At 41.2% G+C, this 450,179-nt stretch overlaps 1 protein-coding gene and 1 long non-coding RNA gene across 6 annotated transcripts; one reads left to right on the top strand and one right to left on the bottom strand.

Annotated features, from left to right (window-relative positions):
* Positions 1-102,654: 102,654 nt before the first annotated feature.
* On the top strand, positions 102,655-448,307 carry LOC110533514 (opioid-binding protein/cell adhesion molecule). 4 transcript variants are annotated; one of them, XM_021617800.2, is made up of 8 exons: positions 102,655-102,973; positions 263,797-263,872; positions 354,018-354,253; positions 400,712-400,837; positions 442,238-442,372; positions 443,199-443,319; positions 444,531-444,682; positions 447,557-448,307. In XM_021617800.2, exons 1-8 carry the CDS (start codon positions 102,913-102,915, stop codon positions 447,658-447,660), a joined length of 1,011 nt encoding a protein of 336 aa, XP_021473475.1. In that variant the 5' UTR covers positions 102,655-102,912; the 3' UTR covers positions 447,661-448,307. The 4 variants fall into 4 exon arrangements, with proteins under 4 accessions (XP_021473475.1, XP_036845811.1, XP_036845813.1 ...); XM_036989916.1 differs by lacking the exon at positions 102,655-102,973 and adding an exon at positions 263,209-263,254; XM_021617799.2 differs by lacking the exon at positions 102,655-102,973 and having other exon boundaries at positions 263,271-263,872.
* On the bottom strand, positions 106,983-110,119 carry LOC118966720. Of its 2 annotated transcripts, none has more exons than XR_005053603.1 (3): positions 109,936-110,119; positions 107,675-107,803; positions 106,983-107,521 (listed from the first exon to the last, which is right to left on the bottom strand). It is a non-coding gene; the product is annotated as an uncharacterized LOC118966720 (long non-coding RNA). The 2 variants fall into 2 exon arrangements; XR_005053602.1 differs by lacking the exon at positions 109,936-110,119 and adding an exon at positions 108,005-108,470 and having other exon boundaries at positions 106,984-107,521.
* Positions 448,308-450,179: the final 1,872 nt, after the last annotated feature.

The raw sequence follows: 450,179 nt of genomic DNA, 5'->3' as shown, positions 1-450,179 counted from the left end.
CTACTAGCGCTACTATGTAGCTACATACCTAAAGATCCTTGCTGACCTACTCACACATAAAACCACCACTAAGTTCAAAGTGTGGAAACTACAATATGTTGCCCTGATTCAGATAATATAGCCTTGTGTTCCAGGCGTATAGGCTATAGACACATGCTGGTGAGTGAGACTCTACATTACTTTGGTAACCATAATTCCTCAGCTGTACATGGCAACTGTAGGTAATGATTATTGAAATATGTAGGTAATGAAAATAAACTGCCCACATGTAGTGTGTTTCAAAATAGTTACCTAGTGTGTCTACTGTGTAGTGATACAATTTCGGAATCCTCTCCCTCAAGCACCTCGCTCTGTTTTTTGTGTTTGAATACAATTCCTCATATTAGCCATGGCAAAGACATCAGACACCATAAATGAGCCAGAGACCTTCATTATTACTCATGAATTGACACTGTAAATTGAGCTGCTCACTTTAATCTATTTCAACTCGGGCTGGTATAGACTTGTATTGTTTCATATCACACATCTTGTTGAAAATCCTCACAAACTCTCCATAATGTATCTGTCCATAAATCCCTAAATCCTTTTTGGAATGATAAACAGAATTAAACAAGAGACATGATCTTTGGAATGTCATGATTACATTTCCAAATGAACAAACAAATGAATAAATTAAAACAAATCAATCAATTAGCCAATAAATCAATATAACAACCAACCTGCATTGGATTCATCAAAAGTTTTCCATAATGAAAACTTGTTTACTTCTCAACTTAAGGCATGTGTCACTGTAGCTTATAAAATCAGTTTGTCCTTTTCAGAAAGCCTCTGAAATATTGAGAATAATCACTCACAGTCAGTTAGAGACCTGTACAGTACTATCCATCACCACTCAGGGTTACACTGGGTTTTGATGCCCAAGTTCATGAACTGTCAGTACAAAACATATCTGACCTTTAATGGATTACGCTCTGAAATCTGTACGAATAGGCATGCTTTTTTTACTCATCACATATGCTGCTTGTAACAGATTTCCTCCTCTTCGTCTGAGTAAGGATCGGACCAAAACGCAGCGTGGTAAGTGTCCATATTGATTAATTCAAAAACTGGAGGTGTGTTTTGGGTCATTGTCCTGTTGAAAAACAAATGATAGTCCCATTAAGCGCAAACCAGATGGGCTGGCGTTTCGCTGCAGAATGCTGTGGTACCCATGCTGGTTCAGCGTGCCTTGAATTCTAAATCAAAGACAGTGTCACTAGCAAAGCACACCCACACCATCACACCTCCTTCTCCATGCTTCAGAGTGGGAACAACACATGTGGAGATCCTACGTTCACATACTCTGCGTCTCACAAAGACACTGCAGTTGGAACCAAAAATGTCAAATTTGGACTCATCAGACCAAAGGACAGATTTCCAATGGTCTAATGTCCATTTCTCGTGTTTCTTGGACCACACAAGTCTCTTCTTCTTATTGGTGTCCTTTAGTAGTGGTTTCTTTGCAGCAATTCGATCATGAAGGCCTGATTCACAGTCTCCTCTGAACAGTTGATGTTGAGATGTGTCTGTTACTTAAACTCTGCAAAGCATTTAGTGGGCTGCAATCTGAGGTGCAGTTAACTCTGATGAACTTATCCTCTGCAGTAGAGGTAACTCTGGGTGTTCCTTTCCTGAGGCGGTCCTCGTGAGAGCCAATTTCTTCATAGCACTTGATGGTTTTTGCGACATTACCTGAAGAAACTTTAAAAGTTCTTGAATTTTTCCGCATTTACTGACCTTCATGTCTTAAAGTAATGATGGACTGTCATTTCCCTTTTCTTATTTGAGCTGTTCTTGCCATAATATTGGTATTTTACCAAATAGGGCTTTCTTCTGTATACCACCCCTAACTTGTCACAACACAGCTGATTGGCTCAAATGCATTAAGAAGGAAAGAAATTCCACAAATTAACATTAACAAAGCACACCTGTTAATTGAAATGCATTTCAGGTGACTAAGTCATGAAGCTGGTTGAAAGAATGCCAAGAGTGTGCAAAGCTGTCATCAAGGCAAAGGGTGGCTACTTTGAAGAATCTCAAATAAAAATGTATATTTAGATTTGTATAACACTTTTTTGGTTACTTCATGATTCCATATGTTTGGGCTTCTGAGTGGCGCAGCGGTCTATGTCACTGCATCTTAGTGCTAGAAGCATTACTACAGACCCTGGTTTGATTCTGGGATGTATCACAACTGGCTGTGATTGGGAGTCCCATAGGGCTGTGCACAATTGGCCCAGCATCGTCCGGGTTAGGACTTGGGCTGTCATTGTAAATAAGAATTTGTTCTTAACTGACTTGCCTGGTTAAATATTGTAGAAAATAGTAAAAATAAAGAGAAACCCTTGAATGAGTAGATGTGTCCAAACTTTTGACTGGTACTGTATATCTCTCAGATATAGGACAGAGACTTCAGAACAAACATCCTTTAGATATTTGGGGGGGACTATCTATTATTCCATGTACTAGAAAATATGTTCTTAATTGCGTTTGCATGGGCTAATAGGCCAAAAATAATGTTATTATGTGTTTTTTTGATACTTCAAGGGATCTTAAAATTCAATTTCAAATAGAAAAAATGATCCTTGGTATGACCTTCTTAAAATAATTCCATTTAGCTTAGTAGAACCCCACCCCCAGCTTGGACAGGGTATAGACTCTTATGGGTTAAAAAACATTATTGAAAGTCACAGGGTCCACTGGATTTTGTGCTAGACTTTTAAAATCAGCGACTGATACAGTATAGACTTTGGAAACCAGGTGTGGGCATTCTCTGGTCAAACCGTGTTCTAATTAATCAATTAAGTGTCAGGAAGGAAAACAAACCATGCAGAATTACAACCTTGGAGGACTGACGTTGTAACTGCTGAGGTAGAGAGAGCAAGACAGAAAACAAAGAGAGAAATTCATAAAATTGATCTAACATTCCAACTGAAGCTCTTGGACCACAATCCACAGTCTTTAAGATGCCAAAGCAAGCTAGGCTCAATCAGATGCCATGTGTTGGCCTTTTCACACCATTGGAAGCCAGTTACACAGCTATGAACGAGCACATATAGGGGCGGCACAGCAAATAACACTATTAATTTGATGGAAGACAAAAGGCAAGACAGGTTGCCTGGAGGCTTTTTGGCATATTGGGTCTCTTTTGGAGGTAAGCAGGTAAACTAATGCAACATCAACCGTGGACAAGTGCACTTGTGGAAGTCCAATTATAAATGATGGCCTCCATTCTGCTGAAGTTTTTCTTTGTAAAGATGGATCATTAGGAGTTTCTTCTTCGAAAAACCAGGTGGGGAGTCTTAGAGTGCTACAGGAGAGGAAGAGATAAAGACTATCTGATGTTTCCTGGGATAATAATATGGCTTTTTGTATTCACACAAACGGACAAAGATATGTTTGTACAGTTGTTGTGGGTATTTCTGTTTTTCTGACTTAAGGCATCAGCTGTTTGATTGACACCATACCACTGGGGGGCACAGTTGAGTTGAATAGGGAGGATGATTGCAAGTTGGTTTCTAAAGCTCCAGGATAGCAACTTGCATCACGGATAAGCTTGTTTTGACATGGGGCTAGATCCCACTGAGCACAAAGATAAATGATCATTCCATACCAGCTCTAATATAGCTTGCAGTATACCAGCACAATCACATTGAACCAAACACTTGCTCGAAAAGCCTTTGATTGAATGTGTGCCATTAGACAATCAATGTTAGGCCAAATCTCACTGGCCTATCTTTCCTCTCTCAACGCAGAGCAAGCAATCCATCGTGTCACAAACGCTGAGAGGGGATAACACCGGCCATATATTTTCTCTCATCGTCTGTTTGTTGCTTTTGTGTGTGGCAATGATCTATGTTTTCTGGGGGCGAGCGTCGCAAGTGGTCACGCTAAAGTCCAATTAAGATTGATGTTTTAGGTCAGGCGGTGAGGGAGGCTTAATAACAAGCCAATGGGAATGATGGATGCTGCCTTCAGGTTGAGTGAGGATTCAAACGACGAATGCACTCTGTCACTCTTTTCTGTTGCTACGGCTAGATTTCTGTAATGGTCCCTTAATCCACTATTATTACAGTTGGGGTGAGGGAGAGGAAGGGAAAGAGGATGGGAGAATCACAGTCAAGGTCCACTACAGATCCTAAAACATTTATTTTGCTGCTTAATGCCTGCATGGCGAGGTGAAACAGTGGGTGATGTAGTGAAACGTTAAGTACTGCAGTCTGGAGCCACAGCCGCAGGGACTTCCAGCTCCAGCTTCTGACCAAATCAATACAACTCACCTCGTTTCCAGGAAACTGCTAAATGAAGACAGATCCCCAAATTAAAGGAGTAGTTGGGGTACTCACAAAACAGACCGGACGACTCACAACACTTTCAATATTAATTCAGTACTTAGTGAGTACAGAAAACTGTTGTTTGTTAACCCTTCAATGTATCAGAGGGGGGGAGGGGGGGGGGGGGGTTAAGAGCTGTACATCTGCCAACAACTCACGGTGGCTCAGGGGCAAAGTAAAAACTACCCTCAAAATCTCAGCCTGAGGTGAGATTTGGTTACCGTCTGCTACTCCCAATCTGATCTCAACTGTCAGAACACCAGACGCTTTGTGACTCTAGCATTAGCTTGCGGAGGCTGAAGTACCTTCAAGTGTCAAAGCAAAGCACAACTATCACCGCCTAAGCTGCTAAGATGGCCGACGTCAGTTAGTGGTTAGCGTGTAAGAAAATACTCTGACCTTGCAGTAAATCAACAATTGACAGGCGTGACACAGATAACGCAAGCTGTTAAGCATGTCTCTGAAAGGTGAGAATGTTTCCCTATCCCCTCTTCCCTCTGTTTTGGCGTTCGCCTGACCCCCATTGATTGATAACAACACGAGAGCTCCAAAGGAAATGTAGCTGCTGCCATGTAAGCACAAGGACTTGGTTAAGGTCATGTCAACAAACCTGACAGATGATCTTGACATGGTTGCCTCCAGGGCCGTATTAAGAAATCATAGGCCTTGGGGTTTTGTCCTTGCACCAAGATGCAATTTGATGTGTGGTCATTTTACTGTTGAAGAAAAAGTCCCTTCATAATGAAACCATAATAACGTTTGCCTTGACTGTGGCATAGGCTATAGCTGAGCACAAGCATTTTTAGCATTTCCATTCATGGGGATTTTCATTTTTAGCAAGGTCTGAAAAAAATCTGCCTTTTAAAAATGCATTTAGAAACCATAATAACGTTTGCCTTGCCTGTGGCATAGGCACATTATATACTGTATATATATATACAGTTGAAGTCGGAAGTTTACATGCACCTTAGCCAAATACATTTAAACTCGGTTTTTCCACAATTCCTGACATTTAATCAGAGGAAAAATCCCCTCTCTTAGGTCAGTTAGGATCACCCCTTTATTTTAAGAATGTGAAATGTCAGAATAATAGTAGAGAAAATTATTTATTTCAGCCTTTGTTTCTTTCATCACATTCCCAGTTGGTCAGAAGTTCACATATACTCAATTAGTATTTGGTAGCATTGCCTTTAAATTGTTTAACTTGGGTGAAATGTTTTGGGTAGCCTTCCACAAGCTTCCCACAATAACTTGGGTGAATTTTGGCCCATTCCTCCTGACAGAACTGGTGTTACTGAATCAGGTTTATAGGCCTCCTTGCTCGCACACACGTTTTCAGTTCTGCCCACAAGTTTTCTATAGGTTTGAGGTGTGACGTCCTGACCATAGAAAGCTGTAATGCCCGGGGTGTAGTGGAGGAAGAAGTCAGACGCAGGAGACAAAGAGTTCAGAGTATCGCTACTTCTTTATTCACCACACAGGTGAAAATGACGCCACTCAAAACAAATGCCCCAAAACACAGGGGAACTAAACAGTCCCGAAAATACCTCACTTACATGAACAACCGTGACTTACAGGCGTGTACACGAGTACACATAAAACAATCCCGCACACCCAGCAGTCGGGCCGGCTGGATAATAAAGCCCAACTAATTAACCTAACTAAAAACAGGTGTAACTAATAAACAGACAAGGAGGGGGAGGAAAAGATCAGTGGCAGCTAGTAGGCCGGTGACGCTGACCGCCGAGCGCCACCCGAACAGGAAGGGGAGCCACCTTCGGTAGGAGTCGTGACAGTACCCACCCCCCCTGACGCGCGGCTCCCGCAGCGCGCTGACACCGGCCTCGAGGGCGACCCGGAGGGCGAGGCGCAGGGCGATCCGGATGGAGGCAATGGAAATCCCTCAACATTGACGGATACAAAATGTCCCCCACCGGTACCCAGCACCTCTCCTCCGGACCGTACCCCTCCCAGTCCACGAGGTGCTGCAGGCCCCTCACCCGGCGTCTCGAGTCCAGAATGGCCCGTATCGTGTACGCCGGGGACCCCTCGATGTCCTCCGGCACCTCACCGTCCTGCAGGGGACCAGCTACCACCGGCCTGAGGAGAGACACATGAAACGAGGGGTTATTACGATAATAGGAAGGGAGTTGTAATCAATAACACACCTCGTTTATTCTCCTCAGGACTTTGAAGGGCCCTACACACTTCGGCCCCAGTTTCCGGCAGGGCAAGCGGAGGGATAGGTTTCGGGTCGAGAGCCAGACCCTGTCCCCCGGTACAAACACGGGGGACTCACTGCGGTGGTGGTCAGCACTCCTCTTCTGCCGTCCACTGGCTTGCTTGAAGGATTCCTGGACGGCCCTCCAGGTCTCCTTGGAGCGCTGCACCCACTCTTCCACCGCAGGAGCCTCGGTCTGACTCGTATGCCAAGGTGCCAGGACCGGCTGGTAGCCCCAACACACACTGGAACGGAGATAGGTTTGTCGAGGAGTGACGGAGTAAGTTTAGGGCCAACTCCGCCCATGGGACGTACCTAGACCACTCGCTGGGCCGGTCCTGGCAATACAACCGCAGAAACCTACCCACCTCCTGGTTCACTCTCTCCACCTGCCCATTACTCTCGGGGTGGTAACCGGAGGTCAGGCTGACCGAGACCCCCAGACACTCCATGAACGCCCTCCATACCCGGGACGTGAACTGGGGACCCCGATCAGAGACGATGTCCTGATCGTGGGTGAATAACTCCTCCGCAGTCTGTAGGGCTGTAGGGAGACCGGGCAACAGGAGGAGACTGCAGGACTTAGAGAACCAATCCACAATCACCAAAACCGTAGTGTTCCCATGAGACGGGGGGAGATCGGTCAAGAAATCTACTGATAGGTGAGACCATGGCCGTTGTGGAATGGGGCGGGCTTGTAACTTCCCTCTAGGAAGGTGCCTAGGAGCCTTAGTCTGGGCGCACACCGAACAGGAAGAGACAACGTCCCTAGCCAAGGTGTGCCACCAATACTTCTCGCGGAGGCCCCGCACTGTCCTCGCCACCCCAGGGTGACCCAAGGAGGGTAGGGTGTGAGCCCACCAAATCAGTTGGTCCCGAACACCAAGCGGCATGTACTTACGCCCAGCCGGACACTGAGGAGGCGCAGGCTCCGCCCGTAACGCCCGCTCGATGTCCGAGTCCACCTCCCATACCACTGGTGCCATCAGCCTCGAGGCGGGAAGGATGGGAGTAGGCTTGGTGGATCGATCCTCCATGTCATAAAGACGGGACAGTGCATCAGCCTTTACGTTCTGGGAGCCTGGTCTATACGACAGAGTAAACCGGAATTGGGCGAAGAACATGGCCCAGCTTGCCTGACGTGGATTCAGTCTCCTAGCTGCCCGAATATACTCCAGGTTCTGGTGGTCGGTCCAGATGAGAAAGGGGTGCTTAGCCCCCTCAAGCCAGTGTCTCCACACCCTCAGGGCCTTGACCACCGATAACAATTCCTCGAAAAGAAAGCGCCTTCCTCGAAAAGAAAGCGCAGGGGCGGAGTTTTGGTGGCATACCCAAGCGCTGTGATAGCACGGCACCCACCCCAGCCTCGGACGCGTCCACCTCCACTATGAATTCTAGAGATGGGTCCGGGTGCAACACGGGTGCATCCGTGAACAGCGCCTTCAACCTATTGAAGGCTCTGTCCGCCTCTGCTGACCACCGCAAATGCACCGGGCCCCTCTTCAGCAGTGAGGTAATGGGGGCCGCTACCTGGCCAAAACTCCGGCTAAACCTCCGGTAGTAATTGGCAAACCCCCAAAACCGCTGCACCTCCTTCGCTGTGGTAGGAGCCGGCCAATTACGCACGGCTTTAATGCGGTCACACTCCATCACCACCCCCGAGGTGGAAATGCGATAACCCAGGAAGGAGAAGGCTCGTTTGGAGAAAACACACTTCTCAGCCTTGACATATAGGTCATGCTCCAGCAGTCTACCAAGCACCTTGCATACCAGAGACACATGCGTGGCGCGGGTGGCGGAATAGATCAGAATATCATCGATATAAACAATCACGCCCTGCCCGTGCAGGTCCCTGAGAATCTCATCTACAAAGGATTGAAAGACGGCTGGAGCATTCTTTAACCCATACGGCATGACGAGGTACTCGATGTGGTACTAAACGCGGTTTTCCATTAGTCTCCATCCCGAATACGCACCAGACTATACGCTCTCCTGAGATCCAGTTTTGTGAAGAACTGTGCTCCGTGAAATGATTCCATCGCCGTAGCGATGAGAGGTAGTGGGTAACTAAACCCCACTGTGATGGCATTTAGACCTCTATAATCAATGCACGGACGCAAACCTCACAAAAAGAAACTCGAGGAGACGGGTGAGATGGAGGGCCGAATGTACCCCTGTCCCAGAGACTCCGTGACATATGTCTCCATAGACAACGTCTGCTCCTGGGACAATGGGTACACGTGGAGATCTATCGCACAATCTCCTCCCGGTCGATGAGGTGGTAATTTAGTCGCTCTCTTTTTACTGAAAGCGATTGCCAAATCGGCATATTCGGGGGGATGCGCACCATGGAACCCTGGTCTGGACTCTCCACCGACGTGGCACCGATGGAAACTCCCAGACACCTTCCAGAACACCCATCTGACCACCCCTGGAAAACCACCTGTCTCCACGAAATCTTGAGATTGTGACTAGCCAGTCAGGGAATCCCCAGCACCACTGGAAACACAGGCGAATTGATAATGAAGAGACTTATATGCCCCCTATGATTCCCCTGCGTCACCATGTCCAGTGGAACCGTGGCCCCCCGGACCAACCCTGACCCTAATGGCCGGCTATCTAGGGAGTGCACGGGGAAGGGAGAATCTATCGGCATGAGCGGAACACCCAGCTTGATGGCGAGTCCGCGATCCATAAAGTTCCCAGCTGCACCTGAATCGACTAGCGCCTTATGCTGGGAAGAGGAGGAAAAATCAAGGAAAAAAAGCAAGACAAACATGTGACCAACAGGGGGTTCTGGGTGAGTTTGGTGCTGACTCACCTGGGGTGACCGAGAAGCGTTCCGCCTGCCATCTCGACTTTCCTCCTCCGGTAACCCTCGGCACGGCCCCTCCCAACTCCATAGGAATGGGAGCGGGGGCGCTGGGTGGTGGAACGCACAGGACCCTCTCCGAACGCCCACGGGAAGCAAGCAGATTGTCCAGCTGGATAGACATATAAGTTCAATAAGTTCATTCTATGTTGGGTTCTAGGTTTATTTTTCTATGTTGGTGTTTGTGTATGTTTCCCAATTAGAGGCAGCTGGGGATTATACTTATGTTGCATTTTTTCCACCTGTGGGTTATGGGATATTGTTTATGTTCAGTTGTTGGTTAGCACTGCATTGTCAACACGGTTCGTTAATTCTTTATTTTGTTTTGTATTTGCTTAAAGTTTCACTTTCATTAAAATATGTGGAACTCAACATATGCTGCTCCTTGGTCCGACCATTATTATTACAAACATCGTGACAGAATATCCCATCTACAAAGGACCATGCAGCGTGCCTGGGAGGTAATGGCATCCTTGTCTTTGGAGGAGATTAGGGAGAGAATATCCTGGACTTGGGATGACATAATGGCAGGAGAGAAAAGCCTGCCATGGAAGCAGGAGAAAGCAGCGAAGGAGGGACAGCGACGAAGCTGGAGCAGTCGGCAGAGCCGAGGAGTGAACCAGAGCCAGTCTGGGAGAAGAAGGAGAATTTGGAGGAGAGAGAAATGGGAGAGTTGTTGAGTTGGTGGAGGATGCACGGATTTGGACTAAAGGAACGTGTTGTCAGTTTGGTGCCACCTGAGTCAGCTCCCCGTACTCGTCCTGAGAAGTGTGTTAAAGTTCAAGTGTACTTTCCCAGTCAGGTGTGTCCTGTCCTGCTCCTCGCACTTTCCCTCAAGTGTGCTTTCCCAGTCAGGTGCGTCCTGTGCCTGCTCCTCACGCTCGCCCTGAGGTGCGTGTCACCAGCCCGGTACCAACAGTGCCGGCCCCAGGCACCAAGCTGCAGTTCCCAGTTCCCAGTTCAGAGCTTCCAGCGACAGTTCCCAGTTCAGAGCTTCCAGCAACAGTTCCCAGTCCAGAGCTTCCGGCGACAGTGCCACAGTCCAGAGCTTCCGGCGACAGTGCCACAGTCCGGAACCTCCGGGGACAGTGACACGGTCCGGAACTTCCTGAGACGGTCCACGGTCCGGAACCTCCTGAGACGGTCCACGGTCCAGAATGTCCGGCGACAGTGACACGGTCCGGAACTTCCTGAGACGGTTCCACGGTCCGGAACTTCCTGAGACGGTTCCACGGTCCGGAACCTCCTGAGAACGTCCACGGTCCGGAACCTCCTGAGACCGTCCACGGTCCGGAACCTCCTGAGACCGTCCACGTTCCGGAACCTCCTGAGACGGTCCACGGTCCGGAACCTCCTGAGACGGTCCACGGTCCGGGAACCTCCTGAGACGGTCCACGGTCCAGAACATCCGGCGACAGTGACACGGTCCGGAACTTCCTGAGACGGTTCCACGGTCCGGAACTTCCTGAGACGGTTCCACGGTCCGGAACTTCCTGAGACGGTTCCACGGTCCGGAGCCTCCTGAGACCGTCCACGGTCCGGAACCTCCTGAGACCGTCCACGGTCCGGAACCTCCTGAGACCGTCCATGGTCCGGCACCTCCTGAGACCGTCCTCGGTCTGGAACCTCCTGCGACGGACAACGGTTCGAAACCTCCAGCTCCATGGCCGGAGCCTTCCCCTGCGCCGATGTCCAGTCTAGCTCCAAGGCCAGAGTCTTCTTCTGCATTGGTGCCCAGTCCAGGCACAGCGTCCAGTCCCGCTCCATGGCGAGAGCCTTCCCCTGCGCCGATGCCCAGTCCAGACAAAGTGTTCAGCCTGGATCCATGGCTGGTAAACTTTCGAATTCAACTGTAGGTGTCTGGTTAGACTGTAAACTCTCCTTACAAACTCATATTAAGCATCTCAAATCCAGATTTAAATCTAGAATCAGCTTCCTATTTGGCAACAATGCCTCCTTCACTCATGCTGCCAAACATACCTTTCGTAAAACTATCCTGTCAATGATTGACTTCGGCATTATAATTTACAAAATAGCCTCCAACACTCACTGTGCCATCCGTTTTGTCACCAAAGCCCCATATACAACTCTCCACTGTGACCTGTACTCTCTCGTTGGCTGGCCCTCACTACATATTCATCACCAAACCCACTGGCTATGAGCCTTTGCTCTCAGCTCACTGTTCACCATAGCAACACCTACCCGTAGCATGCACTCCAGCAGGTATATTTCACTGGTCATCCCCAAAGCCAAGCCTACTTTTGACCGCCTTTCCTTCCAGTTCTCTGCTTCCAATGACTGGAACGAATTGCAAAAATCTCTGAAGCTGGAAAGCTGGAGTCATATCTCCCTCTCTAACTTTAAGCATCAGCTGTCAGAGCAGTTTACAAAAGCTCACTATACCTGTACACAGCCAATCTGTAAATAGCACACCCAACTACCTCATCCCCATATTATTTCTTACCCTTTTATTTACTTTTCTGCTCTTTTGCACCCCAGTATCGCTACCTGCACATCATCATCTGCACACCTGTCACCACAGTGTTAATGCTACATTGTAATTATTTCGCCTCTATGGCCTATTTATTGATTTTCCTCCCTACTCTTCTACATTTGCACACACTGTAAATATATATTTTATATTGTGTTATTGACTGTATGTTTGTTTGTGTAACTCTGTTGTTGTTTTTGATGCACTGCTTTGCTTTATATTGGCCACGGCCGCAATTGTAAATGATAACTTGTTTTCAACTGGCCTACCTGGTTAAATAAAGGTGAAATAAAAATAAAATAAATCTGACAACTTCCGTATTGAGCAAGTCACTGCTACTTCCTGGTTTATTTTTTGCTTGTAAACAGGAATCAGGAGAATAGAATTATGGTCAGATTTGCCAAATGGAGGGTGGGGGAGAGTTTTGTATTCATCTCTGTGTGTGGAGTAAAGGCGGTCTAGGATTTACTTTTCTCTCGTTGGACATGTGACATGCTGGTAAAAATTTGGTAAAACTGATTTACTTGGCCTGCATTAAAGTCCCAGGCTACTAGGAGCACCACTACTGGGTGAACATTTTCTTCTTTTCTTCCTTATAGAGTTGGTTGAGAGCGGTCTTAGTTCCAGCTTTGTTCTGTGGTGGTAAATAGATGGCTACAAATAATATAGATGAGATCTCTCTTAATAGATAGAGTGGTCTACAGCTTATCATAAGGTACTCTACCTCAGGCGAGCAATACTTTGAGACTTCTATAATATTAGACATCGCGCACCAGCTATATTTGACAAATAAACACACACACCACCCCTCGTCCAGAAGTTATTTTCGGTCATAAGAGACGGTAGCAGCAACATTATGTACACAATAAGTAAAAAAATAACTTATACAAAACACAAAAAAACGAACAAAATAGCACAATTGGTTGGGAGAATGTAAAACGTCAGCCATGTTCTTCGGCGCCATTGTGATGACCCTCCCACTCTGTCTGCCGTATTCTTACTCTTTGTTCTTGTTTTTGTTTATGGAGGGTCGTCGGCGAAAAGGGAGACACCTGGGCTCAGATGTGTCCCGGGATAAATACACCTCTTCCCCATTCATTGAGGAGACTCTCCATGCAGACACGCTGTTTGATTTTGGCTGTGGCAGCTTTGTGGACGGCCGGCTTGCTTTGGCATCTTTTCATCACATCTATACACGCAAACACTCACTTACACTACTGACTACACACACCATTGTTAATTGTATTTAGTTTACTTAAGTTAATAAATATATTTTGTTATTACTTATCTCCACGTTGTCTCCCTTTTTGTTACGAACTTCGAGCCGGTTCGTGACACCATCTACGTAGAGTCTATTCTTGTTCTGAGAAATTAAGGCTATTCCATGAGAGAAATTGCCAAGAAACTGAAGATTTGTTCAACGCTGTGTACTACTCCCTCCACAGAACATTAACAATGTCTCCACTGTGTTTCTGATCAATTTGATGTTATTTTAATGGAATTTTTTTTTGATTTTCTTTCAAAAACAAGGCCTTTCAAAGTGACCCCAAACTTTTGAACGGCACACTGTATAACTCTTTTTTTCTTCAGCAGCACACTGACTCACCTAATTTGTATTTTTTTTACCTTTGTTTAACTAGGCAAGTCAGTTAAGAACAAATTCTTATTTTCAATAACAGCCTAGGAACAGTGCCTGTTCAGGGGCAGAAAGACAGATGTGTACCTTGTCAACTCGGGGATTTGAACTTGCAAACTTTCAGTTACTAGTCCAACGCTCTAACCACTAGGCTACCCTGCCACCCCAATGATGAAGATGAAGGCTGATGGCCGATGCCCGCATCGTGGCAATCTCAAGATGAGCTACTTTGAAAAATAGTGCAGTTACCTACATATTGGGAGTTGTTGAGAAGCATTTTTTAAATTGGCTCTACAGACAGATTAGTCTTCTCTTTTCAGAAGTAGGCATTTGCTTGCCAAACTTTCCATTTTCCCCACAATTGTATTTTGAAATCTGCAAAATGCAAAATGACATCCCCAACCAACCATAGAAATATAGATGGCAGTTCCCATTGAAGTTAGGACTGGCATCCATTGCCTAGTGTTCCCATATGTTTAACAGTCAAGATGATACTGTGTGTCTATGGAAACAAGGCAACAAGCTCTAGTCTATATTTGGCCCACTTTCTCCCCAAACTGCGGCCTTCCGGACAAGGCAAAACTTGAGGAAACAAGGGATACAAAGAACTGTACCAGTCAAAAGTTTGGACACACCTACTCATTCACGGTTTTAATTTTATTTGACTATTTTCTACATTGTAGAATAACAGCGCAGAGAACATCTGTTCACCAACTTTGCGTCTCACAAAAACATGGCAGTTTCTTAACAAAAAGGACAGATTTCCACCGGTCTAATGTTCATTGCTAATGTTTCTTGGCCCAAGCAAGCCTCTTCTACATATTGGTGTCCTTTAATAGTGGTTTCTTTGCAGCAATTCAACCATGAAGGCCCGATTCTGTTACGGTGCGTGAATGAGGACCCAAAAGCGAATTAACGTAAACAGAGCTTCTTTAATAACAAAACAAAACGTAGGCTCAGATGGACCGGCAGGTTCCGACAGGACAGGACAAGGTTGCAGCAAACATGACGATAGTCTGGTTCAGGCATGAACAACACAAACAAGAATCCGACAAAGACAGGAGCAGAAACAGAGAGAGATATAGAGGACTAATCAGAGGGAAAAAGGGAACAGGTGGGAAAAGGGGTGACGAGGTAGTTAGGAGGAGACAAGGCACAGCTGGGGGAAAGAGGGGGAGAAAAGGTAACCTAACAACGACCAGCAGAGGGAGACAGGGTGAAGGGAAAGGACAGAAACAAGACACAACATGACAGTACATGACAGATTCATGTAGTCTCCTCTGAACAGCTGATGTTGAGTGTGTCTGTTACTTGAACTCAGTGAAGCATTTATTTGGGCTGCAATTTCTGAGGCTGGTAACTCTAATAAATTCATCCTCTGTGTCTTCCTTTCCTGTGGCGGTACTCATGAGAGCCAGTTTCATCATAGCACTTGATGGTTTTTGCGACTGCACTTCAATAAACTTTAAAAGTTCTTGACATTTTCTGGATTGACTGACCTTCATGTCTTAAAGTATATGCCAAAGTTAATTGAAACTGTTCTGGCAATTCATGGTGGCCCAACACCCTTTTAAAACACTTTATGTTCGTTCATTTAGTCAGACACCTGTATGTGCTTGTGATAAAACTTAATCACAATATTGAGAGTGAGCTCATGTGGTTGAATTACAAAAAAAATGAATAAAAAATATGTATTTATATGTTGTTGTTTTTTTTGTCCAGCCCTTGACTCACACAATTGACCAGTCACATTTATTTACTATGCTTATTTATTTGTATTAATCAGTTACCCAATCAAGGCAGGGCCCCCCAGTTAATCACGTGGGCCCCCTACCACCTGTCCTCCCCCCATCTGATGATTAGCAGAGTGGCAGCAGGCAGCAGCAGGCTGTCTACACTCATTGAGAGCGGGCTACAGAGTCTTCCTTTGGTTGGCGGTTGCAGTGAAAAATATACAATATATACTACATATATAATATACACAGTATATATTTCCAGTAAGCCCCTGCATTAATCCTGCTCTGGCTGCTTCTACAAGGAATGTGAAATCATGGCTTGCTAGAGTAACACACTTACACAAGTAATGCTCTGAGATGGTTTGTTGGGCAACAGCTGTATTCAAGTTCACTGACTCATGGACAAATATTTTGATCTATAGCACAGACACTGTAGCCGTCAATTATTGAAGTCTTCTCATGCACTCCTGGACTGTAGCATCCTCTTTTGCCTACCACAAACCCCTCACACTCCATCTTTTCTGAATAAGCGTCAGTGACGCTATCTGAATGGGCATATAAAAATAGCACCAGGTAAAAATCTAAAATAAATACCCCACCCAGAGCAAAACAGAGAGCAGGCAGGGTCTACTACTTTATTAAAGTCACAGAGCCCTCCAAGGTGCAGATATCACAGCACCTGCCTGTCTGCAGCAGCTGAAGACTGAAGATACCTGACCAGATTGATGTCTTGATTTAGGCGTTAGAGCTGAGATGGGAGGATATAAATGGTAGAGTGTGCTTGTCTGTCTCGCTTTCATCTGTCAGTGTGGAAACTGACACTGTGTGTGTGTGTGTGTGTGTGTGTGTGTGTGTGTGTGTGTGTGTGTGTGTGTGTGTGTGTGTGTGCACGTGAAACAAGCAGCTGCCACCGAGCCTGCATACCAGGCACCTGAAGCACACAGTTAGTATGACAATGAGGTAAACGGCTGTGAACAGGCACTGGTGACTTATAGTAGATGTAACACTAAGGTAAAGATTGAATCCGTTTGTGCAGAGGCTGATGATACATAAAAATACATTTAAAACTTAATTCTTTCCCCCATTATTTTTCCACCTAAAAAACTTTGCCCAGGGCATACAGTACCATCACTCTCCATCACTCTCCATCACTCTCCATCACTCTCCATCACTCTCCATCACTCTCCATCACTCCTCTCTCGGATCGACTACGGCAACGCTGTTTGGGGGCCTCCAAGCCAAATCACTGCAGAGACTCCAACCAATCCAGAATAGTGCTCCCAGGGTCCTGACTAGGACCAAGAAGTCAGACCACATCACCCCAACTACACTGGCTACTGGTCAACTACACAACTGGCTACTGGTCAACTACACAACTGGCTACTGGTCAACTACACAACTGGCTACTGGTCAACTACACAACTGGCTACTGGTCAACTACACAACTGGCTACTGGTCAACTACACAATTGGCTACTGGTCAACTACACAACTGGCTACTGGTCAACTACACTGGCTACTGGTCAACTACACAACTGGCTACTGGTCAACTACACAACTGGCTACTGGTCAACTACACTGGCTACTGGTCAACTACACAACTGGCTACTGGTCAACTACACAACTGGCTACTGGTCAACTACACAACTTAGAAATCCTCCTGCTCGTGTTGAAAGCCTTAAAAGGATTAAACCCCACCTACATCAGCGACCTCATTTCAATCAGTGAGGAACCTCGCACTCTCCGCTTCAGCCACTACTGCTACTACTGCTTCAAGTCCCCAAGACATGTCTCTGAACTATGGAGGAACGAGCTTTCGGCTCCCTTGCCCCTCGCCTATGAAATTTGCTCCCTGACCATCTGAGAGCAGTTCCATCACTCAGAACTTTTCAAACAGGCCTTAAAAAACACTTCTTCAGACTATCTTATTCCTTAAATACATTTTTAGCACCTAGCCTACTATTGCTATTTTACCTGCCTTGATTGTCAATGTATGTTGTTTTTCTTAGTAGAGCTGAAAATTGCGAAACAAATTACATGTATTATTATTAGTAGTAGTAGTGAGTTGGTATGGTCTGAATTGGAATACCGGCTAAAGATAAAACTCAGGCTAAACACAAATGAACAAATTCCAAGTTTTTTTTACAAACATTCCATTCATTGCTTCACAGGGCTTTCTTCAGAGCTGCAGTATTCAACTCTTGCCCTGCAAGGTCCAGAGCCTGCTGGTTTCCTGTTCCTGATAAGGAATTGCACCCACCCATGTCCCAGGTCTAAATCAGTTCCTGATTAGAGGGGAACAATAAAAAAATGCAGTGGAACTGGTTTTGAGGTCCAGAGTTGAGTTTGAGGCCTGTGGAGCTTGTATTACAATTGAAAATAAATAACCACCTCTCAAGGTAAGAAAACTATTAAGATTGGGTTAACATTTTGGAAAACTATCCCTTTAAGTGATTTTAGCTCATGCTGAAGCAAAGGCAATGGCATAGTTCCAATTCTTGTACTAATGCACTATGTCCACCACATACTCTGAGCTTCAGGGACTGTGTCCTCTTCAAGCTAAATTACATTGGTTAATCAAAAAACATATTTGTCCTTAAATAATTTTGCCTAAGTCCAATGGTAATGCTTTCTTGCAAGAGTTTCTTATTTGCTAGTGTCTTGGGACAGTAATCGTGTTGATATTGAATATGAGCATGCCTCTCAGATGAATCATTCAAGTCTGAAATGATACATTTTTAAAGGTTGCCATTGTTGGGATTTTCAACTATTTAATTATTCCTATCTGCCAGATGTTCAAACATATACATGTGAGTTTTGGGATAGGACTTAATCCCTATTTAAAGCAAGCTCTCGATATAGCACACGTTAGACTGGACGGTCACATTGGCCACACTGCGTCTTTCACTGTTGCTGCAGGTCATTTCGATGTGTGTTAAGCTCAAAGTCGTGTGTCCAATGTACAATAATGGTTTACTAATGTCACAGCGGAAGGCCAAATAGTTCTCTTTTTGTTTTGAGCAATGGTTAATGCATGCACTCATTATGGGACTGAATTTTAACTTGATTTTATGCGCATGCTGAACCTTGACGTTTGCGTAAATCATGTATTGATGTCAATGGAAGATTTGGGTGGAAACTTAAGTTAGGGGTGTCAATCTCAAGTTAGGCTACCGATCACTTTACAGCATATTTAATTTCAATTCATGTCTTATAGTAAGTTTTGACTTCCTTGTCATAATATTGAGTCACTCACACTTTCCCTACAACAACTGTGGGAAATAATGTATGGCTCAGCTCTTGATAATGCATTAATTACTACTCCTGACCACCAGAGGGTGGTGTTTCACATGGAGAAAGATCACTTTTGCACACACTGCCAAGCCACCACACCACTGTTGACTAAGCACATGCCAGGTTGGTGCTACCGAAGCACCAGCCTGGCATGTCCTTAGTGCAATCTGTCAAAAGGGATTTGTCTACTGACACCACCCAGACTTGATGGATGTTCAAACGTTCATCTTCAGTCAGGTCCTATAATGTATGTATTTATGACCTTGTCTGGACAGAAAGAATGTGGAAAAAGTCAAAGTCAGATGATTAAAGAGAAGGGGATGTAGGGAGGTACAGAAAGGGAGGAAAAGTAGGCGGGTGCAATAAACTATTGGTGATCGTAATACAACACTGGTGCACATTTGAATTCTTCATACTGACTAGTATGATTTCATGTTTACAGAGCAATAATGGGTTTTTCCTAAGTTATTGTCTTCATAAATAGAATTGTGTGTAGGTGTCTCACGGTGGTCACCTTGGTAACAAGATGCGTGTGGTTGGTCAAAGTAGTATCATTATGAAATGAATCATTTTGATTCTCTGTGAACTGTCGGATTTCTTTGTAAGCTGTCAGATAACTAAGTATCATTTCCGCAGCTTGTCATACTGTGTATGCTAATTCATTTGCTTTTAAAGGTCCAATGCAGCCATTTATCTGTTGTTTTTTTTAACCTTATATTTAAACAGGGAGTCTCATTGAGATTGAAAACTATGATTGAAAATTTTATAAGAGCCCTGTACATAATAGTAAAACGCATATACAGTACCAGTCAAATCTTTGGACACACCTACTCATTCAAGGTTTTGTATATATTTTACTGTTTTCTACATTGCAGAATAATAGTGAAGACATCAAAACTATGAAATATCACATGAAATCATGTAGTGACCAAAAGAGTTAAACAAATCTAAATATATTTTAGATTCTTCAAAGTAGCCACGCTTTGACAACTTTGCACACTCTTAGCATTCTCTGAATCAGCTTCACCTGGAATGCTTTTCCAACAGTCTTGAAGGAGTTCCCACATGCTGAGCACTTGTTGGCTACTTTTCCTTAACTCTGCAGTCCAACTCATCCCAAACCATCTCAATGGGGTTGAGGTCGGGTGATTGTGGAGGCCAGGTCATCTGATGCAGCCCTAGATCACTCTCCTTATTGGTCAAATAGCCCTTACACAGCCTGGAGGTGTGTTGGGTCATTGTCCCATTGAAAAACAAATAATAGTCCCACTAAGTGCAAACCAGATGGGATGGTGTATAACTACAGAAGGCTGTGGTAGCCATGCTGGTTAAGTGTGCCTTGAATTCTAAATAGAGCACTGACGGTGTCACCAGCAAAGTACCATCACACCACCTCCATGCTTCATGGTGGGAACCACACATGTGGAGAGAGAGAATCTGTTCACCTAATTTGCGTCTCACAAAGACACAGCGGTCGGAATCAAAAATCTCAAATTTGGACCGAAAGACAGATTACCACTGGTTTAATTTCCATTGTTTTTATTAAATATTATTTTTGTTATTGCATGCTAAATTATATTGTTTTATACACATGCTTTTTGTTATTGCATGCTAAGTCTCTCCTTCTTATTGGTGTCCTTTAGTAGTGGTTTCTTTGCAGCAATTCAACCATGAAGGCCTGATTCACACAGTCTCCACTGAACAGTTGATGTTGAGATGTCTGTTACTTGAACTCTGTGAAGAATTTATTTGGGCTGCAATTTCTGATGCTGGTAACTCTAAATTAATTTATCCTCTGCAGCAAGACTCTGGGTCTTCCTTTCCTTTCCTGAGACAGTTTCATCATAGAGCTTGGTTTTTGCCATAATATGGACTTGGTCTTTCACCAAATAGGGCTATCTTCTGTAAACCACCCCTACCTTGTCACAACACAACTGATTGGCTCAAACTTATTATTAAGAAGGAAATAAATTCCACAAATGAACTTTTAACAAGGCAAACCTGTTAATTGAAATGCATTCCAGGTGACTACCTCATGAAGCTGGTTGAGAGAATGCCAAGTGTTTGCAAAGCTGTCATCAAGGCAAAGGGTGGCTACTTTAAGGAATCTCAATTCTTTAACACTTTTTTTGTTACTACATGATTCCATATGTGTTATTTCATAGTTTTGAGGTCTTCACTATTGTTTTACAATGTAGAAAATAGTACAAATAAACTGACTGGTACTGTATGTGTATGAAACAATATAAATTAGCATGCAATAACAAAAATAATATTTAATAAAAACAATCACATTGACTTGACAAAGGCGTTCGACAGTGTTGATCATTTTGTTTTGCTGAAGTTATCAAGAATTAGTCTTGGGATATACCGCCTGTTTATGGTTCAGAATTATCTTAGCGAAAGAACTCAGGCCATCTTGACAGAAGGGTTTAATTCTGAATTTCTTCAGATTCAAAAATATGTTCCTCAGGGTTTGATTTTGGGTCCATTTATTGTTCACGTTGTAGATTCATGACATAGGAAACAGTGTTAATACTTGTAACATTCATCTCTATGCAGATAACAGTTTTGTATTCCTGTGCCACCTTGGTGCAGAAGGCCATTCGTGAACTTCAGCATGACTGATTCAATTCAAAAATCTCTTAAATGAGTGTTTTAATACAAGTATAAACAAGGCAGCACAAATCTTTTAGGCATCCTAGCGTGGTTGCTGTGGTAGTACTATGCCCAGGCCTAAACCTTGACTTGGTTTATATTAAAAATACAATTTTCAGAGAAAGGAACAAAGTTGTACCTTAACCAAGGATTCAAGTATCTTACCTAAACAAGGTAATCTTGAAATGGGGCAATAGATAAGATTATTTGTATCCCAACCTTTATGGAGTGGTAGTGCATAGGTGGATTTCCATGCTTTGGAATACATCCTGATAACAATGTTTAAATAAAAAACGGGGGCTACTGAGCCAGCAATAAAAGGAGCTGCACACTTAAGCAGACCATTATAAAAGGTTTGGAACTCTATTGGTCCATTAACTAATTTACCTCATGGTATGGTCACCATGGAAGTCCAGAACTCCATCCCACCAAAACGGGCTGAAATTTCAGGTGGTCTTTTCCAACAGCTTTTACACTAAAATGGCATTATCATAATTTTCACAGTAGTATTCCAACCTAATAGTGTGGAAAGATACACTGAGTGTACAGAATATTGTGTACAGAATATTATGAACAGCTGCTCTTTCCATGACATGGACTGACCAGGTTAATCCAGGTGAAGGCTATGGTCCCTTATTGATGTCACTTGTTAAATCCACTTCAAATCAGGTTGAATGAAGGAAAGGAGACAGTTTAAAAAAATATTTTTAAGGCTTGAGACAATTGGGACCTAGATTGTGTATGTCAAGACAAAATATTTAAGTGCCTTTGAACAGGTTGTGGTAGTAGGTGATCTAAAACAGAGGAATTCAAGTGTTTGACTGCACTGGGCCTTTAAGGGGAATGTAGGACTCAGTATAATACATCTCAACCATGCATTATGAATCATCAAAGTCACTTTCAAATCAATTGTAAACTATATATAATTTATACAGCTTATTATTCCAGCAGTGCATTATGATAGGCAGAGAAGTTTAAAGCTGTGATTTAATTAACAGTAAATGAAGGCTGCTTTTCTGCATTTTATTCAATAACAAAGATCCTGTAGTAAACAACTGAAACAAGGCAAGTGTAGCAGAGGTAGTTCACAGAGCCAGCCTCACATAAGTGACTTTGCCCTTGACCGAGACACATTCGCTTACAGAGCCAAATCTTAGGCTTTAGCTCAGATGTCTAACATGGTCTTGAGTTGTGCTATTGACCTGGGCTCAATCCCTGATCGGCCACACAATGTTCCATTAATCTATTCACATGGAAAAATTTAAGTGTTAGCGTGGTTTACTCCTAATTAGGAAATATTCACCCCTGGATAGTCTAATTAAAATAAATAAATAAATATAAATATATATATATATATATATATATATATATATATATATATATATATATATATATATATATATATATATATATATATATATATATTACCCTGGTTCTGACTCCCCAGTCCAATTATACTGCTTGTCTGGCCAGCTAAATGAATCACTGACTAAGCTATGAATGGAATTTTCCCCCTTCACTTATGCATAATGCACTCCCTACTCCTACGTGCAGGCCTTCAAACAGACGTGTCATAATATCGCCAGCATCAACATAACCTGTATGAAAAACCGGAGATGGAGGATTCACATTCATAGTGGATGAGGTGAGTTTTTCCCCATAATGTGAAAATGTAAAGTGCTTTGAGCACCTGGGAAAGCACTATCCAATTTATTATTTGTAATATTATTGTGAGGAAATATTTTAAGCAAGTAACATCTAAGGGTAGTGCATCGTGTAAATGCCTCATCACTGCCAGAGCAAAACATGGCCACAGCGACCCAAGATTATGTTCATGTTGCATCAGAGGCCCGACCTTGCCAGGTCACGTAATTTGTTAAACTGACACATGAATTGTTGCACTTGTGTGGGGCACTTAAAAGTAGTCGATAGAAAACCTGCATACAGTTGAATGAATAGGGGAAATGGGCCAAAAAGGAAACTTGAAAGTGTAATCTGTAGTATGTGTAAATTTAAATAGTGCTTCATGTCTATGAAATAGTCGTGGGGATTTTAAATGTGAGAGGCGGAAAATTATGTAGGAGTTAAATCCCAGCTGCGTTTTATTTATTTGTTTTGTTGGGGAGGCTTGTTTTTGATTTCTAAAATGTACCCGAACCTCAGACATTGAACAGAAGTTTTGTATACTTTTAAGCCAGTAGGTCTGATAGTAGCGCTCGAGCCTGAAAGGGTCCCTTAAAATCAAATGTATTTGTCACATGCGCTGAATACTACAGGGGTAGACCTTACCGTGAAATGCATATTTACAAATCCTTAACCAAAAATGCGGTTTAAGAAATAGTTAACAAAATAAACAAAAGTATAAAATAAAAAATAACACAATAAAAGAACAATAACTAGGCTATATACAGGGGGTACCAGTACCAAGTCAATGTGTGGGGGTACAGGTTAGTCGAGATAATTTGTACATGTAGGTAGGGGTAATGTGACTGACTATACATAGATTATTAACAGAGAGTAGCCGCACTGTAAAAACAAAGGGGGGGGGGGGGGGGGGGGGGGTCGTCAATGTAAATAGTATGGGTGGCCATTTGATTAATTGTTCAGCAGTCTTATGGCTTGGGGGTAGAAGCTGACTTGGGAGACCGCAGTCTTTGACAAATTTTGGGGCCTTCCTCTGACACCGCTGTCGTGTCTCTGACTTGTCATTAAATGTGAAGACTGTATCAAATCAATTCTCTATGTAATTATTATGTGATTAAACTAATCATGTAAACTTTAACTAAAGTCGGGGCACCACGGGAAATGTTTAGTCTATTTCCCGATTAAAGATATTTTCATATCTTATTGAGTAGTTTTCTAATAATTAATTATTACCTCATCGGTTCTCATTCCAAAGGTCATAAAATTCTTGGTTATCTGCACGAACCCAGCCTTTACTTATGAATCATCCATCCATCAATTGGCTCAATTATTTACTTACTAACTAATTAAACAATTACAGAATATATAGTAAATACTGTCCCGAGTGGACTAAATATAACAGTTTGGTTATTACACAATAGATTCAAAGTGAAGATAAGGGGGTTTGGAAGGAAGACTAAGGAAAATGGGTCTCTATCAGACCTGGGAAGTTATTCTCACATACATATGTCACTAACGATCGCTCTTCGGAAAAGCAATGCATTGTATTTACGTGAAGCTGGCTACGAGAGTTGAGCTGGTTATGTGAGGCTCTGGCTTGCCCAGTTGAGGTCGCCATTGTCCTTTGTAGATTATTCCGGGTCGTTCTGTGAGAGGTTCACGTGGTCTGAAGGGTTCATCTCACTCTGGAAATGCTTCCTCGTTGGTCAGTGTTCTCATTCTAGATCTGCGCGAATGTTCAGCTGCAGTCTGATATATGCTAGTTTAGTATGCATAACTTCTTTAGGTGATCAATAGTTCAGTGTTCATACTATTTCACGTGTGGAGCAAGTTCTCACATTTCCTGGCCTGTAGAGTTGAAATTATCCCTTTTCAACGTGGAGGACAAGACCTCCTGTTATTTGGAGCTGAGGTGACATTCGGTCACAGGGCTGTTATAGAAATGTTTAAAAGAATGTATATTCACTTGGGCATGGCTACTGACTTAAACTTTACAGGTAAGACAATTCTCTCATTTTAAAGGTTAAATCGCAAACTGGCTCTAACAAGAATGGAAAGAGTGGGAGGCCCCAGTGCACAACTAAGCAAGAGGACAAGTACATTAGAGTCTAGTTTGAGAAACAGACACCTCACAAGTCCTCAACTGGCTGATTCATTGAATAGTACGTGCAAAACACCAGTCTCAACGTCAACAGTGAAGAGGCGACTCCGGAATGCTGGCCTTCTAGGCAGGATAGTTTGCAGTCTAAATTTCTCAAGCGCATGAAAGTAATATTTATTGTATATCACAATTCACAAATGGGATAAATGGATTGATCCGCACCTGGTAAAAACCTTTTAGCCTATTGCGTAAATTATTCAGAAATTCAAACAATATACACCAGTTACCTTTGGCAGTTATCTGTATATGTCTAGCTACAATGCCATCTTTAGTGCACATAATTTTCTGATTGAGAGAAATTAAACTACTACTGAAATCTAATAGATCAAACTATTTCGGATGCTTTCTAACATAAGATGTGTGTATTTGATCAATGTATTCCCTATAGTTTGGTTGTTATCAAAATAATGAATGTGCATGCAGGCAGTGAATCCCTCTTGCTTCAGAGTACATTCTCTACAAGACAGGAACGAGCGTGCAGGTCTAAGGAACCAAATGATGCTAGGTTACAATGTAGGGATTCTCTGACTTCCTTGGCTGGAACAAGACTGCAGATGGTTTAATATGCATGTACAGTGCATTCAGAAAGTATTCAGACTCCTTCACTTTTTCCACATTTTGTTACATTACAGATTTATTCTAAAATGGATTCAATCGTTTTTCCCCCTCATCAGTCTACACACAATACCCCATAATGACAAAGCAAAAAAAATGTAAGTTTACATAGGTTTTAAGACCTTTTACTTTGTTGAAGCACCTTAGCAGCGATTGCAGCCTCGAGTCTTCTTTGGTATGATGCTACAAGCTTGGCACATCTGTATTTGGGGAGTTTCTCCCATTCTTCTCTGCAGATCCTCTCAAGCTCGGTCATGTTTGGATGGGTAGGTAACCACAAAGATCCGCCACGCTGATCTTGAACACAGGGGTGCCCCTCAGGGGTGCGTACTCAATCCCCTCCTGTACTCCCTGTTCACTCATGACTGCATGGCCAGGCATGACTGCAACACCATCATCAAGTTTGCCAATGACACAACAGTGGTAGGCCTGATCACCAACAACGATGAGACAACCTATTATAGGGAGGTCCGCGATCTGGCCGTGTGGTGCCAGAACAACAACCTCTCCCTCAAAGTGAGACAAAGGAGATGATTGTGGACGACGGGAAATGGAGGACCGAGCACGCCCCCATTCTCATCAACGAGGCTGCAGTGGAGCAGGTTGAGAGCTTCAAGTTCCTTGGTGTCCGCATCACCAACAAACGAACATGTTCCAAACACACGAAGACAGTCGTGAAGAGGGCACAACAAAGCCTATTCCCTCTCAGGAGACTGAAAAGATTTGGCATGGGTCCTCAGATCCTCAAGGTTCTACAGCTGCACTGGTTGCATCACTGCCTGGTATGGCAACTGCTCAAAGGAAGGCCATAAAAATTGTCAGAGTCCCCAGTCATCCTAGTCATAGACTGTTGTCTCTGCTACCGCACGGCAAGCAGTACCGTAGTGCCAAGTCTAGGTCCAAAAGGCTTCTCAACAGCTTCTACCCCCAAGACCCAAGTCTTTTGAAAAGCTAATCAAAGGGCGACGCAGACCACTCTTTTACGCTGCTGCTTCTCTCTATCTATGCATGGTCACTTTAACTCTGCTTACATGTACATATTACCTCAACTAACCAGTGCCTCACACATTGAATCTGTACTGGTACCCTCTGTATATAGCCTCGCTATAGTTATTTTGCTGCTGCTGTTAAATTATTTGTTACTGTTTTCATTTTTACTTAACATGTTTTTTGTCTTAACTTCTTAAAGCATTGTTGGTTAAGGGCTTGTAAGTAAGCCTTTCACTGTTGTATTTGGCACATGACAAATAAAATTTGATTTGAATTTCACTCCACAGCTATTTTCATGGCTCTCCAGAGATGTTCGATCAGGTTCAAGTCCAGTCTCTGGCTGGGCCACTCCAGGACATTCAGAGACTTATCCCGAAGCCACTGCTGCGTTGTCTTGGCTGTGTGTTTAGGGTCGTTGTCCTGTTGGACGGTGAACCTTTAACCCAGGCCAAAGAGTATAATTTTGGTTTCATCAGACCAGAGAATCTTGTTTTTCATGTTCTGAGAGTCCTTTAGGTGCCTTTTGGCAAACTCCAAGCGGGCTGTCCTGTGCTTTTTACTGAGGAGTGGCTTCCATCCGGCCAATCTACCATAAAGGCCTGCTTGGTGGAGTTCTGCAGAGATGGTTGTCCTTCTGGAAGGTTCTCCCATCTCCACAAAGGAACTCTGGAGCTCTGCCAGAGTGACCATCAGGTTCTTGGTCACCTCCCTGACCAAGAACCCTCCTCCCCTGATTGCTCAGTTTGGCCGAGCGGCCAGCTCTAGGAATAGTCTTGGTGGGTCCAAATTTCTTCCATTTAAGAATGGAGGCCACAGTGTTCTTGGGGACCTTCAATGCTGCAGAATTTTTATTTTTGCTACCCTTCACCAGCTCTGTGCCTCGAAACAATCATGTCTCGGAGCTTTACGAACAATTCCTTCGACCTCATGGTTTGGATTTTGTTCTGACATGCACTGTCAACTGTGAGACCTTATATAGACAGGTGTGTGCCTTTCCAAATCCAATCAATTGAATTTACCACGTGGACTCTAATCAAGTTGTAGAAACATCTCAAGGATGATCCATGGAAACAGGATGCACCTGAGCTACATTTCGAGTCTCCTAGCAAAGGTGTCTGAATACTTATGTAAATAAGCTTTTTAATTTGCAAACATTTCTAAATAAATGTTTGCTTAAAATGTTTTATTGAATCCCTTTTAGAATAAGGCTGTAACAAAATGTGGAAAAAGTTAAGGGGTCTGAATTCTTTCCGAATGCACTATATGAGCCATACATTGACACGTTGAGTACAAAACAGGAGGTTTTAAAAATAAGGTAGTTTTCAAGCCACGTAGATTAATTTTAACCACCTCACTAGAATTCCTCAACTTAACCTAAAATCCAACCCTAACCATTTGCTAGCATGCCTAAACCTAACCTATACTCCAACCCTAACAACCCAGGAGCTCTTGTTGATTATACTCATCCAAAATTAATGTGGAGGGCTTGTGGGAGTGAATGTGTACTAAAAACAAATGGCAGTTTTTCTCCAGAGCCTCCTAACTTTCCTTTTTGCCCTGGAAGAACTTCAACTACTTTACCAGTGAATAAATAATTGTCCAGAGTCCTGATAAATATTAGAGTAATTAATTCTGGCCTAGAAATGGATTAGATTTTTTTTTAAATTATCAATTACCCGACATAATAGGTTGTTTTATGGCTCATTCCCAAAAGCATGGGCATTAATTTAAATCAATAGTCCATCAGCATGACTTACATAAATGATGTGCCTTTTATTAACGACTATGCTAATGCACCCTTCTTTTGGCTTTGATAACTCGAGTGGAACAATGGCCTCACTTCTGAGAGCAAATGTTGAGGAGCCGCCGTTCGCTCGTATTCCAATTTCACTAACAAACCACTTTGTTGACATTTCAACCCAGTTCCTCTAGTCAAATACTGCATGTTCATTTACTTTGTCTAAAATAGCTGCCGGTTATCTAAAGTCCCGAAGAAAATTATTATTTCTCAATCTAGTTGGATGTCCTGAACAACGTGCTTGACAAGAAATGGCCACACATATTGTGAGACTTTGGGCTGTGCCAAGCTTTGTTCACAGAACCAATAGTGCCAGGGGGAGATTATGTAAACAAAGCAAAAGAAGGAATAATTAAACATATGAATTACTTCTGCAGATGGCTTTTGAAATCCTACCCATTGAGCTAAAGCAGGGTTTGATTGATAATGCCTGAGGTACTTTACAACTGAGTAAAGTGTCACCAAGAGCAGACTGATAGCGTGAACTGGAGACAATTCAAATGACTGGTTTCCTCCAACTCAAAAACAAAATGATGAGGGACAGAATATGGTGGCAACTCCACCCAGCCTATACGTGTAGCCTTCCACCAAGTTGATTTCACTTGACAAGGGATTTCAGATCAGGTAGTGTGTATGTGCTGTATAAACAATATTGAGTTGGTTGTGTCTAATTAGTACAATTTCGATTCCCTTATTTTGCCATACAATCAGATTTCAAGCAGGAAGCACAACTGCATTTCTTACGAAAGCTCCTCTTCAAAAACACTAATGCAATTTGCCATTCCCGAACAGCAATATGGGGGTGCGAGTGCAGAGAGCCATTAGGCTCTGTATGGCAGGACATTTCTACAGAACACTCGGTAAAAAATATATTAGCAATGCTGATTTATACAGAGGGAGCTCCGGCGTGAACAAATAACAGCCTTTCTCTCTCATGGTCTTCCCTGCCATTGGACACAGAATGCATGATTACCCAGTCCTCTTTGAGTCTCTGAGGAAATCCCCCTACAAGACAGCACCACTGCCAACTCCTTATTTTGTATGTTAAATTGGTAGGTAAGTAAAATGGCTGTATTGATTACACTTCTGGTCCGCCACAGCGATTCCTTCTGTGGAGGCATGATAGCATTGCACCTTCATTGTACATCTGAAATCAGTTGGTTTTAGTCATGTAATTCACGTCAGAGCAACAATTAGTTTCGCAGTTGGCTTTCCAGCTCCAGAAGTTCGAGCATGGAGGCTTACTGAAACCGTGAAAATCTCTGTGAAAGTAGAACTTCTCGGTGTCGCTTCAGCTGACAAGTTTCAAAACACCACTATGCTCTGAATAAGAGGTCCTAATAAGAAAAATCAAGCGAAGGAGTCGAGACTTATGCAAACACAGCTTTTTCTGAGCAGGCCTGACGTGTTTAAGTAGAACACAAGATGGCGAAACAGACATCGAATCGAACCGATACACAAGTGTTCAGGTGGGAACATGTACTGTGGTGTTGTGAATTGCCTCATCTCATCAGCAACGAGAGCTTCTAATCTCGTCCATGTAAGCTGAGAGAACTCTCCTCTCCTCCATCTCTACTTGAACCATCCAAAACCTGCATACCAATAAGCTTCTTCAAGGCTGGGGATCCTAGCGTGGATACCTAGGGTGAGGCATGCCTTGACTGAGTGGGAGATTGAGAATGAATGAGGAATTCTGGCGTTTGCGCTATTGATGGTATCAGTGAGTGATGGGCATTGTCCATCAGATCGGGAAAATAAGCTAAATGCTTTATAGGCTACTCGTCTCACCAAAGATTATTCAAAAAATGATGGCATTTCCTGAATGAGCAAATGCATGTTTGAATGTGATGCAAGGGAGCGGTATAGCGCTATGAAATATGTCACTATCAAAGATGTCATTAAGTCGATTCAGTTTCCCTGGAAGTGCATTTCACACATACCGTATCTGAACTTTAGCATCATGAGAAATATCTACCCCACTATTTGGCCTTATAGGCCATAGCCCAAATAGATTTGTGATATATTAATTTTTTTCCTCTTATTTTTACTATCAACGAACTACTGGCCAAGTAGAGATTCACCAATATCGCATACATGGAAAATGAGTGTGTCAAGTCATCAACACACAACAATATAGGCTGCTGCGTTTCATAAGATTGGCCAATCTACACAAAAAAAATATATAAAGGCAACATGTAAAGGGTTTGTTTCATGAGATTAAAAAAAAGGCCACATAAATTTTTCGTACTCACAGAAGGCTTATTTTTCTAAAATGTTGTGCACAAATTTGTTTACATCCCTGAGTATTTCTCCTTTGCCAAGATAATCCATGTACCTGATAGGTATGGCATATCAAGGAGATTATTAAACAGCATGATCATTACACAGGTGCACCTTGTGCTGGGGACAAAAGGCCACTCTAAAATGTGCAGTTTTGTCACACAACACAATGCCACAGATGTCTCAAGTTTTGAGAGAGTGTGTAATTGTTATGCTGACTGCAGGAATGTCCACTTGAACTTTTGCCAGAGGATTGAATGTTCATTTATCCACCAAAGTCATTTTAGAGAATTTGGCAGTATGTCCAACTGGCCTCACAACCGCAGACCATGTATAACCACACATGCAAAGGACCTCCACATCCGGTTTCTTCACCTGTGAGATCGTCTGAGACCAGCCACCTGGACAGCTGATGAAACTGTGGGTTTGCACAACCTACGTTTCTGACAGTTTGTGCAGAAATTCTGTCTCAAGGAAGCTCTTCTGCATGCTCATTGTCCTCACAAGGGTCTTGCCCTGACTGCATTTCGGCATCATAAGTGACTTCAGTGAGGCAAATGCTCACCTTCAATGGCAACTGGCATGCTGGAGAAGTGTGCTCTTCACGGATGGATTCCAGTTTCAACTGTCCCGGGTAGATGGCATCGTGTGGGCGAGGGGTTTGCTAATGTCATTGTTGTGAAGAGTGCCCTATGGTGGGGTTATGGTATGGGCCGGTATAAGCTATGGACAACGAACACAATTGCATTTAATCGATGGCATTTGAATATACAGAGATACCGCAGTGAGATCCTGAAGCCCATTGTTGTCATCCACTGCCATCACATCATGGGCTCCCGAGTGGCGCAGTGGTCTAAGGCACTGCATCTCAGTGCTAGCAGCATCACTACAGTCCCTGGTTTGAATCCAGGCTGTATCACATCCGGCCGTAATTGGGAGTCCCGGCTGCGCACAATTGGCCTAGCGTCGTCTGGCATTGGCAGGGGTAGGCCGTCATTGTAAATAAGAATTTGTTCTCAACTGACTTGCCTAGTCATGTTTCAGCATGATCATGCATGGCCCCATGTCACAAGGTTCTGTACACAATCCCTGGAAGCTAAACATGTCCCAGTTCTTCCAGGACCTGCATACACACCAGTCACTCATTGAGCATGTTTTGGATGCTCTGGATCGACTTGTACAACAGCATGTTCCAGCCAAGATCCAGCAACTTTGCACATTCATTGACGAGGAGTGAGACAACATTCCACAGGCCACATTCAACAGCCTGATCAACTCTATGCAAAGGAGATGTCGCACTACTTGAGGCAAATGGTGGTCACATCAGATAGTGACTGGTTTTCTTATCCATGCCCATACTTGAAGGTACACTACATGACCAAAAGTATGTGGAAATCTCATTCCAAAATCATAGGCATTACTATGGAGTTAATCCCCATTTTGATGCTATAACAGCCTCCTCTCTTCTGGGAAGGCTTTCCACTAGATTTTGGAACATTGCTGCGGGGACTTTCAGCCACGAGTATTAGTGAGTTCAGCCACTGTTGTGGCGATTAGGCCTGGCTTGAGGTCACTTCCAGTTCATCCCAAAGGTGTTCGTCAGGGTTGAGGTCAGGGATCTGTGTAGGCCAGTCAAGATCTTCTACACCGATCTCAACAAACCATTTGTGAATGGACCTCGCTTTGTGCATGGAGGCATTGTCATGCTGAAACAGGAAAGCACCTTCCCAAAACTGTTGCCACATAGTTTGTGTGGAATGTCACTGTATGCTCTAGCGTTAAGATTTCCCTTCACTGGAACCAAATAGCCTAGCCCAAACCATGAAAAACAGCTCCAGACTATTTGGTCCCATTCTGTGAGCTTGTGTGGCCTACCACTTCATCTGAGTCATTGTTGCTCCTTAACTTTTCCACTTCACAATAACAGCACTAACAGTTGACTGGGGCAGCTCTAGCATGGCAGACATTTGACGAACTGACTTATTGGAAAGGTGGCATCCTATGACAGTGTCACGTTGAAAGTCACTGAGCTCTTCTGTAAGGCCGTTCTACTGCCAATGTTAGTCTATGGAGTTTGCATGGGTGTGTGCTCGATTTTTATACACCTGTCAGCAATGGGTTTGGCTGAAATAGCTGACGCCACTAATTTGAAGGGGTGTCCATATACTTTTGTGTGTGTGTATTTTATAGTGTATCTGTGACCAACAGATGCATATGTGAAATGCATAGACTAGGGCCTAATGAATTTATTTCATTTGACTGATTTCTGTATATGAACTGTAACTATTTGTTCAGTGTAGTTATAGAAGGTGTCATTGATACCCAAGTCATTGACGTGGACTATTTACTCGTAATAATTCCTTGGCAAGAAGACCTGACGTAAGCGAATTTACAGCCATTACATACTGTAAGAATAGGGGCATCATGCACCCCAAAAATCTGAGGTGGCACAATGTTCATGAGGATGGCTTGGGGATGGTCCGGAGGGTGGTAGTTGCAGATTTATGCAGTACCTGAGACATTGTTTTCTACCATCGTCAAAATGCCAAATGATTGAATTTGTCTTGAAAGAACAGTGATCACAGTCCTCCAATAACATTCCAGACACTTGCAGAACCTGTCAAGGTGCATTGAAGCTGCTCTGGGGGCTCGTGGTGGCCCAATGCACTATTAAGACACTTTATGTTCGAGTTTCCTTTTATTTTGCTAGTTGCCTGCAGTTAGACCAGCTACCTACTCTAACTTGCTAGCTTGAAATGTTTTCTTGTTAGCTACTTATGAGGTTGGGAGACTGGCATCTGGGCTAGCTAAAGCCAACTTCATAAAGTAGTAGTATTACAGAGAAACAATTTTCTTTTTGTTCTATTTTCTTTTACAGGACAAATGTGAGGGGGCACGTGCCCCTTATGGGCACGATGCCTATGCATAAGAAGGACACAAAGGCAATTTAATCCCTTTGCCATCCTAATTGAGTGTGTTAGCTAAGAAGCTTACTTTGAAAGCTGGCGCTTGTATTGTTTCCTATCATATTCATATTTTCTGTACCAGCTGAGGAGGAATTATACTCCAGCTATTTTTCTATAATAGGATCTTCTTGGAATTGTATGATTTTTATGTCAGTTAATGTGAAAATGTGTGTTTAGTGTCATTCAGTTATTGTCAAGTTCAGTGGAATGAATTTTAATTCCTTGGAATTTCACAAAATTAGTTTAAAAAAAAAGTTTGCACAAATCTATTTTTCTCTGAGAGCAGAAAAAAAAAATCATCGTGGGGGGGGGGGGGTCGCTCTGTTATATTCAAACAGTTGTTCAGCACTGTATACATTACAGTATATTTTTACTTGGTCCTCTGCTTTCCCCTGAGCTGATGTAAATAGTTTTGTCTATTCAACTATCCCCAAGCATGAATCATTGACATTAGCTTGACCGAAGCAATTCGCAGCTCCATTATACCATTTCTCTGTACACTTTCTTCTCCAACTCCCCCACATTCAAATGAAAAAGCGTGAAGAGGGTAATTTGTATATAGTAGAGCTACACTTTCTATTATTATAAGAGCGAGAAGCCTCTGTGCAGTCTCCGGAGTAGACCTTGTAATAACGTTTGTTCCTCCGCTGAAGGTCAGATGTCCCCATTGAGGGATTATTGTTGAATTTCACATCGCTGGGGGACACATTTCCGTTTTAGTAGTGAGAGTGTCATAGCTTCCCTGGACCGAGCCAGAGCCAGCTATAGAGTGCTGTACTGGGCTGGAGCCTGGACTTCCCAGGCATTTCTTTGTAGCAGCTCCCCACTGCAGTGTAATCAGATAACACTATCTCTGCCAATACCATCTTTCACTTTTAGTGATGTTATCGTGAACACAAGTGTGTAGCTGGTGTGATTTGAAAGATTTCTGAGAAATGAGAGGGGAAATAATTTGGTTTCACTTAATTATGTTCACCTGGTATTTAGTTGGTAACATGGCATTTACATAGTAATAATGTATATATTACTTGTTTTGTTTCTTTAGGATGAATTGAAACAAGCACCTTTGTTGAGCTCTTTGATGTAAGAAACAGAATGTTGAATTAAATCATTGCTGCGATACTATTTCCCAGTAAAGACCAGGTAATCAGAGAAAACAGGACCAAAAAATACAGTATGATCAAATGTTTTGTACAGTAACTTGTAGACATTCAATTATTTTGGACAAAGTCAACTTGAGACTTTAAAAAAAGTACCATGGGAGGACCTCTTTATTTGTTCAAAGATCAAAAACATTATATGAATGATTGCTTCAAAGCCCCCATACAACTCATTAAGTCCACCTTACTTTTATTATACACATGTATAATTGTCTCACTAAACATACTTACATAATTAGCATATCTCATCACAGATAATTCAGGACTTTAATTTAATTAAAATTATTGCATGTTGTCACACCCTGACCTTAGTATTCTTTGTTTTCCTTGTTATTTTTGGTTAGGTCAGGGTGTGACATGGGTGATATATATGTTTTTCATCTTGTCTAGGGGTTTTGTATGTTTATAGGGCTGTCGCCTTTCTAGGTATTTTGTATGTCTATTGTTGCCTAGATTGGTTCTCAATTAGAGGCAGCTGTCTATCGTTGTCTCTGATTGGGAACCATATTTAGGCAGCCATATTCTGTGGGTACTTTGTGGGTGATTGTTTCCTGTCTTTGTGTTCTCTGCACCAGATAGGACTGTTTTGGTTTTGCCTTTGCCTTGTATTTGTGTAGTGTTCAAGTTATTCGTCTTTCATTAAAACATGTTGAGCACGAACTACGCTGCATCTTCAGACGAAGAGGAGGAAATCAGCCATGGCACATGTGTAATGAACACATGTATTCCCATCCCAGCAAAACATACCTTACTGGTCAGGGTGAAATTAATTCTAGTCTGTGGATGGCACAACACAAGGGAAGTGCTCCTCTATTTCTGAGTGTGCTTGTCACATCAGACCGATGGGGTCGGCTGTGTATAATAAGTCTAATTCAGCATTACTGCAAACCACACACTCAAGCAGAACATCTTTGGGTTGCTTTATACAAGTATCTGAAGCTGTTATGTTAGGGTTTCAATATTCTCTGTGATGGTGTTGGTCTTAGGCTTGGGTAACACAAAGCAGCTGTAATGCAATTTTAGTTGTGGCTTGTATTTATTATGGAACCCCATTAGCTGCTGCCAAGGCAGTTTATACCATTTTAAAAACATGACAATACATTCACAGATTTCACATCACACGGTGTGCCCTCAGGCCCTTACGCCACCGCTACCACATCTACAGTACTAAATCGTGTGTGCATGTGTCTTTGCCAATGTTTGTTACTTCAAAGTACCAGCTGTTTCATAAGGTGTTAAATTTTTTTATTTAACTGCTTGCATCATTTACTTGATGTGGAATAGAGTTCCATGTAGTCATGGCACTTTGCAGTACTGTGCGCCTCCCATAGTTTGCTTTGGACTTGGGGACTGTGAAGAGACCTCTTGTGACATGTCTTGTGTGGTATGCATGGGTGTCCGAGCTGTGTGCCAGTAGTTTAGACAGACAGGTCGGTGCATTCAACATGTCAATACCTCTCATAAAAACAAGTAGTGATGAAGTCAATCTCTCCTCCACTTTGAGCCAGGAGCGATTGACAAGTATATTATTCATATTATTTCTCTGTGTACATCCAAGCGCTAGCCGTGCTGCCCTGTTCTGAGCCAATTGCAATTTTCCTAAGTCCTTTTTTTGTGGCACTTGACCACACGACTGAGCAGTAGTCAAGGTGCGATAAAACTAGGGCCTGTAGGACCTGTCTTGTTGATAGTGTTGTTAAGAAGGCAGAGTATTGCTTTATTAATGATAGTCTTCTCCCCATCTTAGCTACTACTGTATCAATATGTTTTGACCATGACAGTTTACAATCTAGGGTCACTCCGAGCAGTTTAGTCATCTCAACTTGCTCAATTTTACATTTTCTGTTGAGGTTTAGGGTTAAGTGAATGTTTTGTCCCAAATACAATGCTTTTAGTTTTAGAAATATTTAGGACTAACGTATCCCTTGCCGCCCACAAACTAAGACTAGATTTAATCAGTGGACACCACTCGTTTTTATTATAACACACCTGTCATAATTGTTTTATTTACTAAAGTAGAGGTTTATTATTATTATTATTGCTGGGGATACTGTATAGGTGTAAACATTACATTTTTAGCAAAAGCGCCAAAAGAAAGTAGCAGAAATGTGCAGAAAGTAGTTTTGAATGTTGTTTCCCTTCAATAAAATGCAGTCTGGAACTTTTTTTGGCAACATAGTGAGATATTCTTATGTAATGTCAATTTTTTATTTTTTTTATTTCACTTTTATTTAACCAGGTAGGCAAGTTGAGAACAAGTTCTCATTTACAATTGCGACCTGGCCAAGATAAAGCAAAGCAGTTTGACACATACAACAACAGAGTTACACATGGAGTAAAACAAACACACAGTCAATAATACAGTAGAAGAATGAGTACAATACAATGTGAGCAAGTGAGGTGAGATAAGGGAGGTAAAAGCAAAAAAAGGCCATGGTGGCGAAGTAAATACAACATAGCAAGTAAAACACTGAAATGGTTGATTTGCAGTGGAAGAATGTGCAAAGTAGAGAGAAATAATGGGGTGCAAAGGAGCTAAATAAATAAATACAGTAGGGAAAGAGGTAGTTGTTTGGGCAAAAGTATAGATGGGCTATGTACAGGTGCAGTAATCTGTGAGCTGCTCTGACAGCTGGGGATTAACGCTAATGAGGGAGATAAGTGTTTCCAGTTTCAGAGATTATTGTAGTTCGTTCCAGTCATTGGCAGCGACGAGTATGAAGCGAGGGCCAGCCAACGAGAGCGTACAGGTCGCAGTGGTGGGTAGTATATGGGGCTTTGGTGACAAAACTGATGGCACTGTGATAGACTGCATCCAATTTATTGAGTAGGGTAGTGGAGGCTATTTTGTAAATTACCTCGCTGAAGTTGAGGATTGGTAGGATGTTCAGTTTTACAAGGGTATGTTTGGCAGCATGAGTGAAGGATACTTTGTTGCAAAGTAGGAAGCCAATTCTAGATTTAACTTTGGATTGGAGATGTTTGATGTGAGTCTGGAAGGAGAGTTTACAGTCTAAACAGACACCTAGGTATTGGTAGTTGTCCACATATTCGAAGTCAAAGCCGTCCAGAGTAGTGATGTTGGACAGGCGGGCAGGTGCAGGCAGCGATCGGTTGAAGAGCATGCATAGTTTAGTTTTACTTGTATTTAAGAGCAATTGGAGGCCACGGAAGGAGAGTTGTATGGCATTGAAGCTCGCCTGGAGGGTTGTTAACAGTGTCCAAAGAAGGGCCAGAAGTATACAGAATGGTGTCGTCTGCGTAGAGGTGGATCTGAGACCCACCAGCAGCAAGAGCGACATCATTGATGTATACAGAGAAGAGAGTCGGTCCAAGAATTGAACCCTGTGGCACCCCCATAGAGACTGCCAGAGGCCCGGACAACAGACCCTCCGATTTGACACACTTAACTCTATCAGAGAAGTAGTTGGTGAACCAGGCGAGGTAATCATTTGAGAAACCAAGGCTGTTGAGTCTGCCGATGAGGATGTGGTGATTGACAGAGTCGAAAGCCATGGCCAGGTCAATGAATACGGCTGCACCGTATTGTTTCTTATCGATGGCGGTTAAGATATCGTTTAGGACCTTGAGCGTGGCTGAGGTGCACCCATGACCAGCTCTGAATCCAGATTGCATAGCGGAGAAGGTATTGTGGTATTCGAAATGGTCGGTAATCGGGTTGTTGACTTGGCTTTCGAAGACCTTAGAAAGGCAGGGAAGGATAGACATAGGTCTGTAGCAGTTTGGGTCAAGAGTGTCCCCCCCTTTGAAGAGGGGATGGCCGCAGCTGCTTTCCAATGTTTGGGAATCTCAGACGACACAAGAGAGAGGTTGAACAGGCTAGTAATAGAGGTGTCAACAATTTCGGCAGATAATTTTCGAAAGAAAGGGTCCAGATTGTCTAGCCCGGCTGATTTGTAGGGGTCCAGATTTTGCAGCTCTTTCAGAACATCAGCTGACTGGATTTGGGAGAAGGAGAAATGGGGAAGGCTTGGGCGAGTTGCTTTGGGGGGTGCAGTGCTGTTGACTGGGGTAGGGGTAGCAAGGTGGAAAGCATGGCCAGCCGTAGAAAAATGCTTATTGAAATTCTCAATTATATAGGATGTTTTTGTGTTGGTTAAGGGCAGTCAGGTCTGGAGAGAACCAAGGGCTATATATGTTCCTGGTTCTAAATTTCTTGAATGGGGCATGTTTATTTAAGATGGTGAGGAAGGCATTTAAAAAAAATAACCAGGCATACTCTACTGATTTTGTATGTCTATGTTGGCCTGATATGGTTCCCAATCAGAGACAGCTGTTTGTCGTTGTCTCTAATTGGGGATCATATTTTGGCAGCCCTTTTTCCCACTTTCTGGTGTGGGATCTTGTCTACAGTTAGGTGCCTGTGTGCACACTAGCATATTCATGTTTCATTTGGTTGTTTGTTGTTTTCTTTTTGGTGAGTTTCAGTTCATAAAAAAAATGTGGAGCTCTATTCACGTTGCTCCTTGGTCTCATCATTACGACGATCGTTACAGACTCTAAGGCGATCTTTGTACCCTGGTGGTGTACAGCTTTCATGGAAATATGAACAAAGGCGATGTTTCACTTTTTCTAATGTTGGGGTCACTAGGAAAAGTCATCAAATTTCACGTTAAAAAAAATATCATTTTAGGGGATTTCTCTGCTGTTAAACATAGTGGTGGGTCATTTTTGACCCTTAAGACAACACAAGGCTTAACTATTAAAACAAACTATTCATGAGGCTAGTTGTTCATATTGGTAAATGGGTCAAATTGGTGGTGATTTGCTATGTAGAGTAGTTACAAATAAATTGTCTTAAGACGAGCTGTAATATGTTTGTATAACGTTTTACCATTCTGTTTAAAGACTGTAGCACCTGTGACATTTAACACCTTTCATTCATAGTAAGAATTGTATATGCCCCCATCACTCAACAATGTATACATAGCTTTACAAGAGTAAAAATAACTACTTGCAAAACACAACCCATTAAGTTTTGATGTGTACTGCAGCTGAGCATTGTGCATATTGACCCATCTACTTTGCTTACTCTCACTAAATTATACAACAGAAAATATCCTGGCAGATGATGAAAGCTTGATGTTGCCAAAGGAGTAAGCGGAAAATTCCATTACGACTGAGGGAGGAGGCTTCATTTGTCCTTCTGCATCTGCTGTCCGTGTTCTACCCTTATTTTAATCTGCCTTCCCTCCAAATGTATCTCTAGGCTCATTGTAATATCTCTGAATGTAGTCCTTCAAGCAAGAGTCGTATGGTCATCAACACTCTTAACATTAATGCCATAAACTGATGGTATGTCCATTTTCCTGTGTCTGCAGATATTGAATGGACAGGTTAGGTTTGTTAGTAGCTGTAGACTTAAGTTATTATGTTAGCTTGTGGGAGACAGTCCTTCAACACTTAAGAAGTTAAAACTTCTTATGGCTGCAGGGGCAGTATTGAGTAGCTTGGATGAAAGATGCCCAGAGTAAACGGCCTGCTCCTCAGTCCCAGGTGCTACTATATGCATATTATTATTAGTATTGGATAGAAAACACTTTGACGTTTCTAAAACTGTTTGAATGATGTCTGTGTATAACAGAACTCATATGGCAGGCAAAAACCTGAGAAGAAATCAAAACAGGAAGTGAAAATCTGAGGATGGTCGATTGTCAGCCCAGACCCTATTGAATACATAGTAGGATATGGATAAAGTTGAACTTCCTAAGGCTGCCACTAGATGTCAACCATCTTTAGAAACTTGAATGAGGCTTCTACTGTGTTGTGGAGCTGAATAGGAGCTCTTTGAGTCAGTGGTCTGGCAGAGAGCCAGGTTCTGGTCACGCACATTTCACATGATGGCGACCTGCGTTCCATGGCTTCTCTACAGACATAGGAATTCTCCGGTTGGCACTTTATTTAAGATTTGTAATAACATCCTAAAGATTGATTCTATACTTAGTTTGACAAGTTTCTTCGACCTGTAATATAACTTTTAGAAATTTTCGTCCGACGTTTGTATTTGTGTACTAAACGGGCTAACAAAAGTAGCTACTTGGACATAAATAATGGACATTATCGAACAAATTAAGCATTTATTGTGGAACTAGGATTCCTGGGAGAGCAAAGGTAAGGGAATATTTATAATGTGATTTCTGATTTCTGTTGACTCCAACATGGCAGATAATTGTATTTTCTGAGCGCCATCTCAGATTATTGCATGGTTTGCTTTTTCTTTGAAAATCTGACACAGCAGTTGCATTAAGGAGAGGTATATCTATATTTCCATGTCTAACAATTGTATTTATCAACATTTATAATTAGTATTTCTGTAAAATTATGTGGCTCTCTGCAATTCCTCTATTTGTGCTTTTTGTGACTCCTCTCTTTGGCTGGAAAAATGGCTGTGTTTTTCTGTCAGTTGGTGGTGACCTAACATTATCGTTTGTGGTGCTTTCTCTGTAAAGCCTATTTGAAATCGGACACTGTGATGGGATAAACAACCAGATTAACTTTAAGTAGTTTGAGTAATTTTAATTACGGGATTTCTGTTTTGAATTTGGTGCCCTGCACTTTTACTGGCTGTTGTCATATCGATCCCGTTAACGGGATTGCAGCCCTAAGAAGTTTTAATACAGGCATCAACCAACCAGTTATAGCTCTGCAAGCAGCTCAAACACCTGAAGTAATGTTACTACAAAACATGCCCTAGGTGTTTTAACAAAAATAAGGTGAATTCAACTAGGAATGCAATGATTGCAGAAAATATGCAATCTAAATAATCAACTTAAATCATTATAAATGTTCATTACAGTGGATGCATAGGTAAGCCAAAAAAAACCAAAAAACTTTAGTCTCTGTTTCATAATTTTCCTTCAATTCGTAAAAGGCTGTACATATCTCACCAGAAGAAGCATCTAATCGAGTGAAACAAGCATCCCTCTTCCTTAGTAAACTCAGCAAAAAAAGAAACCTCCTTTTTCAGGACCCTGCCTTTCAAAGATGATTCATAAAAATCCAAAAAACTTCACAGATCTTCATTGTAAAGGGTTTAAACACTGTTTCCCATGCTTCAATGAACCATAAACAATTAATGAACATGCACCTGTGGAACATGCACCTGTGGCACCTGTTAAGACACTAACAGCTTACAGACGGTAGGAAATTAAGGTCACAGTTATGAAAACATAGGACACTAAAGAGGCCTTTCTACTGACTCTGAAAAACAGAGTCCCTGCTCATCTGCGTGAACGTGCCTTAGGCATACTGCAAGGAAGCATGAGGACTGCAAATGTAGCCAGGGCAATAAATTGCAATGTTCGTACTGTGAGACGCCTAAGAGGGCGCTACAGGATGGACAGCTGATCGTCCTAGCAGTGGCAGACCACGTAAAACCTGCACAGGATCGGTACATCTGAACATCACACCAGCGGGACAGGTACAGGATGGGTACTGCCCGAGTTACACCAGGAACGCACAATCCCTCCATCAGTTCTCAGACTGTCCGCATTAGGCTGAGAGAGGCTGGACTGAATGCTTGTAGGCCTGTTGTAAGGCAAGTCCTCACCAGACATCACCGGCAACAATGTCGCCTATGGGCACAAACCCACCGTCGCTGGACCAGACAGGACTGGTAAAAAGTGCTCTTCGCTGATGAGACGCGGTTGTCGTGTCTTTGGCTATGCCGGATTAAGTGATATGACATGCTATTCTATAAAATCCTTTCTCCGTAATTAATATTACCTGATTGAGCTAATCATGTAAATGTAATTAACTAGAGAGTCGGGGCACCACAAAATAATATTTATAGAGCTGTTATCTTCCGAATAAACTCTTAAAGACCTAGTAATATTTTTCATCAATAGCAGTCAATATTAATCGTCACCTTAATTCAGTCTCATCTGAAAGTGATAAATTCTTGGTTATCTTCACGACACCCTGGGTAACAAGTTGAATCAGCAATACAAAATTGGGTTTAACCAGTTGGATTTAGGGGGCGCTATTTACATTTTTTGATGAAAAATGTTCCCGTTTTAAACAAGATATTTTGTCACGAAAAGATGCTCGACTATGCATATAATTGACAGCTTTGGAAAGAAGACACTTTGACGTTTCCAAAACTACAAAGATATTGTCTGTGAGTGCCACAGAACTGATGTTACATGTGAAACCCAGATAAAAATCCAACCAGGAAGTGCCGCATTTTTTGAAACCGCCTCATGCCAATGACTCCTTATATGGCTGTGAATGAGCTACGAATGAGCTTACGTTTTCCACGTTTTCCCCAAGGTGTGTACAGCATTGTGACATCTTTTTAGGCATTTCCCTTGAAGAATGGCTGTAAGGGACCATATATGGCGTCTCCTGCAGAAAACCTTGCGTAAAATACTGAGGTAGCCATTTTTCCAATTGCTTCTTATGAGAAACCAACTGCCTTGATGGATATATTATCTAATATATTTGTTAAAAACACCTTGAGGATGGATCCTAAACAACGTTTGCCGTGTTTCTGTCGATATTATGGAGCAAATTTTGAAAAGTTTGGCGTTATAATTGTAGCATTTTAGGGTCGATTTCTCAGCCAAGCATGATGAACAAACGGGAGCTATTTCCCCTACAAAAATAATATTTTGCTATCTAACTGGGAGTCTTCTGAGTGAAAGCATCTGAAGTTCTTCAAAGGTAAATTATTTAATTTGTTTGCTTTTCTTATTTTCATGAAAATGTTGCCTGCTCTCAGCAGAGCGTAGCATAGCATTATGCCATGATAAACTTACACAAATGCTTGTCTAGCGTTGGCTGTAACGCATATTTAGAAAATCTGAGATTTTTTGCAATTTTCATGAATAGGAAAAGTTTATAGGGGTGTTTATGTCCGTTGCGTTATGCTAATGCTTTTGAGGCTATGATTACGCTCCCGGATACGGGTTTGCTCATCGCAAAAGGTTAATTATTTATTTACTTAATACCTAACTAATCACACAGAATTGCATATACAAAGAATGAATCATACCTTGATTATAAATTACATCATAAAGGAAAATGTCCCTTGCGGAGGGAACAGATATGACAGCTGGTTACACAAAAGAAAAGGGCTGGGTTTGAGTGAAAGAGCGGGAAGACTGAGGGACAAAGGGAGAAGCTATCATAAATACAGTATCTTATGCATTCTAAATTACCGCCCATTTGGAAAAGGCAAATGCAATAAATATTTACTCTGAGCTGCGCTTCGGTAGGTTGGTGGTAGATGGAAGGCCGTGTTGCTAAACCGAGTCCTTTGTCCTTTGAAGAATGTCTCTGGTTGTCAATTGGATACGTTGTAGTAATGTCATTGTGTGGTAGACCGGATACTCGGTCTGTTCTTTCCTAGTCCGCGTTTGCAGCTGCTGTTGCTAACTCAACGGCTAGGAGGTATCACTTCTGTAGTGAATAAGAGTTCAAAGTTCATACCATTCGCAACCAAAGCTCTGAGGTTGGCTTAGTTCTGTAGTTGACATGTTAGTCCTTTTAACGCAGAGGCTGCAGACCTCACGTACTTGGAACAGGAGGTTATATTGTCGTCAAGGCTTTATATAGGAAGGGAGAGGAGGGCGTGTTTGAAGTTTTATAACCAATGTCCCTTCACAGGGGCGGGCCACTGATTGAGCAGAGCCCTAACCTTATGAAAACCCAAATCTCTCATTTGGAAGCTAAAATTACATTTAATCTCTTCACCAATAATTTTATATTCAAACATTTAAATTGAACAACAACTCCATGTGAATCCGATAACTCTGATGTGTAGACTTTCCACTGTAGAGTTTATGTCACCCTATCATTGAGGAGAATGTCTCAGATGACAACCAAACTGACATCATATTCATATGTTCAATTGGTCGGATTACCAGAATATAGTTCATTTCCCCCCACCTTCTGATGTTCCCAGAATCTCTATGTTAACCACAGCGTTTTCAAATTTCACATCAGTAGGGTAGAGAGAGGAAAAGGGGGGGAAGAGGTATTTATGACTGTCATAAACCTATCCCCAGGCCAACGTCATGACACGGTTTTGTCTCACCAGGGGTGCTGGTCGGATTCACGTTTATCATCGAAGGAATGAGCGTTACACCGAGGCCTGTACCCTGGAGGATTGATTTGGAGGTGGAGGGTCGGTCATTGACTGGGGCGGTGTGTCACAGCATCATCGGACTGCGCTTGTTGTCATTGCATGTAATCTTAACGCTGTGCATTACAGGGAAGACATCCTCCTCCTTTGTTGTACCCTTCCTGTAGGCTCATTCTGACATGACCATCCACAGCATGACAATGCCACCAGCCATACTGCTCGTTCTGTGTGTGATTTCCTGCAAGACATGAATGTCAGTGTTCTGCCGTGGCCAGTGAAGAACCTGGATCTCAATCTCATTGAGCACATCTGGGACCTGTTGGATTGGAGGGTGAGGGCTAGGGCCATTCATCCGCCCCCCCCCCCCCCCCACAGAAATGTACGGGAACTTGCAGGTGCCTTGGTGCAAGAGTGGGGTAACATCTCACAGTAAGAACTGGCAAATCTGGTGCAGTCCATGAGGAGATGCACTGCAGTACTTATTGCAGCTGGTGGCCACACCAGATACTGACTGTTACTTTTGATTTTGACCCTCCCTTTATTCAGGGGCACATTATTCCATTTCTGTTAGTCACATGTGTGTGGAACTTGTTCAGTTTGTTGAATCTTTATGTTCATACAAATATTTACACACGTTAAGTTTGCTGAAAATAAACACCGTTGACAGTGAGAGGACGTTTATTTTTTTGCTGAGATTATTTGTAGCCCATCTATCTGATGCTGTCTGGTCAAAAAGAGTATGACATTATTGCTGCCTTTAGCATTGAATGCAAGGGAAGTCAGCAAGCATTTGGCCTGCCTTGATGACAAAAAATATGCAAATATATATATATATACAAATAATAGCCAGTCAGCATTGAGCTAAACTGTGAATGATCCTGGCACATGGATTTGGCTTCATACCAAGCACAGCACATCATATCAAAAGCAGAACCTCATTTATAGAAAAAAACTTGAATTGTTGCTTCTCATTGTGTTATTGTCCTCCGGTGGCTGGCTAGATAGCTAAAATTGTCCCTTTCCTAAATTAGCCATGGATGAAGATAGGGATTTTGACATATGGCTTTACTTAATTTTCCATACTGGCCTATGACTATAACAGTGATTCTGTTCCAACCATACTGTAATGGCTGTTGGAAGGAGAGGACCAAGGTGCAGCGTGGTATGTGTCCATATTTATTTAATGAACACTGGAATCACAAAAATAACAACTCGAACGACCGAAACAGTTCTGGCTGGTGCAGACATACAACAGAAAACAACTACCCACAAAACATAGTGGGAAAACAGGCAACCTAAGTATGGTTCTCAATCAGAGACAACGGTCGACAGCTGCCTCTGATTGGGAACCATACCAGGCCAAACATAGAAATACAAAACCTAGAACAAAAACATAGAATGCCCATCCCAACTCACGCCCTGACCACACTAAAACAGAGACATAAAAAAGGGAACTAAGGTCAGGACGTGACACATACGCTACCGGCCAAACGTTTTATTCATTCTAGGGTTTTTCATCGTAGGGTTTTTCTTTATTTTTACTATTTTCTACATTGTATAATAATAGTGACGACATCAAACCTATGAAATAACGCACATGGAATCATGTAGTAACCAAAAAAGTGTAAAACAAATCAAAATATATTTGAGATTCTTCAAATAGCCACCCTTTGCCTTGATGACAGCTTTGCACACTTGGCATCCTCTCAACCAGCTTCATGAGGTAGTCACCTGGAATGAATTTCAATTAACAGGTGTGTCTTAATTTGTGGAATTTCTTTCCTTAATGCGTTTGAGCCAATCAGAAGTGTTGGGCAAAACTAAACATGGTGGTGTTCGCCTTTGCAATCTCACTGGAATAAAGACCACCTCCATTCCTGCCATTATTGAAAGATTGTGATACCTCACATCTCAAAATAGGGCTACTTAATGTTAGATCCCTCACTTCCAAGGCAGTTACAGTCAATGAACTAATCACTGATCAAAATCTTGATGTGATTGGCCTGACTGAAACATGGCTTAAGCCTGATGAATTTACTGTGTTGAATGAGGCCTCATCTCCTGGTTACACTAGTGACCGTATCCCCAACGCATCATACAAAGGCGGAGGTGTTGCCAACATTTATGATAGCAAGTTTCAATTTACAAAAAAATACAAAAAATATATATATTTTGAGCTTCTAAGCATGAAATCTATGTAGAATACTCAATCACTTTTTATAGCTACTGTTTACAGGCCACCTGGGCCATATACAGCGTTCCTCACGGAGTTCCCTGAATTCCTAGTGGACCTTGTAGTCATGGCAGATAATATTCAACTTTTTGGTGACTTTTGGTGACACATGGAAAAGTCCACAGACCCACTCCAAAAGGCTTTCAGAGCCATCAACGATGGGTTTTGTCCAACAGGTCTCCGGACATACTCTGGACCTAGTTTTGTCCCGTGGAATAAATGTTGTGGATCTTAAGGTTTTTCCTCATAGTCCAGGATTATCGGACCACAATTTTATTACGTTTGCAATCGCAACAAATAATCTGCTCAGACTCCAACCAAGGATCATCAAAAGCCGTGCTTTAAATTCTCAGACAACCCAACGATTCCTAGATGCCCTTCCAGACTCCCTCCACCTACCCAAGGACATCAGAGTACAAAAATCAGTTAACCACCTAACTGAGGATCAATGTAACCTTGCGCAATACCCTAGATGCAGTCGCACCCCTAAAATTAAAAAACATTTGTCATAAGAAACTCGCTCCATGGTATACAGAAAATACCCGAGCTCTGAAGCAAGCTTCCAGAAAATTGGAACAGAAATGGGACCACACCAAACTGGAAGTCTTCTGACTAGCTTGGAAAGACAGTACCATGCAGTATCGAAGAGCTCTCACTGCTGCTCGATCATCTTATTTTCCTCAATTAAGTTGTAAAAATATGAACAATCCAACATTCATTTTTGATATTGCCGCAAAGCTAACTAAAAAGCAGCATTCCTCAAGAGAGGATGACTTTCTCTTCAGCAGTGATAAATTCATGAACTTCTTTGAGGAAAAGATCATGATCATTAGAAAGCAAATGACGGATTCCTAAATCTGCGTAATCCTCCAAAACTCAGTTGTCCTGAGTGTGCACAACTCTGCCAGGACCTAGGATCAAGGGAGACACTCAAGTGTTTTAGTAGTAAATCTCTTGACACAATGAGGAAAATAATCATGGCCTTAACCTTCACGCTGCATACTGGACCCTATTCCAACTAAACTACTGAAAGAGCTGCTTCATGTGCTTGGCCCTCCTTTGTTGAACATAAATGGCTTTCTATCCACCGGATGTGAACTCACTAAAAGTGGCAGTAATAAAGCCTCTCTTGAAAAAGCCAAACCTTGACCCAGAAAATATAAAAAACTATCAGCCTATATCAAATCTCCCTTTCCTCTCAAGTTTTTGAAAAAGCTGTTGCGAAGCAACTCACTGCATTCCTGAAGACAGTGTATACGAAATGCTTCAGTCTGGTTTTAGACCCCATCATAGCACTGAGACTACACTTGAAGGTGGTAAATTACCTTTTAATGGTGCCAGACCGAGGCTCTGCATCTGTTCTCGTGCTCCTAGACCTTAGTGCTACTTTTGATACCATCAATCAGCAAATTTTTTAGAGAAATTGGAAAACGAAATTGGTCTACACGGACACGTTTAGGTCTTATCTGTCGGAAAGATATCAGTTTGTCTCTGTGGTGTTCCTCAAGGTTCCGTTTTGGGACCACTATTGTTTTCACTATATATTTTACCTCTTGGTGATGTCATTCGGAAACATAATGTTAACTTTCACTGCTATGCGGATGATACACAGCTGTACATTTCGATGAAACATGGTGAAGCCCCAAAATTGCCCTCGCTAGATGCCTGTGTTTCAGACACAAGGAAGTGGATGGCTGAAAATGTTCTACTTTTAAACTTGGACAAAACAGAGATCCTTGTTCTAGGTCCCAAGAAACTAAGATCTTCTGTTGAATCTGACAATTAATCTTGATGGTTATACAGTCGTCTCTGTGAAGGACCTCTGCGTTACTCTGGACCCTGATCTCTCTTTTGACGACCATATCTGTTTCAAGGACAGCTTTTTTCCATCTACGTAACACTGCAAAAATCAGACATTTTCTGTCCAAAAATGATGCAGAAAAATTAATCCATGCTTTTGCCACTTCTAGGTTAGACTACTACAATGCTCTACTTTCTGGCTACCACTAAATAAACTTCAGTTAGTGCTAAACACAGCTGCTAGAATCGTGACTAGAACCAAAACATGTGATCATATTACTCCAGTGCTCTCTACACTGGCTTCCTGTTAAGGCAAGGGCTGATTTCAAGGTTTTACTGCTAACCTACAAAGCATTATATGGGCTTGCTCCTGTCTATCTTTCTGATTTTGGTCCTGCCGTACATACATACACGTACGCTACGGTCACACACACTCTACGGTCACAAGACGCAGGCCTCGTAACTGTCTCTAGAATTTCTAAGCAAACAGCTGGAGGCAGGGCCTCCTCCTATAGCGCTCAATTGTTATGGAATCGTCTGCCTACCCATGTGAGAGAGACAGACTCCGTCTCAACTTTTAAGTCTTTCTTGAAGACTCATTTCTTCAGTAGCTCCTATGATTGAGTGTGGTCTGGCCCAGAGGTGTGAAGGTGAACGGAAAGGCACTGGAGCAACTAACTAAAACTGTTTGAATCATGTCTGTGAGTATAACAGAACTTATTTAGCAGGCGAAACGCCGAGGACAAACCATTCCTATTTTTTTTTTTAAGTCACTGTCTTTTCAATACGTTTTCATGGGGAATCCAGAATTCCTGCAGTTCCTACCGCTTCCACTGGATGTCACCAGTTTGTAGAAATTGGTTGAGGTTTTTCCTTTGTGTAATGAAGAAGTACCATAGCTCAGAACGAACGTCTCTTCATGTGTACCTTTTTGATAGAGGCGCGTAACCAGAAAAGTAGCGTCAGTTTGTTTTGCTCCTGTATTGAACACAGATCATCCCGTCTTCAATTTGATCGATTATATACGTTTAGAAATACCTAAAGTTGTATTACAAAAGTAGTTTGAAATGTTTTGGCAAAGTTTACAGGAAACTTTTGAGATATTTTGTAGCAGTGTTTTTCTGGATCAAACGCGCCAAATAAATTGACATTTTGGATATATATCGACGGAATTAATCGAACAAAAGGACCATTGGTGATGTTTATGGGACATGTAGGAGTGGCAACAAATGAAGCTTGTCAAAGGTAAGGCAAGCCTTTTAGAAATCTGACATGTTGGCTGGATTCACAACAAGTGTAGCTTTTAATTTGCTATCTTGAATGTGTAATTTATTGAAAGTTAGATTTTTATTTATTTATTTATTGAATTTGGCACTCTGCATTTTCCCTGGCTATTGGCCATGTGGGACGCAAGCGTCCCGCCTACCCCAGAGAGGTTAACTTCGCACAAGCTGGGACAGGAGCTCCTCAAGAGGAAGCTGACGATGGTAGGAACAGTATGAAAAAAATAAGCCAGAGCTCCCACCTCAGCTGTTGAATGCACTGAACAGGCCTATCAATTCCTATAAGTTTGTTCACGGCTGACACGTCCCTAGTGTCTTACGTGCCAAAGAAAGGCAAAAATGTGGTACTCATGAGTATGCTGCATAGGGATGGCAGAATCTGTGGCCAGGATTATCTCAACCAGAAATCATAATGGATTAAAATGCCTCAAAAGGAGGGGTGGACAATTTAGACAAGCTGGTGACTGTCTACAGCTGCAAAAGAAGAACCCTACCCTGGCCACTTGTGATATTCTTCAACATCTCGGGCATCTCAGGGTACAATGCATTTGTCATCTGGATAGTGTTGAACCCAGATTGGAACAGAGGGAAGCTCCAGAGGAGACAGCTATTTCTCGAGGAGCTGGGCAAGGCATTGGTAAGACCTAAAATCCATAGGAGGCAACATATCCCAAGGACCCCAGTTTCTGCAGCCATTGTGAGGAGGATTCAGGAGGAGGATGCTGGTGCCCCCTCCTACCTAGGCCTGGTGTGTGTGTGTGTGTGTGTGTGGGGGGGGTCACTTAGAAATGTCCTTGTTTTTTAAGGAAAATACACCTTTTTTTGTGTATTTTTTTTCACCTTTATTTAACCAGGTAGGCTAGTTGAGGACAAGTTCTCATTTGCACCTGCGACCTGGCCAAGATAAAGTATAGCAGTGTGAACAGACAACAACACAGAGTTACACATGGAGTAAACAATAAACAAGTCAATAACATAGTAGAAAAGAAATCATCTATATACATTGTATGCAAAAGGCATGAGGAGGTAGGCAATAAATAGGCCATAGGAGTGAATAATTACAATTTAGCAGATTAACACTGGAGTGATAAATGATCAGATGAACATGTGCAGGTAGAAATACTGGTGTGCAAAAGAGCAGAAAAGTAAATAAAATAAAAACAGTATGGGGCTGAGGTTTAAAATTGGTGAGGGAGATAAAAGTCTCCATCTTCAGAGATTTTTGCAATTCGTTCCAGTCGCAGGCAGCAGAGAACCGGAAGGAAAGGCGGCCAAATTAGGTTTTGGCTTTAGGGATGATCAGTGAGATACACCTGCTGGAGCGAGTGCTACAGGTGGGTGTTGCCATCGTGACCAGTGAACTGCGATAAGGCGGAGCTTTACCTAGCATAGACTTGTAGATGACCTGGAGCCAGTGGGTCTGGCGACGAACATGTAGCGAGGGCCAGCCGACTAGAGCATACAGGTCGCAGTGGTGGGTGGTATAAGGTGCTTTAGTAACAAAACGGATGGCACTGTGATAAACTGCATCCAGTTTGCTGAGTAGAGTATTGGAAGCTATTTTGTAGATGACATTGCCGAAGTCGAGGATCGGTAGGAAAATAACATAAAATTGATCAGAAATACAGTGGAGACATTGTTAATGTTTATAAATGACTATTGTAGCTGGAAATGGCAGATTTTTTATGGAATATCTACATCAGCAACCATCAGTCCGGTGTTCCAATGGCACGTTCTGATAGCTAATCCAAGATTATCATTTTAAAAGGCTAACTGATCATTAGAAAAACCTTTTGCAGTTATGTTAGCACAGCTGAAAACAGTTGTGCTGATTTAAAGAAGCATTAAAACTGGCCTTCTTTTGGACTAGTTGAGTATCTGGAGCATCAGCATTTGTGGGTTCAATTACAGCCTCAAAATGGCCAGAAACAAAACTTTTCTGAAACTCGTCAGTCTATTCTTTTTCTGAGAAATGACGGCTATTCCAATGTGAGAAATTGTCAAGAAACGGAATCTCGTACAACGCTGTGTACTACTCCGTTCACAGAACAGAGCAAACTGGCTCTAACCAGAATAGAAAGAGTGGGAGGCCCTGGTGCACAACTGAGAAAGAGGACAAGTACATTAGATTATCTAGTTTGAGAAACAAATGCCTCAGAAATCATCAACTGGCAGCTTCATTAAATAGTACCCGCAAAACACCAGTCTCAACGTCGACAGTGAAGAGGCGAATCCGGGATGCTGGCCGTCCAGGCAGAGTTCCTCTGTCCAGTGTATGTTCTTTTGCCCATCTTTTCTTTTTATTGGCCAGTCTGAGATATTGCTTTTTCTTTGCAACTCTGCCTAGAAGACCAGCATCCCGGAGTCACCTCTTCACTGATGTTGAGACAGGTGTTTTGCGGGCACAATTTAATGAAGCTGACAGTTGAGGATTTGTGAGGTGTTTGTTTCTCAAACTAGACACTCAGATATCCTTGTCCTCTTGCTCAGTTGTGCACCGGCGCCTCCCACTCTTTCTATTGTTAGAGCCAGTTTTCTCCAGATATGCAACTCATCTAAAGAAAGCCAGTTTAATTGCTTCTTTAATCAGCACAACAGTTTTCAGCTGTGCTAACGTAATTGCAAAAGGGTTTTCTAATGATCAATTCACCTTTTTAAAATTATAAACTTGGATTAGCTAACACAACGTGTCATTGGAACACAGGAGTGATGGTTGCTGATAATGTGTCTGTACGCCTATGTAGATATTCCATTAAAAAAATCTGTCGTTTCCAGCTACAATAGTAACTTACAACATTAACAATGTCTACACTGTAATTCTGATCAATTTTATGTTATTTTAATGGACAAAAAATGTGCTTTTCTTTCAAAAACAAGGACATTTCTAAGTGACCCCAAACTTTTGAACGGTAGTGTGTGTGTGTGTGTGTCAGATGTTAATTCCTGAACTAAGTGTTTTCATCATTCTAGATTGCAGCTGGTAGCAATCAGAAGAAGCGCTGCGATGTGTGTGGACACAAGAAGGACAGGAAGACACAGTGCACATGTATCAAGTGCAAGAAATACATTTGCAATGCACACACAGTAAAACTCTGTTCTTCATGTGGTGTGTAGACAGGCCATTTGTGTTCATTTATCATTTACATAAAATACTATATGTAAAATGTGTCCTTCCAATTTGTTCAGTTCAAAGCAATGAACATCAATAGTGATAACCTTGTTACATTTATATTTGTTCAAGATAAACATTATTTATTCCACCCATGTCTTGATTATAATTGATTTTTGTATACAACAAAGTATTTTTACGTAAATTGTTATGGCTTTAAAAACCCAATGCTGTGGGTCGATCAGACCCACAAACATAGGGTGAATAACAAAAACATGAACACCACAGAAGTGTTAAACTGACAGATTATTTTAATTATGTTACCTTGTTAACATGGACTCCTTTTTGATTTTTTTGCAACAATTCCCCCTAATATGCTGACATTATCTAAGAAACAGACCGAAAGCTGATACTGTGATTTTTAAACTCATGGGGTCTTATTAAAAATTTAAAAAAAGTGTATTACATTTTACAAAGTTAAGACTATTCCATAGTCTGGCTGGCAACATTTGTAAGGCGATGAGGCATTACAGGCACAAAGAGAGATCATGCTCATTGTGATTTTGAGCCATCACTCAACCACATGCAAATTATCTGGATGGGGCATCATGCTAACACTAACATGGCTTGAATTATTGACATGGCAGATGCCTTACGCTGCCAACAATGAGGCATGTGTGAACAAACGGCACTAGAGTGCTAGGGGTCTCCACGAAGAAGACATTTCATTTCTGTCACTCTCACATGGCAGTAATCATAGCAAGAGAGAGGGGGGGGGGGAGAAGGCATTAGCTGAGGGCTGAGAGCAAACACTATCCCCCAGAGAGGGAGCAACAGTCAATACAGTCTGCTCGGTCTCTGTGAATACTCCTAACACATCCTCAGTACACAGAGAAAGGAAAATAAGGTGGCACCAGGTAATGTGAAGTTCACTGACAAAAGAAGGGTTAATACCCCTCGGAATCTCATGTACAGTGGGGCAAAAAAGTATTTAGTCAGCCACCAATTGTGCAAGCTCTCCCACTTAAAAAGATGAGAGAGGCCTGTGATTTTCATCACAGGTACACTTCAAATATGACAGACAAAATTAGAAAAAATAAATCCAGAAAATCACATTGTAGGATTTTTTATGAATTTATTTGCAAATTATGGTGGAAAATAAGTATTTGGTCACCTACAAACAAGCAAGATTTCTGGCTCTCACAGACCTTCTTCTTTAAGAGGCTCCTCTGGCCTCCACTCGTTACCTGTATTAATGGCACCTGTTTGAACTTGTTATCAGTATCAAAGACAGCTGTCCACAACCTCAAACAGTCACACTCCAAACTCCACTATGGCCAAGACCAAAGAGCTGTCAAAGGACACCAGAAACAAAATTGTAGACCTGCACCAGGCTGGGAAGACTGAATCTGCAATAGGTAAGCAGCTTGGGTTGAAGAAATCAACTGTGGGAGCAATTATTAGGAAATGGAAGAGATACAAGACCACTGATAATCTCCCTCGATCTGGGGCTCCAAGCAAGATCTCACCCTGTGGGGTCAAAATGATCACAAGAACGGTAAGCAAAATCCCAGAACCACACGGGGGGAGCTAGTGAATGACCTGCAGAGAGCTGGGACCAAAGTAACAAAGCCTACCATCAGTAACACACTACGCCGCCAGGGACTCAAATCCTGCAGTGCCAGACGCGTCCCCCTGCTTAAGCCAGTACATGTCCAGGATCGTCTGAAGTTTGCTAGAGAGCATTTGGATGATCCAGAAGAAGATTGGGAGAATGTCATATGGTCAGATGAAACCAAAATAGAACTCAACTCGTCGTGTTTGGAGGACAAAGAATGCTGAGTTGCATCCAAAGAACACCATACCTACTGTGAAGCATGGGGTGGAAATATCATGCTTTGGGGCTGTATTTCTGCAAAGGGACCAGGACGACTGATCCGTGTAAAGGAAAGAATGAATGGGGCCATGTATCGTGAGATTTTGAGTGAAAACCTCCTTCCATCAGCAAGGGCATTGAAGATGAAACGTGGCTGGGTCTTTCAGCATGACAATGATCCCAAACACACCGCCCGGGCAATGAAGGAGTGGCTTCGTAAGAAGCATTTCAAGGTCCTGGAGTGGCCTAGCCAGTCTCCAGATCTCAACCTCATAGAAAATCTTTGGAGGGAGTTGAAAGTCCGTGTTGCCCAGTAACAGCCCCAAAACATCACTGCTCTAGAGGAGATCTGCATGGAGGAATGGGCCAAAATACCAGCAACAGTGTGTGAAAACCTTGTGAAGACTTACAGAAAATGTTTGACCTCTGTCATTGCCAACAAAGTATTGAGATAAACTTTTGTTTTTAACCAAATACTTATTTTCCACCATAATTTGCAAATACATTTTCTGGATTTTTTTTTCTCATTTTGTCTGTCATAGTTGAAGTGTACCTATGATGAAAATTACAGGCCTCTCATCTTTTTAAGTGGGAGAACTTGCACAATTGGTGACTGACTAAATACTTTTTTGCCCCACTTTAGCTCTAAGCTATAGCTCTAAACTAATGTCTACAGGTGTAGGATCTTAACTTGAGACAGTTTGCTACAGCAGAAAAAAATTCCTCTAGCCACAGTAAATGTAAATTGTTTTATGGATTATACAAAATAAGAACACCTTCCTCCCTTCGGGACATGGACTCTACAAGGTGTCGAAAGTGTTCAACAGGGATGCTGGCCCGTGTTGACTCCAATTATTCCCACATTTGTGTGAAGTTGGTTGGATGTCCGTTGGGTGATAGACCATTTTTGATCCACATGGAAACTGTTCAGCGTGAAAAACACAGCAACGTTGTAATTATTGATTCAAATCTGTGCGCCTGGCACCTACTAACATTCCCCGTTCAAAGGCACTTACATTTTTTGTCTTGCCCAGTCACCCTCTGAATGGCACACATACACAATCTGTCTCAATTGTTTCAAGGCTTAAAAAAATGTCTCAAGCCTCTCCTCCCCTTCATCTACACTGATTTGAATTGGATTTAACAAGTGACATCAATAAGTGAGCATAGCTTTCACCTGGATTTCCTGGTCAGTCTATGACATGGAAAGATCAGGTGGCATTTTTGACAGGGTTGATGTATTTTTCTTCAGGTAAAATCAAGTCTGAGTTGTCAAAGTGGAAGTTCAAAAGTATTTTTAAACCTCAAAATACACCACAAGTAAAAAATGCCCTGCAGAAAAGTTATCCTGCAACAGGGTGATCAAATTATCATCCTACATCTCTAGTCTCTTATACTATTAGTAATACTGACAGTGTTTGAGTAATGCTTCAGTGTGCATCATCACCATCCCAGACTGCAGCCGACACAATCATAACACATTTCATATTAAGAGGTGGGAATGCGAAGTTCAACCAAATTATGCAAATGTCTGCGCGAAATATCGATTCAGACTATGAGGGCACCATTTCAAAGATGAGTTTAGTTCGGTCTGGGCCCGTTTCCCAAACCCTCTTTCTTTTCCTGGATTGCCTGTCCTGCCGTTTCCCCAGAGGGCCTTGCCAGGGAATGTTTGTGATTATGGGCAGTCTGTCATTCCATACGCCTACTAATTACAATCTTCATTTAATGGGCAGCTGACATGTGTTTGCGAGGAGGGGCATTTCAAAAAAAGAATCTTCATGAGCATGACCCGGACAGGCGGGCAGGCGGACAGGAATCCAGGCGCTTGTGTCCACCCACACTGTAGCTACCAACAGTTCCTTCTTCCACAAAGCCAAGCACTCAGTAATCTAACCGTCTCGCTTATTCTATCTTCTTGTCTGTCACAATTTGGGCTTTCAAACGGCAGTTGAATAGGAGCGATTCCGACCGGTTGCAGATGTTTAAGATAAATGGGTCATATCCCAACTGTCTGCCTTAATTAGGGTTTGTTGTGTGAGAGGCTGTTGTGTGAGTAATTAACAAATCTTTTCATTGAGTGCCTTTCATCTTTCATAAAAGGCCCACATAATTGGATTTGTTTGCCTTTTGTTTATCCAATGGTTGGCCTGGAACCATCATTATTTTCCCCTCTTCAAAGTGAAAATAGTTTATTATCACATTACTGTATGTCAATGTCGTTCAGCATTTGTTGTGTTGAGATGAATTCAACTTTCAGATTGGCACTCCTGTGACCGACAATCACAATCAGTTGAGAACCTTTAATTCAGAAGTGCGACTGGAGATGGTTTAGGCTGCTTAGACTAAAATATTTATTTTGGGACTGCTGTGATTGCTGACTGTCTTGGTTTTAAAAAAATAACAGAACTAGTCTAGCCCCAATCCCAATCCAACCGTTTTGAGAGATGTATTCACCTGTTGTGGGAAAAAAGGAACCCCATTAAAAAAGAAAACGGGTGGATGTTTATTTTTCCTGCTCCTGTCGCATTTCAATTGCACAATGTCTACCTTAGGGCCATGTGAAATGTGGTAGGCAGAAGTCTGTACCATTCCTAGCTGGCAAATCCCCTTAAGTCATTATTCTCTAAAAGAGATGACTTAAAAAAATAATTACATCTGCAATGCTCAATCAATCACACTTGGGCTGACATCGCTTTAGGGCCATGTGAAATCAAATCAAATCCAATTTTATTTGTCACATACACATGGTTAGCAGATGTTAATGCGAGTGTAGCAAAATGCTTGTGCTTCTAGTTACGACCATGCAGTAATATCTAAGTAATCTAACCTAACAATTTCAGAACAACTACCTTATACACACAAGTATAAAGGAATGAATAAGAATATGTACATAAAAATATATGAATGAGCGATGGCCGAACGGCATAGGCAAGATGCAGTAGATGGTATAGAGTACAGTATATACATATGAGATGAGTAATGTAGGGTATTATACACTGCTCAAAAAAATAAAGGGAACACTAAAATAACACATCCTAGATCTGAATGAATGAAAGATTCTTATTAAATACTTTTCTCTTTACATAGTTGAATGTGCTGACAACAAAATCACACAAATTATCAATGGAAATCAAATTTATCAACCCATGGAGGTCTGGATTTGGAGTCACACTCAAAATTAAAGTGGAAAACCACACTACAGGCTGATCCAACTTTGATGTAATGTCCTTAAAACAAGTCAAAATGAGGCTCAGTAGTGTGTGTGGCCTCCACGTGCCTGTATGACCTCCCTACAACACCTGGGTATGCTTTTGATGAGGTGGCGGATGGTCTCCTGAGGGATCTCCTCCCAGACCTGGACAGTCTGTGGTGCAACGTGGCGTTGGTGGATGGAGCGAGACATGATGTCCGAGATGTGCTCAGTCCATAGCATCTGTCACGGCTTTCTTCTGTTGAAGGAGAGGTGGACCAAAACGCAGCGTGGTTATTTAGATACAGCTTTAATGAAGATGATAAAATGAACAATATACAAAAACAAGAAACGTGAAAAACCGAAAACAGCCCTATCTGGTGTAACAAACACAAAGACAGGAACAATCACCCACAAACCCCAACACCAAACAGGCTACCTAAATATCACATGTGCTCAGTGTGAACCTGCTTTCAACTGTGAAGAGCACAGGGCACCAGTGGCGAATTTGCCAATATTGTTGTTCTCTGGCAAATGCCAAACGTCCTGCACGGTGTTGGGCTGTAAGCACAACCCCCACCTGTGGATGTCGGGCCCTCATACCACCCTCATGGAGTCTGTTTCTGACCGTTTGAGCAGACACATGCACATTTGTGGCATGCTGGAGGTAATTTTGCAGGGCTCTGGCAGTGCTCCTCCTGCTCCTCCTTGCACAAAGGCGGAGGTAGCGGTCCTGCTGCTGGGTTGTTGCCCTCCTACGGCCTCCTCCACGTCTCCTGTTGTACTGGCCTGTCTCCTGGTAGCGCTTCCATGCTCTGGACACTACGCTGACAGACACAGCGAACCTTCTTGCCACAGCTCGCATTGATGTGTCATCCTGGATGAGCTGCACTACCTGAGCCACTTGTGTGGGTTGTAGACACCGTCTCATGCTACCACTAGAGTGAAAGCTCCGGCAGCATTCAAAAGTGACCAAAACATCAGCCAGGATGCATAGGAACTGAGAAGTGGTCTGTGCTTATCACCTGCAGAACTACTCCTTTATTGGGGGTGTCTTGCTAATTGCCTATAATTTCCACCTGTTGTCTATTCCATTTGCACAACAGCATGTGAAATGTATTGTCAATCAGTGTTGCTTCCTAAGTGGACAGTTTGATTTCACAGAAGTGTGATTGACTTGGAGTTACATTGTGTTGTTTAAGTGTTCCCTTTATTTTTTTGAGCAGTGTATAAAGTGGCATTGTTTAAAGTGGCTAGTGATATATTTATTACATACATTTTTTCATTATTAAAGTGTCTAGAGATGAGTCAGTATATTGGCAGCAGCCACTCAATGTTAGTGATGGCTGTTTAACAGTCTGATGGCCTTGAGATAGAAGCTGTTTTTCAGTCTCTCGGTCCCCGCTTTTAATGCACCTGTACTGACCTCGCCATCTGGATGATAGCGAGGTGAACAGGCAGTGGCTCGGGTGGTTGTTATCCTTGATTATCTTTTTGGCCTCCCTGTGACATCGGGTGGTGTAGGTGTCCTGTAGGGCAGGTAGGTTGCCCCCAGTGATGTGTTGTGCAGACCTCACTACCCTCTGGAGAGCCGTACTGTTGTGGGTGGAGCAGTTGCTGTACCATCCGGTGATACAGCCCAACAGGATGCTCTCGATTGTGCATCTGTAAAAGTTTGTGAGTGTTCTCGGTGACAAGCCAAATTTCTTCAGCCTCCTGAGGTAGAAGAGGCTCTGCTGCGCCTTCTTCCCCACGCTGTCTGTGTGGGTGGACCATTTCAGTTTGTCCGTGATGTGTACACCGAGGAACTTTCCACCTTCTCCACTACTGTCCATCGATGTGGATAAGGGGCTGCTCCCTCTGCTGTTTCCTTAAGTCCACGATCATCTCCTTTGTTTTGTTGACATTGAGTGTGAGGTTATTTTCCTGACACCACACTCCGAGGGCCCTCCCTCCGAGGGCCCTCAGAAGTCGGTACCATTCCTAGCTGGCAAATCCCCTTAATTCATTATTCTCTAAAAGAGACGATTTAAAAACTGCATAGCTGAAAAATAATGACATCTGCAATGCTTATTCAATCACACTTGGTCTGACATCACTTTGTCATAGCATCCCTCCTGTAAGTGTTAAAGTGAAAGTAGAGCTATATTCCAAAGTAGCAAAGTTGTCTCCAAATTATTATAATAATACGTTTTGTATGGGCAGGTTGTTGATGATGAGTCTGAGTGATTGCCTTGAGAAGAGTAATGCTTTGTTGGCTTCCATAGTACTTTAAAATGTATGCCATATGTTTTGCACATCTCCATAGAAATCTCCCTACTTCTCATATTTTTTGCATTAGATACAGTGTGCAAATTTTTCTTATAATATTCTCAACCAGCTAAAGGATATTATCAATTTATAAAACTACAGAATAAATCCTTTCAGATCTTGGACACTGCTTATCCATCGGCAGCAGATATGTCTGGACTTATGAGTCTGCGCATCATTGACTCGTGTGTTGAGTGCTGAAATGACTAGTTAATTATCCTGCCACTCCATTGACTGCTCCACTAAGTGCTAGTCAAGCTATTTATTTCCGAAATACATCAAGTGATGAAAAACATAAATCATTGTACAGTATATCTCAGTCAGTAGTTTACCACACACACACAATAGATGCACTCAGTATGTGTGTATACACTTTGACTAGTACCTTATGTTATACAGTGCCAGTCAAAATGCATTTTAATTAACAGGTGTGCCTTGTTATTAAAAGTTAAATAGTGGAATTTCTTCCCTTCTTATTGTGTTTGAGCCAATCAGTTGTGTTGTGACAAGTTAGGGGTGGCATTCAGAAGATAGCCCTATTTGGTAATAGGCCAAGTCCATATTATGGCAAGAACAGCTCAAATAAGCAAAGATAAACGACAGTCCATCATTTCTTTAAGACATGGTCAGTCAATTTCAAGAACTTTGAAAGTTTCTTCAAGCGCTATGATGAAACTGGCTCTCATGAGGACCGCCACAGGAAAGGAAGACCCAGAGTTAACTCTGATGGAGAGAAGTTCATTAGTGGTATCAACCTCAGAAATTATTCAGAGACTGCGTGAATCAGGCCTTCTTGGTTGAATTTCTGCAAAGAAACCACTACTAAAGGACACCAATAATAAGAAGAGACGTGGAAATCTGTCCAAATGTGAGATTTTTGGTTCTAAACTGACGTGTCTTTGTAAGACGCGGTGTGGGTGAACGGATGATGTGTCTTTCCCACCGTAAAGCAAGGACGAGGTGTTATGGTGCTTTGAGAGTGACACTGTCTGTGATTTATTTAGAATTCATGGCACACTTAACCAGCATGACTACCACAGCATTCTGCAGCGATACACCAACACATCAGGTTGGGGCTTAGTAGGACTATCAGGAAAAGAGCCAACAAGTGCTCAGCTTATGTGGGAACTCCTTCAAGACTGTGAGCTGGTTGAGAGAATGCCAAGAGTTTGCAAACCTGTCATCAAGGCAAAGGGTGGCTATTTGAAGAATCTCAAATATATTTAGATTGATCATTTTTTTGGATACTACCTGATTCCATCAAATCAAATCAAATGTATTTGTCACATACACATGGTTAGCAGATGTTAATGCGAGTGTAGCGAAATGCTTGTGCTTCTAGTTCCGACAATGCAGTAATAACCAATGAGTAATCTAATCTAACAATTCCAAAACTACTACCTTATACACACAAGTGTAAAGGGATAAAGAATATGTACATAAAGATATGAATGAGTGATGGTACAGAACGGCATAGGCTAGATGCAGTAGATGGTATCGAGTACAGTATATACTGTACATATGAGATGAGTAATGTAGGGTATGTAAACATTATATATTATTAAATGTGTTATTTCATAGTTTTGATGTCTTTACTATTATCTACAATGTCAGGAATATAAAAAATAAAGAAGAACAGGAAGGACTGCACACTGTTTATGCTGCCGATTCACATCTTTATTGACATTTCGATCCAAAATGGATCGAAATGTTGCTAGCTATTCTCTGGCGCAGGTGGGGTCACTTCAGGCTGAGGAGTAAGTTTCACACTCTGCAGGTGCTACACACACATCCCAAAATATACACATTTCAACTCACATGACCATTACGTACATGACACCATGGTGGGTGTGGAAACAATTCAATTCACTTTTGCGCATAGTCAATAATAATTAATCAGAGGTACATATGATCATAAAGGATTATATACATACAAATCGGTCCGGGTTAAAACCTACTGTAGGCAACAGTATAAAAGGATTACTGGAAATTGGAAACTGTTGGAATACCTGCCCATATCACCGTTATGCTCAGGACGCGTGCTGGCCATAGATATAATTACAGTGACCTATTTTTTTAAAACAACTTGCTTACCTCTTATAATTTGATATCATTAAGATGTGCACATGTAGTAGTTACATAAAATGTAATACGTACTGTACAGTCGTGGCCAAAAGTTTTGACAATGACAGAAATATACATTTTCACAAAGTCTGTTGCTGTCACGCCCTGGCCATAGAGAGGCTTTTATTCACTATTTTGGTTAGGCCAGGGTGTGACTAGGGTGGGCATTCTAGTTTCTTTATTTCTATGTTTTCTGTTTAGTGTCTGCACCTGACAGGACTGTTTCGGTTTTCCCTCTTTGTTATTTTGTTTGAATTGTTTTGAGTATTAAATTTATCATGAACACTTACCACGCTGCACCTTGGTCTCCTTCTTCATCCGACGACAGCCGTGACAGTTGCCTCAGTTTGTATGATGTCAATTTGCATATACTCCAGAATGTTATGAAGAGTGAAAAGATGAATTGCAATTAATTGCAATGTCCCTCTTTGCCATGCAAATGAACTGAATCCCCCAAAAACATTACCACTGCATTTCAGCCCTGCCACAAAAGGACCAGCTGACATCATGTCAGTGATTCTCTCGTTAACACAGGTGTGAGTGTTGATGAGGACAAGGCTGGAGATCACTCTGCCATGCTGATTGAGTTCGAATAACAGACTGGAAGCTTCAAAAGGAGGGTGGTGTTTGAAATCATTGTTCTTCCTCTGTCAATCATGGTTACCTTTTCAGAGCTCGTTTAGTTTTTCCTACATAACATAGACCATAAATACACTCGATCAGGTGTACCACCTTTTTTTTTTTTTTCACTTAATGATACCCTTAATCTTAATGGACTTGCCCGTGATGGGGTGATTGAACATTGTGCATTTATTCGTAAAGTTACACTGGGTATATCGGCCACATCTATAATTACAGTCCGGCACATTGTTCAGGAAGGTGCTACATGGCATCGGTGGGAAATCAGACCTCCCCACAATTTGACTGATGTTGGGGGTGCGTCTGAAGACTACCAGTGGGAGATCTTTAAAGATATTTTCCAGTTGTGTGCCAGTGCTCAAGATGTACCAGTGTTTTTCTGTCACACCCTGACCATAGTTTACTTTGTATATTTCTATGTTGTGGTTGGTCAGGGTGTGATCTGAGTGGGCATTCTATGTTTCATGTCTAGTTTGTCTAGTTCTATGTTCGGCCTGATATGGTTCTCAATCAGAGGCAGGTGTTCGTCATTGTCTCTGATTGGGAACCATATTTAGGTAGCCTGGGTTTCACTGTGTTTGTGGGTGATTGTTCCTGTCTTTGTGTAGTGTTCACCAGATAGGCTGTATTAGGTTTTGAGTTCTCACGTTTCTTGTTTGTTCGTTAGTTTGTTCTTGTATAGTGTCGTAAATTAGTACAATGAACAACCACCACGCTGCGCTTTGGTCCGCCTCTACTTCACAAGAAGAGAATCGTTACAGAATCACCCACCACAACAGGACCAAGCGGTGTGGTAATGGGCAACGGAGAAAGCAGGAGCAGCGCGAGGAGGTATGGACATGGGAGGACGTTATGGACAGCAATGGCATGGGTTATACTACTTGGGAGGAGATCGACAGGTGGGCGGCCGACCCAGGGAGAGTGCCGGAGCCCGCCTGGGATTCGATGGAGCAGTGCGCGGAAGGCTATCAGAGAATGGAGTTGGCGAAGCAGGCACGGCGGCGCGGAAGGAAGCCCGAGAGGCAGCCCCAAAAATTTCTTGGGGGGGGGCTAACAGGGAGTATGGCTACGCCAGGTAGGAGACCTGGGCAGACTCCCTGTGCTTACCGGGGGGCTAGAGAGACCGGGCAGGCACCGTGTTATGCAGTGGTGCGCACGGTGTCTCCAGTGCGGGTGCATAGCCCGGTGCGGTATATTCCAGCTCCGCGTGTCGGCCGGGCTAGATTGAGCGTCGAGCCTAATGCCATGAAGCCGGCTCTACGCAGCTGGTCCCCAGTGCGTCTCCTTGGGCCGGCTTACATGGCACCAGCCTTGCGCTCGGTGTCTCCGGTTCGCCTGCATAGCCCAGTGCGGGCTATTCCACCACGCCGCACTGACAGGGCGACCGTGAGCATTCAACCAGGTAAGGTTGGGCAGGCTCGGTGCTCAAGAGCTCCAGTGCGCCTGCACGGCCCGGTCTATCCGTCACCACCTCCACACCCCAGCCCTCCGGTGGCAGCTCCCCGTACCAGGCTGTCTCTCCGGCCCATCCGTCCAGAGCCTTCCTCCTCTCCAGCGCTGCCGGAGTCTCCCGCCTCTCTGGCGCTACCAGAGCCTTCCTCCTCTCCAGCGCTGCCGGAGTCTCCCGTCTGTCCGGCGCCTCTGCCGGAGTCTCCCGTCTGTCCGGCGCCTCTGCCGGAGCCTCCCGCCTGTCCGGCGCCTCTGCCGGAGCCTCCCGCCTGTCCGGCGCCTCTGCCGGAGCCTCCCGCCTGTCCGGCGCCTCTGCCGGAGCCTCCCGCCTGTCCGGCGCCTCTGCCGGAGCCTCCCGCCTGTCCGGCGCCTCTGCCGGAGCCTCCCGCCTGTCCGGCGCCTCTGCCGGAGCCTCCCGCCTGTCTGGCGCCTCTGCCGGAGCCTCCCGTCTGCCCGGCGCCTCTGCCGGAGCTTCCCGTCTGCCCGGCGCCTCTGCCGGAGCTTCCCGTCTGCCCGGCGCCATCGGAGCTTCCCGTCTGCCCAACGCTGCCGGCGCCGCCCGTCTGCCCAGCGCCGCCGGCGCCGCCCGTCTGCCCAGCGCCGCCGGCGCCGCCCGACTGCCCGGCGCCGCCCGTCTGCCCGGCGCCGCCCGTCTGCCCGGCGCCGCCCGTCTGCCCAGCGCCGCCGGCGCCGCCCGTCTGCCAGGGGCCGCCAATGCCGCCCGTCTGCCAGGGGCCGCCGGCGCCGCCCGTCTGCCAGGGGCCGCCAGTGCCGCCCGTCTGCCAGGGGCCGCCAGTGCCGCCCGTCTGCCAGGGGCCGCCAGTGCCGCCAGTCAGCCAGGGGCCGCCAGTGCCGCCAGTCAACCAGGGGCCGCCAGTGCCGCCAGTCAGCCAGGGGCCGCCAGTCAGCCAGGGGCCGCCAGTGCCGCCAGTCAGCCAGGGGCCGCTAGAGCCCCTCCGCCCGGAGCAGCTGTCCCTCTGTCCCGAGCAGCTGTCCCTCTGTCCCGAGCAGCTGTCCCTCTGTCCCGAGCTGTCTCTTAGGAGGGTCACCTATCTAGGGACGCTAAGGAGGTGGACAAAGACTATTATGGAGTGGGGTCCACGTCCAGCGCCAGAGCCGCCTCCGCGGACAGATGCCCACCCAGACCCTCCCCTATAGGTTCAGGTTTTGCGGCCGGAGTCCGCACCTTGGGGGGGGGGTACTGTCACACCCTGACCATAGTTTACTTTGTATATTTCTATGTTGTGGTTGGTCAGGGTGTGATCTGAGTGGGCATTCTATGTTTCATGTCTAGTTTGTCTAGTTCTATGTTCGGCCTGATATGGTTCTCAATCAGAGGCAGGTGTTCGTCATTGTCTCTGATTGGGAACCATATTTAGGTAGCCTGGGTTTCACTGTGTTTGTGGGTGATTGTTCCTGTCTTTGTGTAGTGTTCACCAGATAGGCTGTATTAGGTTTTGAGTTCTCACGTTTCTTGTTTTTTCGTTAGTTTGTTCTTGTATAGTGTCGTAAATAAGTACAATGAACAACCACCACGCTGCGCTTTGGTCCGCCTCTACTTCACAAGAAGAGAATCGTTACATTTTCAATGAAATGGTCGAACTGTTTGCGAAGTGGGGAGTATAGAAATTACATGTTCATTCAAACAGAAGGGAACTGCTATGGGTAGTAAAATGGCACTGGATTATGCCAATCTGCATGTAACCTTTATTTAACTAGGCAAGTCAATTAAGAACAAATTCTTATTTACAATAAAAGCCTTCCAAGAGGCAAAAGGCCTCCTGCGGGGACAGAGGCTGGGATTAAAAATGTAGGACAAAACACACATTACGACAAGAGACCACAATACTACATAAATAGAGACCTAAGACAACACAGCATGATAGTAACACAACATGACAACAACACGGTAACAACATGGTAGCAACACAACATGGCAGCAGCACAACGTGGTAGCTGCACAAACATGGTACAAACATTGTTTGGCACAGGCAACAGCAACAAGGCAAAAATGTATAGAAAACAATACATGATTGAGTCTTTGAATGTAGAGATGGAGATAACACTGAAAGCCTACAGACAGGAATTCATTTTTACACAGAGCTTACACCCTGCACCCCTGAAATAGAGCTTCCCTATCAGCCAATGCAGTCGCAAATGCAGGATCTGTAGCCTGAGAAAAATTGTGGTGTGGGTGGGTGGGGGGGTGAAACAACCATTTTGTTGTTGGGGTAAGCCCTTAGTTACCATTTTTTGACGTGTATGTATACAATGAAGCAATTTCAGGTCTGATCATCAACAAAAAGCTTTGCTTTCCACTACACACGATATCAAACTTCTATATTCACACTAAAATAAAACACTAATGTTCTTAACTGCATTTTGATTGGACGACGAGTGAACAGTAGAACAGAGCATTTACATTTGCATGACAATTTCTGTAAGTTCTGCATATTCCCATCTCATTGATATCAAATTATTATAGGTATGCAAGTTGTTTTTGAAAAGAGTCACTGCGCGTCTTTGGGCCGAATTGGGAGGAAGTGGTACTCGCTAAGCAAGCAGCGTGACGTCCTTTACATGAGCACTCAGTCTGTTTGACCTGATGAGGATCAGTTTTGGATCTAAACATTATTATCAATAATAAGGTGAATTGGGAGTATAAACAGTGTGCGGGCTTTCCCGTTCTTTACAAAATAATGGCCTAACCAGCGTTTTTATACATGCACCAAAGCATGATGGGATGGTACTTGCTTAATTAACTCAGGAACCACACCTGTGTGGAAGCACCTGCTTTCAATATACTTTGTATCCCTTATTTATTCAAGTGTTTCCATTATTTTGTCCGTTACCTGTATGTACTGTATGCGCCCCTGTAATCATTGTGGAACTACCAAACTGACAACAATGACAATTAAGGAAGAAAGGGATATTATGGGGAGTCCAAATAAGATTAATTGGCAATGGAAATAAATCCAATTTTAAACCCTTAAACATTCTATTGAGCCTTCCAAGTCACTGACTTTACAATTTCTCGCTCCATCTGCCTCCCTTTCTGAGGCCTAATTAATAATGGCTAGTTGTGGTTTTGCATAAACCATTCATTGGCCAAACTAGCTCGAGCAAATTATGTAAGGACCGTCTCCGACTCACTCCAGTATATGTAATGCCATATTGTCTGCATATCCCCATAAAGATTTAGATTTATAAGTGCATTTTATAGCATGTTCCATTACGTGGTGCAATGACTTCAAGGCTATAGCAATGAGAGTTTCTATGGTGGTAAAGTTCCGCTTTGACATTTTTGTGGCTGATACAAAACACATTCATAACTTTCTGTGAGATCGATGCAAGTATGTCTGTTATCTCATGCAAGTGCACCAGGTGTCACAAACTGTTGACAATTGAGGTGTTTTTGCAAACCCTGTATTAGTCCTGTGGTGTAATTTCATTCAGTTTAAGATTTTCATAGGGATTTGTGTTGAAGTAGCAGCAAAAACACTGACCACCTAAAGGAATATCATAGTATTGATGTTTCTGCTAAAGAGTAATACCTTTGGTGCGACTGCATAAAATGGAATACATGATTAGGCATTATGCTGGTCAATAACATTTTTGATATTCACCCTTAGAGCATTGATATAGATCTTGATGTACCAAGGGAGGAGACTTAGTATAAAATAGTTAACTTTTTGGTTTATCGATTCTCTTTTTCATACAGTGCTGGAAGGCAGCCATTTTATATTTCATTCAATGAAAAAACCTATGAAGTCTCTAAAGATTGGGTAAACTTGAGTAAGGCAGGGTTTTCTGTCTGAGTGGTTTTACTTCTGACAAGATTATTTTTATCAAGTAAATCTGTAACGGGTGGTGGTGTGGTGCAGTGACCTCTATGCCACTCACGTTCTGCCCCTGAACAAGGCACTGCCACTGTTCCTAGGCCGTCATTGAAAATAAGAATTTGTTCTTAACTGACTTGCCTATTTAAATAAAGATAAAATAAAATAAAAAATAAAGCTCCACTATTAGACTTAGCCTGCCTGAGGACCTCTCACTGGATAACAAGCCCCAGCTGAGAGCAGTCAGCTAACAATGGGGTTGTTGCTCTCCTGCAAAGAACTAAAAGGTATAAGGCTCTTTCTGTGGAAGTGAAACGTTGCTTGTTTGTCATCTTAGTGCTTTGATTACCATATAGTCAGGATGGCAGGATGGCAGGAATCCAAGGCCAATTGGTGACATTAAACTGAATGAATCGGGCCCTGGGGGACACCAGTAGTGAGAGTACGCGGTGCAAACACAGATCCTCTCCACATCACCTGATGGCCTGCCAGGTAGAATGCAATACAAGAGTGTTCAGAGCCTGAGATGCCCAACCCTGAGAGGGTGAAGAGGAGGATCTGATGATTTGCGATGTTGAAGGCACAGATATATCTAGGAGGATGAGAACAGAGGAGAGAGAGTCAGCTTTGGCAGTGCGGAGAGCCTCTGTGACACAGAGAAGAGCAGTGAGGGTCTGGATAAGGGATGGGTGGGGGTCGAGTGGATGGGTTGTTGGGCGGCCGGACCTCACTAGTAGCAGGATGTTATCTGGAGAGTGAGGGGAAAAAAAGGTCAAGGCGTAGGGTAGTTCTGTGTGAGTGAGTCCAGTGGACTCAATAGGCTGAGTGAATGAGTAGCGAATGTCGTCAACCTTTTTTTCAAAGTGGTTGACAAAGTTGTCCGCAGAGAGGGAGGAGAAGGTGGACAAGTTTCCTAGGGTTAGAGGCAGAAGCTTGAAATTTAGTGGTAGAAAGTGGCTTTGCAGCGGATACAGAGAAAGAGAAGGTAGAAAGGAGGGAGTGAAAGGATGATAGGTCCTCCGGAAGTTTAGTTTTCCTCAAGAGGAGGGAGTACTGGGAGAGAGAGAGCAACGATTGTGACGGTGCATGACCATCTGGGTAGGGGCTGAGTGGTTAGGTTTGGAGGAAAGGGAGACAGAAAAGGAAACAAAGTAGTAAAGATGAGGTCAAGCATATTGCCTGCCTTGTGAGTTGGAGGGGATTGGGAAAGGTTGAGGTCAAAAGAGGCAAAGAGGGGAAAGAGAGTTGGAAAGAAATTCATTGAATGCAGACGTCGGGAGTTTGAAGTACTCTTCGAACCCACCTGTAAATGACACACGACTGCCTCCAGTTGGAGTCTCTCTCTTATTAACCTCTCTGCGCACGGAACCCAGTAGCGGGCTGAAATTCCAAAACATACGATGATCGCTACATAAATAGTCATATTAAACATTCATGAAAATACAAGTGTCTCACATGTATCGAAAGCCTAGAATCTTGCAAATCCAACTGCGTTGTCAGATTCAAAAAAGGATTTACTGCGAAAGAATACCATGCGATTATCTGAGCATAGAGCCCCATATTTTTTTTTTAAACCAGCACAGGGTAACATAATCACAAACTGCATTAAAATAAATCGTTTACCTCTGACGATCTTCGTCTGTTTGCAATTCCAATGCTCATTGTTACACAATGAATGATCTTTTGTTTGATAAAATCCGTTTTTATAGTCTAACAGGAAACATTTTGTGAACCGCTTGTGTAGTGAATTCCGTCTCATTCCATTTTCAACGACACATTCCAGGTAAATCACCCACACAGAACGTGACTGTTCCAGTCATGTTTGGTTTCACTGCAATCAACTGGTTTGTTTGTAACACAATCAAACCTGATGGGCCATTTCGCGGGACGTATTGAAAGAAACCAATTTGAAGACAACAAGTAATGGTGTGCACCAATGATTTGCCCGCTGTTTCGTTGATTGACTGTCTGTTAACCCAATGACCACTGATCGTCTTGAAATCTAGCTGGGTAGATAGCCAATGAGCTAAACGGCAATACGCCATGTTTATGTGTTGCAAGCTCCAGCGTAAGAGTCATGGCTATTGAATTTTCATACCGGAAGGAGAAACACATATTACGCATTGCATTGTTTGGTGAACGCACAGATTCAGCTGTTTAAATATCAATCATTATGGCGACTAAGTCAAGTCTAGATATACAGATGTACACACAACTTTAGAATAAATTGATTGGGAAGGTGAGACAGAGATTGTTGTAGGACGCTTCATTTAGCGATTGTGGAGGAATATTTTTTGAACGGGAGAGGACATCGTTTTGGACTGGTAAGTTCTTATCATGCTAATGTCCTTGTTTGAAATTAATAATATAAAATATTTGTGATTTTTTATTTATTTTAGAAGCAATATATAAACATTTAATGTCATGAAATGTGAGATGCGTGTGTCTGCCGCCCCACCCCAACCCACATGAAATAGCCTATTTGAGGCTGTTGAGGAGAGGGCAGGACCACATCAATGGCGAAAGTGAAATGGAGACAGTAGATACAGCTGGTCTGTTGTAATATAATAAAGACAGTAGAACTAGCTGGTCTGTCATAATATAATAGAGACAGTAGATCTAGCAGGTAATAATAATATATTCAACCTTCAACTCTCTATATATATCTGTTTATTATACCTGTTGATACAGGGCTCATATGTGAAACTATTCTAACTGAACATTTTCTTTCACAGTAACACTGACTCTGAATGGGAGTCTTATCCGGTGTCCTGTGTGAATTTAAGTATGCTCTCTCTAATTCTCTCTCTCAGAGGACCTGAGCCCTAGGACCATGCGTCAGGAGTACCTGGCATGATGACTCCTTGCTGTCCCCAGTCCACCTGGCCTTGCCGCTGTTCCAGTTTCAACTGTTCTGCCTGCGGCTATGGAACCCTAAACTGTTCATTTTTACTCGAGGTGCTGTCCTGTTGCACCCTCTACAACCACTGTGATCTCCACCCGGCACAGCCAGAAGAGGACTGGCCACCCCTCATAGCCTGGTTCCTCTCTAGGTCTCTTCCTAGGTTTTTGCCTCTCTAGGGAGTTTTTCCTAGCCACCGTGCTTCTACACCTGCATTGCTTGCTGTTTGGGGTTTTAGGCTGGGGCTATATAAATAGATTTGATAGAGGACTGAGGGTCTTCCAAATGTTGAAAGTGTGTAAATAGTTACCCATGTTATTTTGTACATGTATATATATATATTTTTTTATCAATAATTATTATTTTTTCTTCATTTTTTTTACTTGTTTTTCATTTTTTTTCCTCCATTTTTTTTTTTTGGGGGGGGGGGTGTGTTAGAATACCATTTTGGTATTTTGTATATAGTTATTTGTTTCAAAATGTATACCTTCACCAATTTGGCCACTTGGGTACATTTGGGCTACTTGTGTGGGACACCTGGGTGACTTTATGATAAATGTCATGTAGCACACTCATTTTGGAAGTTATCATTCTGAAACTTTGCACAAGTACTGTTGCCCTCTTATATTTGTCACTGAAATGGTCTCCATCATCCTATCTGAATGTTTGTTTTATCTTGTTCATTTTAAAGATGATACAAAAATAAAAATAAAACACGTATGTTTTTTTTCATTGTTTTATCTAAACCAGATCTATTGTGTGTTATTCTCCTACATTCATTTCACATTTACACAAACTTCAGAGTGTTTTCTTTCAAATGGTACCAAGAATATGCATATCCTTGCTTCTGTGCCTGAGCTACAGGCTGTTAGATCTGGGTATGTCTTCAGGCGGAAATTGCACAAAGTAGGGGGGGAGCTGCAAGATGTTAAAGCAGAAGAGAAATCACTTGTCAAGCACACACAGCCAGGGTATAGCTCACTCCACCACCTCATCTCCTTTCATCTCTCTATGTCCCTGCCTTGTCTGCTCACCCGCCCGCCTGCCCACCTGCCCGCCTGCATCTCAGGGGCAGAATGAGAATTAAGTGCACAGTGCCATCTGTGCAGCTAGAAAAGCTGGAGAAGAGGAAGGCTAATAGTTCCACAACGGATCAAAAGCTCATCACACTTAACCCCTTGAGGAGATGATACTAACGGACCTGCCTGCATTGCCTTTTACCTTGGCCATGGCGTTTACGGTTAATGTGTCCCCTGAGGAGTCAAAAAAGCAATGTGAATGTGCTTAAATGTGAAAGCAAGCTTAACGTGGGCACCCCAAATTGCTATGAAGTAGCTGCTTGCTTGTGTGCAGCTCCTATGCAGACCATGCTATTGTCAAGGGAGCTAACAACCTTGGACCTGCAAGTGAGACAAAATGAAAGAGAATAGGTTCAAAAGCGATTCCCGGCTCTATTTCCGTTATACCATGAAATGTGTATTTTTTTAACACCCAACACATTTATTTAGTGTAGCAGCCAGTTCCACAATTGTCAACAGTGCCTTTGGAAGGTATTCAGACCCCTTGACCTTTTCCACATTGTTAGGTTACAGCCTTATTCTAAAATGTATTACATTTTTCCCCCTCATTAATCTACAAACAATACCCCATACAATACCCACAATGACTAAGCAAAAACTTTTTTTTAAATAATGAAATATCACATTTACATACAGTTACAAGAAAGTTTGTTAACCCTTTGAAATTACCTGGAATTCTGCATTGATTATTCATAAAATGAGGTCTGATCTTCATCGAAGTCACAATAATAGACAAACACAATCTGACTAAACTAATAACACAAACAGTTGTACCGCGATCACTCCAAGAGCACAAAAGTCAATTCTGAAAGAGGTGTGAAAGAACCCAAGGGTAACAGCAAAGACCTCCAGAAAACTCTACAAACAACGAAAGTCTGTGTTCATGTGTCCACTATCAGAAAAACACTGAACAACAACGGTGTTCATGGAAGGACACCACGAAGAAAACCACTGATGTCTAAAAAACATTGCAGGACGTCTCAAGTTTGCCTGAGACCACCTGGATGTTCCACAACGCTTCTAGGAAAATGTGCTGTGGACAAACGAGACAAAAGTTGAACTTTTTGGGAAAAATGCACAACGCTATGTGTGGAGGAAAAAGTGCACTGCACACCAAAACCTCATCCAAGCTGTGAAGCATGGTGGAGGGAGCATCAGGATTTGGGGCTGCTCTGCTGCCTCAAGGCCTGGACGCCTTGCAATCATTGAGGGAACAATGAATTCAAAAGTGTATCAGGACATTTTACAGGAGAATGTCAGGGCGGCAGTCCAAGACATCAAGCTTAAGAGAGGTTGAGTGATACAACAAGACGATGACCCAAAGCACACAAGTAAATCAACTAAAGAATGCCTGAAAATGAAGAAGATTAGTGTTTTGGAAAGGCCAAGTCAGAATCCTGACCTTAACCCAATTGAGCTGCTGTGGCATGACCTGAAGAGTGCTGTGTAATCAAGACAACGCAGAAATATTGATGAACTGAAACAGATTTGTAGGGAGGAATGGTTCAAAATTCCTCTTCAACATTGTGCAAGTCTTATAAGCAGCTAAAGGAAATGTTTGGTGGAGGTTGTTGCTGCTAAAGGAGGATTTACAAGTTACTAAATTCAAGGATTCACTTACCTTTTCCAGCTGGCACTGTGAATGATTACGCAATGTCTTCAATGAAAATGTGAAAACCGTTTGTGTGTTAGTTTAGTCAGATTGTCATGTACTGTCATGTTGTGTCTTGTCTCTGTCCTTTCCCTTCACCCTGTCTCCCTCTGCTGGTCGTTGTTAGGTTACCTTTTCTCCCCCGCTTTCCACCAGCTGTTCCTTGTCTCCTCTGACTACCCATTCACCCCGTTTCCCACCTGTTCCCTTTTTCCCTCTGATTAGGTCCCTATATCTCTCTCTGTTTCTGTTCCTGTCCTTGTCGGATTCTTGTTTGTTGTGTTTCATGCCTGAGCCAGACTATCGTCATGTTTGCTGTAACCTTGTCCTGTCCTGTCCGAATCTGCCGGTCTATCTGAGCCTACCTATGTTTGGTTATTAAAGAAGCTCTGTTTAAGTTAGTTCGCTTTTGGGTCCTCATTCACTCACCGTAACAGAAGAATCCGACCAAGAATGGACCCAGCGACTTCGGATCCTCTCCACTCAGCCGTCGGGATCCAGGGAGCGATGCTAGGCAGACACGAGCAGGAAGTGACTGCTGCTCGACATGCCGTTGAGACCCTGGCCACCCAAGTCTCCAACCTCACAGAACAGGTTCACCATCTCCGCCTCGATCCACCGGCCACTTCCAGGGCTTTCGAATCTCCGGAGCCCAGAATCAATAACCCGCCGTGTTACTCTGGGGAGCCCACTGAATGCCGCTCGTTCCTCACCCAGTGTGATATTGTGTTTTCTCTCCAGCCCAACACTTACTCCAGGAGCACTGCTCGTGTCGCCTACGTCATATCTCTCCTTATTGGACGGGCTCGTGAGTGGGGCACGGCAATCTGGGAGGCAAGGGCTGAGTGTACTAACCAGTATCAGGACTTTAAGGAGGAGATGATACGGGTTTTTGATCGATCTGTTTTTGGGGAGGAGGCTTCCAGGGCCCTGTCTTCCCTATGTCAAGGCAATCGATCCATAACAGACTACTCTATTGAGTTTCGCACTCTTGCTGTCTCCAGTGGCTGGAACGAGCCGGCCTTGCTCGCTCGTCTTCTGGAGGGTCTCCGCGCAGAGGTAAAGGATGAGATTCTCTCCCGGGAGGTTCCTTCCAGCGTGGATTCCTTGATTGAACTCGCTATTCGCATTGAGCGACGGGTTGATCTTCGTCACCGAGCTCGTGGAAAGGAGCTCGCGCTCTCCGTCGCCCCCCTCTCCGCATCACTACCATCTTCCTCTGCCGGCTCGGGTGCTGAGCCCATGCAGCTGGGAGGTATCCGCATCTCGACTAAGGAGAGGGAACGGAGAATCACCAACCGCCTCTGTCTCTATTGCGGTTCCGCTGGTCATTTTGTCACTTCATGTCCAGTAAAAGGCCAGAGCTCATCAGTAAGCGGAGGGCTACTGGTGAGCGCTACTACTCCTGTCTCTCCTTCAAGATCCTGCACTACCTTGTCGGTCCATCTACGCTGGACCGGTTCGTCAGCTTCCTGCAGTGCCTTAATAGACTCTGGGGCGGAGGGCTGTTTTATGGACGAGACCTGGGCTCGGGAACATGACATTCCTCTCAGACAGTTAAAGGAGCCCACGGCCTTGTTCGCCCTGGATGGTAGTCCTCTCCCCAGGATTCAGCGTGAGACGCTACCTTTAACCCTCACTGTTTCTGGTAATCATAGTGAAACCATTTCTTTTTTAATTTTTCGTTCACCTTTTACACCTGTTGTTTTGGGCCATCCCTGGCTAGTTTGTCATAATCCTTCCATTAATTGGTCTAGTAATTCTATCCTCTCCTGGAACGTCTCTTGTCATGTGAAATGTTTAATGTCTGCTATCCCTCCTGTTTCCTCTGTCTCTTCTTCACAGGAGGAGCCTGGTGATTTGACAGGGGTGCCGGAGGAATATCACGATCTGCGCACGGTGTTCAGTCGGTCCAGGGCCACCTCTCTTCCTCCACACCGGTCGTATGATTGTAGTATTGATCTCCTTCCGGGAACCACCCCCCCCCGGGGTAGACTATACTCTCTGTCGGCTCCCGAACGTAAGGCTCTCGAAGATTATTTGTCTGTAGCTCTTGACGCCGGTACCATAGTCCCCTCCTCCTCTCCCGCCGGAGCGGGGTTTTTTTTTGTCAAGAAGAAGGACGGGTCTCTGCGCCCCTGCATAGATTATCGAGGGCTGAATGACATAACAGTGAAGAATCGTTATCCGCTTCCTCTTATGTCTTCAGCCTTCGAGATCCTGCAGGGAGCCAGGTTTTTCACTAAGTTGGACCTTCGTAACGCTTACCATCTCGTGCGCATCAGGGAGGGGGACGAGTGGAAGACGGCGTTTAACACTCCGTTAGGGCACTTTGAATACCGGGTTCTTCCTTTCGGCCTCGCTAACGCTCCAGCTGTCTTTCAGGCATTAGTCAATGATGTCCTGAGAGACATGCTGAACATCTTTGTTTTCGTTTACCTTGACGATATCCTGATTTTTTCACCGTCACTCCAGATTCATGTTCAGCACGTTCGACGTGTCCTCCAGCGCCTTTTAGAGAATTGTCTTTTTGTGAAGGCTGAGAAGTGCACTTTTCATGCCTCCTCCGTCACATTTCTCGGTTCTGTTATTTCCGCTGAAGGCATTAAGATGGATCCCGCTAAGGTCCAAGCTGTCATTGATTGGCCCGTCCCTAAGTCACGCGTCGAGCTGCAGCGCTTTCTCGGCTTCGCGAACTTCTATCGTCGTTTCATCCGTAATTTCGGTCAGGTGGCAGCTCCTCTCACAGCCCTTACTTCTGTCAAGACGTGCTTTAAGTGGTCCGTTTCCGCCCAGGGAGCTTTTGATCTCCTCAAGAATCGTTTTACATCCGCTCCTATCCTTGTTACACCTGACGTCTCTAGACAGTTCGTTGTCGAGGTTGACGCGTCAGAGGTGGGCGTGGGAGCCATCCTTTCTCAGCGCTCCCTCTCTGACGACAAGGTCCACCCATGCGCGTATTTTTCTCATCGCCTGTCGCCGTCGGAACGTAACTATGATGTGGGTAACCGCGAACTGCTCGCCATCCGGTTAGCCCTAGGCGAATGGCGACAGTGGTTGGAGGGGGCGACCGTTCCTTTTGTCGTTTGGACTGACCATAGGAACCTTGAGTACATCCGTTCTGCCAAACGACTTAATGCGCGTCAGGCGCGTTGGGCGCTGTTTTTCGCTCGTTTCGAGTTCGTGATTTCTTATCGTCCGGGCTCTAAGAACACCAAGCCTGATGCTTTGTCTCGTCTCTTCAGTTCTTCAGTAGCCTCCACTGACCCCGAGGGGATTCTCCCTGAGGGGCGTGTTGTCGGGTTGACTGTCTGGGGAATTGAGAGGCAGGTAAAACAAGCGCTCACTCACACTCCGTCGCCGCGCGCTTGTCCTAGGAACCTTCTTTTCGTTCCCGTTCCTACTCGTCTGGCCGTTCTTCAGTGGGCTCACTCTGCCAAGTTAGCCGGCCACCCTGGCGTTCGGGGTACGCTTGCTTCCATTCGCCAGCGTTTTTGGTGGCCCACCCGGGAGCATGACACGCGTCGTTTCGTGGCTGCTTGTTCGGTCTGCGCGCAGACTAAGTCCGGTAACTCTCCTCCTGCCGGCCGTCTCAGGCCGCTTCCTATTCCCTCTCGACCGTGGTCTCACATCGCCTTAGATTTTGTCACCGGACTGCCTTCGTCAGCGGGGAAGACTGTTATTCTTACGGTTGTCGATAGGTTCTCTAAGGCGGCTCATTTCATTCCCCTTGCTAAGCTTCCTTCTGCTAAAGAGACGGCACAAATCATCATCGAGAATGTTTTCAGAATTCATGGCCTTCCGTCAGACGTCGTTTCGGACAGAGGTCCGCAATTCACGTCTCAATTTTGGAGGGAGTTTTGCCGTTTGATTGGGGCTTCCGTCAGTCTCTCTTCCGGCTTTCACCCCCAGTCTAACGGTCAAGCAGAACGGGCCAATCAGACTATTGGTCGCATCTTACGCAGTCTTTCTTTTCGTAACCCTGCGTCTTGGTCAGAACAGCTCCCCTGGGCAGAATACGCCCACAACTCGCTTCCTTCGTCTGCGACCGGGCTATCTCCTTTTCAGAGTAGCCTCGGGTACCAGCCTCCGCTGTTCTCATCTCAGTTCGCCGAGTCCAGCGTCCCCTCCGCTCAGGCTTTTGTCCAACGTTGCGAGCGCACCTGGAAGAGGGTCAGGTCTGCACTTTGCCGTTATAGGACGCAGACTGTGAGGGCTGCTAATAAGCGTAGAACTAAGAGTCCTAGATATTGTCGCGGTCAGAGAGTTTGGCTCTCCACTCAGAACCTTCCCCTTAAGACGGCTTCTCGCAAGTTGACCCTGCGGTTCATTGGTCCGTTCCGTATTTCTCGGGTCATTAATCCTGTCGCAGTTCGACTTCTTCTTCCGCGATACCTTCGTCGCGTCCACCCGGTCTTCCATGTCTCCTGCATCAAGCCCGTCCTTCGCGCCCCCGCTCGTCTTCCCCCCCCCCCCCCATCCTTGTCGAGGGCGCACCCATCTACAGGGTCCGTAGAATTTTGGACATGCGTCCTCGGGGCCGTGGTCACCAGTACCTCGTAGATTGGGAGGGGTACGGTCCTGAGGAGAGGAGTTGGGTTCCCTCTCGGGACGTGCTGGACCGTGCGCTGATCGAGGATTTCCTCCGTTGCCGCCAGGTTTCCTCCTCGAGTGCGCTAGGAGGCGCTCGGTGAGTGGGGGGGTACTGTCATGTACTGTCATGTTGTGTCTTGTCTCTGTCCTTTCCCTTCACCCTGTCTCCCTCTGCTGGTCGTTGTTAGGTTACCTTTTCTCCCCCGCTTTCCACCAGCTGTTCCTTGTCTCCTCTGACTACCCATTCACCCCGTTTCCCACCTGTTCCCTTTTTCCCTCTGATTAGGTCCCTATATCTCTCTCTGTTTCTGTTCCTGTCCTTGTCGGATTCTTGTTTGTTGTGTTTCATGCCTGAGCCAGACTATCGTCATGTTTGCTGTAACCTTGTCCTGTCCTGTCCGAATCTGCCGGTCTATCTGAGCCTACCTATGTTTGGTTATTAAAGAAGCTCTGTTTAAGTTAGTTCGCTTTTGGGTCCTCATTCACTCACCGTAACACAGATTATGTTTGTCTATTATTTTGACTTAGATCAGACCACATTTTATGAGTAATCAATGCAGAAATCCAGGAAATTGCAAAGGGTTCAGAAACTTTTTATTTGAACTGTATGTATTCAGACTCTTTACTCAGTACTTTGTTGTAGCACCTTTTGGCTGTGATTACAGCCTTGAGTCTTCTTGGGTATGATGCTACAAGCTTGTCACACTTGCATATGGGGAGTTTCTCCCATTCTTCTCTGCAGATCGGATTGGGAGCGTTGCTGCACAGGTATTTTCAGGTCTCTCCAGAGATCTTCGATCAGGTTCAAGTCCGGCCTCTGGCTGGGACACTTAAGGACATTTAGAGACTTGTCCCGAAGCCCCTCCTGCGTTGTCTTGGCTGTGTGCTTAGGGTCGTTGTCCTGTTGGAAGGTGAACCTTCACCCCAGTTTAAGGTCCTGAGCACTTTCTGACATCATCATGCATCACCATAGGGATGGTGCCAGGTTTCCTCCAGATGTGACGTTTGGCATTCAATCTTGGTTTCATCAGACCAGAGAAGCTTGTTTCTCATGGTCTGAGAGTCTTTAGGTGCCTTTTGGCAAACTCCAAGAGGGCTGTCATGTGCCTTTTACTGAGGTGTGGCTTTCGTCTGGCCACTCTACCACTTTTTGGGTATGCAAAAATAGAAAATGTTATAGGGTGTGAAATTCACAAATTGAGTACGCTTTGGTATGAATTTGCAGCACATTAATGAATTGTCTTTTCAGACCCACATGTGTTTGACAACAGCTGATAATCAGATAAAGGGATGGGCTGTACAAAAATTAACAAGTGGCAGGGAATAACATCATTAGATTTTGTTTTTCTTTATTTTAGCAGGGAGTCACCATTGAGACCAGTGTCTATTTTTCACGGGAGCCCTGCATATACAATTTCATAGAACAAAATAATCAAAAACAATATAAAACAAGTAAAGTACAGCAAGACACAAATTGTACACACAAACAAATATACACTAAACAAAATCAACTAAAACAAACATATTCTTCATTATAAAATTGTGTCCACTCTCTAAACTGCCCAAGGTTCACTAATGCCTCTTTAGTATGTGTACTGCTTTTCTACATATGGAGTAGAAAAACCTGACTCTGAAGACACCAAAGGAGTCTCCAGAATTAACCAACCCTGTGAACGGGTTCGATAACTTGTAATTTTAAATACTTTTAGTAAGAAGTAGACTAGAAGAGAATTCAGACACAGCCAAGGCGTCATCACCAGCATAGCAACTGGCCCTCCACCACCTGGTCAACGACTCTGTGTACAAGGAGCATATCTGAAGACAGCAGAGTAGGATGGGGAGTGGGGATTAGAGCTCAGGTGAAGTCTGCCCCCTGGATAAACTACAGAGTGGACTAGTGTTGTGGAAATCAGGCCAGCCTCTCCCCCAAGGAGTCAACATCAGACAAGCCTCTTACGGGGAGCAGGCGGGGAGAGATTGCGAGGCCCATCATCTAAGCCACACCGCTTAAGGGGCGCTGCCAAATCACTGAGCAAATTATCCAGGGTAGGAGAGTGATGAGGCAACGATGTGTCAGACCAGACTAAGTTAAGTGCGAGAGCAATTTGGTGTGGCGTTGACATTTGTTTACCTTTGGTTATGTAGTTAAGTGTTGTTTTTCCCCTTTCCACGGCTTGTAATATGCAAGACAGTATATTTTTTTTAACTTTGATATTTAAAACACATGTAGAAAATGCTTGTAGTCACATGAATGTATCATAAAACGAGAGCAAGAGCTCCCTCATGAAATACCTACAGTAGTATAACTGAGGCATACTTAAATGGAGGACAAGTATGTATCTCGAGATGTTTTAAGGGCAAGTCAACGATTAATGTTACCATGGTCCAAGATAAATCAATTCTAGGCTTAATAACATGTATTTAATATATTCTGATTCCATTGAAAAGGCTTTGCCTCTTATGAATTAGCATTAATAATGCATAAATGCTCACCGAATGTCCCAACGGAGCATGTGCTTGTCATACGGAATATTATCACATTTCTGCCAAGGGAAAGTCTGTGACATCATTTGAGTTGCCATCTGATGATTCATCATCGTCTTAGATGATCCAACCACACTAAGAAATAGCTGTAACACTGATATTATACCTAATCTTAACCTAACCCTCATTCCTTAACCTAACTTTAACCCTAAGAAATTAATTGATTTTGTCCTAAACCTAAAGTAACGTTTTTCTGCCAGTTGAATATACACTTCCTTGACATTATGGATTGGTGTACATCTTGGCCACTTCAATGATAATCTAAATAATCTTTAAACTAAATAATTTACAATACAATACATTATTAGAGCAAACAGGAGATTAAATATGTATTATACTCACATGCATCATTAACTGATGATACAATTAATCATAGTAATCAATTGTGTCACTGAGCTGGATCGTATTTTCTTGTTGCCGAGAGATATTTCTCCGAGATTAAAAACAAGGACCTTATTCAATATGAGCTGTTAACACTATAGCTCCTTGTAATATCAAATCAAGTTTAAACTTTTTTTGCAGCAGGTGAGCACATTAGACATAAAAACACAAATAAAAAACACATGGAACACAAATTATTCTTAATAACAATGGGCTAGTATGTCAGTCATGGGGTGACAGCCATTGATACAATACTAATGATCAACATTGGTACAGGTTACATAATTAGTAAAGTGTGCTGTGCACATTCTCAAATCATCACGTCAACATCATCGAGAAAATGACAATCATAATCAGTAATGTCACCATTATTATCATCATCATCATCATCATCACATTACCACCACCATCATCATTATCAACATAATCATCATCGAATGTTGACTCAATAGCGCACTTTGTGACCAGAGCACCAAATTTGTCCACACCATAGACCTTAGTGCTACTTTTCCTAGCCACCATGATTCTACATCTGCATTGCTTGCTATTTTGGGGTTTTAGGCTGGGTTTCTGTATAGCTCTTTGTACCCCGAAAAGATATGGATATGGAGCCACCCCAGATTTGGCCACTGGGGGGCATGGCAGCCACTATAACAAAAACAGACTATATATTTCAGATGCAATTGGAACCGAGTTGATAGCCTATGGCACCAGCGCCCATATTGCCGCTGGTCACCGTGGGTCCCCTCCTTCAGAGGTGGCAGCATACCTCGGGGCACGCATGGGCTGGAGCAACGTTTGTGCCCTCGCAGGTGTGGCCAACACCAACTTGCACCAAGACCTCTCTCTCCCTCTCAACCCATTTCCAGAGGCCAGTGGAAAGGAGAGTCTAACCAGGGGCGGTAGACCCACATAATGAGCTCCCCAAGCCTCCCTCACATGTCTGTTTACTTCACGGAAAGCCATGGATCTCATGGTGCTGCAGACACATGATGTATTTTACTGACTCACTCACTCACACATACACATTCATACAGGGATAGAGGGGCAACACAAACAGTTCATGCAATTTTGTATACAAACACCAAACAAACCATGCAATAATGTTGTCTGAATAAAAAAACAAGCAAATTGAACCAACCGGAGGGGGGCTCCTCCTGCTGCTGCTGCACTTTTGACATGTTTCCAGACCTGTACCCAGTTCCCTATCCTGCCAACTACGCCAGATATAACACCCACATGTTGCAAGGATAGGGAGGAGCCAATATAGACTTGAACTGGGTACCATGCCATAGAAAGGCATCATGCAAACACAGATTACTGAATGAGCTGCTTCCTGTGCTTGGCCCTCCTATGTTGAACATAATAAACGGCTCCCTCTCCACCGGATGTGTACCAAACTCACTAAAAGTGGCAGTAATAAAGCCTCTCTTGAAAATGCCAAAACTTGACCCAGAAAATGTAAAAAACTATCGGCCTACATCGAAACTCCCATTTTGAAAAAGCTGTTGCACAGCAACTCACTGCCTTCCTGAAGACAAACAATGTATACGAAACACTTCAGTCTGGTTTTATACACCATCATACTGTAGCATTGAGTCTGCACTCGTGAAGGTGGTAAATTACCTTTTAACTAACCTCCAGATGAGCTTCAATGCCATACAACTGTTTATAGTATTTGACTACATGCTTTTTCTTTCAACGTATTCCATAAAATGTCAATATAAACTGCATGCCAATCAGACCATGATAAATAATTCACTGAGATATGCCTATGAAATGGCAATGATCAATGTCAAGGATAGCATGTAAAAACAGAAAATTCAAGCGTAGGCTATTCATGATATACAATTCATTAGATTTTTAAAGCAGTCTCAGCTATTTCAGTCAGCTCACGTCAACAATCATCAGATGTGTATATACAGTAGGTCTCACAACAGAGATACCAAAGTGTAGTGCTTATATGAGGGGCACTGTAATATCATGTCAATTTTTTTGGATTGAAACACAAACGCCCATCAGCAGATCTGGAGATATGGCCATGTACAGCAAATCATCACAGGAGCTCCAATCACATGACATCTGACCTTTCCGTTAACCTTGGAGTGGACATGTCCGGTCCTCTTGATGTCGGCAGTAATTCTTTCCAGGCAGACAGGAGAGGTGGTGGTGGTGGGAGATGATTTCTGTTGAGTTGTTTTGTTTCCCTGAGGGAGGGATGGGGGGGATGGAGGGATGAAGAGGAGGGGATGGTTTATAAATGGACTTGCTGCATCAGTTATGGCTGTGGGCAGGTTACGGCGAACAGCAGAGGGGACAGTTCAGTTGTTCTGCGTTTCACTTTAATGTTCACACACTGAGATAATTAATGTTCCACCCTTTTGTTGCCCTCTCCATCCTCCGTTTGTTGTTTTCCAACATTAATAATCTTTGAACCGACAGAGAGGGAGTAAGGTGCCAAATGTGTTGTTGTCATGCTTTGTCTTAATCCTTTGTTGTTGAGAACAATGCCTCTGTGTAGGTTGGGCATGAGCTGTACCACACAGATTTGTATCATGGTTGTAGATGGAATCTTGCATTGTCTAATAGAACAAGTACAGAATTTAATAAAAGTGCTATTGTGCATGTATTAACCCTACGGCCTCTCCGTTTTGCTCTTTTTATCGTCAACATCTTACTGCTCCTCATTCAAGTAATAGAGCCCCACAATGGATTTCAAGAAAACTACAGTTGTCAGAGGGAGTCCTTTCTCTGCGCAGGGATTGCCGGGTGGAAATTAGACCACAACAATTACAGGAGAAAAATAATTGCAAGCTCAACGCCATTGAAGGCTCTGATCTGTCTGGGCTGGTGAGTGGGTCCTATTATTTTGTGTTCACACACACACATACACACTGACAATGATCACCCGTCACATCAAACGAATGATTGTTGTGGATGGCTCTATTTAGACTCCAATCAGCCCCATAGGGGACATGAAAGCACCATTGTTGGAAATAACATCAGATTATGTAATATATCGTCAATACAAACAGGCCATCATGTGGGAGATCTATTGTGAGTCCCACATTTCATCCTATTCCCTACATAGTGCACTACTTTTGACCAGAGCCCTGGGTGCCATTTGAGATGCAACCCAAGTATAAACAGCTATGGTTGGGGTCTGCAACTGGTCTACCAGTAGCTCGCAGCCCACCTATGAGTATCTTGGCAAACAATTCGGAAAGGAAATACATTTTTAACGTGTTCCACCGCAAACTTTCTTAAACAAATCTAACAAATATCAGACACCACAAACTCCCGACTACTAGCCAATCAAAGCCAAATTTACATTTTCCCATCCCTGGTTAGCCACACTTGGCTTATAAAGCCAAAAGTAACACAATATACACAATTAATTTCCATCAACATTGCCCTGTCTGTCTGTGTGGTACATGCGTTTAATTATCACTTTGTGAAGCCAGCTAGCGATGCTAGTGATAACCGTCATTGTTGGTAGACAGAAGGCATTCGTCTAAACTCTATTAAATATGAAGTACTAAATATATGCTTACCTGACAAAATATTATCATGATTATTTGTATTAATCGGGTGGGCATTTGTTTGCAAAATCTGCCATCACATGTGCAGTAGCAGTACAGAAACATTGCTAGCCAAACACATTACTCTCTTGCTAGTTGAATTACAAATGTCTTAGATTTTTTCAGACCTAAAAAATTATCTTCTGATGTGATTTAAGCATTGACGTGGACTCAAAGAATCGAATTTGGTTGTTTCTCTGTCAGAGCTTTTATTTGTATACATTCTGTTGTCGGAAAAACTCTCCAAAAGAGCCTACTCAACAACTGAATTTGATAGAAAATTAAATCTAAATTATTACTATTTTTAAATAAAACTGAAAACATGGACAGTTGAAGTCAGAAGAATACATACACCTTAGCCAAACACATTTAAACTCAGTGTTTCACAATTCCTGACATTTAATCAGAGTAAAAATGTCCTGTTTTAGGTCAGTTAGGATAACCACTTCATTTTAAGAATGTGAAATGTTAGAATAATACTAGAGAAGTTTACATGCACTCAATTAGTATTGCCTTTAAATTGTTTAATTTCGGTCAAACATTTAGGGTAGCCTTCCACCAGCTTCCCACAATAAGTTGGGTGAATTTTGGCCCATTCCTCCTGACAGAGCTGGTGTAACTGAGTCAGGTTTGTAGGCCTCCTTGCTCGCACATGCTTTTTCAGTTCTGCCCACATATTTTCTATAGGATTGAGGTCAGGGCTTTGTGATGGCCAATCCAATACCTTGACTTTGTTGTCCTTAAGCCATTTTGCAACAACTTTGGTAGTATGCTTGGGGTCATTGTCCACTTGGAAGACCCATTTGCGACCAAGCTTTAACTTCCTGACTGATGTCTTGAGATGTTGCTTCAATATATCCACATAATTTTCCTCCTCATGCAGCCATCTATTTTGTGAAGTGCACCAGTCCCTCCCACAGCAAAGCACCCCCACAACATGATGCTGCCACTCCCGTGCTTCAAGGTTGGGATGGTGTTTTTGGGCTTACAAGCATCCCCCCTTTTCCTCCAAACATAACGATGGTCATTATGGCCAAACAGTTCTATCAGACCAGAGGACATTTCTGCAAAAAGTACAATCTTTGTCCCCATGTGCAGTTGCAAACTGTAGTCTGGCTTTTTTATGGCGGTTTTGGAGCAGTGACTTCTTCCTTGCTGAGCGGCCTCTCAGGTTATGTCGATATAGGACTCGTTTTACTGTGGATATATAAACTTCTGAACCTGTTTCCTCCAGTATCTTCACAAGGTCCTGTTGTTCTGGGATTGATTTGCACTTTTCACACCAAAGTACTGTCACGCCCTGGCCATAGAGAGGCTTTTTTTTCTCTATTTTGGTTAGGCCAGGGTGTGACTAGGGTGGGCGTTCTATGTTCTTTTTTCTATGTTTTTGTCCGGGTGTGGTTCTCAATCATGGACAGCTGTCTGTCGTTGTCTCTGAGAACCATACTTAGGTAGCTCTTGCCCACATGGGTTTTGTGGGTAGTTATTTTCTGTTTAGTGTGTTTTGCATCTGACGGAGCTGTTTCGGTTGTTCTTTTGTTGTTTTGTATTTAGTGTTCAGTTCTATTTAATAAATGATGAACACGTACCACACTGCGCTTTGGTCCTCACCTTCTTCCACCAACAGCCGTTACAAGTACGTTCATCTCTAAGAGACTGAACGCGTCTCCTTCCTGAGCGGTATGAAGGCTGTGTGGTCCCATGGTGTTTATACTTGCGTACTATTGTTTGTACAGATGAACGTGGTACCTTCAGGAATTTGGAAATTGCTCCCAAGGATGAACCAGCCTTGTGGAGGTCTACAATTATTTTTCTGAATTCTTGGATGATTTCTTTTGATTTTCCCATGATGTCAAGCAAAGTGGCACTGAGTTTGAAGGTAGGCTTTAAAATACATCCACAGGTACACCTCCAATTGACTCAAATGATGTCAATTAGCCTATCAGAAGCTTCTAAAGCCATGACATCATTTTCTGGAATTTTCCAATTTGTTTAAAGGCACAGTCAACTTAGTGTATGTAAACCTCTGACCCACTGGAATTGTGATACAGTGAATTATAAGTGAAATACTCTGCCTGTAAACAATTGTTGGAAAAATGACTTGTGTCATGCACAAAGTAGATGTCCTAACCGACTTGCCAAAACTATAGTTCGTTAACAAGAAGTGTATTGTAAACTTTCGACTTCAACGGTATCTTGTGTAGCAAGGACCTGGGGAAGAGATGCATGGAAGATAATGCCTATCTGACAATAAATAAATGAGTAGCTCGCAACCACGTTCGAATCAGATGGTAGCAGTGTTGTGTCACACTGTGTTTCAAGTGTGTTTTAAGATTTACAAGTTTTATAACATAGCAAAACAGTTATAGGCTGCGAGAGTTGTCATTAAACAACAGGCAAAATCTAAAATCCTACAGGATCAAAGCAATCAAAGTGTTAAAGTTAAGGGAGTTAGTGATGTCAGACCAAGGCTCTGCATCTGTCCTCGTGCTCCTAGATCTTAGATGGTGTCAAAAGCAGCACTATCACCACATTATTTTGGAGAGATTGGAAATCCAAATTGGTCTACAACTTCTGGCCTGGTTTTGATCTTATCTGTCGATGGTTTGTCCTCTGACAAATCAACTGTACATTTCGGTGTTCCTCAAGGTTCCGTTGTAGGACCGCTATTGTTTTCACTATATATTTTACCTCTTGGTGATGTAATTCAGAAACATAATGTTCATTTTCACTGGATGATACACAGCTGTACATTTCGATGAAACATGGTGAAGTCCCAAAATTGCCCTCCCTGGAAGCATGCGTTTCAGACATTAGGAAGTGGATGGCGGCAAATTCTTACTTTTAAACTCGGACAAAACAGAGATGCTAGTTCTAGGTCCCAAGAAACAAAGAGATCTTCTGTTGGATCAGACAATTAATATTGATGGTTGTACAGTCGTCTCAAATAGAACTGTGGACCTCAGCATTACTATGGACCCTGATCTTTTGATGAACATATCAAGACTATTTCAAGGACAGCTTTTTTCCATCTTTGTAACATTGCAAAAATCAGAAACTTTCTGTTAAAAAATGATGCAGAAAAGTTAATCCGTGCTTTTGTCACTTCTAGATTAGACTACTGCAGTGCTCTACTTTCTGGCTACCACTAAATACACTTCAGGTAGGGCTAAACATGGCTGCTAGAATCTTGACTAGAACCAAAACATTTGATCATATTACTCCAGTGCTAGCCTCTACACTGGCGTCCTGTTAGGGCTAGAGCGGATTTACATGGGCTTGCTCCTACCTATCTCTCCGATTTGGTCCTGCCGTACATACCTACAAGTACACTATGGTCACAAGACGCAGGCCTCTTTATTGTCCCTAGAATTTCTAAGCTAAGGCTTTCTCCTATAGAGCTCAATTTTTATGGAATGGTCTGCCTATCCATGTGAGAGACGCAGACTCGGTCTCGACCCTTAAGTCATTATTGAAGACTCATCTCTTCAGTAGGTCCTATGATTGAGTGTAGTCTGGCCAGGGGTGTGAAGGTGAACGGAAAGGCACTGGAGCAACGAACCGCCCTTGCTGTCTCTGCCTGGCCGGTTACCCGCTCTCAACCGGGATTCTCTGCCTCTAACCCTATTACAGGGGCTGAGTCACTGGCTTACTGGTCCTCTTCCATCCCATCCCTAGTAGGGGTGCGTCACTTGAGTAGGTTGAGTCACTGAATCCTGTCTGGTTTTGGCATCCCCCCGGGTTCGTGTCGTGGGGAGATCTTCGAGGGCTATCCTCAGCCTTGTCTCAGGGTAGTAAGTTGGTGGTTTGAAGATATCTCTCTAGTGGTGTGGGGGCTCTGCTTTGGCCAAGTGGGTGGGGTTATATCCTGCCTGGGTGGCCCTGTCTGGAGGTATTGTCAGATGGGGCCACGGTGTCTCCCGACTCTTCCTGTCTCAGCCTCCGGTATTTATGCTGTCATAGTTTATGTGTTGGGGGGCTAGGATCAGTCTGTTGTCTGGAGAATTTATCCTGTCTTATCCGGTGTCTTGTGTGAATTTAAGTATACTCCCTCTAATTCTCTCCTCTCCTTTCCCTCTTTGAGGACCTGAGCCCTGGGACCATGCCCCTTTTAATCTGTCCTGATGACTCCTTGCTGTCAACAGTCCACTTGGTCATGCTGTTGCTCCAGTTTCAACTGTTCTGCCTGCGGCTATGGAACCCTGACCTGTTCACCGAACATGCTACCTTTTCCCGGACCTGCTGTTTTCGACTCTCTACCGCACCCGCTGTCTCCCGCTGTGTAAGTGTTAGGGTTAGGCTCGGCTATGAAAAGCCAACTGACATTTACTTCTGAGGTGCTGACCTCTTGCACCCTCTACAACCACTGTGATTATTATTTGACCCTGGTGGTCATCTATGAACGTTTGACCATCTTGGCCATGTATTGTTATGATCTCAACCCGGCACAGCCAGAATAGGACTGGCCACCCCTCAGAGCCTTCCTCTCTAGGTTTCTTCCTAGGTTCCTGCCTTTCTAGGGAGTTTTTCCTAGCCACCATGATTCTACATCTGCATTGCTTGCTGTTTTGGGGTTTTAGGCTGGGTTTCTGTATAGCTCTTTGTGACATCGGCTGATGTAAAAAGACCTTTATAAATACATTTGATTGATTGATTATAATTATTCAAAATGACTACTTGTAACAGAGCAATCCTTACCCTGTAACCATTTATACTATTCTAGTAAGTGCATTTAGAAAATAAAGCCATCAATGTCCTGTCAACCTCCCACTTTGCCAGTTTTCCTGTGACAAAGAAAGCATTACTGACCCTTCTTACAGAACATATTAGTGTTCTCTACTCTAAACGTATTATCAATCATGTTGCAAAGATACTTGTAATTGGCTATAGTGTTTACCACCTGGCAGTTGATAATAGTGTTCTGAGGGGTTGATGCCTGATATCATTACACATATCTTTAGTGTTTGTCACATTGAAGAAGACTGACTATTACTGTGAAGGAGACTGACTATTACAAAAAATAATATAATATAATAAATGCCTAATAGCTAATGCCCACACACACACACACACGTGTCTGGCTTTCCAGGCCCAGATTGAGACCCTTGTACAAAAAACTGCTCAATGGAGGATCTTTATTTTATAGAGATGTTTAGTCCGGGAGTTCAGTACGGGTCTGGGAAACTGCAACAGAATGTAACACATTCATTAGAGCAGTATGAGCATGAGAGCTACGTTTGAAAAAAAAAACATTTGTACCATTTTTATTTAACCAGGTACATTCCATTGAGGTTAAAAACCTATTTTGCGATAGTGACCTGGCAAGAAGGCAAAACAGGGAAATAGCAGCCAGTCCATAAAATAATACAGAACGTGTCACAAGTTACAGATGCAGTTATCACACAGTGCTGTCGATCAGTCTTAAAAACAGGCAAGGATACTAACAGATTGTCCAACAAAGGGCCAGAGGTCAACAGAATGGTGTCGAGATGAATCAGAGAATCACCAGCAGTGAGAGTGACATCATTGATGTATACTGAGAAGAGAGTCGGCCTGAGAATTTAACCTTATGGCAGCCCCATAGAAACTGCCAGAGGTCCGGACAACAGGCCCTCCGATTTGACATACTGAACTCTATCGGAGTAGTTGGGGAACCAGGCGCGGCAATCATTTGAGAAACCAAGGCTGTTGAGTCTGCCAATAAGAATGTTGTGATTGACAGAGTCGAAAGCCCTAGCCAGGTCGATGACTATGGCTGCACAGTAATGTCTACAGCTCTGAAACCAGATTGCATAGAGGAGAAGGTAGCAGTTTGGGTCTAGAGTGTCTCCCCCTTTGAAGAGGGGGATGACCGCAGCTTTCCAATCTTTGGGAATCTCAGACAATACGAAAGAGAGGTTGAACAGGCTAGTAATAAATTGCAACAATTTCAGCAGATAATTTTAGAAAGAGAGGGTCCAGATTGTCTTGCTCGGCTGATTTGTCGGGGTCCAGATTTTGTAACTCTTTCAGAACATCAGCTATCTGGATTTGGGTGAAGGAGAAATGGGGGAGGTTTGGGCGAGTTGCTGTGGCGAGCGCAGGGCTGTTGACCGGGGTAGGGGTAGCCAGGTGGAAAGCATGGCCAGCCTTAGAAAAATGCTTATTGAAATTCTCAATTATTGTGGATTTATCGGTAGTGAGGTGCTCTTATTCTCCATGGACTTTAGTGTCCCAGAACTTTTTTGAGTTTGTACTACAGGATGCACATTTCTGTTTGAAAAAGCTAGCCTTAGCTTTCCTAACAGCCTGTGTATATTGGTTCCTAACTTTCTTGAAAAGTTTCATATCACCGGGGCTATTCGATGCTAATGCAGAACGCCACAGGATGTTTTTTGTGCTGGTCAAGGGCAGACAGGTCTGGAGTGAACCAAGGGCTATATCTATTCCTGGTTCTAAATTTTTTGAACAGAGCATGCTTATTTAAGATGGTGAGGAAGACACTTTTAAAGAATAACCAGGCATCCTCTACTGACGGGATGAGGTCATTCCAGGATACCCCGGCCAGGTCGATTAGAAAGGCTTATTCTCTGAAGTGTTTTAGGAAGCGTTTGACAGTGATGAGGGGTGTTTGTTTGACCGCAGACCCATTATGGATGCAGGCAATGAAGCAGTGATCGCTGAGATCTTGGTTGAAAACAGCAGAGGTGTATTTGGAGGGCGAGTTAGTTAGGATGATATCTATGAGGGTGCCCGTGTTTATGGATTTGGGGTTGTACCTGGTAGGTTCATAGATCATTTGTGTGAGATTGAGGGCATCAAGCTTAGATTGTAGGATGGCCGGGATGTTAAGCATGTCCCAGTTTAGGTAATCTAGCAGCACGAGCTCAGAAGATAGATGGGGGGCAATCAATTCACATATGGTGTCCAGGGCACAGCAGGGGGTAGAGGGTGGTCTATAGCAAGCGGCAACGGTGAGAGACTTGTTTCTGGAAAGGTGCATTTTTAGAACTATAAGCTCGAATTGTTTTGGTACAGACCTGGATAGTAAGATAGAACTCTGCAGGCTATCTCTGCAGTTGATTGCAACACCACCTCCTTTGGCAGCTCTATCTTATCGGAAAATGTTACAGTTAGGGATGGAAATTTCAGGGTTTTTGGTGGTTACCCTAAGCCAGGATTCAGACAGGGCTAAGACATCCGGATTGGCAGAATGTGCTAAAACAGTGAATAAAGCAAACTTAGGGACGTTTGGAACAGAGAGTAAAAGGAGCAGGTTTCTGGGCACGATAGCATAGATTCAAGGCATAATGTACAAACAAAGGTATGGTAGGAAGAGAGTACATTGGAGGTAAGCCTAAGCATTGAGTAATGATGAGAGAGATAAAGTCTCTAGAGACGTTTAAACCAGGCAATGTCATCGCATATGTGGGAGGTGAATCAACATGGTTGGTTAAGGCATATTGAGCAGGGCTAGAGGCTCTGCTCAATTAAGACAGTAATCACTAACCAGGACAGTAATGGGCAAGGCATATTGATATTAGGGAGAGGCATGCATAGCCAAGTGATCGTATGGGTCCAGTGAGTGGTTGGGCTGGCTGGGGACACGGCGATTCGGACGTCGCGATGGTGGAAAGTCCGTTTTTGCCTCCTCGTGCGGTGACGTCGATAGAACAGTCGCGGAATTAGTAGGGTTCCAAGTAGCAGAGGGGTCCAAGTCCAATTGGCAAAATGGGTATAGTGGACCAGGAAACTGGCCGATGGATCAGCTAATGGTTAGCAGAATGGGCCTTCAGGGGACGTCGCACCTGAGGGGCCTGTTGCGATCCTCGGGTAGATTATGTCGATATTCCAGTCATGAAGGATCGGCAGGGTTCCGTGCCCCATACCGGCAGTGGAAGGGGTCTGGATATTGTAGCCGAGGAGTGGGCTTCGGGAGTAGCCCAGGAGCCCTAGCCGGGAGATGGATCTAGCATGGGCTAGCTCCAGGCTAGTTGGTGCTAGCTCCGGGACGGAAACGTTAGCCAGGAGTAGTCAACCGGGTTACGGTTAGCTAGCTGCGGTGATCCAGATGATAAGGTTCAGAGTTTGCGGTAGGAATCCGGGGATATGGAGAGAAAAGTAGGTCCGGTATGCTCTGGTTTGAAACGCGTTGTATGAACTGATGAGAGCTTTCCGAGCTAAAGGTTAGCTGATGACCGCTAGCAGTGGTTAGCTGGTAGCTAGTTAGCTAGCTAGCATCAGTTGAGGTATTGCAGTTCGGAGGTAAATAGAAATACTTTCGGGAAAAAAACAGATCCACACCACATTGGGTGAGGCGGGTTGCAGAAGAGTATTTTAAAGTTGAGGTTTAGGAAAAATATTAAAAAGAATGCGAAGAAAAATATATAAAAGATATATACATGGGACAAGACAAGACAAAGACGTCTGACTGCTATGCTATCTTGGAGATTCCGGTGTTTGGAGTATATATTTGCATGGGTGTTGTTTTACTGGCTTCGAGGGCATAATAACTTTTATACAACGGGTTATCAACATATTCAAATAATAATTGACATATTTTCATTAACATTATTTCGATGAATTTATTCATACAATTTCATCCTTCCACAAGATACAGTCCTGACACAAATCTATGGTTGCTAGAAACAGTCATTGTCACGTTCTGACCTTTATTCCTTTGTTTTGTCTTTATTTAGTATGGTCAGGGCCTGAGTTGGGGTGGGCAGTCTGTTAGTTTTTCTATATTTTCTATTTCTGTGTTTGGCCTGATATGGTTCTCAATCAGAGGCAACTGTCTATCGTTGTCCCTGATTGAGAACCATATTTAGGTAGCCTGTTATCCTTTGTGTTGTGGGTGGTTATTTTCAGTCTTTGTGTCTGCACCAGATAGAACTGTTTCAGTTGTCACTTTGTTGTTTTGAAGTGTTCAGTTGTTTATTAAAAAGATTAACCCTAACCACGCTGCGCTTTGGTCCTCTCCTTCTTCCACCCAAGACAGCCGTTACAGTCGTTCAGTTTTTGTACTCTGTATCTATGGACGGGACCCAGTTGTTTGTTCTAAATGTTCCAATGCCATACTGGCTGGCAACGTTCTTATTACTTGCTTGCTAGCTAGCCAGCTACGGCTAACTTAGGTCACGTCAAAAAGTTTTGCCTGAATAACAGCAAAGCAGCTGCATTTGCATTTGTTTAAGCTGTTTTCTAGTGACATTTACTTGAAAACATCCATAACAATGAACTATTGAGGTGAGATTTCGCCTGGTATCGAGAATGTGCTCACTCGTAAGGACACTGTTGTTCAAACGAGCTAGCCAACAACACAGCTACAGTAACACGATCACTTCAAACTGAAGCTGAAAAAACTACAAATTAGCTGTGTTTCATTTGACCTTTTTTCAATTTACATTTTTTTGTATATATCCATAAAAATGATACCACCTAATTCATGATTTAGACTGGCTGAGAAACGCTGCCTGCCTTTCTGTCTCGTCCCAACTACCGACACGTTCATTACTATGGGACAGCAGGAGATCAAATTTGAATATTGAAACAATGTTGCAAATGTCGGAGAGATAGACCGCATGGTTAATACAAATCTCTGCTGTTGAAAACTAAATGTTAGTCTATAGTGGAGATAAAGTTTATAAAGTGCCTGGCTGAGTTGGTGAGAAAGTGGATTTCACAGTCAAATGGAAGAGTAAATAGGCATTTTAATGTCATAGATTTAGCCGGTGGTAACGTGTGGAATAGGCACAGACTGGAATGCGGTTTCAACCAATCAGCATTCCGGGTTAGACCCACCCGTTCTGTTGATAATGTATAATCTACTTGTTCCTGCAGAAGAATCATGTAATACAATTACATCATTACACTGTTACACAAGCTTTTCAAACTGCTAGTGGACCACCTCCCCCAGGGCTTGCTAATAGATGTTGCTGTGCTGACACAGAGTAAGGCACATCAAGTCACCAGTAGCCCGTTACACTTGGATCCTGAAATCACTTTTTCTGGCATGTGCAATGAGACCATGTATCTGCAACAATCTAATCTCTCATGTTTTGAGCAGACCAGACTGGAGCTACTTTCTTCTATATGGGTTAATTATCCCAATGTCACAAACAATGTGTATTGAATGTTGAATAAAAAGACAACATCAATGAGCTTCTGTTTAATAAAAGTGTAATTAAAATCCTCCACATAACACACTATTTACATGGTGGCAAGACAAGATCTAGACTACTTGAGGCAAGTTTGAATTATGTAATTATTTTTTGGACTATGGTGTGGGAATACAACATCGCTCCCAGTGCAATATGTTAGGACTGTTTGTGCATCATGCAACTTCTCACATATACCCAGGACATTAATTTGATCCCCAGTGTTACACCCTCCTTGCGTAAATATTTATCTTGGATGAGTAATATTCATTGCAAATGAAAAATCTTCTGCTTTAGGCTTCACTTGCTACAGCCTTGTTTAAATACTTCCCATTGTGTCGTATCTCCGAGGAAACCTCTCACCTTCCCAAAGGAAAACCATTTTCCCAAGGTGCACCACTTCCTGTGCTAGCCCTTGACAAAACCCAATTCTGAAAGTGTCTCAAAACAATGTTTGTATTTGTAATTATGCTAACCCAGCTTGTCTTGGACTATGTAATCATGTTCGTTGCTATACGGTGAGCAAAGGCCCTGTAGCACATTTCAAATGGCACTGTTTCAAATTGTCACTTCGGTTCCTCTGCCATTGGGATGCATGTGTATTGACCAGTGGTGCAAAGTACTTTACAGATACCCCCCAAAATGACTTAAGTAGTATTTTACTTTACTATTTATACTTTTGACTACTTTTACTTTACTACATTCCTAAAGAAAATGATGTACTTTTTACTCCATACATTTTCTTTAACACCCAAAGTACTCGTTACAGTTTGAATGCTTAGCAGGTCAGGAAAATGGTCCAATTCACGCACTTACCAAGAGCACATCCCTTGTCATCCCCACTGCCTCTTATCTGGCGGACACACTAAACACAAAATCTTTGTTTGTAAATGATGTCTGAGTATTGGAGTGTGCCCCTGGCTATCCGTAAGCAATTTACAACAATACAATTCAAATCTAAATCAAATTGTATGTCACATAAGCCGAATGCAACAGTGAAATGTTTACTTACAAACTCTTAACCAAAAATGCTTTAATAAGTTAAGAAAAATAAGTGTTAAGTAAAAAACGCCATAAGTAAAAATAGAAAAGAATTGTGCCGTTGTCAAGTGTCAGTTGTGCAGAGGTGAGGACATAGTCAGGCGCAGGACACAGAACTGAGTAAAATAACGTACTTTACTCTGAAAAAGTAATCAGCCAATAAATCCACGCAGGGATAACAAAACCTAACACAAAGGACTAACACAAAACCAGGAACAATCACGCACATAGAGGGTTAAATAGGGAAAAAATAACGTAATGGGAACCGGGTGTGTACAATCAAAATATAACAAATGGGAAAAAGAAATGTGGATTGTTGGTGGCTTGAAAGCCGGTGACGACGACTGTCGAGAGGCACCAACTTCGGCGGAAGTCGTGACAGCCGTCTGTTTGCTTAATATAAGCAATTTGACATTTTTCATACTTTTTCTTTTACTTTTGATACTTAAGTATATTTTCGCAATTAAATTTACTTTTGATACTTAAGTATATTTAAAACCAAATACTTTTAGACTTTTACTCAAGTAGTATTTTACTGTGTGACTTTCACTTTTGCTTGAGTCATTTTCTATTAAGGTATCTTTACCTTTACTCAAATATGACAATTGGGTACTTTTCCCACCACTGGTATTGACAGATGTATTGCCACCTAAGTGAAGGCCATAGGTGACTGCCTCTGTCATGATCATTACTGCTGTGAGCCAAGTTACTGAAATATTAGAAAACTATGTTCATCAGACAAGAGGTTAGAATATTGTCAGCATTAACATATGTGATATTTGATATGCAAACCCCATCTGTCAAAATGATGACAACTTGATTTCCCACATCTCTGCATTATGAGCGCATGCACTTTAATTATCTTTAATAATTCATAAGGTCTGACTCTTCAACAATCACCTTGGATCAACTTCCACTTCATACAAAACCTCCCTGAACTCAATAATGGGGAGCAGACACGGTATATTTTCTCTTCTATCTGAGAGATAATAAGGAGACAGAATAGTACTGGCAAAATTGAACAGACTAGACAAGACAGGCAGAGAATGCCTTAACATAATGAAAGAATGCTGAGTGACAAGAGGGAAAGAATTGGCAAACGATCACAGATGTGTAACAAGGATCCTCTCTTTCTTACATATTAGATATTTCCCCACTAATCGTTCTGCAATTTGTGAAAACTGTTGGACTGCGTGTAATGTCACATCCAAGACATCTTGACAATTTGAGCAAAAACAAACACCATCTTCGCACAAATTCAATGAGAAACGACGAGTGCTTTGCTGATTAAATTCCCTACAGTTCAGTCGCATTCTGGTTCGTCTGACCCAGAAAAGCAATCAGATGATAAATATGTTATGCAAACTTGTTTAGCGATGAATTAGATGGGAGTTCTGCCCATCTAACAATTTGTAAGCAGCCCATATTCTCTAATCTAGTTAAGGTGCAAGCCGATTGTCCCCTGTGATTAGTAATTATCAATTTCTCTAAACACAGTCCTGCAATCAGCTAGAATGGCTTACTGCTAGATTTCCCTTGCCACTTTTTTGATAGTGTTAAAAACAAAAGCAAGTTAATTAAGGGTAAAAAATCATGTTGACTCCTCGGTTCAAACCTACAGTTTACATCATCCCCCTCAAATCTATTTATCCAATTTAGACAGGGAACAAAACAGGAAACATCTGATTTCATTATTATGCACATTTGGTAAAAAAAAACTAAAAACATCTGTCATTTCCAAACGGTAGAACAAATTGTGTTACTCCTAATTATGAATGTCTGATATTCACTGATTAATTACAAAGGAAATACGAGTTCCTGTCTGACTTCCTAACTCCAACTAATAGGCACAGAACATACCCCGCAGAAAATGAATGGGCATTTTTTAACCTGTAAGATTAAACCCAGTGCCTATACGCAGACTATGTGCTGAGCGTATGGCTCCCAACCACTAGGAGGCCCTGGGTCTTATCTTGCAGGTAAAAAAATTGTCACGCCCTAACCTTAGAGAGACGTGTATTTCTCTATTTGGTTAGGTCAGGGTGTGATGTGGGGTAGGCATTCTCATTTTTGTTTTCTAGGTTTCTTTATTTCTATGTTTTGGCCTGGTATGGTTCTCAATCAGGGACAGCTGTCTATCATTGTCTCTGATTGGGAATCAAACTTAGGTAGCCCTTTTTCCCTCCTTTCAGTGTGGGTAGTTAGCTTTGTTTGTGGCACTTTGCCCTGTAAGCATCACGGTTGTTTCTTTCGTTTGTAGTTTTTTGGCTACATTTTGAAATAAAATAAAATGTACACCCACCACGCTGCACTTTGGTCCACTTCTTTTGACGGCCGTGACAAAAATGGCATTCTTTTACAGCGGGGTATTTTCTGTGCCCATTAGTTGGAGTTAGGAAGTCAGCCGGGGACTCGTATTTCCTCAACTTACTGTTGAGAGATATCATAGTAGAATACGCAACATGCAATATAGTTTTCCTCTTATTATGTCAGTCACTGACAGTCAATCAATTAGCCCATGTTAGCTAACATTTTATAGATTACTAGGTAAGTTAGTCTAGCCAGCTAACTTAACCTTGTAGAAATCAAGGCTGGATTACTGACCAGCCACGAAAGGCAACCAAATCTCGCTTAGGCCCCCCAAACTGCTAGAGGCGGCCCTGATCAGACCATACCAACTATAGATTGGTATATAGATATCTACAACATTTGGATCTATAATCAAATTCATTGTTCTGCCTTAAACAATAGTTAGAGTCAACAGAAATCTCCAAATATACACTACTCAAAAAATAAAGGGAACACTAAAATAACACATCCTAGATCTGAATGAATGAAGTATTCTTATTAAATACTTTTCTCTTTACATAGTTGAATGTGCTGACAACAAAATCACACTAAAATTATCAATGTAAATCCAATTTATCAACCCATGGATGTCTGGATTTGGAGTCACACTCAAAATTAAAGTGGAAAACCACACAACAGGCTGATCCAACTTTGATGTAATGTCAACAAGTCAAAATGAGGCTCAGTAGTGTGTGTGGCCTCCACGTGCCTGTATGACCTCCCTACAACGCCTGGGCATGCTCCTGATGAGGTGTTGGATGGTCTCCTGAGGGATCTCCTCCCAGACCTGGACTAAAGCATCCACCAACTCCTGGACAGTCTGTGGTGCAACGTGGCGTTGGTGGATGGAGCGAGACATGATGTCCCAGATGTGCTCAATTGGATTCAGGTCTGGGGAACGGGCGGGCCAGTCCATAGCATCAATGCCTTCCTCTTGCAGGAACTGCTGACACACTCCAGCCACATGAGGTCTAGCATTGTCTTGCATTAGTAGGAACCCAGGGCCAACCGCACCAGCATATGGTCTCACAAGGGGTCTGAGGATCTCATCTCGGTACCTAATGGCAGTCAGGCTTTAAGAGCAAATAGCTTAAACATAAACATGTTTTATTACATTGTTCTTATGGTGATCAATTAGTACTCTTTGAGTTGCTTAATCTGCATTTTCTAAGGTAAGTTTTCTTTCATTATAACGCAATTCATCTTTTTTTAAATCTTATCTGCTGCTACCAAGAACAGGTCAGTAATTACAGTTTACTTAGAGGAACTACGTGGGTTTGGGAACTTAAAACTATTCTCCAACTTTAGGCCTTACTAGCAACTGTGTGCCTTACTATTTTTCCACCCCCAAGGAAATAGTTTCACGTTTATTGTAACAATAGCGTTTTCAGGATATACAGTAGCGAAACAATACACTGAGGACCATTGTTAGGGGTTCTAAAAACATCTGATATCTGCTGCCATGAAAGTACTACATTTCAGGAGTTAAAGATGTCTTGCTTTAAATTCTGACCAGGAAAGAATCCTCCTGTCAGAGAGGACTCATGAACAATTGATGCCCATTAATTGGAAAATCTCAGTCTACCAGAAACCCTTACATAACCGATTGGCTTTCATAAGGTTGTTTAAAAAAGGTCTATATTCTCATAGGCCTTTGTGCCTGTTTTTACAGAAAAGAAAAAAAGAAAAAAAGAAAACAAGCTTTGTAGTTGTATCCGCTATAATAAGATCCTCTCAAACTTTGTTGAATAACCAACCGTGACCTAGTTTCGTTACTGCAAAGACACCTAGGCAGCACGGAGCACGACCAATGAGTTTGTGTAGGTTTTTACAGAACCCTTTCCTTGGCTTGCATCTTCTACTGCACACATCAGAAAGTCGACAGAAGAGTAATCTTGAGGGACTGGATTCTGAAATGTTACAGATGACGCTCCCCACGGTAACCTGCCACTCTGTATTTTCATCCCAAAGCCTGGCCTGAGTCTCACCCTGCGGCAACATGGGAGAGCCCTCATAAAGGAATCATTTATACAAGGCCCAAATGCAGTCATCCAAGGGGCATTATGTACTGTACTGTGAAACTCACAAGGAAGTCCCTGCTTGTTCAAGTACTGCTCTAAGAATGTATGGATGTCTGGGGAATCAGGTCTGTGTTGTTAGCGAGGACAGACTATCTGTGGAAGCTCTTTTTGAAGGCACACTACAAAGTGCTCAGGGATTTGTTCTTGGAAAAACAGAGAGAACAAACGACCGGGATATTAACACACAGGAGGAAATTATATGTGGGTGAAGGTGTACTGTTATTCTAAACTTGAGGGGACATGAGATGGTGATGGGCGATGGCTCCATACACAGGGATGGAAATTAAAGCGAGCTAGCCCGTTGCTAGTACTTTTCAGACCGGGCTAGAAAGTGCCTCAGCAGCCCACCAGCTAGAGATATTTGGTCTTTTCAAATATCGCATGGCACAGATTTTGGACGGCACAGATTTTTGACCTCGGCTAGTACAAAATGCAGCTTGCCAGTGAGTAAAATCCTCAGGTTCAATCCCTGTCCATACTACACTGTAATTGGATAGCTTGAAATTAAACATGATCAAAATCAAATACATTTTCTGTAGTGTATGCTTATGACTATGTTCTTCAATTGCAATAAATAGAGATTCTCAGAATATAATGAAAAGGGATAGAATTATCAATTTGGGGTCTAACAGGGACTTTCACTCACACAACATTGAATGGCTAATTTCAAATACCCAATTAAACTAAAGGCAGATGAGACCTGTAAATGTATTAATAGGTTACACATGTCACGCCTGACCTTAGTTTCTTTTTTATGTCTCTGTTTTAGTTTGGTCAGGGCGTGAGTTGGGATGGGCATTCAATGTTTTTGTTCTATGTTTTGTATTTGTGCTTTTGGCCTGGTATGGTTCCCAATCAGAGGCAGCTGTCAATCGTTGTCTCTGATTGAGAACCATACTTAGGTAGCCTGTGTTCCCACTATGATTTGGGGGTAGTTGTTTTCTGTTTTGTGTATTCACCTGACAGAACTGTTTCATTTCTTCCATTCACTTTGTTATTTTGTTTCGTGTGTTCAGTCTAATAAATTAACATGGACACTTACCACGCTGCATATTGGTCCGATCCTTCCTACTCCTCCTCAGACGACAAAGAGATTCGTTACACAAACTGGTCAGTCTGGGCAAGGAATGCTGATCCAGTTTTAACAATGTAACGTTGTTTTACAGCATCAATTCATAACAAGATGTACACATGTCGTCTAGTAAAATTAAAAGATACTTTAATAGAAAATTACTCACCCAGTAAAATACCACTTCAGTAAAAGTCTGAAAGTATTTGGTTTTAAATATACTTAAGTATCAAAAGTAAATGTAATCGCTAAAATATACTTAAGTATCGAAAGTATAAATCTTTTCACATTCCTTAGATTAAGCAAGCCAGATGGCACTGACAGTCAAAAGCCTCGGCCAATAGAGGGAGAGCAGAGACAGACCACCCCTCTCCCTCGGCTTGGTCCCTGTGTATGTGTGAGTGAGAATACTGAATGAGGACTCCGTCGCTGCATGCTGCTACAATTTGCAGTGGATTTAAATAACCTTCAGCACAGAGAACACCAGTCGAAGGAAAAACTCCAAAATTGTAGATTTACGAAAGAGAGCAAAACATCACTGTCTTGTTGTCTGTGTTCCTGTTAGAAAAAACACTACTACAATACAAGAAGACGGCGAAGAAGAAGCACAAGTGTTCAACGGTGTCAACAGATTAAATTGGAAGAATGTATAATTCTATGTGTTTCCTCATCCTGTCATGGGTGTTCGCTCTGCTCGTGTTCCCAGGTAAGACTACTCTCCCTCTCTTTTTCTTTCTCACCATCTACAGCTTTCTTGCTCGTGTATTGGTACTAATGTTGCAAAGTGATAAACCATAGCAACAGAGTTCTACGGGGAGCTACATTTGACAATCACACACTCTGTCTCACTCTCCCCTCTCTCTCTCTCTCCCAAGAATTGGTCTGTTACTGTCCATATATGCTGTTGTAAAATATTCAGATGAAATACAGTGGAGGAAAGTGGTCCAGGCATTGTTGATTCTACTAAAAAGCTTTGGTCTTAGGTCAAGGAGATACTTGCTCAATTTTGTGTCCTCACAAGCTCCCACAGCTTTGCCAAAACTTGCTTCCATTGGGTTTTGATGTAGACAGAAACTAACGTAAAGAAAAGCTTGCTTTGGCAACAGCATACAGTGCAGAAAACCAGTTTTGTCCCATTTTGAGCCTAGCCAAGCAAATTAATATTGATCATTCTGGGGCCATGTCTAACGGAACCGCTTTTTTCACACCATGACTTCAAGGTCTGGATAATTTGTGTCGGTCGCAGCTAGACGTGCAGCGTTTGACATGTTAATCAACAGAGAGGAGAGTGAGTGTTTCATAATTGATGTTCAGGGAAAGAGAGTCTATGATTACAATTGGAAAGTGCTTGAGGCACATTTCTATTTCTTCTGTTCTTCTGTTATTGGATATATTACTGGAGCAAAATTCTACATTTCTGAAAATTGTGTAGGTCATATTTTTCAGGATTAGCCCAATGTAGTACATTATGCAAACAATCCTCATATACCACATTGTACCTACTTCCTCATGCAAGCACACACGCACACACACATACACACACTTCTAAAAGTCATGCACAAGCTGAAACAGTTACATTGCAGGGGTGTGTCCGAGCTTGCACTGGATGAAGACGCAGCAAAGCCAGGACAGTTAGCAATGCAGATGGCATGTGGTGGCCCTACTCACCGAGAGCTTTGGGGTCAATAGCAATCCGGCATGACTAACAGACTCCATCTGTTCCACGGTGACATCATAGGGCCTATAGTAGGGGCCCTGCCCGCCACTGGGACAATGATATCAGGAGAACACTGCTGTCTAGGCAGTGCAGTCACTCAAATGGAGACTCAATGTGGGTAAGGTGTTGTACAATATTGAAGGGTCCTTTTTGATACTCTTCTAGCCAAATGGGTGGATTATTCATTGCCACTGCAACTATGGCTATTGATTTTTGGATGTTGAATGATACGCTAAGGCATGGACTGTAAGACTTCTCCATGGACCCTATGACTCCTCCATGGACCCTCAAACTCCTCCATCAACCCTAAGACTCCTACAGAAATAGCAGGATATTTTATACTCCTGGCCAACAACAAGCTACTGACATAATCTTATGGAAAATCTACAGTGTCCTGGTCTTTCAAATGCCAGCACACCTACCCATAGCCCCCCATGTATTATAGAAATTAAAGATTTAAATGTCAATACACTGTGATTAACATGAATTCAACTACTCAACTAGGACCCTATCTTTGAATGAGATGTAGTCAAAAATGTGTATGGTCATACTTTGGTAGGAACACTGAATAAGCTAAATCTGTGTGCTCTGTCCCTACAGTACCATTACTATTGTACTCTCTCCGTCACAGCCCAGAGCAGGTTACATCCTTGTCAAAGTTCATCAAATCAACCAGCTTCATAAACAGTACAAGCGCACTGGGCCATTCACAGATGTATGAAGGATTCTGTCTGCTAAGGTCAATGTGGCATCCATTTTGTATTTTTGCACTCAATCAATAGTATTGTGTACTGTATATTATTTGGCATAGATTTCTATTGCTTCTCTGTGTCTACTTGTTTTATACTACATCTCAGCCGAAATACACTGAAATGTAGTCTATACTCCCTCAATGTATGAAACTGACCCTAGTAAGTATTTTTAGGAGTTGTCCATGTTCCTTTTCCCCACTCCCCATCCTGCTGATAATGTTGATAATGTTGATGTTGGTTGCATTGGATATTGCCTGGAAGACCTTAGTGGGAAACACTGGTCACTTCCCTCAAGATGAGAATGATTGAAGGAAATGGATGTGATTTCCTGTAGAATCCAGGACCTGTCATATCGAGTAACTGTGATTAGACACGAGAGACCACATGACTTAAATTAGGACTGGACAATCTGACCAAAATATCATATTACAGTACTTTTCTCATTTCTGACGGTATAACGGTATTAGATGGTATTTTATGTTTCTGAATAGAAAAAGTTGTAAACATACATTATGGGTAGTGCATAACTCTAGGACGGCAACAAATGGATTGTAAGTGGTTTTAATGGGCTTTTTCAATTCTGATTTGTTTTATAGTGGTCATCCAAACTTTAACCAAAAATAATAGGAGTGCAAACCTGACAATTAAGTATTCAGTCCTATTTGTATAGCATTTCATAGGAATCGAGCCTCAAACTCTGGTGCTTCCCAATGGTTGACATTTGCATAGTTATTGGTTCAATTCCAGAATTCACTTGTAATTCCTTAATTTCCTGCACTCATTTGTTCTAATTTACATACGGTGTCACAATTTTTTAGCCTTGTTTTTTTACTTGTTGTGCTAGCAACAGAGAAGGTAGAGAATCCTCCATAATCTAGCAGTGCTCAGCTGTTAGCAGTCTTTTACCACTGGAAAAAACAGATGACTGACGTTTTGTTGATTCATTACACAATTGTTCATATAACAATTCAAACATTAAAATAACTATATAGAAGGTACTGTTGATAAAATACACACCGGTGTGTAGATCAATACCGGTGTATATAGTAAAATACATTATACCGCCCTGCCCTGAGTAAATGACTACAGACTGACTATAAGGGGCCACGCAGTGCATTCGTAAGTGTTTCGCAAACCACCTGTCTATATGGTCCTTGCAGGAAGCTTTCATAATATGTATGAGTGGGAAGATTAATATGATCCCATTAAAGTTTGGGGTTCTCTTGTTAATTTTCATAAAGTAATGCTATAGACTTGCCGGCTGATTCACAAAGCGTTCTTATCAATTGTGCACACTCGATGCAATTCATTATCTTCGACAGCTCTGTGCGACTGGAGCACAATGTTTTGTTCTCTCAGCTATTTGTAAGATAATGAGCCTTGAAATAACAGCGTCTCAAATGTACAAACACATCTAATGAAGACTTTTAAAAGGGCATGTGTGGAATTCTCCGGTGCGCATTTACTCAGAAATGTGTCTGACTGATTATTTTGAACACACTAAGAGATATGTTCATCGTATTCATCCTTGCCTCAATTACAGGGTGATGTATAGAGCCCAACAGTGGACACGTCATAATACCCATAAAACCTAGCAGGCAAACACGGAAATGGTTCCAATCGTTTTTTCAACACATATAAGGTCTGTGTTTCATGTAGGCTTTCCCTGGTGTAACGTTTTGATAACCATGCAAATCTCTCTTGGACAAGGTGACTTTTAATCAATATATTCATCTATATTTATCTTTAGATTTGAACATGCGAATTAGCAGGAAAGTTGACATCATGCAAGGCTACAAATCCCTAAAAGCTCCTGCACGTAATTTCTACCTTGATCCAAAACAAAATATATATTGAACATTTTAATTTACTGTTTCATATTTTATTTAAATAATAATTGTTGGCTTATATTATGCATTTGGTCTTGTCTTGTATAGAATACTATCCTAAATCTTTGCCAAGAAAATAGCTAGCTAGCTATCTAGATGATGTTAGCAATATACCCTTATTTTACCAGATCCATTTCTCCTTCAGCCTTTCATAAATAACATATACACATCTCACTTGAAGTAAAGATTAAATGATTCATTAATTTATTAATGTCACAAACCTGCGACATCGAAGAACACCATATGAACTATTATTACCATCCAAGAGCGCAGAGATTATTTTGCTTTTCCATTTTATGAATCAGAACAGCTCAAATAACACAAAATATAAAACAGCATATTGTGATTTTCGGTGGGTGAGTTACAAATGGAGAAACAACTGGATGTTTTAGGTAGGTTTAATATAAAATACTAGGTCAACTCCAGCAGATTGAGAAACACACTTACCAGACTCTAAACAAGGAAGCCATGCCTAAACGCAGCTATATCATCATCCTTCTTGTATATTAAACAGATCTATGTTTCTGCTGTCAATTGTGAGCAGCACATTTACCGTACATTGTCTGAACCTCAGAAAAAGCAGGAGGATGACAGAGATACAATGGGGGGAAAAGGTAACAAAAACTACACCATAACACTTTTAAATGTGTTACTGAGTCTAGATGTTATCAAATCAGGAGAAGAACAAGTGAAAGAAGCAGAATAGGGAAAATAAACAAGGTAGGGTGGGTTTATAGGGATGATGGATAAACATAAAATGGGGTGCTGGTGTGCTTCTGCACCCCTTTTAAGGTCAGTCATTGTCACATATTTCATGTCCAGTCATATTCGGGGTCACATACTCGGGGTCACATTCCATCTCAGTTGCAAGCATTGAAATCGTGGTCATCGTGTATCTGTGAATCACAACAATTAAAACGATGAGTGATCACAGTATTTACCAAAATTGAGCCATAAACAATACAACTTTAGCATTGAGGACAGCATTTTGTTGACAACATGGTGGTTTACACAAAGTCTACCGTGTGTGAATGATGAAAGAATCTTACCCCAGCTGTACAGTAGGTCCAATAGAGAGTGTGTGGTCACCTAAGGATGAACATCAACCAGTACTGGGATCATTGGAGATTTGGGATGTTTGCTCTCAAACTGCTCCTTGAACGTCTTGGGGTCTGCGTCTATAAAGGTCAAGTACAAAATGGAGGAAGTTAACAATCTGTGGCTTAGATTGAATTCAAAGTTGACACAAATGATAAATTAAGCAATACAATGCAAAACACTACTGCACATGTGAAAGACTGTAACACACAGGCCAGTACAATACCCTACACAGCAAGAGGAACCTAAAGGAGCATACAGTACCAACCATTAGTACTCACTCGACAGACAGGTGTGGACTAGTGCTGCCTTGGCTGCAGTTTTCTGGTCAGCAGCTGCTCCAATAGCAGCCACCGCCTTGGCATCAGTCAAGAAGATCAACTTGAGGATAGTGAGACGCTAGCGTCCCAAGTGGCCAATAGCCTCGGGAAATGCAGAGCGCCAAATTCAAATAAAACGCGTTAAAACTCAAACTTTCATTAAATCACACATGCAGGGTGCTCAATTAAAGCTACACTCGTTGTGAATCCAGCCAACATGTCAGATTTAAAAAATGCTTTTCGGCGAAAGCATGAGAAGCTATTATCTGATAGCATGCACCCACCTGAACCAGCTGTGAACTAGCGTAAAAGGCGCTACACAAAACGCTGAAATAAAATATAAAACATGCATTACCTTTGAAGAGCTTCTTTGTTGGCACTCCAATATGTCCCATAAACATCACAATTGGTCCTTTTTTTCGATTAATTCCGTCCATGTATACCCAAAATGTCCATTTATAAAGCAGGTTTGATCCGGAAAAAAACAGCTTTCCAAAACACAACGTTACTACAAAACATTTCAAAAGTTGCCTATAAACTTTGCCAAAATATTTCAAACTACTTTTGTAATACAACTTTAGGTATTTTTAAACGTTAATAATCGATCAAATTGTAGGCGGGCAATCTGTATTCAATAGAGCAAGTAAACAAAACATGCACCATTTTCCCTCTTGTGTAACTATCAACAGTGTAACGTTGTTCCAGGATGTGCCTCTTCTTCGTTTCACCAATGATTAACTTCAACCCAATTCCAAAGACTGGTGACATCCTGTGGAAGTCGTAGGAACTGTAAAATCGCTATGAAATTTCCCTTGGCAAAGACAACTGAGGGAACGGTCAGAAGGGAAAAAAACTATTCTGAACAGTTTTCCTCTGGGTTTTGCCTGCTACATAAGTTCTGTTATAGTCACAGACATGATTGAACTAGGTTTAGAAACTTCAGAGTGTTTTCTATCCACACCTACTAATCATATGCATATAATATATTCCTAGCAGGAAGTTGAAATTGTGCACGCTATTTATCCAAAAGTGGAAATGCTGCCCCCTATACCTTAAGAAGTTGTGGAGCGTGCGTTCTATATTATTAGATAGCCAGTAGCCTACTGGTTAGAGCGTTGGGCCAGTAACCGGAAGGTTGCTGGATTGAATCCCGAGCTGACAAGGTAAAAATGTTTGTTCTGCCCCTGAGCAAGGCAGTTGACATCCACATCTTCGTTGAACAGTGAGTTGACTAAGGCAGCCCCCCGCACCTCTCTGATTTGGAGGGGCTGGGTTAAATGCAGAAGACACATTTCAGTTGAATACATTCATTTGGACAGACTAGTGTCTTGACGTTGCCCTCTTTGGGTACAGCAAGCCCCACCCCCCTCTCCTACACACAGGCTGCTGTGGTCAGAGAGAGCTCGTAAATTCCTGGAGGAGATTATCTCCTCATGGCCACAGTATAGAGGCAGAGTGAATTTTCATAGAGAACAAAGGAATTTCTTCCGAACAACATTTATGTTGAAAGATCGGTGAAGAATCCAGCTACGAACTGGTCCGTTTGGTACAATTTGGTGAAACTCAGGGGAAGCAATACGACCACATTACCATAACGCTGTTTATATAATAGCCTCAGATATTAGGTTTACATCTAATTGTTGTATTAGATGAATGAGGATTACACTGTTTGTAAAATTGTGTAATGTGATTTTGGACTGTTTAATGAAGGAAACTACAATTCCCTTTTGAGTTTAACTAAATCAGAGGACCGCCCATGAGCCCAGTTAGGGTCGGGCATCCTGGGACAGGCCCTTTTCTGCAACTCCCGAATAAAACCCCCACTTTGAGAATTTCTCAACAGACCATGTTTCCCTCAATTACAAGAGGACAAAGGTTGCAGACCAGCTTACCTCGATAACGAGAGGGGCAAGGTTTGAGTAGATGGCTGAATCCTTTGACCATACCACATGGTTAAAGTCTTAGACTATCGATACCGACAGAATAAAAACAAGTCTTTGATATTAATTACAAGTCTGCAGCTAGGAATTCGGTATCATTGAACGCGAAGACCGACAACAATGGCTGCCTAAATATGGTTCCCAATCAGTGATAACGATAAACACCTGCCTCTAATTGAGAACCAATCTAGGCAACCATAGACCTACATAAACACCTAGATGGACACAACCCCATGAATCTACAAAAAACCCTAGGCAATAAAAACACCCTATATGAGACAAAAACACACATATCACCCATGTCACACCCTGACCTAAACAAAATAATAAAGAAAACAAAGAATACTAAGGTCAGGGAGTGACAAACAGAAACAAACTTTTCAACAGAGACCCCGATGACACACTGAGCGTAAATATATATATTGATTGCAATTGTTCCCGAATGATGAGTGAGCGTTCATGTGCAAAGGATTAGCATTTCAATTGTAATAATTATGAACTGTGTGTTGTCTTATCTCAGTCGACCCCCACTTCCCTTTTTTACACCAAGCCGGGATGCCAGTTTATCCCACTAGGGAAACTCTGTTATCATTTCCTTGTAACTATTTACTGTTTGTTTAAGCATTTCTGTGAATTACTTAGTTAGTAAATAAATGATTTAAGACAAGTGATGTATGGATGACTCATAGTGAAGACTGGGTTCATGCAGATAACCAACAATTTACGACGTTTGGAATGAGACTATTGAGAGGTAAAATGAATAATTCATTAATTCAGAAGACTTTTGATCAGATATGAAAATATCTGAAAAGATGTATTAGGAAAATTATAATTTTGTAATCTGAATATTTTCCTTAGTGCCTCGACTTCCAAGTTAATTACAGTTACATGATTAATCAGTTTAATCACGTAACAATAATTACAGAGAGTTATTTGATAAAGATTAATCTTCAGTTTTATGATAGTAAAGACACGACACTAGGTATCGCCCCTTTCCCTGAACACAGTAATTCTACCTCAAACGTGTGCATACCAATTCATTTACAGTGCCTTGCGAAAGTATTCGGCCCCCTTGAACTTTGCGACCTTTTGCCACATTTCAGGCTTCAAACATAAAGATATAAAACTGTATTTTTTTGTGAAGAATCAACAACAAGTGGGACACAATCATGAAGTGGAACAACACTTATTGGATATTTCAAACTTTTTTAACAAATCAAAAACTGAAAAATTGGGCGTGCAAAATTATTCAGCCCCCTACTTTGTAGCGCCACCTTTTGCTGCGATTACAGCTGTAAGTCGCTTGGGTTATGTCTCTATCAGTTTTGCACATCGAGAGACTGACATTTTTCCCATTCCTCCTTGCAAAACAGCTCGAGCTCAGTGAGGTTGGATGGAGAGCATTTGTGAACAGCAGTTTTCAGTTCTTTCCACAGATTCTCGATTGGATTCAGGTCTGGACTTTGACTTGGCCATTCTAACACCTGGAGATGTTTATTTTTGAACCATTCCACTGTAGATTTTGCTTTATGTTTTGGATCATTGTCTTGTTGGAAGACAAATCTCCGTCCCAGTCTCAGTTCTTCCAGAATGGTCCTGTATTTGGCTCCATCCATCTTCCCATCAATTTGAAACATCTTCCCTGAAAAGCAGGCCCAAAACATGATGCTGCCACCACCATGTTTGACAGTGAGGATGGTGTGTTCAGCTGTGTTGCTTTTACGCCAAACATAACGTTTTGCATTGTTGCCAAAAAGTTCAATTTTGGTTTCATCTGACCAGAGCACCTTCTTCCACATGTTTGGTGTGTCTCCCAGGTGGCTTGTGGCAAACTTTAAACAACACTTTTTATGGATATCTTTAAGAAATGGCTTTCTTCTTGCCACTCTTCCATAAAGGCCAGATTTGTGCAATATACGACTGATTGTTGTCCTATGGACAGAGTCTCCCACCTCAGCTGTAGATCTCTGCAGTTCATCCAGAGTGATCATGGGCCTCCTTGTATGAGCTGAAAGTTTAGAGGGATGGCCAGGTCTTGGTAGATTTGCAGTGGTCTGATACTCCTTCCATTTCAATATTATCGCTTGCACAGTGCTCCTTGGGATGTTTAAAGCTTGGGAAATCTTTTTGTATCCAAATCCGGCTTTAAACTTCTTCACAACAGTATCTCGGACCTGCCTGGTGTGTTCCTTGTTCTTCATGATGCTCTCTGCGCTTTTGACGGACCTCTGAGACTATCACAGTGCAGGTGCATTTATACGGAGACTTGATTACACACAGGTGGATTGTATTTATCATCATTAGTCATTTAGGTCAACATTGGATCATTCAGAGATCCTCACTGAACTTCTGGAGAGAGTTTGCTGCACTGAAAGTAAAGGGGCTGAATAATTTTGCACGCCCAATTTTTCAGTTTTTGATTTGTTAAAAAAGTTTGAAATATCCAATAAATGTCGTTCCACTTCATGATTGTGTCCCACTTGTTGTTGATTCTTCACAAAAAAATACAGTTTTATATATTTATGTTTGAAGCCTGAAATGTGGCAAAAGGTCGCAAAGTTCAAGGGGGCCGAATACTTTCGCAAGGCACTGTAAAACCAACCATAGCAGGTAGGACTTTATAAGGTTACAAAACTTTGCCTACTAGCTAATCGAATGGTCTACTGTCCAGAGGGTAGCAACAAACAGATCAATGTCTTCCCGCAGTAAAGTAAGCACACTGTTTGTTCAAGAGGATGCTAAATCAGTCCATATCTGAAACATATCAAAAAGCCAAACCAAAATAATACAGCTACCTAGGGTAGCTGCAAGTCAAGTAGTACTTGAAGTAGGCTACTGTTAGCAGTTGATGTTATTCTTCAATAACACAGACCCCAAAGCAAATCAGGAGGAGAAAATATTTTTATTCAAAGAGAACAAATCATAGTTGTTATGCTGGAAAGTAGATGGCAGATGTTCATTCTTCCCTGTCCTCAATGGTTTATCCCCAGAACAAAGAGACAGAATGTAGTTTATACCCCAACCCTAGCCTGTGGTTGACCAAATATAATTCCTTACAGTAAAATTGGGAACATGGCCAAATAACAAGTATCCCGTTTCAGGCTTAATGTATAGACAATTCAGACCAATGAGAACTTGCCACATGTAGCTATGAACTTCCCGTGTCCCTGCCCCATTTATCTTCAGTTCCCGATTACAGAAAAACTAATTCCATTGATCATGAATTCCCTCTAGACTTTAGTCCTCTGCATTGTGTATTTATCATCAAATATTCTTACACTCCCCTTAAACCATTTTAAAAAGAAATATACTTAAAATTTATTTTTAGAAAACAGAATAGAAAACATAAAAATATAGACAGTATGAAAAAATTTGCTGTAAATATAAAATCATTCACATTAAACACCTTGCATTTTGTCGTGGAAATACTAATCACTTATGAGGAGAGACAAGGTCAGAATATCACCAATATCACCAATCAGAATATTACTTTATTCAAAACTTATTAATAACATTGATTAATTATTGCAATAATGAAGCTGGTCGACGAACCACCCCTAGATGATTTGTTGAGAGCCCAATGAGCGGTTTTGAGCCACAGCATTTTATAGCAAAGTATATCCTCCTGAATGTTCATGACAAACAATAGATGTATGGAATAGATCACACGGTTAGGATTCATATGAAAGATACTAATAATTCACAGCAGACAGTATCTGCTGTAAAGACTGTTATCATTGTGTAGAAACACATACCCAAGCCATCTCTCCCTGGTACCTTCCAGCACACAAACACCAACTCATGCTATGGAATGCGGTCTTTAGGTTTTTATCACCGAAGGCATCGAAAATCCACTGTCAGCATTAAGCCCCCAGTGGCCCAACTCAGAAGACCACACACAGATGAGTGTTCTAAAAACCATATTCTACCCCATAAAACAACCATTTGATGCAATTATGTTAACATAATCTTGTAATTTCACACTCACATTCCCCCATTTTGGGAATTCTCTCAACTTAAAAGTAAATTACAAGATTTAAAAACATGAATTCACACGTAGAATACATATAAAGGATCAAACTTTCTGGCGCAGGTGTTCCGCTAGCGACCGACCTCGACAACATCCGGTGAAATTGCAGAGCGCAAAATTAAATGACAGAAATAGTAATATTTAACATTCATGAAAATACAAGTGTCAAACATCAAAATAAAACTTAACTCCTTGTTAATCCAGCTGCTGTGTCAGATTTCAAAAAGGCCTTACGGCGAAAGCACACCATGCGATAATCTGAGGACAGCGCCGCGCACACAAAAGCATTAAAAAGACATTTCAACCAGGCAGGTGCACGACGAAAGTCAGAAATAGCGATAAAATAAATGCCTTACCTTTGAAGATCTTCTTCTGTTGGCACTCCAAAAGGTCCCAGCTACATCACAAATGGTCCTTTGGGTCCTTTTGTTCAACAAATTCAATAATCCACTCGGTTTCCCTCCTTTAAAATGCATACAAAATGAATCCCAAACATTACCAATAAACTTCTCAAAACAAGTCAAACAAGGTTTATAATCAAACCTCAGGTACCCTTATATGTGAATAAACGATAAACAACAAAAAACGCGTTCTCATCCACTCGCATGAAAACACTACAGCCAAAATGGGAGCCACTACATTCTTGCTCATTTTTCCAAAAACAAGCCTAAAACTCTTTCTAAAGACTGTTGACATCTAGTGGAAGCCCTAGGAACTGCAATCTGGGAGGTTATATTTTTTATGATTTGTTTTCGCCTGCCATTGTAACGATTCTCTTCTTGTGAAGTAGAGGCGGACCAAAGCGCAGCGTGGTGGTTGTTCATTGTAATTTATTGACGACACTATACATGAACAAACTAAAGAAACGTGAGAACTCAAAACAGCCCTGTCTGGTGCAAACACAAAAACAGGAACAATCACCCACAAACACACAGTGAAACCCAGGCTACCTAAATATGGTTCCCAATCAGAGACAATGACGAACACCTGCCTCTGATTGAGAACCATATCAGGCCGAACATAGAACTAGACAAACTAGACATGAAACATAGAATGCCCACTCAGATCACACCCTGACCAACCACAACATAGAAATATACAAAGTAAACTATGGTCAGGGTGTGACAGTACCCCCCCCCCAAGGTGCGGACTCCGGCCGCAAAACCTGAACCTATAGGGGAGGGTCTGGGTGGGCATCTGTCCGCGGAGGCGGCTCTGGCGCTGGACGTGGACCCCAATCCATAATAGTCTTTGTCCACCTCCTTAGCGTCCCTAGATAGGTGACCCTCCTAAGAGACAGCTCGGGACAGAGGGACAGCTGCTCGGGACAGAGGGACAGCTGCTCGGGACAGAGGGACAGCTGCTCCGGGCGGAGGGGCTCTAGCGGCCCCTGGCTGACTGGCGGCACTGGCGGCCCCTGGCTGACTGGCGGCCCCTGGCTGACTGGCGGCACTGGCGGCCCCTGGTTGACTGGCGGCGCTGGCGCTGGGCTGACTGGCGGCACTGGCGGCCCCTGGCTGACTGGCGGCACTGGCGGCCCCTGGCAGACGGGCGGCACTGGCGGCCCCTGGCAGACGGGCGGCACTGGCGGCCCCTGGCAGACGGGCGGCACTGGCGGCTCCTGGCAGACGGGCGGCACTGGCGGCGCTGGGCAGACGGGCGGCGCTGGGCAGACGGGCGGCGCTGGCGGCGCTGGGCAGACGGGCGGCGCTGGCGGCGCTGGGCAGACGGGCGGCGCTGGCGGCGCTGGGCAGACGGGCGGCGCTGGCGGCGCTGGGCAGACGGGCGGCGCTGGCGGCGCTGGCGGCGCTGGGCAGACGGGCGGCGCTGGCAGCGTTGGGCAGACGGGAAGCTCCGATGGCGCCGGGCAGACGGGAAGCTCCGGCAGAGGCGCCGGGCAGACGGGAAGCTCCGGCAGAGGCGCCGGACAGGCGGGAGGCTCCGGCAGAGGCGCCGGACAGGCGGGAGGCTCCGGCAGAGGCGCCGGACAGGCGGGAGGCTCCGGCAGAGGCGCCGGACAGGCGGGAGGCTCCGGCAGAGGCGCCGGACAGGCGGGAGGCTCCGGCAGAGGCGCCGGACAGGCGGGAGGCTCCGGCAGAGGCGCCGGACAGGCGGGAGGCTCCGGCAGAGGTGCCGGACAGGCGGGAGGCTCCGGCAGCGCCGCCGGACAGGCGGGAGGCTCCGGCAGAGGCGCCGGACAGACGGGAGACTCCGGCAGAGGCGCCGGACAGACGGGAGACTCCGGCAGCGCTGGAGAGGAAGGCTCTGGTAGCGCCGGAGAGGCGGGAGACTCCGGCAGCGCTGGAGAGGAGGAAGGCTCTGGACGGATGGGCCGGAGAGACAGCCTGGTACGGGGAGCTGCCACCGGAGTGCTGGGGTGTGGAGGTGGTGACGGATAGACCGGGCCGTGCAGGCGCACTGGAGCTCTTGAGCACCGAGCCTGCCCAACCTTACCCGGTTGAATGGTCCCGGTCGCCCTGCCAGTGCGGCGAGGTGGAATAGCCCGCACTGGGCTATGCAGGCGAACCGGGGACACCGTGCGCAAGGCTGGTGCCATGTAAGCCGGCCCAAGGAGACGCACTGGAGACCAGATGCGTAGAGCCGGCTTCATGGCACTTGGCTCGATGCCCACTCTAGCCCGGCCGATACGCGGAGCTGGAATGTACCGCACCGGGCTGTGCACCCGCACTGGGGACACCGTGCGCTCCACAGCATAACACGGTGCCTGCCCGGTCTCTCTAGCCCACCGGTAACCACAGGAAGTTGGCTCAGGTCTCCTACCTGGCGTAGCCATACTCCCTGTTAGCCCCCCCCCAATAAATTTTTGGGGCTGACTCCCGGGCTTCCATCCACGACGCCGCGCTGCCTCCTCATACCAGCGCCTCTCCGCTTTCGCCGCCTCCCGTTCTTCCTTGGGGCGGCGATACTCTCCTGGCTGAGCCCAAGGTCCTTTACCGTCTAATTCGTCCTCCCATGTCCATACCTCCTCGCGCTGCTCCTGCTGCTGCTTTTTCCTTTGCCCATTACCACACCGCTTGGTCCTGTTGTGGTGGGTGATTCTGTAACGATTCTCTTCTTGTGAAGTAGAGGCGGACCAAAGCGCAGCGTGGTGGTTGTTCATTGTAATTTATTGACGACACTATACATGAACAAACTAACGAAAAAACAAGAAACGTGAGAACTCAAAACAGCCCTGTCTGGTGCAAACACAAAAACAGGAACAATCACCCACAAACACACAGTGAAACCCAGGCTACCTAAATATGGTTCCCAATCAGAGACAATGACGAACACCTGCCTCTGATTGAGAACCATATCAGGCCGAACATAGAACTAGACAAACTAGACATGAAACATAGAATGCCCACTCAGATCACACCCTGACCAACCACAACATAGAAATATACAAAGTAAACTATGGTCAGGGTGTGACAGCCATATCAGTTCTATTATACTCAAAGACATTATTTAACCTCTCTAGGGGGTGTGGGATGGTAGCGTCCCACCTGGCCAACATCCAGTGAAATTGCAGAGCACCAAATTAAAAAACAGAGATACTCATTAAAAAAATTTAAAAAATACGTGGACAACGTAAGCTCATTCGTAGCTCATTCACAGCCATAGAAGGAGTCATTGGCATGAGGTGGTTTAAAAACATGCGGCATTTCCTGGTTGGATTTTTATCTGGGTTTCGCCTGTAACATCAGTTCTGTTGCACTCACAGACAATATCCTTGCAGTTTTGGAAATGTCAGAGTGTTTTCTTTCCAAAGCTGTCAATTATATGCATAGTCGAGCATCTTTTCGTGACAAAATATCTTGTTTAAAACGGGAACGTTTTTCATCCAAAATCTTTAATAGCGCCTGCTAATGCATAACTGGTTAACAAGTCCAATACCTCAAATGAAAGATAAACATTTTGTTCATCTACCCATCAGGTCCGATTTTTAAAATGTTTTACAGCGAAAACACAACATATTTATGTTAGACCACCACCAAATCAAAGGAAAAACGCAGCCATTTTTCCAGCCAAAGATAGAGTCACAAAAGCCGGATTAGAAATAAAATGAATCACTAACCTTTTGAAAATCTTCATCAGATGACACTCATATGACATGTTACACAATACATTTATGTTTTGTTCGGATAATATGCATATTTATATCCACAAATCTCGGTTTACATTGACGCCATGTTCAGAAATGCCTCCAAAATATCCGGAGGAATTTTAGAAAGCTACGCCAGATAACAGAAATACTCATCATAAACTTTGACTAAAGATACATGTTCTACATATAATTAAAGATACACTGGTTCTTAATGCAACCGCTGTGTCAGATTTTTTTTAAACGTTACGGAAAAAGCCTACCATGCAATAATCTGAGACAGCGCTCAGGCGTAAAAGTATTTCTCCGCCATGTTGGAGTCAACAGAAATACAAAATTACATCATAAATATTCCCTTACCTTTGATGATCTTTCATCAGAATGCAGTGCAAGGAGTCCTAGTTCCACAATAAATCGTTGTTTTGTTCCATAATGTCCAATACTAGTGTCCAATTAGCTGCATTTGCTACCACTTTCAGCTCACGTGCCCAAATGCTGACACTGGTCCAGGACAACTCGCATGAAAACTTCAAAAATATATATTCCAGGTCAAATAAACTGGTCAAACTAAGTAGAGAATCAATCTTCAGGATGTTATTTTCATATATCCAAAAACGTTCCAACCGGATCATACGTTTTCAGCTGCAGCCAAATGGAACGACGGTGGCACCCACAGAGAAATGCGTCACAGGGAAATTGCATTCTGCTAAGACCGTGACTATTTCCCCTCCCATTCGGTCAAAGTTCACAGCAAAAGCTCAATTCCACGTTCTACTGAATGAGGACATCTAGTGGAAAGCGTAGGAAGTGCTACCAGATCCATATCTTTATGGGAAAGGAAGGGGCGATGACGTCAAAGTTGACCCACATTCAGAATTTCACTTCTTGTTTGGAAGATTGCCTGTCCTATGAGTTCTGTTATACTCACAGACATAATTCAAACAGTTTTAGAAACTTCAGAGTGTTTCTTATCCAATAGTATTAATAATATGCATATATTAGCAATCTAGGACAGAGTAGGATGTAGTTCACTATGGGCGCCCAATTCATCCAAAGTGAAAATACTTCCCCCTATCCTCAACAAGTTAAAAGAAGTGATTCTTACTATAGACTAATTATTAGACTAATTCATGTAAAACATTTCATACATTTTGTATCCCAGGTTTATAGTAAGTCTTCAGTACATTTCCTATCAAAATTCACGGGTGTAATTAAACTCAGAAAATAAAATCTTCAGAAAATTCCATGTGTGTGCCCCTTGAAGATACCTCGGCACTAACCCATCTTCATAACCAGTAAGTTGGGTGTGTGTGTGTGTGTGTGGTAAAAAAAAAATGGGCCTTATTTCATTTGTTAACTTTATTCTTCACTAAAATTTCACTAACTGCTCTCCCAAGACCATAGCATCAGGAAACATTTAAAAGAGAGAGAAAATGGCTACCCCCATTCTTCTGGAAGAGAAAGTGTACATTTCTTTAGCATAAGGAATCAGTTATATTTGATCCCAGGCATCTCTTAAAAGGTTGTTTGAGATGTGGTTTCCTATGTCTCCCTCTACATACATACTGTTGTGGACCTCATTCAGTCCTTGAAGAAAGGATCCTACTTAAACACATCAGATAATAGTGTTTCATGAAGTGGAATCGACCCCTTCTAAAATAAACAAACCCTGTTGCATTAATTTAGTTGTTTGTTGCTGTTGTTTAACAAATCTAAGACCTTCAAAAAGTTGGTGCTGTCTTATCAGCTTAATATTCAATACTTATTTCAATGTACTTTAATTGCTTGACAACGTTCCATGTAATGGAAACTGATTATAATTTTAGAATACATCAACTTCCTGCTCAAATTCACTGGTTTTACCTAAACTATAAAACCCAGCAACAGTAATCAGAAACTGTCAAAGTACGTTTCCAATTCAACTATTCAGACCTCTGCTGCATATGTCTCACTGTGTCCCTTACAGCCTGCTAGAGGTCAACCGCAGCTAATCTATTTTACAACCTCAAGGCTCAATCATTAAACCTTGTATTGAAACCTCAGCTTCTTCAAATTACTAAAATAAGGTCCCCCTGAGTGGCGTATTGGTCTAAGGCACTGCATTGCAGTGCTAGCTGTGTCACTAGAGATTCTGGTTTGAGTCTAGGCTCTGTCGCAGTGGGCCGCAGCCGGGAGACCCATGCGGCGGCGCACAATTGGTCCATCGTCATCCGGGTTAGGGGAGGGTTTGGCCAGCAGGAATGTTCTTGTCACATTGCGTACTAGCGACTCCTGTGGCGGGCCGGGTGCAAAGCACGCTGACACGGTTGCCAGGTGTACAGTGTTTCCTCCAACACATTTGGTGCGGCTGGCTTCAGGGTTAAGAGGGCATTGTGTCAAGAAGCTGGGTTGCGTTTCGGAGGACTCTCGACCTTCGCCTCTCCCGAGTCTGTACGGGAGTTGCAGCGATGGGACAAGACTGTAATTGAATACCATGAAATTGGGGAGAAAAAGGAGGTAAAAAAAACAAATAAAAAATAAACACATTTCTAAAATATTGCATCATTAGAGTGCTATCCAAAAAAACACTAATAACATATTACCATTCACATACTATCAACACTCATTAAGTTTACATCAATCCTCCCTATCAATGTCTTCGCCACTGTCACCCATAATAAGTTTTAAAAAAATAAAAGAAACCAAACATGATTATTCTCTTCTTACTAGAAGGCAACATTTACATTGTAGTCTACCCTAACAATATTACTCTATATGTTTAATACCAACCTCTGCATCACACTTCACAAACGTATATTATTTTAAGATTAACCTGTAATGCGCCAAATGTATAAAATACATCAGCCAATTCTCAAAGAAAAGACACATTTCACAGGGAGCGAAAATAATTCACAATACAAGAGCCTCTTCCCAGCCCACAACCTCAGTTCATCACTGTTGTAGTCAGTCTCTGTTGTGGTCTTGTATTATCGTGCAAAAATTGATACCCATGTTTAGATATCAATTATGATCAAGGTCACAGCCATGTCGTAATTGCCTATCCTCTATTATTAAAATGCATTAGATTTAGGTAACTATCACTTCGGATTAGGCTACAGGTAAGACAAACACTTGCTGTTGTTGACAAGCATATATTCAATTCATATCCACAATTGAATTATAATTAGAAACCCAAATTTTTGTCAAAACCATAGACCAAATGCTATTGAAATGACAAAGAAATTCCAGAAATAACCCAATTACAATGGTCTGTAGTCTTAACATCTGGCACATAGTAATGACACAATTCACAGACAATTGCCTTAAAGTTGTCTCCAAGTGTTTCTCCACGGAGATTTTCACATGCGCAAAAGGGGATTTATTCGCAATCATAGCAGTCCATTGATGTAAAACCAAGTTTTGCGCCTTTTAATAATAACGGATTATCTTTTCTCATGCGACATATTTAAATTACTTTATTACATCACATTCGCTCCATAATCAAAATGAGTTTGATGAAAAACCCTAAGTTAAGCTTCGTACGAGGTTATACAGTGGGGCAAAAAAGTATTTAGTCAGCCACCAATTGTGCAAGTTCTCCCACTTAAAAAGATGAGAGAGGCCTGTATTTTCAACATAGGTACACTTCAACTATGACAGACAAAATGAGAAGAAAAAAAATCCAGAAAATCACATTGTAGGATATTTAATGAATTTACTTGCAAATTATGGTGGAAAATGAGTATTTGGTCACCTACAAACAAGCAAAATTTCTGGCTCTCACAGACCTGTAACTTCTTCTTTAAGAGGCTCCTCTGTCCTCCACTCATTACCTGTATTAATGGCACCTGTTTGAATTTGTTATCAGTATAAAAGACACCTGTCCACAACCTCAAACAATCACACTCCAAACTCCACTATGGCCAAGACCAAAGAGCTGTCAAAGGACACCAGAAACAAAATTGTAGACCTGCACCAGGCTGGAAAGACTGAATCTGCAATAGGTAAGTAGCTTGGTTTGAAGAAATCAACTGTGGGAGAAATTATTAGGAAATGGAAGACATACAAGACCACTGATAATCTCCCTCGATCTGGGGCACCACGCAAGATCTCACCCCGTGGGGTCAAAATGATCAGAACCACACGGGGGTGAGCAAAAATCCCAGAACCACACGGGGGGACCTAATGAATGACCTGCAGAGAGCATGGACCAAAGTAACAAAGCCTACCATCAGTAATACACTACGCCGCCAGGGACTCAAATCCTGCAGTGGCAGACGTGTCCCCCTGCTTAAGCCAGTACATGTCCAGGCCCGTCTGAAGTTTGCTAGAGAGCATTTGGATGATCCAGAAGAAGATTGGGAGAATGTCATATGGTCAGATGAAACCAAAATATAACTTTTTGGTAAAAACTCAACTCGTCGTGTTTGGAGGACAAAGAATGCTGAGTTGCATCCATACCTACTGTGAAGAATGGGGGTGGAAATATCATGCTTTGGGGCTGTTTTTCTGCAAATGACCAGGACGACTGATCCGTGTAAAGGAAATAATGAATGGGGCCATGTATCGTGAGATTTTGAGTAAAAAACCTCCTTCCATCAGCAAAGGCATTGAAGATGAAATGCTGCTGGGTCTTTCAGCATGACAATGATCCCAAACACACCGCCCGGGCAACGAAGGAGTGGCTTCGTAAGAAGCATTTCAAGATCCTGGAGTGGCCTAGCCAGTCTCCAGATCTCAACCCCATAGAAAATCTTTGGAGGGAGTTGAAAGTCCGTGTTGCCCAGCAACAGCCCCAAAACATCACTGCTCTAGAGGAGATCTGCATGGAGGAATGGGTCAAAATACCAGCAACAGTGTGTGAAAACCTTGCGAAGACTTACAGAAAACGTTTGACCTCTGTCATTGCCAACAAAGGGTATATAACTAAGTATTGAGATAAACTTTTGTTATTGACCAAATCATTATTTTCCACTATAATTTGCAAATAAATTCATAAAAAATCCTACAATGTGATTTTCTGGATTTTTTTTCTCATTTTGTCTGTCATAGTTTAAGTGTACCTATGATGAAAATTACAGGCCTCATCTTTTTATGTGGGAGAACTTGCACAATTGGTGGCTGACTAAATACTTATTTGCCCCACTGTATGTTACGTCGAGATGCCATCTTAACTGTATGGAAAAAAGGTTTATTCAATAAATATAGCAACTCCTCTTATGGGCAGTTTCATGTTAAATATAGTACCTGGACTGAAAAAATCCCAAAAGCATTTTATAGTTACATCCTTAGGGTAAATTAACCAAAAGGGGACACACTCCAATCAGTTTCTGAGACTATTGCCCAGACTTTGTAAACTGTTTTAATAATGTTTAAACCTCATCTTTATCAAATGATCCATAAAAGGGACCAACTCAGAAAACTTCTGGGTGCACAAGTTAGTATATGAATATTAGTCAATTTATTATTTCATAAAATCTCTAGTAATCGATTACACACACAAAATTCAACATATTTTCATATCTTCACAGAATCCATATAGAACGTTAGAAATTCTTAGGAACTCACATCAACCAATCCATTGGCTCAGCAAACATTCTCCCAGTGGAAAAAAATTAAGTTTCCGGGACACTGCCCTGCCCTATCATGGTATCCTAGATGGTTCTCTATCCTCCCAAAAACCACGGCAAAGTCTAGCCTCCCAGAAACTATAGACTTGCTGCTACTATCTAAATGAACATCCCGTTCTCAATACCACCCCGTGATATTCTATGATGGGCAGTGATGTACGGATCCCCAAGATAACGTTATATCAAAATGTATTATCTAACTTTCAATCATCTTATTTAGTACATTTCTATATCTGATTATCCAAATTTAAGATGAACACTTATTTCTATCCTCACATACTCTCATATCACATTCACAGAAAACACAAACAAATGACATCGAGGGGAATGAGACAGACGTGTAACTCCGTTTAGCGCTGTTTTTAGATTTAAACCCTGTCTAAATGAACAGGGAAACCCATGCCATTGTCAAAATATTGCCTAATTAGTGGTCCCAAAACAAAACACTCACAATAACCTCTAACAATAGTAACGCAGGGCTTACCTGTTTACCTCATTTATCAAAACACTTCATCAACACATTACGCACTATAATTTGAACTTCGCCAAGCCAGATGCCCTCGCAAGGTGCCACCTGCACTCTAGTTCCTCGTTCAATACATTAACCTCACCAGTCCTACTGTGATCAACCCAGTACTACAGATCTGGACATTTGGTGGCCCGCAACTGGCCAATTAACAATTTAATCCAAGGATACCTCACTTAAGAACACTTATTAACTCAATGCAGTTGTGGCCCTCAGCTGTGGCCCTCTTAAGGAAGACCTCACTCTGAGTGTACCCTCAGCGGCTTTTATGTTTTTATTATTTAAATGTTTTCTTATCTTTTCATCACTTATTGATAGATTGTCCAAGCTCACCTCTCTCAATACTATGTCTGAGATCTGGTATCCACCCATGCCAGCTACCTCTCAGATCATAGGTGGGTCCAGCTGCTCAATAATGAGTGTGGTTAATCCTGAGATCCCAATTTCTGAGATCCCAATTACCCAGATCTTGTCATGGAAATACTAATCAATAATGAGGAGAGACAATCAGGATATGACTTTATTCAAAACATATTAATAATATTGATTAATTATTTCAGTAATGAAGCTTGTCGACAAACCACCCCTAGATGATTCGTTGAGACTCCAACAAGCGGAATTGAGCCACGGTATTTTATAGCAAAGTATATCCTCCTGAATGTTCATGACAAACAATAGATGTATGGAATGGATCACAAGGTTAGGATTCATATGAAAGAAACTAATAATTCACAGCAGGCAGTATCTGCTGTAAAGACTGTTCTCATTGTGTAGAAACCCATACTCGAGCCATCTCTCCCTGGTACCTTCCAGCACACAAACATCAACTCATGCTATGGAATGCGGATTTTAGGTTTTTATCACCAAAGTCATCTTAAATCCATTGTCAGCATTAAGCCCCCAGAGGCCCAACTCAGAAGACCACACACAGATTAGAGTGTTCTAAAAATGATATTCTACTCCATAAAACAACCATTTGATGCAATAACAGTATTTTAACATAATCTTGTAATTTCGCACTCACAATTTCAATACAACACAAAGGGCATTTTTTACTTGCCGTTACAGTAAGAAGATTCCCACAAAGTTATAGAAAATAAGTATTAACAGGTGTGATGATGATGTCCCTAACGATTCCTACCACATCCTGTACAAGGAGGAAACTCATAAAAAAAATGATTGTCTGCAAGACAATACTATTCAATCGTCCTATTGGCAAGGTAATCATTCACAGAGTCCTGTATGTTGACCAGCAGTCCTACAAAGATAACTATTAGAGATTATGTTCTGACAGTCTGCCGGTAGTGAGGAATTCTTCTTCCGTTCCACTGGTTGATAAGGACGTTGCTAATGAACACTTCTCCGGCGATCTTGTATCGTTTCAGGTACAGGTCTTGGGTCAAGGGGTATTGCTGCAGCTTCAGACAGTATATTCTCATATCCTGTAACGAAGGAAACAAAACATGAAAGAAAACATGTCCTGGTTTCAAGAGAAATGTATATTTCACATAGATTTCCCTAAGTAAGCATGTCCTGATTTTCAGGAAAAGCTGGACATTTCACCTAGATATCCCTAATATGGTGACTACGGTGTACAACATAGAAGCTTATCAGGCAGGCTTATCAAGCTGATCATTTTACTATGCTTCTTCACCCGAGATTGACTCCCGACTGCTAATCAAAAAATTATTTATTCTCCAGGCTCCGCTTTGTCATCAAAATGGACAACCTTGCAATGAGTAACATGTAATCATCATGATTTGCCCTGGACTTTCTGTCACGTTCTGACCTTTATTTCTGTTGTTTTTGTCATTATTTAGTATGGTCAAGGCGTGAGTTGGGGTGGGCAGTCTATGTTTGTTTTTCTATGATTTTGGGATTTCTATGTTTCGGCCTAGTATGGTTCTCAATCAGAGGCAGGTGTCATTGGTTGTCTCTGATTGGGAGTCATACTTAGGTAGCCTGGGTTTCACTGTTTGTTTGTGGGTGATTGTCTATGTTAGTTGCTTGTGTCAGCACAGTCCTTATGATAGCTTCACGGTCGTTATTTGTTTATTGTTTTTGTATTCAGTGTTCAGTAATTTCTTTAATTAAATATTCATCATGAACACATACCACGCCGCATTTTGGTCCTCCGATCCTTCTCGCCTCTCCTCTTCAGATGAAGAGGGGGAAGACCGTGACACTTTCACTGCTGACCTCGTTATGAGCAAAACTTGATAAGGACCTTCCCATTTTGGCTCTAATGTGTCTCTTACATATTTTTTTACCATTACCCACTGCCTGGCACTACGTCATGTCCCCCCTCTGGATTAATTACCCACGCCTCTTTTACTTCTCTGTCTGCTTCCCCTCCTGCATTAGAAAGTTGTAGGTAATAGTTAAGTATTGTGTCACTCATAAAGTTTACATCTGCCTTTCTCAAATCTAACGTGCCTGGTAGTGACATGGGCCGACCTGTGACGACCTCAAACGGACTCAACCTTGTGGTTCCATGTCCAAATAGGATGATTCTAAACTGTAGATCCCTGCAATTGTCTAATTTTCCCCGTCACCTTTCCTTCAGAGATGTTCAGTGTAGTGTCAAGTTGCATAATAACGTCAAGGCCTAAAATAAGTTGTTCAAAGGAGCCTATCCACACTCCTGCTATAAATCTTCAATGGACAAATATAAAAATAAAAAAAAATTGTCTGCTCCATCTGTCTTCCACCCACCACTCCTGTTGCTCTCATCTTCTTGTCCGTGTACTGAGAACATAAACTCAACAAAAAAAGAAACCTCCCTTTTTCAGGACCTTGTCTTTCAAAGATAATTTGTAAAAATCCAAATAACTTCAAAGATCTTCATTGTAAAGGGTTTAAACACTGTTTTGTTATGAAAACTTAGGACACTAAAGAGGCCTTTCTACTGACTCTGAAAAACACCATGAGAAAGATGCCCAGGGTCCCTGGTCATCTGCGTGAATGTGTCTTAGGCATGCTGCAAGGAAACATGAGGACTGCAGATGTGGCCAGGGCAATAGATTGCAATGTCCGTACTGTAAGATGCCTAAAACAGCGCTACAGGGAGACAGGATGGACAGCTGATCGTCCTCGCAGTGGACGAACACGTGTAACAACACCTGCACAGGATCGGTACATCCGAACATCACACCTGCGGGACAGGTACAGGATGGCAACAACAACTGTCAGAGTTACACCAGGAACGCACAATCCCTCCATCAGTGCTCAGACTGTCCGCAATAGACTGTGACTGAGGGCTTGCAGGCCTGTTGTAAGGCAGGTCCTCACCAGACATCACCGACAACGTCACCTATGGGCACCAACCCACCGTCGCTGGACCAGACAGGACTGGCAAAAGTGCTCTTCACTGACGAGTCGCAGTTTTGTCTCACCAGGGGTGATGGTCAGATTTGCATTTATCGCCAAAGGAATGAGTGTTACACCGAGGCCTATACTCAGGGGCGGGATCGATTTGGAGGTGGAGAGTCCGTCATGGTCTCGGGTGGTGTGTCACAGCATCATCGGACTGAGCTTGTTGTCATTGCAGGCAATATCAACGCTTTGCATTACAGGGAAGACATCCTCCTCCCTCATGTGGTACCCTTCCTGCAGGCTCATCCTGACATGACCCTCCAGCATGACAACGCCACCAGCCATACTGCTCATTCTGTGCGTGATTTCCTGCAAGGCATGAATGTCAGTGTTCTGCCATGGCCAGTGAAGAGCCCGGATCCAGCGAAGAGCCCGGATCTCAATCCCATTGAGCACGTCTGGGACCTGTTGGATTGGAGGGTGAGGGCTAGGGCCATTCACCCCAGAAATGTCCAGGAACTTGCAGGTGCCTTGGTGGAAGAGTGGGGTAACATCTCACAGCAATAACTGGCAAATCTGGTGCAGTCCATGAGGAGGAGATGCACTGCAATACTTAATGCAGCTGGTGGCCAAACCAGATACTGACTGTTCCTTTTGATTTTGACCCCCTTTGTTCAGGGACATTATTCCATTTATTTTAGTCACATGTCTGTGGAACTTGTTCAGTTTATGTCTGTTGTTGAATCTTATGTTCATACAAATATTTACACATTACTGAAAAGAAACGCAGTTGACAGTGAGAAGACGTTTCATTTTTGCTGAGATTATCTAATTTACATACTTTGTAGAAGCACCTTTGCCAGAGATTACAGTTATGAGACTTTCTTGGTAAATCTCTAAAAGCTTGCCACACACCTGGATTGTGCAACACTTGCCCATTGATCTTTTCAGAATTCTTCAAGTTCTGTAAAATTGGTTGTTGATCATTGCTAGACAACCATTTACAGATATTGGCATAAATTTTAAAGAATATTTAAGTCAAACCAGTAACCCGACCACTCAGGAACATTCACATTCACACAGTTGACAGTGAGAGGACGTTTCTTTTTTTGCTGAGTTTTTATGTTTTTCATAAGAAATGGACAATACAGTGACTTCAGCACCCATATCTACTAAAAAATCCACTGCAAAGTTGTTAAGCATCATGTTCACATATAATCCATCCAATTTCATATGTATACCAGCTGAGATGGGACTTAAGAGGGAGTCTGTTAGTTTACCGCCAAGGCATCCAGCAAACTCTGCTGCTGAGCCGGAGAGAGCTTCTTCAATTTCCACATCAGCATTGTGTCGTTGGGGCTGTTGTCCTGTTTCCATTTTCCTTTAGACGGACCCTGCCTCTCCTGACCACTTCTTATGAAGACACTTTTTCTTTCCCGACATTCTTGTTGCCAGTGACCAGAAATTGCGCAATTATGACAATGTTGAACAAGTAATGTTGTTGGTTTCACTCGGAATCTGCCCAACTCTAATGACAGACGGTTTATTAGGTTGATTGATGTCTCTGTCCAGTCGTAAAAGCCTGTCGATGATGTCACCGTAGTTTTGTCTCTCCCAATCAGTAGTTGTGGAAACAAAGGTTTTGCGCAAATCATTTGTGTATGGATTGCATCAACTGATTGTTTTTCACAGCATTCTATTTGGTTACAACCTGTCAAACTGATCCAAAATCTTCGGGTGAAATATCTTTCCACTTTTTTGGGGGTTAGCCTATTGCATTTTCTTCCCAGGTCCCTAAACTTTGCTTCTTGAAAGAAGCAGAGATCACAGAGAAATTTACCGACATAAACTAGATTAAAGCATCCATTCTATGATATTATCAGTATTCTAAGGCAACATATCATGACAGAATAGAAGCTGCATTTTTCTAGTAGAGAAGAGTTGACTAACAAATAGCCTACCAATATGTAGAAAATTGTAAGCACAAACATCTAAATCAGGCAACAACTAAAAAAATCCAGCACCGCTTGACACAAACTCTTTCTGCTGTCTCTGACTGTAGCTTAGAGCGCATTAGCGGGTTAGAGTCTGGTGCCTTCCTTTTTAAAGACTTTTTTACTTGATCACATGTAGTTGGGTGGTTTCTGATGTGTTATTAGCAATTGTAGGTGGGTGATGGTGAACTAACAGCTGATTGGAGCACCACTAGTCTGCTCCCTCCTCCGCAGGCTGCTGCATTTGTCAGAGGATGTTTGCGGAGTGGAGTTGTAGTGGAGAGAAGAGAGTGTAATTTGGCTGGAGCATGGAGCAGATTTAAAAATGTTCTCTTACTCCAATTTCGCTCTGGTACCACTCAGCCACAAGCTGCCTGGCATTTTTCATTTCCTTCATCACTGTTACTTTAATTAGGCCAATTCTCTTGTATTTATTTAGCCTACCCCACCACTAATGTGCAGAGGTATGAGCCAACCAAGAAATATGTCACACAGCCTGTGTAATTGATAGCAAGATAAGGAATACGCTCATGCAGCAGCACTGGGGAAGTTTAGGTTTTTATATAGGCTATTGTTTAAAAAAATGATGTTTGTAAAGCGCTGAATTTGTTTAACAACTGTAAAATATGGGCTCACAGTTACAACTTGAGTATCTGATCTTCAATAGATTGAAAAAGTAGGTTGTTTTTTAACACAGTTGTTGCATAGGCCTATCATCAAGTAGGTCCTTGTTTAATTCCACATGTTGTTGAAATGTTGAAGCTTCCTACTATAGCCTATGAATTTGGAGTAGCATTTTGTGGGGGGGGGGGGGGGGGGGGGGTTGAGCACTGAGAGATTTTTTTTTAGCAAAGTGCGGAAGGGACTCGCTGGAGCTATGCTATGCGCAATGACTGATCCTTGAGTAATGAGTGGGCTCAACTCAGCTCACACATTCTGGTGTGTGCACCTATCACTTGCACCCCTTCCGCCTCTTATCTCTAGGTCCTCTCCCCACTGCTGCAGTGAGCAAAGTGGATTTATTAAATTGGTTCCTTGTTGTTAAATGATACCACAGTTCTCCAAAGCATAATCAATAATAATACTTTTTTTAAGGTACAAAAAAATATATTTTCTCTAAACGTGATCTACCATACTGTTTTTATCTGTGCTGTTTCATTATTTAATTGGTTCCTTGTTGTTCTCCATCAAACATTCTATTTAGTTTTGCTTTGGAGAATGTATCATTGCATGAGAGACTGAGAGACAGCATAAGCACAAAACAAATTGTTTTAATGCTTATGCTCAAATTAATGTTACTAAGTCAGTATTAAGTCATATGTCATCTCGACTTCTAGCACAAATGGAGCAACTACTTTCCTTAAAAACTAGTTGGCAACACTGAAGATAACTTCCTCTCTGACAAGCAGTTTAATCTCGCTATTTGCATTTTCAGTTTGGTCCAACAGAATCTGTCATACTGACACAGAAAGACTTAGAGACATTATTTTCCTGAAATAGACTAGAACATCTAATGATCAACCTTTTATGTCTCAACTCCCAAAATGTAGAACAGAGCAGACCCTACTAAAACCAGAGTATCAATTAACCTTGTGGAAAATTAATGCTACATTTCTGTACCACATACAGGACATTTAGCAGCATTTTAGCCACAGACTGTAGTGCTAGCTGTCTAGTCTGTGTTTTATAAATATGCAATGAGCATAAAAATTAGCATTTACTGTATATAAGGAATTGGCAACTCATTCTCATTCTCAGAATAATGGATCGTCTTGTCCAGGTAGGCCACTTGATTTCAGTATCTTAACAAAGTGAACAGGCTATGTTGTTCAAACAGTTGTAGACAGATTTTGATTTGATTTGAACTAGAAGATGTATTCATAACAGGTCAACTGTTCTACCTTGTTAGCAAAAAAATAGATCCAAGGTGGCTAGACTTGAAATATAAAGATTAGCTACTCACTAGCACTTGGGCTTGTGTTTGAGAGATTGTTTATGAGACCTGTGTTCATTTTCTGTAATGCTTGCTACAAGAAGTTGATCACTATTAGTTGATGTGCATGGTTCTGGTTAAATTTGAAACAAAAATATAATTTTCATAGACTTGAAAGACAGATCAGTGACTATTGCAAAAAAGCAGGTTAAACTGTCATTTTGAGTTTGTTCTTGTCACAAGGCTTACTACCTACCTCATTCCCATATAGTTTTTATTAACTTTTTTTTGCTCTTTTGCACACCAGTATTTCTACTTGCACATCTGCACATCTATCCCTCCAGTGTTAATTTGCTAAATTGTAATTACTTCGCTACTATGGCCTATTTATTGCCTTTATTGACGTTTTTTGTCGCACTGCTTTGCTTTATCTTGGCCAGGTCACAGTTGTAAATGAGAACTTGTTCTCAATTGGCCTACCTGGTTAAATAAAGGTGAAATTTAAAAAAATACGGAAAGTTATAGCTAACAAAACGGCCATGTCTATTTTCATAATTGTCAGGTGGGTTGTCATTAATCAAAAAATGAAGTAGTCAATGGAGCCATTTCACCTCTATGACGTAAACCACCATTTATTTTTATTTATTTAACTAGGCAAGTCAGTAAGAACAAATTCTTATTTACAATGACGGCCTAGGAACAGTGGATAAACTGCCTTTTTCAGGGGCGGAACAACAGATTTTTACCTTGTCAGCTTGGGGATTCGATCTAGAAACCTAAATCTAATCTATCAATCTATCTATGCATTCTTGTTTGTTGAATCAGGTGATCATTGCTGATTTAAGTGACATAGTTGCAAAAAACTTTTTAAAGTATTTTTTTCTGTCTAACCACAAACCACCCAGTTTTCTAAGCTTCAATTGAGAGAATCATTAATCAAAATATCACGCTCAGAGCCTGTTACTCTTAACACACAGTACAGGTTGTTTCTACTCACTGATCAGCTAGGTTCGACATGATGGATTGCTATGATCAGGGGATCAAATTGGCTGTGAAAATGAGGCTTCAGTTTATTAGCTGTTGATTATGTGAATGCATCCTGTTGTATTTAGTATTGATATAGTCTGTCAAAATAGCATATTCTCTCTAAAGTACACAGCTTTAAATAAAGTAAAATCCATCCACATTACAGACAAAAATACCCACATTAGAGAGAACTGGAAATTAAGTGTTCTGTGAAGCGTATCGAGATGTTTAGATGCACTTGTAATAATTTTTGTTTTAGATTTGAATGGTAGAATTGACAGCTACGAATTGTTACAGAGGCAGTTTAATAAGACAGACAACTCAACTCGGTCAGCACATATCCAACACTGTGCTTATTACAATAAATTGGAAGTAAACATATAATCTCATATTCTTTATAAGGCATTAGCCTGTCTCAGTGGGTAGTCTTGCTATCGATGACTTCTAAATAAAATGTTCTCTCAGCAGTACAGTCTACATTAGCCTCAGCTGGACAGTGTCAGTCTCATGAGGCTGTCCTAAGATGGGCATCGTGTGAACTAGCTACAGTGGGGCAAAAAAATATTTAGTCAGCCACCAATTGTGCAAGTTCTCCCACTTAAAAAGATGAGAGAGGCCGGTAATTTTCATCATAGGTACACTTCAACTATGACACGCAAAATGAGGGGGAAAAATCCAGAAAATCCCATTGTAGGATTTTTTATGAATTTATTTGCAAATTATGGTGGAAAATAAGTATTTGGTCACCTACAAACAAGCAAGATTTCTGGCTCTCACAGACCTGTAACTTCTTCTTTAAGAGGCTCCTCTGTCCTCCACTCGTTACCTGTATTAATGGCACCTGTTTGAACTTGTTATCAGTATAAAAGACACCTGTCCACAACCTCAAACAGTCACACTCCAAACTCCACTATGGCCAAGACCAAAGAGCTGTCAAAGGACACCAGAAACAAAATTGTAGACCTGCACCAGGCTGGAAAGACTGAATCTGCAATAGGTAAGCAGCTTGGTTTGAAGAAATCAACTGTGGGAGCAATTATTAGGAAATGGAAGACATACAAGACCACTGATAATCTCCCTCGATCTGGGGCTCCACGCAAGATCTCACCCCGTGGGGTCAAAATGATCACAAGAACGGTGAGCAAAAATCCCAGAACCACACGGGGGGACGTAGTGAATGACCTGCATGACCTGAGTGCTGGGACCAAAGTAACAAAGCCTACCATCAGTAACACACTACGCCGCCAGGGACTCAAATCCTGCAGTGCCAGACTTGTCCCCCTGCTTAAGCCAGTACATGTCCAGGCCCGTCTGAAGTTTGCTAGAGAGCTTCAGATGAAACCAAAATATAACTTTTTGGTAAAAACTAAACTCGTCGTGTTTGGAGGACAAAGAATGCTGAGTTGCATCCAAAGAACACCATACCTACTGTGAAGCATGGAGGTGGAAACATCATGCTTTGGGCTGTTTTTCTGCAAAGGGACCAGGACGACTGATACGTGTAAAGGAAAGAATGAATGGGGCCATGTATCGTGAGATTTTGAGTAAAAACCTCCTTTCATTGAAGATGAAACGTGCTGGGTCTTTCAGCATGACAATGATCTCAAACACAACGCCCGGGCAACGAAGGAGTGGCTTCGTAAGATGCATTTCAAGGTCCTGGAGTGGCCAGTCTCCATATCTCAACCCCATAGAGAATCTTTGGAGGGAGTTGAAAGTCTGTGTTGCCCAGCAACAGCCCCAAAACATCACTGCTCTAGAGGAGATCTGCATGGAGGGATGGGCCAAAAGACGAGCAACAGTATGTGAAAACCTTGTGAAGACTTACAGAAAACGTTTGACATCTGTCATTGCCAACAAAGGGTATATAACTATAATTTGCAAATAAATTCATAAAAAATCCTACAATTTTCTCATTTTGTCTGTCATAGTTATAGTGTACCTATGATGAAAATTACCGGCCTCTCTCATCTTTTTAAGTGGGAGAACTTACACAATTGGTGGCTGACTAAATACTTTTTTGCCCCACTGTATGTGGTTAAGATGCTGTGATGCATACTTGCCTTTCCTCTGGGAATGCTGTAATGTCTCAGCTCTACTGGGAAGGGCCGACCAGCTAAGAGATGTGTTCATCTCAATGGGTTACTGTATAAGACTTTACACACACTCCAAACTCTGCACACACACTTGGATGGCAATATCCTCAAAGAGGAGGGACACATCATTCAGTACTAATGGTGATGTTGATACTGTAAGGACATTGTCCACCATTGACTAACATTCTTAGAGAGTACAGTCCATTCATTTATTTATTTGTGTTTCAGACTAGAGAAAAGGCAATGTCCTATTGCATCATAGCTCGATGAGTGTTACAGTTTAGATGTCTGGCTTAGCGCTTGACAATAATGTAAAGTGGTACCAGTGAATGCCCCAACTATGAGAATGAATGTGATAATGCATCGTCATTCAATGGAGAATTGATCATGTGAGTCAGAGTGAGATAAAACTCAACTGTTGTTCTATCAACCGACCAACTGAGAAAATAGGTGTAGCGCACTGCTGTGCTACTGTTGTAGGCCCAATAGACAGATACAATACTTCTGTCCACAAAAGTTTAACAAAGCCACCATCAGAAAAATTAAGTGGGATCACAGAATACTGAAGTGATAATGCCAGAGAGACCCTATTTAATATAATACTAGAATGCCAGACAATGTGTATAGCAAAATCACACAGAGACAGACAAACACACACGTGCGGGCACACAAACACACTTTCTCTTTGAAAAAATATTGACTTTGGCTTATGCAGTGCCAAAGATTTTTTTCCCAAGATAATCATAAAGCATATACTTCAGTTTTGTTTCGATGACTTCAATGACATAGCAGTCCCTTTCACACTGTACCCAGTTTCATTCCAGAGTGAACACAAGGTTTATCATGCACATGTTAATGCACTGTATTATTTTGTACTACTTTGAGTGTGTGTTGTGATGAAGTGAAACACTCATCTTACTTAGCAGGCTGTGAGATAATGGTATTATGCCTGGGTTGTTATTTTCTCCAGTCATCCATTGTATTAAAAATGGCATTGGAAATGTTAATGGAATTGTGCACTGCTGGAAATGCTAGTGAAAGCAGCCTTTTCTTGTTTTGAATCTCTCCTCAAAGAGAAATGGAGAAATGGCTAAGTCCAACATGTCACGTGTCCTGATGTTGCCTGACCTTGCCTCAAGTGTCAAGCGCCCCTGACAAAATACATCTACAATTACTCATTTAATATTTAGTATTTATTAGGATCCCCATTAGCTGCTGCCAAGGTAGAATCTACTCTTCCTAGGGTCCAAATAGGATTAAAACAATTACACACATTTGTCCACTCATCCTTGCAAGGTCCAATGATTATAGAGGGCTGGGGCAGAAATGCTGGAGTGAGTGCCAGGCACACTAGCTCAATGCCAAGCCCCATATGCCACTGTGTACACCCTGTGCCCTTCAAAAGGACCTCACTTTGTTGAGCACCAGCCGTTTGCTGCTGGTTGGAGGAAAGGCATGGAGGATGCAGGGCTTTCATCCCTGACCGGGGATGCATATAGAAGGAAGCATAACTAGAGTATGTATAGTATGCACACTCTTAGTGCATGCAAATGTTCTGCTATTCAAGCCCCCAAAATGTATTGTTTTTTTGTCACTAGTCTATTTTTGTTCACACTTCATTTGAACACTCTCTTTATAATCGTAATAACATTTATAATACCTTGTGAGCTTTGCATTACATGCACAACATAGCCACTAATAAATCTCATAAGCTTAGTTACAGGTCCATACTGCTGGTAACTGTAGCTGGATTAATGGGGAGGTGATGATGTGATGGAGGTACAGACTGAGAAGGCAATATGCCTGAAAGGATGGAGGAGCATTCAAGAGTTCCACTCAGACACGCTATCATTCTGCCTCATGGGGCCCAGTGGAGCCACTTCAGGTCCTCCATAGTGGAGTTTGGAGTGTGACTGTTTGAGGTTGTGGACAGGTGTCTTTTATACTGATAACAAGTTCAAACAGGTGCCATTTATACAGGTAACGAGTGGAGGACAGAGGAGCCTCTTAAAGAAGAAGTTACAGGTCTGTGAGAGCCAGAAATCTTGCTTGTTTGTAGGTGACCAAATACTTATTTTCCACCATAATTTGCAAATAAATTCATTAAAAATCCTACAATGTGATTTTCTGAATTTTTTTCTCATTTTGTCTGTCATAGTTGAAGTGTACCTATGATGAATATTACAGGCCTCTCTCATCTTTTTAAGTGGGAGAACTTGCACAATTGGTGGCTGACTAAATACTTTTTTGCCCCACTGTACTTGCAAATGCATGTTTAAAATCAATTATCACAACCAGCAAAAATGAGGAATGTAAATATCATCCATGACATCCAGACATAATTGCATAAATGTTATGTATCTAACTGGAGAAAATCAGTACCTTCAAGAGATGAAGCATTTGAAATGCTTCTCTTTGTGTGTGTGTAATTCTGTTGATTATATGCTCAGACTAATATCCAACAGTTGACATTGTTTCCAGATAGAATGACATGCAGTGGGGAGCTCATAAGAAAGCACTCCCGCTGTAGAAAATGTCATTATTTAAAGTGGAGGAATTTTTAGTTTTGTTCAAACAGCAATCTTGACATCTGCTGCCTGTAGCATTATTCAAGGACAGTGGGAACGAGGCCAGCTCAAGAAGAAGTGAGTGATTTGTCATTGGAATAAACAGAACAACAGTTTCCAGGTTAGACATGCAAACAACTGGCAATTAGATGGGAACAAATCTGTCAACGCTACATAGATCATTTCTTGAACACGGATTTGAATTAGTAGGATTTAAATGAACAAGTCCTGAATAGAAGTTGAATACTGTTATTTCACTAGGTCTTATTTGGGATTCTAAACATGGCAGAGGCAAACACATCCATTTCGAAGTTATGATTTAGTTCAGCTAAGATGAAATCCATGATTAACTCATTAGTAAGCCATTACCAAGGCATTATCATGCTCTCTCGGGATAGTGATCGATCAGAGCTACATCCCTGATTATAATGGGTCATATTTATTAGCGTTAAATGGCTACCCAATATGCTCTCTTTGACTGGAAATGCATTGATATTGAGTAGTTGTAGGACGTTTTATCTTAGACCTTTGCATACTATATGTTTATGGTTCTAGAGCTAGCTTCACTATCAGACCCAGGACTCAAGATTGACTTGAGAGTGCTGATAATAAGACTAGACTAACATACTAATACCAGAGACTGAGTGCCAGTCTCTTTCCCAGATGAGGGCAGAAGGGTTACATTGTAGACAGAAAGCTTACATTGTTGACACTAGTGGTGCGCGGGCCAGCTGTTTGTTGACCCGCATCGGCTCTCAATTTCAAATAACCAATTGGCAACCATCCAACTACATGTGATAAAGTGAAAATCTGAGGACCACATCCGACGCTATACATTTATGGAATTTTTATAAGGTATATTGTTTCCTCTTTATTCAACTCGCCTGACACACACCCACCCCTTCATCCAGACAATATTTTGTGAGCTTAAAAGTGCCTGCCCGCAGATATAACCTGTACATCACTAGTAGACACCCTTTTCTCAGAATAAGTCAAGTGTTTACATTCAACCTGATTCAGGAAGTAAAGTCAACACAAGTGTAATGATGCCTATTATGCCTATTAGGCCCCACCATCTGTGTCTGTGATTACATACCTCTTACAGTTCATAAGAGAGGAAGTTAGTTACAGAAAACAGCCCTAGAGGCATAATTTAAAGGGCACCACACTCACTTTACATTTATATCTATTTGACAAGAAGGTTTACTCACAGGTTAACATATTAATTTACACTGAAAACATATATATATGTATAAATGCAAAATGCAACAATTTCAAGATTTTACTGAGTTAAAGTTCAAATCAGTCAATTGAAATAAATGCATTAGGCCCTAATCTATGGAGTTCACATGACTTAGAATACAGATATGCATATGTTGGTCACAGACACCTTTTTAAAAAAGGAGTGGATCAGTATCTGGTGTGACCACCATTTGCCTCATGCAGCGTGACACATCTCTTTCGCATAGAGTTGATCAGACTGTTGATTGTGGCCTGTGGAATGTTGTCCCACTCTTCAATAGCTGTGCGGAGTTGCTGGATAATGGCAGGATCTGCAACACATTGTCGTACACGTCGATCCAGAGCATCCAAAGCAGGCTCAATGGGTGACATGTCTGGTGAATAAACAGGCCGTGGAAGAACTGGACATTTTTCAGCTTCCAGGAATTGTGGACAGATCCTTGCGAAATGGGGCAGTACATTATCATGCTGAAACAAGTGATGGTGGCGGATGAATGGCACGACAATGGGCCTCAGGATCTCGTCATGGTATCTTTGTGCAATCAAATTGCCATCAATAAAATGCAATTGTGTTCGTTGTCTGTAGCTTATGCCTGCCCATACTGTACCATAACCACCATGGGGCACTCTGTTCACAACGTTGACATCAGCAAACCGCTCAATCGATGCCACACGGGCTGTCTGTCATCTGCCCGGTACAATTGAAAGCGGGATGCATCTGTGAAGAGCACCCTTCTCCAGTATGCCAGTGGCCATCGAAGGTGAGCATTTTCCCACTGAAGTCGGTTACGATTCCGAATTGCACATAGGTCAAGACCCTGGAAGTCAAGACGAGCACTCAGAGCAGCTTCCCTGTGACGGCTCCTGACAGCAGAAATTCTTCGGCTTTGCAAACAAACAGAATCATCAGCTGTCTCAGACAGTCTCAGACCATCCCACAGGTGAAGAAGCTGGATGTTGAGATCTTGGGCTGGCGTGGTTACACGTGGTCTGCGGATGTGAGGCCAGTTGGACGTACTTCCAAATTCTCTAAAACAACATTGGAGGTGGCCTATGGTCAAGAAATTAACATTAAATTCTCTGCTAACAACTCTGGTGGACAATCCTGCAGCCTGCATGCAAATTACACCCTCCCTCAGAACTTGAGACATCCGTTGCATTGTGTTGTGTGACAAAACTGCACATTTTAGAGTGGCCCTTTATTGTCCCAAGCACAAGGTGCACCTGTGCAATTATCATGCTGTTTAATCAGATTCTTGATATGCCACACCTGTCAGGTGGATGTATTATATTATTTCAGCTCATGAAACATTTTACATGTTGCCTTTATATTTTTGTTCAGTATAAGTTAGATGACTGAAATGCTCTGATTACGAGTTATATTCTTCCCTTTGAAAAATATGTAAGTTTGTTTTTTTGGTCATGTATTTACCACTGTAGTCTTCCAGCATGGTACAAAATGCTGAATTACAGTACTTAAAAACAAAACATAATGCACCCTGTCTTCACAATCATACTAAATAAACCTCCTTGTTAGCAAGTGCTTTGATATTCTACACAACCAGTGGATGTTCTAAATCGTCCTTACAGTTGTAGAAGACTATTATTCAAGATTGGATAAAGGTCGTTATGGGATGATCCATCATCTTTACCTGGAGCCTTAAGAATAGTATCATTTTTATTATATGAATCACAATTAAATGCACCAAGGCATAGATATGAGAAAAGAGCAATATAGCGAGTTCCTTGTGGGTGAATTTTGTTCATGCATGAATGACCTTATGGTGGTGTAGTGTATGAAAAGATAGAAAGGTCAGAGATGTCATCGCTTGCTGGGTTGAAGAGAAATGTGAAGGAAAATAACTTTGTTTTAGAACTTGCCTCATGCAGAGAGGGCGGGGGTGAGAGAAAAGAAGAGAGAAAATGAGAAAGAGATTCAGTGGAGTGTAAGGAAACTAAAAGGCATCACACATTACACTGTCATCCTTATGGCTGTCTGTTGACTTCTACCATTGTATGATAAAAAATGAGATGAAAGGTGACATAGCTGTCTTTTACTGAGATTTGAATTCCAGACATTGTCCCCTCATTGTACAAATTATCAGTTGCCACATAATGTTCTGTTCAAATGTGTGAGAAATAATAAATAATAATTGTAAGAACACAGTAAGAAAGAAATTGTTGTTCATAAACTATAGTAAAGTAGTAGGTGATAATTGACCAAAACATCATGCACTAACAACATTTAAGCCTCCAGAAACATGGCATGCTTTGAAAGATATTCAGCTATTATATTTTATTTGTGCATATTTTACATTTGCTTCATCAGGACTTTCAGTGTGTAACCAAAGTGTTTTGATTGATCTGTTAAAATAAACATGTTTTTTTTCTTCATTCAGTGTTCCAATCAAGTCACTAACAGATGCCATTGTAATTGCAGTACGATGGTGGCATGTGGATACAGTGATTTATATGTGATAGTTTGATATTCCAAATATCTAAACATCATTGCCTGACTTCATAAAGATATGCCAATATTCACATGGGGCCGATTCCAACTTAGGAATGTACGTCTATCCACTTCTCAGTATTTGGTATTGAGACATAGCTTATTCAGTTGTGTAAAGCTCTCTGCTGGTGTTGCTACCATGTGCACTCTGAATACATTTCATTCAACTGCTGAAAGCCTCCCACTTGCAGGCCAACATATTTTTGTGGAGTCTTCATACAATAGGGGTTTCAGTACATTTATCTCTAGCAATCCCTTTAAATACAGTGGAACATTTTATTTTTAATTTTGGGTTCAAAATATTAGGGATCTGTGAAAGAAAGCCATCTAATATATACATATTAATCTCCATTTCAGCACCAATTGGTAGATTTAAACAATACTGTCATCTTTTAGATTATTGAAGTTTAGGAAAGTATTTATGAATCATAAAGAACAGGATTGGTGAGCCTTGATGCACTAATGAAATAACTTTGAAAATGGCCACATTCAATTCTTTAACCCATGGTAATGTTGGAAGAATAGTTTACATATCATTATAATAGGGAGAATAGTGTACATATCATTATGATAGGGAGAATAGTGTACAATAGTAGGCTCTACCCTCATCTATTGCCTGCACTAACCATGGAACTGTGTGATGACACGGCCAAGTATTAGCCACTATCGATACTGATAGTGGCTAATATTTAACATGATAGAAAGACAAAACAGAGAAAGTCGGGGTAGCCTATAATTAAGACATTCGAGAGTGCCCATTCCTGCAAGTTAAAAGGCCGTATAATTTAAATTCTGCATAATGGCACCGCATTTCCTAAAATTTAATGTGGGAAAGTTGATATGTTGATATGCTTCAGTTTGCTGCCATATGACTGGTTTCACATTTGTCTCCAGTGGTTTTATGGTAAAATAAACCTAAAAAAGTGTAATTCCCTTATCCCAACTTAAGACTCATTTACCTAGCTCTTGTCAATAGCTCTTATCAAGTTGTAAATTACAGTGCATGGAGAATGGTAGTATTTCTGTTGAAAAAAATTAAGTAGATGCTTTTTCTACTTGGAACCGGTAGGTTTGCTAGACCTTATTCATGGTTTACTTGCGCGTAAAGGTGGTAGAATTATTAGGGAACTAAGGCAAGGTCAGAATATGGCGTATCTGTACACTCACCTCCACCATACCTTCATTTTTTCCACCTCCAACCAAAAGGAATAGCAGGTGAATAGCACTCTATTCTCATGCTTAAATTCATCAGAATACGCATAGAGAGAAAAGTACATAAAAAGGGAATTTCATTCCATTTACACATGCTTAACTCAGGTCGGAATCGGGCCCATAGTGAAGACTGGTGAACTGGGTTAGTCTATTAAAGCTCAATAAATCAGGAAATCACAATGCTAATATCATAGCAAAACGTTGACTTAATGACAACATTCCACTTTGCTCTAAATGTAAATCGTCAGTGTTATCCCCACAATAACCATACAAATTAAGAGAAGACAAACTAAGGTTATGTAGTGCATTGCATTTGAAAAAAGAGAATATTCAATGATTGACTGTTACTGGATGAATACAGATCAAATGAATGTCGGAGAGACAGACCGCAAGGTTTATACAAATCTCAGCTGTTAAAAGCTAAATGTTAGACTAAAACAAATATGAGATAATGTCTAGTGGAGATAAAGTTTATAAATTACCTGGCTGGGCTGATGAGACAGAGAAATAGGCATTTTAATGCCATAGATTGTGCTGGTGGTAACTTGTGGAATAGACACCTGCTGGAATGCAGTTTCAACCAATCAGCATTCAGGATTTGAACCAACAATGTATAACTTAATTTATTAGATCTCTGCCCCCCCAAAAATAGAGGGTGAATAACATGCTATTCTCATGCTTAAATTCAAGGTCAGAATATGCATAGAGAGAATACTCATAGAGAAAAAAGTTAATAAAAAAGGAATTACTGTATGTTACTTTTACGCGCTCTTAACTCAGGTCGGAATTCCCCCTGAACTTGTGGCATATTCCGTACCAAACAAACTTCTCTTCACATCTATAAAATACCAACAACTGGGAACATAACGGCAGTATGGATATAACAGTCTGAAAACAGGACAGCAGCGCTCCGCCTCTTACTATTTATTGATGAAACAACAATTTCACGGAGAGCCACCCCTTACATCAAGGAGAACGCTCCCATCTTGGCCGACAGACAATCCTGTTAGGAATGTGAAACCTGCCTGGTGTACAAGGCATCACACAAGCAAGGTTATTCAAGGACACTATCTAGACTGGGCTATAAGAACTATTACACAATGCATCAACTAACGAACAGAACAGCCCTGTAGGTGGGCCTAAAATAATCTCAATTAGCAGTATATTCAATGGGATTTTATTTAATCAAGTGTTCTTGTATCACTATTCCAGTCATGGTTGATTTAGTCTCTGAACTACCGAAACACAAACATTATTTGCCCTTTTGTGTATTTAAAAATAATGACTTGTTTTTGGCATTGTACTCAATATTCTAGCATTGAGGGAAGTCGCATTTTTGGCCAAATCAGCTGGCTGTTTGTGTTTTCAGCTGTCAGATTGCATTTGGTGTGGTGTAACTTCTGGGGTTGCTTTCACAGACCGTGCGCAAAGAGGCTCTGTGATTGGTGGAGCCAGCTGTTCTCCAGGGCGGTTATGTCATCCCTGTTAAAAGGAAAATTTTCCATTGGGCAATGTCATAGTTGGGGGTTGGGTCTATGAGACCTTTCTGGGTTGTTGTCATGGTGTGTCCTGCCTCCACGACACCGCCGACTCACATTGGTGCACTAGCAAGTATTACACCATTATGTATGGACATGCAGCATTAACTAGATTGAATTTGCCATGGATTTGGAATTCACGCTGTGTTATGGCTCTTCACAAAATATATTAAGTTTCAATTTGTGGCACATTTGGTCAGTGGTGACCTGTCATTTTGAACATTTTGAACTCCACCTGTCTGTTTTGCATGTTATCATCAGTTGGCAAACAATGTAAAATGTTGAGTTAATAAAGCTGCATACATTTGCTTTCTTGAGTTGGGCAGCTCCAAAATGCAGGTGTTTCAGTCTAGCTCAGTGCGTTCTGTGGTGGTGGGACAGTCAGTGGAAAATACGGAGCGTAGGAGTTTGGTAATGTTCTCTAGTTGCGCCATGATCGGCTCAGTGTTTTGTCACTCATGGGGACACTACGTCACCACAAAATCTATGGAGAGAACTAAACAATTCAAGTCCCTTGGGTGCTGCCATAGAATTACATTAGATGTGCCCATCCACGGAGGCTAAAAGTCAGAAAAAATTATGCCAAATCATGTTATATCTACCGTAGCTTTGACCATGGCAACATTATACTTTCAAAATCTTAGCTAGCTAGTTAGCAGTCATCATCATGAATCAAGTCGACAATCTACTGGAAAATCATTTTCAATCCTTGACATATGATGAGAAATTATAGATAAAATGTATCGGTGCTCATCGGCCATTGGACATAAACATTATACAACAAGTTGGAAATCGCAAATTCAACAATGAGTGGTTTGGAAGGAATCCGTGGCTAACTGCAAGCATTGCAAAGCAATCACTAGTCTGCTATTCAGTGGAGTGGGTGTGTGGTCCAAGTCTGGGTTTAAGGTTTTTTCCAAGCTTAAAAGGATAAACATTCAACATTGACCATACTGTCAATCCAGCATGACTTCTGCCGTGTTCAAAACAACTGGAAACACACAACTGGGAAATCTCAGACTTCAGTGAGGTCAAGAAACAAGTCCTGACAGGCAAAATAAGCTTTGAACGGTCATCCATCTCGGAAATCCAAGTTGGGAACTCTGGCCTCTTTTTAGAGTTAGAGTTTTTTTCTGAGTTCGAAGTTGTGTTGAAAGCACCATAAATCCAGAGAATGCCAGACTTTGATGACAAAATTTGCCCACGAAGGACCGCCACGCCAACTTCCTGTTTAAGTGAGCACGGCAAAACAAGGTAGGTAAAAAAAGTTGTATGCTGCTGCATAAATTATGTGATGTGCCAGGGAGATATGTATACTGTAGCTAAGAAAGTTGTGTAGTAAGCTGTTAATAGGCCATGTGCATCACCCTAATCATATGGTCCCCTTTTCCCTCATAAATTAGCCTACTGTTCTGACTTGGTGGTGCACATGTAGCCTATAGCCTGTTTTGGAGAAATGTCATCATCAAATATTGTAAGAGCTTTCATTGTCTGCATATACAGTGCCTTGCGAAAGTATTCGGCCCCCTTGAACTTTGCGACCTTTTGCCACATTTCAGGCTTCAAACATAAAGATATAAAACTGTATTTTTTTGTGAAGAATCAACAACAAGTGGGACACAATCATGAAGTGGAACGACATTTATTGGATATTTCAAACTTTTTTAACAAATCAAAAACTGAAAAATTGGGCGTGCAAAATTATTCAGCCCCTTTACTTTCAGTGCAGCAAACTCTCTCCAGAAGTTCAGTGAGGATCTCTGAATGATCCAATGTTGACCTAAATGACTAATGATGATAAATACAATCCACCTGTGTGTAATCAAGTCTCCTTATAAATGCACCTGCACTGTGATAGTCTCAGAGGTCCGTCAAAAGCGCAGAGAGCATCATGAAGAACAAGGAACACACCAGGCAGGTCCGAGATACTGTTGTGAAGAAGTTTAAAGCCGGATTTGGATACAAAAAGATTTCCCAAGCTTTAAACATCCCAAGGAGCACTATGCAAGCGATAATATTGAAATGGAAGGAGTATCAGACCACTGCAAATCTACCAAGACCTGGCCGTCCCTCTAAACTTTCAGCTCATACAAGGAGAAGACTGATCAGAGATGCAGCCAAGAGGCCCATGATCACTCTGGATGAACTGCAGAGATCTACAGCTGAGGTGGGAGACTCTGTTCATAGGACAACAATCAGTTGTATATTGCACAAATCTGGCCTTTATGAAAGAGTGGTAAGAAGAAAGCCATTTCTTAAAGATATCCAAAAAAAAAGTGTTGTTTAAAGTTTGCCACAAGCCACCTGGGAGACACACCAAACATGTGGAAGAAGGTGCTCTGGTCAGATGAAACCAAAATTGAACTTTTTGGCAACAATGCAAAACGTTATGTTTGGCGTAAAAGCAACACAGCTCATCACGCTGAACACACCATCCCCACTGTCAAACATGGTGATGGCAGCATCGTGGTTTGGGCCTGCTTTTCTTCAGCAGGGACAGGGAAGATGGTTAAAATTGATGGGAAGATGGATGGAGCCAAATACAGGACCATTCTGGAAGAAAACCTGATGGAGTCTGCAAAAGACCTGAGACTGGGACAGAGATTTGTCTTCCAACAAGACAATGATCCAAAACATAAAGCAAAATCTACAATGGAATGGTTCAAAAATAAACATATCCAGGTGTTAGAATGGCCAAGTCAAAGTCCAGACCTGAATCCAATCGAGAATCTGTGGAAAGAACTGAAAACTGCTGTTCACAAATGCTCTCCATCCAACCTCGCTGAGCTCGAGCTGTTTTGCAAGGAGGAATGGGAAAAAATGTCAGTCTCTCGATGTGCAAAACTGATAGAGACATACCCCAAGCGACTTACAGCTGTAATCGCAGCAAAAGGTGGCGCTACAAAGTATTAACTTAAGGGGGCTGAATAATTTTGCACGCCCAATTTTTCAGTTTTTGATTTGTTAAAAAAGTTTGAAATATCCAATACATGTCGTTCCACTTCATGATTGTGTCCCACTTGTTGTTGATTCTTCACAAAAAAATACAGTTTTATATCTTTATGTTTGAAGCCTGAAATGTGGCAAAAGGTCGCAAAGTTCAAGGGGGCCGAATAGTTTCGCAAGGCACTGTATGCCCCCTTTATTTATCATATGGTTCAGCCTTGGTGTACAGGGAGAATACTGTAAGATCGGCCCATGTTCTGAATTCTGATGGTGTACGTTTCAAAAGTGCTGAACAAATAGTTATATTGACTATGTCTGTCCTAGCTCACTCAGTAATGTCTTAATCGAAATTACAGCTTGCCTCTTATCCGCTCGTCGTCCACTTATGCCATAGTTTGTACATCTCATTTGTCAGTAGAAACCACATTTGTTTATTAAGCAAGTCAGCCATATCAACTAGTTGTTTTTCAAAGGCAGTGAATTAGGCTGAATTAACTGTTTCGCTGCCAGACAAGGCACCGCTGATAGCCAGGTGTAGCAGATGTTGGGACTGTTGTTTTGGACTCTGCTGTTGGGACAGCTTTATGTAGGCCCTAACAGTTTGTGGGCACCGTTTGTCACTGTTCTAGTGCAATTCATGTATTGTTTAGTGTTGTGGCTTTGCTGGCATGCATCAACATTTTTTGGGGTTCATCCCACTAAGATTTACACACTAAAATTGCCAGGGCATAGGGCAAATTGTTTATGGTCAGTGGCATTAATGATTAAGTTATTTATGCTGTTTTTCCACTTTTTGGGAAAGCATTGTGGTTGTTGATGACATTGTGAAAACTATAGAGCTATAACTTGGGCTAATGCCGAAAAAAACGAAAATATTTTAAACCTGCAACTTTTACATTTAGTGAAATAAAACACTGTACTGGTAAACCCAGTACAGACTGCAACATTACTGTAGTAAAAACATTTTGTTATTTTGGATGCAGTATTTGCTGGATACTGCACTCTAACTACTGTTATACTGCAGTGTACTGCAGTTATACTGCACTCTGACTGTAATCTTTTTCGTAAGGGAACACTGAACAAAAATATAAATGCAACATATAAAGTGTTGGTCCCATGTTTCATTAGGTGAAATAAAATATATCATAAATGTTCCACCCAGAAAAAAAACGTATTTCTCTCAAATTTTATTAGTGAGCATTTCTCTTTTTCCAAAATAATCCATCCATCTGACAGGTGTGGCATATCAAGAAGCTGATTTAACAGCTTGATCATTACACAGGTGCACCTCCACTAGAGCTATTGCCAGAGAATGGATGTACTGAAATAAAGTTGAACGTTTCCCAGTTCTTTCCTGGCCTGCATACTCACCAGACATGTCACCAATTGAGCAAGTTTGGGATGCTCTGGATCGATGTGAACGACAGAGCGTTTCAGTTCCCGCCAATATTCAGCAAATTCGCACAGCCATTGAAGAGTGGGACAACATTCCACAGGCTACAATCAACAGCCTGATCAACTCTATGTGCAGGAGATGTGTCGTGCTGCATGAGGCAAATTGTGGTCACACCAGTTACTGACTGGTTTTCTGATCCACAACCCTACCTTTTTTTAAGGGGTCTGTGACCAACAGATACATATCTGTATTCCCAGTCATGTGAAATCCATAGATTGGGGCCTAATTTATTTATTTCAATTGACTGATTTCCTTATATTTCCTTATATGAACTGTAACGTCGTAAAATCTTTGAAATTGTTGCATGTTGCGTTTATATTTTTATTCGGTATAGCTGCATATTTTTGTGTATTGCGAAATGGAACCCAAACTGTCTAGAAAACGTATAGCGGAAATTGATGATCCTCGCATAACTTATATCAGTGATATGATAATGAGATGAGTAGAGTATTTCCATCCAAACAATTGGTATTCAGCTAACCGATCCTTATGAATCGCTCACCTATACAGACAGCAGCAATTGTGGTTTTCAAATTGAAGTGTGTACATGCACTGTTTTTTCCCATCAGGAAGCGGTTGTTCAGCAAACCGGTCTCGTCTGCCTTCAATACTCTCGGAGGGACACATTTTCCTCTATCTGGATAAGGGCCATCAAATTACCCCCAAATTTCATTTTCACAACCTGCTCAGAGTGCTTTATCACATGTAATATAATTGGAAATGGTGCGTCACTAGTTGAAAAACTGAGAAGTCCAACACTTTTCCCAATACACTGCATAGCTTTTTACCTTGTTTTTATCTTAAAAGCAAGATCCTTTTTTAGAATTGGCAGCCAAGCAGCGATCATCATGTCACCAGCATCATTCAAATGATAACCTTGATATTTATTGTAAATTTGCATGAAACTCATCACTGTGCACTTAACCACAGTGCGTTATAAGAAACGTATTCCATCTGCCTATAAACTTAGCGCCGGGATCCCTAGAGGGCATAGTTTTCGTGACGTTGTGTATTACCTCTAGGTGTCGACCCAATCAGCCCAGCCGGTAATACACTCATGTCCCCCGGCGACCAGTTGGTACATAAATTATCGTCCTATCAGGCTACAATGGCATTGGTTTCCTTATGAACTCAATTTAATGGAGGGCCATTCCATAAAAACAAGGGAAAATATGCATACTGTCTTAATAAATCACAATTTTCCTTCTGTACACAAGAAGAAGGCTAGCTACTTCTGGACATTGTGTACAGCAGGGGTAAATAACAGACTGGCGCAACCTGATTGGTTGAATGCTGTACTCAACCGATTAGCCAGCTTAGCATGGTGGTGGACATTTTATTTTATTAAGATGGTACGCATATTTTTCCACCTAAAAAAAATTCAGAGGCACACCATTAAAGCTAGTTAAGGAGCACCTCCATGCTTTTTCAGCCTGGTTGGAGGATGTTTTATGTACTCACTGGTCGCGGGGGTTTAGGAGTGTATTGCCAGCTGTGCTAATAGAGTTGGGATGCCAAAGACCAGGTAACATATACTTCGGCGAACCATGGGGTTACTATAAACTCTGCATGCTTTTCCATGTCGTGGTGGTGATATACAGTGGGCAAAAAAGTATTTAGTCAGCCACCAATTGTGCAAGTTCTCCCACATAAAAAGATGAGAGAGGCCTGTAATATTCATCATAGGTACACTTCAACTATGACAGACAAAATGAGAAAAAAAATCCAGAAAATCACATTGTAGGATTTTTAATGAATTTATTTGCAAATTATGGTGGAAAATAAGTATTTGGTCAATAACAAAAGTTTCTCAATACTTTGTTATATACCCTTTGTTGGCAATGACAGAGGTCAAACGTTTTCTGTAAGTCTTCACAAGGTTTTCACACACTGTTGCTGGTATTTTGGCCCATTCCTCCATGCAGATCTCCTCTAGAGCAGTGATGTTTTGGGGCTGTTGCTGGGCAACACGGACTTTCAACTCCCTCCAAAGACTTTCTATGGGGTTGAGATCTGGAGACTGGCTAGGCCACTCCAGGACCTTGAAATGCTTCTTACGAAGCCACTCCTTCGTTGTGTTTGGGATCATTGTCACGCTGAAAGACCCAGCCACGTTTCATCTTCAATGCCCTTGCTGGTGGAAGGAGGTTTTCACTCAAAATCTCACGGTACATGGCCCCATTCATTCTTTCCTTTACACGGATCATTCGTCCTGGTCCCTTTGAATAAAAACAGCCCCAAAGCATGATGTTTCCACCCCCATGCTTCACAGTAGGTATGGTGTTCTTTGGATGCAACTCAGCATTCTTTGTCCTCCAAACACGACGAGTTGAGTTTTTACCAAAAAGTTCTATTTTGGTTTCATCTGACCATATGACATCTTCCAAATGGAGGACAGAGGAGCCTCTTAAAGAAGAAGTTACAGGTCTGTGAGAGCCAGAAATCTTGCTTGTTTGTAGGTGACCAAATACTTATTTTCCACCATAATTTGCAAATAAATTCATTAGAAATCCTACAATGTGATTGTCTGGATTTTTTTTTCTCATGTTGTCTGTCATAGTTGAAGTGTACCTATGATGAAAATTACAGGCCTCTCTCATCCTTTTAAGTGGGAGAACTTGCACAATTGGTGACTGACTAAATACTTTTTTGCCCCACTGTATATTCAGATTCAGAAAATTTGAATATCCTTAGAGAGTCAAATCATTTTGCAGCAGTCATGAAACATATCACATATAAAAATGTATAATAAATAGCAAAGAATATTTACATGCAAGTAGGCCCAGTAAATGAGGAAGAGCCGCTAGCACTAGGGAACAGATGTGTGTATCATGTATTATTGTGTTCCTCGCCACAACTCACTAGAGAGAGCAATGGCAGTGAGTGGAGTAAACTTGTACTCTACATCAGGGAAGCTGTTGTAGAGAGAGTCCAGGTCCCCTGCCAATGGTGCTTATAGAAAGAAGGACATTGGCACGTCCATTTCTCCTTTGCTGTCCGACCGGATCATGCTCAACCAGTGAAACAGTGACATGCATAGGTGGGAATGCTTTGGGGTGTTTTCTACTGCTCAGAAATATTACTTTGTTCTCTAGTCTGCAGTCAGCCTTTGTTTATGTCTCATTGTTCTCTATCAAGAGTACTGTGGGCTGGTAGGTTTAATATCATCTTCAGAACATTGTTAAAGTCTTTGTTCTATTAGTTGAATTAGTACAACTAAATGGGTATTAGGCCTTGAGCACCATAGTGGATATAGTCTTCAATCTGTGCCCACCTTTGACAAAATTAGAATGACTTGCAGTGATACATTTTATGAAATGCATAATCAAATCAAATCGGTCACATAAACATATTTAGGAGATGTTATTATGGGTGTAGCGATAGGTTTGTGTTCCTAGCTCCAACAGGGCAGTACTATTTAAAAATTCACAATGATACACACAAATGTTAAAGTAAATTAAATATATGAATATTAAATTGAGCAATGTCAGAGTGGCATTGACTAAAATCCAGTAGAATAGAATAAAGTATATACATATATATATATAAAACTCAGCAAAAAAAGAAACGTCCCTTTTTCAGGACCCTGTCTTTCAAAAATAATTCGTAAAAATCCAAATAACTTCAGAGATCTTCATTTTAAAGGGTTTTAAACACTGTTTCCCATGCTTGGTCAATGAACCATAAACAATTAATGAACATGCACCTGTGGAAAGGTTGTTAAGACACTAACAGCTTACAGACGGTAGGCATTTAAGGTCACAGTTATGAAAACTTAGGACACTAAAGAAGCCTTTCCGCTGACTCTGAAAAACACCAAAAGAAAGATGCTCAGGATCCCTGCTCATCTGTGTGAACGTGCCTTAGGCATGCTGCAAGGAGGCATGAGGACTGCAGATGTGGCCAGGGTAATAAATTGCAATGTTCGTGCTGTGAGACGCCTAAGACAGCACTACAGGGAGACAGGACGGACAGCTGAACGTCCTCACAGTGGTAGACCACGTGTAACAACAACTGCACAGGATGGAAAAATCCGAACATCACACCTGCGGGACAGATACAGGATGGTAACATCAAGTGCCCGAGTTACACCAGGTATGCCCAGTCCCTCCATCAGTGCTCAGACTGTCCACAATAGGCTGAGAGAGGTTGGACTGAGGGCTTGTAGGCCTTATTGTAAGGCAGGTCCTCACCAGATATCACCGGCAACAACGTCACCTATGGGTACAATCCCACCGTCTCTGGACCAGACAGGACTGGCAAAAAGTGATCTTCACTGACGAGTCGCGGTTTTGGCTCACAAGGGGTCATGGTCGGATTTGCGTTCATCATCGGGAAAAAAGAGTGTTACACCTAGTCCTGTACTCTCGAGCGGGATCGATTTTGAGGTGGAGGGTCCGTCATAGTCTGAGGTGGTGTGTCACAGCATCATCAGACTGAGCTTGTTGTCATTGCAGGCAATCTCAACGCTGTGCGTTACAGGGAAGACATCCTCTTTACTCATGTGGTACCCTTCCTGCAGGCTCATCCTGACATGACCCTCCAGCATGACAATGCCACCAGCCATACTGCTCATTCTGTGCCTGATTTCCTGGAATGTCAGTGTTCTGACATGGCCAGCAAAGAGCCCGGATCTTAATCCAATTGAGCACGTCTGGGACCTGTTGGATGGAGGGTGAGGGCTAGGGCCATTCACCCCAGAAATGTCCGGGAACTTGCAGGTGCCTTGGAGGAAGAGTAGGGTAACATCTCACAGCAAGAACTGGCAAATCTGGTGCAGTCCATGACAAGGAGATGCACTGCAGTACTTAATGCAGGCCATACTGACTGTTACTTTTGATTTTGACCCCTCCCACCTTTGTTCAGGGACACATTATTCCAGTTATGTTAGTTACATGTCTGTGGAAAATGTTCAGTTTATGTCTCAGTTGTTGAATCTTGTTATGTTCATACAAATATTTACACATGTTATGTTTGCTGAAAATAAATGCAGTTGACAGTGAGAGGACGTTTATTTTTTTGCTGAGTTACATATAAACATACGCTACCGTTCAAAAGTTTGGGGTCACTTAGAATTGTCCTTATTTTGAAAGAAAATCACATTTTTTGTCCATATAAATAACATCAAATTGATCAGAAATACATTGTTGGCATGATTATTGTAGCTGGAAAAGGCCAATTTTTTTATGGAATACAGTTGAAATCAGAAGTTTGCATACACCTTAGCCATACACCTTTTCACAATTCCTGACATTTAATCCGAATAAAAATTCCCTGTCTTAGGTCAGTTAGGATCACCACTTTATTGTAAGAATGTGAAATGTCAGAATAATACTAGAGAATTATTTATTTCAGCTTTACTTTCTTCACAATCCCTGTGGGTCAGAAGTTTACATACACTCAATTAGTATTTGGTAGCATTGCCTTTAAATAGTTTCACTTGGGTCAAACATTTTGGGTAGCCTTCCACAAGTTTCCCACAATAAGTTGGGTGAATTTTTGGCCCATTCCTCCTGACAGAGCTTGTGTAACTGAGTCAGGTTTGTAGTCCTCCTTGCTCGCTCACGCTTTTTCAGTTCTGCCCACAAATCTTCTATAGGATTGAGGTCATGTGTCCTTAATGTCCTTAAGCCATTTTGCCACAACTTTGGAAGTATGCTTGGGGTCATTGTCCATTTGGAAGACCCATTTGCGACCAAGCTTTAGCTACCTGACTGATGTCTTGAGATGTTGCTTCACAATATCCACGTAATTTTCCTTTCCATGAAGCCATCTATTTTGTGAAGTGCACCAGTCCCTCCTGCAGCAAAGCACCCTCACAACATGCTGCCACCCCCGTGCTTCACGGTTGGGATGGTGTTCTTCGGCTTGCAAGCCTCCCCCTTTTTCCTCTAAACATAACGATGGTCATTATGGCCAAACAGTGGCATTTTTCTATCATCAGACCAGAGGACATTTCTCCAAAAAGTATGATCTTTGTCCCCATGTGCAGTCTGGCTTTTTTTATGGGGTTTTTGGAGCAGTGGCTTCTTCCTTGCTGAGCGGCCTTTCAGGTTATGTCGATATAGGACTCGTTTTACCGAGGAAATAAATACTTTTGTACCTGTTTCTTCCAGCATCTTCACAAGGTATTTTGCTGTTGTTCTGGGATTGATTTGCAATTTTCGCTCCAAAGTAAGTTAATCTCTAGAAGACAGAATGAGTCTCCTTCCTTCCACGGCTGCGTGGTTCCATGGTGTTTATACTTGTACGTTATTACGTGTACTATTGTTTGTACAGATGAACATGGTCCCTTCAGGCATTTGGAAATTGCCTCCAAGGATGAACCAGACTTGTGGAGGTCTAAATGTTTTTTTCTGAGGTCTTGACTGATTTCTTTATATTTTCCCATGATGTCAAGCAAAGACGCACTGAGTTTGAAGGTAGGCCTTGAAATACATCCACAGGTACACCTCCAATTGACTCAAATGATGTCAATTAGCCCATCAGAAGCTTCTAAAGCCATGACATAATTTTCTGGAATTTTCCAAGCTGTTTAAATGCACAGTCAACTTAGTGTATGTAAACGTCTGACCCACTGGAATTATGATACAGTGAATTATAAGTGAAATAATCTGTCTGTAAACAATTTTTGGGAAAATGACTTGTGTCATGCACAAAGTAGATTTCCTAACTGACTTGCCAAAACTATAGTTTGTTAACAAGAAATCTGTGGAGTGGTTGAAAAACGAATTTTAATGACTCCAACCTAAGTCTATGTAATCTTCGGGCTTCAACTGTATCTACATAGGCATACAGATGCCCATTTTCAGCAATCATCACTCCTGTGTTCCAATGGAATGTTGTGTTAGCTAATACAAAGTGTATCATTTTTAAGGCTAATTGATCATTAGAAAACCCTTTTACAATTATGTTAGCACAGATTAAAACTGTTGGTCTGATTAATTAAAGAAGCAATAAATCTGTCCTTCTTTAGACTAGTTTAGTATCTGGAGTCTCAACGTCAACAGCGAAGAGGCGACTCCGGGATGCTGGCCTTCTAGGCAGAGTTCCTCTGTCCTCTGTATATGTTCTTTTGCCCATCTTAATATTTTATTTTATTGGCCATTCAGAGATATTGCTTTTTCTTTGCAACTCTGCCTAGAAGGCCAGCATCCGGAGTCGCCTCTTCACTGTTGACATTTGAGGTGTTTTGCGGGGTACTATTTAATGAAGCTGCCAGTTTAGGATTTGTGAGGCATCTGTTTCTCAAACTAGACACTAATGTACTTGTACTCTTGCTCAGTTGTGCACCGGCGCCTCCCACTCCTCTTTCTATTCTGGTTAGAGACAGTTTGCGCTGATCTGTGAAGGGATCTTTAGTTACTTGGCAATTTCTCACATGGAATCGCCTTTATTATTTAGAACAAGATGAAAGCCCTTTGTTTCTGGCCATTTTGAGCCTGTAATCCAAACCACAAATGCTGATGCTCCAGATTCTCAATTAGTCTTTAAAAGGCAAGTTTTGTTTGTTCTTTATTCAGAACAACCGTTCTCAGCTGTTCTAACATAATTTCAAAAGGGTTTTCTAATGATCAATTAGCCTTAAAAATGATACACTTTGTATTAGCTAACACAACATTCCATTGGAACACAGGAGTGATGGTTGCTGATAATGGGCCTCTGTACGCCTATGTAGATATTACATAAAAAATCTGCCGTTTCTAGCTACAATAGTCATTTACAACATTAACAATGTCTACACTGTATTTCTGATCAATTTGATGTTATTTTAATGGACAAAACATGTGCTTTTCTTTAAAAACAAGGACATTTCTAAGTGACCCCAAACTTTTGAACGGTAGTGTACAGTTGTAAGAGTCAAGCAATGCAATGATCCTGGATTGTGGATCATTTACATAAATGGCTACTAGCTGCTGCCTGCATACTCAGTTGCATGCTGGTGTGTGCTGAAAACAAATTAAAATTAATATTAGTCTGAGATTTGTTGAAAGAGTGAAAGACCATGGTAATGAAACAGTGCAGTAGAATATTAATGGAGCATTACCTGTTTCTGATGCCCACATACACTCGGTTGCATTGGTAATGTCTTTGCATACAATGCAGTTGCACAAAAGTAATGCCGGGGATGAATTCCTTACTCTGCTTTTTCTAGAAACTACTATTACAGGTGAATGTAGGAGATGTAAGATCTAACTAAGGCGAATCTTAACTTTCGCTTGAGTAACATTTTCACTTAGTTTTCCATTGACATCAATGTATGACAGTGAAATTTGACTTAAGTGGAAGTTAGTACCTACTTACTTACTTAGAGGCTAAGTAACTGCTGTGAACAAGTCTAGCATAACCTGCTAATATCAAGCTCCCGACCATGTCAATGAAAGCCTCATGCAGACTCCTACAATGTTAGCTTTCATTCAACTAGTCTTTTCCACATCATCTCCTATCCCCTTGTTATCAGCTTTCCTTCTTCAAAGGATCGTCTGGGGTCCTCCTCTCAGTTTAAGATTCCTTTTGAGCATGAACCCATTAATCAATCATAACACCACAGACAAAGGTGGAGGGGTAGATGGATGCAACAGAGTTTTCTCCAATGACAATAGACCGCTGTGGAGTAGCAGACAAGTGGACTGTGAGGCCTAGACATATACAGCATAAGGTGGATGGTTGATTTGTGGCCATTTATTTACATGGGCCTGTGTCATTATGCTCTATGTGTCAAGGCTATCATGATGTATTGCTGTTCAATAATGGTATACAGTATACTTATGTTGTTGTATTTCAAATGACATGGCTTTGTCCTGAAGTGAGGGTAGTTGGTCACCGAAGAACAGTATATCAAAGTTGGAAGGAGCTATTCAAAACTCAAAAGTATTCAGAATGGAAAAAATACTTTCATCCCAATGCTTTATACAGTAGCTAATGAACTGAATACACTCTCATTATGTCTGAGTTATTGGAACGAACTCTACCCAGCATTCATGTATAAAGTTGTTAAGTCTAAACTGTTCAGAAAATGTATTTTAGCCAACCTCATAGGTAAGGGAAAACCAATTAGGTATTAGATCTTGACTACAACAATGACCAAATGCATCTCAAAGTCTAATAAAAGCTGACATCTAACACCCTTCAGTCTGGAACGCATCAAGCGTGCCAGACTATGTACAGTATATTTAAACTCTACTGTTCTTCCCCAAATACTCTGAGTCCTTAGATGATATCGGCACATGACCATGTCAAAGACAAGCTTTCTCCTGAAGGTGACCGCTTAGAACGTTTGGAGACATCACTTGTTACTGAGACCTGTCATGGTTGTCAAAAGTGGATTAATTAATCATGTTTGATTGGAGACATCTACACAGGAGGGGGTCGTGATTGGTGGAGGTCTGAAGCACCAGTGGCACCCGGCCAAGTACTGACTGGAAGTTATAGATGCACCGGGAAGTGGTTTATTGTGTTCGAGAACTTAGTTCTAACATGGCACAATAGGGGGTGAGATGTTTGTAACCTTGGCCATTCAAAGTTTGATGGTTTGAGAATAGATATATTACATGACTTTACATTTTCTATGACCATGGTCTCTATTCAATTGAACCCACATAGCTACAGTATATCTACAATGTAGCTATTTTCTCCATGGTCTAATAGAATCATGTTTTAGTCTTTGAGTTTTTGTTTATTGTTTTTAAAGTTTTATCTTGTTCAGTAAAACGTGTATATTTTGACTACCAGGTGGACATCCCACACAGGTAGATGTGTCCATCTTTCGAAATGACAGTATGTGTCATGCTCTGATATGTTTCACCTGTCTTTGTGCTTGTCTCCACCCCCTCCAGGTGTTGCCCAACTTCCCCATTATCCCCTGTGTATATATACTTGTGTTCTCTGTTTGTCTCTTGCCAGTTTGTTTTGTTTTGTCAAGCCTACCAGCATTTTTCCCTCTGTTTCTGTCTCTTGATTGTTCCTGTCTTTCCCAGTTTTGACCTTTTCTGCCTACCCTGACCCTGAGCCTGCCTGACGTCCTCTAGCTTTGCCCCACTACTCTGGATTACCGACCCCGGCCTGCCCTGATCTGTCATTTGCCTGCCCCTGTTGCTGTAATAAACATTGTTACTTTGAAACAGTCTTCATTTGGATATTACATTGAAATGTGATAGTATGTGTCTGTGTGTACAGTAGAAAATAAAATATATTCTGTTAACATTGGTATGAAAGCTTCAAGAATGGTAAGATTTATATTTTTGATTGGATGTGGCTCCCTTGTCATTAGTTTCATGCTTAAGCCATATAACCTTGTCAGAAACGGCAGAAGTTTTTGCCATCCATCACTATCTCAGGAGAGAGGAGAGTGGCTGGGCTCAAACTGCAGGAAGACAGTACAGAAGTGCTATTCAAAAATTAAAGTGTGTGTTTTTGCTCTTGGGAAAGAGAGCTGTGTCAGTCAGTCAAGGGTTTATTCAAGGTCACTACACTATACTGTATGACACTGAAAGACAAGCCAAACACCTAACTCCATAATTGCTTTCTGTCCTTCATTTCTCCTGTCTTCATTGAGATCCAGACTCTTCTGGAGTGTATTGTGTCCCCGCAGATTGACTATGCAAATGACTTGGAAAATGAAAAAAATAAGTCTTTGTTGACTTAAAATGGACATTTGTTTATTGAGTTGAGGGTTGCCACATGCGTCACTCAAATTATTGTGAGGTTTGAAATGTCAAGAAGAATAGGCAAAACATAGGAGTTCAAAATATGCTCTATTGGAGTCTCTATTTAACACAATATCAAATCAAGACAAAAATCGACTAAAACCTTGTTTATACCGGGTTCTAGCATGTGTCTGTTTTCCTGATCTTGTCCACATTCTGATTGTGCCCACATTTGTCAACAGGTGTAGACAATCAAAAGACGCATTGTGACCTGATTGTTATTAGATCTTCCTGACCCCCTCCGGAGGTAGTTGAAGACGCCTCTTGTATGGATAGTCATGAAGTGTAAACGAATCCTGACAACTTAAGCGTATAATTTGGTCAAGGTCACGGTGTTCCCGCCCTCTCTAACAAATCACACCTGGCCAGTTGAGGTAGTAATTATGGACAATGATACCTCAACAATTCTTGCAGAATTAAGATCATGGTCCCAACATTTTTTGGGATCATTGCTCTACACAAAATACTCCATAATGTCAGTGAAAAACAGATTTGTTTTATTCTTCTTTTATATTATTCATAAAATAAAATATAAAATATAGTCATTGCATATGTATTCACCCCTTCTGTTTGGGCAAGCCTAAATTATACTGAACAAAAATAGAAAATGCTAAATGAAAAAAGAGCAGAGAAAAGCTTATTAAAAAGCTTATTTCTCTCAAATGTTGTGCACAAATCCAATTGTATTGGTCACATACACATGTTTAGCAGATGTTCTTTTTGGTGTAGCGAAATGCTTGTGTTTCTCCAACAGTGCAGTAACATCTAACAAGTAATATATAACAATTTCACAACAATACACACATCTAAAGTAAAGTAATGGAATTAAGAATATATAAATATTTGGATGAGCAATGTCAGAGCGGCATAGACTAAAATACATTAGAAAATAATTGAATACAGTATATACATATGAGATGGGTAATGCAAAATATATAAGTGACTAGTGTTCCATTTATTAAAGTGGCCAGTGATGTCAAGTATATGTATACAGGGCAGCAGCCTCAAAAGTGCTAGTGATGGCTATTTAAAAGGCTGATGGACTTGAGATAGAAGCTGTTTTTTCAGTCTCTCGGTCGCAGCTTTGATAAACCTGTACTGACCTCGCCTTCTGGATGATAGTGGGGTGAACAGACAGTGGCTTAGGTGGTTGTTGTCTGTGATTATTTTTTTGGCCTTCCTGTGACATCGGATGCAGTAGGTGTCCCTGGAGGGCAGTTTTCCCCCGGTGATGCCTTGGACAGACTATACCGCCCTCTGGAGAGCCCTGCGATTGCAGGCAATGCAGTTGCCATACCAGGTGGTGATACAGCCCGACAGGATGCTCTCAATTGTGCGTCTGTAAATGTTTGTGAGGGTTTTAGGTGCCAAGCTCAATGTCTTCAGCCCCCTGAGAAATGTGATTACATCCCTGTTAGTGAGCATTTCTCATTTGCCAAGATAAGCCATCCATCTGACAGGTGTATATCAAGAAGCTAATTCAAAAGAATGATCATTACACAGGTGCACCTTGTGCTGAGGACATAAAAGACTACTGTAAAATGTGCAGGTTTTGTCACACAACACAATGCCCAAGATGTCTCAAGTTTTGAGCGAGCGTGCTATTGGCACCTTGACTGCAGGAATGTCCACCAGAGCTGTTGCCAGATAATGTTATGTTAATTTCTGTACTGTAAACCGCCTCATCGTTTTAGAGCATTCGGAAGTACATCCAAATGGCCTCACAACCGCAGACCACATACAGTATGTACATATATATATTTATACAGGGGATTGGAAATTATGCAGACAATTACATTGATGGAAGTTACAATCTATCCTCAATATTAAAGCTGATCTACCCCTACAAAAACGTTTAAAAAACAAACAATTATGACATAGTTACATGGACTCACTCTGTGTGAAATAACAGGGGTTGACATGACTTTATGACTAACCCTTCCTCTGTCCCACATACATAAAACATGTGTTAGGTACTTTAGTCAAGTATTGAATTTCAAGCATGGATTCAACTACCAGGGAGCTTTCTTAAGCCTCATAGAAAAGTACAGTGATTGGTAGATGGGTAACAATGACAAATCAGACATTGAATATATCTTTAAGCATGGTCAAGTTAATAATTATGCTGTGGATGATGTATTAAACCACCCAGACACATCAAAGATGCAGTTTTCCCTCTGAATCAAGCTACAGGATAGGAAGGAAACTACTAAGAGATGTCACCATGATTTTAAAACAGCTACAGTAAGAATTCAATGGTTGTTATAGGAGGAAATTGAGAACAACATCATAGTGACTCCACAATAATGACCTAAATGACAGTGAAAAGGATAAAAATATTCCAAAACATGCATACGTATTGGTAGCACATAGGGATGTGTAAAACTTACTCGTCAGTCTGAAGTGTCCCGCTTGCGTCGCTTCCTTAGCTAGCTTTGAGGGGGCTCGATTGGCTAAGACGCTTGAGGGAGGATGGTCACGTATGTTTGGGAAGCAAAGGTTCCAAGTTTGTGCTAGGTATGAGCTGAATTGGAAGAAACTTGTACTTGCTTAGCAAGCAGCGTGACATCCTTTACAGAAGCAACAAGGAACTAAAAAACAAAGGAAAGGAATACACTTTTTGGCCTAAATGCAAATTGTTATGTTTGGGGAAAATCCAACACAACACATCACTGAGTAACTGCCTCCTTATTTTCAAGCATGGTGGTGGCTGCAACATGGTATGGGTATGCTTGACAACAGCAAAGAATGGGGAGTTTTTCAGGATAGAGAAAGTCTTGCTCTACACCAGACCCTGGGAGAGGAATTAACCTTTCAGCAGGACAATAACCTACAACACGAAGCCAAATCTACACTGGAGTTGCTTACCAAGAAGACAGTGAATGTTCCTGAGTGTCCAAGTTACAGTTTTGACTTAAATCTGTTTGAAAATGTTTTGCAAGACTTGAAAATTGCTGTCTAGCCATGATCATTTTTTAAAATAATATTGGGCAAATATTGCACAATACAGATGTGCAAAGCTCTTATGAGACTTACCCAAGAAGACTCACAGCTGTAATCACTTGAAAAGGTGTTTCTAACATTGACTCGGGGTGAATACTTATCTAATCAAGGTATATTAGTGATTCATTTTTCATTTATCTTTAAAAAATATTAAAATTTTTCCTCCACTTTGACATTAGAGTATTTTGTGTAGAAAATACAATTAAATACATTTTAATCTCATTTGTAACACAATAAAATGTGAATAAATCCAAGGTGGATGTAGACATTATATAGGCACTGTATGTACACTGTATGTATGTACATACAGTAGAGCTTACCCGGATGGACCCAAATGTGGTAGTATTCATTGAGATTGGGAAATGATCTAATTGGAAAGTAGTGGAGTGGGTTAAATTAAACTTACGCCAGAGATTTAGTTGCACTTGATATTGCAATAAACTCACTATGAAAACAAAGCTCAAATGTCTCTGTCATCAAACAAATAAAAGGCACTGGCAATACTATCATAGAAGTCGTACGACAGCACCTGCTCACTAGTTGTTGGTGCTTGAAATGCCCTTGTGTTGGCACTGGTGAGAAAGAGAGGAGTCCCGGTGGTGTGCTAACGTTTGGAAAGACCGCATGCTGATGGGGAGAAGTCAGGGGGAGGAAGCAATAGGTCGGACTTTAGATAGCACGGAGAGGTAGTTTATTACTCAAGGGGCTGCAAAACAATTCAACAGATTTTGTAATATGACTCGGGGGAAATCAGCTCTTTCAGACAGTGTTTAAGTAAAATATATCAGGCTGGATACATTTTGCAAGGTGGGAGAAAATACAACCAAGGCTGTAGACCATGTGGCAATTCCTGCCCTGTTGGCGGTGGCAATCTCCATCTGGGGAACACTGTCGAAAATGAAATAAAATGTCTATAAGTATAAACTGTAATTAGATTAAGCTGTAAGCTGTCCCCTTTTCCCAATCTAATAAATATACAATATGACTCTCCCAAGACGGTAGAATCCTTAATAGTTAGGCCACTCAATATTGACTGCTGTGATCTTTATGTACAAGTGACATTTTCAACTTCACTTTGGGGACAGTAGTTGGGTCCCTACTTTGCAGTCAGAGTGATATAAACCACAAACTGTAGCTTTGTTGAAGAAAGAAGAGCTTTTAGGAGTAGCAGAGGGTAATTTCCAAATTGTGTGTGTGTGTGTGCGTGTGCGTGTGTCCGTTTGTATGCGTGTGCACATAGAATTCATGGGCTTTTTGGAAGAGGATGACAACAGAGATTGGCATTTGGCATCAAACATTCACACAAGTTATCTCGATCAGAGCCACAATCAGCAAACTGGGAAATGTTTTGACACTGTGGCAGACATTTGCTGGAGTGATGAAAGGCCAAAACATACAGCAGTCAACTCAAGCCTCATGCAGCCATATGCAAACTTTGACGTGCACAAGAAGAGTGTCTGGAGTACTGATCACAATCGTAAAAAATAAACGCTTTGCTAGGCTCTGTAATCTGGATGGATTCATGCCACATCTACACCCTGCATTAACATGTGTTCTTTGATCTGATTACATCAACATTTGATCATACAGGCTAGGTATGAGACAGACTCAAAGACCTATAATCCGATTATGGAGGAATGTGGCTGACCAACCCTGGAGGTGGACGAGAAAGAATTGTGTGTCCTAGTGTGAAATGCTTTGTTTCTTTAATGAAATGGAAAATCCCTTCGCAATGTGGATGTGTAACCCGTTTCCCAGAGATGGATCACATTTCCCAGAGAACCAAGAGGCGGAGACTATAGAGGCTTGAGAATGGCCTTTGCTCATATTCACCCCTCAGGGTTGATTGTGTCCAAAAGCTACGTTCATTTACATCGTCCATCAACACATTGTTCGGACTGGAAATCATTGGGTTGACTGCAATCCTTTCAAGAATTTGCAAGTGTCTTGAGACTGACTAAAGGAAGGTGGTACAGACAGCCCTCAGCACACACATACCCCTGGTTGCGTTATTGATAGATATTTTTTGGGGGGTTGCAAGTGTCCTGAGATTTACAGTGTGAAGTTGGTATAAGACGAGCGTACCCAGGCATGGGGGGCAGTCAGGCAGGTGGACATGCATATACAGGTGTGGGGCCAAGGCTTGGGGGCCAGGCGGGCAGGCAGATTCATTGGCAGGCAGACCCAGGCATGAAGGGCAGGCAGACCCAGGTGTGGGAGGCCCTGGGCCCTCATAGTGGTGGCACCAGCGTGAGCCATGATTACTGTTTCTAATTCAGGGGTGGACAATCATTTTGTCTCGAGGGCCACATTGGGATTTCAAAATTCAGCAGAGGATTTTGAAAAAAATTAATTGGACAAATTTGTTTGTTAAGAAAAATGCCAGAAAATTGCAGTTATTTATAATTCCGACATATTTTATGTTGAGTTAAATGTTCAAGAGTGGCCTGAAGTGTTTTTTAACCCGAAATAATCATCCCCCCTACCTAAAAACTCCCACAGGCCAGATTGAATATGTTGCTTACCCCTGCTCTAATTAGACAGCAGGCCAGAGTGCAGGCCTTTCCTGCAGGCCCCAGCACACACAACCTGTGCCGAAGCTCACACACCACAGGGCTAAAGGTAGCACTGCTATATACACACAGGCAGACACAAACTTCAGGGTAAGAAGCCGTATGAGCGGACACACACACACTACAGGGCTAGAGGCAGCATGGACAACTAGACAAAATCACACACATACACACAAAGGGCTGTGTCAGAGGGCTGTGTCAGAATACTGACATTTAAAGATCTCTTGTTGGTTGAGGGATGAGCTTAGAGGCTTACTGGCTATCTTCTGCTTGTGCTCATATGCAAATGGGTAAGCAATGCTGAATACTTTGCTTTGAATGTTTAAAGGAATAGTCAACTGACTGTTAAAGAAGCATATTTTATAGACTCAAGGGAGCATTTATGAATGTCCCTATAGCTAATCCAATTGCTTGGGACAACATTCAGTTTTACAGTCCTGGGGGCAATATTACTGCCAAAAAGGGATTTTGTGTCAGTGATCCAAAAAGCAATCTGGGTAGTTAAATTGAAACTAGATGTTGACAATTCTTGTCTTTTAGATTCCTATTCTCTCTCTCGCGTTCTGTCAGTCAGTCACTAAGTCAGTCTGTTTGTCTCTGTCTGTTTCTGTCTGTCTCGCTGTCTGTATACTACAGAGCTTTAGAATACAGTGGCCTTCACTTTTTCTTTCCCAGATAATTACCTATTTGTCAGTACCCTGCCTATTGTATGAAGACAAATTCTTATTTGCTGTTCCAGAGAAACCATTACACTGCCAAACAATGTATACAGTAACTGAAGTTGATGTTTGCCGAGACAAACTACTAGTATAAGAGCCATCCGAAAAATGTTCCATTCAACCCCCGTGCTTGCAGCTTTCAATATAGGAAAATAAACCTAATTTTCTCTATCACATTTACTGTCAGATGCAGTAAATGTCAAACACATGGGCAGGCAGACCCAGGCATGAAAGGCATGCAGGCGGGCATGCAGACCTAGGCGTGGGAGGACCCGTGCCCTCCGATTGGTGGCACCAGCGTGAGCCCTGATTACTGCCTCGAATTCAGGGGTGGACAATCATTTTGTTTCGAGTGCCACATCGGGATTTCAAAATTCATAAGAGGATTTAGTAAAAAAATCAATCGGACAAATTTGTTTGTTAAGAATGCCCCCAGAAATTGCAATTATTTCAAAACGTATAGATGCATTATAATTGACATACAACATGTTTTCCATTCTACCCCCGTGCGTGCAGTTCAGTATAGCTGTCAGCTGCAGTAACTGTCAAACACAAGAATATACACTTATCTACAGAAATACAAAAATGCCAAAATAGTATTGTGTATAGCGCCTGTACAGCCACTTTGATCAGAGGGAAAAGGTGTTTGGAGAGGTTGTCAGTTCTGGTTGGTAAGCAAAGAGATTGCTAGTATTGTCTTTATGTTCTGTTTAACAGTCTGGGTAATGCACTCGTTGATAGAAGAGGCAGAAAAATGCACATACTAGATAAAATATCACAAATGTAACTGTAGGGTATTCTCAATGTTATTTTGAGCGGCTGAGGAGATTCTGGTATGAAGAAGGGAAAGGGAAAGAGACCTGGGGGTAATGCTATGAAGGGCGCTAGATCTACTCTGGGTTTTCTAAAGCTTGGCAGCTTCAGTTGGCTTCACATTCTTTCTCAGGCTTTATCCGTACTACAACGGTGCCTATTGCTCGTCCATCTACCGCTAACTCTAGCAGGCTTGTAACTGTGCGTGCATGTCATACATAGCTAGTCAAATGCCGAACTCTTCATTGAGACAATGCTGAAACATCAACCCATGGGCGAGTCACTGCCACATTTTCATTTGTGCTGAAATCAAAATGAAAGAAATGTTATCTTGCAAATTCAGCTGGCTATGTTGTGAAATAGGCTTTTAGAAGTCCTGTCTTTATTTTATTACTCATCGTTAATGCCTTCTTTGGTGTTATCAATGCACAAGCACCTTTTTTCCCACTCCTATTGATAAAATACTTCTATTAAGTCATGCAAAACTTTTACTCTGAATGAAGTTTCAATTGCATTCTGTCATTACCAAACATGTAATGTGATAGGTATTTTAACACAACTTTTTTTTAACACAAAAAAGAACACATTGAATAAATATATTCATTAATCAGTTGTCTTCGTCAAATGAAGAGGATGTTGGCGCAATCGTTATGAGAGCGAGGGAATCTGATTTAATTGGTCCTCAACTCGAGGCTCAGACACTTCATTCAGGATAAATTGAGTTAGCCTGCCCCGGAGCAGATTCATCTAAAGGCTTGTTGCCACAGAAAGGTGCCTGGCTAAAAGGTGGTTATCCCAAGTTGACCAAAGTTACCTTGGTAACTTCTCAAATCTGATTCGTAGTATAGGGCTCTGAACATTATTATTAACTGTGTGGACAAGTTTAAAGAAGTACTGTAACAACATGGGGAAATCTTTCAGACCATAACTGACAGGATTTGAGTACTTTCAAAGAGACTACAGCTTTGTAACTAAGAGCCAGAGGCTTGTTGGGAAATAACATATCCCCTAATGTCAGGCAGCATGCTTTGACCTGAAAGCCCTTGAAAACACAAGGTGCCTCTCAAAACTCAGACATTGTGTAATTGGTCATAATTACACCTCTGTAATCAAAGAAAGCATGTCATTTCAGAGTGTAAGTGCTACTTCATGCATTACTTAGTGGCTATTTTCGGCAAATTATCAGGAAGATGCATAATAAATCAATCTCCGGGTTAAATAAAATTTATTTTGAATCATCTACTGAACTATAACATCCACCTTAGGAGACACGTACTGACAGACAACTGAGAAGAAAACATCGACTTTGATCTTTATCAAATGCTAAAAAAAAAGAACATCACAATGTTTAAGAAAAGAGGCTACTGGGTTACTTGAAATTCAACATAAATCAAGCCCATGTTTGAGCAATCAAACAAGCCCCAATGCCTCGGTGATACAGGATGAATAAATCTAGCAGCGAGAGTCTGGCGCCCAACCGGGAGATGGTAGTGACACCCGTGAATTTAATCCACAGTCCGAGTCTGGGTTAAGGCCTGAAACTTTCCTCCCAACTTTAGAACCTGGAAGGTGTCATGTGAATGTTACATTGCTAGGGAGTTTACTGAATTAATTCGTGACTATTGTAATGATCTTAAAAGCTGTTAAAGAAAGTTGTTTTATTTGTGAACTGTTATTGTATATTATTATTTGGGAATGGGAATTCAGGCGAATATATTCAAATGATGAGTAAATAATTATATTTCATATTGACAACAATGCAAATGACTATGATATTGTAATACAGTAGCCTACTCCTATCAACCAAATTTAACCCTTATAAGCACATTTTGCAATCTCATTCTTCTCATGAAAACGTAATGAAATCTAAATTACATTTTGAGGATTTACGAGCTCATAAATGACAGCAGTAGATATACAACCTCATATTAAACATGTCTGTTTATTTGATGGAACAATTTATTTTCTGCTAAAGATGTGTGCAGTGCAGGCTCTATGCCTTTCTGAGGAAACTGTGTTTTCACTCCTGTCCTCACCAGGAGCAAAATTGTTCATAATTTTGTGCCAAGAAATATTCATTAACTATTCATTTATGACAACAGGTCAATAAAGCTTCCTATGAATACCCCCTTCATAATGCATTATAATAGCTTCCTAATGAGCAGCACTTTATAATCCTACCTCAGCTTTCTAGCGAAACAGCTGTGTGGAGAATGCTTTGTTATTGTTTTTACTGTTGATTACCGCTTTAAACATCTTATGAATGGAGTAATTAGTATATATTTACTAATCCATTATAAATGTTTTATTATGTGGAGTTATGGGCTGGAGAAATGTAACCACTATCAAATTCATGAATAGAACTATAGATGCATGGACTGACCAAGCATGATATCAAAATGATTGTTTTGAGGCTATAGTGTTTGTATAACATTTACTTTGTTTACAAACATTGGCATAAAACCAGCTTATATCAACCAATGGCATATTACACTGGTCACTCAAAACATTTATCAAATATTTATAGTATAAATAGCCCACACTTTAGATGAGGCCACGCAAAAAGACTTAACTAATTATTAGTAAATGGTTTATAAAGGACCTATATTAAAAATCTTATGAATGATCTTATGAGTCATTATTAAATAACAGACTGTACAGGTGAAGCTCAAAACACAGACCTGTGTCCATAGCTGCCCATTGATTCACCTGAATCAGCCCAAACACAATGAAGAGACTATAGAAATATGCCAGTTAATTTTTGTCAAACATTATTTTATCCTCTTGGAGACAATTGTCTGCTTAAACAAAGATAATAATACAAAACCTTTCTCAGCATTTTGAGACCCAAACCTCATTAGTGAGCGAATGTAAAGGTAAGACAGACACTGAAAAGAGAGAACACCTTCCAAGTGAAACTTTAAAGAATACTGAGAGAAAATATTTTTAAAAAGCAGTCTTTGTCAGTCTTCAGTGATGACACACTCAAAAGGGAAAGACACATTTTTAGGGTGCGCCAGCTAGGGACGCACTTTGTCATCGTATGATCATCAAGGTTTCAATTCATGCTGGGCGTAATGAGATGTCAAGGAGACATACTGTACAAGTTGATTGATTATAACCGTATTAGATGCCTCTGCTAAAAGTCATGGGACACCATTTATGAATTGCTTCCATTATCTATTAGGGCCAGTGTTGATTGCCGCGGTGTTGAGAGGCCACAGCCCAAGAGCTACTGACCTACAGTACAGCCATCATTGAGTATCAATATTCTCTAGATATGACCTATTACTGACTTCCCATGTGGGTTTCTCCATAGTCCAAAATGGCTTTATTTCTTTGTGGCTTAATTTAATATAAACTGATCTAAAAGAACTGGACAGGTGAAAGCAAATCCATTAGTGGGTGACCAATGCTTTCATCCTGTCTTTTTACATCAGTGCAGATGAGGAGTCACAGAGAGGAAACCAGTTTAAACTACTGAATGCATCCCAGAGTTGTTGCAATGGTAGAGTGCAGTAGCAGTAGCTCACTGAGGGTGCTCATAGTTGATTTAACCATTTGTAGTGTCTACATGTGGTATTTGGGAATGAATGCTTCTTATTGTTTGCTGAAAATGCATATAATTGTGTTGCATGATTAGAGAAGTTCTAGGCAATACATATAAGCCTCCTAAATAGGTTGCACTGGTTGTTGGCAATGTGCCAGTAGAACATATGCACCTGCAATTCAGCAGTAAAAGTCTGCAAATGTAATCTCAGGGGCACCTGCGCGACGTGACAGCAGGGGTGGCTGCCAGAGGATAAGACAGGAGTGGGATTGACACAGGCGAGCTTTTGGAGGTAATTATAGTGACTACTAATTTGGGGTATTTGAGGAGGCAAACTAAGAGATTTGGGGTTCAAATTGTAAGACTAAACTGCAAGACTTTATGACTAAATTAGCCAAATTCAAATAATGACTAAGTTTGATGTCACTTTACATTAAAACCCATAGAGCCAACTTTCTTTATATGCACAAAAAATTGAGTTTCCCTCTATAGATCATCATAATTTGTGACAAAGTGGCCTGAAAGAGGTTTGATTCAAATGGCCTGGTTTTTGTATTGATGTTTCCTGGGTCGAAAAATTATAGTCTACCTTTATGCCTGTGACCAGTGGCTAGACCTAATGAGGTAACACACAGCAATTACATGCAATTTGGAGTCAGAGAGCCCAATCAGGCATCATTGTCCTCATTGTGAAATAATTTAATGTTCATTGAGGAAATAATATTTCGCCCTGCAGCTTCCTTGCAGTTTCATAACGCTTTTAAAAAGGTGTTCAGATAACTTTGAATGTCTCATGTAAGGATTCGGTGTAACATGCATTTTGAAAATACATTGACTAATCTACGTAGAGATCATAGATCTTTTAGGAATTTTATATCAACCAATCATTATTGAATGTTGTGATGACATTATCAACTAATACTGTAGCGTCAAGAAGGATTCATCAATAATTAGTGTCTCAAATTCAGTTCTCTATGGAGTAAAATGTAATCATGTATAATGCTCTTGTACATAAACATCACATAATTAGGGTATTTAAGTGTTTATAGCTCAAAAGGCAAAGAATGTGATTCCATTTTACCTCTGAGTAAACATCTTACGGTCGTCATCCATTGATTTATGACTCTATCACTCTCTCAGCCTCGGCGTAAGTCCTGCTGAGCTTCTCTGTTTCACAATCAGTAATTCATTATTTGATAGAAAAGTGAGGAAGCTCCCCAGGAGCTGGGAACAGCGTGCCACTGGGAGATAACACCTCCCCACAGCTTTCCCAGAAGGAGAACAGCTAGGTGTCCTTATAAAACAAATGCACAAAACAATCTTAGCACAAAACAATATCAGCAAATGTCTCACTTTCTCACATAACATGATTGTGGTTGGTTTAACCTGAAATTAGACTGATAATTGAAACACACCCTGCACATTTTTTAGAGATTGTTTTTGGGAGGAAGTCAAGACATGAAACAATCAAGAATTTGGCTGAAAAAGACCCGAGCTTTCAGGCTACTGCTGCCCTTGAGGACCGGAACTGAGTTCTCAGCCCAGATCTGGTCCAAAAGTACAGTCTGTTTTGGTATTTTTCAGCATCATTCTTGCATGTTTTATATGGTTCCGTTGAAGGCTTCCTCTACAATGGTTTAAAATCAGAAACTATCTCCAAAAAAGTAGTGTGTGTTTGAAGAGGAAAATCTGGATGTTTTGGTCGGTGATCTTCTCCTGGCCAGCATGGGCACAGTTCTATGTTACCAGAATGTCTTTGTTTACAGTATTCTACACACTGTCAATCAGATGTGGTGGACTCAAGCAGATTGCTAATTGGTTCTCTCATGGTTGATTCCCTTTGCTAAATAGGTCAGCTTTTGCTTCCGGAGTGACTGGTTAATCTCTTGCTCCATGGTGGTTGTCATCTGCAGTAGCCCCAAAAGTAATATTTTGTTATAGCCCTGGAGAAACACACCTGATTCAACTAGTCAAGGGCTTGGTGATTAGTTTACTCGTTGAAACAGGGCTACGACAAACAAATCTGTACTCAAGACTACTCCAGGACTACTAATCTACAATGTGTTCTTCAATAGTTGCTTCAATAGTCGAAACCTTACAGTCAATGACTCAAATCCCCTGAACCCTGAGACAGAAAACACGGCAGCCCACTATTATATAATACACATGCAGCGACGGAAAAGACAACTCAACCTTTTCTCAGTCAAAATCTCACATGACACGCCAGATGGTTGTCATATAATAACGCTCCTCCAACAGGGGAGCATTATTGTTCTCTGAACAGCCTGCAGACAGCAGGAAGGCTGTTATGCTAGAAGTGGTGAGACTCCTCACACTGCTCATAGTTTCCCACACAGGCCCAATAGACTCCCACGCAGCCTCTGTAGTGTTCATAGTGCAATCTAAAGGTGATTTTAGCACTAACAAGCTAACAGCTCTCTTATATGCCAATCATATTCCCACTTAAGGTGTTTGGTTACGGCTAACGGATTATAGTGAGGGTATGAATTGTGTTCTAATGTGCCAAATGTGGACTTGGCTTAAAATGGATCACAGATCTCACTAAGACATCTAACACAGGCACAGACACAGAAATGCTTCCCATGGAGGGTTAAGTATTTCGTAAATACAGTTTTTTGGCTTAGGAATGTCATCCACAAGTGAAAAGTGTCTCCCATTTATGGTGACACATTACATTTAAATGAACAAGTACTGTAGCCTATACACTGCCAACATGGAACAGAAGAGATTCTTTGTGCAAACAGAATTGGTTCATTGAGTCAGTTAAATGACTGTATACATTATTTGAGAGTAGAAAACACGCACCACATAACCCCATTCAGCCTTCGGATGTGCACTTATTGTACAGGGAAAAATACACAGTTTTTGCTGCAGAGACGCTTGACAGGGCTATCAGTGTCTGCTGCAGGCTTTTCATGGCCAGCACCGTTAGCTAAAAGGGTGCCTGTAGTTGAACAAGCAGGCAAAAGGGCTGTCATGTTTAAAAGCTTAACAGTACCCATTACAGTGTCAGCTGTTGCAGACGAGGAATCCAGTTATCCTTACCATGGAAATTGGTACTATATGAAAGCATGACATTTCACAGTGCTATATTTGACTATTTCTGTGTTGAATTTAATGCAAATGTGTTTTTTGAAGTGACACAGTAGTATAGGAAATGATTATATACACACATTGAGTAGTTTAGTAGGTGTTGAAGAATATGTTCGGCAAAATTAAAAGAAGACTAAGCTCACTGTTGTCACGATCATCGTATTGAGGAGACCAAAGCGCAGCGTGGTGTGAATGCATGATTTAATGAAAAGACGGAAAAAACACAAAGTACACTCACTCACTCACTCACTCACTCACTCACTCACTCACTCACTCACTCACTCACTCACTCACTCACTCACTCACTCACTCACTCACTCACTCACCAGACAAACGCTATAGAAAATGAGTGCTAACATGCAACAGCACATAGACATAGATAATAACCCACCAAATACCCAAAGAGGATGGCTGCCTAAATATGGTTCCCAATCAGAGACAACGATAAACAGCTGCCTCTAATTGAGAACCAATCTAGGCAACCATAGACATACATAAACACCTAGATGGTAAACAACCCCATAAACCTACAAAACCCCTAGACAATACAAAACACATACATCACCCATGTCACACCATGACCTAACCAAAATATATAAAGAAAACAAAGAATACTTAGGTCAGGGCGTGACAACTGTGATCTATTGCTCTCATGTGGTTTACCAAACAACATTTCGACCCTTAGGACTTGATAACATGCATGAGAGCACCAGCTGTTCCGGACGAGCTCTCTGCAGCCGATGTGAGTAAGACCTTTAAACAGGTCAACATTCACAAGACGGACTGTGTACTGCGAGCATACACTGACCAACTGGAAAGGGTCTTCACTGACATTTTAAACCTCTCCCTGTCCGAATCTATAATACCAACTTGTTTTAACATGTTGGTACTAGGGGGCAGTATTTTCATTTTTGGAAAAAAACGTTCCCGTTTTAAATGGGATATTTTGTCAGGACAAGATGCTAGAATATGCATATAATTGACAGCTTTGGATAGAAAACACGCTAACGTTTCCAAAACTGTAAAGATATTGTCTGTGAGTATAACAGAACTGATGTTGCAGGCGAAAGCCTGAGAAAAATCCAATCCGGAAGTGCCCCAGGTTTTGAAAGTGCTGCGTTTCAATGAGTCCCTATCGAGCTGTGATTGTGCCATCAACAAGCTTACGTTTTCTACGTATTTCCCAAGGTGTCTACAGCATTGTGACGTAGTTTTACGCATTTATGTTGAAGAATAGCCGTAGGCGGCTACATTGCGTAAGTGGTCACATGGTGGCTCCGAGAGAGATTCTCGCGTAAAATACAGAGGTAGCCATTACTCCAATCGGTCCTACTGAAAAACGAATTGGCCCGACGGATATATTATCGAATAGATATTAGAAAAACACCTTGAGGATTGATTATATACAACGTTTGCCATGTTTCTGTCGATATTATGGAGCTAATTTGGAATATTTTTCGCAATTTTTGTGACTGCAATTTCCGGGCGATTTCTCAGCCAAACGTGAAGAACAAACGGAGCTATTTCGCCTACGAAAATAATATTTTGGGAAAAAATGAACTTTGGCTATCTACCTGGGAGTCTCGTGAGTGAAAACATCTGAAGTTCATCAAAGGTAAACGATTTAAGTTGATTGCTTTTCTGATTTTCGTGACAAGGTTGCCTGCTGCTAGCAAGGCATAATGCTACGCTAGTCTATGATAAACTTACACAAATGCTTGTCTAGCTTTGGCTGTAAAGCATATTTTGAAAATCTGAGATGACAGGGTGATTAACAAAAGGCTAAGCTGTGTTCCAATATATTTAACTTGTGATTTTCATGAATAGGAAGATTTTCTAGGAAGATGTATGTCCGTTGCGTTATGCTAATTAGTGTCAGGCGATGATTACGCTCCCGGACCCGGATTTGAGAGTCACAAGAAGTTTTAAGCAGACCACTATAATCCCTGTGTCCAAGATCACTAAGGTAACCTGCCTAAAAGACTACCGACTCGTAGCACTCAAGTCTGAGGCCATGAAGTGCTTTGAAAGGCTGGTCATGGCTAACATCAACACCATTATCCCAGAAACCCTAGACCCACTCCAACTTGCATACCGTCCTAACAGAACGAGAAATTATGCAATCTCTATTGCACTCCACACTGCCCTTTCCCACCTGGACAAAAGGAACACCTATGTGAGAATGATGGTCATTGACTACAGCTCAGCGTTCAACACCATAGTGCCCTCAAAGCTCATCAGGGACTAAACACCTCCCTCTGCAACTGGATCCTGGACTTCCTGACTGGCTGCCCCCAGGCGGTAAGGGTAGGTAACAAAACATCCCCCACGCTGATCCTCAATACAGGGTCCCCTCAGGGGTGCGTGCTCAGCCCCTCCTGTACACCCTGTTCACTCATGACTGCACGGCCAACACCATTATTAAGTTTTCCGATGACACAACAGTGGCAGGCCTGATCACCAACAACAACAAGACAGCCTATAGGGAAGTGGTCAGAGACTTGGCCATGTGGTTCCAGGACAACACCCTCTCCCTCAACGTGGTCAAGATAAAGGAGATGATTGTGGACTACAAGAAAAGGAGGACCGAGCACGCCCCCATTCTCATCGACGGGCTGCAGTGGAGCAGGTTGAGAGCTTCAAGTTCCTTGGCGTTCACATCACCAACAAACTAACATGGTCCAAGCACACCAAGACATTTGTGAAGAAGGCACAACAAAACCTATTCCCCCTCGGGAGACTGAAAAGGTTTGGTATGGGTCCTCAGATTCTCAAATGGTTCAACAGCTACACCATTGAGAGCATCCTGACTGGTTGCATCACTGCCTGGTATGGCAACTGCTTTGCCTCCGACATCAAGGCACTACAGAGTGTAGTGCGTATGGCCCAGTACATCACTTGGGCCAAGCTTTCTGTCATCCAAGACCTCTACACCAGGCGGTGTCAGATGAAGGCCCTAAAAATTGTCAAAGACTCCAGCCACCCTAGTCATAGACTGTTCTCTCTGCTACCACAAGGCAAGCAGTACCGGCGTGTCAAGTCGAGGTTGAAGAGGCTTCTAAACAGCTTCTACCCCAAAGCCATAAGACTTCTGCTACTGTTATTTTACTGCTGCTCTTTTATTACTTGTTCCTTTTATTTTTTATTCTTATGCGTATTTTTTAAACTGGATTGTTGGTTAGGGGCGTGTAAGTAAGCATTTCACTGTAAGGTCTACTACACATGTTATATTTGCCGCATGTGACTAATACAATTTTATTGGATAAAGACAACAGTTGAAATGTTGTTTTATTTTTTTTGTATAGATTGCAGTGTGCAGAGAGGCTTTACTTTCTGATGGGTGAACTATCATATAGTGCAGTAGGTGATTGTTATAGCCTTGTGTGAATTATCCTGTCTTAATTAGCGCACTCCAATCTAAAGGCTTCTGCTCCCCATAGCGACAGACAGAGATAACAGGATGCTAAGAGATTGCTGAATTGTTTTATGAAGCTCACCCAGACATCCCGACAGTCTGCAGAAAGGTGAGACTCTTTCGTATAGATCTGCCTATGACTTATTTTCTCCATAGCAAGGGTTTGGTTTTGGTTTTAGAAAATATTTTGTATGATGTCATTATTTAAAGAGTATTTATCACACCATGCTGGTGTCTTCCTTCATGATGTTCAAAGAGGATTGAAGAATATGTTAAAGGTAATTCTACATCTGTGAGTCTGGATGGTAATGGATTCAGATTGGGTCAGATTGTGAGAGAGTTATACCCCCCCATAAATACCCCTCTCTCTAACTCTACTGAAGGACTCTTGAATAGCATTTGTTAAGCATAGAGAGTATGGGAACATCAAACAAGTGGGGGGAAAGGAACCATATTTCGGTAATAGAACCAGTTGAAAATATGCGTTGGTACTTAATGAATATGATGTCAGTTAGGTTGTCATCTGAGACATTATGACTGATGACAGGACGACATAAACAGTATCTGAGAAAGTCTACACATTCTTGTTATCAGATTCACATGGAATTGTTGTGCAATTTAAATGTTTGACTATGAAACTATTTGTGAAAAGATTAAATGTAATTGTAGCTTCCAAATGAGAGAATTGGGTTTTCATAAGGTTAGAGCTCTGCTCAATCAGTGGCCTGCCCCTGTGAAGAGACATGGGTTAGAGAACTAGGAAACACACCCTTCTCTCCCTCCACTATATAAGCCCTTGACGAAAATTTAACCTTCAGTTCTGAGGACGAAAGGAAGACGGTCCATACGTTAAAAAGGACTAACATGTCAACTACAGAACTAAGCCAATCTCAGCGTGAGCTTTGGTTGCGAATGGTATGCACTTTGAACTCTTATTCACTACAGAAGTGATACCTCCTAGCCGTTGAGTTAGCAGCGGAGGACGTATCCAGTCTAACACACAACGGCGATACTACAACGTATCCAATTTACCTCCAGAGACATTCTTCCGAGGACAGGAAGATCTCTGTTGACCAACACGGCCAGCATCTACGACCAACCTTCCGAAGCGCAGCTCAGAGTAAATATTTATTGCATTTTCCTTTTCCAAATGGGCGGTAATTTAGAATGCATTCACGATAGCATGGCTTCTCCCTTTGTTCCTCAGTCTTCCGCACTCTTTCACTCAAACCCAACCCCCTTTCCTTTGTGTAACCAGAAATTATGTCGGCTCTGTCCACCAGGGACGTTTTCTGTATAACATAATTTGCATTCTGTGTATATGTAATTCTGTGTGATTAGTTAGGTATTTAGTCAATAAATAATTAAACCCAATTTTGTATTGCTGATTCAACTTGTTAGCCAGGGTTTATGAAGATAACCAAGAATTTACAACTTTCAGATAAGCTGAAGTAAGGTGACGATAAATATTGACTGCTATTGATGTAAAAATATTATTAGGTCTTTCAGAGTTTATTCGGAAGATAACAGCTCTATAAACACTCTTTCGTGGTGCCCCGACGTTCTAGTTAATTACATTTACATGATTAGCTCAAACAGGTAATATGAATTACAGAGAAAGGATTTTATAGAATAGCATGTCATATCAATTAATCCGGCATAGCCAAAGACACGACACCCCTATAGAAAGGATTCACACTAAGAAGTTGTGACGTGGTAAGGTTGGACCCTGGTGCAGAGAAGAGACCAGCTGAGGAATCAGTGGTTAAGGATAAACATACAGTGTCAAGAAAAAGTATGTGAACCCTTCGGAATTACCTGGATTTCTGCATAAATTGGTCATCAAATTTGATCTGATCGTCATCTAAGTCACAACAATATACGAACATAGTGTGCTTAAACTAATAACATACAAATGATTGTATTTTTCTTGTTTATATTGAATACATAATTTAAACATTCACAGTGTCGGTTGGAAAAAGTATGTGAACCCCTAGGCTAATGACTTCTCCAAAAGCTAATTGGAGTCAGGAGTCAGCTAAACTTGGAGTCCAATCAATGAGACGAGATTGGAGATGTTGTTTAGAGCTGCCTTGCCCTATTAAAAACAAAAAAAAAATGAGTTTGCTATTCACAAGAAGCATTGCCTGATGTGAACCATGCCAAGACCAAAAGAGATCTCAGAAGACCAAAGATTAAGAATTGTTCACTCGCATAAAGCTGGAAAGGGTTACAATAGTATCTCTAAAAGCCTTGATGTTCATCAGTCCATGGTAAGACAAATTGTCTATAAATGGAGAAAGTTCAGCACTGTAGCTACTCTCTCTGGGAGTGGCTGTCCTCCAAATATGACTGGAGGAGCACAGCGCGCTATGAGGTTAAAGAAGAATCCTAGAGTGTCAGCTAAAGACTTCCATAAATCTCTGGAACATGCTAAAATCTCTATTGACGAGTCTACGATACGTAAAGCACTAAACAAGAATGGTGTTCATGGGAGGACACCACGGAAGAAGCCACTGCTGTCCAAAAAAACCATTACTGCACGTCTGAAGTTTGCAAAAGTGCACCTGGATGTTCCACAGCACTACTGGCAACATATTCTGTGGACAGATGAAACTACAGTTGAGTTGTTTGGAAGGAACACACAACACTGTGTGGAGAAAAAAAGGCACAGCACACCAACATCAAAACCTCATCCCAACTGTAAAGTATGGTGGAGAAAGCATCATGGTTTGTGGGTGCTTTGCTGCCTCAGGGCCTGGACAGCTTGCTATCATCGACAGAATAATTATTCCACGACACTAGAATGGTACAAACACACCAAGACAGTCGTGAAGAGGGCATGACAAAGCCTATTCCCCCTCAGTAAACAAAAAAGATTTGGCATGGGTCCTGAGATCCTCAAAGGTTTGACAGCTGCAACATCGAGAGCATCCTGACTGGTTGCATCACTGTCTGGTACGACAATTGCTCAGCTAACTCCACAGAGGGTAGTGCGTATGGCACAGTACATCACTGGGGCTAAGCTGCCTGCCATCCAGGACCTCTAAACCAGGCGGTGTCAGAGGAAGGCCCTAAAAATTGTCTTAGACCCCAGCCACCCCAGTCATAGACTGTTCTCTCTACTACCGCATGGCAAGCGGTACCGGAGTGCCAAGTCTAGGACAAAAAGGCTTCTCAACAGTTTTTACCCCCAAGCCATATGACTCCTGAACAGGTAATCAAATGGCTACCCGGACTATTTGCATTGTGTGCTCCCCCCTCTTTTTAGCTGCTGCTACTCTCTGTTTATCATATATGCATAGTCACTTCAACAATACATTCATGTACATACTACCTCAATTGGGCGGACCAACCAGTGCTCCCGCACATTGGCTAACCGGGCTATCTGCATTGTGTCCCGCCAACCCCTCTTTTATGCTACTGCTACTCTCTGTTCATCATATATGCATAGTCACTTTAACCATATCTAGATGTACATACCACCTCAATCAACCGGACTAACCGGTGTCTGTATGTAGCCTCGCTACTTGTATAGCCTCGCTACTGTATATAGCCTGTCTTTTTACTGTTTTATTTCTTTACTTACCTATTGTTCACCTAATACCTTTTTTGCACTATTGGTTAGAGCCTGTAAGTAAGCATTCCACTGTAAGGTTGTATTCGGTACACGTGACAAATACACTTTGATTTGAATTCCCAAGTTTATCAAAATATTTTGCAGGAGAATATGTCAGCCAATACAACAGAAGTTGGGTGATGCAACAGAACAACGTCCCAAAACACAGAAGTAAATCAACAACCGAATGGCTTCAACAGAAGAAAAACACCTTCGGAGTGGCCCAGTCAGAGTCCTGACCTCAACCTGATTGAGATGCTGTGGCATGACCTCAAGAGAGCAGTTCACACCAGACATCCCAAGAATATTGCTGAACTGAAACAGTTTTGTAAATTCCTCCTGACCGTTGCGCAGGTCTGATCCACAACTACAGAATTTTTTTGGTTGAGATTGTTACCAAAGTAGGGTAAACCAGGAGTTCACATACTTTTTCCACCCTGCACTCTGAATGTTTACACAGTGTGTTCAATAAAGACATGAAAAATAATTGTTTGTGTGTTATTAGTTTAAGCAGATTGTGTTTGTCTATTGTTGTGACCTGGATGAAGATCAAATTTGATGACCAATATATGCAGAAATCCAGGTATTTCCAAAGGGTTCACATACTGTTTCTTGCATCTGCAATACTTTACTGAGAAACAGTAGCCACAGGATCACTGTACACTTGCAAAAAAACAACAAACACTAAGTCTCAAATTCACTCGAATGCACAAGGTAAACAGAAAACACACCTCTTTTAACAGGGAAATCATAAAGAGTAAATTGGACACACCTGAGTGTCGTTAATGTCCCTAGGACAGTCTTCCGCCCTCTGGTGACAGGTGGAAACCATGACAGAGGTAGCTTTAGTTTCAAATAAATTGTAATTCATATTGTACAGAAAATCATCAACCATAAACATAGGTACAAAAAATAATATTTTCCAAGTGCACAATATCTCTAATTACATAGCTCATAAAATTGTTCAGTAAACCAGTATTGTCACTTTTATCAATTACAATGGCTCAGTGCATTTTTATCTATCAGCATTCTTTTTAACTTGACACTATGAATACAATGACAAAACCCTTTTAATAGGGTGTCCAATCAACAACAACAAATCAACAATGGGTGAAATAATATGGTAATTGGGTAGATTCTCCTCTGTGAAAACCGATGGTCCAAACCTCATGTCTCTATCATAATCCGTTCAAAAGGTTTTGAGAGTTTTTACCCTCGTAGGATGGCCAGAATTAGGGTGACTAAATCAATGGAGAATAGCATTGCATTAGCTAGGCTGGATACTGTGCGAGAATTAAGGTTAACTGACATACAGACCTTTGAACTCATCTTTCTTCTCGAATCCAGAGGACATAAAGCAATATAAGATACATATCAATTTTCACAAAAATAAAAATAATAAGCATATCTCTGTGCAAAGTCAATGGAGCTCTGTGCGTACCACAAGTTTTTTATTTTCAAAGCGTTTACATTTAATCCAGCTCGTGTCATGTTACTTTTGCTATTTGCAACGGCTACCACAAAATGTAAAATCCTCAAAAGTCATTGTGAGAAAGTGGAACCACTCTGTCAACAGAGCTCGGTGCTTATTTGTGGATGTATTAGGGTACGAAATCTGACTTTTTGATATAATGTTAATGATATGTTAGAGAAGGACCCCACAGAAAGATTCAGAACATGACAAATCTTATTTTGCTTGGTAAAAATGTATTTTAAAACAAAAGGAAGTGAAATTTCCCTACTTTTGATCTTTTAAAATGCATCACGTAGTACTCTATTTATAAATATAAAAAAGTATTTTTTTTAAATATGCATGAGCACGAACAATTTCATATGAAGTGCTCTAAATTACAACAATATTTATCTAGTTCACCCAAACATCATACTGTCACCATGGTTACCCCATGGTTATTCAGCCTGAAACAAGAAAAAAGACGCAAGAGTCTCTACAAGCCAGAATGTTGAATAAAATGATATTTAAACTTACTTTAAAGGTTATCTGTGCTGTTGATCCTTTTAACAGTAAGAAGTGGAGATAAGGTATCCACAGAAAAGTGTTGTGTATCTAACTTTTTGCGGCACCGGTAGGTTCTGTCGCTTGCACACAACAAGACACACAAATAAAAAAGACAGAATTAAATGGGCAGTTCAAATCAGGAGTTCAGGGTTCTGTTTTTTTTAAAGAACTTATTGTTTGATATCCAATATCACCTGTATTCTGCCAGCAGTATTGTCAAGATTGGTTGACTTTCTGTTTCTTGGACATATTGGTGTCACGTCTAAGTCTAATATGTTTTTCCGATCTCATGGCATCATCAGTTACATTATTCATACCAGTACAGTAATCACGTTCTAAAAGCCCCCTTGCTGGATCTTCCTGTGATGGAAATAGGGATCACAGGTGTTGGGCTACAATCAGCTAAAGTGGGTTGAACCAGTGAACCGGTGAACTAGCCCTGTCACCTACAAATTCCTCTCTCAACTGACATTCCATTTCTTCCAGGGACGATAAATGAAACTTTAACCATGACTGGTGAACTGTAAAAGAATATGAATAAATGTCGACTCTACAACCGTGGGCTGAAGAAGCATAAAACTCGATCTCATGTTTAGGGTTGGACTATATATAAATTATTCATATTCCCAGGGTGTACTGGAATCTCAAGAAGTTTTTTCAATTACGGGGAGGGGTCGTCCTTTAAGCGAGGCTCTGCAATGTTTATAAATGTAAGGCCTATAGTCAGCCCTCTGTTTATGGGAGAAAACATTCTGTCCATCTTATAACATAGACATCTGAGTGCCTTTTCCCTTCACACATATGACACAATTTAGTAGATTGGCAGGTAGCCACGCGGTTAAGAGCTTTGGGCCAGTAACCTAAAGGTTGCTTTTCAAATCCCTGAGAAGACTAGGTAAAATATCTGGCGATGTGCCCTTGAGCAAGGCACTAAACCCTAATTGTTTCTGGATAAGCGTGTCTGCTAAATGACTGAAATGTTCAGTTGATTGGCATATAGAAACAAGTATGAAGAGTAATCCTGCTACACAGTATTTTGGCATCTATTTTCGTATTTAACATCTGCTCTCTGCTTTTCCACAAAATGCATTAGAGTGGTATCACAAAGTGGATGTATGGAGAACCGATTAAAACAATGGAAATCGGTACACATGCATAGGAGTAGTGCACAATAATTTAAATTTACAGGCCATGTTGCTATTTAATTTGCCCATATAAATAGAATATATACCCCTTGTAGATGTCAATCCAAAAACGGGCGTGTTTTTTCATTTTTCAGGCTGCTAAATTAAAAAGACATTAAGCACGTGCGCTAGTAAACGGTGCCCCCTCAAGTGCGTGACGCAGTCCGTGATTTTGCCTGTGACGTTCGTTCAGGTGAAGACGCTGGAGCTGACTGGGAACAACATCTAGTGAAGTTCTACAAACAAGTAGCTATTACTCCTCTGCCGGAAGTCCCAGAATGAAACGAAAATTATCTGCTTGAAGGTAATTGTCTCTTTTATACGTGTACATGATTTTTGTTTGTAAAAGGCATGAACTTGGCGTTGCTAGCTGACTTATTCATGCTACTTTACGAGCAACTGACAAGCTGTATCAGGCGGCATTACATCCAAGGGGAAAACGAATAGCTATATTGAATAAAAATACAAACACTAAATGCAACAATTCCAAAGATTTTACTGAGTTACAGTTCATATAAGAAAATCAGACAATTTAAATAAATTCATTAGGCCTTAATCTATGGATTTCACATGACTGGGAATACAGACATGCATCTGTTGGTCATAGATACTGTACCTTAAAATAAATGGTAGTGGCGTGAATCGGCATCTGGTGTGACCACCATTTGCCTTTTGCAGCATGACACATTTCCTTCGCATAGAGTTGATCAGGCTGTTGATTGTGGCCTGTGATATGCTGTTCCAGTCCTATCCAATGGTTGCTGGATATTGGCGGGAACTGGAACACTCTGTCGAACACGTCGGTCCAGAGCACCCCAAACAAGCTCAATGTGTGACATGTCTGGTGATTATGCATGCCATGGAAGAACTGGGACACTTTCAGCTTCCAGGAATTGTGTACAGATCCTTGCAACATGGGGTGTATTATATTGCAGAAATATGAGATGATGGCGGTGGATAAATGGCATGACAATGGGCCTCAGGATTTCGTCACGGTATCACTGTGCATTCAAATTGCTACCGATAAAATGCAATTGTATTCATTGTCCGTAGCTAATGCCTGCCCATACCATAACCCCACTGCCACCAACTGCTCGCCCACACGATGTCATACACGTGGTCTCCGAGTTGTGAGGCCGGTTGGATGTGCTGCCAAATTCTCTAAAATGACATTGGAGGCGGCTTATGGTAGATAAATTGACAGTAAATTCTCTGGCAACAGCTCTGGTGGACATTCCTGCAGTCAGCATTACAATTGCACACTCTGTGGCACTGTGGTGTGACAAAACTGCACATTTTAGAATGATGCTTGTTCGATACTCAGGAGAAGAACACAATTGGCACAGTGTCGTCTGAGTTAGGGGAGGGTTGGCTGGGCGGGATGTCCTTGTCCCATCACACTGTAGCGACTCCTGTGGAGGGCCAGGCACATGCACGCTGACACAGTCACCAGGTGTACTGTGTTTCCTCCGACATTAATTTTTTTTGGGGTGGATGGGTATCATTTGTATGAATAAAATTTATAATAGTAATATTTAAAATGACTAAATGGGGTGTTTTGTATACATTTATTTAAATATGAATCGGACCGCTTCTGGGGGGATTCTGGTAAGATGCCGGCAAAGTCGACTGAATTCCGGTAGACAGGAACGGCCCAATGTACTTGTGCCGATTCTGGGAAGTCAATTATTTTGATTCCGGGCCGCGTCCGACACCGGGCCGATTCAATCAGTTCCGGCCCTCCGAAAGAGGGCTGCTTCTGGGCCGATTAAGCTGGGCTTTGTTCCCCTGCATATTTATTGATGTACTGCTGACTGAAAAATTTGTTGTTTTGGTATAATTTGGCTGAATAGGCTTGTGCACATTTACATTAGTGTTTCATTAGGTTACTGACTGACTAGACTAATTCTTATTCATATTTTTGGTGTTGTATCATTTCAGATGAAGAGGGAGTTAGATCATCAGAAAAGCAGCATGCAGACAGACCAAGGCTCCTATTCACAAAGCATCTAGAGTATGAGTACTGATTTAGGATCAGTTTAGCCTTTTATATCACAATGAATTATTTCATTGACAAGGGGGATCTGGTACTAGATCCCTATTCCTACTCTGAAGAAACTTTGTGAATACGAACCCAGGAAGAAAGCTGTTGCCCAATACAAGACCCTGGAGGTATTGCAGTCGACGCTTATGTACTGAATATTTGTATGTGAATTTCCATATATCAGTTGACACTAACAAAAGGGTTGAATTGGGCAGAAACATGTGCAGTGAACATGGCTTTGGTGATGAAAGGTACATTATGCATTTATTGTCATGTCCCTATCAGGCCACTGCGTGCTGTGACATGGGCTTGAATGGAGAGGGTTACACATCATCTTCAAGCAATACTGGGGTCTTCAGTCGTTCCAGAAGCAACAGCCTTACCTGGGAGTACAGCAACAGTCTCTCTGTCTCACAGCCGTTCTGTCAACATGTATTGTATGTAACCACTCAAATTCATACAAACTTCTATGGACACAAGCACCGACTTACTGTATATTCACTTTGTCCTATTCTTTAATCTTGTCTGGGATATATATTTTAGTTGAGACACCTGTGTGATATACATTAATACAAATATATTCACTCTGGACATGAGACTTGTATTAGTGGATTTGTCTTGATTAAGTTATCACAGAAGTTAGCAAACATTTTAAAACCAACATGACAAACATGCTATGAAAAAGTTATTGTTTTGTAATCTTACAATAAAAAAATGAAAATTAGTAGTTTATACAAAACTTTATTGCGTTTGGTCATCCCCAAAATGTGGCCATTGAAAGTCTGCGGATAGCTGACAACAGGGTGTTAGGTTTTTTTATGTGTTTTATGCTCTAGAGTTCCATAGCCCAGCAGACTCCCCTAGAGGAAAGGGGGAGGGACATATGTCAGTTTTTATAAAAGTCTGGGAGACTTTTACGGGGAGGACAGAGCATGAATTTTGGAGAACAGTAAATCCTATCCTACCTTTGGCCCTGGATAATATGCTAGCATCACACAAGCAGACTGCTAGTGCAACAAGTATTCTAGTATGAGTGACGCATACTTGTCTGTGCTCTGGAGAGATCACAGGTAATCGGTCAGAAGACTCTGAAGATCCTTGGACCAGTCCGTCTCTGTAGCACCTGGAGAGAGATGGATAGAGGTAGTGAGTGTGCTTGAAAAAAGGGAATTCACTCCTGACCTACCACTGGCCCAGGGTCTCCTGCCTAACCCTCTTATCGCAGTCTATCTGACAGGGAGTTACTCCAGAAGTAGACCGTTGTTTTGTGCATAGGGCTTCTCCATATCTTATATGAGTGTAGTATTAGCTCTTGAATGGTATAATGCAGTGTAAAGGAAAAATATATATCATGACTTACTGCCAAGAAGTGCTCCATGTTCCTGTTGACAGTCATACATCCTGCCTATTTCTACAATTTCTCTTCTTAAAATCAGATTTTAAACCTAAGCTTAACCTAACCACACTGAACCTAATACCAAACCTTAAACCTTAAATTATGACCAAAAATCTAAGGTTTGTTTCATGATTTTTTACGATCTGGGCCAATTTAGACTTTGAGGCTGTGGTAACTAGTGGAAAAAAACAGCCCTGATAAAAAATATGCACACCATTTTGTGATAATGGTTATGACAAATTACATGTCGTTAGCTCGAGGCGTTAACTCGTGAGCTAGCAATTTTTTTACATTTTTTTATTTAACCTTTATTTAACTAGGCAAGTCAGTTAAGAACAAATGTTTATTTATAATGACTGCCAATTGTGCGCCACCTTATCGACTTCCAATCACAGCAAGATGTGATACAGCTTGGAATTGAACCAGGGTATACAGTGACACCTCTTGCACTGAGCTGCAGTGCCTTAGACCGCTGCAGCACTCAGGAACCTAAAATGTGAGCCAGCTAACCAACATGCATTGTTTCTGACATGCCATAATCCTGCTAGCTTTACATCTAACAAATATTTAGCTGCTACTGTAGATAGTTAGATAACAATGGTTTATGATAATTGCAGTTAGTTCATTATCTAGCTAGCTAATGAGCTGGCTAAGTGTAAAATGCAGCTAAATAGCTAGCTAACCAACTAGGCAGTTATCAAAGACACTCACTTGGTAATTTACCATATTTTTCTGACCAACTAGACATTACGACTCCTTCTTTCCTACTCCCGTCTATAGGTCTTCTTCTAGATTCAAAATAATATGGCTATAGTCTGGTGCTTCATTTTCAAAAGAAACACTCGCACACTACCATCTGGTGTAGCTAATGGCTCAGTGTTCCAAAAGTATTCACTTGAGTCTACTTCAAGCCTGGACAACGTTCTATTTAATATTTTTATCATGCAGCCCAGAAGTATATAATCGATTATATCTCCAATATACAATGTTGGAATGAAAACAAAGTGACATCAGATTCATACAAATATGCATTACTCATTATTGTTGGTAGGGTTTAACGTGAAACATGGGCTTTAAAAATAGGTGCAATAATAGGAGAGGGTACCTTACTTTTCAATGACCTGCTCCAGTTATATAGGTGAAATTACATCAAATGTAGCATTTGAAATTATTTGCATGTACATTACGTAATTATGGCTTATCAAATGCATACTTTTGAGGAACAATCATTCCTTGGTCTAACCATTACATCAAATTAAAGTGCAAGTCCCTCCCTTCCTTTAGGAAAAGTATTCTAGACTGACAAATCAAGAAAGACACATTCAGTACTAGAGGTGCATGGCCAGAATGAACTCAAGTAGGCCCCAGGTGACATTTAACCTGTACCTGTATGATGGGATGATAATGTGCATCAAATCAGAGACGTCCAAGTGGAGTCACTTAGCAACACATCAATTGCTCCCTCTACTGCAAACGTCATTACATTTGCTGTCTGTGTGTGTCAGCGCCGATTCAAAGGGCCGGCTCCAGTCTCTGTCTAGTCCAAACCAGTCATAGCATTAATTTGGCTTTAGGGAAGAAAAAGGGATGTCACATAGACAGAGTGGAGTATAATGGAGTTGATCATTAGGTTTTTTGAAATGTCTGATTGTCAAAAATACAACATTTGGGCTTCTGGCTTCTGTTTACATAGTCCGTTTGCCTTTTTGTTATTGAATTTTGGGCCTTTATCATGCGATGGCAGGGGAGTTCATTATGCTTTTATCCATTTGTGAGATATGACTGGGTGCCAGTTAGAGGAAATGTGGGGTGGATGAAGCCTGCTTCATTCCAATGGCCAGTCTGGTTTGTTGCACTTTCTCTCTCCTAGATCTATTGTCTCTCAGTCAGTCCAAGGCTCAGCTTCTCTGTCAAATATACTCCAGCTTGGACAAATTGTTGGGGGAATATTATTTCAACATTGCCTGGAGTGAAGGACATGGTTTTGCATAATAGTGAAGCAGGGACTGAAACAATTATATTACGGTTGTCTTATCAGAATTTTAAACAGCTTGACTATTTCATTTAGGATTTTGATGACTGACTTAGAAAAATGGGATTGAAAATGTACTTTTGATAACGAGTATGAAATGAATGTGTCACAGAAGCAGTGCTGTGAGTATGAATGAATTTGGTGAAAATACATCTGTCTTTAAGTTAGTGTTTTGACAAGTAAACGCACAGAAATGTAGTATCTATTGAACTGTTTTGTAGTAACAATTAGACTGGGTTGTAAGAGTTTACTGCATGTCTAACAATGTTGTAAATGCATTTGCTTTGATCAAATAGTTGCTTTCAAAGTAACACTGACTTTCCGATGAAAAATTTTAACTCTTCACTACTAGCAGTGAATGCCTTTGTAATTATAAATAAATCAAAGACCAGACTGCAATCAGCAGTAATTGTGGTATAGATTGCAACTTGCCTCCAATTGCTGCCCCTTAGAGAAGAAAAGAGGAAAACAGACTTCTTGAAATGTACTTTTGGGAGAATATGGAGATTGCAGCCTTTGATAATTCCATTTGGGAAGAAAAACTGAAAATCTAATCAGACTCTCTCTGGCAGCGCTACACAGCTGTGTTGGTACAGGTGGCCAGATCCTGCTATGATCAGCTAAAATATGCAGCATTGGGAATCATCCACAAGTACACAAGGCACACGCCCTACTGAGTGAGCATAATGCAAAAATAACCATGTGTTGTCACATTCAACATGATAGACCTTTTCCAGCTGTCAAAAATCATTGCAACGACGTCATTTCAACCAAATGGGTGTTATGATGTTTATTGACATGTTACATCATTATACTGCACATACAGTGCCTTCAGAAAGTATTCATAACCCTTGACTTTTTCCACATTTTGTTGTGTCACGGGCCTATACACAATACCTCATAATGTCAAGGTGGAATTATGTTTTTAGATTTTAAAAAAATGAAATGAAAAGCTGAAGCCTAAGTAAGTTCAGGAATAACAATGTGCTTAACAAGTCACATAATAAGTTGCATGGACTCACTCTGTGTGCAAAAATAGTGCGTAACATGATTTTTGAATGACGACCTCATCTCTGTACTGCACAAAAAAAATTATATCTGTAAGGTCCCTCAGTCGAATAGTGAATTTCAAACAAATTCAACCACAAAGACCAGGGATGTTTTCCAATGCCTCACAAAGAAGGACACCTATTGGTAGATGGGTAAAAATAAAATAAGCAGATATTGAATATCCCTTTGAGCATGGTGAAGTTATTAATTACACTTTGGATGGTGTATCAATAGACCCTGTCTCTACAAAGATACAAGTGTCCTTCCTAGCTCAGTTGCCGGAGGGGAAGGAAACCACTCAGGGATTTCACCATGAGGACAATGGTTACTTTAAAACAGTTACAGAGTTAAATGGCTGTGACAAAAGAAAACTGAGGATGGATCAACAACAATGTACAGTGCCTTGCGAAAGTATTCGGCCCCCTTGAACTTTGCGACCTTTTTCCACATTTCAGGCTTCAAACATAAAGATATAAAACTGTATTTTTTTGTGAAGAATCAACAACAAGTGGGACACAATCATGAAGGGGAACGACATTTATTGGATATTTCAAACTTTTTTAACAAATCAAAAACTGAAAAATTGGGCGTGCAAAATTATTCAGCCCCTTTACTTTCAGTGCAGCAAACTCTCTCCAGAAGTTCAGTGAGGATCTCTGAATGATCCAATGTTGACCTAAATGACTAATGATGATAAATACAATCCACCTGTGTGTAATCAAGTCTTCGTATAAATGCACCTGCACTGTGATAGTCTCAAAGGTCCGTTAAAAGCGCAGAGAGCATCATAAAGAACAAGGAACACACCAGGCAGGTCCGAGATACTGTTGTGAAGAAGTTTAAAGCCGGATTTGGATACAAAAAGATTTCCCAAGCTTTAAACATCCCAAGGAGCACTGTGCAAGCGATAATATTGAAATGGAAGGAGTATCAGACCACTGCAAATCTACCAAGACCTGGCCGTCCCTCTAAACTTTCAGCTCATACACGGAGAAGACTGATCAGAGATGCAGCCAAGAGGCCCATGATCACTCTGGATGAACTGCAGAGATTTACAGCTGAGGTGGGAGACTCTGTCCATAGGACAACAATCAGTCGTATATTGCACAAATCTGGCCTTTATGGAAGAGTGGCAAGAAGAAAGCCATTTCTTAAAGATATCTACAAAAAGTGTCGTTTAAAGTTTGCCACAAGCCACCTGGGAGACACACCAAACATGTGGAAGAAGGTGCTCTGGTCAGATGAAACCAAAATTGAACTTTTTGGCAACAATGCAAAACGTTATGTTTGGCGTAAAAGCAACACAGCTCATCACCCTGAACACACCATGCCCACTGTCAAACATGGTGGTGGCAGCATCATGGTTTGGGCCTGCTTTTCTTCAGCAGGGACAGGGAAGATGGTTAAAATTGATGGGAAGATGGATGGAGCCAAATACAGGACCATTCTGGAAGAAAACCTGATGGAGTCTGCAAAAGACCTGAGACTGGGACGGAGATTTGTCTTCCAACAAGACAATGATCCAAAACATAAAGCAAAATCTACAATGGAATGGTTCAAAAATAAACATATCCAGGTGTTAGAATGGCCAAGTCAAAGTCCAGACCTGAATCCAATCGAGAATCTGTGGAAAGAACCTAAAACTGCTGTTCACAAATGCTCTCCATCCAACCTCACTGAGCTCGAGCTGTTTTGCAAGGAGGAATGGGAAAAAATGTCAGTCTCTTGATGTGCAAAACTGATAGAGACATACCCCAAGCGACTTACAGCTGTAATCGCAGCAAAAGGTGGCGCTGCAAAGTATTAACTTAAGGGGGCTGAATAATTTTGCACGCCCAATTTTTCAGTTTTTGATTTGTTAAAAAAGTTTGAAATATCCAATAAATGTCGTTCCACTTCATGATTGTGTCCCACTTGTTGTTGATTCTTCACAAAAAATACAGTTTTATATCTTTATGTTTGAAGCCTGAAATGTGGCAAAAGGTCGCAAAGTTCAAGGGGGCCGAATACTTTCGCAAGGCACTGTACTTACTTCACAATACTGACCTAAATGACATAGTGAAAAGAAGGAATCCTTTACAGAATACAAATATTCTAAAACATGCATCCTGCTTGCAATAAGGCACTAAAGTAAAACTGCTAAAAATTTGACAATTAACTTTTGTCATGAATACAAAGTATTATGTTTGGGGCCAATCCAACACAACACATTGCTTAATTCCACTCTTCATATTTTCAACCATGGTGGTGGCTGCATCATGTTCTGGGTATGCTTGTCATCGGCAAGGACTAGGGAGGCTTTTATGATAAAAATAAATGGCATAAAGCTAAGCACAGACAAAATCCTAGTGGAAAACCTGGTTCAGTCTGCTTTCCAACAAACACTGGGAGACAAATTCCGCTTTCAAGCAAAACAATAATCTAAAACACATGGTCAAATATACGCTAGAGTTGTTTACCAAGACGACATTGAATGTTCCTGAGTGGCCTAGTTACAGTTTTGATTTGAATCATCTTAAAAATCTATGTCAAGACTTGAAAATGGCTGTCTAGCAATGATCAACAACCAACTTGACAGAGCTTGAAAAATAAAAATATATAATTTGCTAATATTGTACAAACCAGGTGTGCAAAGCTCTTAGAGACATACCCAGAAAGACTCACAGCTGTAATCTCTGCCAAAGGTGATTCTAAAATGGATTGCCTCAGGGGGTTGATTACTTGTCTAATCAAGATATTTTAGTGTTTAACCTTTTCATTTTTTTACAAATGCTAGAATTATTAATTAACTTTGACGTTACAGAGTACTTTGTGTAGATCGTTGACCAAAAATGACAATTAAATCCATTTTAATCCCACTTTGTAACACAACAAAATGTGGAAGAAGTCAGTGGGTGTGAATACATTCTGAAGTGCAACATTTGTCCTTATTCCCACGACTGTACCTGTATTTGCCTGTCAATGCATAAAAAAACTGTACCATATTAGACCAACGTCTCCCACTAGTCATAGACAATGGGTGCTATTTTTGTTATGTAAGTGCCAAGTGATTCATGCCGCGGCATTCGTCCCAACCTGGCCGGGGTCCAAAGCCTAGCAGCATGAAGTGAACACCAGTACTCATTCGTACCAGTGTCACAGACACTGTGACTGGGTCAGACAGAGAGCAAACAGTGATGCTGGGTCAGGAGATTGTGGTGTTGTTAGAGCTCTAACTACTGTGGCCAACGATTGGCCTGTACCAGACTTAAAAATACTGTCAGTTTGTAAAGATGTGCTTAATTTGTAAAAAATGACAGCCTTGGGGTTATTTCCTTGTAAAGGACTGCTAGAATGTCAGGCCATTGAATATACTTGAGAGACTACAAGCTGCAGTGTGTCTTTTATAAATACAGTGCCTTGCGAAGGTTTTCGGACCCCTTGAACTTTGCAACCTTTTGCCACATTTCAGGCTTCAAACATAAAGATATAAAACTGTATTTTTTTGTGAAGAATCAACAACAAGTGGGACACAATCATGAAGTGGAACGACATTTATTGGATATTTCAAACTTTTTTAACAAATCAAAAACTGAAAAATTGGGCGTGCAAAATGATTCAGCCCCCTTAAGTTAATACTTTGTAGCGCCACCTTTTGCTGCGATTACAGCTGTAAGTCGCTTGGGGTATGTCTCTATCAGTTTTGCACATCGAGAGACTGACATTTTTTCCCATTCCTCCTTGCAAAACAGCTCGAGCTCAGTGAGGTTGGATGGAGAGCATTTGTGAACAGCAGTTTTCAGTTCTTTCCACAGATTCTCGATTGGATTCAGGTCTGGACTTTGACTTGGCCATTCTAACACCTGGATATGTTTATTTTTGAACCATTCCATTGTAGATTTTGCTTTATGTTTTGGATCATTGTCTTGTTGGAAGACAAATCTCTGTCCCAGTCTCAGGTCTTTTGCAGACTCCATCAGGTTTTCTTCCAGAATGGTCCTGTATTTGGCTCCATCCATCTTCCCATCAATTTTAACCATCTTCCCTGTCCCTGCTGAAGAAAAGCAGGCCCAAACCATGATGCTGCCACCACCATGTTTGACAGTGGGGATGGTGTGTTCAGCTGTGTTGCTTTTACGCCAAACATAACGTTTTGCATTGTTGCCAAAAAGTTCAATTTTGGTTTCATCTGACCAGAGCACCTTCTTCCACATGTTTGGTGTGTCTCCCAGGTGGCTTGTGGCAAACTTTAAACGACACTTTTTATGGATATCTTTAAGAAATGGCTTTCTTCTTGCCACTCTTCCATAAAGGCCAGATTTGTGCAATATACGACTGATTGTTGTCCTATGAACAGAGTCTCCCACCTCAGCTGTAGATCTCTGCAGTTCATCCAGAGTGATCATGGGCCTCTTGGCTGCATCTCTGATCAGTCTTCTCCTTGTATGAGCTGAAAGTTTAGAGGGACGGCCAGGTCTTGGTAGATTTGCAGTGGTCTGATACTCCTTCCATTTCAATATTATCGCTTGCACAGTGCTCCTTGGGATGTTTAAAGCTTGGGAAATCTTTTTGTATCCAAATCCGGCTTTAAACTTCTTCACAACAGTATCTCGGACCTGCCTGGTGTGTTCCTTGTTCTTCATGATGCTCTCTGCGCTTTTAACGGACCTCTGAGACTATCACAGTGAAGGTGCATTTATACGGAGACTTGATTACACACAGGTGGATTGTATTTATCATCATTAGTCATTTAGGTCAACATTGGATCATTCAGAGATCCTCACTGAACTTCTGGAGAGAGTTTGCTGCACTGAAAGTAAAGGGGCTGAATAATTTTGCACGCCCAATTTTTCAGTTTTTGATTTGTTAAAAAAGTTTGAAATATCCAATAAATGTCGTTCCACTTCATGATTGTGTCCCACTTGTTGTTGATTCTTCACAAAAAAATACTGTTTTATATCTTTATGTTTGAAGCCTGAAATGTGGCAAAAGGTCGCAAAGTTCAAGGGGGCAGAATACTTTCGCAAGGCACTGTATATACATATTGATGTAGTATAGGTGGATTTGCCATTCAGTCCCGTATAGACTGAGTGTACAAAACATTAGGAACACCTTCCTACACAGGGATGCTGGCCCATGTTGAATGATGGACCATTCTTGATACACACAGGAAACTGTTGAGCGTGAAAAACCCAACAGCGTTGCAGTTCTTGACACACTCAAACCGGTGTGCCTGCCACCTACTACTATACCCCTAGACCTACTACTATACCCCTATACCACTTAAATCTTTTGTCTTGCCCATTCAACACATATACAATCAATGTCTCAAGGCTTAAAAATCCTTCTTTAAGGGGCTGTCTTCCCCCCTTCATCTAAACTGATTGAAGTGGATTTTACAAGTCACATCAATAAGGGATCATAGCTTTTACCTGGATTCACCTGGTCAGTCTATGTCATGGATAGAGTTCCTAATATTTTGTACATTTAAATATGTACCTAGATACTTGATGATTCACCACAAAGAGACTTGAAGTGAATAAATGTCCTTCTTGGTCCTGGCATTAGTGGATGTTCATTTTCTGTGTTTCAGCACTTTAATTTAATTAAAATAATTGGTTGTTAAAGAATCTCCTCACCTGGTTTTCCCTTGGCCTAAATCAATTGTTTATTGAGGGGTGAAATGGCAAAAGCAGTGGAGAGTGCCACCCTAATGGGACCTTGGGCATACACTGACTTTGCTGTGCGGAGACTAAGGCTTTAACTCACTCTTAGCAGATTGTGGATTTTCTCCACTGCACTTCCAGAAGTGTGTTTGATTTGCACAACCACATGTCCCTGAGGAAGGGAAGTGACATATGATGTAGAAATCGGCAGACCCGTGGGTTGTTTGGTTCAGTACTGACAGTGGGCCTAGCTGAGAAGTTATTTGGTGTGAGCAACAAAATTATGATCATGCAGTAGCAGTGCGTGGGTAAAATTACTGGGGAATCAAGGCCCCCCAAAAAAGCCAAATTACAACCTATGAGTTGTGATAATTGCGTTGTTTGCTCTGTAACCTGTTAGTATATATGCCTTACCACCTTGATATATAGGCCTAAAGGCCGAGACAATAAGAAGACACAGTGGAAGAATACATTCAACATCACCTTTGTTTCATCACAAAACCGGAGAGCAACATCTGTCCGGTGAAGTCCACAAAGCATATTGCATATAACGAACAGTTACATGACCTACAGCATGGTCAAGCAAGGTAATGTTTCAGACATTTTTGGACTACTAAACAACTATAGATTTAGAACCACTGAGAGTTACTGCAAGTTGCAAACAAAACAGGATCTGCCTCCAGTATTCCAGCACCATTTCAACTTCAACATTTCAACATAATCTAATCCCCTATGCTTAGTCTAATACAGTGACAACTAAAGATACCAAAAATGATTTAGTCCAATCGATGTAAGCTAAATATGATGTGGCTGTGTGTGTGTGTGTGTGTGTGTGTGTGTGTGTGTGTGTGTGTGTGCGTGTGCGTGTGGGTGCAAGTAGAAAAAACATGTTGACTCACCCTACTTGTAGAGAGACGCCAATGCCATCCTCATGTTGCCTACGCGGTCTCCGACTCTGTCATACAGTACACGCTTTTAGTTTTTGTTGTCCTAGGCTACATAGCTAAAATGCCTGCTCTCTAGCCTAACTTCCTTTCAAGGTCAACAATGCGCCAGGCTAGCTAGTTAACATTAGCATACTACATCTACCTACATGTTGAACTTCCGTCCTCTCAGGCCAGGGGCACAATGCATGGTTGGATTCAGAATCACTTTTAGAATCATTGGCCAGTACAGAGAATGAAGAAAACAACAAGTTCAAATCCTTATCAAATCCCTGACTTACCTAGTTAAATAAGGTAAAATAAAAAACAAAATGTGAAGATAAAAAATCTCCATCATGACTAATTTAGGAAAGGGATGATTTTAAATAGCTAGCTAGCCACCAGAGGACAACGATACAACAAAATGTAACAATTCAAGTTTTTTTTTTCTGTCAATGACCTTTGGCTTCTGATTTGATGTGATTGGTCTGAAGTCAAATCCAAACTGGCTTCCCTTGACACTTTTTTGGGGTGCACCAGGACCCTTCACAGATGAGATCACTTAGTTTAGCTTAATGCTGATTGGTTATTATTTTCTTTTTTTTTTTTTGTCAAGGGAGGCCAAATGCTCACTGGCTTTCCTTGCATGCAATGCTACTTGCGGCAACAATGTCATTTTTGACCAGACAGCATTAGATAGATACTGTAAGCTACACGTACAGAGACAGTGGGGCGCTCTTTCGCTCTCTCGGATGCTTTCTCCGGTGAGATACATTCAGCCTCTTGTGAATTGAAGGAAATTTATGAAACACAGAGAGATGGAAGATAAATTAAACAGTATGCAGGAGAATGCCCAAATGCACAGACCACGGAGCACACACTTGAGATGTATTGTTGTTTAAGTGCTTATGACTGACGTGATTACACGGTATGAAAGAAAGAAAAGCTTGAACACTGTACGAGGGAAATTATTTTTATCTTGACTTTATCATTTCAGCCATACTTTCCTTAGAGAGAATGCAGAGTAGACTCTCATACACTGTTGTTGTGGAGGAAACATTCAATAACTAATGTGACGGTCATAGACCTTTGTCAAGACAACTTCCTTCGGGGACTTCATTATTCTACCCACCAAATAATAGCTGTAAAATCATTCACTTGTGAAAAATAAAAAGCATTTAAAGGCACAATTTGTCATTTCAACAGCCTTGCCCTGCCACTTTGTTTAATATAAGACACTTGTACAAAGCTTAACTTTTATGGTTTTATTAAGTTGGATTCCTCAATAATCAATGTTTTTATGTCATTAATTGAAACGACCCCTGAACAGCAGGACTTTAATGGAGTAAAACATTTCATTCGAACAATGAAAGACTGAAGTAGGGACGGAGTATATCGCTGGTTCGTTGTTGTGGCTGTCTGGCACAGTAACTACCCTTTACGTTGAGATGGAGAAGGAAGACCTATAACCACGATGATAGAAATGTAACAGTCTAGCCATTTTCCTTCTCTGTCTTGTGTCCTTTATCTTTAATCAAATGATGACCTCTTGGCTACTGAAAAATTCCAGGACCAGTTAATCACAGCTTCATTCATTAAAATCTGACAAGGATTTCAATGATGAGACCCATTAAATCACATTTTTCATTCCGACTTAGTCCTTTAAAAGGGCAGTACAAGTTGTAGTTGGCTGAAATATAATGTCCCCTTATGTTGACAGCTAACTGCAAAAATCTGCTGGTGTATCTTATCATTAATTAATTAAAATTACAGTGACATACTTACTTTCCATATTAATGTTGGTGAAATTGATTAGAATGTTGGAGCCATTCTTGTTGCACAAATTGGATAGGAAATTGAACCAGAAGAGTATTATAAGAAGGGTATTATTGTTTTCTGACGAATGCAGATGTAGTGTAATCTACTCAAGTTGTACTTACCTTGAGTAATACTGACATCTGCTGGGACAATATGGAAACAAAAAAAAAGGAAAACAACTTAATTGAGATAGTAATGATCTTCATGTTTACAATGAGGATGTGAGGATTGATAGTTAATGTTCCATACAAAACAAATCAATTCATTCATATTCCACTACTTATGTGTTCAAACTTCCCAGCTCCGATTGTAATATTTTGTACTCTTAGGTAAGAAAGCTTTCTCCATATCCGCAGTGGAACTGTTATCAACCAAGAACGCTATTGTACAATAAGATGGAGCTGCTGATTTTTAAACATAGCAATCATTATTAAGGTGAATTATTCCACATCTCCCTCTTGGTGGAGTGGGAGAGGTTGACAAGCTCTTTGATTGCTCCCTAAAGCTTATTTCATGTCTGTGCACCTCTGTAGATTTGCATCGCTGCAATTTAGAATTCATTCTGAACTACTGAGACTGTCATCTCTGACCTTAGTTGTTGGCCTGAAAGATGAAAATTGAATGAGTTTATTACTGCTTTGGTTTGCTGAGAGTGTGTGAGTGTGTGGGTGTGTGTTTTTTCAGGTGCCATTAAGACCCAATTAGATCTAAATTGTTTTCCTGGTGTTCATTACCATTCTGAATACTAATGTGGGTGCCAAAGTATTGGGGCTAAAACATATCTCTGGTGTTCATACGGTGTGACCTTGTCCTTGATTTGTTTGGTCAAAGTGGGGCTTTTATTGCTCTAATTCATGCTGATATAAAAATGTAATCCATAGACCTAATGGACACATGATCAAACTCACACACTTTTGATACACGTAAAGGGGCGATCTGTCGTTGCTACATCAACATTTTTACTGATACATTTTCAATTTTCCGTTCTTGACTGACCGTTAACGTAATGATGGACTGTAGTTTATCTTTGCTTATGTGAGCTGTTCTTTCCATATTATGGACTTGGTATTTTACCAAATATGGCTATCTTCTGTATACCACCGCTACCTTGTCACAACACAGAACTGATTGGCTGAAACGCAATAAGAAGGGAAGAAATCCACAAATTATCAATGTTCCACAAATTATCAATTTATTTCCCCTGTATTTAAACAGATAGGCTAGTTGAGAAGAAGTTGTCATTTACAACTGTGACCTGGCCAAGATAAAGCAAAGCAGTGCAACACAAACAGCAACACAGAGTTACACATGGAATAAACAAACATACAGTCAATAATACAATAGAAAAAGTCTATATACAGTGTGTGCAAATGAGGTAGGATAAGGGAGGTAAGGCAATAAATAGGCCATAGTGACGAAATAATTACAATATAACAAATTAAACACTGGAATGATAGATGTGCAGAAGATGAGTGTACAAGTAGAGATACTGGTGTGCAAAGGAGCAAAATAAAAAAAATAGATAACAGTATGGGGATGAGGTAGATGGATGGGCTAATTATAGATGGGCTATGTACAGTGCAGTGATCTATGAGCTGCTCTGACAGCTGGTGCTTAAAGTTAGTGAGGGAGATATGAGTCTCCAGCTTCAGTGATTTTTGTAGTTTGTTCCAGTCACTGGCAGCAGAGAACTGGAAGGAAAGGCGGCCGAAGGAGGAATTGGCTTTGGGGGTGACCAGTGAAATATACCTGCTGGAGTGCGTGCTACGGGTGGGTGCTGCTATGGTGACCAGTGAGCTTAGATAAGGTAGGGCTTTACCTAGCACAGACTTATAGATGACCTGGAGCCAGTTGGTTTGGAAGCGAGACTTAATTTTGTATTGGAGATGCTTAATGTGAGTCTGGAAGGAGAGTTTACAGTCTAACCAGACACCTAGGTATTTGTAGTTGTCCACATATTCTAAGTCAGAACCGTCCAGAGTAGTGATGCTGAGTGGGCGGGCAGGCGGGTGCGGACAGTGATCGGTTGAAGAGCATTTATTTAGTTTTACTAGCATTTAATAGCAGTTGGAGACCACGGAAGGAGTGTTGTATGGCATTGAATCTCGTCTGGAGGTTAGTTAACACAGTGTCCAAAGAAGGGCCAGTAGTATACAGAATGGTGTCGTCTGCGTAGAGGTGGATCAGAGAGTTTCCAGCAGCAAGAGCGACATCATTGATGTATATAGAGAAAATAGTCGGCCAGAGAATTGAACACTGTGACACCCCCATAGAGACTGCCAGAGATCCGGACAACAGGCCCTCCGATTTGGCACACTAAACTATCTGAGAAGTATTTGGTGAACCAGGCGAGGCAGTCATTAGAGAATCCAGGCCTGTTGAGTCTGCCGATAAGAATGTGGTGATTGACAGAGTCGAAAGCCTTGACCAGGTCGATGAATACAGCTACACAGTATTGTCTCTTATCGATGGTGGTTATGATAACGTTTAGGACCTTGAGCGTGCTGAGGTGCACCCATGACCAGCTCGGAAACCAGATTGCATAGCGGAGAAGGTACGGTGGGATTCTAAATGGTCAGTGATCTGTTTGTTAACCTTGGAAAAGCAGGGTATACAATATACGTCTGTAGCAGTTTGGGTCTAGAGTGTCTCCCCTTTTGAAGAGGGGGATGACCGCGGCAGCTTTCCAATCTTTGGGGATCTCAGACGATAAGAAAGAGAGGTAGAACAGGCTAGTAATAGGGGTTGCAACAATTTCGGCAGATCATTTTAGAAAGAGAGGGTCCAGATTGTCTAGCCCTGCTGATTTTGTAGGGGTCCAGATTTTGCAGCTCTTTCAGAACATTACCCATCTGAATTTGGGTGAAGGAGAAATGGGGGAGGCTTGGGCAAGTTTCTGTGGGGGGTGCAGGGCTGTTGACCGGGGTAGGGGTAGCCAGGTTGAAAGCATGGCCAGCCGTAGAAAAATGCTTATTGAAATTCTCAGTTATTACGGATTTATCAGTGGTGACAGTGTTTCCTAGCCTCAGTGCAGTGGGCAGCTGGGAGGAGGTGCTCTTATTCTCCATGGACTTTACAGTGTCCCAGAACTTTTTGGAGTTTGTGCTACAGGATGAACATTTCTGTTTGAAAAGCTAGCCTTTGCTAGCAGTGAGCTCAATCATTCCTTCATGACAACAAAATCATAAACAACAGACTAGGGCTGGCTAATAAGTCCTTAGTTTTGGGGTTATGCTCAGATAAAACAATTTGTCTAATCTATATTCCATATTTCCAAGTCCTATTCTTGAAGATCAAGGGTTATAACATTTTATTGGAATGACTGGAATTCTGATAGGATTTGTTTTTTAATGTCAGTATATACATCATTTAGTCATAATATTATAAGTAGTAGAAAGTGATGGGTTAGAAGACGCCTACCTAACCAACCCACAAAGTAAAATGTAACATCCGTATATGGCCAGCTATGTAAACATTAACATTGATTTATCGTGCAATACACGTGGTTCATTTGGTAACATACATTTTTGTCTTCTTCTAATGCTTCTTAAGGGGAAAGTAATCTAAAAGTAACTGAATGTAATCTGATTATGTTACTGAGTTTGGGCAATCCAAAAGTTACTTTAGTGGTTACAATCGGACAGGTAACTAGTAACTGGATTACATTTAGAAAGTAACCTACCCAACCCTGATTGATGTGTAACTATTTGAAATGTTTACATGTTTTTCATGGTTGCAAAGGCAAAGGAAATGCCACCGCAATTCAAGAACAATCAAATTAATAACTTATAGTAAAGTGTTTGAGCTGAGATTTTTATATCAAAGTGTCAGAGCTGATATTTGCTGTTTGGATCAGTCATTCAGTCTCAAGGAGGACAACAAATAAATCCATAATATCTCAGATTGTTGAAATCTGTCAGCTAGACTGGAGAAAATAATTGGAGATATGACATATTAGCTGTCAACAAGGACATCAATCCAACAAGGCAAAACAAGCACATCAATCAAGTGACTTGAACTTCTGCAGTCTTGAGGGGTGTCAATATTAAAAATGTGTAGAACTCCTGAGATGGATTATTACCAGTCAAATACAGTGGGGAGAACAAGTATTTGATACACTGATGATTTTGCAGGTTTTGCTACTTACAAAGCATGTAGAGGTCTGTAATTTTTATAATAGGTACACTTCAACTGTGAGAGACGGAGTCTAAACCAAAAACCCAGAAAATCACATTGTATGATTTTTAACTAATTAATGTGCATTTTATTGCATGACACATCAGAAAAGCAGAACTTAAAATTTGGTACAGAAACCTTTGTTTGCAATTACAGAGATCATATGGTTCCTGTAGTTCTTTACCAGGTTTGCACACACTGCAGCAGGGATTTTGGCCCACTCCTCCATACAGACCTTCGCCAGATCCTTCAGGTTTCGGGGCTGTCGCTGGGCAATACGGACTTTCAGCTCCCTCCAAAGATTTTCTATTGGGTTCAGGTCTGGAGACTGGCTAGGCCACTCCAGGACCTTGAGATGCTTCTGACGGAGCCACTCCTTAGTTGCCCTGGCTGTGTGTTTCGGGTCGTTGTCATGCTGGAAGACCCAGCCACGACCCATCTTCAATGCTCTTACTGAGGGAAGGAGGTTGTTGGCCAAGATCTCGCGATACATGGCCCCATTCATCCTCCCCTCAATACGGTGCAGTCATCCTGTCCCCTTTGCAGAAAAGCATCCCCAAAGAATTGTTTCCATCTCCATGCTTCACGGTTGGGATGGTGTTCTTGGGGTTGTACTCATCCTTCTTCTTCCTCCAAACACGGTGAGTGGAGTTTAGACCAAAAAGCTCTATTTTTGTCTCATCAGACCACATGACCTTCTCCCATTCCTCCTCTGGATCATCCAGATGGTTATTGCCAAACTTCAGACGGGCCTGGACATGCGCTGGCTTGAGCAGGGGGACCTTGCGTGCGCTGCAGGATTTTAATCCATGACGGCGTAGTGTGTTACTAATGGTTTTCTTTGAGACTGTGGTCCCAGCTCTCTTCAGGTCATTGACCAGGTCCTGCCGTGTAGTTCTGGGCTGATCCCTCACCTTCCTCATGATCATTGATGCCCCACAAGGTGAGATCTTGCATGGAGCCCCAGACCGAGGGTGATTGACCGTCATCTTGAACTTCTTCCATTTTCTAATAATTGCGCCAACAGTTGTTGCCTTCTCACCAAACTGCTTGCCTATTGTCCTGTAGCCCATTCCAGCCTTGTGCAGGTCTACAATTTTAACCCTGATGTCCTTACACAGCTGTCTGGTCTTGGCCAATATGGAGAGGTTGGAGTCTGTTTGATTGAGTGTGTGGACAGGTGTCTTTTATACAGGTAACAAGTTCAAACAGGTGCAGTTAATACAGGTGGATAACAGGAGGGATTCTTAAAGAAAAATTAACAGGTCTGTGAGAGCCGTAATTCTTACTGGTTAATAGGTGATCAAATACTTATAAAATGCAAATTAATTACTTAAAAATCATACAATGTGATTTTCTGGATTTTTGTTTTAGATTCCATCTCTCACAGTTGAAGGGTACCTATGGTAAAAATTACAGACCTCTTTGTAAGTGGGAAAACCTACAAAACTGTTCTCCCCACTGTATATGGTGTCCATATTAGGACAGCCTCAGTCTTAGCAGTGTCTTTAATGCTAGGTTACTTATTAATCACCCTGGCATTGCAACAACATATAACAAACTTTGGTTTTGGAGTGTAATGTCCCGTTAAGCTTTTCTACACTGTTAAAAATGTTACTACATGTGTTATTTTTCTGATTTTGAATATGTTGACGGTATCTGAATGTTATATGCTGGCAGCCTGTTACATACTACAGCAAAATACAGATTTAATCAAGTTGTCTATAAAGTGTTGGTGTAGGCAATGGAATAAAAAAATTGAATCAAATCAAATTGTATTAGTCACATGCACCGAATACAATAGGTGTAGACCTTACAGTGAAATGCTTACTTACAAGCCCTTAACCAACAATGCAGTTTTAAAAAAATATACAAACAAGTAATTACAGAGCAGCAGTAAAATAACAATAGCGAGACTATATACAGGGGGTTCTGGTACAGAGTCAATGTGCGGGGGCACCGGTTAGTCGAGGAAATTGAGGTAATATGTATATGTACTCTAGGTAGAGTTATTAAAGTGCCTATGCATAGATGATGACAACAGAGAGTATCAGCGGTGTAAAGGGAGGGGGGGCGGTGTAGTCTGTCCTACAGTCTATTTTTCAACAAGGCAATTCATTTTTCCCCGGCAAAAAGCCCATCCAGCAACTGAGGTAGCCTGTCTGTATGTGATGGTATTTTGATTTCTCTTTCCCAATTCCAGTTTATCACTGTCTGATAAGGTCACCTCATGTCGTCACCCACGGTAACCAACTCCATTTGCTTTGCTGCTAGCTGCCATGCTATTATCAGTATGAAATGTTGTCCAACAGACACAGTACTTACAGATGGATACACACAGTGAAACACACAGTGTTTAGGAATCTAAGCATTCTCCAGGTGCAGCAGTCACTATCTATCTGTCCTTTCAGCAAGTCTCCACTCGGAGCTTCCGGTTTGGTTGTTGTGCTGTTGCTAGTATTTGAACATGATAATCCCACACAATGCTAACCTTTATGGCATTGATAAAATGAGAATGCAAAAAAAACACAACAGTCATTTTGTTCATGTTTTTTAGTTAATATTTTTGTTAGTAGAAAGTACAACCGGAACATACAATATTAAATACCATCATGTCTGCATTTTTATGACATGCTTATGCTTTACAAATACCATCCTGCATTGCTTACATTTTAAGCAATATTGTGAATGTTATTACTGTGTTCCACATCTTACATCCCACCCTGGTCTGTCTCATTGTCTGACCAAGCAGCTGTGGAGTAATGTTATGTAAATCACAGAGCACAAGATTGCCTTCTTCCACCTCTAACGAGGACCCCATTTTATTTGAATTTCATACCTATCATTTCCACCCTCTCCTTCATCAGTGGGTAACAGCAGTCTGGAACAGCCTAATTGTCTCAAACTGAGCACGGATTAGATTCAGTACTCAAGACCCAACACCATAGCCATCCTCATTGAGTTACTAAAACTGGACAACACAATCATATTGTGAATCTCAAATGGTTGTAGGAGAGTAGAATGGAAATGAAGATGATGTGGTTTGGAATGAATATGTGAATATCTTACTTGTTGCTGGAATATGAGGGAATAAGAGATGGCAATGGCATGCTTCTTGAAGGCTGGCATTGCTCCTAAAGGGAGCACGGCATTCAAATAGGTATGAATGGAATTCCGGGTTATATATATATATATATATATATATATGTATATATGTATATATATATGTATATATATATATATATATATATGTATATATATGTGTGTGCGTGTGTGTGCCTGTTCTACATGTTATTTTGGCATTAATACGTGTCACATATCAATTTGCAAACAATGTAAAAAAAAATATGTACATAATCAAGTTAATAAAGCCGCATACAAATATGGTCTCTTTTTTGCTATCTTGAGTAAGGCAGCTCCAAAATGCAGGTGTTTCAGCCTAGCTCAGTGCTTTCTGTGGTGGTGGGTTAGCCAGCGGAACATACGGACTGTAGGGGTTGGTAATGTTCTCTAGTTGCACCAGGATTGGCTCAGTGTTCTGTCACGAATGGGGACACTACGTCACCGCAAAATCTACGAGGAGAGCTTGAAAGTTCAAGCCCCTTGGGTACTGCCATAGAATTACTTTAGAAGTGCCCATTCAAGAAGGCTCAAGGTCATTGGCCACAGATAAAATTACGTTATATCTACAGTAGCTTTGATTGGACTCATCATGTCAACATCGTACTTTCAAAATCTTAGCTAGCAAGCTAGCAGTCATCATCATGAATTAAGTTGGCAATCTACTGGCAAATCCTTTTCAATCCTTGTCATAAGAAGAGAAATTATAGATAAAACGTATCGATGCTCATCGGCCATTGGACATAAACATTTCACAAGTTGGAAATTGCAAATTCAACAATGAGTGGTTTGGAGGAAGCAGTGGCTAACTGCAAGCATTGCAAAGCAATCACTAGTCTGCTATTCAGTGGAGTGGATATGTGGTCCAAGTCTTGGCTTAAGAGTCTCTTTTCCAAGCTTAAAAGGATAAACATTCAACATTGGCCATGCTGTCAATCCAGCATTACTTCTGCCGCTTTCAAGACAACTGGGAACTCTGGAAAAAATGAGCGCCGACTGGGAAAATACGTTAGAACGGTCATCCAACTCGGAATTCCAAGTCGGGAACTCGGCCTCTTTCTATAGCTCCGACCAGAAGATCACTGACGTCATGATTCAACCTTGTTTTCAGAGTTCCCAGTTGTCTTGAAAGCATCATGAATCCAGATAATGCCAGACTTTGATGACAAAATTTGCCCACAAGTACCACTGCACCACCTTCCTGTTCAAGTGAGCACAGCACAACAAGGTGAGTACAAATATATCTTATAAGCTGCTGCATAAATTATGTAATACGCCAGGGAGATATGTATACTGTAGCTAAGAAAATAATACAAAGTGTATGTTGTGTAGTAAGCTGTTAGTAGCCCATGTGCCTCACTCTAATAATTTATTCCCTTTCAAATAAAATAAAATTGTATTTGTAACATGCGCCTTGAAATGCTTACTTACAAGCCCTTAACCAACAATGCAGTTCAGGAAGTAGAGGCTATATAACAAGGCTATATACAGAATTTATTTTTTGGGCCTTCCTCTGACACCCCCTAGTATATAGGTCCTGGATGTCAGGAAGCTTGACCCCAGTGATGTACTGGGCCGTACGCACTATCCTCTGTAGAGCCTTACGGTCAGATGCCGAGCAGTTTCCCCCTTATAACTTAGCCTACTGTTCTGACTTGGTGATGCACAAGTAGCCTATAGCCTGTTTTAGAGAAATGTAATCATTGAATATTGGAAAAGCTTACATTGTCTGCTTATATGCCCCCTTTATTTATCCTACAGTTCTGACTTGGTGTACAGGGAGAACAGCCCATGTTCTGAATTCTGTCGCAGTACATTTCAAAAGTGCTGCACCAATAGTTATACTGACTACATCCGTGCTAGCTAACTCATGAATGTCTTAATCAAAATTATGGATTGCCTCTTATCCGCTCGTCGTCCCCTTATGCCATAGTTTGTACATCTCAATGGTCAGTGAAACCACATTTGTTTAAGCAAGTCAGCCATAACAGCTATGTTTTTTTCCAAGGCAGTAAATGAGGCTGATTTAACTGTTTTGCTTCCAGACAAGGCTCCGCTGATAGCCAGGTGTAGCAGATGTAAGGTGTTGGGACTGCTGTTGGGACTCTGCTGTTGGGACAGCTTTATGTAGGCCCTAACAGTTTGTGGGCACCGTTTGTCACAGTTATAGTCCAATTCATGTATTATTTTGTGTTGTGTTGTGTAGTGGCTTTGCTGGCATGCTTATAATTATTTTATTTTTTTTGGCTCTATCAAGATTTACATGCTAATATTGCTACTGGTCGGTACCTCAAGCTTCGGGCATAATTTCAATTCAGGCGAAAATAAACTCATCTCAGTTAGATGGACAATAAGCAATACATTTTGTCATAATGGAGTAGACAGCATCTGTCATTAAAACCCATTTTTTATTATTGTTATCATTTATCTTTAGCTTTTCATGTGTTTGTGCTATCATAGGGTGTTCTTTTGTGAAGTGGAAAGCATTCCACAAAATAATCCGCTCTTGACTATTTGAGTTGTGAAACATAAAATAAGGTACATATCAATTCTCCCAATTCCTTGGCATTTGCTTATCTACATATTATGTGGTCATCCTAAAGGGACCAGTTGTTTACCACACCACCTGCATAGAATATGAGCTAGATAGGGGTCAAAATAGTTGCAACAACAGTAACTTTTATCTTGGGGAACCTATACATTATGGTTTTCGGAATTTCTTTACTAAGAATACTTTGCCAATTAGGTCCACCATACATTAATACACATACCAGTTCTTTTTCAATATGAGTGCCGACACATCCTATTTGACCACTGAAATCAAGACAATGTATTATTTCACTTCATAGGGTCTTAGACAGAAAATGTCAACAGCCTGCAGGATATTAAAATTAAATCTGTACTTGCAGCTTGCTTTTGCGCCACTGGAGGGCAAAGTAGCGCCACGGACACTTTGAGAAGTTGTGGAAATGACCTATTTTTCATACGCTTTTGTGCTCAGAGCTCAGGCATTTGTCCTTCTTTGAACAAAAATATGTATGTGCACATAAACATACAATTTCATTACCATATCCTCTGTGCAAGCACGAATGCTGCTGTGTCATAGCAGAAAGGCCAAGCATGTCATTAACAATGCCCCTGCATCAAACACTGCTGAGGAACAAACAGACTCCATGATGAGCCATCAATAGAGGGGACAGACAGAGCCAACATCAGGGGGAAGGAGAGGGCAGAGGCTTTCAGAAGTCTATGCACCGGATTACTGAATTTGCAGTAACTAACACACCAACATCAAAATGGATGCCGATGGTTTCTTTTTTTCTTCTAATGTCCAGTTGGTTGGGTACTTGGGAGATCATTTATGGATACTTAACTAGATTTAAACTACATGGCTGTAAATATTCCACCTCGAGTGGATCCACCTCTTACACTTCAAAGAGATGCAGGCTCAAGATGAGCATGTTTGCTTTCAATGAGGGGGGAAAGGACTATAAATAGTTTGGTAGAGAGAGTGGTTATTAATATGACTAAGTTTATTCCACTCTTAATGTTTGCTTACTATCAGTGGGGTGCTAGGTTGTCCCCTAGGGTTGTTTGCGGCTAATTGTTTGCGTCCTCCATGAAATCTTGATGAACATGAGCACCCGGAAGCAGGCAAATTGAAATGTGTTCCAGCTAGCGAGCACCTAAATGGGGCTACTGACTGTCTGAAATCTTCAGAGGCAGCCTGCTCTGCTGTGCTCTACTGCAGCCCAGACGGAGGGGAGAGGAGGACGTGTGAGCATTAACTGGGGCAAGAAAAGACCACCCAGGGGCAGTCCAGATTAGACAGAGGAGATGGAAGGCGCCTGGGGCGTGTGGAAAATTAGCTGCTTGTTGAATGGAAGTCAGGGTGGCGCTGGGGGTCACTCTAGGACACGAGGGGTCTGTTCAGTCTATTGAAAGAACATAGTGTTCCAATGGAGCTGATTCGCCAACTCTTTTTTTATGCAGATAATAGTCTCTTCTATGCAAATAAAAAGAGACTGGTTAGTTTATTAATAATACACATTGAATATATTACAAATGAACACGAGTATTCAATCTTTTTTTTTTAAGAACTAGAACCCTTGTTAATGAGCAAACCCGTGAGAGAAATGTGCTTTTAAATAATGCATTCCCAAAGACTCAAGTGATTTATAATCTAGTTTCTTTGCGACGTGTACTCTGTAGGATGTGCTGCTGCTTTGTAGAAAAACAATATCTGTGCAACTATTCTCAAACACACTGCAGGTTGCAAGACAGCGGTGTGACATTAAAACTTTAGTCATCCCAGGAAGGGGGAGGCTCATCCTCAGCTATACTGCTAAGATAAGTAACTTGGGGGACTTCTCAAGGCCTTAGCCTACTTCTTGGTGTTTGTGAAGGGAAAACACAGTGCGGCAGACTGCAAGTGACGTGTGATGCAGTGTGATGCAGTGCTATAGTGCGAGACAGCCTAAGAAAGTCTTGCCTCGAGACTCAAAGCACTGGTGCTTTGCTTCTTTGCTTTAAAGACAGGCTAGATCTTTTCTGCTTCGCTTTAAATACGGGCTAGATCTTTGCTACTTCACTTTAAAGACAGGCTAGATCTGTACTACTTCATTTCAAAGAAGTGGGCTGGCAGGTAGCCTAGTGGTTAGAGCATTGGGCCAGTAAGTGCAAGGTTGCTAGATCAAATCCCTGAGCTGACAAGGTAAAAAATCTGTCGTTCTGTACCTGAACAAGGCAGTTACCCCACTGTTCCTGGGCTGTCATTGTAAATAAGAATTTGTTCATAACTGACTTGCCAAGGTAAAAAAAAAGACAGGCTACTTCACTTTAAAAATCAAGGCTGTATCACATCTGGCTGTGACTGGGAGTCCCATAAGCGGTACACAATCGGCCCAGCATTGTCCAGGTTTGCCAGGGGTAGGCCATCATTGTAAATAAGAATTTGCTCTTAACTGACTTGCCTGTTTAAATTATTATTATTTTGAAATAAAACAGGCTAGATCTTTACTACTTCACTTTAAAGACGAGCTTTGGAGTTGAGCTCTCTTGTTTACAGTCAGTTGTCTGGTGCAGGGAAATAATGCACTCCAGCAGGAAAGCTAGACGTCAAAAGAAATCCACTTCTGCTTTTGTGGATACAGAAGAGAATTCACATCCGTATATAGGAGTGCAATTCAGCCAAACAGATAAATGGCATTGGCAGAAGACAGCATTCATAGTGCAGGAAATACTAGCTGAATACCATAGAGCAGGAGATCAAACCAACTACTTGGAAAAGTGCTATAATAGAATATGATTGCAGATGTTGTGTACAGTTCCCTAGCTTTATCAAATATAATGAGAAGGTTGTACATCGGGTTCACTGACTAATCCATCTATTCATTAGCTGGGTCGTACACTAATTCATCCTTTGAATTTGCCCCCCAAACATATTGTATGTTGTATAAATTCATATTTCCTTGATTTTTAGATTTTTATTTAAAACAAATCTATTTGGTTTGTCCTTGTGCTCTAACTTATACTGCAAACATACTGATGACCCACAACAAGGGGAAAGAGGTGATACTTACCCTTCCCGAAGAATATAATGTACAGACATTATGAACAAAATTACAGAACTGCAATGTCTTTGTATTTTATATCTCTTCCCTACTATAGCAGCACAGCCACATCTCCTCTCCAACACAATACTATATCCATGTATTATTTCCATTTGAAATGGATTGCAATAAAGATATACAAATCAAGATTAAATCCTCACTTATTTGCCTTTAAATGCTGTGTTTATTTACTCACCTGACTAGACAAACAACAATTCCCCTCCCTAGCTTTGCAGGTGTTGAGGGAACATAATAAATAAAGATGTTGTGATGTTTGTGTACTGACGGGTAACCAGTAAATAATGCCATCCACCGTCACCAGTTGATGCCTCGAAACCAAAGAAGTAGCTCTGCAAGCATATTCTGGCTCGGTGGCTCAGCTCCCGTTGGCTCCCTCAGCCTGTCCAAACAATTCCATGATCTCAAAGAATAATTCTCGTCTCACATCTGGCATATCACAGAAATTTAAACTCGGGGCCAAAAAACAGGGCTATTCCTTAATGTCCGACAGCATTTTTATTTGGAATGTTCTAGACTTGAAATGTACATGTTAAATCGGACCTAGGTGTTTAAGTCGTTGGGGAAGGAGGAGGAAGAGAATGCTAAAGTTTTAAAAAAGCAATCGACCAACATTTTTCAGAGGATTAGCTTTGCCAACTGTCATCTTTGCTGCATCGGCGCTCAGCCCCACAGACAGCAGCAGCCTGTCGACTTCACGGACAAATGTCAACCTCTGATTTAGGGTGCATTAGATCATCATAGCCTCTGCCTGTTGGTTGTTTACCCCCAAAACTAATTTTGCAGTTCCAGAGATGAATTTACAAAAGAAAATACACGGGCATTGGCGGTTTATAGGCCTACTCTTCAATTCGACGTCTAGTCAACAGCATTCCGTTGTGTGTTTTTTACAGCCACTGAGAACAATTAGACAAGTCAATATTGTTAAATCCATTGAGATAGGTTTGAGAGGTAAACAAAACACTTAGTTCACTTACTCACAGCTTGGGAAATAGCCTTCTCACAAACAGACAAGACAAGAGGAAAGTCCCATTGGGTATATTTTTACAATAGAGACAAACAAAATCACTTTTAACTTCATCCTTGTTTCTATCTGAGGGCTGTGGCACATATTATAGTGTGAGCATGTCTCATATTTTGTACTGTGTGTTGGTGTCATTAAGGTTCAATCCATAGGACTCAGACCTCATTAACTTACTCTATAGTGGCACTTCTATTCAGCATGGTTGTTATGTGTGCAATACTCCATGCACACGTCATATCAACATAACTGCTGCCCACATCTCATGTAATATCTTCCACTTTTCAGGTCTTCCTGTCTGAAGTGGATGATTGCATGTATACTAAGCTGCTTTATAGACTTAATATAGCAGTCCCTCCATACTTCTGTACATGGCTACTGCAGAAGCCTGGTTGTTTCTGCTGTAGCCAGATTGTTTTACAAGACAACAACATGGTGAGGAGTTGGTTGAAACCAAAACAAACTGGCAAACAGCTAGACCAGTAGAGTTCCAGTGTAGAGTTTGACCATTATAATTTATTGAGTATGGGTATTTCATTGTTTAGAAAATGTTCAGTGAGTCTTAATGAGTCATGTCAAAGTAATAGTCTCGACATAAACAAGTGAAGTCTATCCAAAATGGTCAGCTTACATCGCATTAGTACTAAATATTTTAAATATTGAAACCAGGCCTTTTGAGCAGCTGACATCTCCAGGAGACAGGAGCAAAATGTAGTTTATAGTCTCACCAAATTGCTTCTTTGGTTCTCAAACATCCCTCAAACGACTGGAGCAAGAGAGGAATATTCGCAATATCTCTCATGAAACATGACAGGCTGTTTATAATTCCTGGAGGGATCAAAAGGGTAGGGTTCTGGAATGATTTTGGGTAATGAAAGTTAGCAGGTGACATGAGAAGACACCTACAAGCACTCACCTACACCCCAGATTAATATTCAGAGTTTTCTGACACGTTCGATTCAGATGTCAATCACCTCCCGCTGGGCAATTATAAGGTGGGAGAGGACGAGAGAGGCAGATCCAGCTGCCGCTAATCTAATGGGAGAGGATGTCGGCGTTGGAGAGAGAGAGACTGAGCGAGAGAGAGAGGAGGCATGGTAAGAGAGAGATAGGGAGAGACAGAAGGAGAGAAAGAGAAGCGGGGTGGGAGAGAGAGAGAGACTGAGACAGACAGCGAGAAGAGAGAGAGAGTGATTGTCAAAGACAGTGAGAAGAGAGAGAGAGTGTGAGAGAGAGTGATTGTCAAAGACAGAAGTAGCTAGCTACAGTATAGCATGCAGGGACAATGCCCACCCTTCATCTACAGTCCTGCGGGCATTGAATCAGCTCAGTTCTGGCAGATTGGTGCCACAGAGAATGGGAGCCCAATAGCACCGCAGTGGGCTAATTAGCAAAGTATTTCACACTGGGTGCTCTTCCACTTAACTCTTTGGCTCTCTGTCTAGGAAATTGTGTCGAGATAATCAATATGTTGGTTGTTTTTCTTTGTGTAATAGCCACAGACTCCAGACAAGATTAAACCTGGCAGTCGCTACAATATCTATGGCACATGCCACACTCAGCAAAATGTTCCCTTTGATTATAATGAGCACATTTTTTTCGGTTTCTGTAGCTGCAATATTTTAAATAAGCATTTGATCTGAGATGTTCTGTTGGCTGTACTGGCGGATATTTTGAGGCTTAGACAATATATGAACAATAATAATCTCATCTCTCGGTAACTTCTCCTCTAGCTTGGTATTTATTCTCTTAGATAAATAAGTAAAGGCAGTCATGTTGCAGCTTTAACTGTCATTGCTATAACAGTGACAATGTAGGGCCTCCAACTAGCTTCATTGCTTACAGGCCTGCTACACTGGACATGTGACTTTTGCCGGGCGTGAGATGCTCCCAAAACTGTCCGTAAGCAGTGCAGCCCTGCAAGAGGGTCACGGAGCTAAGTTTAAAATTCTAGCTCTAGTTCTATTTTCAAGAATTCAACTTGTGGCTCATGTCTGAGAACACATGATGAAGTGCCTGGTGCTCTGCTCACACCTGTAAAAAGTTATGCTTCCAGTGTAACAACACAAAAATCTTCAACTTTCGCCACGACATCAGTGTAGCACATATGTTACTGTAAGACAGTACGTATCAAACCAAATGTATCCTACGGATCTGTAATAGGCTGCCAACCAGTTCTGAAGCAACTGCATTTGGCAATTGTGATCTATTTGTTGTGCCTTATTAATGATTTATATATTAAATATGCCCTGTTAATTTATTTGAATGAATATACGTTGTATTTGTCATTGAACAGTACAGTCGAAATCAGTTTTGTCCAAACATTTAACAAACATAACAAATACTAAAACCTCCAGCTTCAGAGATACCAAAAGCATATTGCAGGCATTATAAAAAAATGTAGATACAGTTCTTTCACCACTGAGTGAGATTTGAAACTGAAGCTTTTTTTTAAACGTATTTCACTTGGATGGTTTTAAAATGAAGGTGATTATCCAGCGCGCACTTCCGGTGCCCCCCACTGATAGAGTACAGGAGTGTTATCTTGGTGAGTAATGTGCTTAGCTTTAGCTGTGAATAAAGATTGGGGCGCTGGGGAGCACTGCAAGCCAAACGGTTGGGCGTGCCTGACCTCAGTGTCCTTCCAGCCACTGCAGTAGGAGATGGAGAGCCACTCGGAGTTCGCTCGTAAACAAAGGAACGCATAGAACCCACTTCCACTTGTAGCATGGGGTTAATTGACTGGCCAGAGATACAGGCTGGCTGGCTGAGACGTGGAGAGAGAGAAAAGTGTGGGTTGGATGTTCTTAAACTATTAACGCCCTCTGAGTGACTCATAAATGAGCTATCTGGCTAAATAATGGGCTTTCTAAACATGGGCAGGTGGAGAAGCATTCCAAGTTGACTGCGGATAAAGCATTGTGAGGCCTGACAATGTGAGCCCTAGTGCTGAGGCTTTCTCACAACATATCATTTGAATGTGGGCGTATTGTGATGGTGAGATGTGCTGTACTGGCATTGGAGCTATCGTGACCGTCTCTGTGCCCCTTCTTTTACTGTCTGGCAATTAACTCTCCTAAAAAAGAGGAGAAAACTGTTGCTGGCACAAAATAGAGGCAGCGGCATCCAAAAGCAGCAGGGAAAGAGGCATCCAAAAGCAGCAGGGAAAGAGGCATCCAAAAGCAGCAGGGAAAGAGGCATCCAAAAGCAGCAGGGAAAGAGGCATCCAAAAGCAGCAGGGAAAGAGGCATCCAAAAGCAGCAGGGAAAGAGGCATCCAAAAGCAGCAGGGAAAGAGGCATCCAAAAGCAGCAGGGAAAGAGGCATCCAAAAGCAGCAGGGAAAGAGGCCTCCAAAAGCAGCAGGGAAAGAGGCATCCAAAAGCAGCAGGGAAAGAGGCAATGGTTGTGACATAATCACTGAGGAGCATGACTTATCTCACACACACGTTCATGTTTGCGATCAGGCAGCCAGTGGGTAGCCGATGAGACAGCCTATAGGGAGGAGGTCAGAGACCTGGCAGTGTGGTACCAGGACAACAACCTCTCCCTCAACGTCAGCAAGACAAAAAAGCTGATCTTGGACTACAGGAAACGGATGGGCTGTAGTGGAGCGGGTTGAGAGCTTCAAGTTCCTCTGTGTCCACATCACTAAGGACTTAACATGGTCCACACACAACATACACAGTCGTGAAGAGGGCACAACAATACTTCTCCTCACTCAGGAGGCAAAAAATATTTTGCATGGGCATCAGATCCTCAAAAAGTTTTACAACTTCACCATTGCCAACATCTTGACTGGCTGCATCACCGCCTGGTATCGCAACTGCTTTGCATCCAACCGAAAGGCGCTGCAGAGGGTAGTACGTACGGCCCAGTACATCTCTGAGACCGAGCTTTCAGGACCTCTATACTAGGCGATGTCAGAGGGAGAACCTAAACATTTCAAAGACTCCAGCCACCCAAGTTATAGACTGTTCTCTCTGCTATCATAAGGCAAGTGCTACCAATGCACCAAGTCTGGAACCAACAGAACCCTGAACATCTTCTACCCCCAAGCCATAAGACTGCTAAATAGTTAGTTAAATGGTTAACCAAATAACTACAAGGACTATTTGTAATAACTATATGGACTTTTTGTAATAACTACATGGACTTTTTGTAATAACTACATGGACTATTTGTAATAACTACATGGACTTTTTGCACAAACTGTTTTGACACGTACACTGCCGCTACTGTTTTTATCAGTCACTTATTCTTCGTTATATGTACATATTTACATCAATTACCTCGTACCCATGCACATCGACTCTGTTCCTTGTACCCTGTGTATACAGCCAAGTTATCGTTACTCATTGTGTATTTATTATTACGTGTTTTACTTTTCTATCATTTCTCTATTTTCTTTCTCTCTGCATTGCTGGAAAGTAAGTAAGCATTTCACTGTTAGTCTACACCTGTTGTTCACGAGGCATATGACGAATAAAATTGAAATTAGATTTGATATGCCAGAGAAACTGAAAGAGGCTTACAGCCCTCACTGAGCTAGGTATGTGTCGCTTCAGCAGACAGAGGTTTGCCCTCCCCTCTCTCCCTTCATCCATCCCTCTTTCCTTAGAGAACAAACTGTCAGGGTTTAGGGAAAGGGTGGTGTGGGGCTACCACCAAAATGGCAAGAGGCTTGCTGAATCACCACTCAAACTAATCAGCCTTAACGCAAAGCAGGGGATTTTACGACAGGAGCAAAGTGTTATGCCATAGAAAACACATCATATCATGGTGTTTATATTTTGAAGGGCTTGCGCTCTGCATGGCACTTCCCAATTTGGCTCATATGCTTTGGTGCATTGAAGAGAGATGCAACCCTACAATCAAGTGGCCTTGAAATATGTCACAAGGACATCCTGAATTGTGCTGACCTATTCTGGATTTGTTCTACATCGCAAGTGGCTTTTAGTCAAATTTCCATCCCTTTCTCCCTTCACTGTAAAATGGGTTTAATTAAACATTTGTGGCAGCAGCACTAGCACTCAGTCTGCCTGGTTGCAAATCATGGGTCTGTCTTTGCCTTGGCCACTTTTCCCATTCAATAGAATGTAATAGAGTCTACTACTAAAGCAAACACTTTTATCCAAAGTGACTTACAGTACAGTGAGAGCAGAAATGTTTTTTGTGTATATGATCCCGTCAAGAATTCAATCAACGACCATCACAACTAAGACACAGGGCCAGGGTGTCCTAATGAAGGAGCTTGATCAGTAGGAATTTTAGGTTTCTCAAATAACATCTAAACCCCTAATAGTGCAGCCCATTGCAGCTGTTCTTCCTGCAGCCCCATAGCTTCATCCTCAGAGTATGTTGTACTTTGACAGCAAAAGTACAGAGACATAGTGTGTTGATCACTAAAACAGTGTAGGATAGAAAAAACATATTGCAGCGCATATTTCTATGTATAGCAAAACAGTAATATAAACAGCATGTGGCTTCAGAAAGTATTTATACTCCTATTCTACAATTCAAAATGGATTCCATACTTTATTTTTCACACATCTAGACACAATACACCTTAATAATGACAAAGTGAAAACAGATTTTTTGAAATGTTTGCAAATTTAGTGAAAATGAAATACATAAATATCCTATTCACATAAGTATTCACTACCCTGAGTCAATACATGTTAGAATCACCTTTGGCAGAAATTACAGGTGTGAGTCTTTCTGAATAAGTCTCGAAGAGCTTGGCACACCTGGATTGTACAATATTTGCACATTATTATTTAAAAAATTCTTCAAGCTCTGTCAACTTGGTTGTTGACAGCGATTTTGAAGTCTTGCAATAGATTTTCAAGCCGATTTAAGTCAAAACTGTAACTAAGCCACTCAGGAACATTCAATGTCATCTTGATAAGCAACTCCAGTGTATATTTGGCCTTGTGTTCTAGGTTATTGTCCTGCTGAAAGGTGAATTTATCTCCCAGTGTCTGTTGGAAAGCAGACTGAACCAGGTTTCCCTCAATTTCATTTATTTTTATCCCAAAAAACTCCCTTGTCCTTATCGATGACAAGCATATCCATAATATGATGCAGCCACCATCCTGCTTAAAAATATGAAGAATGGTACTCAGAGATGTGTTGTGGATTTGCCCAAAACATTTGCCTGAATTTCTTTAGCCTACTGACGTTGAAGAGGCGCCGTTGCGCTTTCTTCACCACACTGTCTGTGCGGGTGGACCATTTCAGATTGTCAGTGATATGTATGCCGAGGGATTTGAAGCTTTCCATCTTCTCCACTGCGGTCCCGTCAATGTGGATTGTGGCGTGCTCCCTCTGCTGTCTCCTGAAGTCCACAATCAGCTCCTTCGTTTTGTTGACATTGAGGGAGATGTTATTTTCCAGGCACCACTCCACCAGAGCCCTCACCTCTTCTCTGTAGGCTGTCTCATCATTGTTGTTAATCAGCTACTACTACTGTTGTGTCATCTGCAAACTTGATGATTGAGTTGGAGTCGTGCGTGGCCACGCAGTCATGGGTGAACAGGGAGTACAGGAAGGGGGCTGAGCATGCACCCTTATGGGGCCTCTGTGTTGAGGATCAGTGTAGTGGAGGTGTTGTTTCTTATCTTGGTCACCTTGGGGCGTTCCGTCAGGAAGTCCAGCACCCAGTTGCAGAGGGCAGGGTTCAGACCCAGTGCACCGAGCTTAATGAGCTTCGATGGTACTATGGTGTTGAAGGCTGAGCTGTAGTCAATAAACAGCATTCTTACATAGGTATTCCTCTTGTCCAGATGGGGTAGAGCAGTGTGCAGTGCAATGGCGATTGCATTGTCTGTTGATCTTTTGGGGCGTTATGAAAATGTTTGTGGATCAAGGGTGTCAGGTAAGGTGGAGGTGATATTATGATCCTTAACTAGCCTCTCAAAGCACTTCATGATGACAGAAGGGAGTGTTATGGGCAATAGTCATTCAGTTCAGTTACCTTTGCTTTCTTGGGTACAGGAACAATGGTGGCCATCTTGAAGCAAGTGGGGAGGGACAGCAGACTGAGCAACATAATTGTATGAGTGGGGTACAGAGATGAGGTAGTCATTCAAAAATCATGTTAAACACTATTATTGCACACAGAGTGTGTCCATGCTACTTATTATGTGTCTTGTTTAGCACATGTTTACTCCTGAACGTATTTAGGTTTGCCATAACAAAGGGTTTGAATACTTATTGACTCAAGACTTTTCAGACATTTCAATTTATTTATTTGTAAAAAATAAAATCTGGAAATATAATTCCACTTTCACATTATGGGGTATTGTGTGTAGGCCAATGCCACATCTAAATGTAATTAATTTGAAATTCAAGCTGTGGAAAAAGTCAAGGGGAGTGAATATTTTCTGAAGGCACTGTTGTTACGCTCGTCGTCGGATGATAAATGACCGGACCAAGGTGCAGCGTGGTAGGCGTACATTCACGCTTTATTTGAAACCGACCATAAAGCTAGTCATACAATAAAGCAACAAACAAAGACAAGGTCCCACAAAACTTATATCTGATTCCCAATCAGAGACAACGATAGACAGCTGCCTCCGATTGGGAATCAAACACACCAGCATAGAGACAGAAAACCTAGAATGCCCACCCCAATCACACCCTGACCTAACCAAATAGAGAAATAAAAAATCTCTCTAAGGTCAGGGCGTGACAACTGTAGATACCACACATGGAATAGAACCAATATAAGGGAATTCAAATGCACCACTGGATATGACAAACTTGTTGATAGCTCTCACATAATATAGAGCTACTGTATCTGTATATCTAATGAGTGCAATGAAATTACAACTTACCAAAAAACGATGTCAAGTCTGCACGCCACTCACTCACTATGGACGCCATGTTATTCTCCCTCTATGGAAGATGGAGCGCCTGGCTCTGGGAATGCTTCAGTTGGGGTATTGTATACATTGAATCATCCATTTCGTTTATTGTGAAGGCAATTCTGTCTCAGTCGGGGATGACAAAACCCTGCAGACACTATCTTACAACTCAAAACAGCAGCACACAAACAATGTGATTTCAGTTGGTTAGAATAAAGTGTAAAGTCTTTTGAAGTAGGTAAGGAGAAGAGAGATGAATTCGCTACTGTCGGGGAGAATTGGATACAGGTGCAGCGAGAACAACGACTAATTAGGTTCTTTCTGGTTTACTCTTCTCTATAAAGGCTATTATTCTCATCATTTTCTCCTTCTTTTCTTCTCCCCTCGCAGCTCTTATTCCCATGTATCAAAAATGTATTCAGAGAGCTATACAAAGGGATTTAATAAAATAACATGTCATAATGACATCAGATCATAACACATACAGTATCATGGGCATGATTAATTGAATAGATATATGGTAATCCCCACTTTCCTGGCCAGATACATGTCTATTTTACTGTTTCAAATAGCTTTCACATAGAGCAGCAAAGAGCGCCTCACTCCAGATATGCACATAAGAGGCCAACAATATCCTTTAAAAGCAAAACCTATACTGAAGGCTGTAACAAAGGAATGCAAAAATTCCCTATGTTAAGATCAATCATGTATGGTAAAATAGGAAAGCCTGATAGGCAGTAATATGAATAAAAATGTATGCAAATGTCATACTTCTGATTTAAGATTCATTAGTAAGAACTAAAATCATGTAATTGATACTGAATGATGCATGTCTTTGACAAAGTCCTATATATAGCTGGTCATTTGGATTTTCAATTAACGTTGTTATGTCATGGTTATTAAGTTCTCTTTTAACCCACAGAAGAGCTTGTACTCCAAGTGTCATATTCGTCCAAGTCTACTCTAGTCTTCCAAGGACAAAATCCTTGTGATTACCCCCAGCATAATTTGGGCTTGATTCTTTAATCTTCTGTAATCTATTTTAGTTTGGAAACATACAACCGAAAATTGCATCAATGAGTAAAGTAACAAAACGATTAGCAGAAAGGCTAAGTGGGCACAAATGGACCACATGCCCATTTGGCCAGGGGGAATGATGGTCATAGTCATTTGACTCACAAGCTGTCCAGCTAGCTGATACCACATCGAAAACACAGTTTATGAGATTTCATCACATTGCATCACCACCCCCGCCACCATCACACAACAGTCATGAAGAAGTGAAATGGTGTCGTGTACTGTAGGCCTCCAGTAATAACGGATTTAACAACAACAGTGTTTACAGTATGCGGGACCATGACACTTCGTACGCGCCACCAGATGGCAGATATGACATCATTAAATGTGAGATGTTTGTGCCGTTCTGTCATGGTGGCTGCCAGCGTCAGTCAGAGCAGCACAGATCTGTATTGGATACAACTCCCTGGATAGGTACAGGATGACTAACCATTGTTTTCCCCTCTCTCTACTTTTCCCTCTCTACTGGTCTGTCTGGTTACTAATCAAAACCATAGAGATAGAATTAATAGACATTCAAGTCCATGTTCCATGAAGGGTGGACCAGCGACCATATTGAATGTCCCATACCAGGAAGTAAAAGCAGGCAGCTCAGAATTCAGTAGTTCTATTTATATAATCGGAACCTCAATGTCTGCGTAACTGCAGTTCCTCAGCCCCAATGTAGGCTACATTAGATATTCATGTTAAGCTTGCATCTCATTCTTCCTCAGACTAGGTTCCCCGACAGAGCGAGGCTGCTCCCAGTTGGCTTCAACAATGACACAGCCAGACCCAATTTATACTTTCTATTTACAAATGTGTTTCTTTTTGGGAAATACAGGAGTCATTACAAGACTAAGCCCCCTTTTAAATCACCCATTCAAAGAGAGCCTCAAGACCCTATTAACAGTGATCGAACTCATGGGCCTTTATTTGTATAATCTTGTTGTCTGCGTGACAAGGGCACTTTTGGTTTGTGGCAAATTAGTGAATTAGCACTCCAAAACAGACAAGACTTAGTAGAAATGTGATACGCGGCATCCCAAAAGTTGATACATCAAAAAACTATCCTCTGACCTCGTCCTCAGGCCAGCAAATGAGAGTGAAGTCAACCATTCCATGCACTACTTGGTAAATCTTTCGGCGAGACAGCTGGATCTGCTGGAAGTGACTGCGTGTGATTTATGGAGTAGCATATTTTGTTCGTTATTTCGGTATAGCCTTAATGACTGACATTAGTGCCAGCGGAGTGCCAAGTGATTACTGTCCAGTAGTAGTCCCACTGTGTCCAGAGAGAAAAATGACAGCAAAAGCTCTGGAGATGGGTAATCAATACTGTATTTATGCTTTGTGAGGAAACAACATTACTCATTCTTGAGCACAACAGCATTTTTATCGATACGCCTCTGATAGAATTTTCTGAGGAAAGATAATTAACATTTATTTATTTAGAGCATCAAAACAACACACCTGTCAATAGTTCTGGGGGTGTAGTAGGAAATACAGTATGCCTTTAAAAAAAATGCTTTTAGGACAACCTTGTCCTCAGCTCCAGTGTTCAATGGTGTAATGTCAAGGCTTAAAGATCATAATGGCAAAAAACAAAATGTAATAGTGCATTGTTCTGCTCTTTCCATGACAGACTGACGAGGTGAATCCAGTTGAAAGCCATGATCTCTTATTGATGTCACTTGTTAAATCCATTTCAAAATCAGTGTAGATGAAGGGGCGAGACAGGTTAAAGAAGGATTATTAAGCCTTGAAACAATTGAGACATGGATTGTGTATGTGTGTCATTCAGAGGGTGAATGAGCAAGACAAAATATTGAAGTGCCTTTGAACGGGGTATGGTACTAGGTGCCAGGCGCACTGGTTTGTGTCAAGAACTGCAAAGTTGATGGGTTTATCACACTCAACAGCTTCCCGTGTGAATCAAGAATGGTCCACCACCCAAAGGACATCCGTGGGGGGGGGGGGGGGGGGGGGTGCAACTCGATATTAGGAATGTGTTTTGTTATTCAATACTCTGTCAAATTCAATCCCACATTGACTTCTTTAGCATCCATCTGATTATACTGATCGTCTTTTGGTTGTGTATATGAGGAGAGCAGTGCATGCTCTATAGGGAACCATAATGATCTCAGTTCATGCGTACACAGGAAAGTTCATCCACAGAGCCCTTGCCCCAGCAGCAGCAGCCTGCCTCCTAGATATCCAAACAAGTGTAGCTTTAAATGGCAGGAAGGCTCTCTGTGTTCTAAGCCATGTCTAATTTAACACCAAAGCCTACAAACACTCTGAAGTAATCCCTCCAATCTTCCTATGCAGTCCACAACCTTTGATGAAAGTCAATGAAGATCAAGGGGATCTGTCAAGTGCTTCACAATTTCCCAAACCTAATATAACAGACAGTCATCCTTCAAAGGAGCCTTGCATCACTGCTAGGCTCACAAGTTCCTGCTCAACAGGTCCACATCCACAGCTACTCAGTTCTGCCATATGGCAGGAGGGTTTATTGTGTGCCCCATTAGATTTGGGCTTCTGTTGAAAATTCATTTTTGAGGAGGGCGGGAAACGTTTCCCAATTTAATTGAAAGGCGCGGGAGACAGCTTCGTGGTTAGATTAATTTATACATAAAATGCTGAATTTTAAGATATTCCCTCCCAACCCAGAGGAATTTTAGTTTGGGAATTCTCCCATGGGAAAAGCTAATACAGATTTTTCAAGTGAGGGGCATGGAAAGCCTCAGCATGATTATCTGTGTCCTTACATCCACTCAGTAGCTACTGCTATCACGAATTCAGCTCAAGTTCCTAAGCCACGTCTGAGGTCCCTTACCGCCTTAACCTTGAGTCCTAATATCCCTCTAACTTTTACCAAAATCTTTTTGGTAATGTGAAAATATAGATTGATAGACACAAGTTTGTTGATAATACCACCAGGTACTTAATGGGATCGAATCAGTAAACGTCCCTCGCTCACTCACTATCACCGTTGACCTATGCCATTACCAATGCCTGAGTTGAAGGTAAAATAAAGATTTTATTTGAGCACTGCCTCAGTGGTAAAACCCTTGCAGAAATTGTAAAACATGGAATGATTGTATCATAAAGGCAACCTCATAAACCAAACATAGACCTGAGCCAATATCTGCTGTTAGCATGTGTTACCTTCCCCTACATGAACGGTTAAATGTCTTATCAGATGGGCATATGTCACACTGGTCAAGCTCTACACTGTCTTTCCTGTTCTGCCTGGGATTTAAAAAAAAATAAAAATATTTCACCTTTATTTAACCAGGTAGGCCAGTTGAGAACAAGTTCTCATTTACAACTGCAACCTGGCCAAGATAAAGCAAAGCAGTGTGACAGAAACAACAACACAGAGTTACACATGGAATAAACAAGCGTACAGTCAATAACACAATAGGAAAAAAAGTCTATATACAGTGTGTGCAAATGGCACAAGGAGGTAAGGCAATAAATAGGCCATAGTAGCAAAGTAATTACAATTTAGCAGATTAACACTGGAGTGATAGATGAGCAGATGATGATGAGCAGATGATGGTGGTAAGTAGTGATACTGGTGTGCAAAAGAGCAGCAAAGTAAATAAAAACAATATGGGGGATGAGGTAGGTAAACGATCGGTTAGCTGCTCAGATAGCTGATGTTTAAAGTTAGTGAGAGAAATATGAGTCTCCAGCTTCAGCGATTGTTGCAATTCGTTCCAGAAACTGGCAGCAGAGAACTGGAAGGAAAGGCGGCAAAAAGAGGTGTTGGCTTTGGGGATGACCAGTGAGATATACCTGCTGGAGCCCGTGCTATGGGTGGTGTTGTTATCGTGACCAGTGAACTGAGATAAGGAGGAGCTTTACCTAGCATAGACTTATAGATGACCTGGCGCCAGTGGTTCTGGCGACGAATATGTAGCGAGGGCCAGCCAACGAGAGCATGCAGGTCGAAGTGATGGGTGGTATAAGGCGCTTTGGTAACAAAACGGATGGCACTGTGATAGACTACATCCAATTTGCTGAGTAGAGTATTGGAAGCTATTTTGTAGATCAAGGATCGGTCGAGAATCAGTAGGATAGTCAGTTTTACTAGGGTAAGTTTGGCGGCGTGAGTGAAGGAGGCTTTGTTGTGAAATAGATTCTAGATTTGATTTTGGATTGGAGATGTTTGATGTGGGTCTGGAAGGAGAGTTTACAGTCTAACCAGACACCTAAGTATTTGTAGTTGTCCACGTATTCTAGGTCAGAACCGTCCAGAGTAGTGATTCTTGTCGGGAAGGCGGGTGTCGGCAGCGAACGGTTGAAAAGCATGCATTTGGTTTTACTAGCATTTAAGAGCAGTTGGAGGCCACGGAAGGAGTGTTGTATGGCATTGAAGCTTGTTTGGAGGTTTGTTAACACAGTGTCCAAAGAAGGGCCAGATGTATACAGAATGGTGTCGTCTGCGTTTTCCATTTTCCTTCCATTTAAGAATGATGGAGGCCACTGTGTGTGTTCGTGGACCTTAATGCTGCAAAAATCCTCTCTCTGAGCTATACAGACAATTCCTTTGAACTCATGGCTTGGTTTTTGCTCAGACATGCACTGTCAACTGAAGGACCTTATATAGATAGGTGTGTGCCTTTCCAAATCATGTCCAATCAATTCAGTTTACCACAGGTGGACTCCAATGAAGTTGTAAGATGATCAGTGGAAACAGGATGCACCTGAGTCCAGTTTCAAGTCTCATAGCAAAGGGTATGTATACTTATGTAAATAACGTATTTCTGTTTTGATCAAACATTTCTAAAAACTTGTTTTGGCTTTGTCATTATAGGGTATTGTGTGTAGATTGATGAGGAAAACAATTAATTTAATCCATTTTAGAATAAGGCTGTAACGTAACAAAATGTGGAAAAAGTCAAGGGGTCTGAATACTTTCCGAATGCACTGTACACATGCCCTTATTTGTTTTGTTCCTTTGTTTGAATTAGATATTTGATCAAGATATTAACCTGCATTAATAACCTGTTGTACTTTCAGTTTTCCTGTAAAATACATGTCTAATATATTTATTTACCTTTATTTAACTAGGCAAGTCAGTTGAGAACAAATTCTTATTTTCAATGACGGCCTAGGAACAGTGGGTTAACTGCCTGTTCAGGGGCAGAACGACCTTGTCAGCACGGGGGATTGAACTTGCAACCTTCCAGTCCAACCAGTCCAACGCTCTAACCACTAGGCTACCCTGCCGCCCCACAAATATTAACCCCCACAAATGACAATTATTGAATCAGCAGTATTTTAGCTTGCGGGCACCATTTTAACATATCATATAGGTTATGTTTTTTGAGAACGGTGAATGTTTCAAACAGATTGTCCAACAACTATAAACACTATACAATTTCCGTATATGTCCCATGTGGTTATTTTAATGGGTAAAATTTGGCTGGTGTCACGGATCCCTCCGGAACTTTCATTACGCACATCTGTCCCCTATTCCCACTGATTACTACTTGTATATGTGTGCCCTTTGGTTTCCATTGGGCTGCCGATTATTGTTACAATGTCTGTTGGTGCGTGTGAGTACCTGTGCTGTGTGTTTTGGGCTTTCGTGCCCTTGTGGATTGAGCAGATGATTACGGGTCTCGTCCAATGTATTAATCATTGTCCGTGTGTGTATTTATTTGAGGTACTCCTTGCTCTTTTGTTTGGGTTTCAACCCTTAGTTTTGTGTACGTGTTTGTTCGGTCTTCATCCCCGTGCCTATACACGGCACGCCATAATTTGGGGCTTAATAAAAAAAAATATTACGCATTCCTGCGTCTGTCTCCCGAATCTCTTGATGCCAACGTGACAGCTAGATTCAATCACAGAAATCACATGCTACAATCGCATGTGTGTATACAACTATTGGTATTATTTATATTTCCCTTCAGCTTGTTGGCTTCAGAGGTAACGGCGTTATGCTTGAACAGCGAGGGAAATGCGAGCCCTTGATTTCTTGTAAGATGCTGATTGAATTAGACAGAATCTGCCAACCAGTTTACCCTTGATTGTATCTCCAAGGTCATTGCACTTGAGGCATCTGTGGTTCTGTCTGGGGACCGGTCTACACTGCATTGTTTTTTTTCCTTATAAATGCTCTTCAATTGTGTTGATCAAAATTATATGGTAGCCTTTGAAGAACATTTCTCTGACATGGTTGGTAGATAATATAGTAGATGCTGAATGTGGGTATGTGTTTTGTTTCTACTCTCAAATAAAGCAAGTCTGTGACTATGGACTCTGAAGTTGTGCTCACAGTCAATGATTGACTGTGGCCCTTAATCTGAACACAGCCAAGTTGTCCATCTCTACAGACATTGATAGCAGGGAGTAGATTACTCCTCTCTAATAACACAAACATCCCATCCTATTTTTTCTGAGCCTTGCAAACTGTCAGTAGATAGCACCACTATGACAGCTGCTTATCCGAGCAGACTTCAGTCCATTTTGCGAGGGCGAAATCGGTGATACTGCAACCCCAAGAACTCTAGTATATAGTTCAACATCCTTCACTCACAACCCTATTCTCATCGCAGGTTGCCTAGCATTTTTGCTCAAAGTTATATAGCGTCATGGCCCACCCATAATGGCCTTGGCTTATTAATAGTGCATTAAGGTATTCAGACCCCTTCACATTTTCCACATTTTGTTACGTTACAGCCTTATTCTAAAATGTTTTTTTCCCCTCATCAATCTACACACAATGCCCCATAATGACAAAGTGAAAACAGTTTTTTTTTACGTAAGTATTTGGGGAGTTTATCCCATTCTTCTCTGTAGATCCTCTCAAGCTATGTCCAGTTGGATAGGGAGCGCCACTGCACAGCTTTTTTCAGGTTTCTCCAGAGATGTTTGTTCGGGTTCAAGTCCGGGCTCTGGCTCGGCCACACAAGTACATTCAGAAACTTGTCCCGTGGACACTCCTGCATTGTCTTGGCTGTGTGCTTAGGGTCGTTGTCCTGTTGGAAGGTGAACCTTCACCCCAGTCTGTCCTGAGCGCTCTGGAGCAGGTTTTCATCAAGGATCTCGCTATACTTTGCTCCGTTCATCTTTCCCTCGATCCTGACTAGTCTCCCAGTCCCTGCCACTGAAAAACATCCCCACAGCATGATGCTGCCACCACCATGTTTCCCCATAGGGATTGTGCCAGGTTTCTTCCAGATGTGATGCTTGGCATTCAGGCCAAAGAGTTCAATCTTAGTTTCATCAGACCAAAAAATCTTGTTTCTCAAGGTCTGGGAGTCCTTTAGATGCCTTTTGGCAAACTCCAAGTGGTCTGTCATGTGCCTTTTACTGAGGAGTGGCTTCCGTCTGGCCGCTCTACCATAAAGGCCTGATTGGTGTGTGCTGCAGAGATGGTTGTCCTTCTGGAAGGTTCTCCCATATCCACAGAGGAACTCTGGAGCTCTGTCAGAGTGACCAAAGGGTTCTTGGTCACCTCCCAGACCAAGGCCCTTCTCTCCCGATTGCTAAGTTTGGCTGGGTGGCCAGCTCTAAGAATTGTCTTGGTTGTTCCAAACTTCTTCCATTTAAGAATGATGGAGGCCACTGTGTTCTTGGGGACCTTCAATGCTGCAGACATTTTTTGCAACTTCCCCAGATCTGTGCCTCGACACAATCCTGTCTCGGAGCTCTACGGACAATTCCTTCGACCTCATGGCTTGGTTTTTGCTCTGACATGCACTGTCAAATGTGGGACCTTTATAGACAGGTGTGTGCCTTTCAAAATCATGTCCAATCAATTGAATTCACCACAGGTGGACTCCAATCAAGTTGTAGAAACATCTCAAGGATGATCAATGGAAAAAGGATGCACCTGAGCACAATTTTAAGTCTCATAGCAAAGGGTCTGAATACTTGTGTAAATAAGGTATTTCTGTTAAGTTTTTTAATATATTTGCAAAACATTCTAAAAAACGGTTTTCGCTTTGTCATTACGGGGTATTGTGTGTTGATTGATGAGGGTAAAAATGTATTTAATCAATTATAGAATAAGGCTGTAACGGAACAAAATGTGAAAAGTTGAATGCATTGTACTGTATATGAAAAGTGTGTTATGATGTGACTTTGAAATGAGAAGCGAGAAACACAATGCCACATAACGCATACTCATGACTTATAAGAGTCTCTTACATTTATTATACTCTGCTTAACTATTGTGAAAACTTCATTTATCATATTCAATTGAAACTTTCTATAGGGACAATTGAACTGAATACCATATCTTGGGAGTAAATAATATTAACCTGCATCCTCAGACACCTTTGGACACAGCAAGAAGCTTAAATTGAAATTACTGCTGGGTAATGTATCCAATGAATGTCAACAAGGGCTAATTTGACAAGTCGTCATGACAGCATTATTTCACTAATTATTCATCTGAGGCATACATAATGAATTACAGGTTCATAGTTTGTAATTTAAATTGGACATGTATTTTTCCCCTCTCTAAACACTATTTTGCAACCAGTACCCAATTAAGTATATTTGTGACCTAGTTATGTCAGAGATGAGAATCAATAATTACAACTATGTATAAGATGCTCCAATGAAAGCAGAGTGTGGAGAATCTTCTTCAGAGAGAATTCTACAATTCCCCCACATGAGAGAGGGGCAGGCTTCTCTACAACTCCCTGCGCTGCTATAACATTTAATAAACCAGTCATGTCTCTGATATAAAACTTCAAGTATCTTAATTTACTATATGGTGTCAACAGAATTTGTCATAAAAACCTTTACACAACATCCCCCAGCTTGTTTGAAAAAATGCATATGACCACCATCAAAGATCACCACTGACTGCCTCCCGTTTTATAACGAAACATCCTATTTCCATCACAGATGTCGTGATGTTTTTGGTTTCTGGTAGCTTCTGGGAACAATGTCACAGCATTTTGCACCAAAATAATATTACCACTTTCCTCCAAGACAAATATTTTTCTAATATTACCACTTTCCTCCAAGACAAATATTTTTCTAACATTACCACTTTCCTCCAAGACAAATATTTTTATCTTCAAGACATTCTAATTTTCTTCGCCTGTATTTGTTTCCAATATTCATGCCTACAGGCAGAAGATGGACAACAGAACAACCTAATTTCACTTAACACTTCCCATGTTGCCTAAACCTCAGAGGCACTTACATGAAGAAAGGTAATTTGAGATGTTTTTAATCCCAAACCCAAACCATATCGGATAGGGTTTGCCTGATTTTGACTATGAGGGCAGTTTAAAGTAAGATGTTTAAGAGTCATATCCCATTTCCTTGGTCTACTTTCCCAATTTAGCAGAGGCCCAATTTAAAGCTTAAATTAAGATGGGGTTGAACTGTACTGTGCCTAATAGTGTTAAAGAGCAAACCATTGGGAACTAAGTGAAGCATTCATTTCCTTCCTGTTCTAAGAAGAAACATGTTGTCATAGGAATGACCTGCAAAATATACACCAGAACAAAAAAAAATTGTTGTAATGACATTATAACTACATTTGAACACCTAATCAACATTTGATATGGGAATTAAATAGTTAATTCATATCGAACAGAGGTATTCAATACTGCTATGTAAGAGACATTGACTAGTACATTTTTTCCTACCAACTCTGATCTTGGTTGAAGCCGGAACATTTCTCAGTCTGTGGCAAGGTTAGACTTTTTTACCTTCCCAAATTGTACTGTATTTTTCAAATTGTTCACTAAACAGCTAGAGGTGTTCGATAGTCAATAATACATACTCTTCATACTCCTCTAAGTACAACCTTTGGCTTAGGTCAAAAGGTCCCAGTGAAGGTAGTTCTTGATTCTAGCTCTCAAGATGGAGAACTGTAGGTTAACAATACAGCAGACCTTCCAATGAAATGGAGAAAAGAGGGAATGTCTTGTCATATTAATGTGAGAGAGCTGAAATTCTCTTCCACACCTGAGGGGATTGGCTTCAATCTGTGTGGCAGCCATCTCTATTAGGTCACCTTTCATGTCCATAGCATAATTATTTTGCACCTTCGATGGAGCAGCCTCTCTGATTCTACTGTTTATCAATGGAACAGCAATTTGTTGATAACGAGGGGAAATGCTAGGCTAATGCCATACCCCTGCAATAATTTCAAGATTCCAGAAAACGTTTTTCAATGAAAGGGGAGTGTAGTCTTGTATTTTGATAAAGAGCAGAGCTGATCTTGAAGTGAGTAGAGCTGACATTGGAAGGAATGATGAACATCTACCAAGTTCAATTTGGAGTAGGTCTTTTAGGTAGGTCTTTTCTCAAGAACGCTGATTGAGTTTAGCACTGAGTTGTCATACTTTATAATCATTTTCAACACATACAGCATACAGAGACTTATAAATGTATTCAGACCCATTGGATTTCTTCAAATTGTGCTGTGTTATAAAGTGGGATTAAAATTGATTTAATAGTCGTTTTTTGGTCAATAATATACACAAAATGTCAAAGATGAATACAAAACAGTATAACAAAAATATTATCATTGCATACTGTAAGTATTCAGTCCCTTTGTTTAAGCAAGCCTAAATAAGTTCAGGAGTAAAATTTAGCTTAACATAAAAAGTTACATGGACTTAGTCTGTGTGAAATAATAAGGGTTGACATGATTTTTAAATGACTAACCCTCTGTCCACCATACATACAACATATGTAAGGTCCCTCAGTTAAGTATTGAACTTCAAGCACAGATTCAACTACAAAGACCAGGAAGCTTTGGAATGCCTCATAAAAAGGGGCAGTGGGTAACAATATAAATCAGACATTGAATATCAATTTAAGCTTGGTTTAGTTAGTAATTATGCTGTGCATTATGTATTAAACCACCCAGACACATCAAATATACAGTTGTCCTTCTGAACTGAGCTGCAGGACAGGAATGAAACTGCTCAGGGATGTTACCATGAGGCCATTGGTGATTTTAAAACAGCTACAGAGTTCATTGGCTGTGATGGGAGAGAACTGAGGATGGATCAACAGCATTGTACAGCATTGTACACAATAATGATCCATGAAAAGAAGAGCACAAATATACATAATCAAAAATATTCCAAAACATGCATATTGTATGCAACAGGGCACTAAAGTAATACTGCAACAGACAAAAAAAAACATGACAAAGGAATACCCTTTTTGGCCTAAATGTAAAGCTCTATGTTTGGGGCAAATCCAACACATTACTGAGTAAATGCCTCATTATTTTCAAGCATGGTGGTGGCTAAATCATGGTATGGGTATGCTTGACATAGGCAAATACTTGGGATAAAAATAAATAAGATAGGGCTAAGCACAGGCAAAATCCTAAAGGAAAACCTGCTTCAATATGCTTTACACCAGACAATGGGAGTGAAATTCACCCACAACGCAAGTCCAAATCTACTGTACACTGGAGTTGCTTACTAAGAAGACAGTGAATGTTATTAAGTGGCCAAGTTACAGTTTTGACTTAAATCTGCATGAAATACCATGGCACGACTTGGTAATCCCTTTCTAGCCACGATCCTCAACATCTTGACAGAGCTTGAAAAATTTTGAAAAGAATAATAGGCAAATGTTGCGCAATCCAGGTGTGTAAAGCTCTTAGAGACGTACCTAAGAAGACTCACAGCTGTAATCGCTGCCAAAGATGTTTCTAACATGTATGAACTCAGGGAGAGGAATACCTATGCAATGACTATATTTGATTTTTATTCAGCTTTAAAAATCTTCACATTTTTCTTCTACTTTGACATTACAGAGTATTTTGTGTAGATTGTTGAAAAAGAATGACAATTAAATCAATTCTAATATAATTTTTAAGAAATCCAAGGGGTCTGAATACTTTTGCATGGCAATGTATGTGACTTTAACAGAGTATATGACTTATATGACTGAAAAAATAACTTCTTCAATTATCTCATGTTTGATCTAGCGCAGATCACATATTACAGATTACATACTCATCTCATATGTATATACTGTACTCGATACCATCTACTGTATCTTGCCTATGCTGCTCTGTACCATCACTCATTCATATATCCTTATGTACATATTCTTTATCCCCTCACACTGTGTACAAGAGAGTAGTTTTGGAATTGTTAGTTAGATTACTTGTTGGTTATTACTGCATTGTCGGAACTAGAAGCACAAGCATTTCGCTACACTCGCATTAACATCTGCTAACCATGTGTATGTGACAAATAAAATTTGATTTGATTTGATTTGATCATACCTGGCTGTGATGGCAAGTAGAGCACACTAATAAAGACAAATTAACAACTTCTGGAACATTGCTATGGCTATAACACCAAAAAAAACTGTCAACCATTGATGTCTTGGATGTCTTCCACTGTAGGTTTTATCAAATAACGGCTTATTAGACACTTAAACAGGGATTTCCTTTGATGAAAGACTATAATATGACTGCTACAGTGTAATCTTTTATATACTATATCATGATTTTGCAACCATGTTATTGCCTTTTCTCCAATATACTCTCTCAGATATCTGCGTCTTGCCACTTTCACTGCTTCCTTCTGGCATTTCTGCTGAAAGAGAGCCAGCAAAAATAAAAATGGTTAACTTGCAGTTTTGCTTTTCATAAGGATAATAAACCATTCCTGCAATCTACATGGCCATGCTAAGCTAAATGAGAGGGTTTGACTGAAGTACATTTTTAGTAAACTTCATTGATCTTATCTGTCACCATTCTCCAACCACTCTTCAACATAAAGATTGTTTGGAATTTCTGCACCACTTCATAATGGATTCAGAAACACTTTCGGTAACACTTCTGTGTTTCAGTAACACTCTCTATGAGCCACTGTGTATAATGTATTCTGAAGTACATTTATAATGCCTTCTATCACCCCATAGTGCATCAGAAGACTTATAATAAAGATTCCAGCCCACAGCTCCTTTTAACAGATTTTTATGAATACATTTCTTGTCGTGTTTCTAAAATGCACTTTCTTTCACCAGAAAAATGTGTTAACAAATAACAATATAGGCTAGTGAAAAATACAAAATATGGTACTATGGTGTTTATAGAAGTAGATCATGATACCATCAGGGTAGCTCATGTAATATACTATCTCAGGCCTCTTGGACTAGTCCAGAGATAAGAAAAATGAGAGAGGTTTAAACCCATTATTCTTCTCAACACCAACATTTTCCTTTCCATTGCCAATTGTAATTATGCCTCCAAGTCTTTCATATAACAGTGCTTTGCAGTTGGTTGGTCTAAGAAAATAACATGGGAGGAAATCACAATGCCCCAGTGGGCAATTTTGCCTGTGATACCGTGAAAAATGCTAGAAAGCAATATTATTTTATTGAGTTAATATAATCAAATATGGAAATATTAGTGACTCTAGGAGATAAAGGTAGTTTTGGCTTAATAGGCAAGTAACTTAAAACTTTGGAAAATAACTTTATCCACTTACACTTAACATGGAAAATGAAAAGAAGATATAATTTCATTACCTGAGTTACTAGCCATTCTTCAAAAAGGATAACTGTCTGGAAGAATAGTGAAACAAATTGCATGTCATTGTGGGCTCTCTAGGCTTTTTACGTCATTTGGTATACGACATACGTATTTTGGTTGGGATTTTGTTATTGTCTCAGTGAGAGTGGCAGAGAGAGTGGTTGAGGGATGAAACATGTCAGACCTGTGGAAATGCCAGAGTAGTCAGTAGTGTGTGTCTGATAGGCATAGATGAGCCTCCTCACGCGTGATCTACCCATTTCACTAGAAAAGGTCAATTACTGAACTAAAAGGGAAATAGTCTGTCTACATGGTGATTATATCTTCGGAGCATGGCAGCTTTGATACCACACAAACAGTGTGGGATGTGTGTTTGTATAGTACGTTTTGGTCTTCAACTGCAAAGAACAGCAATTAATGTTGGCCAGTAATGCCAAGACTGTCACCTTTCCATCTTTTTATTTCCAAAAGTCGTATTTTCAAACCTGTTCATAAACCTGTTCTAAAGTGCTACAAAAAGAAAAATATCTTACACAGAAACGTCTTCTACAGGAAGCATTGGAGGCCAACCTGGCAATCTTCTAATTTCACACTTCAATGGAAGTCAACAAGCTGTCGCTTGCATAATTTGTTGTTGCGATTATGTTCATATTTCTGACGATGTCCTAATAAGAAATCCCTTCTCAATAGACACTACCTTCACACATAGGCCAGGTATGCAAATGTTCCTTTATACACAATCTGATGTTCTGCTGCAAGATTAGCATGGCCACAGCAAGTGTATAGTAAATAACATTGTGTAGTCTTATTCATCATTCATCATCAACATTTTTAGTGCCTTCAGGTCTAGCATGGCGTGCTACATACGGTTACCATGGCAGTAGGTTTCTGCTGAATATGAGAAACAAAATTAACTACTAAGTCACTAAAGTCAACACCAGCAACAGCAAAGGTAGGTGTGCACTGTGGTTGTCAGTTTGGTCAGGGGAAGCTCCAAGCATAAGCGACATAAGTGTTTTTTAGGAACTGTCAGGGTCTCAACTTACTTTTGAGAGTAAAAATTGTAGAATACACAGTGTAATTTCAAAATTTGGTTGTGCATCAACAGTTTCTCTTGTTATGTCAGTCCCTCAACTAGCTGGCAATCAGCCATGTACATTTGTAGATTGGTTATTAGTCTTGCCAGCGATGTAAACTTGGCCGAATACCGACCGGGCATGCAGGGCACGTGCCCAGGGGCCCTGAACTCCAGGGGCCCCCCATTGATTGTGTTAGTCATTCTCTCTCAGATATCATATTAACATTACATAAGTCATGGAAAAATGTGTAGGATTGTACGAAATTAGATTTAAAATTGCAAAAGTTTCTCTCCACCCGATGGCAAAATGGGTGGAATTGCAGGAAATTACCTTTAAAACTAAAATGTTGCTCTCCGTTGTCAAGAGGGGGACCACCAAAATGTTTTACCTTGAGATGGGGGGCCCACCAAACCAAATCTCGCTTAGGGCCCCCAAAAGGCTAGAAACGACCTTGAGTGTGGTCCAGTATAGGGTCATTATATTGGCCTAGAATGGTCATTCATTATTGAACGTCTCTGCCAATTGGCTGAGCCGCCACCAAAACTGCAATGGTGTCCTCTCTTGAAATTGGACGATTATGCATCTAAAATTATTCCTGACCTCTTTTGAAATATTTGACACCTTACGCATATTTTTGCAAACTTTGCCATATGCCAGCTCTAAATTTGATCTGAATGGTTGATTCCATCCATCCTGAGGTATTAGTTCCATTTGAGTAACATTCTGATGGAAATTCAGAACTAAGAACCATTCACCTTGAAGTGAGTGGAATTCATCTTAGGATGACAGTTGAGTTTACACCTAACTAAGTATAACCACAAGCTGGTTCACTCCTTTTTAGATTGCACATTGTTGCCAGTGTAGCCTTCTCCAAATTGCGTTTGACTTTGGGTTAAAGACAGATTTACTTATTTACATACATGTATACGAACTGGCTAATGCTGATGAAATTGATAGATAAGTAAAAACTAATTATACCACAGCATTGTTGAATAATCGTTTCTGATTGGCTAGAAGGGCATTTTAGAATGGACATTAAAACCAGATAATGGGACAGTTAGAAATAATATCAGGACACCTTGCAATCATGTCTCAATTAGCTCCTACACATGCAGACTGTACTTGCTACAAAGTTACACAATCATAAACCAACAACCACACAAACTGAAATTGGATACATTATTGTTATGTTAATTACTCATGTCCCCTTTAAGAATGGAGCACACTTGGTCATGTGCAGTGTTGTTCTATGTTATTCTGGTACTAACTCGTTTTAGTAAATGTGAAGCTCCAGTTCAATTCCTTGTATTCAGAGTCTTTCTTATTATATAAATAAGTAAAAAGAGCTAAGATACTACAATGGCGACGAGGATAATTACCTGCAGTGTGCATCACGAATGCAGATGGAGCTCGTAGGAAAAGAGGACGATTTTGACCCAGTAGCACAACAGCTAGCAAGCAGTGACGATGAGGGGAGAGCTGACGAGAACGAGGCGACAGATCAAAGACCTGTGGAGCCTGAGGTAAAGAGAACGGCTAGCATCGGGAAAATAGATGTGTTTGATGACACGCAATAAAACTGGGCAACTTACATTGAACGACTGGAACAGTACTTTATTGCAAACGACATTGCTGATAACAAGAGAGTACCAGCGTTGTTGAGTTTAATTGGCCCAAAAACGTACAGTTTGCTAAGAGATCTGACTGCCCCTCTGAAGCCCTCCAATAAAACATTCACAGAAATTGTGGAGATATTGCAAAATCACCAATCACCTAAACCACTCCTCATCGTGGAACGTTTTCATTTCCACAAGAGATCAGAATGAGGGGGAGGGTGTTAGTACATATGTAGCAGAGTTGAAGAAACTGTCTGAACATTGCCAGTTTGGAGAGAACCTAAAGGACACATTAAGGGATAGATTTGTTTGTGGACTGAAACATGAACACATTCAAAAACGTTTGCTCACAGAATCAGATCTCACGTTTGCAAAGGCTTTTGAAATTGCTGTGGCTATGGAAATCACGACTAAAGATGCATTTGAGTTGCAAAGTAAAAGGAATACTGACCTATCACAAACTTCTCTGCACAAGTTTTCACACAGCCGACACCGCCCCCGTGTGGCCGAAAAATGCAACAGGCACGACAGAGATGGTCACAGAGCAGAGGACTGTTGTTTCAAAGACGAAATTTGTCACAAATGCAATAGAAGGAGGCACATTCAAAGAGCATGCAGTGCAAAATTCAGTCACAACAGGAAAACTGAGAAAATGAAAGGGTCTGTGAATGCACTAGCAGAGAACAGTGGCAGTGATTCAGATGAACGATTAATTGGTACAATGGAGTTAAACACAGTGACTTCTCTCAGCAGTAGCATAATATGGGTGACACCAGAAATCGAAGGCAAACCCCTCACAATGGAGTTGGACACAGGAACTGCAGTGTCCATAATTTACACAACTGTTTACAATGAGCACTTCAAGGCTATCAAGCTGTAGTACACAAATGTGTTGCTGAAGACCTACTCAGGAGAGAGATTGAGTCCAATGGGGTGTTGTAGGTCAGAGTGAGTTATGGGGAGAAAACACAGTTACAGCTGTATGTGGTGCCTGGAACTGGTCCCCCATTATTTGGCAGGGAATGGCTTTCAAAAATTAAGCTGAACTGGTGTGACTTGAAAATGCTCCACACTTTCCAGTCCAAAGAGAAAGGCACAGACCAAACACTGGAACACTTGCGGAAGAAATACAACACAGTTTTCAGTGATCAGATGGGAGCAGTAAAATTCTGCAAAGCCAGATCTGTTCCATACTCTCTGAGACCAAAATCAACCGGAAATCGATTGCTTGCAGGATACAGGGATACTGACGAAAGTGGACCGAAGCAAATGGGCCATACCAATAGTTCCTATTGTAAAGAAAGACGGGTCTGTTAGAATGTGTGGGGACTTCAAGGTAACTGTGAATTCAATGTTGCATGTGGACCAATACCCCCTGCCACGTCTGGATGACATCTTTGCTGCACTAGCTGGTGGGAAACACTTCAGTAAAATCGATCTGAAACAGGCTTACCTGCAGCTATCGGTTGAAGAGAGCTCCAAACAGTACGTGACAATAAACACACACAAAGGTCTATACAGGTATAACTGCCTGGTTTTTGGCATTGCATTGGCCCCAGTCATTTGGCAACAAACTATTGACCAGATTTAGCAAGGAATCCCAGGAACCCAGTGTATCCTGGATGACATGATCATAACAGGACTCACCAACAAAGAGCACCTGGCTAACCTGGAAGAGGTTCTGAAAAGACTGAAACAGTATGGTCTACAGGAAAACCTACAGAAGTGTGAGTTCTTCAAAGTCGTGATACCCCAGAAATGCCAACATCAGGTTTTGCAGCAACTACATGAAGGTCATGTTGGAATTGTCAAAATGAAGTTGCTCGCAAGGAGCCACTTCTGGTGGCCAGGTCTGGATCAATAGATAGAAAACATGGAGAAGAACTGTAGCGGATGTTTGGAAACCCTTCACATGCCTGCTCCTGTCCCAGTCTACCCATGGGAATGGCCCACACAGCCATGGCAGAGAATTCATGTGGACTACGCTATTCTCTTTGAAAAGCGTGTTTCTGGTTATAGTTGATGCCCATTCCAAATGGCCAGCGGTGTTTTGTACTGACTCCTCCACCTCAGCTCAGACAATAGAGTGTCTCAGAACAACGTTTGCATGCTTCGGATTGCCGCTGCAGCTGGTAAGTGACAAAGCGCAAGCTTTTGTAAGTGACGAGTTTACAGGATTCATGTCAGTAAATGAAATCAAACACTCAACCTCAGCTCCCTACCACCCTGCCACCAATGGGCTGGCAGAACGCTTTGTGCAAACCCTAAAGCAAGGACTCCGTGCAGCAAAGGACACAAAGGGAATTTGCCAACAAAACTGGCCAAGTTCCTGGCCTCCTACCGAAACACCCCACATGCCACGACAAATGAAAGTCCAGCCGCACTGATGTTCGAGAGGCCTCTCCGCACACAGCTGGACATCATGAAGCCAAACAGTCGTAATGAAGTGCTGAACAAACAAGCCAAGACGCTCTCCGGTGGCCGGGAGCACCATCTCCAAACAGAACAGGAAGTGATGGTGTGAGACTACAGAAGGGAAGGGAAATGGACAAGAGGGACCGTACAGAAACGGGACCCAGAACTTACCAGGTTCAAGTGAGCCCAGACATAATGTGGTGGTGTCACATTAACCAAATGCATTCCATGGACAACATCGAGAGAGGACAGGCACAGAGAGCTCCTGAGAGTGACACACAGGGAACTGTAGAGGACGGTGGGTGTGCAAAGAAACCCCAGGCTGAAAGAAGGGAAAGTGTTGATGAAGGTGTTGCTATAGCAGAAGCTATAATGAGGCAAGCACACACTGAGGATGTTCAGGAGCCTCCAGACAATTAAAGGCGCTACCCAGAACAAATGAGGGAAAAAAATAGCTAGCTAGCATTGATTTGTTTTTACAAATAATTTTATTTTGAGCATCTGATGACCTAACGTGGTGAGTAATGAAGATTAATTTCTCTGGTCTCGGCAACTGTTGCAGTCATGACGCAAGAGGCTCTATGTTGTCAAATCCTCCCACGTTTCTAGTTTGACCAGCTGTTTTCAGAAATGTACGTTTTTATTCAATTGTCATAGTGGAAGGTTTGCTAGCAAGCTATTTAGATAGCTTCTAGCCTAGTGTTTGTTATGCAATGTGATCTTCTTGTAATGAACAGTGTCAAGTGTTCTGATGAGAAAGCAAACTTTTCTAGGTGTGCCAGGAAAAATCGGGCATTATCAGCTGATTGTTATGGATATATCCAAATGAATGTCAATAGAAAGCAGCTACTTTGCAGTTATTCTGGCTGCAGAGGTCGTGACTGTGTTAACCAGTAACTAGAACGTTGCCAGTGAGCATGGCAATAGAACATAAAGAACGAACGACTTGGTCGCGTCCATAAATAACTAATCGAATGGGTTGCGTCTCTAGCAACCAAAAGATGAGAATGTATTAATTTGCTTATATACTGTAAATGAAAATATGAACGGAAATGTTTTAGTTCTAAAGGTAAATGTGTGCTTACAGTATTATTTTATTTGGCAAACAAATAACTGGGTCACCCCATAAATATCAAACTAATCGAAAGAATGCGCCTCTAGCATCCAAAAGATGAGAAAGTATGAATTTGCTTATAAAAATGAAAATATCAAAGAAAAAAAAGTTTATACGGCTAAATGTGCTCTTTCATATTGATTTTTTTGGCAACTGTGGTATAAACGGGTAAATCCCTCTGTTCTGTACATTACCTTGGAAAAATGAACTCCGCAAAGGGACTCGTCCCACTGCATTGTCCATTATTTCCAAGATAATGTACAAGACATCAGCGTTTATCCTTTACATATATAATAGTTCTATAGTTGCCATGGCAGCCTTGTAGCAGCCCAAGCACAGAACTCTTGTAAGTGTGAAGACCAGGGGGTTGGGTCAAAACATTTACACAGATCAGACATGGACAGAGTAGGATTAGCTCAGTTTCAAATAATAGTCCAAAAGAAAAAAATAAGGTCTCCCCCTAGAGACCCTCTCCGGGATACCGTCTTCTGGGCTCCGCGTCTTGCTCCTGTGGGGATCAAAAACTGAACTCCCTCCTGTTACCTCTGGCACCTTCCCCAACTATACGGGAGTCCTTTCTTCCCCCAGTCTCTCCCCTGTGTGCTGCCCTTCTGGCAGCTTTATGGGAGTTGTACAGCTGGTGAGCAATCAGCCCTCGAAAACACAGTCTTCTCCCGGGAAGAGACTGCCAATGGTACCTGCCAATATCCTTTGGTCAGGTCAATGGTGCTGATGTACCGTCCTTTCCCAATCGGTCAATGAGCTCGTCCACCCTCAGCATGGGGTAGGCGTCGAATAAGCTTATGTCGTTCACACCACAGAAACCATTACAGAAGCACTGGCTACCGTCCGGTTTGGGCACCAACACGATAGGGCTGCACCATGCACTGTGAGACTCTTCAATGACCCCCCATCCTCCACATAGCCTCCACTTCCTGTTTCACGTCCTTCCTTCTGGCCTCCGGAATCTGATGTGGCCTCTTTCGTACTGTTTCCCCATGCCGTGTTCGGATGTGGTGTTCAATGAGGGTCGCGCGGCCCGGCTTCTCTGAGAACACCGCCGTGTTCCGATCAACGAGCTCCCTGAGCTCTTGCTTCTGGGTCCTCATTGCTCGGGACCACCACTGGTACCGTTGGCGACCTGGGTCCCGACCATAACACGGCCAAGGCTGTCCTCTTGTGCCACTTCTTCAACAGATTCACATGGTAAATCTGTTGGGGTTTCCGTCTCCCCAGCAGCCGTACGCGGTAAATGACAGGTCCCAGCTTCTCGATCACCTCGTAAGGCCCATGCCATGTTGCCAGGAACTTACTTTCGGATGTGAGAATTAAGACCAATACCCTGTCTCCCACCTGGAATTCTCGGGGATGGGCTCCCCAATTGTAGACTTGGGCTTGGGAGCTTTGAGCCTTCTCCATAAGTTCACTCACAACTGGCTATATGGCTGTCCACCGCTCCCTCATCGTCTCCATGTGCTCTACCACGCTGCATAAGGGGGTTGGTTTGGCTTCCCACACCTTCTTGACGAGTTCCTTTAGGCCCCGTTGGCCTCCTCCCGTAGAGGAGTTCGAAAGGGGAAAACCCAGTGGAGGACTGGGGTACGTTTCGGATTGAGAACATTAGGTGGGGTAGTAGCTGGTCCCAGTTCTTCCCGTCCTGCTCAATGACCTTCCACAGCATTTGTTTAAGCATTTTATTGAACCGCTCGATGAACCCATCCATCTGCGTGTGGAAGACAGAGGTCCGGATCTGCTTAATCTGCAGGAGAGCACACAAATCTTTCATTAGGCGGGACATAAACTCAGTGCCTTGGTCTGTCAGGATGTTTTTCGGGATACCCACCCGGCTAAAGAGGTGGAACAGCTCCCGGGCGATTCCCTTGAATACTGCTGACAGTAGGGGAATGGCCTCGGGATACCGGGTGGCATAGTCCACTATTACCAGGATGTACCGGTGTCCTTGTGCTGTTTTTACCAGGGGTCCCACTAAGTCTATGGCGACGCGTTCAAAGGGCACCCCAATGATCGGTAGGGGGACCCGTGAGTTTCGGAAGTGTGCCTTTGGGGTGGTCATTTGACACTCCGGGCAGCTGTTACAGTAGTCTTCAGCCACCCTCCTCATCCCGGGCCAGTGGAACCGGGCGGCGATCCGTTCCCGGGTCTTCTCCATTCCCAGGTGCGCCCCCAACAGGTGGGTGTGGGCCAGCTGAAGAACGGTTACCACGTACCGTCGGGGCAGCAACAATACCTCTCGAAGTTCCCCCTGTTGGCACGACACCCGATACAAAAGGTTATTCTTGATTTGGAAATGGGGGTATGGCCAGTCACTCACCCCCGGAAGTAGCTGTCCATCCACCGCTATCACTAGGGCTGCGGTGGCTTTCAAGTTAGGATCCTCCCACTGGGCCATCCTGAATTGTCCCCTGAGTTGGGCCCCAGGGGGTGTCTTGACTGGCCCCTCGAAATCGAGGAGGGGGAGGCTGGGCTCTTCCTCCCATGGTTCCCCAGGGGGTCGGGTTCCGGCCCCCCCATTCGTCTCCGGACCCATCAATACAGGTTGATCAAACGTTTGCTTCCGGGCCTGCACAGACGATGGGTCATCCTCACTCTCGTCTTCAGCCAGCTCGTACCTTCTTCCTCAGCTCGTGCCTCCACAGGACCACGCAGTAAACTACGTCACCTCCTGTTGGGCACACCACCAATCAACTGCACCCATGGTCCCGGTGAAGGTTGACGGACATGACACGGAAGCTCTATTAGACTCCAGAAGTATGGTTACCCTCCTAACCACGAGCCTGCTGAACCAGGATACTAAACGTAGTGGGGAGATGTGTCCCCGTGAACACAGGAAATGGACAAAGCGGTATCCAACCGTATGGGCCAATATCATGACTCCACAAGGGAACTGCCAGATGATGGTGGGTGCAGTACCAGAGTTGTCGGTACCTCTCCTAGTGGGATGAGATCGTCTGCTGGGGCTTGCTGATGGCATCGAGTCCTCTCGAGCCGGGCAATTGTGCCCCCGGGCACAACACTCAAAACACCTCCTTTGCTCTCCATCTACCTGGGGTGGTGGGTGGTGGGTCGGCCCTACCCCAGACGTCTATCCATGGTTTTGCGGTCCTTTGGCCCTGCCGACTGTCGGTTCGGGGTACACAGCAGTGGGGCTGTCCTTCTGACTTCTCGAACGGGCGCCGACTCGGCCCGGCTCCCACTCAGCAGGGCCTGAGTGTTCTGATGCATCTACACTGCTTCCAGGAGGCCCTCCAAGGTCTGGGCCGCACATAGACTCGCTGCCCTCTTCATGTTGTGGGGTAGTGCCTGTAGGAAGCGATCCAGGACCACTTTGTCTAGGATGGAGAGGGTGGATATGTCGGTTAGGAGCCATTCCCTGGTGACGCGGAGTAGGTCGCTCATCTGGGCTCGGGGGGATGCGTCGGCTACGAACCTCCAGTCGTGGAATAGTTGAGCCCGATGGGCCAGGCTGTACCCGTAGCGGCTGAGTAGCTCCCGTTTGAGTCCGTCGTAGTTAGCAGCCTGTTCATCGTTCAGGTCCCAATATACCTTTTGGGCATTCCCAGAGAGGAACGGGGCCAGCAGACTGGCCCACTTTTGCCTTGGCCATCCTTCCTTTAGTGCTGTCGGTTCCAACGTACAGAGGTAGGTTTCGATGTCATCATCTTCTGTTAGCTTGATTAAAAACTTGCTTGGATATTATTCAGTAGACGGGCCTCCTGATTTCCTAAATGAGGCGGAAGTTTTGTAGCCGCTGTTCCTCCAGCGTTCGTTGCTGAATCGCCTGTTGGGCTTGTTGGGCCCGGATGAACTGAGCTATCAACTCGTCCACGCTGATGCTGCGTAAACGTCAACCCTGGTCTGACCACATTATCAGAGTGCCCGCATTCTCCACCACTTGTGGCAGACCAGGGGTTGGGTCTAAACGTTTACACAGATCAGACACGGACAGAGTAGGATTAGCTCAGTTTCAAAGGTGTGTATTAAAATAATAGTCCAAAAGAAAAGAATAGGTCTCCCCCAAGAGACCCTCTCCGGGATACCGTCTTCTGGGCTCCGGGTCTTGCTGTATCCTGTGGGGATCAAAAATTGAACTCCCTCCTGTATTTTTATTGGAATTTCACAATTTTCACCCATATTAAGAGACAACAACAGAGACAAAGCACACACAAAAAACAGCACTCACCTACACATATCTACGCATATATATATACATACACATACACATACATATACATACACTCATGCATATACACATATATACGCGTACGCACACACATACACACACATACATACATACCACACACACCCATACATACGTACACCATTTTCCTCTTCCCGCTCGGTGCTTCTCTCACCCCATCCCCATCTTTGCTTCTCTCAATACATACATTTTAAACAAACTTACAAACAGAAATTAAACAAAAAAGCTCAGTTTAAACCAAGAGGTTAGGTTCCACACATGGAACGTACAGTGTAGTTCTGAAATACATAGATACCCGCCATTCTAAGATAATCCTTGCAGCATAATAGCTGATACCTCAGGTTCTAGGTAATTTAGATAAGGTTCCCATACTTTGTAGAACTGGTCTGTTTTAGAATGCAATGTACATGTCAGATATTCCAGAGGCACCCATTCAAATAGTATCTTATGCCAATCTTTAATAGAAGGAACCTTATCACTAATCCACTGTAAAAGGATGTTTTTCCTCGCTGCGAAGGTAAGGATGTTGTAAAGCCTCCTTTTACCCACAGAAGTAACATGCCTAATAGGGAGACCTAACAGTAAAGAAACTGGGTCCAATTATAGATCAACCCCTAGGATCTTTTCAATTTCTTGCAGAACACCAGACCAGTATCTTTGTATTTTGGTACATGACCATAAACAATGTGTTAGGGTGCCTGTATCAGTTTTGCATTTAAGACACTGAGGGGAAGAGGAAGTGGGGCTAAAAGCATGTCTGCGATTTGGGGATATATGCAATCTGTGTATTATTCTTAATTGAATTGCTCTAGTACGATTACATATAGATATTGTTTTTGCATATCTCCAAATGTCCTCCCACATCTCTTCGTCAATAGTAACAGGCAATTCTTTCTCCCACACTTGTTTCACCCTCTGTGTGTTGACAGCAGAAAATGACCTTAAAGTATCATAAAACAGACTTACAGACATTTTCCTTTGTGGGAAAAAAAGCATTATTTCAATGACAGACACATCAGGGTTACCAATTAAGGTGATGCTCTTCAGAATATAATGTCTTACTTGTAGGAAGCGGAAAAAGTCCTGCTTTGGGAGTCTATATTTCTCGACCATCTGCTCAAATTACAATATAATATTATCAGCAAATAAGTAATTTAGCCTACGTATGCCCTTATTAAGCCAAAAGTTAAAGCCAGCATCCCGCAATCCTGGACTGAAATCTGGGTTGTTAAGAATTGAGGTTAGTTTGGACCTTCCCAGGAAGCGTTGAACTGACCTCCATACTTTGAGTGTGTTAAGTGTAACGGGATTATTGCAGTGATCTTCTACAGACTTGAAACTTCTGAAAAATAAAAGATCCTGTAAGGGGTATTTTGAAAGAGAAGTCTCAATTTCTAACCAAATAGAGGAGTCATCATTTGTGATCCAGTCAGAAATATAACAAAGATGGGCACACCATTGATATAACCTGATATTGGGCAGGTCCAAGACGCCCATAGAACTTGACAGCTGCAATATTTCCATCTTAAGTCTTGGCTTGCGTTTACTCCATATAAAGGAACTTAGCCATCCATTTACATCCTTTATTACCTTATTGGAGAGTAATACTGGGATCATTTGGATTGGGTAAAGTAGTCTAGGTAAAATGTTCATTTTCAAGAGGGATATTCTACCCAACCAAGAAATCGGGAGAGAGTTCCAGCGCTTCAGATCCTGTCTTATTGTATCAAACAAGGGAACAAAATTGGCTTTGTACATTTGCTGGAATTTAGGAGTTACAAATATACCCAGATACATGAAACCTGAGGGATACCATTTAAAAGGGAAGGGGGGAGAAGTATTAGGTACAGAGTGTAGGCTACCATATGGCATAGCCTCTGACTTAGTTAGGTTAATCTTGTAGCCTGAGAATTCGATGAATAATTCAATAATATTAACAAGAGATGTAATTGAAGTCTCGGGACTAGAGATGAATATAAGGACATCATCAGCATACAAGCTTATTTTATGGTGAACATCACCAATGAGCAGCCTCGGCCAGTGGTTCCATAACGAGAGCAAAGAGGAGAGGGGATAAAGGACAGCCCTGTCTGGTACCTCTGTGTCTAGAGAAGCTATTTGACCTTAGCCCATTAGTAAGGACAGCCTGAGGATCATCATATAAAACTTTCACCCATTTTATAAAGTTGTCCCCTAGACCAAATTTATTTAGAGCAAATAATAGGTAAGACCACTCCATACGATCAAATGCTTTCTCAGCATCTAGGGAGAGTACAAGACCATCCATAGCACTTTGTTGGTAGGCTTGAATTACATTAAGAAGCCGCCTGACATTGTTGCATGACTTACGGCCCTTAATAAAGCCAGTTTGGTCTCCTTTCACAATTAGTGGCAGTGAGTCCTCTAATCTTGTGGCTATAATTTTAGAAAGCAATTTTCTATCCACATTCAGAAGGGAAATTGGTCTGTACGAGGAATTTGAAAATGAGTGGTTAAACATATCACGCAATGGCTCACGGATCAGGCCATGGAACTCACAACAAAACCCGTCTGGTCCTGGGGCCTTACCATTTTGCAGATTCTTAATTGCGGGCATTAAGGAGAGACCTCTGTTCTTCGGAGATAGTAGGGAGCTCAATCTTACAAAATAAGTTCTCCATTAATTTGGGTGCATCCTTTGGCAGTTCTGAGGCATAGTTTGTATAAAATGTCTTAAATGAGTCACTTATCAATTTATTTTCATATAAATGATTACCATCAGAATCAGTAATAATAGCAATTGACTGAGAGTCAGCTCTCTTTTTAGCTAGCTATGCCAAGAACTTTTCTGGCTTATCGCCATGTTCATATAGCTTTTGCCTGACAAATCTAATTTTCTTTTCAGCATCCTGTGTTAGGAGAGAGTCTAACGTTGATCTAATGACTGATATTTCCTTTAATAGGGCAGGAGTGGGAGTTTTAATGTAGTCCTTCTCTTTGGTTCCTAATTCACCCTCTAACATTTTTTGCTTTTCACGCTTTTTCCGTCTCTTAGTAGCTGTGTATGACATAATCAGACCCCTGGCATATGCTTTACAGGTCTCCCAAAGGAGTGAGGGGTTATCTGTTGATTGAGAGTTAATAGAGAAAAATGCTTTAAACTCTGTAATAAAATATGATGTGAATGTTTGGTCTTTAAGAATGGTTGTGTTCAAACTCCAATGTCTTGACCGTTGAGTTTTATGTCCAGGATCACCCCAGCATGATCAGATATGACTATGCTTCCTATCCTAGCGGATAAAACAGACTGCAAGGACGTCCTGGGCATAAAAAAATAATCTATTCTAGTCTGACATCCATGAGGTGCAGAGGAAAAAGTGAACTCTCTGTTGGAGGGGTGAAAAGCTCTCCAGACATCCGCATACCCCAGATCATCACAAATTGCTTTAAGTGACTTAGCTTGAGGAGAGAGTGAAACTATACCGCTGGGAAACTTATCAATAAGGGGGTTCAACAAGCAGTTCAAATCTCCTCCAACCACTGCAGTGTCCGAGTTTAATTCTGAAAAGTCTAGAAATACCTTAGTGAGGAAATCAGAGGGGTGAGCAGGGGGGAAGTAAATATTAATTATGGAAATGTTCTGCCCTTGTAACGTACCATTAATTATAACAAAGAGACCAAATTTATCTTTCACACAATTCAAGACCTTAAGTGGTAAGTTATTTTTCACCAGAATTGCTACACCTCTACTTCTGGATGTAAATGATGAGAAAAACACTTGACCAAACCCCCCTTGTTGTAATTTCAGGTGCTCCTTATCATCCAAATTAGTTTCATGCAACAGGGCAATATCAATATTTTCTATTTTCAAAAAAGACAGTACCTTCTTCCTTTTAATGGGGTTATGGCTTCCTCTAATGTTCCATGTACATACATGCAGTCCGTTACCTGCCATTGTGTTCTTCACCATTCAATATCCAGACTGGATCCTACTGTAAAAGTAGGGTGGTACCTTTTTCCATGTGTTGAATTCTCCTCTATCTCACTGAGCATAAACAAACGATATGAACCCTGAACTCGAACTATACTAAACCCAAAAATGAAACATGTAAAGATCCAAAAGGGAGTTTTCCCATGCAGGGGATTTCAACTCTCCAATGTAGACTCTTAAGTCCGCATTGCCGCTCAATAGCCTCATCCTTTATATGTATGGAAAAGAAAATCAATAGAAGAAGATTGAGGCTCTTCCACCTAAAACCAAGCCTGGGCACCAATATGGATTCACACATATCTCAGCCTGAGCTATAGTGGCTATTACTTTAGCAAGAAAAATAATAAAGATACGAATATTACTGAGCCGGAGTACGTGAGGACTCACACCACTGTTTCATGATCAGATTCAACCAAAAATAAACAAAGTTATCCAATGCTGCGGAGGTGCAGCTTAAAGTTATTTACCTGAGAGAGTCAATAAACGCAGCAGCCTCTTCAAGTGTGTAGAGCTTTTTAGGCGATCCGTTGACCATAACCTTCAATGTGGCCGGGTACAACAGTGCGTAGTCCATCTTCATTCTCGAGCCTTCACCTCATCAAACGCTTTGCATCTTCGTACAACCGCAGTGGAATAATCTTTGAAGAATGAGACCTTTGGACTTTTACGTTGACTACCATCAGAGCCGATGTTTCTAGCTGTGTCCATGATGCGCTGCTTGTCGGTGAAGTTGTGGAACTTTATAACCACCGGCCGTGGGCGCTGGTTGGGACCGGGTATCAGTGCTTGAGAGCGATGGGCTCTGTCCAGCTTCACATGACCAGCCTTAGTGTCCATTTGTAGGTAGCCAGGGATCCATTCCTCAAAGAATTTTACTGAACGTGTCCCTTCAGAATTTTCCGGGAGTCCCACAACAACGAATATTGCATCTGCGTCCTCGATTATCCAAGTCGTCAATGTGCTCCGCCATTTCGCGCACCTGTTTCTCAAGTGCTTTTATCTTAGCGCCCATAGATGTAGTTGAAGTTTCCACTGCAGCAATTCTTCCTTCCGCCTCAACAACACATTTCACAACCCTCTGTAGTTCAGCTGAATGGCCAGCTATTGTTTCTAAGACCGTTCTTATCTTAACATCGATCACTTTAGTAATGTTATCAGTCATCTTTTGAATCACCAGGTCCATTGTGCCTGGATCCGCAATGATGTTAGCTTCGCTAACGTTAGCTAGCTCCTCATGCACATCCACAGGGGTGGTGGTTTTGGTCGACTTCTTAGTAGTTCTGTTGGGCATGTTGTCGGAGATTTTTACGAAATAGCCGTCAAGACTCATTATAGGATAACTTATTTAGCCAATTCTACCACTTTTTCAAGCTAGGAGATTAATGTAAAAATATAAATTTACGAATGCCACGGGAGCTCGCTGAAACACATTGTTCTCTCTACGGCGCCATTTTGTCCCCCTTAATTGTTGATTTTTAATCAGCTCTTTTGTTTTGATAATATTGAGTTTTAATTGCATATATCTGGTGCTTTTGAGCCACGGATTTGCAGATTGACTGACAGGTTAACACTTTTTGGCTTGGCTAGTTAGCTAGCTAAATGGCAAAAAAATGTGTTTGATAAATGCATCTGGACACAGTACCAGCTTTTCTGTTTCACCTGGCTGCCAATTCCTGATCTTCTGAGAACATCATTGGAGGAGTTTCCTGAAGCGTGAGAGGAATGGGAGAGAGAGGAATGCAGCAGTGCTGAGGCAGAAGGCTCGTAGTGAGGAGAACTGCTGAGGCATCACCCAAGTTGGTGCTACACAGAGTGGAAGAGGAGAAGTCCAGTGGCTAGCTATAAGACTCAGGCTGGTTCCCAGACTTGGCCTCTACAAGACCATCAGCCAACTCGATCACCATCATCTACCATCCTCTGACCAGCTCTCTCCGCTCAAGCCATGAACTGACCCGCTCCATCTTTGGAGGATGCAGCTTTCAAAAAACTGTCATGATATCATGCTTGCTTGATTTTTGCTCGTGAAGCACTTTGAGATTCTATGAAAGCCCTATAAACATATATATAATATTATTAGAAACAATCTGGTAAAACAGATGCAATAAGTTCATAGCTTTCTATATCTATTTCAGACATCATGTCTCTCTGTGATGGCATAGTTAACATGTAATTTATGGGCTTATTAAGTTTCATCTCTGTTTCAAAGGCTTTATTATCTAATGTAAAAGATAATTTTGTGATATGATTGTCTAAAGCAGTGGTTCCCAAATGTTTTATAGTCCCGAACCCCTTCAAACATTCAACCTCCAGCTGCGTACCCCCTCTAGCACCAGGGTCGGCGCACTCTCAAATTTTGTTTTTTGCCATCATTCTAAGCCTGCCAAACACACACTATACGATACATTTATTAAACATAAGAGTGAGTGTGAGTTTTTGTCACAACCCGGCTCATGAGAAGTGACAAAGATTATAGGACCAGAGCACAAATAATAATATAACAATAATCAATAATGCTCTCTAACCATCTTAAATATAAAACCTTATTTGCTCATCAAAAATTGTGAAAAACTCACCACAGGTTAATGAGAAGGGTGTGCTTGAAAATATGCTCATAACTCTGCAATGTTGGGTTGTATTGGAGAGAGTCTCAGTCTTAAATCATTTCCACACACAGTCTGTACCTGTATTTAGTTTTCATGCTAGTGAGGGCCAAGAATCCACTCTCACAAAGGTGCGTGGTTGCACAGGGCATCAGTGTCTAACAGCGCGATTTGCCAAGGCAGGATCATCTGAGCGCAGCCTGATCCAGAAATCTGAAAATACACAAGAGTTCAGGGGCCTTGCTTTAATAAAGTTAACCATTTTCACTATAGTGTCCAAAACATCTTTCAAGCTGTCAGGCATTCCCTTGGCAGCAATAGCCTCTATTGGATGCTGCAATGCCCAAGTGGTGTCGGGAGCAACTGCTTGCACACGCGTTACCACTCCACTATGTCTCCCTGTAATGGCTTTTACGCCATCAGTACAGATACCAACACATCTTGACCACCAAAGTCCATTTGATGTCACAAGGCTGTCCAGTACTTTAAAAATATCCTCTCCTGTTCTCCTGGTTTCTAGTGGTTTGCAGAAGATGTCGTCTCCTTAATTGACCCCCCATAAACGTAACGGACATATACCGGGAGCTGTGCCAGGCGCGCCACGTTTGTTGACACATCCAGCTGTAACGCATAGAATTCACTGACTTGTATGCGAAGCAGTAATTGTTTCAAAACATCTCCTGCCATGTCACTGATGTGTTGTGAAACAGTGTTGTTTGATGAAGGGATTGTCTGTATAGTTCTTATGGCCTTTTCCCCCAGCATTGACCCAGCCATATACGCAGCAACAGGAAGAATTAAGTCCTCCACAATAGTATGGGGCTTGCCTATCCTAGCCACTCGGTAGCTCACCATATAAGACGCATCTAGCCCTATCTTATTAATAATGGTATCTGTTGCTTGTCGAAACTTGTCTTAATTCTCGCTCAAAAAACTGCCGTGGTTTATTTTTCAAATTGGCATGTTTTGTTTCTAAATGTCTGCACAAGAGTGAAGGTTTCATCGAGTTGTGAGATAGTACTTTTGCACATATAACACACTGCACATATAACACACTGTCCCTGTCTGTTGTTCTGTGCTTTCCCAGGTAAGGGGGCAGTAGCTCTTCGGCTGCATCAGATTCACAACTGTCATTGTCCATGCTAGCTGGGCTAACAACAATTGTAGAATTACTGATGCTACCATTGGATGTGCTTGTGGAAGCAGAACAACTTGTGTTGTCAGCAGGTGCAGGTGTAATACTGCTGGTAGTAGCAGTACTGCCAGTAGAGCTGGTGTGTGTCTCTATGGAAGTGGGCCTTGCTTTTTTTAACCATTTATCCATTTTCGAGTAAACAAATTGAGCAGCAACTATACGTTTGGAAACATACGGACTGTTAGGGGAGAGAGTAACAGTTAATGTGATTGGATGTTAATTATTTGAATGGGCTACATGTATTTGACATTGTGTTGTTATTTCGCTGAACACTAGATGGTTTCATTTTATTTTTGGCAGTGAAATGAGGCTACTCAGGCAAGAGAAAAAAACTCACCCAAATGTATAGCCTCGTTGGAAAATATAAATGGACTGTTTGAAAAGGTGAAGAATTGTATTTTTTATTACAAAAACAAATTTAAACTATTATTTAAAAGAAATATGAATCACATTTTTATTTGGCGTACCGCCGACAGCATTGTGCGTACCCCTGGGTATACGCGTACCCTAGTTTGGGAATACCTGGTCTAAAGGATCAAATACTGATTCTAGTGTAGACCTGATAAAATGCTAAATGAGTGTAATTCGGAAAACATTACCAAGCACTGAGAAACAATATAGCAATCCAGCATCAGTACTTAATTTCAATTGACTCAATGTACTATGATGTTTCCCTTAGATACTGTACATGTCCAAATGCACTTCTAAAGACATCATCCAAATCATTCCAGGACATGTCTTACCACAGATATGACACAGTTGTAAGAAATCTCTCTGAATTGTTTGTTGACATTGAAACAAAGTTAATCTTACTATCAGGTTAGATAAACTTTGCTCTACCATCATAGACCTAAAGTTATGCAATACGTTTTTTTTCTTGGATTTAGCCAATGGCAAATGCGGAAAAACACCACTTATTGTTGCACTAATAAGAACCGTTTGCTGGCCCTTTCAGAGTGAGAGAACACCACCATTATCGCTGTCCCCGGATTTCTTAGGAATAAAGAAGTACTTTGATTTGCCATAGTGCCCACCAGGCCGTGTACCACTGGGGTGCTTGCTGATGTATTTCTTGCTTTACCTGCTGTCAGAATAAATGTAGACCGCATGGCTTCGAAGATAAGCTAGAGCCTTCAAAAACCTTTTCATGTCCAGAAAAAGTACATCCTTATTACTAAGTCTTCAAAAGTTACATATGCAGACAAATGTTAATTTTCAGACAGTTGCCATAAAGCATGCTTCTTGCATGTTTCGTCTAAATGAGAGGAAATTCTTAATTTATACAGTAGGGTGGCCGGTAGCCTAGTTGTTAGAGCATTGGGCCAGTAACCAAATGGTTGCTGGTTTGAATAACTGAGCCGACAAAGTGAAAAATGTGTCTGTGCCCTTGAGCAAGGCACTTAATCTTAATTTGGTCCAGGGGTGCCATACTACTACAGTATGGCTGTAAAACAACACATTTCACTGCGCCTATCCACTGTACAGTATGTGACAATTAAACAAATGTGTGTATTTTATTCAGAGTTGAGCTCAAGGTCAAGACCTTAGAATGGCCTTAGTATCAATGATACTGTAATTAGCATGCATTTAATTTCCTCCTGGGAAGTCATGTAAAAGTCACCAATGCCTGATACATGGTACTGTATCAGCATATCTACATTGAGTATCTCTCCAGGGAACTGAGTGAATATTAGAGCTATTGACTATTCAGATAGATGTCTGCACATTCAATTCATTTAAGGGCACCATATGTCTAAATACATTGATTACTTTGAAAGATTTAGTTATGTACTATTTATGTACTGTAAAACTTTAAAGCAGAAAGAGAACAGTGAGAGTTCAATCCAGTGTCATGCCCATTGTTCTAAGGTGTCAAGATGTACTGTGCTGGATTGTGATGAGTATGAATGACTAGTGTCAGTGTGGGCCTGAATGTCAGTGCATGCATAAATACATTCAATGTAAAGGCATCAATAGAAGAAAGGCATTTCAATCATTTCTATGAAAAATAGTTATCTTCCTTTCTTAGAATTGTTATATATATATCATAAACTGTTGATATAGATACAGTATAGCCTACTATAGAATTTCATGAATCTACAGTATAAACTGTCTTCCTTGATGTGTTACAATAAAGCAACACCCAACTCAACAGATACTAATGTAAGTGTGCTCTTATTCAATGCAAATGTTACTTCTTTGGGCACCAGACTAAGTCTAAGGTCCCCTCCTACTCTTGTTTGTAGTACACAGTGGGGAAATGATCCATGCATGGAGTCTAGCACACAATGCCAGTCTAATTAGTCATTTCACAGAGCGCAGCACCAGTTCTCATAAACACATCGCTGGCTAACAAAGCAAGGTCATCCACTGCATCTGACCCTCTCATGACAAAACAATGAAGGTTGGCTCGATTATGTATATTACACGGTTTCCAGTCTCATTGTGACTAAAGACTCTTTCAAAGTAATGTAAATCCCCCAGATACACTTGTGAATTTACTCCTAATCCCCAGGTAATTGAAATGGTTGACTCAGCCATACAGTGAAAATTGCAATGTTCCACAGCCCTATGTATTGTAGCTTAAAGGCCAACTCCTTAATTTGAAATCAATAAAACAGCAACATTGCCACTTGGGTTCCTATAAAACTGAGGGATGTAAAACGTCCTTATATTTTGGGTTATGGTGGGGTTAAACAGTTGATCAAAGCTCCTGACATGGGGCATTTATGAGTTATATTTGAATATATCATTAATTTACATTAATAAAAATGTCTGTAAATATCACAGAGTAGGCCTTTAAATAAGATGAGGTCGTTCAAGCTGATAGACAGGTCTGATGTTATAGGCAGTCTATAGTCAACAACATGTTGTCATCCTAATCTGCTGGGGGTGTTTCAGAAACAAGTGTTTCACCAAGACCCCCCCCCCCCCCCCCCACCTAGCAACCAATGCTAATTAAGACCACACATCTTAGATTTGCTGAGGTCAGAACGAGGGGTTTTAATTAAAATGCCATTGAGTTCGATTTGCACGTAGTGCACGAAGACCTACTCAGGTTGCACCACAGGCTAGATAGAGTTTTAATTAACTCTTATCTTAGCCCAATTTTTCCAGCTCGGGTCATCATCATAATTCCCCCACTATCGCCCTAATAATAAATTGAACAACACCTCTGTAAATCCAAGAGGCTGCGTGCATGTCAAAACAAACAGTGACCCCTATATCCCCAGTTCAGTCCACACCCAATCAATTTTCATGTATACAAATATGCATATTTCAGTGGATACAATTAGGGGGACAATGCATTGGATGTGTTATGTCATATATGTACAGATATGTGCACTACGTCATTGCTCTGTCTCTCTCTCTCTCTCTTCTGTGTCACTGAGCCATTGCAACCTCATTGGATAACGCGGGGCAGGCTAGGCCAGCGCTCTTCTTTCACTGTGAGACTCGTCAATGTGCATTTTGCTAGCTGTCATTCAAATGGCGATGGACTGGGACTCAAATTGGCTGGAACTCAAATTGCTAGGGGGCTGGCTCAAGTGGGCCAAGCTTGCAGGACTCAAAATGGTGCTGCATAGCTTCTAGAAACGAGTAGCTTTCAAACTAGGGATTTAATGGCCAATGGAGGTAAAACAGTAATTCTGCTCATAGATTATGCATGTATGAACTACACATTGACACATCCAGCCCAAAGCGGGAGGTTAAAAAGATACTACAGTACGTAGTCGCCAGAGTAATGGAACGTGTCTTTTAATATGTGGTCTGGGAGCCCTTGGATGTAGGTCTATGCAGGACAGAATTAAATAACATGCTTACAATAACAATGCTCAGTTGTCCTAGCACAGTAATGTGCACTGCATGGCGCTAAGACGCTGAGGACACATACGTGCTTATGATAATGCCATGGAAAGATGTCTCGGCAGAGCTATTCACCAACCAGCTTCTATTGTTTACACTATATACTGTACTCATTTTGTACATTGCAAAACAATGATGTATGGTAGCTACTGTAGGTATAGGTAGAATGTATTTACAGGGTTCTTGGGCTCCCGAGTGGCGCAGCGGTCTAAGGCACTGCATCTCAGTGCAAGAGGTGTCACTACAGTCCCTGGTTTAAATCCAGGCTGTATCACATCTGACTGTGATTGGGAGTCCCATAGGGCGGCGTACAATTGGCCCAGTGTCGTCCGGAGTAGGCTGTCATTATAAATAAGAAGTTGTTCCTAACTGACTTGCCTAGTTAAATAAAGGTTAAAAATATAATCATAATTACACTTTTTTTAAAAAACATGTACTAAAACATTGTTATACAATACATACTCACAAACTTTAGTGGGACTAAATATCTTGTCATTTACACATTGACATTGAGGCCTACAATGAGCTGAACACACAAAACAAAAAATAGTATATCACTATTAGAAAATATTTCTCTCACATGCACACACACTAGGCTACAGTTCTGATATACAATAGTATAGCCTACCACTTATACTATTGAGCAGAGCATAGATCCAACTTGATATGTTCAGGAAGGTACGTTTCAGATGATTAGCTAAGCATTCCCAATACACAGTATTGAAATAATAATTGACTGCATTATGGTAGGCCTAATGATATAGGGACAAATCGAAATGTACATAATGATTACCTGGAGGAAAATGGGGGAGGGTCATGCTTTTTACTTTTCAGTCAAGGGGAGGCTTTAGTATTTTCTTTATCTTGTCCAGGGGAGGGTCATGTAATTTGTAATTGATGGAATTTCAATATTTCGCAGTGTTTTAGAATGAGTTGCTTATTAGGCTATATATTGATGTGTGCCTGATGCCGCCCCTCATCTATGATTCTCCACTGGGCTCGCAATATCAAGTGCGCCTATTGGCTATTTAGCATGGTCTCAATCAAATGTTCTATAACCTTGAGGCTATAGGCTATGAAATGCATGCTTGGAATAGCACAGAGCAAAGTTATGTTTCTAATATAGCTGCTGGGATGGTGTAAATAAAACTACACACTGCAATGAAAATTCTAACACTGAGCCCTAACCTGCTCTACGGTGGCAGTTCAGGCGGAGAGTCAAAGGTTGATTGACCTAACAATAATCCAGATTGTAGTTACTTACATTGTAGTGCTGAAACTTGAAACAGCAGCTGCGGCACAATCCATTGGAAACGGACAGCTCATGGTGCTGAAAGTAGGCAAATTCGAGTAGGCATAATTCAATCATCTTCATTTTAATTAGACTTTAACAACAACAAGAGGGCTTTGTGTTGGAGCTTATTTCTAGCTTTTTTATAAATAAAATAAGAGGTAGGTCTACCTGTTTGACAGACAAAATGTGGCTATTTGATGGTCAATTCCTCCACCCACCATGCACTCTTTAAATAGCGTACCTCGGTGTCAGTGAAGGGCTGTTAAAGCCAGGAATCGAATTGAGGGGGTAGGAGAGGCTACGCCATAGGCATACCTTTCATTTAAGAAAATGGCAAAAAGCAGAGGCCTACCCCTTTTATCTTAAGATTTTGAAGAATATAAAATGGATCTGATTGTATTAAGTGATCTATAACAGCGCTTTATATACAGTGCCTTGCGAAAGTATTCGGCCCCCTTGAACTTTGCGACCTTTTGCCACATTTCAGGCTTCAAACATAAAGATATAAAACTGTATTTTTTTGTGAAGAACCAACAACAAGTGGGACACAATCATGAAGTGGAATGACATTTATTGGATATTCTAACGTTTTTTAACAAATCAAAAACTGAAAAATTGGGCGTGCAAAATTATTCAGCCCCTTTACTTTCAGTGCAGCAAACTCTCTCCAGAAGTTCAGTGAGGATCTCTGAATGATCCAATGTTGACCTAAATGACTAATGATGATAAATACAATCCACCTGTGTGTAATCAAGTCTCTGTATAAATGCACCTGCACTGTGATAGTCTCAGAGGTCCGTTAAAAGCGCAGAGAGCATCATGAAGAACAAGGAACACACCAGGCAGGTCCGAGACACTGTTGTGAAGAAGTTTAAAGCCGGATTTGGATACAAAAAGATTTCCCAAGCTTTAAACATCCCAAGGAGCACTGTGCAAGCGATAATATTGAAATGGAAGGAGTATCAGACCACTGCAAATCTACCAAGACCTGGCTGTCCCTCTAAACTTTCAACTCATACAAGGAGAAGACTGATCAGAGATGCAGCCAAGAGGCCCATGATCACTCCGGATGAACTGCAGAGATCTACAGCTGAGGTGGGAGACTCTGTCCATAGGACAACAATCAGTCGTATATTGCACAAATCTGGCCTTTATGGAAGAGTGGCAAGAAGAAAGCCATTTCTTAAAGATATCCATAAAAAGTGTTGTTTAAAGTTTGCCACAAGCCACCTGGGAGACACACCTGGCAGCATCATGGGTTGGGCCTGCTTTTCTTCAGCAGGGACAGGGAAGATGGTTAAAATTGATGGGAAGATGGATGGAGCCAAATACAGGACCATTCTGGAAGAAAACCTGATGGAGTCTGCAAAAGACCTGAGACTGGGACGGAGATTTGTCTTCCAACAAGACAATGATCCAAAACATAAAGCAAAATCTACAATGGAATGGTTCAAAAATAAACATATCCAGGTGTTAGAATGGCCAAGTCAAAGTCCAGACCTGAATCCAATTGAGAATCTGTGGAAAGAACTGAAAACTGATGTTCACAAATGCTCTCCATCCAACCTCACTGAGCTCGAGCTGTTTTGCAAGGAGGAATGGGAAAAAATGTCAGTCTCTCAATGTGCAAAACTGATAGAGACATACCCCAAGCGACTTACAGCTGTAATCGCAGCAAAAGGTGGCGCTACAAAGTATTAACTTAAGGGGGCTGAATAATTTTGCACGCCCAATTTTTCAGTTTTTGATTTGTTAAAAAAGTTTGAAATATCCAATAAATGTCGTTCCACTTCATGATTGTGTCCCACTTGTTGTTGATTCTTCACAAAAAAATACAGTTTTATATCTTTATGTTTGAAGCTTGAAATGTGGCAAAAGGTCGCAAAGTTCAAGGGGGCCGAATACTTTCGCAAGGCACTGTATATAGAAATATACTGAACAATAATATTAACACAACATCCAACAATTTCAACGGTTTTACAGTTACAGTTCATATACAGTTCATATACAGTTCATAGGAAATCAGTCAATTAAAATAAATGAATTAGGCCCTAATCTATGGATTTCACATGACTGAGCAGGGGCGCAGCCAAGGGTGGGCCTGGGAGGTCATAGGCCCACCCACTGGGGAGCTAGCCAATCAGAATAAATGGGTGACTGGTCTCAGGTGAAGAAGCCCGCAGGTGAAGAAGCCGGATGTGGAGGTCCTGGGCTGGCAGGTTACACGTGGTCTGCGGTTGTGAGGCTGGTTCTCTAAAATGACGTTGGAGGCAGCTTATGGTAGAGTAATTAATATTAAATTCTCAGGGAACAGCTCTGGTGGACATTCCTGCAGTCAGCATGCCAATTGCACACTCCCTCAAACTTGAGGCATCTGTGGCATTGTGCTGTGTGACACAACTTCACATTTTAGAGTGGCCTTTCATTGTCCCCAGCACAATGTGCACCTGAGTAATGAAATAAGTTTTTTGTGCATATGGAACATTTCTGGCATCTTTAATTTCATGAAACGTAGGACCAATAAATTACATGTTGTGTTTATATTTTTGTTCAGTGTATATATACAATTGAAGGCGCAAGTTTACATACACTTAGGTCGGAGTCATTAAAACCACTCCACAAATTTCTTATTAACAAACTATAATTTTGGCAAGTCGGTTAGGACATCTACTTTGTGCATGACACAAGTAATTTTTCCAACAATTGTTTACAGACAGATTATTTCACTTATAATTCACTGTATCACAATTCCAGTGGGTCAGAAGTTTACATACACTAAGTTGACTGTGCCTTTAAACTGCTTGGAAATTTCCAGAAAATTATGGCATGGCTTTAGAAGATTCTGATAGGCTAATTGACATAATTTGAGTCAATTGGGTGTGCCTGTGGAACTATTTCATCATGGGAAAATCAAATGAAATCAGCCAAATTGTAGACCTCCACAAGTCTGGTTCATCCTTGGGAGCAAATGCCTGATGCCTGACCAAAATGCCTGATGGTACCACGTTCATCTGTACAAACAATAGTACGCAAGTATAAACACCATGGGACCACGCAGCCGTCATACTGCTCAGGAAAGAGATGTGTTCTGTCTCCTAGAGATGAACGTACTTTGGTGCGAAAAGTGCAAATCAATCCCACAACAACAACAAAGGACCTTGTGAAGATGCTGAAGGAAACAGATACAAAAGTATCTATGTCCACAGTAAAACAAGTCCTATATCGACATAACCTGAACGGCCGCTCAGCAAGGAAGAAGCCACTGCCGCAAAACCGCCATAAAAAAGACAGAAAACGGTTTCCAACTGCACATGGGGACAAAGACTGTACTTTCCGGAGAAATGGCCTCTGGTCTGATGAAACAAAAATAGAACTGTTTGGCTGTAATGACCATCGTTATGTTTGGAGGAAAAGGGGGAGGCTTTTAAGCCGAAGAAGACCATCCCAACGGTGAAGCACAGGGGTGGCAGCATCATGTTGTGGGGGTGCTTTGCTGCAGGAGGGACTGGTGCACTTCACAAAATAGATGGCATAATGAAGGAGGAAAAATATGTGGATATATTGAAGAAACATCTCAAGACATCAGTCAGGAAGTTAGAGCTTGGTCGCAAATGGGTCTTTAACATGAAAAATTACCCCAAGTCAACTTCCAAAGTTGTTAGAAAATAGCTTAAGGACAACAAAGTCAAGGTGTTGGAGTGGCCATCACAAACCCCTGACCTCAATCCTATAGAAAATGTGTGGGTAGAACTGAAAAAGCGTGTGCGAGCAAGGAGGCCTACAAACCTGATTCAGTTACACCAGCTCTGTCAGGAGGAATGGGCCAAAATTCACCCAACTTATTATGGGAAGCTTGTGGAAGGCTACCCTAAATGTTTGACCCAAGGTAAACAATGCTACCAAATACTAATTGAGTGTGCGTAAACTTCTGACTCACTGGGAATGTGATGAAAAAAATAAAAGCTGAAATAAATCATTCTCTCTACTATTATTCTGACATTTCACATTCTTAAAATAAACTGGCAATCCTAACTGACCTAAGACAGGGAAAATTTTTACTAGGATTAAATGTCAGGAATTGTGAAAAACTGAGTTTAAATGTATTTGGCTAATGTGTATGTAAACTTCAGACTTCAACTGTACACACTACCGTTCAAAAGTTTTGGGTCACTTAGAGATTTCCTTCTTTTTGAAAGAAAAGCAAAAAAAATTGACCATTAATATAACATCAAATATATCAGAAATAAAGTGTAGACGTTGTTAATGTTGTAAATGACTATTGTAGCTGGAAACTGATGATTTTCTATGGAATATCTACATAGGCGTACAGAGGCCCATTATCAGCAACCATCACTCCTGTGTTCCAATGGCACATTGTGTTAGCAAATCCAAGTTTATAATTTTAAAAGGCTAATTGATCATTAGAAACCCGTTTTTCAATTATGTTAGCACAGCTGAAAACTGTTGGGCGGATTAAAGAAACAACACAACTGGCCTTCTTTACACTAATTGAGTATCTGGAGCATCAGAATTTGCTGGTTCGATTACAGGCTCAAAGTGGCCGGAAACAAAGAACTTTCTTCTGAAACTCCTCAATCTATTCTTGTTCTGAGAAATGATGGCTATTCCATGTGAGAAATTGACAAGGAACCAAAGATATCGTACAACGCTGTGTACTACTCCCTTAACTGTATTTCGGATCAATTTGAAGTTATTTTAATGGACTTTTTTTTTTGCTTTTCTTTCAAAAACAAGGACATTTCTAAGTGACCCCAAACTTTTGAACGGTAGTGTATATATTTAAAAATATATGTTTAAACCCAGACAGCTTTCAGGAAAACACTTGTGACCTCTCGTTGGGTTAACCCACGGATGAAGAGTAGCCAGAAATGAAAGCTTAAATTTCTTTCTGCATTGGTAGGACTACTTTGTCTGGTGTAGAATGGTAGGCATAACTTTTTGAAAGTACTATGCTCAGATTCCTATTATATGCAAAGGGAGTAGTTTCGTTGCGCGAGCATTTGTGTGTAATTAAAAAAAGATTCGGTTTACATGTAAAATGAGTAGAATTGCATGAAATGTTTATAAAATGCTTTTTTTGTTAATCGGACCTGCAAATACGATGATAGATTAATGTAATGCTTTCACTATAAAGGAAATCTTTCTACCCCTACTCTTGTCCACGGTGGTCTGCGAACCCACAACCTTCTGGCCCGCAGCCCTGTGCGCTATCAAAATACACGTGTAACCATGTCATGCTTCCAACACCAGGAATAGTTTCTAACACTGCAGAAGGCTCTAGTCGGTCCAAGACGTGAGCGTAAATGGTAGACATGTTCTCTGCTATCCCCCTTGTTTAAATTGTTATTTGGGGTATATAGGAGGGTCACTTTTTTTCAAGCGTTCACGGAGAGTAGCTAAAATCTATTTTGCTGGAGGTAGTGTAATCCATTTTTATTTCAGAGAGGTCCGATTTTCTCCATGTAAACATTATTATAAATAACGTTTACTCCCTTAGGCAACCCGATTGACCAATTCATTGTGGTGGTTATTGTCATTATAACGCAGACTAAGATATAGTTTAAATGGCATATACAGCCTAGCCTATAGATGTATCTCTACAAATCACTTGCTTGATCATCCAATGGGGTATTAAAAATAGCGGGAGTAGGGATGCTGCGCGGATGGCTCACATGGTTTTATAACCTGCGCAGGAGAGAACTGCAGACTTGCCTGTACGCGAGGCACACACTCGAATCAAGGAATGCTTTCACCTGATTCCGCGGTGCTGGCTGGTTGGTGGATTTAGTTTATGATCTTGATAAATAAGGATACAAAACTGATTTTAGAGCATACTTGTTTCTAGAGTCACTGCAGTGTTGTGCTGTATCGGGAGAACTACCCAAGTGGAGACTTTGCTGATGCATCTTTGCGCGAGCATCCATCTCTTGGCGATTACAAATAACATACACAAAGCTGGGGAGACGGTCTACGTCAGCTTTCAGAAAACACACATCGCTTTTTTCCTCTGAAGCTTGTTGTAGCTGGAAATTTCTTGGAGATAGGTTACTAGAGGCACAGATATAGCTTACTTTTTGATATTCTCACCTTATAGTTGAGGCAAGCAAATAGAGGTCGACCACCAACCACAACAGCATTTCGAGTGGAGTTGAATTTCTGTGGGCATCACTATTTCGCACGGAGCAAGGAGTATTTGACATTCAAGTTTTTGTGGAAGTTGCGCACTGACGGAAAATGGGCATTTGTGGTTATTTTGTGGCGCCTTGGAAATGCCTTGTTGTCATCGGTGTAAGACTGTTATTCCTTGTACCTGCAGGAGTGCCAGCGAGGAGCGGGGATTCTTTTTCTAAGGACAACATCACTGTCAGACAAGGGGACAGTGCCGTCTTAAAGTAAGTCATGTCATTTGTACCTTAATTCAATGCTTTCAAAGTCATTGGTTCGGCGAATCGTGCCATATTGCGTGCTGGAGGACTATAACAGTCGAAAACACGTGCCAATTTTGGGGGGGAATTCATTACAGTGATCTTAATATCCACAAATATCCTTCGCAAGCATGATGTGCAATATGTTATTATTTATAATATATAATTAACTCTAACTGCGTCATTCTTTCATAATCTCAAGCAAGCACTATAGCATGCAAAACGCAGACTTACCTCTAGTTTTGTCGTTCCATGTTATTGATAAGGTTAATGTCATTTTAATATTTTTAAGGATGCTGTGGGCATAGATACTGATATCGATGTGTGGGTGGGATAGGCTCGTCAGCTGATCATAATGCAATATTATAATATATTAACTGTTGTGGTATTGTTGTGCAAACATTTTGACTATCCAGTAACAGAATAGAAGACATTAGATTATTCCATTATTTGTAACCCATCCAAAATGTATACAGCTCTGTCTGTCAGTGAGTGAGAGAGATGTGATCAAATCCTATCTGAATCTCCCAATTCATGAAAGACATAAGCGAAGGGGGCATAGCTAACAAAGTGTCTATTCAAGTCTTGGGTGACTGAAGGAAAAGTGGATCTTATGTCACATTCCAGCCCGGTTTTGCTAAGAGCCTGGCACCATACAAAGTAGGAGCCATTCTGGAGAAAGAGAGAATTGCCTGTGGTGGCCACTCCTGGACACATACTGGAGTCTTGAAGAGGCATCCCTGAGAGAACTTCATTTTGACCATAGAACAAAGCTGTCAACCTAAAATGATTGGCACCTTTGATAAAGACTGTATAACATAAATAATACAAATACTGCGCTAGCAATATTGAATGCTACAAAAATGGGAAAGTTGTATTTTTATATAGGCGACTAATACAATTGCTCAGAGAAAAATATTTTGTTCAACAGTAATAATCTAAAAAAGATAGCGGTGAAAATTATTGGCACCCCTGTTTTCAATACTCAATACTGTGAGGATAACATCACTTAACTAACCCCTTGTGAGGATAACAGCACTTAGCCTTTTTCAATAATGTTTTCTCATATAACATTTTCTATAATGTTTTATGAGATTTGAAAACACTTTGGGAGGGATCTGATATTCTTGATATTCTTAGGCCTTCTTCAATTCAAACCACACGTTTTCAATAGGGTCTGGGGACTGAGATGGCCAAAATGTTGATTTTGCTGCTAATTAACCATTTATTTGTTGATTTTATTGTATGCTTGGGGTCATTCTCTTGCTGGAAGATCCACTTGTGGCCAAGTTTCAGCCTCCTGACAGAGGCAACCAGGTTGTTAGCTAAAATATCCTGGTACTTATTAGAGTTCATGATTCTGTTGACCTTAACAAGAGCCCCAGGATCAGGTTAAGCAAAATATCCCCATAGCATAAAAGATCCACCACCATATCTATCTTTACAGTAGGTATGAGGTACTTTTCTGCATATGCATCCTTCTTTCGAGGCCAAACACATCACTGGTGTGCGTGACCAAAGCTCTCTTTTCGTCTCATCTGACCATATCCCCCGGTTCTAATACAAGTGTCAATGGCATTTATCAAACTCAAAGAGTAGCACTTTAATGCAGATGATGATCAATCTGTGCTAACTCATGGCACCTCTCAAGAGTACAGGTCTTAACCCCAGTTCCCAACCTGGACCTCACACCCTACTGGCCAGCTAATCATCCGTGCCTGCTGATTAACACCATTTTAGGTTGACAGCTTTGTTCTATGGTCAAAATGAAGTTCTCTCAGGGATGGCTCTCCAAGAGTCCAGGAGTGGCCACCACAGGCAATTCTCTTTTTCTCCAGAATGGCTCCTACTTTGTATGGTACCAGGCTCTTAGCAAAACCGGGCTGGAATGTGACATAAGATCCACTTTTCCTTCAGTCACCCAAGACATGAATAGACACTTTGTCAGCTATGCCCCCTTAGCTTATATCTTTCATGAATTGGGAGATTCAGATAGGATTTGATCACATCTCTCTCACTCACTGACAGACAGAGCTGTCTGTATACATTTTGTATGGGTTCCAGACATGATTGGTTACAAATAATGGAATAATCTATTGTTTTCTATTCTGTTACTGGATAATCTAAATGTTTGTACAACAATACCACAACAGTTAATATAATATTGCATTATGATCAGCTGACGACCCCATCCCACCTCCTACCCACACATCGATATCAGTATCGAAGCCCACAGCATCCTTAAAAATATTTAAATGACATTAACTGAATCAATAACATGGAACAAATGATTTTGGAAGGAGATGTTTCAAGAGCAGATGTCCACATACTTTTGGTCATGTAGACTATGTAGTGTATATATTTTAAATATTCTTTACTGCAACCGCCAACCACAGTAGGACTCAGGAGCCTGCTCTCAATGAGTGTAGACAGCCTGCTGCTTCCTGTTGCCACTCTGCTAATCATCAGATGTGGAGAGGAGAGGAAGTAACTGAGGCTTAATTGGGTAACTGGTTAATAAAATAAATTGCATAATAAATAAATGTGACTGGTCAACTGTGTGAGTCAGGGGCTGGCCCCAAGCCTGTAGAGGGCCCAAGAGGGAAGGCATAAATATAGAAATTATATACATATTTTTATTATTATAATGTTGTATCCAATCACAGGAGCAGGCTCTCAATGTTTTTAATATACACCAGGCAGCATATTTTATCCACAGAAAATCAATATAAAAAAAATAACTGTGGATTAAGTTTTTATCACAAGCACATACCAAAATAAAGGAAACACCAACATAAAGTCTCTTTAAAGGTGTTGGGCCACCAGGAGCTGCCAGATCAGCTTCAATGCACCTTGGCATAGATTCTACAAGTGGACCCAAACCATGCCAGGAAAATGCACCCACACCACAACATACAGTTGTCATGACTTGCCATCCTGGATGGAGATCAAAGGTGCCGGCTAACCAAAGGTTTCAAGACGCCCCCTCCTGGGGGAGTTGGCCAGTTTTATGACGGTCGTAAATACCTTGCAGGAACTATCTCTCCTTGACCATGCAGTATTGAGGGGAAAGAACCCTTTTGTTACAAGGAGATTCCTCCTGCCAAAACTACAACATCCAAAAATGGACAATGGAACAATATTTCCAACACAAAGAATGTGGGAAATGGTCGGGAGGGACTTAAATAACTATTATGTCAGATAATGTATTGTTTGGTGATATCGACAGATAGCCTAGGGGGCAGCAGGTAGCCTAGAGCGTTGGGCCAGTAACCAAAAGGTTTCTCGATCAAATCCCCGAGCTGACAAGGTAAAAATCTGTCGTTCTGCCCCTGAACAAGGCAGTTAACCCACTGTTCCCTGGTAGGCCATCATTGTAAATAATAATTTGTTCTTAACTGACTTGCGAAGTTAAATAAAGGTTTGAATTAAAAATATCATTAAAGACATTATAATGGAAACATTGGAACTTTAAGAGCTTTCACAATGTTTGTCAGTTACATCTAAATGTTGTAAAACTTATATGATTAAATATACAACTATTTGTGAGAAGATGCAATGTGACTTTAAATGACAATTGTTTTTCATGTAAAGTTTTACCCAGTCAGTAACCACTCCCACGTGAGCACAGACATTATGCCAAAAGGATTGATCGGCCATTTTTCCAGACTGCTTATAAAAGGACTCGTAACGAAATGTACATTAGACCAGACAGCATGGAGCGGTGGCTACACGGCTGAGAAATAGTTTTAAACTAAAGACCAGTATACGGACGGTAAGCCGGACAAATGGTTTAAAACTACTAGACCAGAAAGCGTTGAGCTGTGGCTACACGTGTAAAATGGTTAGACTGTACCAGACCAGACAAATGGTAAGACCCTCTGAAACTCAACAGAGAAGAAGACTAGATATGCACCGCCTGCAGCTCTGCATGTAACGTAGTGTAAGAAACTCGACCGAAGACGAGAAAAGAAGAACATTTCCCTATCAAAGACCATTGGACGTCTGATGTATCCATTCTAACAGACACTTCAAGAACAAAGGAAACCTACTACAACTACTAAGGACATGGTGACCTCTGGTGGACAACCAGACACTTACACAACCAGACATTTTCTGTCAAACTATTTGTCATAGACTGATCTGGCGAATTCAACAGAGAGAGACAAAGATATACAAGCGTAAATATGTACATTGCATTTCTAAATCCGAATGAGTGGTTGTTAGGGTGCTAAATATCCACATTTAAATTGCTTTGTCTCTCCTTCTCACACTCTTTCTTTCCCCACCCCTTCATTGTGTAACCAGCCGTCATATCGGGTTAGTCCACTAGGGACTTTTCATTGCATTATGTAGTAATCAATGTATAATCTATCCTGTGTGTGTGTTTATGTAATTCTGGGTGATTTAGTTATTTAGTAAATAAATAATTAAGCCAATTTGTGTATCACTGAGTCATCATGTAGACTAGGGTTCGTGCAGATTTAACGGATTAAGCGACGTTCAGACTGATGAGGTAATAATAATTAATGGATGACTAATATGGACAATATATTCTGATATTCTTGAGTTAATTCGGGAAACATTAACTCATTAAACAAACCTTTTCCGTGGTGCCCCAAGATTTCTAATGAGTTAATTGTTACATGATTAATTTAATCATCGTTATAATTAAACATAGTTGATTGATTTGATAAAATAATCATCATCGCATTTATTAGAAAATGGAAGAAGTTCAAGATGACGGTCAATCACCCTCGGCCTGGGGCTCCACGCAAGATCTCACCTCGTGGGGCATCAATGATCATGTGGAAGGTGAGGGATCAGCCCAGAACTACACGGCAGGACCTGGTCAATGACCTGAAGAGAGCTGGGACCACAGTCTCAAAGAAAACCATTAGTAACACACTACGCCGTCATAGATTAAAATCCTGCAGCGCACGCAAGGTCCCCCTGCTCAAGCCAGCGCATGTCCAGGCCCGTCTGAAGTTATTTTCCACCATAATTTGCAAATAAATTCATTAAAAATCCTACAATGTCATTTTCTGGATATTTTTTTCTCATTTTGTCTGTCATAATTGAAGTGTACCTATGATGACAATTACTGGCCTCTCTCATCTTTTTAAGTGGGAGAACTTGCACAATTGGTGGCTGACTAAATACTTTTTTGCCCCACTGTATATATGTGTATATATATGTATCTATATATATATATATATATATATATATATATATATATATATATATATATATATATATATATATATATATATATATATATATATATATATATACGCACAGTGGGGAGAACAATTATTTGATACCCTGCCGATTTTGCAGGTTTTCCTACTTAAAAAGCATGCAGAGGTCTGTAATTTTTATTATAGGTACACTTCAACTGTGAGAGACGGAATCTAAAACAAAAATCCAGAAAATCACATTATGATTTTTAAGTAATTAATTTAAATCACATTTAAGAATGTGAAATGTAAGAATAATAGTAGAGAGAACAATTTATTTCAGCTTTTATTTCTTTCATTACATTCCCAGTGGGTCAGAAGTTTACATACACTCAATTAGTACTTGGTAGCATTGCCTTTAAATTGTTTAACTTGGGTCAAACGTTTAGGGTAGCCTTCCACAAGCTTCCCACAATAGTTGGGTGAATTTTGGCCCTTTCCTCCTGACAGTGCTGGTGTAACTGAGTCAGGTTTGTAGGCCTCCTTGCTCGCACACGCTTTTTCAGTTCTACCCACACATTTTCTATAGGATTGAGGTCAGGGCTTTGTGATGGCCACTCCAATACCTTGACTTTGTTGTCCTTAAGCCATTTTGCCACCACTTTGGAAGTATGCTTGGGGTCATTGTTCCATTTGCGACCAAGCTTTGACTTCCTGACCGCTGTCTCGAGATGTTGCTTCAATATATCCATGTAATTTTCCTCCTTCATGAAGCTATCTATTTTGTGAAGTGCACCAGTCCCTCCTGCAGCAAAGCACCCCCACAACATGATGCTGCCACCCCCGTGCTTCACCATTGGGATGGTGTTCTTCGGGTTGCAAACCTCCCCCTTTTTCCTCCAAACATAACGATGGTCATTACAGCCAAACAGTTCTATTTTTGTTTCATCAGACCAGAGGACATTTCTCCAGAAAGTACAATCTTTGTCCGCATGTGCAGTTGCAAATCATAGTCTGGCTTTTTTATGGCGGTTTTGGAACATTGGCTTCTTCCTTGCTGAGCGGCCTTTCAGGTTATGTTGATATAGGACTTGTTTTACTGTGGATATAGATACTTTTGTACCTGTTCCCTTCCGCATATTCACAAGGTCCTTTGTTGTTGTCGTGCGATTGATTTGCACTTTTTGCACCAAAGTACGTTCATCTCTAGGAGACAGAACATGTCTCCTTCCTGCACGGCATGAGGGCTGCGTGGTCCCATGGTATTTATACTTGCGTACTATTGTTTGTACAGATGAATGTGATACCTTCAGGCGTTTGGAAATTGCTCCCAAGGATGAACCAGACTTGCAGAGTTTATATTTTTTTTTAGTTGAGATCTTGGTTGATTTCTTTTGATTTTCTCATGATGTCAAGCAAAGAGGCACTGAGTTTGAAGGTATGCCTTGAAATACATCCAAGGGTACACCTCCAATTGGCTCAAATTATGTCAATTAGCCTATCAGAAGCTTCTAAAGCCATGACATCATTTTCTGGATTTTTCCAAGCTGTTTAAGGCCACAGTCAACTTAGTGTATGTAAACTTCTGACCAACTGGAATTGTGATGTAGTGAAATAATCTGTCTGTAAACAATTGTTGGAAAAATTACTTGTGTCATGCACAAAGTAGATGTCCTAACCGTCTTGCCAAAACTATAGTTGTTAACAAGAAATTTGTGGAGTGGTTGAAAAACAAGTTTTAATGACTCCAATCTAAGTGTATGTAAACTTCCGACGTCAACTTTGGGTTTCTTCACGGACATAACAGCAAAACTGAACGAGCTCAACTATGAGCTTCAAGGAAAAGACAAAGACGTGGCACACATCAAATCAAAACAAATTTTATTTGTCACATTCACATGGTTAGCAGATGTTAATGCGAGTGTAGCGAAATGCTTGATCAGCCCTGTCAATGCCTTTAATGCCAAGGTGGGTGTGTGGCCAAGGTGGGTGTGTGGGCCTCTCAGCTGAGGAATGGAATTCTGGTGCACTTTCCAAACTTGGAGAAAAGGTCGCAAAACATCGGAAACAAAGATGCTTTTCTCCCGCTAGAATTCTGTGCCGACCTGGAGAAACTGGCATCCGAATTCAACAGGCGTTTTCAGGAGTTAAATGACATAGGGGAGGTTGTTACATTTATCTCAAACCCTTTCCTCCCCGTTGAGATTGATGTGTGCGCCAGATTGCAGCTGGTATTTTCTTTACCAATCAGAGTTGACATGGAGATAATTGACTTGCAAAATTACATTGAGTTGAAAGCAAGAGAAAGTGACTTTTAGGGTCTTTTGGGGGTAAACACTGAAACATTTTCCCTCCTTTCATCCTGCGCACTTAAGGTGAAGGCCTACTTTGGATCACCATATCTCTGAATGGCCTTTTCACAGATTAAAATAATAAAGTCAAAGAACAGGTCTTGTCTAACTAATAGACCTCTCACAGACAGTGTCAAACTTGCTGTGTCAAACTATGAGCCAGACTACAGAGCACTTGCTGACGGTGTGCAATCACAGCCGCCACATTGTGCGGGGAGGGGATCCACAGCCATCAGAGTGAGTATTGCCCGTTTGAAATCTGTTGTAGGCTATATTGTTTACAAAAGGATATGATCTGTGTTGTGAAGTCAGCAAAAAAAAGAAACATCCCTTTTTCAGGACCCTGTCTTTCAAAGATAATTCGTAAAAATCCAAAGAACTTCACAGATCTTCATTTGAAAGGGTTTAAACAGTTTAAGCGGTTTCCCATGCTTGTTCAATGAACCATAAACAATTCATGAACATGCACCTGTGGAACGGTCGTTAAGACACTAACAGCTTACTGATGGTAGGCAATTAAGGTCACAGTTGTGAAAACTTAGGACACTAAAGAGGCCTTTCTACTGACTGAAAAACACCAAAAGAAAGATGCCCAGGGGCCCTGGTCATCTGCGTGAACGTGCCTTAGGCATGCTGTAAGGAAGCATGAGGACTGCAGATGTGACCAGCGCAATAAATTGCAATGTCCGTACTGTGAGACACTTAAGACAGCACTACAGGGAGACAGGACAGACATCTGATCGTCCTCGCAGTCGCAGACCACGTGTAACAACACCTGCACAGGATCGGTACATCCGAACATCACACCTGCGGGACAGGAAAAGGATGGCAACAACTGCCCGAGTTACACCAGGAACGCACAATCCCTCCATTAGTGCTCAGACTGTCCGCAATAGGCTGAGAGAGGCTGGACTGAGGGCTTGTAGTCCTGTTGTAAGGCAGGTCCACACCAGACATCACCGGCAACAACGTCGCCTATTGCACAAACCCACCGTCGCTGGACCAGACAGGACTGGCAAAAAGTGCTCTTCACTGACGAGTCGCGGTTTTGTCTCACCAGGGGTGATGGTCGGATTTGCGTTTATCGTCGAAGGAATGAGCGTTACACAGAGGCCTGTACTTTGGAGGTGGAGGGTTCATCATGGTCTGGGGCGATGTGTCACAGCATCATCGGACTGAGCTTGTTGTCATTGCAGGCAATCTCAATGCTGTGCATTACAGGGAAGACATCCTCCTCCCTCATGTGGTACCATTCCTGCAGGCTCATCCTGACATGACCCTCCTAGCATGACAATGCCACCAGCCGTACTGCTCGTTCTGTGCGTGATTTCCTGCAAGACATGAATGTCAGTGTTCTGCCATGGCCAGCGAAGAGCCTGGATCTCAATCCCATTGAGCACGTCTGGGGCCTGCTGGATCAGAGGGTAAGGGCTAGGGCCATTTCCCCCCAGAAATGTCTGGGAACTTGCTGGTGCCTTGGTGGAATAGTGGGGTAACATGTCACAGCAAGAACTGGCAAATCTGGTGCAGTCCATGAGGTGGATTAAGTACTGCAGTACTTATTGCAGCTGGTGGCCACACCAAATACTGATTGTTACTTTTGATTTTGACCCCACCTTATGGGACACTTTATTCCATTTATGTTAGTCACATGTCTGTGGAACTCGTTCCGTTTGTTTCAGTTGTTGAATCTTATGTTCATACAAATATTTGCACATGTTGAGTTTTCTGAAAATAAACGCAGTTGACAGTGAGAGAACTTTTCTTTTTTTGCTGAGTTTATGTTGCTCAAAAAGGGACAGAGAAACAGTTCTGTTCATGATTGTCTTAGGCCTGTAAATGACTGATTTGAGGTAATATATAAATGGTGAATGACTAATAGGCCTGTGGAAATATTGAAAAATGAAATATGACTGTTATAAAATGTTGAATGATAGTTGCACTTCTGATTATACTATTTGTAACATTAAATTAATACTTATCGTGTCACTGACAGGTAACAAAATAAAGAATGTCAAAGTGGAACTACATTGTGGCCTTGTTTTTTTGTCAATTTTTGCAAGTGGTAGATCTTGGTTTACGTTTGGACTTGAGATGATGTTATGCTTGAAAAGGTTGGTGACTACTGCATTAGAGTCATACTCAGATTGCCATCTAAAACATAATAGCCATTAGAAAAGGCTGAAGATATGAGGTCAAATGTGTCTGCCTAGGAAAAGGGCAAAGTAATGCTAGCAATATATGTACAGTGGGGGAAAAAAGTATTTAGTCAGCCACCAATTGTGCAAGTTCTCCCACTTAAAAAGATGAGAGAGGCCTATAAAAAATCCAGAAAATCACATTTTAGGATTTTTTAATGAATTTATTTGCAAATTATGGTGGAAAATAAGTATTTGGTCAATAACAAAAGTTTATCTCAATACCCTTTGTTGGCAATGACAGAGGTCAAACATTTTCTGTAAGTCTTCACAAGGTTTTCACACACTGTTGCTGGTATTTTGGCCCATTCCTCCATGCAGATTTCCTCTAGAGCAGTGATGTTTTGGGGCTGTTGCTGGGCAATACGGACTTTCAACTCCCTCCAAAGATTGTCTATGTGGTTGAGATCTGGAGACTGGCTAGGTCACTCCAGGACCTTGAAATGCTTCTTACGAAGCCATTCCTTCGTTGCCCGGGGGGTGTGTTTGGGATCATTGTCATGCTGAAAGACCCAGCCACGTTTCATCTTCAATGCCCTTGCTGAAGGAAGGAGGTTTTCACTCAAAATCTCACGATACATGGCCCCATTCATTCTTTCCTTTACACGGATCAGTCGTCCTGGTCCCTTTGCAGAAAAACAGGCCCAAAGCATGATGTTTCCACCCCATGCTTCACAGTAGGTATGGTGTTCTTTGGATGCAACTCAGCATTCTTTGTCCTCCAAACACGACGGGTTGAGTCTTTACCAAAAAGTTATATTTTGGTTTCATCTGACCATATGACATTCTCCCAATCTTCTTCTGGATCATCCAAATGCTCTCTAGCAAACTTCCGACGGGCCTGGACATGTACTGGCTTAAGCAGGGGGACACGTCTGGCACTGCAGGATTTGAGTCCTTGGCGGTGTAGTGTGTTACTGATGGTAGGCTTTGTTACTTTGGTCCCAGCTCTGCAGGTCATTCACAACCCCCCGTGTGGTTATGGGATTTTTGCTCACCGTTCTTGTGATCATTTTGACCCCACGGGGTGAGATCTTGCGTGGAGCCCCAGATCGAGGGAGATTATCAGTGGTCTTGTATGTCTTCCATTTCCTAATAATAGGTAAACCAAGCTGCTTACCTATTGCAGATTCAGTCTTCCCAGCCTGGTGCAGGTCTACAATTTTGTTTCTGGTGTCCTTTGACAGCTCTTTGGTCTTGGCCATAGTGGAGTTTGGAGTGTGACTGTTTGAGGTTGTGGACAGGAGTCTTTTATAATGATAACAAGTTCAAACAAAGGATGGCTAATAATAATGTCTGGAACGACGCAAATGGAATGGCATCAAACACATGGCAACCATGTATTTGATACCATTCTCCCAATTAAGGTGCCAACAACCTCCTGTGGTATCAGTGATACATGTATTGGAATTACCAACAAAACCAAGGAGTGCACGAGAAAATAGTATTTGATTTCAATGTTTGTGCTAATTTGCTCCGTTCGACTTCCTGCATGACGCCCATATTTTGAGGCTGATTAGCTAGGACAAACATGTGTTTGTAATCCTTGTCTGATTTTGTTCTGGGTAGGCAGGTAGCATCTAACTGGATTCAATACTTTCTTGTGCACTGCTTGGTATTTAAAAGGATGGCGATTTAGTAAGAACTGTCTACCGATTAGACATACCTTCCGGCGTGGGAAAAGTGTTGCTTAACTGGTACAGTCACAGGTTCAGCCTTGTGTTTTATTCTAGGTCTGTATTCTGGGCTAACCAGGATATTGCTGCAGCAAAAAGTAAAAGTAGGCAACTGCTGCAGGTAATTGTAATCACTGTCCAATCTACGGCATTAATATATACCAGTAGTTGAAATCTCAGATAGTAACACATCTTCTGTAATAAAATGGAATCAAATGGTCAGTAGAATTCATCTTGCACAATTCAGAAATTAAAAGCTCACATTTCAATCACATCGGAAACATTTTTCTCCACATGACATTGATGATCTCGTAATGGTTTAGAAACAAAGGACCATTCATTCGACCATTCCTTGAAGAACAAAAAGACAACCAGAAAATCAATGCTTTTTTATATCAAACATTCAACAAGACATTGGAAATTGAAAGGACCATTCAATAAGACAACTGGAAGCACAGCAGAAAATAGATTATTAACCAAATGCATAGCAATTCAAAGGATGAGAAAACCCTTTGAGATGGATGTGAACACTGCGTGGGACAATAACCATATTATCCTAGACTCCTGCAACATGCAATGATCAGCGGCGTGTATTCATAGATGCCAAGGGAAGCACAAAAAATTGACAAAAATATATAAAAACAATGTGCATTTCGTCTCTGTGTTAAATATTTTTTCTTCAATTCAAAGAGGCTAAATCTATCTCACCGGAGAAAGCATACGAGAGAGAAAAACAGCGCCCCTCTTTCTCGCCCGGTAAAAAAGACTGACATTGTTGCCACCCGTAGCATTGAATGCAAGGGAAGCTTGCAATCATTTGGCCTCCCTTGATCACATCACATCTAAAGCAAAACGCCATTGACGTAAAAAAAAAAACGTAAATTGTTGCATCTTGTTGTACCATTGTTCTCCAGTGGCTATCTAGCTAAAATTGGCACTCCTAAATTAACCATGGATGAAGATAGGGATTTGTACTTCGGGTTTTTCTTAATTTTCCATACTGGCCAATGATTATAACGGCGATTCGGATTCTACCATAAATTAATATATTGTGCCCCTGGCCTAACAGGATGGAAGTTCAATATGTAGCTAGATTTAATAGGCTAATGTTAACTAGCTGGCTAATCGTTGCCCATGAAAGGAAGTGTTGTGGAAATTACCACCAGGGACACTGGAGGTCAATCTTAAATGAATAATTCTTTATTATCAGCAAGCTGGAGAGGTTCCAACAAACTTAATGTACCAAGCAGTACACGTCTGTCAGGAGCTCCGACGGGGCAGTTCCATTCATTTCCTTATATATTGCTTACACAGACAAGTTATATTTGCATGATTTACATTATTGATAATTATATCATAATTAACGTTTGGTTCATGTATGTAACCGACCAATACCTCACACGGCTTCTTCTCTCCAAGCTGAGACATTGAAACTGAGATATCCCTTTACATTCTCAAAGCAAGGTTCTGGGCATACTGCCAAATTTCTTATACTGATGGTGAGGATTCCTCCCAAGCACAGTAAGTCACTTGCATGAACCCAGTCGAATTGGTTATTAGAGAAGCACAAACATAACATTTCCCTTCACAGAAGTTAGGCTAGCGAGCAAGCATTTTAGCCATGTAACCTAGGACAACATAAATGAAAAACCTGTACTGTATGACAACATGAAATAGAGGAGGATGGCGTTGCCATTTCTCTACAAGTAGGGTGAGTCAACATGTTTTTTCTACTTGCACGCATGCACACACAGATATCAGAACCATGGACAGCCACATCATATTTAGCTTACTTACGTTGATCGGACTAAATTAATTTTGGTATCTTTTAGTTGTCACTGTATTAGACAAAGCATTGGTGATTTTATGATGAAGTTGAAATGGTGCAGGAATAGTGAAGGCAGCTCCTGTTTTCTTTGCGACTTGCGTTAACTCTCAGTGGTTCTAAATCAATAGTTGTTTAGTAGTCCGAAAATGTGCGAAAAATGTACTTGCTTGACCATGTTGTAAGTCATCTAACTATTTGTTACATGCAATATGCTTTGTGGACTTCACCGGACAGAGGCTGCTCTCCGGTTTTGTGATGAAACAAAGGTGTGATTGAATTTATTCTTCCACTGTGTCTTCTTATTGTCTGAGCCTTAGGGCTATATATCACGTTGGAAACAGGTTAAAGAGCAAACAACAAAATGATTACAACACAGGCTGTAATATGGAATCATATTCTGGGAAAGTGGGTTATGCTTGCTGTTGAGAACACAGGATAGAAAGGTTACCGGAAATCAGTATAATAGGAATATAATTCACCCAAATGAACAACCATTCTATGATTGAAACCTTTTGAACCTCAACATTGCAAAAGATGTGGTCTGCAGTACACCCTTAGTACATTAAATAATTGTTCAAGGGAAGAGTGAGAATCAATATCACAGGCCTCACTTTGGCCCATAATTGACTTGTAACCGTAAGAAAAGTTCATCAGCATTGGAGTCAGATTAAAACAATTGGTACAGATCATCATGTCAAACTTGTTAGGTAACGGACATACATTGAAAGCCTCGTATGACACGTATGCCCTCACACAAACATACATCTGGAACATCCATGCCCTCACACAAACATACATCTGGAACACCCATGCCCTCACACAAACATACATCTGGAACACCCATGCCCTCACACAAACATACATCTGGAGCACCCATGCCCAATTTCCTGCAGAGATGTAAAGCCCATGGCAGAATTCAACATTATGCCTTCATATTCATGATATAACGAAAATCTATTAACCTTTGGAAGAAATACGAGGGAATTACCAAGAGGAGCCTGTTGTATTGTGCAAGATTAATACGACACTCATTAGAGACGATTCCAGAAATTAAATCAAATGGAATATTAGACATTTTGTTGTTTTTACAACCAGTATCGGGATTTCAATATAAACTGTAGGGAATTACTTTTTAAATGGTTTTGAAGGTATAAAAAAATTACTTTACAATAAACTGAATTTCCCTCTCCAGAAAGATAGAAGTAACTCAAATCACATGCAACAATATGGCCTCCTAGCATTTTCCTTCTGCAGTGTTTGGTACTCACAAGTTCACCTGGTTGGGTTGGTACAATTGTTAAGACAGAAAATAATAATTTCAACCTAATTGACTCTTGCTCTTTCAAAAAAGCATTCCAGTCAGACTAGCAGCAGACAATGACCTTTTCTCAATTGGTTTTGCTAAGTCCACTGTCCTCTGTCCTCGGCTTGCCTCCTTTTGAAAGATGTAATTGAGGTGTGGTGACGAGGAGAAGGATCATGGACGGAAATGCACTTGTTGGAAATGAGATGGTCCTCTACTCACGTGTCATCAGGACAATGACGTTTACAGAGGTGGATCACAAAATAAATGTGTAAAGTAATAAGAACAAGTTAAGTTAGTTGTGCAATACATTTTATAGATGAAGCAATAAGTAGCATATTGTTTTTAAACATATTATATCAAAACTTCTGCGGTAGGAAACGCTCGTGCTTCTTTGCCAAAAGGAGGTTATCAAGGAGGGGAGGACCATCTTCCATTTGCCTATTAAAAGAATTGACACAATCCGCAACCACTTATCGGTTTCCGGGTCAGGGAGGAGAGAGGACAAAGGATGGACTTTTGCCCAAACGAGAACTACCAATGTGTGAAGAATCAAAATGGCTGCCCAACAACATGTGGCAGTAGCCATTTCCAAACCCAGGCTTTTGACTAGCGGGGCATTTAAGCCCTGAAAAACGTCTGACAGACAGTTGGTCTGCCAGGCTGCGTGCTGCCCCCAAGACCTGAGCCAATCACAGCAGGGATGCTTAGCATGCTAACTCGGCAATCTAGTCTTGTGATCTAGCTAGGTAGTCTTGTGAGTTATCTATGCTGGTTGTTAGCCTGCATAATTTGTATGTGTATAGAGTATATTTATAAGGGAGACTTCATGTTTTGTCGATAACATTTACATTTAAAGAGGGGTGAGCTCCACTCCTTACAGGCTGATCATATTCTCTTTCAGCCTCAGTGCTTGATGAGATTCAATAGCAACCTCAGAGACTGATAAATCAGGATGCTGCCTTGTAGGCTGTTTCATTACCAAAGCTCATTGCAGGCATATTAGCTGTTAAAGTGCCTTATAGGCTGATGCATATGATCCAGTGGGTGAGCTCTATTCCTGGCAGGCTGATCAGATTCATTAGCATTCTCAATGTCTGATTAGCCAGTCTTGTAGGCTGTCACAAGGGGAGTTATGGATTGAAATCGTCAAACCTGTTACAGTCAAGCCTGTCACTTTAATAGTTACTTTTAAATTCACTTTTACTAATTGAATCTCTTAAGATGGGAAAACATGTTTTTTATGACAATGTTACAATTAGGTGAAATTAATAATTTGGTAATTTTACCAAATTACACTACTCAAATTACACTACATTTGTAGATTCACATATCTCCCTGAATTCCCTTATTATCCCTGTCTGTGTGTTGTGAATGTCAGAGCACAAAATAGAAAATGTCCCTTTTGATAATATCGACCAATGAGAATTGGCAGCTGGAGGCATTTACACATGCAGGCCAGGTATACATCCTCTTCAATTTGGTCACACTGTCCATTGGATCCAAGGAACGAGCAGATGGTCACCGGGCTTCGGTTGCCATTATTAGCTTGGTTGGATATGAGTTATCATTTTTATGAGGCCAAATTACTCAGAGTATTAAACAAAATAAAGTGTTGAACATGCAGAGGCACCACACACCCCCTGGTGCTTAAATGAGGGTGTCATTAGCTTAAGCTGCTGGGCTCTAAAGGCTTGATTTTAATGTTGGTTGCTGAGGAGTCGGCAATCAAACAGTTTTTGAAAGGATAACATTTGCATCATAATAAACAAATAGTTGAAAATATGTGAGGAACATTGGATGGAAAATGCGTATTAAACATTTGTAAGGATATGATACAGAGCTTGAGTCACCATTTATCTTACCCATAACTGTTGTTAGGCAAAATCATGTCAAGATAAACATCAAGCTACATTCTACATTGACGAAGAGTGACAATACTGTTTTTAGCTCTAAATCTTATTTGACATTATCTGGACCAAAATATTTCAATTATAGTGAAACAGTATGACCCAAAGTTGCATCTAAATGTGTTGGAGTCAGTGTTATGCAGCAGTTTAAGGTACTCCGAACTGATGGTGCATTACTGGTGCCTCAGCATCACCCAAGTTAATAGAAATGGTGGTGATATCTTACCTTCGTCATTCTTTGCATTTTGAGGGGTTTTGCATCAATGAAACCAACGACCTTCAACTGTTTTGTTCAAAGGAAGGTAAATCAACTTTATATGGAGATGCTGTACAAGCAGTTATTAGACATTATCTAGGAGTGCCTCTTTTTATGTGGTTTACATCTCTGAAAGAGCATCAAGTAATCTGAGCACACATCAATCTTCTGTTGGAGCCTACTGTGACATCCATCTTACACAAGTTAGGTTTCAGCTTTTTCGTGTTGTTGTAAATCACGGAGATCGAGTCATACATGTTTTATATATCCGGGCACCTATGCACTACAATGCAATCCTAGCCGCTCCTGTTCCGATGCCAGCCCGCATCCATTATGTCCTGTCCTCGCTTCCCATTTCTACTGCATGTTTAGTTGCACCTTTCCAACATAATTAATTCTCATTAGTGGCAACACCGTCATGTCACTTTCCCCCGGCTAATTGTCTCTCTTCGCCACCTGCACTCTCCTCCTTGTTGGCTCACTGCACTTTTTTACTTACTTTCTGCCCAACTTTTTTTCTTCTGACTTTTATTGACCTTTTGTACGTAACACGACCAATTTTCATGGTCGAACAGAGGCCTATTGTGGTTAAACAAGGATGTCTGCTAATAGTATACAACTTGTTATCTGTGCAGCGGCAGTGTTACAAAATACTGGCTGTTGACTGAATTCATTACATGTGATAATCTCAATTCAATAGGTACAGTACAATGCAACATGTTTTACCACATCTTTGCAACTCAAGATGAGTTCGATAGAGATATGGCTCTGGGCGAGATGAATTGAGAGAGAATTTAAGTTTGAGTAGGTGTCAGTAAGAATCCAATGTAACACCATTACACCTTTGCGCTGTACAACCCCCTCCTTTGCTGTGATCCGGCAAAAACTGTAAAGCATGTTTTATTTGTTATAGTCACCCATAAAAATACCTTTTTGCCTTTTCACCTTACAGTCAGTCAGTCGTACAGTATATTTGTGTTTTCAATCCATAGTATTTTATTTAATCATCATTTATTTAATCATGGGCAGTATATAACCCTGTTATCAAATTACCATAATAACTTTATTGAAACAATACTTTGAACGTCTTTTCATGAATTAATTCTCCGGAAACAATCAAAATACACTCCTAATGTAACAATGTGCTCTGAGAGTCAGGAAGCATTTTCAGGGAGTGAGTGTTTTAATAAACAAATGAAACATAATACAAAACAAGAAACACAAACAACGCACAGACATGAAACAGAAATAATAATGCCTGGGGAAGGAACCAAAGGGAGTGACATATATAGGGCAGGTAATCAAGGAGGTAATGGAGTCCATGTAAGTGTCATAATGCATGTAACGATGGTGACAGGTGTGCGCCATAACCAGCAGCCTGGTGACCTAAAGGCCGGAGAGGGAGCACGCGTGACACCTAAACCCTGCACATGACATTGACACATCCACAGCAAACATATTGACCAAAGGCTAAAACTGCAATATTAGACAGTTATGACATTGACACATACTGTATCCACAGCAAATTTAACGTATTGACCAAAGGACCAAAAAACTATATTAGAAGGTTATATGACAATAACACTCACCCTCAGCAAATGTATTGACCAAAGGCCCAAAGATTTTATTTTTATTTTTTACCTTATACAGTTACACTTCGGTCCTCTGTTCACTTACAGACCGAGAGACAAGATGGAGGAAGGATGTTGACTTACCAGAGGAATGATTACAGGCACATTTAATTCAGTCCCCCATCATGCCATGTAATGATAACAATTAGTACATGTAGTTAGAATCAGGAAGTCAAGACAATGGGATCATTATTCATGATTGCAATTAACTCCCTCCACAGTAATGAATCTATTGATCTTCTAACCGTTCCTGTGCATTATTTCACTTCTGTTTCCTTTACTGTACATGCATTGGTATGATGTTACTGAATGTGTTTGAAGAGGGAAATGACAAATTACACTTCTGTTGCTAATTACAAAAATGTTCTATTATATTCTATGCATTTTGCTAACCAGCAAGTAAAAATAATGTCACACATTATGTACATTAGGCCTAGCTGTGTGTGAGAAAGCAGAGAGATTTTTTATTTCAAAAGCCAGGTGTGCTAATAGGAATCTGGATGCACACTGTCTATCTCACACCATCTTCATTTACTCTTAGCTGTCACATGCATCAACAGCATGTTTTCAATTCAATTCAGATGTTCTGAGAATGTTTAATATGTGAAGCAATTTACAGCAAACTTCTATTCCTCTAATATTTTGTATAGCCAAGTATTAGTTTGACAAATGAGTAGCTAAACATAGACATACATATTATCCAATTAAATGTGTCATGTCGTCCACAGATAACCTTGTGCTTTATTAGCAACACGTAATTGTGATATGATACAACAAGGAGCACAATCATATTGATACTGGATGAAATAGACACTCAATCAAACATAAGAGAACTGACAAGTATTCCCCCATGGGATATGTGAATTACCCATCTTACCCATCACTGGTGGTGCGGCTGTCATTTCAAAACAATGCAACAGAGGAACATTTGATTTGTGGCTACATTTTATGAAAAATGAGAGGGACATACAGGATGATTTTGTATGCTAGATACTGTATGTTACAGTATCTGGTTCTCCAATCAGTATAGGAATGTCCTCATTTAGCATACATTTGTCTTTGTTGAGTGTCTCACTGCACATAATGTAGATTCTCTTTCACACCCAAAACTTGTAGACTGCCAACTATTTTAAATAAAGTAAGTCAAATTGACATTTTTGTTGTGGATACAATCAGTTATTTTCCATTGGTTGCCTAGCTAGAAAGACTACATAGTCTACTTCAACAAATAAGAGTTCTTTCTAAAGCAAAGGACTTTCTGAAAAAGAGAGTGTCAAGAGAATAAGTGTTTGAATGTCAAAAAAAGCTTGCCATCCTAAAATGAAAAAAATAAAACGGTAGAAAAAAATTACACAATATGGAAAAGATAAGTCATCAACTAAAGAAAACATTTGAACTGTCACATCACAACTCTCTGTTGGTGCCTTTAACAGTCTCTGACACTCTGTAAAATGAACACTTGAACACCTGACTGTTTTTGTTGGAAATAGTCCAAGGTGGAATGTCATCCAAATATAAGAATATAATATCCCAGTGCAGTGACTATTTTAGCATGTCAATCTTGGTGGTGCGAACTCCCCCAAATGTTTTAGATGCTTGCCAGCAAAGACACAACCAAACACTAAATAATACATTAATTGCACTATAATGGTGATAAAAGGTGCCCACAAACTGTTAGGGCCTACATAAAGCTGTCCCAACAGCAGAGTGTTCCTTTCAGCACAAAGGAATGAATCCTTACCACTGCTACACCTGGCTATCAGCGGAGCCTCGTCTGACAGTGAAACAGTTCATTCAGCCTCAGTTACTGCCTTTTTAAAAACCATAGGTGACATGGCTGACTTGCTTGCTTAAATATGGTTTCTACTGACTCCTTGTGGATTTGATTAACTCGATGAGAACCACATTCTCCTTCAATAACCATTGCTTATGATTTTTGACTATTGAACCATATTCAACTATTGAACCAGATGACATTTATGTTCAGTAAATTCATAATATTTGTTATATCATTATAACACTGCAAACTAACGAGCTGTGACGAGGTAGGCCTATTCATTCAGAGAGAGAGAGACTACCATTTGAAGCATTTTATTAGGCCTATGTGGTCTAAAAAGGAAGGAAAATACAATCACAAGGATCTGCTTTAATAGACAATATACTGATGCACAGACCCACACAATATCAACTGAAATTACTGTACGTGGGTCTATTAGCGTACTGAACCTTTTGTTGACATTTTTTTTTGGAATGGGAAGAGTCTGTGACTGGCAAGCATGGTTACAGAGCCATCAACATTATATAGTATCCCCATGAGCTATGTATAATACACTAAGTAAGCAAAACAATGACATGCATCATTATAACATTGGTTAAATTGATGAATAAGATACTAATAAGATAAACCTATATAAGCAAGATATAACAATTGAGATGTACAAACTATGGCATTAGGGAACAATTAGCGGATAAGAGGCAAGTGTAATGGGATTCTTCCTGGGAAGGAGAGGAGGACCAAAATGCAGCGCGGTAGTTGTCCATGGTTTTTTAATTAGAAAACTGAACATGAACACATAACCAAAACAACAAAGTGAAAACCCAAAAACATTCCCGTGTGGCAGAAACACTAACACAGGAAACAACCACCCACAAAAACCCAACACAAAACAGGCTACCTAAATATGGTTCCCAATCAGAGACAATGACCAGCACCTGCCTCTGATTGAGAACCACATCAGGCCAAACATAGAAATAGACAAACTAGACACACAACATAGAATGCCCACTCAGATCACACCCTGACCAAACAAAACATAGAAACATACAAAGCAAACTATGGTCAGGGTGTGACAGCAAGTAAGCCATCATTTCGATTAAGACATTGAGCGAGCTAAGACGGATGTTGTCGATATTCCTATTTGTTCAGCACTTTTGAAATGGACAGCGAGTGACGGGCCGTTCTTGCAGGGTTCTCCCTGTACACCGTAGGATAAATAACGGGGGGCATATAAGCAGACAATGAAAGCTCTTACAATATTGGATGATGACATTTCTCTAAAACAGGCTTTAGGCTACATGTGCAAGTCAGAACAGTAAGCTAAATTCTGAGGGCAGAGACATGGGCTACTAACAGCTTACTACACAACATACACTTAGTACGACTTGCTGTGTAATGTTTATGTCCAATAGCCAATGAGGACGGAGACATTTTATTTTTAATTTATCTTCATATGACATGGATTGAAAAGGATTTGCCAGTAGGTTGTCGATATGATTCATAATGATGACTGCTTTTCTAGCTTGCTAGCTAAGATTTTGAATGTATGATGTTGACAGGAACCGTCCAATCAAAGCTAAGGTAGATATGATGTGATTTTTATCTGTAGCCAATGACCTTCAGCCTTTTTGGACAGGCACTTCTACTATAAATCTACTGTAAATCTATCGCAGCATGGGGGCTTGAACTGTAGATTCTGCAGTGATGTAGTGTCCCCATGAGTGACAGAACACAGAGCCAATCATGGCGCAACTAGAGATGATCACCAACGCCTACGCTCTGGCTGCCCCTCCACCACAAAAAGCACGGAGCTAGACTGAAAAACCTGTATTTTGGAGCTGCTTTACTCAAGAAAGTGACCGTGTTTGTATGCAGCTTTATTAACGCAAGGAAAAAACATTGTTCACAAATGAATATGTCACACAAATGGGGTCTCAAAACAGGTGGGGCACCTGCCCTGAATGAGGGGTCGCCACTGCCTTTAGAAACTCACTTTGTATAATAAATACCACATGCGAATACACGTAGTTAGGCTTTACTGGCATGGGCACATCGAACTGATGTGTTGTCTTTGCAAATTATTTCAAACAAGTATCAGCCGGTGTTGCTCAATAATGTGTATGTAAATGGATGTGGAAGTCAATTATCTGGGAAGGATTTCAAACCACATTAGACAAATAAGTGACTGCAGGCAAAGGTTAAATTTAATTTATTTACCTTTTATGAATCAACATTTTTTTTTATCACCGCTCTCATTTGGAAATCGTGTTCAAAAATTTGCAGGATATTCAGGATTTTTTTTAATAGCATTTAGACTAGATCTAGTACACTAAAGTTGGTCAAACCATTGCTGTTAAAGATAATGAAATTACACATGTATTTTCCCTTGTATTTTCCAATCCGACTAACCACTGCACCGTGTTTTGCCTTATTTTACAGGTTCTTTGCTCTATTTTGCTAAACCCTTTTTACGAAGCATTAATTAAGACACTTTTTGACCCAATGGCTGTTAACATCCATTTTGCATGCTTAGTCATGCTACGAGCTACAGCCAGAGTTTATGATATAGAATGAGAAAATAAATCAGATGCATCTATTCCAAAATTGGACCCATCTCTGTATTCCATTTTAAAATCAGTTTAACCATACACTATTTGATAACCATGCATGGATCAAATAATTCATAGAAATGCTCTATATTTTAACCTAGCTGAACCACTACAGTGTATATGTGCTTTAGTGTAGAACATATGAGGTGAATAGAGGCAGATGTATACATCCATTCATGAGCAATGGTGGGTTCAATCAGCAGCATGATATGTCATTTTCACTGGTACGTTTGTAGACCTGGAGATGCTGTCGTGATTTATACATTCCCTGAAGAAAAGCCATCTCAATCCTGTCAAAGCAAATGAGGTGTAGCAGATTTTCGCCAAGCCACTTGTTCTGCTCGAAATAGCAAGAGGTTTCAAGACAAACTAAATATTGAATTTTTCATCCCCATCTTCCAATATGGTTGTCATAGTAGAACCTTAAATCAAGTCCAATAGAATTATGACTTTAATTCTCTGCTAGCTGCTATATTGTCATGAGTCATTGGCTGGATGGATAATTCCAGATAGAAATAGAAAAATTGTGATAGAAATGTTTTTGTGCGTGATTAAAATTAAAAGCTATATGACTTTGTGTGCTTGACTTGTTCAACATAAGAGGTTTCTTTCTGACAACAGTGCTGGCTGCATTTACAGAGCCTTGACGAAGTTCAAGAGCCCTCACAGTGTCATTGTGAGAGTGCTAAAGCATTGGGAGCCGATGAGTCTTCCTGGGAGTATGATGAATTGCTAGATACTTAATGTTTGTTGGACAACTCCCATTGATGCGTGTGTGTGTGTGTGTGCGTGTGTGTGTGTGTGTGTGTGCAGTCATTTTCAAAGGCTTTCGAAATATAGTACAACAGAGCCACCAATGAAAGTAATTAGCCATTTCCATCTGTCATATCACCCTTTCAGAGGTGAGAAAACATAATCTTTTCACAAGAAATGAATGCATTAAATGAAAAGGGTGTCTTGGACAAGCTACATAACAAAAGTGTAAACAAACCTGAGCCGGCCTCGCTTTTAACCTCTTTTATCAGAATCTTCCGCACACCCAAACCTCTTATCTCAAAATAAAGGCCAATTAATAGCACTAAAGACTATCGGAGGAAATTAAGCCATTGAACTTCAATATCATTATTATACATTTGCCTTCACTTTGTTCTTGGGGGGGATGAAAAAGAGTGCATATGCCTTTTCAGCACCATATTGACTGGGAGTAGTGCATAATTATGACACGCTGCGACTCTTATCTGAGACCGCATTGTATTGCACCTTTTAATGAATCCACACTTGTACATGCAAACTGTTCCCTCTAAATTGCAGAGACTACTCTATAACTGTGACAAGCTAACAACAACGCAGCTGATAGGAGAGTCATTTGGCAATAGCAATATGTGCATATAGCATAACGTACAAATATTGCCTATTGACTTTGTTTTTGCTCTCGCCTCTAGTCTACCTCCTCAACTGCAGAATCCATTGTCCCTCACTTGCCATTGGAAATAATGAGAGCAATAAAAGGCAGGTTGTTTACAGCGACCCCTCCGACTCCTATATTACATTTACAGCACTCACACGGAGGTGAGACGTGACCTTCCTCTGAGGTCGAAGGAACTGTGTCCATCACTGTTTAATTAGCCCGGAGGTGTCTGTTTAGTCCGCGATAGCGACGGCACACCAAAACGATCACTCGAAATCTACAGTCAAGCCCATCTGGTTATTTTTAATATCTGTTTTATGTTTTAAAATAAACATGAATGGGATATAATTGGGAGGGAAAGCGAGTGTTTGTTTGGACAAGGGCAGTGTCGTTAAGTGAGTTGCTAGCCAGAAGAAGCCAAGTGATTCTGTTAATTTACCCACAAGATAAATCATAACATCCTCAACATATTCTCTCTCTGGGAGGGATGTTATACACAGAGTGGTGGAAGGATTTGTCTGGACGTAAATTACATTGCCTGTTTGCAGGGCAGGCTATGGAATGCCAGCAAGTATGTGCTGTCCTATCATGCACTTTTTTGTGCTTTCTGTGAGCAGATTGTGTTTACTTTAAGATTTTTTTGTCTGTTACTTTACGCTCTAACTATTTCATACTGATTCCTGCTTGCAGAAGTCATTCTCTAATGTAAATGATTTTACCTTGCATGGATACATACATTTTCTCTCTGCCAACAAGAGGGGTGTGAACAGTTTGGGGTTGCATGGTTTGGGAGGTGGGTGTTTGTTACTATGCCGATAAATTACATTATCCATCTGGGCCTTTGCCACATATGAAATATGTGTGACCAGACCTTCTCAAAAAGTACTTGAGTACCTCTACTGTAGCCTATGATGTCCGTTTCAGAACCAGTTTCGTGAAGGCGGAAAAATAACAGGAACAACTCAAGGTCCTTTTTTTGCAGCAGCCAGCCAGGATGATGTACTTTTAAGTGGCCACCCCTGCCCTGTGTGTCAGTGTGAAGGATTGCCAAAGCATCCCCACAAGTGTGATCTCTCTACATCAACAGCCGCGTGACAGAGCTTTTACTTCTTCCCTGGATGGTGTTCCTATCTTGCAGATGTTCAAGAAGGAAGAACAAAAAGGATGAAATGTTTCAGTACTCATCTGAAATATTTCTTACTTTTTGGACACCGTGGCGCAGGGAAGATATAAAATAATAAATGATAAGCGTCTCATTTTGGAAGGATAACGAGATAAATAACATGGTAATTTGCTGACATGTGAAATGCTTTAGGAAGGTGCCCTCCGAAAGATTAATATCAGAATAAGCACTGATAGCGGTTTAATTAATCGTTTGGATGGGCTGGTGTTTGTGGCCTGTTGGATGTAAGAGCTCGCATTGAAGGAGAATCTATGGCTGCGAGGGTGCATGGGTCAATGGTGTTGTTCTCAGTAGAGTGTGTTGCGCTCATTTGTCTGCCTAAGGGGTGGCACATTTGTCCTGCAAATAATAGAATGCTTCCAGACCGTGTCGGTACATCTGATAAAATTAGCTCAGGAGCAAGGACGAGCAATTCCACCTTCATAAACCTCAGTAGCGTACTGTCTTACTGATGAACTTTTAACTTTTCCCCAACTCTCCCACCCTCTCTCAATCCTACAGCCCGGTCTCCGGTGAAATAGAGCATGTCTGATGTCAGTGCCTCTCGCAGGCGTTTTGTCAAAAGGAGAAAAACAACTGGGCTTTCTACTTTACGATACACTTTAATCTTTACTGCACACTAAGGCTTCGCAAAGAGCAAGTCAATGTGTTTCATTTGAAATAACTACTGTACCAGAGCTACACAATATTGCATTTAAAGAATAGTAAAAATAAAATGTCCCTGATATTTGAAACTCTCTCCATGTTGCCTAGAATTCTTCCTAAGTTCTAGGCTGTGTATTTTCCACACGTTTCAAACTGGAGAGTCAGAAAGCAAAGCCTTGCTTTATTTACACAGGAAACTTATGTTCCAGTGAAGCTTTGCTCTCTAGAGATCCAAACGTACACACATTATGTACAGATTGCAATTTGAAGATAAAGTGCCCCTTTCTTCCATTGCCATACAGCACTTGGGAAATGAATGTGCGAATGAGTGTTCATTTAGATCCATCACTGAAGAGCCTTATCTTACTTCCCACGCTCTGTGACAGACTGGGAGGCACAAGGGGTAAGGAGAAGTGCAAAATTACATTTATTATCCCTTGCAAATGACTTCAAACTGTACCCGTCTGAAGTTGTATAGGTCACTCTTCCTAAAGGCAGGAAGGCCTCCAAGGTTTCTTGAAGAGTGATGCATATCAAAATCCTTGAAGATACCATTGGCGATGGGGTAAAGATAACCATGCTTGTCAATAGTCTGCTCGGTTTCGCTGTCGTCAGCAGTCTGTATCTCCAGGCTTTGTCATTTTTTTCTCAGCTTTAAAGCGGCACGGAAAATGTATATTAATGCCGAACAGTTACATAAAAGCCATGTTTAAGGATAAAATCTACTTAGATTCCAAAACAATACGTGTGGCTCTTATCTGAAGTAGGCTAGATTTACAGTAAACAACCATGATGTGCAGTAAATATGACATTTAAGGAATGAGTCAACCTTATCTTTATCTACATGACCTGATGCATATTACTGGGGCACCATGCTTTTCCTGGCAGTTGTTACTGTTCATTTACAGACTCACAGTCAGTAAATATCAGTCCCTCTATGATTTTTTGGGGATGTTTGGTGATATTTGCAGGCAAAAATTGTTGATTTTGCTGAGGCAATTCAGACATTTTGTATGGCATTATGCAATGATTTTGTCAAATCTGTTGCAGAAAAGCGCGGACGAGGGAAGAATCACCATATTATGCTGTAATTGTGCAGTAGTTGGTTGAAATTGCTAGCCCTCTTTTTGTTCTGCAGTGATGGGTCAGTGTTATGCGATAATTTTGTGATGATTTGACTGTTTTATGGGAAATTGTGTGTGACTGGTCAAATTTCAAGTCTGTGCATAATATGCGGAGAATTATTGATTTTGCTAAAGAATTTATGAAACAAACATATCATATGATGAAAAACACATACTGTGACACTTTCTGTATTTTAAGAGTTATAGATCTTGAAAACTTGATTGCTGACATGCAAAACATTTTGGGACTGTATCAACAGTTAACGAATACCAAATATCGTTTTTGAGTGGAATCTTCATTTAAGGTTCATGCTCTCTATCTCAAAAAGCATGTAAACACCCAGGCTCTGTTTACCCGACAACATATGTGTTACGGCCCCATCATTCTCCAGGAGGAAATGGGATCTGTGAGCGTGTCAGATCAATTGAAGGTAGGTAGGTCCTTATTATTTGAATATAGGCTACACTCCTGGTGTGATATATTCTGTATTTCCTTGTTGTGTATTTTTTTTCTCTCCCATTTTTATTTGAGATGGGAAACACAGGGCCAGATGGGGCCCCGGGTCCAAATCCACAGAATGATTTCACATCCCTTTTTTCTCTCCCAGCTATAACGGAGTTAACAATACAAATGCATCCAGCCACAGTTTGGCTAGTCCATTTACAGCCAACCGATTGGTTTGTTTCAAACTCATTTCCACAAAGGATAGATGTGGAGGGCATACCAGATGCTTCAATTCCAGATGTATAAAAAGCAAACACATTGGACTCAAATCATGCTTCTATCAGCTTTGACTAGTCTTACAGGTATCGATTTAGAGGGCCAGTATGAATAAGCTGTGAAGGCACCTCTGGAGCTTTATAGGATTCATGATAAACATCATCAATCTCTTTGTACAGCATTCAAAAGGTGGTAGATGTTTCCTAGCCTTTAATCAATTCAGATTCGATGTCCGAAATACCATGTATAATGGTATTCATTGCATTTAGGGACTACTGTGCAGACTTAAGTGTCCTTTGTAGACCTTTCTCATCTGATTTGATTTAGTGTAAATACCAACTATTAACATAATCAAATTAGTCTTTTAGCCTATCGAAATATTTAAATGACTGTAATGTCATTTGTCAAAAATAGATGCCAACTCATATATGCTCTGCATCATGCCTAGCCAACAACTCAACTCCATGATTTACGATGGAGTTGAGCGGCGACTAGTGTGGGCGGACTGGAGCTCTGATGTCACATCAAATGAATGTCATGTGTAACTGCGTGCTGAAATCCATAGTTTTGGATAAAAACTTCAAGTTAGTAGGTTGCATCCCTAGCCCAAGTAATCTTCATGCTAGTTAGAGGGGAAGGTTTGGGAATTCAGCTAGTCGATCTGGGATAAGACTCCTACTCGGGACTACAGAGTCAGAACTGGTTTAATACCTCATCCTAAGGATGACACCATTACATTAGTTGGAAGATCCACAGGGTATGTGCAGCTGCTATGGAATCGCCCATCATGCAAGTGACATCACTAGTAGGCATAGTAGTGTTTTTCTCTTGCTCCAGTAATCTTCCTGGTTAGGTAAAAAAAAAAAGCCTGCACCTCCTGTAGTTTGTGCGTTTGTCAATAGCCAACCCATGCAATGGACTGTTGGAGTAGTTCATTTTTGATGAAATATTGGCTACAGCAGGTGCAAGCTAAATATAAGGGTTTGGGTTGTGATGGTATCCAAGGGAAAAATCTCATTTATACGTTTGCTTAAAGTCAATCTGCAGTTGCTAAATCCATTTTTTTTTCTTAAATTAATTATATGTACCCATTGATTCTTGAAGAATATAACTTATAAATGCCTCATAACCTTAGTTCAACTGTCGTACCCCATCGGCACCCAAAATATAAGCTTGTTGTACTCCAATGTTGGTAAAAAACCTAAATGTAAACAAAACATGCCTAGCAAAATGCTTCAAACTATAATGTTGATACTGTATCATGAATGGTCAGTCCTTTCATCCACGGCTGTGTCTATGAATTTGAGAATGTTTCCATTTCTGTTGCCCCGTCCCTCAGTTTTTTACTGAAAGAGTGGCGGTGTGTCGCTTTGTTATTGTTTCAAATGTGGATTGCCCCTTTAAAGTGACCTTATGTAGTCTGCACAAACAAGCCAATGTCATGTCCAGAGATGTATCTCAAATATCTGTTAATAATTAATACCGTCAGATGTTGGGATCATAAATAGCTCAAACAATAGTGAACAAACAGTCCATTTGGCCAGATGTGATGGGAGCACTGATACTATACAGTCTGGCAAATGTTTTCAGATCAGGCATTGTTTTGTGGATTGTGGTTAACAATGACTAATGTTTGACCAAATTATATGCCAAATCATTATCACACATTATGTTATGATATTTGGTGAGCAAGCTATGCAAATATTGTTGTCAACACAGCCAAAGTTCAGCTGTGGTCCTTGGATTAGATTTATCAACAGAATTCATTATTATTGTTGTTATGGAAACACTTTCATTGAAGTGAAGTTTAGTCTATTGTGACCTTATAAATACATTAGTTGGCAACTGGCAGAAGGTTCATTGGCTTCTTAAAACATACTGTAGAAGTAATTGTTTTATTAGTCTTTGTAGTAGTAGCCTAATATGCAAAAATTCCTATTCCTTCATTGATGTGCTAGTTCTACCCCTCATGTTAAAAAACATAGCTTTAGAAATATTGACATTTGTACATGATTGTTTTGTATTGATCTCATGTCATCTCAGTAATCCATTTCAATGTATAAGACATATTACAGAAGCAAATCATTTTCCAGACCCCTTCAACTTTAAATAAGTTCAGATATAACAAGTGGTAGTGGTTCTCTTGTATTACAAAACATAATACTACACAATTAGTGTTTTTAGGTTAAAGGTACGTGATGATTGGACTGAACTAAATCTACAATTGAAGAGTTTCTTTCCAAAACGCTATATAAGCATTTGCAGAAATGTTGGTCAATTAGCTTTTATTTTTAATTTAAAGAACTTATGAAAGAGATTTGTGTAATCATGGCATGCGCTTGTTTAATGACAGGCATGTATTTGTTTGAAATCTATCACTTGATGGTTTAATTTCAGAGAGACAAATTATCGTTTTTTTTGCAAACCACTACATATCCACTTCACTATCAGAGAAATAAGTAGTATTGCTATGTTTTGCACTGGAAAATGTAAAACTTTTTTTTTTTAAACTACACTTTTAATAAAGAACTATTCAAATGATACATTTGTGACATTGATAGAGTTATCAATACAATTATGAGATCTGTATGTAAAACATTTGCATTTGACATTTTACTTATTTACAGTTGACATTTTAGTTATTTAGCTGATGCTTTTATCCAAAGGTATCCCTTGAATATAACTAGGCGAGACAACCACATATAACAGTCAAATATACTGTATACAAACATTACATTCCAGCTAAACAGTGGATATTAGAGCGTTTTGCAAAAAAAATTTGATTTTAATAGACACTTAAAATCTATGAATCTCAGAAAAGTAGTATTTTACACACACAATGAAGGTACCTATAAGCAATCATTTCTGGTGAAAAAACATGTGAAAGATTGGTGGATATAGCGTTTTGGAAAGAAACTCTTCAATTACTTTGAACTGCACATTACATTAAAATTGTTCTATTCCCTGGTAAGATTCAAATATATACTAAATAATGTTGTATTAGGAAGTTAAGACATTCACTAGAAATAATTGCCCAAAATTGCATGTACTGTACTGCCCTACCAAGCGAAAAGGCAGTAATTGCTCATAGTGTGGAACTGAGAAAAAATGCTTTTATTTATCTTGTTTTCACAGTAACTTTATGCAGTTACTGCTAACATGACCCTCATTTTCTACAAAACACAGTAGAGGCAGGATACTTCTCCACATGATTAAGCATGTATTTAATGTAGTAAAAATGACATTAACTCATTTTAGACCAAAAGAGCAGTTACTGCCTTTTTGGTATGCTAATTAATAGTTTTAGAAAATGATATGCATATCCATAAAATCATACAGAACACTTACATCTCATACTGTGAGGGAAAGAAAACCAAATTAGTAGATTGTTCATTACATGACTTGTGCATGCTTTGTATTCATTTCCCACGCAGTTTTTATAATAACCCACATGTGCGATCATCTTTTACACATTTACATAATAATCATAAATATTTGATTATTAATAAAACGCTTTGTAAAGGGCACAAGCCAGGCTCTTGACATGCGAGTCTCATGTGCAGAGCCTAATTTGTGCCCCTTATCTTCCGGGGACAGTAACTCTCTAAGTGGCAAGCCACATTCTCCTGCTGTTTAGGGAGACTTTAAACTTAGTTGAATGTGGTATGAGAGCGAAATCCCAAATCAGGGAAATACATTGTCACACATGCCCATTTATATTCCACATCAACGAGTAGTACCCAAGAAGGTCAAATTAAACATACGTTGGCGCGTTTAGCCACTTGGATTTTTATGTTTTAGTTCCAGATTTCAATCTTTAAAAGAATGCATTTGCATAGAGCTTTTTCGCTGCGTCTCACACTGTTCATTGGTGACTCACCTCACCCACTGCTGCTGTCATATGCCCCCAGAACGGCTGGCTGGCTGGCTAGCTGGCTGACTGGCTGCTACACAGCAGCTATTTCAGTGGAGAGTTGGTGTTATTGTGTTAATTTTTTAAGCTGGCCGAATTGTATGGAAAGACATGCTAGTTAGAGGGGAAGGTTTGGGAATTCAGCTACCGTCGATCTGGGATAAGACTCCTACTCGGGACTACAGAGTCAGAACTGGTTTAATACCTCATCCTAAGGATGACACCATTACATTAGTTGGAAGATCCACAGGGTATGTGCAGCTGCTATGGAATCGCCCATCATGCAAGTGACATCACTAGTAGGCATAGTAGTGTTTTTCTCTTGCTCCAAGTTCAACGGTGTGGTGATTAGTTGAGTAGTTGAATCTGGACGAGAACAAAAAGTGCACCCCTTGTGGTCCCCCAGGAATGGATAGGTAGAAACTAATGGTGTTGTCCATTTGGTGGTCATGTTGCACAGATTATCAGTGTGGAATGTCTCATTCGCCACATTAAATTGCTATGGACATCTTCTGAGATGTGCAGCACGACTGAAAATAGGCGATCTGGAACACCACTACTGCATTACATTGTTGTGTTTCCATCCCTGCCTGAGGGGATTTCTATCTCCTTCAAGCACAGGGAAGATTGCCCTAGTTGCTCATCAACACTAGATCCATTAATAACCAGATTTTACAGAGTGGTCTCCCATCCAAGTACCAACGAGGTCCGACCAACCAGGTCCTACCTAGATGGGTCATACGCAACTGTAAATCTCAAGTTATACTATGCTTGCAAAAAAGAAAAATCTCAAGTTATACTACTTCAACCTGCTCTAAATTTCAGTATAAACATTATGCGCTGCCATTTGAAATATGAACTCCACGGCTATTGAATCGGTGCGGCGGTGACTGATGCTCGATGGTAGAGTCTGACACTTTAATTTTATGCTTCCGTTTATGACCACACCTTGCAGTGCTGTTCAAATGCAGTTGTCATTGCTCAGTGTCACTAATTTATGAGGATGCCTCAATGGTTAAGCCTCTCGGAACCCTTTGTAATTTAAAAACTTGCATGAGTAAGTGGGTCATGAGAACATTGGCTTGGGTAGAAGGGCATTTTTTCAACTTAACAAGAAATTGTTCAGCAGCATAAAGTCTTAAACTGAAAGATGAACCCCCCCCCATAATCACCGAAACACCTCATCTTTTAGTAGCCAATTGGTGTCAGTAGTGGGCTGAAATGTGTTCAAATGTGGGTTTATTTTTGGAGTCTCGACAGGTAACGCTTCACAGAATATTCCTGAAGTGTCTTTTTAGACAAGTGGAAACTTTCAAATCATCATATATCCTTTTTTAATCTCAAAACTCTCGAAAGAGAATAAGTGGTTGAATTGGTTCTGCTAATGCAATTATATGGCGAATGACATTTGTTAATACTAGAATTGAAATGGTTCTGAATTGTATTGCTGTTCGGGAGCACCATTTCGTCCATTTGACCCACAGTGAGAGTAAAACAGAGCAGACAAAATAAACGTGTCTCTCATGTATTAGCTTGAGATCTTATCAAGGATGTCAATGTCAAAATGGAGTGTATGTAAGAATAATTCTCAATGGTTATTTAAAAACAGTAAAGTTGTGGTAGTGAATTTCAACATGGCACCGTCATCGGATGCCACCTTTCCAACAAGTCAGTTCATCAAATTTCTGCCCTGCTAGATCTGCCCGGTCAACTGTAATTTATTGTGAAGTGGAAACGTCTAGGAGCAACAATGGCTCAGCTGCGAAGTGGTAGGCCACACAAGCTCACAAAATGGGACCGGTGAGTGCTGAAGCACGTAGTGTGTAAAAATTGTCTGTCCTCGGTTGTAACACTCACTGCCTCTGAAAGCAACATCAGCACAATAACTATTCGTCAGGAGCTTCATGAAATTGCTTTCCATAGCCAAGCAGCCCCACACAAGCTTAAGATCACCATGCACAATGCCAAGGATCGGCTGGAGGGGAGGGGTGTAAAGCTCGCCGCCATTGGACTCTGGAGCTCTGGAAACGCCTTCTCTGGTGTGATGAATCATGCTTCACCATCTGGCAGTCCAACAGACTAATCTGGGTTTGACGGATGCCAGTAGAACACTACCTGCCCGAATGCATAGTGCCAAATGTAAAGTTTGGTGGGGAGAATTAATGGTCTGGGGCTGTTTTTCACGTTTCGGGCTAGCCCCCTTAGATCCAGTGAAGGAAAATCTTAACGCTACAGCATACAATGACATTCTAGATGATTCTGTGCTTCCAACTTGGTGGCAACAGTTTGGGGAAGGCCCTTTCCTGTTTCAGCCCTCGTGCACAAAGCGAAGTCCATACAGAAATGGTTTGTCGAGATCGGTGTGGAAGTGCTTGACTGGCCTGCACAGAGCCCTGACCTCAACCCCACGAACACCTTTGGGATTAATTGTAAAGCCGACTGCGAGCCAGGCCTTATCGCCCATCATCAGTGCTCGACCTCACTAATGCTCTTGTGGCTGATTGGAAAAAAGTCCCCACACCAATGTTTCAACATCTAGTGGAAAGCCTTCTCAGAAGAGTGGAGGCTGTTTTAGCTGCAAAGGGGTGACCAGGTCCATATTAATGCTCATGATTTTGGAATGACAAGTTCGACAAGCAGGTGTCCACAAATCTCATCAACATCTGCTGTCCCTCGTGCAGTAATGCTTTGCAGTAACAATGTCATCAGTGAGAAATGTGCTTACTTTACAACTTGAAAAAATGGAGGAAAAAAATCACGGAAGTGTTATCCAGCCTATACTAATCTATATTATTAACGGTTTAGAAAGTAAAATATGGCACTTAAAGGTCAGATTCTAGGTACAAACTCTTCTGCTGTTGAGTGGTTAGCCAAATTGGCTACAGCGTTTTGGCAAGTGGGCAACATAAAAATCCAGATGTACATTGCTTAGCATCTGCAAACTTCATGTGAACAGATGGAGGACATAAGAGATGGTATTGGCCCAAGTTCTCATTGCTTGGCACATCTCACGGTCATTACATTAAGTCTGGAAAGTCCTTCCTACAGCTTGTATAGAGGAGCTCTTACTTTGTAAATAAAATATCTGTTGGGGGCTGTGTTAAAGTTTGTCTTATCGATTGGCAGGGCCTGCTTCACGGAGAGAGGTCTGTCTAATCTATCCTCAACACCTCCCCACATCGCAAACCACCATCACTCTCCACTCGGCTGGATGGGTCTGGCCAAATATCAGCCTACATTATCATCAGTTATTCACAAAAAGGTGCTCATCTGCTCATTCTGACCCCCAGAGACTTTTAACAGTGCTTCAAAAACATCCACTAACTCCCTTGATATGTATATTCTTTTACACTTTTAGTTAATGGCTTTTTTGTTTTTGTGCCCAAAACTGTGAAGGTTACTACACTTTTATTTTTTTTTAAAAGTGCTATCTATACTGAACAAAACTGTACCACGCAACATGCAACAATTTCAAAGATTTTACTGAGTTACAGTTCATATAAAGAAATCAGTCAATTGAAATAAATTCATTCGGCTCTAATCTAGGGATTTCACATGACTGGGAATACAGATATGAGGGAATTTTTACAAGGATTGAATGTCAGAAATTGTGAAAAACTGAGGTAAAATTTATTTGGCTAAGGTGTATGTAAACTTCTGACTTCAACTGTATATGTTGGTCACAGATACCTTAAAAAAGGTAGAAAACCAGTCAGTATCTGGTGTGACCGTTTTCTAGGACAGGGACATTTTCAGCTTCCAGGAATTGTGTACAGATCCTTGCGACATGGGGCCATGCATTATCATGCTAAAACATGAGGTGATGGCGGCTGATAAATGGCACGCCAATGGGCCTCAGGATCTCGTCACAGTATCGCTATAAAATACAACAAGTCTTCATTAGTTGTAGCTTATGCCTGCCCATCCCGTAACCCCATCTCCAACCTTGGGGCGCTCTGTTCACAACATTAACATCAGCAAACCGCTCGCCCACACGATGCCATACACATGGTCTGCAGTTGTGAGGCCGGTTGGACGTACTGCCAATGTCTCCAAAACGAGATGTGGATTTCTCACCCTTCCTGTAGGGTCGTGATGGGTCCATTTGCTGTCATCTAGTGGACATTTTGCTCTATTTCCCTCAGCTATGGTCAGACTGTTGTTCATGTTTTGCTGTGTTCCAGTGTACTATGGAATATATAGCTTTCTTATTCTTGACACCTCTCCCAGTCATATTTAAGGTTAGAACTACCTTTTAGTGTTCTGATACTTCTAGTTTGGAGTTGTATTTTTATGATAACATTGCTACAGTATTTCACCTTTTAATGTGTATAGTATTGCTTACTAGATGTGTCCAATCAATTGTGTAACCACTCCTTCTTTCCAATTAGGGCTAATTGTAAAGCTGTTAAAAAGAGGACCTTGTATTCCTTTTTTTTGTACTCCCTGACGAAGGCCATGCTGCCGAAACGCGTCGGTTAAAAAAAAAAACGTAGTTTCTATTGAACATGCCATACTAATAAAGGCATTTTAATCAATTATGTGAAGAGTGCCTTGGTTTTCCGTTCTTTTTGATGACCAATTTACCCCTTTTACAAAAGAGCACCTTCTATCTACCAAAATGTACTATTGTGTACCTTAGTAGCGCTTCCCTCCCTCCTTTTTCTACTAGTCTCCAAAACGACGTTGGAGGCGGGTTATGGTTGAGAAATTAACAGAATTCTCTGACAACGGTTTTGGTGGATATTCCTGCTTTCAGCATGCCAATTGCATGCTCCCTCAACTTGAGACATGTGGCAATGTGTTGTGTGACGAAAATGCACATTTTAGGGTGGCTTTTATTGTCCCCCCGCACAAGGTGCACCTATGTAATGATCATACTGTTTAATCAGCTTCTTGATATGCCACACCTGTCAGGTGGATGGATTATCTTGGAAAAGGAGAAATGCTAACTAACAGGGATGTAAACAAATTTGTGCACAACATTTGAGAGTAATAAGCTTTTTGTGCAAATGGAACATTTCTGGGATATTTTCTTTCACCTCATGAAACATGGGACCAACACTTTACATGTTGCGTTTATATTTTGGTACAGTGTAGAACCTAAAAAAGGTTATTCGGCTGAACCCATAGGAGAACCCTTTGAAGAACCGTTATTGGTGCCAGGTAAAAACCATTTTGGGTTCCATGTCGAACCCTTTCCACAGGCGGTTCTACATGGAGCCCACCATAAGGGTTCCACCTGGAACCAAAAATGGTTTTCCTATGGGGACAGCTGAATAACCTTTTTGTAACCCTTTTTTCTAAGAGTGTACAGTAAGTGCAGCCAGGTACAATGAGGTTTAGAACATGTCTCAGATAAGAGTTTGTGTAGATGTTCACAACGCAGTCCTGTCTCTGTGCAACTCTCCCTTTCCCCCGCCTAAACGAAGCCTGTTACGATGGGTGTTCTGCATGCTGTATGAGTGCTTTGCTTTTGCATGCGCACGTGTGACTCCGTTCAGACTATCAATGTAACTATTAATGTTTCCCTGGCGTTCCCTTCAGAATCTGTGAGCCAGTCTAATGGACTGCAAGCATTAGGAAGCGGATAATTAAGCATGATGGGAAAAGTTCTGAGCAGAGAGAGATTTAACTGTATTCCCATTGCCAAGGGGGTTTCTTGTGCTTAATCGGTTCATCGTCATCTCAGAGTGAGGAGAAAGAATCTCAATGAGACTATGACAGCAGTTAGCTCTATTCAATGGGCCACTCGTACAAGTAAGAGCACTTTTCCCAGTGTGTCATGTCTAGCATTACAGTGGAAAGGAAATGATGTATTTTTTACTTGGCTCTCCACTCTGAAAACTATTCTGAAGTGCAATGAGGATGATTCAAATGGCTATAGCACCTCTCTCTCTGAGTCATGAAAAGGGATTGCTAAGGAGTAGTAGTCATGTTTTGTTTTATAGCGTCAATAGATAACTTCATTGGACATTTTGCCAGTATTGTATTTGTACTCTAAACTGAAATGACAGATACGTCTGTTTGGTTTAACATAGACTAGATTAGTGAGAAGGGATTGCTGTAGCTAACGCTAACCACCTGTCATCACAACATCAGGTTGGTAGTGATGGGAACTGGAAAGTTTATTTGATAGAATAATGTATGAAACTTAGGTAGTCTAACTCTCAAGGCAACCCCTCTGGTCATGGAACGGCGAGGGACTAAAACTGAGTGAGGTTGGAAAATATCCTTCAAGCTATCCTCTAATTCCACCCCTGACAATACCGCTGTGTCTGTATGAAGATGTCAGTTATATTTTCTTGTCTACCTGAATGCCACTATATCTCACCAATAAAAGTGTGCATGATTAGTACTTGGGAATATTGAATAATTTGACAAAGCCACATGAACAAATTCAATTTTAACTTGTACCCACCACCGGGGTTGACGGCAAATTAATTCTGTCATTTAATCTGCCGTCGTAAAGCCTCCAGTGGAATTGACGAAAATGATGTGTACACACAGACATACACAAAGGCCCACGCTGCATACCTTTTCACTCCATTGGCCGTGCTCGCCGTCATCAATCTTGCTATGCAAATGCTGTGTGAATCCTTTGGGGCCGTTTTGTACTGTCAAAGCTGACAGCTTAAATAGAGGCAGAGAGCATGATGGTCACTCAGCAAGATAATGTTTGGTGGGGGGGGGGGGGGGGGGCGCTGTACAGGCCCAGTGAAGGGACCCCTGTCAGTCTTACCTGAAGCCACACAACAGAAGTGCCGGGCCTGGTATTAACTTATACTCCAAGGTTGAGCGGATCTCTGATTGACCACAGAAGAAGTTCTCCGAGAGGCAACCCGTTGAGTGGCAGCCTTTTACCTCGGCCTCACTGGGTTGCTTGTTGGAGTTTTTTCAGCTTTTTTTGCAGAGAGAAAGAAGGATACATTTTGTGGGTTTGTTGATAGATTTTAGAACGATCACATTTGGAAACATTTCGTCCTGCTTGGATGCCCCTGGATCTTATTGTGAGGGCCATTGACACGGACCAGAGCTAGGCGGGGTCTTGAGGTATGGAGCCTCAGAGGCAAAGAGTGAGGTCTGATACCAAGAGTACTCTAATCTGAACCTGGAGGTCTGGGGTAGTGCTGACTTTCAGGAACCAGCCATTTGTTTAAGCAAACAATGAATCACCAGACAAGGAGATACCTTATGTATGGTACAGTGCCTTGCGAAAGTATTTGGCCCCCTTGAACTTTGCGACCTTTTGCCACATTTCAGGCTTCAAACATAAAGATATAAAACTGTATTTTTTTGTAAAGAATCAACAACAAGTGGGACACAATCATGAAGTGGAACGACATTTATTGGATATTTCAAACTTTTTTAACAAATCAAAAACTGAAAAATTGGGCGTGCAAAATTATTCAGCCCCTTTACTTTCAGTGCAGCAAACTCTCTCCAGAAGTTCAGTGAGGATCTCTGAATGATCCAATGTTGACCTAAATGACTAATGATGATAAATACAATCCACCTGTGTGTAATCAAGTCTCCGTATAAATGCACCTGCACTGTGATAGTCTCAGAGGTCCGTTAAAAGCGCAGAGAGCATCATGAAGAACAAGGAACACACCAGGCACGTCCGAGATACTGTTGTGAAGAAGTTTAAAGCCGGATTTGGATACAAAAAGATTTCCCAAGCTTTAAACATCCCAAGGAGCACTGTGCAAGCGATAATATTGAAATGGAAGGAGTATCAGACCACTGCAAATCTACCAAGACCTGGCCGTCCCTCTAAACTTTCAGCTCATACAAGGAGAAGACTGATCAGAGATGCAGCCAAGAGGCCCATGATCACTCTGGATGAACTGCAGAGATCTACAGCTGAGGTGGGAGACTCTGTTCATAGGACAACAATCAGTCGTATATTGCACAAATCTGGCCTTTATGGAAGAGTGGCAAGAAGAAAGCCATTTCTTAAAGATATCCATAAAAAGTGTTGTTTAAAGTTTGCCACAAGCCACCTGGGAGACACACCAAACATGTGGAAGAAGGTGCTCTGGTCAGATGAAACCAAAATTGAACTTTTTGGCAACAATGCAAAACGTTATGTTTGGCGTAAAAGCAACACAGCTCATCACCCTGAACCACCATCCCCACTGTCAAACATGGTGGTGGCAGCATCATGGTTTGGGCCAGCTTTTCTTCAGCAGGGACAGGGAAGATGGTTAAAATTGATGGGAAGATGGATGGAGCCAAATACAGGACCATTCTGGAAGAAAACCTGATGGAGTCTGCAAAAGACCTGAGACTGGGACGGAGATTTGTCTTCCAACAAGACAATGATCCAAAACATAAAGCAAAATCTACAATGGAATGGTTCAAAAATAAACATATCAAGTTGTTAGAATGGCCAAGTCAAAGTCCAGACCTGAATCCAATCGAGAATCTGTGGAAAGAACTGAAAACTGCTGTTCACAAATGCTCTCCATCCAACCTCACTGAGCTCGAGCTGTTTTGCAAGGAGGAATGGGAAAAAATGTCAGTCTCTCGATGTGCAAAAAACTGATAGAGACATACCCCAAGCGACTTACAGCTGTAATCGCAGCAAAAGGTGGCGCTACAAAGTATTAACTTAAGGGGGCTGAATAATTTTGCACGCCCAATTTTTCAGTTTTTGATTTGTTTAAAAAGGTTGAAATATCCAATAAATGTCGTTCCACTTCATGATTGTGTCCCACTTGTTGTTGATTCTTCAAAAAAAGATACAGATTTATATCTTTATGTTTGAAGCCTGAAATGTGGCAAAAGGTCGCAAAGTTCAAGGGGGCCGAATACTTTCGCAAGGCACTGTATGTAGCAGTAGTGGCTGCTGAGGCGAGGATGGCTCATAATAGTGACTGGAATGGAGTCAATGGAATGTTATCAAACACATCAAAGACAAGGTTTCCATTGGGTTGTTACCATTCTATTCTATTGGACTCCATTCCAGCCATTATAATTAGAGGTCGACCGATTATGATTTTTCAACGCCGATACCGATTAATCAGATTTTTTTTTTATATAACAGTTGAAGTCAGAAGTTTACATCCACTTAGGTTGGAGTCATTAAAACTTGTTTTTCAACCACTCCACAAATTTCTTGTTAAAAAACTATAGTTTTGGCAAGACGGTTAGGACATCTACTTTGTGCGTGACACAAGTAATTTTTTCAACAATTGTATACAGAGAGATTATTTCACTTATAATTCACTGTATCACAATTCCAGTGGGTCAGAAGTTTACAAACACTAAGTTGACAGTGCCTTTAAACAGCTTGGAAAATTCCAGAAAATGATGACAAGGCTTTAGAAGCTTCTGATAGGCAAATTGACATCATTTGAGTCAATTGGAGGTGCACCTGTGGATGTATTTCAAGGCCTACCTTCAAACTCAGTGTCTCTTTGCTTGACATCATGGGAAAATCAAAAGAAATCAGCCAAGACCTCAGAAAAAATTGTAGACCTCCACAAGTCTGGTTCATCCTTCGGAGCAATTTCCAAACGCCTGAAGGTATCACATTCATCTGTATAAACAATAATACGCAAGTATAAACACCATGGGATCACTCAGCCTTCATACCACTCAGGAAGGAGACGTGTTCTGTCTCCTAGAGATGAATGTACTCTGGTGCGAAATGTGCAAATCAATCCCAGAACAACAGCAAAGGACCTTGTGAAGATGCTGGAGGAAACAGGCACAAAGTATCCATATCCACAGTAAAATGAATCCTATATGAACATAACCTGAAAGGCCGCTCAGTAAGGAAGAAGCCACTTCTCCAAAACAGCCATAAAAAAGCCAGACTACGGTTTACAACTGTACATGGGGACAAAGATTGTACTTTTTGGAGAAATGTCCTCTGGTCTGAAAAAAAAATAGAACTGTTTGGCCATAATGACCATCGTTATGTTTGGAGGAAAAAGGAGGAGGCTTGCAAGCCAAAGAACACCATTCCAACCGTGAAGCACAGGGGTGGCAGCATCATGTTGTGAGGGTGATTTGCTGCAGGAGTGACTGGTGCACTTCACATAATAGATGGCATCATGAGGCGGAAAATGATGTGAATATATTGAAGCAACATCTCAAGACATCAGTCTGGCACAGCCAGAAGAGGACTGGCCACGCCTCATAGCCTGGTTCCTCTCTAGGTTTCTTCCTGGGTTTTGGCCTTTCTAGGGAGTTTTTCCTAGCCACCGTGCTTCTACACCTGCATTGCTTGCTGTTTGGGGTTTTAGGCTGGATTTCTGTACAGCACTTTGAGATATCAGCTGATGTACGAAGGGCTATATAAATAAATGTGATTTGATCAGTTAAGGCTTGGTCACAAATGGCTCTTCCAAATGGACAATTACCCCAAGCATACTTCCAAAGGTGTGGCAAAATGGCTTAAGAACAACAAAGTCAAGGTATTGGAGTGTCCATCACAAAGCCCTGGCCTCAATCCTGTAGAACATTTGTGAGCAGAACTGAAAAAGCATGTGCCAGCAAGGAGGCCTACAAACCTGACTCAGTTACACCAGCTCTGTCAGGAGGAATGGGCCAAAATTCACTCAACTTATTGAAGGAAGCTTGTGGAAGGCTACCCAAAACGTTTGACCCAAGTTAAACAATTTAAAGGCAATGCTATCAAATTGCTATCTAATTGAGTTTATGTACACTTCTGACCCACTGGGAATGTGATGAAATAAATCATTCTCTCTACTATTATTCTGACATTTCATATTCTTAAAATAAAGTGGTGATCCTAACTGACTTAAGACAGGGAATTTTTACTCGGATTAAATGTCAGGAATTGTGAAAAGCTGAGTTAAAATGTATTTGGCCAAGGGGTATGTAAACTTCCGACTTCAACTGTATATATATTTGTCATAATGACAATTAAAACAATCCTGAATGAACACTTTTATTTTAACTTAATATAATACATAAATAAAATAGAATTAGTCTCAAATAAATTAACATGTTCAATTTGGTTTAAATAATGCAAAAACACAGTGTTGGAGAAGAAAGTAAAAGTGGATTATGTGCCATGTAAAAAAGCTAACATTAAAGTTCCTTGCTTAGAACATGAAAGCTGGTGGTTCAATATTCCCAGTTCTTCAATATTCCCAAGTTAAGAAGTTTTAGGTTGTAGTTATTATAGGAATTATGACACGTTGACTATTTCTCTATACCATTTGTATTTCACATACTGTACCTTTGACTATTGGATGTTCTTATAGTCACTTTAGTATTGCCAGAGCCTAATCTTGAGAGTTGATAGGCTTGAAGTCATAAACAGTGCTGTGCTTCAAGCATTGCTAAGAGCTGCTCGCAAATGCTGTTTGAATGAATGCTTACAAGCGTTCTGCTGCCTTTCGCCGCTCAGTCAGACTGCTCTATCAAATATAAAATCATAGACTTAATTATAATAAACACACAGAAATACGAGCCTTTGGTCATTAATATGTTCAAATCCGGAAACTATAATTTTGAAAATAAAACGTTTATTCTTTTAGTGAAATACGGAACCATTCTGTATTTTGTCGAACGGGTGGCAACCCTAAGTCTAAATATTGCTGTTACATTGCACAACCTTCAATGTTATGTCATAATTATGTAAAATTCTTGCAAATTAATTTGTCTTTGTTACGAAGAAACACATTTTGCAACGAGCCAGAAGGCCCACCTGTTGCATATACCCTGACTCTGCTTGCACTGAACGCAAGAGAAGTGACACAATTTCCCTAGTTAATATTGCCTGCTAACATGCATTTATTTTAACTAAATATGCAGGTTAAAAAAAAACATACTTCTGTGTATTGATTTTGAGAAAGGAATTGATCTTTATGGTTAGGTACATTTGTTCAACGAATGTGCTTTTTTTTGTGATGTGCTTTTGTTAAATAATCATCGGTTTGGCAAAGTTGAAGTAGGCTGTGATTTGATGATGAATTAACAGGCCCTGCCTTGATTATATGCAACACAGAACAAGCTAGTTAACCTAGAAATACCATCAACCATGTGTAGTTAACCAGTGATTATGTGAAGATTGATTGTTTTTACGAGATAAGTTTAATGCTAGCTAGCAACTTACCTTGGCTCATTGCAGCCACAAGGTCCTTTTGACGCTGCACTCGAGTAACAGGTGGTCAGCCTGCCATGCAGTTTCCTCACGGATTGCAATATAATCAGAGTCCAAAAAGGCCAATTACCGATTGTTATGAAAACTTGAAATCGGCCCTAATTAATTGGCCATGCCGATTTAATCGGTCGACCTCTAATTATTATGAGCCATCCTCCCCTCAGTGACTAGAAGCAGCACCTTTTAGTTCAAGATGTAGTGGCTAATTCTCCTAGTTCAATCTGTCTTGATAAGTCTATTGGGTGCAGCTGGGGCCCCTTCACCAGCCAGTTGAGCCATCTACCTGGGCCAATGATAAGTAGGAGGGTGTGTTCAAGGACTATCCGCACAACCAGACTCATTCAATTAGCTATATACAGTACATCACATACCATCATATTGTGTCACACTGACCATCACACACAATTATGGTGATAGAAAGGAATGGTAATAGTATTGGATTTTACAGTCACTGGTATTTTTCTGACTCCAATCTTTAAACTATGTGTTTCCAACTCTGGTGCAAGCAACTCAGTCTGAATCAAGTGTGTTGGTCCTGGGCTGGAACAAAAGCCTGCACAACTAGCTCTCCAGGACAGAATTTGGAGACCACTGTCTTAGATACTGCTGATAAGCCGCTAACCCTCATAAGTTGCTGACTGTATGAGAGTGATCAAGGCTGGCTTTCTTGACCTGTAACGTGTCGTACTGCTACAGCTCAATATGTCATAGAGCTGTTAGCTAGACACCAAATTGCAACATCTCTGTAAACGCAATAGGCTTTGTAATTCAAGGTGAACAGATTCATATCCGATTGCCTGCGTTTTCTCCCGATAGAGCTCAACACAATGATCAACAATAGGGCTCCATAAGATGGTTGCAATAAAGGCTTCAGGTGCTCTATTTTCTCTGACATTATTATTGCACAATGATAAGCTATTACTGGGGCACCAGACATTTGACTGCTAGAGGAATCCTAGCTCAGTGTAAAACCATCTTCAATTTGAGCCTCCCAGGTTGTCTGCTGAGCACAGGAAAAAGCTGTTCTGTCCCCGACAATGGCATGGCCTGTAATTAAGAAAAGTGTGTGTGTGTGTGTGTGTGTGTGTGTGTGTCTGTGTGTGTGTGTGTGTGTGTGTGTGTGTGTGCGTGTGCGTGTGCGTGTGCGTGTGTGTGTGTGTGTGTGTGTGAAAGAAAAAAAGATAGGGGTTGAGGGAGAAAGTGTGTTCAAAAGTTGATTATGTTTTGGGCTGTCAATACGGATGACAATCACATACTCATTCTGCTTTGGAAAGAATTCTAGTAGAAACCCAATGCATTCATTTTTGAGAGAGCAGAGAAGTAGCCAGTTTTATTATTACAGCCTTCTGAGGGAGAGACCTTTTCTGTTGTCAGAAAGCATCACAAGAACATACACACCTTTTCACACAATGTTTTTCTGAACGATATTGAACATTTTTGCCTTTATATGAAGTGTTGAATAGAAAACTGTCAAACAAGAGCATTGAATATAAATCTATGTTTTTGGGCTGAATTCACAGAACTACCTGTTTTAAAAAGGTATACTGTAGTTATTATTTTTATTTTTATTTAGGAGGTCATGTTGAGATTACTACTTTTTTTCCAAGACCTTAGTATATCATGGAAAGCAATAACATAAACATTTTATTAGTCACAACATCAAAATGAATTGGAGAACTAACCTGGTAATCTCTCTGAGTCTGACATCTGGGCAGGTAACAGATGTAGACACAGGGGCATGGTGCAGAATGTTTATCAGGATATGCATAAATTATCTGATATCTGATTTTGAACACTGAGTTATCTTTGTAAAGATAATTTTTGGCACGTATCACTTTCAATCTGTTATGTCACCAGGATGTGTAGCATCCATTTAGGATTATCAAAATATATATATGTATGTATTCGGGTAATGAGATGTCTGTGAAGTACTTGTATTACATGTGGAGGAAATGATTACATGTGATTATTTATGATCTGTCAACGCATTCTTAATTGCCCCTGAGGGAATTAATAAATAGAGTTGGAATTAATGTAATTAAACCCTTTCCTTCACAACAGATAATCTTAATATTTGACAAGTGAAGGTGCTTGCAGTCAGTCTGTGACCATGTAAGAGTACATGGCCACATGTACTCTTATTTCTCCCACCGGAACATCCGGAAGAGGATGAGCCACCCCTCGGAGCCTTGTTCCTCTTTAGGTTTCTTCGTAGGTTCCTGCCTTGTAGGGAGTTTTTCCTAGCCGCTATGCTTCTGCCTCGGCATTGCTTGCTGTTTGAGGTTTTAGGCTGGGTATCTGTAAAGCACTTAGTGATAACTGCTGATGTAAAAAGGGCCTTAGAAAATACATTTGATTGATTGATTGATTGATTGATTGACTGATTAAAACAACTCCTCTCTGTCACTATTCTTACTGTTGTAGTTTTACATCACATTTGCATGGAGACTGTACATCAGTTTGGCGTTGCATTTGACTTGAAAAAAATTAACACCATAATCACTAGTAATAATTTTTTATTTCAAAATGTCGCCACAATGCACTCAATGTAACGTCTGCTTCCAACTCACACTCTCAAACACATAGATCACTGAACGCAGCTCCCTTTCCAGCCCACTTTCCAACTCACACCCTCAAACACATAGATCCCCTCTGCACAGCTCACTCTCCAGATCCCAATCACCTGAATTCTGATCAACTGTTCACACACCTGTATGTCATTATCACACACTATGTAGTTCAGTTCTTTGCACCCATCATTGTGAGGTATTTATTTTTTGTGACACTTCTATTCAGAGCTCTGTTTTTCCTGTGATTGAATCCTCCCGTGTATGATAGTTTTGGCCTGCCTCACTAACTGTGCCTTTTGCCTATTCCCTGCCTGTACTTTAGCCTATCGAATTTTCTGTTATCAACCTATTGCCTGATCTCCCAGACGACGTTACTAGCATTTCCCCTGCCTGTACTGTTGCCTTTTTTTACCCCCTGTGTATGACCTTCTGCCTGCCCCTGAACCCAGCTACCTGCCTCCTCCTGTGGTCCTTTACAAATAAACACCTGCTGCGCCCTGCGCTTGAAACCATCTCTTTGTCTCCCATCGTGTTCATTACACTAGAAAGGATTTCACTCCGTGTTCAACATTCTGGGTTATGGCAGTTGAGTGGACAGGGAGCGCTGTTACAAATTCCCCCTCCTTACAATAACTTACAAGAGATTTACCTGTGGATTTCATGTGAAACATCTCAGAACAAATTGGCAGCTTGTGAAGCCAGGGGGTCCCTGGGAGGGAAGGCAGTATTATTTCAATATGATTCGCAGCACAGCAGGGCACCAGCGATCCTCTTACACCTGCGTGTTAGAAGGGCTGTGTATGATGCTGCGTTGATTAAGCTTGAATTACAGTATTGCTGGGTCCCCATTTTGCAGAATGGGGCATTAAGAAAAAAAACTAGGCCCATTTAACCAGTTGTTTGTGAGGATGGTCGCTGAGCCGTGGAGGCTTTTTTTTGTCTACACAAGACCGACTCCCCACATTAACATGCAAATCGGACCTGGTGTAGGGAAGAAGGCCAGGCATTGTTGATTCTTATCAGTGTGGGCTTGTTTTCAGGGAGTCTAGTCACACTTGCTGTTTCACTGCTTGAAAGGGCCTGGTTGGCACACCATTGTCCACAATCAAGGATTGGTTTGACTGACAGCAAGTCCACAGGCGTTTAAAAACGGACTCATGATTACTTGCAGGTGTGTGTCTGTTTGTGAGGAAGATATTTGCTGTATTTGTGCATGTACAGTGTATTCAGACCCCTTCACTTTTTTCACATGTTGTTACGTTACAGCCTTATTCTAAAATGTATTAAATACATTTTTCCTCGTCAATCTACACACAATACCCCATAATGGCAAAGCGAAAACAGGTTTTTAGAAATGTTTGCAAATTTATTTTAAAAAACAGCAGGATTGTGTCAAGGAACAGATCTTGGGAAGATCTGCAGCACTGAAGGTCCCCAAGAATTCAGTGGCCTCCATCGTTCTTAAATGGAAGAAGTTTGGAACCACCTAGACTCTTCCTAGAGCTGACCACCCGGCCAAACCGAGCAATAGGGGAAGAAGGGCCTTGTTTAGGGAGGTGACCAAGAATCTGATGGTCACACTCTAAACTCAGAAGTTCCTCTGTGGATATGGGGGAACCTTCCAGAAGGAAAACCATCTCTGCAGAACTCTACAATCAGGCTTTTATGGTAGAGTGGCCAGACGGAAGCCACTCCTCAGTAAAAGGCACATGACAGTCTGCTTGGAGTTTGCCAAAAGGTACCTAAAGGACTCCCAGACCATGAGAAACAAGATTTTCTGGTCTGATGAAACCAATATTGAAATATTTGGCCTGAATGCTAAGCGTCACGTCTGGAGAAAACCTGGCACCATTCCTATGGCGAAACATGGTGGTGGCAGCATCGTGCTGTGGGGATGTTTTTCAGCGGCAGGGACTGGGAGACTAGTCAGGATCGAGGGAAAGATGAACGGAGCAAAGTACAGAGAGGTCCTTGATGAATACCTACTCCAGAATGCTCAGGACCTCAAATTGGGGTGAAGGTTTCAACAGGACAACGACCCTAAGCAGCACACAGCCAAGACGACACTGGAGTGGCTTCGGGACAGGTCTGAATGTCCTTGAGTGGCCCAACCAGAGCCTGGACTTGAACCCGATCAAACATCTCTGGAGAGACCCGAAAATAGTTGTGCAGCGACGCTCCCTATCCAACCTGACAGAGCTTGAGAGGATCTTCAGAGAAGAATGGGAGAAACTCTCCAAATACCGGTGTGCCAAACTTGTAGCGTCATACCCAAGAAGACTTGAGGCTGCAATCACTGCCAAAGGTACTTCAGCAAAGTACTGAGTAAAGGGTCTGAATTTATTTTATCTTTATTTAACATGGCAAGTCAGTTAAGAACAAATTCTTATTTACAAGGATGGCCTACTAGGGAACAGTGGGTTAACTGCCTTGTTCAGGGGCAAAACGACAGATTTTTACCTTGTCTGCTCAGGGGTTCTGAGACCTTTCGATTACTGGCCCAACGCTCTAACCACTAGGCTACCTGCCGCCCTCTGAAACTTCTGTAAATGTAATATTCATTTTTTTTATATACATTTGCAAACATTTCTAAAAACTGTTTTTTGCTTGTCATTATGTGCTGATTGATGAGAAAAAAAACCAATATAATACATTTTAGAATAAGGCTGTAACATAACAAAATGTGGAAAAAGTCAAGTGGTCTGAATACTTTTCGAATGCACCGTACTTGAGGGTGTGGGCCTTATTCAAACAGAACTAGTTTTTCCGGGATATGAGTTAAAAATTACCTTTTTTCTCCTGGCCAACGAGATAAGATTATTTAAATTAATAAGCAGTTAATTTTGTTTGATACTGGAAAACATCAATTTTGCAGCTTGAAAAAAGCCAAAATCATCAAACATTGGTAATCCCTGGGTTAATTGCATTTTAAAGTCTGAAAGTTGCGAGCAATTTTCCCATGTTCTAACTGGTGTTAAATACATGTATAAAGACGAAACAAACATGAGAACAATTTTTAGAACATTTTTATTGGACCTACAGTACCACAGTGTCTTCCAATGAATTGGACCCCACAGCAAAAGCATTGCTAAGAAAGTCTCTTACATTATTTAGGAGGAAATATAAATCAAATATTTTTGTAACCAAGCAATCAGGAATCGGCATTGAATGTGAATGCTGCTGTCAAGGTTCTCTATGCTGCACGATTCACAACCTAATTAAGGAAGTCATAATGAAAGCTTTTCCCGCTCAGGTACAGTATGTCATAGAATATTATGACCTTCTTTCTCTTTGAAGTCAACATTTCATCTTGCACTTTCATAAACCTACAGTGCTCTCTTTCTCAGTTTTCACTCCTACATCGGCAATCACTCTCTATAGAATTTCTTCAGCAATTGAGGTAACATATTGACACTGCTTCATTGAAATCCCCCTTCAAACCCCATAGCACTTTGAAGGCTAAAAGGACTTTTAGGAGTTGCACAAAATATCCATATCACTGTGACTCAGAGAAAGAAGCATGTTTGTTATGTTTTAAGTGATGTTGAAAGGAAGGTTGCCGGAACTCTCCGCTATATTGCTTTGACTTGCCTTGAAGTTCATAATGATCGTTGAAGTAATAGATGCTGATATGTTAGTAGTGGGAGTAGAAATAGTTCATCACATGAAAAGGTATATTAATTGTTTGTTTGTTTCTGTCCTGCTCCATTAAATAGTTATCTCTAGAAATTGAATTAATGATCATGACTAGACAAACTTTTAATTGAAATTAATTCAGGTTTAATGAAGTAAGATTAATTAACATTGAATGGGAAGTAATACATATGTTTGAAGGTTGTACATATTCTAAACATGATAATACACCTTCACAACAAGCTACACTGTCAGGCCGTACCAATGATTTAGCTTGTTCCACTTTGTTTGTTAGCTTGTCATTCATCTATCTGTGTTGGGGTGAATGGTGAAGTTAATTGCTTGTGCTGTGGGTTTTGAGTCGTGCAGCGATTGATTTTATTTTAAAGGGAGGCCACTTGGTATTCTCTCATCAGGAAGGAGGCTGTCCAGTTACTGTGATGTGTTCTGTTTCCTCAGCTCCAACTCGTGTGCTCTAGTTTGGTTGTATCGCTGCTGCTTTGTTCATGATTTGATTCACAGATGCTTCACAGATGTTTCACAGACAGTGTTTTTAGAGCAACTGGCTTCCGATGAAAGTTGGAGATGACATTGGAAAGAATGAAGATTAATCAGCAATACTAACAAGTATCATACAGCTTAGATGAAGGAGGGAGTCTGCCAGAGATGTGCAGACACTTTCTGTCTCTCACCATTTTGAAGACGTCTCAGACAGTTTAGCCCTGTATTTTGCTATGTACCGTCTGTATCCTCATTTGCTCCCTCACCAGTCTTTGTGCTATGTATCTAGAGCTAATTGTCTACCTCATAACTCATTATCACGTGTTCAGGGTGTTCTTCGCAGAGTACCTGTGAGTGTCTGGTGTGATTGAGATATGATTATAGTTCAGCAGTGGGTGAATTTGATTAACTAAAGAATGACAACAATGTTGTGTACACACATTTTGGTATTTGCTTGCCCTCTTCTTCAGATATAACCTCAGAGGATAAAACTCCAGTTTAGGAGTATATGGTTATGAAATCATGTTTAGTTGCATGGTGACCCATGGTGTGTAGATGATCCATAGATAACATTTCTTGACAAGTGTGGATTATACATTTAGATTTTTGATAAAACATTATACATTTAGATTCCATAAGTCATTTATAATCACATGATTGATGATAGGTGGTCCGGTTAATAAATCTCTAATTTTGACACTTCTCAGACTAGAAATCAGTTTTAGCTACATCCATTGTGGAAATGAGAACCCTCATAGAATGAGAGGCCATAGCCTCGATGTCCTGAGGCTAGGCTTGGCTGCTAGTTATCAGCCCTTCTCTCCATCCGTATTAATTCAGATTTATTAAAGATAAAGAAAAGGCGATGGTATCGTCCGGATGATGGACAGCCACGAATCAGAAGTCGATCAGGTTATCTCCAATGGGCCACACATTCACCAGAGGGACACCGTCTGGCTTCTATTAGCTTCTATTCATGGCAGACGCTGCAAGAAATACTGCCTCGTTACGCATGTTTGCGACATGTTTTCTGCACTTGATTGAAAGCAGCAAAGACCCCGCGCTCTGACGGAATGTGTGTTAAATAATGTCAATTCTTGAAACAGAGAACAACAAAGGTTTCAAGGCTTATGGAAAAGCAAATGAAATGTATAAGTATACCTAAGGGGTAAAGGGGATGCAGGTCACCACATGTGTATACAGTGTTAATGCACTGTTCTGTATGTAAAAGTGTGTTATAATGCAATATAGTTTAATTTGAAATCACCGGATTTATGCCGTTTTTTTCTTCTGGTATTTACCCTAATTTAGTCTTTCTTTACTGTATCTATTTGTATATTTGATTAACCTTTGTACATGGAATTGTTGTTGGGTGTGATGGAATACAGTGCATTCGGACCCCATTTTCCACATTTTGATACATCACAGCCTTATTCTAAAATGTATTAAATTGTCTTTTCCCCTTATCAATCTTTTTTTTTTTTTTTTTAACTAGACAAGTCAGTTAAGATTCTTATTATTATTTTTTTTTTAATAAATAATTTAACCTCTTTTTCTCCGCAATTTCTTGGTGTCCAATTGTTATAGTAGCTACTATCTTGTCTCATCGCTACAACTCCCATACGGGCTCGGGAGAGACGAAGGTTGAAAGTCATGCGTCCTCTGATACACAACCCAACCTAGCTGCACTGCTTCTTAACACAGCGCGCATCCAACCCGGAAGCCAGCCGCACCAATGTGTCGGAGGAAACACTGTGCGCCCAGCCCGGCACAGGAGTCGCTGGTGCGCAATGAGACAAGGACATCCCTACCGACCAAGCCCTCCCTAACCCGGACTATGCTAGGCCAATTGTGCGTCGCCCCATGGAATTTGGGGCCTCCCGGGTGGCACTGTACTGCAGCAGCTGCAGTACAGTGCCACCCGGGAGGCCCCAAATTCTTATTTTCAATGACAGCCTAGGAACAGTGGGTTACCTGCATGTTCAGGAGCAGAACAACAGATTTGTAACTTGTCAGCTCAGGGATTTGAACTTGCAACCTTTCGTTTACTAGTTCAACACTCTAACCACTAGGCTACCCTGCCACCCCATCTACACACAATACATCATAATGACGAAGCAAAAACAGATTTGTAGAAGTTTTTGAAAATGTATTAAAAATACAAAATTGAAATTGAAAACATTTATATTCAGACCCTTTACTCAGTGCTTTGTTGAAGCACCTTTGGCAGCGATTACATCCTCGAGTCTTCTTGGGAATGGAACTACAAGCTTGGGGAGTTTCTCCCATTCTTCTTTGCAGATCCTCTCAAGCTCTGTCAGGTTTAATGGGGTGTGTCGCTGCACAGCTATTTTCAGGTCTTTCCAGAGATATTCAATTGAGTTCAAGTCCGGGCTCTGGCTGGGCCACTCAAGGACATTCAGAGATTTATCCAGAAGCCACTCCTGTGTTGTCTTGGCTGTGTGCTTATGGTCTCTCTGTACTTTGCTCTGTTCATCTTTCCCTCAATCCTGACTAGTCTCCCTGCCACCACCATGCTTCACCGTAAGGATGGTGCCAGGTTTCCTCCGGTCGTGACGCTTGGCATTCAGGCCAAAAAGATTCATCCTGGATTCATCAGACCAGAGAATCTTGTTTCTCATGGTCTGAGAGTCCTTTAGGTGCCTTTTGGTAAACTCCAAGCGGGCTGGCATGTCCCTTTTACTGAGGAGTGGCTTCTGTCTGGCTACGCTACCATAAAGGCCTGATTGGTGGAGTGCTGCAGAGATGGTTTTCCTTCTGGAAGTTTCTCCTATCTCCACAGAGACACTCTGTCAGAGTGACCATTGGGTTCTTGGTCACCTCCCTGACCTAGGCCCTTCTCCCCGATTGCTCGGTTTGGCTGGGTGGTCAGCTCTAGTAAGTCTTGGTGGTTCCAAACTTCTTCGATTATGAACGATGGAGGCCACTGTGTTCTTGGACCTTCAATGCTGCAGAATTGTTTTGGTTCCCTTCCCCAGATATGTGCCTCGACAAACTCCTTCGACCTCATGGCTTGAGTTTTGCACTGACATGCACTGTCAACTATGATACCAAATCATGTCCAATCAATTGAATTTGCCACAGGTGGACTCCAATCAAGTTGTAGAAACATCTCAAGGATGATCAATGGAAACAGGATGCACCTGAGCTCAATTTCGAGTCTCATTGCAAAGGGTCTGAATACTTATGTAAATAATCTTTTTCATTTTGTTTTATTTTTAATACATTTGCAAACATTTCTAAAAAGCTGTTTTTGCTTTGTCATTATGGGGTACTGTGTGTAGATTGATGAGGGAAAAAAATATTTAATCAATTTTAGAATAAGGTTGTAACGTAGAAAAATTTGAAAAAAGTAGGGGTCTGAATACTTTCTGAATGCACTGTATAATGAATGTACAGAGTCGATACCAATTTCCTGTATATCACTGCAATAAACAGTCATTATTTTTTATATATATATTTTTTTTAACCTCTTTTCTCCCCAATTTTGTGATATCCTATTGCAATCTCGTCTCATCGATGCAACTCCCCAACGGAGGTCGAGTCATGTGTTCTCCAAAACATGACTCACACTCCTTAACACCTGCCCGCCTACCCCGGAAGCCAGCCACACCAATGTGTCGGAGGAAGCACCGTACAACATGAGTCGGCGTGCATGCGCTCGGCCCACCACAAGGAGTTGCTAGAGCGCAATGGGAAAAGAACATCCCGGCCAGCCAAACGTTCCCCTAACCCTGATGACAATTATGCGCAGCCTCATGTGTCTCACAGTCGCGGCCAGCTGCGGCACAACTTGGGATCGAACCTGGGTCTGTAGTGATGCCTTTAGCACTACGATGCCTTAGACCGCTGCGACACTCAGGAGGCCCAAAAAACAGTCATTATTAAGCAATCTGATATGGCATCCATACACAGAATGTGAGATGCTGTTATTGCCAAATGAATTTGCGTGTTTATGCTATTGCTATTGGACTTTTTGTCATTTGTAATGCACGTTTGTATCAATGGAATGAATCTAGAGCATGTGTATGGAAATTATGCTGTGACTCGTAATACAAGAAACTTCCACAACAAACAGCTGTCCGCTTTCTCTAACACACGCTTTCTCTCACACAAAATTCTTCGAGCTCTGTCAAGATGTTGGGGATAATGGCTAGACAGCAATTTTCAAGTCTTGCCATAGATTTTCAAACAGATTTAAGTAAAACATTTGCCACTCAGGAACATTCACTGTCTTCTTGCTAAGGAACTCGTGCATATTTTGGTTGTACGTTATAGTCTTGCTGAAAGGGGCATTGCTCTCCCAGTTTTTCCACTAGGATTTTGCTTGTGCTTAGCTCCATCCTGTTTCTTTTTATCCTGTAAAACTCCCCAGTGTTTGACGATGTCAAGCATACCCTTACCATGATGCAGCCACCACCATGCTTGAAGGTATGTGTTGTGTTGGATATGCCCTAAACATAAGACTTTGCATTTACTCTCAAAAGTGTGTACCTTTGCTGTGTTTTTTTTCAGTTTTACTTTCGTGTTTGGGAATATTTTCTTTCTATATATTTGTATTCTTCTTTTCACTCATTTACAGTAGATCATTATTGTGGAGTCAGTACAGTGTTTTTGATCCATCCTCAGTGTTCTACAATCACAGGCATTGAACTCTGTAACTGTTTTAAAATCAACAATGGCACCATGGTACCATCCCTGTGCAGTTGTATTCCTGTCCTGCAGCTCAGTTCAGAAGGACAACTGTATATTTGATGTGTCTAGGTGGTTTAATACATAATCCACATTATCATTATTAACTTGACCATGCATAAAGAGATATTTCATGTCTGATTGGTTATTATTACCCATCTACCAATCACTGCCCTTCTTTATGAGGCTTTCGAAAAGCTCCCTGGACATTGTAGTTTAATCTCTGCTTGAAATTCAACACTTGACCGAGGAACCTTACAGATGTTGTTTGTATGGGGGACAGAAGAAGGGTTAGTCATTCCAAAATTATTTCACACCAAGTGAGTGATTTGGTAAGCCACATTTTACTCCTGAACTAATTTAGGCTTGCCTAAACAAAGGGGCTGAATACTTATGCAACAATTATATTTCAGTTATGCATTTTTAATGTAAACAATTAAATCCATTTGAATCCCAATTTGTAACACAATAAAATTTGAAGAAATCCAAGGGGTCTGAATACTTTTGCAAGGCATTGTATTTTTCTGCACCATATATCCAGGAGACACATCCTCTTTTATCTGCATTGGAAATCCCCAAAACATCAATTTTACCTCAACCAGGATAAGGAAGGCTGTTTTCCACCTCAATGCTCCCATATCGGAATGGACTGATAGTAGTTCAATTCCAATGACAAGGATTTCCAATAACCGAGTGATACTTGCTCAGGGCATGATTCTGAACGCCACTGTATTACTAACTGCATGTGTTCTTTGGTTTTATTTGGACACCGTCAGATCTTAAAGGAAAGATTCACCCATATTGTTGTTGTGCATCTGAGCAATTTTCTATCGATTCCAGGGTTTATGTCATGTTTTCATATGTATTTCAGCAATTGCCGTTCAAGCAGGCAGAAATGTTGTCTGGTGTGACGGAGCATTGTGATTAGCCGCTCGCACTACACTTGAAGTTATTATGAATATGACTTTTCGATCATGAAAACGTTTACATGTCAGATTTCAATACTGGTCAATGTCATAACGCAGGAGGATGTCTTTTCTCAAATGAACCATTGATCATATTTTTGCAAGAATGTTGTAATTTTAACAGAGGGCCACCATATTTCTCCTATTTGTCTGCCTCTTTGGTCCAGGGTGCATTGCATTGTAACATTGCATCGCCAATGCGAATGTCAGAATTCACTCTGCGAGGCACATCAATTTGCAGGTTGAAAATGGAGAAAAGGCTACCTAAGTATGGTTCTCAATCAGAGACAATGATAGACAGCTGCCTCTGATTGAGAACCACACCCGGCCAGACACACAGAAATAGAAAACATAGAACCCACAACATAGAATGCCCACCCCAACTCACGCCCTGACTAAACCAAGATAGAGACTTAAAAGGTCAGGGTGTAACAAGTAGACTGTTGATAAAATAAATATTTTATGTTAAGCTACTACTTTAACACCTGTTGTACACAGAGGGGGTCAACTGAGGGAATATTTATGGCAGTAAGTTTGGGTTTTTATATTCAACAAAGTTCAAAACAAGAATGCATACATTTGCATATTCAAACATGCTGCCTTGATGCACAGAGCAAGTGTTGTCAATCCCCACTTACTGATTGTAAAGTTAATAGTGTACAGTTGAAGTCGGAAGTGTACATACACTTAGGTTGGAGCCATTAAAACTCGTTTTTCAACCACTCCACAAATTTCTTGTTAACAAACTATTTTTGGCAAGACGGTTAGGACATCTACTTTGTGCATGACACAAGTCATTTTTCCAACAATTGTTTTCAGACAGATTATTTCACTTATAATTCACTGTATCACAATTCCAGTGGGTCAGAAGTTTACATACACTAAGTTGACTGTGCCTTTAAACAGCTAGGAAAATTCCAGAAAATGATGTCATGGCTTTAGAAGCTTCTGATAGGCTAATTTACATAATTTGTGTCAATTGGAGGTGTACCTGTGGATGTATTTCAAGGCCTACCTTCAAACTCAGTGCCTATTTGCTTGACATCATGGGAAAATGTTAAGAAGTCAGCCAAGACCTCAGAGATGTTTTTGTAGACCTCCACATGTCTGGTTCATCCTTGGGAGCAATTTCCAAATGCGTGAAGGTACCACGTTCATCTGTACAAACAATAGTACACAAGTATAAACACCATGGGACCACCCAGCCATCATACCGCTCAGGAAGGAGACATGTTCTGTCTCTTAAAGATGAACGTACTTTAGTGTGAAAAGTGCAAATCAATCCCAGAACAACAGAAAAGGACCTTGTGAAGATGCTGGAGGAAACAGGTACAAAAGTATCTATATCCACAGTAAAATGAGTCCTATATCGACATAACCTGAAAGGCTGCTCAGCAAGGAAGAAGCCACAGCTCCAAAACCGCCATAAAAAAGCCAGACTACGGTTTGCAACTGCACATGGGGACTAAGATTGTACTTTTTGGAGAAATGTCCTCTGGTCTGATGAAACAATAATAGAACTGTTTGACCGTAATGACCATCGTTATGTTTGGAGGAAAAAGGGGGAGGTTTGCAACCCGAAGAACACCACCCCAACCGTGAAGCATGGGGGTGGCAGCATCATGTTGTGGGGGTGCTTTGCTGCAGGTGGGACGGGTGCACTTCACAAAATAGATGGCATCATGAGGAGGGAAATTATGTGGATATATTGAAGCAACATCTCTAGACATCAGTCAGGAAGTTAAAGCTTGGTCGCAAATGGACAATGACCACAAGCATACTTCCCAAGTTGTGGCAAAATGGCTTAAGGACAACAAAGTCAAGGTATTAGAGTCGCTATCACGAAGACAATCTCAATCCTATAGAAAATGTGTGGGCAGAACTGAAAAAGCGTGTGGAAGCAAGGAGGCCTACAAACCTGACTCACTTACACCAGCTCTGTCAGGAGGAATGGGCCAAAATTCACCCAACTTATTGTAGGAAGCTTGTGGAAGGCTACCCAAAACATTTGACCCAAGTTAAACAATTTAAAGGAAATGCTACCAAATACTAATTGAGTCTATGTAAACTTCTGACCCACTGGGAATGTGATGAAATAAATAAAAGCTGAAATAAATAATTATCTCTACGATTATTCTGACATTTCACATTCTTAAAATAGTGGTGATCCTAACTGACCTAAAACAGAGACATTTTACTCTGATTAAATGTCAGGAATTGTGAAAACTGAGTTCAAATTCATTTGGCTAAGGTGTATGTAAACTTCAGACTTCAACTGTATGTGTATGCATCAATTCAAATCTGGCATATATATTATACTACATATATACTATTATGTGCACAGTTAAATGTTTAACTGTTTCTGGATGTTTTGGAATGTGTTTCTCAAATGCAACGTAATCCCATAGAACACAGTGTAGGAATCTGTGTCACTGTCATCTGCATATCAAGCTGCTATTTTGAGGTAATGAAGTGGAGACACGATGTTCCCATCCTTACATTCCTTCACACACTGTATTCAACTATACCTTTGTAGAATGGAATCAGACTTAAGCTATTTAAGTGTTATTTCCAATCTGCACAACCAGCAATAGGGTTATTGAGGGTTATTTCCAATCTGTGCTATAGCTGTGTTTTAACATTGCATTTTGTTAGGTTCTGATTGTTAGGTTATTGTAAAGGAATATCATCAACCCATTTTGTGTGGTGATAGCTGTACAGCATCAAGTTCTATTGCCAAGAATGCTTTTGGTCTATGGTGCGATGAAACATCCCCATTTGGTGAGTGGTTTAGAGTTTGTGGACACATACCCATTCATTGGCAGGCCATTTTCCATTTCTTGTTATAATTGACGGACTGGCTTCAGAAGAAGAGGGGCGTATCGCCACATTCTCTTGCGGGTCAATCATCCACTTGACTAGTTAGCCATCATCTTTTGTAGGCTGACACAAATAGAATGCTATTGAACTCAGCCTGACTGTGTTGACACCAAAAATGCAGCAGAGAAATGCTCAGGCACACCAATGTACACTATATATACAAAGGTATGTGGACACCCCTTCAAATTAGTGGATTCGGCTATTTCAGCCACACCCGTTGCTGACAGGTGTATAAAATTGAGCTCACAACCATGCAATCTCCATAGACAAACATTGCCAGTAGAATGGCCTTACAGAAGTGCTCTGTGACTTTCAACGAGGCACTGTCATAGGATGTCACCTTTTCAACAATTCAGTTTGTCAAATTTCTGCCCAGCTAAAGTTGCCCCGGTCAACTGTAAGTGCTGTTATTGCGGAAATGTCCAGGAGCAACAACGGCTCAGCCGCAAAGTGGTAGGCCACACAAGCTCACAAAATGGGATCGCCGAGCACACAAACTCACTACCGAGTTCCAAATTGCCTCTGGAAGCAACGTCAGCACAATAACTGTTCGTTGGGAGCTTCATGAAATGGGTTTCCACGGCTGAGTAGCCCCTTAGTTCCAGTGATGGGACATTTTAACGATACAGCATACATTGACATTCTAGACGATTTTGTGGCAACAGTTTGGGGAAGACCCTTTTCTGTTTCATTATAACGATGCCCCTGTGCACAAAGCGAGGTCCATACAGAAATGGTTTGTCAAGATCGGTGTGGAAGAACTTGACTGGCCTGCACAGAGCCCTGACTTCAACCACATCGAACACCTTTGGGATAAATTGGAACGCCGACTGCGAGCCAGGCCTAATCGCTCAACATCAGTGCCCGACCTCACTAATGCTCTTGTGGCTGAATGGAAACAAGTCCCTGAAGCAATGTTCCAACATCTAGTGGAAAGCCTTCCCAGAAGAGTTGAGGCTATTATAGCAGCAAAGGGGGGACCAACTCCATATTAATGCCCATGATTTTGGAATGAGATGTTCGACCAGCAGGTCTCCACATACTTTTGGTCATGTAGTGTATGCTGTGCGGTTAGTTCTGTTCGAAAAATAGCTCAGAATCTGAATTCCAGTTGGATTTTGTCCTGATCTGCACAGTGTGCAGCTTGTTACTCCCAAATTACTATTGCTACTTTGAGAGGGGAAAAACCGTGAGTTCATGGTAAGAAAATGGCTAATTGTGTGTAAGGCTAATTAAAGGGACTGATCAACATAAAGCCGTTTGTGAAAAGCTCTGGTGATTAATACTGATTGTCTGGTGCTCTGCACGTTTTTTGAAAGGGAGAATGCATCCCCTCTAATTATGCATCATTATTCACTACAGAAAGTAGTATACGTGCTACAATATGTAGGGTTAGGGCTCATCAGTGCCAAAATGTGAGAAAAATACCCAAGAAACTGTGATGGCCATATGCATGACTTCAACCATGCTAATATTCTGTTCCATATGGACGGAAGTGACATCGGTTTGCAATCTTGTGTGTCATGTCATGACAAAACATGTCAATGGGAACTCAAGTGTCAATCAACTGGCACTAATGGATATAATCATCTGCATTATGATAAATGTATGAAAATCTAAATAATCAATATTCAATCATAGAATATTTAATTAATTGAGATAATTTTATGGCTTTTTAGTCTTCTTCCATGGCCTTTATATTCATGCTATATACTGTATCTGAGGGAAACATTTGGTCGGGCTGTATTGAGGGCTTTGCCATTCAAATTATGTAAATGTATTTTTTGAAGTGAAGGCCTTTCCCTGGCTGATTGATTTGATTTGCTATGGCAATGGACTGATAAATGGACACGTTCCTGAGAGATTCACAATGGGAATAGCAGATGCGACGACTCATGGATGCATATTTGCAAACAGACAAACCACAGATGATATCGCTCGTCTGTCAGCATTTGTTCCTTATTATGATGATATTCGGACGAGTGGATGATTGGATGATTACAATTTGTGTAAAGCACCTGACAATGATATGAAAGCACTGACATAACTGACAATCTTTTTAAATGTCACCGTTGGCAGTTATGGGAGATATTGAACTTTGCAGAATATTGTTTAGCTATCTATAATCATGTCCATCTGCCGTGGTAGTTATACCTCTATTTGTAATCTGAGACCGTTGCCATTTCATGGTCTGCTAAACCCTTTTTGGGTCATTTTGCTATGCAAATGTGCACCAATCAGACTTCCTTATCAAGTCCAAGGACAAACTAAACCATTGTGGTATTATACACCGTCATATTATTATTGGTTTCTTTATCAATTAGATGAATTAGCTCTAATTAGTTCCTCTGTTCATTGTGTTTTTTGGCTTTGTTCTGAAAAGCAAATGTCCTTTGTTTGACATGTTTATACAAAACAAACATCAAAATCATTGTCGTGGTAAACTCCCAATCAGAATTACACCTTTATCTCGTTTTAGGCTACCGTAATTATGTTATTTTACATGTCAACTTTTTTTTGTCCATAACAATATGATAGTGCCAATAATCATTGGGCAGGTAGATAGAAAAGGGATCCAAAAATGGTAAAACCCAGACTCCAAGATATAACTCTGGTGTACGTTTGTTTGCAAAAGAGATCTTCTGGTCCATCTGTGCACATATTTGTAGTGTAAACCACTTCTTGAGGCATTAATTATCCATTGGTATGTTTCCATTCTATTTCTCAATATTTAGTTCTGAATTTTGTGTTAAAGATGTTCTTTTCTCGCTGGGTGGGAAAATAGGTCCCAGAGAATACAATAGAGCTTTGAAGGAATACAGGCAAGATGCAACTTATTAAATATGCATCAGAGCCAAAGCAAGCCATCTGGCTTCTATCACCTGCCTGAGAAAAAGATAATTGTTAACTTCACGAAGAATGCGTTCCAGCAGTGAAAGCTGCTGGGTTAGAGCAAATTTTTTGAGAATACAGTTTTGACCTTATCATTCTGTCATTAAGGCGTAATTACAGATATTTTGTTAATCATTTGTCTAATTTGTACAAAGCTGCCAAATGATGAGGCACAGAGACAGTTGTCAGATGCCTTTTTAACATTGCAGTTCAATGCAACATTTCTTATCGTTTTTGGGAGGAATTTGTGTTATAGATAACACTATAGTAGATAGCCAGTTTTAATACAACACATTATAGGTTTTTAGAGACATTTAGCATAAAGTGTGATCACTATCTGTAATTATACAAATACACTCCAGATGTAATGTATCTCCCCAACTGTTACCCTATCGGTAAAAACCGTGCTCAACTCATTTTGAAATCCTCTTTACCATATTTAATGTTTGTGAGGGAACAGCTAGCCATCAGTGGGGAACAATCAGGGCCCTCTACGCCCTCAGAGGGCCTAAGGATAGATACCAATCTGTATATATTTTTGTATATTAATATAATTTGTAATTTTGTTTTTATTGATTTAATCTTTTTTGTCTTAATTGTAACAAGTACCCCTGACTGCAGTGTGCAATTAGGGCAGGGCTCAATGTGGGCGGAGCCCATTTTTTGAACCCGCCCACATTTGACCCCACCTTGTTGTCCATCTGAGGTTTGACAGTCACACTGAATACAAACACACATGTTTGCGCAAGGCACACGTTGAATACAAAGTATTTTATTTTTGAAGATCGTAAGAAATATTATATAAAGTATCAGCAGATGTGTTGTAACACTTTTTGCTTCATGCTATTTTTGAGACAAGCTACTGATATTGTTGCAGTGATCAGACTTGTTATGTATGTCATGTACTGTTAAAATTGTGTTGATAAATGTTGAGCATATATATATATATATACACACACACATACACACAGTTACTACCTATCCTTATAATGCTATTTACTTTCCTCATGAGAATGGAGACAGACTATACCATATAGACATACTGACAAGCTGAATGTGTTTTGTACATTAAGTTATACTAGCTCCAGTAAAGAGATCAGAGGCTCGGGTGACTTCTACGTCATCTTTACTAAACAACATAACACATTTAACACAGCAGACAAAAACAAGGTTTGACCACTCCTCAAAAATGGCTTCACACCTGCTCCTCAGAAGAGGCAAAGACAGTAATTGTCTTGTTGTCAACTGGCTCCACATAGAACATCTCATAATCTCTCTGTAAATGGAACGAGAATGGTTCCTTGAGGATAATATGTTCCTCTTCATCCAGGCCATCATACAACCGTAGTTCTTTAAAGGTTGTAATGCGGTCTTCCCTGTCCATTCCAATTACACTAGGGAGGGAAATAGTGCTTTTAAATGTTTGGAGTTCACACCACCTTGCTGCCTCTAGGGTGTCCCCTAGAAGAACATCTGCTTCCTTGAAGAAAAAGGAATAATAAATATTAAGAGTAGTGCCTCATTGGGTGATCAAGCTAAATTACACCCTACTTTCATAATAGCACAATGCAAACAAAAGCCAATATTACTAAAGGGATTTTCAGTGATATCTATAACTACTCAACAAGTAATCACAACTATTATATCTTGCCATGCATCAAACCATCAGTAATACACACAGTAGACTACATACCCAGTTCACAGCTCCCAGTTAGCCGTGCATTTTGTTTTCCGTATCGTCTAGAAAGAAAACAGATTGTGGTCATTAAGTCATGTAAGGTAACCTCTAGGGACGGGGGGAGGGGGGGTAAAAATGAAATATATTGGAGGGGGGGTTAAGTCTTTAAACATTGGTTTAAGACTATACCACTCATCATGCCACCTACCTGTAGTGTTTGTTTTTTTCACCGCCTTTTTCGATCATTCAACCTCTCTTCTTCAGACCTTAGTGAGTGAATTACATACATTCAATATGAAAATATATTCAGGTCAGTCTGGCTACAGTGAAACAAGTGATTTTAAGGATGCAAATGAAAAGTTTTTATACTGTTCAAGACTTACAGCATGGGAAAATTCTGCAGGAGAACCAGGCACGACCATCGCCTAATTTGCTGCATGTTTTCAATTGAAAAAGAAAATCACACAATCGGATAGGGATCCCAAAAAACATTATATCCACTAGTGATGACTATTTCATAATTTATACATACCTCAGTGAAATGACAATGTGCTCCCATTGCAATGTACTGTAAGTTAAGAAATAATAGGCTGTTAAGTTTGATAACAACAATAATGATAATAGTAAATAATACCAATACATTTCAGGATGTAGAAAACAGACTGTCACATCAGCATCCAGCTCTGCAGGAGTTTGATCTATGCATTTTGTATGTAGTGTAAAAACTGTAGGAAATAGGTCCCAAAAAGTGTCAAGAATAATAAACAAGAAAAATTATGAGCAATAACAGTTTTGAACACAGTTGGAACTGAATTAGCCCAAGTATTTTTCACAACATGTTTGGGTTTTGCTGGACCAGAAAATGTATTTTCGACTGCAAACACACCATTTCTCATATCAATGCACTCACATGCCAACAATCTTTCCCTGGACACTGTTTCAAAGCAATGTGTATGCTTTCCTCGTAAATGTGTTTTGAAGTTGTTCTTATTTAACTTCAGTTTGCAGTGTGGACAAGTTACAATGACTTTTCTTAACTTGCTATGTATGTTGGGACCAGGTGATTTCATTATTGTATATACTATGTGTAGGCTGTGTAGACTCGCTATGTGTAACTAAGGGAACGGCATCAACGATACACATTTAGAGCCAGCCAAACACAACAAGGCATACATTGAAGAAACACAGAAAATCAACGATCAAATCGATTACATAACTGTATAGGCTTACTACTCAAATAGAAACTTTGTCCAAATAAGAGTCCCTATTGTGAGCAATTAGCTAGCTGACGTGCAAATGGGTGCTAATTAACGCTAACATCGGTGCGGCAGTTGGTCATAAAAATATACCACTGCACTGGTATAACATATATCACAAAGTACATTATGGATAATGAGTCTCACTTACTTCCATGTTTTATATTTTTATCCATGTAGGTTAGGTTCGATAAGATCTGCTTTCGTTGACGTTGAAACCTTCAACGTTTACCTCCAATTTGGGTGACCTTGATGGAGAAGGGAAGGGTTTGGGTTAAAGTTAAACGTGTTTGACTCCGCCCACATTGAGAACGGCCCCGAACTGCACACTACAGTCAGGGGCTTCTCAATTGTAATGATCTTCCTATTACATTTCTTCAGTTTATGTTGGAAAAAGAAGGGTTATTATCCAAGAGAAAAAAATATCTAATCAGAATTTTTCTTTTGTCGTCTCTTGGTAGAAATAATCTAGCTGGGCTCAACGCTCAGTGTAACGTGAGTGTATGTAACGATGGCAACTGCAAAGAGAGTAATCGAGAACGGTGTGGTGGCTAAATTGTTAGCATCTGTAGCCGATGTGAAATTCCTAGCTAGTTAGCGGGGTGTGCGCTAATAGCGTTTCAATCGGTGACATCACTCGCTCTGAGACCTTGAAGTAGTTGTTACCCTTGCTCTGCAAGGGCCTTTCGGCTTTTGTGGCGTGGTGGGTAACGATGCTTCGAGAGTGGCTGTTGTTGATGTGTGCAGAGGGTCCCTGGTTCGAGGTAGGGGCGAGGACAGGGACGGAAGCTGTACTGTTGCACATCACCCTTTTCAAGACTAACTTTTAATGAAAAGTTACATCTTGTACAGACCGGGTGACCAACTCCTGCACTGCCTGGTTTGGGACAACGAAGAAAGAGTTTTGAAAGGCATTTTCAAGTTAATAATTATGAATACTGTCCGTGGATAACCGGCTGTGAGCTGACAAAGAAGCTTTACTGTTGGAATTGCCTACTCTTTAGCACCAATAATAGCTCAACCTGAACAACTGGTTTCAAAGATGTTGCCTGTTTGACAAAGTCAGCACTTTGACAACAAAACTCAACTTCACACCTGTGTGCTACAGTAAGTTTAAAAACATTTGGGAAAACAAGAGTAGACTTTCTTAACGAGCAGCGGCGCAATGAGACACTTGCTCACAATAATGAAGTCAGGAACATCAGGGAGATTCTAAAGCGCCTTATTCATACAGTTGTGTTTTTAGGAAAGCAATAATTAGCATTCAGAGGACATGATGAGGGTAAAGAATCAGCTAATAAGGGAAACTTCTTGGAAATACTGGATTTAATGGCTGAGTATGACAGCACGTTAAACTGCCATTTGGCTACGGCTACCGTGTTCACAGGCACTTCCAGCAAAATCCAAAATGACCTAGTACACACGGTTGCGAATGTAATGACAGATGTCATGAAGGAAGAATTGAAGAAAACCCGCTTTGGAACCATCATGGTTGACGAGACGACAGACATCAGCAATGTAACTCAAATATCTAATGTGTTGCGTTACACTACCGATGGTGGTGTGAAGGAAAGGTTTTTCAAATGTGAGGATGTAACTGAGGATAAACAGGCAGAAGCGTTTGCTGCCCTAATTATCAGCTTTTTAGAGGAGTGTGAATGCACGGCCAAAGTTGTGGCACAGTGTTACGATTGGGACGCAGTCATGGCCTCTGGTATAAACGGAGTACAAGCCAAGATGAAATAAACTAACCGCAAGCTCTGTTCATTCATTGCTATGCCCACATTCTTAATCTGTTGATGTCACAAGGTACCGGTAAACTAAAAGAATGCAAGATTTATTTTCTAATTTTTGTGGCCTAGCAGCGTTTTTCTCAAGATTTGTCAAACGAACAAAACTACTGGATGAAATATGCCAGCAAAGACTACCCTGAGTGGCGCCACAACGATGGAACTTCTCCTCACGCTTAGTTTGCACTGTGTATGAAAAATAGGCGTAACTCATTGGACTCTTTGAATACATAGTGGACCATCACGATGACTGATGAAGACACTGTTCACAGCTCAGATGGATACATGATGCACCTGACAAGCTTCGAATTCTGCTTCCTGCTATCCGCGTTCTACTCCATATTTGCATACACCAATGCTCTGTTTGGAATATTGCAGAACAGGGAGTTTGACACACAGCTCTACTTATCCACGGTGGACGACTCCTGCAACACCACAGAGATGGAAAAAGGAACATTCAATTCCATCTACGAGGACACTGTTAGTGAGACCGGAGTTCCAAGGGGGCGCAGAACACATATGCAAGGAGACGTTCGTGGGCAGTACCAACAACTACACAGTGCGATCATCGACAGCATTGTCACTCAGCGAAGAAACAGGTACAATAACATGAAAGGCTCATGTTCCCTGCCCTCCTTGACCCACAAAAGTTCCCAATATCTAGAGAAACGCGAACTCAAGACTCAATGTCTGACTTCGAGGGTAAGAGCCCGGCTGATCTGCTCCACTTTCACCAGCAGAAGAGACTAATTGATAGTATGCACCAATTGTATCTGCTTACCTGTCTAGTTTGTACCATTCCAGTGTCCACTGCATCAGTAGAAGGAACATTTTCTGCACTAAAAAGGATCAAGACATATTCCAGGAACACCACTGGACAGGCATGACTGTCAGCCCTGGCTTTGATCACAATCGAAAAATTACTTCTTTCGAATTTAAAATCAGAAGACAAGCTATATGAACCTGCCATTGCCCATTTCATAAAGAAGGACAATAGAATGGATTTCGTTTTTAAAGGATAATCATAATGGTGAGTGGACTTTTTGTTTTATTCTACAGCTTGCTTTTTGTTGCTATCGCATTCATAGAATTTTGTGTAAAATATTATTTAAACTTTAGATCACTGGTTGTGTGGTAAAAACAAAGTAATGATGTTGCAATTGGAAGTACTGTGTACATTTCATGTTGTGGTGCATTTAAAAAAAAAATTGTTGCATGCTGGAGATAACATACATTTGGATTAGCTAACTCACCGTGCAATTGGAACACAGGAGTGATCGTTGCTGATAATGGGCCTCTCTGTATGCCTATGTAGATATTTTATGGAATATCAGCCGTTTCCAGCTACAATAGTCATTTACAACATTAACAATGTCTACACTGTATTTCTGATCTATTATATTTTAATGGACAATTTTTTTCATTTTCTTTCAAAAACAAGGACATTTCTATGTGACCCCAAACTTTTGAACGGTAGTGGATATATAATAATAATTTGGATACCACTGTTTTACACGGTCAGGATTAGATACTGTATACAGTATGCAAATGTATTGTGTATATATTGGTGTGGCCATGCAGTTGCATGACACCAATCTGAATGAAGCATAGACGAGACCCCAGAGCAATAACAAACAATAGGCTGCATTCAGCAGTGGTGGCAAGCCAGCAAAATATTGACTCAGTAGAAAGTCATACAGTATAGCTCTGTGTCCACCATCTAAGCTGTTTTGACAGCTTTGTTTTGTGAACTTTTATACCATTGTGGTTACCAATTATGTATCTAATTTGAACTATCAGTGGCAGCAGTAACCACACTGTTTTGCACCTCTCCAATGTGATAGCTCAAAAAGGATGCCATGGCTGGTGGGTGTTGCATATTGGTCGTGGATGAGGTGATTTTCTCCGTACAATTTAAAGTACTTGGAGCACCAATAAAAAATGCCAATCAAATCCAATGGATTATTATTACAAAAATGTAAATGGCCTTGGTTCGGTCTGTGGCGCTGTTTCCCCTACAGTGGATTCCATCTTTAGCACATACACTGTATCTACAGTAGATGCTCTCATGATCATTGCTCTACTGTAGGTCATTTAGACAAGATATACACTGCATTTGGAAAGTATTCAGACCCCTTGACTTATTCCACATGTTGTTACATTACAGCTTCCTTCTAAAATTGATTAAATTGTTTTTTCCCCCTCATCAATCTACACTCAATACCCCATAATGACAAAGAAAAAACAGGTTTTTAGATTTTTTTTGCCAATTTTATAAAATAAAAAAACTGAAATATGACATTTACATAAGTATTCAGACCCTTTACTCAGTACTTTGTTGAAGCACCTTTGGCAGCGATTACAGCCTTGAATCTTCTTGGGTATGATGCTACAAGTTTGACACACCTGTATTTGGGAAGTTTCTCCCATTCTTCTCTGCAGATCATCTCAAGCTCTGTCAGGTTGGATGGGGAGCGTCGCTGCACAGTTATTTTCAGGTCTCTAAAAAGATGTTTGATCGGGTTCAAGTACGGGCTCTGACTGGGTCACTTAAGGACATTGAGACTTGTCCCAAGGCCACTCCTGCATTGACTTGGCTGTGTGCTTAGAGTCATTGTCCTGTTGGAAGGTGAACCTTCACCCCAGTCTGAGATCCTGAGCGCTCTGGAGCAGGTTTTCATCAAGGATCTCTCTGTACTTTGCTCCGTTCATCTTTCCTTGAGCCTGACTAATCTCCCAATCCCTGCTGATGAAAAACATCCCCACAGCGTGCTGCTGCCACCACCATGCTTCACCGTAGGGGTGGTGTCATGTTTCCCCCAGATGTGACGCTTGGCATTCAGGCCAAAGAGTTCAATCTTGATTTCATCAGACCAGATTTTACATTTTTAAATTTGGATTTATTTCATCTTTATTTAACAATGTAGGCTAGTTGAGAACAAGTTCTCATTTAAAATTGCGACCTGGCCAAGATAAAGCAAAGCATTTCAAAACATACAACAACACAGAGTTACACATGGAATAAACAAACATACAGTCAATAATACAGTAGAAAAAGTCTATATACAGTGTGTGCAAACGAGGTAGGATAAGGGAGGCAAGGCAATAAATAGGCCATGGTGGCGATGTAATTACAATATAGCAATTAAACACTGGAATGGTAGATGTGCAGAAGATGAATGTGCAAGTAGAGATACTGGGGTGCAAAGGAGCAAGATAAATAAATACAGTATGGGGATGAGGTAGTTGGATGGGCTATGTATAGGTGCAGTGATCTGCTCTGACAGCTGGTGCTTAAAGCTAGTGAGGGAGATATGAGTCTCCAGCTTCAGTGAGTTTTGCAGGTCGTTCCAGTCATTAGTGTTAGAGACCTGGAAGGAAAGGTGGCCAAAGTAAGAATTGGCTTTGGGGGTGACCAGTGAGATATACCTGCTGGAGCAAGTGCTATGGGTTGGTGCTGCTATGGTGACCAGTGAGCTGAGAAGGCAGGTCTTTACCTAGCAGAGACTTTTTAATTTTATTTAACCAGGCAAGTCAGTTAAGAACATATTCTTATTTTCAATGACAGCCTAGGAACAGTGGGTTCCTTGTTCAGGGACAGAATGACAGATTTGTACTTTGTCAGCTCAGGGGTTTGAACTTGCAACCTTCCGGTTACTAGTCTAACGCTCTAACCACTAGGCTACCCTGTAGATGACCTGGAGCCAGTAGGTTTGGCGACGAGTATGAAGCGAGTGCCAGCCAATGAGCAGGTCGCAGTGGTGGGTAGTATATGGGGCTTTGGTGACAAAATGGATGGCACTGTGATAGACTGCATCCAATTTGTTGAGTAGTGTTGGAGACTTTTTTGGAAATGACATTGAAATGACATCACCGAAGTCGAGAATCGGTAGGATGGTCCGTTTTACGAGGGTATGTTTGGCAGCATGAGTGAAGGATGCTTTGTTGCTAAATAGGAAGCCGATTCTAGATTTAATTTTGGATTGGAGATGCTTAATGTGAGTCTGGAAGGAGAGTTTACAGTCTAGCCAGACACCTAGGTATTTGTAGTTGTCCACATATTCTAAGTCAGAACCGTCCAGAGTAGTGATGCTGCACAGGCGGGCAGGTGCGGGCAGCGATCGGAGCATGCAGAGCATGAAGAGCATGCATTTAGTTTTACGTGCATTTAAGAGCAGTTGGAGGCCACACAAGGAGAGTTGTATGGCACTGAAGCTCGTCTGTAGGTTAGTTAACAAGGTGTCCAAAGAAGGGCCGGAGGTATACAGAATCTTGTTTCTCATGGTCTGAGAGAGTTAGGTGCCTTTTGGCAAACTCCAAGCGAGCTGTTATGTGCCATTTACTGAGGAGCGGCTTCCTTCTGGCCACTCTACCGTAAAGGCCTGCTTGATGGAGTGCAACAAGAATTGGTTATCCTTCTGAAAGGTTCTCCTATCTCCACAGAGGATCTCTTGAGGTCTGTCAGAGTCATGTCCCTGACCAAGGCCCTTCTCCCCCGATTGCCCAGTTTGGCCAGGCTGCCAGCAATAGGAAGAGTCTTGGTGATTCCAAACTTCTTCCATTTAAGAATGATTGAGGCCACTGTGTTCTTGGGGACCTGCAATGCTGCATACATGTTTTGGTACCCTTTCCCAGATCTGTGCATTGACACAATCCTATCTTGGAGCTCTAACGACAAATCCTTTGACCTCATGTCTTGACTTTTGCTCTGACAACTGTGGGACCTTATATTTACAGGTGTGTGCCTTTCCATTCATGTCCAATTCAGTGAATTTACCACAGGTGGACTCCAATCAAGTTTCAATGGAACCAGGATGCATCTGAGCTCAATTTCGAGTCTCATAGCAAAGGGCCTGAATACTTATGTAAATCATCTTTTTCAATTAGTTTTATTTTTGATACATTTGCAACATCTCTAAAAGCTGTTTTTGCTTTGTCATTATGGGGTATTGTGTGTAGATTCATGTGTAGAGGATTTATTCAAATGTAATCCATTTTAGAGTAACGTAACAAAATGTGGAAAAAGGGAAGTGGTCTGAATACTTTCCAAAAACACTGTATATATATATATATATATGAGCCTTAAAGTTTATTCTTATACCTTGACACTAGGTACAGATTTTGACTTGAAAACTGTACACATGGAACTAAAAATACAATTGGTTTGTTTAAGTACACATTCAATGACTCTTCAAGGCTATTTGAAGATTTACTGCATCAGTAGTCCCAGACAGCCAATGAAATGTAAGCAGATTAGAATCAAGCACCAGCAGTGTATGTATAATCTAAATCACATTGAATCTTGGTTCAGCTTCTCCTTAATTCCAGACATTGTAACTTTCTGTTTTAGTTAAGAATCATTAAGCAATGTTGGTGAAACACAACAGAGACCCCATTTTCTAGCAGCGAGAAAGGAAAAACAAAATGGTTACACTTGAAACTCTCAGTTTGCTTTGGAGCAGTGCGGGGGATTCCAGTACACAATGTAGCTGGAATTGGTTAATTACAGTAGCTGAACAGTGAAAAACAGTTTCATTGAATTAAAGGCACAGCTGAATAGATGTTTTATCATTACATATAGTTAATCATTTTTGGATGCTTAAGATGCTTTTTTTCTGCTGCTTTTTCAGGCGTGCGTCAAAGCATATTCTTATGATGCTCAAAGACTGGGATATTGTGAGCCCCCATGGCTGCGTTTGCACAGGCAGGCCAATTCTGATATTTTTTGCACTAATTGGTCTTTTGACCAATCACTTCAGATCTTTTTCAGAGCTGATCTGATTGGTCAAAATACCAATTAGGGAAAAAAATATCAGAATTGGGCTGCCTGTGTGAACGCAGCCATTGTGCACATGAGCCATGAAAATCCCAAAGCTACTTACTATCTGCTTATTCTGGAGAGCCATTGTGTTCCGTGCTTTGCCAGGATGGCTAATTTCAAAACCCAATATAGACTGTTTATAGATGTTTGTGACAAAATTAATCTCTCTTTGTCAAATTCCTATCATCACAAATACCTGAATACATTTTCATCTGTTTGAGGACAAGATATATGGATTGTCACATTATGTAAGAATACAGAAAGGTGAAGGTTGTGAGGTTTGATTGTCATTGGTCTATTGTGATGATAATGCAATAGCTGAACCCTGAAAACAGATGTTAGCTGGCTGGTCTGTCTGCTAGCCTTTAAGCTAGGAACTAGCAAGTAAATTAGATAGCAACTAGCAAGTAACAGAGCTAGCAAATCACTAAGCTAGCAACTAGAGCCCTTAAACTCAACTCTGGACCTCAAAGCCAGTTCCACTGCATTTTTTCATTGTTCCCCTCTAATCAGGGACTGATTTAGACCTTTGACACCAGGTGTGTGCAATTAATTATCAGATAGAACAGAAAAACAGCAGGCTCCAGACTTTTTAGTGTAAGAGTTGAATAACCCTGAACTAGAGGGTGCACATACTGTATAAGAGCCAAATCCTAATTAAGGATTTTGTCCATAGTGAAGTAGCAGGTTTGAATCCTGACCTATATAAATATTATAACATACACAAACATTCTACTTCTTCGACCAGCACTTCAACATAAACAGGTTTTAGTTAGCCATCATGTATAGCAAAACAGACTCAAAGCCCCCACATGGCCTCATAGCTTGATATATCGTACAAGATAATTCAAACCCCCTTCTTTTGTTGACAGATCTAGAGGGAACTAGGATTGGACTGCCATTTTCACATTACAAGAAAAGCCAATCATTCTGTGAAAAGGTGTATTGAAGATTTGATGGTTTTCTTGCTTCACTTGTAAAATTCCTCATTCAGCTGTATTCCCTACAGACAGCCCACCAGTGGAGCACATATCTAGTATTTTCCATTGGACTAGATTTGTCCGGGACTTGACAAATGACACTGTCGTTATGCTCAGTGTCATGTGTTCACTCTACATAATTAGGAAAGGGCACTCCATAATTCATCCTTGAGAAAGAAGGGTTCTGTAATAAAATCACAACTCTGTTTAATTTCAACTTAATATTTTTTATTATAGAAAATACAGTATAGTGAATATAATAATCCTACTTCTATCATAAATAGTACACAGATGAAGTTATGAACAGACCTTTTAAAACAAACCATTGCTTTGGACTAAAAATGATGCTCTGTTTTCAGAGTCCACAAGCCAGTTACCTTCACCTTCAGAAGGCATTTGCCCTGAAGTAGTAATGCATGGTTTGACCACCCTTAACCTTTCTGGGATATTCGGGACGGAAGTGTCCCACCCCACCAACAGCCAGTGAAAGTGCAGGGCGCCAAATTCAAAACAACAAAAATCTCATAATTAAAATTCCTCAAGCATACAAGTATTTTACACCATTTTAAAGAAACAATTCTCGTTAATCCAGCCACAGTGTCTGATTTCAAAAAGGCTTTACAGCGAAAGCACGACAAACAATTATGTTAGGTCACCACCAAGTCACAGAAAAACACAGCCATTTTTCCAGCCAAAGAGAGGAGTCACAAAAAGCAGAAATATCGATAAAATGAATCACTAACCTTTGATGATCTTCATCAGATGACACTCATAGGACTTCATGTATGTTTTGTTCGATAAAGTGCATATTATATCCAAAAATCTCATTTTACATTGGCGTGTTATTGTTCCAAAACATACAGTAATTTTGCAGAGAGCCACATCAATTCACAGAAATACTCATAATAAACATTGATAAAAGATACAACTATTATACATGGAACTTTTAGATAAACAACAGAGACCAAACCAGCCAAAGAGATATCCGCCATGTTGTGTAGTCAACATTAGTCAGAAATAGCATTATAAATATTCACTTACCTTTGATGATCTTCATCAGAATGCACTCCCAGGAATCCCAGTTCCACAATAAATGTTTGATTTGTTCGATAATGTCCATTTATGTCCAAATAGCTACTTCCAAATAGCTAAATCCAAAGTCATGAAGCGCATTCACTAGGAGCAGACAAAATGTCAAAAAGTTCCGTTACAGTCCGTAGAAACATGTCAAACGATGTATAGAATCAATCTTTAGGATGTTTTTAACATAAATCTTCAATAATGTTCCAACCGGAGGATTCCTTTGTCTGTAGAAAAGCAATGGAACACGAGCTACCTCTCACGTGAACGAGCGTCATGAGTTTGTGGCACTCTGCCAGACCACTGACTCAAAGAGCCCTTATGAGCCCCTCCTTTTCAGTAGAAACCTCAAACAAGTTTCTAAAGACTGTTGACATCTAGTGGAAGCCTTAGGAAGTGCAACATGACCAATATCCCACTGTTTCTTCAATAGGGAATGAGTTGAAAAACGACCAACCTCATATTTCCCACTTCCTGGTTGGATTGTTTCTCAGGTTTTCGCCTGCCATATTTCTTTATTTATTTTATTTATTTCACCTTTATTTAACCAGGTAGGCAAGTTGAGAACAAGTTCTCATTTACAATTGCGACCTGGCTAAGATAAAGCAAAGCAGTTTGACAGGTACAACAACACAGAGTTACACATGGAGTAAAACAAACATACAGTCAATAATATAGTAGAATAATAAGTCTATATGCAATGTGAGCAAATGAGGAGATAAGGGAGGTAAAGGCAAAAATGGCCATGGTGGCGAAGTAAATACAATATAGCAAGTAAAAAAATAAAAAATAATAATCAACACGAATGGTTGATTTGCAGTGGAAGAATGTGCAAAGTAGAGATAGAAATAATGGGGGTACAAAGGAGCAAAATAAATAAATAAATAAATACAGTAGGGGAAGACGTAGTTGTTTGGGCTAAATTATAGATAGGCTATGTACAGGTGCAGAAATCTGTGAGCTGCTCTGACAGCTGGTGCTTAAAGCTAGTGAGAGGGATACGTGTTTCCAGCTTCAGAGATTTTTGTAGTTCGTTCCAGTCATTGGCAGCAGAGAACTGGAAGGAGAGACGGCCAAAGTAAGAATTGGTTTTGGGGTTTGACCATAGAGATATACTTGCTGGAGCGTGTGCTACAGGTGGGTGCTGCTATGGTGACCAGCGAGGTGAGATAAGGGGGACTTTACCTGGCAGGGTCTTGTAGATGACCTGGAGTCGGTGGGTTTGGCGACGAGTATGAAGCGAGGGCCAGCCAACGAGAGCGTACAGTTCGCAGTGGTGGGTAGTATATGGGCCTTTGGTGACAAAACGGATGGCACTGTGATGGACTGCATCCAATTTGTTGAGTAGGGTATTGGAGGCTATTCTGTAAATGACGTCGCCGAAGTCGAGGATCGGTAGGATGGTCAGTTTTACAAGGGTATGTTTGGCAGCATGAGTGAAGGAGGCTTTGTTGCGAAATAGGAAGCCAATTTTGATTTAACTTTGGATTGGAGATGTTTGATGTGAGTCTGGAAGGAGAGTTTACAGTCTAACCAGACACGTAGGTATGAGTTCTGTTATACTCACAGACATCATTCAAACAGTTTTAGAAACTTCAGAGTCTTTTCTATCCAAATATACTGATTATATGCATATTCTAGATTTTATGGCTGAGTAGCAGGCAGTTTACTCTGGGCAACTTATTCATCCAAGCTACTCAATACTGCCCCCCAGTCACCAAGAAGTTAGTGTCTGTTTACTATTGAAACCGTGTGCTTTTGTCTAGTGTGTTGTATTGTGTTTGGTAATGGAAAACAGAATCTCTGTTCCCTACACTCTGGGGTCATGCTCTAAAGCAGTGGTTCCCAAACTTTTTATAGTCCCGTACCTCTTCAAACATTCAACCTCCAGCTGCGTACCCCTTCTAGCACCAGGGTCAGCACACTTTCAAATGTTGTTTTTTGCCATAATTGTAAGCATGGCACACATATACATTTATTAAACATAAGAATGAGTGTGAGTTTTTGTCACAAACCGGCTTGTGGGAAGTGACAAAGAGCTCTTATAGGACCAGGGCACAAATAATAATATAATAATAATTAATAATTTTGCTCTTTATTTAACCATTTTACATATAAAACCTTATTTGTTCATCGAAATTGTGAATAACTCACCACAGGTTAATGAGAAAGGTGTGCTTGAAAGGGTGCACATAACGGAGTCTCAGTCTTAAATAATTTTCCACACACAGTCTGTGCCTGTATTTAGTTTTCATGCTAGTGAGGGCCGAGAAACCACTTTCCCATAAGTACGTGGTTGCAAAGGGCATCAGTGTCTTAACAGCGCGATTTCCCAAGGCAGGATAATCTGAGCGCAGCCCAATCCAGAAATATGCTAGTGGCTTCTGATTGAATTCAATTTTCACAGAACCTCTTGTTGCAATTTCGATGATGCTCTCTTGTTCAGATATCGGTAAGTGGACTGGCGGCAAAGCATGAATGGGATAACAAATCCAGTTGTTTTTGTCTTCTGTTTTGAATAAGTACCTGCATAATTGTGCACCCAACTCACTCAGGTGCTTCGCTATATCACATTTGACATTGTCCGTCAGCTTGAGTTCATTTGCACACAAAAAAACATACAATGAAGGAAAGACCTGTGTGTTTGTCCCGCACATTGAATATAGTTGCAGAGAGTCCCTGTAATCCTAGTTTCAGATCATTCAGGCGAGAAAAAACATCACCCAGATAGGCCAGTCGTGTGAGAAACTCGTGGTCAGACAAGTGAAAATTATAGTCAGTAAATAAAACTAAGATTGTCTCTCAATTTAAAAAAAAAAAAAACGTGTCAATACTTTGCCCTTTGATAACCAGCGCAGTTCTATATGTTGTAAAAGCGTTACATGGTCGCTGCCCATATCATTGCATAGTGCAGAAAATACACGAGAGTTCAGGGGCCTTGTTTTAACAAAGTTAACAATTTTCACTGTAATGTCCAAAATTCTTTCAAGCTATCAGCCATTCCCTTGGCAGCAAGAACCTCTCGGTGTATGCAGCAGTGTACCAAAGTGGCGTCGGGAGAAACTGCTTGCGCAAACGTTACCACTCCACTATGTCTCCCTGTCATGGCTTTTGCGCCATCAGTACAGATACCAACATGAGCCGCAGCTACATTTGGCTGAGAGAGTAACGGTTAACGGTTAACGGATGTCAATTATTTGACTAGGCTACCTGTATTTGACATTGTGTTGTTATTTCGCTGAACACTAGATGGTTTAATTTTATTTTTGGCAGTGAAACGAGGCTGCTCAGATGAGAAAAAAACCTAACCCAAATGTATAGCCCCGTTGGAAAATATAAATGTATTGTTTCAAAATGTGAAGATTATTATATTTATTTATTTTTTAGAAATGTGAATCATTTTTTTATTTGGCGTACCCCCGACGGCATTGCACGTACCCCCCAGTTTGGGAATGCCTGCTACAGACCAACACAGGGAGTTCAGAGATAATCACAGGTACACTATAATTACAGTTCAAACTAATGCCCAAATCAAGCTCACAATGAGTATTGATGTTTTAAAGCACCTCTTGTCATTGCCTCCTCCTCAATACATATTACAATAGACAGGGCTGGTAATTAGCCACTCTGACATTAGCTAATTATTTTAAACAGAATTGAAGGCTCTCGATTAGCAAACTGCTATTTAATTTAACCTGATTGTTTTTTGTCATTGTTTTGTCTGGCTATGTTATAACTTCCCCTTACAAAGACCGACAGGCTGTGTCTAAAAACATTATCCTTGTTTCCTCTGTCCTTGTTTCCTTAATTCCTCTCAAAGCTCATTGGAAGAGGTGGTCCCAGTGAGGTACTTTCGATCCTTTCCTCCAATGACTTTTGAGAGGAATTAAGGAAACAAGGATGTAGGAAGCAAGGATTTGATGGTTAGTAATGTTTTCAGACACAGCCCAGGCTCCATCATGTTTGTCTCGCCAGATAGTTGTGAGATCATTTATATGTCTCTCTTGTCTGAGGGAGCCCAACAAAGTTGCTACCGTACGTTGCAGCCAATGTAATGACGGTCATCAATCCACCTAGCAACTAGAGCCAGGCTATCATTTATCTCTTTGCTGGGGCTCTTGGAGCAGCCTGGGCTCCTGACAATGATCTGCAATCACTAAAAGTATTCTGCTGCGACTTGGTGACCTATCCATATCTTAGATCCGTAGTCCACTATCCATATCTTAGATCCGTAGTCCACATATAAATAAGAAGAAGGCTAGTACACATCATTTTGAGAAAACATGTAGCTTTTTAACATGCCCGACAGAGACGGAGGCTTATGCTTAAAGATTTCTCCAACATCATGTTAATGATTAACAATTAAAGGGACACTCATTGTACTGGAGTGAAAACATTTCTTGTACAAGGATATTTAGTGAGAGAGGATCTGAGGCTCTGGAAGACATTGTTTGTCTGACTCCGTCTTTTTTTGCAGGTAAATGGAGATCTTTCTAATGCATCCTGTTCCTAATATTACCATATTTCCAGCTGTCAGTATCCATGTCCTGCAGATACATATAATTGGGATAACTCTCGTTATTATCCCTGATAGTGATGTTGTTATTTTTAAATGTTAAGGTGTTGGAGTTGTTTTCTAGATATGTAACTCTCAATGACCAGATTCCTCTTCTTTTTTTTTTACATTGGGTTTCACATAAGATGTTGCTATGAAGCAATATCCCATCAATAATAATAATAATAATAATGCTAGCAACAAGGTATTTATATCTTTATCAACCAAATATGTTTGCTTGCACCCTAACGTTTTATGCCACTGCTGTGCCAGGTTGGTTCTCTATTTTATTTGTTATCTATTCAAGACCTCTCCAAATTGGATCTGCATTTGGCCATTAATAATGTTCAACAATTTAGATTTCCCAGTAGTGCTATTAACCTACTGAAGCATGCTGAAGTCAATCAGTTTGGGAAGTTTAAACTGCAAGGAGGTTCCGCAACTTGACATTAAAGTGGCACAAGGGAAATGAAAATGTGAGGACACCGAAATCAGTCTAAACATTTTGTAAAAATCAGTTCATGCTGTCTATTCGCAAGCAAATTACCACAAATTGATGCTGCTGTCTAGTCGGATTTTCAAATCAGGATGGAACAATATTGTAGGAGTAAGAGACACTGATTTACAGCTTAGAATTCCATAGTAAACACCATTGAAGCGTAATATGACTTTATAACGTACTAAAACCATGTAACAAAAGGAAATGTAAATGGACAGTTTGACAGGTCATTTTACACTACAGTGTTGCGTTGCCATTGGAGTTCACATGCTTCATAAACAACTGGTGTAGTAGACTAAGAGTGAAACGCTTGCTTCCCAACAATGCAGAGAAAAAAATAGAAAAATAACGAATTAATAGAAAAATAATAAGACAAGGAAAAAATACAAGTAACAAATATATCCCCCTCTTCCGAGGACAAAAATATATATTTCTTGTTTTAATTATTTTTTTTTGTTACGTATACATACATACATTTTACATATTACATTTTGCATACTACATACATGGTACTTTTATACACATAATTTCAAAGATATATATGACAAAGGTATGTGTATATATATATACATACATATATATATATATATATATATATATATATATATATATATATATATATATATATATATATATATATAGCCTACTGTTCAAAAGTTTGGGTTCACTTAGAAATGTCCTTGTTTTTGAAAGAAAAGCAATTTGTTTTGTTCATTAAAATAACATAAAATTGATCAGAAATACAGTGTAGACATTGTTAATGCTGTAAATGACTATTGTAGCTGGAAATGGCTGATATTTAATTGAATATCTACATAGGCGTACAGAGGCCCATTATCAGCAACCATCACTCCTGTGTTCCAATGGCATGTTGCGTTAGCTAATCCAAGTTTATAATTTTAAAAGGCTAATTGATCATTAGAAAACCCTTTTGCAATTATGTTAGCACAACTGAGAACTGTTGTTCTGATTAAAGAAGTAATCAAACTGGCCATCTTTAGTCTAGTTGAGTATCTGGAGCATCAGCATTTGTGGGTTTGATTACAGGCTCAAAATGGCCAGAAACAAAGACCTTCTTTTAAAACTCGTCAGTCTATTCTTGTTCTGAGAAATGAAGGTTATTCTTTGCGAGAAATTGCCAAGAAACCAAAGATCTCATACAACACTGTGTACTACTCCCTTCACAGAACAGCAAAAACTGGCTCTAACCAGAATAGAAAGAGGAGTGGGAGGCCCCAGTGCACAACTGAGCAAGAGGACAAGTACATTTGAGTGTCTAGTTTGAGAAACAGATTTCTCATAAGTCCTCAACTGGCAGCTTCATTAAATAGTACCCGCAAAACACCAGTCTCAATGTCAACAGTGAAGAGATGACTCCGTGATGCTCGCCTTCTAGGCAGAGTTCCTCTGTCCAGTGTCTGTGTTCTTTTGCCCATCTTAATCTTTTATTTTTATTGGCCAGTCTGAGATATGGCTTTTTCTTTGCAACTCTGCCTAGAAGGCCAGCATCCCGGAGTCGCCTCTTCACTGCTGACATTGAGGCTTGTGTTTTGCGGGTACTGATTACACTTTGGATCAGTACACACAGTCATTACAAAATATACAGGCGTCCTTCCTAACTCAGTTGCCAGAGAGGAAGGAAACAGCTCAGGAATTTCACCGAGGCCAGTGGTGACTTTAAAACAGTTACCGACTCCACAATACTAACCTAATTGACAGAGTGAAAAGAAGGAAGCCTCTACAGAATGAAACATATTCCAAAACATGCATCCTGTTTGCAACAAGGCATTAAAGTAATATTGCAAAAAACTTTTTGACCTGAATACAAAGTGTTATGTTGTATTGAATTTGCCTCAAATATATTACTAAGTCCCACTCTCCATATTTCAAAACACGTGGCTGCATCACGTTATAGTATATCGTTAAGGACTGGGGACTTTTTCAGGATAAAGAATTTATGAAATGGAGCTAAACCCAGGAAAAACCCTAGAGGAAAAACTGGTTCAGTCTGCTTTCGACCAGACACTGGGAGACACATTCACCTTTCAGCAGGACAATAACCTAAAACACAAGGCCAAATCTACACTGGAGTGGCTTTCTATTCAGGCTATAACACGACAAAATGTGGACTAAGTCAAGGGGTATGAATACATTCTGAAGGCACTGTATGTGATATGTCAAAAGAGATTAGTGCATAAAGGTTAAATACAGAAATTGGTTAACTATTTAACTAACTATTTCCATTGGAGTTCTATTGCCATATATTGCCATTGGAGTTCATTTTAGGTCATTTTAAGACTTAGGTGATTGCAGCACAAAACCGATTCGGATAGTATTTGCTTGTAATATTTACATAAGTAAGACCTGCGTTTTTGAACAATTGCTTCTACTATTGTCGCTGGCAACTCAAGACCGACCACATGCTGTGTTCCCGTAATGATTAAGGGTGTCAATTTAGGCAATTTTTTTGTCTGTTGAATCAATGAGTGGCCATGCCAACAAACAGTACATTTAAATATCCTGGTTCATAGAATGTTAATTGTTAATATTTCTAAATATTTCTCTCCCTGCAGCTCTCTCAAGGAAAAACACAGTACATGAATGTTATTGTATTTAATTCAACTCACTATCATTAAACCATGAAAGACATCATTAAGTGATGTACCAGACCAAAGTACTCCCATGGAGCTTTGCTCAATTGTAGTTTAATGTTCTCTACTGCATAACTTACTGGGTTTTACTGTTTAATGCATAACGTATGAATTAAAGTAAATACTGTACGGTGTCTAATATAACTTATATGATTATTAGATGAACGGAAGAGTTAAGGATGATTTTGTATACTGTAAATATGGCGTCTGTCTGTTGGATGGTGATATGGAATCTCGAGCAGAATAGTTGTTATTCTATTAAATATCCCCCCACTCAGGTGGCTGACACTTTGTTAGCTCAGGGTGTACGATGGCAATGTGGCCTCACAATTAGAGGCCAAGGCAAGAGCCCAGCCCACGTAGTCAATAATGAGAATGTTGCTTGGGGTGCAAAACAGTGGCCTTCTGGTTTCTGCAAACACCGTTGAAGCACAGACATCACTCCCCTACTTTTTATCAACTCGTTATTCTGCGGTATCTATCACCTTTCAATGTCCCCCTGGAACAGATGATTTTGTTGGCTGTTTATTTAACTGTGTGTGTCCAAGTTCGACTTGGTCTCTGTGGCAGTAGGCGAGCTCTCTATAAGTATCTGTCTCAGCCTTGATTCCTGAATGAAGAGTTGAGGGCACAATAAGTAACACTTATTATCAAGGGACACATGGAGGTTTGCTCGAGTTCACCGCCATGTTTTTGATGGAGGCCTCTGGATACAGAATTGATAGGCTCAGTAAAAACCTGCTGGATGTCCGCTCCAGTTAAAAGGATTTATGGTGTAAGAGCGCATACTGTAGTCATTAGGGACGAATGGAGAGGCAGCAACACTGGATGGCGTACAGACATGGCTGTCCTCACTGCAGCAGTCGAAACACAATCTCAAAATGACAGTTATTTTAGAAACAAGAGGGTGTGAGCTGAGGAAAGCAGAGGGAAAAAGGGAGGGAAGACTTTTGTTTGTGAATGCAGTCATTGCCAAGCGACGTCAGAGTGTTTGGTATCATTGAGAACTGCTTAATTTTGTGGTTGTCAATGGTTCCAATTAGAGGTCAACCGATTATGACTTTTCAAATCCGATACCAATTATTGGAGGACCAAAAAAGCCGATACCGATTCATCGGCCAATTTAAAAATAAAAATAACATTTTTATTTGTAATAACGACAATTACAACAATACTGAATGAACACTTGTTTTAACTTAATATTATACATCAATGCTCAGTCAGATTATATGCAACGCAGGACACGCTAGATAATATCTAGTAATATCATCAAACGTGTAGTTAACTAGTGATTATGATTGTTTTTTATTAGAGAAGTTTAATGCTAGCTAGCAACTTACCTTGGCTTACTGCATTCGCGTAACAGGCAGTCTCCTTGTGGAATGCAACAAGAGAGAGGCAGGTCGTTATTGCGTTGGACTAGTTAACTGTAAGGTTGCAAGATTGGATCCCCTGGGCTGACAAAGTGAAAGTCTTTCTTTCTGCCCCTGAATGAGGCAGTTAACCCACCGTTCCTAGGCCGTCATTGAAAATAAGAATGTGTTCTTAACTGACTTGCCTCGTTAAATAAAGATTAAATAAAGGTGTAAAAAAAATATATCTAAAAAAATAATCGGCACATCGGCACCCAAAAATACAGATTTCCGGTTGTTATGAAAACTTGAAATAGGCCCTAATTAATCGGCCATTCCGATTAATCGGTCAACCTCTAGTTCCAATACATTGCCTACACTTCTGCTGGCCCATAGACTACTTTCAGGGCGAGGAACCATCTAACATCAAGTTGTAAAATAGTGAACTACTCTTTAAGGGCTAGCTTTCCTCTTTTGACCTTGTGATGTGTCTGAATTTTTCTGTGAAGGAGGGGTTTGCTAGGGTTTGCACTCGTACTGTAGTTCATCAGAAACATAATTCAACTAGGCATTGTACTACCTGGCCTGTACTGGAATCATGTGATCTGAACTAAGCGATATTTGCATATTTTTGCAACATTTATTTAAATGTTTAAAGCTCAGAATACTCCCAAACTATGGGTTATTTGTTGTGTTACAAACATTCCATACACTTTTGACATCTCCATGTTTTACCCTGGTAACAGCCATTTAATCCTGTTGAAATAATGATTGAATGTGGTGAACACAGTTAAAGCTAACGGTTTGTGCTATCAGCGATTCACATTGACACCCACCATTGTGAAGCAAAAGCCTTGACACCGGGTTACAAGTGGCTCTGACAGCTATCATAGATTCCCTATCATTAATTGTGATAATACAGTAACATGCAGCGAGACTGTGTACACATTCAACACTGCTGACCTTTCTCTTGAATAAATGAATACCTAATGAATAATTCATCATAATTATTTGTTGTATTATTTTTCTGCCTTGTTTTTGGAGTAAAAGTAATACACATGCCACAACCACGCGTGACCTTCTCATGGAACAATGATGAATATTAATAGAGCACTATTTTCATGACAAAAGTGGTCACAGTGTGATGTGATTTAACATTATTTCCGTTATTTAGATTAACAACAAATATGTGATGTTCCTGTAAGTATTTCAGTCAAAATATTTTATTACTTGAGTGGTTATAGTATTTAAATTACAAGAAGAGGGATTAAACTCATCATGGTCCAGACTGAAGGCATCAGTAGCTCTCCAGGACCAGTGTTGGACATCTCTGCTCTGTAGATATTCAACTTACTGCCAGTTTTTATTTTATTTTACCTTTATTTAACTAGGCAAGTCAGTTAAGAACAAATTCTTATTTTCAATGACGGCCTAGGAACAGTGTGTTAACTGCCTTGTTCAGGGGCAGAACGACAGATTTGTACCTTGTCAGTTTGGGGATTTGAACATGCAACCTTTCGGTTACTAGCCCAACGCTCTAACCACTAGGCTTTTGTTGTCAACTGCAACAAGAAACAAACTTTTACAGCAAAGGTAGTAGTAACTGGTTTAAGGGAAGCGGGAGGATTTATACTGTTCTCTCTGTCCATCTAATCGGTCTTCTTTAACTTAATGAAAGACATGTGAACATTGATTACTAAGACAACCTAGTAACTGCATGCCAAGGAGAGGTAGTTGACTAATGAATGTAGCGGGTAGTGTTGATGGTATGACCATTTACAGATCATAAGGCAATCCATGGTAAGTTATTTATCATGTCAGATAAAGAAAAGCACAACCAATCTTTCAAAACAACCTTTAAGGCAAGCTTTCCTCTTTGTTGCAAAGCGAACAAAGGGTCACTGAACTAAAACACTCCAATAGGCTGTATTGCTGGACAGAGCAAAGGTTATTGGTCTTTTGTCATGAATATAACTTTTTTTGTTTTACTGTTGAATATTGTTGTTTCTCTTTTCCTTCGGTAATACTTTTTTGAAGAACTCAGTCACTCACGTTAACCATTAGTCTTAGATTTGCATCACAAATTGTACAGTTCTCCAATAGTTTTGATATATGCCCACGGAGACTCGCTCTTCCTTGTCCCCGTTTGGTATGCGCTGGAAGTCGAATTGGTATTATGAGCATTATGATATTCCTCCACTGAAGTTCATTGGATTGAAGGTTAGGCAAAGAGGTTAGGATCCAATAATCTGTCCTGAATACAAATCACATGTTTGTTACCACCAGTTCTCTTGGGGACTCAGAGAGAAATCAGTTGAGGCTTCTCTCTTTTTCAAATAAATGGTTTGACTGGAATTTTCCACAAAGCATGCCTACTGGAGAATGCCAAGGATATGCAAATCGGACTTGGCGCACATTCTCATTGTAAATTGAAATTTAGCACAGGTGCTGACATTTAAATCAATGTATCATGATAATTGTGACAGAATAAATTAGCAAAATACTAAGCATACATTTTGTTTCCATGGAATGCTTGAATCATTTCTAATGAGCCTCATGTATGTCATTTGGTGTTGAGTGTGCATAAAATCAATTCATAAGCCAAATATTACCACCAATCAATAGACACACTGAATGTATGAAAATAGATGCTAATGTACAGTGCCTCCAGAAAGTATTCACACACCTCAACATTTTGTTGTGTTACAGCCTGAATTTAAAATGGATTAAATCGAGATGTATTGTCGCTGGCCTACATACAAAACCCCATAATGTCAAAGTGGAATTATGTTTTCTAAATGTGTACAAATTAATACAAAAATAAAAGCTTAAATGTCTTGTGTCAATAAGTATTCAACGCCTTTGTTATGGGAAGCCTAAATAAGTTCAGGAGTAAAAATGTGCTAAACAAGACGCATAATAAGTAGCATGGACTCACTCTGTTTTCAATAATAGTGTTTAACATAATTTTAACATCTCTGTACCCCACCGATACAATTATCTGTATGGTCCCTCAGTCGAGCAGTGGATTTCAAACACAGATTCAACCACAAAGACCAGGGAGGTTTTCCAATGCCTCGCAAAGTAGGGCACCTATTGGTAGATGGGTAAAACGAAAAGGGGTCATTCAATATCCCTTTGAGCATGGTGATGTTATTAATTACATTTTGGATGGTGTATCAATACATGCAGTCGCTACAAAGCTACAGGCGTCCTTCCTAACTTAGTTGCCGGGGAGGAAGGAAACCACTCAGGGATTTCCCCATGAGGCCAATGGGCATTAAAACAGCTAGTGTTTAATGGCTGTGATAGGAGAAAACTGACGATGGATCAACATAGTAGTTACTCCACAATACTAACCTAATTGACAGAGTGAATAGAATAATAATGTAATTTCAGTAGTCCTCTATTATGATTCATTTTCTTCTCTCGCATAGCTCATTAGTACACCTTTGTGGTTGAATATATACGTATCTATTGTAGGTCCTAGGATACAACAATGAACAATGTGAAACAAATAAATACCATCAAAGGATACCTTAATGTACAATAATGAACACCTTGTGAAACAGCTGTGAAAACCAACATGGCAATATTTAAGATTTTTAATACATAAACTTTGATGTTTTTTTGGTACAGTTAATCATTATTTTATTTTCACAGATTTTTTGTAAACTCACATGGCAATCATAGACTAAAATACTGAATTCTGGTGTGTGGAATATTGAGGATGTGGTTGCTGTGGGAGGTTCAGCCTGTCACTTGTTCTCAACAGGCAGCCAGTCTCGGAAGGGGAGCTTGAAGAGGGAGACTGCAAAGTCCAGGCACTAATGCTCTCTTTGTTCTGAGTGTTTGCAGTGCTAGTGTTTTCATTTAATCTGTGTATCTCTCATGCTATGTGCCCAGTATGATAGAGCAAGAAAACTAGACCCACTCCAATTCGCATACCACCCCAAGAGATCCACAAATGACGCAACCTCAATCACACTCCACACTGCCCTTTCCCACCTGGACACATTCTATGTGAGAATGCTGTTCATTGACTACAGCTCAGCGTTCAACACCATTGTGCCCACAAAGCTCAACACTAAGCTAAGGACCCTGGGACTAAACACCTCCCTCTGCAACTGGATCCTGGACTTCCTGACGGGCCGCCCCCAGGTGGTAATGGTAGGCAACAACACATCTGCCACACTGATCGTCAACACCGCGGCCCCTCGGGTGCGTGCTTAGTCCCCTCCTGTACTCCGTGTTCACCCACGACTGCATTGCCAAGCACGACTCCAACACCATCATTAAGTTTACTGATGACCCAACAGTGGTAGGCCTGATCACTGACAACGATGAAACAGCCTATAAGGAGGAGGTCAGAGACCTTGCAGTGTGGTGCCAGGACAACAACCTCTCCCTCAATGTGAGCAAGACAAATGAGATGATCGTGGAAAAGGAGAGCTGAACTGTCCCCCATTAACATCGACGGGGCTGTAGTGGAGCGTGTCAAGAGTGTCAAGTTCCTTGGTGTCCACATCACCAACAAATTATCATGGTATGTGTATGTATCTGTGTATATATACACGGATAGATTGTTGTTTCCATCAATGTAATTGTCTGCATCATTTCCAATCCACCATATATTTTTGGGGCATATATATATTATATATATATATATATATTTTTATATATATATACAGCCAATATGTGTATTGGCTGATGCTTTCACACACACACGTGTGTGTGTGTGTGTGTGTGTATGGATGTTTATGTATATATATATATATATTCACCCCAAAAATATATGGTGGATTGGAAATTATGCAGACCAATTACATTGATGGAAACAACAATCTATCTGTAATTTTAAAGCTGATCCACTCCCTAATCTATTTTTTTTTAGCTATCATGGTCCAAACACTCCAAGACAGTCAAGAAGAGGGCACAATAACACCGTTTCCCCCTCAGGAGATTGAAAACATTTGGCATGGTTCCTCAGATCCTCAAAAAAGTTCTACAGCTGCACCATCGAAAGCATCCGGACCATTTGCATCACCACCTGGTATGGTAACTGCTCAGCATCCGACCATAAAGCTCTACATAGGGTAGTGCGTACGGCTCAATACATCACTGAAGCCAAGCTTCCTGCCGTCCAGGACCTATATACTAGGCGGTGTCAGAGGAAGTCTTTGACTCCAGTCACCCAAGTCATAGACAGTTCTCTCTGCTACCGCACGGTAAGCGGTACCGGAGCGCGTTTAGTACAAACCGTTGCGCAACGTAGCAAACGATCATCAAGTGAACTGAACACACCTCATCACTCGACCTCAGGTGTTTTTGTCTGGGGCTACAACATAAATGTGTGCAGTTGGGGTACTCGGGGAGAGCTCAAAGTAGTCAGTTATGTTATCAAGGTCCTGGGGACAGGCTGTTGTTCCATTACAGTGCTAACATACTTGATTGAAATGCTCAAGGGCATGGTGGTTAGTTGAATCAGATGTGTTGCTATTGGTCTGGAACAAACGCCTGTACATCATGTGGGTCCCCAGCAACAGTATTGAAGAACACTCCTAACCTATATTGTAATAGAAATCCTGAGGTCTTACTTGATCAAAAACTTCATACAAAAGCCACATCGTCACACAATAGCAGCATCAGCTGCACCATCGAGAGCATCCTGACGGGTTGCATCACTGCCTGGTATGGCAACTGCTCGGCCTCTGACCGCAAGGCACTACAGAGGGTAGTGCGTACGGCCAAGTACTTCACCGGTGTCAAGCTTCCTGCCATCCAGGACCTCTATACCAGGCAGTGTCAGAGGTAGGCCCTAAAAATAGTCAAAGACTCCAGCCACCCTAGTCATAGACTGCCCTCTCTCCTACCGCACGGCAAGCGGTACCGGAGCGCCAAGTCTAGGTCCAAGAGGCTCTACCCCCCCCAAGCCATAAGACTCCTGAACAGCTAATCAAGTGGCTACCCAGACTATTTGCATTGCCCCCCCCCCCCCCCCCCCCACGCTGCTGCTACTCTGTTATTATCTATGCATAGCCACTTTAATAACTCTACCTACATGTACATAATTTCCTCAATTACCTCTCCACCGGTGCCCCTGCACATTGACACATTGACTATGTACCAGTACCCCCTGTATATAGCCCCGTTATTGCTATTTACTGTTGCTCTTTAATGATTTGTTATTCTTATCTCTTACTTTTTTTTTCTTTTCTTAAAACTGCATTGTTGGTTAAGGGCTTTTAAGTAAGCATTTCACTGTAAGGTGTATTCGGCGCATGTGAAAAATAACATTTGATTTGGTCGGTCAGACATCACTCAACCATCACTCGATTGTGCTTCACAACAGAATGGACACAATAGAACACTGTAAAACTATGCTGGAATTGCATAACACTCATCCTCTCTCTGTTATTTCTGTTTTCCTCACAGATGTACTGTGGATAGCAAGGTATCGCGGGTGGCTTGGCTCAACCGCACCACCATTCTCTACGCGGGGGCTGACAAGTGGTCTCTGGACCCTCGAGTGGTCCGAATGGACAACACACCCGTGACAGAGTACAGCATAAAGATCCAGAATGTGAATGTACACGACGAGGGGCCCTACGTGTGCTCCATCCTCACAAGCAACAAACCCAAATCATCCAAAGTGCATCTCATCGTTCAAGGTACTGCACTTCTTCTTCTCTCAGATTCTGTCCATTTACATAGTTCACTTGTGGTTTGTGATTTGTCAATTTTCCTTCTAGACGCATAGGGCTGAATTGATATCACTGTCTTTGCTTGGTAGTCTGACTGACTTTAGTGTTAAGTTTACAGATGCTATATTTCAAAATCGGGACTGTGATTGTTTTGACTTAACCAGTGGGAAGGCATGAGAGATAGAGAGAAGGAAAACTTCTTAGTCGCCTTCGCCAGGATGATCTAATTATCTGAAACTTGCCAAACGTGATTCCCTGAGATGAAATTGGGATTTAATCTAGGTTTAATTTCAGATCGTTGATAGATATTGATTTGGGGACACAGCAAGTTGGAGAATACCGTGGCCCCGTTTCAGTGCAAGGGCTTACTAAATCAGCTGTCGATACCTGGACTTTTGTTATCATTTACAGTGAACTCAATTTTCTTCTCGCTCAGTTTCCAAAAACAATTAGCACCACTGTCCTTTTGTCGGCTTTAGTGGTACAGATCATGTAGACACACTCATTTGACGTTTAATTAAAACTGAACAAGATTAACTACGGACTAGACAGGTTTTTATAATGTAAGATCTTGCATTCAGAATGGGACTAATGCCACAACAAACGACAGTATGCATGTAATCATAAAATAATTGACATTAGACATTTGGCAATGTCTATTTCTTGCGCAACAGAGTCCCCAAGGGTTCTTTATTGTCTTATTTGAAAATGCAACTTTTTTCTAAGAAAACAATCTGTTACTCATTAACCTATTGAATTTAGCCCTGACACTAATTACTGGAAAAAAAAAAAAAAAAAAGGCAATTATTTACTTTAAAAATTAGCAGCGGCTTTATATATATAAAAATAGTTCAGTCTGTGAACACAGAACAAATTACTGTACTTAAATCATTATTCCAAACTGTAATTAACAGATCATTGGAAGGAATTCCGGCTACTCTGTATAATTACTCTTCATAATATGTCATTAATTTATTACATGCTGCTGCTACTCTGTACTTTATTTTACTCTTATTATTATCTATCCTGATGCCTAGTCACTTTACCTTGCCTTCATGTGCATATCTACCTCAAATACCTCATACCCCTGCACATTGATCTGGTACTCCCTGTATATAGCTCCATTCTTGTGTATTTTATTCCTTGTATTAATATATACACTACCGCTCAAAAGTTTGGGGTCACATAGAAATGTCCTTGTTTTTTAAAGAAGAACAATTTTTTGGTCCATTAAAATAACATCAAATTGATCAGAAATACTGTGTAGACATTGTTAATGTTGTAAATGACTATTGTAGCTGTAAACGGCTGATATTTAATGGAATTTCTACATAGGCGTACAGAGGCCCATTATCAGCAACCATCACTCCTGTGTTCCAAAGGCACGTTGTGTTAGCTAATCAAAGTTTATCATTTTAAAAGGCTAATATATCATTAGAAAACCTGTTTGCAGTTATGTTAGCACAGCTGGAAACTCTTGTTCTGATTAAAGAAGCAATAAAACAGGCCTTCTTTAGACTAATTGAGTATCTGGAGAATCAGCATTTGTGGGTTTGATTACAGGCTCAAAATGGCCAGAAACAAAGACTTTCGTCTGAAACTCGTCAGCCGAGTCTTGTTCTGAGAAATGCAGGCTATTCCTTGCGAGAAATTGCCAAGAAACTGAAGATCTCGTCCAACACTGTGTACTACTCCCTTCATTGAACAGCACAAACTGTCTGTAACCAGAATAGCAAGAGGAGTGGGAGGCCCCAGTGCACAACTGAGCAAGAGGTCAAGCCAGTTTTATTGCTTCTTTAATCAGGACAACAGTTTTCAGCTGTGCTAACATAATTACCAACGGGTTTTCTAATGATCATTTAGCCTTTTAAAATAACAAACTTGGATTAGCTAACACAATGTGCCATTGGAACACAGGAGTCATGATTGCTGACAGTAGGCCTCTGTTTCCAGCTACAATATTCATTTTATAACATAAACAATGTCTACACTGTATTTCTGATCAATTTGATGTTATTTTAATGGACAAAAAATGAGTTTTTCGTTCAAAAACAAGGAGATTTCTAAGTGACCCCAAACATTTGAACGGTGGCGTATATGTTTTTTTTTACTCTGCATCGTTGAGAAAGGCTCATAAGCAAGCATTTCACGGTTAATTCTACACCTGCTGTATTTGGTGCATGTGACAAATCAAATTTTATTTGATTTATTGTGGTTTAGAAGTGGAAGCTTTTTGCACGGACTGATTTTAATTCTTCCTCATCATATTTTCGCACACGTCACTATTAGATTGTAAAGGTGTTTGGTCTAGGATAAAGAAAGAAAAACTCACACAAGAAATCAGATTAAAAAAACAACACTCCATGTTTTATGATGAGACTTTTTCCTTCACTTTTAATTTTCCTAAACGTGACCCTCTAAGATACTGCACAACTCTTAAGTTGGTGTGTACAACATGGCTGAATTTGTCAGGTGCTTTTATTGTTAGATCCAAAGAGACTTCTCCTGGAGAGCAGCACTCTTGAGAATTGCTGTGTGAGAGCGAAGGTGACTCATGGGTTCATGGAAACCAACACAGCACGGCAGCCCTTCACTGCACCTCAGCCTTTAATATTTCATGCTGTGTTTAGCCATGAAATGCTTCACAAAAAAATGCTATCACATTTCTCTCCTGCAAGCTCAAAACGGCACGGCACTGATTTCTCTGCCTTCCTGCCTACTTATACAACACAAGGAAGAAATAGGAGTAGAATTGTTCTCGTCTCTCTACAATTACTGTATACCTTATGCAGAGTTACAGTAAAACACATGTATTTCTGCAAATGGATGTTTTGGATTATGATCTGCTTGGATATTGCTGTAATGTCAAAACTGCATCTATTTTGGTTTAGAATGAAGCCAACTGGAAAACCATATCTTTCCGAAAACTGCATGCACTTCCAAAACATCCATCTGTGATATTGATTAGAAGTAATTCAATAGGGGACAAGTAATGAAGGAGAATGTACAGGAGCCCCAGACAGAAACCTTAAACTTGGATTTTGCCTCAAACTTTGAGCTTTTAATTTTGTAGAGAACACAAAGAAGCATTGTAATAGGGTTTTATAAGGGGACCAAGGTCATTTGATCGTTGCAGAAGCAGCATTTGACTACAATTGTCTCTCAACCATTTAAAACTGAGAGAAGTGAGAGAATCACAGTTTGTATTCACAAGACATCAATGCCACATTCACAGAAAAGCCAGACTTTATAGGAAGCAAAGTTTTGTCAGAATTTCATAACATTCACTTCTGTTTCTTAATAAAATGTTATAGCTGTAACCTTCATCCATACTTTTCAACCTGGAATCTCTATTAGTTATTATATCTTAAAAATTCTTAGTCATTCTAACTTGTTTCTCAAACCTGATCTCACATAGATGCACAAGGCGAGTCGTGGCATAACATGAACACGCCCCCAAGTAGGGTACAGCCGTAGGGTACTCCCGTTACACCCATCCTAAGCAAACTACTGACATCTTTTATTAACATACTTGGCTGTCACACCAACAAATTATTGACTTGATGCAAATTCTGCCACTCTGTGTTACCCGACCTACTAACACTGACAGTAAACCTAGTAAATCTGTCGCATTATACTTCTGTCACTGGTTGTTTAGCCCTTGCTGTTTCACCGGTTAGCTGACGTTAATCTCGATCTAATTCGCTAGTCTTAGAAATGTTGCGTAACTACTTCCAGTCTTTGCCTGCCCTTGAACGGACTAGGTATTTAGAAAAGTTGATTCTTGTTGGCTTGCCTATATGGCCATTCAACTTGCCGGAGACCAGCTGGGGAGACAACCCTACCAAATGGCGCTAAGTAGACTAAGGCAATATCTATACCTATTTGGTGGAATCTCCAGGTTTGCATAAATATCCAAGTGTTGAAGAATATTATAGCTGTTATTTGGACAGATTCATCTCACTAGTCCTTACTACAAGCTGTAGAATGGAGTTGGTGGAATCATCCTTTAATTCATGGACACTTTCTCAGCTGGGCCAGGAGCGCTTTAATTAGGTCAGGTGGAAATGTCCGACAGATCTCAACTCATTAAATGGAGGAAACCTCCACCGCCCGACCTTGCTGCCTTCTATGAATCAACACAAACTACCAAGTAAATATACCACTTTGTGGTTAAAGGAATTCCTGCCTCAGTCTCATCCATTCTTCTGTCACCTGACCTGTGACCACCTGTTCACTTTCACTATTGTTAGTCATCCTACCTGTCCAGCTACCCACACAGATTCCAATAATCTTTCACAAGATAACTAACAAACTTTATGCAATACACATAGCTAGTTAGATACAAAAGAGTGTTAGCGACTTACTAGTGATGAAGTGCTTCGAACACACATAAATGTATCGAGTAACCGTAGCCCACAGCTTTCCATCATCATCATCATCATTGCGGAAACCATGAGGTTCATCTAACCTGGTCCCTGGGCAGTTGATAAAACTTAATTTGGTGGTGTTTTCTCCCAGTATTGTTCAGACAAAATGGTACGCAACAGCTTTTCGGCATCTTAAAAGCAGGGTTAGCTAGCTAGTTGAAGAAAGTCAGTCGGAATCGGCTCTTTGGTTGGTAATTGTGACGTATATTCCATGCAAAGCTATATCTGTTCAAAGTGTTTTTAAGCATGATGTAGTGTGTTAAGACGACATGGAAGTATGTTTAAAAATGACCAACCAACCATATCCAAAATGTTTATAGAATGATTTAAAAAAAAGAATACAGCCATTGTCGGGTTATGAGTAAACTAGGCAATTTAACATAGGAGAAACGGGAGTACCCTACAGCTGTACACTGCTCAGAGGCATGGTCATGTTAAGCCTCGCCACGTATATCTATTGTGAGTTATAACATTGATATGGCTTTTTAGCATAAATCCACAAAGGCAGAATAGAACGATTACCAAATAGCTCAACTCAGGAATATCATCAACAAAAGCCATTCTACAAAGGCATTTATCCCTACTACAATAAGCATTGTACTGTATAGACATTTTATTACATTACAATCATGTGACCCTTACATTGAAAGATGCTGAACCTATTTTATTGGCATTTCATACTGAGATGCACTCCATACCTGATCAACTTGTCTGTAAGTCTCTTTATAAGAAAACCCAATGAACTCTTACTAACAAGTGAAAAGTGTGCTTCTAGATGTTTCAGAAATGTGAAAATGAGTTCAGTTTGCATTCACAAATGTAGTCTAATTAATTATATGAAGAAAATAAATGGTGGAGGGCTATACATCAACATGGTCTATTTCACTTTATTATCAGCCACCCAAAGACCCCCCATTCCCACCCCAACAACTGGCTTGACCACACAATTTATTTTCATCATGAGCAAAAGCAATTGGTTTTCTACCCAAAGTTGCAAAGAAAATGTTGTGATCCATTTAATAAACATAAAGAGACCAGCAAAATGAATATAAGGGAATAGCCAGAACTGCAGCATCTAGTAGGCAAAGCTGGGTACTTTCACACTAATTTATGGTAAAGAATGCAAGTGACTTCAATGACTGGTTTCTCTGAACAGGGGAATAAAACATCACCAGATTCACAGGAAATACATTACAAAGGTTGAAGAAGCAAAACTCCAAGCAGCAGCTTCATAGTACTTGTCAGACATAGAGAACTGATACTTTATACTGGTTGTTGGGGTGGAATTGGCGTGAGGGGTCTGTGGGTGGCTATTGATAATTTTATTGGATTCCTCATGTCTTACTCATTGTTAGGACGAATGATGGTCCAAATCAGAGGTTATGTACTATATTTATTGAAGATTAAATAAATCCTATAAATTAAAATTGTCATTTTGGGTGCAATTAATTTAGCTTAATTAAATTATAAATTCAACCAAATAATGTTTCAGGAATACTAATCTTATCTGTTTCTAATTACAGAAACGCTTTCAGAACAATCTGAAATGGTGGTTGACATGGCTTGCTGAAATTACATGGAATGACCCATGAGGGAGAGGTTGTTGTCCTGGTACCACACTGCCAAGTTTCTGACTTGCTCCCTATAGGCTGCCTCATCGTCGCCGTAGATCAGTCCTATCACCGTTGTGTCGTTAGCAAACTTGATGATTGTGTTGGAGTCGTGTGTGGCGGCGCAGTCATGGGTAAACAGGTAGTACAGAAGGGGACTAAGCACACACCCCTGAGGGGGTCATGCTCTGATGGTCAGCTTGGCGGATGGATTGTTGCCTACCCTCACCACCTAGGGGCGGCCCGTCAGGAAGTCCCAGACACAGTTGCAGAGGGAAGTGTTCAGTCCCAGGGTCCTGAGCTTGGTGATGAGCTTGGTAACTATGGTGTTAAATGCTGAGCTGTTGTCAATAAACAGCATCCAGGTGGGTGAGGGGCAGTGTGAAGCGCAATAGAAATTGCATTATCTGTGGATCTGTTAAAGCAATATATGAATTGGAATGGGCAGGGTGACTGGGATGATGGTGTTGATGTCAGCTATGACCAGACTTTCAAAGCATTCCATGGCTATAGATGTGAGTGCTACGGGGTGATTAGTCAAATAGGCAGGTTACTTTGGCATTCTTGGGCACAGAGACTATGGTGGTCTGCTTGAAACAAGTTGGTATTACAGACCAGGTCACAGATAGGTTGAAAATGTAATTGAAGACACTTGGTATTCCGTCTGGCCCCACGGCATTGGGAATGTTAACCTGTTTAAAGGTCTTACTCACATCGGCTATGGAGAACAAGCTCAGACAGTCGTCCGGAACAGCTGGTGCCGTCATGCATCGTCCAGTGTTGCTTGCCTCGAAGCGAGCATAGAAGGCATTTAGCTCGTCTGGTATGCTTGCATCGCTTGGCAGCTCGTGGCTGGGCTTCCCTTTGTAATCTGTGATAGTTTGCAAGCCCTGCCACATCAGTCAAGCGTCAGAGCCAGCGTAATAGGATTAGTAGTAATAAAAACTGTAGTCAGCCAACCAAGTAGCAACCCAGCTTTACGCCAGGAGAGAGAACGATTGGGAAGTCCATAAGGACAGTACTGCCTTAGTGGTCCTTCTGGCCCCCACAGGCCCTCCCGTCTACCACCGCCACTGAAATTGAGTTCCATGTTAACCTGCACAGAGGGAAGGCCTCCAGTCCAGCGGGAAACGTCAATCAGCCAAGTGACCTTGTCCACTGATACCACCAGGAATAAGGCACCTGCTTCCATGGTGACTGTACGGAGAAGCTAAACCTGAGCCAACTGCATTCAAGACACACTACTAAAAGGAATATGTTATCTAAAGTAAAGCTCTTTGCTGCATACCTTAAGTTTATATCCAGTACTAGAGTTGATGTAAGTGGAAAAGAGCTGGAATGTGAGGAGTGGAAAAGAGATCAATTGATAGCCCTACAAATTTGAGTGCATTCTGATTCTCAGATTTGTTAAAATCATGGTAATAGCAGCTAGAAAATGAGGCTGAGTTGTGGTGCAGAGACGGGCCAGGTGTGTTTTGCTATGTTTAACTCCCTTTTGGTACCATGGGATGTACTGCCCTCACACCAGTGCAGACAGTGACTCATAAGTAAAAGGGAATAAGGTTTGCTGACCATATGCTCAATACAGTGCCCATGGGAATCATTTAGAATGGGTCACACATCGAATCATTTAGAATGGGTCACACATCGAATCATTTAGAATGGGTCACCACGCTCAAGTCACCACGCTCAAGGGGAATAGCCTATGCAACTGCCAACACCTCAAATATGTCGACACATTTACGTTGACATCACCCCAGTATACTGGAACAACACAACATGTCTCCCCTCTGTATTCAAGCAGCCCTTGGTAGCTGACTCTGATCGGGCCAAAGAAATTACAAGAAATTACAAGAAATTTACAGTCTTTAGTTTATAGCTGCAAATATGGGGTTTCAGCACCTCGTGAAAGTGCTCGGGCCACGTTACGAACTTCCCTCTTGCACTTATTTCAGCAAACAGGTAGTACCCGCTCTATATAATGCAAGCAAACCAAGTTTTCAATGAACTGGCCTATGCACCCTGTGTTGCGCTTACTTAACAGTGCCCATCACATTACCCCTCAGTGGGAGAGACACGACTCCTTTATGAGAGTCATAAGTGTACATCTGGCACTGAAGGAGGCAGTGTCATGGTGTGTTCGTAACCAAGTGGGATATGGGGATGTACCACATACGACTGGGAAAAATCCACTTAAACGGCCCTCAAACTGGTAATTACTAGTGGGAAACTTGTCTATCAACCTGAGCACCCACTTCTCCCACATGGTGACCTCTGACATCCCCTAAATGGAAATGGACTCTATAACAGCATTTTCAGCAATTGAATGCAAAAAATAATAATATTTATAAAACGCAATCTACTAATGTTCTTTCTATAATTTGTTTAAAACCATAACAGCTGTACTTTTAGTTTATGGTTGACACAGCTTGTTGGCCATTAGCAAATTGGCGTTTCTCAACGAGTTCAAATCACATGACTGCATCCAACTGATATTTACAACTTAACAACTGGTAGATTCCCACCTCCCACATGGTTACAAAGGCAGCATCAGAGTGGAAACTTGAGGCCCAACATAACAATCCGGTCACAACAGACAATGCCAGAAACATTGGGAATGCTGAACATTGTGAACATTGTGAATTTTCCCGCTGTATTGAAACCAAACCGTGAACCCAAATGGGTTTGGGGAACCGTTACACCCCTACAATCCATACAAATCAAATGGGACTGCCATTTAAATCTGTTGGTTTAACATGAATGATTTATGTTGTTTTGTTAAATATGAGTTATTAATAAGTGATACAGAGCAAGTGCATTTTGGAATGTTTGTCTATGAGGTTGTTGTTTGATCTCAAATAATTTTTCCATAGATACTATATTAACATGTGCTGTCTAGTTAAAACCATGTAACTGGCACCTACTAGCTCTATGTTCTCTAACTTTACATGTTAGTATATTTATAATTTAGATAAGAGTATGTAGAAATCTGACAGAAATTACATGTTGATTCAATTGCCTGTAAATGGGATTTGGTGAGTGCTTCAAGACAACGCTAATCTGTTAAGCCTTCCCAACCGTGGTGGCCCACGTGGCGAATGTGCATAGACCCTGATCGTGGGGTGCTTGGCATGGCACTGGCCGCTCATATTAGACATAGTGAGGAGGCCTTTCATTCTGATGGCCATTCCAGGGTGGCCTTGAAACGTATGCTTTCTCCAGAGAAAAATGTCACGCACAATATGATGTGTCAAAGGGCAGGTGTAAATCAATTCAATTATAAAGCCCTCTAAACAGACTACTGGATCCTCTATGGTTTCCTCAAATGTAATGATGTGACTGTGTTTTTAGATTAGGCCTGAGTCCTCTCTAGCATAAGGGGTGTCTAAAAGAAAAAGGATTGGCCTCTCAATTCAATGCACATTGACGTAATAAGCTTTAGGACTCATTATTGGATGGAGAGGAGCCTCTTCTCTAGTCCATCAAAAGCAAGTAATGAGGCATTTGAAATATTCAGGCAACATTAGGAGAATAGAAATTGGAGCCTGCTTCTAAGCTGTTGCTTGTGTAACACATTAAAGGTGCTCTCTTCATCAATTTCTCACCTACTGAGTTCTTCGGCTATTTGGTCTGCTTCTCACTGCTTTCCCATTAACATTTACATAGTAAGACTATATTAGAGGGGGCGTGCACCAGGAGCACATGGCAAAGCACAGATGTAAAGCTTAAAGGGCGACTGCACTTCCTGATTTGGCCTCGTTTTAGATGTGGTTCATTAAGAAATGCTAGCGGCCTTGACAGAATTTAAACGTGAGTTGCTTTCGGAAGTGGAGTAACTACAATGTTGTTGATCTATCCTCAGTTTTATCCTATTACAGCCATTTAAACTCTGTAACTGGTTTAAAATCACCATTGGCATCATGGTGAAATCCCTGAGTGGTTTCCTTCCTCTCCGTCAACTGAGTTAGGAAGGGCGAATGTATCTTTGTAGTGACTGGGTGTATTGATACACCATCCAAAGTGTAAATAGTAACTTCAACATGCTCAAAGGGATATTCAATGTCTGCTTTTTTTTCACCCATCTAACAATAGGTGCCCTTCTTTGCGAGGCATCGGAAAACCTCCCTGATCTTTGTCATTGAATCTGTGCATGAAATGTACTGCTTGACTGAGGGACCTTACAGTACATTCAGAAAGTATTCACAACCCTGAACTTTTTCCACATTTTGTTCTTTAACAGCCTGAATTTATAATGTATTAAATGTAGTATTCAACCCCTTTGTTATAGCAAGCCTAAATAAGTTAAACTTAACAATTGAAATAATCAGTTGCATGGACGTACTCTGTGTGCAATGTTAAACATAATAGTGTTTAACATGATTTGTGAATGACTACCTAATCTCTGTACCCCACACAATTATCTGTAAGGTCCCTAAATCGAGCAGTACATTTCCAACACGGATTACACCTCAAAGACCAGGGAAGTTTTCCAATGCCTCGCAAAGAAAGGTGCCTATTGGTAGATGGGTAAACATTTAAAAAGCAGACATTGAAAATCCCTTTGAGCAGGATGAAGTTATTAATTACACTTTGGATGGTTTATCAATACACCTAGTCAATACAAAGATACAGGCATCCTTCCTAACTCAGTTGCCGGAGAGGCAGGAAACCGCTCATGGATTTATCAACGGCGTCTTTAAAACAGTTGCTGAGGATGGATCAACAATATTGTAGTTTCTCCACAATACTAACCCAATTGACAGTGAAAAGAAGGACACCTGTACAGAATCAAAATATTCCAAAGCATGCATCCTGTTTGCAACATAGCACTAAAGTAATACTGCAAAAAAATCAGGATCCCTCTGGAACATTCATTACGCACACCTGTCTCCTATTCCCACTGATTAGTACTTGTATAAGTGTGCCCTTTGGTTTCCTATTTTTACAATGTCCGTTGGTGCGTGTGAGTACCTGTGCTGTGTGTTTTGGCTTTCGTGCCATTGTGGATTGAGCAGATGATTACGGGTCTCGTCCCGTGGGTTAATCATTGTGTGCATCTGTTATTTATTCAAGGTACTCCTGTAAGGTTCTGCTTTTCTTTTCCTAGTCACCTTGTGTTCTTTGTGTTTGTGTTCTTGAACGTAGCCCTGTTTATTTGTGTTCTGGAAAGTAGCCCTCTTTCATTTTTGTTTATTGATTTCACCTGTGTTCGTTTCTCACCTGGTCTCATCAGCTCCCTATTTAGTTATTTCTGTTTGTTTGGTTGTGAGGTATTGTTTGTTTTTGACTGCCTACCTGCGTTTGACCATCGCCTGCCTGTGACCACGATTCCTGCCTTCTGCGAAGGCTTAATAAACATCTGCCGCGCTCTGCTCGTGAATCTACACCTTTTTCTCCCTGAGTATTCATTACACTCCTCTCTCTTTTGTTTGGTGTTCAACACTGTTTTGTTGTGTTTGTTTGGTCTTCGTCCCTGTGCCTTTACACGGCACGCCGTAATTTGGGCTTAATAAAAACCCTTACTACACATTCCTGCATCTGTCTCCCGATCCTTGATGCCAACGTGACGGGTATGGATAGTTTCTGAAAGCACTGTAACTGTATGTGTGGGGTACAGAGATGGGGTAGTCATTCAAAAATAATGTTAAACACCATTATTGAACATAGTTAGTCCATGAAACTTATTGTTAAGCACAATTTAGTCAATGTTTTTTAAGCTTGCCATAAAGGGAGTGAATACTTAAGACATTTCAGCTTTTCCTTTTTTATGAATTTGTAAACCGTTCTAAAAACATAATACACCATTATCTCAAAGTGGAATTGTGTGTAGATCAGTGACACAAAATCTACATGTAATCCATTTGCAATTCACGCTGTAACACAACAAAATGTGTAAAAAGTCAAGGGGTGTGTATACTTTCTGAATGCACTGTAAAGAGGCAATCCCATGCTTCAGCCTATCTGCTAATCATTAGTAGGGTCCTGCTTGGGGTAGAATACCAACGGTTCCCAGCTGGTGAGCTGCATAAAAATCTGCTGGCGGTCTGAATGAAAACATTCTTTCAACCCGTGGGTCGGCTTGCTGTTCAGAACAATTACATTGCGTGTTGGAAACATTTTAAATTAAGATAATACACTTTTTAAAAACCCAATAGCTTTTTATCTAGCATTGTTTCGAATTTCATTCACAGAAGATCAAAAATAATATAACTGAAATGTAGTTGTTGCATAAGTATTCAGCCCCTTTGTTTAGGCAAGCCTAAATTAGTTCAGGAGTAAAATGTGGCTTTACAAATTACATTATATTTTGTGTGAAATAATAGGGGTTGACATTTTTTTATGACTAACCCTTCCTCTGTCCCCCACACAAATATGTAAGGTCCCTCAGTCAAGTATTGAATTTCAAGCACAGATTCAACTACAAAGAGCGGGGAGATTTTCAAAATCCTCATTAAGAAGGTCACTGATTGGCAGATGCATTCGTCCTTCTGAACTGAGCTTCAGGACAGGAATACAACTGCTCAGGGATGTTACTTTGAGGCCAATATACAGAAATATTCCAAATATTCTTGTATGCAACAAGGCCCTAAAGTAATACTGCAAAAAAAATGGAAAGGAATACACCTTTTGGCCTAAATGCAAAGCCGTGTGTTTGGTGCAAATCCGACACAACTGCCTCCTTATTTTCAAGCATAGTGGTGGCTGCAACATGGTATGGGTATGCTTAACATCGGCAAATACTGAGGAGTTTTTCAGGATAAAAATTTACGGGAGGAGCTATGCACAGGCACAATCCTATAGGAAAACCTTCAGTCTCCTTTACACCGGAAACTGGGAAAGGAATTCACCTTTCCACAGGATAATAACCTACAAGACAAAATCTACACTGGAGTTGCTTACCAAGAAGACAGTGAATGTTCCTGAGTGGCCAAGTTACTTTTTGGACTTAAACCCACTTGAAGATCTATGGCAAGACTTGAAAATCGCAGTCTAGCCATGATCCCTACGTATTGACAGAGTTTCAAGAATTCTGAAAATAATAAATGGGCAAATGTTGCACAATCCAAGTGTGCAAATCTCTTAGACTTTCCAAAGACTCACAGCTATAATTGATGCCAAAGGTGTTTCTAACATGGGAACTGGGAACTGCATAGTTATTCAATTACTATTTTTTTGTTATTACATTTTTGTTAATCTTTAAAAATAAATATTTCCAATTTTTCTTCCTGGTTGACATAAATAAATGACATTCTATAAAATGTGAAGAAATCCAAGGGGTCTTACTACTTTTGCAAGGCACGTACAGCATATGGATGTCACACAGCTGAATATTTTCCCCAAGCAAAATCAACTCAAAGAAGTCTAGCACAGATTAAAACAGTTTTCATGTTGACTTCGACAAATCATAAATTTTTGTAAACAAATGTCAGCATTTTTTTCACAGACAAATGCCTGCACATCTACAACAGACTGGCGACGTGCTGTTTACAACAGCAAAGACAGCAAATGCAATTAACTAGTCCATGCTGATGGCTTTTCCCTGAACCTCTAATAAAGTGAGAGCAGCCCAAATGACCCACTTTAACGGGGGTGATGAAGCAGCAGCCCATTCCACTGCCATAAACGCAGCCCCATTAATAACATTATTAGAGTGTAAGGGAAGTGGCAATTGCCACACAAACCCAATGTTATGTTCACTCAGCATGTTCTGCACAAACAGCTTAGCTTCCATGATCCCCCGGAGGTAGTAATAGGCAAGTAATTATAATAAACTCCACAAATACATCTATCGCCTATGCACAGATTTAATATCAATGTTGAGGGGTCTAGTTAGTTTTCATTCTCTAGGTTTCTGGTGGCATCTCTCAGGGGCAGACAGGGATTGAAGTGAAATTCACTAGCTTGCGTCTCAGAGAATTGTTTGCTTTCAAGTGGATGCTGTCGATCACTACTTCAATAGCTCCCTGCTTTTTCACGTTTCCATGGCAATTTGATATAAAAAACACAATCCTAATTAAAGGATTTTACACACAACTAAATTAGAGATGTGTTTTATGAGAAAGAAATACACTTTCACATCAGGGTACAGTTAGACCATAGAAATCATATTAAATTACTAGACGTGTTGTCATAGAACCTCAATGTTCCAGAATGGGGTGAATATGGCAGCCATATAGGTCAGGGAGAAATCCAAACTAGTCTAATTGGAATGAATGTGTGCATGTCAGAGCAAAAACCAAGCCATGATGTTGGAAGAAATTGTCCTTAGAGCTCCGAGACAGGATTGTGTCGCGGTACAGGTCTGGGGAAGGGTACCAAAACATTTCTGCAGCATTGAAGGTCCCCAAGAACTCAGTGGCCTCCATCACTCTTAAATGGAATAAGTTTGGAACCACCAGGACTCTTCCTAGAGCTGGCCGCCCAGCCAAACTGAGCAATTGGGGGAGAAAGGCCTTGGTCAAGGAGGTGACCAAGAACCCAATGGTCACTCTGACAGCGCTTCAGAGTTCCTCTGTGGAGATGGGAGAACCATCCAGAAGGACAATCATCCCTGCAGCACTCCACCAATCAGGCCTTTATGGTAGAGTGACCAGACGGATGCCACTCCTCAGTAAAAGGCACATGACAGCTCGCTTGAAGTTTGCCAAAAGGCACCTAAAGGACTCTGACCATGAGAAACAAGATTATCTGGTCTGATGAAACCAACTCTTTGGACTGAATACAAAGTGTCATGTCAGGAGGAAACCTGGCACCATCCCTACGGTGAAGCATGGTGGTGGCAACATCATGCTGTGGGGATGTTTTTCAGCGGCAGGGACTGGGAGACTAGTCAGACAGGAAAGATGAACGGAGCAAAGTACAAAGAGACCATTGATGAAAACCTACTCCAGAGCACTCAGGACCTCAGACTGGGGCGAAGGTTGACCTTCAAACAGGACAACAACCTTAAGCACACAGCCAAGACAACACTTGAGTGGCCCAGCTAGAGCCCAGACTTTAACCTGATCGGACATCTCTGGAGAGACCTGAAAATATCTGTGCAGCGACACTCCCCATCCAACCTGACAGAGCTTGAGAAGATCTGAAGAGAAGAATGGGAGAAACTCCCCAAATACAGGAGTACCCAAGAAGACTCAAGGCTGTAATCGCTGCCAAAGGTGCTTCAACAAAAGTACTGACTAAAGGTTCTCAATACTTATGTAAATGTGATTTCAGTTTTGTATTTTAAATAAATTTGCAAAAATATCTAAAAATCTGTTTTTGCTTTGTCATTATGTGGTATTGTGTGTAGATTGATGAAAAAACGAACAATTTATTCAATTTTAGAATAAGGCTTTAACGTAACATCAAAAAGTCAAGAGTTCTGAATACTTTCCGAATGCACTGTATATATGTGGGTGAGATCCTAGAAGTTGGCTCTGATGTTTTTGGGGACTATGTGTACAGGTAGAAAGGCTGGAAAAGCTTGAGTGATCTGTTTGATGTTAATCGGTTATAAAAGATCCGTTATACATTCGCAGAACATAGCTGGAACAATGCCTTTGATGTGCAGTGAAATGTCAATGTATCAAAATAGCCAAAAGTACATGGTCATTTTTTTAAGGGAAAAGATTCCATTCATGTCGGATACAAATTAAATATGAATTGGATCGAAATAGATAGATTTCGAGTCTATTATAGGTAGCGAGTGTCCACTGTAAAAAGTAATCAAGGTTGCACAGATATTGCAATGATGGCACAGCACACCTGCGTGCACGCACACACACACATTTTTATCTGCCAAGTTTTCTGAGGAAACATTAACGTGACCATGTATTTCCTACTTCTCTTTTCCTTGAAGTAAAGTCACGGTTGCTCTTTACCTTCACTTACATCATCATGGATAGTGAAAAGTATTTTCAATTATATGCTAAGAATTATGTTTCACAGTGATAATAGCTTGACAGATGAGCTCCACTGGGACCTCATCAGAATTTCCTCTGCCATTTGACTCTTGATAGAGCATCCTGCTATAAAACCTGGGACGTTCGAATAGTCTCTACAAAGCTTGAGAATCCATCTACGTTTTACTTCTAAAAATGTTTTATACTACAGTTGCTACCTATAGTTTTGTTTTATGCTCACATTTTAGGTTATCCAATGATAAATTGTGCATACATTATTTCATTTAGAGCCATTTATTTATGAACAGAAGGCTGATAAACCTTCACGGAGGGCGAAGGCTCCATCGTGACATAAATACCCTAAAGAAATCTCCTCCCAACATCCACAACATCCTTGATTCTACTTTTTCAATTAATTACCAGCGCCAGCCCTTGCTGTGCTGACATGAACCCGAGTGAGTTATGTCCTGGGGTTTGGACTCCTGACTACCATCAGGGCCCTGTGACCTAGCATGTTTTAATCGCTTGGCAACTGCCATTATTAAGCTAGAGGAACATGGTCACCTGGTCCTTCATGCTAGTTACTTAGCAGTCTCTGCCCCCTGCTATTCACCAGACAATGGCCGTACTACCATACTAGCGTAGTACATACTTAATCTGCGTAGTATGTACTCATCGTCACATACTATTTATCACATACTGTTTAGTAAAAAGTATGCAGTATACCATGGCCACAACATACTACTTTTGGTGCATTCAAGACAACTGGGAAATTAGAAACAACTCAGACTGTGAAAAATTGTGACATCAGTGATTTTCAAGTCGTAGAAGTCAGAGCTTTGGGATGATGCCTAAGTTTCTGACTTGTTATTCCGAGTTGGATGATCGTTCAAAAGGTCACCACCATCAGTAACGGTTTCGCATATGAACTGGAAAGGATTGTATGTAGCCCCACCCAGTGACCTTTCACTATAGCAGAATGCCAGAGTGTTGTTGCTTTGGGTTAACGTTAGATAGATAAGTAGCTAGCATTTGGAGTAAACTTGAGTTAACCGTAGGCCTAAGCATACAGTATATCAATAGAAGAGTCACCTGAAGCATGAGAGTAATGGGAAATACAGTAGAGGAATGCAGTGCTAAGGCAGAGGGCTCGTAATGAGGACGACTGGCTAGCTAGTTCGTACTCGGAACAGAGCTTTCAGGTGCCATACACCCCAAGTGAGTGCCGTACATTATGAAGGAGAAGTCCAGTGGCTACAGAGTTCCCAGAGTAGCTAGCCCTCTACATGATTGTCACCAGACTCCATCTTCATCCACCATCTCCTGACCACATTCCTCTGATGATGCTCCCGTACCTCTTGCCGTGCGGTAACAGAGAGAACAGTAAATGACCTGGCTGGCTGAGTCTTACAATGTTTACGTCCTTCCTCTGACACTGCATTTTCTTGTTTGCTTATGGTCCTATACAGCTTGTTGAGGGCGATAATAGTGCCAGCATCGGTCTGTGGTGGTAAGTAGCCAGCTACGAAAACTATCTTGGTAAATAGTATGGTCTCCAGCTTAGTATGAGGTATTCTAACTCAGGCAACCAGAACCTTGAGACTTCCATAATATTAGAGATTGCGCACCAGCTGGTGTTAACAAAGAGACACACACCACCACAAAGCTGCCTACTAACATCTGTAGCCATGAAATGCTTTGAAAGGTTGGTCCTGGCTCACATCAACACCATCATCCCAGACACCCTGCACCCACTCCAATTCGCATACCGCCCCAAGAGGCTCACAGATGATGCAATCTCTATTGCACTCCACACTGTCTTTTCCCTGCTGAATAAAAGGAACACTTACAGTTGAAGTCGGAAGTTTACATACACTTAGGTTGGAGCCATTAAAACTCGTTTTTTAAACACAAATTTCTTGTTAACATACTATATTTTAGGTGCATGACACAAGTAATTTTTCCAACAATTGTTTACAGATATATTATTTCACCTATAATTCACTGTATTACAATTCCAGTGGGTCAGAAGTTTACATACACTTTAAACAGCTTGGAAAAATTCCAGAAAATTATGTCATGGCTTTAGAAGCTTCTGTTAGACTGACATAATTTGAGTCAATTGGAGGTGTACCTGTGGATGTACTTCAAGACCTACCTTCAAACTTTGTGCCTCTTTGCTTGACATGCACATGTCTGGTTCATCCTTGGGAGCAATTTCCAAACACCTGAAGGTACCACGTTCATCTGTACAAACAATAGTATGCAAGTATAAACACCATGGGATGACGCAGGCGTCATACCGCTCAGGAAGGAGACGCGTTCTGTCTCCTAGAGATGAACGTACTTTGGTGCAAAAGGTGCAAATCAATCCCAGAACAACAGAAAATGACCTTGTGAAGATGCTGGAGGAAACAGGTACAAAAGTATCTATATCCACAGTAAAATGAGTCCTATATCAACATAACTTGAAAGGCTGCTCAGCAAGGAAGAAGCCACAGCTCCAAAACGGCCATAAAAAAGCCAGACTACGGTTTGCAAATGCGCATGGGGGCAAAGATTGTGCTTTTTGGAGAAATGTCCTGTGGTCTGATGAAACAAAAATGGAACTGTTTGGCCATAAAGACCATCGTTATGTTTGGAGGAAAAGGGGGAGGCTTGCAAGCCAAAGAACACCATCCCAACCGTGAAGCACGGGGGTGGCAGCATCATGTTGTGGGGGTGCTTTGCTGCAGGAGGGACTGGTGCAATTCACATAATAGATGGCATCATGATTAAGGACAATTATGTGGATATATTGAAGCAACATCGCAGACATCAGTCAGGAAGTTAAAGCATGGTCGCAAATGGGTCTTCCAAATGGACAGTGACCCCAAGCATACTTCCAAAGTTGTGGCAAAATGGCTTAACTTATTATGGCTGGGGGCAGTATTGAGTAGCTTGGTTGAAAAAGGTGCCCAGAGTAAACTGCCTGCTACTCAGGTCCAGTTGCCTATATATGCATAGTATTCGTATATTCGGATAGAAAACACTCTGAAGTTTATACAACTGTTTGAATGACGTGTGTGAGTTTAACAGAACTCATATGGCAGGCAAAACCCTGAGAACAATCCAACCAGGAAGTTGGAAATCAGAGGTTTGTAGTTTTTCAAGTCACTGTCTATTGAATATACAGTGTCTATGGGGTCATATTGCACTTCCAAAGGCTTCCACTAGATGTCAACAGTCTTTAGAACCTTGTTTGATGCTTCTACTGTGAAGTGGGGGCTAATGAGAGCTGAATGAGTCAGGGCTCTGCCAGAGTGGCATGAGCTGATCACACGTGCTCACGTGAGTTAGCTCTGTTCTATTGCATTTCTACAGACAAAGGAATTCTCCGGTTGGAACATTATTGAAGATTTATGATAAAACATCCTAAAGATGGATTCTATACTTCGTTTGGCATGTTTCTACGAACTGTAATATAACTTTTCATCTGAACTTTCGCCTGGACTTGCCCGCGCGTTGTGAGTTTGTGTACTAAACACGCAAACAAAAAGGAGGTATTTGGACACAAATGATGGACTTTATCAAACAAAACAAACATTTATTGTGGAACTGGGATTCCTGGGAGTGCATTCTGATGAAGATCATCAAAGGTAAGTGAATATTTATAATGCTATTTCTGACTTATGTTGACTCCACAACACGGCGTATATCTGTATGGCTTGTTTTGTTGTCTGAGCGGTGTACTCAGATTATTGCATGGTGTGCTTTTTCGGTAAAGCTTTTTTTAAATCTGACACAGAGGTTACATTTTAAGGAGACGTTTATCTGAAGTTCCATGCATAACACTTGTATATTCACCAACATCTATGATGAGTATTTCTGTAAATTGATGTGGCTCTCTGCAAAATCACAGGATGTTTTGGAAGCAAAACATTACTGAACGTAACGCGCCAATGTAAACTGAGATTTTTGGATATAAATATGAACTTTATCGAACAAAACATACATGTATTGTGTAACATGAAGTCCTATGAGTGTCATCTGATGAAGATCATCAAAGGTTAGTGATTAATTTTATCTCTATTTCTGCCTTTGGTGACTCCTCTCTTTGGATGGAAAAATTGCTGTGTTTTTCTGTGACTAGGTACTGACCTAACATAATCGTTTGTAGTGCTTTTGTCGTAAAGCCTTTTTGAAATTGGATACTGTGGTGGGATTAACAACACGTTTATCTTTATAATGGTGTAAAATACTTGTATGTTTGAGGAATTTTAATTATGAGATTTCTGTTGTTTTGAATATGGTGCCCTGCACTTTCACTGGCTGTTGTCATATCGATCCCGTTAACGGGATCTAAGCCATAATACGTTTTAAGGACAACAAAGTCAAGGTATTGGAGTGGCCATCACAAAGCCCTGACCTCAATCCTATAGGAAATATTGGGTGCAGAACTGAAAAAGCGTGTGCTAGCAAGGAGGACTGACTCAGTTACACCAGCTCTGTCAGGAGGAATGGGCCAAAATTCACCCAACTTATTGTGGGAAGCTTGTGGAAAATGCTACCTGAAACGTTTTACCCAAGTTAAACAATTTAAAGGCAATGCTACCAAATACTAATTGAGTGTATGTAAACTTCTGACCCACTGGGAATGTGATGAAAAAAATAATTAATTCTGAAATAAATAATTGTCTCTACTTTTATTCTGACATTTCACATTCTTAAAATAGTGGTGATCCTAAATGACCTAAGACAGGAATTTTTACTAGGATTAAATGTCAGGAATTGTGAAAAACTGAGTTTAAATGTATTTGGCTAAGGTGTATGTAACCTTATGACTTCAACTGTACATAAGAATGCTGTTCATAGACTACAGCTCAGTGTTCAACACCATAGTGCCCTCCAAACTCATCATTAAGCTAAGGACCCTGGGACTGAAAACCAATCTCTACAACTGGATCTTGGACTTCCTGACGGGCCGCTCCAGGTGGTGAGGGTAGGCAGCAACACATCTGCCACGCTGACCCTCAATCACGGTTGTGTGCTTAGTCCGCTCCTATACTATTTGTTCATCCACGACTGCATGGCCACGTACGACTCCAACACCATCATTAAGTTTGGAGACGTTACAATGGTGGAAGGCCTGATCACAGATGACGATGAGAGCCTATAGGAAGAAGATCAGAACCTTGGCAGTGTGGTGCCATGACAACAACCTCTCCCTCAACGTCAGCAAGACAAAGGAGCTGAGCACGCCCGCCCCTATTCACATTGACTGGGCTGGAGTTGAGCGGGTCGAGAGCTTCAAGTTCCTCGGTGTCCACATCACACTGACAACCCAACACACACACAATACATACAGTACTCTCACACACAACAACAAAAAACACACACATGCATATTGATGCCACACACACACAAACACTCACACATAGACACTTTCATACTCTTTCACACTCTTTACATATACTGCTGTTGCTACTCTTTTACCACTACCTACATATGACCTAAATTACCTTAACTACCTCGTACCCCTGCACATTGACTCGGTACCGGTACTCCTTGTAAAGGACAGATTTCAACATCAATAGGTATTATTAATTATTAATAGGTATTATGCCAATTGCAGTACATTTCTCTGGAAAACTTGCTCCTTTCTAACACTTATAGTATATCTTCACACGTACAGTGCCTTGCGAAAGTATTCGGCCCCCTTGAACTTTGCGACCTTTTGCCACATTTCAGGCTTCAAACATAAAGATATAAAACTGTATTTTTTTGTGAAGAATCTACAACAAGTGGGACACAATCATGAAGCGGAACGACATTTATTGGATATTTCAAACTTCTTTAACAAATAAAAAACTGAAAAAATGGGCGTGCAAAATTATTCAGCCCCCTTAAGTTAATACTTTGTAGCGCCACCTTTTGCTGCGATTACAGCTGTAAGTCGCTTGGGGTATGTCTCTATCAGTTTTGCACATCGAGAGACCAACATTTTTTCCCATTCCTCCTTGCAAAACAGCTCGAGCTCAGTGAGGTTGGATGAAGAGCATTTGTGAACAGCAGTTTTCAGTTCTTTCCACAGATTCTCGATTGGATTCAGGTCTGGACTTTGACTTGGCCATTCTAACACCTGGATATGTTTATTTTTGAACCATTCCATTGTAGATTTTGCTTTATGTTTTGGATCATTGTCTTGTTGGAAGACAAATCTCCGTCCCAGTCTCAGGTCTTTTGCAGACTCCATCAGGTTTTCTTCCAGAATGGTCCTGTATTTGGCTCCATCCATCTTCCCATCAATTTTAACCATCTTCCCTGTCCCTGCTGAAGAAAAGCAGGCCCAAACCATGATGCTGCCACCACCATGTTTGACAGTGGGGATGGTGTGTTCAGCTGTGTTGCTTTTACGCCAAACATAACGTTTTGCATTGTTGCCAAAAAGTTCAATTTTGGTTTCATCTGACCAGAGCACCTTCTTCCACATGTTTGGTGTGTCTCCCAGGTGGCTTGTGGCAAACTTTAAACAACACTTTTTATGGCTATCTTTAAGAAATGGCTTTCTTCTTGCCACTCTTCCATAAAGGCCAGATTTGTGCAATATACGACTGATTGTTGTCCTATGGACAGAGTCTCCCACCTCAGCTGTAGATCTCTGCAGTTCATCCAGAGTGATCATGGGCCTCTTGGCTGCATCTCTGATCAGTCTTCTCCTTGTATGAGCTGAAAGTTTAGAGGGACGGCCAGGTCTTGGTAGTTTTGCAGTGGTCTGAAACTCCTTCCATTTCAATATTATCGCTTGCACAGTGCTCCTTGGGATGTTTAAAGCTTGGGAAATATTTTTGTATCCAAATCCGGCTTTAAACTTCTTCACAACAGTATCTCGGACCTGCCTGGTGTGTTCCTTGTTCTTCATGATGCTCTCTGCGCTTTTAACGGACCTCTGAGACTATCACAGTGCAGGTGCATTTATACGGAGACTTGATTACACACAGGTGGATTGTATTTATCATCATTAGTCATTTAGGTCAACATTGGATCATTCAGAGATCCTCACTGAACTTCTGGAGAGAGTTTGCTGCACTGAAAGTAAAGGGGCTGAATAATTTTGCACGCCCAATTTTTCAGTTTTTGATTTGTTAAAAAAGTTTGAAATATCCAAAAATGTCGTTCCACTTCATGATTGTGTCCCACTTGTTGTTGGCAAAAGGTCGCAAAGTTCAAGGGGGCCGAAAACTTTCGCAAGGCACTGTACATGAATTTGCTGGTGAAGCATAGGAAATATGGGAACGTGTTGCTGCACTCAGAGGAAGGGGAAACTTTATTAGCTAGGTACAGCAGAGAAAAAAACGTCAAGATAACATACAGTAGCATACCGTGTATATTCTTCTTCAGCCATGCATGTGGCTGCTGCCCCTCCGGCTCACACTCCTTCACATAGATTCTGAAAATACACAAGATGAAGTACAATATTAACCAAAACAAGAGCAAATTAGAGTTTTGTGAACTTTCAGTAGATACCTAGAATTCCACATATTTTATCAAATTGGAGTGCCAAGGTAAAACAGCAACGAGTGCAGCTTATCATTACTTTACTCATAACAGGTTATATGCAATGATACTAGCTAAAGTAGACCCATTCAGCCTGTAACCGTTCAGGTAGAAAATAATATTGCATAGCATGAAAATTACAATCAGAATCAGCTCAACACAGATAAACTGATGTGACAAATCAGGAGAAGCAGAAGAAAAGAGAAGTGTTGGGACCAGCACCGCTGTGGAAAATAGGAATGTAGGCATTACTAATGTTAGCTATTACTAACGTTAGCTATAGCTAGTGACAGTGCATAGTGCAGTGGCAAGAGAGCTAACTATGGCCGCATGACTTATTCAAAAGCTTTTTTTACTGCACTGAATTGTTCGACACTGAAATCCCTGGTTACAACAAGTTGCTAGCTAGCTAACTAGGCTAATGATAAATATGAAGTTGTCCCTCAACAGCAAGCAAGTAACCATTGTTACTGTTCAAACAGTTATAACCTCTAGTCCTACTAAAAGCACATAGCTAGCTAAAGGCACGGCAGGCAGCAGGCTGCAGATCAGTTTTCAAAGATGTAACGTTACAATGAAACTACTTATTAAATCAGATTGTATTGGTCACATACACATTTTTAGAAGATGTTATTGCGGGTGTAGCAAAATGCTTGTTCTCCTAGCTCCAACAGTGTAGTAGTATCTAACAATTCACAATACACAAATCTAAAAGTAACAGAATGGAATTCAGAAATATTAGGATATTAGAATGAGCAATGTCTGAGTGGAATTGACTAAAATACAGTAGAATAGAATACAGTATATACATATGAGATGAGTAAAGCAGTATGTAAACAGATATTAGAGTGACTAGTGTTCCATTATTAAAGTTGCCAGTGATTCCATGTCTATGTATGCCTCTAAGGTGCAGGGTTGAGTAACCGGGTGGTAGCCGGCTAATGATGGCTATTGGACAGTCTGATGGCCTTGAGATAGAAGCTGTTTTTCAGTCCCTCGGTCCCAGCTTTGATGCACCTGTACTGACCTCGCCTTCTAGATGATAGCGGGGTGAACAGGCTGTGGCTCCGGTGGTTAATGTAATTGATGATCTTTTTGGCCTTCCTGTGACATCGGGTGCTGTAGGTGACCTGGAGGGCAGGCAGTGTGCCCCAGGTGATGCGTTGGGCAGGACGCACCACCCTCTGGAGAGACCTGTGTTTGCGGGCGGTGCAGTCGCCGTACCAGGCGGTGTTACAGCCCGACAGGATGCTCTCAGTTGTGCATCTGTAAAAGTTTGTGAGGGTCTTAGGGGCCATGCCAAATTTCTTCAGCCTCCTGAAGTTGAAGAGGCGCTATTGTGCCTTCTTCACCACACTGTCTGTGTGGGTGGATCATTTCAGATTGTCAGTGATGTGTAGGCCGAGGAACTCACTAACTCAGAAAGGCTGCTGCGTGCATTGAGACCCAATCACTGGCCACCTTAATAAATGGATCACTAGTCACTTCATACAATGCACTCTAAATAATGCCACTTTAATATTTGCATACCTTATATTACTCATATCACATGTATATACTGCATTTTATACCATCTATTGCACCTTCGCCATCGCTTATCTATATACTTACATGTACATATTAGAGGTCGACCGATTATGATTTTTCAACGCTGATACCGATATCGATTATTGGAGGACCAAAAAAGCCAATACCGATTTAATCACCCAATTTTATTTTATTTGTAATAATGACAGTTACAACAATACTGAATGAACACTTATTTTAACTTAATATAATACATCAATAAAATCTATTTAGCCTCAAGTAAATAATGAAACATGTTCAATTTGGTTGAAATAATGCAAAAACAAAGTGTTGGAGAAAGTAAAAGTGCAATATTTGTCAAGTAAGAAAGCTAACGTTTAGGTTCCTTGCTCAGAAACATGAGAACATATGAAAGCTGGTGGTTCCTTTTAACATGAGTCTTCAATGTCAAACATCCAAGATCAATCCAAGATCGCATAGCAGTTCAGACGTCTTTTGTCCTCGTCTTGTCGTGTCCTGTATATATATATATTTACAACTTTTTTCACATACATTTTATTTTTATTTTCCATCAACTCATCTTCTAAACACTCTCCTGCAACCAGCCTCACCAATTTATATTTATAAAAAAGTATTATTTACCTCAGATCTGCAATCCTTCAGGAAGCTAGCCAGAAACTCCAGGAGGCTGGCCAGAAACTAGCCAGAAGCTAGCCAGGAGCTAGCCCAGAAGCTAATCAGAAGCTAACCACGGTTTGTGGTCATCGGCTGTCCTTTAGTTCGAAAATCTATCGAAAATCTATCGCCAGTTTTGTACGGCGCAGCGCGGCTCGGAACGGAACATACCTGACCAATTTTTCTCTCCATGTCCCTGGATTTCAACTGCTCTCTGGACATTCATACCCGGATCTCACAGCTAGCTAGCTGCTATCCGTGTGACAGTCGGCTTTCGTCGATTCCGGAGCAAACATCGATTGTTCCGGTGCTAGCCAGCTCCGTCAATCACGCCTGAGTTCCATCATTCACTCCTGGGCTGCAGTCACCTATCCGGACCCGTTTCACTGCCTACGCGGAGCCCCACCGGGCCTTCACAACCGGACTGCCGACGTTATCTACCTGAAGGAGATCCGGCTGGCTCCTCTGTCGCGACGTTACCGGAACGCCCATCTGCGGCCCGCTAACCGTTAGCTGTCTTTCCGGCTGCTATCTGAATAGACAATCGGACAATTTATTTATTTGAATTATTATGTTTTCTTCTCGGGCCTCTATAACTATATCTATTGTTCTTATTTTTGTTGTTGTGTGATTTGGATTAATCCCCTCTACCACACGGAACCCCACTAATCTACTGACCGAACGCAAGAGGTGGCTAACAACAGACTCCATCCTATGCTAGCTTGCTACCGGTTGGCTTGGCTAGCTGTCTAAATCGCCGTGACCCTAAACCAACCTCTCCACTCACTGGACCCTTTTGATCACTCGACTAAGCATGCCTCTCCTTAATGTCAATATGTCTTGTCCATTGCTGTTCTGGTTAGTGTTTATTGGCTTATTTCACTGTAGAGCCTCTAGTCCTGCTCACTATACCTTATCCAACCTATTAGTTCCACCACCCACACATGCAATGACATCTCCTGGTTTCAATGATGTTTCTAGAGACAATATCTCTCTCTTCATCACTCAATACCTAGGTTTACCTCCACTGTATTCACATCCTACCTTACCTTTGTCTGTACATTATACCTTGATGCTATTTTATCGCCCCCAGAAACCTCCTTTTACTCTCTGTTCCAGACGTTCTAGACGACCAATTCTTATTGCTTTTAGTCGCACCCTTATTCTACTACTCCTATGTTCCTCTGGCGATGTAGAGGTGAATCCAGGCCCTGCAGTGCCTAGCTCCACTCCTATTCCCCAGGCGCTCTCTTTTGACGACTTCTGTAACCGTAATAGCCTTGGTTTCATGCATGTTAACATTAGAAGCCTCCTCCCTAAGTTTGTTCTATTCACTGCTTTAGCACACTCTGCCAACCCGGATGTTCTAGCTGTGTCTGAATCCTGGCTTAGGAAGACCACCAAAAATTCAGACATTTTAATTCCAAACTACAACATTTTCAGACAAGATAGAACTGCCAAAGGGGGCGGTGTTGCAATTTACTGCAAAGATAGCCTGCAGAGTTCTGTCCTACTATCCAGGTCTGTACCCAAACAATTTGAACTTCTACTTTTAAAAATCCACCTTTCTAAAAACAAGTCTCTCACCGTTGCCGCCTGCTATAGACCACCCTCTGCCCCCAGCTGTGCTCTGGACACCATATGTGAACTGATTGCCCCCCATCTATCTTCAGAGCTCGTGCTGCTAGGCGACCTAAACTGGAACATGCTTAACACCCCAGCCATCCTACAATCTAAACTTGATGCCCTCAATCTCACACAAATTATCAATGAACCTACCAGGTACCTCCCCAAAGCCTTAAACACGGGCACCCTCTTAGATATCATCCTAACCAACTTCCCCTCTAAATACACCTCTGCTGTCTTCAACCAAGATCTCAGCGATCACTGCCTCATTGCCTGCATCCGTAATGGGTCAGCGGTCAAACGACCTCCTCTCATCACTGTAAAACGCTCCCTGAAACACTTCAGCGAGCAGGCCTTTCTAATCGACCTGGCCGGGGTATCCTGGAAGGATATTGACCTCATCCCGTCAGTAGAGGATGCCTGGATATTTTTTAAAAATGCCTTCCTAACCATCTTAAATAAACATGCCCCATTCAAGAAATTTAGAACCAGGAACAGATATAGCCCTTGGTTCTCCCCAGACCTGACTGCCCTTAATCAACACAAAAACGTCCTATGGCGTTCTGCATTAGCATCGAACAGCCCCCGTGATATGCAGCTGTTCAGGGAAGCTAGAAACCATTATACACAGGCAGTTAGAAAAGCCAAGGCTAGCTTTTTCAAGCAGAAATTTGCTTCTTGCAACACTAACTCAAAAAAGTTCTGGGACACTGTAAAGTCCATGGAGAATAAGAACACCTCCTCCCAGCTGCCCAGTGCACTGAAGATAGGAAACACTGTCACCACTGATAAATCCACCATAATTGAAAATTTCAATAAGCATTTTTCTACTGCTGGCCATGCTTTCCACCTGGCTACTCCTACCCCTGTCAACAGCACTGCACCCCCAACAGCAACTCGCCCAAGCCTTCCCCATTTCTCCTTCTCCCAAATCCATTCAGCTGATGTTCTGAAAGAGCTGCAAAATCTGGACCCCTACAAATCAGCCGGGCTAGACAATCTGGACCCTTTCTTTCTAAAATTATCTGCCGAAATTGTTGCCACCCCTATTACTAGCCTGTTCAACCTCTCTTTCGTGTCGTCTGAGATTCCCAAAGATTGGAAAGCAGCTGCGGTCATCCCCCTCTTCAAAGGGGGGGACACTCTTGACCCAAACTGCTACAGACCTATATCTATCCTACCATGCCTTTCTAAGGTCTTCGAAAGCCAAGTCAACAAACAGATTACCGACCATTTTGAATCTCACCATACCTTCTCTGCTATGCAATCTGGTTTCAGAGCTGGTCATGGGTGCACCTCAGCCACGCTCAAGGTCCTAAACGATATCTTAACCGCCATCGATAAGAAACATTACTGTGCAGCCGTATTCATTGATCTGGCCAAGGCTTTCGACTCTGTCAATCACCACATCCTCATCGGCAGACTCAACAGCCTTGGTTTCTCAAATGATTGCCTCGCCTGGTTCACCAACTACTTCTCTGATAGAGTTCAGTGTGTCAAATCTGAGGGTCTGTTGTCCGGACCTCTGGCAGTCTCTATGGGGGTGCCACAGGGTTCAATTCTTGGACCGACTCTCTTCTCTGTATACATCAATGAGGTCGCTCTTGCTGCTGGTGAGTCTCTGATCCACCTCTACGCAGACGACACCATTCTGTATACTTCCGGCCCTTCTTTGGACACTGTGTTAACAACCCTCCAGGCAAGCTTCAATGCCATACAACTCTCCTTCCGTGGCCTCCAACTGCTCTTAAATACAAGTAAAACTAAATGCATGCTCTTCAACCGATCACTACCTGCACCTACCCGCCTGTCCAACATCACTACTCTGGACGGCTCTGACTTAGAATACGTGGACAACTACAAATACTTAGGTGTCTGGTTAGACTGTAAACTCTCCTTCCAGACCCATATCAAACATCTCCAATCCAAAGTTAAATCTAGAATTGGCTTCCTATTTCGCAACAAAGCATCCTTCACTCATGCTGCCAAACATACCCTTGTAAAACTGACCATCCTACCAATCCTCGACTTTGGCGATGTAATTTACAAAATAGCCTCCAATACCCTACTCAACAAACTGGATGCAGTCTATCACAGTGCAATCCGTTTTGTCACCAAAGCCCCATACACTACCCACCATTGCGACCTGTACGCTCTCGTTGGCTGGCCCTCGCTTCATACTCGTCGCCAAACCCACTGGCTCCATGTCATCTACAAGACCCTGCTAGGTAAAGTCCCCCCTTATCTCAGCTCGCTGGTCACCATAGCATCTCCCACCTGTAGCACACGCTCCAGCAGGTATATCTCTCTAGTCACCCCCAAAACCAATTCTTTCTTTGGCCGCCTCTCTTTCCAGTTCTCTGCTGCCAATGACTGGAACGAACTACAAAAATCTCTGAAACTGGAAACACTTATCTCCCTCACTAGCTTTAAGCACCAACTGTCAGAGCAGCTCACAGATTACTGCACCTGTACATAGCCCACATATAATTTAGCCCTATCAACTACCTCTTTCCCAACTGTATTTAATTAATTTATTTATTTTGCTCCTTTGCACCCCATTATTTTTATTTCTACTTTGCACATTCTTCCATTGCAAAACTACCATTCCAGTGTTTTACTTTCTATATTGTATTTACCTTGCCACCAAGGCCTTTTTTTTGCCTTTACCTCCCTTCTCACCTCATTTGCTCACATTGTATATAGACTTGTTTATACTTTATTATTGACTGTATGTTTGTTTTACTCCATGTGTAACTCTGTGTTGTTGTATCTGTCGAACTGCTTTGCTTTATCTTGGCCAGGTCGCAATTGTAAATGAGAACTTGTTCTCAACTTGCCTACCTGGTTAAATAAAGGTAAAATAAAAAATAAAAAATAAAAAAAATGTTCCCAGGTAAGACGTTTTAGGTTGTAGTTATTATAGGAATTATAGGACTATTTCTCTCTATTCCATTTGTATTTCATTAACCTTTGACTATTGGATGTTCTTATAGGCACTTTAGTATTGCCAGTGTAACAGTATAGCTTCCGTCCCTCTCCTCGCTCCTCCCTGGGCTCGAACCAGGAACACAACGACAACAGCCACCCTCGAAGCAGCGTTACCCATGCAGAGCAAGGGAAACAACCACTCCAAGGCTCAGAGCGAGCGAGTGACATTTGAAACGCTATTAGCGTGTGCTAACTAGCCAGACATTTCACTTCGGTTACACCAGCCTCATCTCGGGAGTTGATATGCTTGAAGTCATAAACAGCGCAATGCTTGACACACAACGAAGAGCTGCTGGCAAAACGCACGAAAGTACTGTTTTAATGAATGTTTACACACCTGCTTCTGCCTACCACCGCTCAGTCAGATACTTAGATACTTGTATGCTCAGCATGACACACTAGATAATATCTAGTAATATCATCAACCATATGTAATTAACTAGTGATTATGATTGATTGATTGTATTTTAATAAGATAAGTTTAATGCCAGCTAGCAATTTACCTTGGTTTACTGCATTCGCGTAACAGGCAGTCTCAAAATCTCACGATACATGGCCCCATTCATTCTTTCCTTTACACGGATCAGTCATCCTGGTCCCTTTGCAGAAAAACAGCCCCAAAGCATGATGTTTCCACCCCGATGCTTCACAGTAGGTATGGTGTTCTTTAACTGCAACTCAGCATTCTTTGTCCTCCAAACACGAGTTATACACAAGTTATATTTCGGTTTCATCTGACCATATGACATTCTCCCAATCTTCTTCTGGGTCATCCAAATGCTCTCTAGCAAACTTCAGACGGGCCTGGACATGTACTGGCTTAAGCATGGGGACACGTCTGGCACTGCAGGATTTGAGTCCCTGGCGGCGTAGTGTGTTACTGATGGTAGGCTTTGTTACTTTGGTCCCAGCTATCTGCAGGCCATTCACTAGGTCCCCCCTTGTGGTTCTGGGATTTTTGCTCACTGTTCTTGTGATCATTTTTACCCCACGGGGTGAGATCTTGCGTGGAGCCCCAGATCGAGGGAGATTATCAGTGGTCTTGTATGTCTTCCATTTCCTAATAATTGCTCCCACAGTTGATTTCTTCAAACCAAGCTGCTTACCTATTGCAGATTCAGTCTTCCCCGCCTGGTGCAGGTCTACAATTTTGTTTCTGGTGTCCTTTGACAGGTCTTTGGTCTTGGCCATAGTGGAGTTTGGAGTGTGACTGTTTGAGGTTGTGGACAGGTGTCTTTTATACTGATAACAAGTTCAAACAGGTGCCATTAATATAGGTAACGAGTGGAGGACAGAGGAGCCTCTTAAAGAAGAAGTTACAGGTCTGTGAGAGCCAGAAATCTTGCCTGTTTGTAGGTGACCAAATACTTATTTTCCACCATAATTTGCAAATAAATTCATTAAAAATCCTACAATGTGATTTTATGGACTTTTTCCCCCTCATTTTATCTGTCATAGTTTAAGTGTACCTATGATTAAAATTACAGGCCTCTCTCATCTTTTTAAGAGGGAGAACTTGCAAAATTGGTGGCTGACTAAATACTTTTTTGCCCCACTGTATCTCATTTACATAAGTTTTCACACCCCCAGGTCAATACTTTGTAGAAACACATTTGGCAGAGATTACAGCTATGTCTTTCTATGTAAGTCTCTAAGAACTTTACACATCTTGATTTGCAGCGTTTGCCCATTATTCTTTTCAAAAAGCTTCAAGCTCCTGTCAAATTGGTTGTAGGTCATTGCTAGACAACAATTGTTAAGCCTTGCCATAGATTTTCAAGTAGATTTAAGTAATTCAGTCTTCTTGGTAAGCAACTCCATGGTAGATTTGTGGGTTATTGTCTTGCTGAAAGGTGAATTCATCTCCCAATGTCGGGTGGAAAGCAGACTGAACCAGGTTTTCCTCTAGGATTTTGCCTGTGCTTAGCTCCATTCAGTTTCTATTTTATCCTGAAAAACTCTCCAGTCCTTAACGATTACAAGCATGCACATAACATGATGCAGCCACCACTATGCTTGAAAATATGAGTGGTACTCAGTAATGTGTTGTATTGGATTTGCCTCAAACATAACACTTTGTATTCAGGACAAAAAATGTTTTGCAGTATTAGTATTAGTATTGTTATATAAATATTCATACACATAGCTCATATAAACAAAGACATTCCATCGTAAGAACACATACACCCAGCCAGAAGACTGACCCCCTCTTCCTTATATAAACACACATCTCATCTCCCTCTAACTGGCCGGTCCCAAGAGCAAAGAACTTTTGCTGTGCACCAATGGGGCCCACTCTGGCTAGAGCAAGGCCCGCCTCCAACCCTCCGACCAGTCAAGAAGACCGAAACGACAAGACTCCACCTACTTTATTCTATGTATAAAAATGTATGTAACCATTGTATAGGCCTCTTTTTCACCTGGCTCCTTGCCGAGTTATGTGAACTAGGTCCGTGCACGTAAAACTGCGGGACAAGATATCTCTGACTCATTAAAACTGTCTTTCGTTACAACTGAAATCCACTCTGTCCAGCGTCCGTGATTTGGTCTCAACTCTCCAGTATTTGAACACTAACAAAATTGGTAGCAGAGTTTGGTTGTTCTTGAATTCGATCTATTATAAGTTAGTGTGAGAGGACGAGACTGATCACGGCTAAAAAATCAGACGGAAGAGTGACTTCCCCAGCCATTCATCTTGCCTCAGGAAATCTGATCGGAGCGCTCTATATAAAGGTGAGCAGAGCCCGTTATATCGAAATCTGCATATTGTATTATAGTCTAAACCAAATTTTGATCAGAAAGTACTGGGCGTGAGTATGAATCGGTGCCCAAATTTTTTACATAAGAACCTAAGACATTGATTAAAGATATCTTGTTTTGTAAAAAAAAAATATATATACATATTCTTATTAATGGGCCTATACTCAGTTATTTTAATAGGAATGTGTGAATTGTGATTGACCAATGTGTTAAATTCCTCCAGGGACCCTATTTGTTCTGAAATCTGCATAGAAAACTGTCCTAATTATATATGTATTGGGTTGTGTATAGAGGTGACGTTAAATAGTGGCTGTGTTTTAACACGTAATGGACACAATTATGGATGTTGGAAATTCAATGAGAATTTCATACGAATGAATGAATTATAGATTTTTTCTCACATTGTATATAGACTTGTTTATACTTTATTATTGACTGTATGTTTGTTTTACTCCATGTGTAACTCTGTGTTGTTGTATCTGTCGAACTGCTTTGCTTTATCTTGGCCAGGTCGCAATTGTAAATGAGAACTTGTTCTCAACTTGCCTACCTGGTTAAATAAAGGTAAAATAAAAAAAAATAAAATAAATAGATGAACCGAATCTGCAAGTAAGGTCTTGTGGAGGTGTGGTTATAGATGAACCGAATCTGCAAGTAAGGTCTTGTGGAGGTGTGGTTATAGATGAACCGAATCTGCAAGTAAGGTCTTGTGGAGGTGTGGTTATAGATGAACCGAATCTGCAAGTAAGGTCTTGTGGAGGTGTGGTTATAGTTTAATGATAGATGAACCGAATCTGCAAGTAAAAATTTCCTATTTTGATACGTTCTGTACTATCGAATAAGGTCTTGTGGAGGTGTGGTTATAGTTGAATGATAGATGAACCGGATCTGCAAGTAAAATCTCCTGTTGATACATATAACATCGAATAGGTCTTGTGGAGGTGTGGTTGGATTGAATGAATCTGCATGAAAAATGCCCTATTAAAAAAGCTGTGTATTATTTAATAGGTTTTGTAAGAGGTGTAGTCGAGTAGATACAGGATATGTAAGTTTGGCCTTCCACTAGACAGAGATCGGGAATGATGTGGCTATTGCACATCAAACAATAAACATAAGATGAACCAGAGTTGACATTCCATGATTTGGAGATGGGGGAAATTAAATTGAAAGAAACGTTTGTCGCGGAGTAGGTTGGGATACGTAACTGGGCTATTATGCACACGTGCTGGTAGACAAAGCCACCTTAGTATCTAATGGCCGTGCAATTTTGATTGACAGCAGCCGGGCCGAAATACTGATTTTCGTTTTTTTTTCATTCCTGTTGATATTGCCTAAAGTTTAAAATTATTCTGACAATTGCTATAGAATCGCTGGAATTTACTGATATAAGTTCATAAAGGAACTTACTGAATTGTTTCTAGAAAGTATTTAAATAAGCCGCCGAGCTTAATACAGACTTTGTTTTACAGACGCTAAAAGCTACACACTGATTTTGGGGTTTTTCTATTCTATCCATATTTCCTAAATATATAGAATTATTCTGACAATTGCTATAGAATCGCTCGAATTTACTGATATAAGTTCATAAAGGAATTTACTGAATTGTTTACAGAAAGTATTTAAATAATTCACTGAACAACTCTTAGTTGTCTAGAAATTCTATCGATATTTCCTAAAGAGCTAGAATTACTCTGAAAATTGTTATAGAACCGCATATATTCACTGATATATTGTTCCAAAAGGAAATCGCAGAATCATTTATAGAAAATACCTAAACGAATCGCTGAACAAATTCAAATAAAATACCGGTGAAATACACACGTGGCGGGCGTCACATATTGATAACCCCCTTTGTCTCGACCAGGGACAGGCTAAGCATACAACGATAGAAATAAACACCACATAGTAAGGATTGAATATACCTAAATAACGCATTATACACATTATCAGACGAACTAGATAAAATGTCTGCAGCTACCACGCCCAAACTAAAATTCAATGATTATTTAGATCAGAGTATGATTGATAGAGCGGGAGGTAAAAAACAGTATGGGAAAGTGGAGAAAGTGTGGAAAGGATTACGGATAAGATGGACACAAGCAGGTTATTTTAGCGGAGGACCACCTACAGGGGGGAAACTCCAAGATATGCAGACAGAATTAGAGGACGCAGTAGAGCATGCAAAAGCGAGTGAGGCGGAGAGAAACAACATACACAGGTTCAAAAAAGTAGGTACAAGAGAGAGAGAGAGAGCAGAGGGGGAGCTCAAGATAGGTACATGGGCCATACAGGAGAGTAGGAGGGTGCTGCCCAAAAACACACCAGACATGATGGGCGTGGCTATTGTGGCGTCGGGGGATGTTAAAGCTCCGCCTGAGAACTTGCCCACGGCTCCCCCTGTGGCCGTTTCTCCCTCACTATATCCACAATTGACAATGGAGGCAGTTCAGCCCCCGCCATACTCAAAGGGACAAAATCACCGGAGCCCGTCACACAACCCATTCCTGCCCAGGGCACCTCCCACAATACAGGCTCCAGTTCTGAGAATAGACCAAGGGGAGTTAAAAGGGGAAATTACCCTGGGGATAACGGCTGGCCATATGGTATGTGAACAGTTCGAAACTGGGATTCCAGGAGCAGGAGACCTCCCCCAGGAACGGAGGCCGCAATGCTCCTCTGTGAACTCTCTCACCTCTGAAACCAGAGGACACTTACAAACAAGATTAGATTCAAACCACTTCTATCAGACGGATAGGGAGGACTGTCATCAGAACATGGATATCGAAAACGAAGAAGAAATTGACATGGTGCTCACCCCAGCTCCGATGGGAGCTCCAAACGTGACTAAGATGCAGGAGCTGCTGAAATCATCAATAGCTCGAGCTAAGGAACTCAGGGAGCTAATAGCTAACCAAGATAACAACAGAGAGGGAGCCTACCGTGTGGAAAGCATAATGAGAGGAACAGTAACCAAAGTTACCGAATCAATGGGGTCCGAAACACTCCGTCGGTCCTCCAGAATTGCTGATAGAAGAGAGCGAGAGCAGGAGATGGCAGGACAGTACCCCCTGCGACCGACACCAGGTGATGCACACACTGTGGAGTACCAGCCCTGGAAAATGACTGATTTAACAACACTGATGGGACAGATGCCTAGCCTACATGGAGGAGCTTCAGCGTGGCTACTTCAACTGCAGACACTTACGTCAGGCCTGCAACTCTGCCTAGGAGACATGAAAGCACTTCTAGCAAGAGCCACCGACCACGGAACCATGGAGGCTCTCATGACAGCAGCTGACCTTGGATGGCGGGCCCCAACACTGCCCATAGACCACTTCCGTACCAGATTATGGGAAGTTCTACGGAGAGCATACCCTACAGAAAGAAACCATGCCACCTTATCCTTCTTTACAATCAACCCAGGTGAGCAACCTGCAGCATACCTGGACAGGGCTAAGACCACATGGAGATCGGTCCACGAAGAACCATTCGATCACACTGATACCACACTCAGCATGTGGAAGGAAATGGTGGTCAACGGGTGTCCCGGAGATGTTAAAACCAAACTCAGAGGAACGGTAGGGTTGTTTGCACTTCCTCTGACCCAATTCAACACTCATGTGCACCACCATGTGACCCAGCACAACAAGGAAAGAGGGGGTGCTGAGAGCCAGGTGCAGTCCCTCCAGGTACAACTCCTGAAACTCCAATTGAAGGAAGCACAACAAGGAGAAAAACCTAAGAAACAGATGGTGGCGGAAGAAACGAAGGAGCCGGGAACCAAAACAGACATCTCCCAAATCGTGGCACAGACTGTCTCTCAGATGATCCAACAGCAGGCAGCCCCACCACCCCAATACCCTCCCCCACAGCAGTATATCCTGCAACAACAACACCCAGTATGGGCTCGACGGGGTCCCTACACTGGACAACACAGAGGGGGAAACTACCAGTGTTTTAACTGCGGAATTACCGGTCATTTTGCCAGAGATTGCATGAAACCACTCTCCCCGCAGCAACAGCAATGGAGAGCAAGAGGAAGTGGGGGAAACCCACCTCTGCAACATCAGCTACCAGGACCCACACCCATGCATCAGCAACAGCCAGCATACAACCACCCAGAATCTAGCCACATGCAGCAGGAGCAGCAAGATTACAACCAACCCTCCCACTTCAACACCTGATCACCCAGTAAGAATGATGAGGATGCCACTCCTGCCGATGACCACACTGTCTGAAGCCCAAGAAGTGTACTGGCTAAAATGCCTACCCACAGGGCCTGCCACCCCTCACATCCAGTTTAAGTTCAACCAACTGAAAGCTCAAATCTACACTCTGCACCCATATAAGACTCCCCAAGCTGAGATCCATTGCACACTCAATGCAACAGAAACTGATGACTGCCTCTACACTGCAGACTGGGACGAAGACATGATGCACCTGACCCCACCTATCAGGTGTTGTACCATTGGGTGTGGCCCAGAGGGGGTGGCAGCACCGGTCATCCTACGATCAAGGAACCTCCATGCACCCCTGGCCTGGACGGCTGAAGCATCAACAGCCATAGCACTCCTGAAAACGGATCTATCAGCGGCAGCAGCTCTGACTGCACCTGACTACAAGAACAAGTTCCATTTGGATGTTTCTGGAAGGGAAGGATTCACCTCATCCGTCCTATTCCAGAAACAAGAGGGGGAGAGAAGGGTCTTGATGTACTACTCTTCAAACTTGACCACATTGAGGTAGGACAGTCAACATGCTCCAGATACGTTGCTGCAGTAGCAAAAGCTATTGAAAAAAAAACAGCTCACCTCGTGATGTCACCCTTCAATCAGCCATCATCCCTCAACGAGCATCGGCCAAATTAGCTGAAATCATCGGATTGACGCAGGTCCTCATCAGAGGAAAAGGAAAGACTGAATATCTATACAGACTCAGCCCATGCCCATGAAGCAGGCCACACTGATGGACCCAGAACTTTTATGAGAAACACATGGCCCCACACACGAAGGCAAACTAAAGACCCTCCAAAAAGGCCTCGCACATCTGGTGGCACCCTCACATAAAAAATATGACTGACTTATTTTATGACGATGATTTATTTTGTGACGAATGCAATGGTTGTGACAGACACAACCCAAAGAAACCATATCAAACACCAATGGGCTCATACGTAACACCTAATGCATGTTTTCAGGATATTAGTATAGACTACACCGACATGGGCCCCGAAAATTTATCTAAAGGCAAACTCTATCTCCTAGTCATAGTAGATAGGTTCTCCAAATGGGTAGAGGCAATAATAACAAAAGGGGAGGATGCTAGGTCAGTCTTTAAGTGGCTACAAACCAAACTAATACCCAGGTATGGCATCCCAAGACAAATCAAATTTGACAAATGGCTCACATTTAACAAACACCTGAGACAGGTGGAAGAAAGATTTGGCATAACCCACAGATTTGGATCTGTGTACAGGCCCCAATCCCAAAATCTGGTGGAACGTCAAACCAAAAGCTAAGATAGCTTTGGGATAATGACTGGTAGAGTCATGCATGGTCCACCAAGGGAGGGAGGTCATATGCCCGCCCTTGATGTACAACAAATTGTAATGTCTAATTATGTGAAAAAACTGACGGTTCTCTCTGCAGCACTCTCTACCCAGGTTCACAAGGTCCAGGAGGGGGAGCTGCCGGGGGACACGACACTACTGAAGGTAAAGGTTGGTGACGGGGTGAGGGTTACAGTCCACAAGAGAAAGTGGCTGGAACCCAGGTGGACTGGACCGTACGAAGTGAAGGAGGTTACTTCACACTCAGTCCAGGTCAAAGGTAAATCAGGCACACCTTGACACCGCCTTACACATTGCACCCCAGCCCCAATTCCTTCTAGAACACTGACTGAAGTCAGAGCTGATTTGAGCGGCCTAAATTCGATTCCAAATGAAGACACTCCTTCCTCAGGTGATGCGGCATCAAACTCCGCCTCCCCTGAGAAGGGAACCTCGCCCAGTTAGAGGGAAATTTCTCCCTCTCTGGGTGAGGCTGGGGATATCTGGTCCCTTATTTGTGATATTCATACTGATATTTGGAGTAACCCTAGGACTTTCACATGGTTAATTGAACAACTATTTCACCCTGCCACATCACATACACCAACCCCTACACATGTCCCTAACTCCTTTCCTGATATCACTCCCTCCAATCACTCCCGTCCCAAACGTAGCACTACACCTACAGACCCACCATGCAAATCAGACAAGGTTAGGAGCACCACCTTATGTATACCCACGATTGCAACCGCCACCTTTCTGCTATAGTTTTCACGTCTAATAGACGTGAAGAGGGGGATTTGTTATATAAATATTCATACACATAGCTCATATAAACAAAGACATTCCGTCGTAAGAACACATACACCCAGCCAGAAGACTGACCCCCTCTTCCTTATATAAACACACATCTCATCTCCCTCTAACTGGCCGGTCCCAAGAGCAAAGAACTTTTGCTGTGCACCAATGGGGCCCACTCTGGCTAGAGCAAGGCCCGCCTCCAACCCTCCGACCAGTCAAGAAGACCGAAACGACAAGACTCCACCTACTTTATTCTATGTATAAAAATGTATGTAACCATTGTATAGGCCTCTTTTTCACCTGGCTCCTTGCCGAGTTATGTGAACTAGGTCCGTGCACGTAAAACTGCGGGACAAGATATCTCTGACTCATTAAAACTGTCTTTCGTTACAACTGAAATCCACTCTGTCCAGCGTCCGTGATTTGGTCTCAACTCTCCAGTATTTGAACACTAACAGTATTTAGTGCACTATTTGGCATGTCAAATAACACAACATAATCTGTTTCAGTAGCTATATAGTTAGCTAGCTTTTTTTATTTTGAAGGCAAACCGCAAATTCCACTATTATGCCTAATCCTTATTGTGGCTAGCTTCACAACACATAACTCAGTCCGGTCGAGATGAAGCCAGCTGGCTGCTTATAACGTTAGCTTTAGGAAACAGGGTTAAGTAGCTGGCTAGCTATTTATTTTCATGAACTGAAGTTCAATTTCAATAGGCTAAGAACAAGTGTCAACCTAGCTAATACTTACTCACAAGGATTCCTAAATCATTGCTAAGAATAATGAAAATTACTTCAGTTTTTACTGGTCATTGTTTTCAGGCTGGTTGTATTGGTGCTTGCTACTGTAGGTACCCCAGAAATTTGTGGCCGGTGTTTGCTTGTTTGCTGACTTTTTTGTACAGCTTTGACAGTGCTACTGTATCTTTTTTTGACACGCAAAGACTCAAACGGTGTTCCATAGTCTGTATGTCGTGAAGCTATTACTGTGTAACTCTGGTAGGGCAACATCGGAAAAATAGCGCACTTAATGTTAATGGTAATGTTAACCGGTGCTCGACCAGTCGGCGAAAGGCAACATCACCCATAACAGAGAACGGTTGGTTGTCAAGGGCAATGAATTCCATTATCTTGGCTTTGAGTTGCCTTTGAGTTGTCTCGCTGAAATGTTGACTGCTCGATCCACACAGCAGACATTGTGGGCTAATTTAGGTATGCTGTGTTGCACGTATAGCGCAAAATTTTACGTGGCGTGATTACGTCATGTACCTTCGTTATGTAGGTAAGCACTTCAGCTTTGACATCGATTTAGCAAATCGGGCGTTAAACTAGACATCGGCCAATACCGATGTTGGCATTTTTAGCTAATATCGACCGATTACGATATGTTCACCGGTATATCGTGCATCCCTCATTTTTACCCATCTACCAATATGGGCCCTTCTTTGCGAGGCATTGGAAAACCTCCCTTGTGTTTGTGGTTGAATCTGTGTTTGAAATTCGCTGCTTGACCTTATAGATAATTGTATGTGTGGGAAACAGAGATGAGGTAGTCATTCAAAAATCATGTTAAGCACTATTATTTCACACAGAGTGAGTCCATGCAACTTATTACTCTACCTTGTACCTTAGAGGCAGCAGACAGTAACTGAAAGGTTGCTGGATCGAATCCCCGAGCTGACAAATTAAATTAAAAATATGTTGTTCTGCTGTTCCCCGGGCGCCGAAGACATGGATTTCGATTATGGCAGCCCCCCGCACCTCTCTGATTGAGGGGTTGGGTTAAATGCGGAAGACACATTTCAGTTGAATGCATTCAGTTGTACAACTGACTAGGTAACCCTGTTTCCCCTTTCCCCTATGTACAGTACATGGAACACTGGTCACTTTAAATAATGTTTATATACTGTTTTACCCACTTCATATGTAAATACTGTATTCTAGTCAAGGTCTATCCTATTTAACTATTGCTGTACATATACTATTCTTCATATATACTACATATTCTATCCATATACTGTCCATATTGTCTATACATCCCATCAAATATATACAGTGCATTCGGACCCCTTGACTTTTTCCACATTTTGTTACGTTATAGCCTTGTTCTAAAATCAATAAAATTGTTTATTTTTTCCTCATCAATCTACACACAATACCCTATAATGACAACGAAATCATGTCCAATCAATTGAATTTACCACAGGTGGACTCCAATCAAGTTGTAGAAACATCTCAAGGATGATCAATGGAAGCAGGATGCACTTGAGCTCAATTTCGAGTCTCATAGCAATACTATACTTATGTAAAGATATATATATTGCAAACATTTCTAAAAACCTGTTTTTGCTTTGTCATTGTGTGGCATTGTGTGTGATTGATGAGGAAATGTTTCTATTTTATAAACACCTTATAAACTGCGCCCCAGGTGGAAAGGGTAGGCAACAACACATCTGCCTCGCTGATCCTCAACACTGGGGCCCCTCAGGGGTTCGTGCTTAGTCTCCTCATGTACTCCCTTTTCACCCATGACTGAGTGGCCAAGCACGACTCCAACACCATCATTAAGGCAGTGTGGTACCAGGTCAACAACCTCTCCACTAATGTGAGCAAGACAAAGGAGCTGATCGTCGTCTACAGGAAAAGCATGGCCAAACAGGCCCCTATTAGCATCGACGTGGCTGTAGTGGAGCGGGTCGAGAGCTTCAAGTTCCTTGGTGTCCACATCACTTACAAACTATCATGGTCCAAACACACCAAGACAGCCATGAAGAGGGCCCAACAACACCTTTTCCACCTAAGAAGACTGAATAGATTTGGCATGGGTCCCCAGATCCTCAAAAAGTTATTCAGCTGCACCATCGAGAGCATGGTTGCATAACCGCCTGGTATGGCAACTGCTCGACATCCGACCTTAAGGCGCTGCAGAGGGTAGTGCGGTAAATCCCTGGGGCAATCTTTTATTTTTATTGGCCAGTCTGAGATATGGCTTTTTCTTTGCAACTCTGCCTAGAAGGCCAGCATCCCAGAGTTGGCTCTTCACTGTTGACGTTGAGTCTGGTGTAATGCGGGTATTATTTAATGAAGCTTCCAGTTGAGGACTTGTGAGGCATCTGTTTCTCAAACTAGACACTCAAATGTACTTGTCCTCTTGCTCAGTTGTGCACCGGGGCCTCCCACTCCTCTTTCTATTTTGTTTAGAGACAGTTTGCGCTGTTCTGTGAAGGGAGTAGTACACAGCGTTGTACGGGATCTTCAGTTTCTTGGCAATTTCTCACATGGAATAGCCTTCATTTCTCAGAACAAGAATAGACTGACATGTTTCAGAAGAAAGATCTTTGTTTCTGGCCATTTTGATCCTGTAATCGAACCCACAAATGCTGATGCTTCAGATACTCAACTAGTCTAAAGGAGGCCAGTTTTATTGCTTTTTTAATCAGAACAACAGTTTTCAGCTCTGCTAAAATAATTGCAAAATGTTTTTCTAATGATCAAATTAACCTTTTAAAATGATAAACTTGGATTAGCTAACACAACGTGCCATTGGAACACAGTAGTGATGGTTGCTGATAATGGGCTTAAAAATCAGCTGTTTCCAGCTACAATAGTCATTTACAACATTAACAATGTCTACACTGTATTTCTGATCAATTTGATGTTATTTTAATGGAAATTAAATGTGCTTTTCTTTCAAAAACAAGGGTATTTCTAAGTGACCCCAAACTTTTGTAAGGTAGTGTATATATACAATACCAGTTGAAAGTTTGGACCCACGTACGTACTCATTCAAAGGTTTTTCTTAATTTTTACTATTTTTTTTACTATGTAGAATAATAGTGAAGACATCAAAACACGTATAACACATACGAAATCATGTAGTAACCAAAAAAGTGTTAAACAAATCAAAATATATTTTAGATTTTAGATTCTTCAAAGTAGCCACACTTTGCCTTGATGACATCTTTTCACACTCTTGACATTTTGTCAACCAGCTTCATGAGGTAGTCACCTGGAATGCATTTCAAATAACAGTTGTTAAATGTTAATTTGTGGAATATATTTCCTTCTTAATGCGTTTGAGCCAATCAGTTGTGTTGTGACAAGGTAGGGGTGGTTTTCAGAAGATATCCCTATTTCGTAAAAGACCCAAGTCAAATAAGCTCAAATAAGCAAAGAGAAATGACAGGCCGTCATTACTTTAAGTGATGTAGGTCAGTCAATCCTGAAAATGTCAAGAACTTGAACGTTTCTTCAAGTTCAGTGGCAAAAACCATCAAGCTCTATGATGAAACTGGCTCTCATGAGGACCACCACAGGAAAGGGAGACCCAGAGTTACATCTGCTGCAGAGGATAAGTTCATTAGTTACCAGCCTCAGAAATTGCAGCCCAAATAAATGCTTCACACGGTTCAAGTAACAGACACATCTCAACATCATCTTTTCAGAGGAGACAGCGTGAATCAGGCCTCAATTGCTGCAAAGAAACCACTACTAAAGGACACCATTAATAAGAAGAGACTTGCTTGGGCCAATAAACACAAGCAATGGATATTAGACCAGTGAAAAACTGTCCTTTGGTCTGATGAGTCGAAATTTGAGATTTTTGGTTCCAACCGCCGTGTCTTTGTGAGACGCAGAGTAGGTGAACGGATGATCTCCGCATGTGTGGTTCCCACCATGAAGCATGGAGGAGGAGCTGTGTTGGTATGGGGGTGCTTTGCTGGTGACACTGTCAGTGATTTATTTAGATTTCAAGGCACACTTAACCAGCATGGCTTCCACAGCATTCTGCAGTGATACGCCATCCCATCTGGTTTGCGCTTAGTGTGGGACTGTCATTTGTTTTTCAACAGGAAACTGACCCAACACACCTCTAGGCTATTTGACCAAGAAGGAGAGTGATGGAGTGCTGCATTAGATGACCTGGCCTTCCCAATCACCCGATCTCAACCCAATTGAGATTGTTTGGGATGAGTTGGACCGATGAGTGAAGGAAAAGCAGGCAACAAGTGCTCAGCATATGTGGGAACTCCTTCAAGACTGTTGAAAAGCATTCCAGTTGAAGCTGGTTGAGAGAATGCCAAGAGTGTGCAAGCTGTCATCAAGGCAAAGGGTGGCTACTTTGAAGAATCTCAAATATAAAATATATATTTTTTGTTCAACAATTTTTTTTTTATCATTCCATATGTGGTATTTCATAGTTTTGATGTCTTCACTATTATTCTACAATGTAGAAAATATACAAAATAAAGAAAATTTGTAGGTTGAATGAGTAGGTGGGTCCAAACTTTTGGCTGAGCAAATTTTTACTACTGAACTTATTTGGACCTGCCAAAACAAACGGGTTGAATTCTTATTGACTCAAGACAGCTTTTCAGGTTTTATTAATTTCCAAACGTTTCTGAAAACATATTTGCCCTTTGACATTATGGGGAATTGTGTGTAGGCCAGTGACATAATCTTAGATTCAATTATTTTAAATTCAGGCTGTAACACAATAAAATGTGGAAAAAGGGGTGTGAACACTTTCTGAAATCACTGTATCTGTCTGCCCTATCCATTCTAATAACCATGATTAGCTATAATAATGGATGTGACAATTGTTACATGTACTGTAAGTTCAAATTCACATAGCAGTCTAATGTCTAAATAAAAATTCACACAGCACTAGCTTGTTGCCTTGGTAACACATTTTCTTGGGAAAATACTAGCTAGCTATGCATCGCTGCTAAATGTTAGCTAACTTCTTATGACAATCAAATTCAACAATGCCAATAATGTTCTAAATTTGACTTTTGAAAGATCAACTCAAAGTTGTAACACTGTTTTACAACACTTTTGGTTTCGCCTCTTGGGGACATTTTACTAGCTAGTGGTCACTAAATGAGCCGGAAATGACATGCAACAACGCTGGATAAAAGTTTGCTAAATGAATACTGGCTCACAAGCTAAATTCACTTGCATCCTTTCTTTTTGTAGGTGGGAAAATATTTTTTACAATTTTATGTTAGAACTACTTTTTACCCATTAAATATATTTTTTTGCTGTGCATTTACTGAGAAATAATCAACACCCTCTGAAAAATCAGAAGTGAGTATTTAGGCGAACAATGTAATTTACTGTTTTAATATGTTGGTTACTGCTTTGTAAAATCAATAAGGTACCACAGGATTTGTGCTATATGCGCACAATATAACATGACAAAGGGCTAGGAACAAGGCCCTACCCACTAAGCACACTGATACTCCAACACACAGGCAAACACTCACTCCACCATTTGCTCATGTAACCGATGTGAAATGACTAGCTAGTTAGTGGTGGTGCGCGCTAATAGCATTTCAATCGGTGACGTCACTCGCTCTGAGACCTTGAAGTAGTTGTTCCCCTTGTGCTGCAAGGGCTGCGGCTTTTGTGGAGCGATGGGTAACGATGCTTCGATGGTGGCTGTTGTCTATGTGTGCAGAGGGTCCCTGGTTTGAGCCCAGGTAGGGGCGAGGAGAGGGACGGAAGCTAAACTGTTACACTCACACACATAATATGCACATACATTTATACTGTTTCTACACACCCGTCGTGAGACAGGTTAGTTTTACCCTACTGTGTGTGTTGTTGCAATAGGATACAATCATCATATGTGCTGGTACTACTCTGTTTATCATATATCCTGATTCCTAGTCACCTTACCCCCATACAAATCTACCTCTATCGATCCAGTATCCCTGCACATTGTAAATATGATACTGGAACTGACCATGTATATAGTATGCTTACTTATTACTTCATCGTGTTCTTCTTATTTTTATATCTTGTGTGTTTATGTTCTACCTTGTTATTTTTAGTATTACATTGGTATTGATTACTGCATTGTTGTGGTTAGAGCTAGCAAGAAAGGCATTTCACTTTACTTGTGAATGTGACATTATGTGACCAATGTGACATTATGTGACCATTTCAATGTGACATATACCATTGAAATGGTATATTTGCCATATAAATGGTATATTTGCCATTTGTTTATGTTTCCTCTTTTCTTAGTACCTGCGAAGATCACAAACATATCGACGGACATCACAGTGAACGAGGGCAGCAATGTAACTCTCATGTGTCTGGCCATTGGACGACCAGAGCCTAACATCATATGGAAACATCGCTCTGCAAAAGGTAAGACTGCAAACCTTTGAGGTCAAAACATACAATCAATCAATGAGTATAATAGAGCAGTGTATCTATTCTAAAAGCGTATCGTCTCTAGTCATCAAAATTCTAATTACCTGTGTTGCTGATGTTTTAAGAGCTTGGCGTATAACAAATGAGAGTTAAGTGCCTTGCTCAAGGGCACATCAACAGATTTCCACCTTGTCAGCTCGGGTAGTCAAACCAGCCACCTTTCGGTTATTGGCACACCGCTTTAACCTGCCGCCCATACTGTTGTAATGCTCCATGACCGTGTAATAAGTATGGAGTCCTTGGCTGACGAACAAAGCTGTTACAGCCTGACCTAATTTATCCATCTAAAATGTAATGTCTTGTGTCAACCTGCCTTCTAAAAGAACATCACTTGATTCACATGAATATTGCCTGCATTATATAGGCTAAATAGTTGTTTCAGGCTAGCAGAACAGCTGTACTGTCAGCCATATTGATGAATTTACATTAAAAGGGCAATTTTTGATGTTTTGAAATTGTTGTCCCATCTGTACCTAGCATTTTAACATCAAACTGGAGTTTGAGTGATACAACGCTTGATTTTACTCAATTTAGTAAGTCCAAAGCATTGTATAGACAGTGCAACCTCAATGCTGGTAGGTCCAACCTGCAGCCAAATATACTAATAGCTTGGCCATAGGCCATTCAATGTTGGATAAGTTTAGTTATTTTTCTGTTTGGGCTGGCAACCACAAGCCACGAGAGCGTGCATGCATGCGTGCGTGCGTGCGTGCGTGCGTGTGTGTGTGTGGGTGTGTGTGTGTGTGTGTGTGTGTGTGTGTGTAAACGTGTTTTGTCTTCTAATTACGTGTAAAAGCAGCCCTTTGGTTTCCAGCAAACATGCTCCAAGAATCATGGGCCGCTTGCTTCAATACGATCACACACTTTTTGCCTGGAACACTCAACATGAATGCATCCAGTCCAGATGCTTGTCTCTCATTTACATGTCGTCGGCTGAGCCAATTCTTCTTCACAGTACAGGATTTTCAATATCCCCTTTTTAAGACATGCTCCGGAACTTTGGCGACTGCCAAGTATTTTTTTAAACCTTGCTGTAACGGTTTTCTTCCGTCGAAGGAGAGGAGGACTAAAATGCAGTGTAGTTCGTGTTCAACATGTTTAATGAAAGATGATAACGTGAACACTACACAAATACAAAATAACAAACGTGGCAAAACCGAAACAGTCCTATCTGGTGAAGAGAACACAAAGACAGGAAACAACCACCCACAAACCCCAACACAAAACAAGCTACCTAAATATGGTTCCCAATCAGAGACAATGACTAACACCTGCCTCTGATTGAGAACCATATCAGGCCATACATAGAAACGGACAAACTAGACACACAACATAGAATGCCCACCCAGCTCACGTCCTGACCAACACTAAAACAAGGAAAACACAAAAGAACTATGGTCAGAACGTGACATTACCCCTCCCAAGGTGCGGACTCTGTCCGCACAACCTAAACCTATAGGGGAGGGTCTGGGTGGGCATCTGTTCGCGGTGGCGGCTCTGGCGCTGGACGTGGACTCCACTCCACCATTGTCTTTGTCCATCTCCTTATTGTCCTTAGAGATGCGACCTCTGGACTGAGGGGTGCCTCATGACTGAGGAAACTCCTCCGGACTGAGGGACAGCCCCGGACTGAAGGGCAGCTCATGACTGAGAGGTAGCTCATGACTGAGAAGTAGCTCATGACTGAGAGGTAGCTCATGACCGAGAGGTGGCTCATGACCGAGGGGTAGCTCATGACCGAGGTGTAGCTCAGGACTGAGGGGTAGCTCAGGACTGAGGGGTAGCTCAGTACTGAGGGGTAGCTCAAGACTGAGAGATAGCTCAGGCTGGTTGACGGCTCTGGCAGCTTCTGGCTGACTGACGGCTCTGGCGGAGCCTGGCTGACTGGCGGCTCTGGCGGATCCTGGCTGACTGGCGGCTCTGCCGGATCCTGGCTGACTGCCGGATCCTGGCTGACTGGCGGCTCTGGCGGATCCTGGCTGACTGGCGGCTCTGGCGGCTCCTTGCAGACTGGTGCCTGCCCGGTCTCTCTCGCTCTCTGGTAAGCACAGGAAGTTGGCGCATGTCTCCTACCTGGCTTTGCCATACTCCCTGTGTGCCACCCCCCAAGACATTTTTGGGGCTGCCTCTCGGGCTTCCTACCGCGCCGCCGTGCTCGTTTCGCCAACTCCATTCTCCTGTAACCCTCCTCGCACTGCTCCAGCGAATCCCAGGCGGGCTCCGGCACTCTCCCTGGGTCGACCGCCCACCTGTCTATCTCTTCCCAAGTAGTATAGTCCAGAAATCCTGACATCGCTGCCTCTCCTGCTCCTGCCAGACACACAACATAGAATGCCCACCCAGCTCACATCCTGACCAACACTAAAACAAGGAAAACACAAAATAACTATGGTCAGAACGTGACACTTGCACTTAAGCCTGGATGTGTCAATGTGTAGTTCATACATGTATAACCTATGAGCAGAATTACTGTTTTACCTCAATTAGCCACGAAATCCCTAGTTTGTGAGCAACTGTTTTTCTGGAAGCTGTGCTGTGCCATTTTCCCTACATGTTCCCCCACGTGGACCAGCCCCCTAGCAATTCGAGTTCAACCAATGAGCTTCAGCCCCTTTCCATGTGAGTGACAGTTAGCATGAGGCACATCATGCACACACAGAGTGAGAGGGAGAGCAATGATGTGGTGCACATATCTGCACATAATTTTTGGGGACCGTGAGCACCTTTTTAAAAATAAAATACAACTTTCAGAACTACTGGTTAAAAAAGTATACCAAAGTACTGGAGACACTCTTTAACAACCGCACTAAAACAACTGCCCTGATTTTTCAATATTTACATTGAATATCATCTGTTTCCTGCTAACTTTTATATGAAGTGCACATCACAATTATAGTTAAAGGGTAACTGTTTAATGAAATGCCCGTATGCATAAACCAGATGGTGTCATTATCCATGTTTGGAATTGAGTGTAATTAAAACCACACTCTATTCTAATGCAATGCATGCATTATGATGGCAATGTTGATCTACCAACTCTACTCTATTGAATCGGGGAATAACAGAGAAAGGAAATGTATATTAATTTAGTTGTCATAACAGACACCATAGACTGACATTAAGCGGCAACAAAAGCTGCCAATATGAAGGGATGAAATCACTTCTGTGAAAACCAATAAGCGATGTCTGTGGCTGAGAGTGTCTGTTAATGTCAGGGAGATGCGAAGATGGCGGGTTATCTTACTTGGCATTAATGTGCAAGCTCTAATGAAAGAAAGAAAGGAGGAAGATGTGAGGGATGTTTGGCTGCTCAGAAAGACATTCTCACCGGAGTGTGTAAAAACCTAAATGTGTTCTGGAGTGACATTTCTTCACTGTTTTCCCAGTTTGTCTCCATCTCTCTCGCTTCTGATTATGAACCACTCCCAAAAATAAAGCATTTATGCCTGCAAGAATTGTATTAAAGTGACTGCTAAGTGATTTGGCTATATTTAGACAATATATTTGAAAATAAATCCAACAAATCAAATTATACATGACGAACTGAGCTCAACAAGCATGACTAAAAATCTGTGAGAAAACCGCCAAGGCATCAGATGGGTATTATTCTATCTAGTGCTTCACATTCAATGTCAGGCAGGAACATGAGGAAATGTTTTTCAAAAAAATGCATTGAAAGTATAGGGAGTGTACCCACCTATTTTTTTACTACTACATCACTGGTTACCTTAATATATGGACGCAATCAATTGACGATTCAGCTAGATTTAGTGCACCAAAAGCCTGTCCCCACTTCAATTCATTTGGGGACAACTGTGAATGAATTATTCAACGCTTTCCACTTCATCCTTGGCTGCCAGGCTCTCTAAAAGGATTAGAAGAAGTATGAATGAAGAAAACAGTGCATGGTGAGGACAATGCACTGCCGGGCCAAATGGATCAATGTGGGCCATTAAAGACACATTATATGGAGGAGGTTACGAGTGTCCATTCGTCAAACTGTCAGAAACATCATACTGGGCATTTGTCATTAAAAACGATGGTAAATACTAAAGACTATGCAGTTTGAAAATGAATGTGCGGCCTACACCGTGCTTGCAGGACTGTCAATCTTATCAACAGCTTGATAATTTTTTTGCTCCCTTATGTCTTGAAATTATACTTTTTTTGCCCTCTCATTCACTCTCCCATCCAATGTTGTGGTAAGATTCATACTTTTACACTGCAAAACATCACGGACAACACAGATGTGACAGCGGCCATCAATCATGCTGTCTAGCTCAGTTGACCCGATCCACTTTTGTTTCCGAATCGCGCTGTAATTTGTGTCTTGGGGGAGAAAAATTGCCAGTTAGGAAAGTTCCTGTTGGAGTCTTGAAGGTCTGTGCACTCTAATTTGGCAGTGTCAGCAGATGATTGACAGCTCTATGGCATTGTGGACTGATGTTGTAGACTGGTGGCAGCTCTCGTGATGAGTGGCAATCAGACTATTATACAGGGGAAACGTATGGCATGCCATTTGCTGTGATACGTCTATCAATGGGAATAATGTTCTATTAGCACTGTCAGTGGAGTGATGGCAAAATCACTGGGGACCTTACCCAGTGGTGTAGGAAAGTTCTGGAAACAGCACTGGATTGTATACGGTTCAAAGCATACATGTAGGGATGGGCATTGGTTTCTTGTAAGGTTTGGGTTAAGATGTTTGGCCAACGTCCTGTCTGCCACTGGCTAAACGGTTTGACCTGGTGTAGTTATTGATGCTGTCTTGGATGAGCATGACCAAATTTGCCTCATGCTTTTACAGAAGTTTTTTTTAAAGGCATAAAGCAGGGCTGCCAAATCCTCTTCCTGGAGATCTACCATCCTATAGGTTTTCAGACCAACATACCTGTTTCAGCTAGTTAAGGTCTTGGTGAGCAGCTAATAAGTAGAATCAGGTGTGCTAAATTAGGGTTTCACTGTAAACCTACAGGATGTTAGAGCTCAAGGAATACAGTAGGTTTGGGCAGCGCTGGCATAAACGGGTGTTTTTTCAATCTGCTTTCGGAAACCACTTGAGAGTAAATCTGATATTAGAGTTATCAGTTACTTTTGAAATAATTGTAGGGCTAGCAGGTCATTGGAAAAGGCCATGTCTTGGAAGACAATGCATTGCATTTGCTCATTAGCCCTCTCAAACTCAACTCTGGCCCTCAAAGTCAGTTCCACTGTATTTTTTCATTGTTCTCCTCTAATCAGGGACTGTGTAAGACCTGGGACACCAGGTGGGTGCAATTAATTATCAGGTTGAACAGAAAACCAGTTGGCCAAAACAAAAGTGACATAGGTCAAGTATGATCAAATATAATGACAAGATAGTCGAGTGACTGCTCCAACAATGGAAATACATGTACGCAAAAATGGAAGGCAGGCGGGAGAAGGAGAGGGCAGATACACATGTGAACAACAGGCTACTAGTAAGTTGTTTTTCTCAGTTGCCAGAATGCCACGTGCATCCACTTACATCAGTACATTTGTAACAGCCTAAACATTACGTAACTTCTATAAGATCAAATAAGCCTGACGTATTTAACACTCTCCCATAGACCTCCATACAAAAAATAACTTGGTCACTTGGTCTGCTTATCTTACCTGGACAGATTTTGGGCAGAAGTAATCCTCTCGCTTTGCCTCTTTATCTCTGCGAAGGTTAAGCACATGGAGTAATGAGTAGGATTCTGTGTTTTCACATGCTAAATTCATTGATTTTCATACAAATGCTTTATCTGCATTCCCAATAAAAACTAGTTTGAAAATTCAAACATATACAATATTTTAAAGAAAAACTATGATGTACATTTCTGAACGATGCATCATGCTGCATTGTTAACAATATGACAGAGCAGTGCAGATTACTGTTCCATTTGAGCAAGGCTTTACCCGGTGCAACCCGGACCAGTTTAATCGAATACCCTCAATAATATCTGGGGGTTTGTTCAAGAGCATCTAACATTGAAATCTGATCTCTCTGAAAAGACAAATGAGGTTGGCAAGCAAGGTGCCTTTGTTTCCATGCAGTCCCACTGGTCGCTTTCTTTATGATCACTTTCCTGTAACTCTGTTTGTTGTGAAACAATTCAATCAATTCTTTCTGCTAAAGGTCATTTGGTCAAAGATGACACCAATGTTTCATATGGCCTTGTTCTCTTTTGCAAACAAGAATTGAAAAGCAATATTGTCCATGTTGAAACAGTTGCTTGCCAGAATCACAGAAAAGGCTTTTGATATATTTGTCCAACACTTAGCCATTACTAACACTGAGTGGTGTGTGTGTGTGTGTGTGTGTGTGTGCGTGTGTGTGTATTTGTTCATAGGCATTACAAAAAGCTCATATTCCGTAATGACCATTGAATTAGGCAGAGCCAAAATGATCCAAAGCCTCAGTGAAAACACTATTTTTCAAGAAGCCAGCTGTTGTAATTTGTTTGCAGACCTCCTCATTCACAGCATATGGCTCAGGATGTGATTTGTCCCTTTTCCTTTGACATTGAAGCATTTGGCACTTTACAAAATGGCACTCAACAATTCATATGCAATTTGTGATTGCCCACAGGATACATAAGCAGAGCGACATATTCATCTCTGATGAATTGAACTTGCAGTGCTGCGTGAAATCATATTCTGGAGCTCATGCTGTTGTAGGATTTAATTTACTGGGTCCTCTCTGCTTGTTTTCTCTGCAGAAATGTTATCCATTGTAAAATGAAATATGAATATTGGCAACACTCTGAGAAGGGAAAAATAGAATACACTGAAATATCAAGATCAAGATTAAATGATAAGATAGGTAACAGCCATCAAAAAAATAAAACATTCTAGTATTTCAGTAATTCCTTCATTGACAATATTCCTCCTTAATCTCATTTTCTGGTTGTTATTGGCAGTATAACCATAGGTCCATGAAGCAGAGTTTTCAATGAAAATCACAGTAGTGTGACTGTGTTGTAATCAGGAAGTGTTCATAGGATTACCATGTATCAATTATACTGTTTATGTGCTAAATACAGAGAATCCTTCCCCAGTTTCAAATTTCCCTCTAATGATTTTGAACTATGCTGGGAGGAAATAAGAGGGCCCATTCATTCTCAAAATGAGATTTGCATATTGCTCGAAGTAAGTAAGTATACAGTCATAACCATTTTCAATGTCTGTGACAGACATTTTATGCCATTATTCCAACTTGTGACAACCTCACCCAGTTGTGACACCTCTATTTCTTTATGTAAACTTGTTCACGTTTTTTGTCAGAGGCTGACATCAGGACAGGTATGATGTCATCAATCTAGGACACCTATACTGTTTCCATGTTAGGACAGTCACACATCCAATTCCAACTTCGATTGACATGTATCCTAATATGGACACCATACACAATCTAAATTTTGCTCTCCAAAGGAATCAGAATATGTGTTCCAACAAATATCCACTACTGTTATCGGATTAGGTGGTCACATGTAGTGGATGGAAATTATACAACCATTATGTAGAAATTATGTTGAATATAATAATTAACTACATTAATCAATCTGACTCCAATTTATGTGAATAAATGCAACAAGCCTTGTACATCTCTGGAGGAATCTAGTCAAGGTAGCGAGCCTTACATCACCTCTCAGTATGACTATAATGAACATGTATCTTACTTGCACTGTTATGCAATTATTAAAAGACTAGATACAAATAGCTAATCTTGGCGACCAATATTCTAGCATTAATATATTGAGGCAAACGGATCAAAGATGTCAAGGTTGTACCGAAGCATGTGCAATGTATAGTTTATATAACAACTATAGAAATAGACTTAATCAATTATAAGCCTATAGTCAATCAAATAATTACTCTGTAAAATGAGGAATGCATTTACCCACTTCAACTAATATAATTTATTAGTCACAAAATAATTAACACTCAAATGACTACAGTGCACATGAAATACATGAAACATTACAGACTACTCCAAGTAAATGACTATCACCAATAGGCTAAGACTTAACGTGGTTACATGTGTCTTCAGTTCAGAATAATCTCACACATAAAAAACGATCTGTGTGATACACACAAGAGCTTGGTAACAAGTCCTGAAAGCATAAGTGAATTCACTGTCCTTTTAACCAAATTCAAGCAAGAACTCACCCCCAATCTGCATGAACATTTCTTTGCACTTTGCTAGTAAAAACAAAAGGCAAGAACAACCCACCCAGATTCTAATCGAATCATCTCAATTTAAATGATGGGAGCACACCAGTGTCACTCCTCTTTGAACTATCCTCCGTCCAACCAACAAAAAACACTGTTTCCCTGTAACAATAAATCCATAGCACTTACAGTACAATAAAACAAATACAAATTCATACTGTAGCTCTTTATGAACTCTTGAAACCTGACCATTTAAATCAAACAGTAACATTAATTTTGAATATTTCACACCTCCAACACTGTCCGTGCTCTCAAGGTTCTGCGGGAATGTCCCTCAACCGAGAAGACCACAGATAAGGTGTTTGACCCTTGTGAAAGCCCACAAATGGTCAGTCATCAAAACAAGGTCATAAATCTTGATTTCAATTTTTTTCTGTCTGATGCTCTTATTCAGTTCAACTAGGGTTAAGTGCCTTTCTCAAGGGCACATCAACAGATTTTTCACCTTGTCGGCTCATGGATTCGAACCAGCAATCTTTCGATTACTGGCCCCACACCCTTAACCGCTAGGCCACCGAAAGTGCCATTATGCTGTGCTCCCATGCCAGCCAGTCCCCAGTTGCTAGTGTTGCCGGTTGCTAGTGTCACCAGTTGCGAATATCACCTTATCTCATTCTTCCACTACACACACACACAAGGTAAGAAATTATTAGCTTGCTATTGGAAAGGCCAGTGAAAGCTGCTTTAGACAGAACCTTTTTCAATTATGGTTTGAAAAGAGTGGCTTTGTGGCGGACAATATCCCAAGCATTAATATCTGCTTGACCGTGCCTTAAAAAAAGCCAAGGGGATTGGAAAAAAACCTTCTGCCTCGAAAAGTTTAATAAATGTGAAGTTTCTTTGGGCAAATCCAAAACATATGCTTGCCAATGCCTCTAAAACTTAGAACTTTGATCTTGAAGAAACAAGATAAATCAATTGCCTATAAAGTACTGGCTACCTTTTAGTAGTAACTGTTCAGTATAGTAGAATGGTGCTAGTACAATAGCTTACATATTATTTCCTGAATCATTTTCAGAGGGAATGTTGCGACAGTAGTTGTGAATGACCTACTGGAGTGACATTGAGTTTGACATTTTGTGATGTGTTTGTTAGTTTTGGACTTCGGAAAGGGTTTTTCGGTTGTTTGGGCACACAACATTCTTTCTTGAGGCTAGCCAATGTCGGTAGCTGAAGTCAGTGATTGGTCAACAGTAGGGATTCTTCAGTAGTAGTCTTGTTTTCATGCACATTTTTTCTTTGAGAAATCTGCACCAAAGACCTTAGTTAGATATAAAATTGTGTGACTAAGATCTTTGCAAAAATGTATTACAGATTTCTTGAGTTATCTTAGATTAATACACACTATTTGAGGAAGTGAATACTGGCTACGGGTGTCTCAAAATGGACAAATATACTATTGACACCTTTTTTTTTCTCCATTTTTCGAGCTAAGGTCTTTTAAGGGAGTATGTGAGCACACTCGCTTGTCCCGCCTAGCGAACTTCAGCTAGCCGCCAGCTGAACTGAAGCACCTTAAGGCAGTGAGAAATTGGACTCACTGAAAGAGGGAACACCTATGGGTAAGGTTTTGTGGAGGTTAAAAGGAGAAATTAGCGTACTAGTAGAAATAGCGTTCCCTTTCAACAGTGTCGACACCAAACCCTTCTTCAGGTGAGGAGTGCAAAGCAGGAAGACAGGTGCAACCAGTACTCTACTGGACAAGTTTCACACTCCCCTGTCATCAAGGCAAAGTGTGGCTACTTTGAAGAATCTCAAATATAAAACATTTTTTGATTTGTTTAACACTTTTTTGGTTACTACATGATTCCATATGTTATTTAATAGTTTTGATGTCTCACTATTATTCTACAATGTAGAAAATAGCCAAAATAAAGAAAAACCCTTGAATGAGTAGGTGTGTCCAAACTTTTGACTGGTACTGTAAATCATCGACAAACTCGGCTAATTCTATATGAACTTTAATCATTAATAATGGAGAGAGGACAAGAGGAGACCGCAGTCTGCATCTGTTTGCTTTTTCCCCCTCTTTCGTTCGAGGAGCGAGGGAGGGACGTGAGGGTGGGGGGATGAGGAGATGGGGGTTCATCATTTCATCTCTTGACATGATTAGTTCACTGGGGGGTTTCCATGTGGCGGTGGTAGCTACCCCCACCTCCCCCCACCACTCCAACCACACCCACCCTCCCATCCACTGTGTAGGCAAAAACCCCTCCCCCCAGAGCACCCAGGCATCTCAAGGCTTCAAGAGGCTCTTCATTACAGCTTAATAACATGTCATCTAACGTTATTCCTCCGAGTGAAGCTCCAGCTAATCTTTAAACGTGGCTAATTCATCACTGTATGTCCGTCCTCGACAGCGCTCAGAGCCAGGCCAGCCAAAACCCCTTTGATTTTAAAGACACTGAAATACAATTAAGAAGTTCCTTGAGGAAGATAAGAAGGACATTTTATACATCTCAAGAACTGTTCTTTGTGTCTTAGATAAGGATCATTTTTGATACATTTTTATTTCTCAAATACTTTAGAATCAATGAAGTTACTTCCACTGTTATTAGACATGTGGGGAATGAGCAAGACATTTAAAAAAAATATGTATACTTTGTTTTTATTGTAGGAACACAAAGAAACTACAAATAAAGTCAAATAAAATATATATATATTTTTTAAAGATCTGGCAGTTACAGTGCACTTCATACCTTCATCATCATATCATCATATTAGTTACATTGACATCTTTGTATTAGACCTTTTCCAAGTACGAAACCCATTTTCCCCAGTATTCTCTCTCCTGTTGAGTTCTTTTTGTAGGAAAAGTAAAGTCCTTTGTCTTAAACACACCTTTATTTAGTGCACTCTACTTGTAAGAATCACGGATTTGAACACCGTAGACTCATAATGGTCATAACACCATGGAAGATAAACAATACTAACTATGTAGACTGCCATGCAGAATAAATACTTTATCAGCCCACAGAGTAAAGATCACTGTTAGTTAACATAATCAATGTTGAAATAGCTAATTAGGGTAGCATAATTTGTCTGATTCTCTGTAATAATGGTATGGAAATGTATAATGCATTATATTTTGTAAAGTGCTTTCTTGCGTCAAACAACACAACACCATCTTCAGTCACCTCCTTGTCTGAAGGACAGTTGGATAAATAGGTTAATGTCAAGCCCTGCATGTTTTTTTTTTTTTTTAAGTCTGTAGGCCTACATTGAACACCACACAATGGCTGCTACTGTAATCCTAAACAGAACTCTAATCATCTGTGTACACCAGGTAACAAGCCTTTATAACTCAACATACCAGTAGCAACATTGTATCAGGTTTAGGTTTCATTTTAAATGTCCTTTCTCACCTAAGTTATTCCTAATCTTTCAGAGCAAGCGCCTTCTGAGAGACACCCACAACCTAAGGTTGGGTGTGAGGTAGGGTGTGAGGGAGTATATCCAGTCATTCGAACCTTCAGTGGTTCTCAGTGCTGGGAAAATGGCCAGTGTTGGATTAAAATATCGACATGCAACTAGATAAAGGGAAGCCTTAATGGATTCACACCCCACGTTAGAGCATAGACCGTGTTACTCAGCTCACTCTGGGGACCATGTAGGATGGATTGCAGCCTTACGTAGGCCCGACCACAAAACAATGTGTGCTGGCTTACCTACAGAAGCCACATGTACTGTAGTTTTGTCTGTACAGTTCACTTCCCTTACAAGCATCACATCCAATGTTCCCTCTAATTTTTTTTGACAATTTCAGGTCTGCTAAGCGCAAATTCTGTGCAACTTCCAGCGTGCATTTACTGTGAACACTGAGGGTGTACCCACTTAAAGTTACAGTTTTAACAGTGGCCAAGTAGGCTCCTGTGGCTATGTCACGCCCTGGTCTTAGTATTTTGTGTTTTCTTTATTAATTTGGTCAGGCCAAAATGGGTTTATTATGTGGTGTGTTTTGTCTTGGGGTTTTGTTAGGCATTGGGATTGTGGCTTAGTGGGGTTATCTAGGAAAGTATATGGTTGCCTGAAGTGGTTCTCAATCAGAGGCAGGTGTGTATCGTTGTCTCTGATTGGGAACCATATTTAGGCAGCCATATTTTTTGAGTGTTTCGTGGGTGATTGTTCCTGTCTCTGTTTTGCACCAGTATAGGCTGTTTAGGTTTTCGTGTTACGTTTTTTGTTTTTGTATTGTTCGTTTTTCATCTTTATTAAAGATGTATAAAAATTACCACGCTGCATTTTGGTCCGCCTCTCCTTCATCGGAAGAAAACCGTAACAGGCTAATTGATCATAATGTAGGCCTACCCAAGTGGTTTACCATTAAAAACTATGGAGAAAATGCATCCCATAACATTTTAACATGGAAATAGCTGCTCTATCATTAAGCTAGTGGTATGTTGAGTTATAAAGGCTTGTTACTCGGTGTACACAGATGATTAGAGTTCTGTTTAGGATTCAACAAGTAGTCTTGTATTTGTATTTTTTTTACCTTTATTTAACTAGGCAGGTCAGTTAAGAACAAATTCTTATTTTCAATGACGGCCTAGGAACAGTGGGTTAACTGCCTTTTTCAGGGAAAGAATGACAGATTTGTACCTTGTCAGCTCGGGGATTTGTAGTAAGGGGTTACTAGTCCAACGCTCTAACCACTAGGCTACGCTGCCACCCCATATTTCTCTCCTGCCTTCGCTCTCCTAAAGCATCAATGTTTTTTGTGAATGCTTTGACTTTTTACAGAGAAGTGTAAACAAATCAAGGATGAATTTCTTTTCATGGTGTACGTCTGCGTTGTTTGGCTTTATTTCACGTAGTCGCATTTGTTGCAATTTGTGTTGGGTTACGATTGTTGATGAGGCTCTTGTTGTTCTGGCAATATTACATCAGTCAAGTACTTCAGCCCTAAACACTTCACAGCTGAATTTTGATGGGAACAGAACCAGTAAAAACACGAGGAAACATTTCCTGTGAACAAATTGAATGGCGACGCTATTAATTTTATATATATTGGTTAACCTTGAGCAGTAAGGAAACACCTTTTAAGATAATGCATTTGTAAGATAATGTAACTTTGAATGAATAGGTGATAGCAATAGCTTTCCTGGATTGAGAGGTGAGACATTCCACAATAACAGCTGTTCGTTAAAAGAATTGCACTAGTTGAATGGTTAGGAATGAGGATTGCTGCACAGATCATACTAATTTCTTCTTTAAAATTGTTAGGGCGAAGATACAGTGGGTACTACATGGTGCAATTACCCCACCCAATACCCATAAATATTTTCATACTTAAATTATGATTTAATAGTAAACCAAAAACCACCCAGTTTCCTCCAATAAGGAATATTAACAATGTCCATGCAAACTTGAGTGCTACGGATGAAAGAATGACACAAAATAAGTTGAATATGGTGTCATGAAGATTGGAAACTTTATAAAAGAAAACAATCCTTCTCCTTTATGAGTCTCCCAGATTGCACTGCAGTGATAAAGCTTTACCTGTGGTGCAGCTTGCAGATGCCTCATCTGCAGACACAGAAGGCAAGGTGGCACTATCAACAGACCTCTAGGAATCTTCTCAACTGGGCCCAGGTGCAGACACAGCTGTGTTTTTAACATAGCTGATTATTAATGCATCTCTCCTTAGAGGATCCCCAGGCTTCCTGTAAGATTTCTGTCTGTCTGTCTGTCTGTCTGTCTGTCTGTCTGTCTGTCTGTCTGTCTGTCTGTCTGTGCTGTGCTGTGCTGTGCTGTGCTGCGCTGCGCTGTGCTAACACGATCAGGTGAGAAGCATGATTATGTCCGGTAACAAATTCCATATAAGCCAATTAAAATCATTGACGTAGTTGGACGTCATCCAAAACTTTTCCATGAAAGCATCCAACAGGACGTTCTGATAATCAAAGCACTGGAGCATTTTTCCTCAAAGAAAAACCTTGTGGGTTTCGAACTCACAGCTGTTGTATCTCGCCATCTCCAGGATTACACCACAAGTCAATTATAGTAGTAAGTGGTAAATTACGGCTATATGACAAGACCACGAGGGTCTTAGACAAAAAAAGAAGCTGTTTATAAGTAACAGTTCTCGTTCTTTCAACATAACATTGGTGCCAATGTATGTTTTGTACGTTGTCTCATGTTATGTCAATCAAAGTAGTCCCAAGATGCTGTGTACTAATGCCTCAATTGGTTAGCTCTGCGTTCTGTCCAGAAAAGGGTGGGCTGTAGGATGATTCTGCAGCTGTGCTCCGAATCAATTATTATTTGGGTACTTCCAGAAGTGGGCATGTGGACAGGATTTAAATCTTAACACATCCCAAGGAAAATTGTTTCATACCTTAGATTACATAAATCTCGCAAATCTCCTTTTTGGAAGATACTATTTGACTAAATTTCTACCACTTACACATCTTAGTCAATTTTGCAACTAGTGCAATTGTTTACTATCAATATCGAAGCCACGTAGGCACATTTCAACACAGATCTTCCGTGGTCCAGATTATAATCTAGCCCTGAATTGAAGATGTGAAAAGATATATTGTATGCCTGGTCTGCCTTATACAATGCTTATTGTGTTGTGTGGCCAGTGTGTGTGCACTGAGAATTCTAAAGCTAGTTTCTATTGGAAGTGTCAGGGAAGTCAAATTTTGAGGAGAGGTGAGATGAGAATATGTTAGATTGTGGCAGACATTATAGCAGCCTAGAACCAAAATGTGAGCTTCCTATACAAATGTTATTCATTTTGCTTATAGAGAATCTCTTAATGGTATCAGAGTCTGTTCACCAATGGTTCTGATTGCCAGACGGATCTTTATTGAAATGTGACATTTACTCTTTTATTAGAAGTCGTCTGTGGTCACTCATGAATATGGTATTCTCAGTGCTTATAAAGTGGCATTATGTGAGGCCGGTAGTGATTATCAGGTACAGTAGAATGAGTAGATCATTCAAATGGTATTAGTGATGATGTTTGTGAATGTAAATCCGCCTTGTAACTCATGTCTCCGAGAGGGGAGACTTATGGGGGAGGGATGTGATTTTTTGTCTTTGTACACATCAGGAGCAATCAGAAAGTTATACGATGATGATATTGCTTTTACAATGTGCACAGGAGTGAGACTGCGGTAACTCAATTTATCATCTCTTCGACTGTATGTGTATTTTAGTCACAAAAATCCAACGGAACCAAATAGTTTTGCTGAGTCAGGTGTGAAAATCTTTTTTTTTCTGTCCTCCTGTTCTACAAGGTGATGGTTATAGTGTATTCAGTTCTCTCAGAGAGCAAATAGGAAAGTAAAATATTTTTTTTCTTAATTTTTTGCTTTGCAAGGCTGTTTTCTGGGGCATTCCACGACTTGCCACCTTCTGACTACTTTTGTTTATCCTTATGTTATTCATCAAACTTTAAAGCAACCTAGTTAGCTGCAAAGTGACACATGGTTTCCACCTAATTGTGCTTTTATTTCCCTGTAATTAGGGCATTGTGGAAATAGAAGTGTGACCATTTTTTTATATCATTTTGTTATGCGCTGCTGACAAGGCAAGATTTTTATCACCATATATCACATTTAAACTGTCCCCATTCTGTCAATGTCTTTGAAAGCCAAGCCAAGAAGTACTTTCTTGGCTGCAAATGTATTTTTCTTAGCTTTTTTTTGCTCAGGGAGGATGTGGGTCAAAAGCAAATGCAAGACCAAGTAGATGTACTCTTTAAACTAGACGCATACAAAAGAACAGACCATTTTTGTTTATCTCTCTTTCTCTTCCTTTTACTATGTCTGCAAGGAGGTTGTTTTTTGGAGGTTGTGTGTGCATATTTTGGGAGGTAGAAATCATTTTCTTCTGAGAAGGTTTAAGTTGTGTTCAGTATGACAGCTTTTTTGGTCTTTATTGTTCCTATTGCCTAATTAAGTAATAAGGCGCGAGGGGGTGTTGTATATGGCCAATATACCATGGCTAAGGGCTCTTCTTAGACACGACGCAACGCAGAGTACCTGGATTTAACCATGGTGTATTGGCCATACACCACAAACACCTGAGGTGCCTTACTGCTATTATAAACTGCTTGCCAACTTAATTAGAGCACTAATTATAATAAATGTTTTGTCGTATCCGTGGTATATGGCCTGATTTTCCACAGCTGTCAGCCAATCAGCATTCAGGGCTTGACCCAGCCAGTTTATAAATAACCTTGGGGTTATTATATAACCACCGAATAAATGGCTTAATCTACGCTCTTTATACGTCTGCATTTCTCCCCTTCAGGAAATATTCTGTTAAATATTGTCTTAAGGAGACCAGCCATAAACAGCAATTGCAGTATTTTTGTTTTCAGTGTAGCTATTTATACAAGAGTACTGAGGTTGTTTCAATTCTTTATGCCTCACTGCCTGGATTCTGATACTTGCTCTGGCAAGTATGTTTGTTATGGAAATCCATATTAGCATTAGTTGTGGAATTAGTCCGAGAACATCGGAATATTCACCCAGTTCCATTTTTTTACCAAGCAGTTCACAAAACATTGAATTAAGTTATGCACTGTCTGTAATTTTCTCTGGTATGTAAACTAACCATAACATGACATGGAATATTGCCTACTGATGAAGCCTAAATACAGTTGAAGTCGGAAGTTTACATACACCTTAGCCAAATACATTTAAACTCAGTTTTTCACAATCCTAGTAAAAATTCCCTGTCTTAGGTCAGTTAGGATCACCAGTTTATTTTAAGAATGTGAAATGTCAGAATAATAGTAGAGAGAATGATTTATTTAAGCTTTTATTTATTGAATCACATTCCCAGTGGGTCAGAAGTTTACATACACTCAATTAGTATTTGGTAGCATTGCCTTTAAATTGTTTAACGTGGGTCAAACATTTCGGGTAGCCTTCCACAAGCTTCCCACAATAAGTTGGGTGAATTTTGTTCCATTACTCCTGACAGAGTTCCATTCCTCCCACAACATGATGCTGCCACCCCCGTGCTTCACGGTTGGGATGGTTTTCTTCGGCTTGCAAGCCTCCCCCGTTTTCCTCCAAACATAATGATGGTCATTATGGTCAAACAGTTCTATTTTTGTTTCATCAGACCAGAGGACATTTCTCCAAAAAGTACGATCTTTGTCCCAATGTGCAGTTGCAAACCATAGTCTGGCTTTTTTAAGGCGGTTTTGGAGCAGGACTCGTTTTACTGTGGATATAGATACTATTGTACCTGTTTCCTCCAGCATCTTCACAAGGTTCTTTGCTGTTGTTCTGGGATTGATTTGAACTTTTTGCACCAAAGTACGTTAATCTCTAGGAGACAGAACGCATCTCCTTCCTGAGCGGTATGACGGCTGTGTGGTCCCATGGTGTTTATACTTGCGTACTATTGTATGTACAGATGAACGTGGTACCTTCAGGCCTTTGGAAATTCGATGAACCAGACTTGTGGAGGTCTAAATTTTTTTCTGAGGTCTTGACTGATTTCTTTTGATTTTCCCATGACGTCAAGCAAAAAGGCACTGAGTTTGAAGGTAGGCCTTGACATACATCCACAGATACACTTCCAATTGACTCAAATGATGTCAATTAGCCTACCAGAAGCCTCGAAAGCCATGACATAATTTTCTGGAATTTTCCAAGCTGTTTAAGGCACTGTCAACTTAGTGTATGTATACTTCTGACCCATTGGGATTGTGATACAGTGAATTATAAGTGAAATAATCTGTAACAATTGTCTGTAAACAATCGTTGGAAAAGTTACTTGTGTCATGCACAAAGTCGGTGTCCTAACCGACTTGCCAAAACTATAGTTTGTTAACAAGAAATTCGTGGAGTGGTTGAAAAACGAGTTTTAATGACTCCACCCTAAGTGTATGTAAACTTCCGACTTCAACTGTACGTACAGTCATGGCCAAAAGTTTTGAGAATGACACAAATTTTTAAACTGCTGCCTCAGTTTGTATGATGGCAATTTGCATATACTCCAGAATGTTATGAAGAGTGATCAGATGAATTGCAATTAATTGAAAGTCCCTCTTTGCCATGCAAATGAACTGAATCCCCCAAAAAACATTTCCACTGCATTTCAGCCCTGCCACAAAAGGACCAGCTGACATCATGTCAGTGATTCTCTCGTTAACACAGGTGTGAGGGTTGACGAGGACAAGGCTTGAGATCACTCTGTCATGCTGATTGAGTTCGAATAACAGACTGGAAGCTTCAAAAGTAGGGTGGTGCCTGGAATCATTGTTCTTCCTCTGTCAACCATGGTTCCTTGCAAGGAAACACGTGCCGTCATCGTTGCTTTGCACAAAAAGGGCTTCACAGGCAAGGATATTGCTGCCAGTAAGATTGCACCTAAATCAACCATTTATCGGATCATCAAGAACTTCAAGGAGAGCGGTTAAATTGTTGTGAAGAAGGCTTCAGGGCGCCAGGTCTCCTAAAGTTGATTCAGCTGCGGGATCGGGGCACCACCAGTACAGAGCTTGCTCAGGAATGGCAGCAGGCAGGTGTGAGTGCATCTACACGCACAGTGAGGCGAAGACTTTTGAAGGATGGCCTGGTGTCAAGAAGGGCAGCAAAGAAGCCACTTCTCACCAGGAAAAACATCAGGGACAAACTGATATTCTGCAAAAGGTACAGGGATTGGACTGCTGAGGACTGAGGTAAAGTAATTTTCTCTGATGAATCCCCTTTCCGATTGTTTGGGGCATCCGGAAAAAAGCTTGTCCAGAGAAGACAAGGTGAGCGCTACCATCAGTCCTGTGTCATGCCAACAGTAAAGCATCCTGAGACCATTCATGTGTGGGGTTGCTTCTCAGCCAAGGGAGTGGGCTCACTCACAATTTTGCCTAAGAACACAGCCATGAATAAAGAATGGTACCAAAACATCCTCCGAGAGCATCTCCTCCCAACCATCCAGGAACAGTTTGGTGACAAACAATGCCTTTTCCAGCATGATGGAGCACCTTGCCATAGGGCAGAAGTGATAACTAAGCGGCTCAGGGAAGAAAACATCAATATTTTGGGTCTATGGCCAGGAAACTCCCCAGACCTTAATCCCATTGAGAACTTGTGGTCAATCCTCAAGAGGCGGGTGGACAAACAAAAACCCACAAATTCTGACAAACTCCAAGCATTGATTATGCAAGAATGGGCTTCCATCAGTCAGGATGTGGCCCAGAAGTTAATTGACAGCATGCCAGGGCGGATTGCAGAGGTCTTGAAAAAGAAGGGTCAACACTGCAAATATTGACTCTTTGCATCAACTTCATGTAATTGTCAATAAATGACGTTGACACTTATGAAATGCTTGTTACTATACTTCAGTATTCCATAGTAACATCTGACAAAAATATCTAAAAACACTGAAGCAGCAAGCTTTGTGGAAATTAATATTTGTGTCATTCTAAAAACTTTTGGCCCGGACTGTACAATAACAAATATTCACAAATACATTCCTTCGAGAAGACATGCTTGGCTTGTAAAATGTAGTTTTATTAAGTTGTTCCTATCCAATAACCCCCACTAGGACTTAGTGTGCACTATCTCTTTCTGAAAAGATATTTAAAACTAGGGAGCTGTCACGCCCTGGCCTTAGTTATCTTTGTTTTCTTTATTATTTTGGTTAGGTCAGGGTGTGACATGGGGGATTTATGTGTTTTGTCCGGTCTAGGGTATTTGTTTGTTTATGGGGCTGTTTCCTTTCTAGGTAGTTTGTAGGTCTATGGTTGCCTAGATTGGTTCTCAATTAGAGGCAGCTGTCTATCGTTGTCTCTGATTGGGAACCATATTTAGGCAGCCATATTCTGTGGGTATTTTGTGGGTGATTGTCTTCTGTCTTTGTGTCATTGCACCAGATAGAACTGTTTCGGTTTTCACATTTATTTTTTTGTATTTTGTAGTGTTCTCGTTGATCGTCTATATTAAAGATGTTGAACACTACTCCACGCTGCATTTTAGTCCTCCTCTCCTTCAGCGGAAGAAAGCCGTTACAGGAGCAGGTTCATGTAGATCAACATTATGCACATACAGTACCAGTCAAAATTTTGGACACACCTACATTGTAGAATAATAGTGAAATATCAAAACTATGAAATAACACATATGGAATCAACCAATAAAGTGTTAAACAAATCAAAATATATTTTATATTTGAGATTCTTCAAAGTAGCCACCCTTTACCTTGACAGCTTTGCACACTCTTTCATTCTCTCAACCAGCTTCATGAGGTTGTCACCTGGAATGCATTTCTATTAACAGGTGTGCCTTGTTAAAAGTGAATTTGTGGAATACCTTTCCTTCTTATTGCGTTTGAGCCAATCAGTTGTGTTATGACAAGGTAGGGGTGGTATACAGAAGATAGCCCTATTTGGTAAAATACCAAGTCCATTTTATGGCAAGAACAGCTCAAATAAGCAAAGAGAAACAACAGTCCATCATTACTTTAAGACATGAAGGTCAGTCAATCTGGAAAATTTCAAGAACTTGAACGTTTCTTCAAGTGTAGTCACAAAAACCATAAACCACTATGGTGAAACTGTCTCTCATAAGGACTGCCACAGGAAAGGAAGACCCAGAGTTACCTCTGCTGCAGAGGATAAGTTCATTAGAGTTACCAGCCTCAGAAATTTCAGCCCAAATAAAAGCTTCACAGAGTTCAATTAACAGACACATCTCAACATCATCTCTTCAGAGGAGACAGTGTGAATCAGGCCTTTGTGGTAAAATTGCTGTAAAGAAACCACTAGTAAAGGGCACCAATAAGAGGAATATACTTACTTGGACCAAGAAACACGAGCAATGGAAATTAGACCATTGAAAATCTGTAATTTGGTCTGATTTGAAATTTTTTTCTTTGTGAGACGAAGACTAGGTGAATGGATGATCTCCGTGTGTGTGGTTCCCACTGTGAAGCATGGAGGAGGATGTGTGGGGGTGCTTTGCTGGTGACACTGTCTGTAATTTATTTAGAATTCAAAGCACACTTAACCAGCATGGCTACCACAGCATTCTACACCATCCCATCTGGTTTGCGCTTAGTGTGGGACTATAATTTGTTTTTCAACAGGACAATGACCCAAAACCCACCTCCAGGCTGTGTAAGGGCTATTTGACCAAGAAGGAGATTGATGGAGTGCTGCATCAGATGACCTGGCCTACACAATCACCCAAACTCAACCCAACTGAGATGGATTGGGATGAGTTTGATCGCAGAGTGAAGGAAAAGCAGCCAACAAGTTCTCATCATGTGTGGGAACTCCTTCAAGACTGTTGGAAAAGCATTCCAGGTGAAGCTGGTTGAGATAATGCCAAGAGTGTGCAAAGCTGTCATCAAGGCAAAGGGTGGCTACTTTGATGAATCTCAAATATTACATATATTTTTATTTATTTAACACTTTTGGTTTTTTGGTTACTTTTGGTTATTATTTCATAGTTTTGATGTCTTCACTATTATTCTACAATGTAGAAAATAGTCTAAATAAAGAGTAGGTGTGTTTTAACTTTTGACTGGTACTGTATGTCAAAAATATATGATCTTCATGTTACTGTCTGTGTTATCTACAGTGAACACTGCCTATGTATCTTTAGAGATGTAATCGCACAGTGGGGGGCTGTTGAGTGTGTGTGTTTGTGTGTGTATTTGTATTTATCAAGGATCCCCATTAGATGCTGCCATGGCAGCAGCTACTCCTCCTGGGGTCCAGCAACATTAAGAAAGTAATATACAGTTAAACATATTACAGGACATTACATGTCAAAACACTTTACCCAATGCATTGTGTTTCCTCAGGCCACTACTCCACTATCACGTAACCCATGTGTATGTGTGTGTAGAGTGCGTGTCTTATGATGTGTATGTGTGTTTGTATGCGTGCATACGTGTGTGCCTGATTACGCATGTGTGCGCATGCTTGTGTGTCTTTGTGTGTTCACTAACCCTATCTATGTAGCAGAGTGACCCAGAGAGTTAAGGGAAGTCTGTGTGTCAGGACTGTGTCAGATGGGTTGTAGAGCTCAATGCAGGGTTGTCAGCAGACAATGATTAATCCTCCAGCTCATGACTAAGAGCACTGCCACTGTGAAACGTGTAGCGTCGAGTCGTCCGCTATAGTTTCCTGCTCAGAATGTGTTTAGCAATGATGGCTGGGCCTTTATCTATAAATAGAAAAAACACAGGCTACAGGAACAGCTGTAGCACGGTAGTTGAAGATGTGGGGCTCAGTATGAAGGAAGCCTTCTCTCTTTGAATGTTACAGATCTGACAAGGTTTGATTAGTGAAAGTAATATGATGGATGTTTTGTTTTCACTTATCCACTTACATACAGATGAGTAATTACCACAAGGAACGGAGAAGGGTTTTTAAAGTATTCAATTAAATGTAAAACAACCCTTTCATTGAAAAGGTTCTGTTTTTGAGGAATAGGAGGTAATATATAATAGAGGTTTGATCACGTGTTGCGTCCCCTTCCCCATCATTGGCAGTGGTGGGGCTGCCGGTTTCAAACTTTATCCAACCTCACAAGTGATGAAACTAACACATATTCCTGTCGATATTCATAAGATGTTCCCTATCACTATAGATTAGGCTACAGGGAGGTGGAAAATGCTCTCCTCCACTACTTTTAGCAACACGGCTGTTGATTTACACCCTTGGACTTGATAGGCCTGTGAATGTCAGTATTTCAGTGGCGACAACACGCTGTGATTACAGATAGGACGGTGTGGTGTGCCGCGTTGGGTGGCGTCAGGTGGAGATGTTCGTCAGCCGCCGTGGTATTTCCATTTTCCCATGTCCCCGCTAAGTAAAGGCTTTCTTTATGGCTGTGGCCCTTCTGACAGGTGTCCTCGTACCCCTCTGTGGATGACATGGCTTCCCAAGGCCGCCAGAGAGACAGGTGAAAAGGGAACACGCAGAGTGGTTGTCATACTTTTGTAAAATGCCCAGGATACAGTCACTTAGGTGGGAGGCTGCAGTCTACCACGCTGGGGGAATTGCTGCCAGTCGAATGTTTAAATGTTTCATTCCGTCAAGGCTGCCACTAAATAGGGAAATTGTGATTCAAAGCAGCAAATCAGGACGTCGATAAATTTCGTCTGTCAGCTGGCTTCAGAAGTATCATATGTCTTTTTTTTTATGCCTATTAGTTTTTTCAGGGATCCTCACTTCAATCATGTGTTTGAGTGTACCAGTGCATTTAAGCACCAGGCAAATCAAGTGCCCCAAATGTGTCATTGAGATATTAGCTTTAAAAATATTTAGTCATCTAGCATCCGTTATAGATCCTGACATCAATGATCTGTTTGGCTTAATCTCTCACTTAGAGTAAACATCATACTGACATGTTTTGAGAACATCACTATTTTGTCCGATTCACTCCTAAGGCCAAATCGAGCCAAGCCAAGCAGAGCTGTATTGGCTGCTGTAAAGAACAATGTGAAAAGAAAATATCTGTGCCATGCAGAACGGTTCAGGTCAGCCCTACAGTGTGAATCAATCTTTGGGAGAGTAGGCCTAAATATTTGTGCGTGGGTTTTACACCTTTTGTAATGGAAGTCAGCTCTTGCTCACATTGCTCTGTGTTTTCACCATCAACCTGACTCCCCCACTGTAGGTTTTGTTCAATATTCAGGGCTCCTCTGTAAAAGAGACCTTGGTCTCAGTATGACTCCGCGATAAAATAAAGGTTAAATAAAAATACAATAAAAATAAGTGTCCTGCGTTACTTGGCTGTTGGCCACCAAAAAACACTAATGAACAGTTCAATACACTGTCTCTCTTTGGTCCCCTATGCCATGGCTAATGGCTTGTGTCTCTCTCCACTATACCCACCAAACTTCTCCCACATTACCTATCTCTCCCATCTCACATCGGCCTCCCACATCATTAGCGAGCCATGCTACACTAGCCATGCTACACTGTGTTTCATGCACAATCACTCTATCCTCACATTATTAAACCAGTCGCATACCTGATGAAGCCTGAACGAGACATGTATTCCCAGTTTGTATCACTTCCCTGTTCCCTCTCATCTTCTCATTTCCAAACTTAGATGTGTGATTTCTTATCTCAACATGGAGCATTGTCACACTCCACGACCGTTCCTGTCGAGAGGGAGCTCTGGAACGCCTTCCCGGTAGGATCATTATTAATTATCATCAGGTACAATTAGCGGGCTGATGCAACACCACCCCAGGAATTTCACATCCTGCCGTGTAGCTCTCGTCTATGATGTCTGCGCCTCAACTCTATAGTTGATAAGGGTGGGCATGTTCTTGACAAGAATAACATGCTATTGCCACAAGTGAGGAAATCGAGTGTGCCTTGTTACGTGATGGGTGCCAAAACTAGGTCAATTCAAAAAGGGTTTTCCAGCTTGATTTTAGGAAGGTAGACTGTAGTGAAATAATACATCTTGATATTCACAATGATATGCACAATAGTTATCGGTTTTTATAGAGGTAGGTTTTTTCATGCATTTATTTTTCTATAGGCTAATGGCTTTATTATCAGATTATTCTAAATGTTTGGCAGTTGTGTGATTTGATAATGCACATGAAAAAACATTGCCTGGGGACCTATTGATTGTAATCAACAACTTTTAAATTGAACAAGCTTCTCAAGTAATATTACCTATTATATGTAGCTATTGCTCGTGCCAGGTATAGCAATATACCTCAGAGGCATTATTCCTCAGTGCTGACACTCCATGCTTAACTAACTGCCCACAATTCGCAAAGTCAAGCCTGCCACTCTATGTGTAAATGTGTGTAAATCTTATCGACGTCTCTTAGTTCTGGTACAAAGGATGTTTTCAAATGCTCTGATCAGATATGGAAGAGAACGAAAAGCCAGCCAGGGAATGGATCGGCTCTGCCACTAGTCTTTAGCTCTGACAGGTATGTATCTTTGTCTCAAAACCCCCAGACAACAACTTCAGACAGACAGAAAGACCAATACCCAATGAAGCAGTAATCACTCCAGCCCATCTCAGGGGTGAGGAATTATATCAGAGTAATTGATTGGCAGTCAGTAATCAAAACCTCTCAGTAATTAGACCCTGTCTGGGCGATGACTGTCCTAATGAAGATATATTTGTACTGTAAAGAGCTGAGGCGATTCATCTCCCAGATCCTCGTTAAAGATCAGGATGCAGAAGGCGGTTCAGGGAGGCATGTGATGATAAGTCAGGCAGAACCGCGTAACCATGGTGACCCGTTACTTATCCGCAAGCTGATTGGGGTGGATTCCGCCCCATCCCAGTGCGAGATGACATTGAGCGAGCAAGACTAGAGCATAGCTGCTTTATATTGGCATTTTATAATGGTTGCTCGATACACAATCAAAATCATTCAGTTTTCTCTTTATGCGCAGTAATGTCCCTTAATATCTGGATGTCATTCCCTAAATTGGCTCTTGATAAGTAATTTCCTTCTTCTGAAAGGCAAAAACAATGTTCTGTGAATTTCCCTGTCATATCACTGTTCGAAGAAGTATCAGAATATGCTCTGATTCTGTAGTTAACACTGCTAGGAATAAATATTTTGAAGAGTAATGGCCTACTTAATGCATTGGTAGTTCAAAAAATAGTATTAAGCTTTATTGCCTCATTCATAATTCAATATACTGTAATATTCAAGAGGGAATCTCAATTAGTAAGTGATACCGAACCATATGACCCCTGAAATCATTGACTAATTACACTGTTTTTACTGCAGTCTTATTGTATGATGTGGTAAAGATTGGTTTCTGCTCCGAGATTGTTTTAATTGGTTCGGTTATCAACTGGCACAGCTTCACAGATACAGTGAAGTAGTAGGCTAGTGTGTAGCGAAACCAATTCAGTAACCATCTGGTGTTCAGTAGGGCTCAGGCATTTATCCAATGCCTGTTTTCTTACTGGACACTTTCAGGTATTATATCCCCATTTCACTCCCCGTTTCAAAATGTTTTCTCCTGTCTAGTGCCTACTGAATACAACTCAGGTCTCCAATTATCCACTAGCTGTAACAATATCATTTCCATCACAATATGTGCCTCTGACCTCTATGGAAAAGGTTTGTCCATTAGGATATAATAAAAGTCATTGAACTGGTGACCAGTTCTCATAATGTAGGCCTATTATTAATGAAATAAGGAGGATAATTGAGAGAGCAATTTCACTTTACAAGGCTTTTGAAAATATCCCCCAAATTGGACAGGTGGGGAAATTACAAGTCAATCTAATACATTAGAGTCAAATTCATTAAACAAGAGCTGACAAATATATAGCTTGTTTGTATTTTTCTGTCATTTGAAAAAGGTCTTATGATTTTTATTTATGACAACAGATCCCAGATTGGACTTGTTTAGTCATTGCATGGTAATGGAGTGACAGAATAGTGCGTAGTGAGGTATAATAATTGGGAATGCTTCTACCAATGACAACAGAGATCCATACAATAGAATGACAACCGAGATCCATACAATATAATAACAACCGAGATCCATACAATATAATAACAACAGAGATCCATACAATATAATAACAACCGAGATCCATACAATATAATAGCAACAGAGATCCATCCATACAATAGCTCTTGATGAAAAGCTGTGATAGACATAATTTATTCACAATTCATGATTATCTTGATCTATACTACACACAGTACTTACATCATTAAGCCTTATATTAGCCAATATTAAGCCAACAAATATTGATAACTGCGTTGACAGGCTTTGACAGCATTTAGCTATACGTGTCTACGTTTCCAATTAACATGGTGAGATGTACAGTATGATTAACAAGGCTCCCTTACAGACAGTTGATTTCTTGTCTAGGAATCACATTTTCTGTACACTTGCATGTGCTATTGTTTTTGATGCCCAGAGCATTGAGTTGAGGCCAGACTTCTCAATGAGAGGAATCTTTTCAGAAACGTTGGTTTTTATTGTACATATTGGTTATTAAATAAAGAACTAATACATTTTTTTTGACTTGGTTCATCAGAGGTTATGTGAAACAGCAACTTGTGATGTAATAGTGCTACAAAGTGGATTCAGAGTTACAGGCTGATGTTTATTGTCATGAGTCTTGCCCTGGAGGAAGAATTGAGCGGTTTCCGCTAGATGGGCTAGCTGCTAAAAGTACAAATTGGCTATTATCGTAAAAATTCATGAAAATAAAATGTGCTTTTTGGTCTTTATTTAAGGTTAGGTGTAGGCATTAGGGTTAGCCGTGTGGTTAAGGTTAGGTTTAAAATCAGATTTTATGACCAGCTAGTGACCACTAGTGCAGAGCTACCTCCAGTATATGAGTCATATCAATAAATGCCAAACTGCTTCAGAGTTACTGGTTTCATTTCCAGGTAATGTTGTACCTAACTCTTAACTGCACCATTTTCCAGTGTCCTAGTCTGCCCTGCAAAAATATGACATCTAAATAGTGAGGTTATGAAAGAACCAGGGTATAAATCACTTGACGTGAGTTTACTGTGTGCCTGTGTGTGAATATGCCTCTATCCTGCTAGGAGAATGTGTTGTCTTCTTCTCTCTGCTATACAGTAGTAGCTAAGTCCCCAGTGCACTCTCATTATTTTCAATATAACCACTCCTTATCAAGTGTGTCAGCAGGCTCCTAATTGGTTTATGCAGACAAAAGTCATAATCAACGCTTTGAAACCTATTAGGGGCCATTCCATCTGGCAATGATTGCATATCACAATTAGATGTGTTGACAAACATGAATAATGGTCAATGGTTTATTATGAAATCATTAGCACTCGGAAATCTCATTATAAGTGGAATGTCATCCTATAATGCGTTGATATTCATTTACTGCGAACCACAGGGCCAGAAATGAGCTAAAGCTACAGACAACCCTGTTCCCCTTAGCCAGCTTAGCAAGCAGAATGGACTATGGAAATACAGAGCATACAACAAGGCAAACCATGGCATTAATCATAGGACAGACTTCAGATCAGATTTGTGTTATAGTATGTGAAGGACCATTTCAACTGACTGAGTAAGATATTGTTGACGCAGTTTAGCAGGACCATGTTTGGTTTAGGAATATCATAAACATATTATGCTTTCACTTTAGTGATCTATTATTCATCATGTCTTATACATACAGCTAGCCATACTTTATTTCACCCCATAGCTAAGGGATGACGTCTTATAAAGAAACCCTACTATTCCCTTTAAAGTTCACCGTTTTTCATCAGAGCCACATATATAACAAATGTAGTGCACTATACAGGCAATAGTCATTTGAGACACATCCTTGGACAGCTTCCATGCCTGAACAAGCCTCCTCATCTCTGTTATTTTATACTATGTGTGCATTTCCATTTCTACACTCTATTTGCTCTGTTTATCTTCAGAGATTTCCATGGCAACCTGGTGGTCATTATTAAGGACAGAGTACAGTACAGTCTGTCTGATTTAAAATGACATACTGTATGTTGCTTTGGCAAGGACATAACAAAAGAAAACACTGAACTTGACATTGTCAGCACAAACAAAGCTATGATGCACCTATATGGAGAGAAGGGTGGAATCTGCATTGTAGCTTTAGCTAGTGATCTATTGACATACATTTTTGAGATATTTCTCATAATGTGTTTCTAGAGAAAAGGGCACGACTATAAGACATCAAAGACAACCTCTCTGTTTCCCAAAAACTGAAGTGAAAGTGTGTTCTGTCACTTTAATTCTGGGGACAGATGGTAATTGGGTGAGGCTATGGTTGTTAATATTTAGGGTGCATAATAAACGGCCACTTGAGCTTGAAAGGGCATATGGCAGAACTCATATAGGAATTCAATGGCAGTTTGGAACAGAAGGGCAATGTCCACCTCAACTTTTAGCCTGATAAAACAGACACCCCTGCATAATAGATGGCCGTTCAAGACTGACTTGAGGATATTATGTCGTTTTTGGTGATTTATGGATAGTTGGTCATCTGGGAACGGCTTTGACTGTTGATTCAAGATGGAGCAGAAGATGAAGTGATGCTTGCTGTTCTGAATTCACACCAACTCATTAAAACACACACAGTAGAATGTCAAGTACTCATTAAACAGTATAGCTTAAAAAGTGTAACAATAAAACATTGTTAAGTGTTGTGATGTACTGTATATAATATATGACAGGGAGGGCAACTTTGATGGAGGTGGTGGCCACAAACAATTCTACACATTTGCAATAGGGTGGAGAGAAATGTTTGCAGTTTTTAATATGAGTGAGACTGACTAAGTGAGAATAGTGAGACTGACTAACAGAATCAATGGAGGCCTCCCAGCCGGTAATTCAACCATGATAAAAGTTTAGAGAGCTGACCGCAAAACTAACTTACCAATCAAAAACATTTTTTTGCTGACATGGGCTAATTGACTGACTATCAGTGAGTGGCATAACAAGAGAAAAACTGCTGATGCAAAACCAAATTATGTCCATCCCTGATATATTGCATGATAAAGGATTAGCTTTCTTTGAGGCCTGTCTATTAAGTTCAAATCAACTGCAGTTATTCACATAGGTGGATCTGTTATCTTTGGAAATGAATACTGGCAGAAATTGGATGAATTGAGAGTAATTGACTTTAAATGCTTAAATGGTGTTGTTCCATTTCCACCGAGAATTCAAATAGCCAATGGAATCATATCCGTTAAAAATGCATTGTTCAAAATGATTGGATCCCGTTTATAATACACCAGCATCCTCCCCTCGTGAGAATAACTACACTGTACCTTTAAAAAGAAAAATAAGATTGGAGAACACATTGGGAGGGATCTTAGACCATTCCTCCATACAGAATCTTTCCAGATCCTTGATATCCTTCTTCAGCACTTGTGAACTGCCCTCTTCAATTCAAACCACAGGTTTTCAATAGAACCTCTTCAATTCAAACCACAGGTTTTCAATAGAACCTCTTCGATTCAAACCACAGGTTTTCCATAGGGTTCAATACCGGAGACTGAGATGGCTATTGCAAAATGTTGCTTTTGTGGTCGGGTGTTATTGCTTGGCGTGCTTGAGGTTATTGTCTTGCTGGAAGATTCACTTGTGTCTAAGTTTCAGCCTCCTACTAGAGGCAACCAGGTTTTAGGCTAAAAAGTGAATAATGCATATTTTGTATATGCATTGTTCTTTGAAAGGCCAAACCCACCATTGGCGTGTGTGGTCAAAAAGCTCTATTTTCATGTCATCTGACCATATCAAGGATCTGGAAAGATTCTGTATGGAGGAATGGTCTAAGATCCCTCCCAATGTGTTTTTTAATCTCATAAAACATTTTAGAAAAAGGCTCAGTGTTGTTATCCTTGCAAGGGGAGGGTGCAGGAGTATTGAAAACAGGGGATTCAATCCATTTTTTTTTATCTTAAAAAATGAATATCATTACTTGTTAAACAAAATCTCTTTCGCTGAGCAGTTTTTAAAAGCTCAGTATTTGTATTATTTATTTAATACATTTAATACTTGTATTATTTATTTAATACATTTAATACATTTAATTATTTAATAATAGTCTTTTTTGCTTCATCTTTATCAAGGGATCCAATAATTTCAGACCCCACTGTTGTCACGGAGCCTTTTTATTTCTCTATTTGGTTAGGTCAGGGTGTGATTTGGGTGGGCATTCTATGTTTTATTTTTCTTTGTTTTTGGCCGAGTGTGGTTCCCAATCAGAGGCAGCTAGCTGTCTATCGTTGTCTCTGATTGTCTCTGATTGGGGATCATACATAGGCAGCCCCATAGGCAGTCTTTGTTTGTTGCATGTGTTGCACTCCGAAGCTTTACGTTCGTTGTGTTGTTTATTGTTTTTTTTTGTGGAACATTTAATAAAGAAAATGTACGCCTACCACGCTGCACCTTGGTCCGGTCATTCTACCACTAACGACAGACGTAACAACTGTATATGGTTAAATTTAGGGCCGGGACAATACCAGTATCGCAATACTCATTAGCAGTGGTGGAAAAAGTACCCAATTTTCATACTTGAGTAAAAATGAAGATACCTTAAAAGAAAATGACTCAAGTAAAAGTGAAAGTCGCCCAGTAAAATACTACTTGAGTAAAAATCTAAAAATATTTGGTTTTAAATGTACTTAAGTATCAAAATAAAAAGTATAAATAATTTAAAATGTATTTATTTTTAGCAAACCAGACAACACAATTTTCTTGTTTTTTAAATATACGGATAGTCAGGGGCACAGTTCAACACTCAGAAACAATTTAGAAATGAAGCATTTGTTTTTAGTGAGTGTGCCAGATCAGAGGCAGTAGGGATGACCAAGTATGTTCTCTTGATAAGTGTGTGAATTAGACAATTTTCCTGTCCTGCAAGCATTCAAAATGTAATGAGTACTTTTGGGTGCCAGGTAAAATGTAAGGAGTAAAACGTACATTATTTTATTTAGGAATGTAGTGGAGTAAAAGTAAAAGTTGTAAAAATATCAATAGTAAAGTAAAGTACAGATACCAAAAACAAACTACTTAAGTAAAAAATACTTATACGTACTACTTAAGTACTTTATGCCACTGCTCATTACTATCATGACAAGGAAACAAGACATTTCTTGACAACTTAACTTCTTTAGGAAAACAGTCCTAATGTTGGAAACAAACATCATTATGTTATATCACACAATATTTTACATGCAGCTTGTTTTTAAATTACCAACGTGTTTGGTCTGCTTCATGTTTTCTTTTTTTGCAATGGAAAAATATTGCGATACTGGTATTCTCCCAGCCCCAGTGAAATTGCCACAGATCAGTTTCTGTCTATGTTGATGCTATCTCTGGGTGGTTGGGTGTGTGTGTGTGTTGATGTTTTCCCCCAAGGTGTGCTTTGTTACAACAGCAAATGTGCACTCACTCTCCACTCTCGTCAACCTATTCCATCCCCCTCTGAGAACTCGTTGGTTGATGCAAAGAAGTCCATGTGAAGTGTAATGTGGAGAGCCTTTTGTTGTCGATACTAATCTCAATAATGTTGCTAGGGCCTAGCTTATCTCTGGGGCTTTAAACCAGAGGGGGGAGGGATGAGATGGCTCTATTATTAATTTTTCCTCATGCTCTCCTAGTCGCTACCCCCCCTTTAACAATCTAATAAGCCTTCTCTCACTGTGGACAGACAGTTCCATAATGGCCTCAGGATTATAAGGGAGGCTGTTGGCTGTAATTGCAATGGGCCTCCGGCTTTGTTTGCACTTCCATCTCCCAAACTCAAATCAGCGATCAGTCACGCATCGGAGTCAAAGAAAAGCTGCATTATCCTGTTAGGTGTTTATTTATAAGTTTTTTGTTTACTTTTACAATGTACAGATGACCTATCTCCCCTGTTAATGCAATCACTTTGTTCTACATAGAACCATGCACATTAGAATAGGAAGGATTATCAATGTATGTTGAAGTGAAAATAGTAGATTTGATCTATACAGATTGAGGCTTTGTGGTTTTGTTTTGTTGTCGTACATTTTTGCAGGAACTTTAAAGATATTGTGCAGCTGTTGACAATTTCCAGTCATTTACAGTTCTATTGTTGATGGAGTATTCAAGGAAAAACAGTTTTTCATTTAAGAAATGTTGTCATTGTTTGAGTCACAATGCTGTTTTAGTGCTGTCTTCTGAAGAAAATCAAGAATGTGTTACTGAAATTAAACTTGATTAAATATGTGTTTATCAATCCCAGTGGGATTATTTTATTTGTGTGATTAATTTAGCAATTTTACATTCTAGTTGAATATTGTATGTATGCTACACTACATTATCAAAAGTATGTGGACACATTCTCGTCGAACATCTCATTCCAAAATCATGGGCATAAATATAGAGGTTTTCCAATAGATGTTGCTGCGGGGACTTGCTTCCATTCAGCCACAAGAGCATTAGTGAGGTTGGCCACTGATGTTGGGCGAATAGGCCTGGCCAGCAGTCTGTGTTCCAATTCATCCCAAAGGTGTTCGGTGGGGTTACACAGGTCAGGACTCTGTGTAGGCCAGTCAAGTTCTTCCACAGCGATCTCGACAAGCCATTTCTGTATGGACCTCGCTTTGTGCACAGGGGCATTGTCATGCTGAAACAGGAAAGGGCCTTCCCAAAACTGTTGCCACAAAGTTGGAAGCACAGAAGAGTCTAGAATCTCATTGTATTCTGTAGAGTTAAGATTTCCCTTCACTGGAACTAAGGAGCCTTGCCTGAACCATGAAAAACAGCCCCAGACCATTATTCCTCCTCTACCAAACTTTACAGTTGGCACTATGTGTTCGGGCAGGTAGTGTTGCCTGGCATCCGCCAAACCCAGATTTGTTCATCGGACTGCCAGATATTGAAGCCTGATTTGTCAGTCCAGAGAATGCGTTTCCACTGCTCCAGATTCCAATGGCGGCGAGCTTTATACCACTCCAGCTGACGCTTGGCATTGCGCTTCTTTATGGCTGAGGCATTGTTGCTCCTAGACATTTCTACTTCACAAAAACATCAGTTACAGTTGACCTAGGCAGCTCTAGCAGAGCAGAAATTTGGTGAATTTTGGAAAGGTGGCATCCTATGATGGTGCCACGTTGAAAGACACTGAGCTCTTCAGTAAGGCCATTCTACTGCCATTGTTTGTCTATGTAGATTGCATGGCTGTGTGCTTGATTTTATACACTTGTCAGCAACAGGTGTGGCTGAAATAGCCGAATCCACTCATTTGAAGGTGTGTCCACATACTTTTGTATATATAGTGTATGAATGTGTTTATCAATCACTGATATATGATTCAGTGATACATTTTTGGTGAAATATGTTATTAGTGTTTAATATATTTTTGTAGTATTGGCTAGGATTTCTATTCCATCATACCATTCAACGTTTAATGTGAAGGGCTGGATAACCTACAAATAGCCACTGGCTGACCTTGTGTGGTGTGATTCAATTGAAACTTCAAAACTATTCCTGGAATGGGTAGTGATGCAAAGTGCAACTCTGCCCTACAGTCTAGTAGTTATGTCTATGCATTTCATGCACTTGTGTTGGGCTTAAATAACCTTCTTCACATGTACAGTTAGCTATGGTACTATGTGTCAGCAAACAAGCACAAGTTGCCCTCTCAGTTATCCTTTGAGAAAGAAGCTGTGTATGTAATTCTGCCTGTGTCAGAGGTTTTTCTGATCCCTAGCAAATAGTTTTATCGCAGAGGATATCTGTTCAGCTGCACAGATGTGAACAAATTTGATTGCTCCAGTACTGTCTTACTTCAGGAATACTTGTTTGAACAGCGACAAGGAAAAACTAACTTCTTGGATAAATACAAGATAACAAATCATTCCCCCTTTTCAAGACGTCTGGCAAATAAAACAAATAAGTGTTTTGAACCACTACACAAACCCATGTGAATATTTCACATGAAGGTTTCTCCTGAAGGAGGTTCTGAATTTTCTAGGGATGATGGTGTTGATGTCAGCCAAAACCAGCCTTTCAAAGCACTTCATGGCTACAGACGTGCGTGCTACGGGGCGGGGCGGTAGTCATTTGGGCAGATTACCTTTGCGTTTTTGAGCACAGGGACTATGATGGTCTGCTTGAAATTTGTCGTTATTACAGACTCAGTCAGGGAGAGGTTGAAAATGTCAGTGAAGACACACTCCGCACATGCTCTGAGTACACGTCATGGTAATCCGTCTGGCACCGTGGCCTTGTGAATGTTGACTTGTTTAAAGGTTTTACTCACATCGGCGTGATCAGACAGTCGTCCGGAACAGCTGGTGTTCTCATGCATGCTTCAGTGTTGCTTGTCTCGAAGTGATTATAAATGGCATTTAGCCCGTCTGGTAGGCTCGCGTAACTGGGCAGCTCGTGGCTGGGTTCCCCTTTGTAGTCCGTAATAGTTTGCAAGCCCGGCCACATCCGGCGAGCGTTGGAGCCGGTGTAATTCGATTCAATCTTAGTCCTGTATTGATTCTTTGCCTGTTTGATGGTTTGTCGGAAGGCTTAGCAGGATTTATTTTAAGCGTCCGGGGTAGAGTCCCGCTCTAGCCTTTAGCTTTAGCTCTGGTTGGGGTTTGTACTGTACAGTCGGTGACTGTGGGGACTACGTCATCGATTGATGAAGCCAGTGACTGGTGTGGTGTACTCCTCAATGTCATTGGAAGAATCCCAGAACATATTCCAGTCTGTTCTATCAAAACAGTCCTGTAGCTTAGCATCTGTATCATCTGACCACGTCCTTATCGAGTGAGTCACTGGTTCTTCCTGCTTCGTTTTTTCTTGTAAGGAGGATAGAGTTATGGTCAGATTTGCCAAATGGAGGGCGAGGGAGAACTTTGTACGCGTCTCTGTGTGTGGAGTAAAGATGGTCTAGAGTTTTTTTCCCCTCTGGTTTCACATTTAGCATTCTGGTAGAAATTAGGTTAAAGGTCCCGGCCACTAGGAGCGCTGCATCTGGATGAGCATTTTCTTGTTTGTTTCTTGTCTTATACAGCTCGTTGAGTGCCGTCTTAGTGACAGCATCAGTTTGTGTAGGTAAATAGAGAGCTACGAAAAATATAGATGAGAACTCTATTGGTAAATGGTGTGGTCTACAGATTATCATGAGATACTCAACCTCAGGTGAGCTAAACCTTGAGACTTCCTTAATATTAGATTTCGTGCACCACCTGTTATTTACAAATAGACACAGACCACCACCCCTTGTCTTACCAGAGGCAGCTGTTCTATCTTGCTGATGGACCGAAAACCCCGCCAGCTATATGTTATCCTTGTCGTCGTTCAACCACGACTCTGTGAAACATATCATATTACAATGTTTAATGTCTCCTTGGTAGGATAGTCTTGATTGGAGCTCATCCATTGTGTTATCCAATGATTGCACATTGGCTAATAGGACTGATGATAGAGGGGGATTACTCACTCGCCGTCGGATCCTTACAAGGCACCCCGACCTACGTCCCAAATATCTCTGCCTCTTCTTCATACGAATCATGAGGATTTGGGCCTTGTCGGGTGTCTGAAGTAAATCCTTTGTGTTCGACTCCAGAAAGAAAAAATCTTTGTCTAGTACAAGGTGAGTAATCACTGTCCTGATATCCAGACACATTATGTACAAAATAAGTTACAAATAACGCGAAAAAGCACACAATAGCACAATTGGTTAGGAGTCCGTAAAACGCCATCCATCTCCTCTGGCGCCATCTTTGTCCTTCTTTCCGAGGCATTGTAAAGGTGTTCTTCTTTATGAGGTATTGGAAAACCACTCTGGTCTTCATGGTTGAATCTGTGCTTGATATTCACTACATGACTGAGGGACCTTACAGATGATTGTATGTGTGTGGTACAGAGATGGGATAATCATTCAAAAATCATATTAACCACTATTAACGCACACAGAGTGAGTCCATGCTACTCATTATCATCCTTTTTTGTTGTTGCCCATTCTTGTCACCAAGATGGCATAGCAGTCAGATGTCTTTTGTCCTCGTCTTGTCGTGTCCCGTATATATATATTTACAACTTTCTTCGCATACCTTTTTATATATATTTTTTATTTTCCATAAACTCATCTTCAAAACTAGCCTGTTCAAAAGAAAGTATTATTTACCTCAAATCTGTAATCCTCCATAGAAGCTAACCAGAAGCTATCCTGAAGCTAACCAGAAGCTAGCCTGAAGCTAACCAGAAGCTAGCCTGAAGCTAACCAGAAGCTAGCCTGAAGCTAATCAGAAGCTAGCCAGAAGCTAGTTAGCTTCTTTACTGGCTAATCGTTAGTATTCAGCTAACCACGGTTTGTGGTCATCAGCTATCCTTTAGCTCGAAAATCTATCGCCAGTTTTGTACGGCGCGGCTCGGACCGGAACATTCCGGACCTATTTTTCTCTCCATGTCCCCGGATTTCAACCGCAAGCTCTGGACATTTATACCTCGATCTCGCAGCTAGCTAGCTGCTATCCGTGTGACTATCGGCTTACGTCGATCCCGGAGCAAACATCAATTATTCTGGAGCTAGCCAGCTGAAGAGTTCCATCAGTCACTCCTGGGCTACAATCACCTATCCGGACCCGTTTTACTGCCAAGGCGGAGCCCCACCGAGCCTTCTCAACTGGACTACCGACGTTATCTGCCCGAGGGAGTTATCCAGCTGGCTCCTCCGTCGCAACGTTACCTGAACGGCGGTTCGCTAATCGTTAGCTGTCTTATCGGCTGCTATCTGAATAGACCTATCGGACCATTTTTTTTCTTGGGCCTCTACAACTATACTATTTTTTTTGTGAATTGGATTGATCCCCTCTACCACACAGAACCCCACTAATCCTACCGACGGAAACGCATGAGGTGGCTAAAAACAGACCTCCATCCTATGTCAGCTTGCTACCGATGGCCCGGCTAGCTGTCTGAATCATCATGACCCTAACCAACCTCACTACTCAGTGGACCCTTTTGATCACTCGACTAAGCATGCCTCTCCTTAATGTCAATATGCCTTGTCCATTGCTGTTCTGGTTGGTGTTTATTGGCTTATTTCACTGTAGAGCCTCTAGTCCTGCTCACTATACCTTATCCAACCTATTAGTTCCACCACCCACACATGCGATGACATCTCCTGGTTTCAATGATGTTTCTAGAGACAATATCTCTCTCATCATCACTCAATACCTAGGTTTACCTCCACTGTATTCACATCCTACCATATCTTTGTCTGTACATTATACCTTGAAGCTATTTTATCGCACCCAGAAACCTCCTTTTACTCTCTGTTCCAGACGTTCTAGACGACCAATTCTCATTGCTTTTCGCCGTACCCTTATCCTACTCCTCCTCTTTTCCTCTGGTGATGTAGAGGTGAATCCAGGCCCTGCAGTGCCTAGCTTCACTCCTATTTCCCAGGCGCTCTCTTTTGATGACTTCTGTAACCGTAATAGCCTTGGTTTCATGCATGTTAACATTAGAAGCCTCCTCCCTAAGTTTGTTTTATTTACTGCTTTAGCACACTCTGCCAACCCGGATGTTCTAGCTGTGTCTGAATCCTGGCTTAGGAAGACCACCAAAAATTCTGACAAGATAGAACTGCCAAAGGGGGCGGTGTTGCAATCTACTGCAACGATAGCCTGCAGAGTTTTGTCCTACTATCCAGGTCTGTACCCAAACAATTTGAACTTCTACTTTTAAAAATCCACCTCTCTAAAAACAAGTCTCTCACCGTTGCCGCCTGCTATAGACCACCCTCTGCCCCCAGCTGTGCTCTGGACACCATATGTGAACTAATTGCCCCCCCATCTATCTTCAGAGCTCGTGCTGCTAGGCGACCTAAACTGGAACATGCTTAACATCCCAGCCATCCTACAATCTAAGCTTGATGCCCTAAATCTCACACAAATTATCAATGAACCTACCAGGTACCTCCCCAAAGCCTTAAACACGGGCACCCTCATAGATATCATACTAACCAACTTACCCTCTAAATACACCTCTGCTGTCTTCAACGACCTCCACTCATCACTGTCAAATGCTCCCTGAAACACTTCAGCGAGCAAGCCTTTCTAATCGACCTGGCCGGGGTATCCTGGAAGGATATTGATCTCATCCCGTCAGAGGATGCCTGGTTATTTTTTTTAAATGCCTTCCTAACCATCTTAAATAAGCATTACGCTCTCGTTGGCTGGCCCTCGCTTCATACTCGTCGCCAAACCCACTGGCTCCATGTCATCTACAAGACCCTGCTAGGTAAAGTCCCCCCTTATCTCAGCTCGCTGGTCACCATAGCATCACCCACCTGTAGCACGCGCTCCAGCAGGTATATCGCTCTGGTCACCCCCAAAACCAATTCTTTCTTTGGCCGCCTCTCCTTCCAGTTTTCTGCTGCCAATGACTGGAACGAACTACAAAAATCTCTGAAACTGGAAACACTTATCTCCCTCACTAGCTTTAAGCACCAGCTGTCAGAGCAGCTCTCAGATTACTGCACCTGTACATAGCCCACCTATAATTTAGCCCAAACAACTACCTCTTTCCCTACTGTATTTATTTATTTTATTTATTTATTTATTTTGCTCTTTTGCACCCCATTATTTTTATTTCTACTTTGCACATTCTTCCACTGCAAATCTACCATTCCAGTGTTTTACTTGCTATACTGTATTTACTTTGCCACCATGGCCTTTTTTTGCCTTTACCTCCCTTATATCACCTCATTTGCTCACATCGTTTATAGACCTGTTTCTACTGTATTATTGACTGTATGTTTGTTTTACTCCATGTGTAAATCTGTGTCGTTGTATGTGTCGAACTGCTTTGCTTTATCTTGGCCAGGTCGCAATTGTAATGAGAACTTGTTCTCAACTTGCCTACCTGGTTAAATAAATGTGAAATAAAAAAATAAATAATTATGTGACTTGTTAAGCACATTTTACTCCTGAACATACTTAGTCTTGCTGTAGCAAAGGGGTTGAATACTTATAGACTTAAGACATTTCAGCTTTAAATGTGTTATTAAGTTGTACAATTCAGGCTGTAACACAACACTATTTGGAAAAGTTATGGGGTGTAAATATTTTCTGAAGGCACTGCACCATGTAAATGGTGCCATGTTTCCTTGGGTTTGCAGATACAAAGGAGTGACTGAATCACGAATCTTAAGACATTACCCAAACTTTTAATTATTTTATCGACTTGACTGAAAATACAGGCATAACCGATTCTGCCATCTGCATTATCATAGGTTAACCTTGCCATCACTCACCCGATCACCGCCTGCAACCATAAAATAACACAGTAATGGCCAATAACTCAATTTCCACTTCTTCGCCTCAATCTGCATAATGTAGATAGAAACACATTATAAAATGTTAAATTATCTGTACTTCCATTTCCCATGGCCCAGCACATTAAAGTTAAAAGAAACAACCCAGCCAGGACAACCTTTCCAGTCAGTCCCTTGTCAGCTGCAGCAGCAGTAGCTGTTGGTGGGACCAGGGCTTGGGGAAAGTAATGAGATCATGCTAATGTCGAGATATTGCTGTATGTGACATTTCAGCTGATTGGGAATGGGTTATCTCCAAGTAAAGGTGCCGCTCCATTTCAGTCTCAGCCCCATTGCCTCCTGCTCTCTCTCTCTCTCTCACACACACACTCACACACACACACACACACACACACACACACACACACACACACACACACACACACACACACACACACACACACACACACACACACACAGAGAGAGAGAGGAGAAATAACTGATACCGGCAAGTTTCTTTGAATAGCAAGACCTTAGAGACTTTATGATGTCCCTCGCGGGAGCAGTGGGTAGAGATTAAACCACAGTACTGCTGATGTCTGGGGAAATTTAATTTTATGTGATGTGTGTTGACATTTGATAACATATTGAGGGCCAGTGTTTCTGTAATGTGGTACCTGCTGCTGTTGTGTACAAGACACAGCTACTGTAACTCTTGAGAATTTCCACCTTGAGTGGCTCCTTCTTTCAAATGTTCAACCAACAGGTGTAGAAATATCACGTTGTAGTGTCTGATGTATAGCCTACACGCTACCTTGGTCAATGCTGCAGACCATTTGAAAGGGTGATTTCTATGCATCTTGAATCTCACACCTGTTTAACCTGGTTGCAAGTAACGTTTCATGCTCGCTAGACCGTTAGAAAACAGAAGTATGTTTGCATATGTGTGTGTCGAATTCAAGAGCTGCTGCTGCTATGAATCTATTATGGTTCTTTGTTATATTAAAAATATAAAAATATAAAAAGCACAACATAACAACACCATTACAAATTCTTTGTTTTATTTAGGCAATGTTAAAAGATGAACATTTCGGCCTTCATTGGCCTTCATCAGAAGGCGAAACATTAAATAAAACAAGTAATGTTTGATGGTGAGCAAGTGTTGCACCTTTTCCTTTTCAATTATGATTATATTTTTGAATTGCACCTCGACTCACCTTAGTTGAGCACACTCCACTTCTTTCCAACTTTGTCATGTGGCTTTTTGGGATATATTTTAGATGAAAAATAAATATAAAAAAATATAGAAACTGCACTTCAATCGTGGGGGGTTTGGTAATACTTTATGCACCTCTGTATGCTTTCTATTTTTAAAAACAGATGTTATTGTGTTATTTTTCAGGACACAAATTTGTCACTGAAGGGGAATATGTTGATATGACAGCGATCACTAAAGAACAGTCGGGATCGTATGAATGCATCTCCTCCAATGACATCTCAGCCCCAGATGTGAAGACAGTGAAAGTCACAGTCAATTGTAAGCATGAAAACAAACAATGATGCCAAGCACCACAACACTTAAACAAAGCTAAATGGTCATCTTATTTGTTGCTATTTTATCAGCCACATGGTTTTCCCAGGAAGTTGTTGATCCAAGCTTGTTTTAAAAGCTTATAATAAAAAAAGTATTTAACTAGGCAAATCAGTTAAAAACACATTATTATTTACAATGACTGCCTACCCCAGTGAAACCCAGATGACACCGGGCCAAATCACAGCCGAATGTGATACAGCCTGGATTCAAACCAGGGACTGTAGTGACACCTCTTGCACTGAGATGCAGTTCCTTAGACTGCTGCGCCACTCAGGAGCACAGTTTTTTTTAATTAGTGTTATTAAGATAATTTTAGATGCCTCTTGTTAGTTTAGCATGCTAGCTCGAGTGTACATTGTTATCAACAGAAAATATACTGACGCACCTTACAGATTATTCAGGATAGTAGATACTTCACCTGTTTGAAACAGTTCACTTTAAAGGACATCAAAGTAATGGTTATCAGGTAGTTAGACACAGCAATATGACATCATACACAGCGGAAATAATTCTTGCCTGCAGAAATCAAAAGCATAATTTCAATCTGTCAAGACTGCCAAAACAGGCTATTTCCAATGTGCTCCCTCCTGTGAGGAATACCCACATTAGGAAGACCCAATAGTGGCAGATTTTTGTTGTTGTTGATTTCTGTAAGCAGGATGTTGCCCTGCTGTATGTGATGATGTCATGTTGCTGAGTCTATTTTTAATAAATGTATATGCACTGCTATAAAACTCATTAAATAACCTCAATTTCATACATCTTACAGATGCTCCCTTCATTTTGAAGGCTGGGAGTACAGGTACCCCAGTGGGCCAAAAAGGGGTGCTCCAATGTGAGGCCTCTGCTGTTCCTGGTGCAGATTTTGAGTGGTACAAAGAGGACCGCAGGTAAGTCCTAATAGATCTTTTAGAAAAGAGTCTAGGTTTTAAGGGTCTCAGTTTTGGCCTTTGTTGGTTGTAAGGAGATGTAAATCCCACAGTTGTTTTTATTCTCCACTGGCAAAATGTAATTTTGTCTCACTAAGAACCGACTATTAAAAGTACTTTCTTTGGAGAACAATTTCTAATCTAAACCATCACGGCCACCAAAGGCGAGTTGCATTTCTTTGCATAATTCGTTTCTGTCAATGGGCTGCGTTGCTTGGACAACCTCTGAGAAAGTACAGGGTTTTTTATAATGAATGACTACGCTTCAAAAAATTATTGTTTCCCAAAGAACTGGCACAAGCCAGTGAAGCGTGGGGAATATTAGCAGTGCAGCCAAAGAGAAAATGTTACACAACGCAGGTTGTTGTACAGCGATGCAGAGCAGTCGTCTCAGCACGACCTAATGAGCTGTGTTTGGTTTTAGGGCTTTAAGTATTTTTGTCCATAGGTTCCCGAGACTAATAGTCTTTACCAACTGTAGCATTCGTACTTGTGCTGAACCCTTCAAGGACATACACAAATGCCAACACAGCAACGACCTCAATGGCACTTGTTCAGTCAAACCTGACTGGATTATACTGACATTGTTTACAGACTACACCTTCAAATCGTATCCCCTAATGCAGTGGTTCTCAACTGGTTTTGCCTCATGACCAAAATTGAACCAGTTTGTCTCAGTCGCGATCCAATATTCGCATCCCATTTTTCTGCGGCCAAAATGAAATCTGGAAAACTATTTTTTTATGGTATTAGGATAATCAATTTCAATTTTGCCCATATGAATGTTAAGATCACTGGCTTGAGACCAGCTGCTAACAACTGTACAGTAAATTGAAAATATTGTGATTGAAGAAAAATAGTTCAGAGGTCAAATTATTTAAAATATATATTTTAGGTTCATTGTAATTTCTACACACTTTCTAACTGGTTTTAGTAATTTAAGTTCAGACAGGAGTATTTTTCATAAACTTTTTTTATTATTATTTCTCTCTGTTTTTTTACTCAGACACAACCCATTCAAAACCTCCCCCATCAGTTGAGATTCGCTGGCCAAATTTGATTGTTATAAGATATACCCTTCAATTTCACGGGTATGGGGATTTATTATTGATAAACATATAGATATGGGATTACAGAATTAATATTTTAAGAATGTATTTTCTTCTTTACAGACTCCTAAATGGACTGAATGGGATTAAGATAGAGAACCAAGGTAAACAATCCATGCTTATGTTTTTGAATGTTTCTGAAGAGGACTATGGAAACTACACGTGTGTGGCCATGAACACCATGGGGATCACCAATGCAAGCATAATCCTCTATGGTAAGACTGCCTACTGTTACTGTTGTAGAACAATATCGCTGTAATATATGTTATTGTGTGCACTGGGATGCAATTATAGCAATTATAGATGCAATAATATAAATATATTATTGGGGCGGCAGGTAGCCTAGTGGTTAGAGCGTTGGGCCAGTAACCAAAAGGTTAAGAATTTGTTCTTAACTGACTTGCCTAGTTAAAAATATCTATATATACAGTTGAAGTCAAAAGTTTACATACACCTTAGCCAAATACATTTGAACTCAGTTTTTAATTAATCCTAGTAAAAATTCACTGTCTTAGGTCAGTTAGGATCACCACTTTATTGTAAGAATGTGAAATATCAGAATAATAGTAGAGAGAAAGATTTATTTCCACTTTTATTGCTTTCCTCATATTCCCAGTGGGTCAGAAGTTTACATATACTCAATTAGTATTTGATAGCATTACCTTTAAATTGTTTAACTTGGGTCAAACGTTTTGGTTAGCCTTCCACAAGCTTCCCACAATAAGTTGGGTGAATTTTGGCCCACTCCTCCTGACAGAGCTGGTGTAACTGAGTCAGGTTTGTAGGCCTCCTTGCTCGCACACGCTTTTTCTGTTTTGCTCACCAATGTTCTATATGTTTGAGTCAGGACTTTATGGTGGCCACTCCAATACCTTGACTTTGTTGTCCTTAAGCCATTTTTCAACAACTTTGGAAGTATGTTTGGGGTCACTTTCCATTTGGAAGACCCATTTGCGACCAAGCTTTAACTTCCTGACTGATGTCTTGAGATGTTGCTTCAATATATCCACATCATTTTCCTGCCTCATGATGCCATCTATTTTGTGAAGTGCACCAGTCCCTCCTGCCACAAAGCACCCCCACAACATGATGCTGCCACCCCCATGCTTCACAGTTGGGATGGTGTTCTTTGGCTTGCAAGCCTCCCCCTTTTTCCTCCAAACATAACGATGGTCATTATGGCCAAAAAGTGCTATTTTTGTTTCATCAGACCAGAGGACATTTCTCCAAAAAGTACGATCTTTGTTCCCATGTGCAGTTGCACGCTTTTTATGGCGGTTTTGAAGCAGTGGCTTCTTCCTTGCTGAGCGGCCTTTCAGGTTATGTCGATATAGGACTCGTTTTACTGTGGATAGAGTTACTCTTGTACCTGTTTCCTCCAGCATCTTCACAAGGTCCTTTGCTGTTGTTCTGGGATTGATGCACTTTTCTCTAGGAGACAACATGTCTCCTTCCTGAGCGGTATGACGGATGTGTGGTCCCATGGTGTTTATACTTGCGTACTATTTTTTGTACAGATGAATGTGGTACCTTCAGGCATTTGAAAATTGCTCCCAAGGATAAACCAGACTTGTGGAGGTCTACAATTTTTTTTCTGAGGTCTTGGCTGATTTCTTTTGATTTTCCCATGATGTCAAGCAAAGAGGCACTTAGTTTGAAGGTATGCCTTGAAATACATCCACAGGTACACCTCCAATTGACTCAAAATATTTCAATTAGCCTATCAGAAGCCTCCAAAGACATGACATAATTTTCTGGAATTTTCCAAAATGTTTAAAGGCATAGTCAACTTAGTGTATGTTAACTTCTGACCCACTGGAATTGTGATACAGAGAAATAAGTGAAATAATCTGTCTGTAAACAATTGTTGGAAAAATTACTTGTGTCATGCACAAAGTCGATGTCCTAACCAACTTGCCAAAATTATAGGTTGTTAACAAGACATTTGTGGAGTGGTTGAAAAACGAGTTTTAATGACTACAACCTAAGTGTATGTAAACTTCCGACTTCAACTGTATATTGTGTGGTTTTGTGACAATGACCACAAGAGCAGCTGCGGCTGCAGTTAAACCTCCAACATTGCCTAAACAAAAGCAATGATATGCTGTGCAGTTGTCAGTAACTGCGGGTTAACGCTGATCTGAATCAATCTTGGCCTAAATGTAGATGTGTCTGTCTGTGGGGTGGGGTGTAATGCAAATAGATACATTTTGTTTGTCAGTGGTCTTATTAATCTGTGGGAGAATACTCCACAGTGAACCAAACTTGCAGTTATGTAATGTAGAATAAAGCCATAAATTAACATTGTTACTATAAATAGGACAAAAAGCAGCAACTTATTTTGATTATCTCTAGGGGCATATAATGTGAAAGAGCTGAGCCTCGTTGGATACAATAGCTATTGAGCGAATACAATAGCTCAGTATACAAATTTGTTCTTAGGGTAGCATTTCAGGTCATCCACAATGTTTGGTCAACTTTTCCTCTGACTGCAGTTCCAGCAGTTTACAAAGACTAACAGACTGCAAGAAAAACACATTAAGAAGCCATTTTAGTCATCCTACACTATTCTATTCTCAACGTTATAAAGGCCCATCATGAAAAATCAAATCTAGCCTCAGTCGTGCTCCTCAGTTCACATGCCAAGGGATTTGGGGGAATGTTTGTTTTGTACTGCTTGCTTCTTTTTGATCATCAAAGGGGATAGAATGCCATGTCATCTCTGATATGAATGATGTGTTTGCGTGGAAAAAGCTATTTGAGATCCTTGCTATGCTTTGTTAAGATGACCAGTGTCTGATGGACCTTGTGTTCAGTTTTCAAAGGAACCAGTCCTATTCAATGTGCAGGAGGAATCCATCTTGTTGGTTCTATGCCTATCGTTACTGCTGATGATGACCTCTTTGCAGTCCATCCCCTAAATTACATTTCAGGAGAGGGCTGTAAAGCCAACAATCAGGCATCTAAAGTTGTAAGTTAAAGCCGATAGAACCCGCACTGGTTTAGTTGTGGAGGGGAAGATAGGTATAAGAAGCACTGCCTCTTGAGATGCCTTAGTGACGTTAATATCAAACTATTTTTCCCAACAGGTCCCGGGACTATGATGCATGATGTGAACAGGGCTGCCCTGTCGACCCACTGCTCCTTTTGCCTCCTGCTGACTGTTTTCTTGTTGTTCCTGCTCAAGTTTTGATGCAACACGGTTCATCCTCAGCTTTACTCAGCACTGAACAACAACAAGACTCTTGGTCCCAGAAGAAGAAAAGTAACAAAAGGAACTACCAATAACATCGTTGGTTCACCCTTCTTCTTTTTTTTTGGTGTGCATTGGCGGTATGTCTTCATTTGGACAAAAACCAGAAGACGGGACACGTCTAGGGTGGTGGGGAGGGAGAGGGTCGACATGGATGCTGATCTGAGGTGATGGTAGTACTACAGAGTTTGTGTCAATCTAAACTTTTATATGTAAAAAAGGGAAACAAAAAGTTCATGTATGTGTTGATAGTTGACTGGTTTTACCCAAATATTGAGGTGTACATTCGGATTACTGGTGTGTCATGTCCTGTTTGATCTCTGTACAATAACATAAGTTTTTCTTAAGTAAACAACAAAAAAATGAAAACATACATTGTGATTGTTGAATTTACTGTATTTTTACAGTTGTATGCAACAGAATAATAACAAAAACAGACCATTCAATATAAACAATGTCAACTTCAGTGTAACATAGTGTGCTATCATTTCTGAGGCAGAACAATACAATATAAAATATTTATGGAATTTTTGTCACAAATGAAGTCCAAGCACTGCAAAACAAACATGATTAAAACATAAAAAATACTGATATATTTTTTTGGGGGGGTGTCACTAAGAAGGACTGCATAGTCCAAGACTGTACATTGTCTGAAATTGGCTTACAGCTTTTTGAAAGGAAGTTGAGAATGACAAGGCTGATATACACAGGCAGAAATGTCCTATGAAAACAGGTTATTCATTGCACAAACAATTCGGTTTCCCTCTGGCTATATACTGTAGTGTCATCCCACAATATACCATTTAGCTCATGTTGGTGTCTACAAACAAAACACAAGTGGTTAAATAAAAACAACATGATGCCAACAGGATATAAACTCAGCAAAAAAATAAATGCCATCTCACTGTCAACTACGTTTATTTCTAGCAAACTTAGCATGTGTAAATATTTTTATGAACATAACAAGATTCAAAAACTGAGACATAAACTGAACAGGTTCAACAGATGTGACAAACAGAAATGGAATAATGTGTCCCTGAACAAAGGAGGGGTTAAAATCAAAAGTAACAGTCAGTATCTGGTGTGGCCACCAGCTGCATTAAGTACTGCAGTGCATCTCCTCCTCATGGACTGCACCAGATTTACCAGTTCTTGCTGTGAGATGTTACCCCACTCTTCCACCAAGGCACCTGCAAGTTCCCGGACATTTCTGGGGAGAATGGCACCTAGCCCTCACCCTCCGATCCAACAGGTCCCAGACGTGCTCAATGGGATTGAGATCCGGGCTCTTCGCTGGCCATGGCAGAACACTGACATTCCTGTCTTGCAGGAAATCAAGCACAGAACGAGCAGTATGGCTGGTGGCATTGTCATACTGGAGGGTCATGTCAGGATGAGCCTGTAGGAAGGGTACCACATGAGGGAGGAGGATGTCTTCCCTGTAACGCACAGTATTCAGATTGCCTGCAAGGACAACCAGCTCAGTCTGATCATGCTGTGACACACCACCCCAGACCATGACGTACCCTCCACCTCCAAATCGATCCCTCTCCTGAGTACAGGCCTCGGTGTAACACTCATTCCTTTGGCGATAAACACAAATCCGACCATCACCATCACAAAACTGAGACTCGTCAGTGAAGAGCACTTTTTGCCAGTCCTGTCTGGTCCAGCAATGGTGGGTTTGTGCCCATAGGTGACGTTGTTGTCGGTGATGTCTGGTGAGGACCTGCCTTACAACAGGCCTACAAGCCCTCAGTCCAGCCTCTCTCAGCCTATTGCGGACAGTCTGAGCACTGATGCAAGTATTCCTGGTGTAACTCAGGCAGTTGTTGTTGCCATCCTGTACCTGTCCCGCAGGTGTGATGTTCCAATGTACCGATCCTGTGCAGGTGTTGCCACTGTGAGAACGATCAGCTGTCCGTCCTGTCTCCCTGTTGCGCTGTCTTAGGTGTGTCAGTACGGATGTTGCAATTTATTGCCCTGGCCACATCTGCAGTCCTCATGCCTCCTTGCAGCATGCCTAAGGCACGTTCACGCAGATGAGCAGGGACCCTGGGCATCTTTCTTTTGGTGTTTGTCAAAAGTCAGTAGAAAGGCCTCTTTAGTGTCCTAAGTTTTCATAACTGTGACCTTCATTGCCTACCATCTGTAAGCTGCTAGTGTCTTAACAACCGTTCCACAGGTGCATGTTCATTAATTGTTTCTGGTTCATTGAACAAGCATTACAATGAAGATCTGTGAAGTTCTTTGGATTTTTACGAATTATCTTTTGAAAGACAAGGTCCTGAAAAAGGGATGTTTCTTTTTTTGCTGAGTTTATGTAGAAATGTGTTCTGCACTCCCCACTACATGAAGTGAAGAGAAATGAGTCATCTCTCTCTTTAAATGGTAAGACATGAGAGACCATAAACCCAGAAGTCAGCCCTCTGCATTGACCAGAGATGGATTGAAACACT

The sequence above is a fragment of the Oncorhynchus mykiss genome, chromosome 10, assembly GCF_013265735.2.
Source record: "Oncorhynchus mykiss isolate Arlee chromosome 10, USDA_OmykA_1.1, whole genome shotgun sequence".
Lineage (NCBI taxonomy): Eukaryota > Metazoa > Chordata > Actinopteri > Salmoniformes > Salmonidae > Oncorhynchus > Oncorhynchus mykiss.
The sequence above is the reverse complement of the archived record's forward strand: the minus strand, read 5'-3'. Positions and strand labels throughout refer to the sequence as shown.

Excerpts from the sequence above, each read along its gene's own strand:
- LOC110533514 (XM_021617799.2), top strand. The coding sequence starts at position 263,715 with ATGGGCATTTGTGGTTATTTTGTGGCGCCTTGGAAATGCCTTGTTGTC. Across the intron at positions 263,873-354,017 it reads GGGGACAGTGCCGTCTTAAA|ATGTACTGTGGATAGCAAGG; the intron begins GTAAGTCATGTC and ends TTTTCCTCACAG. Across the intron at positions 442,373-443,198 it reads AGTGAAAGTCACAGTCAATT|ATGCTCCCTTCATTTTGAAG; the intron begins GTAAGCATGAAA and ends TACATCTTACAG.